Source organism: Felis catus, chromosome E3, assembly GCF_018350175.1.
Source record: "Felis catus isolate Fca126 chromosome E3, F.catus_Fca126_mat1.0, whole genome shotgun sequence".
Taxonomy (NCBI): domain Eukaryota; kingdom Metazoa; phylum Chordata; class Mammalia; order Carnivora; family Felidae; genus Felis; species Felis catus.
The window spans coordinates 8551491-8997430 of NC_058383.1; the positions used below are offsets into that span (position 1 = coordinate 8551491).

At 52.8% G+C, this 445940-nt stretch overlaps 2 protein-coding genes, 3 long non-coding RNA genes and 1 other non-coding gene across 27 annotated transcripts; 4 read left to right on the top strand and 2 right to left on the bottom strand.

The window, feature by feature from the left end:
* Positions 1–22242: 22242 nt before the first annotated feature.
* CUX1 (cut like homeobox 1) lies at positions 22243–398029 on the top strand. Of its 17 annotated transcripts, none has more exons than XM_045048228.1 (25): positions 32313–32598; positions 34041–34162; positions 110732–110842; positions 199442–199489; positions 228421–228499; positions 248222–248359; positions 252650–252773; positions 256502–256578; positions 258019–258085; positions 289913–289961; positions 304396–304500; positions 311275–311463; positions 320054–320112; positions 323127–323175; positions 323980–324076; positions 325097–325768; positions 326862–326927; positions 328284–328385; positions 330881–331710; positions 333651–333816; positions 334309–334365; positions 355397–355699; positions 358895–359083; positions 364746–365010; positions 370329–380240. In XM_045048228.1, exons 2-25 carry the CDS (start codon positions 34133–34135, stop codon positions 371053–371055), a joined length of 4599 nt encoding a protein of 1532 aa, XP_044904163.1. In that variant the 5' UTR covers positions 32313–32598; positions 34041–34132; the 3' UTR covers positions 371056–380240. The 17 variants fall into 17 exon arrangements, with proteins under 17 accessions (XP_023102525.2, XP_044904163.1, XP_023102524.2 ...); XM_045048229.1 differs by lacking the exon at positions 32313–32598 and adding an exon at positions 33415–33539; XM_023246757.2 differs by lacking the exons at positions 32313–32598; positions 34041–34162 and adding an exon at positions 22243–22898.
* LOC109495150 lies at positions 57500–64565 on the top strand. Its single transcript, XR_002150397.2, has 2 exons — positions 57500–58604; positions 62060–64565. It is a non-coding gene; the product is annotated as an uncharacterized LOC109495150 (long non-coding RNA).
* LOC123382656 lies at positions 137572–139134 on the top strand. The gene is made up of 2 exons (XR_006591346.1): positions 137572–137964; positions 139007–139134. It is a non-coding gene; the product is annotated as an uncharacterized LOC123382656 (long non-coding RNA).
* LOC111558313 lies at positions 242100–242201 on the bottom strand. Its single transcript, XR_006591373.1, has one exon. It is a non-coding gene; the product is annotated as a U6 spliceosomal RNA (small nuclear RNA).
* On the bottom strand, positions 349498–355450 carry LOC123382657. Its single transcript, XR_006591347.1, has 2 exons — positions 351993–355450; positions 349498–350055 (listed from the first exon to the last, which is right to left on the bottom strand). It is a non-coding gene; the product is annotated as an uncharacterized LOC123382657 (long non-coding RNA).
* Positions 398030–398880: 851 nt separating the features above from the next.
* Positions 398881–426151, top strand: SH2B2 (SH2B adaptor protein 2). Of its 6 annotated transcripts, XM_023246765.2 has the most exons (10): positions 400573–400858; positions 409399–409538; positions 411467–412233; positions 415236–415337; positions 417050–417141; positions 418438–418529; positions 418612–418776; positions 419266–419474; positions 421944–422115; positions 422629–423151. In XM_023246765.2, exons 3-10 carry the CDS (start codon positions 411496–411498, stop codon positions 422970–422972), a joined length of 1914 nt encoding a protein of 637 aa, XP_023102533.1. In that variant the 5' UTR covers positions 400573–400858; positions 409399–409538; positions 411467–411495; the 3' UTR covers positions 422973–423151. The 6 variants fall into 6 exon arrangements, with proteins under 6 accessions (XP_023102534.1, XP_044904165.1, XP_044904166.1 ...); XM_023246766.2 differs by lacking the exons at positions 400573–400858; positions 409399–409538 and adding an exon at positions 398881–399031; XM_045048230.1 differs by lacking the exons at positions 400573–400858; positions 409399–409538 and adding an exon at positions 398881–399031 and having other exon boundaries at positions 418615–418776.
* Positions 426152–445940: the final 19789 nt, after the last annotated feature.

A 445940-nucleotide genomic window follows, 5' to 3' on the forward strand; every position in this document is an offset into this window, starting at 1 on the left:
GCACACAGTTGTGACAACTTAAGGCTGCAGAAAGGCAAAGGGACGGACAGAGTGGCAGGCCGATGCGGGGCACCCCGGCCATCAGACGGCAGCCTGGTCCAAAGGGCGAAAGGAGAGTAAGAAGTCCAGGGGCCCCGATTTGGGTCCCGGGTCATTCTCCTAGTGAAAACCAACCAGGCCACAGGATCATCAAATTCACCAAGGGCTCTCCACATGCACGGTCTTACTTGAGTCTGGCTTAAACCTACAGGTGGAGCCCAGCAAGTTCAGAATGAGCTGTTTCTCAGCTTTCTAGAAGAAGAAGCTTCAGCTCAGAGAGCAGGGGACTTCCCCCTAAAAGCCCCATCCAGGTGGCCTGACACTTGGCCGCCAAAGGCCCCCTCGTTAGAGCTGAGAGGCTGGGCTCGGGGGGTCTTCTCTGGCAACTTACGAGAACACCCCGGGAGGAGGTGGCCGGCCCCCAAGGAGAGGGCCTCCTTGGAATAAGTCCTTGCTTGCCCTGGTGCCTCGCTACGGGCTGGCTGGTTTTCAAGGACTATCAGGCCAGCTCCCCGCAACGCCCACCCAGACCGAGAGGTCTCTCGGGTAACAAGCCCGATCTGAGCAAACTGCACAGATAGCTGTGCCTGTCACCTGGACGGGTAGAGTTTTACCTGGCCACCAGTGCCCGCAGCAACTGAAACCGGGCAGACCGAGGGGCTTAGAGTCTAAGGGGCCACAGGGCATCTCTCTGCCACTGCTAAGCCCCTTCTGTGTGGGCCGTCTCCCAACTCTCCACTCCACCCTTATCCCCACACCGTGGGCCCGTTTTCTGGTTGCCAGATTTCAAGGTCACCCATGTTAGAACCCAACCCTTGGAGCTCAGGCCGATCCTTCGTTATGCAGAGAGAGAAATAGAGCCCAGGGAGGGAAAAAATGTTATCTGTGTCACATAGCAAGCCGGGGGCAGGGCCAGCTCAACATCGATCGAAGCTTGCCCTTTTCGGGGCTTTGGTCTGCTTGTGTGCCCCAACCTGGGCAAAGCCAGAGCCTTGCCCTGCCTCAGGGCCCTTGCACCTGCTGTCCCTCTGTCTGGGAGACTCGTCCTCTCAACATCCCCAGGGCTTATCTTCTTAGGACAAGCAGGTCTCTGCTTACCAGTCAGCTCTTCAGAGGCCCTCCCCGCACACCCCGTTTGTAAAGCAGCACCCCTCAGTTCTTCACAGCTCTGAACATCCCCAGATATTCTGTTCTTTATTAATTGTTTTCTTTTGTTTACTCCCTGTCTTCCCGGGCCTGAATATAAGAGCCAGAGTGGCGGGGACTCTGTTTTGTTAATTACTGCATCCCCAGTGCCCAGACAGTCCTTGGCATTTAAGAGGTGCCCGTGAAATGAATGGATTGGACCGATGCTATCAGGGTCTCGGGGCAGTGAGGAAATTTCTCACTGGACGCCTGTGAGCACATCCTGATTTCCACCGTCCAGCCCCTGGCGTGGTTGGCCTTATGCCACTCTGCTGGGCGGGGGTTGCATGAGGAAGATGGGGGCTTCCTCTTCATCTAGCCCTTCCCTGGCCAATCCTTCCCTTCCTCACGCCGCCCTCGCCCCCAGCACTACCGCCATCCATCCCCTGGGCCCTTTCCCTCCTCTGAGAATGGTCTCTCCCGTCCCCCCACCCCGGCCCCCCCCCCGCCCCCCGGAAATGGCAGACAGTTTGTGATTCTGTCTCGCAGCCTAGTTCAGCCTCATGCCCACCTGTGGAGGCGGACACAATTACGCTCAGAATCCAAGACCCAGAAAGGTTAAGCAACTTCCCTGAGGCCACACAGCTAGTAAAGGAGCTCAGCGGAGACTCAAAACCTAACTCTCCTGAACCTGAGCTCTGCGGTCTGTCCTCCGGGGTCCGGCAGGGACGGAAAAACTGCCAACACTGCATCGCCACCGGGGTGAGAGACAGGGGAGCGCCTAGCAAGGAGTTGGCGCTCCGTGAGGACCTGAGAACCCAGACAGGGCTCTGCTGCTGGAGTCTGTTGTCTTGGAATGTTGTCTGACAGGTCAGGCAACACTTTTCCGTCCTTTCTTTTAGAACACCCACCAGGAGCATGAGGGACCCAGGGAAGTACTTACTGGGCAGGAGGCTGGGAGCTCACACCGGGAGGGCTGCTGTCCTGGGCCCTTCGGGGCCGCCCGGCTGACAGTGTCAGACAACTGATTACCCCGTCACATTTCCCAGCAGCTCCCGTGGGGAAAAATGCTCTTCCTTACATTGAACTGAAACCCTGCTTCCTGGAAGCTCTGCCTGTGGGCCCTTTGTGACCTCAAAGAACCATCTTTCTTTCAGGGGAGGGAGGGTCTCCGGCCCCACCAAGTTTTCCCCCCAGGAAAATGATTGTGGGCTCCCTTACCGTTCCACACACGACAGAGCTCCCTCATCGGCCTGCTTCTTCTTTCAAAGCACTCAGTTCTGGAGAACAGAACGGTCACCTCCCTTTTTATGGGATACTAGGCCTCTAGTAATGCAGCCCAAATTCCCATTTGCGCTTCAGGTGGCCATCTCCTAAACCATGAAAGGTGTGAGCTGAATTTGAGGAACGACAGGATCGTAATCCAGTATCCAACACAGTGGTGCCTGGAAGTCACCCTCAAATGTACACAGAAAATAGAGAGTGTGGTATGGCCAAAGCTGTGGAGTCAAAAACAATCATGGCCTGTTTGGAGACAAAATGGGTCTGGCTGAGCCAAGGGGTCATGATGGGAGACCCGGGCTGAACTGGGGAGTTGGGACAGCTCATGTAAAGCCTTGAATGACAGGTTCAGAGCTTTGGATTCCTTGCAGGCCTAGAGACATGACTGAAGGTTTGTGAGCTGGCCCTTGATTCAGAAAGTTTAGGGGGTGGACCGGGGATGGGGAGGGGAGGAAGGGAACCCACACTGGTTGGCCACCCTGCCATCCGAGTGGGAGGTGAGAAAGTACAGAACGTCACCCAGAGAAGGTAATAAATGATGATCTGCATCTCCCCTCATCCGTGGGTGAGAAAGCAGGGCCCAGAGAGGGAAAGTGATTTGGCCAAGGTCACACAGCTATCAAGGAACAGAGCCTGGGCCAGACTTGATTTTGTTGTTGTTGTTTCACTTCCAACAAGATGTCCTTCTATTACACCAAGTCCTCTCAGGGGGCGACTCGGATCTCGGTACCCGGCAGGTGTTGAAAAATAAACGCGGGCTCGGTGTGATGTGTCACCTGGCTTGGGTTGGTGGTGAAAAGGAGGCATTACGGAACGAGCAGCGATGAGAAGTGCTCGGGACAGGGTTCCACTCGTCCGATACAGGGTGAGCTCATTTCAGAGATTCTCTTTCAAGGATCAACCTGCTGGGAACCCCTACAGATCCGAATGACTTCAGAGACCTCCCTGGTCCCCAAGGCCAGGGTGTGGGCACACAAGGGACATCCGCCTGACCTCTTCCGGAGGCAGGCACCACACAAATCCCTGGAGTACCTGCAGAGGGACGCCCCAGGACGCCCGCGATCCTCCCTCCAACGGTGGGGGACCCAGCTCGGGAGAACGGACTTCTCAGCCCCCTGCCAGCTAGACCCAGTGGGCTCTCGGGGCGACTTGAGCTAATCGTTTACCCTCTTTGTGTCTTGGCTTTCTCATCTGCGAAATGGGGATGATGATACTTACCTACCTCATCGCCGAGTTATGGGAATTAATTAATGTTTATAAAGGACCTGGAGGTCCACAGATGAAAGGCGCTATAGAACTACAAAGTATCATTACTGTAATTACATTACACTATTATATCTCAGGCCAAGGGTTTTCTGCAGCTGCACTTATTACTGAGAATGGGCGATGGGGTGCAGATAAAACCCAATCTCCCCCAACCATCGCTCCAAACCCCAACCAAACTGCATCCAGATCTAAATTCCGGGAGATTCCATCAAGCTTGGAAAACATGACAAGCGTCTCCAGCCTCAGAACTGCCCCAGGGCCAGAGAGACAATGAGAAAGACTGTCTCCTGAGTCTCCTCCTGAGAGCAACCGTTTTTTTTGGAGGGGAGGGTGGTCTTAGGAGATCAAGGGATCTTCTGAATTCATACAGACACTGCTCCCCACTGCATAGACCCTGAGTCATCTGGCCATGCTCTCTCTTTCTGGGGCCCCTCTCTGGGTTAAACTGGGACCCCTTGTGGGATCCCTTCCCACAGTTTTCCTGGCCCCAAGTCAGACCCCACTTCCAGACCAAAAAAAAAAAAAAAAAAAAAAAAAAGGCGGCTGCCCACATTTATTGAACGTCCAGCAATTCCTGCATTCAGCCATCATCACCCATTTCTCAATTCCCCAGCCTGGCCAGGTAGGCGAAAGCTAGATCAGAAAGAAATATAATTACCTTTTTATGAGCTTATGACATGGTTGCACCCTCCCCGGCTGCCAGCTTGCCCAGTCACTCACAAATGATGATATACATACTATAAATTATATCATTATCGACCTATAATTACAGGCAACATATATACGAATCCCCCTGAAGGAACTGAGGCTCCGAGATTACGTCCCTTCGCCCCTCGATCCCCTGGGAAAAAGCCCTCTGCCAAGGAGGGGAGTTAACCTATTTCCAAATCTCAGGGACGCTCGGTTAAAACAACAGAGACGCCCCCTGCCATGTTCATGCACACACCCCCGGGCTTCCCCAGAACATATCAGCTCTCCCCACGGAAGGCACCAAGCCTGAGATGTTGGCGTGAACAAATCTGGACATGTGAGGGCAAACTCTCAGGGGGAGACTGAGAACAGAAGCGCCCTGGCACGGAGCTCCAGGGGGAAGGGCTGGTATCCAGACAGCAGGCGCAGACCCTGGGACACTCCAGCCGGGTGGCCGGGAGCCCTGTGGCTCCCCTCGGGCACCCTCGGTGGACACCCTCAAGGACACCTCTGCCTCCCAGGACTAGCCGAGCATTGGTGCCCTCAGAGACGTCCTCACTCCACTGGGGTGATTCCCAGAGCCTGGCAGCGGTCTGGTAACCCCTATACCCCCGCACTGTTCTGTCCTGCAGAGTGGTGGCGGGGCGAGGGGTGGGGGCCTGGCCTGCCTGAGGCGGGCTGTGGACCCTTCCCGCCACTGGGCCGATGGCAGGGAGCTGTGAGTCACGGCCCAGCTCAGCTCCTCCCGGGGACCCCTGGGCGGGAGGGAGATGGGAAAAGCTGGGCCGCACCCCAGTTCTGCTCTGGGTCCCCGGGCCAGGCACCACCCCTCTCTTCCTTGCTTGCTTCCTTCTGTGGGCCTCCGGGGCCAGCCTCTGGGGAGAGTCACATAAAGGGCACAGGTCTGTCCTGAGGGAGCTCGGAGGGAGAGGTCCGTGGCCAAAGGAGGGCCTGTCGTGAAATACATGTGAAACACATGTGTCCAGGCAGAGTACCTGGACAGGGCAGGTGGGACAGGACCGGTCAGGGAAGGCAGAAGCTGGGCTTTAAGGGATCAGTAGAGAATTTCCAGGTGGGCATACAGGGGAGGGAGATTTTTTTTTTTTTAATATTTATTTATTTTGAGAGAGAGAGAGAGAGCATGAGCGGGGAATGGGCAGAGAGAGGAAGAGACTGAGAATCCGAAGCAGGCTCTGCGTTGATATCGGGGCTCGAACTCACAACCGGCGCAATCATGACCTGAGCCGAAACTGAGAGTCGGACGCTTAACCGAACCAGCCCCCAGCCCCCCGCCCCCCCACCCCCCACCCCCCAGCGAGGAGCCAGGGACAGCAGGGGCTTTGCCCCCGCGTCAGGAGCGCGAGGCTCACGGCAACCAGGAGCCTCCTCCATCTGGATGGCAGGCGACCCCAACTGTAGCTCGTCCTTGAATCACATCTTGTAAAAAATCATTTGCACATTTGAATTCAAAGCCCCTCAAAACAGTATAAACACCACCATTCCGAGTACCATAAAAACCACGTTGAGCATTTATGGAAACTAAAACATGTGTATTAACATATGGCAAAAATTTCACTTACTGCATCTTTTTAGCATTGGACTGATGCATGAGGCATCTGCGCTAAAAGCGTTTGAATGGAAGCTTCAGAAAAGAGCAGAACGCGAAAAAGGCTGTCGGCAAGGCTGGGCTGTTGGCAGGCTGCAGGGAAGCCCGAGGACCCGTCCCCGGCGAGGGCCGGGGGGCTTTGGCAGAGAGGCAGGGGGCTGCCCACCAAAGGGCGCGGCGGGCGTGAACATGCAGCCCACCCCGCTCCCCCGAGCCCCCCCCCTGCCCAGTCGAGGCTCTCCCCCTCCTGCCCCCTCCCCCCTCTTTCTCCTCCCCCATTTCCCTCTCCTCCCACCGCCTCAGACGGCAGACGGGTCTCAGGGGAGAGGGCGGTCGGCCTTGGAAACAGGACAGGAAAGCTGTCCCGGGTCTCTTCTCTCACCTCAGGTCCGGGCACCCACGGACCCGACGGCGATGGGGGCCCCAGGGCAGGGCTTTCATGAAGTTCGACCCAGAGCCGGGAGCCCCGTGCCTCTTCCAGGTGGCTGCAGTCTCCGTGGCTGCCCTGTCCCAAAGGCCGGGCGGGAACGTTCCTCTTGTCCAGGGTTCTAAGGCCCACGGGGTCCCGTTCACCAGGCTCAGCCCCTCATGCCGGGCTTTGTTTCCAGCTATGGCACATGCGGGTCAGAATGCCAAGGCCCCCACACCCCCCAACACGCTGACGGTCCGTCGGGCCTGAACAGCCCCCTCCACACCAGCTCCGGCCTCACCCTGGCAACGGGGTGGTGGGGGGGCACCCGTAGCAGGCTCGCAGATGGACCTCTGACCTGATTCCTCGGGGTAGCCTGTGGGCAGGGGTGTGACGGTCGCTCTGAATTGCTTAGAAAGAAGAAGCCAGCCTTGTACGTATCTCCTGGTCCAGGTTGAGTTAGGGCTTTGATGCGACCATTTGTTAACTTTCTTCGACTTATTTTGCTACTATGTGTCTCGGAGAAGAGGCCAGGTGAACTTTCAACTTCTCTCTAAGTGGGAGACCGTCTCAAAGAGGGACACAGAGGGCCCGGCCGGGCAGCCGTGGAGCGTTGTTCGTTGGGGGCTTGGCCGCGGATTTGCGCTCCCAAGTACATGAACGTCAAGCACGGAGGTCCTGGAGCCTGGACACCAGAACGCCTGCAGATTTGGGCCTGGGCTGGCCCTCTGCCATCTGAGTGCCATCTCTCCTGATCCGAGGGGAGGGTTTAGGGGTGACAGCAACCTGGAGCACCATTACCGTTTCACCATGGTGCTAGCCGCCAGGAAAAGCCCTTCCAGTGTGGGCACCAACAGGCCCTTGGGTTTTTTGCCCAGGGCTGAGCACGTCTACCTCTCTTTCAGGCGACAAGATCACAGCCCGAGCCGGGGCAGCGTGGGGCAACCGCACCGGCTTGGAACTGGGAGCCTCCGTCGATTCTCCCCGATGGCAGCTCTCCACGTCCACCCTGCCGACCTGCTCCGCACGGGTGTCCTATTTGTCCACTGATGGGATGGACTGAGGACTTGTGGCAAGACCCCCACAGAGCATGGAGGTCCGGCCTTCCGGGTCAAGGCGGACATCCGTCCACCGCCCTCCTCCCCGTGAGACAGTCTTTAGCTGCACCCGGATGTGCAGCTTGTAAAGTGCCTTCATACACACGGCCACAGTTGAGATGCGCCCAACGCGGGAGAATTGAAGTGACCGGCCCAAGGCCGCATTGCTGACGAACCGAGGGGAAGCATCTAGAACTGCAGACATGGCGCCTGACCCCTTGGCCCATGGGCCCTTCTATCCCCAGGACGACTCCCAGGCAAGAAAGCTTGGCTGTCACCCCGGAAGTCTATCTCCAGAGAGTGGATCCCCCTTTCTTGCCCAGTGGGTGGTAGCCGGGTGCTTGCTAACTCCTCACCAGAAAGGGGCCTCTCAAGGGGCAGACTAATTGCCGGGGGCTCCGTCTCTTTAACTATCAGAACCTGATAGGAGACAAAATAATATCTGACTTTCCTTCCTCGCCTTGATAAAGATCAAAGCCCCGAGGGTAATGTCAAAGATCCCCGGTGCTTGCCCAGAACGAGAATCCTGGATTTGGAGGTGATGCCCCAGCCCTGGAGGGTCTCTGGTCAGGCAAAAGAGACACAGAGCTTCCCAGCTCACTTTCCCTTTCTCTCCTATTCGGAGACAGCGAGAGACAAAGCATAAACAGCTATAAGGAGATAAGACGATACCCTCTTGTTACCCTCCTGGTATTCTGACTTTCGGAGATGGCAGCCCAGGGCTTGCATTGGCAAAGAAAGTGGGGTAATTGATCTCTCTTACGACATCTTTCAGAATGTGCTCCTCCCTGCTTTAATTTCAGCCTCAAGGTGTGGACAGGCAGGCGGCTCTCCGGAAAAAAAAAAACACAACAACAACAAGAAAAACACACCCTCCCCGTTAACCAGTGTGCAAAATGGCTGCTGGCTTTTCTCACACCTACAAGCCAAGAGGGATCCCCGAGATTGTCCGGGGGCCCTTTCATCTGGATCTGTCCCAGCTTCTTTCTGCTGGATGACCTTCCAGAGTGTTCTGTCCTGAGTGGCCCTGGGAGAGCCATACTGTGGCCTCTGGAATAAAGGTCCAGAGACAAATGTGGGGAAAGGGCGAGACAGTTGTGATGTTTCTGGCATTCAGTGCCCGCTGCGACGGGAGGCTGAGGAGGAGAACTTTGGGTGACCTCACAGGATGCAGACACACAGGTGTCCAAGTGGAGTTTGGTCAGAGAACCGCGTTAGGCAACGGTGGGGCCTGGGGGGCCAGGATGTGCTTCCTGGGACACTCGCGGTGGGAAACAGGGTGCCTCACGGTGCCGAGGAGGGCCAGAGGACCTACTCAGGACATTCAGTCCACGCTCTCCCACTCTGTGGACACAAACGTGATGAGAACCTGACCCCACTGGCTGGGTGACCTCATGCCGTCAGTCCAGGTGTCTGGGTTCCGTGTCCCGCCCCATGGTGAGAGATGATCACTGACCTTCCAGAATCCCCGGAGGGCCCAAGAATGGTGACGGGCATGTAGGAGACTTGGGCACCGTAAAGCCCCCCTCAAAGGCCAGGAAGAAGCCAGGGTGAGTGGACGTGGGTCCAGACCGGGCGACGTTTCTGAAGTTGCCCTGCGAATCTGCCACTTTGAAGGAATCAGCATTCCTTCGGGAAGAGCCTGTCTTGGAACACGGCCGTTGAGAAGTGGACGGAGCCGTCACCTTTATAATTTTCAGAGGCCGAGAAGGCATCGCCTGCGCTGGCTGGCTGACGGTCACACAGAATTGCTGGGTCCTTCCCAAGCAGGCAATGACATCTGGTAACCCCATTGTCTGCTATCTGCGGGGAAGAAAGTGTTAGACTCAAGGGGCAGATGGAGTTTGCCTAGCGTGTCTGTTCTCTTCTCTGCTGCCTTTTCAACTCTTCTTGGGAAGCAACAAAATAGCAGCTGTTCATAATTTCATGAATAAAGAACTATGTAAATTTCAGCTATGAAAATGTGTCGCATCTCTTGTGGGCAGAAGTGAGGTATATGCTCCCGCTCCGTCTCGATTTCCATCTCGTGTGCATCTTGGAGTTTATCTAAACTGCATTCTCTGGGCAAACGCTCAGTCGCAGAATCAGTCCCGGCTAACTGATGACCGAAGTCGCCGCTACCCATCTCTGCTGGCCGGAGCGAGAGGCTGGCAGGCCAGGCCCCCGGTGCCTCTGAGCGAGGTGTCGGTCTCCGCGTGCCCCCTTTTACCGATCTGTAAAATGGGTGTGCTGACGCTTCTGTCTTTCGCGGAACGCTTGCACGGTAATTATGTATCTGTGAACTAACCTCCAGCAGCCTTTGGATGAGGAGGCCAAGCATGTTTACGGTTTTCTTCTGAATGCCTGCACAAGGCCAAACTTGCTGGCAGGGGATTCCACCTTGCCTGGGTCCAAACAGGTACATGCAACTCCGAAAGCTGCCTTCTGCCCCATTTCCTCTATTCCCGGGACCTTCCAGGCAGGTGTGTTCACACCACTTCTGAGAAGCCTGTTGCACTCTTCAGGAACAATCTTACCAGCTCAGCTCACGAGTAGCAAGACGGTCCCGCCCCTGCTGATGGGTCTCATGTGGGAGAGATCAAGCCTGCCATGAATGGCTCCAAGGTGTGGTGCTAGGACCTTAGAGGGGGGAACCTTCCAGTGGCACCCAGAGAGATGGACCAGGCTCCTCAGGAAGGGTGAGGGCACAACAGGGAGGCACGTGTCCTTTAATGAGCCCCTCAATCACCCCGGGGGCCTTGTGAAAATGCGGATCTTGACTCAGTGGGCCCAAGGTAGGACCTAAGACTGTGTTTCCACACGGCCTCCAGGCCAAGCCAACACTGCTGATCCCAGGAGCCCCCATAAGTCTGGCTGAACTTTAGCATGTCCGCCAGCCCCAAGTTCCTACACTTCTGTGATTCTGTGATGCGGTGAGTTAGTGCCCCGGGGGGTCCTGGTTGGCTTGGACAAGGGAAGGCGGGAATGGAGTCAGAGAGCCCCCTCTGCAGCAGCCCCAACCCTGCCGAGGCTTCCCAGCTTCTCTCCCTTTAGAACAGTGGCTTTCGGTTTTGTGATGCACCGTGGGGACACTGCTCGCTGAGGCCACTGGGGCCCTCTTGGGGGTCGTGCTGCTTTGGAAAGCCCAACCCCAAAAGGTCTCCACGGAGGCTGGGGCTAGTGTGGTCAGTGGGCTTCCGAAAACACAGCCAAAGTTCCCTTCCACAGTCAAGGTGAACAAAAGAGAGTAAGTTACAAGAATGTTATTGTGCCCACAGGAAACTGCCCGGCCACGGCCACAGGAATCCGTGAACAAGACGTTGCTTCTGCCCAGTTGTCCTTTGTTGCCTGAGGCTCCCTCCATTCTCCAAGCTCAGCACACTCGTGCTCACTCCCCATCCACATTGAACTCCATCCACCTGGTCCAGCAAGCATTTTTCAGAGGTTTCCCTCCTCTTGCCAGGTACTGGGTCTGATGCGGGGGGGCACAGAGGTGGACCAGGCACAGGGCCCCTCCCCATGTGGTACCACCAAGAGAAAGAAAGCAGTACGCACAGAGAGGAGAGCTGAGGTAATCAGGGAGGGCTTCGTAGAGGAGGTGAGATTTCAGATGAGCCTTAAGGATTATAAAGATAAAGATCATTGGAAATGGGTCATCGGTGAAGATGGGGAGAGAATCAAGGATGAACACCCCAGAAAGACCCCCCCCCCCCCCGCCCTACAGGAAAACCTAGTCAAGAAGCATGAGGGGGCACCTGGGTGGCTCAGTTGGTTAAGCGTCCGACTTCAGCTCAGGTCATGATCTCACAGTTCATGAGTTCGAGCCCTGCATCGGGCTCTGTGCTGACAGCTCAGAGCCTGGAGCCTCTTTCGGATTCTGTGTCTCCCTCTCTCCCCACCCCTCCCCTGCTATGTCTCTATCTCTCCAAAAAAAAAAAAAAAAAGGAAGAAGCATGAGGGTTACCATGCTGGTGGGAATGTCACAGGCTGCGGCTACTTTGGAAAAGTCTGCCGTTAATCAAAAGGTTAAACATTGAGTTAACCTATGACCCGGCATTCCCTTTCCTAGGTCCATACTCAAAAGAAGGGAAAACATACAGTCCCACAGACGCTCATACACAAACAGCAGGGTGATTCACAATAGCCAAGCAGTGGAAACAGCCCAAATGTCCATCACTTAATGAAGAGATAAACAAAATGTGGTGTGCCCACACAGCAGAATATCATTCAGCCAGAGAAAGGAATGATGCACGCTACGATGTGGGCGAGCCTTGAGAACACTATGCCAAGTGAAAGAAGTCAGACGCAAAGGACCACAGATCGTATGAGGCCATTTATAAGAAACGTCCAGAAGAGGCAAATCTATAGAGAGACAGAAAGCAGTTAGTGGTTGCCGGGGGCTGGGACTGAGGGATCAGAGAAGGATAGGGAGGGACTGATAACGGGTATGGGGTTTCTCTTTGGGGTGGTGAAAATGCCCTATAAACTTTTTTTTAATGTTTGTTTATTTTTGAGACAGAGAGAAAGAGAGAGAGAGGCACAGAGTGTGAGCAGAGGAGGGGCAGAGAGAGAGGGAGACACAGAATCCGAAGCAGGCTCCAGGCTCCGAGCTGTCAGCACAGACCCGATGCGGGGCTCGAACCCACGAGCTGTGAGATCATGACCTGAGCCGAAGTCGGACACCCAACCGACTGAGCCACCCGGGTGGCCCTCTAAAAACTTATTAAAGGGATGGTTGATGGTTGTAGACCTCAGCGAGTAGGCCAAACACAAGCGGACGGTCCAATCTAAATGGGGAGAGGGTGTGGTACGTGAATTTATCCCAGTAAAGCCGTTGACAAAAGAAAAGAAAAAGCAACACGAGGGTACTTCCTGGCCCAAGAGTCATCAGTCGTGTTCCTGGAGATTCTCCCTTGATAGGTACTCCTGGTCCCCTGAGCAGCCAATTTCCGGTCACCACCTCCCTGCCCGCAGTAGGTCAGTTTCTCCTAGAAGCAGATTCTGAAGGAGAGATTCACGGGCAGGAAGTCTACTGGCAACGGCTCAGTAATTCTGGATCCGTACTTCTGAGGGAAGCAGGTTGATGCGGGAGGAAGGGTTGGGCTGGGATGCAGTCATGAAAAGGCCTCAGCCACTCCTGTGGTGACCTTCGGAACTGAGTTGACCCAGGAGACTTGCCACACTGGAGGCAAGAGGGCTTAGGCCTCTTGAGTTGGAGGTTGTCCCCCCAGGAAGGGGCATGACCTTGAGCACCATGGCCGTCCTTGGGGAAGGACAGTCCTTGAGAAAGCATTCAGCTGAGCACTGGGGGCCACGAGCACTCCCAGAAGCAGGAAGCCTGAGGGCATCAGCCCTGGAGGGAGGGTCTGGGCACTGCCCCCATCATTCACCATGTTGCTCTTCCAAAAGCCTGGAGGCCTGCTTTCCACCGCTGACAGCGAGAAGCCTCACCTCCAAGGAGTAAGCCTGTCCCCCTGGCCTCACAGCACAGATAAAACAAAAGAAGGCAGATTTATGGGGCACCTGGCTGGCTCTGTCAGTGGAGCACACAACTCTTGATCTCAGAGTTGTCGGTTCGAGCCCCACATTGGGGGTAGAATTTACTCTTTTTTTAATGTCAGGAAGTTGATTTACTTATTTTGAGAGAGAGAGACAGAGAGAGAGTCAGGGCAGGGGAGGGGAAGAGAGAGGGAGAGACAGAATCCCAAGCAGGCTCTGTCTCGTCATCAAGGAGCCCGATACAGGGTTTGAACTCACGAACCGTGAGATCATGAGTCAGACACTTTACAGACTGAGATCAAGAGTCAGATGCTTAACCGACTGAGCTCACCCAGGCACCCCAGGGGGTAGAGGTTACTTTAAAAATATTTAAAAAAAAAAGGCAGACTTGTTTTGAAAAGACCATTCTACGGATAATCTTTTTTTTTTTTTAATTTTTTTTTTCAACGTTTATTTATTTTGGGGACAGAGAGAGACAGAGCATGAACGGGGGAGGGGCAGAGAGAGGGAGACACAGAATTGGAAACAGGCTCCAGGCTCTGAGCCATCAGCCCAGAGCCTGACGCAGGGCTCGAACTCCGGGACCGCGAGATAGTGACCTGGCTGAAGTCGGACGCTTAACCGACTGCGCCACCCAGGCGCCCCACTACGGATAATCTTTAAAATAGCTGCGTTATAGCACGTTTCTGGCCCAAGGAGGAGGAACGTAATCCTTGCATTCTTTCCTGTTTCTTCCTTGTGTTTTTCTTCTTTTAAAATATTCCTTTTTAAAAAAAAGTTTATTTTTTTATTTTGAGAGAGACAGAGACAGCACAAATGGTGGAGGGGCAGAGAGAAAGGGAGACCGAGAAGGAGAGACAGAATCCCAAGTAGCCGGGACAGCGCAGAGCCTGACGTGGGGCTCGGACTCAGGCACCGTGAGATCACGACCTGAGCCGAAACCAAGAGTGGACACTTACCCGACTGAGCCACCCAGGCGCCCCTTTTAAAGCTTTCTGAAAATGGAGATACGATCCACGGAACATAACATTCGTCCCTCCTTGTGTTTGAATCTTTAGTTTTTTTCTCCCCTGCTGCCGTTTGAAGGCATTTGGGCACAAGGCTCACCCTCGAAGAAACAGCAGGGCCATGATAATTGAGCAAATAAGATCAGCGGAGGGTTTTAAGACAGTACTAATCATGAGCGTGATTGGAGAATTGGGGAAGCCAACCTTTTACTCAAAGAGATGGGTTTCTCTTGTCCCTTGTTGGTTCTGCCCATAAACCGCTGAAAAACATCTGGGTGGAATAGAAAAAGATAGGCTATCCCTTTAAATACGCTTTCAGCAGAAAAGAAGGGAAACTGACTTTAGGGTATTTGCTGAAACTTTTTTTTTTCTTTCTTTTGGTAAATAATACATGATGTTCTGTCCCACCCGTGAAAGCAAATTGGATCATCGAATTGCCTGAGTCACCTGAGAAGCCACAATTTAAAGCCACCTTCTACTGCCCAGAGTTCCTGTCTCCAAATCAAATTAAGTAGAAAAACAAGTTAAAAAAAAAAAATCCTTAAATAATTATGGAAGTGGGCAGAAGTGGTTTTTTTTTCTTTTTTTCTGATCAAAATGGTTGATAACGCTTGTATAAGGAGTGAAAAACATCTCATATAAAAATTTAATCTGAGTGTTTTTGTTGTTAAAAATCTCATGTGAATCATGAATTATGAAAAACATGACCGGGGAAGGCTGTGAACAAGTTGATTCAAGTATCTCAGGCATCTGATGATCTCACACCCCAGTCCGGCTTGGCTTCTGGGACTGTCAGGATTTTATCAGGTTCAGAGCTCTCTGATGGCCTCATGCTGGCTCCAGGCCTCTCCGGGCTCCTTTCACACCGGCGCCAGATGTTTGGAAGGCGCTCAGCGCTCCCCTGGCCACCAGTAAATGGTGGTGGCTGCCATGGCCCTCCCATTCTTAAATTCGAAGAAAGCCCCGAAAAATGAGGAGCACTGTAGGATCGACTCGTGATCTCTTGACCTTGGACTCTCAACCGAAGCGTGAACCTGCCTCCTGCCTTCGTCAAGTGTCTATTAAACACCTACTCTGTGTCCGACTTGGAGGTGAGGGGGATACAAAGAGACACGAGGCGAGGCCCCTGTCCTCAGACAGCTCAGTCCAGGGGCAGAAACTGAAAAGTCACCGAAGTACGTTTAGACAGATTGTAGATAACTTTCGACTCTGCGATGGAATCTGTGTGTCGTGGATTTGGGGCCAAAGGATGGCGTTGGCCTTGAGAGTTGGGGCCACCTGCCCATCCCGGGGAGTGGCTGACCGAACTCCTGGCAGGGAGACTTGCCTGACCCTTGCGCTGGTGGTTAAACTCTGGGCAAAGGACGGAGTCAGTGACAAGTCTGGTGTCTGCTGTTAGAAAATGCTAGCAACTGGCCCATCGGAATAGAAGGGCTCTGACCAATCAGAGTGGGTGCTGGCCGCGAGGGAGCCGCTGATGCTATACTGTGGGTGTGGCGGGGTGGGCGGTGGGGGAGGGGGGAGCTGGGAACAGTCTGGTGTGGCTAGAGTGGTGACTGTGGGGCTGAGATGGTCGTGGGGGCTGAGAGGTTCAACTCAAGGGGAAATGGAGGCGAAGCTAAAAGGTTAGCAGGGGGCAGGCCACGCCAGAGAGCTTCAAGATGCTCGCTCAGGTGGCCCTGCGCATGTCAAGTGGATGATTTGGTCCCTATGTCCTGTGCACCTGAGAATACAGAAGCCGAGATTGACAGAATGGAAGGGACATGGAAAGCACAGAGACCTGGGCCACGGGTCCCCTACTTCCTTTCTTTCTGAACGTGAGGCCAGCATCCAGCCACCTGATGTCTCCTTCTATCATGTTGTCCATGACTTAGAAGCTGAAAGCGGGAGTGGGGCCATGTAAACCTGATTTCTTAACCTCTTCTCATCTCCTCTTTTCCAGCCCCACCTAAGACCTGGTACGGCCCAGCCCAGCCTGGAGGAGGAGTCCACCCTGACCATGCCCTCTGGAGGGGCGCGGCCTTCGACAAGGCCCGGCTGCCTTTCAACTTGGCCAGAGGGCTTGAGACACTTCTTAGCCGATTCCCACCACGTGTTTTTGAACTCGTCCTTCCTCCAAAGCACAAAGCTACGAAATATACCGTAGCATGCATAGCTCTACCCCTCCAAACGGGTCCACGGCGGTGTGTGAAAGCCCAGTACGGAGGCCAGACCATCTGTTAGATGACTCTTTGGCGAAATGACCAGCCCCCATGCACCTGCCTGCTGGCATCCCGCGAAACTGCACAACAGCGCAGATCACAGACCTTCAGGGCTGGTCCCAAATCCCGGAACCCACAGGCGCTAAGCCCACGGTGCCGAGGGCCTCTGGAATCACCGCCACTTTGCAGGTCGGGAGACCCCCACACAGTGTCGGCCACTCACCCGCAGCCGCCCAGCTGGACAGCCGTGGAGCCTGGTCGTGCCCTGCTCTGAAGCCTGTGTTGTTTTCCCCTCCCTGCCCCGTCCTTTCGGTGCTGACCGTTCCCAAGTGAGCTCAACTTTCAAGATTTGAAGCGTATGAACTGACCCCCAACTCTTTAGGTGGAAAAAATGATCACTCAGCTGGCCTCTGGGCTTCTTTCTCTCTGGTGGTGGTGGGGGAAGGCCATGAGTTCTGACCCTAGGGCCCCAGCTACAGACCTACTTTGCAGAAATACCTTTCTCAATCCCCAGCCAGGCTCAGAAACCACAGGTGTCCCTGGAGAGGAGGCTTCCCAGGAAACCCCATGAGCCATTTGCAAGAGAGTCTGTGATCCTTAACTGCCCTATGCTATTCTATGGGCTTCAGGAAACAGGGGTCCTAGCCTGCTAGTGTGTTACTTTAGTGGCTTCTCCCTTAATCCTCTGAGCTAAATGCCCTCAGATCGGAACTGCACAGGACCACTGCCTCGGCCCCAGCAAGAGACGGTCTTGATGAATAAGATTGGTCGACGCTTTCATTCATTCAACACATCACCATTGACAGAGCTTCAGACCCTGAGAGACAAAACAGCAAGAGGGAGGAAGACAGACCCCTTTCCCAGCCTCGCTGCTGCTAGGGGTTAGCAGAAAAGACAAGCAAACCAGGGGCACTTTAAAAGCTTGGTATTATGCATACTGACAACAGGGGGGCTAAAATGAACGAAATCCTACCTGAATATCGCTTTGCTGAGTGCATAGGTGTTCTCTTTATCCCTTTTCATTCATGTAATGTAAGTGACATATATATTTTGAATTCCTGCTGTATCAGTCAGGGGCCTACCAGAAAACAAGCGTCAAACGCAGATGAGTCAAGGGAAGTTAACCAGGGACTAGGTACAAGGTGTGGGCAAGAATGAGGGAGCCCACAAGGGGTGTTGAGCCCCCTGAGATTACCAGCGGCAGGAAGCTGTCACTACCCCAGGCCGGAAGGGGCAGGGGGAGGGTTGTGACAGCTGGAGCCACAGGGAAGCCAGAGTGCAAGGGACCCTGGCAAAGTGGCCACCCTGAGCATAGGGCAGGGGATTAAAGGCGGAGAGTGGCTGTGGGGTGGGGGGTGGGGGTGGGGGAGTCAGTGAGCATAACTCTGAACTGTTGGAAGGAAGACAGGCTAAGATTTCCAGGAGTTGGGATGCATCATTCCATAGGCGTGATCTGCTGGGAGCTTGGAGGCGTGGAAGAAGGAAGAAAAAGTCGGGAGAGCTGGTTAATCCGTGCTGTTTGGGTAGTCAGAGCGCATAGCTCAGTCCCGAAATGGGACAGGGAGGGCGGGAGGGGGGGGGTGGTAATGGTGGAGGTTCGTCACCAGCCTGTCCTGTCCTTATCGATCAACTAACCAGATAACTACCAGCTGTCCTGTTCTCTGTGCTGCGAATTCACAGCCATAATGTGTGTGCATCTGGCCCTTAACGAGAGTTCACGGAGGCTGAGTAATGTTTGGATGGAGAAAAAAATTTATTGCGTTCAGCAATATGATCTTCAGCAATTGACAGCTGGTGATGGAGGGGTTTTCAATCTTTTATTTCGTCTCAGGCTGAGCCGCGACGTCTGGTGTTTGGCTGTCTGTTGTATTGATTTCCAAAACGACAAAGAAATTTCCCAAGCTGTCAAGCAAACAGGAGGCATTTATGAAATGAAGTTGTGTTTCATTGCAATTTATGATTTCTTCCTCATCAATTATGGATATTTCATTAGCGATTAGTCAGAGACTTGAAGCTAACTTTGGGGTCTGTCATTTAGAGCTTTCATATCAATTTCCTTATAACACGAGAAATAACATTCCTATAAATAAAGCAGAAGGCTAAGTACATAGGCAGATAATCCAGTGCAGAAAAGAAAACATAATGTCCAAACATATGCAATTATGAAAAATAGAATAACAAAGCGGGCGATGTTTCAAATTAAGTTCCTAAATGTACATTTCATTTAAGCTTAATAAAATATCACTTATATTGCAGTAATATCATTTAATTATTAAAGATCCTCTCCAACTAGATTAATAACTATGTAAAAGATGCTGGTCTAAATTCTAAATTTTTCCTCCACTCAGTAGTCCCTCATTATGAAGACCATCCCTCATTTTAGAAAGAATTTTCTTCTGTCCTTCAGAAACCTGCTGGCAACTCATTTTTAACACCGTAAATTATTTACACCAGGAGCTTGGAAACACAAAGCAAAATACAGAAGATGTCACTGATGCCTCGTTTCATGTTAGTTTTCACTCCTCCATCTTGCTGGGCTCGGGTGAAATTCTACAGGAAGATCTCTCATAAAGATCTACAACCGTGTGTCGGGGACAGAAACCAGACTGTGCTGGTGCGTGTGCTAGGTGCCTTCCCAGACGCTGGACGTCTCCTATCCCAAATACTCTCTGCAGCCGGTGCGTGAGGCAAGTATGACTGGGCCCATTTTGCAGATGAGAACAGAGAGGCTGGAAGGGCTGGCACGGCCCGCGAGCGGCAGGGCCTGATCTGGCCCCACCGTTCTGCGTCACCATTTTGTGTTTTCTCCACTAAATCGTGCTGCTAACACAACTTGTGATAATTACCTACTATAATCCCAACGCCACAGTTCGCATCCAATGCCATTGCCTTATGATTTGGCTTTCGTCGGATCTTAGCAATCTTAGCGCCTGGTCACAGTTTCGGTGCCAACCCCCTTCCATGATACGCTGTGTGAGTGTATCTAAACTGATGGTTTTATTAATCGGTGACATGCCTTGAAAACTCAGTCTCCCAGGGTAAGAGTTTGGGGTCTTGGCAACCAGACAGGATACGCTGGGGGAAGTTTCTGTCTGTATTTAAAATATGTTTTTGGAGTTTCTGCCTTCCTTTCTGTGGTTGCTTTTTACTCCAGGGTTATTGGCCTCGAGACACTAAGTAATCAGACCTCAGTTGCTCTGGGGGATTTGTGTTGGGTGGGGAGGCTGTTTTGCTTATTTATTTATTTTGAGAGGGGGTGCAGGGAGGGGCAGAGAGAGAGGGAGACAGAGAATCCCAAGCAGGCTCTGCACTCACAGTGCAGATGTGGGGCTTGAACTCACGAACCCTGAGATCACGATCCGAGCCGAAGCTGGACACTTAACTGACTGAGCCACCCGGGAGCCCCTGGAAGGCTGCTTTAATTCCATGAGATTCAATTGCTTTTTCTCATGGAGTTTGCGCTTCAGAGGCTTTGGAAAGGAGAGAAGCTTCAGGGATTCACTCGACCACAGAACCATATCTTGCGAGGCAGGATGATGAGGCCAGTGGCTCAAGAGCCTGAGAAAAAACAAGTCCATTAACTGTGGTTACAGAAGAGCCCAGGACTCAAAAGGTAGGAAGTGACAGACGATCCCTTGCTCTGGTGAACTCGGGACAAGGAGATAAGGGACCTCCACTCCCAGCACTATCTACTCCAGAACCCAGGAGACATTGAAGGGACCTTGATCCTGAGACCCCTGAGAAAGCCTCCAGTCTGGGTCTCTACCTCCAGGGACAAAGCTGATTCACTGTGAGCCATCAGCATGGGACCTGCCCACAAGAAAAGACTTGTTAATTTCGGGTCACCCATACAGCATGATGCTGTCACTTCCTGGCTGCTGGTCCCTATTTGTGAGTGTGTTAGGAGGGTAACAGTATGCAACAGAACCTGCCTCACCTTTTTCCTTTTTAATCAAGAAGCTTTAGTTTTGAGGGGTGCCTGGGTGGCTTAGTCGGTTAGGTGCCCGACTCTGACTCTTGATTTCAGCTCAGATCATGACCTCACGGTTCGTGAGACTGAGCCCTGTGTCGGGCTCTGTGCTGACAGTTCAGAGCCTACTCAGGATTCTCCTCCTACTCTCTCTCTCTGCCCCTCCCCTGCTCACATGTGTGTGTGCATGTGTGTGCTCTCGCACTCTCTCTCTCTCAAAATAAATAAATAAACTTAAAAAAAAGCAGCTTTATGGGGCGTCTGGGTGGCTCAGTCAGTTAAGCATCTGACTCTTGATTTTGGCTCAGGTCATGATCTGACGTGGGAGCGAGCCCCGCGTCAGGCTCCGCACTGGCAGTGCGGAGCCTGCTTGGGATTCTCCCTCTCTTCGTCTCTCTCTGCCCCTCCCCCACTTGCACTGTCTCTGTGTCTCTCAAATAAACTTAAAAAAATTTTTTTTTTTAAAAAGCAACTTTAGGGGCGCCTGGGTGGCGCAGTCGGTTAAGCGTCCGACTTCAGCCAGGTCACGATCTCGCAGTCCGTGAGTTCGAGCCCCGCGTCGGGCTCTGGGCTGATGGCTCAGAGCCTGGAGCCTGTTTCCGATTCTGTGTCTCCCTCTCTCTCTGCCCCTCCCCCGTTCATGCTCTGTCTCTCTCTGTCCCAAAAATAAATAAACGTTGAAAAAAAAATTAAAAAAAAAATAAAAAGCAACTTTATTTTTGAGAAGAGTTTTAGTTGTACAGACAATCTGAGCAGATAGTACAGAGAATTCCCATGTGCCTCCCTCCCCGCCCCCCCAGTCTCCACTATCATTAACATCTTGCATTATCACCTAGTACATTTGTTACGATGAAGAACCCATACTGATATGTTATTATGAACCAAAGTCCACAGTTTACATAAGGGCTAACTCTTAGTGGTGTATTTTCTATGAGTTTCGACATGTGCATAAGGTCATGTATGGACTATTGCAGTATCATACAGAAGAGTTTCCCCACCCTAAAGCCCCATTGCTACGGATCCATTCCGATCCCACGGGTAGTGTCATCATCCTGGAGTTAAGCAAAAACCATACTCCTGGAACAAGGAAGTATGAACAGATATTCCACTCCCGATGGGCTAGGAACGTTCTATGACAGATCTGGGCTGCTAAACAAAAACTCTAATAGCAAAGAAAAGAATTACAGGCAGAAGAATGTAAAATAGGGTTGCTGAGGGAGAGTAAATCTTGGCTGGGTGAGGTCTGAGCCCAAGTCTGATGTTTTCTTTAATCCCACAAGGTAGGCACGGTAATTAGTTCTATTTTACAGATAAGGAAGGGCAGGCACAGAGTTCAAGCAATTTGAGCCCAAGGACGCAGAGAAAGATCATGCCGCAGCTGGGATTTGAATCCGGGCGGCGGAGAAGCAGGGAATGTGCTCTTAACTTCCATCGCGAGGCAGGAGTTCGCTGCCTCATTTCAGCACAATTCACGACAGCCCCACGGGATAGGTTAGCTATGGTGCAGATGTGACAGGTGAGGCCACAAAGACTCAGAGAGGTTAAGGAACCGGCTCAAAGTCGCCTGGCTTCGAGCCTAGGGTTTGCACACGGATCTGTCCCCTCTGAGGTCCAAGCCTGTGACCTTCCCTGTCCCCCCCGCCCCACTCCACCCCGCCCGCGGCCCTGTCTCCTCTGAGAAGATGGGTGGGTGAAGACTTAGCTCTTTTCTTCATCAGTGGAGTCGCTGCTGCAATTGCTCCCGGGAGCGTGAGGCAGGCAGTTTTTAAGAGAAGCAGCGACAGGAAATTTGGTCTATTGTTTGAAACAAGAGGTGCAAACAAGTCTCCGCTTTGAAGTGTTGAATAACAAATTCCTCCGGGAATGGAAAGGCGAGAAGCTACGAGATTCCTGAGCTGGTGTCAAATGCTCACGGCAGCGGTGGCGGAGGGCAGGAGAGGAAGAGGCAGCCCTCGGAGAAACTGGGGCAGGATCTGTTTGAAGAGAACGTGTCTTAAATAGATCAGGCTACAGAGGACAGCGAGAGGGGCCAGGGGGGTCAGTTCTCTTTTTTTCTCGAAGGGAGCCTGTTGGGGAAGGAAAACACAGCGTCTAAAGGTGGGGGTGGGAGAGATCGGCTCGACAGTAACACGCAGAGCTGTTCCAAAAGAAAACAAAACCAAACCCCACCACCTGGTCCGCCTTGGTCGGTAATAAAATGCCATCGGATCAACAGAGCTTGTGTAAACTAATCCCACCTCCCACTCACAAGTCAGCGTTACATTTAGGAAGGAGACAGGGTAGGATACCCAACTTGGAATGACTTGTAATCACTTTACTGAACCGCCTCTGATAGCGAACCCGTGACCCCACCCTCCCAGCCACACTTGTAGCCAGAACTGGATCGTTGATCAGATATTTCCCCAGACAGTCCATTAGATCAGACTCCCCGAACGTGAAGAAGTGAGAAGCCCCCGGGCAATCGGCGAGGAGAATCCCAATGCTGGCTAGGAAAACACACCCCTCTCTCCAGCCGCCCGGATTGCCAAACATCCAGTCTTCCTGTACTTAAGGGGACTTTTGACTCTCCCCGACGCCTCTCATTTGCAATCGATGTCTCATTCAAGACCAAGGTCAGGTTATCAATCTTTATTATAGATGCCCTGGACCAGGGTGTCTGGAGCCTCTACTGCCGCAGAGAAATGTCCGGAGACATCGGGGAGGACTCCTGGCAAGCAGGCTGCTGTAAGGTAAGATGAAGGCATCCGTCCCGGGGAAGGCAATACCCAGGACTTCCTGAAGGGGTGACAGAGAGGCTGCCTGTCCCCATGTCCCAGGTGGGTTCCGACGGACCAGGCGGGGGCCTGGGGGTGACGGGGCAGCTGCAGGTAGGTCTAGGGCCGAGCAGTAAGACCGGACACTGGAGAAGTCTCCTTGCCTCTCCGATCCTCGGCTTTCTTATATGCAAAATGCTTCCTGCTTGCAAACCTGCTGTGAAGATCGGAGATAAAAGCTTTGTATGGCTCAGGACAGATGGCAGGTGCTCCCTGGATAATAATTGTTGTTATTTGGTGGTTTTACAGACAAAGATGACTCTTCCAGGCTTGTGACTTTCAATCTGGCCTTTTCACCCTCAGGACATCAGTAGATAATAGGATACCCTTTATGGCTCTATTCCCAACCTCTTGCAAGAGTTTCCATGAATATGTTTTACTGTGGTGGGGGGGGGGGGGGGGGGGGGGGGGGGGGGGGGGGGAGGACGCCTGACCTCAGGAGTCTCCAAATGGGAGAGAAGTCTAAGGGAGGTGCATGGCTGTGTCAGAATGGGGCTGGGTGCCTCAGACCCTGATGTCCCCAGAGCACTATCTACCAGCGACAGCAATGGACCTGCGTGCATTTGGGGTGTTCCGGGCCTTTGCCAGCATAGGATATTTCCTCATGCACATCAAAGAGCCTGTACGATGGAACCAATTACGTGTTTCCAGTGTCTTTTCAGCCAGATTTTAAACTTTCTCCAAAGGCAAAAGGCTACCGCATTTCATTTGGCTTTATATACACCCCCACCTTGCCTTTCCACCTGCCCCCAGCACGCGTGCGCGCGCACACACACACACACACACACACACACATCCCACACCAGCCTGATTGGGAGCATTTGTAGATTTGAGCTGACTTCATTTCACATCACGTTTGGGCAAGCAGGAAACTTTGCTTCTCTGTATATGGTTGTGGTCTCAGCCCTGATTTCTGAAATAAAAGGTCTGGGGGGAAACAGGCCTTGACGCTGAGAACGAGAGTAGCCTTTGCCAAGGTCAGACCTACCAAAGACTTCATTCTGGTGATAAGTGCTTACGTTGCCAAAAAAGGCTGAAGGATTACAGTGCTCTGTGGCCTGAAGAATGTATGTTGGGGAAGGAGAAGGCATTTAACTAGCAATGACACGGCTGATGTGGCAGAGAGTGAGAAGGCTGCGAGGGGCCGTTCTCCCTCGCTCTGGGATTTCTTCCCATGGTGCTCAACCATCCTGTGGAGAAGGCGCCGGGACTTGGCACACAGTAGGCCTTCAATAAATATCTTTGGGAGGAATAAATGCAGAAAAGCATCCATCGCTTCTGAAAGGCATTTGGGAGCGGGCAGCTGAGATCCCGTCATCAAGGGGTGGTCAGAAATTTGAGCAGGAGCTTGGCCACCTGGCCGGGACATCCAACCTGTTCACCAAACGACTGGTGCCCAGAAGCTCAGTCTGCTTGTCTCTAAAATGGTATTATATCCGTGTGAATGCAGAGACACCAAGTTAGGGTACGTGGATGTAAATGAAACAGTGGCTCGCTCTTACTGGGTGCTTAGTCCACGCAGGTAGAGCTCAAAGCATTTTATGTACATTTTCTGATTTCATCGGCACCGCACACAAGGAGGTGGGCACGTCTCTGGTGGAGACTGAGACTCTGCGAGGTTCAAGAACATGCCCAAGGGCAAAACGCTCTTTACTAGAATTTGAACCCGCATCTGACCCTCTGGCTGCTGGCTTCAGCGCGAACCGCCTCTCCTGAGCCCTACTGCTCAAATGCTGACTGCTAAGGCAAGGATGTTTCTGGCACGGTGAATTGGAAACGGGGGCTCACGTGTTCACAGGAACAGCACGTGGCCGGCAGCTCTGTGGCCCATCTTCCAAAATGGCAGAGTCCCCACTTGCCCCTTCGGCGATGCCACCAGCGTCTTCCCATCTGGCCAGGCCTTTAACATGCCAGTCTGCTCTCCACCTCCTGGGCTCCCAGCTGAAACAACCCACTCACTGTTCCCCTCCTTCGTGGGCATCGTGCGTGCTTTTCCTGACCCCTAACACACCCCATCTTTCTTACCACCTCTTACCTCCTGCCCTGGCCAACACCCCAACATTTCTGAAGTCCTCTGCTCATCTGAACTGACAGGGGCATCTCCCTTCACTGCTCAGATCAAAGCTAGTGTGACGGGGGCGCCTGGCTGGCTCAGTCGGTAGAGCACGCGACTCTTGATCTCGGGGTCGTGAGATCGAGCCCCACATTGGGGGTAGAGATTACTTTAAAAGTAGGTTTTTAAAAAGCTAATGCTACGGCACGTATTCCCACTTCATCAGTTTCTTTTGTACGTATTGCCTTCTGCTCAAGTTGAATTGTTGCTTTTTTTTTCCATGTTGAAAAAAGATTGTTATATATATTTTTTTACTATCGTTATGGACCTATTCCCAACAGAACTGTAAGCTTCTAGGGGCAGGGATCTCGTCCACTGCTTCTCTGCTTCTTTCTAGTGTGTGACACAGCACTTTGCTCAACAGCGTTTGGTGATTAGACAGCATTGTTGGTGACATCCTTATCTGCCCCCAAAACAACTTTTATAAAGAGCACAGGGAACCCACACAGCCACAGTTTGGCATTTGGCAGGGTATCTACAGTGCCTCCTTCCACCGACCGTAATGACTGCAGTTTTTCTCGAATGCCTTTGTATTTTATATCCACTTCAATTAGCATTAATAGAACAACACTTTGTACCTTTATGGGATCTCTCGTCGGAGAGCTCCAAAGCATTTTACAAGAAAGTATTAATTATTCCTATTTTACAGGCAGGAAACCTGAGGCAAAGTCAGTGACTCAGTGGCAAAATTAGGACATGATTTTCCCTCTGTTTTCAATTGTCTGTTTTAATCACTAGGTCATGCTACCCCTTCTGGTTAGAGTTAAATTGCTGCTTAAAAAATGACATGCCAGCCCTTTCCGCCAGCCTTATTTTGAACAATATTCACCATTTTCCTGTATTATAAAGACGGCATGTGCTCATGTAGAAATTATACAAAATACAGAAATGTTAAAGGAGATAAAACTTGCCCATTCAGTCGCTGTCTAGAGGCATCTGCCCTTAACATTGTCGTGCGCTTTCTTACTGCATTTTATACGAAGACAAAATAGGCTGTTCTTTGCAGTTGGGGTCACGCTGTGGCCTATTTTCTGCTTATATAATAAACACTTTCTCGGGTCATTACATATTTTACAAGCATGACTTTTAACGGCTATACAATATTTCATCATTTCTGTGTTATTGGACGTTTCTGTATTGTTGGACACTTTAGGCCGGTCCGGCTTTTTTGTTTGTTTGTTTATTTTTTATTTGGCTTGTTTTGTTCCCAGAAATAGCTTCTGTGCTGAGACTATTTGCATTTCACTCTTTTATTTAACGTTTTGACTTTTCAGATGACACGTGTGTGTGTGAATATTTTAATTAGAAAAAACAGTTCCTAGATTAGAGGCCCACTTTCCTCCTCCTTTCTTCTGTGTCTCACACGCACACAAAATTTTGACATCCAATGGGATTCTGCTAGCGACGTAAAGCTCTAAAGATATTATAATACAGATCCTCAAAAACTGACATCAGATCAAATATTTAGTGTGAATGGAGCTCGAGGGAATGAAGAAAGTTTTTTCCTCACTGCTAGAAAGATCAGCTTCCCTATTTTCCTGTGGAAAACAAGCTTTCGGGAACTTCCAAACCACATTTACCCGGGAAAAAAAATAATACCCAATCTGACAGTGCTCATGACAAAAGAAAATCTAATTACATTTCATGAAAACAAATCTTCATTCAACTCCGACCGTATAACTGCAGAGATGTGTCATAAATGATCTTGCGGAGAAGCAAAACAATATTTGGCTTCATGTTGCAAATGCAATTTTTCAACAAAAAAACAACACATGTATCTACTGTGGATGTCCTGGCACCGGAGATGTAGTTGTGTGTTTAAAATATTAGATGGCAAACTGATATTGTAAGAGCAATATTAATAATGAAAGGTCAATATAAATAGAATGCATATGGCTCATATCTCCCAGGAGAAAAGGAATTAATATAAGGTCTTAGCACAGAATGTGAACTTTACATTAAGCAAGATAATAATGATATTTATACAATACCTTACATATTTCAAGCCCTTTCAAGCGACTGACGAGGTACACTATTAATTTCTAGTGATTCAGCAATGACATCAGTGAGAGTCACATCGGAAGGCATTTATGGCCACTGTGTACAGGAAATACGTAATATGACATTTCCATGGGCATTTTAAGATGCGGAAGAGGAAAAAAGGGAGAAGCGAGATGTGTTATCTAATACACTCAACATTTCCAGCAAATTTATATTAGAATAGAAGTTTGGTCAAACGAGGCTGCTGCGGTGGGGGAGGGGGCGTGGCTGGTAAGGTGGGGTTGAAGGGAATTGTTGGGTGATGAGATGCCCCAGGTCTGTCCTCGGGGCTTGGGAGTATGAAGCCAGCTGTGTTTTCCAAGGGTAAGACCGAACTCCAACCGAAAAGCTCCAGCTACAAGCTTTCTCGTTCAAGAGGAGCGGAGGACCGCAGAACGTAATCATTAGAGGTGCAGAAAGATACCTACAGTTAGTGGCGTCGGCATATGCTGTCCAGAAGTGTAAGGCAAAGTTAAACGGTGGGCCAGAAATTAAGTCTTTGAAGATTTCTAAAGGGGTCTCGGAGCCTGAGAGATGCTGTCACCAGAGAGAGGCCGAGAGGGGTGGTGAGGCGGAGAGCCTACTGCTTACAAGCCATTATAGTTTGATCTTACAAGTTCGGCAGGTTCTTGGTACAATTATATAACTACACGTACATTTGGCGGATGGAGACGAATTATGTACTATGCATGTAATTACATGTAGCAAAATGTGTACTTTTATTCGGTGGGTATTTACATAGTACAGTGAATGGTGTACTTAGAAATAATTAACAGAAAGCATTATTTAAAAAACAAAACAATTAAAAGTAGTTTGGTTGTCTTGAGCTCAAAAAAAAAAAAAAAGAATCTGGAACCTTCCTTTTATTTATTCCAGTCATCTATGCCAAATTGTTCTGGAAGGCAGTCGCCAAAGACAAAAGGAAGACAAAGTAATTTCCTTCTGTTATTCATACTCTTTTGATTTAAGGAAAAGGCCTCTTCAAATTTAAAGTGTCTCAAAACTTCTGTCTGGCCTTAGATATTCCTAAATTTAAAACATTTCAAATTCAGTCAGCTTGAATGAATACCTTGGTATAATTTTCAACTTCTGTCTTGGTGAAATTGAGATTCCTGTGTGACTTATTAGGAGTACGATTCATTTTTACCCATGCCCCACAGAGTAGGCATGCCTTTATGTTTGTTTGGGAATAAATTTATGATGTAAAACACTTAGCAGTATGTTCTGTCTCTGCCTATCTGAAATATTTCTTGCCGAACACTCTTCAAAACCAGTTTTTTTTTTTTTTAATTTTTGATGTTTATTTTTTGAGACAGAGAGAGAGAGAGACAGAGTGCAAGCAGGGGAGGGGCAGAGAGAGAGGGAGACACAGAATCTGAAGGAGGCTCCAGGCTCTGAGCTGTCAGTACAGAGCCTGACATGGGGCTCAAACCTACAAACCGTGAGATCGTGACCTGAGCCGAAGTCGGATGCTTAACCGACTGAGCTACCCAGGTGCCCCAAACCAGTTCTAATTTGGATGCAAAAATATCCAGAAAGTGAGTGAAGCTTTCAGAAGGCCTCTCTTGTAAAGTTTTCTTTTAAAGCCTATCACATGGGATACAAGAATCTCTGAATTTTTTCATCATTATTTGTGGAGTTCAGATTATTTTCCAGATTTTTCTGGAGATAAAGTTTCTAGGTGAAACTTCATTTTATGAGTCCCTTATAAATAAATAAGATCTCAGAACATAAAAACTCTCTTATGAGAGATAAAGACTATGGCTTTTTTTTGGTTTTGTTTTGTTTTTTCTAATGCTCTACATTATAAGACATTGGAAGAAAGTCTTGATGGTTAATTCCTTCAAAAAATTAGGTTAAAGGGTATCAGAACAATTACTAAACCAGAAGTTTTAGAAAACAAGGTAAGGTCTTTTCCTTTCTTGGTGGCTACCAAAGAGGACCAAGTTAGTCACCATCAATCCACTGGGTGTTTTAGAGATTTTGCCAATTTTCACCTTAGGATTTAATCAATTACGTGTCGGTGTCAGGAGCTAGGAGGGTCCCCCAATGCCAGGAGGGTAGGAGAGCCTGAACTTCCAAAAGTGCTTTACAACCTTCTAAGTTACATTTACTAGTATTATCATGCCCCTAAGACAGCCACTGTATTTTTCTCAGGCAAAATAAAACGGGTCAGAAAGGAAATTTTGGAAGTCTGGGCTCAGATCCTAGCTGTTAGCTGCCTTGTTTGGTGCTAAGCTGTATTTCATTTAAAGGGGTCAGGAACACTCAGGTCACTCTCCCACTCCCCCATTCTGATTACTTGGGGCTTGATTTTTGAAAGTTGGGGATGGAGAATTCATCATAAACTTGGGACCTGTGAGCTTTCTTTCCCTAAAGGGAGAGCCTGAACATCAAAAGGTACAAAGAATGGCCCTGGGTTGTTTTCCTCCTCCTCCATTGTTAGAGAATGACTTTTAGTCCTATTGCTTCTGTGTAGTGGGTCAGTTATCTTCCTAACCTGTCTTTTTCTCACACTTTGTTGGAGGGGGGGAGAGGCTAGCCATCATTTTATTGTCTTTGTGGGTGCTAATGGAGATCTAGGTCCTAAAGCCTTTCCATTTTCTAAGTATTTTATACAAAATCCACATTCATGGATTTACTGTATTTGGAAGTCCAAGAGAGTCCTCCTAACCTTCTACAATGATGAGACAAAGTCAAGCAGAAAAAAACCAAAACAAAATCGCCTTTAGGAATAGATGCAATTTGTTCTGATTCTATGTCTACACTCAAGAAAAAGGAAATGTACTTTTACAAGCTTTCTAGGTCTCTGCTGATCACTTACCTCGGCTAAGATAATTTTTGATCAGTGGTTTGTTCTGAATGCCATTTTAAAGTGGCAACATTTTGTGGTGTTGGCAAAGTCATTCCTAACTTTTGTCTACCCGCGCCCCCCCCCCCCCCCCCCCAATGCCCAGAGAGCAAGAAGCCTAGTATAAGGCAAAACTCTGGAAGAAAAAAATCTACATGTTCTTTAAACAGAGCTTGACCTCTGGGCCAGTCAATGTATTATTTCTCTACGAAGTCAAGTTAGCATGCAAATAAACTAAACATAACCAGAAATGTAACAAGGGTATCTAATACTCATCAAATTTATTTCTAAAATATTGCAGTGGATTCAGAACCCTGAATTCCAACCAGATGTACTTCTGGAGTATTACACAGGTCATATATATTTCACTTTTTTTTTTTTTTTTTTTTTTTTTGGTTCAAACCCAGGGGATCGACACGATAATTAGATTGAGAACATCTGCACCAAATCCAAACCATTTCCCTGATCCTTCCTTGAGCCTTCCCTACGGGAAGTTTTGGGGGTTTTCTGTTTTTTTTTTAAGCCCCTGCACATTTTATTTGTCTGGCCACCTTCAGGGCAATTGCGAGGTCTCGCCTGCCTGCCACCGCACGAATAGGAGAGGAGCGCAGACGTACCCCCAAGTGTTGGGATACCGGGCCTGGAGGGGGTGGGAATCATTAGAGGTGGTATTTCGTCCGGACAAGGATCCCTTGAGGTGGCAGTGCAGTTTCCCGCCTGGGGCCTGGCTCCGGGACAGGGCGTGGCCAGGCGCGGGGCGCGCGGGTGGGCACGTGCGCGGGGACCCGAGGACGCGAGTGTCGGGGCGCCGCTGCCCTCTACCGGGCGGCGCGGTCGGAGCTGCAGCGCGGCCGCCTGCCGACTGCGCGCGCGGGCTCGGGCGCCCCACACCGAGGCGGTCCTCGGCGTTCCCGAGGTCGCCAGTGCCCTGCCCCGCGCGGCGTCACAGCATCTGCGGCGGAGGCTCGCGGCGCCCCTGCCCTGCGCTCGCGCGCTCCCACCCACCTGCTTCCTGCCCCCTCTGCTGGGCGAAGCTGCGATGGGGACGCCGGGGGACCCCCACCCCCGCCCGCCGCCGGCCGACCTCAGGAGCCAGTCACGCACTGACGGAACTGAGGTTCTTCGCGGGCCGAGACCTGGGGGCACGTGTGTTCTCTAAATCTCGTGGCCTTTCATTTCCAGGCCCTTCATTCAAAACTGCTTCCGTTCACCCCAATGATCAGCGCTAAGCCCTCGAACTCAGTTGAAAAGCAGTTCTATCCTTACACGTTTTATTTCGTATCCCATCCGAATTTTATTTACATATAATTTTCAAGATTAAGGAATTTGGGGATGTAATCACACGTCAAATGAAGTGCGGGGGAATAAAAGTACAGTGTTCCTGCTGGGAAGTCCAACTCACACGTGTGTATAATCAATTAAACATGACGATCATAAAACGGGGTGCTTTTGCCAGGTTTCTGCGAAAAAAGAAATCAAAAGCGAATTGACTCTGGGGTTTAAATGCTAGCATTTCTGTAAACCAGGGACCATACTTTGTTGTAAGTGCACCTACACTTTCCAAGTTTCTGCGCCAAAAGGAGTGAAAACCGAAGTGTCTGAACTACAGGAAGTTTCCAAGGCTGTTCCGCCGAAGCGGTGCGGGGCATACACAACGGTGCGCCAAGACTTTTCCTGTCGTGGCCTAAGCTGGCGCAGCTAGGACCCCTGGCCACCCGGCTTGCGGGTGCGTGGCGGCGCGGCGCGGGGACCGCGCTGCCACCGTTCGGGGCGTTAACGTGTGCAGCGACAGCAGGGTCAGGGCTGGTTTCACCCCAACTCCACTCCCCCCAACCTCAAACGCTGTCCCTGGCAGGCTCGACCGGGGTCCGGCTGGGGCCCCGGGGAGGTGGGTGCGCCTCAGCCGCCCGCCAGTCCGCCTCGCACACGCGCGGCCGCCGTGGGCCCGGTTTGCGCGGGGTCGGCGCTCGGGGCTCGGGCAGGTGGTCGCGGCGGCTCCGCGCGCTCGGGGCCCGCAGGAGGGCGAGCGAAAGCGGCGCGGCTCAGGCGCCCGCCCGGACGCGGCCGAAAGCCCGGGACTCAGGGCCCCCGAAGGGCTGCGCTCCGCCGCCGGCGGCCCCCGCGACCCCCAGGGGCCCGAAGCAAGCCCCAGGTGAGCCCGGCCCGGGGCCTCCCGCGGGGCCCCGGAGCCCCTCCCGCCGCCCTCCAGCGCCCCATCGGGGCCGGGCCGGGGGCCGCCGCCCGCTGGGGCCGGGGGCCCGGGAGGGGCGGGGGTCGCGGGCCCGGCGCCGGGCGCCGGGGGGAGGGGGCAGGGGCCGCGCGCTCCAGGCCCCGCGGCGGCCGCCGCGCCCTCGGGCTCCGACTCCGGCTCCGGCTCGGGCTCGCCATGGCTGCGGCGGCGCCGTGAGGAGGAGTCCGCGTCCTCCGTGGCGGCGGCGGCGGCCGGCTCCAGGCCGGGTTTTGGCGCCGCCCGCCTGCTGCCTCCTGGCGGCTCCTGAACTCCAGCCCCCTCTCTATCAGCCTCTCACTCCGTCTCAATATGTCTCAAGATGGCGGCCAATGTGGGATCGATGTTTCAATATTGGAAGCGCTTTGATTTACAGCAGCTGCAGGTCAGGCTTCTGCTCGCTCGGCCTCTCGCCCGGGGGTGGGGGCTGCGGGCGGTCGCGGCCTCCCCCGGGGCCCCGGGCTGCCCGGCCGCCGGGGGGCCGCGGCGGCGGGGAGGAGGGGGGTGCCGGGGAAAGCGGGGCCGAGTCGGGGACAAGTCCCTCTCGCTCCCCGGCCCCCATTGATAACTCGCTTGATCAGAAATTGATCCTCTTTGTTCAATTCATCGATCAGCCCAAGATGGCGCCGGGAGCCGCCGCCGCCACCGCTGCCCCCGGTGTCGGCCCCCACCCCGGGCGCCCCCCCGGCCCTGCGCCGCCGCCACCGCCGCCGCCGCCGCCGCGGGACCGGGGAGGGGGGCGGCCCCGGCGGCCCGCGGGGTGCGCGCGCGAGCGGGGAGCGGGCGGCGGCGGGCGGCGGCGGCGGCGGGCGCTGCGCCGGGAGGGGGCTGCGGCCCGGCGGCGGCGCCCGGCCGCGCGCCCCGCGCCCCCGGCCCGCCGTATTCCCGGGGAAAGTTTGTGGGGAGTTGCTGTGGGGGGTGAAGCGCCTGCCTCTCCAGGAGGAGCCGCCGCCGCCACTGCCGCCGGCGCGGCGGAGCTGGGGCTGGTGGCGCTGTGGTGCCGCCGGCTCGGGGGAGGGTCAGAGCGGCCACCGGCGGCGGCGGCGGCGGCGCGGCCCGGCTCCGGCCAGGCGGGCGGGTGGCCGGGCGGGCGGCCGGGCGTCCGCGCGCCCCGGCCCCGGCCGGCCCGGGCCCCGGCCGCCGCGCCGGGGCTGTCAGCGGGCCGGGGCCGCGCCGCCGCTCCCGCACCCGGCGTGGGGGTCTCCGCGCGGACCCCGGGGTTTGTTTACGTCCGGACGGGCGCCCCGGGGCCACCCGCAGCCGCCCGGCTCTTTTGTGTGCCTGCACGAGTGGCGCCGACCGGCCCCTCCGCGGCCGGAGACGCGGGTAGGGGTGCTTGGGGGTAAACTTGCGAGGGGCGGCGGGCACCCCGCGCGCGGAGCCCGAGGGTCGGAGCGCCCGGCGGGAGCCGGTGCGGGCGGAGGGCAGCAACTTTCCCCGAGCTCAGGCCCCGCGCTGCGCCCTGGCGCGCCGTCTACCCGGGTGGGGGGACGCTTCCTCCCCGCCGCCGGTCCGGGCGGCCCGAGCCCCGAGGCTCCCGCGGCCCCCGGTGACCCGCCGGCTCCGCTCTGGCGCTCTCCTCCGAGGCCCTGTCCTCCCAACAGGGTCCGCGGGGCTCGATGGAGCGCGCGGCGGGTCCCGTCCGAAATGCCGCCTCGGGCCGGCTTCTCGAAAGCAAAGCCCCCGGGGCCCCCCTGGACTGTGGTGTGCCGGGCCGTGGTCCGCGCGCCGAGCCCGGGGCGTTGCTGGGGGATCGTGCCGGGGCTCCCCGTCCGGCTCCGGTGCTGCCGCTGTGCCCAGGGGGCGCGTTTCTGCCTGTCACCCCAGACCCAGAGGAGCCGCGCGCCCTCGGGGTTCGCCCCGAATCTGCCGGCTCCGCGCTCGCCGCGCCTGGACGGCCCCGGGACCCCGCCAGGTGGATGTTGTGCGTAGCCGGAGCCAAGTTGAAGGTGAGCGGCGTGTGGGTCAGAAGAGCGATGCGGGGGTGGGGGGGGGGCGTGGGGGCGCGGGAGGGGAGGTCGGTCTTCGGCTCCGAAGGGCCCCGGGGCGGCCTGGTACCGTGGGGGTCGCCCAGCGTCCCTTAGGGACGGCCGCGGCGCCCTGCTTTAAGGTGTGCGGGAAGGTAAACTTGGCCGAACTTTCCTAACCCGGAGGACTGGTGATAGTGACCTACAGTACTTTTAGGAGGGAAGCAAATGAACTCCAGATGCAGCCTTGGATGAAATGAAGCGGATTGGATTAAAACCTATATAAATGGGGTCTGACAACTTTAATTGTATATGCTTGTTTTCTGTTCCTGCCTACGTAAGAACGATAAAACAGACTCATAGTCGTTATGAAATTTCTTCAGATTTCTCGCTTAACTAGGAAGAAGACTATGTGAAATATGTATTTTCGATAAGATTAAAACTTAAAGGAGTTTGAGTATTTATTGACTAAAATAGATTACTCCAAAGTGTCTATTGTGTAAATTAGATTCCTGAATGTAATGAACACAGCCGAATGGCATTTTTGATAAATTGGTCTACCCTGTTTTAGTAAAAATAGCTCCCTTTTACCATAATTTAATTCCTGTGCTTACTGTAAAACCCGTTGTGGAATTTTGAAGAGACAAACCTTAATTTTTTTTTTCCTTGTCTTCCTAAATGTGACATTTAGCTGAACATCCATGAAGTTTATTTTTTAAGCATTTTTTTTTTTTTGGCAAAAAAACTGCGTGGGAGGTCGATTCGGTTTCCAGAAAGGTATTAGATTTGAGGATCTCTTTGACACCCCACAACCTGCCAGTGATGAGCTACTTCGGGATATCATGAGGATATTTAACTGTGTAACTCCAGGATCGGCCTGGAAGGTTCCTTGTCCGTTTATGTGAATGAGCTTTAAGGTGTTGATCTTGCAAACAAAATAATGTGAGCGAGCATCATTATCATTGTCTGTACGGAGCTTCCTTTAGCTTTTGGTGGTAGGTGAAGATTGGGGCTGAGATGATTTTCTGCCCCTTCTTGACAGGTTTGAAAAACTTCATTTGACTGTGGAATGTCAAAGTTCAAGCAGAAGGCTAAACTGGTTCTTTCTCTGGGCCCTGAAGAGGCCTATTGAGTTGGTATCCAGTTTAACGTCATCTCTCTTCCCATAGACAGTTAAGTGAGCCGATGAGACTGCAGTTTGAGAAGAGAGAATTCATTAGTTTCAGGCTCTTCTCATCTTTCCAGAACCCCTGACCCGGAGATCGGGTTGCCTGCGGAGCCCAGTGTGGGTTGTGGCATCGCCACCTGAGGGTAAAGAGACCCTGTCTGAGCTAGACTCAGACCCAGGTTGGAGACCTCAGCGGGTTTGCTGGAGACAAGATGGTTGTGTGTCCCTCCCATGCCCCTGCTGTCCCCCAGTGAGCACGGGCTGAGTTCTGGTCCCTTGGCGTGGTCTTAAAGCTGCCCTGGGACGTGGACTGAGTGCCCAGAAAGAGAGTTTGTGAAGATCGGGCTCTATTTCGTTTCCTTTTCAGTCCCAAAGGCTTGTGGTATGGAAGTGTCAGTGCTTCGGTGTTGCTAATAAGACTAGTTGGACAAGTTTTTATCCTATCCCAGACTTGTAAAAAAACCAGGTTTTTTTTTTTTTTTAAGACAAGAAAAACACCATTGTATAAATTTGCCTTTTAAATACATGTTTGAAAAGAGGACACTTTCTAAAACAAGCTCTCGTAACTCTGTGTGTGAGTGAAGCTTTTGGGGATGGGGCCTGCCAGCGACCCACTTCCCTTCGGGGCGTTATTCTTCCGTGGTGACTGGTGTTCCCCTTTAAGGAGTCTCTGCAAAAGTTAACTTTAAACATTTTCCTCTGTCAAAATCCGAACATAATTCCAGTTTTGCCCAAAGTCCGTTTCTCTGATAGCTTTTATTTTGCGTTTCCCTGTTAGGGAAGTATTCCCCAGAAGTGTATTATTTTGATTACAGTATGTATCCCATCTAGTAAACAAATCAAGGGCTTCTACACAGCTGCTGTCTTTGTTTTCTTAGCTCTTTTAATATCAGTGTCTTTGAGATGGCGCGTGGGAGGGGGTCATTGTCAGTGGATTAAAGTTTTTTTCTCTGTGTAAAACTCTGTGTGGTTTTTCTGTTTTTGTCTTTTAAAGGTGCAAGGCGGTGAAGGGCTGGGGTTACACAACAGCCTCTGGTACAGTTGGGTCCGTGGAGTCTCCCTTTGCCTCCTTCCCCAGTTTCACACAGCTCTTGCCAGTAGTTAGCTGCAGGAGGGGGTTGGAAGGGCGAGGGGACAAATTGCCAATCCCCTCCGGAATCACTCTCTCCTCATCCACTGAGCTAACCTTAAAAATGTTGTCTGGTGAGCCTGTGGAGCCCCCGAGACTTTTACAGGCTGTTGAAAAAGTCCCCTGTCCTGTTGTGTACAATTAAAACAAACCCAGCAGGGTTTCTGCAGGAGCTGTGCGGAAGGGATGGCCTGTGCTTCCCTCCCGTCCTCCCCGCTTCTGGGTCCACCTGTAGCAGTCAGCCAGCAGAACTGCTCCCAGGGCTGTGCTCAGGGTCCGTCTTAGAAGAGAAAACGAGGCTCGAGGTAGAAAATCTGTATCCGTTTCAGCTCATTGTATAAGGCGCCGCGAACATCCTCAGTGAAACGAAGGAAGGACAGATTTGTTAGAGGGAAGCTTGCACATTTTTAAAGAGAGAAATTCGTCCTGTGAAAAAATCCTGCAGAGCTAGGCCAAATTCCTACCTGTGCTTCCATTTCACACAGTTCACATTTGATGTCCTGTAAATTTCCCGTTTTTAAAAAGGCAGGTGCATCCGCCGGCCTGTAACACAAATCCTACCTGAAAGTAACTTTAATATATAGGATCACACACTATTTGAGAAATTATTTAAAAACCTATTGACAGTCATTTAACGTATGAAAGTGTGTGTATATAATTGCTTTTCCTATGGAAGGTCTGATTTTTACAAGGAACTGTCAGAGATAGAAATTCGTTATCTTGTTCTATTGTTTTGTCTGAAGCTCTGCATTATGGCTGCAGAGAGACAGTTTTGGTTTCAACTGAAATTCCCCTGCCTCTGATTGTTTAAACCAGACCCTTAATCTTATTTTAACATACTTAAAACGTTCAAAAAAACCCGGAAGAATTGTTTTGTATAAGTAGCAAGTGAATGTAGTTTAAACACTCAAAGCAATTCTGGTATCTAATTGGAAACAGGTGGAATTCTTGGAATCCTGTGTTTGAATCTTATTATAGCATAGCACAGAGACACTTTTTACTTATGGCCATTTGTTTTGTTGAAGCTGTTTGAAGAGGGGCCCCATGACCTCTCATTGTGCCTCACTACTGTGTTTACCTGGACGTTCCAGTCGTGCTGGGCATTTTCGGAACTAGATGCCTGTGTCTGCCCGGACACCCGAGAGAACTATGCATGTGCAGATCGTGGAGTGAAAAAGGAACTTGAATGGCATAATTAGACAAGCGATTTAATATCTGTTATACAGCTTTTATAGCAAAGAAGTTGTGAATTCATTTGTGATTTCTGATTTAATAAACATTTATTGACATGAGCATTTGGATACATTTTATTACACCCTGGTAATGATTTAGAATTCACAGAGAAATTAACTGTTCCTACAAACTCGACATTTAGGGATATAAAGTCACATAGCAGCCAAAAAAAAAAAAAAAAAACTGCCCCAAGTTTGGGATATTTCAACAAAATGTCAGTGGTGGGGCTCTCTGAAATATCTTAGTCATGTTTCCTATTCTCGTTTTCAAAGCCAGCTAAATAGCCTGGTTTTGCTGCATGGTTAAGGACTAGGTTTTGGTTTGTGTTTACGTGTTGATTTTATTGAAGAGGACAGCCAAGGTTTGTATTGAGCTGTGGGTCCTGTCATAGTTCTGGATTTGCTGGGCTGTAATCAGTCCCAATTTTCAGCCGTATTCTAAGGAGGTAGGGAGAGGACAGTGGTCTTTGGCTGGGCAGGAGATGTCCCTGCAGGAAGTTACCTGGGATGGGTGGGTGTGTGGGGGGACCCATGGCGTCGCCTTCATTGGTAGAAGCAGCTTTGAAGCGCCTTAGATTTTTAAAAAGGACAAGTGCTACCCTATTCACATAAGATGACACCGTTAAAAAACATAATGAGGGCCAACAGCAGTTTCTGAAAGCCATCTAATTTGTTGCAAAACCCATCAAGGACCTTTCCTTGGAAAAGTAAACAACTCTCTAATAAAAATAATTCTAATTCTTGCTGTAATTAAATTCTGATAGGATGATGTCAGTGCACGAAATAAATCTTGTCATTTTCTTCATTTGAATCTGAAGGCTCTTCCTTGCTGCAGGAGGCCCAGGGCAGTTGGCAGAATTTTTGTGTGTGTTAGAGCCCTGGGCCATGGGCAGCCTGGGGAAGCTCCTCAGATGTGAACCCCCACCCCCGCCTTCCTCAGGACCCCCGTCAGACAGGTGGCTGGAGAGGAGCGAGGCTGGGGGTGTTCATTCCTCCCCAGAATTTACTCAGCATCACAAAGTACCTGGAAAAATAGCCAGGTAGAGGATTTACATAGAACTGAATAAATTCTACTGCTTTTCACTGAAGCATTTGTGAAAATGAGTTGGCCTGCATCCCCTTTCTTTTAAATTTATTTTTTTATTTTTTAAGTTTATTTGTTTTAAGAGAGAGAGAGAGAGAGAGAGAGAGAGAGAGAGAGTGTGTGTGTGTGGGGGGGGGGACCTCAAGTGAGCCGGGGAGGGGCAGAGAGAGAATCCCAAGCAGGCTCCACGCTGTCAGCACAGAACCAGGCACAGGGCTTGAACCCATGATCGGTGAGGTCATGACCTGAGCAGAGATCAGGAGTCAGCCACTTAAGCAACTGAGCCTCCCAGGTGCCTGGCCCACACCTCTGTAAAACCCCAGACACCACAGTGGGGCCCACTCGGCCGACAATTGAAATCTTCGATGCTTTTGACTGTGATTTACGAACAATGTTGGAAGAAATTATCAGAACTTACTCTGAAGCATGTTTTAGCATCATCCTGAGTATACCAGCACAAGGGTTGTTTTCTTAAAGACATCTTTGTATTTGGCTGTGTTTATTCAAAAAGTTAAATGAGTTAACGTTTTTAAAAAAAGTTATATATGGTTGCGAGGTATCCTGAATTTGGTTAAGGGAAAAACAAATTGACAAATTAGCTCTTTTTTAAGGGAACATTGCGAAATTGCAAGAAATGGAATGCCATTCTGACTGTCATTAAGATTTTATTTGGGTGTTGACAGCTTTTTGCTAAATGTAAGATGTTCAGATCCTGTCCACTCAGCTGGAAAAAAAAAAAAAAAAAACCAACAAACCAAAAACAACTAGCTTAAAAGCTTATTCCCAATTTCCCCCTAAAAGACAGTTTGTCTCACATTGGTTCTTTTCCCCCAATACATTTTTAATATTTTATTTGCTCACATAGTTTTTAAGACCAAAAAGAATATGAAGTCATTTTAGGCATCTCAGTTCTGATGATATATTGGACCTGTGACGGTCCTTGGTTGATTACCGCCTTCCCTCCTGCTTTTAGGGGAGAGAGCGTTATTTGGGTCAGAGTAAAAAAGCTAATAAACCACACCAAAGGTAGATCCGTGTCTTGAAAAGCCCGAAGCTGCAAGCAAGAGCAGGAAGGGCCTTTGAGGTGCTGCCCTAAGTGCCTGCTGTCACCCCTGCTGTCACCCCCTCCGTCACCTCTGCCTGCCGCTTCTTGCCCTTCTGAGCTCCTGCCCTGCCAAGCCTGTCCTGTTGTGACAACTGTTGTTTTATAATTGTTTTATTTTATTTTATTTTTTTGCTAAGTATTTGTGGAGCTCCATTATTTTGAGATTCTTGGAAGAAAGAGAGCTATGTAAATGAAAATTAAAAATAAAATTCTTGCTGGAGGGAATTGTGCATTTAATTTTTTTGATTAGGTTTGGGAAAGACTTCTTTTTCCCCCCTTACCCTGAAAATAGGAACATTCTGTTGCTCCTATCACCATTTTTGCTTCATTCCACAAGGTGTGGCAGATAATGGTGAAACACGTCCTTTATTTTCTGTTTTTCACCGTGGTAGTTGACCTAGAACTTGAACCCACGCGGTTCTGCCTATGGTGAATTACTTCTGTTTCACATTGCTCTGCCCTGCCCTCACTGAGCGCATAGATAGCTACTGCCCATAGAACACTAACCTTTTAGGGGCGCCTGGGTGGCTCAGTTGGTTGAGTGTCCGACTTCGGCTCAGGTCATGATCTCACAGTTCATGAGTTCTAGCCCTGCGTCGGGCTCTGTGCTGACAGCTCGGAGCCTGGAGCCTGCTTCAGATTCTGTGTCTCCCTCTCTCTCTGCCCCCTCCCTGCTCATGCTCTCTCTCTGTCTCAAAAATAAATAAACATTAAAAAAAAAAAAAAGAACACGAACCTTTTAAAGGGGAAAGATTTTGAGTCACCAACATGCAGAAATTACAACTAAAATTATAAGAAGACCTATGGATCAATTTCCACCTTCTCGTCTTGTTCACACGGCAGAGATGTTCTAAGTTGTATGATTTTGAAAGTGAAAACTGACTTTAGGAGCATTCATGGAAGCATTAATTTACTGGAATGGCTTCATTTCAGCTGTGCCTCGGTTTCTTGCTTACATAATCCCATGTGCTGTCACAGCGATCAGCCAAGTGGGGGACAAAGTCAGGTCTGGAGGCCACAGGCTTCTGTTCCGTAGGCATGTGTGGGACCCAGGAGCCAGATGGGAAGCCCAGGCTGCTGCAAGGCGCCCATCCAGGTGACTTGGTCCGCCATGGACCTCACAGTTGCAGGTGAGCCTAAGGGGCTGGTGAGTGCCAACAGCCTGGAGAGCGGTACTAGGCAGTCAGGAAGTCATTACCTGGAGTGGGTCATCCCCGGGGGACCCCTCAGTCATCTGTCTTCTCCCCACTTCTCAAATTTGTCACCATTGGCATGGAATTGAGAGAGGGAGGGTGTTGCCAGTTGTGGCTAAAAGGTCATTGTCAGGGGAGTGAGAAATCGTTGCTGATTGTTTTACTTTGTGTTGGTGTGCAATTACTCTGCCATTTTATGCCGCAAGGATGTTTTAATGAATCTCTTGTGCATGTGTTTGCAGTTAGTGTTGGGGGCTGCTTGTTGTATATGAGAGCCAGATCTTTCTAGCACATGAGCACTTTGAACACTGAAAGTGTTCAAAACAGGTCGCAACCCATCATAGATGTGGCTGCCAGATTAATCTTCCCAAATCATTGATCCCGTCATGCTGTTCTCTCTCCTGTAGTGACTCACTTGGGTGTAGAATGGAGACCACTTTCCTTCGGCAGACAGAGTCCCTGAGGGTTGGTCCTGCCTTACCTAAACCTTTTGCCCCACTTAGAAGGATCCCAGATTCATGCTCAATTTGGGAGAACGCTCTCGTCCTCCCTGTGCGCATCTGAGCATCAAACCTTATTTCACGCACCCCTTTTTTCCTTCCTTTTAACAGCTGTGGGAGCCCCGTGCACCAGGCGCTGGTGATGCAGGGTGGGATTCCAGCACTTCCCATCCTGGGGGAGCGGGCCGCTGGCATTGGCTGTGACGGAGCTGTGTGCTATGAGTTGATGGAGGGCTGTAGAGGAAGGGAGTCCAAACTGGGGACCCCCCCACCCCACCCCTCGCCACTGCCAGCAGAACAGTTGGAGGGTGGCCGGTGGTCTCTAAGGTCTGCCTCCTTCTTTGGTGTTTCTGATGGACCCCACGTAGCATCCGCCATAGCTTCTGGCTCTCCTTAGCCATTCACGCTCCTGTTCTCCACCTTGTGTTGTTATGCACCTGTTTCATCCTGCCCTGTGGCTGTAGCCTCCAGTAAGTCCTGCTGCAGGAGAGCCATTGGCCTTTTTCAAGGGGGCGGCCCCATATATTCGGATTTAAGACTAGTTCAGCTAGTTCGTTTAAGAAAGCAAATGGGATTCGTTTTTGGATTGTGCAAAGTAGATAGGTATAGAAAATGGTTGTGTTTTGAAAGCTGCTGATAGCCATATACGTAATCGCGACAGAACATGGATTTCTTGTTTATTTCCATTTATTCCATCTTTGCGAAGTGACGTGTACATTGGTTAAAGTATATGTAATTGTATTTGTGGTACATAAAACATAAAACAAAATCCACATTTTTTAAAAATAGAATTAGGCAGAACAATCCTCTGACAGAGATTTATTCTTTGACTCTGCCCAGGGCCTGAATGGGAGGAAACTTCCCCTGTGAATGGGGAAAGTGCGCACTGTAATGATTAGAACCCAACCCGTGCGCAAGAAAGCAAGCAGCAGGAGGCCTGAAGGTCCGGGTGTCAGCACTGGAGAAGGGTCGAGAATGTGCGCAGCCCCTGGAAGCCGCCCCGTGGGCCTGGCGTGCAGCTGGGCAGAGGCCTCGGACCAGCCCCGGGGCGGAGCAGTGGCCTCGGTAGCCTGCCTGCCTTTCTGTGTTTCTTCATTTACAAAGAAAGTACCTAGGATATTTTTATGAAGGTGACGTCACTGTCTGGCTGCAGAAGCATTTGCATGGGTTTGGGGGAAGCAAGGCTTGCAGGGGCATCTGAGGAGCCACAGACCCCAGGGCCCAGCCTGGGTGGGGGGCGGTGTCCACAGGGACGGGGAGGAGGGAGAGGAGCCACCCCTGCCAAGGGCAGAGGGTGTGTTCCCTGAGGGGTCTGTGGGATTTGGGAGGTCCGGTGGGAGTTCAGGGGCTGAGCCCTGGGGAGGAGGAGGGCGGAGTTCAGTGGAGAGGCTGTCGTTGAAGGCACAGGTGAGGAGTTGAATCGCAGGGTTTGAAGCTGGTGGAAGGTTTGTATGTATGCCTTTCAGTCGGTGTCGAGAGGCTGGCCTCTCATTTGAGGTGGGGAGGGCTGGAGAGCTGATCTCAACTGGGGGACCCCCGCCTGAATCTTAACTTCCTGGCCCTGGGGCCCGGACTCCTGTGATGTTTCAGTCGAGGGGCAAGAGAAGGACAGCGTCGCTGCTGGTAATGTGGATCGCACGTTATCATAGCTGGTCTTATGACCACTGGTGACGAGGCAGAGGCTGAAACCGGTTTTGTTGTTGTTGTTGTTAAATATACGCTAACAGCTATCATTTCCTGAGTATTGACTAGGGGCAGATGCGGTGTGGGCCCTTAACTTCTTTCCCGTCGTGCACACACAGCAGCCCCGCGGAGGCCAGAGGACCCAGCTGGTTAGGTGAGAAGCCCGGAGCCCAAGAGCGGTAACTGATTCCTGGGCCCATGGCTTTCCTGCTGATCCCTGCTGTTCACGAGGCCGGCTCTGCAGAAGCCACAGGGTCCTCGTGATGAGGCGCTGCGGTGGGGGGACTCAGGAGCAGGCCCCTGTCCACGGACCGCTCCCCGCACCCAGCCCAGAGATGAGTTTGGGGTGGGGAAGTCACTTAGTGTGAGTCACCCGGGGTGAAAATGAAGCCTGGGGTGGTGGACGTGTATGTACCTGAGTTGACCTCGGCGGGTGGACACCTTCTGTGGGAGACCTTGGTGGATTTGTGAGCCTTTCTAGAGCCTCCCCTGCCTTGAGACTCGGAGTCCTAGCGATGGAGCATCAAAGAGAAGGTAATCCGATCCTCCTTGGCCGGCAATGAATCTTCCCATCAGCAAACTTTATCTGGTTGGTACCTGGGGTGCAGTGATGGCCTCGAGCTGAAGGTAGCCCTCCTTTCTGTGTCCCCTGCTCTCCTCTGTGCCCTGTCTGTGCATCCAGCAAATGGCGGCGGAAGAGATCTGGGGAAATGGGAGGCAGGAGAGAGGCCTGATCCCGGGACCTGGGCCACGGGGAAGGAGGGAAGGAGCCGGTGGCCCAGAGGCTGTGCCCTGTTCAGCTGCGGTGGCTGGGGAGCGCGAACCTAACCAGGGCTGGTCTCTGAGACATGGGACCTGAGCTAGTGTTGGGGAACAATTTGCTGTGAGAGCCTAATATTTGTGTGTTCACCCTGGATGGCCAAGACAAAATCCCCGCTCGCTGAGCCCCTGGGAGTCTGGCCGATTGAGGCACAGCAGTGATGCTGGGTTCAGATCCGTGCAGTATCACCTGCCAGCACCAGCCACACCAGGGCTCTGTCCTCAGTTACACATGGAAGGCATTGTTGGGGTGTGTTTGGCGAGAGGCTGGCTTTGTAAGGGGTCTGCAGGTGAGCATCTGTCCCGAGAGAAGAAAGTCTGGCCAGGTGATACTCCTTAGATCTCAGCTTACTTTAGTCGAGGACATTATCGTGGAAAAACGGAGCTTCTAGGCTACTCTGGATTCAGATGACTGTTTTTGCGTGTCTGGTTTTTTTGGGACGGCGCAGCTTTTTTTGTAATGAAGTTTTACAAATTTAAAAAGAAAACCTACAAGGTGCAGCCGGCTTGGAAATAATGCAGCGTGTTTGAGCGAAGTTGCTGGCAGTTTGGTTTGTTTTGGAGTGACTCCTTTTTTGCACGGACCGTTGGGGCCATTCGTTCATTCCTCAAGAGTGTCTCCACGGTGCCTGATCACCCCTGGGGTGCCAAGAGGAACGGGTCCCCAGCCCTGCTGGTCGATGAACTGCAGGACACCCCGTATCCCCAGGTGTCAGGGTTATAAGGCCTGGGTCCTGGAAAGGTGGTCCTTGGCTGTCCTGCTCCCTTGACTGATTTCATCCCCTGTGGACCATGCAGGGTTGTAGCACAGCATTCTAATGACCAGAACAGTGGGGAAACCCCGGCCTTCAGGGGACCTACCTTCTAGCAGGGAGATGGAGAGCGAAGGTACGGAATACATCCATGACGTATTGCCCGTGCCCAGGGCCGTGGAGCAGACAGAACAGGACCTCAGCGCACAGCCCCACTGAGTCATCGGAAGGGCTGACCAGAGTGAGGCGGAGGGGTGGTAAAGACAGTGGGAGGGGTGTGTGGAGGGCACAGTTCTGGTGAGAGGTGGGGAGGGACAGGAGAGAAGATACTGGCCCGAGGGTGTGGGGTAAGGAAGAGGGCAGACCGAACCTGGGCCCTGGAATTTTGGGGCAGGGCCCGTGGGGTCGCGGTGGCCTTGGCTGAGAAGGGGCCACCTATGGGCGAGGTGTCAGCAGAGGAACCTGAGTGGGGGAGGGGCAGGGAGCGGCGCAGGGAGGGCCTTCTGGGTCCATTGGACCCCGGGCGTCCGGCAGGCTGGTGTCACCTGGGGCTGGCCCTTCGAGAGGCAGCCCTTGCACCCTGCCGCCTGGCTGGGCCCCACGGGTTTATTAAAGGCAGGTGCGGTCACTACTATCCTGTTCTTGAGCGTTGGGCGTGACTCAGACGTGCAGGGAGTCAGTCTGGAGTTCCTTTATTCATCCCTATTTGCTTTTTGTCGGTAATCCTTTGTAATTCCCCAGTTTCATGATGTAATTTTAATGGAATTAAACTTGAACACTTCGAAATTATGTAATTAATTACGTTCGGCTTCAATTACAATGACTAATTATAGCGTGATACCTGGTGGCAAGTCAGGCAGGTACTGGTGGGGGTTCATGCCTGCTGGCTATCGGGAGGGCCACTTTCCGTTCAGCATGGGAGCCACGGCGCCCCAGGGACAGGTCGCCTGCCCCTGGGTCGCCCAGGGCGCCTTCCAATCCCACCCCTCCGCTGAGGTGCGAGGTGCGGGGTGTGAGACGCGTGGGAAGTGCAGGTGTGGGAGGGTTGTTTGGGGATGCAAAGGCTCGAACTTGTTTCCAGGTTGAAGGGAAGGACCCTTTTTTGTAAGTTTGGGGTGCCAGGGGAAGCGGAGGGCCCTGTTGTGACATTCTTCTGGGATGCGGGAGGGAGGCCGCTCCCAGGTGAACTCGGAGTGTCAACGACACAAAGAGATGGTTTCCAGCGAAAAGAAAAGGTGTGAGAACCACTCTGGGGTGAACAAGGAAGGTGGAAGCAGGTTTAAAAAGGTTACTGCGTGGTGGTGTTATTTCCAGGTGGCCCACATGCAGGGCTTCTGGGACCGGGAAACCGAGCCTCAGACCCCAGGACAGAGTGTGTGTTTGTGGACTTTCCAGAAAGTCTGCCCCCCCCCCCAACTTTGCACATGATGGTGGTTTACTTTGCCTTAGGAGGAGGGAAGGGGTCTAGCTAAGAAATAGCCGAGTTGACGGCTGCCTCTAAAACACCCACGTCTCCTGATGGGGGCTGTGCAGCCCCTTCCAGAATGGGGATGCAGCGTTCCCATGAGGGAGGAGGGGGGTCGGGCCCTTCCGCCATGTCCCGGCACAGCTGCCCGCCTGTCTTCCCTGCCCCAGGCACACCTGCCATCCAGCTGTTCTTGCCGGGAGGCTCCTTGGAAGGGACTTGAAACAGAGGTGCCTGCGTATGGAATTCAGTGGCCAGTGTCCTGTGTCTGTGAGATGCCTGCTGTTTATTTGAGAGGCTTAGGGCGTTTTTCCAAAAGCTGATTCTTATGCCTCAAATAGAGATTTTTTTTTTTTTTTAATGCCGTCTCTGAGTTTTCCAGTGTGTTCCCCATTGGGTGTACAGAGCAGATGCGCTGGCCGAGGAGCCCCTGCTTCCGGAAGCTTGAGCTGAGGCTGATATTTGGGTTAGGGCGAGGGCCAATAGGATGTCTAAACGTCTTACAGATTTCTGTTTTTTAAGGGACAGTGTGACCTGAAAACATTTTGAGTATATGACTAGGTTTACATTTTGGTTGGGGGATGTCCTGGTACAGAGTGCTCTCGGAACACTTTTTTTTCTATTGAACACGCTTCAGAGGACAGCTCCCTGCACACAACGCCCATACCTGTGTTGTTACTTTTTTTTTTTTAATTTCTAAATGTTTTTAAATGTAAGCTCTTATGTCCAGCATGGGGCTTGAACTCGTCACTCTGAGATCAAGACAGAATCAGCCAGGCACTCATTTGTTACTTTTTGTTTTTTAAGATCAAATTCACATAAAATTCACTGTATTCACCTTTTTAAAGTGTGCAGTTCAGTTTGTGGGGTGTGTTCATCATGTTGGGCAACTGTCACCACAGTCGAATTCCAGAACATGTTCCACCCTCCAGCAAGAGGCTCGTACCTGTTAGCCGTGACCCCTGCATCTGTCCTGCGCCTCCCCCTGCCCCTTCCCGCCCGAGGCTCTGTGTAACCATCACTCTACTTTCTGCCTCCATGGATTTCCCTGTTCTGGATATTTCACACATAAATGGAACCCTACAACACGTGGCCTTTTGTGTCTGGCTTCTTTCATTCGGTGTAGTTATCTTCTGTGTTCACGCACGTCGTAGTGTGTATCCATTCTTCATTCCTTTTATGGCCGAATGAGATCCCGCGGTGTCGGTATACGACATCTGATGATCCTTTCATAAACGGTGGGCATTTGGATCGTTTCCGCTTTGGGGCTTTTACGAATCATGCTGTTGCGAACACCTGTCTGTGTGCAAGTTTCTGTGCGAAGCGTTTTCGGCTTTTCTCAGTACACGCCCAGGAGTAGGAATGCTGGGTCACATATGGGGACTCTGTGTTCCCGTTTCCGAGCCCGCTGCTGTTTGACGTCTTGGGTGCGGCTCCTGTTTGTTCTCTAGGTGCTCATCTAATGCCTGGGCCGCTGCACCTTTTCCTGCTCTGGTCTCCCTCCGGCCGCCTCGTCGGGTTCCTTGCGTGGTGGAGCTGCCGCACTTTGCAACCAGCGTGAGAGACAGATGGACGCGTGAGCAGGCCGTGTGTTTGGCTAACGGCAGATGCTGTTGGTGGCCCACCCGGGGTCTCTCCCCTCTGCGCCCGCCTGCCTCCTCACTCTTCCCCGCACCGGGGCGAAACCAGATGTTTGTCTAAACTGTCCTGGCAGGGCCTTCCCTGTGGCCAGGCGTGGTGGGGGTTGCCCTTAGTTCTGGCCAGAGAGGCAGGGGATGTCAGGGTTGCTGCTGGACAAGTGCTGCTTCTCTCATAAAAGGAGATGAGCCAGGACAAAGCCCATGAACGTGCCTGTGGGCGAAGAGGCTCCAGGGCCAGCTGCCACCAATCTAAGCATTGGCGGGCCGGTGGGGGTTGGGGGGCAGGACAGCGTGCAATGCAGGGGACGCGGAGCAGGAATGTGGAAGGGGCCTGGGCCTTCAGTCTTGCAGTCACCCTGCCCCCAACTTTCTGTGATGGGAGACAGGAGTGTTACGGTTAAAATCCGGATGGTAGAAAGTTTCTCTTGGCTGCTTTGCTGGTGTGGACTTACTAGTCCTGCTTTTGAGATGCTCTGGTTCTGGGTGAGGGTACACATGAGAGTACACATGAGAGCATGAGGAGGAGTGTGTGCTCCAAGCTGTCTCTCCTAGCAGCAGGCAGGGTCCCATTTGCCCAGCCAGATGTCCCTCGATACTTTGCATGGAGCCAATAAAGCATTAAGCAATTAGAATGGTTAATATTCAGTTAAGTATAATTAGAAGCTGGTGTAAATTGTGAATGAAATTGACAGGTTCCAGAAGTTAAGGCAAAATACCAAATCTTTTTCAGCTGTGTGTGTGTGTGTGTGTGTGTGTGTGTGTGTGTGTGTGTGTGTGTGTTCTGCGAGGCTTTGTCGATTCAGATAGGTGTGGAATTGACACGGAGGGCCGTCACCAACTCAGTTCGTTGTAATTTTCAAAGTTTAGGAACATCCGGCCGATTGTTTTATGGTGTTTAACATTGAAATCCTTAAGTCAAAGTGTAAGAGTTTTAACACCGATTTGTACGAGATGGGCAGGAAAATCCAGACCCCTGTTTTCTGTCTGCCTCTGGGGGTATGTGTGTGTGTGTCTCACCCTCATCACTCATCAGTTCACAGCACACATGATTCATCTTAGTAAGTTTTTCTTCCTTTAGGCTCCACCCCCATTTCTAGACGCTGGCCCTCCCGCCCTATGCTGGTGTTTGGTGTGCCTCTACACAGCTGTATTCTTGTGAACTGGGCGCCCTGCTTTGTAGGTATAAGTAGCTTAACTCCTGTCTGGCGATGTGCTGTACATCTTTCTCCCTCCTTTTCACTCGTCACTGGTTTGGAGATCTGACCATGTTCCTCCCTACACAGTTTGGTCGTCCTCCATGATAGCTGCATTGGATTCCATCTGAAGAATCCACTTGTCTTGGTTCGCTCAGGCTGATCTAACAAGATACTCTAGACTGGGCGGCTTAAACAACACACATTTTATTTCTCACAGCTCTGGAGGCTGAAAGTCCAAGGTCAAGGTGCCTGCAGATTGCATTCCTGTGAGCGTCCTCTTCCTGGCTTTCAGACTGCTGTATCCTCCAGGCGACAGACGGGCCTGAGAGAGAGTGAGGGAGCACCCTGGTGTCTCTTACAAGGTTGCTAATGCCATTGTGGGGACCCCACCCTCATGACCTTCGAAAGACCCACCTCCAGATGTCATCACTTCAAGGGCTAGGACTTCAGCATATGAATCTGGGGGACATAAGTTCAGTTCTTAGCACCGCCCGGCTTCTGGGTCCATTTCCGTGGGGGTGGCTCCACATTGTGGTCTCTAGTACCCCAGTGCCTCTGGTGTCCTTAACGCACAGGGCATGATGGCTGGTCCAGGAGTGGGTTGCTGAGTCCAGAGTGAAAAGGGCTGTTAATTTCACTAAGTGCTGCCAGATTGCTTCCCAGAGCAGAGGCACCACTGCTCTCTCCACGTCCGTGTCAGCACTTCCTGGAGACTTTTTGCCATTCTGATGGTTTTAAAGTGGTACTTCAGCGTTGTGTGATTCTTCTCTAATCACCGGTAAGGTTCATACTTGTTACCTACCTCTTTTATACTTCTAAGATTTTCAGATTTACCTAACTTCTGTAAATTGTCTGGTCATATGGTATTTTTTTTTTTTTGAATGATTTACTTTTTTTTTTGTTGATTTGTAAGAGTTCTTTGTATGTTTTGCATGCTAATCCTTTGTTGGTTTTTGCTGTTGCAAATAATCTTTCCCAGTCTCTTTTGTTGATTTGTCTGTAGTGTCCTTCGATATGTAGAAAAACTTAATTTTGATGAACTCCAATCTATCCGATTTTCCCCCTCATGTTTGGTGTGTGATTTCCCTCTTGAGAACATCTTTCCCCATTCGGAATCACGAAGATAATCATGTACTTTTTTTTTTTTTTAATGCTTCTTTAAAAATGAATTCTTTTCTAATTCATTTTTGGTTGGTTTTCATTTTTGAGAGGGAGACAGAGCACAAGCCGGGGAGGGGCAGAGAGAGAGAGGGAGACACAGAATCCAAACGAAGCAGGCTGCAGGCTCTGAGCTGTGGGCTCAAACCCACGAACGGTGAGATCGTCACCTGAGCTGAAGTTGGGTGCCCAATCGACCCAGCCACCCAAGGGGTCCCCTGTCTTTTTTTTTCTCTTTTAAAGTTTATTAAGTAATCTTTATGCCCAACGTGGGGCTTGAACTCATAACCCTGAGATCAGGAGTCTCATGCTCGACCACGTGAGCCAGCCAGGTGCCCCAAAGATTCTTGTATTTTGATGGCTATGTCACATAACTATCAAACATTGGTCTTCCTCGTTTAGATCTTTAGGTTGGAAATGGTTTTTGTACAGAGAGGTAGCCAGGTTTTCCAACATGGCTGAACAGTTTTGTCTCCTACCCTGTGATTTTGGGAGCTGCGTCTCTTGTACGCCAGGGCCTCATATACACGTGGGGATGCTTCTAGGGTCATTCTTTTGTTCTGCCCCCTGTTTGTTTCTTCTTGCACTGGCACCACCCCATTTTACGGTGGCTTTATATGTGTTTTAATTTCTGATCACGTGATTTTATCCTCTTTGGCTCTTTTTCAAAGCACCTTGGCGACTCAAGGTCTATTGTTCTTTGATGCACGTATCTGTCTGGTTCCCCCTCAAGTTCTGCTGGAGTCTCTGTTGCATTTGGATGAAATCTACAGGTTAATCTGGGGGCAGGGGGGAAATGAAGACCTTTTAAGTTGTCCCATCCTTGAACAAAGATACTTCTCCATTTATTTAGGTCTTCCTCCTCCAAAAAGGTTTTGTGAAATCTTTATTTAATTAATTTCTAGTCCTTTACAGTTTTTGTGGTGTTGTGACCAGTGTCTTATTTAAAAACATTTTTTTTTCCGATTGTTGATTGTGGTATGGAAGAAGAACAACTGGTTTTGTTTGCCGATTTTGAAACTGGCGGGCTTGCTGAGTCTCTTTCTAGTTTTACTGATTACCTTGACTCTGTTACCTTTCCCTGGGGATAATATCATATGCAAAAAAGTGACTCTTTTGTTTACCCCTTTCCTTCCACTCCTTGAACCAGAGTGGCTTGTTTTGTTGGCCAGAAACTCAAGGACTCTGTCGCATAGTGGTTTAGTGATGGTGGCCTGCTCTTTCCTGGTCTCAAGGGAATTTTTGGTAGACGCCTGAAACAGATTAAGCAATTACCTTGATTCCCTTTCCCTTCCTTTTCTGAGAGTTTTTTTTTTTTTTTAAATGATAATTAGGTGTTGACCTTTAGCAAATACTTTTTCTTAAAATCTATTCATGGCCATGAGATTTTGATCCCTTAGTCCATGCATGTGATAAATTGCATTACAGTGATGGATGCTTTGAGGCCAGATCATGCAGTGCATTGTGGGGCCAACTGTGTCTTGAATTTTAAAATATGCTTGGATTTGATGCATAGTTTTGACATCTGTGTTACCCAATCAAATCGGCCTATACTTTTCTTACCCTTATCTAGTTGGAATTGAAACTATACGGGTCTCGTGTAAAATAGGTTAAACTTGTTTTGGGATCATTTCTGTGAGATGAGGAACGCCTGTAGCTTCAGTGTGATCGGGCTCCCCCTGTCCCGCCGTGGGTCCTGAGACTGAGTGTGGCGAGCAGGCGTTTACCGTCTCACTCTCTTTATTAGTCTGACTCTTCCTTTTGTAGACCAATATGGGCATTTTATAACTTTCTAGAAATATGTCCATTTCATCGTGGTTTTAACACTTATTCTTGTATGAGTGTTCATAATATTTTCATGATTTGTGTAAATCTGTTGTTTTAGTGCTGGCTGCTTCGCGTTTTCTTTCTAGATTCTGTATTTCTGAACGTACCTGTGACTTCTTTTCAGTCTCCTGTAGAGTTTGGTTTGTCTTATGAGTTCTTAAACGAAACCTGCCTTTTGCCCTTCTTGCCCTCTTTGTCCTTATTTTTTTTTCTTTTGCGTCACTGATTTTTCTCCTTTATTTCACTCCTCTTAGAGGGCACTCTTTTTTGCAAACGTCTTTTTTTGAAAGTTCAGCTTTTAATAGTTTAAATTCTTTATCGTTTTCTGATGAGTGTATTGAAAGCCGTAATATTTCTTCTAAAAATTGCCTTAGCACTGCTCCATAAACTGACAGTTAGTGCTTTCATTTTTATTCACTTCGTAATTTTGTATTCGTTTTGTAATTTCCCCCTGTAACCCAAGGGTTAGTTAATTGAATGTCTTTCCTAGATTTTTGACATTTATTTTATTGATTGATCGTGGGCTCCACGCCCAACGTGGAGCTTGAACTCACAACCTTGAGATTAGGAGTCACGTGCTCTACCAACTGAGCCAGCCAGGGCCCCTGGATTTTTGACATTAAAAAAACAAAAAACAAAAAACAAACAAAGAAAAACTTCTTGGGGGTGCCTGGTTGGCTCAGTCCGTTGAGTGTCCCACTCTTGATTTTGGCTCAGGTCGTCATCCCCGGGTCGTGGGATCGAACCCCGTGTCTGACTCCTCACTAAACGTGGAGCCAGCTTGAGTTTCTGTCACTCTCTCTGCCCCTCTCCCCTGCTCGTATGCGTGCTCACGAGCTGTCTCTGTCAAAGAACAAAACAAAACAAAAACTTTTTATTCTGTTGATGTCTGTTTTGATTGCATATGGCCAGAGAGCAGTTCACGTGAATGCCGGTTTCTTTGGAATAGATATTTAAGAGACCCTATGGCATTTGCACTTGGAATATTCCATATGTGCTCAAAAGTAATGTGTTTTTTGTTTGAGGATAGAATTTTCCGTGTATTATTTTGAGCTTATCTGTGGTACTTAATTCTTCTACGCCTCTGCTAATTTTCTTCCCATAGTTTTGACAGCTGTTTTATTATAGAATGTTAAGGCTATATTGTTAGATGCACATACGAGCACGGTCTTTACATCTTCCTGATTAACAGTTTCTTTTCCTGGTGTCTGTGCAGCCTCTTTCTTCCTCTTTTATGATGTTTTTTTCACCTTACATTCTATTTGTGTTGATGCTACAGTAATTTTGTTTATTCTTTTGTTTTTAGTTTCTGTGTGCCCGATAAAGCTTTTTTCTCTTCTGTCCAGATTTTCAGTCTTTCCAGATCCTTTTGCTTTAAATGTGTTTTATTTTAGATACACGATGTGGGATCTTGTCTTTTAATTTATTTCTTATTTTCTTAATGTTTATTTATTTTTGAGAGAGAGAGAGAGAGAGACAGACAGACAGAGCATGAGTTGGGGAGGAGCAGAGAGAGAGGGAGACACAGAATCCAAAGCAGGCTCCAGGCTCTGAGCTGTCAGCACAGAGCCTGATGCGGGGCTTGAATCCACAAACTCCAAGATCATGACCTGAGCTGAAGTCGGACACTTAACCTACTGAGCCACCTAGGCGCCCCGGATCTTGTTTTTTAAACCCAGGTTGAGAGTCTGTCTTTGATTAGTGAATTTAACTGGCATACATTTAGGGTAATTGTGATTATATTAGCACTTCTGGAGTATTATTTTATGTTTTCTTTTTACCATTATTTTCGGGAGGGTATCTTTCCTTGCAATGTTTGATTGGGTTGATTTTTTTTTTTTCCCTCTGCTGGATTTTATAATTATGCCATCTATTTTCTTTTCCTGAAATTCAGAATCCAGATCATTCCTGAAATGATTAAGACCCACTCCCGTATTTATTTTTTCCTCTCCGTTTCTAAAGTCAGTATCTCTGTCCTATTAACACCAGCCCGTCTCTCTCCTCCCTGCTCGTTTTGGCTGCATCTGTTTCAGTTCGGATCCATGAACTCTGCTTCGTCTGCGCAGGTTGCTGGGCTGGTTGATTTCTTTTGTCTAGTGTTTCCTCTCCTTCAGACTGTTTTTCCTGGTGACCCCTGATCCCCTCGGCCCGGGCCCCAGGGTATTAGCTGATCCCTTGCCCCTGAGTGGGGAGAGTTAGGCCACAGCTTGTCAGTCACTGAGTTCGGTGGGTAGAGGGCTTGAGGGGGTGCACCGAGGCCCCTTAGGCAACCTCGGGGTCTTCTCTCCAGCCACACCTGTTTTCCTGGGGCTACCTGCCTCTGATGTCCTGGGCCGCAGATCCCCCTGGGCATGGGCCACCCTCAGGGATTCTGATTCTGCTAGTTTGGGGTGGGCATTGGTGCCTTTTAAAAGTTTCTCATGAGAGGAATGGGGTACAGTATGGACTGATTATGAATTGACAGCGGTTGAATATCCAACTAAAATTCATGCACAGCTAAGATTCTGATCACTTCCCAGCTAACACCCAGGAATTCTGGGGGACGGCATGGAGGAGGCCAGCTAGCTAGACCTGGGGCTGGCTGCGAGAACAGTTAACATGGGTCTATTATGTTTCTGCTGGACAGCGCTGTTCTAGCGTAGACCCTCGCTACTCAAAGAGGTCCCCAAACCCATTTGGGCATCCCCTGGGAGCTTGTTAGAAGTGCAGAATGTCAGGCCCCAGCCAGACCTCCTGAGTCAGAATCTGCATTTTTATGAGATTCCCCAGGTGATTCATTGACACATTAAAATTTGAGAAGCACTGGGCTAGATCCTTAAAAGGGAGGGTTGGTTTTATTTAATTCATATTTTAAGAGAATGACGCTTCCCTTATCTGCTCTGATGAGCTTTCCAGAACACAGGTAGCAGTCAGGGGGCTGAGCTGCCAGGGGATGGCTCTCCAAGGGCGCCTCTCTTGCCCCCTCCCAAGCCTCGCTTCCACCCAGCTCCTCTTGTACACACGCTTCTAATAGTATCGATCATCTGCTTCTCAAGGTCCTAACACGTTAAAACAACAAATCGGAAGAAGGCAAGGGACGTCCTCGAGGTAGGACTGGCTGTCCACTTGGGAGCAGAAGACCAGAAAGACAAAAGAATTGCAGGCCCCGGGCTGTGTCGTGCGGGGGCAGTTTCTGCATGCCGACTGTTGAGGAATGTACGGATGCGGGACGGATTTCGGCACTAACCTTCATTATGCTTAGCTCGAGCCACTAAGTGATTAAGTTAGGTTCTGGTTAGACCCCTGTGCCGACCATCCCTGTGGAGGAGGCGTATTTTCTCCTGCGCTGTAGCAAATGTCGGGGCCGAGACCGAAGACACTCACTTGGAAGTTGAACTTTGGGGCGCCTTTCTTCCGCTCATTGTGCCGGGCCCATGATGTACTGTCATCTGGAAATGGTGGCTCTCGGTGTGAGAACGTGGGGTTGTCTGGGTGGCCTGCCTTTGGATGCGCCCAGAAGCCGTCAGCTGCCTGCCCTGCCGGCTGAGGGCACGCTGGCCTGGGCGGCCGACCCTTCTGACTTGGAACCTTTGCTCTTCCATTTATGAGCCGTGTGACCTTGGGCCCTTAACCTGCTTCCTCTGTACAAGGGTGATAGTAAAACTACTCTCACTTCGTAAGGGTTTTGTTAAGACTCCGCTTAGGACGGTGCCTGATCCACGATCCTTGGTTGGTGTAGCCTGAAAAAGTCAAGGAAGGTGTTACGGGGGAGGCAGCTCACCAGAAGAGACCGCCCTCTCTGAAAAGAATACTAGTGGTAGTAACCCAGACCGAGATGTCCCGTCATCAGGGCGGCAGGGATGCCTGGGCCGTCTGGCTCACCGGGTACGTACTGATGTTGTGGCGTTGGTATTTTTCTTTTATGCTTTTTTCCCCAAAGACTGTTCTGCCTTAGAAGATTAAAAATATCTGCTTCCACATTAGACCCAATTCAGTTTGAATAATTGCATTTTTAAGGCAAAAGCCTGCTCTTGGGCATGAGTAGCTTGCACGTCAGACGTTCAGCGGGCAAATGAAAAACGTGAGTCATGCAGTGCTTGGCACCTTGGGCTTTTAATATTTGGTGGCGAACTTCCTACGGAGAGGAGGACTTTGAAAGTGGACGTCCTTTCAGATCCAGATGGCCAAAGGATTCTCCGGTGTCGGTTGGGACTAGTGATTGAATTTTCTCCTCCTGTTTCCTTGGCCTGCTGGGCCTCTCCGGGGGCCCAGTTTTGTTCAGAAGTGACCGTGTCGGTACAGCGAGGCTGTGTGCCTGGGGAATGTGCCTGCCTCGAAGGATGAGAACAATCCATCCTAGCAGCTTCTCGAATGCACAGCAGATAGAAAAGAGAGCGCGTGTAGAGCAACGCGCAAGGCATCTTTTGGTTTTTTTTTTTTTTTTTTTTTTTTTTGTCTCCGATGGTTGCTGACAGCGACCAGCAGGACCCAGCAGCTTGCCATGTGACTTACGTGTCAGGCTCTGAGTTTTGTTTTCTTGGCCAGGATCTGGAAGGCTGTTTCCAAGTAGGTGTTTCTTCCTTGGCGGCAGATCTGGGCTGTTATGTAGTCAGCCCTGTCCTTTTCTGAAGGGGAGCCGCCGTGGGGGGATGGGAGAGGGGCAGCGTGGCTAATATTAGCGTTCCCTCCCTCCTGGATCATGTAATCTCTAACGGACTGGCACTGTTGCCTGGATTTTGAATGTAGGCAGTTCCTATAAAGCGCACTTGGGTCTGACTTTTAGGTATGTAAGAGGAAGACAGAATTTGGAGGAAATGGTGAAATCGTTTTACAGAACATGCAGCAGCCCCTAGGGATTTCAGGAGCAAAGTCAGAAAGTTTACTGGGGAGAAATCTTGGATGATAAGGAAAAAGAATTCCGTGCCTGGTAGGGGCTCGAGGCTCCCCTGAGACATAGGTGCTCCCGAGTGCCCGGCTGGGCCCGCGGCTACAGGAAGGGCCTCCTGGGCTTTCGGTCCCAGCAGCTCCCGGCAGCCTCTGGGGAAGTGGGAGGCTGGGAGCTCCCTCCACCTGACATTTCCAGCCCAGGTTGGAGCAGAGCTCCTAGGTTCTGCCTTGAGAAAATGGTCGGGGGGGGGGGGCGGGGGGCGCCTGGGCGGCTCAGTCCGTGAAGCGTGTCCGACTCTTGGTTTCAGCTCAGGTCATGCTCTCACGGTTCCTGAGTTCGAGCCCCACATCGGGCTTCGTGCTCACGGTGCGGAGCCAACTTGGGATTCTCTCCCTCCCTGTCTCTCTGCCCCTCCCTTGCTCACTCTGTCTCTCTCTCTCAAAATAGATAAATAAACACTTAAAAATTTTTTAAGAAAATGGTCAGGGAGGGCACCTGACTGGCTCAGTTGGAGGAGTGTGCAACCCGTGATCTTTTGGGTTGTGAGTTTGAGCCCCACACTGGCATAGACTTTACCTAAAAATAAGTAAAATAAAAAAACAAAAACAAAAAAAAGGAAAGGGTAAGGGATGAGAAGCTTGGGAGGAAAAACAGTTGTGAAGGCAGAATAAACACTCTTCCATGTGATCCTTATGGTTATCACAGTGTGGAGTTGTTGAAGGAACCAGAAAAAGAAAAAAAAAAGAAGGTTGTCCGTCCTTTTGAATGTATTTCATTTAAAAATAAAAACGGCCTAACGGTAGTCATTGTTTTTGCAGGTTTTCTTTCTCTCAAAGCACTTTATTTTCAGTTTTTACCCCGATTCTATCAGTATGAGAAAAGGACCAGCCCCGGCCCCCTGCCCACCTCTCCCCACCGTCAGCACCTGCACCCTGGAACTGTTCTCTGTCTACGCAGCTGGCTTCTGCACCTGGTCCCCAGGTTTCAGCGTGGGCATTGCTTGCTGGTGGGGTGCCGTGGGACTGGGACCGGCAGGTGCGGTGGAGGCCTCACCATGGGGCCCCTGCAGAGTGGCCCTGTTTCTCTGCTCACCCGATTTTCAGGTATTGGGCATTTGGATAGCTACGACTATGGAAATAGGAGTTTCTGTGTACAAGGTCTAATTTACCCCCAAACTCTTTCCCAGCAACACGTATCTCTTAAAACATCAGGTAGGTAGGGGTTCATCTTTTCTTTGGGAGCCCCCTCCTGGTCCCTTGTCCTTCTCCTGCTGGGACGGGCTGCTGCCTGGCACGGGGCCCCCCACTTTCCTCCTGGTCCCCTTCCCCATCATCTTGGGCCACCCTTTCCCCCTCCTGCTTTGGATCCCTGTCTCCTGAATTCTGCGATTTTGTCTTTCTCTCATTTGGGGAATCTCCTCCAGTAGCTTCCTGATAAAGATGGTTGCCGAGCATAGAATTCTAGAATTCCACCCTCGCAAGTCAAAGACGTGGCTCCGCTGGTCAAGGACAGTCTCGTTTCCCATCCTTTGCCGTTTCTCTGTGACACCGTTTAGAGCCCTGATCTTCGCCTCCTGTTCTCCGGGATCGTGACGGTTCTCCTCGGGGTGGGTCTCGTTCTCTGTCCTCCAGAACTCGTTATGCAGGCGCTGGGCCTCGTGGCCGAATCTGGCCATTTTTCTCCCCTTCCATTTTTCATGTCTTTGTCTTTTTTGATGTATCTGGGAGAACTGTTCAACCGTCCGATCTTCCTGTACTTTTATCTGTCATGGTTGTAACTTCTGAGTTTTCTTTCTTGTTCTCTGAATGTTACATTCTTACGCCCTACTCTTGTTCCTACCCGAAGGGTCCTTTTTGATCTCACCGGCTGCATTCACCACGGTTTCTTTTAAAAGTTCTCTTGTCTTCGTTGACTTCTCTTCATTTTTTTACTTTTTAAAATCCGTCTTATTTAATATCTGTAAACAATTGGATGGAACACATTTTGGTCGCAAAGGGTAGTAACTAAAATCCGCAAACGTCTCTCCCCTCCTCTCTCTTGAACCCAAGAACATCCCCAATAATTTGCATCCACCGGGAGACTCCCTCCTGTTTCTCTGCCTCCTCATCCAGACAGGCGACCCCTGTCCTCAGTTCTGTATCTATTATGTCATAGCCTTAAAATAATGTCGTTTATCGCAAATGTGTATATGCTGTGGTATTTACTCTTGCTTGGTTTTGAGCTCTGTAAAAATGGTATCATTTGGCATGCCGACTGCTGGCACTTACTTTTTTGACTATTGTGTCACGGAGATTCATCTGTGATGTTGCAGGAAATGTGGTCTCTATTTTCTCTGAGGTTGGTACCCAGTTGTATGACTGGACCAATTTTATTTATCCCTTCTCCTGTTGATTCGTCTCTTTTCTTTTTTTTTTTTTTCTCTTTGTCTTGGTCCCAGTTAGAGGTTTCGTCAAATGCCTGGTGACATTTCTGTCATCTGTCCATACTTAAGAGCAAGGCATCAGCATGCTTATATAGAGTGGGGGGGGGGAGGGGGCGCAGGGTTGGGGACAGTTGACAGGTGGTGGCCTTCCCTGTAAGAGATCAGTCAGGTGTTTTTTGGGGGGGAGTCCCTGATGTGTCAGTGCCTGTGGCTCTTTTCTTTTGAGCTGACAGTTTCTTTAGCAAGAGGCCCTTGGTTTCCCTGCAGGGAGGGGAGGTTGGGGGCGAGACAGCTGATTGCCGGTTTTCCAGTGCCCAGGCCGGGGAAGGGCCTGGGATGTTCACTCAGTCCCCCTGCATGTGGCGGAGAGCAGTTTCAGTCTTCTGCTGATGGGGGTGAGGTGGGGGGAGGTCCCAGGCTGCTTGAGGTGGGGGAGGGGTCTGCCCGCGCCTCTGAATGGCATTTTGCCCACCTTGCGCCCCCACCTTGCCAAGCCCCTGCCGCTCCCTGTCCAAGTTCTGTGGAACGGATGACCTTACTGCATATTGGGTCCCATCTTGAGGTCAGGCCGTAAGCTTCCTCTGCTCTCTTGAGGCTGCGGTGTGGCTGGTCCAACCACCTTCCAGCCCCTCACGTTCGGGGGCTTCCCTTTTGCTCCCTCCCCTCTCCTCTGTGTCCTGTGAGTTCAGACCTTACTGCTGCCGAGGGCGCAGAGATGACGCATGTGTTGGTCTGCCACATTAACCTGGAACTCACACGTTTTCAAGAGGCCCGAATTTATGGACGGGCTGAGGCTTTCTACGAGGACACCGGTTTTGTAGGAAACACCAGTTTTGTCTTTCACAGCGATCTTTTGGGAGCTGCTCCCAGCCAGGCTGCCAGTGAGTGACACATGGGAAGCACATGCTGGGATTGTCTTCAGAGCTGCTTCAGGAACTGCCGAGAACAGCCGTCTCCTTACCGTAGGGGCCTTGGCTGTGCTGGGGGGGGGGGGGGGGGAGGCGCGGCTTCCAGTCCTGCCTGCATTGGTTACTGGTTGCCTGGCCGCACACCCTCACCTCCCTCACCTGTACCAGGCGAGGCGAGACCTTCTTGGCTGGGTGGTTACAAAAACAAAACGAGGGGGTAGATGTGAGGTGCCGGCAGGGAGCCGCTCTGTAAACAGGAGCTATTATTAACCCTACACCCTTGCTGGACCAAGAAATGGCACCTCATTCGCAGCAACGTGCTCCCACCCGTTTTTATTCACACGCACACATGCTCAAAAGGACTAAAAACAGACTCACTTTGGATTGCGATACAATCCTCCCTCTCCGTTTTCTCTCCTTCCCCCCCCACCTTTTTTTAAAGTTTATTTTATTTAAGTAATCTCTATGATGCCCAGCGTGGGGCTCGAACTCACGAGGCTTAGGGCACCTGCAGGTGGCACAGTGGGAGAGTCCTCAGTGTTTCCGCAGGGATTTTATAATTTAAGTTCCAACACTGAGTCTGGCGCCTTCTCCGTGTTCTCCCCCCCGCCGCCGTGTGAGAAACAGCTTGGGTCAGCAGGAAGCGTGCAAGTAACCAGTAAGCTTTAAGTTGTCACGATACGTAATGACCAGAATGTTATTCCACGGTTGCAATTTGTTTACCTCATTAGAGTTGTGTGTCCATCCATTCTCCTCCCTGACCTTAATTGTTTACCCAGGCCGCTGTTTCCCATTCTCTAATTGAAGGCTCTAAAAATGGGCCCGTCAAGAAGGCTCGTGGATGTGGGAAGGAGGCGGGCTTCACAGAAGGATGGCCCGAGCAGACGGGTCTCAGGAAAGCCTTGAGAAGGCTGGGCCTCTCCGAGCCGGGACAGACGCAGCAATGCAATCTGTTTCCTGCAGGCCCGAAGGGAATGCTTCCTCCTTGTGGTTAGTGACTTCAAAAGTTGCCCCAGTTAGATGAAGTTCAACCGTTTCTCCAGTTTCCACAACCGGGGGGCAGCCGGTCACGCTGCCGTAGCCACTGTTGCTCGGGCCCTTGAGGAAGAGCCTCCTCCGGACCCCCCGGGAGAAGAAGCTTACGAGCTTTCCTGTTCGTTCTTTCTGGGCCCTTCCTCAGTGTCAAACCGAAACTGCTTTCCTGAAGCCAAATTAACTCAGGGATCCCTCCTCAGGCCTCATCCTCCTTGACCTCCACCTCCTCGACTCCCACACGTGCCGGCTGTACCAGGCCCCTGGGCCTTTGAACCGGCCCTCCTTGGTCATGCCTCTGTCTTCTCCCAGGAGCACCCTCTGCCGTCCTTCTCCCCAGCCTCTCAAGCCCTGCCCAGCTCCAGTTCCTGTTTCTGTTTGACCGGAGCCCTTCCGATCCCCTCCAGCAGACAGCAGACAGAATCTGCCCTCCTCTAAAGCCCCGGGCCCTCCTCTCATTGCACCCGGTGTCGGTCGCCTGGGTCCTCGTTTGGCGCCTCTCGTAGGCCTTCAGCAGCGCAGGGGCAGCGCAGGGGCTGTGCAGGGCTCTGACGCTCCCGCGCCTTCCGCGCCTCCCGCGGTGCCTCGCATATTGTAGGCAGAGCATTCAGTAAATGTCATTTTTGAAATATCCGTAGAAATAAAAAGAAGTGCTTTTTAAAAAATTTTTTTTTTATTTATTTTTTTTTTATTTTCCAGGAGTCAAAATGCATGGCTTTCATCCACTTTCAACACATAAAAGATGTTTTCAACACAGAAAGGCCTTTCACCGCTCTTAATAGTCAGCTTTTGGAAAGATGTGGACTAGAATGAAAAATGAGGATGAACACCTCTGAAATCAGCTGTTTTGAATTAAATAAAGCAGAGTGAGGTTGGAGTCAGGTGAAGCGAGAAGATGGCATTTAGCCAGTGAGGATTAATACGCCGGCTCCTTTAAGCCGAGGGACCGTCTTCTCTGAAATGTGTGAGGGGTGGACAGGGCTTGTCTGCCCCTCTCCCCCCCACTTCTGCCCCAACAGGGCTGTCGCCCCCTTACCTCGACTTGGCTCGGGATGACTTCATCCTTCCCATGGCTTTGCATAATTGCGAGGAGGTGTTCTGGGGGTTTTTTCGCGGGGATTTTTCCCCCCTTAGCTGTAGTTCCGGGTGCTTTTCGGAGACCCGCTTCACCGGGCTGGCTTAGCAAGTGAGGATTCCGGGTCCGGGAGCGAGTTGTCTGAATGTCCGGGGCGGGTGAGCACCTGGAGGCCCTCTCGGCTCCGTGGGCGTCTGCAGGTGTTTTGGGTGGGTCGAGTGCCCCTGTCCCCTTTCTCCACGTGGAGCATGGTGGCCTGGATGTCGTGTATCCAGCGGGACCCCTAGCCAGCTTTGCACGGAGACTATGGGAACGGGACTAAAGTCACGAAATGTCCTTGCAGGACCTGTTGACCTGACCTCTGTCTCGGTGGAGCAGTGGGGGTCCCTAGTCTGACCCCGAAGGTGGCAGAGGCGATCTTCCCTTGCTCGAGGCCAGCTGTTAATGAACTTCAACACAGAAGGGAGTTCTCTTCTCCATTCTGGGTGGGGACTAGTAAAATGCCTTTGGCCAGCTGGTAGAACTAAGTCCTGGGAAATTCTGGAACCTCCAGCGCAGTCGACTTGGAGTGAACCGTGTGGACAGCAGTGAATTTGCCCCCCTACGTGTTTTCTCCAGTCAGGCTCGTCCCTCGTGGTGGGCACCTGGTGCTGGTGGTTTTTACAGGAGCCGAGTGCCCCCTTCCTTGGAGCCAGCCTTTGCCTGGGCGTGGTCTTGTCGGCCACTCAGGGCCGTTCCAGATAGTGCGGCCCTTCAGGGGTCAGGTCAGGCATCTGTGGCCCCGGGCCAGCATTTTAACCGAATGCCCGGAGTGCACAGCCCAGGCCCTCCACTCAGTGCAGTGCTCGGGCCAGAACAGAGTATTTTGAACACTGGACACTGTGTCTCAGTTGTTACACCCGGGAGCAGGACTCATTACCAGGGAGCTTGAATTTAAGAAAAAAAAAATGCCGTTATCTAGATTCCTCAAGGTTACGACAAAGCTGAAGCAGCTTGTTACCAAGCAAATGGACAGAAGTGTCGCCAGAAGCATTTCAGTTTCTGTTTTTGGGGTAGTGGTGGCAGGGGTTCCATCTCAGAGGCTGACTTGGGTTTGCTTCAGTTGGTTTTACTTCCTTCAGGACGCAGGTCTGGTGTTCCTTCCCGCGCGTAAGAGAGCACCCCCTCCCGGCCCCTCCCTGGACTTTTTCTTCTTCATTGACTTATCAGTCACGTGAGCCACTATTTATAAAGTCTGTCCCCTCCCTCCCCCACTCCCCCCACCATGTGAACCGAGGCTGCTTAATGAAGGTACACCTTGGCCCCTAGTATGGGAATGGCTTTTTAATCCCAAGAACGTCTTGCTATTTATTCCTGGACCGTGGAAACCAGTACACTGCCCCCTTTTTTTTTTTTTTTTTTTCTTTCTCCCCTTGAAGAAATCCAGTAACCCTAGGCTTTCTAGATCCAAAGTGGGTCAGATGGCTAATGATTGAAGATGGATTGGCGTCCAGTGTCTTTGGAAACCTAAAGCTGGACTCGGGCTGCATTCGTGTTTCTCTTCCTCTCGTCAAAGCGCCTCCAATGGCAGCTGACTTTGCAGTCACTGTGCACTGGGGGTAAGCCAAGCCCCAGCCGCTGGAGACCGGGTGGCCCTGCCTCCACCTGAGCTGGGAGGGAGGCGGGTCTATGATTAACTCGGTGATGTCTTCAATGTGATTGCTGGGGGCTGAAAACATTAACTTTTACAAAATGATTTAAAATTACCAATTGACCATATCCGGGGCTGAACCTGCATGATTCAGCTCCTTTTAAAAATATCTTTTCTCAACAAATTGCTTCCTTAACATTTTAATTTGTTGATCATAAAGGAAGCTTGCCAAATATTAGCTGGTCTTTTCCATTTCCTGCAGCTCCGAGCTTCCCTTATTTGGCATATTTCAGTGGAACTGTAAGGTCACTCCCTAGTTCTCTTCCCAAAGAACTGTATTTATTACTGTCAAGTATTGGCGGGTTTGATCCAGCTGTCATCAGAACGTTTGGAAATATTGTTTTTTGCCAGAATGCTGATTTAATGATCTAATACTGACATGGCTTGTTTTCTCCGCCGATTTGATAACTTACTTGTTCAATAAACTCCCCTCTTAGTGAGCCACGCTGTTCTTTTTTTTTTTCTTTTCCTTTCTTTTCTTTTTTCTTTTCTTTTCTTTTCTTTTCTTTTCTTTTCTTTTCTTTTCTTTTCTTTTCTTTTCTTTCCTTTCCTTTCCTTTCCTTTCCTTTCCTTTCCTTTCCCTTCTCTTCTCTCTCTTCTCTCTTCTCTTCTCTTCTCTTCTCTTCTCTTCTCTTCTCTTCTCTTCTCTTCTCTTCTCTTCTCTTCTCTTCTCTTCTCTTCCTGCTACCACAAGCTTTATAGGCAGTATCTTAAAGACAGTAGTGGATTTTTTTTTCCCCTTCCTTTCTCTTTCTTTTACTCCCTCCACCCCACCTCCTTCCTCTCCTCCCCTCCTCTTTTTTCTTCTTTTTTTTTGGAGAGGCCCTAGATGTGTTACCAACTGTCCTTGAAGAAGTTAGCATTGCTGCTGCCTGGTATTTTGAAGTGCACTTAAGAAAAATTTCAGACGGACCCCAAAGTAGAGAGGCAACTAGAACGAAACCTCCGTGTTCCTACCCCTCAACCAGCTTTACAAAGTTAGGACCTAACATTATGCCTGGTTTCATCTCTGCCCCCACTTACTTGAATTTTGGAAAGGACATCATACTTCCCCGTAAATATTTCAATATGTATCTCTAAAAGATAACGTTTTATTTTTTCTTAAGCACCATATAACCCAACATCATACCTCAAAAAAAGAAGGCAACAGTGTGAGGAAGGAATTTCTACCGTGTGGCACCCTACTGAGTCAGTCTTTGGGCGTCACGGGAGGAGAGGGGCTTTGACTCAGAACTCTGCCCCAGGTCCTTTGCTGCTGCACCTGCCCTAGGGTCCCGAGCTAGTTACTGCTACGACCCAGGAGTTGTGCTAGTTCCTCTGACTCAAAATCCTGAGTCTCTGGATGTTCGAGGCTCTGACTTGCTTTGGAGTTGGCCGCTTGGGCTTGGTTGCAGGAGGAGGTAGGCACGTGCCTCGTGTTGACCGATTCTGCTTGCTCGAGGGTGTGCCCTGCCTCGTTCCTGCCGGCGGCGGGAGTTTGAATGTTGGACTTCGGCTGCATCCACCTGGTAGTGGAACCTGTGCTCCTGATCATCCCGTTTCTGTCCTGGCGGATCATTGTATGTGCCTCGGATTCCCCTCCTTTCGCTTGTGCCGATTATCTGAAACTCTGTAGTAGTTGATTCTCTACGTGGAAGATCGGTTTCCACATTCAGCGGGTTAGCGTTTAGGGCCAGTTAACAGGGGTCAACATTTGCAACCCACTGTCGCCCCAGTCTTTTGGGACTGAGATGTTCCGGTCATTTGAATTTAACGAACTGCCTGGCTCTGCACCAGATACTGGGGCTTCAGAGCTCGTTCAGGTACTGGCTGTGCGTCCAGGAGCTCCTGCCCTCACTGCAGGAGGATGAGCCAGGCATAGGGCTGGGAGCTCAGTGCTAGGGGGCTGGGTGGACAGAAGGTCCTGAGTGGTGGTAATGGTCCTGCTGGGCCTTGGAGCATGCGTGAGATTTGCACATGTCCAGGGGGTGGGGGGTGGGGGGTAGCCCTGCGTCGATCACCCATAATCCCACTGCCGGAGTCCTATACCGTGAACGTTGTGATTCATTTCCTTTGGATATTTCCCTACAAATATATGTATTTATGACATCTGTTCAAGCAACCAGTAACTCAGGAAGCCCGTATTGAGCACCCGGCCATGGGCCAGACCCTCTTTCTTGGTTCTGGGGTTGGCGGGGAGAGGTCAAGGTAATTCTTGCCCTTAAGGAGCTTACATTCTGGTACGTTTATGGAACAAATCCCATCATACAGTAGATGGTACCTGCGTTCGGTTTGGCTCACTTTACGAATCACACCAGGCCATCCGTGGAATTATTTGCCTGCCCTTCCAGCCTGACAGAGAACAGCTGCCCGTGACACGTGACCCTCTCAACACCAGCCCCACTAACAGGCCCAGAAGGTGCTCAGAGATGGCTTCCAGCTGGGCGGGCTCAGGGCCTGCCCCCTTTCCCTTTGGGTTGCCTGTAAAGGGTGGGTTTTTCCTCTTTTTGAGTGATTATACTGACCTAATTTGCATTGAGGGGCAGATTTAAAATCCTGGTATGATTTGCAACCCAAGTATGCCCTTAAATTGTTCCATTGCCAGGGGCGGTGTGGGGGCAACTGTTGTGTTGGTTTTCTTAGATATATAGGTGCCAGGTATGTGTTTGGATATGTCACATCTGAAGTTTAAAATTCAGGAAGGATAAATACCCTATATCGTTCAGTGTATTTGGAAAATTTGGTTCTAAATTCAAATATATACCCAAACAGAAGAGCATAATGAATCCTTTTGTACCCATTATCCAGCTTCCATAATTATCTGCTCACAGCCAACCTCGTTTTAGCTGTATGTTCTCATTCCCCACCCCAACTTAATTTTGAAACAAATCCCAGACAGTGGATCTTGTTTCATCCATAAATATTTCAGTGTGTATCTTTAAAAGATAAGGACTTTTTTTTTTAATGTAACCACAATCCATTATCATATTTCCCCCCAGATGGCAAAAAAAACCAAAAAAAATCATTAGTATTAACTATCTACTCAAATACCCAAATTTCCATTTTCCCATAAATATCATAATTAAAGAAAATCCGATTCAGGAACCAAGTAAGATCCTCACATTGTGATTGGTTCATGCATCTTAGTCTTTTCATTCTTTTAATTGACCAGAACACCCCCCCCCTTCTTACCCCCACCCCGCATCTATTTCTATTTCTATTTCTATTTCGGAAGATCACATTTGGGCTTTTTTGGGGGGCGGGGGTGGGGGGCTAGATCCTTCCCTAGGCGATGGCATGCATTTCCGTCAGACCGTCAGGAGGCACACGTAATGTGTATGTGATGGCAGACTTTTTTCTCCTAATTTTTAAAATTGTGAAGTACACAGAGAAGGTACTGTCTTCACTATTTTTAACTGTATTGCTCAGTGGCGTTAAGCACATTCACGCTATTGGGCAAACCATTACCACCATCTCCAGAATGCTCTTCATCTTGTGAGACTAAAACTCTGTCCCCACGGAACACTAACTCCCCATCCCCCGTCTACAGGCAACCACGGTGCTTTCCGCGTCTATGGAGGACTACTGTAGGTGTTCGTGTAAGTGGAATCGTAACAGTGTTTGACTTTTTGTGACTGGCTTATTTCGCTCAACACCACGTCCTCAAGGTTGATCCTGGTTGTAGCACATGACATAACGCTTTTCCTTTTTAAGGCTGAATAGTATTCCGTCGTATGGATAGACCACACTTTGCTTATTCATTCCTCCATGGGCAGACACTCGGGTCGCTTTTGTGAGTAACGCTGCTGTGAACATTGACGTGCAGATAACTCTTTGAGACCCTGCTTTCAGTTCTTTTGAGTATATACCCAGAGGTTTGCTGGATCACATGTTGGTTCTATTTTTGATATTTTGAGAAATGGTTATACTGTTTTCCACAGCGGCCGCACCAGTTTGCAATCCCACCCACGGTGCGCAAGGGCTCATTGCCTTACTTCACCAGTACTTATTTTCTGTGTGTGTGTGTGTGTGTGTGTTAATGTTTATTTATTTTTGAGAGAGTGTGAGCAGGAGAGGGGCAGACAGACAGGGACAGAGGACCTGAAGTGGGCTCTGTGCTGACGGCAGAGAACCCGATGCGGGGCTTGAACTCACAAACTGTGAGATAATGGCCTGAGTCAAAGTTGGATGCTCAACCGACTAAGCCACCCAGGTACCCCTGGTTATTTATTTATTTATTTATTTATTTATTTATTTATTTATGTTTTGATTGCCATCCTTAATGGCTGTGAGGGTAAGATGTCCTTGTGGTTTTGATTTGTGTTTCCGTAATGATGGCACTTATTTTTAATAACTTATTTAAACTTAGTATCTCATCTGTGGGTGCTTCAAGATGGGGAATGTATTTTGTGAGCCACCTTAATTCTAAAAACAATGAGAGGTACCTGGGTGGCTCAGTCGGTTAAGCGTCCAACTCTTGGTTTTGGCTCAGGTCATGATCTCATGGTCCGGCTCTGCGCTGACAGCATGGAACCTGCTTGGGATTCTGTCTCAAAATAAGTAAGTAATAAGTAAATAAGTAAACTTTAAAAAATTTTTTTAAACTGGAAAATACTAGTTCCTAAACAGTATTCACGATGGATATTATCGTTTGTCTGAAAGGCTTTGTAGAATCCCCCAAATGAGACCAGTCCTCTGAGAGTTTATCATGAAGAAGCGGAAAGCCAGAGAGGGCTGAGTCTTTGCCCACGGCCTCAACCCCACAAGAGGGGAGAGAAGGCTGGAGCCTCCTGGGATCTGAGGTCCGAGTCTCCTGTCTGCCCTGTCCTTCCACGCGCCCTGCTGTGGTGTTTGGGTGGCGAGGGCCAGGTGCACAAAGCCCTGCTTGTTTGGCTACACATGCCCACCAGCAATTGCTCGTATTACAGAGTGGTTATTCTTATTTGTCAAGAAACCCAGAACAACTGTTTTTATTCTTCACAGTGGATGCTTATGCACATGACCTTTTGAGAACATATTTCTGGATGCTGTAGAGGCACTGATGTTCATGCAGATCAGCTCGAGTTAAATCTTTTCTTTCTTTCAGTTGCAGTGGTCTCTGTGCCTTTAAGAATTGCACTTTGTGGAGTTACTGTGTTTCTCATGCCGTTAAATGTTTATTAGACATCCTGTATAATTTAGTATATTATTTTCAGATGACAGAAGAGCCCCTTGGCAGAGAGCGGTGTTAAAGTCTGATGTTAGTTAAGCCCTGTCATGGTTGGTGCTGTACAGGGCTGGGTGTCTGGTGCACGTGGGCAGGACGGGGCAGAGGGGGGCATCGGACCGTCAGCTGCAAGCAGCCATGTAGCCTGTGTCACGTTGCCTGTCCTCCTAGGGGCAGCCGGCCTGGGTTTACACACTTGTGCGTAGTCTGTGAACCCAGATATTCACGAACAGAGGAAGCCCGTGCGTACGCCTTGCAAGGGCACGGATGTGCCGAGTGCAGTTCATGATGGCCACGAACCAGCGAGGTTCATTTGCTCCTTCATGAAGTTCGTCTTTACCGCTTGTTAGGGAGAGCCGGGCACAATGCTAGGAGCTGGGGATTGTGACGGCCCCTGCCCTCACGGGACTTAGATTTTAGTGGTTCCAAAGGAAAACAACACTTGCTTTTGTGAGACCTTGGCGAAGCAAACGACCTTGAAATCTACCAAAGGAAGAGCTTTGGAGTGCTCGTTTGATAGTCTGCAGACAAAAAAAAATCACATCAGACCCTTTGTTGCAGACGTGAACATTTATTTTAAGGGCTCAAATTAAACCGGAGTAGATAAACGAGCAGGCGTAGTTTTTTGCTGATCGTTCACGGCTGATGCAATCCACAACTCCGTACGTTGCTGCTGGCAAATGGAATCGTGAGAATTTCAACCCTGAGACATTCCAGACAGCCCAAGCCGTAAAACGTTGACGTAAAGGTGATTCTACTTTGTCCTCTGACTTCAAAGCTTCTAGAGAAGGCACCACGGGGGGCCTGTGGGGGAGATTGGCATATGAGAAGGTTCACAAAGTTTCATAAAAGTTAGATTTGAAGTTTCAGTGTGGTTTGATTTTCCATGGTGATAATTAACGTGCTCTGTGTTTCCACAAGCCTCTTAGCTCTGTTTTCTTCAGAATGCTTAAGTTTACAAAGCAGAGAAGAGCATGGCGGTCTCTTCCACAGAGATGCCTTCCACAGAGATGCCTTCCAGAATGTGCGCGGTGGAGCCAGCTCGGGGTGGGGGTGGGGACAGCAGTCCAGTGGTTCAGGTGGCCCTTCGGAAGCTCAGTTTTAATGGCGGACTGTTGATTTCAAGTCTGGCCACCAAGAGGCGAGTCTCCCAGCCCTAGCCACAGCGACGCGCCTGCACGTCCTGGGGGTGCTGGCAGTGACCAGGGTGAAGTCATACCCGGCGTGCCAAGTGGCACGGCTGTGGCAGATCTGAGGCGCTGCCGCCAGGGAAGAGGGGGGGCAGGCTGGGGGGTGAGGACAGGCACATAGGACACTGGCGAGATTCTGAGCCACACGCTGTGTGCGTCCTCCCTGACACCTGGGGGGTGGGGGCGCACATCACAGAAGCCAGCCAGTGCATCAGCTGACCGATGCTCACCCTGCTGGCCTTCCTCTCTGGGCCGTCATCTCGGGGTGTCTCCAGAAGCTCAGACTTCGGATAAATTTGCTCTTCTCTTTTTAAGCCAACTAATCACTCACTTGCGGCTTTAACCTTTAATGCCGCATCAGTGTCAGTGCGTTGGAAGTCAGTCCTGTGGGCTTGGTTGCTCGGTGGCCCCACTTCCCTTCAGTTGGGCTGAGGCTAGCCTCATCCGTGCTTCCCCCCTGTGCAGAGCTGGCTTCTGTCCTCCTGTTCGCCCACCGAGCCTTGGCCTCGACACCTCCTCTGGTGTCGCTGGGGGCGTCTTGAATTTGCCCCTCCCCTGTCTCTTCCCCTCCAGCCCTGCACCTCTGCCCCAGTTGCGGGCCGACCTCCCCTGCTCAGTCCATCTTACCCTGCACGGTGCGAGTTGTTGGTGCTCCCTGTGTGGAGCACTCGACCCATGACATCTGCGACCCTGTCCCACTCTCAGGGGGTGTTCCCTTAACTGGGCGATGGGCTGTTTGGGGGAAAAGTCAGCCATGTTGACTGCAGGAAATCTCCTGAGCAGCACAGAACTCCAAGGGGACAGACAATTCGTGCTTTAGGAAGCACCAGGAGAAGGGCCACTGGTACCGGAGCTGTTGGGAAAGGCTTCTGGGAGGAGGCACCGTCTGAAGTGGGAGGTGAAGGGTAGGATCACGTGGCCAGCAGGGAAGGGGGCGGGGTCTTGGGAAGGGGCGCGCACAGGAGCAGGGCCAGTAAACTTGGGGATGCCGTGGCTGGATCGGAAAAGGAGTCAGGGAGCTTGGGGCCCAGCGGAAGAGTACCGGGCCTGGGGACCCAGGTGTGGTGATGGGGGGGCCAACCGACCATTGGAGACTTCGCGCAGGAGGGCGGCACGATGGCCGCAGTGATGGGTCAGGAAGACCTCCGGCTTTGGAGAGCTGAGTGGGTGGAGGGCCTGGAGCCTGGATCCAAGGTTAAGAGGGCCCGTGGCCTATGTCAGAGGTGAGAAAGAGTCGGAGGACATGGTACCTGTTTTTCGGGGGCAGGGGAGGGAGGAGACTAGGATGAGCCCAGGTGTGCCCTTGGGCATGACTGGGCTGTGAATCAAGGTCTGGGTCAAAAACCCAGAGGGCCGGAGGGGTGGTCTCACAGACCTCTCGAGTCAGCAGAAGTGTTCAAGGCACCGGGCAGGGCTGTCCCCTCTGTGCCGAACTCCCCGTGTCCAGGACGGTGCCTGGCGCGTAGTAGGTGCTCCATAGATACAAGGACTGAAGGGGGCGGAGGGGAAGTCAGGACAGGCCCCAGGTCCTCAGGCCTGGTGGTGAGTGAATGAATTCCCGAGGGATGGAATTTAAAGGCAGGAGAGCCAAGGGCTGAGGGCAGGCGTGGGCAGCGCTGGGCACACTGGAGGCAGAGAACTCGGCAAAGGAGTCAGGAAGGGAATGACCAGGGGTGGGAGGAAAATGGCATGGCGCAAGGTCAGCCAAGGTCAGGAGGCTCCTGTGAGGGGGTGGCTACTGTGGGCACGTGGGCCAGAGGGCGTAGGATGAGAAACCTCGCTCAGGTTTCTGCTGGCTTCCCCTGGCCGCCCCTAAATCTGAACACGCTGCCCCTGCAAGTGCTCCTTCCCCCATAGTCTCACTGCCCACAGAGGACAGTGGGAGGGAGGTGGACGACTTGGGGCCACCACCCACTGGGCAGCCGGGCCTTTGTCCCCCTGTCTTGGGCCTACCCTCCCCGAACCCTCTCGAGCCCCTCCCGAGATGGCCTTCCTGGTGGAAGCCTGCGTCCCCCGTCCTCCTTCACCCTGGCGGGGGGCTGGAGCACCTTGCGGCCGTTCGATCCCTGTGTCCTCTCGGCCCCACAGGACACCTTTCGAGGTCACATAGCCCGGCGCGGCTGATGTCTCATTTTGGTAGGTGGGTTGTGTTGTTCATCGGCCTCCAGGTCCAGAGGGGGCGTCCAGGGGACGGAAAGAAACTGTTAATTCGGTCCAGGCTGGTTCTTCTCCGCCCTACCTAAACTCTTGTCTAAAAATTAATGGGTGAGAGAAGCTAGGGAATCTTGTCAGATTGTTTCTTGAGGAAACCTCGGGAATATGAACAGCGGTACATACCTAACCTTAAGTGGCAGAGCTGGTTTAGCCAGATTTTTCCCCCCTCACGGTAAAGTTTTCATTTTTCCCGTTACAGTTGTTCAGATAAAGCTGTGAGGGTAGAGGGTTTTGCTTTTTTTTTTTTTTTTTTTTTTTTTTTTTTTTTTTTTTTTTTTTTTTTTTTTTTTGAGTTGGTAATGAGTGCTTTCAGGATAGATGCTTGTGAAGTCTGTAAATAAGAATTAAAAAAAAATCCTTGCCTGGTCAGTGCCTTGCACCTATCAGTTCTACAGATGTTCACATCGCTGGACTCATCTGTCTGCTTGGAGGGGCTGGGGCTCAGAGCCGGAGGTCCTGACGTCCCCCCTCTCTTGACATTTTCTTCTCGGAATCCCACAGTGCATCATAGTTGCACCTGCTGTCTGAGCCCCTCTCCTTGGTGGGTGTTAGTCTGCGATCCTAGCTTCCAGGGCTCGGGAGACGGTGGCGTTCACCCTCCTGTGGTCTGACTGCCGGCACTGTGGGGCCACCTGGCTCATCGGAACACAGGCCCCCGCTCCCTGTGAATGGGTCCCCTAGTGAGGACCAGGAGGGGTTGTTTCCGGTGAGGGGATGGCTTTCAAAAGTAAGGCCCCTCCGCCCTTTCACACACCCATCAGAAGGGCAAGATTTGAAGTCTGAATATACCGAGGGCTCACGGTGTGACTTCCATCCGGTCGGTGGGCACGTGAACCGGAATGACCACTTCTCAGTGAGGTGTAGAAGGCCTCAGAAGTAGAAGACCACTTCTCAGTGAGGTGTAGCGATGTCCTGGGGAGACGCTTACAAGAACGGTCATGGCGGCATCCCGGAGCAAACGGTTGGAAAGCACATCAGGGTCCCGGAGGCGGGTCGCCATCATCCAGGGCTGTTCTGGAGGACAGGCCACACGCGGCTGGACCTTGCAGACTCCGTGTGGAGCCCGGAAGGCCCGTGAAGGGCGTGCGCAGCGCCGTCCTATCTCTGTGTTAAACGTGCAAAACCGTACCTTATGTTGTCAGTGGGATCTTAAAGAGCTAGAAAACGTAGAGAGATTTCTTGAGAAGGGCCAGCGGCAAATTCTGGGAAGTGATTATTTTGGGGGAGGGAGGGAGAAAATGGGACTGAGGAGGGGTCTCCGAGTATATTTTATTCCTTTATTTTTTGTTTTAATTTTTTTTTAACGTTTATTTATTTTTGAGACAGAGAGAGACAGAGCATGAATGGGGGAGGGTCAGAGAGAGGGAGACACAGAATCCGAAACAGGCTCTGAGCTGTCAGCACAGAGCCCGACGCGGGGCTCGAACTCACGGACCGCGAGATCGTGACCTGAGCCGAAGTCGGCCGCTTAACCGACTGAGCCACCCAGGAGCCCCTATTTTATTCCTTTAAAAATAGCAAAGATGGCAGAATGTTAAAATTTGGTGAAGCTGAGTGGGGGGCACGCGGGGATTTGTGCTGTTCCGTGTGGTGGTGGGGGTGCCTGAGTGGCTCAGTCGATTGAGTGTCCAACTCCTGATTTCAGCTCAGGTCATGATCCCAGGGTCGTGGGATGGATTGATTGATTGATCCCAGGGTCGTTGGGAGCCTGCTTGGGATTCTCTCTCTCCCTCTGCCCCTCTCCCCTGCTCACTTCCTCCCCTCCCCACCTTTCTCTCTAAAATAAAAAAAAAAAGTTTTTTTTAAATAAAGCAATGTATGCTGTTTATGTATATATCTGTGTGAATGGTAACCTATTGTACTTACAGCGTAAACTTTTCAAGATTGTGGTGTTTTATGTGCATACTCCTCATCTGCTCACTTGCAGAATATACTAAAATTATGGTGACTTTAATTGTTTCTGTTGAAGAATCTTTATGTTCTCTCATTTTACATGTTGGGAGTTAGGTGACACTTTTTAGGATTGCCTCCATTTTTAAAAGGCAACTTTAAGGTGTGTTTCCTCCTTGGATTATGCCTCTTGCCACTGTTTCTGTTCAATACTGGTGAATCTTCTGCAGAAAAATGAGGGCAGGCGAACTGCTAAGTGACGAGAACCCATAACGCCCGAATTTCCTTAGAATATTCGGGATGCCTCGGCAAAAGTAAACCATAAATTATATTTAGTATCGTCCAGGCCGTGCGCCTCTAATGGTTTCCTATTGTCCCTGAGATAGGAGTTGCTGCTCAGAATGTGATTTCTGGCTTAATTGAATTAGGATTATTGCAGTCAGGATGGGAGTGAAATGGTACATTCCTTTCGTGCCCGTTGTGGGGGTGACATTAAAGCAGGCCGTTGATAGAATAATACCCTGTTACTTACTCAGTGTCTCTCTCTGAGGAAATAAGAGCTTACTCGGCCCCGTTCAATTAATCCTGACAACATCCTTAAAGGTGAAAGGAAGGCAGGTAGCATTATCTGCCTTTTACTTAAAAAGCAGCTGAAGCACGAGGAGTCTGAGCTCCCCGGGAGCCCTCGGACTCCTCTCGAGGTGCTAGCCAGGAGCCCGTGAACCTGACCGGCGGCAGAGAGGAACGAGGCACACGGAGGAGGAAGGAAGTAGCCATGATGTGGGCCGCCGCCGCGCAGGGCTGTGTTGGGAACTCGTGGGATTGTGATCCCTTTGGATCCCGAGTGCGGTTCGGGGAGGTGGGGGGCGGAGTCCTCCGGGGCCCTCACGGGGCCGTCCGGACCCGGCCCTGAGCCCCCGGCTGGTTAGCGACAGGCCCGCGCGCTGCCCTGTCCCCTATCCCCCCGCCCCCCCCGAGCCCGACCTCCGCTGCCAGGCCGTGCGTCCAGCCTGGCAGTGAAAGAGAAACCAGGGGGACCTGTGGTCGAAGGCGGAGGTTCAAGGTACCCGAAGCCAGACCGACAAACTTGGTTGAGGTCGATGTCATGTGTAAGACCATTGAACTCACTTTTACCTAAATGAAAGCATTTGGGACCATTGAGTAGAGTTCCAGGGCATTTGAACTCCTGCTTCCTGACACTAGAAGGGGCCTGCCTACCCCAGAGCTTCCAGAATGCATGCATCGTGCATTCGTAGCCTCTGCCGCTGGACTTTATTGGGCCCCTTGAACGGGGCCCACCCGGTGCCAGGGGCTAGACTGTTTCCGTGCTTAACAGTTCTGGCCAGAAATGGTTAGGAAAAGGTCAAGAAGGGGAAATGAGGCTAACTGGGGCCTGTTGTCTTTGCTGCCGGGTCCCGGCGTCTTGCAGGGGGACTTAGCAACAGGGTCTCTCTGTTTTACCGGCAAGGAAAGGGGGGATATTGGAAAGGTGAACCTGTTCGGGGCAGTTTTTCATTAAGTAGTAAAGCTAGGTTCCAAACCCAGGCCACTTTGGTTACAAGTTCACACTCTCAGATCCAATAAACTGTGTGCCATGCCTTTGCTGGGGTGGCGATGGTTCTTCTCGTTTTAAAAAAAAATACCGCTAATCACTCAGAAACCAGGGTGAGGGCTTAGATTTCAGCCGCTTTGAATTAGACAGTGATTTCTCTTATTATAAGCAGAGCCCTTTATTAACTGAAAACACTTGACTGTTAGACATGGTGTTTAATTGCCGCTAGAATGTATTTTTGTCACACTGCCCTATAATAAAGCCAAAGAACTGTTTGTGCCAAACATGGAAGGGAAGGGAAGGGAGGATGAAAACCCTTCTGCTCCTCCAGCTCCCCATCTGAGCCCCTGGTGTTGTGTTTGCTCTTCTGGTTCTGGTTTCTGTTTACCACTTCTACTTCCTGGGGAAAGAACACCTGGCCTGAGGTCGGTCGGGGCCCGTGAGAGGGAGACCCTCCTCCTGCCTGGTGCTCGGGCACAACGTCTGTGCCCTGGCCGAGTGGCCTTCTCGTTCTGGCCTCCGAGGTTTCCTTCATTATTATGTGGGCCTTAGCATTCTGCCCACGAGAGAGAGAGAAAAAGCAACTCTTTATGTGGCCTCTTTAATTTTTTCTTTGCAAAATGGAAATGACTCTGTCTCTCTGATTTTCAGAAGTGAGAAAGGCTAGTAAAAATGAAGCAAGTGCAAAATATAACACAAAGGAAGCAAAAGTCACCACTGGTCCTATTACTGTTCACATTTTGGCAAACGTCCTTCCAGAAACCTCGTTTATGTAAACATAAAGCTAGGTGAGTGGTATAACACTTTGGAAACTGTTGTGTAACTAGCTTTCCTGATCTTTCCCCAGCGGAGAGTTTCCTGTGATGTTAAGAATATCTCTCCGAGGGGTGCCTGCAGGGCTCAGTTGGTTAAGCCTCTGGCTCTTGATCTCGCCCAGTCACGAGCTCACACTTCGTGGGATCGAGCCTCTTGTCGGGCTCTGTGCCGAGAGCACAGAGCCTGCTTGAGATTCTCTCTCTCTGCTCTTCCCTGATAGCACTCTCTTGTTCTCTCTCTCTCAAAAAATAAGTAGATGTTTTTTAACAAAATGAAAAAAAAAAAGATTATTTTTCCATGTTAGTTGAAGGAAATTAGTATGCTGTTGGTTGAAGTTACATTTAGTACAGTATGCCCCATATTGCGTTAAGTTGATCTTTTCTTTTTCTGCTTTTTAGTACTTTAGACATTTACTATATTTAGGCATCGGGATGAACATCCTTCTACATCTATGTGTGTTTTTGATGATTGTTCCTGATGTCTGATTATTTCTTTAGGTTAAGTTCCTAAAAGCCATGCTGAGTGAGTAGTGTGAGTATATTTTTAAGACTCTGGGTACCTATTCCCCGAACTTTCCAGAAAAGTTGGACCATTTCTATAGCAGCAGTTGCACTAAATTCCTTGTATTGCCTATTTCCAAGTAACAGTCCCATGGTTCCGAAACAAAAGGCTCCTGTCTGCCCTCCCTGCCCCTACTATTGCTGATTTCTTTGAGTATCCTTCCAGAATTTCTTTTTTTTTAAATTTTTTTTTTAATGTTCATTTATTTTTGACAGAGACAGAGACAGAATGCGAGTGGGTTAGGGGCAGAGAGAGAGGGAGACACAGAAGCAGAAGCAGGCTCCAGGCTCTGAGCTGTCGGCACAGAGCCTGACACGGGGCTCAAACTCACGAGCTGTGAGATCATGACCTGAGCCGAAGTCAGACGCTCAACCGACTGAGCCACTCAAGTGCCCCCAGAATTTCTTTATATGCACAGAAGCAAATATGAATTTATGTCATTATCCTCTATGTACACAAAGTCTAGCATGCTATGCCCAGTCTTCTATACCTTGCTTTTTAATTAAAAAAAAAAAAAAAAAAAAAAATAACTGCTTCTTAGACTTTCCAAATGCGGCAGAAGCAAATTCGATCTCTGGCCCTTCCTCCATATCCCTCTCCCAAAGTGGCAGGATATTCCCTGCTATAGATGGCCGTATTCGATGCACCCAGGTCCCCATCGATAGATACTTGGGTTGCTTCCAGTCCTTGCTGTTCCGACAGCACCGCCTCGAACAGCTTTGTACACATGCCATTTGACACGGTTACACGTATGTCTGCAGGGTATGTTCCTGCAAGGCGAGTGGCGGGGTCCACGGACAGGGGCGTCTGTGAACGTGATGAGCGCTGCCGGCTTACCCCCACATGCCCATGTAGCTGTCCCCACCGTGGAGTCTGCCTTGAGTTCTGGTTCTTTCCTGATCGTTCCAGTTGTGCAGATAGTATGCGCCTAAGGGATGCAGACGCCAAAGCAAAACAGACCACCTTCTCTTGCATGGGAGTGTGGAAGCGAGCACTGAAGCATGGAGTCAGAAGAGAGAGTAAAATCCGTTACTGTGGGCTACCACCCCCGCACGAGGGAGCGTCCTCCCTGTCTCTTCCCTCCCTCCCTCCCCCTCCCCTCCAACCTGAACCAGCACCACTTCCTCTTATGAACCTGGCCGTGGCTTTCGGTGCGTGCCATCTGAAAAGCAATGGGTCTTCTTAGGGACTGACCTCACAACCAGCAAGCAGCAGGTACTGGCGTCTTAGCGAGATGGTATTTGAAGCAAACGTTCTGGCAGTTTGAGGAATCGAGGCAACTAAGGGAGCACAGCGAAGGCTGGCAAGACGTAGGCGGGGCCGAAGGAACAAGAGTGGCAGCAACCTGTTAGCCAGCGGGCGGCCGGCCTGGCAGCGGCCCGGAGGCCCCGGGGGTGCCGCTCCAGCCTGGATGCGGCCGGGCTCCACGCGGTTCTGTCCGGAACAGTGTGGTTGCCTCATCACAGAAACAAACTGATGCTTTTTAATACAATTAATTTTTTTACAACGCAGAGAGATGAACCAAGAGCTTGCAGGTTTTTAAATAGAAGAAACTGTTTTCTTCCAAGTCCCGTGAGGGTAGGAGGCCCGTCTGCGTTCTCTTCGGGCGTCCCGGCCCTGTCCTTTCCGTGTAAGTGGTGCAAATCTAGACCGTGTGTTGGGGCTTTTTCAAACTCTTATAAGGCACAGCTCCTCCACCCCCTCGGGGCCGACTTGTGCTGTTGAGCTGAGCCCAGGGAGAGGGCGTGGGGCTGCTCATGGGAATGCAGGGCACCGCCTGGCAGCTTTGGGGGACCTTGACGCCCTCCCTGTCCCTCTTGTGTCCCTTCCTGATGGCTTTTATGTAAAAATGTTTCTAAGTCATCCACCCTGTGCAGGGACACTGAAAACGGGGTGGGTCCCTCCCTCCCTTTCCCCCATTTTATATCTAGTTTCTGGCCCTTTAAAATACCATAGCTTTCTGCTTTATTCTTCTAGATAAGTACATTCTAACCATTGGAATGTCAGAGTTCCTTTCTCAGGGGCTGTTAGCTTCTTCCTGGATGAGGCTGGGCTTACCTGATGAGGCTGTTCTTTCCTGATGAAGGTGGTCTTACATGGATGAGGCCGGCCTTACCTGGATGAAACTGGTTTTACCCGATGGTGGTCTTATTGGATGTGGCTGCTCTTACCTGGATGGAACCGGTCTTACCATGGCCCAGGTGGCCTTCAGAGTTTTCTTGGGCTTGCTGCCTCCCATTCCGGAGGTCTGAGTCTGGAGGCCCGGCCAGTGGTCTCCTGAGTCAGTGTGACCCCCCACAGTGGGTTCCCCTGGCTCGCCGAGACGGGGGCGGGGGGCGTGCTGTCTTCTGAGAACCAGCGCGGTCCGCTTCTTCCATGGCCTCGCCTTGCCGGAAGGTAAAAGTGGGCTCCTTGGGTGCCAAGCGGGTTGCCTGTAGGGTCCCTGGTGCGATTCCGGATACAGGCATTGATTTGCCTTCTGGATCAGTCCTTGACCAGAGGAATCCCAGTGGCTGCACAGAAGGCACCCGGCTGGGTGAACCGTGGTCACGAAGCACAGGCCAAGGCCGCTGTTGCACTGGGGTACGTGTGTGCATGTGTGGGACTGTAGGATCCTGCTCTCTCCTTTTCCCCTGCTCATGAACCTCGGTGGCGGGCGATGACAAACAGAAGTCGCCTTGGACTGGACAGGTGACTTCTGGGGGAAGAAAAGGACGTGTTTGTGGACTATAGGTGCGCATCAGTCCAGGATTGTATAAAAACCTACAGGAAAAGGCTGGCTTTCAAAAGCAACTAAAGGCCCACAGGACTCAAAGCACAAGAATATCCAGGATGCGTTATATAACGCGTGCCACCGAAAGGAACATTTTGAGCAAACTTAGGAAAAGGATTTTTAAAAATGGCTTTCGCAAAAATACTCCTAGGAATGGGTCATAAAGGTTTGGAGAACTTGCCTTCAGGAAGTTCGGTTCCAGTGTGTTGACTGGTGATCGAAGCTTCTTGGGAGACATTTGGAAGTCTGTATTCCCTAGAAGCGGCCACCTCAGGAAGGATTTTTGAGGAGGGTGCGTGTCCCCCGCAAGAGTGGGCTTTGGGGGGCCTTTCCTCCTTATCGCGCATCCCCCAGACCCCTCTCGCTGGCCTCGTAAAGAAACAGATGGTGCACCAGAAATAGCTCAGAAGTCACGTTGGCTCCTGGCTGTATAAAGAGAAAGAACTGGGACCATAAAAATTTGAAATCTCCCAGGAAAGGAAATTACTCCCTCCATGAAATATCGATGTAAAGGGAGCATTTAAAAAGACAAAAATTATGAACCCAGATTCAAGTCGAACCAGGGACTATACCTTAACCTTTTTGAGAATTGTTAATTTAAAAGCAAATCGAATGAAATATAGACTATAAAAGCAAATTAAATCATTTTTATGCTTCCTGGGGCTTTGGCGTCACGTGACTGGAAGAGCTAATCGAGAAAAGCAGCTTTTGGACGGAGGACTGGGCTCGTGTCAGATCAAGCACAGGCTGTGACCCTTTATAGGGACGGGAGAGAAACTAGCCGAGCAAGGGCCCGCCCAGGGTTGGAAGGTCTGCAGATCGAGAGTTCTCCGGAACACGGTCCCCCTGCAAAGAGCATTTCCTCGAGCAGAGATCGCCCGTCCCCGCGTCCCGGCAGAGGGAGCAGATGTTCGAGAAAGGTGTCTTTGTCTCATCGATTGGGGGGTGCCCCCCAGCAGTTGATGTTTTATGTGGCGTAGGGGAAGCCGGGGCCGGGTTGCGTGTACCTACCTGCAGGAATAAACAATTCTTTTGAAACATCACTGGGGTGGGGGGAGAAACAAGGCAGCTTAAGATTTATCTGAAAAGGAAGTGGGAAGTTTAAGTTGCTGGAGATCTCATTACTGTCTGTCTCGCTAACCGTAATTAAAAAATGCCTGAATGATCTTAATAACACATGATTCAGCTGACAAGCACTAATTGCCCTGTATCAGGCCAAGGGAAGATGAATGTTGTCAAGAAAACCACAAGTCAGACAAGCTGATTCTCTCTTAGTCTGACACCGTGTTCCCATGTACAGACCAGTTTTTACTGGAGCCCTTCCAGCATCAAAAGAAGCTCTTTACCTTGCCATTAATTTTCATCGCTGGCAGGCCCGAGTTGTTTGTGACGAGCTGTTCTCGTTACTCCTGCTTGCCGGCTCGAGAGCCCGGCTCTGCAGACAAAATGTAAATATGTTTCTTGCTCTTATCTTGGTCCTTTTTAAGAAAAGAAATCCGTTCCCATTCAATACTAATGCCCCGGTGGGCTTGTCAGTGAATTACATGGCATTTGGGAATTGATTTTCTGACGCTCCCGATTTGTCAGGAATTTCTTCTGCCTTTTCAGCAACAATTTGACAGAACCTGTTGGGCCACCGAATCATGTGATCGGGGATTCGGTCTGCAGAGAAAAGGGAACCAACAACTCCGCGTCACTCACTCGGGCATCCAGAAACCTCCCGGAAGGGGGGGTTTGTGAAGACAGAGTGGGGAAAAAGAATGACGTTGGCTCCTTCCTGCACTTCTGCAGGACGGCCGAGTCACTTTGTCACACTGGAACTGAGTCACAGTCGGAATCTAATACAGAAAATCAGTTCCCAAAAGGGGGCCAAGTGACCCTGTGCTTCTGAGCAAGCGCAGCGCGCCAGTGGGCGAAGGAGCCACGAGAATAATCACGCCCTTGCCGGCCTTGACCGCCCACCGCGGCCCTTGGCACCAGGCCCCGAGCTGGGGGGAGGAGGATGGACGTGGAGCCTGCCCTCATCTCTGCGGGAAAACACAGTGGCAGAGTCCTGCTGACGAGCATCTTCTGTGATAGCCTTGTCCCCTGCCCTCTGGAGAGGCAGGCCATCTGGGGATGGAGAGGTTGGTTCAGAAACCTGGCAGAGCTGGGCCCTGGCCGTGGGGTCCAGGGCACGGTTCTCGCCATCTCTGAGCCAGCGTCCTTGACTGAGAAAGGACCCCCCCCCCCCCCCCCCCCCCCCGCCCAGGGCGGAGATGAGGTCTCAGTGCGGACGCTCAGGGCGACAACGCTTAGCACAGTGCTTGGGTCCGGAAGGGCTGGTCCGTGTCACTCTACGGTTACTGCCTTACAGGGTTGAGGAGTGGAAGAGGCCGATGAGGCTAGTAAATCCATGAGCACGCATGTAAGCCAGCCCACTAACTCAGTGAGGCGCCAGTGGCTAGTTCCTAACGTTCCCTGCTAGAGGGCTGATGACCAGCTGACAGTGACACCGTGGAGCCCCCCCCCTCCCACAGCTTTCGGTTTAGCCTACTTACCCTAAGTGTCTCGTTTCAGAGACCTATTTTCCTGAAATTTGAAAAAAAAAAAAAAAAAAAGTGAAAATTTGCAACGGTCATCAAATACCATCGGTGCGACTTCATTGTAGGAAAAAAAAAAAGGATCGCCGGGGAAGCCGTGCATGGAAATGAAGTCAGGGTGCCTGCCCTTCCTGGTCTCCCACTCAGAACCTGAGTCTGGGGGCGCCTCCCATCACCCTTCGACTTTGAAACCCGGAAACCCGGGACCCTGTGCAGAGCTGCGTGTAGGTGCTCGGGACAGGAGCCACTGAGGCAGGTGTTCCAGGAGGAGCCAACCACGCACCACAGTGTGTGTGGTCCCTGCTCCCAGCCGGGCTCCTTGATCGGGATCTTCCTTTCGTGATGACCTGGTGACCTCTGGAGTCTCTTGAGGCCCGGAATCCCCCACCTCAGGATATCCTGGGATTTGAGAATCAGGCTTGTGAAGCCCCCACTGTTCTAAGAAACAGCACCTCTGTGTGGTGTTATGTCCCCTTTGTTGTTTAACAACAAAGCTCTGAGTCACTGCAAACGGGGACCAGAGAATCCAGATCATTGACTGATTCCCAGCCCCAACCTTACAGGCTCAGTTTTAAAATTTTTAGGCTGTGAAGGGGATGGTTGTTCATTTAATCTTTCTATCTTACCGATTTTTTGTGTGGAGGAATGGTGTTCATCACCCTGGTTTTTTTTGTTTGTTTGTTTTGTTTTTTTTTTTTTTGATCAAGTTATTTATATTACGGGGTGAGTCTGTCACACGGTCTGAATACGGAACGTTGCCATCTTTTTAATCAGAACTCTGCCAGTAATTTCTGTTTACAATAGAGCTATTGAAATTATATTGGGATGAAACTAACATAATATAGAAATTGTTGGCTTGCGTGCGATTTTTATAATATGTACATGCAGACAGAGTTGGCTTTAGTTCAGAAGGCTACTTCTGTTTATTGTTGTGCTTTTATTAGCTCATGTTAGAGAGCCCCCACGGTGTACCAGATGCTATTGAGAAATTCGGGGGAATGGAGTCCCTGGCCACAGACCTCGAGATCTCTCGTCTTATCTGTAGTTAAGAGTCCTCCTGATAGATTCCCAGAAATAATCTGATGCCAGAACTCCTTGCTTTTCTCCCACGGTTTGATATGTGCTTTTCTCTGCCCTGTAATTGCCGCAGCGCTGGTTTGTAGAGGGGTAGGGAAGGCAGTGTGCTCCGGGGAGGGGGGAGGGGGGAGGGGGCTCGTCTCAGCGACCAGGTGCAGTTTTGGAAAGGTGATTGTTCAACCCCCCGGCAGGGTAGTTGAGTGTTGCACAGTCTCCTGCGAGGAGTGCCTGGGAAAGCAGGCTTCTCCAGGAGAGCAGATCAGAGCTTTTAGGTGGGGCTCTGAGAACGGAATACACGCGGTTGTCAGTTTCATGGATTACCGTTAATTCTGTTTAATGTCCTTTCCCCCCCTCCTTTTTGCAAAGTCCTGTGCATTATAGAACATTGACTTTAGCATAGAAGTGCTTAATACTTGATTTGGCACTTTAATGGATATTTACACAGTGACACCACAGATGTTGGATAAACAGGGGATTTGTTCTAATGAGATCTTCAGTGATTCGAAGCCGTTTTCCCCCTTGCCTTCTGGAATGCTGGGCTCCACTTCTGCCTAGTTGTGGTGGTGCCAGAGCCACAGAATGCTCTTCTCTGGAGCGTTCCGCTCACTCCGGTCTCCTGGCTTCCTCACTGGGTTTCAGGCGCTTTGAAGCACCAGCTTCCTCTCTTCTGTGTGTGTGTGCCCTCTGCAGCGCCTACTTCTGTGATTTGCATGTAGCGGAAATACTTGTTGAACTGAATTATTTTTACACACGAGTCTTTCATGTGGCCGGCGTTTTGAGGTCTGTTTCCTTTGGCTGGAGGCGGGGAGAAATCTTCCAGTCCCCCGAGGAGCATCGATAGCTTCAGGTACAGGGGCGCCCTGCCCTCCTCGGGGGGCGGTGCACGAGGCGCGTGCCCGCATCCCCCTGGACAGCATTCAGGCAGAGAGGACAGTGGTTTGTCAGTGGTGACAGTCAGGGGGGGTATCTCGAGGCCTCTGGATGGACGCTGTAGGAGAAGTAGTCCCTCCCGTGGCCGGGCTGAAGGGGAAGAGGGGAGAGAGAAGGCATCGAAGACCTCAGAGTTCCCTGGCCCTTCAAGGCCCAGCTCGGTGCCGTCAGGACGTCCTCTCTGTATCTTGTGGATTAGCCGGTAAATATCCATGCGTTCCAAGGATGTTTTGCCTGGCTCTTTCTGACGGAAAACCCGGGCTCACGCTTAGGGGATGTTTGCTCTGTGCGCCGGGGACTGGTCTGAGCTCTTCCAACTGAGCCATCCCTCATGAGGAGGAAAGTGAGGCGCTGGTAGCGGTTCTGGCCCCAGGGTCCCTGTGACCCCCTGGGAAGACACTCCGGGAGTGGCAGGTGAAGTTGCTCAGGCCTCTCCTGTCTCCTGACAGACCCAGGTCTCTGTGTGGGCGTGAGCCCAGAGGCCTTGCCGGACGTCAGTCCCAGCCTCAGTCCCAGCCTCGGGAGCCTGCAGGGACTCCCCTTGCGAGGGGCGCCGGCTCTTTGCGCTGACTCTTCTGTTGACTCAGCCACACTCGGCACTCCTGGTGGGGGCGCCCAACAGTACCCCCCTCCCACACTGCTCACTGAACGCTTACAGTCCCATGTGAGGACCCCCACGGGCAGTGTGGGTTTGGAAGGTCCCGGTCTTGTAAGTGTGGACCACAGCCTGGCTGAAGTTGGATTTTTGTCCCCAAGGATGCAGCAGCGCCCCCCCCCCCCCCCGAGGGGGGGGGCGGTGGTCAGGTGGGCTCTGGCTTTTGTGGGAGGCCCCGCACACGGCCACTGCCGTCCCTTTCCTCCTGCTGGCTCTGGGTCACCTGTACCCTGTTGGGATTTGGAGGCAGCCTGAGGCTCACACGTTTCCTGGCCTGCCGGGGTTTCGGGACTCTGGGACCCCGGGACTCTGCCACAGCGCGGCCCCCACCCCGTCCCGGGCACAGATCCGGGAAAGCAGTTGTGCCCAAGAATAGGTGTTCTTGCGAACGGGATCACGGCAGGGTGGGGGGGTCGCCTCTGGGCTGGTGGACGCTGGAGGTGAGGCTCTAAAGGAGCTCTGTGACTCAGAGATTCGGAGAGGGAGGCCCCGACTTGGGGTGTTGGGGGTCCTGGCAGCACTGCCTCCCCCCTTCCCCTCTTTGTAACTGCCCAGTCCTCCATCCCTTCCCCTCTGAACTGTGTCTTGACAAAGAGGGCGAGACCCAAGACACTGGCATCAGCCTTGAGACCACCTGCATGGACCCTGGGCCACGGACACCCCCCCGGCCCTGACAGGGGCCTCTGGGAGGAGCCAGCAAGTGGGGCGGGACCCTCAACCACTGCTCAGTACAAGCTCCTGAGCCGCATTTGTTCTCAAACGGCATTTCTTACTCTTAGTACCCAAACCAAACAGTACCTAGTGATGACAACGACCTTGATTTTGCTTAGAAGCTTTCAGTTCTTAGGTGTCTTTTGGCTTATGTGCAGCTCAGCGGTCATGGGGACCTCAGTACGCTCACTCCAGGAGAGCACACGCAAGGCTAAATAACTGATGTGTTAAGTTATATAGAGTTGAATTTAGGGATTTCCAGGAGAAAGCTCACTGAAAGACAGTTCGCCAAACTTTTTTTTCTTCGAGTTTATTTATTTCCTTTGAAAGAAAGAAAGAGAATGAGCTGGGCGGGGGGGGGGGGGGGTGGGCAGAGAGAGAGAGAGAGAGAGAGAGAGAGAGAGAATCCCAGTCAGGCCCCGTCCGCACTGCTAGTGTGGAGACTGATGGGGGCTCGACCTCATTAGCCATGAGATCATGACCTGAGCTGAAATCCAGAAATCCAGAGTCGGACACTCCACTGACCGAGCCACCCACACACCCCTCACTAAACATTCATAAGTGTTTTCCTTGTGCCTGGCAACATGTTTCGTCTCATTTAATTCCCCTGGCTGTTAAACTAAACTCATGTTAGCTTTCGGATTTACATACACGTGCTTATATTCGTGTTTGCTTGTAAATAAAAGTCCTTAACACTTAACTGGTTTACTGCCCTTCCTCCTATACACCGTCAGCCTGAAGATCGTGTTCCCTGTGGTGATTTCACTTCCCAAACTGCGCGACCAGACGAATGAATGAACGAGGCTCAGTCTTTCTCCCCGGGATCCGGCCCACAGGAGACGGTCATTAAAGCTTGCTGAATTGAATCAGTTCTCACAAAACCCCATACACTTAGTATCACTCCTGTTTTGCGGATTAGGAAATTGATGCTCAGAGAGAGAATTTTTCCCCCGAGGGTGGCTGTGCCATTCCAATCCAGGTCTTTTACTCTGTGCCACGACTTTGTCTCCAGGCGCACATTAGCTTTTGGGTTTTGTTTTCCCCCTTCCTTTCGTTTTGTACTCACTTTCAGCTTTCAAGGATTCATGAAATAGTGAGGTGTTCAGGAAATAATTTCTTAGGAGGAACTCTGCCGTTGCAAATACAGTATTGCTGGCTGCATGCAGGGTGGCGTGAACCTCCTGTCATAAATAGTGATTGGAGGTGCTCTGTTTTCTGGAGATCCAAGCTTTCCTACCCCTGCTCAGCCCAGATGGGATACCAGGGTCTTTGTAGTAGAGAGACGGCCGCCCTGGAAGTAAATCCTGAAAGTGGGGCGTCCCAAATGATCTGGGGAGAAGGAAAGCCAGTGGCAGGAAAGGACTAGAAGAAGAGAGTGCTAGGAAAAACGGGGTCACAGATGAACAGGTTTTCGCACCAGGGCGGCCTCACGTGGATGACAGGCAGGCAGGACAAGGAGACCTGAAGCTGGCAGTGTTCAGGGACCTAAAGAGTGGGGGCGCTGGGGGTGCTGGGGACGCTTTTGGCTCAGAGCAGAAACCCCATCCTGGCACAGTGGGGTAAGTGGGCACTGGTCAGAGAAGGGCAGGGCGGCGGTTCCAGAGGTAACAAAGGTCCAGACAGTGACCCAAATGGGGACACGAGAGCTTGGTCCGAGCAGACCGACAGGAGGGCTCTTATCCCCGGAAGCCCCATCTCTCCTGCCTTGGGTCCAACCTGGCCGGACAGCCGAGCCTACTCTCGTGGGCAGGAGTCAGGGCTGGAGGGGGCGAAGCACCTGGCAGAGCCCTGCGCTGGATTTACTGGGGTCAGAGCGATACACATGCCTTACGTTTTTAAGTTGCTGCTTTTGTGGGTTAGTCTGGGGCAAAAGGGAGGGTCTCTTAAAAGAGAAACATGAGCTCCAGTCTCTTTTGTGTGTATTCTCCCTGCTAGAACACAAATCTACGTTCCTGTTTTCTGAATTGCATTTCTTCGAATTTTTAAGTCCTTACATACTTCGTGAACTGGGCTCGTTAACCTCGGACTTTTCCATGGCTGTGGTCACTGCCACCTGCCCCCTCTCACTTGACACGCCGTGAGGTCTTTTTTATTTCTGAAGTGTGGTTTGACATTGTCTAAGCTGCTGCTTGCTTCTTATTTTCGACTCCTCTTTTGTCACTTAAGTAGGATGTCTTCATTCTTATTTAGCGTTAGATCACTTAGCAGATTTTTTTTTTTTGCTGTTTTTTTTAAATGTTTTTGTATCGCGTTTTGAACATTTTCCTGTGGAAAGATCTTTCACGTTTGCTGCAGATCCTGTGATTCTGTCTCGAAGATATTTAACTGTTAGATGTAGACACCAGACACACTTGGTGCAATCATTCATTGAGAACTCTACCCCAGGGAAGTTGGCTGTTTAAAACGAGATCCCAGAATCGGACCTTCTAAGAATGCACATCGGACGAAGATTCACTTGATGATGGGCGTGTATTTCTGACCTGTGCTAGGGGCTTCCGGGGAGTCTGAGGGAAAATGAGACAGCTCCCGTCTCCTAGGAGCTGTGTTTAGTAGGGCCAAGAGGACCCACTAGTAACTGAAAGCCGCACAGAATGTGCCATGTGCCGTGTGACACAGAGGACAGGCAGGGGAGAACAGAGAAGGATTCAAAGAGATGGTGGCATTTGGTTTCCAAATTTGGGGCTGTTGGGTTCAGATATTAAATTTGGGGTGATAGTCTGCAGTTTTTATCCCCCCCCCCAAATTCAAAGGCATTGTGACATTTGGGTTTTTAAACCAGTTGGTGTGGGCATTGAATTTCTGTACAGAGAACACCTGCTCATTTTTTTTCATCATCTCTTCCACTGCATAGTAAGTTAGCATTTAGTCAGTAAATGCTAAAGTGTATCCCGTGTAAGGCTTTGTTGTTGCTGCCGCTGTGGATGAACGGGGTTGCCTTATTCTGTTTCACATAGACTGTAGACTGGAAGCCCCGTGTGGGTATGGGCAGGGCTCATTTTAGCTTTTTGTCCCCACAAACGGACCCACCAGAGGTGAGGGACTCACCCGATGGTCTTTGAAGGAGTCAGATGCCAGGAGCGTCCTTCATGGGTCTAAACGGCGAGGCCGTCCATGTCCTGTCCCTTTCCTCGCTCTGGGCTGACCAGTGGCAAGCGGAGGACGGTGGACCCCTTGAGAAAACAGCTCTGAGAGGCAGTTTGTCAGTCAGATTCTTTTCATCTTAGGTTTTGGTGTTGCTCCTTTCTCTCCCATTTGGTAATGGTTTAGCACATTTTAAATAAGATACACAAGCTGCCTTTAGCTGGCATCAAGTGTCGTTTAATCTGGAGAGAAAATGTTAGCGCCTTCATTTGCAAAGCAGAGCGCTGTGGTACCATATTCTGGAGCGTCTTCTGGTGGTTCTGTTTTTCGAAACTTACTGTGGGCTTCTAATTACCCTCATTTAGCCGTCCAGGGCAGAAACTGTCACTTCAACAAGAAAATTTTGTAATGAGCCAGAGGAAATGGGCTCGTCATTACTCTGTTATATGCAGCCTAAAAATCTGTGTGGATTTTTATTTCAGGAGAAAGTGACTGTTTAATTGAAAAATGCTCTTAAAGTGTCCTTTCCCTTGCCGTCAGGCCCTTGTTAACGCGTCTACATTCAAGCGAGAGTCCGTTAAAATGGGTGCCCCTTTGCCAAAATACTTCTTCCCTTTCTCATTTCTTGTGCAGAATTCTGTGGTGCTAGATCTATTTTTGTTTAATTAGGCCCTGCAAGAATATGAAGGAGAGTGGTATTTAAATTTTTTAGACCATTAAAGGACCTAAAACCATCCTAGACGAGAGGCACAAAAAATTAACTTTAATATTTATTATGTGGAGAAAACCAATACAGAGAATATTTCCAGAAACCTTCTCTCTTTTTCCTTCCTCGGACGGCTAAGATTAATAGCAGGCCAGAAAGCAGGGATGTTTACTGTTACTTCTTGTTCTGTTACCAGAAAATAAGTCTTTTTTTTTTTTTAATTTTTAATTTTTTTAATATTTATTTATTTTTGAGAGACAGAATGCAAGTGGGGGAGGGGCAGAGAGAGAGGGAGCCACAGAACCCGAAGCAGGCTCCAGACTCTGAGCTGTCAGCACAGAGCCCGATGTGGAGCTCGAACTCAAAGAGTCGTGAGATCATGACCTGAGCCGAAGTCGGACGCTCAACGGACTGAGCCACCCAGGTGTCCCCAGAAAATAACTTTTTTAAAAAAATTTAATTTAATTTAATTTTTTTTTAATTTACATCCAAATTAGTTAGCATATTGTGTAACAATGATTTCACGGGTAGATTCCTTAGTGCCCCTTACCCATTTAGCCCATCCCCCCCCACAACCCCTCCAGTAACCCTCAGTTTGTTCTCCATATTTATGAGTCTCTTTTGTTTTGTCTCCCTCCGTTTTTATATTATTTTTATTTCCCTTCCCTTATGTTCATCTGTTTTGTCTCTTAAAGTCCTCATATGAGTGAAGTCATATGATTTTTGTCTTTCTCTGACTGATTTCACTTGCATAATACCCTCCAGTTCCATCCACGTAGTCGCAAATGGCAAGATTTCATTCTTTTTGATTGCCGAGTAATACTCCATTGTGTATGTAGACCACATCTTCTTTATGCATTCATCCATCGATGGACATTTGGGCTCTTTCCATACTTTGGCTATTGTCGGTAGTGCTGCTATAAACATGGGGGTGCCTGTGTCTCTTTGAAACAGCACGCCTGTATCCCATGGATAAACGCCTAGTAATGCAGTTGCTGGGTCCTAGGGTAGTTCTATTTTTAGTTTTTTGAGGAACCTTCATACTGTTTTCCAGAGTGGCTGCACCAGCTTGCATTCCCAAGAAAATAACTCTTAAGAGGGAATAGAAGCTGTCAGTCTCGGGGCGCCTGGGTGGCTCAGTTGGTTGAGCGTCCGACTTCGGCTCAGGTCACGATCTCGTGGTATGTGAGTTCAAGCCCCACGTCGGGCTCTGTGCTGACTGCTCAGAGCCTGGAGCCTGTTTCAGATTCTGTGTCTCCCTCTCTCTCTGACCCTCCCCCGTTCATGCTCTGTCTCTCTCTGTCTCAAAAATAAATAAACGTTAAAAAAAAAAAATTAAAAAAAAAAAAGAAACTGTCAGTCTCCTTGCATTTTGGGTGGCAGGTTGTAAATTTTATAACTCACCATATAAGAAAATGTTGCTTCCTAACATGATCCCATTTATCTTTGATAGAATGGTCCTAATTTCTACTTCGATAGGGATTCCTTTGAAAATGTTCACATGGAAGACAAAACCATGTGCGAAAGACTTGCCTCGTACATAGAAAGTTCTTACGACACCAGTTCTGGGGGCACCGAGCAGGCTGGCCCTGGCCCACAAGAAACTCGGCAGGAAGCATACCTGGGGCCCAGCCTGTGAATGTTCCTTTCATCCTTGGGGCAGCCATACCCATTTGGGCTGAGGGTTAGCCAGACACTTTTGTGGAATGATGCATAGACCTCGTTGCATCGAAGGTAGGCTCAATGGGCACAGAGCAGGAAGGGGGGATCCCCGCCTGGCTCGGGCTCTTGTATTTCCCCTGTTTGTTGGAGTCCCCCGAACTGGATTGGCTGTAGGGGCGGAAAAGATTGTCAGCACTATGTAAATGAGACAGGAATGCACATCTCATGCAGATAATTTCTATGTAGATAATTTGCCATAAAAATTTATACTGCAGTCCTTAAAACCTTCGGAGATTTAGTCTGTCTAGGGAAAGGTGATTTATATAGCATTAAAACACTTTTTATGTTCTAGCCCTTTAGATTTAATGTTTATTGCCTATAAAAATGAAATCTTCTCGTGGATATTTAAAAGTTTTGGTACTGTGTGAAATATATATTCAAGTTAGAGCCTGCAATGCTTTGGAGATGCAGTAAATAAGGGGCACACTCTTTGCTCCAAAATCCACGCTACTGTTTGGGCCCATGTCTGTGCTTTGCACACTTAGGAGGTTGTACGGGTATGGGGCCTCGTCACCATGGTGAGGTTGCCTGGTAGGAAAATGTTTTATATGGGGATTGTGTGTGTGTGTGTGTGTGTGTGTGTGTGTGTGTGTTTAATGTTGATTTATTTTGAGAGAGACAGTGTGAGTGAGGAAGGGACAAAGAGAGAGAGAATCCCAAGAAGGTCCTGTGCCATCAGAGCAGAGCTCGGACGTGGGGCTTGAACCCACGAACCGCGAGATCATGACGTGAGCCGAAATCAAGAGTCAAACAGACACTTAATCGACCGAGCCATGCAGGGCCCCTGTTTTGTTGTTGTTTTGTTGTTGTTGTTGTTTTTAATTTAAATCTGCTAACAAGTCTGGAGGTATTCTAGTTCTCCAGAAAGTTATGCAAGGTGTGACCAGAATTTCATTCAGACGTGTAACTGTGTGAATTATGGTCCAGGCTCTGAAGACTGGAAATGCTCTGGCAATGGAGCACCGAGTGCAGAGCAGGGTTTGGACTTTGGCAGGCCCTCCGATTCATAAGTAATGGCAGGCTTGAATGCTGATCTTAAATGAGACTCCCAATGGATAAATCATACGGGGGGGGGGGTGCTCCTGGGGAGGAGAAGCGTTTAAGCAGCGTGGGGGCTCCTGAAGGGTGTCTCTGGAGCAAAGAGCCCTGGCCCTGGTTTGATTGTTAAACTACAGCGTAGTCCCCGCAGCCCTGCAGTGTGCTCCCGGGCAGTCCCTGTCTGGGTTACGTCCGCGTGCAGGGAGGATGGTGGCCTTGCTGAGCCGCACGAGCCAAGTTCCATCCCAGGCTGAGCTCCAGCCAGCTTTCCAGGTTCCTTAGATGCTGGACATTGTAGAAGTTACGTGGGCATCGCTTTTCCTGGTGACATGAAGGAAAAGGTGGAGCTAATCCGTGAGCCTCCCCCCCCCCCCCCCCCCCCCTTACAAGCCACGGTGGGTGGGAATCCTGATGGCAAAGCCCTTCGGGCCTGGTAGCCGGGGCGAGCGTGGCCCTGGGTACTGGCTGCTCTTTGAGGACTGGTGTGGCCCAAAGAAGAGACCGGGGGTGTTGGGTGTGGATTATATTTGGACAAAAGGAACCTGAAGCTTTGATATGGCCGCGATGGGGGTGTTCTGTTCAGCGGAGAGTGCTTGTCCGTGGGGAGGGGTGTCAGTAAGCTTTGCTGCGTGACCGGCTGGGCTCAGCCTCGGGGCGACAAGAAGAACCCGTGTCCTTACAATTCTAGGGGAGGAAGGACTGAGGCCCCGGAATTCTGAACCCTTCACAGTGGAACCCGAGTAACTCCGTGCAGCGACCTGCAGGCCAGAGCCGCCCTCTAAGAGGTGTCACGGGGATTAGGCCTTTAGGCAGAATCAGAGGTGGTTACTGTTGCCGGATTGTGGTGGTGACACTGGGGGCAGTGTATGCGAGGCTGTCCCTGCTGACTCAGGGGCCATGTTTTCTTGTATCACCAATAAAATGAAGCCAGATAGCCTGTCTCGGGAGGGCGGATGCCAGTCGACAGCCTCCCGATGTGGAACTCTCTCACTCCTGCAGGCGGCCTCCCAGGCGGGCACACTTACTTGCGGGGGTGAGGTTCGGGAAAGTCAGCAAGCGGGCAGATATGAGAATAAAGCCCTACCTGTCACCCTGGGGACAGGCTCCCACCCAGAGTACGTGTGTCATCCTTGTGCCTTTGGTGAAAGGCGGATGGGTGTGTGCGGTGACAGTCCCCACCCTGGGTGGGGAGGGGACACAGCTGTGTGTAAGAAGGACCGGCGAGCAGATGGCCAGCCCCGCTTCCACAGCCCTGTGTGCTCCTCGGGAGGGGACAGAGCTCGCCGACTTCAGAACTCTGTTGGCGTGAACCACACTCTCCGAAAGGAACGTGAACACACAGACTTGGCAATGACAGTGTGCGAAGGAGGCCAGTTCCACAGCTCCATCTACTAATATTTTTGGTACAAAGCGGTTGCTAAAATTAATTCCAGCCTGAAACTTGATGAATTCTCAGTCATGGAATTAACAGGTTTCGAAATGAAAAAAAAAAAAAAAAAAAAAAAAAATCGGCTCGATTAAAAATAAATGTTGATGCCGGAAATTTGGAGCCTGTCCCTAACAGACTACATCTGAAGTTTGTCACTTGAGAGGATTCGCTTGCCTTTTGGCGTTGATGGGGAAGGTGCAGACCGATAGCCATTTGCCACCCCCCCCAACCCCATGATCTCTCAGGAGGAGTCAGTACTATTCTTTATGCCCACGGACCGGCAGGCAGGCCCCACCAAGATGCAGCCCAGCTCCCTGGGGCCCCCGAGTGGACTTGGGTCGGCAGGAAGTGGCACTCCAGCGACCACGTGTGCAGTAAAGAGCACACAGGAGGCACAGCCTCCTTCCAGCCCGCACACCCAGTGCACCTGTCGTCTTACTAGGCCTTGCTCTGAATTTACATCAAGCCAACTATTTAGGACGTGTGTGTGTGTGTGTGTGTGTGTGTGTGTGTGTGTGTTTCATTTTGTTTTCAATGAGGTTTCAAACTCCCCCTGCCCGTCTCTGTTCTCTGGGCCACAACGCGGAGCTGCAGGCCATTGGATAGGAGACCTCTGTGGTCTGACCCCCTTGGAAGCGTAGCCACTCCCGGATGTGCTAGGTGAGCGTCACAAGAACAGACAAGGGTCTCGCGGTGAAGAACTAGGAGATTTGCTGGTTTAAAGATCACACGCGGGCCGTCGTGAGCCGTTCACTCTTTCCGCCCGGCCTCAGCTCTGAGTAACGGCCAGGATGTAGCACGGCCAGCCCATTATGGTCCCCAAGCCTCCTTGGTGGCCTTAGCTGCAGGGACTGAAAATTGAGTAAGCGACGCGTGTTCCTGGATGCATCCACGTGGCAACAAGCTGGGCTTTACCAGCGTTCGAAAAAAACCAATCCTTACTCAGGTGTCCCTGCACCGCCAAGGCTCTGTCCTCCAGCTGTGAGACCCAGTAGCACTCCCCGGGCTGCCCCGTTGGGCCTTTCTGGCAGCCGGCCGGCTTGGGGATCCAGCGGGGTGAGGTCACCCCGGGAAAGGGCAGATGTACCGGGAGGGGGAAGCCCGTTCCCCTGCTTTAAACCGCAAATGTCTTCTGATAACTAGTAAAATTGGCAAGCAGAGTGATTGAAAACATGTGAGAAGTAACTGGATCTAAGTTTCAAGTAGTACATATTTGAAAAGTTTTCCCCAATGTAAAAGTTACTCTTTAAGAGCCTTAAACTAATAAAAACAAGGAAATTCCATGTTACGGCTGCCACTCGGCCTTTCCATTTTTATTCCAGCGGTCGGATTTGACAGGTCCCACGCCGATTGGCTCCGGGACCCCGTGAGCATTTAAAGCGCGGGGGTGGGGTCCACGAGCAGGCGTTGGCCGCAGCTGGGCTGGGCAGGTCTCCACCGCTGTTTGATGCTAGGCGAATTCCATTCCAGTAGAGACTATTTTCTCTTCTTGGGGCTGCTTCCTGTATTTACTTTATCCACTGAAGCTGATTCAGGATTAATTTAGAGACAGCTCCGGTTTCTTTCTTTTTCCTTTATCTCATCGCAGACTTCCCTGGGCAGCTGTCTGCCCCACAGGCGTTCAGGTGGGACATCTCTCACCCTTGGGGACCCTTGTCCCTTGTTCCCGTGGCTGCTTTGCGGAACTGCAGGGCCTGCTCTTACTCAGCCTCTCCTCCTTCCAATCCATCCTTCCTGTGGCCGCCAGAACGGTCTTTCTAAAGACCTGCATTGATCACTATCGCTTCCGAGAGTCGACAATGCGTTGACTCAATGCAGCGTCAGATGCACTTGCGGGGCCTCGTTAGGTGCCCCCAGGCTGTTCCTCGATCCACCCCCCGCTTCTTTCTTAGTGACCCAGCGAATAATGGGTGACTTTGGCACTCGAGACCCCGCTGTCCTTGCCTTTTCTCAAAGCAGATCTGGCAGCAACCAGCTGAGGGCGCTCCGCCTGCCCCCGGCCGATGGAAGGGGAGACCAGCTTCACCTGCTCCACAGTTAAGACCTAATCACGGAACTTTAGAAGAGGAGGGAGCCCTCGAGTTCTTTCCCTCCGTGCCCTTGGGAGCCGGCTGTCCCCGTGTCCGCCCCAGGCCTGTTGCGCCTTTGAGTTTTCTGCTGGAGTGGAAGGAGCAGATTTAGGGGCAGAAAATCGTGCCTTTAAAATCTCGATGCATGGCTGTGTGTTCTCGGTCGGGTGACCGAGGTAAGGCCACCGTGGAGGTAAGGGTGGGACGGCCGTAATGACCGCGTTGTGGGGTCAGTGTGGCGGTTCGGGCAACAAGGGATGTAGAACCTGAGTCTGTCCGCTGGAGCTGCGGCTGTTTTTCTTACCTCTGCCCACTCTAGGCCTTCTGGAAACCTCCTTCGCGCCCCCTTCCCCCTCCATGGAGTCTCTTCCCCCACCCCTCAAGGCCACCTCTTGTTGCCTCGCCTGTGACGTTGTCCCAGTCCTGCCGACAGGAAGTCCCCTCCCTTCCTGTCTGCTCCCAGGTAGTCTGGATACCGGTCCTGTAGCTCTGCCGTGACAGTAGTCCGGTTGTGTCCCCGGCTCGGAAGCTGTCTGCGCACCAGTGCGGTTTGTTGCGCCTTTTGTGCCCGGTCTTTCCCACGAGGGGCTTCCTCTGACGGGTGCATCGTACGTTGACCCAGCGGCTGGGCGGGAGAGCAGCGGTTTCCTGGCGCATTCGGCCCGTGTAGCGTCCCCGGGAGCGAAGCCTTTGGTCTCTGCGGCCCTTGTTTGGCATAAGTGTGCAAACGTGGTCCGGCTGTCTCTGAAACCGGTCGTGTCCCCTCTTGTGAGGGATCCCCTCGGACCTCCCCTCCCCAGTCCGGGTGTTCGCGCCGCAGCCACATGTGCTGGGCTGTTGGCTTGGTGGTTACGTACAGCTCCTTCAGTGAAATACAGGTGTATAGAAATCCGGTGAAACCCATTAAGCAGACGCTTCGGGGCGGGAGGGTAGCCAGGAGTAAACCAGGAAATCCTCTTTTGTCTCAGCTCTTGTGGAACATCTTGATAAAGTAACTGTGTTGCTGTAGCTTCCAGAATTAGTAGAGTGTACCGAACATAATTGGTTGTTTTCGTTTGCCATCATTGGCGATCTCGATTATCGTTTCGGATCTGTGGCAATACTTCCTTTGTGCTTGCATTAGCTCGCAGCATCGGATGTGAACGCTGGCACGGAAGGACGCTGGCCCTCTGCTGAAACCTCACTGCCTGTGGCCTCCTGCCTGCGATGGAATGGCCCGGGCAGGGAAGTAACCAGAGAGCGTAACCGAGGCCGCTTGGCCCGAGCTCCTTCCTGATGCTGCCCGGGCGATGCCCCGGTGCCTGGGCCCCTGGCTGGTACCGCTGAGAGGGCCCGGTGGGGTGGGGTGGGAGGTGCCCTTTTGTAGATCACCCTCTACTGGGAGCTGCCTTTCGCCGCCAAACTAGAACCCTCTGGCCCCCCTCGCCCCTCGACAAGTCACAAGGGACACAACCGATAGAGAACCAAGAACATGCGTTAGAGAAATGTCATTCCTAGGCTGAAATAAGCAGCGTCTGTGCGATTGAAAGGTGACAACACGAGGGGCGCCTGGGTGGCTCAGTGGGTTGAGCGACCGACTTCAGCTCGGGTCATGATCTCACGGTTTGTGAGTTCGAGCCCTGCGTCGGGCTCTGTGCTGGCAGGTCAGAGCCTGGAGCCTGCTTCGGATTCTGTGTCTCCCTCTCTTCCTGCCCCTCCCTGCCCCTCTCTCTCGCTTTCTCGCTCTCAAAAATAAATAAACATTAAAAGAAATTAAAAAAAAAATGACAGTGCGGTGTGAGGGGGGGAAAACCGGTGCCGAGAACCTGAACTTGGAGCAGTCACAGATCAGAACGCCTTGTAATCGGCATTACTTTCCTGCCTCAAGAACCTTCCCCTCGCGCCCCATGTGGCCCTGGGACGAAGAGAGGGCTGTTCGTGCCGGGTCAGAGCTGGGAGGGTATTGGGGGGCCGCGCTGGCTGAGCGAGCTGGATTTGGGTTAAGTATGAGAACCCCCTCACATAGTAGTAGTTGGTCGTAATCCTGTTTCTCGATTGTGTGTGTTCGATAGTTAGCGCCTTGTAAAGTCTGAGTTAATGCGTCCCTCCAGCTATTTTTCAGAAAGCTCCCCAGGCCAGATGGAGGGCAGCTGAGGGCGGGGCCGTCATTTCCAGCGCCCAGAGTGGGCAGACTGGGAGCAGCCCCTCTTCCTCCCTGGGCGCCCCGTGCATCTGGCGCAGCTAGAGGTGAAACTCTCGGAGGATTCAAATGGCCCCCTTAACGTCACACTTCCGCTGTGGGCACGGGGAGCCCGCCTGCAGCGTCACCTGTCGGTGCCCAGCACCCAGGTTTCCTGACTGCGGCCAGCAGCGCCGGTGCCAGGGGAGAGCGGAGGAATCACGACATTCACCTTCTCTGCCATGCGAGTGTCGTTCTGTGGGGCCATCTGGCTGGCAGCAGGTCTCCGCCAGTGGCAGGATGTTGTAAACCTTGCTCGCTGAACGTGGCACCGAAAGCCTCGAAAATTAACTGCAGAGATAAAATCAAAGCTGGCTCCGAGGTGACATCCCTGGGCCCGACACAAGCCGTTCCAAGGGAAGCTGGTCTGAGTCGTTGATAGATGCCTGTTACACGTTCGGTTTCCCCCAGGAGCCACTTCGGCATTCTTTTAACTTTTGCTGATAAATTCCAGGCGAAAAACATTTGGAGAGCTTTTCGGGGTTTTATTTGCTAATTAAAACGTGAGAAGGGAACACAGCTACAGGTGGAGTTCTCGTGCAAGCCACAGCTGTGATTTGGCAAAAAAAAAAAAACAAAAAAAAAACAACCCCAACCTGACACTTTCAAAATGAAGTTATTAGCACTTCACCTATAACTGTGATAGCTTTTAACTTTCATGATCTGTCTCTTAAGCGCACACCCCCCCCCCCCCCCCGCCCCCGTAGCATTCAAAAAAGGGAGCTAAGTGAGGAAGTTGGAGGATACTTTACCCTTGCAGAGGAGAAAAAGAGCCCCCATTTTGGCGGAACCTTTTTAACTTACAGGAGTTTTTCTCCTCCTTCCTGCCATGATGTCTTCCAACAACCCCTGTGAGCCAGGGTAGGTGGGATTTTTTACAGATGAGAAGACCAAGGCTCAGGGCGTCTTGGTGACCTAATTCTTGTAGCCAGGATGGAGCCTGGTCACCAGAAATTTTCCAGCTGCTCGCTCCCTAGACCTCATGGATGCCCCAAGGGATGGGGCTATGTGGGCCAATCGCCCACCGTTTGGGTGACCCGTCTTGGACCGCTTGCAAGATAATTGAGCGAAATGGACTCTCATTCTGCAAATCAAATTCAGCTGATTGCCCGCCAAGCCCTGTCATATATTCCTAATAACCCCCAAAGCGGCTCAGCCCCAGCAAGCACTGGCTGGTTGGCTCGATTCACAGCCTGTGTCTGTGCCGGCAGATGTTTGTGGCCGGGATAGCCCAAACAGAGAGAGCGAGCGAGAGCTGCAGGGCGGCGGATGGCTTTGCCGCCAAGCTCTTTTCCAGGGAAGGGGAAGGGAGCCGTTGCCAGGGTGGCTGGTGCCCTAACAAATTGATTCCTGCCAAACAATAGAAACAAATATTTTCAACAGACAGAAATTTTGGCTCCTAAAGCATTCAAATTAAGGGCTTTATTTCTGAAACAAATACTTTAGGAGAAAAGCGTTTACCAGCATAGATGAGATCGGAACTATTCCTTCTGGCAGTGGCATCATTATTTTTTGAGATTAAAACATGCTATTCGTGTCCCTGCCTAATTTTGAGCCCGTGACCTTACCCCCCATTTGCTGGAGAATGTCAAGCGTGTTAAGCTGGGACACGGGGAAGGGGTGTCTGCGTGGTTTACTGCTGAGAGCCTCAGCTTCCATGGAGATGGTCTCCCAGGTCTGGGTTCAGAACTCGGCTTGGCCCCTGATCCCTGGGTGGGGTACTTTGGGCCAATCCCCCCCCCCCCCCCCACCCCGAACAGCTTATCGTCAGTTTCATCAGTGTGTTAAGTATCGGTCCTGTAACAGTTAACAGCATCACCCTCGGACCCTGGAGAGTCATTCTAGACCAGCAGTGTGTGGTAGAACTTCCTGCATTGATGGAATGGTCTTTATCTGTGTCATCAAATATAGTTGGCCACTGGCCCTTGGAGTGTGGCTACTGTAACAGAAACTGAATTTCTAATTTATCTTAAGTGGACATAGCCACATGTGGCTAGTGGCTGTCATTGGGATAGTGCAGTCTCATTCATTCTCCTCAATTAATTGGTCCCTGGGTCCAATTACTTGGTTGACAGGCCAGCCTGCTACAGATCTGCCGGCTTCCTGAATGCAGCTGTGGGGGTTTCGGGGCTTCTCTTCTCTCTGACACTCACCTCCTGTCCTGCAGCCAGAGAGCAGCGGGGCAGTTCCCTTGAACTAGACCACAGCCCCTCCGGGATCAACCTTCGTGGACGTTTTAAAATTGTAACAAGTTCTCATTTGGTTTTAGAATACGTCTCCTAATGTGCACTAAGCGTAAGAAGAACGGGAGTCACGGAGTGGAGGGAGCTATTCCCTGGGCATTTGTTAGCAAGGGGGAGTCACAGACGTGCCCTGCCTCGGTCTCCTCATCTGTGACATGGGAGTAGCAAAGCTCCTGTGACTGCTTCTCTTTCAAGTTCATCCCGAGGCCCACGGGGTGTGTGTGTGTGTGTGTGTGTGTGTGTGTGTGTGTGTGTGTGTGTGTGTGTGTGTGTGTGTGTGTGTGTGGCCGGGGGGTGCCAATAGGTCAGACTTCATTGGCCCTCCCCGGCCCCCAGTGTGGGTCCTGCAGGGGAACACAGAGGAGGCGGAAGACCAGGTATTCAGACAAGGAGGCTCTCGCTTCTCCCCGGGAGAGAAAGCAAACGAGATAATTAGGAAGGACAAGGTGGAGGGGCTACGAGCGGAGGAAGGGTTCTCTGGGCGCCCTGGAGAAGTCCAAGGTGGGAGGGGGTCAGCACTCTGCTGTTCGGTGGAGGCTGCTGGGCAGAGTTTAGTTTTGTTTTGTGATCTAGCCAAAGAGAATGGTAAAGAAGGCTCCTTACGAAACAGACATTTATTTTTGTAGCTCAAAACTGGGCAAGTGTCAGCAATTTCCTATGGTTTGGTCAATATGTAAAGCAGGAGCCTTGTCGTCCCGGTTAAAAGCGTCCTGCCCTCTCCCTGCACCGGCCGCGGGCCACGCGGACCTACTCTTTGCCACACCGGTGCTCCGATCCGTCTGTATTTCATTATGCATCACTGAGACGCCGTCTCTCACGTCTCACTGTTTAAATGAGAGTCTGGCAAGTATTATATGTAGTGCAATGCTTGTGGGATACATCTGGCATTTTTGTCTTTGCATAGTGGGTTTTCAGCAGGGTGAGGAACAACAAAAAACAAGATCTCGGTGCTCTATTGAAATTTCTCAATCCCGAGGAATTCACAAAAGGGCTTGTATAAAAACTTTGTGCTCGTAGTCTTTGTTAGGTCCCTTTATTTATTTTTATTTTCTGAGTCGGTAACGCATTCACTTGGTTCAAAATTGAATTTCCATTTGAAGGTAGATACCGAGGGGGTGCCTGGGTGGCTCAGTCCCCTAAGCGTCCGACTCTTGATCTCAGCTCAGGTCTTGATGTCAGGGTTGTGAGTTTAAGCCCCGTGTGGGGCTCCACGGTGGGCATGGAGCCTGCTTTAAAAGTAAAAATAAAAAGCGTACACCGAGAAAGCTTGCCCCTGCCATCCCCAGTGGTGGAGTTTGTAGATGGAACCGTGACAGGGAGGAAGTCTGTGTTGGAGTAAATCTTTTTACTTGAATTTCCTAGATCTGGAATGAATACCAAGTTGTGTCCCAGAATTGAGAACTGTTGAGTACATATTAGATGAACAATAGCATCTTTAGAGCGAGAGCAGCACGAGGAAATAATCTTCATACGAGGTGGGGTCAGCTTGAATAGGGAGAGGAGAAGAGGAACTACCATTGTCATCGTCCCGGGCATTTTATCTTATTTTATCCTCATGACAGCCCTGTGAGATGTGTATTAGTGTCCCCAGTTTAGGTTAGAGAGCCCGGCTGGTCGCAGAGCTCACAGGTCCATAGGCACACCGGTCCCCCAATACACCGCCCCGTAGGCACCTCCTCTCTGTCCCTGTCCCTGTCCGGGGTACGGGGGAGCAGGACCCACTCTCATGGTGGGAAACCCGTGCTGTGAGTACATCACCTGTGCCCTGGGGACCCGGCCAGGAGGCTGCGTCCCCCTCTAAGGTGGGAGAAGACGGCTGGCTGGAATGCGCAGTGTTTTGGATTCAGCCCCAGCGAGCTAGAAACCTGAACTGTAGGCAGTCCCTTGCCTGTTCACCTGCCTGCTTCTTTGTTCCCTGAGTTGAAGAGGCACGGGGTGTGATTAACCCAGAGAGCTCACTTCTCTGTGGCCAGCGTTTACTGAGTCCCTGCTAGGAGCTGGGCTCTGTACTGGGTGCCCTGGGAAGAGCATTCCCTCCCCCGGACCCCTCCTGGGATCTCCTTCTTGGGGGCACGTGGACACAGAGAGGGGGCACATGCGGGCCCTTCTCATAGGCAGGGGAAGAGCCCCAGCAGCGAACCCCATATCTGCTTTGCTGCTGCCTGATTTCCCCAAAGCACTATCAGGATGGACTTTCCCACCACTGTTTTTCCATTCCGCATTCTTAGGAGGGGGCTCAATGAAAGTTGTTTCCTAGGCTGCTAGGAGAGCTTGCTAGGGCGGCTCCAGCAGGAGGAGTCCCTCGTGGGCAAATGATCCTAATTCTCGTAAAATGGTGCCATTTTAGGGCTAGACCCAGGATCCTTTGAGGCTGAGCAAGAGGGGAGTGTGGGTCTCCTCCAGGCCCCCCACGCCTCCTTTCCCATCCATCTTGCCTTTAAGAAGCTGGCTCTGTCAGCTGACCCCCTCCTCCTCCTCAGCCCCCACAGTCTCCTGAACTGTTCTCAAACATTCTCTACCATTCAAGGCCTCAGTGCTCGGGCCAGCCTTTTGCTTGCAGCCTCTCTTTCTGACTGGAAGGAAGCCTTGCAGAGTTGTTAAATTTCTGCCCCCTTCCTGTATATTTTGCTTTTTATTTTTCCTTTCCTTCTTTCTTAAGCTTACCCTTTCATTTAGCAAATATTGACTGCCTACCTGTGATGTGCCCCACTGCCATGTGAAGTGCTGGGAACTCTCCAGTGAGCAGAAGGCGAGCCCTACTGGAGCTTATAGCCCATCGGGAGACGTGCTGATCTCACACACTTGCACGCAAATGCAGCATTGCAGACCCTTTTGCAAACCAGGGTCACTGCCACGAGGCACAGTTCAGGGAGCTGGGCTCATACCTTACAGTCTCTTCCGGAGGGGGGTGGGAGGGGCTGGGGGCTGGGGAAATGGTGTTCAATCGGAGCTCCTCTGACAGTTTGATGGAGGGGAGCAGGGATAGGTCTCCCAAGTGGAGGGAACAGCTGACGCTGAGGGTCTGAGGGAGGGAGGGGACCTAGCCCTCTGGGGACAGTAGAGGAAAGCCAGTGTGCCATGGTCTTATCCGAGGCCCCCTAGGACTGACACGCTCAGATCCCCTCTCCTGCCTCCCCGGGAGGGTGTGTGCTTGTCCTGGCCACCTTTACAGCTCCCCCCAGCTCAGAGAGGTCATTGGTGCTCCCAGGGGATAAAGGGTGCCTGAGTCTTGTGTCTGGGTGCACTCTCGCAGCTCCTGTAGGACTCCAGGATCCCTGCCTTCCTGCCTTTAGGTGTGCTGTTTTCCACCGTTCAGTGCCCCCCAGGGTCCCCGCTGGAGGTCTGTCTAACCGCGGCACGTAGGGCTTCCCGAGCGGGAGTGCTCACCCCCGGCCCCTGGCTGCCACCGCCTGACAGCCCCGTAGCCGCGATTCAGACTTTGGTGGGACTCTCAGTGAATTGGGGATCGTGCGCGGGGAAAGCGATGGGTGAGAACCAAGGGTCTGAAAAGGGCACCCGAGAAACACAGCCTCAGACTTGGTCCTCTGCCGAAACTTACAAAGTAAGTGAAAGCAGGGGCGTTTGCTTCAGGACTTCTGCAAGGTTCTCCTTTAAATACCGTGCATTGTCGGTGCACACACCCACGGACGGAACAAAATGCACTTCCCGCAGCTCCACGGGGAGCACCACTCTGGGAAACGGGGATGGGGGGGCAGTCAGCTGGCCTATCCGTCCACCAGAGCCTGCGTCTCATTGTAGGGAAAAACTGAGATTTGGAGAGATAAATGCATACTTTTTAGCAGAAGACATTACAGGTAGGTGCTCAAATTCAAAAGGTATAAAGGGGAGAAAGTAAAAGGCCCCCCGCCTCGTTCTCCTCCCCAGGATACGGGGTGGTACCCATATCTCTTCCAGAGGCGTCTTGTGTACATATGAGCAAATGAAATGTGTGCACACGTACCTGTCCACTTACGGTGGGTGTCTTGGTCGCTGTTGGTGGACATGTCTGGGGAAGCAGCCTCCATGTTTCTATTTGAAACCAGTTATTTCCATATTGGCGTGTTCCTCTTGTGTCCCTGCCACCCCTACCCTGGGGGGGCCTGACCAGGCTCCTGGTTCCTCTGAGCCCCTATTCTTGGTCTCTGACAGCAACCCCCCCCCCCCCCCAGGTTGTGCCAGGGACTCAGTGAGGGGAAGAGGAGGAGGGGGAGGGTAATGGGGATTGAGCCCATCCCCCCCACAGGCCCCAGCCAAGATGGGCATCTTCTGCGAACGCTCATAGGGCTTTCTTGCTGGAACTTATATTCTCCCTTTTCTAACACCTGCTCTCTTTTGGTTCCACTGGGCCAGGCCCTTCTGTCTTGTTGCTTTTCCGTGCCTGCCTGGTTTCCTCCGCTGGACAGTGGGCACCTGGAGGTCAGGGTCGGCTTCTGACTCATCCGTGCATTCTCTGGAGCCCCCGACCTGGTTGGAGACACTGGTGGCAGACTGAGCTCAGGCCTGAGGTCAAGTGCGTGGCTCTTATAGTACAGAAAAACTCCCCTTGATGGAGCACATCCCGTGCCCCGAATTGAACATGCTTTATCTTAATTCCCTCCAGAGAGGGAGTGTCATTGGACCAAAACCACACAGGTTACAGCTGGGATGGAGCCTGGAATCCCGGCCGGGTTGCTCTGAGGCCACTGTCTGAGGAGTCTAAAGCTGTTCTGTGTAGGGGGCTGGGTGGGGGCGGCTGGTAGGTGGGCTGGGGCCCTTACCCACGGAACTTCAGTTGTCCAAATGACCCTGTTGCTGGAAAGGAAGCAGAAAAAGCCCCGGGACCACCCCATGCAGAGACCGGGGTTGCCTTTCCCTTTTTGTACGGGTCCTCTTGGTTTCACCGATAAAGCCATTTTGGATTCGTATACGTGATCTGCTGTTTGATTAGCTTGACAGGTAAACCCAAAGGAAATACCAGATGAACGAACTTTCAATTAAAGTTACAGACAATAAGCAGAGAATACTTATTTGCCTTGTGGAGGCAGTTGGCCAGGTATGTTTTCCGGCCACCCCAAGGGTGCTGGGGGAGAGGGCTCACCTCCCTGGGCCCAGGAGGAACAGGGAGCCCTTGAGGGCCTGGCAATGGGACTTTATGAGAGGAGTCTCCCAAAAGCACTGCAGGTACCCCCCCCCCCCCGTTCAATACAGACAAACGGCAGGCATACCTACTTTAAATTGATTTCAAATTGATCACTGAGGTTATTAAGACCTGTTTTATTTGGGAAAATTTTCTTTTAAATAGGCTCGTGGTCACATTTTATTTACTGTGTGTGTGTGTGTGTGTGTGTGTGTGTGTGTGTGTGTGTGTGTGTGTTTTAAGCTTATTTATTTATTTTGAGAGAGAGAGAGAAAGCAGAGGGAGTGAGAGAGGATCCCAATCAGGCTTTGCACTGTCGGCACAGAGCCCAACGTGGGGCTCAAATTCACAAGCCTTGAGATCATGTCCTGAGCCGAAGTTGGGCGCTCAACCGACCGAGCCACCCAGGCGCCCCTGTTTCTTGTGTTTGATAAATCTTTAATACTCGGTTGAGAGGCCGGAGTTCAGGCAGAGAGAAAGTTAAAAAGTTAGGCACTTTGCCCTTTGAGGATCTGTCAGAAATGGGAGGAAAGCCTGCCAGAAGTTCTCACCAGAGAGGAAGGCAGGACTACAGGCGTCCACGGCTCTGCGGGAGCCTACCTGCCTTATAGCAGGGGGTGTGCCCGTGCACACGGGGCCTCAGGTTCCAACACTGGGCCTCGTCACCTCCTGGCATCGGCTGCCACACGATGACTTTGAAAGAAAACCGCAGTTTCTGCCTCCAGGTGCCTGTCCTTGTGAGACACTCACCCAGGACAATTTCCACCACTTTCAGCCTAGTTGAAAGTGCCCGGGTGTTCAGAGCCCGCCGGTTCGCCACCAGCCCTGCCAACTTCCCATGACTTTGGACTTGGGGCTGTCGGCTATTTCCAGCGGGAGAATATTTCTAAATCGTTTTGAGGGGACGCCCTCCTCTGCCATTCCCTGGGAAAGCTCTGGCCTGGGTGAGCGGCGTTTTCTGTAACTGGCCACCTCCTCCTCGTTCATAAGCCCGGAGACTGGCCAGTGTGCGACGCGTTGTGCAAGAAACAGCTGTTGTTTTGACAAAGGACGTGCTTGCCTCAGTTTTTGAGTTACCAGAGTGAGTCAAGAGCTCATCTATTCCAGGCCTCTGCTGCTGGGCAGGGGGACATGCGGGCCATTAAACATGCGTATTATGGGCCGCACGATGTAAAATATGTTTCTAGAACAATATATATGTGTATTTTTCACATCAGCAGGATTTAAAAAGTTAACAATACAGTGTTTCGAATTGGGTAATAATGCATGCACATGGCTAGAATAGTCAAAAGAGGTACAATTGACCCTTGAACAATGGGGGGATTAGGGGTGTTGACCCCCGGCTGGTCAAAGATCCACATTCAACGTTTGACTCCCCCTGAACCTTAACTACTCAGAGCCTACTGTTGACTGGAACCCTGACCTATAACATAAATAGTCGATTAACTCGTACTTTGTATGCCCTACGTATCATATACCATATGCCTACAATAAAGGGAAAAGAAAACGTTCCGAAGAAAATCATAAGGAAGAAAAATACATTTACAGTACTGTGCTATAAAAAACCCCTGCGTCTAAGCGGCCCATGCAGTTCAAACCCATGTTCTTCGAGGGTCAGCTGGACACTGAAGGGAAGGTTCCGCCTCCCCCCTCCCCCTACCCCCCCCAGCGCCTTCTCAGAGCCAAGCAGTTACAAGTGTCTTTTGTATCATTCTGGAGACAATCAAAGCTTATGCAAGCATATGTATAGATACTCTTTTAAACAATACTGGCATTGTTCTTGCACTTTGCTCTTTTTGCTTAAATATATCTCGAAGATCAGCCCATCTCCTAGCACATGTAGGACTTTTTCTTACCATTGCAGAATGATCCTTGAGTGGATATGCCAACACGCTCTCGTTGGACACTGGTTGATTCCCAGGTGTGGGTTTTTGGTTTTTGTTTTCTCTTGGCGAGTTTTGAGTGCCTTTCAGGTGTGGGGACCCTCCACGCTCTTTTTTACACGTGACCAGTGACTCCCGGACTGAGGGTTCTGTATTTTAGGCCCCCACCGCCACCTCCCGTAAACACATTAAATTCCCTTGTTAATGTGTCATTGTATTTGACACTTTGAGCATAGGCGGGCCGGGTAGATAATAAAACAGTATTTGGCTTATGTTTAATAGCCGTCTCTTCTCTGCGTCGTCCCAACAACCGTACAAAGCCTCCGTCACCTTCAGAAGGCCTCGTGGTGGTTTTGTAAGGGACCTGGCCAAAGATCACGAGCCCTAAGTCTGACCAACCAGACCCCGGGGCCGGGGAAGCCCAGCCTGTCCTCCTTGGCGGTGCTGGTCGGTTTCTGTGCTGGCGGGCCGAGGCACGGTATTAAATCCGGAGACTCGCGTTGGTTTCTCATGTGGACCTGCGTATGTCTGCACGCGTGGGGAAGGGAGTGTGGCGGTCCCCCGGGGGGTCCCCGACTGCCAGCAGTACGTCACCCCAGGCTCACGGGCCCTGTGACCCCGTGACAAAGGTGGGTTCGCTGCCTTGTATCAAGGGTCCTGTCTCAGACTCAGCCCTCCTTGGTGGGGTTTTCTGATGGATGTGCCCATGGATCTTGTGGGCTGGGTCGGACTTCAGCGTGTGGGGCATGCAGGGACCCGAGGGCACCGTGTGCTCTGTCACGTCTTCCGCAGCATTGCCCCACTGTCCCCACGCTCGTCCCTCTAGGTGGGAAGGTGGGGGTCAGGGCTGGGACCACAGTCCCCTCTGTGCCCCCCACCGTCCAGCCGTTATGGCTGATTGGGTGACAGCTCCCCCCCCCCCCCCCCCCCCCCGCCCTGGAATTTAGGTCCTCATTGGAAGCAGTCAGTGCCCAAGTTTTCTGCATCTGCGGGCGATCAGAACAAAACATCAACGCTACTTTTTCTGTCATGTTTCAATATTGGCGTTTCTCCCCACTTCTTGAAGCCTCCTTTTATAACTTCTGCTCCTGCTGCTTAAATATAGCCGTCTAAGTCCTCCTCCTTACCAGATTGTTTATATTTTTGAAAAGCCTTCTGCTTATCTGCGATTGCTCTCTCTTCTCCGTCTCCATCCCCGCATCACCACATTCGTTTCGGTTGCTCTTTTTTCCCTGCCTTCACTCGACTGGGATGTGTTTCAAATGTGGTCTATCAAAATGTGCAGTGTTTCCCTCTTTTCTGCAGTAGCTTTGACATCTGTTCTTGAATTCTAGCCCATGTTATTCTTTTGGACTTGTTTGCTCAAGATTTGCTGTAATGCCAGAAACACGACAGGGGAGAGAGAGTGCGGTGGGGAGTGTCTCCCCCTCGCCACCCCCCACCCCCCCAGTAAAAACCGTCTTATGATTTCCAAGTCAACACCACGCTGGATGAGGCTCCAGCGCCCTGTCGTCCCCTCTGGCAGTGACCCGCCCCATACTGTACAAGTGAAGTGCCCATCAGGAGGCCCCACCAAACTCCTCCGGTTACTTTCGCCAAAAAGGGAAGCAGGTGAAACCTCATAGGGGTGGGGGTGGGGGAGGAGGACGGGGGGGGGGGGGGGAGACTCACGTGCTTCCCGGATGTCTGTGGAAGGATCTCTGTGTCTGATTTGCCTCGCTTTTCAGTCCTCAATTGGGTCCTTGCCCTGCTGAGCCCCAGGGATGGGGCATACCACGGAGAAGCCATGCGCAACAGCCACATCGAATCCTAAGCAAAAGATGCCAGTGTGTGTCTTTAGTAACTGAGGCCGCTGGGCAAGAAAATGGGCCTTTTGGTGGCTACGGCAGCGTGTCCTTGTGCCCCTGCTGTCGGCTTGGGACACCACTCTGGGCCCATCTGCTGCAGGCTTGTTTGAAACGGATCCCGTTGGCAGCTCCTCCCAGAATTTCCGAGGCCAGGGCACAGGTTCTCTGATGCTCTGAGCGTTATTTTGTCGTGTGAGCCGAGGTCCTCTTCTTACAGGGCACCCGGCCCTGGTGGCTCTCAGAGTTTCAATGCAAGGACAGTAGCTTGAGAATAGCTGTTGTTACCAGGTGCCCCATTCCCAAAGTTGACTGCATCCTGCAAATCATTATTCTTGGAATTTGCCCCGTAAAGGTCCCTCCTGAAAACTAGTCACAGGTTATGGGCATGATACCTCACCTCTCTGAAACCCACAATATGTACTGTTAAATGAAAGCAGACCCAGTTATCAGCACACAAGCCCCCAGGCCCACACTGTTGAAGACAGACGAATAGCACGCCCCAGCGAGAAGCCCAGAGTAAAGCAGAGTCATCAGGACACAGAGACTCGGCAAGAGGGAAAGCTTGCTAAGAACAGAAACCAGGAGCGCCTGGGTGGCTCAGCGGGTTACGCGTCCATCTCTTGATTTCGGTTCAGGTCGTGATCTCGCAGTTCATGGGTGCGAGTCCCGCATCTGGCCCTGTGCTGACAGTGTGGAACTTGCTTGGGATTCGCACTCCTAGCCCCTCCCCAGCTCACGCTCTCTTTCTCTCTCTCCAAATAAAAATAAGTATGTTAGACGGCATCAGGGCATTGGGCTGACGCTGGCTTTAGCAAAGAAAAACGTGTCTGCGTGTTCTGTCCCCGAAGCAGTCATTTGTGAGGTGCGTGTGGACCCACGGCACATCGAGCCGGGGGAGCGTGGTGTTCCGGGACGTGCGCACGGGGCGATGGCAACTGCCCGAGTGTGTCCACTCCCTTCTGCGGCCCCAGCCCCTCCTCTGCCCAGGAGTTGGTAACCCCCAGAGCCACGGGGTGGGGGTGGGGGCCTCTCCCGGGTTCTGGTCGAATGCAGATACGATCCCCTCTGGTACGAAGCAGCAGTGACAACCTTGTCTTCCTTTGTGTCTCTCTCGACAGAGGGAACTCGATGCCACCGCAACAGTACTGGCGAACCGGCAAGATGAAAGCGAGCAGTCCAGAAAGCGGCTTATCGAGCAGAGCCGAGAGTTCAAGAAGAACACTCCAGAGGTGAGGCCGCAGGACCGTCCAGGTGTCTTGGAGAGGGGTCTCCCTGCCCTCGGACATATTCAGAAGCTGTGTTTGTAAGCATTTCGCCCCCAGCAGACTGCGTGCCTCGCGGCGGGCTGGGGGCCCTCGGGCGTCGGTCGGTTGTCTGAACGCAGGAGAGCACGAGCTAATTCCAGATGCGCCTGCTGACCCACTTGGGTGTGCGAGAGCACGTGGCCGGCTGCGCGGCCCATTCGGGGCTCCGGCCCCCACGCTCCGTGCCCACGCCTGTTAGCACGTGACCCCGAGTCCTTGCAGGAGCCCCGAGCACGAGGGCGTAGCGGGAGGGGGTGCGGGGGGTCCTCAGAGGGCCCCTTCCCTGCTGCCCTGTCTGAGGCTGCACACTTCTGAGGACGCGATGTGCCGATCCTTCTTGTTGAACAGACATTTAGTCCGGTAGGGCCTGTTAAACGCCTCTGTTTCCTGAAATACGCTTTAAAGGGCACTGGAAATGTGCTCCTCGTGGGCTCCTCTTTTTTCTTGTAAGTACACGTTTGAAAGGCCGTGTTCGGAGGGCCTCGGGCAGCATTTTCCCAGTCTGTTTTCGAGGCCCCTGGTTCCCCCGGTCCCTGTCCAAGGGTTTGTAAGAAACGAAAAGCAAGGAGGGTTTTAGAGCCCATTGGACAGACGTGGGAATTGCTTCCCGGGAGCTTCTGCCAGGCTGGCCCACGACGGTTCTCGGGCCGCGGGCTCTCGCCCCAGCCTCCTGCCCCCTCCCGTCAGGCGAGAGCGGACTGCCCACGTTCTTCCGTGCAGGACAAAGGATCAGGTCTGGAAGGCAAGCTGCTTTCTGGGAGGCATGTCCCAGACTTTCATAATATTCCTGAAAAATGATGCGTGATTGGAACTTTCAAGGGCAGACCCGTGTCAAGTGTACCGTCTAGCTTGCTGCTTGAGGGGGTGTGCTGTTGTGAGTCATTTTGGGAAACAAATCATTAACCCTCTGTTTTCAGAATAAATATTTGGGGAGAAAACACGATAGCCCAGCGGGAAGAAAGGGGGCTTTAGGGGCAGACCCACCTAAGGGCTTTAAATTTTAGATCCCCTGCTTGCCCTCACCCCCCTCCCTTAAACGTGGATCTTCCCGTCCTATCCAAGCACAGGTGCGCATTGTAGAGATTCGGGCCTGGTTACCGCCTTCCATGTGGTATCGGGGATCCGCTCTGCTCTGTGTTGAGTAAAGACAGGATCCAGGACTGCCTTCCTCTAATTACTTTCCTTCTCCAAGGCCACTTCAGAGCAGGCCTTCCTGGAGGGTCTCACCATGGGGTTTCCCGAGCTCTCATCCTTGTCCTTGACTCCTGTTTCCCCTGGCCGGCGCCCGTCACATCTGTCCCTCGAGCCACCCTTCGTACCGTTCCCGTAGTGAGCTGTCCTCCTCTGCCCCGCGTTCTTACTGCCCTTCCCTTGGTGACCATTTTCCTTGGAAAATCTAAAACAGAAGGTCAAGGTCATCCTTCCGAGGCAGCAGACAATTCAGTAAACATAATCTGTCCCATGGTCGGGACTATGAAGAGCAGCAGAGACCCGGATTCCTGGATGTTCCGAGTCCCAGGCTCCTGTCAGCTGTGGGGGCGGGGGCCCGCCGAGGGGGTGCGTTCCCCTCCGGCCACTGAGGGTACAGCCCCTCCCCTGACATGGAAGTGGGAGACCAGCTCACACAGCTTGAAGAGCCCTCCCCCTCCGAAACACTCAGCGTTTTATCTCCTAATCTCAGTCACTGGAAGAGGCTTGGGGGAGAAGCAGTGTGGTTCATAAATGCCATTTGGAGCATTTCTTTCCAGAGCACGGTTTTAGACCCTGTCTTCCGTGGAGAAGAGGGGCCCAGAAACACCCGGAAGGGGACAGAAGGTTTCTGTGCTGCTCGCTCCTGGCCTCTGCCAGCTGGTCCAGGCTAGTGCTCACTCAGGCTACTCTTGCTACCATGAGGAGAGTCTCGCTGCAACAGGAATTTCCAGGAAGCCGGGAAGGGTGACGCCCCCTGCGGCTCCCGCCCCTTCCCTCGGCTCTTTCTATCCCAGGACCGTCCACGACATCTGTGTGGGGTCCCTGTGGGAACCCTGAGGCGAGAACTGATAGGGGAGATAGGTTCACTGATGCCACCAGCCGGCCAGAGTCCCGTGTAAATAGTGAAGCCACGTGAGGCCAGAACGGGGGTGGGGGCGTAGCTATAGCCAAGTCCTCCGGGGTTCGTGGAGGGGGAGGGTACACGGTGTGGGGGTCTGGTGGCACGTGTCGGGACTCTAGTGAGTGCGGGGCCTGGGGTCCACAGGGGATATTGGATTGTCTGTTTGGGGTCACAGTGCAGAGGGGCCCCCACGGTTTTCCAACATCGGTCCCCTCTTGTGACTACACTGCTGGACGGATCGTTCAGCAACGGAGGGAATCAGTTCACACTTACCGTCGAGGAAACTCTTTGAGAGATTGGACATAAAAGTGAAGGTTGCTTAGAACTTGTTCTCAGGGGTTCAAAAAAAAAAAATTGGCTCATTGGCAGGAGAGGCATCTTCCTTAGGGGGACACAGACCAGGATCTCCACAACTCAGAAAGTTGGCCGAGTGAGGACGAGGCCCTCGTTCCAGGGCGGGTGGCCAGCGCTGTGACTGGTTTGCACCTGCTGTGCTGATTGCTGATGAGCACGCGGGAGTCCCCCCTCTGTGTTCTGGGGAAGAAGACAATGCGCTCCTAGCGTCCGTCGAATGTTTAGTGAATCTATTATGCGGGATGAGGGCACCAGAGAAAAGTCAGAGGCGAGTGTGCTGGTCTCCCGACAGGGAGTTTCTATTTTCCAACCTGGCCCTGCCCACGGGTAGCTGGGGAAGCTCAAGTCCAGAGGGAAAGGGGGGCTGTGCGGGAGGCCTCAGAGCCAGCGGGCGGGTCCTTCCACACGGGATGAGCCCCGGGAGCACAGAGTGACAGGTGCCGCGGTGGCCAGAGCCCTGAAGGTTTTTCGTGTATGGTGCATTTTTTCTTTTAAGTTTCCATTTTGTGTCATTATATTAATCCCTTCACGGTCAGTTGATATTACTGCTTACATCTTTTTAACCCCCCAATTGTGGTCAATTTGAAGATGGTTGCAATTACCCCAAAAAAAAGTGTTAGACATTGTTCTGATTCAAAACAAACAAACAAAAAAGCCCCTTTCAAAGAAAAATGGTTTTTAATTTTAATTTTGGAATGAAATATCCCTTCCCTATTGGATTAATAATTGATTAGGTGAACATAAGAGACTGGGGGGATATTTCTATATTCTGTCACTTTCTGTGTGTATCACCTCCGGTGGCTTACTGCCTCGTGGCACTGGTGAATTACTTCACCTCCCAGAGTCTCAGCGTCGTCACCTGTCAAAAGTGTGATGATAGGGCCCAGCTCACAGGGGTTGCTGTGTGTGTGTGTGTGTGTGTGTGTGTGTGTGTGTGTATGCATGCATGCATATGTTGTGCATTTGTGTGTGTGTGTGAGCGTGTGGAGGGCTCCACACAAGCCTGGAACCTCGAGTCCAGGGCGTGTTTGTTACCAGTATGAGCTTGGGACATAGAGTACGGAGCACATTAGATGTAGTTGATTTCTGCTTCTCAAAGCCAGCTCGGGGAACTTAAAAAAAAAAAAAAAAAAAAAAAAGACACAACAAGGGAGCTCCTGGGGGGCTCAGTCTGTTGAGCATCCGCCTCTTGATTTCAGCTCAGGTCATGATCTCACGGTTCGTGGGATTGAGCCCTGAGTGGGGCTCTGTGCTGACAGCATGGAGCCTGCTTGGGATTCTCTCTCCCTCTCTCTCTGCCCCTCCCCTGCTCATGCGAGCATTTTCTCTCTCTTTCTCTGTGTCTCTCAAAATAAATAAACATTAAAAAAAAAAACCACAACAAATGCAGGTAGTTTCAGCTCGTAGTATTTCAGAAGTTGGTTTGTGGTGACAGGTAATCATTTTGCAAATATTTTTGGAACACCTTCCATGTGCCAGATGGTTCCGCCCTGAGGATACAACCCTATCCTTGTTCTTAAAGAGTTCCTTATCTTTCTTACCAGCAAGTTGAACATCTTGATCTGGCATGTTAAGTGCTAAGATGTTATAATTGGAATCTTCTGAATGTAGACTTCCCCCCCAGAAACACTCTTCTATCCGTGGTAAAGGTCTCAGCCCCATGTGCCTCAGTAACCCTTGTTGTAGGTCAACAGGGCCCCTGTTGGGCCTTGGTTCTCAGTCTCTGAAACACCGGTGGGTGTTAAGGACCTCCTTCCTCCCCTGAGAAATGCGCGCGCTTGCATCGTTTCTCCTGGACCCGCTGGAGCTCACCCGGAAGCCCCTGGCCTAGAACACAGTCCCCGAGATGCACATCTGCGGCCTCAGTGTGCCACATCTGGAGGGCACTGGGGGTAGGGGTGGGAGACAGGAGGAGGGTGGTGAAGGGGGAGGTTAGGCTCGTGGCAGTATGTGCAGGAAGGGCGGTGGTGGCTTTCTTGAAGATTGTATGCCACAAAGTGCTCGCCTTCTGCTTTGCTCTTGCCCTGATCGGAGATCCCAGGTACAGGCCGGGACGACCTTTGAGGCCTCGGATGGCATTCGCGTCAATGAAGCCGACTGCGGACTGGGTCAGCAGGGACGTGGAAGCATGTGGGCACTGCCTACAACTGGCCCTGGGAGGCCGGGCCCCCTCCGCACTCCTGGAAACAGTCATTTCTGGAAAGTCTGGGACAGCGCTAGGGTTTCACGATTCCACTCGGATTCCTTTTTCTTGTTCTCCCATCAGTTAAGTTTTCCACTACTTGGCCAGGCGGTGACGTGAGCCCAGGCGGTGTGGCCACTGAGTCCGTGCTCTTAACTGCTGGGCTCTGAGGCTGAGTGAGGCTCGGGCCCTTCCAGGGAGGTCCCAGGGCGCCTGCAGGGGGACAGCAGGCCCAGCTCACTGCCATGCTATTTGGACGGAATGCTCGACTCTCAGAAGAAAGGTCCTCAGTGTCAGACTCCATTCTACAAGGAGCATGGGCTTTGTTTTGTTCTGTTCCTGCTCTTTTCAGTGAGGGAGGAACCATCGTTTGTGGGGGGCGGGGAGGGGAAGCAGGGAGCAGGGGCGCAGCGATTTCATCACAGAACCCCCCTCAGAACTCAATTCTGCCCTGTCTGTGTCCAGCTGCTACCCCAGAGTCGGTCTTAGGTACTTGTCTGCCCAACTTGGCCAGGTTGATTCATGTTTCCTATAAAAGGGGCCATGTCAACTGGGGCTGCCGTGTAGGGACTCTTGATGGTCATTTTTGTCCCGATGTACTTGTACCTCGACATGTCTTGCCCTCGAGAGCGTTAATCGTCGTGAAACCCGGCCCACGGCGGTCATCGTCGGGGTCGTAGTTTTCCACGTCCCTCCTGCCCGAGTGCCATGGCGTGTCTTCTGTCACGGCCCTGACTGTCGTGGGCACAGCTGCCTGGGGTCAACACCGGGACTGACCGCCCCTCCCTCACTCGCCATCCACGCTGGAAGGTGGTCCTGGGCCCGATGCCAGCCGCACACCCGGCTCCCTGACAGGGAACATTCTCTTCAAGGCTGACCTGAACGCCTGCTCGCTGGCATTCATTTCCTGAGTGGCAGAATCTTGGTTCGCCCCTTCTTGGTTCGCTGCTCTGAATTTTTCATTCTTGGGAAACTGTTACCAAAAGTCAGGAGTCATGTTGGGGTACCACCTGGAAAGGAATCTCGTGCTGTCCCTCCATACAACCGTAACTAGGGCTGTGGATCCCTTCCCACCTCCGGCAGGGGGGACCCAGGGGGCCCAGGAGGGGACACCTTCTTCAGGAAAGCCACAGCCATCTAGTCGTTGATCAGGATGCACCCTCGGAATGAAATGAGAAAGCGTGTGCCCCAGCGTCGTGTCCCTCACACGCGGGTCACCCAGTCCCCTGTGGCCGAGGTGAGGACGACACTGCCAACTCTGTGAGTCCTTCCGTGCTCCCCGTGAGAGGAGGAGCCAGCAGGCCGGGGGATGGGGGGAGTAATATATAGTTGTGGCCCAGGCCCAAATGCATTTAGTCACTGCCTCTACAGCCTTTATATAGACACTGCAGGGAGTGACTCAGCCTGGAAAAAGAGAGTCACTTAAAAATAAAGTTGCAACTCAAATGGACACGTCCTGCACGGGCCGCCTGGAGCCCGCGTGGCCGGGTCTCGGTGAGCAGCGGGGGCATCCGTGCCCTGCGTGGTGCTGGAGGGGGGCCGGGTGCTTCCGGCATCACTTACTGCATCGTGGAGTCGGGGTGGGGGGGGCTCACACGTGACCCCCTGTGCCTCTTAAACTATAAAGCGGTGCGGAGACGTTATTAGCAGCTACTGGGAACGTTTGTGTTGAGTAGCGAGCGAATTCTCCACTCTCCGTCTTCTACAAACGGACGGAGTCCGGAGGCCGTGCGGCTCTTCAGTGACCACTCAGCTTTTGTTTCGTGCCTCTGTCCTTGTAAGAATCTACAACCGATGCACGCAACAGGCCCGAAACACCGGCATACGTTTCCTCATGTCTCGTCGGACGTGGGAGCGGTGGGTTTATTGAAGACCCACAGTGCCGATTGACAGACTGGTTTTCAGAGAGCTGGGCGGACCAGACATGCCCCTCAGTGATGGGGGAGGCGGCTTATAAGCCTAGCAGGCCAGGGAGGCAGGCTGGGCACCAGCTGGACAACCCCCGCCGCCGACACACTTCTCATGTTGGGGGTCCAGGAACCTGCAGCAGCTCTGGTAGAATGACTCTCTCCTGCTTTTTTTTTTTTTTTTCCTTAAGTAGGCTTCATGCCTGGCACAGAACCCAATGTGGGGCTTGAACTCACGACCGTGAATTGCAGACCTGAGTTGAGATCAAGAATCGGACACTTAACTGACTAAGCCACCTAGGTGCCCCTCTCTCGCTTTTTTTTTTTTTTTTTAGTATTTATTTATTTATTTATTTTTTGAGAGAGACAGAGTGCGGGGGGGGGCGGGGGTGCAGAGAGAGGGGGAGACAGAGTGCAAGCGGGGAAGGGGCAGAGAGAGAGGGAGACACAGAATCGGAAGCAGGCTCCAGGCTCTGAGCTGTCAGCACAGAGCCCGACGCGGGGCTCGAACCCCCAGAGCCATGAGATCATGACCTGAGCCGAAGTCAGAAGCTTAATTGACTGATCCACCCAGGCCCCGCCCCCCGCCCCACTTCTGATGGGCAAGGCCTTTGTTTTGAGCCATGCACTTTGGATACAATGAGCACTTGATGACGACCATAGCATGAAAAAGCCTTACCATATTTATAGCATTTGCTTCGGAAATCTTTCCTTTACAAAAGAGAATTCTTAAAAATGCAAATTACCCTGCAAGATTCATTTCTCAGACAGGCAGCTAGTAAAATTTTATTTGATGCTTCAGTTTTATTATTTTTTTGTGTATAGAACTTTTTAAAAAAGGAATTCAAGAAACGCCTTTCCTTGGCAGTTCTTCAAAATGTTAAACATAGCGTCACCCTGCGACCCGCCCTTTCTACCTCTAGGTGTGTGTATATATTCAAAAGAATGGAGAACAGGTCCACCCAAAAACTTGCACACGAATGCTCACAGCAGCATAATTCAAAAGAGCCAAAAAGTAGCAGCAACCCCAATGTCCCCCGAGGGATGAGTTGATAAACAAAGTGTGGCCTGTCCATACAAAGGAACGTTATTCAGCTGTCAACAGGGATGAAGCAGTGACATCTGCTCCAAGAGGGATGAACTTGGAAAACATTACACAGAGTAGAAGAAGCCAGACACGAAATGCCTCCTGATCCCATGTCTATAAAATGTCAAGAAAGAGGCAAAGCCAAAGAGGCAGAAAGTGGAGAAGTGGCCCAGGGTGGGGGGGTGGGGTGTGACTAATAATACAAGGTTTCTTTCTGGGATGGTGGAAATGTTCGGGCATTGGCTAGTGGTAGCAGTGGCACAACTTTGGGACAATGTCAGACATGACTGAACTGCACGCGTTAAAAGGGTAAACTTTGCGGTATGTGACTTTTCTCTTAATTTAACTTTGTTTTGTTAATGCCGCTCTTTGTGGGGGTAGGAAATTATTCATTTGTTCTCTCTGATACTCCATAGAAACCCTCCCTCCCTCTCCCCCCCCCCCCCCCCCCAGAAGTATCTGGTGAATTTTTCCTTTCGGCGGTAACGACTTGGTTCCTAAAGGGCCACTCCGGTATCTGGCAACATGATAAAGCTCAAATAATAAACTTGGACGTTTAATCATTCTAGAATCACCCACCGTTAAGTTATCATAAGACTTTAACTAGGAAAAGTTTAAAGATTAAAAGTGAGATTTTTAACTGTTACCAATTAAACTCTTTAAGCCAGTTTATCAACCCAAGAGGTTATTTCCTCGTTTCTTTGGGGTCCCTGCCCTCGAGCGTGATGGAGTAATGGGTGCAAATCGCACCGAGTTCAGCCCCGGTCAGTAAATGGCTGGTGGCTCTATTTCCTCCCTGCGTCCCTGCCAGATCCTGCAGCAGACCCCAAGCCACTGGGGAGGCCCGGAGCAGAGGAGTTAGCTTGAGCATGGACCATTTGAGAGAGAATCCAGTGCTAGCTAGCTCCATCGCTCATTTGCATATTGATCTCAGTAGCATCGGGACAGAAACTTCAGCTTCTTCTGCAGAAATATATCATGCATCCTTCATGCATGTGGGGTCATGCATGCAGGGGTCATGTGAGAAGTGTGTGAGATTCTTTGAAGGTAAATGTCCAGCCCCACACCAGGAGTGGAGCAGATATTCGGGTCAGGTGATCTTGACCAAGGTCACTGAGCATTCTGAGATTCGGACCCATATATATACACGGAACTAATCAGGTCCTGGTTACTAGGCAGGTGAAATGAATTCAGGTAAACAGAGCATATAGTAGGTGCTCAGTAAACATTTCTGTGCTGTGTTCTTTTCTCCCTCGCTCTGTTCTACAAGTAGTTCTGAGCCCTTGCCAGGAGCCAGGGGCAATCTGAGGTTCGGGGAGACAGCAGGCACTGAGAGAAGGTTCCAGCTCTCCTAGGGGGCAGGCAGACAGTGGCCAAGTAAACATAGCAAGCACCTGGCACGCAGGGTACCTAAAGGTGGTGGTCAGAACTGAAACAGGACACTACGGTAGCAGGTGAGTATGGATGGGGTGAGGGTTCTTCAGAGAGTTCAGGCAGCTTTTTGAATCAAAGATGGACAATGGCCCTTTGTATCTCCCCACAGAGGATGAACTTGGGCAAGTTGTTAGTGGTGGTGGTGGGGGGGGGTCTCTCAAGTTCCTTTTAGGTCGAAGCCTGGTCATCTTTGTTTATTCCTGATACTCAGTTACTTTCCAACCACAGATTCGGTCCCTCTAATTTCTGAGACCAGGATGCTATTCACTTTGGACATTGGAAAGTTCGGTCAATGGACCTCTGAGTGTGAGGGTTACCTTATTTTGTTCAGTCGCCTTTGGCCCAGAAAAGTGACTTCTTAGGTAATCAGTGAAGAATTAATCTCTGAGTTTGATGTGTTGGTGACCCAGGAGCCCGGACCAAGGGGCGGCAGGGTGGCGTCAGAGAACGCACCACCCGCCGCCCCGCCCCAGGCCACGCTTCCTTCAAGCTGTGAACCCCGTGGGGCCATCTGTCCAGGTCACTCCCCGAAACGTGGATGGGGCTGGCGTTCCCTTTCCTTCCTGAGCCTGCGTGTCGTCTCCTTGTGTGTCTGGCAGTCTTTAAAGGACTATTTTAAGTATAACAGACAAGTAAGTGTCAAAAGGAAAAGCCTGTAATTGGATTCACGCGGTATGAAGTTTAGTCGGGACCATGCTGAGTTGTACGACCTCTCTGGGCCCCCGTCTTCTCGTCCAAACACGGGGAGTGATGACAACTCTCCCGGAGTTCTTATGAGTCAGACAACATGTTGTAGAATAATCCAGAATAACCTTGGCAAATAGTAGAGGCTCCATAAACGGCATGTTGTATGTGCGTTATTAAAATCTAATCTTCTGAAAGGAGAAATTGTGGTCACTAATGTGTTTTATTTTTAAGTTTGTTTGTTTTTGTTTTTGTTTTTTTAATAATCTCTACACCCAGCTTGGGGCTTGAACTCACATCCCTGAGCTCAAGAGTCACACACTCTTCCCACTGAGCCAGCCAGGCGCCCCCACACGCATATTTTAAAGCTATAAATGAACAGTGAAATTTTCAAAGTACTCTTAAAAGCTCAGGGTAGACCTATCAGTCTGTAAAACTACAGACCCAGTTTCTAGTGTGGACTTGAGTCGATTGAGTGAAAGAAAAGCAGTTTCTGTATAGAGATGGTCGTTTTCTCTCCCTTTGGCTGAGCTTGGCTGTTCATGGGGCAAGTACTTGCCCCTGGACTTGCTCTGTGGAAACCATTCTTCCCGAGTGGCGCGGGACGCGTCTTTCCAGTCTGTAATGGTAACCTCAGCCCAAACGCATGTTGAATGGAGGAGGTCATTCTCGGGAAGGTCTTTTCGATAGGCACCCTGGTTGTGTGCATGTTGTAAGGCGGCTGAACGTGAAGGCCGTATGTTTTGGTCGGAATTGTGGCGAACTCTCGTTTACTGACACTTCGTTGTTTCCGAAGAGCTCAGCATTATGCCAGCTTCACGACCCCTCGCTGTCACCCCAGGATGCGGGTGCCGTTAGTGCCACTTAAGCGCGCATCAGCCACCTGCCTACCAGGCAGCAGGCTCCGGAGAATGAGGCCGTAACCACTGTGCTGCTCTGTCTCCTTTTAGCTTCTAGAAGCTGACTTTTCGCCACTTAACTGTGAGCGGCGCCTCTTCTATTAGTAGAAAACAGTACCGACTTTGAGTGTTACTCCAAAGTGACGCACTCCTACAGCGCGTGTGCGTGTGTGCGTGCGTGCGTGTGTGTGTGTGTGTGTGTGTGTTCTGTGGGAGTGTGCCCAGGGAGGAGTCAGCAGCTGACATGCTGGGATTTATCGTAAACCAGAGCACAGCAAAGTTTCCCCTTGTGTCTTGAAATTACGTCAGTCAAGGAAAGACACCTGCCATCCCACCGACCCTGAGATTTGTTGTCTCGAGTTTTTCTTTCATTGGTCGGGGGCAGGGGGCTGCGGGCTGGGGTGGGTGCAACTAATCCCTGAACGTTGATGATGAAGCAGTGTGCCCACTCTGGGTTTTAACTGGCAAACCTGAGTTGCGTAAAAACAGTAAGTTTACAAGGAGCGTTACGAGCCCGCCGTGCGGAGCACGGTAATTTTGTCTGTAGCCCACTATTTTTCCCAGAAGACCTCATGATACGGTCGATAGAGTTAAAGAGTGTGTTTTTCGGGAATCTGGACACTTGGATCCTGATTCTGGCTCCGCCAGGGCCTGCGTTTCTGATCCAAGCAAGCGAGGTCTCTTCTGTCGTTGGATCTGAGAAAGGAGCAACGGCATGATGCTGTGTGGCCGAGCACCGGACGTCCGGAAAGCGCCCCCAGCTCGCTCCTGCACACCCTCCCTGTGGCTCCAGACTTAGGTGCGGCCCTTTCTTAGCAGGCCTCGCCTACTTTACCCTCTTGGGGTTTTCTGTTCTGAGTTCATTTTGCATGCAGCTGAGAGTCATGGCGATCCCGCTGGGCGTGCAGTGGGTGTCCCCGGGCGGCTCTGTTTTGAGGGCTCCGGTCGCTGCAGGGACACAGCAGTGTGTAACAGCCAGTAACAGCAGCTGCCGCTTACTGAGCCCTTCACCACGTGCCGAACAGCGTTCTGAACGCTTTCGATGTATCGGCTCATTTAACACAGGATGCCTGGGAAATAAGTACGTCGTTTATCCCCGTTGCAAAGAGCGGGAAACTGAGGCTCAGAGAGGAGGAGGGGCAGGGGGAAGGACCACAGCTAATAAGTGGAGAAGCTGGCTGGAGATTTCCAGTCCGGGCCGACTGGCCGCAGGGCTGTGCCAGAGCAGGTCCTTGGGGAGCACTTACGAGCTCTGGCGGCTACAGTCCCGGCACGCAGGGCCTCCCTCCCCTGCCCCAGTCTCCCCAGCAGCTACACTTCCCAGTGCACTTAGCGGGTGAAGGAGCCTGGATCACTGCAGCCTGATGCAGCTTCCAGCTGCGGGACCCCTCCCCACCCCGCCTGTGGTTCCCTCCTTCACATTTGAAAGGTCACCGTTCTAGCTTCAGAAGGCCGCCCGGGTCCCCCTGATGTGACCTCATACTTATTCATCCATCCGCTGAGTCTGCACTTGGGGTGCTTCAAGGAGGCCGCCGCTGAGAGCCTCTGGGACAGGTATCCTGACGTCCGGCCACGGTCCGGCTCTTCCCGACCTCAGCCCCTGACACGTTCCTCGCCACCCGCAACGCTGTGCCGCGAGGACTGCATTCGGAAGGTACGGGACACATTTCACCCCTAAAAATATTTTGCGTCAAACAGACCCTGTCCCGTGTTTCTTTTAAGAACTCGTCTGAGGGAGTAGCCACTGAGGCAGAAAGACCCGGAAGGTCTGTGCCCTCCTGCCTCCCCCAGGCCCCACTCACGGGCCTCACGCAGGGTATTACCTGCAGTGACTTAGTCCTTTTGTACACCAAGCTGTGTACCTGGGTTTAATTATTTTTTTTCTATGAAATATTTCTAGCATCCCGAGAAGTGGGGAAAACAACACTTTCTTGCCCTTCCTGAAGATCGGGTCCGTGTTGACATTTTGCCCATTTGCTTCTGATGCCCGTTTTTTCAAACAGGAATAACATCTTAAATACACAGCTCAGATCCTACCTCTGTTCCTTCTCCTGCCTTCTTCCTTAGCTGTAAACCCCATCCTAAAACCGATGTTTCCTTTCCGTCCGCTTTTTGCATTCATGGCAACGTTTATGCCCTCGTAAGCAGTGGATGTTGTGTGCGTACACAGGTTTTACTATTTATGCAAACCGTGCTGTGCAAAGCGTATCTTGCTATACACGTATATGTCCTTTGACCCCTGGCCTTTTTCACGTGTCGGAGAGTTAGTCCTGTGTGCTGCCCGTATGCACCTCGCGTATTCGCTCGAGCTGTGACCCGGGGTTCCGCCGTGCGTGGGAACCACAGCAGATGGCAGCGGTTGCCACTGAGGCAGCAGGTGGGTTTCGGGTCACGGCTGACACTCTTTCCTTATGATGCCGTGGACTGACTGGCCCTGGTGCTCGTGCTGGGGAGTTTTGTGGGGTGGGGACATCCAGAGGTGCGGTCGCTGGTCGCAGCTTGAAAAGCTCCGTGGGCCACAGAGTCGCTCTCGGTGGCGCACGCCGTTGCCCCCACCGGCGAGCTTCCGGCCAGGTCCTCACTGATTTTTGCTGTCATTTCCTCATTTGCAATGTGGGTGAGCACTCTCTTGGACAACGAATGACTCGCCTGCACGGTGTCGTCTTTTGTGTTTTAACTGCTCATACCCTTTGCTCATTTTATCTCCTTGGCCCTTGACTATTTTCTCACCGATTTGTGGGCAGTTTTAATACTCTCAATCGGGACCTTCTGTTGTGTGTGCTTTGCTGGTATTTCCTCCCCGGCCGTGGCCGGTCTTTTCTCTATGTTTCTAGTGTCATTTGTCGCTGGAAGATTTTAATTTTAGTGCAGACGAATGTTTTCCAGTTTTAGATGTGAAGTTTACATTCTTTCTGTATCTTATTTCAGAAGTCTTCCCAATGCTGATGTCATAAAGACAGTCTCCTGTGTTTTCTTTTCTTTCTTTTTAAGTTTTTTTTTTTTTTTAAACTTAAGTAATCTCTATACCCAGCATGAGGCTCGAACTCACAACCCCAAGATCAGGAGTCGCATGCTCTTCTGACCGAGCCAGCCAGGCGCCCCTCCTGTGTTTTCTTTCAATAGTTTTTTGGTGTTGCTTTTAACGTTAGGCCTGTAATGTGTTTGTGTGATGCTCTGATTTGCTCCTGTCCGTTGAGAGCCCCTCATCCCAGAACCATTTACCGTGGGGTCCACCTTTCCCCAGTCTCATTGCTAAGGCTGGACATCCTGTAGAGCAGTGTCCTCACTGCTCTTCAGAATGATTTAGATTGTACTTCCGCATGACTTTCCAGAATCATTTATTCACTTCCATTCTAGAAATTCCATCGGCATTTGTACTGGGATCCCACTGAATTTGTAGATTCGTTTGGAGAGACTTTATAAAGTGTTGAGGGTTCTGATGGAATCACTTCATTTAGATCTTAGGTGAATTTCATTCAGTGCGTGACTGCAGGGATCCGTGAAAACGGTACCCTCTTAACTTGCCCTCGTTCATGGTGTGGATACGGCATAGTCCCAACTGAAGGATTGATCATTGTAGTCTGGAGCCAGGCACAAAAATAAACCCCGCTCTGTTATCATAGGTGGCTGTGATTAAGATCAGGGGGAAAGGTCGGCTGCATGCCTCCCAACATTGACAGTTTCGCTCAGAAGATTAAGTGGTTCTTCATTTTTGGCCCAGGCCATCAGTAGCTTAAAGCCATTACTGTCTATTGGCTGTTTGGTTTGTCTGAAATATGGGGCTGGTCTCAGCCTGTTTCCCTGGGGCCAGGTGTGTTCACATAATCAAAGTGCCGGGAGCCCATAGCCTGTGTGCGTGCGTGCGTGTGTGAGTGTGCACGTACGAGCCCGGGTCAGCCTCCTCTGGGGAGGAACGCACGAGGCCAAGATACAGAGATGTTCTTCTCATGTTTGCATTTTACAATGTGCGCCCTTTATTAGTAGAGCGTTTTCCGGCCTGTTTTTGAGACAGGCTTGTTCAGCCAGTTACGTGTGCTTTCGAAAATGACCATTTGTGAAGCTGTCAACCGTTGGCACGGCGAAGAAAAATGAAGATCCCTTTTCTGTTGATGTGTGTTCAGGGATTTTCATCAGCCAATGCAGTTCCCATGACCTATTCGGGAAAGGGTGATAGCTTCTGTTTCCTTGAATTAAAAGTCAGTGACGACGAGGAAATTTTTATTTATTTTGTTTATATATAAACAAGCCAGGAAAAGCATTTCATATATATATTGAAATGATTGATTTGCCACACCAAAGAAAAAAATGCTGGTTCCCACAGTGATATGACTCTCTACCCCCCCCCCCCCCCCCCCCGCCAATGATCTGTGAATAGGAGTGAAGTTAATAGTAAAAAATTTGATCTGGACAGGTTGGGCTAATACCGTGGAGAACAGAACTTATGGTTTAATTCTCTTTGCTCCTTTAAGGCAAGGGAAACAGTCACCTATTTTTTTTTCTTTTTCTTCCGAATCTATTTGTACTTCAAATTAGATTCACTGTATTCAGTTCCTTGATTTTAAGTGCGAGAAGTGAGTTCCTTGGTAACCCTTTTCAAGTGACTGAACTGATATGTTAGAACCAGAAGAGCTGAGAGTCATTTTTATTTGAAATTCTTTTCGCATTAATACATCTGCAGTGTTGAGGAATATATGGAAAATTGAAATAGTGCTTCTATCCTGCCGTGTCTCCAGCACGTCAATAAATCACCTTTTTTTTCCTTTTAAAATGTCTGGCCTCGTAATTTATGTTTGCATAACCCATTACTAAATTCATAGTAGGTGTTTTAGTTGGCAGAGGCATTATTCCAGGGATTCTGAAGATCTTGAAAAAAAAATACAGAGCCTTTGTTAGTATTTATATTTTAAGTGGACATTTTCCTTAAAAAAATAATGATTTAGGTTTTTTTAAAAAGAATTTGGAGCTATTTACCTTTCTCTTAAGCAAACAATATTAAGTCTGTCTTCCCACATTATCAGCTGTCGTGGATTTCTTAATAGACTTTTATTTCCTTTCTTTCTTCTTTGGATTAAAACCGGCAGGAGAAAAGGAGCCCGATCTTTAGATCAGACTAATTTCTATATAATTTTCTCTAGGTTTCATGAGACACAGAAAATAAGAATTTCTCTGTTAGTAATTTTTTAATTTCGTAAATGCATTTGGCCGTTTTTGTTATAAGTGAAGATGAATATATTCATTCATTTAGAACCCTATTTGGTGCTTGACCAGAAATAGAAATGCTCAGGGTGAGTTTCACATACTTGTGGCTTACCTTTGAGACTTTCTAATTTTTAACCAGACATTTAAAAATAATCATTGTGTCTTCTAAGCTCTAAGTTAGGAAAACGTTCAGAGCTTTACTTCGAAATGACGAGAAGAATTATTTCTGGTTTTTTATTGCAAAATTTTAAAAAGTGACTTCTATGGTAGTGAAAAAGCCGGAAAGGCCATTCATGGTTTTCTGAAGAAGTTTGCTTTATTTGCGATGTCTAACCTTCTCTTTCCCTGACTCTCATTAGCTGGTCAGTAAAGTTTTCAATATAAAATATGTCTCAGCCCATTGAAATGACTGCGGCCAATCAGAGGAGGGATTGGCTCCCCCCGGCCCCCCCCACCCAGGGGAGCCTTAATATGTTTATCAGGAAGTCTGTAGCCCTCAGTCCTTTGTGAGATGGCTTACAGGTCATTGTTCAAAGGAGGGTGTTGTGTTTAAAAATGCAGAATTTAACAGGGTTCACACTACGATCCGAAAGTCCAGTTGTGCTGTATAAGCTCGAAAACCTTTGACTTCCCCCTACCTGAGGATGAAAAGAAACGGCCGTTTTCTTTGTTTCTGCTTATTTGAGAGTCCTGGCTATTTAGACATCTTTTAAAGTGCCTTCTCTTCGTTGATAACATCACTTCATTCTCAGAGATGTTTATTCCCGCCGTGCCTGCTCTGACCACCTTCTACGCTTAACGGAGTAACTTCTGTTCCTTGTACTTCTGCACTTCTGGAAACTTGAGGGGGCATACCTCAGGCCGCCTGGTGAAGTGCAAGGGTTTCGTGAGTGTCCAACTTGTAAAAACGCAGCTCTCAGAGGGGAGCCTCTCGTGACTCTTCCAAGAACGACGAGAGCAGATTATAGAAGTGGTGTTCCTGCTTTCAGTAGATGAGAAACACATTCTCTGGCTTCCTGTGGAGTTTTCTTCCCCCTCTCCGTCCACCCCCTGCCCTTGGACTTGGTGGCCCCATCGGCGTGAGCCTTGCGGTTGTGTCCCAGAAAGCATTTCCACCAGGGGAAGGTGCTGTGCCAGAAGCTGGAAGAAAGGAGAAAGGAGGTGTTTATCGTCCCAAAGACGCCTTCCAACTTTTATTATTAACTCCTTTCCAAAGTAAACTTTCGGGTTTGTTTCAAGTCGCTTCTGGCCAAAGTGCAGTTGGGTTTGCCGTGTCCTGGAGGAGTCGAGGCGAGAACGGCATCACCCTGGCCCGGGAGGGGGAAGGAATCCGGACGCCACCTGCGGGGGCAGTTTGGACGTGCGGAACCAGGGGCACGGATGACTGAGGCCCGCCTCAGTTAGCCCTTTCTCAGTCCTGTGCCATGCGAGGGGTGCTGGGGGTCCCCGGAGTTCCCCCAGGCCACCCCTGATCCGGCCGGAGATCGGTGTGGAAATGGAACATTTCAGTGAAGAGTAGTAATTGGCAAATGGAGGGGGCGGCGCCCCGTGGACGCCTGGGGCAAAGAGGAGGGGTCCGTGGGAGAGGCTGGAGCCCTGACCCGGCCTGGGCCAGTGTGGGACTGTCACCAGGGGTGAACAGCCCGCGGCAGGTGGGGTGGGCACTGGCCCGGTGGAGAGACTCCAGGGCAAGGCTGGGGAGCGTGGGCCTCCCTCTGCCAAGTGGTCACAGGGCGCACACGTAGAAGGGATGTGGCCAGGTTTACGTGCTGCGGGGTCGGTGCCACGCGCCGTGGTCAAGCACATGGATGTTCCAGGAACAGAGGTGGAGCCAGAACATGTGAGACGCTGCTCTCATGGGCCCGGCGAGAAACAGCATGCTCTATGAGTAAGCGAGCAAGCCACGGTTATGTCGTATTCATACAGCAAGTGCCTGTTGTGTACCTTCTCTGTGCCAGGCACTGTCCCAGTCCCCAAGGACACGGCAGTGAACAGAATACCCCAAATGCCTGCCCTCTCGATGCTTACCTCTGAGTGGAGGCGATAGCAAGCCAGAACATAGGAACGCGTTCCGGGAAATGTGGATATGGAATCCAATCCTGGGATTGTGGAAGCAGAGACCGTGAACTTGGGAAATGCTTGGCTGAGAAGGGCAGGAAAGAGGCAGGCAGTGGCCAGAACGACAAGGTTTCAGGGGGTGGTTTTCCCCACCCTTAGGGGGACCTGAGCTTGCGTCTAGGTGGCAGTGGGTGGGGAGAGCGAGAGTCCATGAGACCAGGGGCGTCATTCTGAAGGAAGGTCTGAGTCACAGAAGTGGGAAGAGGGACCGGGCTCCCCGGCTAGAGGGCAGGAGTGAGTTCGGGTGGATAATAGGGAATCGGCCAGAAGCGAAGACAAGTTCCGGCTAGTGACACGGACTCTCCTGGGGAAGTAGGAGAAGAAATTGTCCTTGAGGGGTGAGCAGGGGGGCCGAGTGCTAGGGGGTGGGGAGAGGGCAAGGTTTGAGATGGCCAAGAACGTGACGGCAGAGGGATTTGGCGAAGCAAACCAGGATGTGGCGGTCATGGATGTGGGCTGGTGCCCGCCCTCCAGGTGTGCAGAAGGACACGGTGGGGGTCCTGCTTAGGATGGCACGGGACCCGTGGAGAAGTTCCCCGGGTGACCAACCCTGTGGTCCCACCGGCTTCCTTGCCTTGGGGTTTCCTGTCGCTTCGCCTGCTCACGCCGGCCCCCGTGCTCTTGAAACTATACAGTACCCAGCACGTTTCTCACCTCTCCTGGTTTTAATGGTGAAGAAATCAGCTTTGCTTCCCGTCACGCAGGAGCCACCACCCTGTGTCGGTATTTTCCTAACTTAGCGAATCATAAAAATCTCCTGGGTGTGTGCTTGTTAAAAATACTGTCCCTGGGCCCCACCCCGCGCATAGTGAGCCGTGATCTCCTGGGAAGGGCCCGGGGACCTGCATTTACAACCAGCACCTGCCGGTTCTTGCTTGGGGAATTTGTTCTGGGTGGGGGCGCCCAGGCTCCCTCGGTCTCCCCGGTTGGGGTGGCCTCTTCCTCCGTGAAGATGTAGACGCCTTTTCCTGCCGGACCATGAGGCAGCTCCGGCTTTCATTTGCCTTTTTCTCTGATGCCCCACGACACTGTCGACGTGCAGGGAGCGTCTGCAGAGTGGCCACCTGAGACCCAGGGGTGGCCAGGACAGGCTGGGGGGGGGGGGTCAGTCACGAGCCCTCCGTGACATCAGTGCTGTCCCTTCTGGAGGGCAGCTGGGAACCCTCCTCCCTCGCGGCGTTCAGGAAAGCCTCGTGGAAAGGGGTGTTGTCCTAAACTGTGAAGATTTGGAAGCGTTTCCTGGGGCTTCCAGCCCAGGGCTCCGTGACTGGCTGAGGCCTCAGCACTGTACAGGGGCGGTGCCAGGATTCCACGGAATTCCTTTTGGCCAGAGACCGCCCACCGCCCCGGCTTTGCGGTAGGCCGGGGTTACTGAGATGTCCCGGGTGGCGGGGTGCGAGGGCACCGTGCGGAGTCCCGGAGCGGGGAGGAGCCACGGGCTGGAACTCTCCTACCTCGGAGGGGCTGCGGTAGGACGCCCGGAGCGTGTGGAGGCCAGAAACCGTGTCTAGGAGACCCCCCCCCAGAGGAGGATTTGGTGGCAGTGGTCTCTGTGGTACCCAAAGCATGGTGGTAACAATAATCACGGACGCCGGCGCTCGGGCCTGCACATCACACCCGGGCACTGTGCTAACGTGCCCTGCACACGCGCCCCGAGCGCTTGTCCCAGCAAGCCTCTGAGGCAGGCTGTCCCCACCCCCAGCGTGCCGAGGAGGGGGATGAGGCCTCGCTGGCACCAAGCCGCCCGGCTGGGATGTGGCCGTGCAGGGTCCCAGCCTGCCAGCCTGGCCCCAGAGCCGTGCTCTGCATCCCTGCTCTCTCACCCCCGCAGCACGGAGCGTGGCACCGGTGGCCCGAGGCGCCTGGCCAGTGTCCTGTTTTCCCAGGAATGATGTTAGTGGTGATGTTACGATATCACACGTTTCCTCCTCCCCAGTGCTTTCTAGCCGATGTGAGTTTAGCAGGCACCGAAGTTTTTATAAATAATGGGAGACCATCTTAAGTTGAGCACATTCTTTCTCTGTTCTACCCACACTTAACCCCTCCTGCGCCCCCGTCCCCGTAAAAGGCCAGGAGAAGGGTGAATAAGTGAAGTAATTATAATCATTAGTAGCGCCTGTCCCGGTCTAGCTACTCATGGGGCTTGAATGTTATCAGTCGGTGAGAAACGCTGTGACCTGTTTTTGGTTACGCTGTAATCCCTTTTCTGGGAACAGCGTGGAGATATTAGTGTAAAATCAATTCTTCACTTGGGGAGAGATTTTTTTTTTTTTTTTTAAGGTCAGGTTTACGCTCGGTAAAATCCACCCGTGTTAGGGCGTCTGCCTCTGTGAATTTTGAGGCGTGTACCGTTAGGGGCCGCCTGACCACTGAGCAGTGCCAGATTCTTTCACGCCTCTTTGTCATCAGCCTCTAACCCCGTCCCTAGCCCGTGGCGACGCCTGGTCTGTTTTCTGTTCCCATAATTTTACATTTTCCAGAATGCCAGGTAAATGGATCATACAGCCTTTGAGTCTGGCTTCTGTCCCTTGGCCACGCTGGTGAAAGGTGTCAATACTTCCTGTCTGCTTAAAGGAGGGCCCACTCGAATTCCCTTGCATGGACGTACCACAGCAGGGAGGGATTGGCAAAACTGGTTGGACTCCCCTTAGCTCAGGATCCCCAGGATCCAGTCCCCTGGGCCGTTGGAGCCGCGCACAGCCAGGGCACCGGTCGGTAGAGCCCGGTCGGTAGAGCACACGACTTGATCTTGGAGTTGTGAGTTCAAGCCCCACGAGGGGCGTAAAGCTACGCACAGCCTCACACCCAATCCTGCCTCATCCTCATCCTCAGCCTCACAGGGAGGCAGGCACGTGCGCTTTCCACCCTTACACAGGATGATCAGGGCGACGTGCTGCCATTCCTCTGCGTTGCCTGTCCACCGTCGTTGTGAGCGAGAGCCGTCTTCCTTGAAGAAGGAGGGCTCGGTTGGTGTTGGTAAAGCTGGCTGGCTTCTGCTTTGTGTCACAAGGAAGGAAGGATGTGAGCGCTGTCGTCGGAAACGGGCTCACCCAGAGATCCGCTCCGTGAAGACCCCGGCCCCGGCGGCCGAGGCGGTGGGGGGGCGAGGCCAGCCCGCGGTGTGTTCGTGGAGGCACAGGTGTCACAGGTGTGGCAGGAGGGCAGGCTGCCGTCTGTCGGTTACTCACGAGCAGCTGGGCAGTAAAACAGGTGTCTGGCTCCCTCTGGTCTCCGAACTATAGATGTTCTTCTGATATATCCTTATTTTGTCATTCAGTTTCATGGGAGGTGCTTTCTCCGGCTTCGATCGTAAGCTCCGGGAAGGTACGGATACCTCAGATCCTCCTCGGTCCTTGGCTGGATTGGCTGGTTGGGTAAATGCTAGAATACAGATGTGCACTGAGTGGTCCAGACCCCCCTCCCTCGCCGCTGAGTGTGTCTGTGGGGGACAGAGAGAGAGGGTGGCAGCGTGGAGCGGTCGGAAGCCCACCGTGTGAAGTTCTTCGGGAGAAAACCAAGGCTCAGAGAGGGCCACTGTTCTCCCCGGAATCACACGACAGGCCCTCAGAGGACCTAGGGACACGCGGGCGGGGTGTGCGCTCCCTCGGGCCCAGCCGCTCCGCACGTCTCCGCTGCAGATTTGGAAAGGCAGAAGGAAAAGGGCGGCCCGCCGGGCTTCCTTGAGGCAGGTGGCTCTTTTAAAGCTGGGGCTTGTTGCCAATCTGACCTCGTTTCCATGGAAGCAGCCAGTGGGGCAGCTTGTTCCTGTCAACCTGAGGCCTGGTGGAGCCTCAGCCCCTGACAGGCTGCAGGAGCTGGCCAGCTCACTCAGAGGAGGGGGGACCCAGGAGCCCCGCTGGCGTCCCCCTCCTACCCGCCTTTTGCCGCAGGAGTTTGGTTTGAAGGGAAAGCCGGGGAATTGCTCGTGCCAGCCTCCTCTGTCCCCGGGACTGGCACAGGGGTGGCCTTCGCCACGGCGCTGGGGACGTGGTGGGGTACCCCTGTGGACCCTGTCTTTGTGTATCGTCCCCGGAGCATCTTCAAGGTGAAAAAGGAAGAAATATGTAGCAACTTTGTTCCGTACGGTAAGCGTGCACTTCAAAAAACCAAGTATCTCAATGGCATCTGTTTCTTGAAATCAGTTTCCTCAAGCTCCTGGAATTTCTTTCTTGCTGAGGTGGTAGTTTTCCAGTTTGCCATAGGTTTGCTGCCTGTCTTACCTGGTAGTTGTTTTTTTTTTTTAACTTTTAAAAAAAAATTTAAATGTTTATTTATTTGAGAGAGAGAGAGAGAGCGCGAGAGCGCGAGCACAAGCTGGGGAGGGGCAGAGAGACAGGGAGACACAGAATCAGAAGCAGGCTCCAGGCTCTGAGCTGTCAGCACAGAGCCTGACGCTGGGCTTGAACTCACTAACCGGGAGATCATGACCTGAGCCGAAGTCTGATGCTTTAACTGACTGAGCCACCAGGCGCCCCTCTCATCCAGTGGTTTTGACGTCTTAGACATTCCTGAGCTTGGCTGGCTTCATTTCACGTGAGGATCACAGCTCAGTAAGGAAGCCTTTATTGTGTTAACTAGTCAACAGATAACGTTCTTTCAAGAATTCTGAGTTTTTAATCACCCCCCACCTAAGCCTCTGGACTCATTGGTGCTGAGGGGCAATTTGCGTTACTAAATTTCAGAGTTGACTGCAAACCTTAAAAGACTAGAAAACGTAGGGGTGCCTGGGTGGCTCAGTGTGTTAAGCGCCCAACTGGTGGTTTCAGCTCACGTCATGATCTCACGGGCCGTGAGTTTGAGCCCCGCAAAGACAGTGCGGAGCCTGTACGGGATTCTCTCTCTTCCTCTCTCTTCCCCTCCCCATCTCACTCTCTTTGTCTGTCTCTCTCCAAATGAATAAATCAACTTAAAAAAAAATTTTTTTTAAAAGCCTAGAAAATGCTGAGAATGACTCGTCACGTCACAGACCAGGCAAAGCCCCCGCCCCGTTGTCAGTCTTGCTGGTGGGTGGTAGTTTTAAGGGTAGTTTATCAGACCTGCCGACACATACTGCTTCCCGAAAACTATCCGACTTCTGTTCCAGTAGGTGGAGAAAGAGACTCCAGTCCTAGAAGCACACTGCTCACCTACCTTTTTAGGGTATGGCAGGTTTAGCTCGAGGGCTGGAGGACTTCCAAAAAAGTCTGACTAAGGGAGAGAAAGACAACTCCCAAAGCTAACAGGGTGGGGCCTCACGGCCAGGACAGGAAAATTCCCAGCAGGAAAGCAGCCTGTCTGTAATGCAGACACGTTGGCTCATAGATTTGCTTTCACGGAATAAGTGAAACGGAACAAAAGTTTTTCTGAACTCTCACTCCAAAAGGCCCAGCTCCCGCAGGTGTGTGTCTTTTGGTCCCAACTCGTATTCAGTATCGTTTCAAGCGATGTTCCCTTGCGGTGGCGGTGGCCTACTCCAGACAGCCGGCCGAAATGTCCTCCTGTCGCTCGGCGGGACACACGTCTTAGGGCAGAAAGCGAGCAGCATCTCTTCCCAGAGATCCTGGCCGCCGGCTTTGCTTCCCCTGCCGCTTCGCCTTTGCAGGGGAGCAGCCCCGGCCTGCCGAGAGCCAGTGTGCGACGTGCGCTGTGCGTGGCTGCGGAGCCGCGTGGACCTGGGTTCAGATCTCGACCCCGCTGGCTTGCTGGCCATTCAGCCGGCGTGGGAGTCTGCCCGTTCTAGAATCGCTGCGATTAAATCCTCACCGCCACGTCCCTGCTCGTCGTTAGCTTAGCGCCCTGCCCACGGGTGTCTGGCGGCCGTGACTCTCCTTCCCAGCCCGGCAAATGGGCACGCACGGGAATCGCAGAAAAGCGAACAAGCCACCTAACTGGGTAGTAGGTGCTTCCCTACGTGCACGTGGCTGGACGCGGCCCATCTGTGGACATCTTCGGGTTGCAGTGGGTCCTCTCAAGCCGGCTGCTTTCAGTTATCGTGTGTCAAGGGCAGATGCCGAGTGAGGAGCCGGCCTCAGAGACACCGGGAGTGAAAGGAGTAGGAGGACCGGTAGTAGAGTGGGAGCCATGTCCCTTCAGAGCCTGAATTTTTAGTTGGAAACGACAACAATAGGCAGTGATTACGTTTGTGGGCTCCTTTTGGCTTTTAGAGGTTCAGAATGTAATCTCGACCACTGTCATATGCACCACACCGCGCAACGCCCGCCGTGCGACCGTTACAGTAAATATGGGAGAGTAAGTGAATAAGTAACTTACAAAAATATCGTTAACGCTCTTGCATTGCACAGAGATGATGGCGACTCTTTGTTGATTCTCTTTGTGGATGAGATACCCTTTGCTGTCCTTCGGGGATCTACGAAATCTGCCTGTATAGAGCACACCTCTGCTTTGCAAGATGGGGAAGAGAAACAAAAAAAGCTTTGTTTTCTTTTTCTCATTATGAGGGTCAAACAGGCTAGTTGCAAAACATTCAATTGATGAAGACACAAAAAGTTCTCCCCAGTTCTGCCATCTTAAGATAACAACCGTGAACATTTTACAAACCGTATCTGCAGTATCTCTGAATGGACGCACAGGCTCAAGTTTTGCTCCATAAGGTTGGAGAGCACCTACTACGTGCCGGGGACTTGGGGGTCGTAGCACGTACAAGCCCTCCTCTGAGCTGGTGCGTTGGGACATCTGTCCAGTCTGTTCGGGCCTGGCCTCTGTGCCTCCCATGGCTGCATGGTGACCCCGGGCTTGGCTCGTCCTGATACGTTCGGCCAGCCCTCACTCGATGGGAATTCACGTTCCTTGTTATTTTAAGTAGACCATGTCTAATCCAACGATACCACAACCTGAGCCACTAACAGGTTCTTGCCAAGCCCTCTGCCCGTGCTGTGACTCAGGTAAGAAAACTTGCTTTTTCTCCAGGTGCCAGGCCATTCCAGGTGTGAGTGCTCGAGGCCTGGAGAGCAGGCGGTTGACCTGTCAGAGGCACAGGAGGGAGCCCCGGCCCCACAGAGAGGGACCGTCTGAGCCCTACGTGATAGAGTCGGGGGGCTTATTATCGGCGCCCGGAACGAAGGAAACAAAACCGCTTTTCCCAAGGCAGATCCTGTGTGCCTCAGGAGTCTCGCTGGTGTTAGTGACCTAAGCCCGCCCGCTGGAAGGTGGGGAACAAATGGGGGCAATGCCAGGTGCTTAGGTCCTGGCTCACTCCCCAAACTCCCCAGGGAGGTGGGTGGTCTGGGCAGACGGACCCGTGCGAGCCGAGGAGAGTGACCGCCTATCACTGTTAGGAACGCTCTCTTTGGGCCAGACTCACGTCTGCTTTCCGGTGGCGGCCAGTGAATCCCCCACTTGGGACCCCTGATCCGGTCCACCCCTCCCACTGCACGGATGCTCGTGGTTGCACTTCAGTGAGTTACCAGATCGAGCCTAGGAGCTGGGCCTTCATCTTTCTTTTTTTTTTTTTTTTTTTTTAATTTTTTTCAACGTTTATTTATTTTTGGGACAGAGAGAGACAGAGCATGAACAGGCGAGGGGCAGAGAGAGAGGGAGACACAGAATCGGAAACAGGCTCCAGGCTCTGAGCCATCAGCCCAGAGCCCGACGCGGGGCTCGAACTCACGGACCGTGAGATCGTGACCTGGCTGAAGTCGGATGCTTAACCGACTGCGCCACCCAGGCGCCCCGTGGGCCTTCATCTTTCTACCGGGCCCCCACCGAGCGGACAGTGTGTCCACATCGCCTCTGCTTTGTCGTCACTTGCCACGCTGCGTCTGCCTGTGGGTGATTCTGTTTTTGTTTGCAATGAACTCCTGTGCTTTTTGGTTGGTGCTCTTCCCTCTTGCGCATCCATTTGGCCCCCAGCACACACCTGGGCCTGACCAGAGAGCAGGTGCACGTGTCCACGTTGCCCCCGGGAGAGCCAGGGCCCCCACATTGCCACGTCGGTGCCTTCTGCGCCCCACTCCTGCCTGCCAGGCGTGAGACGAGAGGGCCTGTTTTCTGGAGCGAGGCCCTGCGGTTTGACCTAGGGAGGAGCACACGGGTCAGGGTCGCCCTGCTTCTTCCGTTACCCCGAGTTAAGACCAAATGTCAGGGAGAAAAGGATGGGGGCACTGTACTTTCCCAAAGTACTGTCGCTCCTGGGTGCTCCCCACCCCGTGCCCGCTTTGCAACTGCTGGTCCAGCTCATAGTCGCCAGAGACTAACGAGCCCGTGGGGCAGGTGCAGGTGTGTGCGGGAGTGGGGTCGGCATGCCCGGCAGAGCCACCGAGGGCCTTGGACCGCAGCCTGCTCCAGCCCCGGCTGGGCCCCGGCTCAGCTCCAGGATATGTTTGCTTTCGACACATCCACTATCATTTAGATACAAAGCATCACACGGCTGAAGCCATTCGGTGGAATTCAGAGTTCATTGCCAGGAAAATAAAACAAATCAAAACAGTCATTAATAATTTTATTTAAATTGTGAGTAAATTCCCCCTGTTACATTTTGTAGATTATCTCTACGAGTTAATTTATTGCTGTTTGAAATTGCACAAGGACCCATGGAAACTCTGCCTTCGTCGAGCGTCTCCTGTGTGTTGGGCTCTGTGCGAGGGGCCGGCGTGCCACAGCTGCCCTTCCCTCATGGAGCAGACGTTCTGCACGGGCCTGGGGTCCCCGGGGGTTGGGGGGGGGCATCGTGAGAGCTGCTGCAGCCCAGGGCTCTGGGTGGAAGAAGCACGCGTAGATTCTGTGGGCAAGAGGGAGGAGCCAGAGGTGCAGGTCTGCCAGGCAGGGGGCGGTGGATAGCCTGCCTCATTTACTCAACACCAAAGCCAAGGGCTGTGCCAGGCCTCTTGCGTGTGTCCCCTGTGGTCGTCCGAGGCAGACCTCACTGCCTTACCTCTACGTAGAGCTGAGGACAGTCGAGAGCGTTCAAGAGCTTGCCCAGGGCCAGTCGGCGGGGATCTGCACCCGGCTCTGCGGACTCCGGCCTTGGCCGCCCCGTGTCACCGCCGGAGGGCTGGCACGAGTGTCAAGAGAGACCAAAGAGTCCGGTTTCCCCACGGGCTTGGCGGTGAACGGCCGAAGATGCAGAGCAAAGGGAACCACGGGGAGCGCCGGGGTGTGTTGTCCGTGTTTTGAGCTGAACGGAGAGATCTGGTGGGGGAGGAAGGGGGAAGCAGGCCGAAGAGCAAGAAAGCAGCGACCTTTATTTTAAATGCTTTGGTGACAGATTTAAAACTTGACTAACTTCACGCCAGAACGACCTCACTCACCCGGGAGTGACCTCGAGCTCGAATATTTTCCCTGTAAATCCATAAGCTAATGCCGTGCGCACATCCACGGGGTTCCCGAGGAAGGGAGCTGCTCGGGACGGGGCGTGCGGGGAGGCGGCGACTTAGGGTGGGGATGGCAAGAATCCCCCTTAAATTTTAAAGAACACGGCAGAGTCTCTAAAATTAAAGAAAAGAAGGATTTTTAAAAAGCCTACAGTGAAATAATTGTCTCAGTCTGTGGCTAGAGCTAATTTGGGGAGAATCACATATTTTGATTTCTTTGGGATTTTTTTTTTTTTTAAGGAAACTTTTCAAGCAGTAAATTAAATATTTTTGGATGTATACTGAGATGACTTACTTCGGGAGTACATCGACAGTGAGGAAAGTACGAAGACAAATTTGGGGTTAGCAAGGACACCCTCCAAAAGTTTGGCTCCTGGGGATCGTTGACCCCTCGCAATAAAATGGCTGTGTTTTCTTTGAGCTGTCGCTTTAAGAAATTGAGAGCGCTGTCTGGTGACCAGGTCCCTAGCCAAAACATTCACATTTTGCCTCATCTGCAGAGAGACCTGAGCTGAGTTTTATCTCTGTGTCTTTTTGCAAAGTGTTCCTGCTCTGTTAACAGAGCTATAATTAACTCACAGGACGCCAGGCAGCCAGATGCGGCCAGGCGCCAAGAAATCAGCCCCAATTACTATATTCACATCGTCAGTAATGCCCACTTCCAAGCTCCTGCGGATTTGAAATGGCAAGTTCCAACTTTCCATAGTAAAATTACCATTTTTGTACTATTCTATTACATGGTGATATTTGTCCATTATTTTGCCTGTGTAAACTGGGTATTGTAATGACAATTAGTTGTTGAGCGTTTTCTAAAATGATTTGCAGTCACGTCTCTTCGATGGGAAACCCACGGCCGCCTGTATGGAGTGAGCCAGACGCACTTCAAGAATCGACTTCTCGCAGGGGGACGACATGCCTTGGGATTTTACGATAAACGTCGGCCTTTACGATAAGGAGTAGCCTTTGAATGTCGCCTGTTTTTTTTTTGTAGGTGTTCGGCGTTAGGGTTGTCTGATCTCTTTTTAATGACGGAGGAGGGTCCTGGCCCCGCCAGCTCCTTGAGAGGCCCGGGGGGCTGGTGCTGGGTTTGCATTGCTGGGTCCCCACCTCCCCTTCTGGTACTAACTCAGTGGTGGCCCTGGGGTCTGACCCGTGCCCTGGACGCGCGCGGCTGGTGCAGTAAGGTTCCCGGTTTTCCGGGGAGGCTCGTCCCCGGGGAAGCAGGCCTGGTGGCCTGATTTGGTTGTACATTTTGCTCTGTTTTCAGCAGAAACTTCAGGAGGCATGTTCTAGGCCAGTGTGCCGCTCAAAGTGTGTCAGAGTGTGGCCCGAGGGCCAGTTAACCGGTCGTTAACCGGCCTCCAGCTAGAGAAGCATAGAAATTCAGAGCAGACATTTAAAAACGTTTATAGCATCTTGACATTACAGTGACATCCAAGTGGCATTTTTGTTGTATTTTATAAAAATACCAGCCCAGAGCAGATTGGAAATTTAAAAATCCCTGCCGTGGCCTCCCCCACAGATTGTGTCAGAGGCATTGGTCATTAATTAACCCCTGATCCCTGGTTGCATTTCACAGCAATAATTCATGTTGGGCAAGGCCGAATATTTTCTTTTTCTGCTGGGGAGTGGTCTGCAGGTACAGTCACCGAGGAAGGGGCTTCTGAGAGGAGAAGGCCGAGTCCCCAGAGGCAGACAGGGGCCCTTGGGAGAGACCGATGACCCTCAGTGGCTGGCAGCCTGGGGTGGGGGCCTCTCTGGGGGTGCTGGTGTCTTCTGAGCATATCTACCAGGACCTGACAATTCGGGACAGGCTCCGGTCTCGGGCCCCGGACGTTGCCTTTCACGTGTTGGCTGGGCATCCTCTGGCCTGCCTGCCTGCTGCCCCGTCGAATTGCCTTCCACGATTTCCAGACATTGATGGGGAGGAGGGGGGGAACAGAGGCCCAGATTCCGCCTTCCCTCTCAGCCAGCCACCAGTTCCTGATTGGAGCTCCTGCCCGACCCTCGAATCTCTTGGGTCCTCTTTATGCCCAGTGTGTAGCGTGGGGGACGGCCACCTCCTGTTGGCCTGCCCTGCGGGCTCACAATGGCATTTCCTCTTCTAAATGGTTAAAAGAAAACAAAAGAAGACAATGATAATGTAAGTTAGGAAATTCAAATGACAGTGTCCACAAATAAAGTCGTTTTTTTTTTTTTTTTAATTGCAGTAAAACGTACCTAACACAAAATTTACCACTTTAACCATTTTGAGTGTACAGGTTGGTGCATTAAGAACATTCATACCGTGTTGGGGCGCCTGGGTGGCGCAGTCGGTTAAGCGTCCGACTTCAGCCAGGTCACGATCTCGCGGTCCGTGAGTTCGAGCCCTGCGTCAGGCTCCGGGCTGATGGCTCGGAGCCTGGAGCCTGTTTCCGATTCTGTGTCTCCCTCTCACTCTGCCCCTCCCCCATTCATGCTCTGTCTCTCTCTGTCCCAAAAATAAATAAAAAACGTTGAAAAAAAATTAAAAAAAAAACAAACACATTCATACCGTGTAATCGCCACCGCCGTCCATCGTCCCATCTGAGACTCTGTAAATAAAGTTTTATTGGAACACGGCCATGCTCATTTGTTTACCTGCTGTCTGCGCCTCCTTTTCTGCTGCCAGAACAGAGCCGAGTAGTTGCAACAGAGACATATGGCCTGCAAAGCCCTTTCCAGAAAAAGTTTGCTGACCTCTGCCCTAGTGCCTATTATCTCGCACAGTTACCATAGCAACCACCTAACTGGTCTCCTTACCTACAGTTACATTTCTTTCCAATCTGCCCCTGGAGTGATCCCCCTAAGATGCACTTCTGTCAACGAACCTCCTCGATTAGAATCCTTTAGGGGCGTCGCATGGACCAATGCTGTGTTCCTGGGAGCACCAGCCCCAGAAAAACAACTCAAGCTATTAAAGGCCCTGAAAAGCCCTGCAGAAAAAAATCCTGCTGAACGTCAATTAATTCAATATCTTCCTAAATTAATTGACTGTAAAATCATTATTTTCTTTTTCTCATCACCTGCGAGCATCCGATAGCAGGGGTGAGCAAACCTTCACTGTGAAGGGCCAGGTGGTAACATACCGTGGGCTCTGTAGGTCGTATGGTCTCTTTTGCAGCCACTTGGGTCTGTTGTAAAGTAGCCATAGACAATATGTAAATGGTGGGCATGTTCCAATAAAATTTTATTTTATTTTATTTTATTTTTTAACACTTTCCCGCTTTTGAGAGACAGAGCTCCAGCAGGGGAGGGGCACAGAGAGAGGGAGACACAGAATCTGAAGCAGACTCCAGGCTCCGAGCTGTCGGCACAGAGCCCCACGCAGGGCTCGAACTCATGAATCTTGAGATCATGATCTGAGCCAAAGTCCGATGCTCAACGACTGAACCACCCAGTCGCCCCCCAATAAAATTTTATATAGAAAAATAAAACAGGCCATGGGCCAGATTTGCTGTGCTGACCACTTGTTCTGTAGAACAGTGGTTCTCTTAGGGTGGTCCCAGACCAGCAGCCTCCCCTCACCTGAATACCGAATTGGAAACTCTGGGGGTGGCCCAGCAGTCTGTGTCTTAACCAGCCCCACCTGCCAGCTAAGTGAGCCCCTGTTACAGAAACACAGGACACACTTCGGGGAGCGTCTGCTTCAGGAACGAAGGCTAACATTAGCAGAGACCGGAGGCCCTCCGAGATCTGGCCTCTGACCAGCTTCCTGCCTGCATTTAGCAGACATCGCGCTCAGGCTGAACCACCCGTAGGTTCCTCGGCATTGCCATCCTCTTCCCGGCCTGTGCGCCTGCACAGGTGACCTTCTGTATGGACCAGCTCCCGCCTCCCTGGCTGCCACCTGCCTCTTCCCTCACTTCTGCTGGTCGTTTGTGACTCGGTTCAGGTAGTATCTGTCTCAGAAATCTGTTCGGAGGGGCGCCTGGGTGACTCAGTCGGTTGTGTCCGACTTTGGCTCAGGTCTTGATCTCGTGCTTCGTGGGTTCGAGCCCCGCATCGGGCTCTCTGCTCCCAGTGCAGAGCCTGCTTAGGATACTCTGTCCCCCACTCATTCTTTTTCAGCAATAAATAAAACCTTTTTTTTTTTTTTTTTTTTTTTTTTTTTTAATAGAACTCTGTCTGGAGCCTCCCGGCCTCACTGCTAACCAACCCCCCCACCCCCACCCCGCCTGTTGGGTTTTCCACCTCTGCACTTGTGAGTTGCTGGTGTGGACTCCTCAGATGGGGCCATTTTACTCATCTCTGTGTTCCCAGCACGCGGGCACCGCGGAGATGTTTGCTGGGTGGTTAAATAAATGGGCAAACCCTGTCCTTGGGGCACGATGCCCATTTCCAGCTGGGCCGCCTGGTCTCCATGTGTGAGGAGGTGGGAGGGTGGGGGCAGTGCCTCGGGGCTTCCTGGCTTCCTGCGGTTCTGGAAGGTGCAATAGGGGCTCCCCAGTCATTTCCTCTTCCCCTGCCCCCACACCCCCCAGCTCACTGATTGATTGATGTTTGGAAATTGTGACCCATCTTGTTAGAGAAGGAAAAGGGAATTTTACCCTCCTCGTTCCCCCTCCCTTTCAAATAAGCGAGAAATAAACACGGCCGCCATCCCACTTGGTGCAATACGAAACATTTTTAAATGCATTTCTGGTTTTCATAATTGGTAGCTTCTCGTCGAAGGGTGCTTATTAGGAGAAAAATCTTCCCGGTGTGTTCGTTGTCGGCCTCCTTGTCTGTGGAATCGTAAAGCGAGTTGGTGTGGGAATCGGCCCTCCCTCTTTTTTAAAGGTATTTGTGGCAATTCACGTGTCACCGGTGCGGCGTTAAAAGTTAAAGCCACTTCTCTTTTAGTAAGAAATGTGAGGTGTACCCCTGCCGCCTTCAGAGTTTCAAAATGAGTTCGCTAGGGGGGTGAGTAATGATGTGTTAAGCTGGTTTATTAAATGTGAAAGAATAAGATGTTCTAGGTTGACATCATGTACCAAATATAGATAAGGCCTGGATCAGCTGGGCTCTCGGCCTGGGGCTCATCCCGGTGCCAAACAGTTGAATCTGGTGATGTCTGTTTTGTGTCATGACAGTGGCGACTGGAGGCGGGGGGGGGTGGGGGGGGGGCGGGGGGCACCACCCCGGCTCTCCAGAGCCTTCTCCTGGGAACCCCAAAAAAAGGCGTTGGCTCACTTCTCACGTAATAGCGGAGCTGGAGCTTGGCGTTGTGCGTCAGCCTTTGATTCTCTGCGTGTTCAGCACTTCTGGAGGGTTTTAGGCTCTTGCTTCCAGAAAACCGACCAATGAGGTCAACGTCTTTTCACATCCTAACTTCAGCGAAGGGTTGTTATGCTAGTTTTATCATCACCATCCTTATTATTTGCCGGGCGTAACACTTGCCACCTTAGGTTCCTTTATGTGTTACCGAACGTAACGTGCCTGAAACGGCCTGACCGTGCAGGTGCCATGCTGTCACCCCTGGAGGGCGAGGACGCTGCGGCCTAGAGGGACTCTGGGACACACTCATGGCTCCACGGCCCTCAGGCTTCCTGACGCCGGTGCCCGAGGTCTTCCCAAGTAAGAAACCCGTCACACAGAAGTAACTGTTGTGGGGAAGCTGTTTATTTAAAAAAAAAATTTTTTTAACGTTTATTTATTTTTGAGACAGAGCATGAGCGGGGGAGGGGCAGAGGGAGAGGGAGACACAGAATCCGAAACAGGCTCCGGGCTTTGAGCGGTCAGCCCAAGAGCCCGACGCGGGGCTCGAACTCACGGACCGCGAGATCGTGACCTGAGCCGAAGTCGGCCGCTTAACCGACTGAGCCACCCAGGCGCCCCATGGGGAAGCTGTTTAAATGCAGGATTGGGGGCTGGGGGGGTGGTCCTGGCTGTGCCGCCGCTACGAAGCCGTGAGGGAAAAGGAACGTGTCGCTTCTCAACGACGACAGTAGCAGACGTTCGCCACTTACCTTCGCCACAGGGAACGCTTTACATTTATTCCCTTCATGAGTATCTCCAACTGCCTCTGAGGCCAGCAGAGCAGCATACCTGTTTCATAGATGGAGAAACTGAGGCGCTCGCCCAGGCCTGCCACCTGCTGCTCACCTCCACAGCCTGGCGTCTCAGAGAACACGCAGTGGGGGCCCCTCTCCCACCCGGACACGGTCCCCGTCCTTACTCCTGGGTCCCCTCTGGCCAGGGACAGACAGCTGGGTCGGCCTGCGGGGGAGGCCGAGGGAGCAGGCCCCAGGCTCGGACCCTGAGGGCTCGGGGCTGCCCACAGGAGGCCGACTGTGCCAGAGCCGAGAGTCACGACTTAACCTCTGCCCTAAAGCATCCGTTCCTTCTCCAGCCTTGTTTCTAGAGTCGAACAGAAAAGAGCAGCGTGGGAGGAGGGGGAGTCCCCACCGCCATGTCCGCACCCCTCGCAGAAGGGACAGAGCGCACCGGCCACGGCTGACGTGAGAATCGCGGTGTCCTGGTCGCCCCGCGCCCTCGGCGACGCCAGGCTTAGGTCATTTCCATTTCTGTATCAGGAACGGCCTTTTGCAGATAACTGGTTATATTTATCACCAGCTAACTTATCGGCATGTGACGCCAGATACTCTAGAGTTTGTAACCTGACTCGTGAAAGAATAGATAGTTCGTGACTCAGTGGGTTAAGTAGATCAGTTGGAGCAAATCGAGTGGGGTATGGACTCAGCTTCTTCTGGAAAACTTCGTGGGATGGCCTTAAGGGGATTGTCAGACCTTTCTGAAGACAGTTCCCTTGCAAACGATACTCCACTGACCCACCAAACCTATTTTTTGAGACTCCGTCCTCAGAATCAGAAATGTGGCCCAAGCTTTATGAACAACAATGTTTGTTATTGTGTTATTTGTAACACTAATAAGCCGGGAACAGCCTCCTGTTCAGTGTAGGAGGTCGGTAAATTGTGTTAAAATCCGTTCATTGAAATGGATGTAACTGATCCTGTTTTTCCAAGAATATTTAGTAATGTGGAAAATGACCACGATCTAACCCAAAGCAAGAACTATAGAAGCTGCGTCACCTTAGTTTTATGAGAGAAAAATATGCAAAAATATAAACAGAACACGAGCACATGCAAATGCCCATTACATAAACACAAGGGCTGGTGCGCATAAGTACGTAGAAAAAAGAAGGGAAGAAAATAGTCTTCGCGGGGCTTATTTCTGGATGGTGTGAGATTGTTTGATTTCTAAAAAATTTCTTTGTGAGGCCTTTCTATATTTTTCAAATTTTCTATAGTGAGAACGTCATTACTTGATAATTTGAAAATAGTAAGAAAATGCTGAACTTTGCAACAAGAAAAGAGACTTTTTGGAAGGCTCTGGCACTTACGAAGCCATCTACCAGGCCTTGTTAAGTGGGAAATGGGTTAGGGCCAGGATCCCGGCCTGCCATTTACTCGTTCTCGTCCCCAAGAGAGTCACTGAACCTCTAAACCTCAGTGTCCTTGTCCGTAAAATGAGACACTTCTGGCACCGTCCTTTGAAGTTGGTTGCCATGATTAAGTGGGACGAGGTGCTTGAGCCCCCGGGTGGCACACAGGTCCGGAACACCCGCTACAATTAACTCACACGATTGTTGTTGTGGTTAAAGTCGCAGCCTGGAGATGGGGGAATGGGATGTGGTGTGGCCGGGGCCTCCCTGAGAGCCGGCGGAGAGGGCCTGGGCTGAGGCCCGAGCCAGGTTCGAGGACACTGAGGAGGAGGAAGTATCTAGAGAACTTGGTTCAGTGGGAGGGATGATCAAAAGGGATCTGGGGTGGCACTGAGATTTTAACTGGGGCATCTGTCCAACGGGGAACTTTTTTCACATCATAGGGAGATGATGCCTTTACTTTAAGGAGAAACGGACTTTTTCCCCTTTTTTTCCAGTGTTCACCTCATCTGGGTGTGTGTGTGTGTGTGTGTGTGTGTGTGTGTGTGTGTGTGTGAGAGAGAGAGAGAGAGAGAGAGAGAGAGAGAGAGAGAGAGAGAGAGATGGGAAGGTGCGTGGTTACACCAGGAGTTTTTGCCTGGCATCACCATTGCTGAGTTGTCTGCCTTTGGTCACCTCGGCCCGTTGGATGTGCCTTTTTACCCCATCCCGTCGGAGAAGAATCCAATTCTCTTCTCCCAAGCGTCATGCTTTTCCTCTCGTTCCTTCTAGGGCAGACCAGAGGGTGCTCCCGTTTGCCTGGGCACCGAGGGGTTCTTTCTGTTCTTTAGAGCAGCGTGAGGAAACCAGGGCGCCCAAGTCGAGCTCCCTAATTATTTCTGTTGAAACCGATTATACTGAGGGTGGAGGCACGTTGCCTTTAATTTCTTTGTGTGCGTGTAGTCTTTTGCCCCCTCACAAGACGTGTATTCTTTGCTTTCTTGTTTGTTCCTGCTCGATTTGGGGAGGCTGCTGTTTTCATTGCCTAATTAATGGGGAAGTGTTCTGTTGAGGATTTTATCATGGGCCTGTTCTCTGTTTGAACATGGTACAACCTGTGGACCCTTTAAAACATAGTTATGTGCTTGACTCTTTATAGGGCAATAACTAGATTAATTCTGCAATGCTTTTCAGAATGCCATTGTTCATTTTAAAAGAATAGGTCGGCTGTTTTAATAAGACACGAATGTCATCAAGACGCCTTAAATTGGCATGCTTGCTTTATAATAGCATAGTCCCTTAAGATGAATTGTAGGGAATGTTTTATGGCTGCCGGGTTGTTCGAGGCGGCCCCGGCCACATGCTGCTCCTGCCCTCAACCACAGTTACCGTGTTGACCCTAACGTTCTTTCCCGTTCACGTTCACGAGCGTTTTTAGCCTATGGCGAGGTGCCTTGTGTTTGTCTTGCCCCACTCCACGTTTCGCTAATGAGATTCATTTTGTAAAAGGAGAATTGAAAATTAATTGGATGATTAATTGCAAGATTCTTATTCTTAACCAGGGGAAGTCGTAGATGTCCTGGCTTCCGATAAGATGCATAATAAGCCCTTGAAATACGTTTTTTATTTTTTAGTTTTTAATTTTTGAGGGAGCTGGGGAGAGGAGCAGAAGGAGAGAGAGAGAGAGAGAGAGAGAGAGAGAGAGAACCCGAATCCGTGGGGAAGCCTGACACGGGGCTCAATCCCGCGACCCTGGGATCGTGATCTGAGCCGAAATCGAGTCGGACGCTCAACTGACTGAGCCACCCCGGCGCCCCTGTCTGTTATTTTTAAGAGCATGATCATGTAAAGAGAATTCAGTGAGCTGGACGATATATTTTTTTTTTTTTCTGTGCATTTGCTACGACTCTAATTCCATTGTAGGGCAGACAGTGTGTTGTTGTAACAGAGCAGAGTGTATGGAGTCAGGAGATGCCCTCCACCCCGTGTCTGCTAAAGGTCCCTTATTTGTCAACCATTGTGCCCTGTGGAAAAAGGTGAGTTTGACCAGGGCCTTTCTGTGCAATGTAGGCCGAGCCTTGGGAGTGGTTGGATGTAGGGGTGCAGGAGGAGGGATCAGGGGAGGGAGGAGGACTAGTGAGAGCCTTGCAAGATGCCACCAGGCAGAGCCACGCAGTAGACAGGCTGGCCTTCTGTTCCGGGTGTTGATGTGGGAACCCTTGATCCGGAGACAGGTCCCACCTCCGTGTCCCGTGTCACTTCTGGCAGCGTGACCGCGGGACAGTCGTTGAACCTCGAATCCTTGGTTTTTCTCTGTCTGTAAAGTAGACATAAAAAGAACTCCCCTACAACATTGCTGCGAGGGTTGAACAAGCTTAACGCACATGAAAATGCTTTATAAGTTGTTAAACTAACTATAAATATTGCTCGTTATTGTTACAATCATTCTTCTGTTAAAATATCATTGGCCCAAGCCGTTTGGGAAGCCTTGCGCGCCACAGCCCCACATGGAGGTTTGCAGGGCATATTATTATCTGTTTGTTCGCTCCGTCACAATATTGATTAGTATTCACACAACTAAAGCAGTATGTTTTAAAAAGCAGCCAGGAGCAGCCATTCTTTGACGTGTTCTACAGCCATCAAAAATTATGTTTGCAGAGAGAGTTTGTAATGTCTGGGCAGGCTTCAACAAAACAAGCAGCTTAGAAAGTCCGTACAGCAGATTATTACAATTATAAAAGAAACAGGCAGAAGAGATGCACCGTTCTGTGCCGGAATGGGGAGTGAGTGCCTTGGGGGAGGAACTTAGAGTAATTTTTCTTCCTCCTCCTCCTCCTCCTCCTCCTCCTCCTCCTCCTCCTCCTCCTCCTCCTCTTCTTCTACTTCTTCTTCTTCTTCTTCTTTTAAATGTTTGTTTATTTTTGAGAGAGAGTGTGAGCAGGGAAGGGGCAGAGAAAGAAGGAGACAGAGAATCCAAAACAGGCTCTGTGCTGACAGCAGAGAGCCCAACATGGGGCTCGAAACCCACGAACCGTGAGATCACGACGTGAGCCGAAGTCGGACGCTCAACCAACCGACTGAGCCACCCAGGCGCCCCAAATTTTTCTTCTTCATTAATACTTTTCTATTATTATATATTATATTATTATATTATATTATATATTAGTAATATATTATATATATTACTTCTGTAATCAGGAAACAAACGAATTAACAACAGCAGCCCTACGCTCTCCCCCCCAACAGCACACGGCTGGGAAATAGAAGTCCGAAGAACTGAAAGAACACACGTTGGTCTCATCTTGTTCATATTTTCCTGTATTCGTCTTGCCTGAAAAAACCCCGTTTCCATCTGGCAGTAAAAACTTAAATGTGACTGCACAGAAACGGCGGGAACAAAACCAAAATGTCCCTGAGCAGAGTCTCAAATTGCTCTGCCCTTTTGGGATCTCCTGTTTACGTTTTTTGATCATGAAATTTGATCTCGATTTCAGCTAAAGCTTATTGTGTATTCATCTAACATTTGCGCGTAGTGGATGTTTTTAGCAGCCCGCGGAGACCGAAGATAACAAATTGTCGTTTATCTTCTCTGTTGTCCTCGTGCGCCATGGATTCTGGTTTGCAGGCGCACGTAAATGGATGTTTTCATGTGTGCCCCGTCATGCCTAAGAGGGTGGCACCAGCGTGCCGGATATTCTTTTCTGGACAAGTGGATTTCTCCAGGGCTTTCGGGGTTCTGGGCTTCTTCCCTTCGTTCCGAGGAATAGTTCTCTTACCATATTTATCAATCTCAGATTTCTGATTTGGCCCGAAAGCACTTGCTCTTTCGGTCTGGCTGTCATCTGTGCCTTTTCCCTGTGTTTGTGGTGTCCCCGTGTGCCCCTTCTGGGACTCTTGTCCTTGCCTGAGCTGTGGTCATCTGTGCCTTCTGGTCCTCTCTGCTGACACTTGCTCTGTGGTCGACCCTCCAGCGTCTCCGAAACCGTCCCCTCTCCCCTGTGTGTGGACAGCCGATATTTTGCTGCTAATCAGGTGGAGGAAGAATCATGTTGGTGAATCGTTCACCCATCCACGCGTTTGCTCGCCTGCTCGGTGCCTGTCCGAGACGGGGCTCCCACGCTGTGAGCCGGTGTGGACGTGGTGAACGAGACAGACCCAGATCCCGCCCCCTGTGTTGGACTCGGTAGTTCATCCCTGTGTCTGGGGATCGGCTTTCAGTCCTTCTTCTTTCCTCTTCTCTCTCTTGAGAGGGGGTTGTTGCTGGTTCGTGGGCTGGACCTCGGGCGGAGGGCATTACGCGGAAGAAAGGGGAAGTGCAGGGTTGGGGACGGAGCAGGAGACCTGAGTCTAGTCCCACTTGGGTCACTAACTTGCCGATTCCCCACTGATGGGGCTAGTAACCACGGCAAAGCCAGTCCTTTATTACCAACTAGCACAGGCCCTTCCTGTAGTTTTACTGCCTCTTCTCACCTGTGGTGTAAGTTGGCCATTTTTGTCCCAATTCCACATGCAAAGGACTTGAAGTTCAGGGACACCCATGAAATGGTAGAGCAGGAATCTGGATCCAGGTTTGGGGACTGAGGACTACCCGCCCTCCCCCCCCCACCCCCTTGCTCCAAACAGCCGATCGGCCCGAGGGATTATTTCCCTAAGTCTGTTCCAGATGGGTTGTAGATGGCATTCTCGGGAGAAAAGCCTTCGTGACCAGGTTGCTTTGGGCAACACCGCACTCCGAAGTTCCAGGCTCCGATGGCGCTAATCTTTCGCTTGGTGTTTTGTCCATTTGCCTAGAGGTCGGGGAAGCAGCACGCGGCCGTGGTTAAAGAGGGCAGGGGTGGGGAGCCAGACCCCCTGGCTGTGGATTGTGGCCCCAGCACTTTCCTTAGGCAGCCACTTCCACTGTCTTTGAAGACCTTGCCTCACTGGCTTGTTAGGAGAAGCAGCTGAGGTCACACAAGTGAAATACTCAGACCAGGACCTGGCCTGTGCTAAGCGGCGTGTGTGTGTGTGTGTGTGTGTGTGTGTGTGTGTGTGTGTGTGTATGTTCGCTGTTGTTCTCACTGCCACTGCTGTTGCTGTTGGCTCAGGATGTAGAATGGTGTGCAGAACACATACACCTTCTGAGAAGCCCAAGAAAGAGAAGGCTAGCTTGCTTTGTCCAGAGTTTCCCATACTCTTCTGTCCGCCTCCTCTTTTGATCAGGAGTTCTAGAAGCCACAACTCCCAGAGACACATGTTGGAAATCCTGTTTTAAGTGGTTTTGCTGGTTTTGCACGGATCCCACATCAGCGAGCACACCTCAGTGCCTTCAGACCGTCCCCAGGCAGCGGAGTGTCGTGTTGGGGTTGGGAGGGGCCGCGGAGTCTGCCAGCCCACCCTGTCTGGTCGCAGGCCCCACATGGAGGACAGTTTCATTTGGCCCAGAGCAGAGAACATCTCTTTCTTACAGGCCTGCAAATGAAATAGAAGAGATTGTGAAGCAAGCTTATCTCCACCAAATCACAGGGACCGGATTCATTCCAAGGAGCGGGGGTGGGGTGGGGGTGCTTTCCCTTCCCAAAGTGTGTGTGTGTATGTGTGTGTGTGTGTGTGTGTGTGTGTGTGTGTGTGTGTAGTTTATTGGTGTTGATGCATTTGTGTTGAATTTGATCGCGTGCACGCATAGGGTTTAACGGTAGGCGTGTGCGCGTGCACACGGGTTGATGGTGATCACGGATTCTGGCAGAGCCCTGACCGCCTTCGCCCTTTCACCTTTCATTCTGTGTCAAGCCTGGCTCTGACATCGACGAACCTTTTTCTAGTCAAACCGAAGAGTCGTTCCTGTGTTTTTGCCACGGCACGTGGTCAGGAATGGCAGGTCTTTGCACGAGGAATTGTACCTCCCGCAAATAGCGCGTGCTTAGGGTTGCTTTGCCGACTCAGCTTTGCAGATGTTGCCAAAAAATATCCCAAGGAGCAAAGCCGTGACACCCCCCCGAACCTGCGCAGTAGCCTGAACTCATCAGCCCGGGTTGCGGGTTCAGGAAGACGGGCATCAGTGCGGTGCCCACGGTGATTACACAGGGGGCCCTGATGAGCTATCAATTATAAATGGAATCTACGCAGAATACAACTTCAGTGCATCACTAAGGTGACCTATCTAAACGAGATCTGTTGGGACATAATAAAAATGAGAGATTTAATCGTGTCGTAAGCCGTCTCAGCGTTTTGAAGTATTAGCGGTCTCGCGTCTCTGGGGAGAGGATACCTCTGCATTCTTTAAGCAGGGAAGATACCAGATAATTCTTCTAGCTGTTAACGTGTTCACAAATCGGAATCATCCCTTTCAAAAGTGTCCTTCCGAGGCCGTGAACGAGGACCTGTCTGTGACCGTCACCGTGAGAGGTCAGGGAGGAAGCGGATGCAACACCTGGTTTTACTGGGATGTTCTGGGCATCCACGAGGACACAGACCAGGTCCCCCTGAGCACATAGCGCCGCGCCGCCCTGACATGAGGAACTGGCTCGCCTGGGTTTGCACTCCTCTCCCGCACTTTCACTGCACTGTGACTTGGGCACGTCACTGTGACTTGGGCACGTCACTGTGCCTTGGTGTCCCCATCTGAGAAAGGGAGGGACTGGGACACTGTTGCGAGCTTTCCGTGAGTTAACGCAGGTAAAGCATTTAGAAGAGAGGCTGGCACGGGGTAAGGGCAAGTAAAGCGTTGGTTACTGATGTGGTAGAGGCCGGACGAGGGAGCCGCGTCACCCCGGCAACCAGAGGACGCCTTGAGGATGTGCGGAAGACGTACCACCTGCCGCTGTGAGTTGGGGCGAAGCCAGAAGCCCGGGAAGCACCCCTGTGTCTGGAGCCATGCGAGCTAGTTCTCGTGGGCTCGCAGGGTCGTCCATGCTGGGCACCGGGTGCACCGGGCCCAGAGCCAGCCCCCGCTTTGGGAGCACCGCGGTGCTGGGCAGGGGGCAGACCTGAAGACAGGCATGTGGTTTTACGGCATGCTATTTTAGAAAATACAGCATATTCAAGGGGCGCGGGGTGGCTTAGTGGGTTAAGCCTCCGACTCTTGGTTTTGGCTCAGGTCACGATCTCAGGGTTTGTGAGTTCGAGCCCCGAGTCGGGCTCCATGCTGGCAGTATAGTATATAGTGTGTGTATATATATACACACAAATATTCTATTATGATGTGATGGGTGGCAGAATGGTATTAAAACCCCAAAATGAGAGACCAGTTCCAGTTGGAGGATCTGAGGATGGTTTGAGTGGATCCAGAGAAACTTCTTCGTAGAAGGACAAGACCACAGACTCTTTCGTGGGCATCTCCTCTGTGCTGGCCTCATGCCAGGATGTCCCCATCCATCCAAGAGGGACTTAATAAGCCCGTCCTGGCACCGATACCCAGCCCCACGACATGGGGCCCAGCTGCCTTCGGAAAGGGACCGTTTGAATCTTTTTCCACTTAACACATTTGCGACTTACCTAAGTGTCTTTTTCAAAGTCTAATAAAGCCTTAACAGCTTCTGAAACACCACAGTCTACCCGATACTAGTTGACAATTTGGATTCCGTCTCCAGTGGGAAAGATTCAAAACTGCGGGTTTTAGAAGCTTTTAAAAGCTTCTTGTTTGTGTAATGTTCGTTGAGCACAATTCTTTTGCAAATAATGGTCTGCAAATGCTTTAAAGAAATAAACTCCACTTGCTTAGCTGGGGCACATATCTGTCGATGGTAAAACCACAAGCACACATTCTATTAGCTGAATTGTGTGTAATTAAGCCACATCCTCGGAATGATCCGCGCCATATGAAGGGACAATATGTGCAGCACACTTTCTGAAAAGATATGTAAAGGGTCCCCAGAAACAAATAATCAGAATTTATCCTAGACAAGTCATTTCCTCTCTCTGGACCTGTTTCCTCATCTGTAAAATGAGGTAGCAGGGCTGGGACAGCCACAAAATCCTTGGGGTAATGCAGTTCGAAGATTCTTCTGTTACTTGGGGTAACCGCACAGACGGTCCCGACTCACAGCGGCTCAACTTAGGATTTTTCCGCTTTGCCAGCGTGATAACGCATTCAGGAGAAACCGTACTTTGAATGTTGAATTTCGGCCTTTCCTTCCCGGGCTGGCGGTGGAGCGCTTGCTGCCTCGCAGTGCTGGGCAGCGACAGCCACAGCCCCCAGCCAGCCAGCCAGCCAGCCAGCCACGCGCCGCCGGCCCTCCTGTGCCCAGGCAGCCGCTCTGCTTCTCGCCTTCCGTGCGGCATCCGGTACCTTCCATGAGACGTTCAACGCTCCATTGTCCAATAGGCTTTGTGCGAGGTGATTTTTGCTCAACTGCCGGCTATCGTAGGTGTTCCGAGCACGTTTAAGGTAGGCGAGGCTGCTACGCTCCGGTGCTTGGTAGGTTAAGTGTGTTAAATACGTTTTCCACTTAGGATATCTTCAACTTAACGATTTTATCAGGATGTAACCTCATGGTAAGTCCTTAAAGATTTGTAATGCCTTGGGCTTTTAGCCTCCCCCCACACTCCCCCCCCACCCCCGTCTTCACATAAAAATTAAATGGTAGGGGATTCCCATATCAAATGACTATTGAAATATGAGAATCAAAAGACCAAGACCACGGTTCACGCGGAACTCCTGGTCAACCCTGTCCGGGCTTGCCATTGCTTTTTAAGTGGCTCCGAACCCTGGACACATGGGTGGTGAGGGCACAGGAAGGGCACCTAGAACCTTTTGGCCCTTTCCTGGATATCCCTACGGTCCGAGCGGGAGGCAGAGGTGTGGAGGAGCAGATCCGGAGGCTGACCTCAGCTCTGCAGCTCACCGGCTCTGTGGCCTTGACCCCCTCTCATCCCCCTTCCGTTCTCGGTCAAGAGGACTGTCCGGGCCACCACGGTGGCCGTGAGCACCCGGCAGCTGGCGGCCCTCGGTCCCCTCAGGAAGGTACACCACGTGGGCTGAGTACAATCCGGATTTCCCTGAGCCTGAGAAACAGAAAGCTGGAGCTCAGATGAGGGACCTGGAGTTGTTTTAGAAACAAAAGTGACCAGCTCCTACTTTCTGAAATTTCACCTCCATTTTTACACAAGTGGAATCCTCACAATAAAGCAAAATCTGATGCCAGGTTGGTCCTGGATTCTCGGCCGAATTTCCTGCATTTTCAGCGTGAGGGTTTATAGAATCATCTGCTTTCAGTGGTTGAAAGGAACTTAAGATGTACCAGCTATTTCGAAGTTGTGAAGCAGAGACTAAAATAGTTGGAAGTTGAATTTTAAGCCTCTTTTGGCCGGATCAAAGAAACCCAAACTTCTAAAAATACCAAATTAGCTTTTTAAGCATAGTTTCTATCTTTAGTTGGAAAATGTGTGCAGTGTATGCTCCTGGAGCCTACTTAAATGTATCCATTGAAATGAGCATTTACCTTGGAAAATGAGGCGTTTGGCCTGGGCTCATACTGAAGTCCTTTTCTCTGCCCCCGACGTCCCTGGCCCCCCGAGTCAGGATTCCACGGTATAGACGGGCCTCTCGCCTTTGCCTTAGTTCATCCCTGTCCTCTCGCCGGAGTTGGTCGTGGGATCGATCATACTTTTGAAAACCTCCGTGAGCAGACGTGGGAAAGAACTTTCAGTTTACGTGCCATAAATTAAAATGGATGTTCCTGCTGGGGCATAATCTGAAGCGTTTGTATTTGGGTTTCAAATGTGTTCCGTGATGCTCTTAGCAGCAGATTGGCCTTTGTCATCGCTGTGCTTGTTCAGATTCAAGTTTGTCTTTATTTTCCCAAACCAGCCTGGACTGGCCGTTGCAGAAAATGGCCCAGAATCCTGTTGAGTGATGGGGGCCAGGGGACCTGGGCTAGAAAACATGGGGCAGAGTGTTCACAAGGAGTGGACTTGACTTTCAGCACTTCTATTACAGATGCTTTGGAGACAAAGCGTTTTTGCCATACCTAGTTGGCCATGGCCGTGGGGCCTGACCTGTGGTCACTGAGGGAAACACTCGCTCACATACAGCCAGATGGGGGCACAGGAGCATCGGCTGGGGGCTATGTTCCCAGGAACGCGGAGCCTGATCTCCAAGAGTGCGACGTAGTCTCCCCAGGCCTCTGCCGAACATCTCGAGCTTTCGCGTTCCCGGTCCAGACCGGCCCTTGGGTCAGCTGACCTCCTTGGGGCTGTCTGGGGACTTGGGGTGGGATCTCCACCAGTTTTGCCTTGTTCGGAGGAGAGAGGATCGGGGAGGAGGGGCAGTGAAAAATGGGAGTTTTCTGAAGCACCTGCTTTGTGCCAGGCACCAGGCTGAGCACGTGCATGCACGTCAGCCAATTAAACGCTCACGACAACCGTGGAAAGATCCTTTCCCCCTTTTGCATCTGAGGAGAAGGTGAGGCTCAGAGAGGGCCCTGGCCTCCCAAGGTGGTGGGGCTGGTAAGCAGTGGAGCTGATACTGAGCCCCGGCTCATCTGACCCTACAACCATGCTTTTGCCACGACGCTATTCCCGTCCCGATCGCGTTCTGTCTGCTTTCAAAAAGATTTCACAGAGAGAACGAACAAGGCGGTGGGGCTGGGAGCGAGTGGGGAAGGAAGAAGAAACAAAGGGAGGGGAAAACAGTGACGGGGCCCAACGCTGGGTAACCATCCAGTTCTGGTTCCAGGCCTCGTATGCTTCATAGCGGTGAGAAGCGGTCCCTGCTTGAGCTTCCTAGCATCCAGTGCAAAGAGGGCGACCAGATGGGTCACGTGACTCCTACTATCCATGAGCTAAAAACGGAGTATTTGTGTGGGAAGAGCATAGCTCCTCTGGTACTGGTTTGTGTCTGGATTTACGAGGTGTGGGAGACACGTTCTGATTTTAGATGCAGGGCAAATGTGGCGTAGAAAATCGTGATCGTTAGAAACAGAGAACTCTGCCTGTCTGAAGGTTCTTGGTTCCCTCTTCTTAGGTACATACTGTTTTGGGACAGGGAGGTTTATGAGAATTTTCTTGGCTACCGATAACAGCATCTGATGCTGTCTGGGTGACGATCGGGGTCGGGGTGGGGGCTGTCTCACGGAGCCCACGCCACAAACAGCCTGGAAGGGGGCGGAGCCCCGCGGAGCCCGCGCCGAGGAGTCCTCCGACCCTCGGCGCATGTGCACATCCTGGCTCTCCCTGGACTCCGGCTCTGCCGGCGACCTGCTTCGGCTGCGTTCGCGCGGTGGAACGATGCCCTCGGCGCATCCTGTGTACCCGTGACCTTGCGTTGAGCCGCCAAGACGGGGAGAGGCTCCCTTGCTCCTCACAGCCCTTAGTTTCGTTTCTAGAACTTCAGAGCAGGACCCTGACCCAGCGCGGGGCCGCCGTCTCCTTCAGACCGGTGTGCACCGGCCCCCATTGGGCGTCGGGAGCCCGTTCCCTTCTCCACATGCGGAGATGCGGCCTCGCGCCTTCAAGGAGTCATGACTTCCTGTCCCCACTGACCCGGACAGCGTTCTCATCAGTGACCGTAGGGTGACAAGCTCTGGATCTCATGACTGACCAATCTAACCAGCTACCGCCTTCCTTTATTTGATTCTAAAACTGATACCGGGGCGTTAGAGGATTGCTTTTCAGGCAGCTGAAGTCCCTGCTTGTGCGCCTGGGGCGTGATTCCGGAGGGAAGGAGGAGATTCCTCCTCTGTGCTTGTCCAGGCGCTCAGGCCCGTGGAGCGCTTCTGGGTGTCCGCACAGCTGGGCCTGCTTCCCCCCAGCCGGGTGCCTTCGGATTTCCCGTGTGGCCTCAAGTCGCCTCGTGACCTTCCCCGCTCCGTGTCCCCGGCCCCCAGGTGACATCGGCTCCCGCCCCGTGGCTCTGCGGCCCCGGGCAGGACACATCTCCTGCTCTTGGCCCAGCCCCTGGAAGGCACTCGTTTCCTAGGAGAGGCTGGCCTCAACCCCGACAAGCCGGTGCCGGGACGCGGTGTGCTGATTGGAGCATCGGGGGCCGCACGAGTCCCCTGCCTTTCGCTTTGACCGTTTGGATTAGGTTTGCTAGACACACCCACAGGAAGCAAGCTCACTTCGTTAAGTGCACACTCACCCAGTGTCCCCAAACTGACCGTGTCCTTGTCATCAGCACCCAGAGCAGGAATGTTACCAGCACCCACAGAAGCCCGTGGAATTGGAAAAAGGTTTACAGGAAGGAGGAAAGCAAAACGGTCTTCACAGACTCCCTTATGGGACAGGCTCTGGCACACTTTTCCCCTGGCCCCAAACCCTCATTTGGAAGATTAGGAGTCCGACCCGGAAGGGATGAGTGGCTTGACCAGAGGCCGGGGCCACGGAACCAGCTCTCCCCAAATCTCAGTTCAGTGCTCTTTTCCGTAAACCACAGTGGTGAGCGTTTTTCAATTCTCTCTTCATCTCTTATAGATTGTTAGGAGATGAAATGCCATATTAATATTTTCAAAAGTTCTCAAGAAATTTGAAGTGCGGTATAATGATTAAGATGGAAGCTAGGATACGAGAGCTTTTAATCCCAGCTCACAGGAAATTCTAACTAGTAGGAAATCTAATTCAGGCCGTCCTGGGAAACATCACACGCTCTGAGATGAAAGTCAGCTAAATTGGGATCTAATTCTATAATCTAAATATAGATGTAGATATATTACAGGTTGGCCTTTTCAGCTCGGGAGAGGATCATTCACTTTAAAAAGTGCCTTTTGTGTCAGGAGAGCTGGTGGCCGTGGTGACGGCTCAGAAGGGCAAGGAGGGGCCTTTGCTATTTTATTCCTCAGTCTTTCTTAAATCGTATAATAAGAATGCATTTGTACATTACATGTGTAATACACGAATGGAAAGGACAGGAGGGAAGACGGAGTGTGTTCAGGTCCTGGGGTTCAGCCACCAAGAGGGAGCGTTTTGGGGCGTGGACGGGGGAGGTTTTCAGGTGGCGCTTGCCTTTCCTGCCGTGGTGACCGTGGCAGATGAAGGTGGTCAGCTGCCCCCGATCCGTGGGACACAGAGACCCTCCCGAAGTCACTAGCTGTTAGCCATTGTGTGGCAGGGGCTCTTTTATTTACAAAATGTTCTATCACAAAATTAACATGCTCATAAACATGAAACCACTTGCAGATTCGCGTAACCTAAGAAAAAGGTAAAGTCCCCTCTCTGTCCCATGTTTCTGAGGTCACCACCATTAATTACATAGCATGTGCCTATTTATTTTGATGGTTGTTTTCCCCTATTTGAACATAAAGACCAGGATCTTCTCTTTTGTTCACAAGGTCACTCAGGCACCGGGAAGAGCGTGTTGCACGCAGTAGGTGGCACATAAATGTCCGTGGGACAAGTCCATGCTGCGGCGGGCATCTTTGTACATGAGCCCTTGACCCTTGGTGCAGGAACTGCTTGTGGATGGATTTACTTAGGTGCGAAATCACTGGGCCGTAAGATTCGCATGTGGTTTCCTTTTGCTGGTTCTCTCAGTCATCAAAATGGCATCCCCTCAGTTGTCACTCCTCACCAGGTCACAGAAGAGACAGTGGGACTGTCCTTTTCCTCACACCCCACCAGTACTGGCCATGTGTCTGCTGTTACGTCTTCCACTAGTAAAAAATATATATATATTCCTTCAAGTTCACGTTTCATCAGTCAGCAGTCAGGTTGGTCCTTTGGCGTGTCTCAGCCCGTGGCGTCTCTCGTGTAAACTGCCTCTTGACCTTCGTTGCCCATTTTTCTCGCGAGTTGCTTGCCTTGTCTTGGTTCTCACTGGCTTTCAGAGTGAATGTTATTTAATTCTTCCTCTCTTATGTATTACAGACATTTCCCCCCAATCTATCATTTGCCTTGTAAATACAAACATTTTTTTATGATGTTCTCTTACAGCAGTGGAAGAGTTCTGGTTTTTCGTTGGGTTTTTTTTTTCCCCCCAAGTCGGAGAGCGAATTTTCCCAGTGCAGTATCCTTTTAAATACTCTGAATCAAAGAGAAGAAAGGTTGGTCTCTGAGAGATGGGGCTTGGGAGCCAAAAATATGCAGAGCAATTTTAATTTAAAAACCCAGACGGGAGCAGGCGTTTGAAATGAATTTCCCCTAAAAGCCAAAACTTGTAGAAATGATAGCCCGAGGGCTTTCCAGAGAGCCGTAATGAGCATTCCTGCGATCAGCCTTGACTCTTTCCCTTACTCTTTCCGGGCAGCCACCAAGGAGCTGAGGACTAGTGTGAACGTGGCGGCGTTGTGGCATTTAGGACGGTGGCGTGATCACACGGGCCGACACGCTCTAAACTCGCGTCGGTCCGTCTGCCGCGCCTCATCACGCCCGAGGTGTGCGCATCCCGCGTCCCGCTTTGTACACCTGTCCCGCGCATCACAGTTCGGAGGAAACAGAAGTCACCGTAACTCACATTACAGAGAATTGTTTAAATTAGCCTCGGCTCCCTTGAGTGGATACCGAAACTAGAATTTGAATACGCTTTTCCTTTCTTGCTTTTCACTTCCCCTTAACCCACGCAGCTCAGACCCTACAGCCACCTTCCCCTGGGCCACGGGGCCCCGTGAGAGGGGCACCCTGGGCCTCGCTCACTGAGCCACGGCCGGTGCCAGCCCAGCACCTGCCCCAGGCTGTGCCCTGCCGTTCCTTCCCCTGCCCCCGCCCTGGCCCCGGGAGTCCCCAGTGCTCACACCCCAGGCTCACGTCCTTATCCTGTGACACTGGCACACGTTGTCTCGCATATTTTTTCCCTTTTCTGCCTGTCTACGCAGACAGACCGGAACGATAGTCCCAGGAGAGCAAAGGGACCCTTTATGGTCATTTCACGGCTGCACCTCCAGCCCCCAGCACAGAGCCTGGGATGTAATAGGTGCTCAGTAAATACCAGCCGACTAGCTGGCTAGATCTTCTGGTGGGGGGAATGATGACTGATGATTACAAGTTACAGAGGGGCTATCCGCCCTTTCCCATAAAGCCGGGAGTGCCCATTTAATTGCAGAGGGACTTAGCTCCTGGACAAGCCGTACAGATGTAAGCTCTCAGAGGAGGAGTGCTTTTACTACTCAGAAAATGTTCCAGGTGATGAGTGGAGAGACACCGGCGTGCCCTAGCCTGTGAGGCTGGAAAATTGGGTTCTGGGCTGGAGGAGCAGGCGGGGGCCCTCTGGGGCAGGCCGGTGTCTAGGGCCCCTGGAGAGAAGAGGGGCTTGACGGGGAGACCCCAGGGGCTCTCCCCCTGAGCAGGTTATCTCACACAGAGGCAGAACCAAGTTTGAATTTGGTAGTGCTTAGAAGTTTGAATGTTTGGCAGAAGCCCGAGTTAATGCAATAGCGTGAGAAATTGATGTTATTGGATTTTGAATTGCAGTCAGATAAGCCTTATAATTAATTATCAGTGTACTATTATAAATCAAGTGTTGGGTTAAAAGGATCACGTCTAGGGTCTCGCCCATAGAATAGCAACGCAGAAACAGCTCCAAAGAGAAGATTCCTCGGGATTGACTCCCCAGTGGCCCTTAATCAGCCTGTGTGTTTGGGCAAGATCGTCCCCCGTCACCGGGTCCCGGTTTCTTATGTCCTCACTCATTGTGTTCATTCAGCCAGTGTGTTTTGGGCAGTCTGTGGCTGCCAGGCCCAGTGGGAGGTGCGGGAGTGCAGTGAGCAGGGACTCACCGGCTGAATGGAGGGGCTTTGGTCCAGCCCTAAGCTCGTGAAGCAGGGACCCACAGGAGCGCTCCAGGCCGAGGGTAGTGTGATTAACATCGCGATAAAAAAAGGGCTTCTATCCTGCTGCCTCTCAGGAATACAAGACCTTACAGAGTGAGCACTTCTGTGTTAGCAGATCAGACCAGTGCTCTGCCTGGCACTGGAGCAGAAAATGACAATGCGGAGCAAGTGGTAGATTGGTTCCCGGGCAGGCCCTGAGACTTTGGCTTCTCCCCTCTTCTGACCCGAGGGACAGCTGCTGTGATGTTGATGGCCTCCCTGTGCCCTTCGTCAGCTCTTCACTGTGTACGTTCCCCTGCCAGCCAGTCCTCAGGGTTAACTCTGTGGTCGGGGAGGTCCCGGAAGCCACAGCTCCCTGCATCGTTCAGGGCTTTCTCCCCAAGATGAGTGCACTGGTCCTTTCTCTCCTCTCTCCTAATCCAGCCTTTGGACACAATTTTCTCGGTACTTAAACGCCAGAGTTTTTGTTTTCTGATTTTGAGCCACCAAGTTATATTCTGTGTCTTGGAATTTTGAAAATAAACAGAAAATTAACGTGTGAACGGCCGGCTTGGCCTAGGGGGCGCTACAGACACCCCTCACTTGCTCCAGGAGCTGAGCAAGTTTAGGTCTGTGGCGCGAACACTCCCCTGCTCCTTTTCGGGAATCCTGACCCGGCACTATGGTCCCCAGCCCCCCTCCCTTACTCGGCTGTATTTTCTCCGTCGCATTTAACTGTCTCCTGACACGTCATCTATCTGTTCGACACCTGTGTTTCCCCATTAGGATGTAAGTTCCGTGAATACAAACACTTGTTTGGTTTCTGTTTCCGCCATAGTGCCTGGCACGTAGCAGGCCTCGGAATATCGGTTTGATAAATGATGGAGATCAACTCAGGACACAGACAGCGAGTCTGGCCTGAGCTTCACGGAACCACCAATTGCTTAGTGGCCGAACGAGGGTGGCGGGCCATTCCCAGGAGGGGCTCTCCGTCACTCTCCTTGACAGATGCGTGTTTATAGAAATTACATCTAGAAGATTCTGAGTGGTATCTAAGTCGTGGATACAGATGTCAGGAACCCTGAAGTCTCGAGTCTCGAGACTCTAACGAAACCAGGAATGTTGCCTGGTCACCTTCGCAGGAGGGAGGGTCGGCAATTGTTTTCTGTATTCACCAGAATGACCTACAATCTGAAAGTGGCAGGAAAGGAAGAAAACCGAACCCCGAGAGGCTTATGCAAGTATATCTGTGCAGGTATCTTCTTGCCTGCTGATGGCTGGATTTTCTCTTTATTACCTGCGTTTCAGGCTAAAAGGTATGAGTCAGCTATGGCCAATAACACACCAATAAAAAAGGGTTTGCCCTCAGAGATTTCTCTTCTTCCAGAGTTGGGAGGGTTGTCAGCGTCCGCAAAAAGCAGGAGTAAGGTCTGCTCTGTGCTCCTGGGCGGAGAAGCCCCTGCTGGCTCGCCCTTCATCCCAACAGCAGCACTGCGGACACCGCGGTTCCCCAAAGTGCTCCCCTCACCCAGACGACGCGGCCCAGAGAATGTGGCTCTGCTCGGACGCAGTGTGGACTGTAGGTGTTCCGGATATGAACTCTCTAATGCCGACACATGTGTTCTCCTTAAAGCGATTATTCTGAGGGTGGCAGCCTCTGTTTTAGAAAGCAAACCTTGAAAAAGAAAAAGCAAAAGCAAGCCCATGGGCAGCCTCTTCCCCCCCCCCCCCCCCCCGGGAGCCTGGCCTGCTGCCCCCACCGGCGGCCGTCCCTCCCTCCCTCCCTCCCTCTGTGGGCTGAGACGTGAAGTCTCTTGGTGCCCCTGACGCCCCACACCTGTTGCTGTTGTTCACACTCAACAGCCACTTAGGAGTCATCGTGGCCAGTGGACTGGAAGGTGTTGGGCGTGGGCCCCGCGTCGTAATTTGTCCTGATTTCCTTGCTGGTTAGCGCATAGGTGCGCCTCCCAGGAGTAGGGCAGGCGGGTGGTTCAACTTTCTAAACCTGTTTCCTAATCCATGCGTTGTACCCACACTGCAGGATGGTTGGGTGTGCAGGTCCTCGTGCACAAAGGGTGCTCAGTAAATATTTTCTTCCCTCTTTTGTGGCCTTCATTCTCAAATGCTCAGATTGTCCTCTTAAAAAAATTGCTCGTGGGGGCGCCTGGGTGGCTCAGTCGGTTGAGCTTCCGACTTCGGCTCAGGTGTGATTTCCAGGTTCGTGAGGTCGAACCCCGCCTCGGGCTTGCTGCTGGCAGCACAGAGCCCCCTTTGGGCTCTTCTCTCTGCCCCTCCCCCGCTCGTTCTTTCTCTCTCTCTGTGTGTGTGTGTGTCTGTCTCTCTGTCTCTCAAAAATAAACATTAAAAAAAGTTGCTTCCGACAGCAACATGCCCTGTACCCTATTGGGCTGTTTTTACTTAACCTTTTTCATGAGTGTCCCGTGGGACTGGGTTTTCAAGGCCATGCACCGCCCCCCCCCCCCGACCGCCGCATTTTCACATGGCGCAGGCCCCGCAGCGGGAGGTGGCCCCCGCCTGGGAAAGCTAGACATCAGTGAAAAATGCTGGGGGTGCTTGGCATCCGCAGAACCTGGTCGTAAAACCGGTGCGTTCTCAGGACAAAATGAACACTGTTAAAAATAAAACGTGCGTGCGAGAAGAAATACATTTGAATACGAGGGCACTGCAAACAGTTTCGCAAGGTATTAAGATCGCATTAATCTTAATTTTATTATATATTAAAGTTTCTAACTTTTCAAATAATGCAGTTTTCGTTGTTTTAAACCGTCTGAGAATTATAGAGCTATTTGGTGTGGCTGTCAGGCAAGGACTCCTGCCATTTATTGGGGCCCTGGTTTTATTTAATAGCCAGATGAATGGAACAGTTAATAAAAGAAATATTGCTTTATTCCCTGACATTTATGTCCTTGGTTTCCAATAAAGAATTGAAATTATGAATAGTTGATGGTTTAAATTGATGTTTTATGTTGAACGCTAGCTATAATTTGCCCTCTGAGGATTGTAATACCGAGAAACAGATGGTTTTTCACAGTAACAAATTGCTATGTGTATACAGTCTATAGTCTTGGCTTTCAGATACTTTCACCTTCGGTTCCGCGCCGCCCTGCTGCTGGCCGACCAGGGGAGACGCGGCGGCGCTGGGAAGGGCTTCCCGCGCCGGGGTGGGGACACAGCCAGGCCCCCGGGGTTCGGGGGCGGATCAGATGGGAACCCAGGAAGTGCTGGGCCCCAGATGCTGCCGGTACCTGCACCGCGGGCCCAGCCTGGGAGCCGGGGCCAGGAGGAGCCGCCGGCCTTCGGGAGACGCCCCTCCCAGGTTACGGTGGCGGCTCTGAGGCGGCACTACCGCGTGTGACATTCGGATGCCACGGGCACTGCCGACCTCACCGTCCTTCTGGAACAAGCGGCGAGACGCAGGGGAGGCGACTTGCTGCATTTTGCGGGACAGACACTGAGAGCTCGGGCCCTGGAGCCAGGTGGCCCGAGGCCCTGGCCTGACTGCCACCGGCCGGCCCGGCGACCTTGGGGACGTGCCCTGATCTCACGTCCCTCCGTCTGTAAAATGTGAATGACGGCAGGAGCCGCCTCCCTGTTACAGGGATTGAATGAGATGATCCCATAAAACAACAGGAGGCACCGTGCAGGGTTCGAAGTACGGTGCCCGGTAAATGATGGCGGGGGTGCTGCTGAGCTGGGCCAACAGGAATTACAAGGCAGAGAGCGCCAGCATGGTCGTGAGCCCCGCAGAGCCTCCTTGTTCATCGGAGCAAGTGCCCGCACCGGTTGCTTCAACAGCCGTGTGTGAGGGCTGCAGACGTGTACTTTCTAGAACGCTGAAAAAATTTATCTATCTATCTATTTATTTATTGGGAGAGAGAGTACGAGTGGGGGAAGGGCAGAGAGAGAGGGAGACACAGAATCTGAAGCAGGCTCCAGGCTCTGAGCTGCCAGCACAGAGCCCGACGCGGGGCTTGAACCTACGAACCGTGAGATCATGACCTGAGTCGAAGTCAGATGCTAAACCGACTAAGCCACTCAGGCACCCTACTTTCTAGAACGTTTTCAGGAAACATCGTTTCCTGAAAGGAGTAAGGCCCCTGAACAGTAATCCTCCAAAGTGCCTCTGTGGCATTGGCCCCCGAGGTGTGGTCCTAGGAGGAGGGTCCAGGCCGTCTCGGGCCCCGTGGCTGCCGAGGCTGGTGGGTGTCCCACAGAAGCGTGGAGCTGGGTGAACTGTTGACCTGTGAACCAGAGGCCCTGGAAGACGTGCAGGGATGCTTCCGGATACAAAGTGGTTCCTGCTCGCGTGTGTCATTTTGCACAAGTGATCACAGCAGTCGGTGATTGCAATTCATAACGATGCACTTGAAGTCAGAACTTAATATTTTTGTAAAATTTCCTCAGTTGACCTTAGTTCTCTCTTCTTCTAAGAAGGTTGAATTTAGTGCTGTTCCTTGTTTTGTTCCACGAGCTTGTTTGCAGGGCATTTATTTATTACTTAGAATGCAAAGCTCTTTTCCACAAGGAAAGAAAACCTGAAAGTGTTTGAGCTCTGGTTGATTGAACATAAAAACCTGCCTCGTGACTCACCTAAGGGAAAACGAACAGCATTTTCCAAATACCTCTTCTGAGCTACGCTTGGCCTTTTACTGGATCCTCCCAGGGGGGATGAGGCCAGGGCGCTTCCCGACGCCCCGTCGCCATGCCGGTGCATGACAGAGCTGGGTCCGAGCTGGTCTCTGTTACAGAGCCCCCGCTGTCACTCCGCCTCGTCTGCCTCCGTGAAGGACCCGGGCTGAGCTCTGGAGACCAATAGAGCCTGCTGGTCCGGGGCAGATGTCTTTGTGGACCTCTTCCCCATCCGGAACGTGAGGTTATAGATGCAGGACGGTCCGGCTCCAGCGCGGAGCTTGGTCCCGCTTCGGATTGTTCAGCATCTCCCTGCAGCCTGCAGGACAAATCCGGCTCCTTCCGACCCCAAGCCCGTCTCCAGCCTTGCCGACCTCTGTGGAGCCTCCGGTCCGTCCCCTCCCTGCCACTTCCTGCACTCTGCCTTATTCGTCCATACGCTTCGCTCACGGCTCAGCTCGGGTCCCTGCCACCCTGGAGCTCTGACTCCTGTGCACGATGATGCCTCCGACGAGTGGCAGCAGCCCTCGTGTGGGGTTCGTCATGCTTCCTCCCCAGTTAAGTCCCCTCGCCCGGACACAGTGCCCCGCACGTGGCAGGTGCCGCACACATAGAATGGACGAGCGTGGGCCACGTGGCCCACCGCCAGGTGCCTCTTTAATGGTGAGATTCGAAAGGCGGGGGGCGCTGTGCGCATAGTCACGTCGTGGCAGTGGTTACTGACGGGTTGTCATGTCCTCAAGTGGGAGAGCCGGTCAGTGTGGAAACACTGCTCGTCTCGAAGTCTGTCATGGATCAGAGTCGTTTCAGAGCTTTTGGACATTTATTTCTTAATCAAAAAGAAATTTGTCTCGTGAGCGTTAGGGGCCTTTATCCTGATTACTCCACGTGACGGCGGAGCCCCTCAGGCTCCCTTACAAGAGGCAAGGACAGGGACAGTGTCTTCCTTGGTCACCGCCGTGGCGGCACAGAGCACCTGCCCGAGGGCTTCTCGGAGGCTGACTGGGGACTCTGGTGGCAGGTCCGATAGAATACACGAAAGCAACAGAGTCGGTCTGGCGCCCTCGTATTCCTGACGCAGGCTAAAAACAAACGTGTGATGTATTTTATGTTGGGAATACGTTCGAAATAACTGTTGGCCAGAAAGGCCAAGGTCAGAAAAGGTGGAGGTCCCGCTGGGAGAATCTGCCCCCCCACCCCCCCACGCGTCAGCCTCGGCGTCTCCCAGGTGTCCCGAGCGCCGTCTTCACGGCCTGCATCATCCCATCGGGGGCTGGGGTGGGAGGTGGGAAATCCGGGCTGAACCCTGAAGTCCGGGGTGAGCTGTGAAGAAAGCGTCACCCTCCCTGGCTGTGAAAGCTCGAAGCTTTATTTGCGGTGCCCGCACCACGGCGGGCCTCACCTCGCCTGAAATCTCTTCCTCGTCAGCGGCAGCCCTCCTGGCTGGGTCCGCACCAACTTCTCCTCCTCTGCACCTCCTGCCTCAGACCTCTTCCCCCAGTCTCACATCTCCACTTCGGTTTTTTCCGTCACTCCCAGCTCCACAGCCCTGCTCATGCGCCCTCCCGTCCCTCACGTGGCCGGCCCTGCAGACCTCTCACGGTTCCCAGGTCTCTGGGAGGTGGCCTGGCCAGCCCTTCCTGTCACCATCGTGCTCGTGATCTTTCCTGCATCCCGGCGCGTTTGGAATGAGGCCTCCACACCCTGACAGGCACCCCGGGGCTCTTGGCGACGATGGGTCCCACAGCCCAGTGCCAGACAGACTCGGCCTTGGCCCAGATGCACCAGGCTCCCTGTGCTCGGGACGCCGGGGTCCCCTCTGGCAGCGAGGGCTCCCACGTTCCGGGGCCTTTGGGCTTGCTCGTTCCTCTCCTTCCGCCTGTCGACATCCTGCCCACCTTCCAAGGCCCAGCCGGGCCGCCTGTCCCTCTGTGACCTTCCCAGGCCCCCCTCCCCTCCCACAGTACCTTCCTCACTCCATCCTGCCTCCGTGCGTGGCCGAGGGCCCCGCTCCTCCTAAGGAACCAGAGACCCTGGGTGGTAGTGTCAGATCCCACACGGCGTCCCCACTGGCGCCTCGCCTACGACCTTGCCTGTGCCGGGCGGTGCTGATGACGACAGTAATAGCAGGAGTGGTGGCTGGCTTTATGTTAGGCACAGCGCTCGGTGCTCTGCAGCCACTATTATTTTATTCCACCTCACGGCGTCCCGGTGGGGTGGGTAATCATCTCTGGATTTCACAGATGGGAAAACGCAGGCCCCGAAGCATCAGGGAAGTTTCCAGGCTCTCACGGAAGGTCACGGAGCTGCCCAGGGGCAGAGCCCACACTCAAACCCAAACCACTGGCCGTGCTCAGTGTGAATTTTAGCTGAAGGTCCTCGTGTTTAGGAGTTCGAAGGCCGTTTGCGGGTGAGGAGGCCCAGTGCTGTCGCCTGATGGAAGCTGAGCCTGGCACAGAGACGTCCTGGGTGCACACGGTGGGTGGAGGCACGGCCGGAGGGCGGGCACCGTGTGCTGACCCCAGCCTGGTTTCCTCCAGCTGCTCGCGTTCTCATCTCCTCCGTCACCCCCACTGCCAGGTGCATGGACAGCAGAAAGGCAGCCGCGTGGGTAGATTGGGGCAGAGCGTGGCTCCCCGGGAAGGACACCCGTCGTGTCTGTCCGCACCTGCTTTCTGTGGCTGTAGTTTGTGTGTGGGTTCCTGTGCTCCGGGGAGTGACGACGACGACGACGGCCTCACCACGGCAGAGACGAGCCACACTGGGGAGAGGCTGAGGGGTGGAGGGCGGCCACCCCCGGGGTGGTTCCTGCAGCCCCAGCCCTGCCGGGAAGAACAGGTACAGTGACCTTAAGTTCATTCGGCACACGTGTGTGCTCGTCTGCCCCAGAGCCTCTCCGGGTTCGTGTTGTTACATCCCCGGTGACAGATGAGGAGCCGTCCGGCCTCATCGGGCCCGGGGCCGCGCAGTGCGAGGGAAAGCCCGTTTGGCCGCTCGGCGCTCCGTCTTCCCTTTGGTAGATGGTTCTGGGTGCATCCGGAGTAGACGAGCGTCGGGGTAAAAGGTTTTGTGTTAGAATAGCATCTGCATGCAAATAAGAGTCAACGGGGTACGTGGAGAAAGTGAACTTGAAAAAGGCCAGGTAAGTAAAGTAGCTGCTAAGTGTACCAAGAAGCAGGACTCCCCGACGTGTGGTCGGGGAGAACCACCGGCCGTATTTCTTCCCTTTTCAATCCCCCAGCTCCTCGGCCTTTGCACCGGGTAATGCTGCTGACGTTCCTGGTGGAAACCCTGGGGAGAGGGCGGCCGGCAGAAGTCGCAGGACGAAAGCCACGGGGATTTCAGAATCCCCTTTTCCTTTCAGTGTGTGTTTGCACTGAGCCACGCCAAATGCTGCCTGAGCCTCCGGGACGGGGTGAACTTGCCGGGCGGTCCAGGTGCTGCTGAGGCCGTGTCCCCTCCCCACCCCCACCCAGCGCAGAGAGGCAGCACTTCCCCGGGTGGCTCATGAGATCCAGCACTTCTGGCTTCATGACATTAAAAAGAGTACCTAAGAAAAACGCTGTGGAAAACGCAAATAGCGTTCGAAACAAACGGCGGGTTCCCCTCCCTCCCGCCACCGTGGGCGGAGCAGTTGAAGCGCTCCACAGTGGCAGCTGAAATGTTGTCCCCAAGAGAAGCCAGGCACCCAGGCCAAGTGCCGAGGTCACTGCTGAGACAGCACTCGTGGTCTGTGTCCCAGGTTAAGCATGGACGCAGTCAGAGAGGGTCACTGGAGGAAAGCCAGCTCCTCTAGCTTGGAGGTTTCCCGCTCAGTGTTTTGAAGCTCCTGGGGAAGTGGGGAGGGGGCTGGCCTTACCGGCCTCCCCATCTTCCACCAGAGTAGTTCCATCTTTGCCCGCTCACACCCAGGTACCACATCTGTGTAAAGTTTTGTTTGAAAATAGTTTTCTACAACCAAAAATATAAAAAAAAAGTTTGAAGATCACTAACCTAGACTCTCACCTCCTTGTTTGTGATTTGGGAAACTTAGGACCACAGAAGGGAGGTGGCCGGCTAGTGAGCTGGGTGCCAGTTGTCACCTCACCTCATACACTGGCTGGTGGGTCCCCAAGGACCGTGTGCCCAGTGCCCATCAAGGCTCAGTACATGGTTGTAAATTGGAGTAAATAGACATTTTCCAATTGGCCATATGGCCCATAGGATGACACTGATTTAATTCTCTTATTTCAGCTTGGCTGGAGAGGTAAACTCAGACACGAAAACGGAAAGTCAGATGGTCCTGGCTGTGTCTGGAAGGTGATTCATCAAACACTCGAAAGGTTAACAAGACTTTGCTCTTGTATCATTTGAGGGGTTTCTTTGTTTATGGCAATTATATGCCATTAGAAAGTAATGTAGTTCCATTTTCAGTAGAGAATAATACAGTGTATATATATAAGTATATAATACCCCAGTCTTCAAATCTGGGGACCTCTGACCTCCCAAGTTGGGCTGGGCTTGCTGTGCCGACCGCAGTCAGCTCGGGGTTTCATCCGGGTTTCAGCTTTTCCCTCTCTGTGGCATCCTCTCCTTACTGCCCACTGTGTCCCCAGTCCCTTCCCCTGGCCTCGGCCACCGTCCCTGGACCGTGTCTCCAAGTGCAGAAGACACCCTTGGGCCTTGTCTTCCACATGCCTTCACCTGAGAATGCACCCCTCCCTGGTTCCCTGAGGTCCCCTCTCTCTGTCATCATGGTGCTCCTGGGAGCACACACTGGCCCTTTACACCCGTGTGTCTGTTCAGCGGGCTGGGACTTTACGAGGGCATCACTTACTCTCTCTGTCCCTCAGCTCCCAGCCCGACCAGCTCTGGGTCCATTTACCCAGCGTCTCTGTGCGTCAGAGTGTCCAAAGCCAACATAGTGATCTCTGCTTGCTCGGGCTTTCTGCCTCCCTGGTGGTGGCTGCGTCGCCCACTGAGCCGCCCTGGCCTGCAGCCTGGGAGCGGCCACGTGGCACTCGCCTCCCTCATCTGCACATTACCAGGCTCGCCAAGCTCATCTTCTAAAGGCCTCAGGTTCGTTCATTTTTCTCTCCATCATGCCTTACGAGTCGCTTTGATTTTATTTTTTCTTAGCTTTTACTTTATCTAGAGCTCTGCTGGTTATCATCTTAGCAGTCTCTCCAGGACACCTCGGCCAGCCTTGCGCACCTTTAATTGGCTTTCTTTGCCCAGACAGTTGGATTTAGACCTGGGCCGAAGGCGTTGGCTCTCTCTGTTCTTGCCTTCCGGTACCACTTGTTATCTGCCTCCCGAGGATGTTACAGAGGGCTTTGCTTTCGTTGGTGGAGGGCATTTAAGAACTCATTTATCCAGAAGAGAAACCGTAGGAACCGGGTGGCTTTGGTGACTGCCGATGGACTGTTATTGGGAACCGTTGGGGGTCGGGATCTCCAGGCACCCCCCTCCCCACTGCCGTTTTTCCCAGATCGTTCAGGACGCCGCCTCACATCCTCCCGAGAGAGCCCGTTAAAGCCACCCTAGCTGATTTCCTCCTGTTTGTATAAGCCGGAGAAACCACACGCCGTGACATAGCATATACTGTGTACCTCATCGGCTCCTTCCTGTTCTTTCTGCCGTTCTTTTAAAAATTAATGAGTCTAGATTTCTTCTTCTCCTAAGTCAGCACCATCTGAACCTGTTTGGCTTAAATGATGGCCTTCTGCCTTTTGACTAAATGACCCTAATCACATCTCTCTGATCTGAGTGAAGGGTCACTTCTGATCAACGTTGTCAGAACTTCCGGCCACACTTGCCTTGGGAAGTGATCTCGATCACCAAATAGAAAATCAAGTGCCAAAAAAGAACCTTGCCGACTGTGATAAAATGTCCTTAGGCCGCAGTTGTCAAAGATTAGATTTACTTGTACAAAACTCGTGTTGATGTTTGAAAAGCACGTGGGTCTGGCCCTGGGCCCGTAGGCAAGACGACACCCTGGTGAACACAGAGCGATTTGTGTTTATGGGGACTTAGCAGATTGGTGGGTAGTTTGCAGTCAGCTTGGCAGTGCTTATTCATATTTATCCCAAGAGCTGCAGGGCCATCTGCCTTTTTTTTACATTTTGGTGGCGATGTCTGACCTTCCTGGGGAGGAGGACTCCCGGGGAGGCCGTGCCTCGGAGGGTGGCCGGAGGGTGACTGGGCACTTCGGGAGTCGCCGTCCTCTGCTCCGGGTCGGCACTGGGAGAGAGGGTGGAGGGAACGCTGCTCCAAACTGGGTCCCGTGCTCTCAGGCCCAGCTGACCCTGGAGGAGTCCCCGCTCCGGGCCTTCCGGGTGGACGGCAGCCCGTGCCTCTGGCAGCCAGCCCCAGCTGCTCAGGCATATTGCGGCAAGTCGTTTCTTTCTGGTTCGCCTCTGCCTCGCTTGGCGTGACCAAGCCCGGAGGGGCCCCGGGGCGGATCTGGAGGTGGTGGTACTGAAGCAAACACACAAGGGGAGAAGATGAAGTGAGGATCCCCAAATGCAGAGCTTTCCTTCTGCCTCTCTTCTTCCTTTTTCCCGGCATCCTTTTTTCCTTCTTTCTTTCTGTGACTTGTCGATACGGCCCCCTCGCTGTCTCCTCTTTCTCCTCTACCACGGCCTTGCCATCCGATGTCCACCAATAAAAACCACCCAGAAAAATCTCACACCCCCTTCCGTGTGCCTGTCCAAAGCAGCCTGCTCTAGAAACCTCCCTCTGTGTGCGCTTCAGCCCTCCCCTGTGTTGTCCGTATCTGGGCGCTTGCCTTCTGTCCTCCCCATCCCGCAGACGAGAAGAACAGACTCGTAGTTAGGAAGCTGCTCGAAGCCACCCGGCCCCTGACGGAGGAAGCCAGCCAAGCGCAGCTGAGAGCCGGGCTCCAGGGCGAGGCTTTGCTGACAGGCCTCGGCTCTCCCTTCCCGCCTGAGGATCGCAGGGAGGGTTGACTGTGGGTCAGAGTGTCTGGTCATAAGGCCGACCCCGCCCAGCGCTGCGGGGCCCTGCCGGCCCCCCCAGAGCAGCTCTCACTGGCCTGGCCTCCCCACCCGCAGCCCTGGGGCTCCCCGGCCGCGGAGCAGGCGCCGCTCAGTTACTGTGTCGTCCTGGCCGTGCACCCCCCCGGCCCCACCCCGGGACCTGGCACAGAGCCATGAGCCTTTTAAAGATAGCTCTCCGCTTCCCCACGTTTCCGGGGTGTCCAGAGTGCCCACTGCGGAGCTGAGCCTGGGGTGCACGGATGAGGCAGCCACTTCCTGCCCCCCCGGGATGGAGGCGTCCCAATACAGGACAGACCCCGGCCGAGCGTTCCCCCAGGACGGCCTGGAAGGCACCCGTCGTCTTCATCTACCTCCTGCTGTGGCAGAGCAGCTTTTCCACTTAGGCCCATGAAGTTTCAGGAAGGATGGAGAGGGAGGGGCGGCTTTCCCGACTTCAGTCTTCCTGAAGGTAAACCGATTCCTGGTGAAAACGGGCGTTTTGGAACGAAGCACGCAGCCTTGGCACATGGTACCCTAGCTGCCCTGGGGGGGGGGGCGGTCAGGGGACACGCTTCCCAGGATGCATCACAGCACCTGCGGGCAGGGGGCCTTGCTTGTGTGGGTGTCAGCACCCAGCTCTTTCTTCCTCCTTTCTAGAAGTCCTGGGGAGTTGTTCTCTTGAGGGCATGATAGATGACGGCTGATGAAGGCCCTTGACCTCTCTGGTTTATGGCGGGGCTTTGCCGTGTGTTTCCTCTTGGCCCTCGGGCAGGAGCGTTTCCCTCCTCGAGCCCAGCCCATCGGCTTCCTCCTGGTTCTGCAGACATTCAGAAAAGGCACGTTGGCTTCTGTCGTGCCATCGAGACCTACGTGTCGGGGCACCTGCTGTCCCCGCGCCGGCTCAAAGCGGGCGATCTGATTGTCAGGAAAGGGGAGGCGGCCGGTCCCTAGGGCCTCCTGGGTGTTCGTCCAGAGAAGCAGCCCTCATCTCCTCTGAGGTTCCCCTCCTCCTGGCCTCGGCAGGAGCTGCCGGCCGCGCCTGCGCATGGCCCCTTGAACTCCATCGATGTCAAGTGTCAGAAGATTACTTTGAGATCTCGGCTCTCCAGCAGATACACCAGCCCGGGAGCTGACGTCCTTTGATTTATGTTGGCTACATCCAGATAGCGGGCTGGCCACTGCTTCGAGAGAGCACCCCACAATTAGAGTGTCTGAGTGTGGTTTCTGCTCCGCTGAGGCCCGTGACAAATTGCCTGAGGAGACCCCCCGACAGAGGACGATGGGTTCATCGGCAGCACAGCCACTGGTGGGCCCAATTGCGTCCAAGATTGCACTTGGCCCGGCGGTCTGTGCTGCCCTGTGAGTGGTCCAGCTGCTTGGTTTCAGATTACTTGATGAACGTATTGAATTGGGTCTGGTTGAAAACTCTATAGCTTTTGAAGCCTTTGGGTTTGGTAAGAAAATGGAATCCTTTGTCCCAACCCAGGGCCTGTTGGTTTTGTCGATGTCGTGTGAGCGTGTTTTAAAGAGTCTCTATTTTGAGCTGTTTGGAAAAGCAGCCGCCCCGACTTGAGACACATGTGTCTTAAGCTCATTTCCCGATGTTGGCACCAAAATAGAAATCGGACTCTGTGTGCAGGATCTCTCACAGGCAACTTGTCGGTGGAACTGCTTCCAAATGTTTTGCCAAGTACGCCGGCTTGACCCAGCTTCATCCCGGTCCTCGTGTGGAGGCGGGAGCACAAGATGTCCCGTTGCTTGACCTGCACCCAGTTCTCTCCCGCAGCCAGCCGTCCACACACCCGTGAAGAGTTCACTCGGTGGGGCGAGTGCAGGTCCCCACGGTGCCGATGGGTTGGGGTTCATCCGTATTGAGGGCAAGATGTTTCTGAGCACTCGCTTTCGACCGATGTCCTGCAGCCCTCGCTTGGAGAATCCGTGGGACGGCTTGGGGTCTTTCAAGAATGACTGTGCCCACCTGCCCACCAGACTCCGGCCGGAGGGGGACCGACCGTGGGCGTTTGTCTTGGGTACTCCCGGGAGCTCCAGTCGCCCTCTCCCCCGGAACAAAGTTGTTTAATTTGGGGGTTCCTTGTCTTCTAACTGAAAATCTCTTGTTTATTTAGCTTTAAGGATGGAGAATGGAAATGCTCTTTCTGTACCTTTGAGTTTTTTCACCAACCCATGTGCTCAAGTTAGAGACCTCGCTATCCGCTCACTACTGACGTGAATAGAAAAATGAGACTCACTTACAGACGTTTGACTGATGGTCAAGAGAGGTGTTGTGCAAAGTGAAAGGGTGTGTGGTTGCAGCTTCTGTGTCACAGCTTGAGTCCGGGGCAGGGAGGGAACTTTGGTTTTCGGTCCCTTCTCCTTTGCCTCCGTGGCCGTGGCGTTTGGGGTGGTTCTGTTCCTCCCTGGCATATTCCGCCTCCTGTTTTCTTGCAGGGTCTTGCCCTTCCGGGGCTCCCAGGTCTTGTGCGGCCCTCCCCAGCATGAGTACAATTCCAGGTGGTGGCCTCCCCGGCTGTTGTGGTCCAAAGACACCTTGCTGGGGGGGGGCCACAGCCCTCTCAGAGCTCCGTCCCCTCTTGGCTTGAGGCTGACGTGAGGTCTGCTTGGGTGTCTGGACGGGGCTCCCTGTTAGATTATTTGGGGGCCCCCAGGGAAATGAGGGCGCTCTGTGGCTCTGACAGCATCTCTTGGCTTCCTGGCCACTCCCTCCCGTCACATACGCCGTATTAGAAGTGTGGAGTCCTTCCCCTCCTTGGAAGGGAGATGGGAGCTGTGGCCCCCCCCCACGGAGGGACCATCCAGTGAGAGTCATCTGGTCCTTCGAGGGAAGGTCTCTGTCTCTCCCCCCCCCCCCCCCCCCCCCATCTAACAGGTCCACCGCCTGGGACACAGTGCCACAGGCAGAAGGGGCTGGCACGTGTCTCCATGCGGTTAGAGACATACTTTGGTTTCGGGGGACCGGCGGAAGCTATCCTAATAAAGGAGGTTATTTTTTGGCTAGTCAGAAAGTGCCCTGGGAGGGGCTGACCACCAGCCTCATATTTGCAAACGATAGCGACCATGTTGGAGGGTCTCGGGATTGGAGGAAGGGGCTCCTGTGGACAGAGCAGGCCCCGCCCCCCCCCAGAGACCTGGGGCCCATGCCAGCCCCGCCACTCCCATCAGGCCGCCCCAAGCTTCTCCAGGCTCTGATTCCTCGCTCTCAGAGTGGCCTCCCAGGCCGTTACATTAAATGGCCGGGACTCACGAGGTAATAAGGTCCACCACAGTGTCACTTAAATTAATCTCAAATTGTGACCCCAGCTTTAGAATGACCTCGAATGTGAAATATCACCCTTCTCCCTGAATTTCTCTCTGCCTTGTGTTACAAGATGCGTAGACAGTCTGGGTTTCCTAAAAAACTAGGGCTCAATCCTTTGTCTCCTGTCACACACATCTGGGCGCAGTCGGGAAGGTTTTCCAAATGGCAGAGTGTGGCCCGGGTAAGCCGTGTCCAGCGGGCCGGGCAGCGTCCACCCCCAGCACACAGACTTCACGAGAGACAAGTGGGGGGGGGGGCGGTTAGCCTGACCCAGGGATGAAATTGGATCGTGGGAGCACGGGTTAGGCTGCTCGAATCATCTGCCTGGCAGCTGAGCAAATCCTCACACGCATTCTATATTTGTGTGGACTTGGAGAGAACGTCAGGCTTCAACGTTTACAAGAAGAGAAAATAAATTTTGGTGATAAATCAGCTCGTAAATAAGCACCAGTGACAATCAGCTTTCATCTCCAGAACGTTCTGAGCTCTTGAAGGAGAGATTCATATCCCACATCTCATGGGCTGGGTCCTACCCAAGTGGGGAAACTGAGGCCGGAGGGTGCTGCCCATTGAGATGCTCCGGTCTCCTGGCTCCTTCCAGTCGGCCTCATTTCCCCGAAGCAAAGCCACACTCCCCCTCACAGGTGCGCACACCTGCGACAGGCGAGTGGGGTGGCGAGTGAAGAGAAGAACGAGGGAACAAATCAGGGGCCCCAAACTTTCTCTTTAAAAAAAATTTTTTTTTTTTTAACATTCATCTTTGAGAGACAGAGACATAGCTCTCGTCGGGGAGGGGCAGAGGGAAGGAGACACGGAATCCGAAGCAGGCTCCAGGCTCCGAGCTGTCAGCACAGAGCCCGACGCGGGGCCTTGGAACCCACCAACCTCGAGATCGTGACCTGAGCCGAAGTCGGTCGCTCAACCGAGCCACCCAGGCGCCCCCCAAACTTTCTCTTAAAGGCCCAGATGCTAAATATGGTAGGCCTGGCTGCCCGAGAGGCAAACTAAGGATATTATGTAGCTGCTTCTCCAACCCTCCGAAACGTAATCACTGAAAAGCATAAAAACCGCTCCCAGCTCGCTGGCCATAAAAATACTGGGAGCGCGGCGCCTGGGCAGCTCTGTGGATTCAGCTTCCTACACTGGATTTTGGCTCAGGTCACGATCTCACAGTTTGTGATCGAACCCCACGTCTGTGCTGTGAGCACAGAGCCTGCGTGAAATTCTCTGTCTCTCCCTCCCTCCCTCCCTCCCTCCCTCTCTCCCCTCCCCCCCCCAAATAAATAAACATTAAATCCTGCTGGATTTGGCAGGGCTGGGTGGTCCACTGCTTGTCACGGGCAGGATTCTGTAGGTTGTCCTGGCACAGCCCTCCTCAGCCTCCCACGGGAGTCCCTGGCAGTCTCCGAGTTTCCCCGTGTCGCGGTCACACAGAACTTGGCCTTGGATAGAGTCAGATGGGACCCACGGAATACTCCCGGGGACGCCTCCCCTGCCTCCCTGCCCAGCTCCCTGCTAAAGTTATGGTTCTCCGTATATCCCTTCCGGAACCTGTTCCTAGAGGTGCAGGCAGTGCAGCCTCTCTGAGGCCCTTTCCCTGAAGAAAGAGCAGCTGCAAAGGATCCCAAAGAGAAAGAGAGCCAGGAATGGGGGGGGGGGGGGCACGTCGAGGAGTTGAGCCAGGCAGTCGGATTTTTGCAGATGATGGAAGATGAGCTTGGAAAATAAGGCCACGGGAGCTTAAGGGCGAGGTGATCGTTGCAGACCTGGGGAAGCGGGAAGTGCAAGGTTCCGGGGGACGCTGTAGCCACGCAGAGAAAGCCGCCCGGGTTTGGTTTCAGTCTTCCTCCTTCCTGCCTGGGAGAAGAAAACAGATCGGCATGAGGTCCGTCTCCCTTGGTTTGGACCAGCTTTGGGCGCTCTGGTTGCTAACTTGTGTTTTTTAACGACGGGGCCCGTTGTCTGGGTACTTTTGAAACAGGGAAGTCTTACTAGACTCTCTCGAGAGGCGGCTGGGTGGCTCAGTCAGCTTAGCGTACGACTTGGGCTCAGGTCATGATCTCACGGTCGGTGGGTTCGAGCCCCGCGTCGGGCTCTGTGCTGACAGCCTGGAGCCTGCTTCAGATTCTGCGTCTCCCTCTCTCTCTGCCCCTCCCCTGCTCATGCTCTGTCTCTTCCTCTGTCAAAAATGAATAAAAACATTTTTTTTTAATATCTCTCGTGCACCAGGCATCTCGAGTGCCACACTTTCTTAAAGGGCAACATTTTCAGGGTACACGGTGTCATCCAGGGACGACAGATTTTTTTTCTCAGGGAAGAGAAGGTTCTCGTGGATGAGTCTGGCCCATCCTCCTCAGAAACAGGTTGAATCTAGAACGAGACGTGTGTGGCGGGAGTGGAATAAAAACCGCCCCGCACGTCCGATTAAGTGTCACCAGCAGCTCCCCGGGCAAGAAACCGGGGGCGCAGGAACCCAAGTCCCCGCCCTATCAGCGTGGACCAGGCCGCAGACGGAGGCCTTTCTTTGCTTTTCCAGATTCTCCACGTGGACGTGGATTTCTTTTTGATTTCGTTGCCGTCGCCGCAAGTCGGTGAGCTGTCTTGGGGCCGGTCGCCCCATCCCTGCCGCCAAGCTGGTCAGAGGAGTAGACTCTCCTCACTGGCCTGGCCGCCCTCTCCATCTTCACCTCTGACCTTTAACCCTGCTGCTCTCTCCGAGCTCGTGCCAGTCTCCGTGGCCTCGTCCTATTGTCCTTTTATCCTTCTTTGATCCGAGAAAGGCTTTCTCTCTCTTGAGCCTCCATCGGGTTTTCCCTGTGCCTTTCTTTCCTGTGTCGTCGCCCCCCCCCCCCCCTCGCCGTGTCATGATTTGCACACACACCCTCGTGCCCTGTGCCGGCTTCCAGGTAGAAGGGGGAGCAGGCCCCGCGTGCACCGCCGCGCCCTGCGGTCAGAGTGACCGTGCTCAGTCCCCGTTGGCACGAGCGCCTGAACGCGGATTCTCACGCCGTCCTGCTCTGCTGTGAGCTTGCGTGCCGGGGTGAGGCTCCGTTCCTAACCTGGAGTAGGACCATAACACGTAGCACACGTCAAATTGCACATTGAAGCTGGACGAAATACTGTCTCAGGAGGAGAGACTAGGATGGGGTTGTGTGAAAGCATGGCTTTGTGCAGACGGGCCCTTGCCAGGATTTTCTCCCACCTGCTGGACACAGGCTCGCAGGTGGCGAATCAGGAGTCGGTGGGGCTCTTGATCGCTCAGCACAGTTCAGGGACCCTTCGGACATGCGCACTCCAGCAGCCCAGGGCTTAACCAGAATGAGCGTGTGCAAAGACTTGGCTTGCTTAGGCGTCGCCCGGCACAGCGTCGTGGCTTTGGCACCAGCTGGCCCCTGAGTGTGCGTTACAGCCAAGTGGCCTCAGGTGAAACACGGCCTCTCCGAGCCTCAGATTTCCTGTCTCCACAGTGAGCACCGTTCTGCACGCCTGAAGGGCTGTTCTGATGCTTGCGCGAGAGAGCCCAGGAGAGGGCCTGCCATGGCGCGGGTCTCATGAAGGATGCCCCTAGAACGCCTCGTGGGATGTGCCCGGGTGTCCCCCAACACCCAAAAGTCCACGCTACAGAAAGGCTCTGTGGGGGCAGCAGATCAGCTCAGTCTGAGAAGCCTCAGGAAATGGCTCGGTCCGGACCAGGGAGAGGAGCCGCTTTCTACAAGTGAACTGATGGCCGGGGCCAGGTCTGGACCCCAGCCTCGTGCCCTGTGCCCTCCGCCCTCCTCTCTCCACCCCTTCTCACTTACCCTGGGGTCTGTTTCTCCACGCCGCGTGGGGGGCAGTTGGGGCAGGCTTCTTGAACTTCTTTACCTCTAGCATGTTTCTGTAAATTTAGACTTTCTCAGTTGGGTAAAAGCTTTAGAATTACTAAGATTCCTTTTGTATTGCATAATGTTCTTGCCATTTAAAAGATTAGCAGGCATAATTTCAGTGAGCCTTCATGAATGGCATGCCTCATTTAGCTTAATCTCTCTTTGGTGCATGTTAAGACATAGAAAGAGGGTGTCTCTAGCATACACAGGGAGCTTGGAAGCGAAAGGTCACACTGATCTAGCCCCTCAGAATAGCGCGCGTCTTAAAAAAGAAAAAGTGAGGTGAGTGCCCACAGGGAGGGCATCGGAAGTCATTCCCGCATCATCTGGGAGGAGAGGGCCAGGCACCGAGTTTGGGGTTACAGTGGGGGAAACCGGTGACATTAACGGACCTTCCCGGCCACAAACGAGCAGAGATCACCTTCGGAAATTTCTGCTTGGGAAAAGCCCTCTTAGCCAAGCCCTGCCTAAGACGCCGTGAGCGGCCTTTGGCAGCCTTAGGGATGGCTTCGGGAGGAGCTCGAGCGAGAGGGGCTATTGAGATACTGCTGGCTGCCCCGGAGCCACCAGCATGGGGCGAACACCCAGCAAATGCCAGGTTCTCGATTGAGTGCCTGGGAGAAGTAACAGCCTTGCCGCCAATCAGGTTAGACTACCTAAGCGCCTACCTGCCACAGAGGAGCGCTTTGCAGACCACTTGGGTAAAAGATGGCAGAGGGGCGCCTGGGTGGCTCAGTCTGTTAGGCGTCCGACTTCAGCTCAGGTCAGGATCTCGCGGTCCGTGAGTTCGAGCCCCGCGTCGGGCTCTGTGTTGACGGCTCGGAGCCCGGAGCCTGCTTCGGATCCTGTGTCTCCCTCTCTTCCTGCCCCTCCCCTGCTCATGCTCTGTCTGTCCTCTCTCAAAAATAAATAAACCTTAAAACAAAAGTTAAAAAAAAAATGGGAGAAGTTGAGGGGCTCCGCGTAGTGCACACGCAGTAATGGGGTCACATCCCTGTCATCGTCCCGGTAACAGCTCCCTCAAGGACCCACCGCGTTCCTATTCATTCCGAAATATTCACTGGATTCCTGCTTTGTGTCGAACACTGTTCTTGTAAGGCTGGGAGGATCATTTCTACCCGATGGGGGAAAACCCAATGTTCAGAGAGATGAAATCCTAGCAAGGAGCTGAATTCACACAGCCACGACACGCCAGAGCTGGAGTTCCAGCCCAGGCTGATTTGAAATTTTCCATAAGGATGACTTTGCAGATGTGCTTACGTAAGGAAGGGCGCTTCACAGAGCGACTGAAGCACGCACAGCATTTCTGGAATCAAATCTATATTTGGGGACCATGTGTGTTGGGCGTCTCATCTATAAGGCCACACCCAGTAAGGCCTGTCTGTAAGGCCATAGCCTGGAAGGGGCAGGGGCTCCCAGGTGATAGAGTTGTTTGTTGACTTGCTTGTATGTGCATCATCATGCATGTCTGCACGATACAGAGGATCCCAAAGAGGCTCAGGTGAATACTGATGGAGCCCCTGGGCGGGCAGAGAAGGAGGGGTTCACGTGTGTAAGCACCTGTGACTTGCTAACCTGAGGACTATTCCAGAAGATGCCAGTCAGACTGTCGGTTTACCTTGCTCGGCCCGAGGCGTGTGTTATATTTTATTAAACTTTATTCCTGCGGCCCCTCCCAAGGATGTTTTGTGGGGGAGAACCCCTCTCTGGATATATCGCTTTATAGTATAGAGTATACCCACGTTGCCATCTGCTCTCCCGGCATTCCTACCATGGAGTTGGAATCGGCTAAGAGCCCTGTGTTCCAGAGAGAGAGTCGTAAGAGGGCGGTGCGTCCAAGCACCGCCAAGCCCAGCACTCCGCGCGCAGGGGACGTTTGGAGAAGGGTGCACTCTGATCCCGTGATCCTCTGCCTGGCAGAAACCACAGAGTCCCCTAAACTCCCCAAGACCACCAAGAAATGTCTTTCTGGAAAGCTTTGCTGCTCTCTTCGGATGTTGGTGGCATTTGGGAGACAAAGACGGCCTTTTCTGCCTGTTTTCGTTAACTCCTCTATGTGAGAGAACTGCCGTGTAGAGCCGGCCAGGCAGGAGACTGAGCTACGCCCCCCTTGCAAAGCATATGGTGGGGGGCGGGGAGCAGTTATTAGTTTGCCTGGACACTTGCATTTAAAATACATGTTTTGTTGCAGGTAACTTTGGATGACTGGTAAAGGGTATTCCCAGATAATTTTACCAAATGAAGTTTTAAGCGCAGGTCGCCATATTGTTGATTTCACGTTATTTTTATATAAACAGACCTCCTAGCGGTCCTCCAAATATACAGACCTTCCCAACAGACACCCTTTTGTGTCCATAGATTCTCAAAGAGCCACCTGATGGAATGTAATGATCTGCACATCTGCAGGTGAATCCTCTTAACCTGAGGTCGGACAGATGCATGTTTGATCCCGGGTCTACACAGCCAGTTTCCTTCACGGATCTCTGGCAGGCCTTCCGCGTCTTTTAGAGGTTATAGCCGAAGACTTTGCTGTTGTCACAAGGGGAAGTATGAAATGAATATGAAATACGATGGACAGGAGTGAATGAATGAATGAACGAATGAACGCAGGCAGTAAGCGTTGCCCAGAGCGTTCTTAAACTGACTTAGCCACTCATGGAATTTCCCTGCAGTCAGCTTTTGGAAACCCGAAAATATTTCTGATATTTATCTCTTTAAGGAGTATGTCAAAAAAAAAAAAAAATCAGCCCCAACCACTATTTTTTAGCTGATTCCCGAATGTGTGATAAGAAACATGATTCCTTGAGGGAGAAAACTGGTTCAGGTTAAATTCTTGCGGAAAGCCTTCTAGCCCTGTGACGTTCGGCTCCGATGTAGCAAGAATGTAAATAGCTAGGGATTTTGACCTACCTCAAATATTTACCGATGTAAAACATTCTGTCCTCATACAAAAAAAAAAAAAAAAAAAAAAAAGCCAGCCCCAGGTTATGAATATCAGTATTGTCACTGGGTGTGCTGCCGCGTGCGGCTCAGTCGTAGAGCAAGAGACCTTTTTCAGAAAGGCAGTAAGGTAGGGAAAACGCTAAAGCTCATGTTGAGTTGATTAGAGATAAATAGATCTATATTCACCATATAAGGTAATAAAGGAAAAGCCTGTGTAAATGCTCTCGACATTTATGGACTTCTCTATGATTCATCTAGCAGGGCCAACGGCACTGGCCAAGAGATATAGAATTCGTTAAGCTGTATCTCTTTCCTGAATTGTTTCGCTTACAAAGAAGCAGTGCTGAATATTTAGAAAAAAAAAATTCCAGAACTGTGTCAAAGTCAGCATTTGGTAACAGGCCCGAGCAGGATTGCTAGAGGAATTCCAGAAGGGTTTTAAGGCCACTTGTTGACCAGAAGCATGATCATCCTCTAAGCATTAGCAGTTTTCTGGACCCAGGTCCAGAGCCAGTGTGTGTTTTGTGTGTTTTGTATTTTGTCCGTCCCACACCGGGACCACAGGGCTCTGCTTTTTCCCCCGAGTGACCCAGATGCACGCTGTTCCGCTTTCATCTATCAGAGTCTGGTGTGAATCCTGGCTCCATTTCCAGGGACAGGATTAAAAGTGAGCACCTTGCCTTTTTTCCTGAAGTCCAGCGGTTTCCAAGCTGGGTCTGGGTCTTGCCGTCCAGGTCCTGGCACTTCCTGGGCAGTAGGCCTGGTAGAAACCAAACTCGACGGCCTTCGTGGTAGGTTGCCGTCACGGATGGCTTTAGAAGCCACCTTTACAGCGCCACGAGGGGACACATCCCAAAGGGACACTGGGTATGCCCTTTGCTCCCCCGGCACACCACGTTTCCCTGCCCAGATTTCCCGTGAAGTGTGCAAATTTTGAAATGGCACATCAGCCTGGGACCGCAGTGTGGCGTGTACCCATCAATACCCAGCAGACTTTTTTTTTTTTTTTAAGGTTTTATTTATTTTTGAGAGGGAGAGAAAGAACACACGCAGCGGAGGGGCAGAGAGGGAGAGAGGGAGACACAGAATCCAAAGCTGACTCCAGGCTCTGGGCTGTCAGTGCAGAGCCCGGACGTGGGACTCGAACTCACGAACCGTGAGATCATGACCTGAGCCGAAGTTGGACGCTTAACTAAGAACAGAGCCACCCAGGTGCCCCACCTGCTGGATAAGACTGGAAGAAACTAAGGAGATGCTTCCTTGAGGCCTCCAAGGACATCCTTTGGTGGCGGGATGAAGTCTGGTCTCCTTCCTGGAGCCGAGCGGTGCTATTCTGCCACGTGTTTGGGATGCTGAAGTCTAGGGGGGCCAGAAAGTCTGTCTTCGCCCTGGAAGCCTTTGTTTCCCCTTAATTGCTTGGCTGAGGTAATCCACTTGGGAAGCCTCTGAGTGTCTTTAGACATCAAATCTGATTCCAAAGGTACAAATTCCCCAGTTGCCTGCTGACTCACATATGTTTCTTAGACTTGGTTTCCAGCAGTATGATATAAATAATTCCGTTTAGAAATTAAGAAATGATGGCCTGCATTTCACATGCCCTTGGCTCTGTAGTCTTCTCCAAAAGCGAAAATACAAGGAATGATCATAAAGCCCCTGGTTTGATCCCACGTCACTGGGGCCTCCTGGTTGCACGGGGGTCACCAGGTACCTTGTTCGGCCACTAAAGAGCGGGACCGTGCAGACGGAGGCCCCTGCCTCTGTCGACATGCGTGCGTGTGAACGGGTTTCTGAGAAAGCACTTACAGTGTGCTCTGTGTCTGCGGGTAGATTTTCCTGTCGTTTATTATTAATTACTCCTCTGAGCAGCTCTGTGAAGCAAGTAAATATTAATAACAATATGCGCTGATTATTAAGTTAGGATGAAGGTATATCTTTTCCATGACGCTGAATTTTAGGTAAGCTCGTTGCACACAAATGATGAATAAATTGAAAGTAAGGCCTTCAGGTGGGGAAACAAAACGGAGACCGGAACCGGGAAGAGGGGTGGAATGTTCGAGATCTGGTTTTAAATCTTCTCTGTCTTTGGCAAAATCCATCCTTGTCGGGTGATTTGCCTGCTGAGCGCCAGCCTCCCTGTCTGGGATCCGCGTGTGGCGTGGGCTCTTCCTGCCCCTTTGCTGTTGGTTTACGATGATGTTTTAAGTCTCCCCAATATTGTCTGAGACCTGTGACTTCGTGAGTGTTGATGATAGAAATTTGCATAGAGCGTAAAGAAAGAAAGAAATCACTCGTAACCCTAGACATAAATGTTAGCGTGTTGCTTTTAGATCTTTCCAGTCTCCTCTTGTTCATGAATGTTACATATTTTAAAACAATAAAGATCATGCCGTGCATCCTGCTTTGTAGCACGGGTTTCCGCAAACCAGAGTATTTTATATCCATGAAAAAATGCAAAACAAACGGCAGATCAGTAGATTTCCTGCTAACACTTACCGCACTTATCAAATAATTTTTCCGTAGAGAAATATGTGTAGTTTGGCCACGTGTTAGCAGGCAGAGTATTTCTTTTCTCTGTGGGCCGTGCGTAGACTGATTAACGCTCGGCCGCTCACTCGGCCGCGTGGATGTCAACCGTGTCCGGAGATTCTGCCATTGAGGAGCAGCGGAGGGTAAACCTTAACAACCCCTCTTACTTTTTAAACTATTGTCTGATCCCCATCCTCGATTTTCAAGAGAACGTTTTTCCTGTCAAGAGGATGCGAATTATTTAAAGGCAAAGAAGTGACGGATATGCTGTAACTCCGTTCACTTACCACATCACATTGATGTAGTTCCTGCCCTTTCCCCCCAAACACATTATATGTATGTTTATTCATCTTGACCCACATGGGGGTCATACTCTAAACCCTGTGTCGTCTGTGGCTTCTCTTTCCTTCTGTAGCCCCTGCTTGTCCTATGGATCTGGGCTGGGTGCCTCTTGGTCAGTGGAGCGCCCCCTGCTGTCCCAGGCCACGTTTGCCCCTTAGGACACCCCGACCCCCAGCACCACACGATTCCCCTTCACAGCACCAACATTTGACTAGCGTCTCCCACCCCCTAGACAGGAGCCCCCAGGTGGCACAGGAGCCCAGTGGTCCGGCTCACGACTGGAGGAGCTCCAGTAACAGCACCCGAGGGCCCGTAATAGCCACCCAACAAATATCTGGTGGAAAAATGGCAACGGTGCATTATTTAATGGCAACAGTATTGACTGTCCTTTGAAAGATACTTTTGCTGGCTACCTAACGTGCCATTTTATTGCTTTACTCGGATTTAACAAGTAACCCCATACCGTTGGCCTCTGTATTATTTCTGATTTTTCTCTTTTCTAAACAGGACATGCTAAACATTCCTGCCCATAAATCTCTGCCTACGTCTGTGGCCATCCTTATGGGTAAACTCCCAGAAGTAGAAGCACCAAACTGACAGATTAACCTACATTCTAATCCCAAGTAGCCCCTTTGTCTCAGTGTCCACACGGCCTAAGGCCTGGTGTGAATTAACACGGTGGGCACGTGTGGTGAAGTACGGTCACGCTTCCTGGTTCTTTTGAGGAGCCCCAGGGTAAAAAGACACCTCTGGGGCAGGTTTCCTGTCCGGTACATGACCCCATAAAAGGTCAGGGGGCTGATGATGCGTCTGAGCATCTACTCGTTTTCTTACTCAGTCCGCAGGCTGCACACCGTCAGTGGCCCCGGGAGCAGACTTGGGGTGTGCGTGGCCCCTCTGCTGTCTGCTGGGAATCCGGACTCGAGTCATCTTTCACACAGAATATAAACCCCACGAAGGCAGCGACGAGCTCACTCCTGGCCCGTAGTAAAGGCTTGAACGGTTTTGTAGTGGGTTAGACGTCCAACACGTGGTTCCTCTCTTTGACAGACTCAGAACCCAGTGATGTGTAGATACGTAAACAAATCACAGCGGTGTTTTCAAAGTTGTGAAATAAAACCAAGGGTTTGGGCATGAGCATTTATTCAGAAGTGACCTAAAGGCAAATCAGAGGTATTTAGAATACTGGTTGGAGGAACCTGAGGTTGCCTCTTCCCCCGGCCACCCAAAGCCCTGGCAGGAAGTCCCTGTGCCCCCGGGCACGGCAGACGCCAGCCCAGGCTGTGACAGCCAGCGTTTCCAAGCCCTCAGGCCGGCGGGCGCCACGGGACACTGGGGGAGGGCTTCAGGGCCCAGAGGCGGCTGGCCGGCCCAGCTGGTTCCCGGGACGCCAGCAGATCCTCAGACAGCCTTGACCTGCCGGCCGCCGGATGCACGTCTCTGCCCCAAGCCTAGAAACCTTAGAGCTGCCGTATCTCAAACATCTTGGTCTCTTAAAATCGACTCCAGAGAGCTTTTGTGTCGGGGTGCATATCCATCAGCAGTGTGTGTTAGAGATCGAAACTGAGACTTTTTAAAGCACAAGAAGACACAAGCCCACGTGCCATCACATCAGAGTGATGACCTCATCACGCATCACAGAGCATCCGGAAAACTCCACGGACATTCGGGAGACAACGAGAGTGGAAAAGGCGAATCACAAAAATAGTTGGGAGCTCGTGGACCCTTGGAAGGATCTCGGGGAGCCGGGAGTCCCCAGACCTCACTCTGAGAACCACTGGCTTGGCGACCTTTGGGCCGTCCCATAACTCCTGGGCCGCCACGAGGCACTATCTGTTTTTGCTTCAAAGCAGGGCCTCTGCGTCTCAAATCTGGGTACCGTCCCCAGCCCTTACCACCTTAGGTCCAAGTTCAAGCGTACCAGTCTGATCAGCCTGCCACTTCTCATCATCAAACGAGTCTTCGAAGGAAGGACACCACTTGCTCTTGCCCAGGGACCCAGCGGTGCCCCCCTCTGCCTTCCCGTGCCCGCGGCTGGCCCTCGGCACTCCCCACCGGGAACCCTCCCCTCGAGCCCCGCAGACGCTCCCCTCCGGCTCCTCCACAAAGCCGCCGGGCCTTCCCCTTACGCGGTTTCGTTAGGCACAGTGCTTAAGGCATATCCATCAGTGTTAGAGACTTTTTGCCAAGATACAGAACATGTTTTAAATGGAGCAAAGAAATTTAAATGGGAAGAAATTATAGCATGAGTGAGTTTATCCCTTTCAAGATAATCTCATTTAATAACCAAAAAACTCACAAAGATGTGCACTTTATCCGGCTACAAAGGCAGCGTGGCAGGTTATATATTGTGGTAATTACATGTTTGGGGTTCCATTCCCTTCCTTAAACTAGATTTCTATTATTTCAGAAAATCAGCCACTGTAGAAAAGGCCTATTCATTTATTTCATTGCCGGGTGGCCCATACACTGTAAAAATAGGTCAAGAACAGTAATCTAAATTGACTGCTGATAAATAATTAAAGCTAATGGAATTTTCTCAAATCTGTGAACTACAATCTTTGAGAAATTGCCAGGACATACTGTCTGCTGTTGTATAGAAACATATTTTTTATTTAACACTTCAGTTTAAATGCCATTTAACATTACCTTTTTCTATCACAAGGACTGCGGGGAGTACGCGTTCATCTCTAAAAGTCACCAAAAGTAGGGTGCTCCATTGATAGCTGCGTGATTCACCTTCCGATGATGAGTCGGGAAGCGGTTTCAGTATCGCGGCACAGAGAGAAACTTCCCTCTTCACCGAACTGCGTTTTAAGTTGAGCTGGACAGCGTGTGCATCGTACAATATATGTGGTCTGGGCTCAGACCCTCCACACCCGGGCCGTGATCCGCCGGACACGGTAAGGGAGAAATCCCTTACATCTAAGTGGCGTCCAGGGAAATAAAGGCCGAGAACATTTTTTTCTTTTACGGATAATTACGATTCTTTCATTGGTGCCACCGGGACCTTATAAAAATACACCGGACGAAGATGCATAGACGTATCTGTAGAAGGGATGGCTTATCAATACGAAAGCAGACTGTTCTGTGACCGTCCATAAGGCCAGCCTTTGGTATGGTGCACCACGTGGGTTTTTCTTTGCTGATAAGGATGGTTCAGACATCATCAGGGTATTTGAGAACCCCAAAGACCTCAGAAGAAAGAATCAGTAGCCCAGTGTTTTTGAACAGTCTGTCTTCAGCATTTTGGCCTTAAGATGGAGAACAGAGACCCTATTTTCTCCATTCAGTCCGATGAGGATCTTGGTTGGAAAAAAATAAATCCCCAATTTCTGATTACTTCTCAGCAAAGCTATGGTTCCGTTAACCTGCAGTATTTTTATCTCACCTAATGCTGTACTTAGTGTGTGTTAATGTACTTTTAAACGGTGGGCCCCATTTCGGAAAATAAATGTATTCGTATTTTTCTTTAAGAAAGTCCTCGGGATAGGGGTTTCTTGGTGTCCAAAGGAAATGAGCCCATCCAGTTACCCCTATCCAGCGTCTGTGTCAGCTGTACCTCTAGCAGCTAGAATCTGAGCGTTTGTACCCTCCGGAGGCGGGAGGGCTTTGCCGAGGGGGTCCCACAACAATGGTTGGGGTGGGGGGGGGGCATTTGGTCCAGAGGGAAGACACGCCAGCTTGGTGTTTGAAATCTGTGATCCACGACGAGGCGCATCCCGACACCATGACTGACCCAGGAGGGGACGGGAGTGGCCTTGGGAGGGCAAGCCGCGTGGCCGGGACACCACAGACAGGTCGGAGATTGGACCAGTTGACCCTTCGATTTCCAGGTTAACCTGATGGAGGTGACGGGTGACTAGCTGGCACCTTTGATCTAAGAGCGAACGGACCCTCCCCCCCAACCTCATGAATCTCCCCCTGCCTGTTCCCTGGGATCAGTCAGCTGAAGGCTTGGTGTCTCTCAGAGTGAAATCTAAAAACACTTTCTGTTTCAAACATACACAAGATAGGGTGAGGAGTACCGTGAACCCCGGTGCGCCATCGTCCCTCTGTGCCAACGACCGGCACACTTGTCCTTTCTCATTCTTAGCGTGAGTGAGGGGAGGGGCAGAGAGAGAGGGAGACCCAGAATCCGAAGCAGGCTCCAGACTCTGAGCTGTCAGCACAGAGCCCAGCGCGGGGCCCTAAGTCACAAACTGCCAAGATCGCAACCTGAGCTGAAGTCGGATGCTTAACCGACTGAGCCACCTGGCGCCCCAGTGACTTCAGTTTTATAAGCAACACCTTTTCCTTGATGTGGCATAAAATCGTGGTACATCTTACGTGTGACGATACTACATTTTACGACGATACACATTTTACTCCGCCATATACCGAATATATACCTAAAACGTTTTCAAATGAGTATTCTCTCCCTTGGAGGCCTGAGTAGGAAGGGGGAAACGGGGGGGGGGTGAGTAAACTCATTTGGAGATCACTTTTTCAGCCCCAGGTGGGTGTGTAACATGCATTCAGCTGATGCATGCATAAGCATTTCGAGGGTTTTCAGTGCAAGCCAGTCTCCTACTTTGGCCTGGCCTCTAGCAGGGGTTATTCCCCTCCCACCTTTCACCATCCAAACACAGCCAGTAAAATGTGAACTGAAACGGGGGAGCCTGGGTGGCTTAGTCGGTTAAGCATCTGACTTCGGCTCAGGTCATGATCTCGCGGTCCGTGGGTTCGAGCCCCGCGTCGGGCTCTCTGCTGACAGCTCGGAGCCTGGAGCCCGCTTTGGATTCTGGGTCTCCCTCTCTCTGCTCCTTCCCCGCTCACACTTGTTTCTTTCTCTGTCTCTCAAAAATAAAAATAAACATTAAAAATCTTCTAAAAACGTGAACTGAGTGGAGAGGGGAGCATGGAGAGTGGCCCTGGGCCAAGGTGGTTCTGAAACAGTCGCCCAAGGGTAGCCACTGCTGCCGCCGGCTGGGTCCCTGACAGATCCTGTGACAGTCCTGGTCGAGCCTTTCAGAGGCGACCTGGCCCAGCGCCTCCACTGTCCCCCCCCCCCGCCCCCCTGCCCAGTACTCCTGGGAAGGCCGTGCTGTCCCCAGAGAAGACAGGACCCACTCCTGGGCCACCACCATAGAGGATGAGGTACCTCTAAGGGACACAGCTAGACAGCTGTGAGTGTTACGGTGTCATTTCACAGAAGTACACGAGTTAACACCGCGGAGCCGAAGCGAAAGGGACATTGTGCAATTGAGTAAAACATCCTGAGAAATCAGGACCATACGATATTTTAAAAATAGACACCGTTTTATGATGGAAGGTGTGTTTGTGATTCACAGCCTCTTTTCGTTCAGCCGCGACAGCCAGGCTGTCCCCCTTCACCTGCTTGTCCTTCAAAGCCTAAACAGCCGTGTCCTGGGCACCATTCTTTTCCTGGGCACAGAGGTAGACCTTGGTGGCCACCAGCGCCGAATCTGTGGGACAAGATTCTGTGATAAGCCCGGCCCTGGGAACGGTAGAGCAAATACCAGGCCCCAAAGTGGGAACAGAGCCTTCCAGAAACTACCCAAGTGCACTGAATGGGCAGAAAGCCAGCGCCACACGCTGCGTTTTGGGACGTCTTCCACTTGTAGCTCACAAGTGGGGCCGCTGAGTGCCACGTGGTGGTCTTGTTTTGTTTTGTTTGGGGCTTTTAAATCAGAACGATTTTCTCCAAGTATCGTCATGACCCAGAAAGTTTCCTCAGTCGCATCGCACCATCCAGCTTTCCGATCTAAAGCATGAGCTGCGAATCCGTGGTGTGGAGAACAACGAAAATCCTTTCCGCCTAGAAGCGTCTCTCGATAAACATTGCTTATTATTTGGAATGAACGCGGGGGAGAGGAGGTTGCAATGCGCCTTTCTGGCTTTGCCAACAGACATCGATAGTAACAATCTCGAGGACGTCACTCTGTGCGTTAAGATGTCTGCTTTTTGCTCAATAAATGGTACAGAATCAAAGCGAATTGAAAACCACACTGCAAAGCCTGTCACTGGGTGAAGTGGGTACCCCTAAATTATTAAGGTTTTCTTTTTTTTTAATTTTTTAACGTTTATTTATTTATTTAAAAATTTTTTTTAACTTTTTTTTTTTTTTATTTATTTTTGAGACAGAGAGAGACAGAGCATGAACGGGGGAGGGGCAGAGAGAGAGGGAGACACAGAATCGGAAACAGGCTCCAGGCTCTGAGCCATCAGCCCAGAGCCTGACGCAGGGCTCGAACTCACGGACTGCGAGATCGTGACCTGAGCTGAAATTGGACGCCTAACCGACTGAGCCACCCAGGCGCCCCAACGTTTATTTATTTTTGAGACAGAGAGAGACAGAGCATGAACAGGGGAGGGTCAGAGAGAGGGAGACACAGAATCCGAAACAGGCTCCGGGCTCTGAGCTGTCAGCACAGAGCCCGACGTGGGGCTCGAACTCACGGACCGTGAGATCGTGACCTGAGCCAAAATCAGGAGGTGGACACTTAACCGACTGAGCCACCCGGGCGCCCCTCTCTAGAGCTGTTGAAACATATGTGCATGCGTAAGTGCCGACACACGCATCCAGCTTTAACATCTTAAGAGGTTCTTTAAGCAAGTCTGTCACGCAACGGGACTGTTCCCGGAGGAAGAATTGCGAGAATACAGCGGGTTGCTTACAGCAGGGACAGTGGAGATGAGTTTACTTCCTTTATGGTCACGATGGGAGGCTCGGCACTCTTTGCCTTCCCAGAATGCAGCGCCAGAACTCAGGAATACTTCGGTCACCTCCTCTACTTCTCACAGCTGGTGTTTTCGTGAGGCAGGCCCAGACCCGGGTTGGCGGGGTGTGGGGTAGACTGAGGCAAGCCTGGTAAGAGGCGCCGTTCTGTGGGTTCGACTCCAGGGTGCCCGGGTCTTGTGCCATCCGGACCCTGCACCAAGGCCTCTGTGCCCTCACCCCCTCTCCCTGCCTCTTCCGTCCTCCACGGTGGTTCCAGATGCCTCGGCCCCGCCACCTTTTACGTTCTCTGACCCCGTCCAGTTTTACCATTTCCCCTCAGAGTCTGGGCCCATTATAAGACTCTTGAGTGACAGATGAGTCCCCGACTCCATATCCCCGTCCAGGTGGCCCCCAGATGTCATCCCTGTGCCCACGCCTGGTCAAGGCGATTGACTCCTGTACAAAATCTCACCGTGGCACAGGCCTTGGAGAGCTGGGGTCACGTCCTCCTTTCTGGCTGTGGCACCTTGGACGAGTGCTCCTCCCCTGCTGAGCCTCAGCTGTCCTCATCTGTGAAATGGAGGGGTCCGTCCCTTCTGTCGGCAGGACTGTTGCGAACAGCGGTGACCCTAGCACGTCTGAGGTCCCTGCCGCAGCGCTCGGTGCGTAGGGCATGTTCAGTGAGAACTGTTGTCAACTCTGCCCGAGACCTGCTCCCCCCACCCCTTCCCACCTCTCTCCTGAGAGCTCAGAGCCCCAGCCCCTCAGCCCCTCACAGGTTGGCTTCTACCCCCAACTCCATTCAGGGGGCGCTCAGCATTCCCGGGACCTCCCTGGCGGCCAAATCCAGAGCTTTCCGCCAGCCTCACGTCTGTGATGCCGTTTGATAGAAGCGAGCACCTTCGCCCTCTTGGAACCGCCTCCTCCTGACCTCTGCTCTCCCCGCTCTCCTCCTGCTCCTCTCCATTCCTGTTCTTTGACTTCTGCCTCCGACCGGCTGAGAGAGGGAGAGCTGGCTAGCCCCGAGCCTCTCTCCCAGGAAACTGATTTGTGAATCGGCCCTGGGCTGCTCCATGAGATGGGGGCGGGGGGGGGGGTGGCACTTGACATGCGGCCGGTCCAAAGAGAGATGTGCCGAGGCGTAAAATGCCCCCCAGGTGTCAAAAGCTTAGTACCAGAAGTATCTGTTCTCTGCTAATAACTTCTATATTGATGGGGCAGGAAATGAAAATATTGGGGAGATATTCATTTCATCTGGTTCTTTTTGCTTTTTCAACATGGCTTTGGAGAGTTCTAAGTCACCTAGGAGGTTGGCACCCGGATTTTGGCGGTGGCGGCGCTGGCCTGGACTGCGGACCGGGCCCTGCAGCAGGCCCCCTTTCACGCACCCGGGTCTTGATGTGCTCGGACGGGGCATTCAGCCGCGCGCTCGCTCTCTCTCTCTCTCGCTCTCTCTCTCTCTCAACCACCCCGTGTCTTTCGAGTCCCGCCTGTGTGCCGGGCCCCTGCCGTACACACAGGAGACTGAGATCAGTGCTCCTGGGAGTGCAGCCCGACGTCACGTCCGCTCTCTGGGCCGCAACCAGGCCGTGGGCTGCAGAGGGCACCGTGTGCATCAGGCCGGGCCGCACCCGCCGCCCTCCCCCTGTATCCCCAGGGAGTGGGACTGACCCCTGAATGTGACCGGCTTCCTCAGTCCACCCTTTGTTTTGTTTTGTTTTGTTTTGTTATTTATTTATTTACTTGGAGAGAGTGAGCATGAGCAGGGCCGAGAGAGGGTGAGGGGGGAGAGAGAGAATCCCAAGCAGGCTCTGCACTGACCGTGGGCGCAATCTCATGAACTGTGAGGTCGTGACCCGAGCCAAAATCAAGAGTCGGACTCTTAACTGACTAAGCCACCCAGGCGCCCCCAACCTTCTGGAGTTTTGAAGCGTCCCACGCCTAGACTTCCCTGGCAAAATATCATCCAGCCCCGCTCGGGTGCTGGAGGTGCGGGATGTGGGACTGTGGGAAGGACTACAACCCATTCCCTGCCCTCAAGCAGCCCTCGGTCCGGAAGGAACAGGATCGCTCCTGCCCTTACAGACTCCCAGTGGGAAGCGACAGGAGACACATCCTGTGACGGACACCGGGGCCTGGCTGCCTCGGTTCTGCAGGCCCAGATCTAGACCCGTTGAAAGCCTTGGGAGTCCCCTCTCCAGAGTCCGAGGCCCAGCAGGTGCCTCCGGCCGTCGGACCGGCAAGGCAGGCCCGCCGCCTGCCCCCAGAGCCCCCCGACTACCTGCCGGTGGGGCGGGGGCTCAGCCATAGCTCCCTGGAAAGCCAAGGGCCGTCCCTGCAGCGGTCGTGAGATGGGCATCACGCTGAGTTCCCGTCCTCCGAGCTGTTTACATCTTGCTTGTACATAGTAGATTCGCGTGGCTCTGTGGCCTCGGAGAGGGGGACTCGCCGCGCGCGTGTGAAAGCGGAGCTTGCGCGCCGCGAACCGTGCCGGTGCCGCCTCGGGAAAGTTCGCCAGCTCTTTACCCGCTGGGATGCGCACCCTGGTGCCAGGCTGCCCGGCGAGAACACCGGAGACTACAGCCGCACCTCATTAGCCCGTCACCTTCCCCGAAGTCGGCTTTTTTAGAAAACCAGCAACAGATGCGCTCTTGCCATCCTCCTGTGTCTGCAGCCTGTCACCAGAGCGGTGCCGGGCGCCCGTCCTGCCTGCCTGGCCCGGCCTCGGGGAGGCCGGGGGAGGGAAGGGGGCCAGCCCAGAGTCCCCGGGCTCTCCCGCCTCCACCCCAGACCTCCGCGTCATTACCCGTGGTCGCGGGTTTCTGCCAAAGAAGCGTGGCTCGTTCCTCGCGGTCGCAACATAGGCTTTTACCCCTGACCCTGCCCGGGACCCAGAGGTGATCTCCCCTCGTTCCTCGCCCTTTTCGTCCTCTGTGCTGCGTCCTCCCGAGAGGGGCACGGGCTAAGTGAGACGGTGTCGTAGTAGGGTCTCCTTTCACTGCACCGCGGACCTGCTGGCTCAAAACATCAGAAACTCCTCATCCAACAGTGCCGGGGATCAGAAGGCCAACACTGGTGCCACGGGGCTGAAGCCAGGTGTTGGCAGAGCTGTATTCTCTCAGAAGCTACAGGGAGGGGCGCCTGGGTGGCTCAGTCGGTTAAGCGGCCGACTTCGGCTCAGGTCATGATCTCGCGGTCCGTGAGTTCGAGGCCCGCGTCGGGCTCTGTGCTGACAGCTCAGAGCCTGGAGCCTGCTTCCGATTCTGTGTCTCCCTCTCTCTCTGCCCCTTCCCTGCTCATGCTCTGTCTCTCTCTGTCTCAAAACTAAATAAACATTTAAACAAAAAAAAAAAAAAAGAAGCTCCAGGGAGAATCATTCTCTAGGCGCCTGCAGCTTCCCAGGCCGCCTGCACCTCTTGGCGTCCACCCCTGTCATTCTGACCCCCGCTTTCACCGTCACACCCTCTCGGGCTCTCACCCTCCTTCCTCCCTCCTGCCTCTGGCTCGCTTGGGATCCAGGCGCGTCTCCCAGACTCAGGGCCCCCGACTGCCATCTGCAGAGTCCCTTTTACCATGTAGCCCAATAGAGCCACAGGTCCCGGGGATCAGGACGTGGGCGTCCCTGGGGGCCGATAGTGGGCCTAGCACAGATGGCCTTATTTATTTAGGAAGAGCCTGGTGAAGAGTCTGATCAGTTTTGGTCGTCGAACTTGGCGTAAAAACACGGAAGATGTGGGGCGCCTGGGTGGCGCAGTCGGTTGAGCGTCCAACTTCAGCCAGGTCACGATCTCGCGGTCCGTGAGTTCGAGCCCCGCATCGGGCTCTGGGCTGATGGCTCAGAGCCTGGAGCCTGTTTCCCATTCTGTGTCTCCCTCTCTCTCTGCTCCTCCCCCGTTCATGCTCTGTCTCTCTCTGTCTCAAGAATAAATAAACGTTAAAAAAAAAAATTAAAAAAAAAAAAAAAAACACGGAAGATGATGCATTTCCACCTCCACATGAGCGGGCTGCATTTGCGAAGGATCAGGGTCTTTGGACGCCGAGGAATTCAGCAGGTGGCAGAGAGGTCCCCCAGCCTGTGGCAGGGGCACGCCGTGGACGGTGACCCTCGGGAGCGCTCCGCCAGTGTCCTGGGGAGGAGCGAAAGCGCGGACTTCTCCACGGAAATACTGGCGTCACCCGTAGGGATGCAACTTAGAGGAAGACGTATAATTAAAAGGGAAACCGGATACTTCTTGATCAGATACCTTGGCGGGGTTACAATCCAGAATAACGTGGGTTAGCTGTGTCTGGCCCAGAGCTGATGGTACAGCCCCGACTCATGGCCGACTCTGCAGTGAGGGAGGTGCTCCGCGTCTGGCATCTGGCACGATGGCTGCCAGCCTCCCGTGGCTGCCGAGCACTTGAAAGGTAGCTCCTGCCACCGAGGAACTGAATTCTTAAATTGAGTTGCTTTAAGTGACGATTCAGGCGGGGGCAAGGGGTCCTCAGGGTCCTAACCTGGGTTCTGGGGGGAGGCCTTAGGAAGGCCACGGTGGGGTGATTTGCCGGACAGTATCCCAGAGGGAAGCATCGCTCGCTTTCCTCAGATTCTCGGAAGGCCTCACGACCCAGGAGGGGTAGGGGCTCTGGGCCAGAGGAAAACCACCGAGGACACTGGAGCACTAAATACCCGGAGCCGCCCTTGCTGATAGTGCTCCCTAATAGTGCTCGGCTCGGCGAGTGAGTGAGGTGGGTCCAAGCTTACGACCGAAGGGCCCTTTGGCTCAGGTGCTTGGCTAAAGGAGCACAAAACGCTGTCGGTCAGTCGCTGAAAGAGCGAGCAGGTGCCAGACGTGCAGCTGACAAGGACGGCTCACCTCGGGGTGGGGGGGCGAGCAGGCCCAGGGCCGGGCTACTTAGACCATCCCAGCACCCCAGAGCGGGAGAGGCCGGGCGCTCAGCCCCCACCCCTTCCGGGGTCCGTGAATTCCCTCCTCATCCACCTTCAAGTGATGCTTGAAAATCCCGATGCCAGAAAAGGCTGTCTTCTGTGCACTCCGATCGATTTAGGATAACTCTAAATTTGCTAGAGGGGCGCCCGGGTGGCTCAGTCGGTTAAGCGACCGACCTCGGCTCGGGTCACGATCTCGCAATTTGTGGGTTCGAGCCCCGCGTCAGGCTCTGTGCTGACAGCTCGGAGCTGGAACCTGCTTCGGATTCTGTGTCCCCCCTCTCTTCCTCGTGGTCTGTCTCTCAAAAATAAATAAAATAAATATAAAATAAATTAAAAAATAATAAATAAAATAAATTTAAAAATAAATAAATAACTTTTTTAAAATTTGCGAGAAAGCTTTTCCCTGAATGGTAATGGCGATGTTACTCATAATAATAAAAAGTCGTTCATACTATTAAGTACTTGCCATGTGTCAGGAGCAATACTACCCATGTGGATTACACTTGATCCCCTCTTCAGGGAGGCCATCATGACCCTTGAGCATGTGGAGCTGAGAAAACTGAGCTTTGGGAGGCGAACCGGCATCCCGAGCTCCCGTGGATGGTGAGTGGCAGGGCCAGAATTTGGAATCAGGGCCCCCGCCTTCTGCCTTCCGTCTTCCGGACGTGGTTCTGACCTAGGAGCTGTGGACAGACATCCAGACCCTTCCTTTGCTTGGTAGCGCCCGTAGGTTCGACAACGGCCCGGCTCAGCGGTTTAGAGGTGGCGAGAGCCCAGACGGGCACATTGACAGCTGACCTACAAAGATCCTGCCTGCCTTCCCGGCTCGGACGCCGCTTCCTCTGTGAAACCACTCCTCACCTCCCTTAATCTGAATTGACCCTTCCTCTGTGTTTCCCCCCCGCCCATCCCCGGGGCTCCTGACAGAATGCTTTGCCTTCTTCTTGTGTTCTGGATTGGTTGGCACATGTCCAGTCCTCACCGGTCTAGTCAGTGTCCGTTGGCGTGTGCTTAAGGCCCGGAACCCGGAAGTACACGGATACCTGGCTTTGGTCCAGACTTACTAAGTCCGATCTGGCGCGTAGGTCGGGCTCAGTGAACACCTCAGATGTCCGTGCCTCACGTCATTGACTTGTCAGTACAACTGACACGACGTCGTGGGAGTCGGAGGCGTCCGGTGTGTTGGTTCGGCACGTTTGTATTTTGCCCCGTCGTTGCTGTAACGGCGCGAGCTACCGCCTTTATCGCATCGCGTGATTGTCATTTCCTTGTTGCGTTGAGAACAGTTCAGATCTAGTCTCCCCGCAGCTTTGAAGTTTACGATACAGTGGTGTTGACGATGATCGCTATGTTGTGCCGCAGCCAGTTATTTCATTTCAAAGAGAATCTTCTCGAGGAGACTCATACCGACTTCCCTCTGGGCTGTTCCATCGTCTTAAAATGTGGACTGGTGGCTTGGGATGAAATTTCCACTGACCGTGTCAGACATGGCTTCCAAACAGATGTATCTCCTAGTGAGTGACAGCGCTCTAAGGCAACAGCTAAAATGCGACACGGGGACCCCAGATCCTTTTCAGACACCTTTTCAGTCCAGTCTACACCGTTAACTCCTGTTTTATGCTAAGCAGGTTACCTCAGACCGATACGAGCAACAACTTGCGTCCCTAGCGCGTTGGGGGGTGAGGTGCGTCTAACCTGGACGGGGTAGAAATAAAATTTAATGGTATTCTCGAGGAAGAGGAAGTTCATTTGAACGACAGAGCGCCAGTTGGCGTGATTTATGTTGTCCGAACGAAGGAAACGGACAGGGGAGGGACCAAGATTGCTTTATCTAGTGGCAGTCATCACTGAATTCAAAGCTGTTTTGATAGGAGGACTTAACGAATGTTTCCCTTCTCTTTCCTTCTCCGATGGCTGTTTCCTGACGCGCCCCTCTCCAGGATTTGCGCAAGCAGGTAGCGCCGCTGCTGAAGAGCTTCCAGGGGGAGGTAAGCATTTATGTTTATTTTATACCCCGAGCCACCCTTCGTAGTTCATCGTGCTTTCTTTTTATTCTCATTAAGTAAATGCCATTGACAGAAGGGGCTTGCCCAGATGGAACCCTCCCAGCCGCACTAACTCAATGTCATGTGGATTTTGTGCTTCCCGGTGTGATGTTTCCACTGGGTCCTCCATTAAAGCCCGCGTGGAAAGCGAAGCCGTGTCCGCAATGGAAGAAGGTGTGGTGGATCCAGGGGCGAGGCGGCCTGTGCACTTCCCACGGTGGACTGAGTTTGTCCACACCGCGGCCTCTGGGAGCCCGCACGTTCTCAGGCTCGCTGGTTCCCGGAGTTAGCCTGGGGCTGCAGCCGCCAGGAGGCCTCCTGTGTGGGGAGGATGCAGTGGGGCAGGCCGGTGCCTTCGCGCCCAGCTACTGAGGGAAGAGGGATCGTCACTTGCTTGAGGCTGGCAACAGCCACGAGGAGTCCGCTTGGGCTCAGTATAAGCAAGAGCTCTCTGTCGGGTCCTTCCAGACGGGGACCGCGCCGTCTGGCAAGATGGCGGACAGCCCTTGGAGACGTGAGCGGTCGAGGTGGGTGACGCTCCAGCTCCTTCATGGCCCTCTGTGTGGTCCCGGTGAACTTGAGAACACTGGGAATTTTGTGATGGTTGCGGAGTTACCCGTTCCCAGCTCTTCGCTTCTCCCGTTGGAATGAGGGCAGCAGTGGTAATACTGAGGAGAGGGGACAAGACTTTTTCAGAGCCCTCCAGAGAACCCAGATTGGTAGGATCGTGGGATTCTATTTTTGGGCCACTTCCCGATGCCCAGAGAACGCGGGGAGGGGGCCGGACCCGCGCAAGTGAGACGGCAGGTTCAGGGCGGGCCTTCTCGGCCCCGCAGCGAAGGAGGCCGGCATCCTGGGCCCGGGGCTCCAGAGGAGGGGGCGGGGGCTGCCCTTTGGCAGATTCTCCAGGTGACCGCAGAGGGCAGGGGAGCCGTGCAGGAAGCAGCGGGCACCGCCGAAGGTTTGAGGAGGGACGCAGCAGAGGGCCCTTCTCTGCTCACCATCTCCTGCCGCAGGAAGCCCTCCCGCGCTCGGCTCCCCGAGGGTCAGAGGCTATCACTGTCCCAGGGCTGGAAGGACACGAACTGCCTTTCCTCAGAACTGCATCTCCGAGCCTCGTTTTCTGAGCAAGACCGTCACCTTACACCTGCCCACATTGATCTGATCTCTTCTTTTCCCTGTTCAGCGGCTTTCGTGAGGCCCGGTGGCTTAGTATTTCTGCAGCCACAGCAGCTCAGGGTGCCGTTTTGGGGGTGTTTGCTTGTTTCTCCTTCTTTCTGAAAAATTTCCAATCCGCCTAAAAGCGGAGAGGCTAGCGTGACGGGCACGCGTACGCCCTCTACCCAGCCTCGCCGCTTGCTGCCATTTTGCTCCCCCTGCCCTTTTGAGGTGGCCCCGCTCTGTGCCCCTAAACACATCCATGCTTGTGTCTCCTAAAAGTAAGGTGCCCCGGTAATACCACAGTAACCCTGAGTATCTCACCCGGGAAAGTAACGTACCACGATACCTAATATTTGGTCCTAAATCTATCTCCCAGTTATTCCCAAAATGTCTTTTATAACTGCCCTGCCCTTGAACTGGGGTTCAGTCAGGTTCATGCATTGGATTGGGGATGGGTGGGTGTATGTATGTATATGTATATGCGTGTGTGTGTGTGTGTGTGTGTGCGTGTGCGTGTGTACGTATATGTATACATCCACGTATATGTACGTACACACACACACACACACACACACACACACACACATCTCTCTTTTAATATAAAACACTGCCTCTACACCCTGTCATTTTTAAGAATTTAACACACTTGGGTCACCCGGGTGGCTCAGTTGGTTAAGCATCCAACTTCAGCTCAGGTCATGATCTCACGGTTTGTGAGTTCGAGCCCCGTGTCGGGCTCTGTGCCGACAGCTCAGAGCCTGGAGCCTGCTTCAGATTCTGTGTCTTCCTCTTTCTCTGCCCCTACCCCCTCCTGCCTGCGCTCGCTCGCATGGTCTCTCTCCCTCTCTCACTCAAAAATAAAATAAACATTAAGAAAATTTTTTTAAAAAGAGAATTTAACACACTTATTATAGATTGCCCCACATTCTGAATGGGGTAATGGCTGTGGTTCTGGATATATTAATTTTGAAATGCATGAGAGACATCCAGATTTCTTATCTGCCTATTTTTTAAAAGGCTATTGGAAAAATAAATATTTTTATAGCACCGCTAATATTTACCAAGCCTCTGCTAATTGCTCTGTTTATGTGAAATAATCTGTGCTTTCTAGTAAGCTAATTTGAGTAGAAAGGGCTAAGTGCTACTTGTTTCTGAAGAAAGAACTCTCCTAGCAGAGGGCAGCTGCAGACGGGGACCACATGTACAGGGTCGGTTTTCCAACGAGTAAGGCCAGAAGGCAGCAAGCCTTGGTGCTCCAATGAAGCAGGATCCATTCGGCCTGTGTTTCTACAAAGCTGCCCTCTCTAATCAGAGGATTGCTTTCGTATCCTTTGTCAGTGTCCGTTGCACGCGATTTTATTTATTGGATATATATCCTTGGAGTGTATCCCCCAGTGCTAGAGTTTCCCCTGGAACAGCATATGGTGTTGGTGAGAACACGTTCTTTGCCTTTGAATTTGTGTAGATCACTTTGCTGGTGGAGGTCCCCGAAAGAAAAAACCAAAGAATGAGATAAAGTGTTCGGACAACTAGACATTCATGTATCCGTGGTGTGTCGGACTGTCCTGAGAGACGTTAGCCTGGCCAGAGGACCGTCACCCCCTTCAGTGTTTCCTGGTGGTCCTCCGTGTAAATCCAGGCACCTTCCAGGCAGATGAGACCCGCATGCTTGGGCGGCCGCTTGCCTTTCTAGACTCTTCTCACTCCTAACCCCTATTGCTGGATACACGCCATTCTGAATTTCTGTCAGGCCCTGGTGTTTGGGGCATCCTCGCCGGCCCCCGGGCCTTGGCACAGGCAGAACCGCTTCCTTACCTGGCTCTTTCAGCTTGGGCGCCCCTTCCTCAAGGAAGGTGTCCCCTGAGCCCCAAATGATAGGCCACGCCCCTTCTACACGTGTTCCCATTGCACCCACATGGCTTCGACACGTTTGTCGTCATGCCTGAGCACCGCCTGTCCCTTTGTCCCTCGTCCTCTTTAGCCTGTAAAACGTGTGAGGGCAACCACTGTGCCTGGGCTTGTTGGCCATTGTTTCCCAGCACCGGGCACAGCAGAACCTCAAAAGTCTTGAGGCTTTCAACAATGGCTACAGAATAGATGATGGAGCAGTAAGGTTCCTCTGGAGGTGGTTTTTAAAACATTTTGCCTCCATCCTCTCATCAGGTTGTGTTGTATTGATAAGGAAAAAGGTACGCCGGAAAGTCTGCTTGGAACATACCTTTAAAAGAAATGAGGGGCGCCTGGGTAGCTCAGTCAGTTAAGCACCTGACTCTTGATTTCAGCTCAGGTCCTGATCTCACAGTTTGTGGGATCGAGCCCCACATTGGGCTCTGCACTGACAGCAGAGAGTCTGCTTGGGATTCTCTCTCCTTCTCTCTCTCTCTGCCCTGCCCTGCCTCTCCCCAGTGTGTTCTCTCTCTCTCTCTCTCAAAGTGAATGAATAAACTTAAAAAAAGAAAAAAGAAACTAGTAAATAACTGTATTTATATAGCTGGTTGAATAGTAGGGAATACTATGGATCGTAATGGTCACTCAGAGTTATTATAACAAAGTCTTCACATTTCACTCCCTGAAATTTGACTGACTGATTGACTGATTGATTGCTATACCTAAGTTTGTGTGTTTCACGAGCCTGGCCAACAGATCAGTGTGGGGAAGGGGAATAACCTAGATGGTCGATCCAATTTAAGACTTATCTTAATCTAGTAATTTAGACAGTCCCTTCAGTAAAGTGACCCACTCTCTAGGAAAGTGCTAAGTCTCGTAACTTGTCTCCCCCTCTCCGTGCTTCGCTCCCTGACCGGGGTCCTGGTATAAAAGGTTGAGCTGGGAAGGAGTGGCCTTAGAGCCTACTCCTCTTGGCCGTCGGGGAGCCGGATGCTTAAGCCAGGTGTTCTCAGAGAAGAAAATCCTCTTAGGAAATAACTTAGGTGCTTGTGTCAGAAAGGAAATGAAAGACTGAAACTCTGTGAGCTCAGCATCTAGCTTAAAAAGTTAGAGAAGTACAACAGAATCAACTCGAAACAGGAGGAAGGAAATAACAAATATAAATAATAATAAAAATATAATAACAATAATAATAATAAAAAGACCGAAGGGAGAAACAGCCCCAAAACTGGTTCTTTGAAGAGGCTACTACAATAGACAACCCACCTTTCTTCCTAAATCAAGAAAGAAAATGTTAGTAATGGAAATAGGGATAATGTTGCAGCTGCAGCAGAGATTAAAAAGATAGTAAGGGAATATTACAGTCAATTTCATGCCAATAACATTTTAAAACCTAGACAACATGGACACATTTCCGGAATACCAGAATGCACTAAAGCTGATTAAAGAAGAAGTAGAAACCCTGAGTAGCCTTGTAACTATTACAGAAGTATTCCCATCAGGTATGGGTGCTTTTAGGGAGTGTTCCATCCATCATCCATGAAACAGACACGTTCTAATCTTTTGCAGGCTCCTTTAGAAAGTAAAAAAAAGAAAGAACACTCCCTAACTCTTTTTGCGAAGCTAGCGTCACCTTGATACCCAAACCGGTAAAGAATAGTACAAGAAAAGAAAATTCAAAGTCAGTCGTATTTATGAACAGATATCCAGAAGTCCTTAAAAGAGTATTCACAAATGGAATCCATCAAGTTCCATGTGTGTCAAGAATACCGTTTGGTTTAACATTAGAAAAAGGTATTCGTGTATATTAATGTCATTAGCAGATTAAAGAAAAAATTATCATAATAGTTCTAGGAAAAGAATTTGATAAAATTCAGCATCCATTCATGATTTCAAAACAAAACAAAACTACCAGCCAACTGATATAGAGGAGAATGTCTTTAATCTGGGGAAAAGTATTTGCCAAAAGCCTATGTCGATCATTATGTTCTGTGATATTAAAAAAAAAATCCCTTAAAAATCAGGAGCAAGGAAAGAATGTGTACTATTACTGCTTTTATTTAACATTGTCCTGGAAGTCTTAGCTAGCATGGTAGGCAAGAAAGAGATCAAGTATTGTCAGAGAAGGAACAAAACTGTCATTTTCCAAGTGAGCCTCAATTATTAAACAAGGTTGCTAGATACAAAATCAATATGCAAAAGAAATGACATACTTCTACATGGACAGCAAACTGAGAAACGACACAACTAGAGTTAGCAACAAAAAATAAAGCCTACCTAGAAGTAAAGATAATAATGCATAGGAACTAACTCTTCCTGGAGAAAAAAGTAGATCATTTATTTAAAGAGGACTTAAATGGAGAGAGAGAGAGAAAGTATTCAAGGATAGAAATTCCCACTATTATTATTAAAGATAATCAATTTCCCTCAAGTCGATTAGAGGGAGTCATTGTCATTCCAATCAAAATTCCAATAGTACTTTTCAGAACACTTGAAAAACTGATTCCAGAAGTGATAAAGCAAGAACAAGTGGTCAGTAATGGTGAAGGTCGTATTAAATACGAACAAGATGGGACACCTTGGTGGCTCGGTCGGTTAGGCATCTGATGTTTCAGCTCAGGTCGTGATCTCATGGTTTGTGAGCTTGAGCCCAGCATCGGACTCGACCGTCAGCATGGAGCCTGCTTCAGATCCTCTCCTGCAGAGATCCTCCCTGTCTCCCTGCCCCCCTCCTTCTCTCTCTCTCAAAAATCAATAAACATTTAAAAGAGAGCAGAGCAAAATGGAGGCTTTGCCCTGCCAGATGATGATGAAAGCTACAGTGATTGGCACAGGGATAAATATAAATACAGTAATGGGACAAAATAAAAGATCAGGAACTGACATCTGCACCCACAGAAGCCACGAGTATTGCAGAGATGGGACTGTAGATCGGTGAGGTAAGGGTGGATTTCTCAGTAATGGTTCCCCCAATAATTGGTTCCCTTTTTGCAATTAAGTGAGATCCATACCTCACACCATATGCAAACACAAAATACAGGTGAAGACTTAAGGCAACACTTTAAGCCTTTTAGAAGAAAATATGGATAATGATGACTTTGGGTTGGGGAGGATTTCTTACATAAGAAACCGTAAAGGAAGAAATTGTTACATTTAACCGCATTCACATTTTAACGTATAAGTTTTTTTGTTGTTTTTTTCTTAATGTTTGGTTTTTTTTGAGAGAAGGTGGGGGAGGGGCAGAGAGAGAAGGAGACACAGAATCTGAAGCAGGCTCCAGGCTCTGAGCTGTCAGCACAGAGCCAGATGGGGGGCTCGAACCCACAAACTGTGTAGGAAAATGCTCCACCTTTCTGAAGACATTTTACAGTATCTGTTGGAAACTTGTAATAAAGATTCAGACTTACGTAAAGACCGAATGTCTCTGACGTGAACGGTGCTCCCCAGGGCCAGACTGAATAGGTCATGGGTGGGGGGAGGGATCTTTGGCCGCGAGTCACAAACCAGGAGGAGACAGTTGCCACACACTTAGGTAACAAAGGATTAAGATTCAGAAAATATTTCAAAATTTGGCCCGTTAATAAGAAAAAGACGTAGGAAAAGGGGACAAAAGCCACGGACGGCATCCTCAGAGGGGGAAATCAGAATGGTCACTAAGTATATGAAAAGATACCCAGCCTTATGAGCAGAAAAACGCAAATTCAAATGATTTCATCGCAGCTTCCTCCTATCTGCCAGGTTGGCCAAACTCCAAAACTCAAGATAGGAGTGTAAATTGTGTAGCCATTCTGGAGACCAGTCTGGCATCAGATACTAAAGCTTAAGAAGCACGTTCACCTTGACACAGCAGTTCCACTCCTAAGAATATGTCCTAAATAAGCTGAAACGTGGGCCCCAGGAAGCACGTTCAGGAGTGTTGGAAATGAGTAAGCAAGCAGACACAGCCCACTTTCCATCAGCAGTAGAAAGAATTACGTCAAGCACGGTACATCCATACGATGGGATACAGCGTAGCAAGAGAAAGTTAACGACGTGAAAACGCGCACTACCGCGCTGACGTTGTTCAGGGGTACGTGTGTCCCTTTATGACATAGTGAAACCGTAAAGGAAGAGTTAAACAGGAAATTCAGAATAGAGGTTATCATAGCGAGGCACAGGCGAAGTTTCAAAGGTCACGGAAGCGGCCCTACTCCCAGGTGCTCGTTTTGTTAATTATACCCGATGTATTCTTTTGTAAGCATGAGCTGTTTCTTTGGAGAAGAAATAATCGCCCTTAGAAGGCGGTGGCTGTGTGATTACAGTTTTGCACGGGAGGAACCAAGTATCCTCCCTCCCCTTTGCATTTTGTCCATGATGAATTTTCCTCTCCCGGCAAGTGGGTGCTTCTGGGGAGGCCGTGCACCTGGGAGGGCCGGGGGGAAAGCACAGTTGTGAATGGTGTTCGCCATGACGTTTGTGGGACACCAAGCAGGTCAAGTGCTGTGTGCTAAGTGCTTTCCAAGCACGTGCTCACACCGTCTACACGGCACTGGAAAGGCTCTGCCCCTTCCTCAACTACCGGTCCCTCCACGTGGGCTCTGGAACCCTCCTCTCTTGCCCTCACAGGAGCCACAGCCCTGCGGGGACCCCTGTCCTGGGTCTTCAGTCTCTGCTCATCTGCATTCTGTAAGCACTAGTATGTTCCATCTTGAGACAGAGTGAGTGGGCAAGTGCCTCCCTTGTCCCCAAGCTGCCGCCTTCTTTTTTTTTTCTTTTAATTTTCTTTTAAAGTTTATTTATATTGAGAGAGACAGAGAGAGTGCGAGTGGGGATGGGGCACAGAGAGAGGGAGCATCTCAAGCAGGCTCCGCACTGTTAGTGCGAAGGCCGACGCGGGGCTCAAACGCTCACAAACCGTGACATCACCACCAGAGCCGAAATCGAGAGTCAGACGCTTAACCAACTCCTGGCGCCCCTGTCTCCCAGCCTTGTTGGCCAGGCTTCTCCAGAGAGCTGTCTCCACCCCCGTGTGCCCGTTACTCTCGGACCCACCCCGGTCTGGCCGTCTGCCCCCTCTCCCTTGACCCCTGTGGTCCTCAGCTCTCTCATGTCAGGGACATTCAGGCCTCCCGGCACTCCTCTCCATGTGTTCCCTTTTGACATCCCACGATATCATGCCTTCCAGACTTTCCGTCTACTTCTCTGCCTATTGATTTTTAGTCTTCTTGGGCAGCTCCTCTGCATTCAGACCTCTGAATGACGGCGTCCCGTGCTGTGCGATCTTCCGGGACCCGTCTGCTGGAAACTCACACGTCTGTCTCTAACTCGGTCTTCTCCTTTGTGTTCCAGGCTCACGAGACTGCCTCTTGCATATTACCCCTTAGGTATTCCACCGGAAAGGACTCTTCGCCCACAGCCCTCCCGTCTCCAGCTCCCATACCTGCTGGGGTCTCTGGCTGCCTCCTTTCCCTTCTCAGCAATGGCTCCGCGGTCCACTCGGCAGCCTCGGCTGGAAATCTAGGACACCCGCTCCCTCCCGTCCACCTCACTTGCCATCCTTCCTCCCGCCGTCCTCATCTGCTCATCTTACCATCCCTACTCCCCACAGCGCGTCCAAAGCCATCGTTTGCCACTGAGACCCCTGTTCTCTGTTCCGGCCCCTGCCCGCTCCACCCCCACCTTAGCTCCACGCATCAGCCAGGAGCGGGTCCCTTCCTGCTTACTGCCCTTCTGTGGCTCCACTGCCCTTGAGGCAAGCACGGAACCCCGACCTCAGCCTTCAGGGTGCCTGGCCTGGCTACGTCCTGCCCTCCACCCAGCCCCGTCTTACTCGCTTTTTGGTGCTTTCTTCATGTGTCATGCCATCAAGAGGTCCCTGCCTGCCCGTCCAAACCGGGGTGTTCTAACTCTTCCTCTTGTAGCACCTTGTCCCTTTGTCCGGAGTGCTTTTCTCATTGTCTTTGTGGGTTTGTCTGTGTCCACCACTCTCTCCAGACTTTCTGTGTCTGCGTGGCCTTGTAGACCCACTGCCTGGCCCTAGCGAGCATGCAGTAGGTGTCCACTAGATGGGCGAGGGCCAGGGGGCAGCACTATCCTTATTTCACAGATGGCAAAGCTATGCCCAGAGAGGAAAAGTACCCACCCAGAGTCGCACGGGTGGTCACGGCAGGGCTGAGACCCACGTGGGTACCGTCCGATACTGCTCGGGGAACAGGGAGGGGGCACCTGCCCTCCATCATCTCAGTCACCCTCCCCGGTCTTTGATAAGGACCTCGGGCGTTGGTGCCACGTAACGTGCTTTGCAAGTATCCCTCCGGCCCCCCTCTTCTGACCAGCCCCTCCTGTGTGGATTCTGCCCGCCGTGCTGCGTCTCACACGTACGTAAATACCCCCGCGTGCAGACGCTTTGCCACAACTTGATCTGTACTCCTGGGAGGAGTGGGGGGCCCTGGTTAACTGAAGACGGGGGCTTCACGCCTGTGTCCCCTGCTCCATGGCCCACATGGACGGCCAAAATCATCTTTTAAAACTTGCCGTCCTCCCGAAGGCCCACTGTGTGCGTGACCTACCGACGGTACTCAGAGCCGCGGCCGGGCCGTGTGAAACTCCACACCGCCTCTCTGATACCTGTTTATTTCTTCGTGCAGTGAAACTCTCTGAGTATGTACAGCTCGGGGCCAACCGGGAGCCAAGGATATAACCCTGGATACAGTTGACAAAGCCCCTGCTACCTTGAAGCCCACGTTCCGGGGAAGGGAAGCGTAATAAAGACGAGGAGTGATGTCAGATGGTGACGAGCTCGGGGCTGGGGAAGGAGGGTGAGGCAGAGCAGGCCGAGCAGGGGCGGTGCTCCCGGTGCCCGGAAGGCTGAGGGGACGAGGGAGGGAGGAAGGCCAGAGCACTCGGAGGCCCCCGAACACCCTTGGGAACCATTTGCCATCCACCAGTAGCTGAAATGGATTAACGGGGGGTAAATATTCTATGAATTCGTTAAGAGGAACTAAGAGTTTTGAGGATGTTCTGTAGCCCGTGTCTGTGGCCCTGTTACATACTTAAGCTTTTAGATCTAAAGGCCATGTCTAAATAAAGCCAGAACGTCCAAGGACTTTATTCCAAAGAACATTTCCCAGGGACTTGGAAGGACCTGGGAGTTGGCCCCGGGCACTGCCGCTCACTCTCCGGTAACCTCGGGCAGCCCAGGCCTCCTTCCGCCTGACTTCGCTCATCTGTAGAATGAGCGGGTGAGCGAGATGGTCGGCGAGAAGCCCCGTAGCTCTGAAGTCCAGTATGACTCAGCGGACTAACCCTTGGGTTGACCGTCATCAGCAGAATAGAAGAGGACATTTGTCAGCAGTTAGAGCCGCTCAGAAATGGAATGAGCCGTCCTCTAAGGTAGCGAGTTTCCTGTCGCTAAGAGTGTTCAAACAGGGCCAGAGGGCCAAGGTCAGGGAGGCGGTCAGCTCTTACCCATTGGTCCTTCGGGGCCCCGTCATGCCTACGCTTAGCGAGGGCTGCGCTGAGTGCCGTGGGCGGGGCTGGGTCAGAAAGTTGGACCGGACTCTGGTTCCCCAGGCGGGTCCTCAGAGGGGCCAACAGGGCTGCTTGAGAATCACCCACGTGTTCCCAGAAATTCTGCTCCCCGGGCTCCTCCCACCGAGGTTCTGGTTCAGCTGCCCGGGGCAGGGCCCGAGAAGCTGGAATTGGACAGAGTCCGCGCGTGGTTCTCCTGCATGGCTGCCCGCTGGGCTGGGTTCCCTGCGCGGGTGCCTCCTCTCTGGGTTACGCTCTGTGGCGCTGCCCGCTCGAGCACCTGAGACTGGCGGGGAGGGGGCTCCGTGATTCAGCTTGCAGTCTTTCCGGGCTTTCGGTCCGCGGCTTCTGCTCCGGCCAGACTGGTCCGTCTGCCGTCCCTGAGCATGCCCCTGTGGTTTCCCGCCTCTGAGCTTCTCCTAAAGTCACGGCCTCGGCTATTGGAACCTTCCGCCGTTCCTCACCTAGAAACACCATGTCCCTCCTTAAAGACCTGAGCGTCTGCCTCCTTCGTTCCTCTTCCTGCCGCCCCAGCCTGAGCTTCTAGCTTTTTCCTTCTCTTCGACTTCATACCCTCTTCCTGGCCTTACCGAGCCGTCCTTCTCCTGTTACTGAGTACTCCTCGAGTGCTGTGTGCCAGGCTCCCTGCCAGGTTCCTGAGTGACCCACAGGAGCAGCAAGGCCGCTTCTCCCCCCCCCGGGAGACGGCAGGGCCATCTGTGAGTTGGGACCCCGTGTCCCGGACAGGTGAGCGTGGAGCAGACCGGGCACCCCGAGGATACTGGCAGGCGCCGGCTGTCCGCTTTCCCCGGGGGGACCTTGTTTCTCACCCCACACGGCCATCGGCGGACTTGTAGGCCTTTTCATGTGCGTTGGTAGTTGTGGCCACGGTGGTGACGGCGACAGTGTTTTAATGACCTCACGGCGCGGTCCGAAGACCGGGTGCACACGGTGTCTTCCTGGAGGCTCCCTCCGTGACGGCTCAATTAGGGGAGCGGTAGGGCTGTGGTTCAATATTCAGGCCAGCTTCCTAATTGAAAACACATTTTCCCCTCCGAAGCTGCAGCTGGTTTGCTTCTGCTCATGCAGAAAAGGATATAACCTTGCCTAACATAGGAAATGAACGGTTGAGAGAGAAGCCAAATTCAATTTCAGTCAGATATGTTGAGGCTAAGCCCGTGATCTATGGAAGCAGGGGAGCGAGCCGTGTGCATGTGGAAAGGGGCGCACTCAGCAGTCCATTAATCACGGCCGCCCGCCCGGCGCTGCCGCCACCGCGTGGGCCTCTGCGCCGGGGCCGCCCCTCCGACGGGGCTGGACCGCAGCCAAGCACTCCAGAAGTTAACCTCTTAAAGACCCGGAGCTGCTTTCTGTTGAATAAATGTAATTTTGTGGTCAGACATAAATGCTTGTGATGTAGCAGGAGCTTTGAAAACAACAGTGAGCCAAAGCTATTACAAATTGCTCTGCGTTGTGGAAGTCAACAGCATACATCAAAACTCCGAGTGTATGGCAAATTGATTTCGGCCCAGAGCTCTGCAGCTATTCAATAAAAGTCCTATTAAGCCATTGTATGTAATGAACAATCCAGAGCAAATCTAATATTTTCAGTGGATAATTATTGTTAACATCCTCTCGGTAACCGTCAGTAGAGCTCTTGGATGTTTCCAGCGCGGACCCGCGTGCGGTGGGCCCTCCTCGGCTCTCTTCTGCCTCTGCCGGAGGCCCCAAGGCAGTCCCCCCCCCCGCCCCGAACTCGGGGTCCCCCTGCAGGGTTCACCGGCAGACCCTGCTCCCGGAGAAGGACACGGAGATTCCGGTCTCCCCGAGCCTGGCACGCGGCGGGGCCCCAGGAAGCACTGGCTGAACTCAGATGAACTGAGTTGACATGGAGCAAGGAGGCAAAGAGCTCTAGAACAAGAGAGGAAAATGCTGTATTGGCTCCAGAGCCTCTAGAGACCAGAGGGTCACAGGCCAAGAATTCGAGGTCCCATGTCCTGTACCCAGAGGGAGCCCCAGGACTCGCCACTGCCCTTCTGCTCCTCGACAGCTGGGGAGACAGGCTCTGTGTCAGGGAGCCCCTGCTGATGGAGCCACCAGAGTGATCGTGTTGCCAGCTGAGTGGGGGTCACCTTGGCCGAGGCCACCTCCTCGGCTGCTCCACCACTCTGTTCGCAGCCGGGAGATGACCCTGGTCACACTGACTCATGTCACACTCTTTATATCAGTCTCTCCTTCCAGACTGAGCTTCCAGAGGTCAGGGTTTACTCATTTATTCTTTCATTCAGTTAGTATTTACTGAACCCCTACTCTGTGCCAGTCTGGACCTGACCTAGACTGTGGTCTCTAGTTGTAGGGTAATTAAGCTGCTTTCATGGTGCTTAATAGCTGAGCAGGATCTGTGTCCTCAGATGGCAGATAGTAAATGAGGGATGGGTGGGGGTGGGTGAATGGATGGGTGGGTGGATGGATGGATGGATGGATGGGTGGGTAGATACATGGGTGGATGCATGAGTTGGATATATAGATGAGCAAGTGGATGGGTGGATTGATGGATGGATGGATGAGCATGTGGATGGATGGATGGATGGATGAGCATATGGATGGATGGATAGATGAGCATATGGATGGATGGATGGATGGATGAGCAAGTGGATGGATGGATGGGTGGATGGATGGATGGATGGATGGATGGATGGATGGATGGATGAGCAAGTGGATGGATGGGTGGATGGATGGATGAGCAAGTGGATGGATGTGTGGATGGATAGATGAGCAACTGGATGGATGGATGGATGGATGGATGGATGGATGGATGAGCAAGTGGATGGATGGATGGGTGGGCGGGTGGATGGATAGATGGGTGGGTAGATACATGGGTGGATGTGTGAGTTGGATGTATAGATGAGCAAGTGGATGGACGGATGGGTGGGTAGATGGATGGATGAGCAAGTGGATGGATGGATGGGTGGATGGATGGATGGATGGATGGATGGATGGATGGATGGATGAGCAAGTGGATGGATGGGTGGGTGGATGGATGGATGAGCAAGTGGATGGATGTGTGGATGGATAGATGAGCAACTGGATGGATGGATGGATGGATGGATGGATGGATGGATGGATGGATGAGCAAGTGGATGGATGGATGGGTGGGCGGGTGGATGGATAGATGGGTGGGTAGATACATGGGTGGATGTGTGAGTTGGATGTATAGATGAGCAAGTGGATGGACGGATGGGTGGGTAGATGGATGGATGAGTAAGTGGATGGATGGATGGAGAAATGGAGAGTTAACACCCCCAGTGTATAAATCAGAAGTATTCTCTGTCCGTAAAAGAGACCCCGTTCTGTCTGCTTACACTTCCAGAACTTTGCGGGGAACCATGTGATACCAAGAGGCAGCTGTGATATGAAGATAAGGGCCCAGAGTTACAAGGCCTGGGTTTGAGGCCTGACTTGCCATGACCTTGACTTTCACCACGTCAGTGGCCCTCTCACTGCCTCTCTTTCCTCATGTGATAAACATGCAGGATTGGGGGAAATAGCTTCAAATGATGATTAGAAGTAGTATTTGTCTAATTTATTTTTCCCGGACTAAAGTTATCCAACTTGTAATAGTCATATAGTATTTATTTGAATACTGTGGAATTTAAATTATTAGGGTATTTTATTTTCTGCAGAGCTCTCTTCCTTGGAAAAACTCAATCTGGATGTTAATTAGGTTTTATTAATGTTCCACCAATTTAATGCAGTAATTTCTTAAATGAAACTGACACCAAGGACCAGATGGTCCAAAGGAGGACTGTGAAGGTGTGTGCGGGGCCCCCGGAGGGGCTGAGAGATGCTAATACTGGCTGAGAGCTCAGACGAGTTTGCCCACGTGCCATCTCTCCCTCAGTCTATTACAGTCGTGCCACTGCTCCCTTCGCTGGTAATCATTTGCACAACATTTTACGTCTGTAAGTTCCCATTTCCGCGATCTCACACAGCCTTACCCACGACCTTTGTGCTTAGCGACGTTATCGCCAACCAGAGCGGCAGGACAGGAGGATGGCCGTGAACTTGAGGAGCAGAGTGGGTTCCCGGGAGTGAGGTCTGTGCCCCACCCCTCGCCCCCAGCTCCGTGCCCTTGACGCCTCCCCTGTCACCGTCTCTTGGTCCCACCTGTCCTGGGATCTGTGGCTCCCTGGAGCCTCGTTGTGGCCAGCCATGTGCCACCTGCTTGTCACTAAATACCATCTCTAGCAAGTATTCCCGGATGGCGGGAGCCCACCCCTGCAGTGAATATCAGCCACACACCTGTTAGCCACCTGCACAGACAAGCGTCGCGACAATCGTCGGGGTCGCGAGTGGCCTGAACAGGGTTACAGGTTGGAACCCAGGTGTTTGGACTCAGGCAGATACTCATTCCACTCACCGCCACGGAAGGGGGCATGGACCAGTGTTTCATGTAACTACGACTTCCAGAGCCTTCCAAGTTGCCAGCCAGGAAAAGGCAACCCGGCCAAGTAGCCCAGTGACCGCCCAGCTCCCCTCCTGGCTGTTCCTCGGCCTCATCCGCTGCCATCTTGAGGACCCAGAGTGGCAGGAGAAGGGGGTAAGAGTCGAGTCGGGCCCACCCGGAAGCTCACGCTAGCTGAGCCCCCTAGTGGGAAGGGAGAGTAACCTGGAGAAGACGTTCCGCTGAAGCCTGCGGACTCTGAGCGCAGCCCTTGGAGAGAGGAGGGAGTGGAAGGAGAGAGCATCTCCTCAGCCAGCCGCCAGTCACCCTGGCCACAGATCTCTGAGAGACCCACTTCTGCCAAGAGACCCTGGGAATTCGGCCTCCCCCACTGCACTTGTTCGTTCATTCGTTCATTTTGGCTGGCTGTCTATCTGTGTATCTGTCTGTCTGTCTATCTATCTATGAGACAGATGAGACTGAGCAGGGAAGGGGAAGAGAGAGAGGGAGATGGAATCCCAAGCAGGCTCCGTGCTGTCAGAGCAAAGCCCGACGCGGGTGGTTCACACACAGGTGGTTCGAACTCACTGAACCAGTTGAGCCACCCAGGCGCCGCCCTCATCCCCCTCTTCGGCTGCCTCCTTCTCAACACACAGCTTCCTTCTTCTCTTTCCCTCAGAGTTGCCTTCCCATCCAGAGTGATCACCTCGGGTCACCTCCTGATGGCCGTCCCCAACCTTACAGCATAAAACCGGGGGCCCTGGCTTAGCCCCCAGGCCCTGCCTCCCAGCTGCCCTGGCTACGGGCACAGCAGCACCCCGACTTTTCTGGAAGGCAGCACACCCTGTCTCTGTGCAGGCTCCCCTTCCCCACTAAGCCCCGGCCCTCCCACCACGAGGAAGTTCACTCTTCTCTTCCGTAAGTGTTCACAACACGAGGTACAGAACAGGATCTGTAATATCCTACCGCTTGCCTTTTTTTGAAAGGGACGACGACGTGTGTATACAGATGCTTGTAAATGCGTAAAATATTTCTGGAAAGATGCACAAGATGGTCTCCGCCTGTCAGCCAGGCAGCTGGGTGAAGGTGGATGTGCATGGGAAGGAGACCTACTTTTCACTGCGTTCTTACACTTTCTGTCATTTCTATTTTTATTTTCTTTTTGAAATTAAATGGTGGTTAGGATATTCTCCAAGTTGTGCCGCCATCACCACCGCCTGATTCCAGAACATTTCCATCACCCGAGAAAAGAAACCCTATACCCATTTACACTCCCCATCCTCCCCCCACCCAGCAACCACGAATTGACTGCCTTTCTGTCTCTGCAGGGGTTGACCCCTCTCAACATTTCACTTAAATGAAATCATACACTGTGTGGTCTTTTGTGACTGACTCCTTTCACCTGGCATCACGGTTTCAAGATTTATCCGTGTCGTATCCTGTGTCAGTGCTTCATTCCTTTTAATGGCTGAATAATAATCCATCGTATCGATACGCCATGTTTTTTAATCCATTGTCGGTTGATGTGATGGCCATTTGGGTTTCTGACGCCTTTTGGCTGTTGTGAGTATGCTGGTGTGAACATTCATACGCAAGTTTTTTGCACAGATTCACGGTTTCCTTTCTCTTGGATATGTACCCAGGAGTGGAATTGCTGGATAATATGGTAACTCTGTGTTCAGCGGTTTGAGGAATTGCCAGGGTGTTTTCCACAGTGCCTCATTTTACATTTCCATCGCCGGTGTATGAGGGTTCCAGTTTCTGTCCATCCTCTCTAACACTTACCTCTATAGCCTAGTGGATATGAAGCGGTATCTCATTGAATTAGGGGTTTTGATTTGCATTTCCCTAATGGCTACGGACGTTGTGCATCTTTTCACGTGCTTATTGGCCATTTGCATATCTTCTTTGGAGAAATGTCTATTCGGATCTTTTGTCTATCTTTAAATTCAGTTGTTTGTCTCTTTGTTGAGTTGTAAGAGGTCTTTATTTATTCTCTATACTAATCCCTCGTCAGATACGTGATTTGCAGAAATGTTCTGGGATCCCAATCTGTGGGTTCTTTCGTTTTCCTGATAGCGTCCTTTGAAGCACACAAGTTTTAAATGTGATGAAATCCAATTTACCTATTTTTCTTTTGTTGTTTATGCTTTTGGTATTGTACTGAAAGTCACAAAGATTTACAGTGGTGTTTCCTTATAAGGGTTTTGCAGTTTTAGCTCTTATATTTTGGTGTCTGGTACATTTTGAGTTAATTTCCACGTACGGTGTGAAGTAGGGGTCCGGCTTCCTTGTTTGGCGTGTGGATATTCAGTGTATCTCTGCGTTGTCTGTCAAAAATTCTTTCCCCACTGAATTGTCTTTTCACCCATGTCAAAACTCAGTTAACTACAATGTGAAAGGCTATTTCCAGACTCTCAATTCTGTTCCACTGATCTAATGGCATTATGCCAATACCACACATTCTTTTTTTTTTTTAATGTGTATTCACTTTTGAGAGAGAGAGAGAGAGAGAAGCAGCATGAGTGGGGGGAGGGGCAGAGAGGTAGACAGAATCCAAAGCAGGCTCCAGGCTCTGAGCTGTCAGCACAGAGCCGGACGTGGGTCTCGAACTCATGATCTGTGAGATTATGACCTGAGCCGAAGTCGGACGCTTAACCGACCGAGCCACCCACGCGCCCGCCAGTACCACACGTTCTTGATTAATGTAGCTTTGCGGTGAGTTTTGAGATTGATAAGTGTGAGTTCCCCCACCTTTGGTTTTCTTTCTCGAGAATGTTTCGGCTGTTTTGGACCCCTTGCATTTCTTTTTTTTTTTTTTTTTTTTAACATATTTATTTTTGAGACAGAGAACAGAGCATGAACGGGGGAGGGTCAGAGACAGGGAGACACAGAATCTGAAACAGGCTCCAGGCTCTGAGCTGTCAGCACAGAGCCTGACGCGGGGCTCGAACTCACGGACTGTGAGATCATGACCTGAGCCGAAGTCGGCCGCTTAACCGACTGAGCCACTCAGGCGCCCCCGGACCCCTTGCATTTCAATACGAATCTTAAGGATCATCTTGCCAGTTTCTGCCACAAAGCTGGCTGGGGTTTTGACAGGCATTGCGCCGAATCTGTAGATCGAATTTGGGACTTTTGCCATCTTAACAATATTAAGTCTCCCAGTCCATGGACATTTTAAAATCTCACTTTCAGATGGTTTATGGCTAGTGGATAGAAAGACCATCGATTTTTGTGTATTGATCTTGTATTGTGGAACCTTGCTGAACACTATATGTGTTTTTATATCTTTAAGATTTTTTTTTTTTTTTTTTTTTTACTATATACATATATATCCTGTTCATAAAAACCGTGTTTGAAAAGCGTCACGTAGGAAAAGAAAAGGAAGAAAACCTCGGGTAGGCATTCGGCCTCCTCCACGGCCCCACTGGGATTTATCGGTGAGGTTTGGGCGGGGGTCGGCTGAGGCCCCAGAGGATAGGCTAGCACAACGCCAGGCACACGTCAGCCACCGCTTAAATGACCCTGTTGCCCAAGTGAAGGGCTGAACAAACCAGGAAGGAATTCGGGCAGCCAGACGGTCCACCTCAGGGGCGCCCTGCTGTTGGCAGAGGCTTTCCTCCTGGGAAGCTGCGACCCTGCCTTGTAGCCTCTACCTGTTGGGCCTGGTTTTGCAGTCGGGGGAGAGAAGACAGCTCATCGTCCTTGCCCCCAGCAGCCCTTCAGAGCGTGCTGACAGCCGGAAGGTCAGATGTGCGTGGCAAACGGTAAAGGAAAGAGAGGACTAACCGCCGGTTACTGCTTTCATCGTCTCTACCGTAATTGTCCTGCTGTTCTCTGCCACAGATCCCTTCCCCATGGCCCCACACCTTTATTTCCCCGCCTGTCCTTCGTGCCACGATCTTCTCCTGGCCTCTCCGGTTGCCTTCTCTTGGAGACTTGGTCCAGGCGGGAGGCGGGTGGTTACGGAATATTCCATCGGTTATGTAGGAAGCCACTGTGTGGTGTTACCCACGTCTACGCTGCATTGCTTCCTAACTGAAAGCGTCCTGTGGGATTTGTCCATCCCGCTTCCAGCCGTGTGGGGCTTTCCAGCGAATCTTGTCCACTTGGTAACTTTGCACTAACAGACTGGAGAAGGCGTTTCCTATAATTAATTCCCTGCCACGCGGAGTATCCCGGATGTGATGCTTCCTCACTGGTGTCTGTCTGCGAGTTGGAGGTCAGGAAGGAATGTGACCTTGACAAAGAAAGCTGGTGATGGCTGCTGGGCTGGCGGGGGGCAGGTGGGCAGCTGGGCTCCCACGTGGGCGCGTTCCCAGTCTCTCCTCCTTCCACGTTGCTCCAAAGGCAGCCTGGGCGCCAGAAGAGGGGCTCCCTCCGCCCCGGGGTCCTCTCGTGTCTCCCACGTGGCTCGCAGCAAATATGCTCTCTGCCGCTGTGATCTTGCTTTAGAAAACGTATACCTTCCTTTTACGTGGCCGTGTTCATTTCAAATGAGAACTCCAAAGCTGGGGCCACGCCCGCATCTCTTTTGGACAGGATCTTGGTCATTCTCCGTTGACTTCCGGTTATCCCACGTGACTCCTCCAATCAATCGTGTTTTGCTCTTGAAAGACGGAGAGCGAGACAGAACTGTTCCCGTCCCTGAAGCTCTTGCTGGTCCTTGTCGGCCTATAGTCCAGCAGAGCACATCGATCTGAAGATTCTGTGAATGGTCCGTGTTTAGTCCTAACTCATTAGCTTGGGAATTCCCAGGGTGCAGGCTAGGGGGTGTTTGTGGGCGTGCCATTGCCGCCACGGCACCGTAGGTGTTGTTTAAGCGTCTCCGTCCCCCAAGACTTGAAACAGAGGAAGACGGCCTGTGGCGTGGTGGCAAGAGAATGCTGCATTTGGATTTTTTCTAGAAAGTCACCAATGTTTTCTCAGATTCTGTACACTCCAGATTCTGCCGGCTGCTTGATATGGGAGATTCTCATAGTTGATTTTCACAGCCCAGCAAGGAGCAGGTTATTCACTAGACAGATGAAGAGACCAAGGCGTAGTTTAAGTAACCCCCCTCCAGACCATCCGGCAAGCATGCGCTAGGGCCGACCTCAGACCGGCGTCTCTGTTCCTTCGAAGCGCACGTTTCTTTCCACTGACTGCACGGCCCCGGGCCCCGTGCAAGCCCCAGGGTGCTGTGCTGGGTGTCATCATATGCTTAGTGGCGTCCTTTAGGGGCCTGGCTCCAGACGTGGTCGGTTTCCGCATCTGAGAAGCGGCGTTACCAATCTGGCAACGGCATCACCATTCACAGCAACCAAGGCTGATTCTCCCCACTTTGCAGACAAGGAAACTGAGGCACAGAGGTTAATTCGGTGGCTGAGGTAGCACACCTGTGTCAGTGCTGGGGCCGGGACTCACCCTTCTTCTTCCCACACCATATCCAGGCCCTCAGCCCTGCGTGCCACCGCCCTACCTACCACCTGTGCCTGGCAGGGCCCCGGGCGGCACCCTGGAATCATGAGCCTTTGCATTTCAGGATACACAACACTGGGGGAGCATGAGGACCAGTCCTTCCGTCTCGTATGTTTTTGGTGATCCCTAGGCCCTTGTAAAAAGCCCACACCGTTGTCTGTACCCGGGCCTCGTGACAGGGTACCCGCGTGTGGCCTGTGGGGGGTGGCAGCCCAGCGGGGCAGGGCCAGGCGCCCGCAGCAACCTGCTCACCGCACTGAGGAATGGCTTCCTTGTCTCTGAGCGCGGCGTGCAACAGGTGTGGCACCCAGACCGAGGCCACCAGTGTACAAGCAGGGTGCGCGCTGTCATAATAACAGTGAGGGTATCCTGCGCCTCCCAAGTGCTCGGCCCAGTTACGGGCACATTCCTTGTTACTATTTACCTAAAACCTACGAAGAGGTCTTATTTTCTCCCATTTTAGAGACGACATCACCTGGTGATTTCATCACCCGGTTATTTACCCCAACCGCCCCCCACACCCCCCACACCCCCCGCCCCACCACTTTCCTCCGCTGCTGCCACTTCCCCCGGGCTGTCTTGTTCCGACAAGGAAGTTAGCGCTTCCCTAAACTAGGCCCGAACTTGGCTGTCATGGCTTCCCGCTTTTTAGACTAGACTAAATGGGGCACGGTAAAAGCCCCCCTGAAGCTCTTAATTATAGGAAGCCGCCTCCTCCAGTCTGATGCTACGGTTACCGATGCCGCAGGATGCAGCAGTGCATTACGAGGAGTCCCTTAGCCCGTCAGCCGTTTCTGCCTGGAACCTACCCGCATCCATTCACAGATGCTCCCCAGGCAGCCTCCCGCGTCCGTTGGGACCCGGGCGCTGGGGTGAAGAGAGGAAGGCGCCTGTGCCCCTGCTCCTGGCCTGGGATAGACCACAGGGTCGTGGGGAGGAAGCTCGTGGACGTGAGTCATCATCACATGGTGTGGGAAGTGTGCAGAGAGGGATTTGCAAAGAGCCCAGGTGGCACAGGGACCGAGTGACCAGTGGCGCCCGGGAAATCAGGAGGACACCGCAAAGGAGGCGTCGCCGAGACTGGCTCGAGAAAGAGAGCTGGACTCCCCCGTAGGTGAAGAGCATTCCAGCCAGAGGACCTAGTGTACAAAGACCTAGAGGCCTGGAGGGGCGTGGCGTGTCGAGGGGACCGGGGCTTGGTGTGGAGAAGCCCGGTCAGTCTGGGACTTCGTGGGAGGTGAAGTCAGCAGGGTGAAGCACGGGCCGCGCCGGGAAGGGCTTTGGGGCCTCAGCCTGAGGAGTGTGGATTGTAGAATGGGAGTGAGGAGAAGCCACCAGGGCAGAGTGGCTCTATGTTTTTTCTGGGTTCTGGGACAGGGACCCCGGGGCCCTGAGAAGGACACACCATACTCCGTGGCAGGCCACAGTTCCGGAGATCCGCCGGGCATGGGTCTGCAGCGTCCGAACTGGAAGTCGTGGGGGCGGGGGGGGGGGGGGCAGGGGAGGGTGTCAATTAAGTCTGAAGCATCAAAGGCAGGAAGGAGATAGTTCTGAGATCGATTTCTGAGGCCAAACGAACAGAACTTGTTACTTGATTGATGGTTAAGGCTGGTCGTCAAGGGGGATTTATACATCTGTAAATATTACACCGTTCCGTCCTTTTTCCACCTCTAAGCAAAGCATTTTGCAGTTAAAATTCAGGCCTGTGCTCGTCCCCCCCCCCCCCCCATTCCCTTCCCCAGTGGCAAACAGGAGAATCCTATCGCGAATTCAAGTAACAGCCCCCAACGCCTCAGACCCGTCAGTGTTCCAAGTCACGGGCGAGTGAGGGATCTCCACAGGGAATGTCACCTGAAGACATCAGCATGCCCCTGAGAGTGAGAGCGCACCCTGTGCGTGTCACACAGGGGCCAGTCGGAACAGGTTTTAAAAGCGGCGTGGCGGTTTGTACAAAAACGGATGCCTTGAGCGTGTAAATTCTCTTCCGACTGACCCTCTGAAAGCGGACACGTAATTTAGATGATATTTGCATGATGTTTCATTCCCCTTCTAGGTACATCGCGGGTCAGTGATTATCCCCAGCCCTGAGAACCAGCTCACCAAGAGCTCCACGCCGTTAGATCTTCTGTCTCATTTGATTCTCCAGGGCTCCTGTAAGACAGGCATTCCGGCCGTTCCCTTCTCGTAGGCATAGAAAATAAAATGCAGAGAGGCAGAGGGTACGTGGCTGGCTTAACATTCCCAAATGCACGAACGGAGCCCTGTCGTCAATCCAGTCTAGTGGTTTCAAGTCCTGTGCCCTTTCTACTTTGATACGACCCTCCCCCGCCCTGCCCACGGTAAAAATAATTTAAAATATCGTTTGGCCCTCACGATATTGGGGATTTGGTCCTTGTTTTTACTTTGTGCTGTCTTAGCAGCGTGACCACCCCGGGACTGATAACAGACAGCTTGACTAGATCGTGCTGGAGTAACAACCCCAAGTCTCAGTGGCCTACAGCAACAGATTGCTTCTGGTCCATATAATACGGGCCGTGGGCCGACTGCCGGCCTGGGGACCGTGTGTGGTCCTCATTAGGAGACCCCAGTGGAAAAAGTGGCTCCTGTCAGGTCACACTGGCCTCACGACAGAAGAAAAGAGTGCCGTGCCGTGGCTGAACCACTACTAGATTGCTTTTTTAATCTTAAGCTTGAGCGTGGCGCCTGGCCCTGTCACTTGTGTGGCGTTGGCCAGAGCAGCTCACGTGGTCAAACCTGACATCAGGGGGGCAGGAAAGCGCCCGCCACAAGCACGCTGCCACTGCCTCGGCCTGCTCTCCGTCACGCAGGGAGGGTGACGGTCACGGCAGCAACGAGTCGAGAACCCGCACGACCCCCAAAACCCCACAGTGCGGTTCTGCTGGCGCCCCTGTGCCCGGGCACCTGCTCACCCCCTCCCGGTTTCAGGGGTCACACAGGTGATCTCCAAAACCCTCCCAACCTGGCCTGAGTGTGCGTACGACTGTAGGCAAGGATGGGTTGTTTCGGATTCAGAATAAGCTCCCTTCCAATACACTCGTATCTTTAGCTTTAATTCTTATTACAGAAAAGCCAAAGTCCGCACGGTGAGCATGGCGTTGCTGAGGGGGTAACCGGTGGGTCCGGGGACCTGCCGAGCAGCCCCCCCACGCTTCCTGCCGCTGAGGATGCACGGCCCACTGCAGGAGGGCGCTGTCGGGCGGCTGCCGTGGGGAGAGAGGCTTCGAGCGCGGGCCCCAGCCAAGTGGCTGTCGTCACATCAGCACGTGAACCATACTTTCCAAAGAACTCTTTACGTTACTAAGCATTTTCGTGTAGATTTAAAACGGGATCCCCTGACTGCCTGCTCACTTCGGCAGGTGAAGCTGGTGCTCACTTGAGGCACGTGGCCACTCGTACAATAAGAAGATACCAGACACCTGCCGTGCGCCAGTCAGCAGGAAAGGCAGTTGAGGCAAAAAGCATAGTGCGGGCTTTCAAGGAACCCAGGATCTCCAGAGGGAGCCTCATCTGCAGTCCTGGAACTTCCAGACAATCCCATGTGGCGATGGGTGTGTCCCACAGGCAGCGGGGAGATGGGTCAGTGGAGCCTCGAGGATCAGAGGAACATTCCAAGGAGGCGCCTTCCAGGCTGCGGGGAAATTGCTCGAGTATTCAGGGAACAGGGAGTAACCGGGCGTGGCAGGAGGTGAGGCTGATCCCTGGAGCCGAACAGGTTTTCCCCAGGGCCAGGACTTGAGTGCAACCAGAGCTGCGCCAGACCTGGCCCAGTTCCGCCACCCCTGACCTTCACCTCGCTCACAATGGCTTTGAGGGGGCGGGGATGGCAGACAGACTCTACCGCAGGCTATCTCTGCACACTACGTAGTCAGAGTGTCTAACCTGGATCCTCCTTCCAGTTATCTGCTGGAAGACCTTACCTCACACCTCCTCGGGGCTGCCTGCTGAGGGCCTGGCTCAAGGTCACAAAGGCAGGCAGTGCACACACCTGAGCACCTGCAGCAGACAGGCGTGGAGAGGGGAGCAGTTTGGGGATGAGGACGACACTGTCCCTCTCCCCCTCACTCAGAACGCTAAAGGGAGATGGCCCCGCGTCCCGGGCCGTAACTGCATGGATACCCCAGGAAAGCTCTGGAAAGTGACAAAGCCAGCCCTTCCCCGGGCCAGGCACTGAGCCTCCTTACCCCCGTGAGCTCATCTGCCCGCTCCGTCCTGGCAGGTGGGCGCCATCACCCCCAGCCCAGCCCCGGGGTCCCCCTTCGCCCTCCAAACTCAGAGCCCTGCCAGCCACGGGAACCCGGCAGCCGCCGTCTCTCCAAGCGTGGATAGGTCTCTAGCAGCGGGGATGCGAGCAAGGGGTAGTCTAGTACGCAGAAGCACTGGGAAGTGCCTGGCCGCAGCGAGGGGAATCCCACCACGGAGCTGGGACAGAGGATCGACCGAAACCCAGACTCCAGCGCTGGTCGTGGATGAGGGTGCTGACCATACGGGCGTCAAGAGAGTGAATGAGAGGGGCGCCTGGGTGGCGCAGTCGGTTAAGCGTCCGACTTCAGCCAGGTCACGATCTCGCGGTCTGTGAGTTCGAGCCCCGCGTCGGGCTCTGGGCTGATGGCTCAGAGCCTGGAGCCTGTTTCCGATTCTGTGTCTCCCTCTCTCTCTGCCCCTCCCCCGTTTGTGCTCTGTCTCTCTCTGTCCCAAAAATAAATAAACGTTGAAAAAAAAAAATTAAAAAAAAAAAAAAAGAGAGTGAATGAGAATAGAGTAGCATCATTCCCAGAACCAACACATTCTTCCAGGTTCGGAGATCGTACGGGGAGGGGGGGGGCTGGGTAGGGTCCCTCATCAAGTAGAAACTCAACCACGTGCAGAGTGCTCATTGCCTTGTAGTCAGTCCAGCTGCTTAATGAATTAATTAAGCTCATTGCCCTGACCTTGTTCTCCCAGGGCGGGCTTTGAATTTTCTTGCATTTGTGGAAAGGGGACACACAGGAAGAGAGCTCAGAATCACGGTCCCTGTGTTAATCTGCTGGAGCTGCCGTGAGCAGGTACCACACTGACCAGCTTAAACAACTCATGCTTCTGGGGACTAGAAGGCCAAGATCAAGATGTGGGCAGTATGGGTTCCTTCTGAGGCTATGAGGGAGGATCTGTCCCCAGCCTCTCTCCTGGCTTCTTGTGGTTTGCTGTCAGACTTCAGTGTTTATCACCCCGGTCTCTGCCTTTGTGTCCACATGGGGTCCTCCCTGGATGTTTGTCTCTGTGTCCTAAGCTCACCGTTCTATAAGGACAGGGTCATATTGAATTAGGCTTCCCCCCAATAACCTCCTCTTACCTTGATCACCTGCAAAGGCCTTATTTCCAAATAAGGTCACATTGACAAGTATGGGGAATCAGGACTTCAACATCTTTGAGGGGACACAGTTCAACCCATAACAGTCCCCAAGTTTGCTGTGCAAATTACCAACCCCATTCCAACCTCCCTCCCCATCAACAACCCAGATAGGACAGACAGGACCACATTTCAGGATCCTTCCATATCCTATCCTTTGCCTACCACAGGGGCAGCTACCCTTCGTGCCCTTGGTCAGAATACCTGGAAAGCGAGGGACCCTCGCTAGGTGCGTCTTGAGTTGGGTGGAGAAGCCTTTATTGGTGTCGAGAGGTACAAAGAACAGGCAGGACATCTGCCCTGTTTTCTGGGCAGAAACTCTGGTCCCCGGGAGCACGTTGCTCCCCAGAGGGAACAGAAAGATCCAGAGCACAGGGAGTGTTGCAGACATCTGAAGAGGTGACTCCACTTTTCCTCAAACCATCTATGTGTGGAGCAGTCGGATACAGAGGAAATCGGTACTTTAACACATTTTCCAAATCTTGCAATAGATATTGAAAAAGATTTTTAGGTTACGAAAGCACAGTATAAAATTTTACGTATGATTTAATTTCAAATACACATATTTTAACAGCTTTATTGAGATATAATTCACGTACCATATAACTCACTCATTTAAAGTCCACAGCCCATTGACTTTGAATATAGTCAATACAGTCAATGTGCAACCATTTCCACAATTAACTGTAGAGCATTTCATCACCCCAAAAAGAAACCCGGCACCCCTAAGCCATCATTCTCCAAACCCCTCATCCTCCCTGGCCCCAGACAACCACTCGTCTACTTTCTGGTCTCTATAATTTGCCTCTGTGACTACATTTCATTCAACTATATATTGTTTTCAATTAGAAAAAAAAATTTTGAAGGGAACTAGAGACCAGGGGATGACTTCTACTAGAGAGTGGCAGAATTCGGATTTTTATTTCTCTCCCTCTCTCTCTCTCTTTCGGTATTTGTCTAATTACTCAATGAGCATGAATTGCTAACACTCGGGAGGGGGGAGAAATGTTTTATTTTAAAAATAAAGAGAAAACTATCTTGTCACTTTTAAGTAGTCCTTCAGGTTTCTCCAAACACTTCCCCAGCACCTAAATCCCACTCTCGTTTTCCCGGGGGACGTGTGTCTGAGTTCCAAACAGCTGACTTCAAACGGGAATTTGGGGGCACAACGTGCTGGAAGCTGGAACTGCTGGTGTGCTTGCTCTGCATCGGGCTTCCGGAGACCTGTCCCCCGCCAGCCCTTGGGTCCTACTCCCCAGCATCTTCCAGTCCTACCTCAGGTGGCCTCTCTCGGCCCCGAACAAATTGTTGGTTGGCTCCCACGAGAGACCCTGTAATTAAGCCACATCCTTTTGCCTCTTTAATAACACTGGAGACAGTATAATTCTGCGAGGGGACAGAAGGAGTATGTAATTTAGTGTCCTTTTCCTGAGCCAATATGAACCCCGTGCATGTAGTATCCTGCATGCTTCAGGTGTAAAAAGTGATCTGATGTCTCAACAAGTGTGTTCTGTGAGCAAAACAACGTACTGAGTTCATCCAGCAATCAGAGGCTCTCTGGATGTGTGTCCGGCACATTTAGGAGTTTCCTGCGTTCCCTTTCTTTGATGAATAGACTTTCTGCTGGCTCATCCGGGTTAAGTCACGAGACAAACTGATGCTGGCCACTGTCACAGAAACTAGCCTGGTGCCTAAGCTAGAAACCTGGGTGCCGTCCTTGACTTGCCTGCCTCCTCTGTGCCTCCTCGTATCAACTCGGTTTGACCTCATTCTCCCCGATTGGCCCCTTTTCCCCAATCCCTATGGTTGCCATCGCTCACTGGGTGAGGGCACAGACCCCGGAATGGTCACTCCTACGTGCACTGCTGACCTTTCGTGATCTGACCTGCTCACCTGCCCACTCCTGTTACCCACGTATCCACATTCCCACCCCAGCAGACCCCCATGTTCCCTGGTGTGTTGTGACAGCCCCATCCGTGGGTTGTTGATCTGGATTCCAGGGCCACAACACAAGAGGACATGCGAGTGCTCTAAGGAGAGCACATAACCACGTGTGTGTGTGTTTCTAGGAGGAGGGTCCTTGGCTTTCATAAAATTCTTTTACTTTTTAAAGTTTATTTACTTTGAGAGAGAGAGAGAGAGAGTGCTCATGTGGGACGGGGGGGGGGGGGGGTGGACGGTAGGTGGAGGGGCAGAGAGAGAGAATCCCAGGCAGGTTCCGCACTCAGCGCAGAGCCCAACGCGGGGCTCGATCCCACAAGCCATGAGATCGTGACCTGAGCCGAAATCAAGAGTCAGGTGCTCAACTGACTGAGCCACCCTCATAAAATTAGGCAGAAGTATGTCTAGGAATTGTGAGGCACCCCTCATTAAATTCCTAAGGAGGATGTATGAACCCCCAGATTTTAAGAGTTTTGCTCCAGGTGTTTGAATAGGTCCCTCCCTTTTCACACAGTCTCTCTCCTTCCCATCTGGTGAACTGCTCTTGGATGGTCACTCGCTTTCCTGCTTGATGGCCCTTTCTCAGTGTCCCTATGCCTCTGCTTACCCGGCACTTTCCCGGCGGGGATTCAGTCACCTGTTTCCCCTACCGGACCACAGCTCCTGTGGCTGGGAGCTGTCGCTCTGCCCTCGCCTCCCACACGGTGTCCGCCTACGGTCGGCCCCCAGTAACCACTGGCAGAGGAAGGAAAGGGACCGTCTTCCTCTGTGGGGAGCCCCCACTCAGCTGGGCAGTGGGACCGAGTGTCACAAATGGCCACATAATTGCACAGCACCGCTCCTGCCTCGTCCCCCTCGCCGACCGGGCCACGTGGATGGTCTCCCTTTCGTGTGTTTGCAGCCATCTTCCCCGAGAGGAAGGCCCAGCTGCCCGGCATTTTCGTGAACAAATCAGACTTCTGTTTGCCGTGGGAACTCACTAGATGTGTGATGATTTCTAAATTACCTCTTGACACATTTTAAGCTCTTTGTTTTTCTTTTCCTTCTTCCATCGCCTTTCAGATTGATGCACTGAGTAAAAGAAGCAAAGAAGCTGAGGCAGCCTTCTTGAATGTCTACAAAAGATTGATTGACGTTCCAGGTAAGCCCCTACGCTCACCCGGCCCACCAGTGGGCGCTGTGTGTTGGCGAGGTGGTGGGTCTTGGGCTCACTCTTCTCAGCTTCTCTAAGGGACTTATATCAGCAATGGCATCTCCCCCAGGGAATTCTGGGACTATGGAGTCTCCAAAACCCAGACTTTGGTTGGGTACGGACATCAGCTGCATATTTGCTGAAGTTAATCAGATAGCTTCCCTTTGATGCCTTTGTAAATGCAGAGACTCAAATCCGTGGGGCTACCTTTCTCTTTGGTATAAAAGGCTACACATTCCCAGAGAAGAAATAGAACCCACGTGTGTGCTACGTAGACATTGTGGACGTTGACGGTTCTGGGCTGGCCGATTCCGCTTTCAGGAGTGGCCCTAATGGGGCACCTGGAACACTTCCTCCCTCCCAGGTCATCCAGGGAATCCGCAGCCTCTGGGCAAGTCTTTCACTGAAGGGTGATAGCCAAGGGCAAGGGGTGGCCTGTTGACCACATATGTGGGTTCTTTCCTTTAAAGAAACTAAGGAGTTAAATTTTTAATGATGCTTGCTGGGCATTCAGAGAAGCGATGGCTTTTCATTCCTTATTTTAGAAAAGTGAGGCAGATATTAGGGCACCTTGAGCCATGGGTCCCACTGGTCCTCTCTTTGTGGGTGTTGCCCTCACCAGGAACTCATGGGGTAGTGATGGCCATCATCATGTGAGTCCCAGCTCAGTCCTGGGAAGGCTCAGATCAGAAAATTAGGAAAGCAGTTTGAATGTCCTCCTCTTTTGACCAAGAAAGCCCAGTTATCACCACCCTCCCCTCCCCAGCTACTGGAGTTGCTCTCTTGCTCCTAGCAATCCTTTGAACATTGCTGGCATTACTGGAGCCACTTTTAACAAGGCAGAGCAGAAGCACGTCTCCTTGGTGTCTGTACTTGGACTCCAGTTCAAGTTCACCATTGGCTCTGCTGTCCCCTCCAGGAGTGGGGGTTAATGGAGCCCACACCAAGCTAAAGGTGGCGGAAAACGTTCTGGAAGCTTTGGACAAAGAGGAGGGAGATAGAGATTCTCCTGCCAGGGCCTATTGTGCGGTCTTGGCCACATTCTTTTTCTTCTCTGGACCTCAGCTTCCTCATCTGGAAAATGGAATAAGATGGGGAACAGCCTAGTGATGAGAATGGTTTTCTTTGAACTTCTCACAGTCTTGGAGCACATCCAGCCCTAGGTTCCAAATTCTAGCCTGTTGATTTTCTGCAAGAGTTTGTATCCCCCTAGGGGTTCCCTGAAGACTCTGGCTGGGGCTCACGAAGAGGCTCCTTCATAGTAACTGGATCATTCGATGCCTTACATGCACTACATCTTGGGAATCGGCCGCGTGTTGGGCCTGTTTGCATTTTCTTTTGCAAGTTTTGTGTCGGTGACTTAGTTGAAAGGGGACAGGCTTATTTTGTCTTCGCCAGAGACCCAGAGAGCCTTTCACTACTGTTTTCTAAATAATGTACACTCTCTTTCTTACACGTCCATTTGTACCTGAGTTTTCCCTTAGTGAGGTTTCTCAACTGGGCAGTCTATTGGACTTCTCTTTCTGAAATTATTTTCTGTCTTTATTTCCCATAAACCAAGAAGAGATTTTTTATTTATTTATTTATTTATTTATTTATTTATTTATTTATTAATTACCAAAACTCCTCTTTGCCTGAGCAAGGGAAAGAGGACTCATCCAGAGACATAGATCATTTTTACAGAATTTTGATTGTAACATGGGCATATATTTATATTTTGCTTTTCTTGCTTACTACCATCCCAGAAGCATTTTTTCCCATATTGATGATACTCTTCACAATGATCGTTTTTGGCCAGAGAATCCCAGCTTGGCAGTTTCAATTTCAGATGGTAGGAGCAAACGACGTTTGATGTTTTCTGTTAGAGTAAAAGTCCATCGAAATTCGTCCACCTGTTTTGCCCCCCTCCCAGGTATTTCTTCCTTTACAAATGCCATGGCCTGATGGCTCTAACAAGTGCCTTGAAAAGCAGGAATGGAGCTTGGAGCATTCTACCTGTGTGTTGAAGTCTGCTTACTGCTCAGATGAAGTAATCCTGCGGCTGAGGCTTACAGGAAGGGCCTGGTCAATAGCATTGCATTTACTGACAGTCACGCAGTTGCGGGGAGTCAGGGTGTCTTAACTGTCTGTGCGCTTCGGGCTTCGATCCAGCTGAACCCAGAAACATTGGCGGGGCGTGTTGAGTTGTACTCGCAAGAAACAGCAACTTACACTGTCAGAAAAGTGAAGGACGCTCCTGAGAATAGCGGGATGGGGATTTCGGCCCTGCGTCACGTGGCCCAGTTCCAGGAGCCCAGGAAGAGCTGACCAGGTGGCTCCAGGAAGAGGGGGAGCCAAGGTCCCACCGGCCAAGGAGGCTGGCCTGGAAGCCTGACAGAACCACCCCCTGCCCCGGACGGACCCCCTGCCCGAAATCTTACTTGTTTGTGTCTTTTCCTCGTTTCTCACCTGTTGGCTCTATTGGAAGGAAGGCCCCCTGAGTTTAGCTTTGCGTTGTCGCTCTATGCCCAGCGCCTGGAGCAGAGCCTGGCGTATCACAGGTGCAGTATGTTACATGGCCCGAGGGGCCCGTCGTCCGAGAGCCACCAGGGGTCACACTGGTGGCTCCTGAAGCTCAACCTCGTGTCAGTCCTGACTCCTGAGGTTCAGCCTGAATATCCGGTAGCCCCTGCACATCCCCACTGGGTTGATACGGGTACCCCGAAACCACCCACTGTGTCCGGAGCAAACTGGCTCCTCCTTGCGTTTCCTCTCTCAGCGAGCAGTACCACCTTCCACCCAGCTGCTCACGCCGGAGCACGGGGTCACCGAGCCCTGGCCATGCTGTCTCCAGAATGTTCTGGATTCCATCCACGTCTCTCCACCCCAGCTTTTGCTCTCCACTCTTCGTACTTCAGGCCACCCTCCTCGCGTCTACACTGCCTCAAAGCGAGTCTCTGAGCTTGCAAGGAGGGGTTGGTCTTCACCCTGCAGGCAGGCCAGGCGGATCGCTTACTCCTCCAGATTCACTTGAGACACTATTGCCTGACATCCCAGGTCCGGCTTAGATGTGCCTCTCTCTCCCACACACGCACCCACTCCCCGTGCCCTGTGGGTTGGCCCCTGTTATAGCTACTTGATGCTCTGCTGGTTTCCCTCCTGTCCCTCCTCATTTTCCTAGTGTTTACCCCAGTGCCTGCCACGTAGCAGAAACTCCCCAAATATTGGTTGAGGGAATAAATGAAAGGGTCAAATTGTTTCTTCAGAACGTTTTCTGAGGTTTTGCGGTCTCTTAATTGTTCACGCTGAACCGTGCCCCCTAGAGCGGCACTCTCACTGAGGGAGAGCACTCTGGCAAGTTCTAACAACCCGGATGGCAAGAGAGCAGAGCGTATCATGCGTTGAGCCGTAGCCACGTGATACCTGTCTGAGCCTCCTTTTGCTTTCGTATCATTCCGTACAGATTCACCTGCCTGCGTAGACATTTATAAGACCCTTAGCATTCCGTGTTCAGCAGATCGGCACATGCGCCTCTTAGGGACTGACGTCCAGAACCCGTGTTTGGTTTCCCAGCCGCCCTGCTGGAAATCCCTCTGCCCACCCCCTCCCCCTCCTGCCCCCCTCTCGTGCAGTGGTGTCGCTCAGCTCTGGGGGAGAAGTAACATCGGAGCCCTGGTTCTTCCTTCTTGTTCATCTTCGACATCCCGAATCCCAGATCATGTTATTTCTCTTCCCCAAAGTTCATTCGTGCTAAAGACGCAGAATAAACTTTTAAGTCTGTAATTGTCCCGCGGATTCCGCCAAACAGTTAAAATAGTTAGGACCCCCGTCTTTGCTTTCTTCCTCATTTGCCACCAGACTGTTCTGCATTCTCTGGTCAATTCGGAGAGTATCTTAAGATGCTTTTTATCGGAAATACCCTGCTTACTTCAGCCAGAGCACTCTCTTTCCGCACTGCTGTGACCTCCCCCGCCCCACCTCCCACTGATTAGTCAGTGGGTCAGCACCTCAAAAGCTGGCCCCTCCCTGTGTCGCAGGAACCATGCTGAGTCCCAGGGGTAGAGCCGGGAGCAAATCAGCCACATGGCTTCCCATTCTCATGGGCTTCAGAGGGCGCTGGGAATGTGGGCGTTAAAAGTAATCACACACATAGTCATTGTAGCGTGGGTGTGACAACTTTGGAGACAGAGCCCATTGGGCATGAAGTGTAGATTGGAAAGGACTGGGCAGGGTCCCAGCTTGGCGAGCACGAGGAGAGGGCAGTAATGTCATCTAAACCAAGACACTGGTTTAGGGGGCGCTGGGTTCACTGGTCAAGGGGGCGCTAATAGTTAACGCCCGAGTAAAGGTCACACACCAGTATGGCCACCCAGCTGCAAAGGCAGGTGGGGGCCTGGTAGGTTATGTGAAGGATTCTGGACTTTGACCGAGAAACCAAGCATGGCTCATGAGCATGGAAATGCCACGATCAGATGCGTGTAACAAAAAAGTCATCCCGACTATACGGGTAGGACAGCAGATTACAGAGGTGTCCCGAGGGGATCTGGGGTGCGAGAGATGAGGTCCTTTGGTTTCAGGTGGCAGGAGTGAGATTAGAGGAAATGGACAGATTTCACCTGCATATAGGAGGTAACAGTGGATGGTTGAGGAAGGCCACCAGGGCAGTCCTCGCCTGGACACGGTGAGCGCGGTGTGATTTCCTTCAGGACTGGTTTCCGTGGTTCCCTCTGGTGTATTACTTAAAAGGAGGACCAACAGACAAGTTCGGAGGATTAATCTCTCTTCCTGGTTCTCTTATCGTCTCTGATCGTTGTCCTAACTGAAAGTGGCCTTTGGCTTTATCGTCAATGTCATGGCAGTAGGAGAGCAGATTTACATTTTGATTCATAAATAAGTTAGGATTTTACTGCGTCAGTCTAGATGGCTTCATCTGTCAATTTTGTCACAGGCGGATTTTTATATCCTCATGTTTATGGTGAGCAGATAGGGGTAGCTTACACTTGGACAGAGCTAAGATCTTTTTATTTTAATACACCTCTGATTGAGATTCATATTTATATTTATTACTTGCTGATGATTAGCCATACGGAGAAGAGCTTCATGGTAGCCGTCTGCCAACAACGTGACTTGGTAAGGGCACCTGGGCAAGGCCCCCCCCCAGATGGGGAGTCCCTCTGCGGCCGGCTCCCTCCGGAGCCTTGCGTCCTTCTGCATGGGGATCTGTGGGTGAGGGCCAAGTTCAGTGAATATCCGTCAACAACAGTGACCCCGAGTGTGCGCAGAGAGGTTCAAGGTGTGCTGTGTGAGAAGTCCCAAAACACGTTCCCTTGGCCAGCACCTCCTGGCCGTCTGCTGTGTGCCTGCCCGGCGCATGCACCCGACATACAAAGGTAGTCGAGGCTTGGCCCTTCCTGGGTGGCTCCTTTCCGAGCAGCGGGGGGACCACGCGGCCTTTGAGAAAACACTCCCATAGTGAAACTGGCAGCGTCCATCCCTAACTGTAGTGAATGGCGAAATAAGTTTCTCTTAAAGGGGGATCCTCTCAGACGGCTGGAAATATTCTGGAATGACCGCCTCGAGGCTCTGAGATAGCTGGCACGTTACTGTACTCTGAGAAAAATTATGATGATACGCATAATCTGCCAGAAATTAACCCCATGGTACGCGTAATCTGCCAGAAATTAACCTCGCCTGAGCGACTTGCTCTTGCTTCTTGATACTGTTCAGATTTTTTTTTTTTTTTTAAACAATGAGCATGTATTTATCCCGACAACGGGGTGGGGGTGGGGGGGGGAGTCTGGGGGGAAGCATAAATCAGGAAAATAATCACGATCTTAGTTTGTGAATAGCCCTTATTAGTGGATCACAGATAAGAACTTAAGCCCTTGTCAGTTGAGTATCTGTGAGACACTTCTCAATCGGTGGGAAGCACAACTGTGACTCTTCTGTCTCAGAAGCACCTCGGACATTTTTTTGGTTTGTTTTCTAAGTTGAGAACGGAGAAAAGGACGGAGCGGGAGGAGCTCCCGCCTGTGCCTCTCAAGGCTTTGGGTGCCGGTGCATCGGGAGAGCCTCCCCGCAAAAGCTCGCATCGCCTTCTTGCCTTCATCTGTGGCCAGCCCGACAGGGAATCATCTTTCACTCCTTGCTAAGATGTGGTCTGGGTCCTCCAGACACAAACCCTTCAAACACAAAGGCAGTGCCTGGAAGGGTTTATTTTAAGATTTAAATCTTAGGAAGCACATTACCAGTGATATAAAATATTCATTGACTCATGACACGCCGCTAGAACTCCATGTTTCATGACTGCCCGCTCTCACTTTGTTTCCGCGGAATAACTGGCCTGCAGGTGTAAGTTGAGGCGGTAGTTTGCAGAAGTCTTGGAAGAGAGCTAGCCGGAGAGAGGCCACCGTGTGTTCGGAACCCATCGAAATGCCTCCAAGGGGCTCCTCCGGGAGGTTTTCATTTGCCCTCGGGGAATACCTGGTGTAAATATCCCCGCCTGCCCAGCGTTTGAGGATCTAGAAATAAAGGAGTACGTCATCGTTTCTAAGAACTGCTTTGTAATGCTCCTGCATAAGAAGACAGTACTAATCTGGTCATCTGGGCCCATCACGCTGGTTCCAAGTGAGGACACCACACCGTCAGTTAACATTGAAAAACACTGTTACTTCCGTTCTCCTTTCCCTGCCTGTCCCCCCGACTCGAGGATCCCAATTGCAAGACCGCTGGAAAAAAAGAGGTGAGATCTTAGGATTTAGTTAGAAACACCCCTGGCTTCTCATATCAAGCATTAAAAGGACGTGCCACTTGGTGGCATTTTTTAAGACCTTGCAGATGTGGCCGCTCCAGCCTGATCCTGTGAGGCTGCTCCAGTCCGTGTATTCTAGGTCTCCTGGTGTTGGCAGCCCAGCCGGTGCCCAGGCCCCTCCAGAGAGAACTCTGTAACCTCAGGATCCCCTTTGCACATTTTCAGTTTACCTTCATAAGACATTTTCATTCACACGCAAGAATCAGGCACCAGAACCCTAACAGGCCAGAGGACGAACTAGGGCTGCAGCCAAGATATGAAGCCTGTGGGTTTCAGATGCCCTCCTGTCTCCCCTCTGGGTGCAGGGCCAGAGCTGGTCCCGAAGCAGCCTGGGGACCAGAGGACGAGGGACAGTTCCGCTCTGCCCAGCACAGGTGACTGTAAACCAGACAGGGTGGAGATTCTCTGCCCTCCCTGGCCAGCCTCAAACAAACGTGGGGCCTGACGAGCCTCACCATCGTAGGTCTGCGAGCTGAGGAATCGGCTACGTTTTAAAGAAAGGCGAACGTGACAAGATGGGCGTCGGAGTGCCGGCCGCCACTTCTGCACGCTGCCCTCCTCTCCTGGGCTGTCCCTGCCCGTTCCTTTCCCGGTCCCTCGTCCCCGTGCGGGAACTCGCGAGCCGGGACTTGGGGATCCTGGGTTCCCTGGCGTGGGGAGGTGTGGCGCCTCTTCCCCCCTTAGCCATAGCCGGGGTGGTCCTGGCACACTTCATATCTAGACAGCTTTTCATCAGTTGCTCATCAGCATGCTAATTGCTGTATGACTAATTATGCCCTGAATTCCAGTTGATTTTCTTAATGAGACAGCTGGGTTAATTATGTAATCGTATGATTACATTAGCCTAGAGTGCCCCGGCGAAAAGTAGCGTCTGCCACGCTGTGATGTCATCGCAGGGATGGCACTCACAGGGGCACATTCGCCCTCCGATGGTGGCGGGGGGCCCCGTCGCCCGCAGAGCTCTCTGCGCAGACGTGGGCTTGGATTTAGCAAGGTCGTTCTTTCCAGCCCTCGTGGTGTACGTGGAGAAGCAGCTCGCCACCAGCCTGTCCACACCCTCCCCGGCGCACCTCGGCCCCAGCCAATCGGCCCCAGCCAGTCGGCCCCAGCCAGTCGGCCCCAGCCAATCGGAAGCCCTGCTTCCCAGCCTCTGCCGCTCGCTCTCCATGAAGTCCCGTGGCATCCTCCTCCCTCCAGAAGTTCCCTGCACCAAGACTGCCACGTTTTATGGGAGCGCGCCAGGGCTGCTTTTATGGTGACTCAGAGAACTCAAAAGGAGAGGAAGACCAGGGAAGTCAGTTTACGCAAAGCGTAAGGAGCATAGACCGGCCCAGCTTCATCGCCCTCTTCCCCATACGGGTACTATTCATACCTCTTTCCACCCTGATCTCCACACCCCTCCTGGTGCGCGAGAAAATACACGTGATCAGAGGAGGGGGACGTCTTCAGCCACTGGCCACCTCTCTAAGACTCTGAGAGTCGGTGATGCCTGCTGACCACCCTCCGGACCCCGACCACCTGCGACCCTTCCCCAGGGTCATGGCCGCCTCTCTTCCTGGCCAGGCTCTGAATGGGGGGGGACAGATCCCAGTCTCTGCTTAGCCTTTTTCTTTTCACCATTTACATTCTCTCCCTAAGTGACTTTTCTTTTTAAGTTTGTTTATTTATTTTGAGAGCGAGAGAGAGATCATGAGCAGGGGAGGTGCAGAGAGAGAGGGAGAAAATCCAAAGCAGGCTCTGTGCCGTTAGCCCAGAGCTCGATGTGGGGCTTGATCTCATGAACCATGAGCTGAAATCAAGAGTTCTGACGCTCAACCTGACTGAACCACCCAGGTGCCCCTTCCTAAGGGACTTCCAATGTGTGTTATGCACCCAAATTCCACCAGTTGATTCCCTCCCCCGCGCCCCCCCCCAACCTTCCGAGGAAGGGAAAGAGCATCACCCAGGGAGTCAGCCTGGAATCCTTTCTTTCCCTCACGCCTGTATCAGTCCATCAGTAAGTCCTGCCGACCCGACCTCCAGAGGGTATCCCAAATTCGCCCTGATGCACATCAGCCGTTACCACCCTCATCCAGGCCACTGTGACCTCTCCTGTCTCTTTGCTCCCCCTTCTCCTGTCCAGCACAGCAGCCAGACAGGTCTAAGTCAGTGGTGTCCAAACCACTTTTGTTCATGTGCCCCAAATCCTGAATTCATACCCCCAGCGTATGCTTATGTATGTACTTGTTTAAATGATAACACACGTGTAATTACAGAAACGTATTAAATACACTATAAGACATATGCTAAAAATGGAATTAGAAGGATGTGGTGAAGAGTAAAAGCAACTTCACATTTGTATTTTATCAGCAGTACAAAAAACTTTGCTCTCATGAAAAAAATCATACTTCAAAGTCAACTTGATGGAGGCATGATTTGCATATGATAAAACGCACCCGTTTTATGTATATAATTTGATAGTGTGGCCACCCTCAGAGCCTGGATATGGATCATATCCATCGCCTCAAAAGTTCCCTGATGATCTCAGACCCCAACAACCGCTGATCTGCTTTCTGTCGCTTTCGATGAGATTGGCCATTTCTGGCATTTCGCATAAGGGAGTCTTTGGGTATGTTCTCTGATGTGTCTGGCTTCCTCCCCTCAGCATGGTATGCTGGGGATTCATCTGTGTCATTCGTCTGTATCACAGTCCTTTCCTTGTCATTGCAGAATGGTGTTCCATTCTATGGGATAGTACAACGTGCTTATCCATCCGTCTGCTGACGGACATTCAGGTTGTTTCCAGCGTGGGGCTGTTGTATTTGGCCCGCTATAAGCACTCATGTACATTTCATTTATTTATGATTTATTTTGAGAGAGAGAACGCACGCACGCGTATGTAGAGGAGCAACAGAGAGACAGGAGGACAGAATCCCAAGCAGGCTCCGCACTATCAGAGCCCGACGTGGGGCTTGAACCCTCGAACCGCGAGATCATGACCTGAGCCGGAATCAAGAGCCCAGGCTCCCCTGGACATACATTTTAAACGGGCTAGGATTTAGGGCTAGAATTGCTCAGACCTAGGGCAGGTTGTGGTTAGCTTGATAAGAAACTGCCAAACTGTCCTTTTCCAAGTAGCGGTGTCATTTTATCCCCAGTGAGAAACCAGAAGGAGTTGCATTTGCTCCATGTTCCCTCCATCAGTTGTTCCTTTCGGTCTCTTCGACTTTCCACATGGCGTGTTTTGTTGCGATTTTAATTAGCATTTTCCTGACGACTGATGATGCTATTTTTTCATGTGCCTTTTGGTCATTCTTAGATCTTCACTAGGGTTTAAAATCTTTTGCCCGTTAAAAAAAAAAAAAAAGGAATGTCGTACTGAGTTGTAAATGTTTAACATATTCTAGATACAAGTCCTTTCTCAAATATATGCACTGCAAATGTTTTTTCCCCATATGAGGATAAGGTTTTATTTTAATAAAGTCCAGGTTATTATTATTTGTTGGTTGTTCCTTTTTATGTTCTGAGGAGTCACTGCTTTAGTTATAATTTTCTTCTCTTGTGTTTTTTGAGTGAAGTGGTATGATTTTATCTTTTACCTCTAGGCCTGTGAACATTTTGAGTTAACTTTCATGTATGGTGTGAGGTTGGGCCAAGTTTCATTGAACATTAATGGACGCTATGTGTGAGATATTTTTCTGGAGCCTCTATTTTACTCCATTGATCTGTGTATCTTTCCTTATGTTAATGTCACACTATCTTGGTTACTGTGGCTTATCAGTCTTAAAATCAGGTAATATAAGTCCTTTATCTTTGGTCTTCTTTTTAAAAATTGTTTTGGCTAGGTGAATTTCAGTATAAATTATAGATTTAATTTGTCAATTTTTACAAACGTGTTTCCAAGGACTTTTATCAGGGTTCCACTGTATCTGTCGATAATCTGAGGAAAATTGATAACTTACCCCTATCGAAATCTTTCAGTTCAAGCATGGTTTATTTATTTAGGTCTTCTGTAATGTCCCTCACCAATAGTTTATAGTTTTCAACGTACTAACCTGGCACATATCTTGTCCAGCATATCCCCAAGTTGGTCATGTTTTTGGATGATATAGTAAATAGGGTTTTCTTCATAATCTTCTTTTCCAGTTGTCATTTTTATATAGAAATGCAGTTAATTTTTAGCAGTGCCTGGGTGGCTCAATCGGTTGAGCATCCCGCTCTTAATTTCAGCTCAGGTCATGATCTCCCAGTTCATGGGATCGAGCCCAATGCTGGAATCTACACTGACGGCACAGAGCCTGCTTGGGATTCATTCACTCATTCATTCATCTTCTCTCTCTCTCTCTCTCTCTGACCCTCCCCCCGCTCATGCTCTTTATTTCAAAAATAAATAAACTTTTTTTAATGCAGTTAATTTTTATATAATAATGCTGTGTCCGTGGCTTTTTCAAACTCACTTATTCTCGAAGGTTTTTTTTTGTAGATTCCTTAGGACATTCCATCCTGAAGAGATTGTGTGCTTTGTAGTTGTTGGGCAACATGTTCCATAAATATCAGTTAGGTCAAATCGGTTGACAGTGTTAACTGAAGTTTTCTGTATCCACATTGGTTTCCAATCTGTAATATCAAATATTTCTTCTTCTTGCTTCCCCACCCCCCTCCGCCTTTTTTTTTTCTTTTGTACTGGCTAGGACCTCAAGTATGACAGTGAACAGAAGTGGAGAAAGCAGACATATCACATTGGTCCCAACTTGATGGAAAAGCATTCAGTCTTTCACCATTAAGTATGATATTAACTGTGGGGCTGGGGGGGGGGGTTGTAGACTCTTTTTATAAGGTTGAGAAAATGCCCTTCTATTCCTAGTTTGCTGAGAGTTTTTGTCATGAGTGAATATTGAATTTTGTCAGATTTTTTCCTGCATCTGTTGAGATGATCATACGATTTTTCTCCTTTATTAATATGGTGAAATCATTTGATTCATTGCTTAATGTTAATCCAGCCTAATATTCTTAGGATATATCTTAACTTTGTTATGAATTAGCTGGATTCAGTTTGCTAATATTTTATTAAGGACTTTTGCATTTAAGTTCATAAGGAATATAGGACTTTAGTTTTTTTGCTTGTTTGGTTGTTTTTTGTTTTTGTTTTTGTTTTTCCTTTTAAACTCTTTATTGAGTTTTGGTATCAAGATAATGCTGGTCTTACAATATGAATTGAGAAGTGCTGCCTCTTCCCCTATTTGCTGAAAGGGTTTATGGAAGATATCTATTATTCTTCCCTAAAACTTCTCTAGTTTACCAGTGAATCTGTCTGTGCCTGGGGTTTTCTTTGGTGCAAGGTTTTTCATTACAAATTTAACATCTTTAACATTTATATGACTATTAAGATTTTTTATTTCCTCTTGGGTCTGTTTTTGGTAATTTTTCAAGAAATGATCCATTTCATGTAAATTATCCAGTTTATTGGCGTAATGCTATTCATAATATTTTGTTATCTTTCAAATATCTGTTGGATGTGTAATGATGCCCCCTTTTTCATTCCTGATCTTAGAATTTGTGGATTCTCTCTTTTTTCCCTTTGATCATTCTGGCTAGAGTCTTCTCAATTATAGTGATTATTTTCTTAAGAACCAGTTTTTGCTTGCCTTACTTTTTCTCCTCCCCCCCCCCATTTAAGTTTTATTACTCTCTTTTCTTATTATTTACTAATTTCTACTTACTTTGGGTTATAGCCACTCGTCTTTATCAACTTTCTTAAAGTGGTGTTGAGGGGTTAGATCATTGATTTATTCCATTGTGGTTGCAAGACATGCATTGCATGATTTCTGTTCCTTTAAATTTATCAAGACATATTTTATGATCTAGTATATATTCTGTCCCTATGAGTGTGTGCACTTGAAGAGAATGAATATTCTGTAGTTTTTGAGTGGAGTGTTCTATAAATGGTAATCAGGTCAGGTTGGTTGATAGTATTGTTCAAGCATTTTGTATCCATACTGATTTTGTATCTAGTTGTCCTGTTAGTGAGAACAGAGTTTTGAAACCTTCATTAATGTGCATTTTTTTTTCTCCTTTCAGTTCTTTCAATTTTTGATTCATGCTTTTGAAGCTTCGTTTTGGGATGTGTATATCTAGGATTGTGATAGCTTGTCAATGATTCAGTTCTCTAAGTTTTGTACAGTGGTTTTCTTTATCCCTAGTAATATTTCATGTCCTAAAGTTTCCTTTGATTTTAATTTAGGTACTCCAGTTTTCTTTTGATTAGTGTTTTCATATTATATCTTTTTCTGCCCTTTTCCTATTAACCTATTTTTGTTATTATGTTTAAATTGCATTTCTTGTAAACATCTATGCCTTCCTTTATTATCTAGTCCAATAATCTTCTTTTTAAGTGGAATGTTAGATCTTTTACATTTGATGTAATTATAGGTAAAGCTGGGTTTAAATCTTCCATCTCACTGTTTTCTACTTGTGTCGTGTGTTTTGTTATATTTTTCTACTTTCATTTGATTATTTTTATGATCTTATTTTGTCTCCCCAATTGTCTTATTCGCTATAACTCTTTGTCTTATTTTCTTAGTGATTACTTAGGCTTTACAGTCAGCATCTTTATTACACTGTACCTTCAAATAATATTATACTATTTTACATACAGTGTAAGAATCTTCTAGTACATTTATTTTCTCCCTCCAGTCCTTTGTGTATCACTATTCATTTTACTTCTACATTGGTTATAACCCTACAATACGGTGTTACTATTTTTTCTTTTTTTTCACGTTAAAAAAATATGGAACATTCATGAATTTGTGGGTCATCCTTGCATGGAGGCCATGCAATCTTCTCTGTGTCATTCCATGTGCTGCCAAACTGAGCGCTACCATTTTTGCTTTTAAATAGTCTTTTCAGGAAATTAAAAATGAAAAAAGTAGTATTTTATTTTCACCTACATAATTATAATTTCTGGTGTTGTTTATTCCTTTGTGCACATCCAGGTTTCCATTTGGCACCATTTTCTTTCATTTTTCTTATAGTATAGGCACACTGACAGTGAATTCTGCCACCTTTTGTTCATTTAAAATAGTGGGGGGAGGGAAAAACCTCTACCTTACATTTCTGAAAGGTATTTTTGTTGGGTATAAAACTGTATGTTGGCAACTTTGGGTTTTGTTTTTTTTCCTCTCAGGACTGACCCACTTTATTTCTGACAGGACATCTCCAGTTAGTTGTATCTTTCTTCCCCTGTATAGAATGAGTCTTCTTTTCTCTGGCTTTTAAGATTGCCTTTTTATTCTTCTTTCCAGCAGTTTGATCATGTTTATTGGTGTTCTGTGTTTATCATGTTTGTAGTTTGTTGAGTTTCTTGGAGTTTTAGCTTTATAACTTTTACCAGATTTGGAAAATTTCACCACTATTTCTTCAAATACACCTGCTGCTCCTCTCTAGGACAGGTATGTTAGATTACCTGATACCATTCCACAGGTTGCTGAGGTTTTAGTAACTTTTTTTTCAGTCTTTTCTTCATGTTTCTGTTCAGACAGTTTCTATGATCTTGTCTTTGAATTTACTAATCTTTTTTTTCTTTTGCAGTGTCTAATCCAGTGTTAAGCCAAGTCTAGGGAATTTTTTCATTTCTGATGTTGTATTTCAAGCTCTAGAATTCCATTCTCTTCTTTGTCTCTTCCATTTCTCTCCTTAGTGTGTTCTTATTTTTCTTTAAATCCTCAAGCAGACTTATAATAGCTGTTTTAGTTTTTGTCAACAAATCCCATTATCTCTTGTCATTTCTGGTTCTGTTTTTATTAGCTGATCTCTCCCCTCCCCCATATTATCCTGCCTCTTTGCGTTTTTTGCAGAAATTTTTAGTGGTTGAGACATTTTTGTAAAGGATGTTGTCTTTGCCCACAAGTTTATTTTTTTTTAATGTTTATTTACTTTTGAGAGAGGGAGGGACAGAGCACGAGCAGGGGAGGGGCAGAGAGAGACAGAGACACAGAATCCAAAACAGGATCCAGGCTCTGAGCTGTCAGCACAGAGCCCGACGCAGGGCTCGAACCCACGAGTTGTGAGATCGTGACCTGAGCCGAAGTCAGATGCTTAACCAACTGAGCCACCCGGGCACCCCTGAATAAGTTTAGACGATGATGAGAATGTTTCCAAATATCTGCTACTAAAATGCTGTCACTATAGCATGAGTGTCTTTCAAGAAGTGTTTTTTTTTGCCACTAAGTGTTAAACCATCACATCCACTTCAAAGACATAGTTTATGTGTTTGTTTTTTCAGAAATGCCTCTCAGGCAGCAATTACTGATAGCCATTTGCCATCAGCGATCAGGGCAGCTAATTTGGAACTCTTGAATTTTCAAAAGAAAATTGTATAACTCATCTTGAAGCGTAAAACTCTTACATACTTCACCACTAAACCGACAAAACTTTTTTTGGTTCAGCGTCCTGCAGTTTTCTTCTCATGCCCCAGTGGCTCACCTCGGAAGAAGCCTCTTCTCTGGTGGGTTTTCCCATCGGGAGTAGAGTTGAATACAGACTTGGTTCAGACATTGTATTCTTAAGAGACCAACGTGCTACCTACTGCACCTCACCAGGAGGGCACTTCAAACATGGTGTTTTCAGCTCCGGAATTCAATTTGATTCTTCTTTATATCTTTTATTTCTCTCCTTAACTTTGTTCATATCCTTGAGCACAGGCCTCACGGACGACATGTCCCTAGTTACTCTCTCCCCTTCGTTGCAGCCTTACCGGCTTCCCTCTGTGCCTGGAATATGCCACACTCATACTCACCTCTGGGCCTTTGCACTGCCCTTCCTTCTGCCAAGAAGCTTCGGAGTTTCTCCCCTTTGCCACACAGATCTTAATCTCCACGTCACCTCTTCCAAGAGGCCCTCCCTGTCCGTCTGTCTCCAGGACCCATTCCCCGTTCCCACACCCCGTTTCCTCTCTTACTCCTGCTTGGCAGTACTTGAAAGTATTCTGTTTTGTTTAGTTTTGCTTTTTTTGTCGGTTTCCTTCACTTCAGTAGAATGTCAAGCCTTGGGAGCAAGGATTTTGTCTTTTTGCCACCATGATTCCCCCCTCCCACCCCCGCCAGCACCTAGAACATTCCTGACGTCATCGAATGTACGTGGGTGCCTGCATTCGGACTGAAGTGTTCCTTTGGCCGTGCCTGGCACTTCTCTGCTCCTTGATCTTCCCTTTGCTGCATCTTCCACAAGGACTAATCGCACCACGGTCTCCATGGGTCGAAATTCTGTCTCCTCTTTAAAAAAAAAAAAAAAAAAATACAAAAAAAGTTTACCTTTGCCAGTTTCTCCATCTGGGAGTGGTCTTCCCCTCATCCGATCTTCCGGGTGGCCCTCCTTGCTTTCCCTTTGTCATTTGTGAACTTGGTTTCTCTCTACTGTGAGGCATGGTCCCAGCTGAATCAGCTGAATGCCCTGTCCAGTGCCTCACCTGGGCCGGGCCTGGCGCAGACAGATGAGTAGGAAATACTTGTTAAATTAGTACTCGACGAGACAGTGTAATTTAGGGGACCGGTGGTTCGGGAAGCAGAAATCTTAATTAGAATTGTGCGTGCCTGTTTGCCCAGGTGGCGTCTCTCCTCCCCCTGTCCCCGGGTGGGATGCCGGCGCCCCCTTTCCCCTCTGACTGTGATGCTGGAATTAATGAGGTCCTGTTACGAGTACTTGGGAGAAGGTGCTGAATAAATACAGGTGATGGTATTGTTGTTGTTTGTTGTAGTTACGTTCTGAGTCCGGGGCTGCGTGATGAGCTATGCAATGCCTCCAAGAGTGTTTTAGGAATTAACTGTTGGATGGCTGTAAAACACTTGGCAAGTTTGTCACGTTGGGTGGATGGAACTGACGGTAAAGCGTGTTGAGTTGGAGGAGGCCCGGCAGCCGGGTTGCAGGATTTGCTGTGTTCCTGTTCCTCGCTTGGGTGTGTTCTCTGGCCTCCCCCAGACAATTCCCTAATTGAGCTGCTGAGGTTGGAGGCTTGTGACGTTCAGAATGAGACCCAACAATGCTTGTGTGGGGTTTAATGGCACGGGGAGTCATTAACAAGACAAAAAGCCATGATTTCCCCTAGATTAACATGCAGGTTGGGGTTTGGCATGTCGGGATTCATTGTTTTGGTCTCCAGCCCAAACATGCTAGAGTCATTATATTGTCATGTGGTAATTAGCTGTTCCTTTAATACAAGTAATAAAAATTAAGCCTAAGAGGTACTTTAGCAACGCCTTTTACATAATCCAAAACAATATTCAAATGCTGTAGGCATATAGCCATCCAGCTGTACTGTAGTAAAGTTTGAAGCTTAATGCACGGGGATGTTGGAACATTCGGTTCATTCTTTATTCTGTGACCAGTTTTGCTACTTAGGCATTAACCTTTAATAGTGTTAAATTAAATATACATGCCTAATGAATAATTATGAGATTGCCAGAATTTTCATTTACAATAGAAGGCTTTGAAAATTCGTCTAAAGGTCTAGTTACCATTCACTTGATAACGTGCATGTTATTTTTATATGTCACTGAGTTCCTCGCTCGATCGAACGAGAGAAGCGATTTTCTATTCGAAGCAGACACAGTGGGTCCTGGCCTTTTAAAAGGAATGGGCTAGAAAAGTTGTCGACACAAATTTTAGGGAAGGAAAGGGCAGTATACTAGCTTGGCTCTTCAAAAATATAATTTGTGTTGGCTGTCGTGCCACAAAGCCTACATGCGCGAACGTTAATAGAATATTGTCCAAGTGCAACAGTGCTCCTTCTTCTCAATCCTTCTCTGACCTCGGGGTCAAGTTCACATTGTAGTTGTATACGAAGGTGGCTGTGGGCAGACTGTTTGTTTTCTGCAGGCCAGTGGCCCAGTGTGAGGCCATAGGGAGAAGGGTAAAAAAAGGTAGAGGTTGGGGGAGTGTGGGGCGCATAGGAGCGTACCCTGGAAAGATCTTGAAATGAACAAACACAACCAAAAAACTGCACCTGGAATGTTCTGAGGAATTCAGTCTCTAGTGCTGTTGCTACCCCTACTTCGAAGGAACCATTTTCCCCAAAATAGCTTTTGAAACCTAATTTAATGTAAATATTTTAATGCTGATTAAAATAAGAATGAAAAGCCACAAATGAGAAAGTGGTGTAGTCATAAACTGTATATACACACAGAATAAATGCCCAGTGGCCAGGGGCGTCACGTGATGGACAGTGTTATGTTAAGCCCCACGCGCAGGCCCACTGTTGTGCTGGACAGATCCCAGAGCCTGCCTTTTGTAAACTCTGCAAAGGCGTTGGCATCTCACGGAGTTCCTGGCTCCCGGCGGACTGGCCGACTGAGGCACGGGAGATCTACCCTCGCTTCCAGGAACTGAGGGTGGTCTGAAAAATTAATGACTCTGGTATTTGAAAATTAAGTGAGCTCTTGAATATACACCCTTGTGGATCCACTGGGCTCGGTGTTTAGCATTCCTCAACCAGAGACTAAATCTTCGCAGCCACCTCACAAGTGATGCTGGCGTCCATTCCAGAAATATCTTCAATAATCTCTTCTAAGCCCAGCGGACTTAGATACTTCTCTCTGACGGGGCCGAGAACGCTAGGGCAGAGTGTTCCGCTGGTGCCCAGCAGGTGCCCAGACGTGCCTTTTAGGCAGAAGGAGAAACAAAAGATCCGATCGACACCAGAAGAACATTTAACACCTCTCCATTTCGGGCTGAATTAATGATAAAGTCAAAGACCAGGAGTCCGTATTTTCAATTCCGTGTGTCTGCAATCTCCAATTTTAGGTTAAAATCCAGTTTTTTGTAAGTAAATCTGATGGCAGGTTGTATGTTGAATTGGCCACGGGACCTCACCTAGCCAGCCCAGGTGCTGTCTCGTCCCGTCCCTACTATAATCAGGAGTGCGGTGCTCCCTCCCCCTTCCCCCTGCTGGCTGGCCCGCTGGCCTGGGCAGGCTCACACTGGGCCAGGTCACCAGCTGTGTCTCGGGAAAAGCAGAAGCCAGATCACCACGTGCTGAGCCCTGACTCCCCCTCGGAGCACCCTTCCCTGGTAAAGGAGGACGGCGATGGGGAGCCATCATGCCCTGTATAGGGTGGCCTCGTAGGAAGCCCTCGTTGATGTCCTCCGCTCCACCAGGGAACCTTCCTCACTGGGAGGATGGTCACATGGAGTTAACAGACTGGGTTCGAGTTCTTTCTGTCCGCTCACTAGCCGGGAACCCTCGGGCAAGTCCCTGCGCTTACCGGCGCTTTGGCCCGCACATCCTCTTCCCGTGATTGCTGGGAGGCTCGAGTGAGATAATGTCCATCAGGGTATCTCGTGACGGCAAGACGCTCTCGGAGTATCAGGTGTTATTTCCAGCTTCGTAAGAATTAAGGGAAACTTGAGGCTTACGGCACCTCCGCACACACTGTCCATCCTGCAGGCGCGGCTCTCGGTACGGGGTTGACTTCCCGGGGCTCCTCCACTTGCCGTCACCACATGCATCCCCTTCCTGTCCGTCAGATCAAGGACCGAGAAGTCCTTCCGGTGTCATACCATGCCAGAGCAGTGGGCAAATCCCAGCCGTTCCCAGGCCGAGTCCATACGCTGTGGCCCCGGGGGGTGCCTCTGCGCACACGTCCTTGGTAGGCCGCAGAGGAGCGACCCCAACCGGCCAGCCGTGCGGCCCGGGGCTCCGCTGGGGGCTTGGGGGCAGACAGGGGGTGTTGAGGCCACAGGTGCCCTGGCCTCTGGCAAGCGGTGGCAGCCCGTGGGGAGCCGGCGGCGGAGGGGGGGGGGGGGCGACTCCCTGGGCACCCCGGTTGTCCTGTCCCGAGCCTCCGTGTGACCGTGAAAGTGGCTCATCTTGTGTCCAGAGTGGGGGTGACGCGCCTTTCCCCCTCCCGCAGATCCCGTGCCGGCTCTGGACCTCGGGCAGCAACTCCAGCTCAAAGTGCAGCGTCTGCACGACATTGAAACAGAGAACCAGAAGCTGCGGGAAACTCTGGAAGAGTACAACAAGGAATTCGCCGAAGTGAAAAACCAAGGTTGGTGGCAGATGCACTGTGCGCTCCGCTCTGTCTTTTCTTGCTCTTTTCCCTGCTGCTAATTGCCTTCCCCACCCTGTTGCGACGAGCTGAGCTCGAACGGGCTACACAGCGCGAAGGCCGGGTGGGGCCCCCATCGGCCTCATTGAAGAGAGAGAATGGTGACGCTTAGCTGTTGGGAGGTGGAACTTTTCCTCAGCGCCATAGCTACATATGATTTTCTGGCCCTGTGACGGGACCGGCCGGGATTCTTTAACATTCTTTCTGGATCATCCTGCCATAGGATCCGCCTTTCCAAAGGCCACCGTGTCGCCTGCGGGCGACACCTGCCAGAGAGCCAGCTTGTGATCAAAGGGCCCCCGTCCGGGAAGTCAGTTAGCGATGGCTGCCGGGACACGAGGGCGTCAGACGCATCCTTCAAGCCCGCGTGCCTAAGCCCCACCGTCCCCTTGTCGGCGGCGCCTGTTTGTTACGAGTTTAATGAGAGGGAACAACCCCGTGGCGTGGCCGCCCGGCCGTCAGCCCCGGCAGAGAGGGCAGAGGCTGCCCGGCTTTTCCTGTCAGGGAAGGACAGAGTCCCCCCCCCCCCCCCCCCCCCCCCCCGCCCCGCACCTAAAATCCAGCTGTGTTCAACTCCTTCTCAAAAATCACAAATCACAGCTCCTTCTCGAAGCAGATGCGGGAGGAGCTGGGTGCGGGAGGCCGACTGCTTGGGAGACTTGGAGGGCTTCCCCTTAGCGGGTCTAAGACGCCCCGAGGGCTGGACACGGGATTACTTGTTGAAGGGCCTTGCAGTGTGCTTTAGCTCTGAGACCACGAGACAGGCTTCGAGGTGCAGTCCCGAGGATGCCCCCCTTCCCCCGTGGTGGGGGGACGGACCCAGCCGAGGCCCCGCCTCCATCCGGCTCCACAGGGAGCAGTGAGCCTTTGGGGCGCGTCCACACAGCTTCGTCCCGCTTGAGAGGGAGGTGTTGGACTGAGTGGGCTGGGATCCAGGTGCGAGAAGGTGCTGCCTCCCCCGCCCCGCCCCCACACGCAGGTGAGAGAGAAGCTGTAAATACATACATCCGGGTATGGGTGCCACACTGTCCAAGAGGAGGTGCTTCTTTTTTCCCTCCCGTGACCCCTGACATCTCATTTTAACAGGCCCGCCCTGTGTGTTTTCTGTAGTTCGATTTCGTTTCGTTGGAGGACGTGCGGGGGGCCCGGGGCTCTGCGTGGCCCCCTTCCCCCACCACACAGCTCTGTCAGCGCCCCGGTGGCCAGTTGCCCAGCGAGGAACTGTAACTGAGTGTGGGGTGTCCTCCTCCCCAGAGGCCTCATCTGATGGGCTTTTTCTTTTTTAAATTTTTTTTAATGTTTATTTTTGAGAGAGAGACAGAGACAGAGTATGAGCAGGGGAGGGGCAGAGAGAGAGGGAGACACAGAATCCGAACCCGGTTCCAGGCTCCGAGCTGTCAGCACAGAGTCCCACATGGGGCTCGAACTCAACGAACCGTGAGCTCATGACCTGAGCCGAAGTTGGACGCTTAACTGACTGAGCCACCCAGGCACCCCTCTGATGGGGTTTTTTTTTTATATTATTTAAAAAGAAAAAAAACATTTTTTTTTTTAGGATTTATTTATCTTTGAGAGACTTTGAGAGAGATGGAGAGACAGAGCGTGAGCAGGGGGGCAGAGAGAGAGGGAGACACAGAATCCAAAACAGGTTCCAGGCTCCGAGCTGTCAGCACAGAGCCCGATGCGGGGCTCGAACTCATGAACTGCGAGATCATGACCAGAGCCGAAGTTGGGTGCTTAACCAACTGAACCACCCAGGTGCCCCTGATGGTCTTTTTTAAATGAAATAACTTAAGACAAAGACTCCAGAGGCAAACAGACCTGGTTTGAGAGGCTTCGATGCCACTGTGTGCCTCTGAGACCTTGAGCAAGTGATCACGTGATCTCACCTCTTGAAAATCTTCCTTTTGCATACTGACCTCTTAGGATTGGGGTAGGCTTACATGGGGTGCTGGGGAGGGGTTTAGCACTTTTCCCAACACTCAGCAAATATTAATGACTCTTAGGCACCGTTGTTTTTTCCTAGAAATTCCCACTCCCCTCGCTTCTTTATTTATTGATATCTTTACCGATTTTCCCAACATCCAAAAAAATGTCAACTTCTCTCTTTACTTCCCAGTACACAGGGATTTTGATTTGGAAAGGTGGGGTGTACATCATTTGTTTTTATCATCGCCACCGTGGTGTAGATTGAGAAGGTTGCGGGAAAGGCATCTCTCTCTCACGTGCCGGAACTCTCCCCGCCATTTAAAGATGAGTCCATTGGCGCCCAGGCGCAGCTGATTAGAGCAGAGCGCTGGGATCCTCTCTCTGCCAGGCTGTTCTTCCTCCTTCTGGGCTCACACGTGGGGGATCCTGCTGGGACACACTCCAGGACAAGCTGGCCCCTGCTTAGCGTCGGTCGGCCAGCGAGCAGCCCGCCCCTGGTGGGGATGGCAAAGAGACCTCCTCAGACAGAGTGGGAGCCTCCAGCTAGTGCCGCAGACTCCTCTGGAAGGAGCATAGCCGTGTCACACTGAGAAACCGCATTGGACGGAGCCCGGAGGTCCGCGGGCTGTGTAGATCTTTCCAACCAATTGTGAAAGGCAGATGTGCTAGACGTTCCCACGGCCACAGAGATCATTGACGTAAAAGAACACGCATGTGTTTGCAGAGTTGACCCGTCGCGGTGTCCGCTTGGGAAGTGTTCATTCCTGCCCGACTTTGGCCCTGTCACTGTGGGCCGACAGTGATGTGTATGTATCACTAGCCATTAGGGTCTCAGAGTGTTTCTTTCAGGCCCCGAACAGCCAGCCCCAAAGGCAGAAAGCCCCCCTCTTTTTCTTTCAGATGCCCTGACGGGGTCACTGGTTTTAATTTCCTCTCTCTCCCTCTAAGGAGAACCCTTTGGGTTCCACTTAATGAAAAGGGCCAATTGCTTCTCTTAACAAAAGAGCCGTTCACTCTTACCCACTAAGCCACACGGGTGCTGACCGCCCAGCGGTGTGCACCTGCCTCAGCCGGCACGTCCGTGCAGCACAGGGAGTAAGCGTGGATGTGGGCTACAACCTGAACGGCCAGGGGCCCCTGTCACTTGGGCAAAGACCTGGCAGCCAGCGCTGCGGCCTGGGCCCCGAGCCTCGTTGTCACAAGCCCTACCTGGGCCTCTCCGGTCAGCCTGCCTGGCCTCCTCCGATCGTTTGTGCCTCAGCCCTTCCTCGGCCTGGCCTTCTATGTGATGATCTGTGCACGGCAGGCGTGGTTGCCCAGGAGCTCGCCTCTCATTGGAGCTGGGACCACAGTGCCCTGCCCGGGACCGTCTGGCACAGAGGGTGATATGTGGGTACCTGTGGGAGGGAGCAGGTGCAGCGAGCCAGCCAGGGGTCTGAGGCAGGACCCCGCCCTGTCCGTTACATCTGCCCCGGCGTTTCCGTTTTGGGTAGTGAAAGCTAGGGCTGTAAACATGCACTCGGGGCGGGGGGGGGGGCAGGGGGAGGGCTGGACTTTCCAGGGACGGCCCTGCCCCCCGGAGGGCCCTTGTGTCCCCAGCACTGAGCACCGCAGGGCTCCTCCGTCGTCCAGCACTGCCACCCGTGCGCCTGGCACTCGCTCTCCCTCAGATGTGGCTCCCCCGGGCCCTGTGCCACCTGCCCTGCACACACAGCCCCCACCCGCCAGACTCCGGCCTGGGGGAGGGTGCCCTTGGCACCCAGGCTGCAGCTGCGCCCTTCTAGCAGAGATCTGCGCCGCACCCACCTGGCACGTAGTGTTCCATCCCTGCTGAGCCCACGGCCGGGGAGGTCTGTGGACCCGCCTGACTTTGGCTAAAACCGCTTCCTCCAAAACGCACGCACAATCATGAACTGTTTTCTTTAGAGAAAGACTTCAACCACACAAAAACATTATTAATCTTCCCTCGGTAGAGGACTAATTTAAAGCTCATCAATAAGATGATATTCTATGTTACCATCGATCCCCCCCCCCTTTTTTTTAAAGTTGTGTTGGAGAAACGAGAGCTCTTCTTCTGAGCAAAATCCATTGATCCTCGCAGCCTAAATGTTTCAAGTTCAATTTAACATTTAGGGAGTAAAAGGTCTCCGAAGGGACTCGTAACCATTGATTTTGTGTCAGGGTTGAGGAGCCAAAGTTTAAAACACAGCGATCCTAGCAGGTTACAAAAGTCCCGTCCGTGTGTGTCACCTCATGGAATTGTGGCTCCTGTGTCACCGTCGTTTTTTCCCCTTTCTGCAGAGGTTACGATAAAAGCACTTAAAGAAAAAATCCGAGAATATGAACAGACTCTGAAGAACCAAGCGGAGACTATAGCTCTCGAAAAGGAACAAAAGTTACAAAATGATTTTGCAGAAAAGGAGAGGTGAGTGTCTGTCAGCATCTGCCCGCACTTGACGTTTTCTTTACCTCCCAAGTTCACAATGCAAGAAGTATCTGTTTTTGTTTTTTTTTTTAAGTTTATTTATTTATTTTGAGAGAAAGAATGAGGGAAGGAACAGAGAGAGAGGGGGAGAGAGAATCCCAGGCAGGCTCCACACTGTCAGCACAGAGCCCGACGTGCGGCTCGAACTCACGAACCGTGAGATCATGACCTGAGCCGAAATCAAAAGTCAGACGCTCGACTGACAGAGCCACCCAGGCGCCCCCACTTTGCGAGAAGTATTGAAGATGGGCCTGTGAGACCAGCGCAGTTCTGTGGGGCTCTCAGCAGAATTTTGTTTGAAGGATAAAGGCGTCCCTTAGTCTATGATCTGTCGGATTACCTTGAGTGACAGTCGTTGGTCTTTCCCAACAGGTGGATGGCGTCAGGTAGTTAAGGGGCCACGGTATGTCCGTTGGGGTCACCTGGGGCCGGGGATTGAGCAGAAAGTGAGATGACAGGGAATGACGGTTCACCCTCTGTGGGAAGCCCTTGGATGCAGGCTCAACGCCTGACACCTTCTGAGAAGAATTTGGATATTTGACATCACCCACAAATCTTGGGGTTTTGTTTGGTTGGTTGCTTGCTTTTTTTTTTTTTTTTTTTTTTTTTTTTGCCTCCTTTTCTTTACCTCACAGTGCTTCATATGTCGAGCAGCTGATATCAGTAAAATATGTTAGTGCACCATCCATCTGCTGTGGGCGTTGGATTTCTGGTGGCCCGCCTCGCCCGGAGCTTTCCCACAAACGGGGGAGTTTAATATTGTTAGGACAGTTTAATGCAGGTTAGATTTCTTGTAAAAACTGATGAAAACTAACAAGACCCAATTCACTCACCCAGTGCCTACTCATTGTGTGCCACGCCCTCTCGGTGTCTCACTGAGTGCCCAGAACATTCCTCAAGAGGGGACGGTCTCATTTTCCAGATCGAGAAACTGGGCTTCAAGATTAGGGATCTGCCCACGCTGTCCCGGCTAGTCACCCAGGGGTGGGACCAGAGCCCAACCCCCTGCTCCAGCCCTGGCCTCCCTTTATGCTCCTGTGTCGCCTCCCCAAGTCCTGGCTGCGGGACCAAGGCCAGTCCCTCGGGGCCTGGGAGAGCAGGGCCAGGTGCAGCCCCCCCAGGAAAGAAGGGAGCCAGGTAGAGAGTCCAGGTTCTGAAAGGTGAGCAGACTTTTTTTTTTTTTTTCTTTTTTTAGGTTTGCTTATTTATTTTGAGAGAGAGAGCACGAGTGGGGAAGGGGCAGAGAGAGAGAATCCCGAGCAAGCTCCACACTGTCAGCACAGAGCTCAACACAGGGGCAGGTGCAGGGCTCGAACTCACCATGAGATCATGACCTGAGCCAAAATGAAGACTCAGATGCTTAACCCACTGAGGCACCCAGGCGCCCCAAGATGAGCAGATTCTTGACCCAGCCTAAATGTGCTTCCCAGGAGAGCACTTTATGGCCACAGCAGTTTCTTACCATGTTACTGATACTGGGGTGTGGGGGCAGGATGCGAGCAATCAAAATGCCCTCTGCCAAAGAGACATGGGGGGTAAAGATGGGCCACCCCCAACTGGAACAGTATGCAGCCCTTGCAGTGATAGTCATGTAGAATTTGCATTAAGACCAGAAACACAAACGCATCCAGCAAGATATGGAGTGAAAAATGCGTGATACAGAATCACATGCAGTGTGATTACAGCTGCACAGAGCAAAGTTAGAAAATTGTGGAAGTAAATTCATCTGGGAATTTGATATTATTAAGTTGACTTTTCAAACTAGGTGAAGGGATGAGTTATATTTAAAGTTGGAAGCAACGGGCTGACCACTCAGGGTGGAGGATGAAAACAGATTTTTTTTTCCATCTCATTCTTTACAACCAAGAAATTGAAGTGGCTCTCAGGTTAAATATCAATCATTAAATCATGGACATACTGGAAGAAAACTTAGGCAGTATTTTGTTTTTAGTAACTTTGGAGTAGGTATTTCTAATTGAAAACCGAATTTTTAAAAAAATAAATAATAAACATTTTTTTTCTTTTTTTTAATGTTTATTTATTTTTGAGAGAGAGAGAAAGACAGAGCGCGAGCAGGGGAGGGGCAGAGAGAGGGGAAACACAGAATCGGAAGCAGGCTCCAGGCTCTGAGCTGTCAGCACAGAGCCCGACGCGGGGCTCGAACCCACGAACCGTGAGATCATGACCTGAGCTGAAGTCAGACACTGAACCCACTGAACCACCCAGGCTCCCCTCACAATAAACATTTTAAAAGCATCAAAAAAGTGGGAAGAAAAAAAAAAAATTAAAAAACCGGGAAGAAATTTTTGCACCACATAAGAGCTCTTACAAATTAATAGGGAAAATTGAGCGCTACAAAGTGGACCAAGGAGATGTACAGATAGTTCATACAAAGAGAAATGCTCTGCTTTACTCAGCAGGAAAATTAGGCTTAATTTTATCCAGTGTTGGCACAGGAAAACAAACATGTATTGTTAGCAAGAGTTTAAGTTAGTGAGGTTTTTTGGGAGGGGAAGTTTCTCAATATCAGAACAACAACAACACATTGCATCTACTCTGTGACCATATACATCCTCTGTTAGCATTTCATCCGACAGATTCCGTCTCAGAATTACACGGCAATATCTACATAATGATCACCGCAGAACTGTTTAGTAGAAAGAGGCGATAAACAAGCTAAGTGTCCACAGAGGCTGGTTACGTTAATTATTTAATAAGAATGAGGAAGAATGTTTCCAGAGTGTGGAAATGAGGAGAAGAGCAAGAATGCCCGGTGTGCTGTGATCCCTTTTGTGTTCAAAGGGGCGGGGAGTGTATGTTACGCTCTCGTGTATTACATCGGAGTGTCTATATTTGTGCATGTGTTTTGTTTTTGTTTGTTTTTATTAACTTGGAGCCTCTATTAGTTTTATCATTAGAATATGCGAAAAACACGAGCAGGCTTTTTCCATAGGTGATGGAGATTTGGGTGATTTTTTTTTTTTTTTAATGCTGTAATTTCTACTTTTCTATATTCCCAGGTTCGTTAGTATGAGCACATGTGTTCTATTCATATGATGTAAAAATAATAAACTTATTTTTAGACATCCTCTGCAGATGAGGAGCAAGGAATGCTATTTATTGACCAGGGAATTCATTTGGAGATCAGGGGAAATGTAAATCTGGGGATGTTGGGTTCAGACATTGAGAACCACCCATTAGGTATTACGGTCACATCTGCATTCCATTATAACAGACATGGAACAGCTGTCACATCTATTAGCACATCCTTTATCCCAACAAATTCCTTCATTGTGTCAGCAAAATGTAAATGTATCATTCTTCTTGGGTAACTTCAGAAAACAATGAGTTCGTGATGATGGTTGGGTTTTTTTTTTTTTTGGTTTTTTTTTGGTTTTTTTTTTTTAATATCTGGCATTTGAAGAACAAGTCACATTTAAGATAACTGGCTGCGTCAGTTAGCACACGTCAGGATGCACCCTGCACATTCGGTCCTACGTGGGTGCAGAGTCGGGGCGCCAAAGATCAGGGAGCGGGCGCGCGCCCACCGTCAGCGGCCGCCGATTGTGTGCCTCTCGCCAGCTGCCGGTCACCGAGCTGCAGAGCACATGAGACCTTCACGTTGGGAAACGAGATGACCAGCTTGGCTTTGTTCTCTTCCTTTCCAGAAAGCTGCAGGAGACACAGATGTCCACCACCTCAAAGCTGGAGGAAGCGGAGCACAAAGTCCAGACTCTGCAGACAGGTGTGCTGTCCGTCATCCTAATAAAGTCTGTCCAGGGCAGGCCGAAGTTAGGGGGCACTCCGGGCCGTCTCCCGGTTGCCCCGAAGCAGTGACTCCTCGGAGCCCCCAGCGCCTCCGCCTTCCCTTCATTAGCCGCCCACCCCGAGCTGTTGGTGTCGGAAGCGGGAGGATCTGAATTCCATTTTCATCCTTCCACAAGCCATCCTTTCTTTCCTGCGCCTTTTCCAACAAACACATCTAAATCACCAAACTGTCAGGGACTGACATTTCATTTGGAACAATAATAGGAAAGAAAAAAAAAAAAAAACAAAAAACCAACCACTTATTTCCACCCTGAGCGAAATTAAGAACACTCATGGCAGACCTTTCAAATTTAAGACACCAAAAAAAGGGTGTGCTAACAGTTTTTATCGTTTCTTTGCACTTCTTTTTTCTTCTCTGTCTTTCTTTTTTCCTTTTTTTTTTTTTTTTTTTTCTGAAAGGGAAACCGCACGATATAATGAATTGAAACGTGGGGGCAAAAATATTGGACGACCTCAGAATCCAAGTGAAAACCACCCGACCGAGTGCTGTGCTGTGTAGTCACAGCACATTTGCAGACACGTGAATAATACCCCCCTCCCCCCCAAATCTAGAGACCTCCTAAAAACCAGTAACACATCAAGAAAAAGAGATAATCCAATAAAAGCAGGGGCTAGAGACGCAAACAGGCGGTTTGGGGAAAAAATGCATGTGGCCAGTACACATATGAAAAAAAAAAAAAAAAAAACGTTAACCATTCTTCCCAGGCAGGGAGATGCTCATTAAATCAGGGAAAGATCGTTTTGCCCGTCAGACTGTCAAAAGAATTTTTTTTTTAATTGATACTGTCCGGTGTTGGTGAGCGTAGAGGCACCATTGCTACACTCGCGGTATTGATGGGAATGTAAATTGCCTCTGGGGGGAGCCAGCTGGGTGGGAGTGGCCTGTTTTGGAGTATCTAAGTATCCTTACCCCAGAACCTTCGCTTCTGCGGGTCCTGAGGTGCCGGGCATTTGGCAAGCTCTGTACGAAAGCTAATTGTTACTGCCTATGTCCTGACCTGGAGAGTTTTTCATGCCTTTCTGCTAAAGGAAAAGAACAAGTCTCAGAATATATTTGTAGCCTCCTATTTATGCAGAGGTGAAAATATGTATATATGCGGTTATGTATGGAAATATTTTTTTAAGCAATAAAATACACATAAAGGCAGGAAATCTGCACACCGAGCCAGTGACCGGCGTTCTCTCCCAGGAGGTGCGTGGATGAAATGGAAAAGAAAGGGGGTTTTTGGAAGTTCTGTGCATTTGCATTATCTTCGACTCCTCAGATGAGAATATATTGCTTGTACATTTTTGCTTTTTTAATTTAACTCGGACAACTGGCACCTTACATTACGGCTTTGTGTCCTCTGCCTTTCAGCCCTGGAAAAAACCCGAACAGAATTATTTGACCTGAAAACCAAATACGATGAAGAAATTACTGCCAAGTAAGTCTCTGCCTGACTTCCTCTGTCTGCATGCTTTCGGTCAGGTGTCACCTGTGTTTTGCTAATCCATAGAATATTCCCCCGGCTCTGCCCTCCTGTCTGTCAGCTTTTGCCAAGCAGTACGGGATTCAGGAGGTGCTTGGCCTCAGAGCCGCCGTGAGGAACACAGCAGCACCCCCGTGAGCTCCTGGCGTCAGTTTACTCCCCACGATGTGACCGTAATCTCTGGTGCTCTCAGAACGCTGAGACTTTTGTCTTTAATTAATGTGAAGCCTCCTCAACATGTGCCTTTTTCTAAGAAAACTTGGGGAAAAGGCAACTTACAGAAGATGTGATACAGGAGACGTTTTGTGGAGCTTGGTCTGTGCAAATCACGTCACCTTTCCCCGTGTCTGGGTCCTTGGCTCCCAAACGGATGTATTTATTCAACTCCTACCTTAGGACACCGGGCATCTCTGTGCACACGTCGGGAATGTATACACGTAGACAGACACGTCTGTGTATACGTCGGGAATGCGTGCATTTGGGCAGGTATGTCACAGGTGGCTGTGGCGGAAGGAAGTGTGTGATCTGCCACAGGGACACCTGTTCCAGCCCGCTCTCCCTGCAGAACACCAGAAAAGAAGGAATAGTATTGACATAAGTCAAGAGAGGTGGAGAAGCAACAGAGGTTGTCCCTAGCCACGCTCTCCTCTGCCGAAGTCCAGACAGGCGGCACCAGGCAAGGCGTTGGTTCGCCTTCTCCTGTCCTGCGAGGGTCCTCCTGTCTCCCTTAGAGACCCGTGTCCTCCTGCTGTGCTCCCACAGCGGGCCTTCTGGGTAGCGGGCAGGGGCTCTGAATAGTGCACCCCCTCCGAGGCTCCTGTTTTGCATAGGGCGTCCCTCTGTCCCATCACACTCGCCCTTGGCCTTCAAGGTTGCTGCTGGGCCTGCTGCTCACGGGGCCTCTCTCGGTGGGCTCTTTGCCTTTGCTCTGTGTGAGTTAGTAGCTCCAGACTGTGAGCGCCCACCTACCCAGGCCTGGTGCTCAAAACCAACTTTGATCGTGAGGCCAGAATTCCCGCACAAAGACTAAATACCTTCCTCAGCCTCGGCGACTCGGCCTGTTGGCATATCTAATCCCCGTGGGCGTTCCCTCTCCTGTCAGTGTGCTAAAGTGTGGCTTCAGGTGAGCTAGAACGAGCTGGCTCTAAGGGGTGGGATAGCTGGTTGAGATTTCACTTTGAGACCCAGACGCTCTGGTATTAACTTCTCCAACCCGGGCGTCGCTGTCGACGGGATGTGGCAAACGTGCAGAGCCGTCTCCCCTTCACCCCCCTAGATGTAAGCTCCGCAGAAGCCGTTTCAACTGCTGTCACCCTGAGGTTCCCTGGTATCCGCGTCCGGCTTCCCTACTCTGCCAGGCCGCCATCTTTGTTTTTCTATCCTTTCTGTCTGGACCTTATCTACTAAGTAGAATAGTAGTTGTTTTTCTCAGTAAATTCCAGTTTTGTAAGTTACAATATTTTCATCTGATACAGAGGTCAATCGGCATCTGTTCCATCTGATACAGTCCTCAGTTTATAGCATTTCCTTTCTAAAATAGTTCCTTCTGGTCCTCTGGCCCATGCCTTCTTATTAACATCAGTTTACTCACTGACAAAATTCATAGTGACTTCGGTGGTGATCTATTTATTTCACTAGTTTTCAATATTTTATTTTTAGCAAACCACACCTCTTTCTGGAAGACATAGATACATCTTGTGTTTCTATAATTAACCGAAGTTTGCATTACTACGCATGTAAAAGCTCGTACAACCAGTCTCTGAGCGCCTCTAAGCTAGCGTTTTTGAAACTGGGTGTCACAGTGGTGAAATCCATTTAGTGAGTGGCGACCAGCCAGTTGGGCAGTAAAATTCAGTAGAAAAGAAAACAACAGAATAGAGGCGAAAATATCATGGCTCATGGCACATAGGAAAGTCGGGTATCGTTTTGTGACCCTTTTGGGTTAATCGTGTGTCTAACTGTAAAAATGTAAACGTACAGTTACTGGGCCACAGTGTAGAATGTAGTTCTTCCAGTGGATCCCAATCAGAATTTTCTTTTGAAAGCCACTGCTCTGAGAGTGTTACAAAAGCTTGACTTTCAGAAGCCGATGTCTCCTACCGTGTCCTCGCGGGGCACGCTGGGGAGATGCTGTTAGTCACGAACGTCCACCTACTTAGGGGAGAGAAACGGCCTGGTGACACATAGCGTCTACCGAAACTGTTCCGAAATGACAGCAGATAATGCCACTTGTCACATGATTGCTAAGTACCGGCCCCTGGTTTACATTCATCATTTTTTACTGGGCTTCTAAAGGCCACGTAGAAAACGCGTGTCCATTTAATCGGTGTGTTTTCGGGGTTGAGGAAGCGACGCGGCAGAGAACAGCCATGTAGGAAGGACTTAAATGTCCCCTGCTCACAGGTTTCCATTGGCGGCCCGGGGGGGCAACTGGGAGACAGGCCAGAGAGGCAGTGTCTCTCATTGTCTGTCCCCACCCTGTCTGACCTTGCTAGAGGCCGGGCTGACGCTGGGGAAGGACTCGCTTCTCTCACCCAGAACCGCCAGTTATCCAAGGACAGGGCCCTGCTCTCAGGGGAATCGGCTCCCTAGAACAGGGTCAGAGGCACCTCTTAAGATGACGAGGACGATTTTCGGTCTAAAGTGTTTTTCTAGTTACTGTTCACAGGTGCATTGACTCCTGGGCTTTTCCTAAGCAGCCCGCGCTGTCATTTTATAGGTAAGAACATTAAATCCGGGGTCCCCTGAATCGGCAAGGTCACTGGGGGGAGCCTCAGAGGCCCTAGACCTCTCCTAGGCTCCAACCCTACTGGCATCTGACAAGGAACGGTGTGGTTGTAACTGGTGTGGGCTCAGTGAGAAACGTCTCCAGACTCTTTCTCTTTGTATCCGCATGTCTTAAGGCCAAAAAGGTGTTTTCCCCATATCAATGAAAATCTATGCGTTACTTGCTCATTTTCACCAAACTACAGGAAGCGGAACGTAGAATCAAAAAGTATGAGAGTTGCTTATTCTGTCGTGTAAAAATGCTTTGCTTGGGGACTATGGCTATTGTTAAAAACTGCTTATGGGGCCGTGGGCACTCTTGGGGTGCGTCCCCTCCCGGGATCCGAGCAGGAAATTCTCACCTTCTCCGGTGATGAGAAGGGAGCCAGCGGTGTGGCATGTACGGCTGTGCGTGGAGAGAAAAAGCCTAACTCTCGTGATGGGCACGACTCAGAATAGATCCACTCGTTGGCGCAGCAGACATTCCTGGAGGCCTCTTCTGTGCTTGGCACTTAGCTGGGCTCTGGAAGCCCTGAGAAAGAAGGCTCAGCAGGGTGGGGGTGGGGAGCCATTGCAATCCGGTGTGATCACTGCTGTGACAGGCCCTGTGCTGTCAGGGTGTCCACGGAAATCAGACGGTGCACTCAGCCCGGGGCAGGGAGCAGGGAAACCACGGAGGCAATGCGGCAGCATTGAGAGGACCCCTGACCTCACCCTCCCCCCTTCCTGGCGCCAGGACTCTCATGGCCAGACTCCGCAGAGGCCGGTGGGAAGTCCACCCAGCTCGAACAAAAGGAAAGGGTAATCAGGGGAGCCTTCCTGAAGGGGGTGACGTGTGGTTTGAGGTTGAAAGATGAGTTCCAGCCAGGGGCTGCTGGAGGCAAAGGGGATGAAAACACAGGGCAGCCACGCTGACCTGGGGAGCCAGCCAGAAGTGCCGGACGTGGGGACGGGGCAAGGTGGGCGCAGTGTGTGTGGGGCCGGGGGAGGGGAAGGGGGTGGACTCAGGCCCCCACAGGGCTCGGTCGTTTCCCAAGTCAGAAATGGACTAGCTGTTGACAAAAAGGCAGCCTAGGGCCAAACACTTACTGTACATGGTTCCCAGAGTAAGTAATCCGCAAAAAATGTGGAGAATGGACTGAGTTAATAATCACTACTTTCTTGTAGCTTTCAGGGGGTTGCTTCAGTCTTGGAGATCCCATGTAGATGGAAGCTTCCCCCTCCGCGTCCCTCCCCTCTTCTGTTTTCTGGGAAACGTTTGTCCCGCCCTCACGCCCACCCTTCATGTATCTCATTAGACTTCATGTCTTTTCATCAATACCTATGAATATAAGCCCTCCAGGGGCAAGTCTTTTCACAAATGGCCTTAAAATGTCTCACAACAATTTATTTTCTCTCTGTGACAGTAGGGATTCTTAAATACTTGTTACAGAAAATGCAGGAAGTGGGTGGGGGCTTTGGAGAAGGCTGACCCGGAGCGGGTCACGGGGTCCACGACTCTCCATGTGTCCTTGGGGGAGCTCGCTGCCCACCACTCCCGCTGCCCTCACCCTGCAACGGGCGGGCACAGTGGCGGTCAAGAGACCGGCTGGCTGTGCAGGGTAACGGGAAGGTGCGCAGGCAGCCCCCAGCGCGGTGACAGCCCGCCCCGGCCATCAGCCACTCTATTGTCGCCAAAAAGAACCTATGCCCAGCAAGCTCACGGTAGGGCTTGCTGTGCGTTTCTGAAATTAGCCGTCCTCAGGGAAGGCTGACGCTAATGGCCCCAAATCCCAATGGGATTTGAAGAGCCCACGCTGCCTCTGCCTTTCCGTCACCGGGGGATGTCACCGGGGTGACCCTCCCTCACCCCCGTTTTGGAAAGAAGCCTGCAGGTCGAAGGCACCAGGGCTGTTCCGAGAGAGCCTGGTTCATTGTGTGCGGTCACCGCCCTGCGTCAGCTGGGACAGCGCAGGCTGACTTTGTCAGGGACAGCAGCAGTAAAGTTTTCCATGTGTAGGCTTGAAGCAAAATGTAATTAGCCTTTATGTGCAGAACAAGGACCCATTGATGAATACAGCTGGTCTTTGTTTTGTCCCGTCATTGAGAGTGGGAGGTAAAAGTGTTCTTCTTCATGTTTATTAATGCGAGGTTCCTTAGACAAATGGCAAGCACAGTTTAATATTTGTCGGAACACAGGGGGGTTTGCCAAAACAGTTGTGTAAGAGGATTGCAGGGTTGCAGATTATAACCGTTTCTGGGTTAAATAAATGAATTATTTCTCCGCTTTGTTTTTTTTTTTTTTTTTTAGTTAAAAAGATCCCTCCTTTCTCAGAGGTGCAGCTCAGCTCATCCCACTTGTGTTAGCAAATGGAGATGTAGCACCCTGACCGACTTTGCCTCGGAGATGGCAGCCAAGCACAGCGTGTGGACTTTAGACAGTTCCCAGGATGGCCGTGGGGGCGGGCGGGCGGGCGGGCTTCGTTTCGGCGCGTGGCATCTGGCCCCAGAGAGAAGCCTGCCTCGCTTCTGGCTCGCCTGCTGCAGCTGTTCACCTGGGCTGGTGGCTGAGCTGGCACCTCACACCGCAGGAGGGGGTTACCCTCCCAGACTCGCGTCCCGGGCACCAGTGCAGGAATTCCCTTTTTTTTTTTCCTCTTCTTTTCTCAAGTGCAAGTCCACGGCCACCTACCTCTTTGGTCTGTCCCCCGAATGCCGGTTGCAAAAGTAGCTTTGGTGCTGACACATACAGACGGCTTGTTCCGTCCCCTTCAGCTTGGGGTCTGTGACTCTGAGCCTCCGATAAAAGAAAATACCTGATTACACTGAAAGGCTCTATTTTTTTTTTTTCAGCAAATGTTAGTCTTAGGAGAATTTGAACCTATCAAACCCTCTCCTGCCAGAAAAAATGCACATTTCTTAAGGTTACTCGTGTTCTATTCCTTTCCTATGTGCTTCTTTAAAAGAACTACATTGTATATACACATACTTACCTAGTATATTACAAAAGAGACATTTATGGGGAACTTCACTTGGGTTGATTGGAGAGTATTTTCTTTATCGCATGTCTGTAACCAGTGCTTTCTCACAAAACGCAGTGTGCTCTGAGAAAGGAAACCTTTCCAAGTGAGCCTGGCTTAGGGCTTTATGGAATCATTGAGGGGAGCCCATATCCCGCATCGTAGAGGTAGGGAATGCCCAGCAGCGGGGCACAGGGGCCCCGAGAGGCAATTTGACCGAGGGGCGGCTCCAGACACGACGCCCAGGTAGGAAGTGCAGATGGTGTGCCAGTGAGTGGCCGTGGCGTAGACACCTTCCCTGCACACGGATCGCCCTGGACTCTTTGGCGGTGGTTTTTGCGCACACTCAGAATCCAGGGCACTTCACACACTGCCATGGTGGCCCACAAAGTCCCGTTCTGGTGCTGCCTTCTTAAGAGAGCGCCAGGTGAGAGGTTTCCAGGAGTTTCAAGCCTCCTCTCCCCACAAGCCCCACCCTATTGGCCCTTCCAGACTGGTCGCTCTCGTATTTATTTTTTGACATCGCCACATGAAAAACTTAGAAACCTGGGCCAGGTAGAGCCCAGCCGACAAAGCCTGAGAACCACACTAGTATTTTGATGATCCCGTAGGACACATCTTCGTCCCCCAGTTGCATTTGCAGATACCAACTTTAGTGTCTGAACGGAGTCTCTCTGCTGTACCTTTAAGAAGGGAACATTTTCTATTTCCTGTCTTTTTGATGAGTCATCAATTTCCAGTACGAGTTGCCGTAATTATCCTGGTTAGATTAATTTCCCTAAAAATAGGCAGCTTCTTTCATGGTTTCGTGGGGATGGGCTTGAATAAAGAACCCTCCTGTCCCTTCAACCTTAGAGGCAACCAAATCACACTTGCAGGGAACAGCTGAGGACTTTTTTTTTTCTGTAGCTTATCTCCCAAAGAGTATAACTGTGCATTTTGTAGAATTCCTGGGATTTTCCATCCCTGTACAAGTATTTCACTTCACACCTAAAATCCGATGCCTGGGTGAGCCCTAAAAGGCTTTCCTTGGCTTCTGCAGCAACAGCAGCATCTCTAAAGCAACACAGCCCAGATCTGGAGATTTCCCAGCCCAGGGCGCTGCACGGGAAGGAGGGGGTGGCTTCGTGTTTTCAAATTCGTGTAGAATTTCCTCTGAGTGCCAAGGATTCTTCACCTGTTCCGTGGACTCCAGATGCAGCTGGAAATTACGTGGCAGCAGTGAGAACCAGCAATCTCTACGCCTCCCGCCTTCAGCTAATCTTCCTAAAGGCCTGTGTGAAAATGTCAGGCGTTGTGTCACCTACCAGAACGGCAGAGTGAAGGGGGCGGGCGGTTCCAGATGGGATCCGCACATGGGCTCACACGCTGTGCTCTGTACGCTAAAACACGCATATATATACGGTACAGAGGGCGATCCCGTATGTGGTGTGTGTATGTAACATGTTTATGGATGGAGAGATAGTGATCATATTCATACAGCATCCTTGGAGACGGTATTGTAGGGAAAAAGCATTATTCCTCGATGGTCATCTGGGTTTGGCGGGCATTCATAAAAATTTTGTGCGTTTTTAAAAAAATTTTTTTAATGTTTATTTATTTTTGAGAAACAGTGCGAGTAGAGAAGGGCAGAGAGAGAGAGAGAGGGAGACACAGAATCCAAAACAGGCTCCAGGCTCTGAGCCGTCAGCACAGGGCCTGATGCAGGGCTCGAACCCATGAACTGTGAGATCATGACCTGAGCTGAAGTTGGAAGCTCAACCGACTGAGCCACCCAGGCTCAAAATGTCGTGTTTTTAGAGACCCTTGAAGTTTTCCTGATTCTCTATAAAGGTAAATCTTGAGGAGCTCACAGTTTGAAACTCAAGGAAACAGGTTTGGGGACCGTTGGAGAAAACCATCAATTTGTGGCCATCAAGGTATATCTAATGACCTGTAAGAACACCTGTAAGTTGACAAATGTCAACCGAACTGCCTCCGAAGAGGGACCTCATCTTCTTTCTTTTTTTCATTTTTGAGAGTGGGGGAGGGGCAGAGAGAGAGGGAGACCGAGATTCCAAAGCGGACTCTACACTGTCAGCACAGAGCCTGACGCGGGGCTCGAACTCATGGAACCGTGAGATCACGACGTGAGCCAAAGTTGGACACTTAACCAATGGAGCCACTCAGGCGCCCCAACAATGACCCTCATCTTATTCTCTGCATACCATGTGCGCGTCAGCACGGTCACAGGTACGTCATCAAGAGAGAGACTTTGATCGATGTACTAAATCAGCATGAGCCTTCACCTTGACGACAGGTGGATGAGGTCTGAGTAGCACAGGGCTTGGACCCTGACCATGGACATCAAGGACACTCTGGCAGGACAACCTAAGGAACCTGGTGGCTTCTAGGAAGAGAGAGGGAGCCATCTAAACCACGAGAGGGCTTCAAGAAGAAGCCTTACAGAGGCCCAGCCTAGAGAACACACTCCAGTTCCTGCCCCTAGTGGAATTCCTCCGAGGGCCACGCGTTTCTGGCTCTCTGCGGGAGGTCTGTGACCACACAGGTCACCATGACGCAGCACGTCTCCTCCAGTGCCTCCCCGCTCCCCAGGTGGCAGAGGAGAATGTGATCCGATGCACGCCGACCGGTTGACAGCTCTTTGGAAGGGAAGCAGGAGGGCTGGGAGAGGCGAGAGATTCTTCTTCCCACGGACTGCCCCCAGATTGGGGAAGATCAACCCCTTTTATATGACACAGTATTTGTAATTACAAAAGTCCTGCCTGTGGATTATACCAAATTTAGAAAATTTTAACTGGTTTTAGAAAATAGAGGTCATCAGGCGTCATCTCATGATGCAGAGATAACTTGTTAACGCTTTGGCATATTCCTTCCTGTCTTTTTTTCTAGACCGTGGTTTATTAATTCTGTTGTCTTTTACAGACGGCATCAGATGGATAGGCACTTTTCACTTCTAGGCTGTTGGTTGGTTGTTTTTTGTTTTACTTGACATCTAAGTGTTTCTTTTGTGTCATTAACCATCCTTCAGAAACTAAAAGCGGGCAGTGCGGTATTCCATCAAATAGGTGTGCCGTGGGATGGTTACTCGTTAATTTCCCTGTTGTTTGGGAGCCTGATTCATTACACTGCCCTCCTTGCCTTGCAGGTTAAAACTAGAACACTCCAGACACGCTCCGTCTTTCTGTGCCTCTTTATCCTGCCAGTGGCTGTCGCATTTTTAGGTGGCTTCCCTGTGGCATCACCAGACGGGAGAGTCTGGACTCCCAGAATGCTCCGAGGGCTCCCGCGGCACTGGCCTCGCCACCAGACTGCTGCTCTGTGACACTGATAGACGTCCCGGCCTCCTCTGGTCAGTGGGCGGTGGAAGGGGCTAGGCCTGTTGTCAGGAGACCCTGGGTTCCGGCCCCAGCTCTGTCACCGGTGGGGCCCCTCAGAGTCCCGTCCCTCAGCAGTAGCTGTGTGCTCACTAGTCAAACAAGCAGATTGGGCTGGATGACCATGGGCGGCATTGAGGAGCCTGCTCCCTTTTTGGCCTCTTCACTTTATCCCCCCCTTGCTTCCCAGAACCTGGATCCCCCATCCTGTGTGCCAGCTGGGCCCCTGCAGCCTGTTCGTGGAGTGGTCTCCAGGGAAGACACTCTGGGAGGAGGAGGAGGAGAGCCCCGGCCTCAGGCGCTCCGTTTCTGTGCTCGGGCCTGAGTTTCCTCACCAGTGGAATGAAGTAATGCCCGTAGAAAGTGCCTGCCGTGGTATCTGCACACGGACCCTCGGCAAATGGGGCTCGCGGTCACCACCACTGTTGCCTACCAGGCCCCTCCTCACGTCCTGCCTGGCCCGTCGGAAAACATGGTGGCCGAGTTCCCCCAGCCTGAGGTCTTTCCCAGCCCTGAAGGGCCCCCATCCTTTATCTGTGTTGACCTTATGAGAGTCGGTGTGTCTGTGCCTCTTGGTCCACGTCAGCACGCTGTGGCTGTGGGAGTCATCGTCCTAAGGGACTCGTAGCCAGTTACCCTGTGGGCGCTGCTAAGGCGGGGGTGAGGGGGGTGGGGTGCAGAAAGCTCCGAGCACATACTATTGCAGAGCTGTTGATGCCTTAACCTCTGGAGGTTCATAACCGCCGAGCAGCTCTGCTGAAACCTAAACGCCACATGTGCGCAGGCCCATCTCCCGACGCGAGAGCAAGTCGTTCGCGTGTGGTCCCTGCCGGTCGCGCATCGAGGCGACTCAGACTCCAGGAGACATCTCACCCCGTGTGGCTTGGAAAATTTCAGGGCTCTCTGGGCTGTCGTGAAACAAATTAAGAGAGGTGCCAAACATCTGGGCACCAGCAAGGATGTCTAGGGCTCTGGTTTGGGGATATGGTAAAAAAAAAAAAAAAACTTTTTGGAACCAGCCTTAAGAATGAAAAGTTTCCTATAGGAGAGTAAGAGTGAGCGAGATAATTGAACTCATTGATTTCCTTCACGGCCTGTTTGCCCTTTCATTCCCTTCCTGAGGTGCTGTTTGTTGAGGAATGTCTCCAATTGCCAGAAAGACAGTGGGGTGTCTCATATTTCCCCGTCAGCTCTCCTTTCAGCCAGAGCCGAGTTCCGAGGCGAGCCTGCGATATGAATTTTTAATGCAGAACTTTATAGCTTCACTGTTGCAGCCTGGCTGCACTGCTCTCCTGAGCTTTCAGATTTAATGCTCTGATGAACAAGCAAAGACTCAGGGCATTCAGCATCAGTGAGAATTAACCCCCAAACGACCGCACGTGCGCCCTCTAATTTCCCTAAAGGTAAACCTAAAGGAATCGGGAGGGGGGGGCGGAGAATGAAATGATGTGGTGTTTGGAAACTTCTCAAAATAGCCTGGAGCACTAAAGCAGCCTACTCTCAAAATTTTATCGGCTAGCATATATTTTTACCTTTTCATTTATCTTTTCAACGTTTGTCCTCGCTTTGATGGACTTCTGCGCGCTTCTCGACCCTTAAGAAAGCTGTACGATTTTTAGGATTTACCGAGCAGAAAGATTACTGGACACTCCCATTTTTCCCTGGGAAGCACAAGTGTAGTTAGAAATCCAGAATCCGGGGGCACGTGGGTGGCTCAGTCTGTTAAGGGTCCAACTGTTGATTTCAGCTCTGGTCTTGATCTCAGGGTTGTGAGTTCAAGCCCTGTGTTGGACTCCACTCTGGGCATGAAGCCTACTAAAAAAAAAAAAAAAAAAAAAAAAAAGAAAGGAAGGAAGGAATTAACCATCAATAATGGAAAAAAGTACCACTTACATCAAATGGTCAGTTCTGTGTGTAGGCATATGATTGTTTTGTTTTTTGGTTGTTTTTTTTTTTTTTTTTTTTTTTTTTTTGTTGGTAGCTCTGTATATTAGTGAAAGTTTTGAAATTAAGGATTTGTTTTAGAAAACGCTGTCTGTAAAAGTTGCATGAGTTTAAAGAAGTTAGAGAAGGGTGGAGTTTTCAGTAGGTGGTGTCAGAATAATTGGCTAACTATGTAAAAGACAAGAGTCAGAGCTGAGCCCCATCTAGAATCAAGTCTAGATGTTTTGAATATGTGAGTGTAAAAAAAACATAAAAATACTAGGAGAAACTTTAGATGGCTACTTACATGATGTGGGGGTGGGAAAAACCTTTCGAAGCATGAGGCCAAAGGTGGAAATCAGGGAAATTCACAGCTTTCTGTGAATTGGTTGATTGATAAAGTGACAAAAAATATTTGCATTCTCTATGACAGATATCTATCTATATATAAAGAGTCCTGACGGAGCAATAAGAAAAAGTTGAGAACCCCAGTAGAGAAAGCTCTATATTTTCAGCTCCATCTCCTTTCCAGACAGTTCTTTCATGGGCATCTCAAATTCAAGTGACCTCACTGTCCGTGACTTCCCTGCAGACAGCTTTTCTTCCCACTTAAGGCAAACAGGGTCTTCCTTTATTCCAGAGACAGAGGGTCCTTCCTGCCTCTTACCATCCCTGCTGTCTAATCCATATTAATTCCACCTCCTTGAGACATTCTGCATCCATCCCTCCCTTTTCACTCTAATCATTTGGCTCTTTTCGTCTCTTGGCCCTGCTACATTAGTATCTTCCCAATGGATCTCCTTGCTGCCAATTTCTCCCTGGACTAATCCATCCTCCAAGTGTCTGCTGAAAGTATCTTCCTGAAATGGAAGTCTTATCCTGTTAAAATCTGTCCTCCTTAAAATCTTTCCATGGCTCTCTCTTGCCTCTGCTGAAAAATCATGACGTAGTGCGCGAGAGGCTTCGCGAGTCAGCCCGGCCTTCACCGCCTCATTTCATGCCGAATCTGATGATCACTCCCCTCGTAGAATCTCGGGCCTTTCCAGGCTCACCATGCTCTGACATCCCAGCACATCGTCACCAGCCTTTCTTCAGAAGCAGATCCCTGCCCCTCCACATCCCGTTCCTGTGCCCACACTTACCTGCACCAGCCTCTGCGTGCACGTTAAGAGGGATCTGGTCTCTTCCGTTCCAGGGAGAGGATTCCGGTGGGAGGGGACCGTGAATTTGGACCCCCCCAGAAAACATACATCTTTATTTTCACTAACACCTGACTATGATGTAGCATTTCCTTCCCTTGCAAGTGAGGTCAACAAACCAGAAATAAGAGGGGTGCCTGGGTGGCTCAGTCGGTTAATCGTCCGACTTCGGCTCAGGTCATGATCTCAGGGTTTGTGAGTTCAAGCCCCACATCAGGCTTTGCGCTGACGGTGCAGAGCCCGCTTGGGATTCTGTCTCCCTCTCTCTCTCCCTCCCCGACTTGCATTCTCTCTCTCTTAAGGTGAATAAATAAACTTTAAAAAAATTAATTAAAAAAAAAAGAATAGGAACCTGTGACTTGGTTGCAAGTGGAAATGATATTTTCCATCACATTACAATTGTTGTTGATCCTTCAAATAGCCCGTGGTTCTTAGAGCCACCACAAGATTCCTTATTTCATGCTTCGATAAAGAACGTTTGTTACTATCTCCTAAATTCAGGTATTGTTTTAAGTACTATAGTAACTGCACTTCAAAATAAGTGTTTTCCTTAGTAAACATACATATTTTTAAAACATTCTTCTAGGAAGAGGTCCAAATGCTCTTACTAGACTTTCGGAGGGGACCACAGCACAAGAGAGGGTCAGCGTCCACATGAGACTGGCAGCATCCCGAGGGCCACGACTGGTGCCGCCTAGTGCTTTGCCCTAGAACTTCGCACAGTGCTTGCCACATTACGTGGGCTTTTAATAACAGTCTGTGTGGCTTTCATCAAACCCACCTCTCCCAGCCACGAAACAGTTGGGGCTGGAGGAGGTGTTGTCCGCATCCGTACACGCACAGTTCTGATTGTGCCTGACAGACCCTTCCTCTAGGGATGATGGATGCCTGCCTGCCCCCCTGGGTGTGCACCTCACCTGCCCGGACCCCTGGGGGAAGAAGCAAGGTGGGGGTTAGCTTGCCTCGCACACCATTAGCATAACACGGGGCGTGAATGGAAGTGAGCCACAGTCAGAGAATGTGCATCAGAAAGTCTGCAGCTGATTTGCCTAACGAGGGGAAGGTGTAAATGTATTTTCATCTAAGCTAAAGGACCTTCCTCCTTTCATCAGAATGGAAGCATTACCCCTCACACGCCCATGTCAGGGGTTATTTTGAACATTGATCTACTCAGTAAGGATCTGCTGGGGTGCCTCCTGTGTGCTTGGCACTTACGGGCACAGGGAGCAGCCTCGGGGCTCAGTCTTTACACTTGCTCCCCGCGTCCCTGAGAGGTCCACTCCCCGCCATCACCTTAAGTCCCAGCCACACGCCGATGACCCCCGCATTCGTGTTTCCGGCTCAGACCTCTCCCCTCCCCTCCAGGCTTGGCAGCCATCCTTAATAAAGACATCGCAGGCTTCACCCAGACAAAGTCAAACCTCCGATCTTCCCATCAAACCTGGCAAGACAGCCGCCGAAGGGATCCCGTCACTTTGCAAGTTGGCCATGGCCCTGCTCACAGAACCTGGAAAGGGCCTCCCGTCTCTCCAGGAATCAAAGGTGGTGGGTCCTTCCAGACCTGCAGCTCGCCACGCAGGCGGCCTTCTCCCCTCCTGGCAGTCTCTGTCCTCTCGTCCCTTTGCATTTCTCTCCTTCCGGCACTGCCTTTGTTTCCTGACTTGCCGACGGTCTCTCTCCTTGCTAGAATACAGGTTCTTTAGTCCTGTGATCTCATTTGCTACTGTGTCCCCGGTGTCCCAGAACAAGGCCTGCTCGGTCCTCACAGAGGTTTTCGAGTGAATGACAGCAAAGCCTCTGCTCTCCTGGAGGCCATCTCCAAGCAGATTGCCACGTAGTGAAAGTTTGGGTGGGGTCAAGTGCCAAGTGCTGCTGAGAAAATTAAAGCAAGTTAAGGAAGGCGGACGGCAGGGAGAGAGCCCGCCGGCTTCCACTGATGGCCAGGGAAAGCCGCTTGGTTGCCAATGAAATGTAAAAGCCCGGAGCGGGGGCTCCATTCTGTGTGTGTATCACGTCCACCCCCTGTGTGCTTCACTTGTTACTTGTCTTTTAATGTGGACATTTATGCAGAGATGACTTAAATGGGCGTCCTTCGACCCGGCCCCCACATGAGGAGGCTCATGCTGAAAGGTAGAACTCCCCTAATACATTCAGATCAGAAAATACAGGGCAGGTCCAGGTGTCTCCTAGAAGGACAGGAATGTACGGTGGGAGGGAGGAGTGGAACACGTCTGTGCCTTCGATGCTGTGTAAGATCGTCGACCTAGCTCTACCCCAACTCCAGACACGTTGGAATTCAGTGCCCTGCCCCTCATCACGCAGGTCCTGGACCCCTGACCTTGACTAAGGTTCCTCGGAGGCGTGGTTAAACATGCAGCTTCCTGGGCCGCATCCCGTAGTTCTGACTCAGTGGGTCTGGGATGGGACCCACAGCTCTGCGGCCCTCCCACACACGTGGCATCTGGTGACCACACTCTGGAAAACTCCAAGCCAGTCATTCTGGCTTAATTGTCATTTTGGGTTTGAGGAAAGAGTTGTCCAAATAACGATAAGGGAACCGTGGTGTCTCCTCCGGAGCCCCTCGTCTGTGCCCAGGGCTCGGGCGCTTCCCTCCCCGGGCCCGCACCGTGTCAGACTCGGGTGTCTGGTCGTCCCATCCGCCGTACCGGACCAGGAGCTCCTTGAGGGCTCGCGTCTGGGTTCCGAGGGTCTGTGACCGTGTCTGGCACCCAGTGAGATGTCCATCATCGTTTGGATAATCCATGAGCTGATGTTCCCAGGAGGAGCAGACACTTCTCCACATCATTTCGTGGCCTCGCCCTTAGGATTCTCCTAGTCACAGAGTCCCCGTACTGGAAGGTCTAAAGATGCGTGGAACATTAGCACAGCGTGAGAGCCAGCACGGGGGAGGGGCACACACGTGGGTGATGGCCACGGCTGGCTCTGTGATGGGCGGTCGGCTCCGTGAGGCTCCGCCGTGCCATCTCTGGCAGTCCTTCGCGCTTCTCCCACTGGGGAGTCCCAATGCCAAGTGCAAAAGTAGCAAAGTAGCTTTTGTGATTCATAATTCTTAGGACGCACAGCCAGGTCGTAGGTTCGAGCCTGGCGGCGGAGTTCACTCGGCGGCCTGTGACAGCCCCAGGGTCCTCGTGACGCCCGAGCGCTATGAGGGGCTGGTCGGGGCGGGACGTGTTGCAGGCAGCAGAAACTCTTCTGCTTCTGGTCTTCTGGAACGTATGTGCGCTCTGCTTGCTAAGTTAGTCTTCTGTTACTCAACGAACGCAGAAGCCCCTTCTGCACTGCTGTGGGGAGATCGCCAACATACGTAATTAAGTGGAAAGCGCAAGGTTCAGAACCTCGCTCTTTTAATGTGCTCTGTGCGCTTGTAAATTCAAACACTGGCTCTAAAGGGGGACCTGGGGGTAGGGAGAGAGGCACTTTTGAGGGGGATCTGGGGGCAGGGAGAGAGGCACTTTTGACCGTACCCTTTTCTGAGTTTTGAGCCTCCAGTTGAATGAGAACCTATCTGGTCAGTCCTTCTGTACCCGTCAGGGCCTGCCGCTTGGCAGGCCGGACCCACGTTTAACCCCATCTCTGTCCAGCTTCGAGTCCATCACCAGGATAAACGAAAAAGGACTTTGGAACCCCCTGTGTGAACGTGTGTATCTTTCAAGCAGTTCGTACTTCTCTGCCGAAAGCTTAGTTAAACGTGCCCGGCAGACCCTGTGGAGCGGAGGCCCGAGCACGCGCGGCCCAAATCTGGGGGCTCACCCGGTTCTACTTGCCGGTGAACAGCAGGCACTCCGCCGTGGCCTGGGTTCCGTGGCCCGTGAATGGGTCTGCCTCCACGTGAGCTCCCAGGAGTTAACTGGCGTAAAGTGTCCGGTGGTCCCTCTGCCAGGGTTCAGGCAACAGTAGCGGCCGCCATCATTGCTAACATGTCTGACTTGCACCGGGCCCGTCTCTGTTGTTGGCAGTGAAATAACTAGCCCTCTTAACCGTAAGAGATAAAACCCGAGACGTGTTTTGTCTCCGCCTAACCAGTTTTCTTCTCGAAAACAGACACTTGGACGCATCGCAGATGCCCACGGCAGCGGGCACGCGCGTACAACCGGGCGGGCTCAGGACATTCCACTTGGTGTCTGTCCTTTGTTCCTTTGGCTTCACATCATTTCCAGTTTCTGTAACACCTCATCTGCCCATCTGTCATTTCGATGGCAAATTTTTATTTTCTTCTCTCGACGCATCAGGGCTTACGTACCCGGGCCCGAGTTGCGAGCATCTCGGTTTGGGGTTTTCACAGTGACTTTTTGTTTAGAAAAACAGCTCCTTAAAATACGTTTCGGAAAGAGAGACCATCAGAGGGAAAGAGATGCCGTTTTACGCTTTCATAGGATGTCGCTCAGCAGAGGAAGGGACCGCTGGCGCGGCTAAGTTTTCTCCCCTCCCCACCCCCAGCCCAAATTTCCGAGGTGTAAGCCCAGAGCTCCAGTCGGGCCCGGGGAACGAACACAACTTGACTCAGACCTCCTGTGCCAAATCCAGAAGATGAGAGGTGGGCTACAGTGATTCCCACCTCCTCCCTGCCCGCTAGGTGGGACCTCGCACGTGTCGAGCTTTCTATGTGGTAGCACGGAAGTCAGCACATTCCGTCTCCTCGTTGACTCCGTTTCGTTCTATCCCAAGAACATGACTACGGTGGGAACAGGGGGGTGATTCTACAGGTATTCTGGATTTTAATTACTCACATTTGTAGAGACTTTTACTTAGTAATTGATGTTCTTTTATTTCAGTTTTAGTGATTTCAGTGTCCAGAGGTATTATATCTAGTTTATATGAGATGGGTCCCATCAAGCTTATCGTTAATCGTTTTCAGTGTGGTTTCAATAATAGAAACTGCGCTTTCCTTTCTAGTCCATTTTCTGAGTATCATTTTATGACTTATTATATCTTCCACCTCTTTGGAATTTGTTCTAGAATATGAGGGTGAGATGCGTGTCTATTTATTGTTCTTCATGTGAATATCCAGTTTATTCAATAGTGTGGACGATCCCTTCACCCAGTATTTAACTCTGGGCAAATCAGGGGTAAATTGCATACGTATCTGGACTCCCGTGTGGAATGGCGTTCTGTTGATCTAACTTTTCATTCTAGTAAGCACCATGCTGTTTGCTAATGTCTCTCTGTTTTCTATTTTGATATCCTGTACACCGAGTTTGCTGTTGTTGGAATTTTTTTGTTCTTTTTTTTTGTTTTGTTTTGGTTAGTTTTTGGTTTTTGGTTTAAAAAAACCTTTGGTATTTCGATCGCCTGATTTTTCTGTACACATCTTGTCATTTCACCAAGTTTTCTAAATCAGCTTGGCTGCTGAATTTATGTTTATTTACCTTTAATGCAACTGCAAGTTAAGAAGCGTTGTCATTAACTTTGCCATTAGCCTTTTGTGATTCGATTTTCTGCAAGTGGAATTTATACCATGTTATTTTAATTCCCACGTGTTTAATACCTGTATCCCTGTTGTAGACGAGATAGAGCTTTCGTCTTCTGGATGCTTCTTATTGGTACGTGGGAGTTTCATCTTTCGTGTGTGCGTGTCTTTACCAAAAACCACGGGGTTCTGCTGAATTCCTGGGTTATCTCTGCTCATTTACTCAAGTGAATCCCTTAGATTTGGTGAGCAGGTGACTGTGTTACCCACAGACGGGGAATTTGCATCCTTTTGTGAGAACCGGTTCATCTGATCCTCCTGGAGCCTCTTGGTTCCGAGGATCTGTCCTGATCACGCTAGACAATCTCGAGACTTCCCCATTTCAACTCAACCGTGACCTGGTTTTCAGGCTCCACGTGATAGGAACCCCCGAACTGTGCCATAGGCTCCGAGTGGCGTAGGACAAACTCCAGTAGGATTATGTTCTGTGTACTGTGTCTCTTTCCATTTTTATATTACATATTTTATAGATTTTCCTGCCTCCGGACTTAAGACAAGTGCAAGCTTGTTGTGTTTTATTATTTACTGTGCCTTTTAGTGTGACTTACTTGTCTGGAAAGTTATTTTCTGCATAGCATATTGGCTGCTGTGGTTCAAAACCATACCTGGGCCTTTTAAAGACATCTCGTCAAGGTTCACCTTCTGCCTCCAAGTGGCTTTCTACTGCATTTTGTTAGATTTGGCGTTTTCTTCAAATACGTATTTTACGTTTATAGGTGAATTTGGCCTGGTTCCATTTGCTGATGTGACCCTTCTTTTAACATTTTCCTTTATTGTGGATGCTGGACTTTTCTCCAATCCTTAGTATCTGTCATATACTCTCTGATCTATTTAAGGAAGAGGGCCAGGAAGCTTAATCGACTCCTGGAGTGTCCCCAGTCCTCCGGCCCAGCCCACTCTGTGTCTCCTTTTCTTACTGGAATCTTCTGTCAGATGCAGAACCATGGAGCCCTTCTGAAACCTTTAAAAAAAGAGCATCCATTTTTTTTTTAATGTTTATTTATGCTTGAGAGAGAGAGAGAGAGAGAGAGAGAGAGACAGAGCGTGAGTGGGGGAGGGGCAGAGAGAGAGGGAGAAACAGAATCCGAAGCAGGCTCCAGGCTCTGAGCTGTCAGCCCAGGGCCCGACACGGGGCTCAAACTCACGAACTGTTGAGATCGTGACCTGAGCCAAAGTCGGACACTTGCCTGACTGAGCCACCCAGGTGCCCCAGCATCCATTTGGTTTTGATTCTCTTACCAGACTGTGCGTAATTACGTGACACATCACACATAGCAGCAAGTGACAGCACACTGCGTTAACCTTTGCCGCTCCCCCTGCAATGAGGCTCACTCTTGGATGCGGTACTCTTGAGCCTACAGACTCCAGCTGTGAATTCTTCCAAGTTATTTGGATTTTCCAGAGATTACCTGCTATCTTCACAAAGCAGTGCTATGTAGCAGGATTATTGACTAGAAATAAAAATCCTTTTTCTTTTTTTAAGTTCATTTATTTTGAGAGAGAAAGACCGTGCGCGCGCACGAGCAGGAGAGGGCAGAGAGAGAGGATCCCAAACAGGCTTCCCACTGTCAGCACGGGGCTCGAACCCACAACCAGTGACATGCAGGGCTCGAACCCACAAACTATGCGATCATGACGTGAGATCAAGAGTTGGGCACTTAACCGCCTGGGCCTCCCAGGCGCCCCTTTTGAGTCATCATTGATTAAGGAATCTCTACATCCGACATGGGACTCAAATTCACGGCCCCAAGAGGCACCTGGGTGGCTCAGTTGGGTAAGCGTCTGACTTCGGCTCAGGTCATGATCTCACAGTTCATGGGTTTGAACCCCACGTCGGGCTCTGTGCTGAGAGCTCAGTCTAGATCCGCTTCCGATTCTGTGTATCTCTCTTTCTCTCTCTCAAAAATAAATAAACATTAAAAAAATTAAACAAGTTGCGTGCTTCTCGGACCGAGCCAGCCAGGTGCCCCAATAAGAATCCTTTGTTCTCTAGCTCGTGGTAAGTACTTTTCACAGACTTGAAGCATGCCAGGCAGATGCCAATGGGTGACAGACATAGACAGATAGGCTCTTACCATTAACATTGTTTTCACTTTCACTAAACTCAGGGGTTTATCATCTGGGTACTCAGGGTCCTTCTCAGAAGGGTTGAACCTGGGGAGCCCCCTACCCTGTCATTTGAAAAGCTACCAAATCCAATTTCCTGTCCGGAATTACAATGGCATTGTACATCAGCGATCACAAGCATAGCTGGGCCGAAAGGCAGCTTTTTGCTGCCCATGTCTTCCTGATGGCAGGGCCTCGAGATAACATCAGCTGAGGTTTTCCAACCATGAGCATGTGAAAGAGGGTTTGGCTTGGCTAATAAGCATCCCTTCCAAAATCAATTCTATAATAAGACCGGGAAGGTTGTTTGTGTAACGCAAAATTGTCATCATACCTACCTCCAAAAAGGATTGCAAGTGGCTTTAACACAACCCACAGAATCACTGAGGCTCTGAGGGTGGACCCTGGGAGTTCAAGGGTAAAGCTCTATGGGGAAGATACTTTTAAGGCTCGGATTTGAATAAAAAGGCTCGACTATTCAGTAACCCGACGTGACTAAGACATTCCATACATAGGGTTTTTAAAGAGTTCCGTATTACTGTGACTGATGTACTGTTTGCTTGGCTACGAGGGAAAACTTTATGTTGCAATTAACCTTTCTATTTTTTTCCCCCGCGTCTAAGTATTGTGAACTTCCTTTGTGGTATTTTAGTGATTAGACAGGATGGAGGGTGTTCTTAAAGATTCATGGCCAAGTCCGATGATGTCAGAATGAAGGGAAGGGACGGTCTTCGTGGGGCCAGCAAGTCTGGCCCCGTCTGAATTGTTTGTCTAACACTTCACAAGGAGAATAGGAACCGCTGAATTATTCATTTTCAAGTTGCCCTAAAAAAGGCACTTACGCTGCCGAAATGCAGACTTTTGGTGCCAGCGAGAGGAAGAGGAAGGATGCAGTCTTTCCTGAGTGTGCTGCGGCCTCGAGTTTCACTTCCCAGCCCCGCAGGGCGCAGGGCGGAGGCAACCGCCAGCTGGCTGGAGTGCGGGCCACTCGAGGGGGAGGGGGGAGGGGACAAACACCGGAGGGGCCTCCGCAGCCTCCAGTGGAGCTGAGTGTTGGATTTGCTGGGGAAAGACCAGGGGGCCAGGAAGGTTTGCAAGGAGGCCCGGGCCTGAGATGGGCCTGGGGAAGTTGCCTCGGCCTTGGGCTTGGAGGTGAGGAGGGGGAGGGAGCCGAGAGTAAGAACCGGGGTGCAACTGGAGATCTTTTTTATTCTTAGTTTTAGCTTCTCTGCCACCAAGCCTTCTCTTAGCGTTTCCTACCAGGTAGTACTTAGGGGAGAGGAGGGGTCATTAGGATCCGTTACACTGAGGAATGAAAGCAGGGCTCTTGCCCTAGGCCGGCCGCTCACCGGCCAGCTCCTCTGTCACTCCTCCACCCTGGGCCTCAGTTTCCCCACCTGGGAAGTACGAGCAGTTTTCTCCTGTAGGCCTGTGGTTCCCACTGACCGCGCATGCCCTGTACGCGGAGACGGGGGAAGCAGGGGCGGTGGCAGGAATCCGATGATTCTCTGGAGCAGTCCCTCGCTTGGCCAGCACCTGTCGGTGGTAGGCAGGGCACCTGCAGGTCAAGTAAACAGGGAAAGAGAAACAAAATCTGCCGGGCGGTTCTAGAAGAGCCAGGCTCAAATGGGGGAAGCGGTGCTCCGGCTGCTGGAAAGGTGCCCTGACAGATTCCACGCTGAATAGTGCAGAAGACATTTAAAATGTGTATGTGAAAAGTGACGTAACAGCGGGCCCTCCCCAAACATTTTTTTAAAAGTCTGAAAGCAAACAGGCAGCAACCTGGGTCCTCAGTGCTGCCGGGATGGTCTCTACCGAAGGGCCCTCGTACTGATGGTGCCGCTCCTGGGGGGCAGGGGCGCTCAGTGAGCCGTGCGGGGTGCGTGGGACGGGGGCGTCCCCCCCCAGAATTCGTTGTCCTCCCGTTCTCTGTTCTCGGCAGTCTTTTTTCTGTATCAAAGACAAAATATATAAATCTTTTTTATATATAAAATATATAAATCTTTTTTATATATAAAATATATATATATCTATATTTATATTTATATATAAAATATATATATCTTTTTTTAAGATTTTATATATTTTTTAAGTAACCTCTTCTCCCAACACGGGGCTCGAACTCACGACCAAGAGTTGCACACTCCGCCCACTGAGCCAGCAAGACGCCCCTAGACTCTTCTTTAATGTAACCACACTACTATCACCGGATCAAAAGCTAATTTCTTAATGTCATCAATACTTAAATCTCCAGTTGCGCCCAATCCTAGATGGTTTGATTTTTTTTAATTTGTTGGACCCGGGATTCAAGTAAAATCCAGATGTTGGAATTGGTTGGTACACCTTTAAGCCTCGTTCATTTTCCAGATCGCCCTTCATCCCTTTTCCTCTTCCCTGCAATCTACCTGCGTAAAAAAAAACTGGCTCATTTGTCCTGAAGAGTTTTCCCACGGTCCGGATTTTGCCAGCAGCATCCCCGGGTACAGCCGAGCGTGTTCTTCTGTCCTCCGTAATTCCTCTCAGTGTGTAGTTGAACCTGGAGGCTTGATCAGATTCAGACTGGAAATTGTTGGCAAAAGCCGCTTCATGGGTTGGCTTGAGTACCTTGTAATGTTCTCAGGTACTGAAAATCGGCTAAGCAGTAAAGATCCTGTTTGTCACGCACGACAATGAGCCTGGGTATGTGCGTGGTCTTGGTGGTTTCCAAGCCCTTTTCCGCTCCAGCAGAGCTCTTACTTTATCCTCATTCCAGCTTCTTTGAGAAAGGCCGTATTATTCCTGCTGAGCAGATGGCTGTCAAGCTCAAAAGTCTGCCCAAGGTCAAACAGCTAAAACGGCAGCGGGGAAGAATTCGAGCCTGTTTGCTCTCCTGGCCACACTCCTGGGCTCCTCCAGACCACAGTTTCCCCCATTTTACCTCCAGTACCTCCATCCCACTTGGGACCCCCGGGCCCTTGATTTGAGGAGAGAAGAGGATGTTCCCATCCAGCCTGCTTCCGGCTGCTCTGAGGGCAACAGTGTTTCAACTCGAGAGAAATGACAAGAGGCATCCAAGGTTTAATCCCGACACTCATCCCAAGAGGCTTTGGATGGTCTCGGTACCAAAGCAGAATGAATTGTGCAATCGCATAACCTAATTCTCGGCTACAGCTGTCCCACGTCCCTGCCCAGAGATGACTGAAGCCTGAGTGACAGTCACAGGCTGTTTCTGATCACACCGAGGGTCATACACACTGGCGAGTGACCGGCCTGCCGGAGCCGTCCTTGTCGGTTTGGCAAACCTTGTGCAGACCACTTCGTGGGTCAGCTAGAACCAGGTTAACCTAAAGGAGGGTTTTATTTAAATCATTTCATGAAACCGAGTCCGCCAAAGAATGGGGCAAGAAGGGAAATTTTCTTCCCGTTTGGGATCGACAGGAGGAGTCTAACTGAAATTGATTTTGTTACTTGTTGTTTAAATTTAAATAGAATGGTCAGGAAAAAAACAAACCAATTGTGGTTAATTTCCGTGTACGCAGAGGTGATGGTCTGGCCGTTTCACTGCCTCGACACGATTTCATTTCCAATAAGACTAAAAACCACTGTTTCCGGAAGGTTTGACCTGGAGGTTAAGCGCTGCGGCCATCTCTCCGCTCAGGCCCTTGATTTGACTGGAGAGGGATGGGTCCGCTCTGGAGTGACGCGTTTGATCAGAGGCTTGGAAGGGAGCCAGGTGGCTTCTCCCCTGCCCTCCGATTCTGCCAGAGCAGAGATAGCTTAACGCCAGTGGAACATCAAAGATCGGTCTGGTCACACACAAGAGGGTTGTCCAGAAAACCTCTCCCCAGAGAACACTCTCCTCCTCTCCACTTGCCCTCCCAGTCAGTGTCTGCTGAGTCCCGATTTACGCCCAGCTCTGTGCCAGGCACACAGATACGCTGGGAGCCAGGACGACTGGCCCTGCCTTGGGGAACTCCCGGTCTAGTAGAAAAAGGAAGCCTAACTCTGGGTCTTTGCATATTTTTTTTCTCCAAGGAGATTGTTGTCCCTTTTTTCAAAGGCTATGAAAAGTGCCAAGAACTTAAGTCTGCAAAAGCAACTTACAGACTCTTTCCTTAAGAGTCATATTTACATGGGGCGCCTGGGCGGCTCAGTCGGTTAAGTGTCTGACTTCGGCTCAGGTCATGATCTCATAGTTCATGAGTTCAAGCCCCACGTCGGGCTCTGTGCTGACAGCTCAGAGCCTGGAGCCTGCTTCCGATTCTGTGTGTCCCTCTCTCTCTGCCCCCTCCTCCACTCACGCTCCGTCTCTCAAAAAATAAACGTTAAAAAAAAATAATAAGTCATATTTACAGTTTGACAAAATACCTCTACACCCTCTGCTCTTTTTTGTTTTGCTTTGAGAGAGAGAGAGCTCGAGTCAGGGAGAGAGGCAGAGGGAAACAGAGAGAGAATCCTAAGCAGGCCCCACACTCAGCTCGGAACCCAACGTGGAGCCGGAACTCACGACCCTGGGGTCATGACCCGAGCAGCAATCTAGAGTCAGACACTCAACCGACTGGGCCACCCGGGCGCCCCAACCGTCTGTTCTTTAAAATACCAGCCCACCAGCTGCTGCCTGTCAAGTGCCAAGAGGACTTCACGTAACACACAGATGTCATCGTTGATTTGCATGTTGAGTCAACCGGTGTTTTAGTGTGCACCTGCTGTGTTCGCTGAGATTATAGCGGTGAATAAATAAGTGATCAGTATATGAATAAGATAGTTTGAGGCCAGAATAAGCGCAATAAAAATAAGGCGAAGGGACAGTGGGGAGTGGGGCTGCTGGGAGGCCTTTCGGAGGACAGCCACTAGAGCTGAGACCTGGGTGGTGACTGCAGCCATCCATCAGGACCTCAGCAGAGGGGACAGCTGTAGGGACAAGCATAGTCCCAAGGAACAGGACTGAAGAAGCCATGAAGTGCTAGTTAAATGAGCTACAGAAGGAAATTTACATGGCACGCGTGTTGCTGGCAGGTTTCTCTGCAAGAAGGATGAACCCCAGCAAGTCTCTTGGGTTGGAAGACTTGGTTGTTTGAAACGTGGGAAATGTGGAAAAGGAGCCCAGGTGTTTATGGGAGGCAGGTCTGCAATCGGCTCTGTTCCCTGCAGGGTCGGGGCCTCTGAGGGGATGCGGGGCCTCTGGCCCAAAAGACAGACCTCACTGGGCCTCATTTGGACCTCATTGGGAGGGAACAAGCCAAAAAGAAGCTCCTGGGATCCATGGTGCCAACCAAGGCTGACTGGTGGCCAGCAGACTAGATTTGACCACAAACTGCCATGGGAATGCAGTGGAGGGAAGGGCTAGTCCGGGCAAAAGAGGCCACGGACCTCATGGGAGAGGAAGGGCTGGACAGACCCTCCCCGAGAGATGGTGGCCAGGGTACTGCCGCCTGGGGGTAGTGGGCGGCGGGTACAGGCACCCCAGGGCTCATGTGCCCAATGACGGCACGCGGGCCATGCAAAGGGAATTTGGTTTGGGTTTTTTAAGAGCAGCGGCATCAGGGCACCTGGCTGGCTCAGTCGGTAGAGCACGTGACTCTTGATCTCAGGGTCACGAGTTGAGCCCCACGGTCGGGTGTAGAAATTCCTTGAAAACAAAATCTTTAAAAAAACAAAAAAAAGCAATACCGTCAAATCTGTTATGACTTCACTTTGGCAAAGATAAGACAAAAGAAACTGCAAGCAAAGCTCCTACGTAAGTATTTATGAAAAAAACACTAAAAAAAATATCAGCACGTAGAAATCAGGAACACATAACCATGTGATACACCACAAACAGGGGCAAATAACTGTCAGTATAATTTACCATTTTAGCAAGTCAGAGGAGAAAACCCATTTAATTCACTTCATAAATGCTTAAAAGGCACTTAATGAAATCAATATCTGTCTTTTATTAAAAAGTCTTAATAAAATAGGAACAGTTGGATATTTCATTAACAAAATAAAAACACATATATTTAAGGTCCACAGTGAGCAACGCGCTTAACGGTGGAACATTCGATGCATCACCCTCAAAGCCAGACACCAGGCGGGGGTCCCCACCGCCGCCTCGCTATGTCACGTGGTTCCAGAAGCACAGGCCACCGCCACCATCCGAGGGAACGAAGAGAGATAAAAGGGCAGGAGGAGACCGTCCTGTCACATGCACGTGAGGGGCAGGACACCCCGAAAGCCCAAGAGAGCAACCAGAAAGCCGTTCACGAAGTTGAACCGGCATCTACCGTGTTATGAGCCTTTTCTCTGGCTGGAAGGCTGTTCCGCCCTCTGCCCCACCGTTCTGTGCCCGCAGACACCTCTTTATCCTCCGGGATGTAGACCAGATGGCCCCTCACCCGTGAGACTGTCCCTCCTCCTGTCTGCAGAGGAGACACGGTCCCTCGGCGGGCTATTACCGTACCAAGTTACACCCCAAATCATTGGGGTCTCTTCATGTCCCTGCATCCCCCTCCCCAGCTGAGTAGGCGGTGACAGGGTCCTAGTGGGTGCATATTTCTGAGTTCGTAGGACAGGCAGGGTGTGTCCTGTGCACTAGCAGTTAAGGCAGACGCCATTAGGCACTGTGCACTCGGCACGGGGACATTTGTGTCCCTCTCCGACGGGGCACGTAGAACGTGCTCAGTAGGCATTATTGAGTGGGGATCCCCCACACTTGAGTCCGAGCGAGTGGTGCCCGTCCCGGAGGAGGGCACGGTGCCGCCTTCTCTGGGCACAGCCTTGCCCCGGCTTGTCACACGATCCTCTGCAGACCAGCCTTTCCTCTTGGCGGCATCGGGTGCCTGTGCCGTGCGCAGGTCCTCAGCTGTGTGCCTGAGCAGGGGCAGGGAGAGACCTTTCCTGAGAAATTCTGCCCCCAATTTAAGGAATTCCAGACCACGGCCAGGAAGCCTTCTTCCGCACCTGGCCCTCTAGCCACCTCTTTTTCCCTTTCCTGCGTGTTATTTCTGAACCCAGGCCGGTGAGCCCCACTCCTGTATCTCTGCCTCCTGTGCTAAGAGAGCCTGGCCTGGGTGACCAGTGACTGACCACCTTCCTGACAGCGGAGGCCAGCACATGCAGCGTCCGGGTGGAGGGGGAGAGTCACCTTATTAAACATCCTACAGCTTTTTAAAGTTGCATTTGCGGGGCACCTGGGTGGCTCGGCCGGGTGGGCACCCAACTCTTGATTTCGGCTCAGGTCGTGATCCCGCGTTTCACGCGATCGAGCCCCGAGTCGGGCTCTGCACTGACCACACGGAGCCTGCTGGAGATTCTCTGTCTCTCCCTCTCTCTCTCTGCCTCTCTCTCTCTCTCTCTCTGCCTCTCTCCTGCCTGCACTCGTACTCTCTCTCTCTCAAAAAATGAAAATGTGTTTTTAATTTTTAAAGCAGGGAGAATTAATCTTTAGATACTTCTTCTGGTGTCCAAGAATCTTACAGTCTAGTGTTGAGACTACTGGCTCTTGACTTGGGTCCAAGAAGACATACTGATCTGAAGGTTGCCCCGGACGCTTTTCCAACTGCCCTGTAGATACGCTTTGTTTTAACAGCTCCCAATGTGGTTGTGATTCTTTGCTGTTGAAATCTGTGCCAACCTTGCCCTGATGCCATCCCTTAGCGCTTGGGGAGGCTAAGTACGAAAGTAAATACGGAATTTCTAGTGTGGGTATAGTTTGTCTTCCGTCACTGACCGCATCCCTTCAAGTTCCTCATAAAAGTTGTGTGCTAGCCCAGAGAGGACTCTGCCATGATCTGTGGGGAATGGATTGGACGAACTGCACATTCTAGGCCGAGCACAAATTATCTGCTTTGTGAAGTCAGAGCAGAGCATAACGCAGTACAGGTTAGTAGATCAGTGAAAGCTGTTTTGTCAGCTCGTAAAAAGGCGAGAGAACCAAATTTTTATAATAAATAGTTTTGCTGGGCAGACAGTACGTGCGGCTATTATGGACTTTGGAGAAAATAAATGATTTTAGGCTAATGTCAGGTTCCAGACCCTGACGTGGTTGGTGAGCCTTCAGAATGAAAAGGACAAGAAACCTCTGGAATATCGTTGACACTCGTGCCGTGAAAGCACATGCCATTTCGCTCATTACTGTGCTTTTCAGATACCATTTCTACTTGTGGTTTGAACCCCTGGGCGTTTTCCTAATACTTACTGCTGAGGGCAGTGTGTCCGGTAGGATTAATTTTGTTGGGGGCTGGGGGCAGCCATTGGGAGGGGAGTAGACTTGTAGGCTCAGCAGCAGGTGTGTCCTCAGACGAGACCAGCACACGCATCTGAGAGCCCGCCATCTTGCTCCTTGTCTACAAATGCCAATGGCCACGCTTTCTGTCTTCAGAAGCCCTGACCACACATCAGTAGCCAACTAGTTGTGTCTTCTTTGACCTCTTAAGAGGTATGCCCCTTGGAAAAGCCAATCAGGAGCCTACAGACTTGTAAAATAAGAATCCGAACCTTTCCTCACCCCCAGCATCCCTGGTTCCTTCCATTGTCTCCTCCTGTGGTTTCGGGTCCATTCTGTGAATGGGAACCTGTAGCAGCCAGGCCCCACTGTCATCAGGATACCTGGTATTGAATAGCCACCACCCCCCTCCCTACTTGTTACCAGCAGAACTCAGTGTTGTGATTATCATTTGAAAGCTTTGGAAATCTGAGAGCTGCTCACAGAATGAAAGGTAAGTGAGGTAGTTGTTATCAGGTTCAATATTTTGGTCCATTTAGCGGTTGCTTAGTAACCGAGGTGAAACTGACCAGAAGATGGAAAAAGTTGAAATTCATTTCCAGGGATTGCCGCAGCCTGCCAAGAAGGCACCTTCCTGTTTCAATGTGACTAATCTTTCTAGAAGTGACTTGAAATCTTTTGGAGATGATGCACTATTTCCTGGATGTTAGGTATACTAACGAATATCCAAAACTATTCGCTTTCTGAGAAGAAATCCAGAGAGTCTGCGTTTGTGAGGAGGTTGTCAAGTTCCACCCACGTCCCCTAAACCAAGCAGGATCTGGATGCCACTTCCCAGCCCCCACGGGTGCCAGCCTTACCCATCCCTGCCTGTAGGTAAAGCCAGGCCCCTAGGAACCCCTCTGTTCTCTAGCTCCAGTGTGTATCCAACCCTGAACCGGCCCCTTGGCCACTGGCAGCGGCCAGGTGAGAAGTAAGGAATGGCTGAAAACAGGCGACGGTGGCCCAGTGACCCCCCCCCCCAGGCAGCCACACGTCTACCCCGTGTCTCCAGCCCCCCAGGACTGGGGAACCGCACCCAGGGGGACCACCGCTCCTCTTCATACGGCATCCCTCTGAGAATTAAAGTGGAAGCCCTGGCCGGAGACTTCTCCCGGTGGAAGGGAGTTACCAGTGAGGGCTCTGGGGGCCTGGAGTCATCCCCTCCCTACACACACGGCAAAAATGCGTTGAACCCCCGCCATGCACCTTTCTGCTCCAATTCACCTTGAGAGACACACAGCAAAGCCCGCCCTCTCTCCTCCCTCCACCTTCCCTGCCAGATAAAGAGTAGCTGGTCCTCTGGGGGTAAACAGCCCCAGAGGAAAACACCCCTCTGGAAGACCAACCCCCAACCCAACAGTGTATCCGCCCTGTGAGGCAAAAGCAAGGAGTGATCGAAAACCTCATGAACTGGCAACGCCGAGTATGAAGAACAGAATAAGCAAACTAAGGAGCAAATGAGAAATGTTCCAGGGTGGGTGCAGCCACACTTGGGTCAGACCAAAGAACCGACCGGAAGGCAGCAGGAAAGGCTAGAGAGACGGCAGGTGCAAAGCAAAGGTTGCGGGACGTGGAGACACGGAAGGAGATGTGGGTGCATGGGAGACCCAGCAGGAGAATTTGGGGAAAACCCTCAGCGGCACGGGCTCAGGACCCGGGCTTCCTCCACCCAGGCCATTCCCCAACCTGATCTGTCCAAGGGAGAAGTGAGGCGTGGTCGCCAGCATAGCTGGTCTGGGTACCCAGCGGCCACGCGTGTCCGTTCTTCTCCCATGCCTGTGCAGCACCCGCAAAGTATGCAGGAGCCGTGTCCACGTGTGCCCGTCCTATAGTCCCATCTGCCAGGGCCAGATGCTGGCAGCTGTCGGGAAATGGTTGCAGAACGAGCAAGGGAATGAATGAGCCATGCCCATAGCCGGGGAGATCTGCCGTGTATACCTGAATTTCCTAAGTACATGATGAATAACCGTCTGATTTAAGTTCCAACCTGTGTTTAAAAGTTGGGATTTGCCTGGGGCGCCTGGGTGGCTCAGTCGGTTAAACGTCCAACTTGGGCTCAGGTCATGATTTGTGAGTTCAAGCTCCTCTTCGGGCTCTGTGCTGACAGCTCAGAGCCTGGAGCCTGCTTCCGATTCTGTGTCTCCCTCTCTCTCTCTGCCCCTCCCCCTGCTCATGCTCTCTCTGACGCATGCTCGCTCGCTCTCTCTCTCTCTCTCTCTCTCTCTCAAAAATAAACATTAAAAAAAGGGTTTTAAAAAAAGTTGGGATTTGCCTTGGGAAAAGTTCGCTATTTCATCTTGAACCCAGTGAACTTTGCACATACATCATCGGCAGGTGGTCAGGATAGCACCTGTCAGTACTGACTGTCAGGCAGTTATGTTTAAGACCCTCAACACTTACACTGGTTTCTTTACCCTCTGTAGTCAGCAGACTCTCTTTTCTGTGGCCCTGCCATTTTTCCTTGAGGTCTCGGCGGTTTCCAGTTGAGATGATGCGCTGAGATGTTTCGTAATTTAAGCCACCCCGGCCCGCCCCCTCGTACCCAGCACTTGGCTGCAGGGGCCCCGAGACACTGTCTTCTTCACAGAGCCACCCTAAAAATAGCTTTGTGTCTCTAAGCCATTTTATGAGTTGCTTCGGACTTTTTTTTTTTTTTTTTCAGACCGATCTGAAAGCAGGATACTATTTCAAACGGGTTTATAAAGAGCGTTGAACCCGATCACAAGGCATCGGTTACCCCATTCAGGCGGCTAGGCGCTGATACAGTTGCCTCAAATCAGTGTTCCTTCCACTGCAGTCTGGAAAAGCCTCCGGGCCAGAGGGAGCCCAGATGCAGCAAACAGCAAAAACCAGGGCCTGAGTACAGTTTGGCTAACTCCTCGTATTAGGGGTGGGTCGTTAGGGCCAGACGGGCAGGCTTCAGGGACAGAAGAACCCTCTCGGGGCTGGGCCCGTTACGGGTGCCCTGAGCTGCCCCAGGGAGTAGCCAGGCCTGAGGCCAAGCCCTGTGAAGCTCCAGGGATGAGAGTGAAGGAGACCCCGCTCCCAGTGCGTGGGGACCTCACCTCTAACCTGTAAACTCAAAGCCCTGCCACTCCCCTGAGATGGAGCAGCTAGGAGGGGTTGGGAAGTGCTGGGGGTGGGGGCAGAAGCAGATGAGGGTCCCAGGAGCAGAGGGCAAGCCAGGGAGACAGCACAGGCTCACTGCGGGCCCACGAGTGGCGTTTGCCGTCGGAACGCGGGGCCCTGGGCTGATGGGTGGGCCAGGGCAGGTGGTGGGCACAGCCTCATGGCAGGACCTGGTGTAGAGCACGGAGCAGGAGACTGGGGCCGGTAGGCCACAGAGGGTTCCGGCCCACATGGAGCGTGGAGTCAGGGGTCCCCCGCCGGAGCGGGCCCTGAACCCCAACGAGGGTTCCCTTTTCTCCTGGAAGGACACATCTTAACCTATCTTTTCCTGGCTCTGTCTCCCTGACGAGATTGGGAGCCCCACCCCCACCCACGGACAGGGCGGCCTTCCCCACAGCTCAAGCACACCTCCTCCCGATGGGCAGGTCCACACAACCCCTCGCTTCCCCAGCGCCAGGGACTCTGGCCTGTGTGACGGCGGGTCATTGTGCCCAGCTGGGAGCCGTGGTCACCCTGAGCCCGCCCGTTGCCAACTAACAGCGGTCTCTCTCTCTCTCTCTCACCTTTCCAGGGCCGACGAAATTGAAATGATCATGACGGACCTTGAAAGAGCAAACCAGGTAGGATGCTTCATGGCCTCGGACTTAAAGTCACCACAACATAGCCATTTCTGTCATCTTGCAAGACATTTCTCTCTGAGTTAGCAGGCCGGTTACTCTTGTATTTTTTTACATAACAACTGTCCGTGTCGACGCTTCTTCTGATGCCCTGAGAAGTGCTTTCCTGGGCAAAGTGTTTGGGGTGGTCCCAGCGCCCCAGACTCCGTGCTGAGAATCCACTTCAGGGTGGCCGCTGCTGGTCCTTTTTCTTAACCAATCCCTCAAACATCCGTCTCGGCTCCCGTGGCGGCCGTCATGCCCCAGACTTTGTCGCAGTGACTCGCACCGTAAAGAGGTCTCTGCCTCTGCCTTTGGATGCACAGCCCCCTCCCGCCTGGTATTTAAGTCGTCACGGATGCTTTGGGGAAAGTACCCGGCACCGTGTCCGGAAAGGAACACCACACAGTACGGGGGAGGCTCTAAACCCTCAGCTGCCTGGAAAGACTTGGGCCACCCTGCAGAACCCCTGACATCCCCCCCCCGGGGACTCCACAGAGCAGTAAAACATTCCACATTCACAAATGATGCTGCTGCTTTGGAGAGAAGGGCTCTCCTATTTATTTCCTTTATGAGCGAGGAGACGCACCCAGAGCTGGGATGGATCTCAGCCCCAGGAGGCCACAGGCTGCGGCCTCTCCCCACTCAGTTCACAGCGGGGTAGCCACCCCGAGAGCACAGGGGAGCTTAGCGGTTTGCTTAGCGGTTTGCCTCGGGTGGCCTGGGCAGGTGCAGCCCCCCATAGGATGAAAACCCTCCCCGGATCTGCGGTCCCCGCGTTCCACCTCGCGAGAGTTCCACAGGCCAGCGGCCTCCTGGCGGCTGGCACTGCCGGCCCGCAGCTTGGCACGTGCTCAGGAAAGCGTGTCCTTGTCCATCCTGTCCAGTAAAAACACCCCGGAATCTGACTGGAATACGGAAGTCCGTTCGTGCATGGGAGCCATCCGGGGGTTTGTGGATGCCCTTTATTCTGGAGGGAAACTGTGCGGGTTCGGCGTTGCGCACTCAGACTCACCGCTGAGGATCCTGGGCCTGGGCCATAGAAGGCACGCAATAGAGAGGCACGGAATGAGTCACCCGAGCTAGAATCTTCGTGCGTTAGTTCTCCTGATCCTAGTAGTAACTTCTTCTGTGCCTGGCTCTGTTCTGAGCACTTCACGTGAACGGAGTCGCTGAACCCTCACGGCAGCCCGCCGGGGTCAGTGCTGTCACGACCCCCATCTTACAGACAAGGAAACTGAGGTCACGGCTGCTCAGGCACAGAGCCAGGGGTAGGGCCCGTGCCCCTCACCGCCACACCCAGAGCCAGGGACTCGGGACCGGCGTTCACTTGGCCTTTCCTGCAGACCGTCCCAGCTCCCAACGCACCCGCCCCCACAACTCCTTGCTGTGAGGCACTGTTTCTGCTTCACCTCACGAAGGCACTTGAGCATTTGTTTACCTTTATTTGCTGAACGAATTTGCTTTGGCCCCTTTGCTTTTACACAGCACCGCTCAACTTTGCAGCGACCTTAACTCGGAGTAGTTGCTGGAGAGAGTTGACCTCCTCCGCGAGACAGTTGCCATTTGCACATCTCAGATTTGTTCCCGGGCCCATCTTGGGCGTGCCTGTCGTTTCGATGGCACTTTAGGGTAGGCTCCAGTTTGTTAAACAGAGAGCCTCTTCCTGGGGGTATCGAGCCTGGCTGTCTCGTACCGTCTCCGAGGCAGCCCCCAGGAACTGAAGAAGTTTGGCGGGGTCGGTGCACTTGAAAGTGCCGAGGGCCACCTGGAGGGACCTCAGCCCTGGGAGACAGGACCGTGGAGCAACGGGGCAACTCCAGAGTGACACTTGGTTCAGGCCCGGGAGTCTGGTATTTGCTGGCCATGTAGCCTCGGGCAAGTCTCTTAACTGCTTCTATCTCTTTAAAAAAAGAAAAGGAAAAAAGCGAGATGAGCTCTGCAAACTAAGATGCGAGATGAAAAGCTTGTGGAGATTGGTCACACGACAACGTGAAAGTTCTTAACACTGCTGAAGCATACGCTTAAAGATTGGTTAAGATGGTGTATTTTATTTGTATTTTACCACCATTAAAATGTTTAATGTTTAAACCTTTTTTTATAACGTGAGAAAGAAGGGGAGGGAACGAGAACTGGTGGTTCTCTGCACGAGTGTTTTGAAGGTTAGAGGTTAAAACGCCCAAGTAAAAAGTAGGTCCATAGATCAACGTTAGCTTCCACAGTTGCCAAAGTAGCACTGATTTGACGGGAGAATTACAAAATCCCGCGCTAGGGAAATACCAGCATGGTGGGGACGGGAGAAGTATAGGGGAGTTCCGAGCGACAACTAAGGGTGAGCTGTAGCCTGATGATGTGGCTGCCAAGAGGCTGCATTAATAGAGATAGACTTTCTAGAATGAAGGAGGTAGAGTCTCTGCATCGGTCTCCAGCAGTCCGGCCATGCCCAGGGAATTCCCATATATCCTGGAAACCACACTGTGAGGAAAAGTGTGTGCCTGGAATGCATGGCCACGGCCAAGCTCGGAGGCTGGTGGGAGGGAGCCTACTCCAACGTAGAGAAGCCCTCTCTCAGTCCTGGCTCTCCAGAGGTGCCCAGAGCTGCCTGCCACCAGAGCTGTGAAGGCAGATGCGGGCCAGCCCTCACTGAGGGTGTGAGGTGCGCGGGAGCAGACACAGAGGAACAGAAGGAGGGATCGCGCTCGACGACTTGACGGGTTGACAGGGAGAAAAATTCCCCAGGTGGCCACGAGGAAGACAGTGTTACAGGTGGCACCGAAGGGCGCGGCGAGCTCTGCGGGTTCCAGGCCATTCCATAAGGCTAGGACGAGGGGGTGCTGGGTGGGAGAGTGGGCCCCCAGGAGGGGGTCTAGATCCAGGTTCGGGGGAGGGGCTCTGTCGGAGAACGGCGGAGAATCACCGGGAGCGAGGCGTCGGACTTACATTCTAGAAGGATCACCCTGGCGAAACATCAGAGAACGGATGGGAGCAGAGAGAACAGAAGCCAGGAGAGCCGTGAGCAGCTGTCGTGATACATCCGGGCCGTGATGACTCGGGCCTGAGCTGAGGTGGTCCCAGCGGAGAGGAGGCGGCGGGGCTGGAGGAGGGGCCGCCGGAGCCACGCGCCCGTGTAGGCGCAGCCAGACATCTGGTTCGGCCGCCTTTCCCATCAAGGGAGATCCCCAGGAGGAGCAATTTCCTAGTTCATTGGCATATAACATTATTTTTGCACCAGGTTTATAGTCAAAATGTTCTACCGAGACCTGACACTGTTTTATCGCTGAAGCGCTCGTGTTTCTATCGTGGAAAAGCCGAAGGGCTGTCGGCGGCCGGCGGCCCCAGGTCCCGCTTACACCTGTTTGTTAAACTCCAAGGCACTTGCATTAGTGCTCCGCCTTAATAGGGGGCAGTGAGGGTCCAGAACTTTCGAGACCTCGTGGTGAACAAGAAGCCACAACTCTGTGCTTCGCGACCGTGTCAAACCGTCTGGGGCCTCCGCCGTTCTGTCACTTGGCCAGCTGCGCCTTCACCTGGGAGCCCTTCCGAGTGGCTCTGGTGCGAGCGGCCGGCCGCACAGAGTCCCGGGGGGGGGACGGCGAGGACGTCCTTTCGGTGAGTGGCCCTCTTCCCTCTAACCCGCCTGGTCCTTCTGGAGGAGACTGCCCCGCCACGAGGGCCGCCCCTCGAAGTCTAGTTGGGAAGCCCGGTTCATCTTCACCGAGGCGAAGAGTCAAGGGTGGAGAAGATTGCAGACAGCCACAAGAAAGGCGTGGCACTTTCTTCCACCAGGGTTTCTGTGTTCAGCGGGGAACACCTGGGCTGGAGTCCCAGACCCCGCCCCCGCCCCCCCCCCCGCGGCCTTGAACGAACCCCCAGGCTCCCAGTGTGTTTCCCCATCTGTAGAATGAGGGTAGTAATTCACACACCTGAGAGAACACTGCTGGAAAAACGCATTCGCTGAGGACATTTTGAAGACCTTTCTGGCTTTTTACTCAGTCCTACCGACTTTCTACCCGAGGATTCATGAATCGGGCGGCACCCCATCTAGCAGCCAGAAAGGAGCTCTGACGAGCTGTGCCAAATGGAAGGCTTCTCTAGGCAGAAAAAGGAAGGACAAGGAAAGAGTGGATTGCTTCAGGCAAGGTCACCTTCCTGCAGGGGCCGGGAGGGGCCTGTCCGTGGGCAGATGACCTCACTAGTGCTGACCAGGAAATTCCAGATTGATGGGTTAAAGGTCACATTCCCAGGAGAGGCTGACACTGCAGCTAGGTTAAGATCTTCAGTCTTGGTTTGCTGACTTGGGGCTTGGCACAAGGGACTCCATTTGGGGCCTGTTGTCTCTTTTCTAACAGTTCCTCCCCTTTTTTTTTTTTTAATGTTTGCTTGTTTTGAAAGAGTGCGGGCACAGAGAGGGGCAGAGAGAGAGAATCCCAAGCAGACTGCACTGTCAGCGGTGAGACGGATGCAGGGCTCAAACTCACGAACCGTGAGATCATGACTTGAGCGGAAATGGGGAGTCAGATGCTTAACCAGCTGAGCCATCCAGGTGCTCCAGCAAAACTCCCCCCTTTCGATCAGACCCTCATCCTGAGCGACGCGATCGAAATTTAAGGCGTCAGTGCCATTTTGAGCCACCACTCTGTTGTTCTCGCAGCTTTGATATGTGCGACATTCCCAGGTCATGGTGGTTTTTGCAGAATTCCTATGGTGGTCACAGAGTCACGACCTCAGGCTCACGGTTTCTTAGTGGGTCATTCTCTTCGTTCCTTTGCTGACATTCATTCCAGTCTTTGCGAGATCATTTGCTTGGCGGTTAGTGGTTTCGAACATGCGTTTAAAACTTTTCAGGGAAGACAGCGCACCAGGAAGTTACTGTGATTATTAGAAGCAGGAGAATTCCCAGTGTCTGGAATGCACTTTGGAGCTGTGGTCCCCAAGACCCAAACTGCTCAAAATCAGGGAAGTCAAAGAGAGATCCTGTTGAAAGAGTTGCTTGTCTAAGCCTGGCGGCTTGCTCCACTGTGGTTTTATGTAAATGAGTTTCTGCTTTCCCTGAAGTGTTCATCCAGGTGCATAAGCGATGTTGACCCCAGCACAGACCCCTCGTTCAGCCAGAACATGATCAAGGCCTATTCTCTTATCAGAACAACCTTGGCCAGAGAGCCTAAGGATCTTTGCTGAGCAGTTGTTGCTTAAGCAGCAGAGTGCCCGGTACTTTCATGAGTAAGGAGAGGTTCCTGGTCACAGCATCATTTGAATTTACTGCTAACCAGGGTAGTAGGCCCCAGCCGAAGGAAGCAGGTCCTGACTCACAGGGACCTCCCAACGGGTCCTTCCCAACTCTAAATTCAGGTGCTGACCGATGAGGTGTCTCGGTCTGTAGACAGTTAGGGGCACGTTCGATAACCCTAGGAGGCTCTGCCCAGTTATGTGCCAGCCAGCCAGGCCTTCGCGGGCCCAGGGAGAATGGTAACCACCCCCAGACAGAGATCAGTCCTGCCGGGGCACAAAGCATTTCCACTAAGGTGACGCCGTCAGTGGCCAGGTAGGAGTTTTTTTTTTATAACAAACCCAGCAGCCTGAAAGGCAAAGGTTTACCCCCCGCCCCCAACCCAGTAATGGCCTAGGAGATAGGGATGATGGTGCTGTGTCCCCAGACGAATGCCAGATCCAGGAATGAAAAGGAAGAAGAAGAAAGAGTTTCACATTCAGTGAAAGTCTGAGGTCTCCATCCAGCATCTTGGGCAGAAGCAGTCTACACAGATGTGCACTGCTTCTCTCCCCAGTCACTTGACGCAGAGGCTCTCCAGTGATCCTACAAGGCTGGCTGCCAGGGGGCGCCTTCTTTAGCTGTGAGATGTGTAGGGAAGCTTCAGGTCCCTAGACCCTGGCTGCCATCCAGACAGGAGGACCTGGCCTAGTCGCTTCCAGGTCTCCCTCAGGGGCAGTCTTTGTTCCTAATGATTCCGAACCAGAAGGGTGGGAGAAAATTGGAGACGTTAGTTTCAAGAGTCAGGGTCGGACACTCGAGGAAACCAGAAGTATTCAGGATCCAGTCCAGTTTTCGGGTCTATCACAAAACCTCGAAGACAATTGACAGGATTAGAATCTGACACCTACAAAGGTGCAAGCATCATTTTTCTCTCTGCGATTACCCCTATTCTTTTTGCACTACAGATAATCCCAGCAAAAGTAATTTCACATTCAGTTCGGCCTGATTAAGTGCAGCGAGAACAGTGACCGACCACGTAAGCTTCTCCATGGTTTCAAAGCTAGAACCATGGAAGCAAAGTACCAGGTTGACTTTTTTTTTTTTTTTTTTTTTTTTTAAGGGGCTTTATTTATTGGGCCCATACAGTCAGCCTCAGTTCCTTGAAGCTGTCTGGTCATATCTGAGTCTAGGCCTGTCTCTCTCAAATACGACAAGTGAGTCAAAGCCTTGGTAATACAGCCAATATTTCCAGTTGTGTCCTGTTACAAGGATAACACGTTCTCATTGAACTTATGCAAATAACTAATTATATTGCCATGAAAAGAAAACTTTAAAGTTTCTGGGTTCCAGAGGGATCAGCTCAGGAGAAAAAGTAAATGTTTCATCTTTGTTTACAAAGGTATACTTTACCAAATTGCCGTGTGAGAAAAGTTTCCTTCTATCTGGAAAAACGAAACATCAGTGTTTCAAACAGGAAGTCATAAAAATTACAGTCATCCTCCTCAGCTGGTCCATTTCCTTGTTATTAATCCTCAATCTGCTTGAATTCGGTTTTTCTTTTTTTTTTTTTCCTCATTAGTTCTGAAAATTCTTACCCAGTTCAGTTTTATGACCTTGAACTTATCTGAAATCTGGACTTGTCAAAGTTCTTTGCATGAAGCCCCGTGAAGACGAAACACTTTTGTAGGAAAACGTTTGCAAAAGCATCTGAGTAAGACAGTAACTTTCTGTCAATGACAGAGACTTAAAAGTGTCCGTTGTTGAAGATCGGCTGAGAGTTCACTTGATAAGGAATTGTAGTTATTTCCGTGATGTATGACATTTTAAGATAATAACTAGAATCATGACATAATACCAGAACAAACAGATTTCTAGGAATGTCATGCAATTTCTGCAACTCTTACATACCTATACAAATAAAGAAGGTTTAGTATTATATTTTGACACTTCCTGTGTGATTTAACATACCAAATAAGCCAAGGTAGTTTAACATCTCCCTTTTTGTTTTGTGTTTTTTTTTTTAATTTTTTTTTCAACGTTTTTTTTTTATTAATTTTGGGGACAGAGAGAGACAGAGCATGAACGGGGGAGGGGCAGAGAGAGAGGGAGACACAGAATCGGAAACAGGCTCCAGGCTCTGAGCCATCAGCCCAGAGCCTGACGCGGGGCTCGAACTCCCGGACCGCGAGATCGTGACCTGGCTGAAGTCGGACGCTTAACCGACTGCGCCACCCAGGCACCCCAACATCTCCCTTTTTGTAAGGTGAGAGAACAAATCTGTTGAGATGTCCAAGGGCCTCTCTGAAAAATCTCAAAGTTAGTTGAAAGTTAAAAAGAGTTCATTTAGGGGCCCCAGGGTGGTTCAGTCGGTTAAGCATCTGACTTTGGCTCAGGTCACGATCTTGTGGCTTGTGAGTTTGCGTCCTGCATCGGGTTCTGGGCTGACAGCCCAGAGCCTGGAGCCTGCTTTGGATTCTGTGTTTCCCTCTCTCTCTGCTCCTCCTCCCTTGCACTCAGTTTCTCTATCAAAAATAAATAAACATTAAAAAGCATTTTTTAAAGGGTTCATTTAGCATTTGATTCTTAGAAGTTTATTTAAAAAATCAAAAGATTTTAAAACACTTGGTCAAGTAGGATCATAGGTCATGGTGACACAATATTTACTCATCTATTTAACCACAGTGACGACTGAAGACCTTGAAGGCAAATACAGGAAGTTAAATAGTTGTTTAAAAATAAAAATAAATAAATACATACATGCATAGATACATAAATAAACATAAATAAATAAGTAAAACCTTAGCTCTTTTAATAGAGAAGACTCAGCTTTCTTAAGGAATCAAAGACCTAGTAATAAAGACCCAGGAAATTATTTTTGACAAGACACAAAATCTTTGTTTTCCGGGCAGATAACTTAAAAGGTAAGGAAGAGCCTTTTACAATATCTTATCAAGAGCAACCAGGGGCTCCTGGGTGGCTCAGTGGGTAAAGCGTCCAACTGCAGCTCAGGTCATGATCTCACAGTTCGTGTTCAAGCCCCTCGTCGGGGTCTGGACTGACAGCTCAGAGCCTGGAGCCTGCTTCCGATTCTGTGTCTCCCTCTCTCTCTCTCTCTGCCCCTCCCCTGCTCATGCTGTCTCTCAAAAGTAAATAAAAACGTTAAAAACAATAAGAATTAAAAAAAGAGCAACCAATAGTTCAAGAAAACTTTGTCCTTTTTTAATTTTTTAAATATTTTTAAGTTTATCTTTTTTGAGAGAGAGGGAGAGAGAGAATCCCAAGCAAGCTCCACGCTGTCAGCAGAGCCCAACATGAGGCTCAATCTCACAAATCATGAGATCATGACCTGAGCCGAAATCAAGAGTCAGACACTTAAGCGACTTAACCGCCACCCATGCACCCCAAACATTGTCCTTTTAAAAGAGAGAAAACCAAATTGTAATTTTGCACCGTATTACTTTTGATGTTAAAGGCCATTTAACTTTATTAAATGTATTCTAATCATAGCTGGCTTGACCAGCCATGACAATCTCTTTCCAAAGACTTATTTTCCACAAATCTACAACTTTCTCTTTCACATTCAGATTTTGCCATACGTTTTCCCTCTTTCCCATTGTGAAATAAACAGCTTCACTTTAAGCCAAAATTTCTTTCTTTTCCCTCAACACAAAAGCCTTTCCTTTCCTCATACCTTCTTTGAGTAAAAACACACCTCTTATTTTCTTTACCTATGGAGATGTTTCCTTTATTATCTCTAGTAGCTTAATTACATACATTAGAATTTTTAACCCTTAGAAACTTTTCATTTCTAGTGGCAATGAAGAAGTAAGTTATTGGGAACTTTTACATCAGCATTCTGTGGCTCAGCAGATTTGTAAATGCAACGTATAATTTCTAGAAGCATACTTTCTCATAAATTTTTCAGTAGCACAAAACGTGTTTTACCGGTCGACCCAAATATCTTTGGTTCCTCCGTAAAAGGAAGCCAAGAGTGGATAAACCTGTGTCCCGTGAGTAGCCTCTTGCAATGAACCTCTCGGTGAAGCCACTTTGGGATTTGGAAGCATTTCGGAGGCTTCTGCTCACCAATTCAGTTGGTATCCTATTCTGTTTGTTTGATTTAGGGGCCCTGACTTTCAAGTGCACTTCTTAAATGATCTTATCTAACTAGATCGTTGCTCGTAATGGCCCTTGTAATTCTAGGTTGTTTTTAATAAGATTCTGCCATTTTTGCAGGTATTTAAAGTTTCTGAGACTATAGTTCCTAGACTTAAAAATAAGTGGGTGTTCCAGGAGGTAGTATGCTTATCCTCAGAATTGTTATTACGATTTTAGCTAAGCCTTTGGGTCTTTTGGAGCAAAACTAATATCTACAAGGGATAGGCCGCTGGGTTGGGAGTTGTGTGATGTTTAACAGTGTTACCTCGCCGCATTGAAGTTTTCTTGAGGTTGACAGGTTCCCTAGTGTCGCTGTCTGTAGCCCATTTCTAACTCATCCTAATACAGGAGTCTTAGAGTTAGGTAGGTCTACAGAGGGACTCCAGTCACCAGCACAGGGCCACCTTGGGGCACATGGCAAGAAGTGTCTCCTGTCTGGTGTATAGAGGACCTTTCTGACTTCCCTTCTGCAGCACCAGTGAAGCGGGGTCACCTCTGGGGTTCTGGCTGTTCTCCAGAGTCGCGTGTGGGTATTGCCTAGAAGGATGACTTTGGTTGGTGTGCACTTTCCAAAGCAATGTAGTCCATCCCATAGGAAGGCTCACTTGTTGGCCTTGCCAGCCTCCGCCTCTCTTTTATCCCCTCCCTCCAGAGTACAGAGCCTTGGGAGCAGGCCGAGAGGTCATCCCCCAGGAGAGCTTGCCTTCTCCTTGAAATTGTCCAAATGTGGGGTTATTTGCCCTTGAGCATGGTGGCCAGAAAAATGGCCCCAAAAGATGCCGCTTCCCAAACCCCACAACTTGTAAATATATTAGTGTACCTGGCAAAGGGGGGGTTAAGGCTGTTAACAGCTGACCTTGAGGTGGAGATGACCCAGGTGTGTGTGAGTGCACCCGGTATAATCACAGGGTCCCCAGAGGCAGAAGAGTCCACGTCAGGGTGATAGGCTGGCTTTGAAGATGGAGGAAGGGGCCACTGCCAAGGAGTCTGGGTGGCCTCCAGAAGCAAGGAGTGGTAGGAAAACAGATTCTCCCCCAGAGCCTCGGCAACCCAGTCCTGCCCACACCTTGATCTTAGCCCAGTGAGCCCCAGTGCAGACTCCGAACAAAGATAATAAATTTGTGTTGCTAAAATCAACTGAATTTGTAGTAATTCGTTCCAGCAGCCTTAGCAACGTAATTCAAGGAGGGCTGCCGGCTAACAGACCCCTGTTCCGATCCAGGGCCCACCTCTGGGAAGCCGTGGGTCTACCTGGAGGCTCAGTCCATTGCCGGCTCGTGTGGCTGCTAGGTCACTGGAGAGACTTGCTCATCTCTGGTGGCCCCGAGCCTGGGTTTTCATGGAGACACATACAGAGGGGGACAAGACACAAAGACCGGGACCAAGATGGAAGAACACTGGATCCGACACCCACCACCACCACCACTGTTGAAAACCAGGGACCCCCAAAGGCTACACCTGAAATGGCTAAACTGGGAAACGGATTGGATTCCGGCTTGTCTCAACCATGGTACTGGGAGGAGAAGACACGCCTCCCTAGAGAACGCCCAACCAGAGCCGCCTTTACGTGGGCCTGTAGCCTGCGTCCCACACCAGGTTGTGTCTGGCCTCGCCAGCCCTTCCCATGAGCCTTCGCTTGCCCCACCAGCCGCAGCCACCCAGGGCTCTGCCCTCGCCCGCTCTCTCTGTCCCACCCCGCCATGCCTCTCCTCCACATTTTATGAATCAAATTTTTCAGACTTGAAGATCTGGAAATAGCTGTCAGCATCGTATATTCACATTCTAATGTGTCCAACTTCAGGGGCGGAGCTTAGGGAAAAGCTTTCTTATACTGCCCTTCCTGGGGCCCTTCAGGAGCCCTTGAGGAGCTGGGGGGGGAGGGAGGGGGGCTCCCCTTAGGCCTTCCTTTAGGATGAGGAGATACCCCGGACACACGGTTCGGGCTACCCTTCCCAAGACGCAGAGCTGTGACTTGGGCCAGCCAGTGTCACACGCGTGGGTATTGTCACTTCTTTCTGGTATCGTGACTGACAGAAGAATTCTTGAAACAAAGTGCTTCAAGCCACCTCCCGCCTTCCAAGTGACTGCTGAAGACCGCCTACAGTGTCTGGTCATCTTTCCTGTTTGATTAGACCCCTGTCCCCACAAGGTGGGCACTGTTAGGCCCTTGGCTCATGTTACCTCTTGGGTCCTCCGTTGGCCTGTGAGAGCCCGTGAGGCGGCTGCTTCTGTGTTTGTATCCAGGTTACCGGCAGATGCGGGCCGTGTCCCCATTCATTCATTCATGTGACCTCCTCCCTCGCTGTCCCCTGTGCTCTCGGTGTTTACTCTCCCCTCCCAGGGAAGTACCGAAAGTAAGCAACAGCCAGCAAAGGAAGCGTCTCAGGGGAGCAGCTCAGGCTTGGCGAGGCGCCGTTCTCATCCCGGGGCGGCCCCTCGGTCACCCCCGGGTGATCTGTCAGCCAGAACCGCGGCCTCGCCCCCGCAGCTTTGCCTGAGCCGGGCGGGTTGGAGCGAGGGAGCCCGTCACCGGACACAAGGAGTCAGGGGTCTCGTGGCAGCCGCGGCTCCGTGTCTGGGGTTCCGGGTCAGAAAACACCACCGCCTCCCGCCTGCCATGGCTGATGCCGGTTCTTAGAAACCCTTCATCCGGTTGGATCGCCGTCCCCGGAAAGACGGAGGCCCTGCACACAGGTGATCGCGCGGCACTGACCCTGCCTCAGCGCCGGCCATGGGCCTGAATTTCCAACTGCAGGAGCTAATTCCGCCCGGCTGCTCCCACTCCGTCCTTCAGCTGCTCTTAGGCCTGCTTTTTCTTTTTTTTTTTTTTTTTAGTCTGCTTTGTGCCTGTTTAGCTGCACAAGCCACCTCAACTGTTTTGTGTTGTGTTGTGTTGTTTTTGATGTCCTCGGGGTGTACATCCTAAACAAATCCTAAAAATTCCAAATCGTCAAAACGCTGCCCTGAAGTAACCAAGTCAAGCCAAGTGAGAAAAGGCCGTGACCAGCATGGACAGGCCACAGAGTGACTCTGCACACGAACTTGGAAACAGAACGAGGTGCAGAAGCTCTGGAGAAATTCCACAAGCCGAGGAGAAAATCCTCAACAGCCAGATCCCTTGTTCCATGAGCTGCCCAGCTTGGGGGGCGGGGGGCAGCTAAATGCCCGTATGAGAGCCTTGCCGTGAACCCGTCGCCCGGGCCCGCCTGAGCTCCACTGGTTCCAGAACACTCCCAGGCGGGGCAGGGTGGTGGTGCGGCCTCACTGGCTGCTCCCAGAACAGCTTCTCCACTCGGCTAAGGAATAGTTTTCCTAGTCAGAGATACTAGAAACGTGTCAAAGAACACCTCATTCCTGGCAGAGTTGTGGAGATTTTTATGCCCCAGGGTTCTGCCTACCAGAAAAGGAAGGGAAAACTTTTCAGTAGGAACGACAGGATTACCGGAAAAACTCGGAGGGGCGCATCTGGAACTCTTCCTCACTGAAGAGGAGACTCTCTGCAGAAAGTGAACCAGAAATCACCCCTGCTATCGTCGCCACGCCGGTCACGTTGTCGCCTTTCCCGACAGGCCGTCCCGGATCCTGTTTGGAGCACAGCGTGGGCGGCGGCTGTGTGAGCTCAGCGGGGCCTGGCCAGGCGCCATGTGAATTAGATGGGGTGAGGCTCCGGGCGCCCCCGGAGAAGCAAGGCAGGCGGCCATCAGCACCAATTTCTGTTGCCGTTAGAAATACCCGAATTTGCGCACAGAGATTTCGCAGAACGATCGTGCGTCAGAGAACCAACCGCTCCAGGCCGCCGGACCCGTCCGCCCCTCCCTCCACCAGCTCCATTGATCGGGCTCACTCCCCAATTCCCTTCAGTTCTTTCAGCAATTAGTTGACCCGTGCTGTCGCGCCGCAAAATCGGGAAACACACAGAATAACCCTGCTCGGCCGGGCCCTCCTCGTTCATCTCTTCTGTCGGCGCGACGTGAGGCCGGTGGAAAGAAGCGGCGCGCGATCTCCCAGCCCGCACGCCCAGGACTGCCTGCCGTTCTCCCCCCGGCTCAGAGTGCCGTCTGCCTCGCGATTGTAGAATCCGGACGAGCCCATTCACGAGACGCTTGCGGATGAGCTGTGAGCACAGTATACTTCGGCGGACGCTAATCCCCGCGAGGTCCCTGAGAAGGTGACTGTGTCCCCAGTCGGGGACGGTGGAGGCGTCGTGGGCAGAGGTAACTTGCCCCGGTTGCGCCGCTCCCCGGCGCCTTCGCGGGCGGCGGGCACTGGCGTGTCCCGGTCTCATCCGGTGGGAAATCCTGCTTTGCCATCCGGTAGCATTGGTCGCCTCGTCTGGGAATGACCTGCAAAGAGCACAGGGGTCCACCCTTTCCTCCTCGGCCCCCTTCCTGCGGTTGGCTCCTCACCCCGAGTGGGCCCGGCCGCCCTCCCGCCTGCGGCCCCGGGTTGCCCCGGCTGCCGGGGGGTGCCGGCCTCGGCCGGCTTGGTCAGGTGAAGGGTTAAATGTGTTGAAATAAGCCTGGACCTCACAAAAGAAGTGACATTTACACCCTGGACGTTTATGGAAATACTTGCCGAAGGAAAACAACCACAACATTGTGCGTGTTTTTAGGAAGAGAACGGCCAAAGTGTCTTTAATTCACTGTTTACCCGTGAGAATTACTCCCAGGAGTGATCCTGCAATAAAATCTTCTTGGTCTATGAGAATAGAGAGAAATTGAATCAAAAGACTCTATTTCCACTTGTATTTATTCAGTCTGGGAAATTCAGTGGGCCGGAGCATTAGTATCAGCAGGGGATTCCTTGCTCCTAGCGTTAAATTACTGTCATAATCGCTCAATTATTTCTTCCTTGTACTGTTTAAAATAAAAATCCATCACATTCTATGTTTTTTTTCTAGCATTTATTAGGTTGAGTGTTTAGGAAAATCAATTATAGTCAGTCAGGCATGAATTGATGAATGTTCTTGTAATAATTGTCAGTTGTTAAACTGAATGTACTTTCTCTTCTCACTCTTTTCATTTCCTTCAGAGGGCAGAGGTGGCTCAGAGAGAGGCGGAGACCTTGAGGGAACAGCTCTCGTCGGCCAACCACTCTCTCCAGCTGGCCTCGCAGATCCAGAAGGCGCCGGACGTGGTGGGTAGCCCGGCCCCGTGGGGACTCTGTGCGCCTCGCGTCTGCACCTCTGCGCTACAGCTGCTTGCCTTTGCTCACGAATGTTGCATCCGGGGGAGAACAGTTGAACCGGCGCTGTGTTGGTCGGGAATGCTTCGGACAGTCTGGGGACGGGACCCGTTAGGGTCAGAGGAAGGACTATGCCGATGGCGCATCAGTGCTACCCGGTCGCCAGCCCAGCGTAGAGGCCGAGGCGGGAGATCCCCCTCACTCCCAGAGGGAGTGCCTTCCTGGCTCGGCCTGTGGGGAGACGGCTGGCAGGGGGGTGGGGGTGTGAAACAAGAGCCTTGCCAGAATCACATTGGAAAATTGGAGGTTTGGTCTCCACCTCGATGTGTCCTTCCAGAGTGAGAAAACAGTTGGCGATGAGCAGGGCGGCCCAAAGAAGTAATAACACAGTTAACGCGCTCTGAGTCTGCATAATGGCACAATCTCTCTGGAAGTGCCAGCGTTCCGAAGGAGCGAGGCACTCGTCTCGGTCCCTTCTTTGCTTCTGGATTTTTCTAAGATTAGTAAAAATTGTTCTCAGCCGGAACTTTTCCCAGCTCGAGCAAGGCAGCTTGGACCTATCAGATTACAGGCTCTCGCCTTCTGGCTCTGAGCAGTGACTTAGGGCAGCACGGAATTAAGGCCCGGATATTGGAGCCACACCCCTGGGGTCAGACCCACCTTTCGTTAGCTGTGTGTCTTGGGGCAAGGAACTTGCCTTCCCTGAGCCTGGGTTTCATCACTGGTTTTGTAAGGGTTCCAGGACATTCTTACGAGCAAATAGCTTAGAACAAGGCCTGACCTGTAATCTGTGTCATTCGGCTTCAGCGGTACCTCTTACTGCTGCTGGCCTCACCATCTCTGATCCGGGAGCCCTGGGTTCAAAGCACTGACTCGTAACCTATTTACTCACAGACCTCAGGTAGTAAACTTGTGCAGCGTCAGTGTCCTCGTGTGCAGAGTAGGAGTGAGTGGCCCTGAGGCCCTTCAGCTCCTGTCACCTGTGGTGGGTGAATTATGCTTATAAGTGTCCTTTTCTTTAACAAAGAGTTACAGGGTACCTGCCGTGTGCCAGGACCCGCAGTGGATGGTGGGAGAGCGGGGGGGGGGGGGGGGGGGGGGGAGGCGCCAGGCCCTTCCAGAGAGGGCACAGTCTAACCAGGAGCCTTGCTGATGTGATAACTCACACGTCGGTCGGACAGCCATTCTTCCACTTCACCTGTGAGGCGGGTGTTTCATTTCTTTACCTAGATGAGGAAGCGGAAGTTCTGGACTGTGAACCCCTTGCCCCAGAACGCTGGGCCCCGCAGGGGCTAAGCCAGGACTCGACTGGGTCTTTGTAAAATTATTCCCTAGGAGCAAACCTAAAGCAGAGTTTTAGTGCTAGGACCCCTTTTTATGAATGGATTTTCGGGCACCCAGTTGGCTCAGTCGGTTAAGCATCCGACTTCGGCCCAGATCATGATCTCACAGTTCGTGAGTTCAAGCCCCGCATCGGGCTCTGTGCTGACAGCTCAGAGCCTGGAGCCTGCTTCGGATTCTGTGTCTCCCTCTCTCTGTGCCCCTCCCCTGCTCGCACTCCATCTCTCTCTCTCTCTCTCTCTCTCTCTCTCTCTCTGTCTCAAAAAAAAATGAGCGTTAAAAAAATTAAAAAAAAAAAAAGAATGGGTTTTCGTATTCTTAAGTTAACGTTTAATTTTTAAAATTAATTCATTAGGGGCGCCTAATGACTCAGTCGGTTAAATGTCCGACTTTGGCTCAGGACGTGATCTCACGGTTCATGAGTTCAAGCCCCGCGTTGGACTCTCAGCTATCAGTGAGCCCACCTCGCATACTCTGTCCCGCTGTCTCTGTCCCTCCCCCGCTTGCGCGTGCTCTCCCTCTCTCAGAAATAAACATTTTTAAAAAATCACTTAAAATCATAATATTAATTAATTAATATTAACTAAAACATGATTTAAGTGTTTCCGAAAACAGAAAAATTCTTCACTCAACTTCATGGACCCTGATATTAATTTTACCTGAAGTGTCCCACGGGCTCTGTCACCGTCCCCTGATCCAAGTGTACCTCCCTGGACCCAGCGCCACACTGAGGCAAGGGGAAGCCCTCAAGGAAGGAGCCGGTTTGGCGTCTCTCAGCCTCTGTGGTCACCTTGGGTTCTCTCGAGAAAGCTGTCCATCCTCCGTGTCTACACGGGGCTCCTGAGCTAAAGGTTTTTGATTGAAGGGCTTTCTGGCACCATCCTGGACTGTAGCAACCAAAACATTTCAGGAGGAAATGAATGTTTTTGCAGGTAGAGTCAGTTGTGGGTCCTTGAGGCGCTTAAACACTTCATCATGGGCTAAGTGCAGTGTTTACATGGCTCCGGTTCAGCCTTCCAGGAGCGGGCCTGCCAGGGCTCCCCCCGGGTGTGCGTTCCCAGTAGCTCCAGCCCCAGCCCCAGCCGGTCGGGGAGCAAACATAGGAAACGGGGCCAGCGGGAAAATATCTGTTGGGCTTGGCTGGCAGGACTCGGCAGAGAAACAGTAGAGTCTATAGATCTAGCAAAAGCCAAAACCGATCCGTTGGGTGTCTTAACGGAATCGCCTGTTCTGGAAGGTGAGCCGTCTCTCGGCGAGCTCTAGCTCTGCGTGAGGGGCCTCACTGGGGCTTTATATGGTTGTCTCGTTTATGCCTCAAGACACCGCAGTCATTAGAGGTAGGTTTTATTATCCTCGTTTTACAAGTAAGGGAACGGGCTCAGAGGAGTTAAGTAATGTACCCAAGGTCACAGAGCTAGAAAACGCCCAAGCAGAACTTGATCCTAAGTTGTCCTACTCCAGAACGCATTCTTTCTCCCCCACGTCAAGCTACCCTCCTTCGTGTGCGTTGAATGAGACGGGACGTAGTCAGGTCCTTTGTCAAGTAGTTAGAGACCAGTATTAGTCTAGGGCTCTGGGACACCACCTCAGGCCACCCCTTGAACCTAAACAAACCATAACAGTAGAAAACGCATCAGGCAGGCGAACCTACCAGGTGACTCTACCGGATGCAGTCTGCCTACTTTGGCCACTTGGTGTTGGCAGAAATACGGGGGGTCGGTAGGAAAGAGGAGTAAAACTGAGGTCCCTGTGGCCTCATCTTTCCCCTGCGGGAGTAAATGTAAGTAAGGTATTTGCCTAGGTTCAGGCATCTGTCTGTGAGTCTCGGGTCCTAGGTGCACCTTCCTTTCACGGTTCGGTTTTCCCTGGTTTTCCCTGGTTTTCCCTGATTTTCCCTGTCTTGCATGGGGCTCTGGCATCTCACCCCTATTTGATATGGAAATGGCCGCCGGAGAAAAGAGGTCATTACGTAGCTTATCCAGGACTCAGACGCAGGCAGCTGGGGAGAGAGGGGAGGTGAACGGGGTTCAAAGGGACATAACTCATTGGGGTCCTCCACCAATAGCTTCTGCTTTTATGTTCATTTAAGTTGTTTTGTTGTTGTTGTGTGTTTTTTTTTTTTTTTTTTTTTTTTTTTGGAGAGAGACAGAGACCACGTGAGTGGGGGAAGGGCAGAGAGAATCCCAAGCGGGCTCTGTGCCGCCAGCTCCAGAGCCCCACGTGGGCCTCAGACTCACAAAACTGAGACCATGACCTTGAGCTGAAATCAAGAGTCAGACACTTAACTGACTGAACCAGCCAGGCACCCTCTTTTTATAATGCTTATTTTGTTAATGTTTAGTTTAGAGAGAGTGCAAGTGGAAGAGGGGCAGAGAGAGGGGGACAGAGAACTTGAAGTGGGCTCCACGCTGTCAGCACAAAGCCCGATGTGGGGCTCAAATTCACAAACCTCGGATCGAGACCTGAGCCAAAGTCAGACATTCAACCGACTGAGCCACCCGGGTGTCCCTGTAATGTTTTTAGACTCTGCAGAGTGTTTTCACATCCTCTCCTGGCTCCTGAGCTGTCAGAGCCCCCACCCCCAAGACCTGGCACCCGTGAAGAGCGTAGGACCCCCTCTGGGTCGTGGAAGCCCAGAGCCGTGGGTACGTCCCTGCTGGGACAGACTCTGGGGACCTGGTTGTGGTGCCCACCCGGGCCTCTTGTCAGACTTGGAGAAGTCAGTTTCTGTTCCTTCCTTGAGAGGCTTGTCCGAGCCAGGGTCCTGACCCTGAACCCCATCAGACTCGCCGGGGAGTTTCCTGGGTCCTACCCCACACTCCCTGAGCCTGTGTCTCCAGGGTTGAGCCCAGAACCCATACATTTTCCGAAGCCCCCAAGTGATTCGGGTGCAACTGAATCGAGGCCCAGACGGACACGAGGGAGCCGGCGGTGCTGACCCTCCTTGTGACCGTCTCCTGGGCCCTTGTCTGCTTCTTCCTATCTCCCGTGTGTCTTCATGATGGGACAGCCAGGAAGTGAGCCACGTTTGGGCTTCAAGTAGAATGCTCTCTTCTGTCTCATTTCCAAGGTCTTACTGATTTGGGTGGATGATCTCATCTCATTTAGCTTATGTAAGACACAAATGGCTTTGGCTGTGTTATGAATGAGGAATCTGGCCTGGGTGCCTGAGACATAGTTGATGTGCCCAAGGTCTCACACGGCCAGCTTGTGGCCAGGCCAGACTAGGACCCTGGCGTTGAGTAGATGGCCCTCTGGGACTGCCTGCCCCCAGGTCCCCAGCCTGAATCCAGGTTCAGCAGTGAGAGCTGCTGTTTTTACACATATCATGTGAGCCACTGATCCCTGGTCTGTGAACTTGCACTTGCCCGTTTAAAATCCCGGATCCCCCGATTTGGCTTGTTTTACCAGCTCTCCCTAAGAGCATTCGAAACCGTTGTTATGGCTGGCATCCCTCAGGTTGGAAAATTGATAAATAAATTAGATATTGTGGCTCAGTCTTTACCCCCCATAAGTCTGACCTCCCCAGATATCCCTTGCATTGTGTCCCCAAGCCCGCCACCTCAAGGCGCCTCTGGCCACCCTTCTGAGCTGTCGGTCACCATCAGGTGGCAGCAGGCTCGGTCCTTTTCAAGCTGGCCTCGGCATCAGTCACTCCCCCTTATGCCCTATCCCTGCTCTTTCTGACCTCTCTGCCCTCCTGTGGTGCCCCCACCCTCAAATGGAGCCCCTCTTCCTTCTGACAACTCCTGCCAACCCTCCACCCCCGCCTCTCCCTCTCACGGCTCCCAGGTGTTCCTGTCACTAGTGTCCCGGGCCCTAACCCCTGGCGTTGCCAGGAGGACTTGTCTCGGGTCCCCGTGGCTCCTGACCTTGGTTGTTGGCTGGCGTGGTGCTCCCCAAACTCTCTGTGGCCAAGGACGGCTTGTTTGCTTATTCACTGCCGATCCGTTGCAGACCGATGGTTTTACAAAAGACAGTAAGAGCGTCACAGCCGTGGCGAACTGCTGTACAAGTTTCTAAATGCTCACTCTGCATTTCTCTGCGTGTCTCACTGTATCAGCAACAGTCTGTGAGCTGGCACCAGGCCACGGAGCACACTCCGGACAGAGCTGATCTGGACAGCACGCGCCCTTTAAATAAGCTGGCGGGAAGACGCTCGCTAGGGCCATGTGCACGTCTGCCAGAAGTCAGGAGGAAATGAACCCACTTTATAATACGACACAAACCAAAGAAACAGAAAAGAGTCACTCCTTTACACACAGAACTTGACATTCTTAAGTGACAAAAGTCCTTAATTTCCTGGGGAGGGGGCAGTAGATATGAAAAATTATTTCCCTGACGACGGGCTGTCCCCCAACGTGAGAAGTCGGTGACCAGCATCGTGCGTGGGATGGATTGGCTGCACCTGCCGGCTGGGGCTGTAGCCGCTAGTGTTTTCCATCCCCGTGAAGTGGGGGCACCCGGGCGGCTCGGTCAATTGAGCGTCTGACTCTTGGTTTCAGTTCAGGGCATGATCTCACGGCTCGTGGGTCTGGAGCCCCGCGTCGGGCTCTGTGCTGGCAGTGTAGAGCCTGCTTGGGATTCTCTCTCCCTCTCTGTCTGCCCCTCCCCCGCTCATGCCCCCAGCACACAGCTGGACCCTTTCTGTCACCTTATTCAGATCTTTGCACAGGTGTCACAATGTCAACGGGGCCTTTCCTGACCATCTTATTAAAACCCCACTGCCGGGGCACCGGGGTGGCTCAGGCCGTTAAGCCTCTGACTCTTGATTCTGGCTCAGGTCATGATCTCACGGTCCGTGGGTCCAAGCCCCCTGTCAGGCTCTGCGCTGGTGGTGCAGAGCCTGCTTAGGCGTCTCTGTCTCTGTCTCTGTCTCTTTCTCTCTCTCTGCCCCTCCCCCACTTGCACACACGTGCATGCTCTCTCTCTCTCAAAAATAAATAAACTTTAAAAAAATGCAAATCAGTAAAACCCCACCACCTAGCCCAAGTCTGACCCCGGGCCCCGCCCCCGCTTCAGTCTCCTGATGGCCTGGTTGCCGCCCGACACGCTTATGCTATCAGCCAACACATCTGATGCGGCTCGCACGCCCAGCCTCCTCCCGCTGGCTGGATGCTCCGTAACGACAGGGACCGTTGTCCTGTGCTCACTGTACGCCCGGCTCCTGGTGGGCACCCGGTAAATCCTTGTCCGCCGGCCGAATCCAGGCGCATTTGCCGTGCAGACAGGAAGGTGGTGCAGGGAGGGTGTTGGCGGGTCCGGGCGGAGGCAGGAGGTCACGCCTCACCCTGAGCTCACCATCCGCATCCCTCCACCTGCGTGTTCTTGCCCAAGCCCTGCCCGAACCCCGGGGGGCTTTGTCATTTCCTTTCTCCTCCGCAGGAGCAGGCCATAGAGGTGCTGACCCGCTCCAGCCTGGAAGTGGAGTTGGCCGCCAAAGAGCGGGAGATCGCCCAGCTGGTGGAGGACGTGCAGAGACTCCAGGCCAGCCTCACGAAGCTGCGGGAGAACTCGGCCAGCCAGATCTCCCAGCTCGAGCAGCAGCTGAGTGCCAAGAACAGCACGCTCAAAGTAAGGGCGCCGAGGGGGCCGCGGGCCGAGGGAGGGCTGGACCTGCGCGCCTGCCCGCTGCCCCGCCTTCCTCCGCACACGGCCCTGGGGGTGGGGGTGGGGGTGGGGGTGGGGGGGCGACTGGCGCGGCGCTTCTGGCTCCCCTCTGACACCCACAGCCCCTCAGTGGGTTGCTTCTGTCCCCGGCGTCGGGGGCACGTGCCGGGTGTAGTGACCGTGGCGGGAGCCCTTGTCCCAGAAGCCACCTTATTCGTTTGCCCCGTCTTGGCTGTTGCAACGAGTAGATCTCATGTTTGCAATCTGCACGGGTCACGGTGAGAATTTGTTCTCCGTCAGGAAGCCAGAGTGACCGCTTAGGTTTTTCTTGGTCTGAACTCCAACCGTCAACAAGCGTTTTTCCCTCCTGTGGGAACAGTGAGGATCCCCTGGACACGTCTGTCAGAAGCCTGGGTGCACCGGGGCCGTCAGATCTTTCTGGAGAGCATCTTGTCTGGAACTGACCGCAAGTAGGGCAACCTTGAGCCTCCGTGAGGGAGCTAGAAGCAGGGTCCTGGGGCCCAAGACGGGGAGAGTGCCTTTGAACCCTTACCAGCTCTTGCCTGGACGGCACTACCCTCGATGGGCCATCCCTTGCAGGCAGCGCTTGGTAGAAGGCCCCATCCCGCGCCCACCCGTGGCCATGCTTCCCGGCCCGGGATGTCAGACTGCCACTTTGTGCACCTGCTGGTGAAGGGTTGGTCACGAGCTGTCTGCACAGACGTGCCCTCTGTCCAGCTCTGCCAACCTCTTAGTATACTTTTTAAAAATAATTGCACTTGATTTATTTCCAGCCTGTTGCAGCTAATGTAACGTGAAGGTAATCCTCGCACCCTAGGTTTGTGGTGCACCAGAGAGCCATGGGGCCTCGGAGGTAGCTTGTTTGACGCTGAGTGACAGGACTAGTGACGTGTGGGCCCAGCTCCCGGGCCAGATGTGCCCCCACTCCGCCGTGCCTCCCCAGCCTGGGCGATGCCCTCCCGGGCCTCCCGCCCTGCCCCGCGTGCGTGTGCAGAGCACATGAATGACGGCCGAGCACAGCCGTCCGTATACCAAATGCAGTACGTCCAGATGAGTTATACAAAAACATCAGGAAAACTTTTTCTTATAGAAAGTACTTCCAGGACGTAGTTAGGCCCGTTTGGATTTTTTTTTTTAAAACTGACATTTTCCTTCCCAGCGCACGACCGTGTCTCTGACCCAGAGCCGAGTTTCCAACAGGTTCTGTGCTCCCGTCAGCTCGTTGGCCTGACCTCGCTGACTCAGGGCCCCCACCGTACCTACCCCCTGGTCTCTTCCTGGCCCCTTCGGGGTGGATTTCACTCACTGTCCGAGGAACCGCTGGGTGCCTGGGCCCCTCGGAAGAGCCGGTCCTGCCGACTTTGGGGAGAGGGTTGAGGACCCGGTCACATTTGTCATCAGCCCGTGGCATTTATTTCTTCTGAGTTTCTTACTCTCCCATCAGCCTGCCCAGTGAGCACTAGCACTCATTTTTTATTTCTAGATTAAATTTAATTTTCTCATGTTACAGCCATTTCTGACCCCAGCAGTGGCATTATTATTAGATAATTTGCCTTCCTCTCCTTTGTTACAGTTAAGGGGTCTGACTCAGATACAATCCCGCATTTGACTATGAGAGGGAGGCTATAGACCTTACATTTTTTATTATAGAGCAATTTCTTCTAAATCAGTTAACGTTTTAATGTTTGCCTTCTCAAAAAAAAAAATGAAACGCAGTTTCACAAATTAATGTTCTTTATCCGTATCTTGGGGGAATTCTTTAATACGGTGCAGTTAATGAAACAATTTGGCAATACTTCTTCCAAAATTACCGCTCCCTTATCTTCATCTGATCTAATAATCAAAACATATCCTCTAGTAACAAGACTCTGATTCTAATTATCTTAACCCCTTGTCACCAGGAGTGAAGATCTCCCCAATATTGAACCCGCACGCAAAAGGCATCAGCATCCCCCAAAGAACGCGTCTATGCCTCCCTCACCCAAAGGAACGAGGTTAATTGAACCAGTTCCCTTCCCGGGGCTTTTTTTTTTTTTTTTTTTTCCTAATGTGTATAATTTATAGTCTCAAATCTAAACTAAACAGCAATACAATTATGAAGAAAATAGGAATGAGACCTGTCAAATGGGCAGCTTGCGGCTTCCGCAGTGGTGGCAGGGGGCGGGTCTCCGACCCAGCAGCGGTCCCTCAGAAGCAGCCAGGAGCCGCACCTGAGCTTGCCCTGGGGCTTTCCTTTCTTCCTCCTCCCTCTCCCGCCCCTCCGCAGCCTGTTCCTTCTTGGGCCGTGTCGTTCAGTTCTGGGGGACCCTGGGACGCGGCGCGTGGGGCTCGACTCGGGACCGCCGCTTGAGGATGCTGAGGCTTCCGGCCCGGCTCAGCTGCTTGACCTCGGGCGTGGTTTTGCCATGCATGTTGGCGATGGTCTTTGAGACAGATGCTCCTGCGCCTGATGGCAGTCACTGGTGGGGTGTGGGGCTGATCCCACAAGGCACAAGTCATAACGGGCAGAGCCTTTACGCTGCGGCTTCTTGGGGTTTCTCGACCAGTACAGTACTTCTTGGTGGTAGCACTGAAATGGACCGTATCTGGGGACTCACTGGTTCGCTTTCTCTGACACCTTGGAACTCTCCATCTCTCGCAACCAGTATTTCCTCCCTTTGCCTCGACGATCGACTGGCAACCGTGTGAGGATAAATGGACAGGTGGATGTTTTCCAGTCTCTCTTCCCGCCGTGCTCTGCTTTCTCGAGCCAGATTCACCCTAAACGCATCGCTCTCCACGCGCAGCGGCATACCCTCTAGTCTTAGACGGCGAAACGCGCTCAGACGTGGATGATGTTTCTTCCTGTCTCATCTGACAAGTGCTCAAGCACAGTGCCACTCGTCCGGGCCAATTCCGTATTTGTAATTAATGAACTAACCCGACTGCCATTACAAGCCGGCTATTTTCGATAACTCTGTTCTGTGGTCTTCTGTTGGTGCACTTCAATACGGAGGCAGTATAATTAGGCAGTCACCTGCACTCTACTTGCTAAAGCACAGAAAATAAAGCTCCCGATAAATAGCTTCCATTTAAAATGGCTATTTATAAGAAAGGCTAGCTAAAAGAATGCCATTCTCCCATTAGGAGAAGGTATATTTTTTAAAGATGGGTACTTCCCACTAAGGGGGTGGTGGGCAGGTGTATTAGCATCACCTGGGGGAGGCTGTCTCCAAACCACATGCCTCCCCAACTCTCTGTTCCCCTCACCCCCATCTCCCGCAAGGTCCTGTTGAGCCACCGTGGAGCTCGCCTTGTCCCTCGGGGGTTTGGGCCAGGAAAAAAGAAACAACCACTTCCGTAGACTCACTTGGTGCCTTTGATCCTGGACGCTGCCTCTTTGGCACGTAGGTTCCCTCGCCCGGCAGCGGATTTACTCTGCGCTGAGGCCGCCTTCCGTCCTGTTTCGGTGAGCGTCCCATCGATGTCTCGGGCTCACCACACGAGCAGGCGTGATGGTGATCCGGTCTCACGGAGGAGGTCACTGAGGTGAAGAGAGGCCCGTGCACGCGCCTGCCCGCCAACAGGACTGACTTAGCCTGGATGGCACAGGCGAGCCCGAACCTCAAACGTCCCGACAGCAGGGAGCCCGGGACCGAGCTCCCCACAGCCTTGTCCTGGCTGGATCTTGAAGATGCTGTGAGCACAGAGTCAGGGAGAGGAAAGAAGAGGGTTTCCGTGGGGAAGAGGAGGGCAAAGGTGGCCCCGGTGCAGGAAGCAGAGGCGATCTGCGCAGCCGCGGTGGCGAGGCCCCGGGGGAGAGCACGCTGGACTCAGTCTCTGAAAACCTGAGGGGCTCCATGCTAGCAGCCTCGAGGTCCACGTGAGGATTGAGGTAGGAGCGGGAGGCCACAAGTGGGCTCCTCCAGAGTGGCTGTAAACCCAGACCCATTACTGGAAACGTTTTCAGGAGCTGATTACTTACGGGAACCTACGACGCGTCCTCTTGGCAGGACACCCGTGCCCCTGGCCACCTGTAGATGGACCGAGGCGTTTCACCTGCAGGCCGCCCCGGATCGCGGCACACCTAGCTGACCATGACAGGCAACGTCCAGGCGGCGTGAGCACGGAGCCTGGGCCCTCCTGGTCTGTGATGGCGCCATTCCGTGAGAAGGAGTTGGCTGCCCAGGTCACACCTGGACCACAGCTCGTGGAAACTGGCAGTGACCCGTGCCGGGAGCGAGCCCTCCAGTATAACTGTCACTCCCCCTCCACGGCCTGGCCTTGTGCCCGCGGGCCCTCTGGGCTTCCCCCCACCCCACCACACCCAGCATCTGTAGATCCTAAATTCGCGTAGGAACCGTGGAGACCAAACGGGCTCCCCGTGCAGGTGGAATCCTAAGCCTGGACCTCAGACATGCAGTGTCTACCTGAGGGGCTAGACCTCAGACCCCCCCCCCCCACCCCGCCACCCCCACCGCCACCGCCCTGGACCGGGAGCCCGGTCACACCTCCTCATTCATGACTGGTGGTCCCCGTGAAGACAGGGGTCACACCCTGATGCCCCTGGCCGGCGCTGTCGCTCCTAAGAAAACACGGCTGAAAGCCTGGCTCCGATCATCCCTGGAGGAAAGACGGAGGCGTCTGTCTGCCCACGGCAGTGCCCCCACCTGACCGGCCCACCGTCTCTGTTGGGGCAGAGATATGTTACTGCCCGACCCCTGCTGTGCCGGCCAGAAGAAGGGCCTTGCTGAGGGTCTCTGCCTCAGAGGCCCCTTCATTTGGCAGCCCTAAAACAGGGGGCAGGCGTGTCAGAACTTGAGTAAGAGGCGTCTTTTATAAACGTGGCACCCGTCTGCCACACGCCGGTATGCCTTGCGTTTCAAATTAAATTTCCTTAATTCTTCAAGGCTTAGCCAGGTTCTTAAGCACTTCCTCTGGATAATTAATTCGTCTAGCAATTCAAGATAATTTGACGAGCACCTCCTGAGCTCCCGGAACGACGTGTGTGCTCCCTGTCACTGAACGGACGTGACCCACGTCGCGTGGTCCCCTCAGAGGGGCACTCGTGTGTCCTGCGTGTCCTCGCCGCGGCCCTTTGAAAACCCGTCGTCCAGATGAGGAGCGTGAGGCCCGACAGGCGTGAGCCCCTCACCCAAGGGGACACCCTTGCAGGCCAGGAGTGGGCCAGCAGCCCATCTCTGACCCTTGACCTTTTCTCACCTCTCTGTTAAAGCCCAGGCGGTTCCTTCGCCAAGCACCTTTTCGGGAAGATACCCTGGTTCCCAGATGCTGCACACACTAGATGCGCTGCCTGCCTGCCACCGGCACTTCACGGCCAGCGCTGCCCCGGGCACCCGTGCTCCTCCTCCGTGGGTCTGCCGGGGAGCTGGGATGTGGAGAACTCCATAAGGGGAGCCCCCGGATTCAGAACCGGAGAGTCCCTTCCAGAATCGTACAGTCTATTCAGTACCACCCCCCAGGGTTAAAGTCCTAGCAACCACGGTAACGGTAACAACCATTTGCGAAGCGTTTTGCCGCGTGCCAAGCACTTAGCATTATTTCCTCCAGTCCTCGCCAAACCACTATACCGTGTGCACCAAGACCCCCGTTTTATACATGAAGAAACTGAGTTCGGTGTCTTGTTAAAGGTCACCCCGCAACTAAGTGGCAGAGCCAGGCCTTGGCCCTGACCTGTCGGGCTCCGCAGCCCAGGCTTCCAGTGAGCGCCTGGTCTGGCCTCAGCACACGCACCTTCTCGGTTCCTCCTGGAGTTACCGACAGGTGCGGCCGGCCTCTGCTCTAACTAGGTCTGATGGTAGAACCCAGTGACACGTTTGCTCTCTGGGCAGACAGCCACCTCTGCAGAAGCGATGCCACCGTTAAATGAGATCGCGTTTGGGGCACGGAACCCGGCCCACCCCGAGGGACACCAGCGAAATCGGAGCGGAGCCTTCCTCCACAGAGAACGACAGACGGAGCACCTGTTGCCTTTCCAGATTGAGAGTTTTGGAAACTAGACTTCGCAGGCACCCAGCAGGGAGTTTCTGGTCTGAAGCCCAAGCAGAGGACCATCGATCTTTTTTCCACGGTGGGCATATCTGGTACCACAGGCCGTGTGCCTCCTGCCCCTTCACGCCACTACGAGTGTGGCTCTGGGGACATCGCACTCCCCAGAGACCGTGGTGAAGACGGGCTCGAGGTGCTCACGGGTCAGGACAGGCTCTGTCAGGCGGCCCCGCCAGCCCGCATCCAATCATCTGCCCGAAGAAATGAATATCAGAGGTTTACAGATGCGGTCTTGGGTTCTTCTTGATTAAGATGCCCCCAGGGGGGTGACAAATTTCAGCAAAAGCTATTCAGTTCTCAGCGAAAAATGTCACATCCGACCAAGTTACACAGCTCCAGTCCTAAAACCTTCTAATTAGGGCCCATCACAGGTCTGCAAAGCCATGCTCCCTGGGAGGCTGGGCCGTGATGACAGCCCCACATCAAAGGCCCTGTGGCGCCTCATCTGCACCAGGACCTTGCCCCGTGCTCTTCTGCTTGGCCCTTTGAGGTTGTTGCTGCCCTTCCCGTATTTCACAGATGAAACACTCATTACCGAGCCCCAAGGTGTCCAGCTCAGGAGTGACGGAACTGACTCCAGGTTCCGTGCCGCACCGGGTTCGGAAGCGCTCCGTATTTTCCCCTCTCCCTGCCCTCCCTCCTGTCTGTCTCGTGTTCCCTGAACACGACCAAGTTGTGCGTGTGTCCCAAATCCAGCCTCCCTGACCTCCGGCCTGGTGCCAGATCACCTTTTGTCTGGGAGTGCTGCCTGCACGCGATCGTAGGGGAGTGAAATAACCGCTTCTTCAAGAGCACCTGCAGAGACCCTGGTGTGGGAATGTGACTGCACGCTACCCCCATTTGACTAGGACGCCGTTTGACTAGGACGAGAAACCGTTAGGAAGTTGACAAGGGGTCATAAAAAGGAACCAGGGCAGAGCAGTTTTACACCGTGGAAATACACAAGAAACTGCCAGCAAAGACAACAAGGAAAGAGGAGCGAAATGAGTTTAGCTTACAGAACACCCGAATCCTTGAACAGCAGGCAGATTGAGATGCAGGTTGAGCATCCGGCCCGATGGGCCGGATGGGCATGTCCTCCCCAAACTCTAGAACATTCTCAGCCGGACTTAAACTATAGCTGTGGTCGTGGCTGGCCACGCAGAACCCTGTAGATGGGAAGGCGCTGTCGATTCCCCCCCAGGCCCGGAAACCTGCTAAATCGTCTGCCATCCCCTGCCCCAGCTGGGTCTGTCTCCTGCCCCTTTGCGGGGGGTCAAAAGCAAACTAGTCCAAACACCCTCACGGAGGAGCGCGCCCTCTGCCCACCACCCACAGCTAATGGCCTCTCCTGGCAAGAAAGCCCTGCAGAGCTCTGTGCAAACCGATTACATCAATGCCCCGTGAGTTCGCAGACCCTGAGGGAGCACGTCAGAGCGTCATCCTATCAGGGGACCGTGTCACCTCGCCCTCCCTCTGAAGGGCACTCGAGGGCCAGGGAGTCGGCTGTGCCCCGCCTTGGCCCTGCTGGCCAGCTGCCCTCCGAGGGTCCTCCCGTGGGATTCCGACAGAAAGACCGACCAGCTCAATGGGTCTCCACTCCTAAAATGCCCACATCTGGGGGGGGCGGGGGGTCTGGGAGTACAAATGCTCTTCTTTCCCGATGCCAGCGCTCCACGACGGAGGGCTCGAACCCCTTGTCAGCAGGGTCCCCGCCAGAGGTGTTGACATGCGACTGACTGCCTGTGTCAGCTTGCCTAATATATTTCGGGAAAAGCCACGCGCTGATTTTAAAGTGCTGAGAACTTCTCTCCGTCCTGTTTGCCATTTCACGGTATTTCATACAAAATGGCCTTTTCTTGTTCTGTTTTCCATTTACGTAAAGCCTTGTCCCACCTCGGTTAAGTTTTATGCTACACTGTGTGTGACCACGCCTGCACGCGGGCCCATTCACACACACACGCGCGCCGGACCGGAAGCGTGAGGGCCAAAAGGCGACCCCACGTGTCACCACCATTCATTTCTAGGTGCCGGTGTTCCCTCTCAGGGACGGCTGGATGGCTTAGAGGGAGCGCAGTCGGCGATGGCTGTCCCAGTCCACACAGGCTGCCATAACACAACATCCTAAACCAGGGGTTTAAGCCACAAACATTTTATTCTCAGAGTTCTGGAGGCTGGGAAGTCCAGCATCAAGGCTCTGGCAAATTCCGCATACGGTGAGGGCTCCTCTCCTGGTTCACGGACTGCCGTCTGTCCGTCCACTGTGTCTTCACATTCCTAGCAGGGCAAGGGAGCTCTGCGGGGTCTCTTTGATGAGGGTGCTGATCTCATCCATGGGGCCCCCCCCCCCGCTCCCATCACCCCCGAAGACCCCGCCTCCTCACACCATCACCTTGGGGGTCGGGATGCGATACACGAATTTGGGGGGGGCACAGACATTTGTTTCATAGCCAAGTCCGCCCACCTGTTTCAGACACAGCCACTAATAAAGTTCCTCTGTTTGCAGCAACTGGAAGAAAAACTCAAAGGACAGGCTGACTATGAGGAAGTGAAGAAAGAACTAAGGTAAGTGTGGAGACGCCTGCTCGGCCACCCGCCAGTCGGGGCTCCTCAGTGACATTTGCTCAGGAGACTCTGCACCAGGAATGGGTGGGGGGACCAGCCACGAGTCCTTGCCCCGGGCCGCCCAGAGCCGTGGGCGTTTGCACTCAGGCCTGTGCCTGAATTCTCCGGACTTTCCATAAAACTCTGCGCGTTTAAAGTAGGCCAGCACGCACAGAATCAAGGGAGACGTTGCCTTTCAAGCAATTATAAAACACAGGGCCGTGTTGCAGACAGAAGTTCCCTGAACGGGAGCAGAGCAGGGAAATGCTTTCCCGTCGAAAGAGTTCCCATGGCCTCCCACCTCCTGCCCACCTGCAGGTGCCAGGACTTTCTTCTCCCAATGTCCAGTTTCCCCTCCGAGAGGCAACAGCTAAAAGCCTGTCACCCCTCCAGTGCTAACGTTTACACTCTCAAGGTGAAGTCCCCTCCCCACGCCCGGCCTCCCTGCCTCCCCCTGCCGTCTCAGACTCCCTGCCCCCCCCGCCAAGGTCGCCCAGCCCTGGAGTTCATGGGCAGCCCCCACAGTGCAAAGGGCCCTCTTCTCCCCCAGTCTGGCTGCAGAGTCTGTCCCTGAGCGTCCCTGCCTCCGTGGCTGGGCCCTCAAACACTCCGAAGACAGCCACCCAGCCCTCCAGGCCTGTGCTCTCCGCTGGAGAGGAATGAGGGTCCTTCTCCCCACCAACCCCTCCGCAGACCTCCTGGCATCGCGCAGCCTCCCCCTTGGTCTCCGGATCCCTGCTCTGATCCCGGCATCTCCCTCCCGCCTCTCCGGGCTGACCCTCCCCCTGCACCTCAGGCCCCCTCCCCCTCCCCTGCCAACCCACCAGCTCCTCTCTCTTGCTGACATTTTTAACTTCTCCTTTTAAAATAGGCCACACCCCCTCGCCATGCTGTTCTTTGTATTCTTAATGATCCCTCGGGTTTGCCAAAAATGCCCACCGGAAGGCCTCTTCGACCTTCTTGCCACCAGGTCTCCCGTTGCCCTGGCTGGGCCACGAAGGCTTCCGGCCTCCCAAGGGAGTTGCCTGTAGGCGGCTCCCCAGCCCCACGCCCAGCGCGGCTCTCCCCGCACAGTCTCGCCCCCTCTGGCCACAGGCAGCCTCACAACCCCTCCGTGGCCACCGGTACACCTGCCGACTCGCAGATCCAGCCGTGGGGCGTTCGTTACTTACCCGTCCGGCCTTCTAGATCTGCCTCTCCCGTCCCCACATCCCCTCCTCCCTCTCTTCCTCCCACGCAAAAGGAAACACTGTGTGCCTTCTAGTGTCGAGTCAGAAAACTCTGATGCGAAGGCCTTCACCCCCAGCCCAGCTGCTGCACGCCGGCCCCCGCCCCCTCCCAGAACCGCACCCGTATTCCTGGAGGCCCTTTCTGTCGCACCTGCGCGCACCAAGGCCCCACCTCAGCCCCACGTCTGCACCCGAACGCCCCACTGGGATGGCTTTGCTGCTGAAATGTGTTCAACCCAAGTGCCCTCCCAAACACACGCCTCAGTCCCCATACCCATCCCCTCCGCGGGCTCCCTGCCCACCTTGGTGGTCTGTAAAATACCCTGCTCCTTCCGGGCCTTTGTGAGACACTGACTCCTCCTGAGACAGACCCCGTCTCCAACCCAATGGGGTTTCTGCCGCCAGGGGGACCCACCAGGTTTTCACTCTCACACACTCTTTGGATTTTGTCTTCTACGCACATGACAGCCGACGGAGTCCACACGGGTGAGGGGCAGAGTGGCTCCGAACCTCCCGAGTGCCAGGCACCTAATAGGTCATCGGTAAAGATTTGCTGAACAAATTGAAAAGATACTGGTGTTTGGGGTCTAAGCTCATGGACTCACTCCGGTCTTTTGTTACACGATCTTAAAGATCTCAGACAAGAATATAGTTGCGCACATGAAGGCCATAAAAAAAGACAAGTTCCAGACTGCTCGTCACTTCTCTCCTGGCTGATGCAGTGGGGCCCCGAGTTCTTATTATTTTCAATAGCTCACCATAAAATAAAATTATGAGGTTCCCTCCCCCCCCCGCTCCACCCCTCCCCGCAGCTGCTCTTCCGTTCCTGTTTTCTTAGTCTACGTGACGAGGGCCACTCTGAAGATATAACCACAGATAAGCTAAGCCGTCAGCTCCTTACTGGTTGCCACGGTGGCAATGGCAGAGCGTGGTCTCCTGGGGCCCTGGGCATTTTTACACCATGCTCTCTCTCTCTGACACTTCCGTGGAGCTTAAAGAGGGCAGGGGCCAGAGTCACAGCCGTAAGAACTCTGGGAGAGCACAGGTGGCCCACTGCCTGGGACTGCGGAGGCTCTCGCTCACCTTCCCGAGCTCCTGGGGCCATGTGGACTCACAGAAAGGAAAGGGTGTCCCCTTAAATAGTGGTTCTGGGCACCTGCACTCAACTCGGCTGTGGGACTTGTTGAAACAGGTCTGGACGAAGTGATTTCAGTGATAAGGAGGACAAAGGAGAAATAGTCCTGCTCCCCCACACGGCCAGGGGCTACAGAGTAGGTCTGCGACCAGCCTTTGAGCCATCCAACTTGGGGCTTGCTCTTTGACCATTTCCCCCGGGGCCCAGGTGCCAGGCACCAAGCGAGCGTCTGGCCCCGGGAGCAGGTAGGAGGGATGAGCTTTCTCTCCCTGGCTTCCTTCTTACAACCTTAACATTCCCTGTACGCTTGACAAATACATTCCGCTTGCAACAATGTTATGTCTGTGTTCAACTTTAAAATTATACTCTGAACAGCCCTGGTGTGATTCCATATGGAATGATTTACATGCTGGGCAAGAAACTTTTGCGGGCCAACTGCTAGTTGAATAGCTATTCTAGAGACACTATCAGATGATAATGCTGCCAGGGAGGTGGTTAGAGCTCTCGGTTCCTCGGTTCCTGGAGTGCAGGAAACTGATGTCAGTGCTCGTGAGCGTGGCGGTCGTCAAAGGTACGCGGGGGAAATGACTGCTCTGCCTTGCTCTTCACAGCATTCTGAAATCCATGGAGTTTGCACCGTCCGAGGGAGCTGGGACACAGGTACACGGTCTCATTTGCTTTCAGTGTGTGCGAGGGTCAGCTCGCCGTGCTCGCTCGTCCGTCCCCGGGCGAGCATCACGAGCTCGAAATGTCTATGAAACCTCCCACCTGCAGCTGACGAGCAATTTCTCAGGAACCTTAAGCAAGTTCAGGCACGTTATCTTTAATGTAAAAAGAGGCCAGAAGAGAAGAGTCAGTGTTTTCCAAACTGGTAACTCGGTTCACGTGACACTGTGATTTAACTCGGGCGGGCACTAAGAACGTGGCTAAAAACAGTCTTAGATTATGTCAGAGACCCGCCCAAAATGGACTGGCTTTTATTATCTGCTGCCTCACGTGGAAAAGGGACGGGGCAAGATGACAGCGGCACATTGTCTACCTGGTGGCCGCGTAGACTTTGAGGCACCAAACAGAAGCCCACTCCTGATGCCCAGACGGCAGCTGACTCTTTGGGGCTGGCAACCTGTGCGGTGACCTTCAGACAGCCAGTTCTAATGCCCGATGAGGCACAGGTCTGGACTCCCTGGACGTGGGGACGGAATGGAGCATGATTAGTTGTCTAGAAGCCACGTGGACGTAAAAGAAGACGTAAAAGCTCCAGGTGGAACGCATTCCTTTGGAAAGGAACCCGAGCGTTTCCCACGTGCGCGTGACCGCCTTCAGGGGAAGGCAGATCTCCGTAACGTATCGGAGTCAGCCGCGTCGGGCGCACGAGCCATCAGAGCAGGGGGCGTGGGGTTCTGGTGGCCCCGGGGAGCGGGAGGGTGGCCGGCCCCGCGGTGAGCCCTGCTCTGCCCCATCTAGGACGCATCCAAGCCCCTGGAGGTGCTGCTGCTGGAGAAGAACCGCTCGCTGCAGTCCGAGAATGCCGCGCTGCGCATCTCCAACAGCGACCTGAGCGGTAGGTGGACGGCATCGCGTGCCGCGCTCGGTCCCTTCCGGGGGTCGAGGAAGAGGAAGGTGAACCGTGAGTCTGGGCCGATGCATGACGGGAACATCACCGGTTGATGACAGCCTTGACTAATGAGTGCTTGGTCTCCTCCTGGTCCTCCTCACTGCTCCTCCCCTCCCCTCCCCGCCCCGCTTAAAGATGGTCAAGGCCGGATGTGTGGCCGCAGAGCGCCTGCGGAGGTCAGTTAGAGCCAGTGTTGCAGGACATCCAGGAGGGACGCTCGGAGGATGTTGGCTTTTCTGGTCTGTTCCCAGTTGTGCGGCCTCTCTCTCTCTCTCGTGGTGTTTCCGGGGCTGCTTGCGGAGGCCCGGCCCTTCCAGCCTCAGTGGAGCTTTTCTTCCTTCGTCAGGTTTTCCTTGGGAGCGCATCCCCCGTCCTTAGCCTTTCTTTGCTCGTCCCAAAATGGTGGCGTCACTGACTGCTTCTGGTTTTGGCAGCTGGTAAACCGTTTAACAGTGTCTCGGGCTCCGATGATATTTCGTTCTTAAAATGTGCGTGCCTTCGATCGAGTGGACTCGGTACAGTGCATTCGCCTCAGAGCAAGTGGTGTGAGAGAACCCGTTGGTCCCAAAATGTCAGTGTTTGCTGCTCCTCAGGCGGGGCCCTTCTGGTAATAGCTCGAATGCTAGCGGCCCGATCAGAGGCCCCGCGACCTGTCGACTCTTTACTGTGTGTGGTACCGGCTCCTTGTCACTTTAGGACTTTAAATCTATGTCGAGGGGACTCTCCAGGCTGCAACGTACAAGAAAGGTGCAAACATGAAATGCATGTTGCTTGTTTCGGGGGGCCTCGTTTGGCTAATTTAAAAATTCAATTGAAAAACAGACCAACACACCTCATTGGCCCTTGTAAAATCTGCACTTTTTGGTTTTTTTTTTTCCCTTTTGTGGGGCAAACTCTGCATTTTGGTCTTGGTTTTTTTTCCCTTTTGAATCCCCCATAATGCATTATGTTTGCCCTTCCTTGTAGGGTCAGCCAGGAGAAAAGGGAAAGACCAGCCTGAGAGTCAGCGTCCTGGACCTTTGCCGGCCTCCCCTCCTCCTCAGTTGCCCCGCAACACGGGGGAGCAGGCTTCCAATACTAATGGTACACACCAGTTCTCACCAACGGGGTTAACGCAAGACTTTTTCAGCTCATCCCTGGCAAGCCCCAGCCTGCCCCTGGCTTCTACGGGAAAATTTGCACTAAACTCTCTCCTCCAGCGACAGCTAATGCAGTCCTTCTACTCCAAGGCCATGCAGGAAGCAGGAAGCACAAGCGTGATTTTTTCAACAGGTCCATACAGCACAAACTCCATATCTTCCCAAAGTCCATTACAACAAAGCCCAGATGTAAATGGCATGGCCCCGTCTCCCAGCCAGTCAGAAAGTGCTGGGAGCGTCTCCGAGGGCGAGGAGATAGACACTGCGGAAATCGCCCGGCAGGTGAAGGAACAGTTGATCAAGCACAATATCGGACAGCGCATTTTCGGACATTATGTCTTGGGACTGTCTCAAGGGTCCGTGAGCGAGATTCTGGCCCGGCCCAAGCCATGGAATAAACTGACCGTTCGCGGCAAGGAGCCCTTTCACAAGATGAAGCAGTTCCTCTCGGACGAGCAGAACATCCTGGCTCTTCGCAGCATCCAAGGCAGACAAAGAGGTGAGAGGCTCTCGCGGGGTGGTGCCAGCGTGCGAGCCCGGCACGGAGTTGTGTGTGAGTGCGCGTGCACGTGTGTGTGAGCTGAAACGTCCGTGCGTCACAGCAGGTAAAAAATTCCGTTCGCCGCTACCATCTCTGGGGTCCGAAGGTCGGCGGCGTGAGCCGGAGCCGACAGATACGGGGGTCCTGGCCTCTGACACTCGCTCAGCCCCCCGCATGTAGTAAACTCAGAACCAAAGTGCCACCCGTCAAATCGGACGGAATCGCATCCTGTACAGCGTCCCGACGCGTGTCGCGTCCAGCGGTCCGATTGGCGGTGGGCGCTGGCCTCACGTGGGAGGAGCCCTCGGGTGGCGCCCGGCCCCAGCACGGCAGCAGCAGCCACGTGCCCCTCCTCTTCCCACGCACACGGGGAGTGTGTCCCGTGGCCAGCTCTCTCCCGGTGTGACCTTCCATTAGTGGTTCCTTTAGCCGAAACCAGCCAGACACCAGCCTGCCTTGAGTAAGATCCGTGAAAGCTCTGTGAAAACCGCCTTCCTCCCCCACCCTCCACGAATATGACAGCCACTCCTGTCCCTGATTGAAAGAATCCCCTTCCCTCCCGAACGACGGGATCATTCCGCTCGACCAGCAGTGGTAGAGAAGGGCAGTCTTACCAGACACACTGGAGACGCAGCAAACAGGGAAGGGAGACGCTTCCAGGAGCGTCGATTTGCACAGGGCACGTTGAGCTTTCTGTGGCGATGTTAACTGAAATTGACTGTCTTTGGATGATTAATGTGAGCTTTGTGCCGGGGGCTGGTGGGCGACGCGCTCGGCGGCAGGCGGTGCCCCCTCCCTTTGACCCTCGCGGCTTCGGTGCCGTGGGCCACTCCTTAGGTCTGTCTGATCTTCCGCAGCAGGGCCTTGGCCTCTGCGGGCCGGCCAGCCAGGGAAGGGCCTCTCGAAGTTTCTAGTACCTCCCGAGGTGTACAGGAAGCCCTGAGCCCTTTCTGTAGTGACAGGAGGCTCAGACGTCATGTCACACAGCCCATAGCGTCAACGCCACCGTCCCCCTGATTGTTTTGTTCTTACCACACTTGTTTTTCAACAGAGAATCCAGGCCAGAGCCTGAACAGACTATTTCAGGAAGTACCGAAACGAAGAAATGGGTCTGAAGGTATGTCGCAGGCAGGTGTTTTTCTTTGCAGTTAGTAAAAACCTAGGAAGCAGCATGTCCTTAGCTGTGCATTTGGGTTAAAACTGTGCAGTGTGATTCTGGCCTGGAACCTGATGGAAAAACAGCTAGTAAGTATAAAACAAAGCACGGGTTCAAGTACGCACGGTCCCTTCCTCCCCAGCTGCCCACACCCTACTGGGTGCGCAAGAGGTGAGGCGGGGAAGCACCGCTAAGAACCAGCCCCCACCCCCACCCCCACCCCGGACCAGCCCAGCCCCCGCTCAGGTGCAAATTACACCTTTCCCCGTTTTCTCAGAAGCAGCCAAGAGCTAACGACTTTCGCTCTGAGAAAAATCAGGTGACCGAGGCAATGAGATACTGCTGCTTCCTCGTACTTCCTTTTAACTCTGAAATGCGTTAAAGGTGCTACGGAGTGGACAGATCCCCAGTGTCATTATCGGTTCTCCTCTGGGCCCTGGCGAGCCAACCCCCGCTGTGCTCCTGGGCGCTGCATCTTCACAGGGGCCGCGCCCCAGCGGTGTGCTTGTCTGGCAGTGGTTTGGTGCGGCGGTGGCCTTACTTAGCAGGGAAGTGGAGGATGAAAATACGCGGAAGGCTTCCAGAAAGAACTGGGGCCAGCTCCCCCCCGCCCCCGCCCCCGCCCCCGGCCGCAGTAGCTTCGGTGCCTCTGTGCACGTGGCTACTCTGCAGAGCGTCCCCCTGTGACCCAGAGACAGAATTCTTGCCCTGGAGGGAATCTCTGCAGGCTTCTGTCCTCGTTCACGAATTTTTAAGACCCGGCATGGGATGATAGAGCCGAAATGTTAAATCTTCACCCTCTTCACCTTGTACGTGCAAATGACCGATAGGCGATCAGCCTCAGCCCTGCCCCCTCCTCTCCCATCTCTGCTCTTTGCGATCCCGGCGTCCCACAGGCGCACAGAACCTCGAGCGTAGTCCCAGGCCAAGACAGCCGATGAGGCTGCGTTTAAAGGGCTCACGGGCACCACTGCCTTTTAATCCCTCGTCTGTTTTTGTGCCGGATTAAGTGACGCGCTCTCCCTGGCCCCAGCCCACGGGTGCCGTCCAGTTTGGGTAAACGTGAGAGCTTGTCCCGCTGGCCAGATAACACCAGGGAGATTCAGCAGGAGCCCTTCCTGCGCGGGGCCGCAGTACCTGCTGTGAAGTTGCACGCACAGCAGATACGGGTAAAGGGGAGGCCACGCCTGCCTCCGTAACCGTCACCGGCCTCAACTCGGGAGCTATTGATCAGAATGACATCTTCGTGCAGCACTGATTTTTTGGTTGTTGTCCCACGGGTGGGCTTGATGTCATTGGTATGGCTTCTCCCTGCAGGTAACATCACGACCCGGATCCGAGCCTCCGAGACCGGGTCCGATGAAGCAATCAAGTCCATCCTGGAACAAGCCAAAAGAGAGCTGCAGGTGCAGAAAACCGGTACGGATTCCACTTTTTTGACCACTGCCTTCCAAACTCAGAAGAATTGTCCTAAGGGTTCTGGTTAGCAGTAATTAATCTTAAAAAAAAAAAAAACAAAAACAAAAACAACAGTGTATGTTTTCAGGCATTTGGGCAAGCACGGACGGAAACAGGTCTGTGTGATCTGAATGTTGCCACTAGTGACCGCTCTTTTTATAATGTCATTTCCTAGCACTTGACTCAAGAACGTACCTTCGGCCTAGACCCTCCTTGACTTAAACAAGTGAACAAGTAGTTGGTATCAGATTTCCTTCTTTAAATGCCATCCAGGCTTCGTTATTTGGATATATACTTGACTAAACACTGAAAAAGAGCGGCCAGAAAATAAATCCTAAGCTCCATCATGGGATGAACGCGGCTGGGGAGGGGTGTCTGAGTGCAGGAGGTCGGCCTCAGGAACTGGCCCTCAGAGCTCCCGCGCCCCCGCTGAGTTGGAATTGAGAGGCACACGGTGCTGTAGATTCAGCTCAGACCCTCTGCCGGAGAGGAGACTGAGTGCCTGAGTTCTCTCGCTCTGGGGTTCAACGTATGGACACACACCCGCCCCGTCCCCACAAAACCCCTGCTCTGCAGAGCCCTTCCACCGCAGGCCTGGCCACCGGCATCCGTGGCAGCTGAGGACGGGCCGCCACCCGGTCACTCCCCTGACCACTGGGCCTTCTCCCCAGGCCACCCCATTCCCACATGACGTATTCAGAGGTGAGCTCAGGGCTCCCTTCTGGGAACCAGGCCTGGGCTTGGCGTCTTTACCTGCCTCCCATCCTACTCAAACCGAGTCCTCACCACCGCCCCGGAAGACGGATTTTGTTATCCTGCTATGCTTGATTAGCAAACTCGGGCTCCAAGGGAGAACGGTACGCCCAGGTACATTAAATGGCAGGTCCTAGATGCAAATCCTCGTCCCTCAGCTCCTGTCCCGGCACTTTCCCCTCTGCCTCCTTGCAGGGACCCCAGAGCGGTGGGTGGGGGACTGGCCTGTGAGGCCTCAAGCCTGACCGTAGGTGGACCTTCCCTTTGGTGCGGTTCCTACTCTCAAGACCAGAGTGGACGTTTAAGCCGGCCCCTCGTCTGGGTGGCTGAACAGCCGAGAAGCTTGGCCGGGGCCCCCCTGCAGGGGGAGATAGCCCCAAATGGAGAGCGGAAAGGCCCACTTTGAGGGGTGGCTCGAGCCATGCCCTGCCCCCTTCCACGAGCCGCAGTTGTGCCTGCCTGCCCCCGGTCGTGTGCGCCAGAGGAGGAGGGCCTTCCGTCCACCCAGTGAAACCAAGTCCCCGAGAGGCCTAAAAGGTTGCCTCTGGTATCTGAAGCATTTTTCGGCCCCATTAACGTGGGTAAGGAGCCGGCTTATTGTGATTCCTTCCCCCAGACGTGAAGGTGTCTTAGAGTTAGAGCAGGTGTGGGGGCGGGGTTCAGTTCCGTGCGTCTCAGCCAGGGCCTTGCTCCACAGTCATCTGGGAGCGCTGGGTGCTGGGGCGCCTGGGTGGCTCGGTTGGTTCGAGTGTCCAGCTCTTGGTTTCAGCTCAGGTCATGATCTCACAGTTCATGAGTTCGAGCCCCACATTGGGCTCTGTGCTGACAGTGAGGAGCCTGCTTGGGATTTTCTCTCTGTCTCTCTCGAAATACGTAAACTTTAAAAAAAATTTTTTTTAAATGCGGTGCTGGTCCAGGCCCCCACCTGCCTACTCAGTCAGACACTTCAGGGCTGGGGCCTGGGCATGTGCGTTTTAACAAGCCCAGTGGGCGGTTCTGGGGCACAGCCCTAGTCAGGAGCCCTTGATCTAGACCAGTACCCATCCCAAGCTTGCAGACGGAAATCCTGAGGCCTAGCAGTGCCCCACGATCCCCCCCAAGGTCGCGGCCCCCGGTTCTGGACCAGGGCCTACCCGCTGTCCCCCGCCACCATCCTGGGGCTCTCTATTGCTGGCCACACCACCGTCCCCTGCCCAGAGGAAAATAAATGTGAGCCAACCCAGACGCGGCCATTTATCACTGGAGACTCTGGTCTCACACCACAACCGTTAACAGAAATTAGGTTTCTGAAGTTTGACGAAACCACTACAATTTTGGAATTTAGCGCACAAAAATACTGCTTACAAATCATCAAGGATTAAAAAAAAAAAAAAAATCACCAGGGATGACGGCACATCCCCGGGCGTTGGCCCGCTTTCCCCCCGCCCCCGTGACACCCCAGGATAATGAACCCTTTCAGATGGTGCGGAATAGAGGCCAGCGGTCTCGGAGCGGTGATGTTAGTCTGTCCGTCCCTGCCCGGACAGACGCACGCGTGGTTCGCTGACGGAGGAAACGATGGCAGGGCAGAGCAGCTCGGGTCTCCCGGCTACTCCGCGTGTTGTGGGCGGGGCAGGTTAGACCGGAGCGGAGGGAAAGCAGCATGTTCCCACCCGCTGGGGACGGTCCCGCCGCCATCTCACCTCCGTGTTTGCTCCGTGCAGCAGAGCCGGCCCAGCCTTCTTCCGCATCCAGCAGCGGGAGCTCGGACGACGCCATCCGCTCCATCCTGCAGCAGGCCCGCCGCGAAATGGAGGCCCAGCAGGCCGCCCTCGACCCCGCCTTAAAGCCAGCGCCACTGTCCCAGGCCGACATTGCCATCCTGACCCCCAAGTTGATACCCTCCTCGCCCATGTCGTCCGTGTCCGGCTACCCTCCGCTCGCCCTCTCCCTGAAGAAGCCCCCGCCCGCCCCCGACGCCAGCGCCTCCGCTCTGCCCAACCCCCCGGCCCTCAAAAAAGAGTCCCAGGACGCGCCCGGGCTGGACCTCCAGGGAGCGGCCGAGTCTGCACAGGGCGTCCTGAGACACGTGAAGAACGAGCTGGGCCGCAGCGGCGTGTGGAAGGACCACTGGTGGAGCACCGTCCAGCCGGAGAGGAAGAGCGCCGTTCCTCCCGAGGACACCAAGCTGGAAGAAGCCAGCAGCGCCAAGGAGAAGGGCGGTGGCGGCCAGCCGCGGGCGGAGCGCGGCCAGCTCCAGGGACCCTCGTCGTCAGAGTACTGGAAGGAGTGGCCCAGCGCCGAGTCGCCGTACTCCCAGAGCTCGGAGCTGAGCCTGACCGGAGCCAGCCGCAGCGAGACGCCCCAGAACAGCCCCCTGCCCTCCTCCCCGATCGTGCCCATGTCCAAGCCCGCCAAGCCCTCGGTCCCTCCGCTGACCCCGGAGCAGTACGAGATCTACATGTACCAGGAGGTGGACACCATCGAGCTCACCCGGCAGGTGAAAGAGAAGCTGGCCAAGAACGGCATCTGCCAGAGGATCTTCGGGGAGAAGGTAAGGGGGTGGGCTCGGGGGCCTGGGCGTTCGCGTCTCTTCTCGCCGCTATCTGGCAGCGTCTGTCTGGAGGGCGCGGCCGTCACCCCATTCAGTGAGCCACGGGGCGGAAAGAGTTATCCACTCCCAGACTTCCGGAGAGGCCGGCCGACGAATGTTCCACTGTTCGCCCCACCTGGGGCGAGACTCTGGGCTAGGCCGTGTCACCCACCGTGCTCCTTTAGGCTCCCGGTGACACGTGAGGGTGCGGACAGTCGCCATTTGACAGATAAGGAAAGTGCAGCTCAGGAAAGTTGAAACTACATGCCCCCAGCCGGCCGGTGCCTGAGTTCAAGTCCCGTCTCTCTGCCCAGGGTGGCCCAGACACAACTCTGCAGGCTTTTTTGGCCAAAGAAGCTCTGATCCCATAGAGCGACCTAGAGAAGGAAGATGCATGTGACAGGAGAAGCTTCTGTCATGTGATAGGCATAATCGTACCTGCCTCCCAATTCAGCATTTTCCTGGGTCCTGTCGGCCAGATCGGTGAAGTGACCTGCCCAGAATACACAGCTAGAGGTGGCCCCGGGCACAACTGCCATGCCCGCAACTGGCCCGCAAAGCCCCTGCTTCCACCCCTTCCCTCCCTGGCTCACGAAAGTCAGTGATTTCTGAATGAGCCCCCAGACCCTTTCTGTGCCAGGCACTTCCCGGTAACAGTTTCTCGATAATGGGGATTTACCAGGCCTGTAAAAAAGAAGGTAAACGTAATACCCCGGCGTTGTTTCAGATTAAGTCATTACTGAGCATAAGGAGAAGCGCTCCACTCCCCTGAAAGGCGGCCTCCCCGAGGGGTATGTGGTGGGGTCGACAGTGGCCTCTGAGGAACCCCCGCGCGGGGGTCTCCCCTCCCGCCTCCCGGCCCCCCCAGCCCTGCATTGTCCTGCCTTCCGCTCAGCGTTTGCGCCGAACCGTGCGGTGGATCCTTACAATATCTGATTGTGATTTCTTTGTCCTGATTTCACAAAAGGTGATGGGGCGGATAGAAGTGAGGATGAGAATTTCAAGTCCCTTGAAATTTCTAGTTCAGTGTTGTAAAAATATCATTTGAGAACATTTAAATAGACATTTGTGCTCATGCCTTAAATTTAGCAGAGACTTAATAGCGTTGAACTTGTTTGGCCCGTGAGTGCAGTTTATTCTGGAACTTGAGAACTTTTCAAAAGAGTGATCGAACGCAGCCCCTAAATATCTCTGGGCTGCATCTGTGTCCTGTGGGGGGTGTTTGTGCCCATACATATGTATGGCCATATGTGAGCGTTAAGAAAACTCGGGCATGTACGTGCAATTTGTCGGTTGTCTGCAGTGAGTTTCACTCCCAGGCTGGCGCCCCCGTCGCCGCCGGCTCACCTCTGGGCCCCCACTGCCGAGCAGGATGCGGTCGGAGAGAGCAAACCTTTCTCGGTGCCAGCCCGGCCCAGCGCCACAGAGAAGACCGGCCTCCCGCGCCCCGCCGGCCCCCGCCGCTCCGGCCACTAAAGGGGTCCTTGGCCCCGGCACCTCAGCCTTTCCTGGCACCTCCGGGCAGAGAGCAGGCTCTCAGCGCTTCCTCCTCGGGCTGTCGGGACGCCACCCCCGAGGCCTTGGCAGGATGGAGGCCCTGGGCGAGATCCCCTCCCCTCCCCTCCTCCTCCCACCGCTCCTCTCCCTGGGAGTAGAAAGCTGTGACTGTAACGAGGGCTCCCCAAGCCAGGGCCTCCGCCCGCCGGGGCCTGTGACAAGCTGATTCCCCAGCCCCAGGCTGGCGCCATCCACCGGGCAGGGGTTCCGCGCTCAGCCCCTGAAGCCCTCGCTCGGGTGTCGTCCGTCCCCACCTCTCCGTGGCCATGTGTGCATCACTAAAGCATTTGGTGGCCTCACACTAAACCCTGGGCACCGATGCATGTCTTTGGTTGCCCCACCAGGTACTGGGCCTGTCCCAGGGCAGTGTCAGTGACATGCTGTCCCGGCCGAAGCCTTGGAGCAAGCTGACCCAGAAAGGCCGAGAACCCTTCATCCGGATGCAGCTCTGGCTGAACGGCGAGCTGGGCCAGGGTGTCCTGCCCGTCCAAGGGCAACAGCAAGGGCCAGGTAAGGGCAGCCCCTCCCTGGGCTCCTGCCGATGGGGGGAAGGGAAATGGACGCAGGGGGTGGTGAGGCCACCAGCCGCGCCCTGGACTGTTGGCCGGCGCCTGGGGGCGGAGAACTGTCCCCTTCCTCCACAACCTGTTGCCATGGGACTGACTTTAGATTTTCGGAGACAGAAAGCTGTGCCTAGCTAATTTTATAAGCAGCAGAAAATGAGTTACTAATTAGGAAAACGCTGTTTGTACATAAATACAGGTAAAAGTCAAGTAGCTAAATCAGGGAATCAGGAAAGGAAATCATCCAGAGACACAGAGGTGAAAGATACAACGGGCTCCAGCTTCTGCCTGCGTGGACCCCGAGTTCTGGCCCCCCTGTAAGGAGTGGGACCTTTGGGAACTTTATGCCGTCTACGCTCTGCTGTGCTTGGTGTGTTAGGAAGTTTTAAACCCCTGGGGCTTGTTTCCTCATCTAATTGTAACCCTTTGTCTTATTCAGTCCTCCATTCTGTGACGTCACTACAGGACCCCCAGCAGCAGGGCTGCGTGAGTTCAGGTAACTAGCGATTTCTGTTGTTTTGTGTGGAATACTTCCCTCCCTCTACGTTTCCCTGTCCTCTGGTCTGTAGCGGGGGGTCTCCGAGGATCCCTGGTTCTGGATTCGGTGAGCCGAAAACACCATATGCGGCTGGCACACTGGATTCCTCGTGGTCCTGGTTTCTGATGGACACAGGGAGAGTTAGCAGCTGCGTGAGGGTTTCCTCCGGCATTTTCCTGCTCGCCACCAAATTCTTTCATCGGCCTGTGGCTTCTAGGTGCTCAGGATCGGGGGCTGGGGTCCAAGTCAGAGGTAGATTCTGCACTCGCGGGCGCTTCCATTCTAACAGGAGGGGACTGGACCTCTCCCGGCAGGGTCATGGGCAGGCAGAAGTTGAGTCCATCCAGAAGACCTTGGGGCCACCTTCAAGCAAGAAGGATGGGGACGAAGGAAGCCAGTAAGGGCTGAGGGTGGGAATCCAGCCTAGAGGTGGCTGGAGGGAGGAAGGCCTGCAGTGCCGGCCGGCCGAGACACCTGGCGCCTTCCGGTTGGCATGTGGAGCCCCGGGGCCTCCGAGCCGGTGTTTCTGCTCTGCGGACCCCTTGCGGCGGCACCGTGCTCCTGGCCGTCGTCACACGTCCACCCTGTGCTTCCGTGAGCTCGGAGCCTTGCTTGCCCGGCTTCCGGGAACAGCCAATGTCTTGAGCTGCTCCTCTGTTCGCTTTTATTTTTCTAAACACACAGATTAGCCTCCATATCCCATCGATTCATTGAAAACTCAGAGCTAAGGGAGGGGCACGAAGCCCGCCAGCCTGCTCCAAGTTTTATGAGGGAAAACGTGCGTAGCACACGGAACAGGTGGGCAGCGGCCTGAGAGACACCGAACTGCACACAGATGCGCCCCGAGCGGGGTATCAGCCGCAAAGGGCCTGGTTGAGTTTGCATTTTGGGTGCTTCCCTTTGATTTTGACCAAAACGCGGGGTGGAAGTCAGTGTCTTACCCAAATCGTTGGTCTTCTTGGCCGGACCTCTGAATGGAGTGGTTTGTCCACCTGAAGAGGGACCACATGTACTTCCTTCCCCCCCTCGTGTCTGGGTAGGTCAACTGAAGTAGCGAGTCCCAGAGAACTTAACGGAGCGCCGGCTCGCGTCCCAGATACATCAGGGCAAATAATGCACAGACTTGTTTGTGCCAGAGCTTCACAGACGTTTGCATGGAAAATTCGCCTCGCCTCTTGCCCCAGCGGAAAGTTGGCCTCCCCTTAAACTCTCCAAGAGTATTTGCTGCCCAAGAGTTAGGACTACACTTGGCAGATCGTGACGAACGTATTTTAGATCAAAATCACTTGTTCCTGGGGCTCCTGGGTGGCTTAGTCGGTTAAGCCTCTGCCTTCGGCTCAGGTCGTGATCTCAGGGTTCATGAGTTCAAGCCCCGCGTCTGGCTCTGTGCTGACAGCTCAGAGCCTGGAGCCTGCTTCAGATTCTGTGTCTCCCTCTCTCTCTGTTTTTCCCATGTTCATTCATTCTCTCTCTCTCTCTCTCTCTCTCTCTCTCTCTCTCAAAAACATTTAAAAAAAAATTTTTTTTTAATCACTTGTTCCCAAAGAAAACAGGAGCTCTCCCGCAGCTCCTAGTCAGTCATGATCGATGCCAAAATCTTCTCCATGTGCGAACACATCCTTGAAGAATGGCCTCTTGCTCTTTATCGTATGGCAGGTATTTGCTGTTGTGCTGGAAGGTCCGTTGTCACATTTCCGACATAGGGAAACCACGCTGGGCCCCTCAGAGGGACGTAAGTGGTGTTTGTAATAAGATGTCAAATTACTTTATAAAATAAAGCGACGTGTAAGACTCTTGGAGAGTCTGCAGATTGGCGGAGGCAGGGAGCCTCTGGATCAAAATGAGCACCAAAGAACTTTCCAGCAGTTTCTGTGAAGAGGTGGCAGGCGGGCCTCTCCCTGTGTCATCCCTGCAAAACGGGAGACGACGGATTATAGACCGCTTGCCCATCGCACCCATGGGCAGTCAGCAATAGGGAAGTCGTCAGTAGAAACACTCATTGTGGGGATTGTAGGGGGAAAGATGGAAAAATATTTCCTACGTTGTAGGAAAGTACAAATTTTTTAATATGACAGTCGCTAAGCAAAAACGTTTCTCTGGATCGCAAAGACGAGAAAAAGCACTCGTCGACGTTAAAAGAAAGACGATCGCTGCGGCAGGATTGCGGGTGGTAGTTTTTCTCGCGTGAAACTTCTTTACTACCAGTGGTCTCTTTTCAGGAGTTATTTCTAAAAGTCAAAGTAGCAGAGCTTTTCACTTTGTGGGATTTAGATTTGAAAAAGAGAATTATTTTGTAATGATGAGTATCGCTGTATCATTGGGATGGATGCCCAGAGGGGACGCCAGAATCTTCCTCGACAGAGTAGAAAATGAGGGTCTGTGAGGAAGCCTCCAGTGAAGCCGTGCTGCCCCAGAGGCACGTTAGCAAAGCCTCCGGTTCCAGGATTTCCCCAGGATTCGAGTTCTCTGTTCTCACCGCGGCTACCGTGGACTCCTTCCCCAAGGCCCCCAGGCCCAGAAAGGTGCTGTCCTTGGCAGTGACTCCATGAGGCCCGTGCCAGAGGTGGCTCAGCGTGGTAGAAACAGACGGCTGTGGGAAGGTAATTCCAAGCCTAGGTTGGTTGGTTCCTGGATGCTGGGGAGAGAAACACTCGGCGTCTGAGCAGCCCGGGCCCTGGGCCGGCCTAGTGGCCACAGTAGCCTCCCGGGTGTGGAAGGGCTTTGGAAGCCCGGCCTTCTGTCCACGGCCCAGCAGTGAGAGACTGCAGTTGCCCGGCAGAGAATGCGTGGGCCCAGTGCAGGACTCTGTGCTCAGTTACCATGGCGATAAGATGCCCGGGAGTGAAGTGGCCTCACTCATCTGAACAGCAAGCTGCTGACACAGGAGTCTGCTTGCCTCACTAAAGGCTCCCTGCCTGCCTCTCTGTGCCAGGCGCTGCTGCCCCTCGGGGTCTCCGTTTTCCTTAATGATGTGCACGTCAAGCTTGCTGATAAGCTTTACGAGGAGAGAGAGAGAGAGAGAGAGAGGCCGAACTTTTAATTACATCGGCCCTTCCTCTTCTTGAACGGAACCGTTCCTGAATGTTCCTTTGATGATCTGAGCATTGGGGTGATGGCTTCGGGCAGTCACGAGGGTCAATGCCATTTTCTACTGGCGGTCTGCGCTTTTTCTTGGAAGCTGTTGGGGCCTTGACGAAGAGTTAGGAGAGCAGAGGGTCCCGTGTTGATCACATGAGTTAACTTTTAATAGATAGATAGATAGATAGATAGATAGATAGATAGATAGATAGATAGATAGATAGATACAGTAGAGGGTCCCGTGTTGATCACATGAGTTAACTTTTAATAGATAGGTAGATAGATAGATAGATAGATAGATAGAGCAGAGGGTCCCGTGTTGATCACATGAGTTAACTTTTAATAGATAGATAGATAGGTAGATAGATAGGTTTTTAAAGGCCAGAACTTCCGATCAGGTACTCGTTGAGGTTTCCAGGCAGTCTAGTTCCCTACAAACATTTTTGAGTTGGCTTCTTTCGGAGTTCCCAGTGCCTTGGGGGAGGCGAGCCGGTGGTTCTGCACGGGGCCGTGTTTGACCTAATACGGCAGACTTATTGGGAGATAGTCCTTTGGGGATTGGTTCTCTGCTTTCTGCTTCTTCCTGTTGTCGGTCTTCCGTCCCAGGTACCAGGCATCAGCTGACCTCGCTGCTTAGCGATCGCCATGCTCTGGGGAAGCAAAAGAAAGCACTTAGGGATGAAGGGAGGGGCCCCGTAAGGGTTGTTTCCCCTGAGTGTGGCCTCCAGTCCTTGCTGATCAGGTAGCAGGCTTTCTTTTAAAGGGGAGAAAACCTCAAGATGCACGGAAGGGGGTTGTGTGAGGGCACGTGTGTAGGTAGGTAGGTAGGTAGGTAGGTACATAGATCGGTAGGCAGATACGATCTGGTAAACCGCTGGGGTTTTTTGTGTTGTGTTTTTTTTTTTTTTTTTCCATTTTCGTTCCCTACAGCTCATTTTCTATTCACAGTTCCTTGGTGTGATTAATCTCTTTGCCCCAAGGGAAGGAAGGAGACAAGAGACGATCTAAGAGGGGGAGGGAAAAAAAAGGGAAAGGAACAGATTTTCCCGGATGCGATGTTAGTCATTACATTACAGAGCGTAACTTTTGAACACGAAAGCATTTTGTTACCGCAGTTAATAAGCTTCCACACCACCCTTCAGATGGATTATTGCAAACCGCATAAGCCAAAGCATGCCCCAGTCTCCTCGGATTAATTCTGCAACATCCAGTTTTTTCCCAGCATGTGAGTCAGGAGCGGTGGGTTCCAGGTCCTCTGCACCCGTGGAGAATCCCATGGCTGACTGTTGTCAGTCACCGGAGCGGCAGCTGCCTCCCGAGGAGACAGCTGCCACAGTGTCTTGAACGTGGGTGGCCTCACACACCCAGGAGAGACCCGTGGCCACAGCCCCCGGTTAGGGACGGGCCAACATTCCTGTGTAATACGCAGAATGACTCTTGCTTGGTGCCCGTGAGATGACCAGGAAAATCTGTCCGGGGTTTTAGTGCTTTGAAGTCAGCAGTGGGATTCTCGGGCAGGCATTTGGATAGCTTGTTAATAGGGACCGCCAGAAAATTCCATGGCAGTATCTAAAACTTGTCAGTTTTAGTGCCTCAGTTTAGTGCCTTAGACTAGATTTGATTTGATTTTTTTTTTTTCTTTCTCTTCCATCGAAATAAATCAGTGATCGTAACTGTCGGTTCTCTCTAAGAAGAATTTTTCTAACCCCTGAAAAGATTTGTATATAACTGATTTATACCTGGCCACAGAGAACAGATCGAAAACAAAAGAGGATTCTGGAAAGCCACCTATGAACTAGAGAGTGCCCTTCCCTGAGCAGAGGGTGGGCCGCTGCTGATCATTTGGCTCGGCCTTGTGCACCCACTCATCGACGCAGTGTGGCCAGGAGAACTCAGCGTGCCATGCGTGCCTTTCTTTCTTGGTTGCAACCTGCGTTCGGATGCTTTGTTATATCAAGAACGCCGTGATAAAGGAATAACTGTTCTAAGGTCAGAAAAGACGGGTTTCTGGATTCAGACACAGCCTGCCTTCCTATTGTCGGTATGTGTGGGTGCAGGCCCCGCGACGCTGAGGGAGCCCCACGGAGGGACTGGGCCGTAAAGGGCTAAGGGGTCAGGGAGGAGAACATTGCAGGTACAAAGTTCATAGACAGGGAAGCACATGGCCTGTGCAGAACCTTTGAAAAGGGTGAGAAGCCCCTGATGCAGAGGGCTTTTTTTTGGTTTGTTTTCCTTTTAAAACGACAGTAGGAGAGTAGATCCTGGGAGCGTTTGGTCTTTCCTGTGTGTAGTCTACCGTTGGCTGTGCTGCCTTGAGGCTCGTGTGGTGAGAAGAGAAGTGTGCGGGCGCCTGGGGGGCTCAGTCAGTTAAACATCCGACTCTTGGCTTTGTCTCAGGTCATGATCTCACGGTTCGTGAGTTCGAGCTCCGCATCCGGCTCCTTTTGCTGACCGTGCAGGGCCTGCTTGGGATTCTCTCTCTCTCTCCCCCTCTCTCTCTGCTCCTCACCTACTCACTCTCTCTGTCTCTCAAAATAAATAAATAAACCTAAAAAAAGGAGAAGAAGAAGAAGAAGAACGAGGAGGAGGAGGAGGAGGAGGAGAAAAGTGTGGACGGTGGGACAGAAGGGAGGCTCCGTGCTCTTTCAGGGGGACCTTGGCGACCTGCCCCGCCCCTTCCCCGGTGGTGTTGGGCCTGCGATGTGCACCTGCTGCCTCTCCCACCAAAGTGCTTCTCCTCACCCCTACCCCCCCGCCAGTGGCTCTTTCTTGAGAGGAGGGGGGCTGAGGCCCGTGATCGGTGGCACAGCCCTCCTGAGTTCTCACCCACCCCGTCCGAAGAGATCAGAGGATGGAGGGAAGAAACTCCTGACCTCAGAGCTGAGCCGCTGGACCACAGGGAGCCAGGAAAGAACTTCCCGCCGCTGGACCGAGGGAGGGGCAGGTGAGGGGTTGAGACTCGGCCAGCGGCATAGCCTCCGGTATGCAGGGCACTGAGATGGCATTAGCAGTGGCTGAATATGCGCAGGCGGGGGAGGGGGGAACAGTTCAAGAGGAAATTGTCCAGGGCCACAGGGTAGGCTTAGGGGGCTCAGAGGCAGAGAGGGAGAGGAGGTGGACGATGATGGCCCAAAGCCCAACGGTCATTTGGCCCCGTACGGGGAAGGGCCTCGTTCAAACAGGGTAGGCTGAGGAGGCTGTGAGCCCGAGGAGCACATGCCCCAGAGCCACCAGGCCTGGGGCCCTCAGCTGAGGCGGGGCTTAGGGAATGTCCCACCAGGGCCTAGAAAGTTCCTTCCTCACCTTGGGTGCAGTGGAGTAACTTGCTCTGCCAAGAGCGAGATATCCCCTGGGCCAGCCCAGACGGTCTAGGAAACTGTGCTCTGTGAATTGCCTTCTAATTAATGTCTTTCAAAAATTGTCAGCCTTATCTCAGCTGAGCTCAGGTGACAAGGGGTTTGGGCATTCTAGAGCTAACCCTTCAAGAATGATGAGACGCAGGCCGGGCACAGCAAACGCAGGAGGGGCCTCGGCCACGCCACAGGACAGGAGGGGGCCCTCTCTTGAGCCCCCTCGAAATGGGACTTGTTGTCAGCTCCCCCTAGTGCGTGTGCACTCGCCGCTTTGTGGGAATTCACCACGGGGGTCTGGCCATGTGACCCGGAAGCAGCCCCCACTGCAATGTTAACGTAGGAAGGCAGGGGGAGAGCGGAGGCCCGGCCCCGCCTGCCTTCACCCGGAGCACACTGTACCTGCAGGCCCTGCATGGGGTTCGCTCTCAGGCAGCAGACGTCAGCCTCACCGTTCCTGGGAAAGACTGCTCCTTTGTAAATCAGCCCCCAAAGTCTCTGTTCCTAGAGTGGGATTTGCCACCATTACCTCTCCAAAAAAGAGACAGAGAGAGAGCAACTTAGGGTAAGAGATTTGACTTTGTTAAAAAATTATGACTTGTGGGATTTTCTTGAATAAATGAAGTGTACACCATGATTATAAAATGCAACTTTCAAAGACTTTACACCCCTTTTTTAAAAATGAGTTGATCTCCGCTGGTGAAGCGTCTGACTTCGGCTCTGGTCGTGCTCTCATGGTTCTTGAGTTCAGGCCCCACATCGCTCTCTCTGTTTCTCCTGTGCTCACACACGCTCTGTCTGAGAAATAAGTAAACATTGGGGCACCTGGGTGGCTCAGTCGGTTGAGCGTCGGACTTTGGCTCAGGTCATGATCTCGTGGTTCGTGGGTTCGAGCCCCGTGTTGGGTTCTGTGCTGACAGCTCAGAGCCTGGAGCCTGCTTGGGATTCCGTGTCTCCCTCTCTCTCTGCTCCGCCCGTGCTCGTGCTCTCTCTCTGTCTCTCAAAGATAGATGAACGTTAAAAATAATTTAAAAACAAAATGTTTCAAAAAAAAAAAAATAAGTAACCATTTAATTGAGAAAAATAATGAGTTGCCCACCCTCCCAAAACCCCCGTCTTCCAGCCGCCCTCCCCGGAGACCGTCCTATCCTATCCCGTTTCCTGCAGACGGTCCCTGTAACTAGATACTGTTCTGCACAGAAGGAAGCCTGCAGGCGTCCAGGTGCCGTGTCTTGCTTTCCTCAAGCAGCAATATGTAGCAGGTACTCGTTAGCCCAGTATGCAAAGAATCTTCTCTTTTTACAGCTATAGGGAAGTCCCGTATCTGGATATACGGTATCTTATTTAACCAGTCACTGGTGAGAAATATTTCCATTGATTTCAACAGCAAAACCTAAGCAACTGCCCTGCGGTGACCAGCCTTGAGTGCGTGTCAGCGGCCGTGTGCGCAGCGGGCTCAGCCGACTGCCGAGGGCTCGTCCGGCCTCCGCCGCCGGGTGACGGTGCGGCCTTGGCCAAGTGCCCCGACTTCTCTGTCTCGGATTCTTCTTCTGTAAAATGGGGCAAATACGGGACCTGTCTCCCAGGCTGTTGGGAGCTTTAAATGACTTTGTGTACAAAAGCCTTTCAGAACCGGGCCCGCTGGGGGCACCTGGGTGGCTCATTCGGTTCAGCGACCGACTTTTGATACTGGCTCGGACCACGATCTCACGGTTCGCGAGTTCAAGCCCCGCATTGGGCTCTGCGCCGACAGTGTGGAGCCTGCTTGGGATATTCTCTCTCTCTCTCTCTCTCTCTCTCTCTCTCTCTCTCTCTCTCTCTCTGCCCCTCCCCCACTCATGCTGTCTCTCTGTCTCTCTCTCAAAATACATAAACTTAAAAAAGATTCAAACTCTGTTTAAAAGGAAATAAAAAGAACAGGGGCCGCCGTTGGAACATTTACTTCTGCTGCTACGCTTGCGTTACATGTTGCCCCGCGTATACGTGAATGATACATGTGCACACACAGAACGTCAGGCCTCCCGCTTTCAAACAGGAAAGCAGTCCAGCCGCTCGCTCCTGGGGCGGAGCTCGTCAGGCGCGAACATCACTGGGTGGAAGCCGGCAGCCAGGGTCCGCTGCAGGGGAAGCTGCGTGCAGCTCTCCAGACTCCCGGCTTCTCGGAAGTGCCATCGGTCTTTGGAAGCTGCCTGCCCGTCTACCATCCTGTAAAGTTGACCCCAAATCCTGAGCTTCCAGAGTAAAGGCTGCAGGTTCTATCACCCCTGCCGTCTGGGGCCGAGCGGCGTGGAACCCGGCCACCCTGCCGGGATATAGGGGTGACCGACCGTCGGCACGGGTGAGCCCGTGCCATCCCACTCAGGTTCCCTTGGTTACTCTGCCTGGACCTCTGTGCGGGCACCGCCTAAATCGCCTTGGAGAGAAAGGCCTTGCGGAGCCTCGTCACAGGCCTCTGGACGCGTCTCCCTTCTCTCCCCTTTAGGCTTTCTTCGGAAATCAGAATTTACAGTACGTTGGGCATTCGGTGCAAGAAGCAAAAGTAGGTCGTAGGAGCAAGTGAGGACTTGGGCTTTCAGTGGTTTGGTTCCGGGGAAAGACGAAGGAGCTGACATGCGTATCTATCCTCAGGTGATTTTCAGGCCTGAAAGGAGAAAACTCGCCTATTTGTATCTTTTATGTGCCCTGCACAGAGCTGATACCTTTAATCCTCCATCAGTAAGGGGAAGTGATTTCCCCCATCTTACGGATGGAGAAAACCAAGGCTCAGAGATGAGCGGTGATTTGCCCTCAGTCAAGAAGATGGAAAAAGCGACCGTGGTCCTGAGGCCAGCGGCCCTACTGCCATGGAGCTGGGCCCAGGCGAGCTGTCACTCAGCCCCGAGGGCTCTGTCCCCCACCCCCCCCCCAAGGGGAAAAGGGTTGGTGCCTGGAACGACATGCTCAGAGAGAAGCCAAGGCCACATTTCAAAACCAGAAACAAAACTGGATCCAAATTATAAATTTGAATAAATACAGAAAAGCAGATCCCTCCATTCCCCCGGGACGCGTCCCTTGTATTTCAGCCAGGAGTTGGGCAGGAGAAGAGGAGAGAAGCCAGCGACAAATCAGTGGCAGAGCCGGACCCGACTTTATGCAGTTTGCGATGGAACGTATATAATCCATCCAGCCGGGGATACAGGTCGGTGCTGCTCTGAAACCCTTCCCGTCTACATGCACGGAAAAGACACACAGTGGTGCAGGGCCCTTTCCCTTCCTGAAGGATAGCCCTGCCCTTCAGCTGTCTGGCCCTCTCCCTGCTGGGAGCCCTGAGCCAGCCAGGGACCCGAGCCCCAGCCCCTTACGACTGGCCCCTGGGCCACGCTCGGGGTCTGCACGAGAAGTGAGGAGGGGGGGCTCCGATACAGAGCGAACCAGGAGGCTCCATCACCAGCTTCATCTTGATTTTGTGTTTTGCTCTTCCCTTTGGAACCGGATTCCCAAATATAGTCTGAGTCTGAATTGGCAGATGTTGGGTTTGTCCTTTATGAGAGGACCAAAATTAGTCTGTCATTTGGCACTTAAATAAAGCAGCCGAACTGCCTTTGTACCAACTTTGCAACAAGGAGGGACTGAAGTTGGGGCATTTTGTCTGATAAGGAAACTTCCTTGGAAGCTTCAGCAGCACCTCCAAAGCCAAAAGCTGAGGGAGGAGAAGGAGAGAGAGAGAGAGAGAGAGAGAGAACACGGAGTCCAGAGGGACGTGCCTTCCTCGTGGCTAGACCTGCTCGTCCGTGAGTTACGGCCAGTTGCGTTCCACGTGGTTTAAATACCTCCCAAAATTGGAAGAGAGAATCGATACTCCACGGAAATAGCAGTCGGCGAAAACGGCAGCGGTGACTCGCTTTTGGGGAGGAAAAGAACAATCTGTCCAGAGTGCCTGGAGCTGGGTGAGCAGAGGGGCTCCCCAGGGGCAGCAGAAAGATGTTATAATCAATTACCACATCATAACACTGATGTATGATAATTACGGAGTGTTTCTCCTGAGATAGTGCGGCGTTTGGCTGGGATACAGTTCTTTCATGGTCCACTGCCTGATTAATATGCAAATAATAGGCTGATTGCATGATGCATGCAGAAAATGAGTTCGCTGATAACGTGAGCACCGAAGCGGGAAGATGATAAATTACTTTTACTGACTGTCCTACATTAAGTACCCTTTCTCAACAATTTCATCACAAATTAAGTAAAGCAGTATGGAGAGATTAGGAGGATGTGTAAAATAACGTACCTTAATAGCTTTTCTAATACCGTCGTGTACGACGAGACGTTACTGGTTCTGCTCGGCACGGCCCGGTGCCCGTGTGGGACCAGACCCATTCACCCACCTGCGTGCTGTTGGAAAGCCGGGTCCCGGCCCACCACACCGTCACATTTGGCGCCTGCCATCGGCCCTGGATCCTCTGAGGAACATTCCGTCACAGCCCAAACATCATTACCCACATGCCAGGCTGCCTGGCAGTGTTACTGAGCAGGGACAGGCTGCTCTCGGGGCAGGCGCTTAGCGCCTCTGCACATATGGACGCTTCGAAGCCTGCTGTCCACCATGTGCCTGGGGACAGGAGGGTTTCTGAGCTGCAGGCCTAGAAGGCGCAGAAATAAACCAATATCCAAAACCACCTCCAACTCTCAGAAATCCGGGAAAACTAATTCCACCCTCGGAACAGCGGTGTGACCGGTCTGCCGGAGAATATGAATATCGGTGAAGGATGGACAGGTTTGCCCAAAGCCAGAAACGGAACCCTGGAGAAAAAGCGAGGACGCGGGCACACACACTCACACGCGCTCAGAGTGATTAATCTTTGATTACAGCAAAGCAATTTAACTAGAGGGTTTGTTTTTTCCCATCTCAGTAATATATATTTAGACTGTTTGTATGACATACATTTTCTCTTAATGCACAGGGACGCATTGATAAGTGTTCATACACACAGCTGGTTTGGTAATAAGGTTATTGAAGGTAATTTGAAAGCATTATTTCTAAATCAGTATAGATCTGCAGAAAAGCTGGAAGCCGGGAGATCACCGAGCTCCGAAGCAGGGCCAACCGTGTCGCCCAGTGCAAACTTTCGCCAGACCGAGTTCACTGCAAAAGGCGAATCGTGATTTAAGAAGGGTTTTCAATTTTGAACTGAATTAAATGAACTCTGAATTCCCAAACTCTGCTTTTGATGTGCGTGTTTCCTCAAGAGCTTGTACAACGTGCACCACAAATACGAGGATCCCTGGGAGAGGGCAGACAGGTGCCCCGAATTTTCCGCCGAGCCCGCCCTGGCTCTGCCACAGCTGGGTCAGCCCAGGGTTGCTGAGAACGTCTCTCCCCCGTGTGCTTCCCCAGTGTGGGGAGAAAAGAGAGTGAAAAACAGTCTGGAGAATGAGGCAGGCACAGGACGGTGTCGGACGGGAGGAGCCGATCATCCGCGGGTCTCTGGGTGACCGCGAGGCAGCAGTCACAGAGGCTAGCATCTCCCGCACCTGTGTGTGCAGCGACCGTCTGCCTCCCATCTCCTCCCACCGCAGGTGGACCACCACCACCAGACCCAAGAACTCAGGGCCACCTCCAGTGAAATGCACCCAACCTTGAACTCAGCCTTGTCTCCCCAGGACTGCTCCTTTTGGTGAACAGCAAGCCTATAACCCTGGTCATCTGAGCCAAACCCTGGCAGCCCTTCTCGGTCCTTCTCTCCCTCTTACGCACCCTCCCAGACACACACTCGTGTGTGTGCGCACAGATGCACACGTGCACACACACACACAGTTTCTGTTTCCTAAGTGTCGCAGAATTTTTTTCTTTCCATTCCCTCAGTCCCCACCCTGGCCCAAGCCTCAGAGCCATCGTCCCAGGTGGCACTTCCGGCTGGGACACTCCCTTCCCTGCTTCACGCCCTTCCCTAGGGTCCCACCTTCTTAGTGTGTGACCCGGCCCCCATCTCCTCTCCACCCGGGCCTTGGCATACCGCGGCCTCTCCTCCACACCCACCCAGCCTCAGTTTCGGGGTCACGGTGCCCCCAAGCGTCCCCGTCCCGCCCTCGTCTCAAGGTCTTTGTGACCGTGACTTGCTTAATGAAGTCTTCCTGGCTCACGACCGTGCCCCCGTCCCCTAGCACCCTGCCTGGCACTTAGAGGGCCCCCTCGTTGAATGGAAAGCCCAGGCCCTCTCTTCAAGTGGCCTAGAAGTCAAGTTTGGGGAGGTAAGCTCTACATGGCTCAAGTTAAACAACCTTGCTTTTATTTTATTTTAGTTGTTTTAGTTTTCTCAGTTAACAAGTAAAGGATTTGGGCTTTAATGTCACTGTAAGAGTTCCTTAGGCAGGCATTAGAAATGTTCTGTTCACACACCCAGCTCAGTACCCGCTGCGTGCTGGGGCTGCTGTCTTTTCCCACCCTCGCTTCTATCCTGGCCAGCGCGACCCAGTAGGATTTGTGGGAGAGAAAGCACGGATGTTCCCTATTACAGAAGAAACCAGGACCGACGGAGACACTTTCCTTTCCTGGGTCCTCCCAGGGAGGACAGCAGAGGGTCCTCCCCGGGGGTTCCTTCCCCAAACCTTCCTCCGGTTACTCCTTTCTGCCATTGGAAAAAAACAAATGATTTGGCAGGTTTGCTGGGAGTTTCAGCGATATAAGGCAAGGTTGGCTTGGAGCCGAAGCGTGTTGCCAGCCCAAGGAGGGGACGTTGTGTGCTGATGCTCGATGCCACCACCTGTTTGGGAATGGACCTTCCTGTGGGTGGGGGAGACCCTCGGGAATGGGGTCTGGGGAGGGCCCTTTACTTACTCCCCTGGGGTATCAGACGCAGGCCTCGGCCCTCAGAAAGAAGGCTGTTTTGTAGCATGGATGTGGTTAGTATGTGGTTAGATTACTTCCGGTTCTTTCTCGGTAGAAAACGTCCAGGGACGTGGTAGGACACGTGTGGAAAGCTCTGACATCTATTCAAGTATCCGTGTATTTGGTTTCAAGCCCGTGCTAATCCATCAAAAGGCTGCTCATACTCAAAAACAAACAACTCCACGTTTTCTGCTGGCCTGGAGAAGTCGGCGGTAGTCCTGAGGGGCCACGAGCATCTGCTGTGAGCCCCGGAGGCAGGGATCGGGGCTGAGGAGCCCGTCTACACCGCCCCCTGCCGCTGGGACAGGGCGTGGCGTTGGGGACATCCTAAGAGGTGTGGTGCAGGCCTGGTCCATTTCTGGCTAAACACAGGAGGGCAAATGAGCCTTGCTGTTCAGAGGGGTGGTGCGTCTCTCGGAGGAAAGTGAGGAGTCCCCACGCTTCGGCTCGGGTGCAGTGGCTCCGTCACACAACCCACATCCGGACTCCACTGAGAAGTGTTGCAGACCAGTGGTCACGCTGTTGTGGCCTTGGAAGCTGTCGGCACCGTCAGCCGGGAGAGCCTGCAGCCGGGCAGGGTCCTTCCAGGCCACCAGAGCTCCCGCTGGACCCAGGGTGCCGGCACCGGGCACTCCAGAACCTTCTGCACGTCCTCGCCCCACTGTGCGGCCGCAGCTGCCGAGGCTGCTGTCCCCCCGTGGCTCCGTCTTCCACTCTCTGCCTCTCCCCTACACCCCCCCTTGTATCTTCTCCTTGATTCCCTCTTGCTCACATTTCCACGTGCCGGACCACAACCACGCTGCACCCCGGCTCCGTTTGGCCAACCACTCCCCCCCCCCCATCTTCTCCCTCCGCTCTCCCATCTTTCCATACTTGTCTGTCTTTGTAGTCACTTGGAATTTCCTGGCTTGGCAGGGGCTCAAAGCCTAAACTATGGACATAATGAAAAGTAGTGCATCAGACCGGCCACCAGTTAAATAATGTTTGGGTTCTTGTCAGAATGTCACAGAGTACCCTGTCATTTTGTTTCAGCAACTTGTCCTTCTGAATGCACAGTTCGCCTTATGGCATGCCAGCAGTAAAAATGTCACTTACAATAATTACTTTTTGGTGAAAATGCTTGCTGACTTCCTACCTTCAAGCTGTTTTTTACACAGTGGGGAGATAATAAGAAACGACTTTATCCTGACTGCTCAAATGAACACTAAATGGAATTTGGGTTATTATTACTGCAGATAGAGGGCTGGGTATGGAAATTTAAACAGTGGATCGGATAAACTGCAGAGAGATTTGTCTCTGGAAATCATGGCGGGCGAGGATTTTCAGTTGGCTTGTATGGGAAACTTAAGGCAGCTGTTGTTTGCCTGCTGTTTTTGGAATATAATATTTTTCATAATCCTTTTATAGTTCCTGAATGCCTCGTGTGTTTCATAGGGGCTCGCGTCACTGTCTCTGCTTTCTGTATCTTTCTTGTAATCTTACAAGCTACTCTTGTGTAAGATTCGAAGCCTTGCAAAAAAGAAAAAAAAAAAAAAAACCCTAATCCACATGGATCACTTTTTAATGTAACACCTTACTATTGCTGTCAAAATTGGATACGTGAACTCTGTGGCTGGGCTTTTCAAATATGCAGACGACCCATTTCCAATTGTCCCCGCCCTCCTGGCTATAGATGCCTTGAAAGCAAGATGGGTGTCTGATTCTCACTTATCCCCAGTGCCAGCGGAGTGCATGACACAGAGTGGGTGCTTTCAGAATGCTTGAGCGAGCGAGCGAGCGAATGAATGAATGAATGAATGAAAGCATGCCTATGCTTATATTTCCGTAATTGCCAGACAAAGGACAGTGGAAATGTGGAGAGTTTCTACTCTCAATCTGGTTCGGATCCTTCTCCATCCAACGTGGTCTGGACAACTCATGTTGTCGGTCTGAGCCTCAGTTTCCCTACCTGGAGTTGCAGGATTTATATTCCCATCGCGGGGCCATCAGGAGAATTTGATGCAGCCGGGTGTAAACACCCTTCTCTCGCTGCTAATTACATTTTGGTTCCCTTCCCTCACCCCAGTAGTGGGTTGGCTTTTTGGCCCTGACCGCCATGTTTCTGAGACTCGCACATGTTGACACGGATCGCAGAGCAACTGTGTCCTGGAAGGCAGGCCCGGTTCTTCTGCCACGAAAGGACACGCGGGTGCAGGCATGGCCCCACTATATAGGTGGCCTATTATGAATACAGACTGGTTCCCAGCTGTGTCGCTGAACGTGACGTCTTATATCTGTGAAAAGAGGAACATGGATGTCCCTTCTGGTCCTTTCGAGGAGTGCAGTCGGTCATTCTCGTGAGCCTTAGCCCAGAGCCTGGCACACAGGGAGTGCATGAGAAATGATGTTAGCTTCAGTGGTAGCTGCTCTTACAAATGATGGTAACGTAAGCCTTCTTAATATGGTCTCACTCCCACCCCACCCCACCCCACCCCAAGGTGCTCCTGCTGTTAAGGCACTCACCAGAGTGAATAGCACTCTGTCCAGGTACCCAGACCCCACCGTGGAAAGCACCCCTATTTCTTCCCTCTTCCTCCATCCACTCCCCCATATCATCCGCTCCATCTGTCTTGAACCTAGATATTTCTCCCCACCCCACTGCGTGTCTGCTTTGCGGGCCAGCACCCGCTCTCCCCCTACAGCACTGCAGCCTCCACAAGACCCCAGGCCCCAGCCTCACTGCTCGCAAGTTCATTCTCCCCCTCTGAAGCAATAGGGAGCTGCATTGGTTTCTTATTTTTTGACATTAGGCCTGTGATATTTAAAATCCCAGAATAACGCAGTAAGCACCCGTGTTCCAACACCCAACTTTACCCTTACCATTTGGCCACCATCGAATCCTTTATTTGTAAGAGAAACAAAACCTCAAAGATAGAGTTGAATCCCTCTCCCTAATCTCATTGGTCCTTGAAGGCCACCCCTCCTGGATTTGCTGTTTATCGTTCCTGTGCATGATTTTATTTATTTTATTCCTTAAATTTTTTTAATGTTTATTCATCTTTGAGAGGCAGAGACAGAGCATGCTCGGGGAAGGTGGGGGCAGAGAGAGAGGGAGATACAGAATCTGAAGCGGGCTCTGAGCTGTCAGCACAGAGCCTGATGCGGGGCTCGAACCTACGAGTAGTGAGATCATGACCCTGAACTGAAGTCGGACGCTCAACCCGGCTGAGCCACCCAAGCGCCCCGGTTTCCATGCATGATTTTAAATCCTCGCCTCTACGTATCTACCTAGCCACGCAAAACGTAAAGTACATATGGGCCCTCAACGTACACAAACGTTACGCTCTGTTTCATTCTGTCCCTTGCTTTGTGGGCTCCCCCAGCATACTCCGGGTGCCGGTATGTGTGGCCCCAGCCCTGACGTCCTCGCCGCTGCTTACATAGCACGCAGTATGTTGTATCAACATGCCACAATCTGGAGACCCGGTCTCCCAGCGACGGACCCTGTTCCCAGTCTTGTGTTCTTCCACATGAGGCCTCAATACACATCCTAGTGGCCGCTCTGAGTCCCCAGAAGAGAAGCACTGCTGGGGTGAAGGGTAGGCCCACTTTCTAACAGACCTTGCCCTGGCTCCCAAGTGCATGAGAGTTACAGCAGACATCGGGGCCAATTCAAAGCCCCTGCACCGGCCAGCCTCAGGGGGCCTCTCTTTGCTTCATATTCTTGCTACACAACATTTCACTCGTGCCTCAGCCCACCAGATGTCCGGAGTAGTCTACACCTCCCTTGCCACTCCTGCCTCTCGCGACTCACCTGGCTAACTCCTGCTCGTGCCTGAAGTGCACCTGAGGCATCCCCCTCCCGGGGGACCTCTCTGATCCTCATGCCACATCAGTGTCCCCTGCCTGCCCACTGCCCCCTGTCCTACCTCAGAACCCCCACTGCCCTTTAGGTACTTCTGTCGAATGGCCGTCTCCCCACTAGGCATGAGCCCCAAGGGGGCAGGACCACCTCTGACCAGGCGACTACCATATGCCCAGTGGCCTGACTCAGCAGATTATGGAGCGGGTGAAAGAATGAAGGGAATGACATCTCATTCTTTCCAGAACTTTGTCCTCAGCACGTTGGAGCCAAAGTGTAATTTACATACAGCAGAATTCACTCTTGGCTCATGGAAGTGTCCCGTGAGTTCTGGCAATCAAGACCCAGAAGAATCCCATCATCCCCACCCCCCCCCCAGAATTCCCTGGGACCCCTTTGTAGTCTAGTCCTGCCCCCCACCCTGATCTGCTTTATGCCCCTACAGTCTTACCTTTGCCAGAATGTTATCTCCATGGTATCCACCAGGAACTGTGGAAGAAACAGCAGTAATCAGGAGGAGATTTATACTGAATGTAGGTTCCCTTTATGTAAACAAATGTATTTCAATACAATTTAATCACTGCTTTTATTTTTTTTTTTTCCTAAAGCTTTTACTTCTAAGTAATCTCTATACCCAGTGTGGGGCTTGAACTCAAAATTCCAAGATGAAGAGTCACGCGCTCTTCCAAAGGAGCCGGCCCGATCGATGCCCCTAATAACTGCTTTGAAAAGAAAAAGAAAAAAAAAAAAAAACAGAACATCCAACTTGGGTTTTGTTTCTTAGCACCAACCATGTGCCAGGTTCATTCCTCACTACAACGCTGTCTGCATTTTCCAGATGAGGAAACCGGGGTGTTCCAAGAAGTTGAGAATCCCACTCATGTTAAAACAGCTGGCTAACAGAGGTAGCCCTACCCCCAAGTTCGTATCTTAATGCCAAGCCCAGGACTCTTCCTTTTTTTGTTTTTTAAATTACTTGTAATTACGTGGAGTGGAAGAAAGCCTTATTCCTTCAAAAAAGTATTGGTTTAGGGGCGCCTGGGTGGCTCAGTCGGTGAAGCATCCGACTTCGGCTCAGGTCACGATCTCCTGGTTTGTGGGCTCGAGCCCCGATTCGGGCTCTGTGCTGACAGCCTAGAGCCCGGAGCTGCTTCGGATTCTGTATCTCCCTCTCTCTTTGCCCCTCCCCTGCTCGTGCTCTGTCTCTCTCTCTCTCTCTCTCTCAAAAAAAGTATTGTTTTAGTCAGAGGCCTCCATTTGGTGATTTGGGGGAAAACGAACAAAAAAAGTACCATCCTTTTCTGTTGACAACGTTTCTTATTCTGTCAAGATGATCAAGGACAGGCAACCACCTGTCCTTCCTGCACCCAGGGGCCGGGCCACCTTGCCAGGGGCTCTAGAGCCTGTCTCTGTGGTGCTCCCACCAAAACGGGCTTGGTTCTGGTTCATTAGCCGCTGTGGTGCCGGTCCGGCCGCTGGAGCATAGGGCTTCCTGGACAGCTTTCTAAAGAAATGACTCCCTTTCCAACGTGATGCTCTCTGCGTGAGGATTTGTGGCGTCTCCCACGGGGCCATTTGCCATTGCATCTGTCCGTGCCTAGCCAAACACGTGGGCCCAATCTGCTTTCCGTGACCCGAGAGCACAGTGGCGTGTGTGTGCACGTGTCGGTCCGTGAATCGTCGTCCCCCGGAAAGAGCACTCCGCTTCGAGTTGTCAGTTGCAGTTTCGACACAGAGTGGAGATCCAATGCAAACCCGCCCAGCGGCACTTTCCCGGTACATTTCCAGGCCCAGCGTTGGGTGGGGGGTGATCTTGAGGGCCTTGCCTTTGTCTGCAGCCATGGTTGGGAGCGCAGAGGGACGCCAGTAACGTGCGGCCAGTGCCTCTGTCCGGTTCTCTCAGGGCTTCTGCGTGGCAAAAATCCACACGAGTACTGGCCGGGAACGCCTGCGAGAAAGAAACGCACCGCCGTCCGGTGATTCGGGAGCTCGGTCTCGGCCGGCACCAGACAAAACAGGGGAAGCACCAGGCGGTGGCACCGTGCGGTTTGTTAGCCAGGCAGCCATGCTTTTGACCTTGCTGTGGGTTACAGGACACAAACCTGAGAAGGAATCTGTTTATCATGTGGGGATTCATGCCATCCTTGACAGTCTGCAGTGAGCAAGATGGATGGTCTGCCACATCGGTCCCTCGCATGGGTGAATCGGGGCAAATTTACAGTACAATTTCTTTGCTGCTTCAGAAACAAAAATAACATTTGCTGGGTTTTATATCCAGTTGTACGATGACCCGGAGGTGAGCAGAGAGAAGAAATCCGATTTGTAGGATTCATATTGCCTTCAAGATTTATACGGATCATTTCTGCTGTTTACGTCTAGCTCTTTTACATCTTCTACAAACCAGCGGGTTGTTTTTTGTTTGTTTGTTTGTTTTTAAACCAGAATTTCCAGGTTGAGGACACAGGTTTATGTGATGGTGGAACCCTGGTCCTGTTTAGGATGATAAACAGGTTCACTGGTTGAATTGAAGTTGTTTCATTTGGGATTTTTTCTAGGTATTTACACAAAACATCCCTTGTATTCAGAATACATCTCCCATCTTGTTGAGTTCAGAATAGGTCGTTATCCTGCGTCTGATCCAGGTTGCTATCTTGGATGTGACGTGTCCAGCAAAGGACACTCCACTTCTATGGCCCAATTGAAATTCAGTCAATACTCCATGTTACATTTTGTCTAATCAGGTAGCGAGTGTTTTGGGGGCCACCCAGGTGCCCTGATGTCCCATGAGGGGCCTGCTTCCTGAGACTTATCTCTCTGAGGCCATACAGCCCAAGTGACAGGACCTGGCCTGGCCCCTCACACGTGGCACATGGGCTCTTGCTATGTGCCAGGCTTGATGGGAGGCGGCGAGAGGGAGCCTGTCCCAAGACACCAAGCCATCAGCTGACTTTACCTCGAATAGGACCTTAGTGCTATCTCACTCTGCGTTTTCCTCCCGGACACAGCCTTTCTGTGTATTTGGTAATTAGGAAATGGCCAAAGCCTTCATTCCAGACATCCTAGGACTCCGACGGAGGCTGGGTTTCACGGGTGGCACGGGCTGGCGCTCCCTACTGGGCACCCGGACCAGGACAGAAGGGAGAGCATGGAGACCCGACTGCCACTCTGGCCCCATCTCCCGGTGCCAGCGTGTGTGACAGAGCTTGGCCTTCAGAAGCACGCCCTGGGGTTTGACAGGGAGCAGAGTGAGTGCTTCTCTTCTGTCGGTCCCCTCCAGGCTGGGTGCTGTGGAGCCCTCTGGGATCACAGCAAGAACCCACAGGGAGTCCCAGGACTCAGCACGGAGCGGGGGGCCCCCCTGGGGCCAGTGGCCGAGGCCTTAGGTCTCCTCTTCTGGGGCCTTCCTAACCACACGTCGTGGGCCGCCCTCATTTAAAATAATCCACCCGTTCATTTTGTTCTGAAAATTAGGGACAGAATATAAGATGCAGATTATAATTTAGCTGAGGGACTTCTGAATTCTGGAATCACGGGGTCCCGCCGGAAGACATCATGACCGTGATGGCCCGTGGTTAATACGACAGCACTTTCGCAACAGGATGCCCTTGTCTTAAGCCTTCAGATCCCTTTTGTTCAAACCTCTAGTTTTTCTTCTGTTGCGGTTTTCAGGGTTCTTGTTCGTTCGTTTGTTTTTTCATTTTTTAATGCAGAAGATGAAGTTTCTCTCAGGCCATAGACCCAGTGGCCCGCCATGCTGTCTTCTTGCACAGGCGTTGAATGTGTTTCCTGGGTGAGGAAAGTAATGCTCATGGTGAAAGACGGCTATTTTCAGCCTTTCGTGTTCTTTCATTACAGAAAGCACTCCCAAGACCTCTGCCAGCTGCAGCCCTGCGCCCGAGTCGCCGATGAGCTCTAGCGAATCAGTGAAGAGTTTGACTGAACTGGTCCAACAGCCCTGTCCCCCCATTGAGATGAATAAGGACGGCAAGCCTCCGGAGCCCAGCGACCCGCCCGCCTCAGACTCCCAGCCCGCCACGCCACTGCCTCTCTCGGGACACTCGGCCCTCAGCATTCAAGAGCTGGTGGCCATGTCTCCCGAGCTGGACACCTACGGCATAACCAAGAGAGTCAAGGAGGTGCTGACAGACAACAACCTCGGTAGGTGCCCTCCCCGGCTGCCTCGTTGGGGGCGGCGGGTGGCTTCCTGGTGGTTTCTGGAAGAATGGGTGCAGGGACCAGCCAGTGAGTTTAAATGTTTGTAAGCCATCGCTAAGGACGTAAAACACCCTCCAGTTGTGAATACCAGGGCTCCCGAGGGCGGTCGGTCCCAGCCTGCTCCCTCCCCGGCGCGCCCACCGGGACGTCTCAGCCAACGCCCGTGCGCCCTGACCAGGGCATGCCCGGTGCAGCTCCCCGGTCCTCACGGGCGCTGCCGGGCGGGAGCAGCATCCGGATGGCATGCTGGAAGAATCCACAGACAGGGTTCACGTCTCAGCTCTTCCTCTTACTGTGTCTGTGATCCTGAGCAAGCCACTCTCAGAGCCTCCCCTGCAAATCTGGGACGGCAATGCCCGACGGGGGCTTATGAGCAGAAGCCATTGCTTCGCACCGCGCCTGGCAGCTAATAGTCTATTACTGTCCTCCCTGCTGCTCCAGGAAGCCGGCTCCCTTCCCCAGGCCCTCCACTGGGAGGCAGTAGCCTCGGTGGAACTGAGCTCACCACCCCTCTCCCTGGGGCTCAGCCCCAGCCCCAGGCCATTTTGCTTCGTGCGTGCGCCACCCGAGGCAGCTCTCTCTGAAGCCTCTGGGGCACACGGGCGGTGGCTTTGTCTGCCAGAATGCTAAGAGTGTTTGGTCATTTTAAACTTCCGTGCCCCCATGGTACAGCATTGACCACATGGGATTCTCCTGGTCGTAGACACCCAGAGAATGGAAACAGCCTGTCCCCAAACACGCTGTCCTTACTTCCCGAGTGTAAAGGTCAACGGAAGGAACAGCGTTGGGTGCGGTGCGTGTTAAGACAACCCCGAAGGGCGGCTGGAATTTGCGGAGGGGCCCTACGTGTCTGTTTCTCCCAGGGGATAGCACAAGAAGGAAGGAGCAATGAAGTCCAGGGAAGTTTGTGTGGTGGAGGGGTCAGGTGGCCAGCTTGCCTGGTTGAGGTTCTCTACCCCACCACTTGTGCAAACCAGAACAAGGGAAGAAGCGGTGTCAGCTGGGAACGTTTTTAATGAAGTTAATTCACAGAAATGAAATGGCTGTGAAGCCCCATATGTTCATCAATGATCGAAATACGCAGGGATTCCTAGACCTGGGTCCTCCCCTACCTTACAGTCCCATCACGAGTCCAGAGAAGCAGGCCCGATATCTTATTGCCGCCCACCCCCTCACAGGAAGTGTCGTTTTCTGTAAACGTGGGCAAGCGGCTGAAGACAACTCTGCCGTTAGCCCACTGCTAAGTTGCAAGGTCGCAGTCGTGAGATCACGAGCGTGAAAGTCTCCACCTTGGCCTTCCCGTCCGTGTCTCCATCCTTGCTGGAGTTTCAGCCGGTGTTGGGCATGCACCGCCAATGCCGTGTGATGCGTAAATCAGTGCTCTCAGGGGTGACACTTCTCCAGAGAGATGACTGCCTCCTCTTAGAGCAGGAACTTCCGGAAGAGCTCCAGAGCAGCGCCACCGTGGAGCTGAGAAGCCAGCACAGTGGTAGCTCTAGCCGGTCCTAGCTTCTCCGAGGAAGAGCCCATCTCCCCGCGAAAGCTCTAGAAGCAATACAGATTTCCAGGAATAATCCCCCCTGCCATACAACTGGGTGGGTCAAGCAAGTAGTAACTAGCCGTGTATACATATATCACTTTCCTGACCATCCCAAGCTCCTTGGAATGTAAATGAGATTCATTTGCCAGATGAGAATTAGATAGAATTTATTTAAAACTACCACAGCAAAAATCTGGTGAGGACTTAGGACGCTTATAGGCCCTGTGAGTTTGAAATGCAGGGAACCACAGGTTTACGAAATCGGTACACGTATCCCTAAGTGAAAATGATGGAAACAAAAAATAATAATATCTCAAATCCAGTGCTTTCCAGGCTGTAAACTTCCACTGGAAGGGCTGCTCTTTTTTCTTAACGTTTATTTTTGAGAGAAAGAGGGTGCATGCGTGCGAGTAGGGGAGGGGCAGAGACAGAGGGACACAGAGGATCCAAAGCCGGCTCTGTGCTGACAGCACAGAGCCCGAGGCGGGGCTGGAACTCCCGAACTGTGAGATCACGACCTGAACTGAAGTCAGACGCTTAATTCACTGAGCCCCCCGGGAGCCCCTGAAGCCCCGCTTTTGTACAAGGAGGTACTCCACCGTCGCTCACACCTGCCCTGGGAGCACAGGGGGTGGTGTTTCCCTCTCGAAGACGGGAGCCCATGAGCCTGTCATCCGCGGTCACCCTGCCGCTCGGGGACCCAGGTGTCGTGTTCCCTACTCTGTGTGGTACCCAGCGCCGGCCTGTCTGATCCCAGTCTCCATTTCCGCCTAATAAGTCCTGTTAGTCACGTTCCGAACCCATCTGGTCATTCAGGTTGTGCCGCATTCTCATTTGTGCCTTCAAAAGTGCCGGCCCCTCTTCACCCGAGGCTGAATGGCTCTCAGAGAAGAGAAATTTTCTCTTGAAGCCTCTGACGAACCCAGCAGCCCTGGTGTCGCTGTGCTCTCCAGAGCAGAATTCCCTCTGATCGGCCTGGGGAGCGGGCTGCCCACCACGGCCTCGGAGAAAAGGCTTCGAGGAAGGGGTTGCGATCGCCTTTGAGCTCCAGTCAGCAGAGGCAGCTGAGACTGCGGGAATAGACTTTAGAATTGGAAATGGCCTGCTTTTCAGAAAAACAGCGCTAAGGGGCTCTTTCTCCTTCTCTTTCCTGCTGTGACCTTGGGTCAAGTGGCCTGTTTTCTCAGCAAGACCGGATAACCTTGCTAATCGTGAAAGGAGCCAGACAGCCCTGTGGTTTGAGGTTGTATAAGAGAGGGCTCCCCGTGTGCTATTAACCTCCTGAGCTTGGGTGAGGGATTAACCACCTCTGATAAGCGCTGCCGGTGTCCTCCAGGCCTCGGTGCCTCCGGAGCCTGAAGGCTTTTTTGCGAGAGACGTCGTTGTGGCCAGCAGCACGCGGGAGTGGTACTGTCTCCGTCACCAGTGGAGTTCGTCACAAGTCTGGCTGAAGAGCTCTTTCTAACAAGGGCTGGCTCCGAGGCGGGACCCAGCTGACCAGACTCTGGGTCTTTCGACCCGTGCCTGAATTTAACCTTGTCCTTCCAGATCCCTGGGTCTCTGTAGTGACGTCTCTCTCCGTTCTGTTTTCTCGCCAGGTCAGCGCTTATTTGGGGAGACCATCTTGGGGCTCACCCAAGGCTCCGTCTCCGACCTCCTTGCTCGCCCAAAACCCTGGCACAAGCTCAGTCTGAAGGGACGGGAGCCCTTCGTCCGGATGCAGCTATGGCTGAATGACCCCAACAACGTGGAGAAGTTGATGGACATGAAACGGATGGAAAAGAAAGGTGAGCCCCGGCGCCTGCCCCGGCTCGTTGCTTTCTCGGGTACAGACGCGCCGTCGCTTCTAAAGCCTTCGCGCAGAGCAGCGAAGGGCACTGATCTGTGGCCGAAGGGCCCTCAGGCAGGGCGGGGGGGGGGGTGGGGAGGGGGTCTCTTCTGACAATTATCAATGGAGGAGTACCTAAGAGGACTGGGAAGGTTTGTGACTTTTCTACCCAGCCGACTGAACCCAAATACGTTTTAGCATTGAGGGGGCCACTCTGAGAGTTCCTCACGGTCGCCCTGGCGGTCAGCGTAGCCCTTCTCTTGTTTCAGGCCACCAAGAAGCGAGCGTCACAGCACTCGGTGGCGGCCCGTTTGTTTCTTGTCTTTGCCTGGCTGGGCGCCCGGGGAGCTCTGTCTCTTGCATGTGGACCACGAGCCAGGGTCTTCCGTCTCCCGTCTTATCGGAGAGCTCATTTATAAACACATTTGTAGACAAGGAAACCCGCGTTCGGAGAAGCCAGGTGCCTCCGTTAAGGTTACCCCGCCTGGTCACCGGAAGAGCACATTCCGGCCAGAACAGATCCCTCTTGCTGTTACTTTATGGGCTGTGGGGCTGCGTGGGATTAGCCTCCTTGAGGGCCAAGCGTGGCTGTTCTTTCCGTGCGCATCCGGAGCCCTCTCGGATGCTGATCGGCATTCTTCCCGCACCCCGGAGGCCACGACACGGGAGAAATCCCAAAGCAGGGGCACCTTGGTGGTGACAAGGAATGTCTTCTCTGTCTCCTGGTCTGTACTGGTACCTGCTGCTCCTCCCCACGGAGGGCACGGTGGCCTGAGCTCACGGAGTGGTCGAACCCGAGTCCCTCAGATGTGGGAACGAGGCACCACCCACCCACGTGGCTGAGGCGTGCGTGTCTGAGCCGGGGGCCAGGCACCAAGCCCAGGCTTGCGTCCCGAGTTCACCAAGGGAGTCTGCTGTTCGCCGCCGGCCTAGTGGCACTCTTGTCACCCAGCCAGGGCTGGAGCTCCGGGAGGAAGCAGGCACCTCTGACGTCTCTTCCCAGAGCTCTGTGGGGTCAGGCCTTGTCTAAAGACGGAGACTTCGGGTCCTGAGGCTCCTGTTTGGCGCGGTGCCCAAACTTGACTCGGTCCACACAGCTCTGCCTAGCGTAGGCATATTATCCAGGAGAGACGAGGCCCTCGCGTTATGAGACTTGTCTGCTTTCAACCGCCGGCCTCATAAGTAGGGAGCCGGCACCCAGACTCACGGGCCATCAGGCTCTGAAGCTGGTGCTCTCAGATGTGTGTTGTGCGGCCTTCTGTCCAGAATCAGCCACACTGGGGCCCTGTGCCCAGGCAGCAGCCTTCCACCCCACCCAGGGCCCTCCAGTGGACCCTGGCCTGCCTCCCGGTGTGTAGACCACGGCTCTGACATAGGCCACGACCCTTTGGGCAGCTGCACATGATGTGACGCCTGGTGCCGCATCACCCCCAAAAGTTTTTTTAACATTTCCAACCCTTGGGGAAATTTCACATAAAGACGTAGAATGGCATCGTGAACCCCATATATCCATCACCGAGTTGCGACACTTATCAGTGCTCACCCAAGCAATGTTAGAGCTCTCTGCGTTGTCAAGGGGCGGGGCCTGCCACCTTGAGCTCCATGAGGCCTTCCGCGGCGCCCTGTGCTGGGGAACCCCTCCCTGTGCCCGGCCCTCCGAGGCCACCTCCTGCACAGCCTCCCGTCGCTGCAGGTGTCAGGAGGGGGACAGCCCTGGTTCTGCCACCCTGGCGTGCTTCTCCTAGGCCACTAGGAAAGGACCCTTGCCCCCACAGGTAGATCTCTGGGGGGCGGCACAGGCCTCCTTCTTTCCGCACGGGCTCTGGGCGCCATCTTGTGTTCCAAAGGAGTTACTGTTTCAGCCAGGCCCAGGCCCCTCCCCACGTCCCAAGTTCCCGAAAAGCGGCTGTGGCCCCACTGTCTTCTCCCTCTAGTAGGGATGCTCACTGGAGGAGCCTTCACCACAGTGGGTGACCCCGAGCACAGCACTTCCCTGGGATTTCTGCCGATTACCGGCCGTCCACCCAGTGGGAGCGGCCGGCAGGCTCATTTCTTTCTGGCCACTGACAGTATGATTTTCGTTTTCTTTGGGGGAAGATTTGCCTTCTCGGCTGTGTCCTAGGTCAGTCATAAAATGGCAAGTTAGTTAAGTAACTCCTTAGTCTAAGTTTCTGCATCTGTAGAAAGGGGATGGTAATATGACCTCCTTCAGGTTTGTGAGCATTAGGAAGAATGTACGGAACTTAACCACCAGCACATCTAAGTGCTCTGTATGTCACAGTTTTTAAAATAAGTTGGGGTCCTCTAAAGCAGATGAAAGTCCATCATGCTCCCAGGCTGGACTCTATGAAAAAGTGAGCACCGGGTGATCCAGACTATGGGGTTCACACGTGCGTCATGCTTCCCTCTCTTCCAGAAAGATTTTGCTGCTTCTCCCGTTAGCTCGAATCTTTTATTGCTCTTTTTCCTTCTTCATAAACTTTTGTCTCCATCCTGGTCTGCCTTCTTGCTTTCCGTCCCTTCACGAGACGGCCCTTGAACCAACCTGTCCACACAGCCACCAGCCCCTAGACGTGCACCCGTACAGCGTGGGCTAGCTCATCGGTATCTCTTCCTGGTGGCTACAGATGGACCCTGACAATCCATAGTCTTCTCCTGTAACATTTTTTTGAGACCTGAACATCAGTGCCGCTGAAGGGCGTGCTCCCGTGCTGCGGGGCCGGGGCACTGGCCACCATCAGGCAGCTCAAGGCAAGCAGCACTGCCCAGCACGGACTTGGGTCAGACCTCAGTCCTGTCACTTACCAGCTGTGTGACCTGAAGCCCAGCATTTCACTTCTCCAGGCCTCGGTTTCTTCCCCTGTACGCAGGGGCGGCAGTGACCCCTCTCCCACCGCATACGTGGGAGGATCCCGTCCCAGATGTTGGCCACTCCGCTCCTCCTATTCAATAATATTACCTCCCATCTTCCATCAGTTTTAAGAAATTTTCAAGGATTTGCAGACTGTATTCCAACCAAGCTAATCCACTAGAAAGATCACTATGGATGACTTACTGGCTCAAGCCCGAATGGGTTTTAACTTGAAGCATAGCTGGGGACAGGTGATGCATAAGGACAGACGGGGCAGATGAAACCCCAACAGCACAGAGAGAACAGAGAACTTGAATCTGGAGGCGCGTCCCCTTTACTTCACTGCTGCCCACTGCTCCCCCCTGCATTCCTTCCACAGTAAAAAGCCCTATCAAGGGCACAAGGACCCTGTTTGTCCCCAAAAGCAAGGGCAAGGGCAAGTCCCCCAGGGCAGGTGCCTGTTCCCTGAAGCGCCGAGCCCCCTCCAGCCGCCGCCCACCCCCGCACTACTGGACTTTTTCTCAAGACCATGGCCCCTGGATTGCTGCCTTCCTCCGTGCCCACGTCCCACCTCATTCGGGGGTGTTTTAAGACCCTCAGACCCCGTCCAGGGCCAGGCCTCAAGTTCTTTGATCTCCTTAACCCTGGGCTTTTCCCCAAGTCTTGCTGTCACCCACGACTACTCTACTTCTCAGAGACTAAACCCAGGCACCCCACTCACTGACCACGTTCTGCTGCCCTTCTGTCTTTCCATGTCTCTCGTGTTCCGGGGCTCATTCTGCCTCCAGGCCCGCCGATCCCTGTTCCCACCCTTGTCCCCATCATTTTGCTACCTGGTGCCCTTACCTCCTCCTGCCATTGTCCCAGACACAGCCATCTCTCTCCCGCCTTCCCGTTCCCCGTCCCCCTGCAGATCCCCACCTCGGGTTCGTGCTCTGCCTGTTTTCGCCACCGCTCTCCTCTACCCCTCCAAGACTCCTTCCTTTCCCATCACTTCAGATCATCACTCCTGCCTTCCTACTTCAGCAGGAAAATGCCAGCCACCAGCCTTCCCCGCCACAGCCCCTATAAGCTCGTCTGTACCTCCAGCCCTCCCCGCCTGTCCTGTTCGGGCGCCATCCTGGTGCACCTGCAGCGATCATCTCTCTCACCTGTACCGCCAGCTCTCGCCCCTCAGCTTGGAAACACGATCAGCTCGCTCTCAGCTTCAGATCCACCCTCGGCCCTTCTAGAAACTATCCTGTCTCTCGCTGTTCTTTTCCATTCAGGCGTCTTAAAATAGCAGCTCGTGCTCACTGCCTTCACCTCGTCACCTCCCGTTCGGTACTCGGCCTACAGCCACCTGGATTCTTCTGCTCCCACAGCCCTGCTCTGCCTGCTTCCCCCAGTCTCTGGTCATCTCCTAAAGCCAGAGGGTCTCCGGGGTCCTTGTCAGACTCACTGCAGCACTGACACTGTAGATCTCATCCTCTCTCCCACCGTTGTCTCCTGGTTTTCCTCCCATCTCTGGATCCCTCGTGGCTGCTTCTTCGTGGGGGCGCTCTCTGCCTGTGGATGTCCCGGGGTTCCGTTCCCAGCCCCCATCTTTCTCACCGACGGCACGGACCACAACCACAGTTTGTGTTCTTGTGGTCCAAAATCCCTCTCTCTGGCCCAGCCGTTCTTCTAGGCTTCGTACCTACCTGTCTCACTGCCCACAGGCCATCTCCAGGTGGGCAACCCAGAGACCTCTCCGACTCCACAGTTCCAAGACGAGCCACCGTCTTCTCCCTTCTTCCGTGGCGCCCAACCCAGAGACACGAGCACCCTCCTCACTTCCCAGCCTGGGACCGGGGGCTCCTCCGCCCTCCTCAGCCCCTCCTGCGTCAGTTCCGCCCCCTCCCCCCCCCCCCCCCCCCCCCTGTCCTGTCAGCTCTGGCCCTTACCATCTCCACACCCTCTGGACTTTTCTCAGTCCCACCACCACTGCCCCAGTTCAGATCTTTTTCATTCTTACCTCCTAACGGAGCACCTTCCTGCCAGCCCTGCCGTCCGCTCCATCCTCCAAACTGCAGCCAGAACAGCCTTATCCAAAACGCATGCAGCTGATCAGACCATTCCCGACGAAAACCTTTTCGTTCCTTCCCTCTGCCTCTGCGGTAAAGTCCAAACTTCCAGCCTACCCCGGCACTGCCCGTCTCTCCGGCTCCTCCTTCCCCCTCCACAGCCCAGGCGCACACGGGCACGCGCACGCTCACACACATACACGCTCTGGAACTGTGCTGTCTCGTGCCTTGTGCCCTCTTTTTTACACCTGCCGGTCCCACTTTCCGGAACAGTCTCCTACCACCTCCTACCTCATCCTCTCTTTTTCTGGTTAATCACCCTTGGCCTTCAAGATCCAGCCTGAACACCATCTCTCCTGGGAAGCCTCCCTTGACCCCTCCCCGGGCTGAGCTGGGTACCTCCCTCCCTTGGTATCTCCCTCACCGCGCTTCCCCGGGGTCGCCGGTACGCTTCCCCGCGTCCCCCGCTGAGCCGCCAGGCAGGGCCAGCCGGCGACGTCGTGTTCCCACAGAGCAGGCGCTTGGCGAACGTGGGCTGGGTTTCAGAACGGTTCCGGCCCAGGGGTTCCGAGACGCTCTTGGAAGAGCAGGGCCGAACGGCCGGCTGCCACCACGTACACACGAGTGTGAGCCGGCAGCGCCCCGTGGCGCTCTTGGGGGTCGGGGGCCCGGGCTCCTCTCCCGGCTGGGCCTGCACCTCAATCCGCCTTCTCTCCCTCCCTCAGCCTACATGAAGCGGCGGCACAGCTCGGTCAGCGACAGCCAGCCCTGTGAGCCCCCCTCCGCTGGCATCGACTACAGCCAGGGCGCCAGCCCGCAGCCCCAGCACCAGCTGAAGAAACCCCGCGTGGTGCTGGCTCCTGAGGAGAAAGAAGCTCTGAAGCGAGCGTATCAGCAAAAGCCATACCCGTCACCAAAAACCATCGAGGAACTCGCCACCCAGCTCAACTTGAAAACCAGCACCGTCATCAACTGGTTCCACAATTACAGGTACGTCCCGGCTTGGTCCGGCCCTCGGCGCCGGCAGTCCGGGCTCCGAGAGAGCGGTGCGCCGTCGGCCCTGGGGCGGCGGCCCGTCCGTCCCGCAGGGAAGGGCCACGAACGGCGCAGCGGGCTGACGTTCTGGGGACTGGGCCCGGCGGGCCGGGGACTGAAAGCCCGGTGCTGGGTCGGTTAGTTTGGCTTTTTGTGTTTCGTCGGAGTCTTCAGCTCCCCAGGTGGAGGATCACGTCATTAGGGACAATCCACGTCTGTCTGCTGTGCTAGGAAAACGAGATCACTTAGCGAGGGAGAGCGTAGGCGGCCGCGGTTCCATAGCAGCCAGCCTGTCTCAGTGCAGACCCAAAGGTTCTTTTACAGCATTGTCTTCCAAATCAGCCTGGTTTGTTTCGAAATGAACTAAATCCAGTCAAATTAATGAGATTTATTGAGCACCTACCAGATCTCCAGACACTGAGCCAAGTATGTATTTTGAGAGAGAGAGTGCACGAGGAGGGGAGAGGCAGAGAGAGAGAGAGAGAGAGAGAGAGAGAGAGAGAGAGAGAGAGGAGAGAGGAGAGAGAATCCCAGGCAAGCTGCACGTCGTCATTGCAGAGCCCGGCATGGGGCTCCATCCCACGAACCAGAAGATCAAGCCCTGAGCCGAAACCGAGTGGGACGCTTAACCGACTGAGCCACTCAGGTGCCCCTTCCCTGCATTTTACAGATGAAAGACCTAAAACTCACTCAGACTAAATACCTGACCTAGGCGTGTCAGCTTAGGGCCTAGTGCTCCCCCGTAGAATGAAGCCGACTGGGGTAAGATGTTTGGATTAGGTCATGACACCCACATACGATGAGTTGTCGATCGTAGCTGCAACCAAGACTTCCTGCCGCTCGAAACCGGGACTTCCCGGTGGCCTGATGGAAACCCCTGCTTGTTTAATGCCCTGAAGTGACTGTCTCAAACTGCTGGTTGTCATCAGAACGTCATTTTCTCCAGGGCCCAACAAAACTGAGTCGGGGGCTCCTGGTTCTACCCAGGGGACAAGCACACGCAGGTGGCCAGTGCGGGCGGAGCCCTCACGGTTACTCACCTGAGACAGGTGTCGGGCAACAGAGTACATCCCAGGCAGCCGGGGACCACAGGGACTGGTGTCTCGGACTGGGCCCTGCCTCACCTGTTAGGTTCTGCTGCAGCTTCCCAAGCCGCCCTGGTAACCACCCCCCCCCCAGCCCACCAGGTGCTAAACAAGGTGGGGACTTTGAAGATATTAGATGGGACCCAAAACGGTACCTTTACTGCCGGCGAAAGCTAAGTAAGCCTTTGTAGCTTAGTGTGAGAGCCAGACAGACCTGCTGCCTGACTCCTGGAACCAGGCAAGGGGAGCCACGATGGCAGCACCGTCCCCAGCCGGCCTCCCGGGCGCGGCCTGGCTCCCACGAGGACAAAGACCGTACACGAACTGAGCACAGCCAGCTTCTTCATCCTCAATGTACAGATGAGACAAGAACAGAGGCAGAGCGAGGCTAGCAGTTGCAGTGGTGGAGCTCCCTCCACCCGGACGGAAGCTCTGAGAGCGGGAAACAGTGAAATGAAGGCGAAGGAACGGAATCCTGGGCAGAGGATCACCGGAGCCTCTCCCCGCCAGGTGTTATGCAATCCCATTTTTACTTTCTGGACACAAAGGTGCATTGGAATGTGTTCTTTTGGGTCTTCTGCAACTATGTTCGCTTTTTTTTTTTAATACTTATTTTTGAGAGAGGGACACACAGAGCATGGGGGGGGGGGGCAGGCAGAGAGAGAGAGAGAGGGCGACACAGAATCCAAAGCAGGCTCCAGGTTCTGAGGGGTTTGAACTCACAAAGCTCGAGATCATGACCTGAGCCAGAGTCGGATGCTTAACTGACGGAGCCACCCAGGCACCCCAAGCGACGTCCCCTTCAGTGCAAGCACGGGAACCCTGGAGACGGCAGAGTTATCTGGGTCGGTTGCCACCTGTTACCCAAAACACCTCCAAAACATTTCCCCTGGCCCTGCTGGGGTCGCCTCGTTCCCCAGACCCTCCCCTACAGGCCTCAGCTGAACGACAGTCACTGCCTCCTGGCCGGGGCACGCTCTCGCCCGGTTTCTTAGCTTTGGTCACTCGCCTTCCTGACAACTGTGTAACGCCCATCACAGTACAGGTGGTCAGCTGCTCACTGTGGAGACGCCCCATGTGTGCATTTAACAGGACCAGGGTCAACCATGCACCACAAAAGTAAAGTAAAGACAGAAGGGGGAGAGAGGAGGAGGAGGAAGAGAACCCCAAAACTTAGGAAATGAGCTCAGATGCAGATCTAGAGTGGATGCTCAGTAAATGTTTTCTTGCAAAAATAACCGTAACAAAGCTTGGCCAGGCTGACAAACGGAAGAACCTAGGGCAGAGATTCACTTCAGCTGCCGAGATCTGGAAAGATCTTCTGCAAGAGGTAGGAGATGTGCAGGGTCTTGACAAAAGAACTGAGAAGAATTTTATAAGCCACAAAATAGATCAGATGAGAAGTGAGCACTAGGTCATTCAGAATTGGCATAAAGCCCCAAGAACTGAGGTCACTTGGGTCACCCGGGAGGCAAAGTGCAGAGCAGAGATTCAGACGGAGAGCACACCCCCTCCATGGCCTTTAGCTCTTCCAACTAGATGCTTCCAGCAGAGACCAGCCCGGTAGACCCCAGAGCTTCTTACAAGAACTGGCACACAGCAGCACTTAGCACACATGCACAGAGTTCCTTTCCTTTTTCTTAAAATGCTGATTTATTTTGAGAGAGAGAGAGAGAGAGAGCACGCAGGGGAGGGGCAGAGAGAGAGAATCCCAAGCAGGCTCCACATTATCAGCACAGAGCCGGACACAGGGCTCGAACCCAGAAACCAGGAGATCATGACCTGAGCGGAAACCAAGAGTCAGACACTTAACAGACTGAGCCACCCAGGCCCCTGACACACACACTGAGTTCCTAAGGGAGGAGATGTCTCTCATATTCTGCAGGAGTTAATTAAACAGGAGAAGTTGACTTTTTTTTTTCTCCTGCCCACGGGAACCCACAGGGAACATTGGTGGGGCAGGGGGCGGTTGGAGATCGATTTTCACCCCCATCAAAAGAGTAAAACTTTGCTTCCTCTTACCATTTCACCCTCAAGGAATTAGAAGTATCTTAGGGTGACCATTTACCCGGGCACAGGGCCAGGAATGCCAGAACAGGGTGTCACAGGACACCTGGTCTCCTCCCAGAAGAACAGGTCCACCCAGTAGAAACTCTTCTGAACCCTAAATACCGTGGCGCCCTGCAAACCTCACCTTACATGCATGGCTCTCTGCTCCCGGGCCCTGGTGTTTCTAGCTCAGAAGAGGATATTCCTCACAGACACGGAGACAAATCTAGGCGAGGAAAGATGATGTCTCCTGTCGCCTGAGCATAGAACGTGTGCCAGGCACCGAGCCGGGAGCATCATGTGTGTTGTCTCATCAGATCCTCTGATCGGCAGCGGAGTGCGGTGCTACCGGCCCCATTTTCCAGACAGAGGTTACACGGGTTCACCCAGCTGCAGAGGGGGGCGGCCAGGATGCCAGGCCACAGGCACGAAGCTGTCCCTTCCCGCCCCGCAGCCCCTTGACCTCAGCCTTAGCACTTACAACGGGGATTGTGGCATTCAAAAGGCAGCTGGATGGTCAGAACAGTGCCCTTTTTTTCTGGGTCTACTTTGTGTCCCATATTATGCGTTAATATTTTATTCCTAACATCTCTGCACGGAAGAAACTATTCTCCATGATTTTCAGATCATACGGAGAGGCTCCAAAAGGTTCAGGAATTTTTGCCATGTTGCAGAGCTAGTAAGTTTACAAACCCAGGTTTGCCTGGTTCCACAGAGCCTGTGCTCCGTTCTGGGGCGAGTCTACCCCTGGGACTCAGAGTTACAACCCACAGGTCTGCCTGTCTGGCCTCCCACCTCCCCAGCCAGGGTGGGATGGGATTAGGTGTTCACCCCGGCTGGCATTCTTGGCTGCCAAGGGGCCTGAAAGGCAGCAGACAGGCCTGCCCTCACAGCATAGCATCCAGGAACCTGACGGCAGGGGCTCCCACTTAATAGGCTCCCATGGGAGCCCAGAGAGGGAGGAAAGTCTTCTGTTCCCCCTGAGAACTTCGGGAGGGGGGTGGGGTGCTTTAGGACCTCACCCTGAAGCTCTGGCTCAGAAACCATCCTCTGGACAAGAGTCCTCCGCAGGGAGCAAATAAGTGTTGACACATCAGTGCCATCAGGGTTCTGATACACTGGACTAAACTACAGCCAGATTCCCGGTGGCTTCAACGCTGCCCTCCTCCAACACAAGACCTGGCATATAGTGGACTCTCAAAACAGGTTACCTTCACTGGGGTCTACGTACTGCAGAAAATATTTTTATGCACGCCTAGCCCAAGGCCCGGTTTCCTTCTGCAAGACAGTGGGCTTAGTGCTAACTTGACCTGAGGATGCTTTTCCACGAACAGTTGGCACATTAATCAGAGGCTTTTTCAGCTCTTTGGAACCACCTAGAGAGACTTCTCATCGAGCCTAGTACAGTGGGCAAGATGAAGGAGAAACGCAGGCACAAAAGCAGACTTAACAAGAGCCATTTCATGACGTCCCAAACCAGGGACGGCCAGGGCCCGTGTGCAGCTGCTTCCTTCACACCCAACAAAGTATGGGAGCTTGATTGTGACACGCTTGCTGTGTTGGAGCGCGTGTCTGGTCTCCTTCCTGCTTGTTCAAAAGTGACCCTTCCCCGGTCTCCTCTTAAAGGAGGGAATTGGTTGACACATAATCTGGGAGAACCCTGCCCGGGGCCTTGACCCCTGACCTGTGGCTCAGACACTTTGGGCGACTACCCAGAGTCCCGGTGAGGAAGCCGTGGCTACCATCCATTCTGCATTTCCATGTGTTAGTTCGGTCCTCATTTAAGACCCTGTACCAAGCACCATGCCGGGCCTGGGGTGCGCGAAGGGTGGGCCGCGCCATTCACAGCGCGATTGGAGGTGGGGTGGGACAGGAGATGCAGGAAAAGTGCCATTGAACAAGTAACCCTGGCGCGCCATCCTCCCTGAAAAGAGGGGCCTGGCACCGGCCCCGAGGGGCGACTCGGGCAAAGGCACTGACTTTGGGAGGTGGCGGGGGCGAGGCCCGGGCCTGGCGTGGGGGGTGACGCCGGGGGCGGGGCGGGGCGCGCCCTGCCTGGCTGGGGAGGGGTCCCCCGCGACTCCAAGCGCGCGCACGGCAGCCCCCTGCTCACGGCGGCGCCCCGCTTGTGTCTCGCAGGTCTCGGATCCGCAGAGAACTGTTCATTGAGGAGATTCAGGCCGGGAGCCAGGGCCAGGCCGGGGCCAGCGACTCCCCGTCGGCCCGAAGCGGCCGAGCCGCGCCCAGCTCGGAGGGCGACAGCTGCGACGGCGTGGAGGCCGCCGAGGGCCCGAGCGCCGCGGACGCCGAGGAGTCGGGCGGCCCCGCGGCCGCCGCCAAGTCTCAGGGAGGGCCGGCCGACGCGGCCGCGGCCCCGGAGGAGCGGGAGGAGCCGCCCAGGCCGGCGGAGAAGGCGCATCCGCCGCCCTCGGGGGCCCCGGCCCCGGACGACGCGGACGACGAGGGCCGGCCCCGGGCGCCGCCGCCGCCCCCTCCGCCGCCGCCGCCGCCGCCCGAGGGCCCCGCCGACGGCCCGGGGCCCGTGCCAAACCCCGCCGCCGCCGCCGCCGCCGCCGCGCCCGCGGCCGGGGAGGACGCCGCTACCTCAGCCGCCCCGCCGGCGGAGGGCCCCTGCCGGGCCCGGGACGGCGCCGACAGGAGTTCCGCTTTGCCAAGCACCAGCGCGCCGGCGGCCGCCCGCAGGGCCAGCTCGCTGCAGAGCCTCTTCGGCCTCCCGGAGGCGGCGGGCGCCAGGGACTCTCGAGACAACCCCTTGAGGAAGAAGAAGGCCGCGAACTTGAACAGCATAATCCACCGCCTGGAGAAGGCCGCCAGCCGGGAGGAGCCCATCGAATGGGAGTTCTGAGAGGGCGCTGCCCGCCCGTCCCGCCGAGCCGAGCCGAGCAGAGTCGGGCCGAGCCGAGCCGGGCCGAGCTGGGCCGGGCCGGGCCGAGCTAAGCCGGGTCTGGCCGAACCGGGCCGGGCCGAGCCGAGCTGGGCCGAGCCGAGCCGAGCCGAGCCGAGCCGAGCCGAGCTGAGCTGGGCAGGGCTGGGCCGGGCAGAGGGGCGGGCGCCGACTCCGCGGCCTGGACCGTGTTGCGCACTTAACCGCCCTGCGGGCCACAGGGCAAAATCGCCATAGGCCAAGGTGCATATAGAAAACAAAGGAGCATTAAGCCCAATCTATGTCGTGTTTTCAAGGAAGAAAACGGAAATGTGTAGTCGAGCTTTTTTGTACCCTGAAGTGTTTTTTTTTATTGCCCTAAGTGATTTCCACAGGTTCTGGAATAACTCTTACAGCTTTGCCTTGCGCCCTCCTCTTTCGTGTGGGCTTTAAAAAAAAAAAAAAAAATCAAACCCACATATTAAAAGGGGGCTTTTTATCTGCCATCTAATGGCTTCAGAGCGATAATACACTATTATCTTCTTAAACCAGGAAAAAAAAGGGGGGGGGGGTGGGAGGGGGGATTTTTCAGAAAAATTAAAAAAAGAAAGTTTTTGTAGCTGTTCAGTTGCCACTAAGAGATTGCACAGTCAAACCGACTCTAAACACACTAGTTTGGATTCCTAAATATTTTCAAGTAAAGAATCTTCTCGTTTGAAACTTTGAATTAAAATAAAACACATTTACTCCACATATTTTTTAACAGAAAGAGAAGTCACATCAGGAAACGATCTGATTTTGTGGTAGCTGACGTAGTGTTTTCTTGTACGTGAATAGAATCCTGACATGTAGTGCACATGATCCATAGCTTTAACTGGCTCTGGGCTTTTGCTGGCCAGGGTCTGTTTAATACACTCCATTCTAGGCCAAATCAGGACAAAAAGAAAAGATCCGAATCTAGGTATTTTATAATCTGCTTTTTAACCTCTAACCGCAGAGCACGCTGATCAGACCTCATATCTCGGAGGTTAGGAGACAAGTTAGAACTGTAGCATGTCCCCGTTCATTCTGTTTTAATTTATGGTGTCTACGTCTGCGTTAGTGAGTCCGCACACGTGCGAGCGTGTAAAGGAAGGAGGAAAGAGTGGGCCGCCGAGGTGGCAGCAGGCAGCTTGGGGGCGTGGGGGGGGCCGCAGGGGTCCCGCCCCGCGTGGTCAGCAGGCTTCCCTTGGCACAGAAGGCAGCACACCTCTCAGCACTCTCCCGGGCGCCTGATGGACTGAGCCCCACCAGGGGCCGCCGCTCCCCGGGCCCGGCAGGCTCTGGCGCACGCGCGCTCTCTCTCTCTCTCTCTCTCTCTCTCTCTCGCTCTCGCTCTCCCGCTCTTCCCACCACAAGCACTGAGGACTGTTGACCGTCGTGGGAAGCTTCCTTCCCTGCAGCGGAGAGAACGTGGCAGTCCGGGCTCTGCCCTCACCCCTGTAGAGATGGCCCACACTCCCACCAAAACGTTGTTGCTCTTCACTTCCAGACCAGACCATCCATCGACCCTTCATTCATTCTGCCTCTTGGAACAGTTCTTTTATGCACAGTGTAGGGCAGTCTAAGTACAAACCTGAAGTCTAACTTGTCTCTGATTCCTCCTGTTGTCTATGTGTATACGCGTGAGAATAGAGGTGGGTGAGAGTGTGCGTGTGTGCGTGTGTGCAATTTTATACGTCTGTGTATTTTCTTAAGTACCTGTGCACACATAGAGTGCATTACTGCCACCTTTTTTCAATAAGCTGTTTTATCAGTTATGGCTTCTACAAGTTTGCTAATTTAGACTCCTTTATTGCCATATCTTTAAACTAACAATAGATGATTTCGGTATATATATATATTTTTTTTTGCTTATTTATAGGTGCTGTATTTTATTATCTGATTGTTAGGAAGGGATGAAAGGGGCAAATATTCTTTAGAGGGATAGACTGCCGGCAGTATTGGGTATAATTTACAAGATGTAGTTGTCATACTGTATATTACTGATTGAAAACTTTTTGACCGTATTGTGTATCATTGAAACCTTTGTCTTAGGTCAACATCTTTGGATGGCATTTTAATGGTGCATTCATTATTTCTTAAGTTTAATTAATATTACCTTTTTTTTTTTGATGGGGGGGTGGGAGGGAGTTATAATTTTCAAGGTATGCCCCCGCTATTACACCTCAGTGTGCTTGTATTAATTAACTTGTAGGACTTTGACTGTAAGATGTGAAACCACATTTCTTGCATGATGTTTTAGAAATTACGTAGTTCATTTACAGTCCTTTAACCTGCAACTGCAGCACTTAGTTAAAGTTTTCACAAATTTAAGAGTCACTACACTAAAGACAATGCCTTTTCATGAATAAGAAGTTTTCAGAAGGCTCTAGGAGGCTGGGAGGCAGGCTATTTGCCTTTTGATGGTCGTATCATCTCTGAACTCGATACCTGGTTCAGTGAGAAGAGAATTCAAAATGGAGGAGCTTAAGGGGAAACAGATTAACATCTGGCTCGATTCAGGTGCATTAAGAAGAGCGAGTTTGCGTTAGTGACCCCCCCCCCCAGGACAGTGAGTAGCAGAGCCCCTGACAGTACTGTGGTGTCCTCTCCACGAAAACCTCGAGGGAATCGTGTCATCATGTGTGACGAATCTCTAAATATCTGATTTTTCATTGCAATGAAAAGCAGGGTGTTAACCAGAAATATTAGGGTAGTGTTTTAGTTTTCAAGGCATGACTGTTATTTACCAAGGCGTTAAATCCGAGGGAATTGAAAAAAGTATAGATTTGTCCATCCTCGTGGCCAAATAGTAACAGTCTAAAACAGCCACTTTGGCTCTTCCAAGCGATTTAGTCATTTTTGTTGGGTTTTGGTGATGGTGGTGGTGGTGGTGGTGGTGGTGGTGGTTTTTAAACTAGGTTTATGTTGACTTCCGCTCTACCTTTTTTGCCAGACTTACATCTGGGTGCTCGATACAATCAGTTGGTTAAAGTTTGCTTGCGGTTCTGTGTTTGTATTTTTTCTCTATTTATATATATATATTTTTTTTTATCGTGATCCCAACCCTATGATCTTTTGTGTTAAGCTTTCACTGTAATACTTCTAAGAGCTGCCACTATATAACAGAAACCTGTCAGGGGGTCGGGGGAGTGTCCCCCCTCCTCGTTGCACCTCAGTGTGAGTCTAAGGGTTGATCTTTCATCTTGATAAGCAATATTCAAGTGCCTTGAACAGCATCCTCTCCGGGGGGGCTTACCTTCAGCTGGCTGACATTCCGAGCCGTAGCCCCCACAGGCAGCCGACCTCCTCCTTACGCTCCACCAGTTTAAAAAGCTGATTTGTACCTCTCCCCTGGGGAAAGCGGTTCCGTATAAAACACTAACACTTAATTACAAGCTCCATTATACCATTTTAAATGGCTTCTTTTTGTTAATTGGAGGCAGTGTTCATAACTTAAGGGTTTTGCCATTACTTAGCTGGCTAAGTGGAGGTTCGGTGTCAAATCCGCGTTCGCGTTCGGCCTCTTGACCCTTGGTTCCAGCCACACTCCCTTTGTGGGATCGGAGGCGGAAGGCGTGTGGGCTCCGTCCTAGACCTGTGCCCGCTCGCCTCCACCGTCTGGCTCCCAGGCGACCGCCAGCCTTGAACTTCTGGATCAGTCGGCCCGTCCGGGATCTCTGTCCGCCAGACTGGTCTTCAGAAAGGATTGCCGTAGCCATCCAGCTCAACTCGAGTATGCTCGGAGCCGACCTGCGTGAGGAACATCACAACATAAGGTGGCTCGTGGTCAGCAGGCTGTCCCGGGATGCCGGCTTGGAGAAGTCTCCAGGAAGTGCCAGGATCTTGACCCGTATGACCACCATCAAACCATGGCCGCTGTGTCTGTGAGAGTGACTGAGGCAAAAAGATGACGGTTGCCTCCCCGGGGCCGGTTCCCTGTGCTTCCAAAGCACAGGTGCCTCCCTGCCCAGTCTCCTCCTTTTTGGCATCTTCGTTGTTCTCCCCATTTAAAACTCATCCCCTCCGATGTGGACGTTTGGGTCCGCTGGTTGGTGGTCCAGACCCAGAGTGCTACAGAGCTTGGGGTTGAGTGTCTGTGCTCTCTCTGGCCATGGGAGACCCTCCCCATGTACCGCCGCACCCCCCCCCCCAAACCGGCCCGGAGCCACGTCAGTCGTGCGGCTCATGAGGAAACCAAGCAGAAGGCAGGTTGTACTCTAATCCGAGGGAAAGCTCTGGTGTCGGCTCGTTGCCCTAAGATCATGCCCCAGTCGTGCCCTAAGAGGTCGGGACAAGAGTCACCGGACGGCTCAGTCCACAGGCCGGTGCCTTCCCGGCTGCAGGCGAACTGGGGTTCCTCCTGAACGCCTGCCCCCTCTGGCACGGTGATCAATGAACCCTGTTGACATTCTATGCAATGTTTCTCATTCCTCCTTAGAAAAACAAACCTCCCTGAAAGTAGCAGAGGAGCCGGGGGCGGGGGGGGCGGGGTCGGAAGGTGTACGCACGCCCTTCTGGGATTAGCACAAAGTGAACCGGTGTTCGTGACCGACTACACCTGGAGCTGGGGGACGGCGGCCGTTGCCTTAAATGCACTCTGCCGGGCGCCTCTGGACAGGCCTGTAAAAGCAAGAGTCCGCCCTCAGCCATCCCGAGCCCCCACTTTCTGAGGCCAGTAAGCCAGCCGTGCGGGGGAGACGTAGCAAGGCGAGGTTCGGGTTAGCCGCGTCCCTTCCCTCCCTGGGAAGGACGGGAGGTCTGCTTCCCTCCCTGGGTGTCCTCCCTCGTCAGCACACTCCTCCTCCGTCCCCTTCTACCTCACTGACCTGTGCTCCCACTCGATGCTACTCCCCACCCCGAGCCCCTCAGAACCGCGAGGCCCGAGTGGACTCCGGCGCGGGGGAGAGGGAAAACGCTAGAGGCGCGGCATTCCTGAGTGTCTTGGCCTGGCGGGCAGGCTCCTTCCCCCTCTTCTCTTTTGTGAGCGCAACATGGACGGACAGCTGTGCTCCACGAGGCACATGGATTTTTCTCTCGACTTCCACCTGTTCCTAACGCTCTGACAGCTGTTTCCTTTGCTGGCGGGGGCGGTCTCGGGCCTCAGAGGGCCTTGTCTTTGGCCTGCCTTTGCTTTCTGTCCGTTCCTGCTCAGCTGTTGGGCTCCATCAAAGCCGTTTTTCCCTTGCCCTGGGCTGCCCCTACATGGCCACGTGAGGACACTTCCCCAGGATCCCTACCTGGCGTTGGGGAACTCTGCCAGACCTCCTTTGGAAGCCTCTCAAGGTCAGGAGAGGAGATGGTGTTCTCCAGTCCACAAACCCAGTCTTCAATCACGTGACTCTTCCCAAAAGAACATGCCAGTTTCTATGCAGTGCAGAGGAAGGAAGAAAAAAAAACAAAAACGGCTCCCTGAGCCGCCGGTTAGATGTGGGTGCGCCCTCTCTGGTGGCCAGAGTATTCTCCTGCCGGAACGACCCGGGAGCCTAACTGAAGATTTGTGCCATGATCGCCTGCCTGCGCACCTGCCGGGAAAGCTCGCGCTTAGAAGTCCCCCCCACCACCCCAGTGCTTTTTGTCGTGTCGTCTGCGCCTCGGTGGCAACAGGAGAGCCTTCGTGACCACCGCCCCCACCCCTGTACCCAGGGCAGAGCTCCCACCCCAGGTGGCCAGACGGTGGCCTGGGACTCCAACGTGATACAGTCCCGTTGCCCGGAACGTCTGCTGAGAGAAGGGTCCAGTTTGACAAAAATCTTTCCATTCCCATCAGTTTCTGCCTTTTTGTAGATGAAAACCATCAGGAGAAGAAAACCAGTTCCCGATGAAAGTTCCGAAAAGATGCAGCCTGTGAACCCTTTACAGATGTGCTGAAAAGCGGAGGCCCGAACCCAGGGGGTGAATCCGGAAGGCAGAGGAGGGGCGTGGAGAGCAGTGAGCTGGGCAGGAAATGAGCTCCGCCCGAGTTCCTCGCCCCAGCAGCCCTGGAGCCTCATCCTGCGGAGGGAAGAAGGAAAGGCAGGTTCCCCGGGCGCTCTCCTCTCAGGGGACCTGCCCCCACCTGCCCAGGCCCTGCGGCCCTTCCTCCACCTCCCCTCCAAAGATACCGTGACCACGCCGCCAGCGGTATCTCCATTCTCATCTTTGCATGAAGTGACATTTAGCTTTAACAAGACATTTCCAAAGCGCCTAGTCTCCTCCGGAATGCTAACTTGAAAAGTTGGGCATTGTAGGCGAAGAATCCTAAAAAAGGCTAGTGAGAGAAAGGCATTAGGCTATGCATAAATGTGCACTTCCCCATCCCCCTGGTATTAGCCTTTTGAAATACCTTTGAGTTGCTTTCCACGGATCATTTTCGCTTCTCCAATGACGTTAAGTGTAGTCTTGTTACTGTCCTTTTCTGTAGTGTTTAGGCTTTCATTTCTACCACAAAATAATGCTATATGCTATGTATCAAGCTTTCTGTGATCAGAAAGGAAAGGTGCCTTATATCCCAATGTCACGGCTACATCCCTATGGAAAAACTAATCAGAAGCACAGTGTGTACGGAAGCGTTGGGACTTCCGTTGGTGAAACCAGACACCATTCAGCAAGATGCATCGAAGTGGCACGGGGCTGCTTTTGTTCGAAAGTTCCTCTCCCTTTTCATTTTCCCTTCTTTGTCTTTTTCTTTTTCTCCCCCCACCCCCCGCTTCCTTTTTTTTTTTTTGTAGTTTGCTTTAAACAGAAAGCACTTAAGTAGATGACTATGTGTAAAAAGCTCTGTGCAATAGAAATCATTTTTCTTCATTTTTAAGAGATAATGTATTGCACACCAAATGAACTCGAAGTAAGCTTTAGACCAGGACGATTCAGGTTGTGGGTGAGCATGTTCACTGTAGTTCCGTTTGTTCATGAACTGAAGGGAAAACAGGCCTCCCCAGCATCCCCCCCACCCCCCCCATCTCAGCCTGCCTCTTACTGACCACCGAGCGAGGTGTGCAGGTGCACAGGGCACCCCCCCCCAGGCACCTGCTGGAACCGCTGGCTGGGGGAGGGGGGGCGGGGGGGCGGGGGGGGGCGGTGTTTGTGACCCAGCAGCTCAGAACCCTCCCAAGTGTGAGACTACAGCCATCCCTTCCAGCACTTAACCTTTTCTTGTTGAGATGGATTGACTGCTACTGACCTGCCAGCGTGCGTGAGGAGAATTATAAAAGGATGTTTCCTTGAGAAGAAAAAAAAAAATTATTTCTATCCTCTTCTATTTATTGTTAGGTTAATCATTTAAGTACTTATCAGGAGTGTATTGTTGTTTTGTGTTGTTGTTGTTGTTGTTGTTGTTGTTATAAATGCTTCTTGCTATCACTCCAGTGGTTACTGTCTTCTGCCTCCTGCCCTCTCCCCCCCCCCTCCGCCGCCCCCCAGTCCCCAAAAGAACCGAAGGGTCTGGGGTTTCGACTGGGGGGCCAGAGGGGGCTTCTCCAGCAGAATCAGACATCTGTGTCCAGAGTAGCCACTCAAAAACGAGCGGTCTCCGCGTGTCTCACTTTTTTAAACGAGAGAGTTGAAGAAGAACACTCAGTGCAAGGAACTCCAGAGACGTAGAAAAGCAAAGTTCAGTTCCCCAAAGCCTCCTAGAGCCTCTGGTTAAGACTTCTGGGTTCATGAAGTTTCAGCGAGCCCTGGTCGGAGAGGGCGGCGCGGCAGCGGCCTGGCGGAGACCGTGGCTTCCGAGGGAGAGAGCGGTTTCTTGCAAGCCTCGCGTGGGTTGCTGTGTTCTGTTGGCTTTTCTTGTTGTGATTGTGGTTGTTTTCCTTGCACACAGAGTTGGTCAAAACCGTCTTGCATCTTGCGAAGCAACAGTGTATTCTGGTCCGGCTGTGGCTTGAGGACCCACACCAGCGAGGTGGGGGGGATCCCCTCCCCGCTTAATGCGGTGAAGCTCTGAAGCTTAGAGGGAGGAACACAGCCTAACACAGCCCGTTGCTTGCTAATCGGGTGTGAAGGTGGGGTGGGGCCCAGGAGAAGGGGGCTGCCCGCCAGGCCGAGGTCCAGGTGGGGCCGCGCGGCCGACCCTCGCTCCCAGAGGGCCCCCCCCCAACTCCGACTCGCTTTCTGTGCCATGACTTCCCTTCTCTGAAATTGTCGGGGGTCCTGATTCTGTCCTCATCTCTGAAAGAAAGCCCTCCGATGGAATAACCACCCCCATCTCCCCCACCCCGCGCCCCAAAGAGTTCTCATTTCTCTCGAATCAGTCTATGCATTTCTCTCTTGAGCCGTTTTCTGCCTCTTTCCTGGGGAAAACGGGCCTCTCCTGTCCCACCGAGACCCCTCAGAAGACGCTGTGCATTTTGGAGACGTGAGGATTCGTGCAAAACTCTTTACCGCGTTTGAGAACAACTCGTTAGCAAATACAAGTGGGGGAAAAAAAAGCAGCAGCAACAGAAAAGGTGGGTTTCCCCACGTCCCTTTCCACTGAGTAAGACCTAGCTCTTTGCAATGTGCAATAACTACTTGCCGCGAGGGCGGGGAGCACCACGCTCCTGCCCAGACTACTAACACAGCACAAGACAAGCTCGCTCGCAGAGTGGCGGACTTCTTCCGGAAAACTCTTCATAAGCTCAGCTCCCCCCCACCCCCACCCCCACCCCCCAGTGTATCGTGGTGTCTTACATTTTAGCAGTATTTTATATTTTCTGTAACGCACTAAGTCTTAGATGTTTTTAGAGCTCGTTTGTTACTACAATCACAGACCTTTTTTTTTTTTTTAAATCCTCACAGAGACCCGATTGACCAAAAACAAAAACAAAAAACAAACGAAAAAAAAAAAAAAAAGGCGTCGTTTTTGTACAAATAGCTTTGAGAAGCCTCTGTTGTGTTGCTGTGACCCATCTCTGGTAACATTTTTTTTTTCTTGCTATTTGTTTTGGACATTAAGAGTCAAAAGTTGATCCAGCTGGCGTGGGGGTGGGGGAGGCACCCGTCGGCCCCTCGACGTCGTCCCTTCTGTCTTTGGTTAGCCATACGATGTCTGTTCTCAGCACTGTACAACGGTCCCTATATGATATGGAGAAGCAATATCACTGTATGAAACTCACACCATGTATTATTATTATTCACTAGCACCCTAGGTGTGATAATTGAAGTAAATATCTTTTATACAAACACAAGAATGTGTGGGTTGTGTTTATTTAAAGTGCCCCGGCCTGAGGAGAAGCAGCAAACACTGTCATTCTGTGTCCAAAGGGCACCTCGGGGACTGCCATTCTGGGGGCGCCTGGGTGGCTCAGTCGGTTGAGCGTCTGGCTCTTGATGTCGGCTCGTGATCCCAGGGTCGTGGGATCGCACCGCGCGTTGGGCTCCTTGCTGAGTGTGGAGTCTGCTTGGGATTCTCTCTCTCTCTCTCTCTCTCTCTCTCTCTCTCTCTGCCCCTCTCCCCCGCTCGTGCTCTCTCTCTCTGTCTCTCTAAAATAAAACAAAAAAAGTATTGCCATCCCTCCGCCTCCCAGTGTCCCCGATGGCAGGTGTCGGCAGAAACCTGGCGTGGGGTGGGACGCGCGGGTCTCTGCGCACCAGCTGGCCCCGCTCTCTGCTCTCCACCGGGTCTGCGTCCCCGCTTGCTGTTGTCACCCTTGCTGTTTGAGGACCAGGAATGGTAGTCGGCAGTGCTGAGCGAGGCACTAGGCTGATGGTAGCAGCCCAGTAAGTGGGGCTCAGGGGCCCCAGGGCTGCGGCCAGGTACGTCTTCAGAGCAGCCAGCGCTCAGCCGGTGGCCTGGCTTTGCCTGCTCTGTGGGGATCTCTCGCCTTGTCCCTGAATCGCGACGTGAAGGATAAGCCAGGGGCGCTGGTTAATGCGAGCAAGTGAGCGGGAAGAGGAAGGAGGAAGTGATGTCTGTGGGTTTCTGGAATGATCGGGCTCCTGAGAAAGGGTCTCCAGCCAGCGCTCGAGGCTGGAGGCAAGAGAGCTCCGCAGAGTTGGCTGGTTTCTGATCTTGAAATCTAGAAGGTTGGAAAAGAATTGGCCATTCCTCACCCATGTGTGACGGGGGGGCGGGGGCGTGATTAGTTTGTTGTGCATTAATTTGTAGGTTTCGGAATGAGACGCTCCTAATGTGACACGGGAGCCTCAGGGATCCTGCCTCCAGTGGGAGGAGCCCCCCAGCACAAGACGGTCCGGCACCAAGGCCAGGCACTCCCGGCAGCCCTGCGCCTCATCTGGTCACTCAGGGACCTGAGCGCATCTAGAACTGTCCCCGAATGTCTGCCCCCACAGATGGGAGAAATGTGCCTAAAACCAACAGAGCTCTGTCCGTCTGACTTTGACAAACTTGAAGTCTGATTCAGCTAACATTATCTGCGACTTTGAGCAGATTGCTAGTTTATGTATGCCCCGTCCCCCTTCAAAGATCTGGTAACTAAATTAAAATGTAAAATGTAAAAAAATTAAAAAAAAAAAAAAACACTTGGCACAAAATCTCTTAACCCAGAAAGTCTCCCCAGGTGCTTTTAAAGGGAGATTTAATTAAGCAAAACTGCTGTTCCCCGTGGTTTGGTCGGCCTGACTCGTTTTGCAAACTGCCAGTTCCTAAGGCAGAGGAGGGACTGCGACTGGGGGGGGGGGGTGGCCCTACTCCCGGCTGGGCCCCCAGCCTCCCTCCTCCCCCTACAGTTAGGTGAGTCTGAGCAATGATGTGCCTTGTTTGATGCCCGGAGGAAACACGGTCGGTGATACAGGGGGTGAAGCAACGGTTGAGCCTTGGAAAACATGGAGGTTTGGGGCGCCGACCCCCCCCATGTAGTCGAAAATCCGCGCATAACCCTGGACTCCCCCAAAACATAACTACTAATGGCCTACCGTTGACCCGAAAACTTTCCGGTAATGTAGTCGCGGAACACGTTTTGTATTTATACGTATGATACGCTGTATTCTTACAATAAAGTCAGCTAGAAAAAAAAAACGTTGTTAAGAAAATCCTAAGGAAGAAAAAATATGTGTGCGGTACGGTGCTCTTCAAAACACCCGCCGTCTAAGTGGACCCGCGCGATTCAAGCCCGCGTTGTCCAAGGGGCCGCAGGAGGTATTAGAGTGTGCGAGCCATCCGCCGTGATCCTGTCTGCTCGTGTTTGGGGTACGGCCTGCCTCCTCCGCAGCCCCAGCGTGCCGGCTCTGGGGGGGGCACGCGGCTTGCTGGTCTCCGCTTGGGCGCGGCATCGGTTCCTGTGAGGGGGCAGGGGTGTGGGGGGCCGAGCTGAGAGCCCAGAGGGCCCCGGAGAGCCGCCGTTTTGATGTCGGTGGGGGGCTTCCGGTCACCAGGCCCTTGATCTGCATCTGGCCCACCCAGTGTGGGGTGAGCCAATTTAGTAGAAGCAGGAAGCAGGGCGCGTGCAGAGTCTGGGGCATTCGGAACTTAGCACCTCTTCCAGGATGTCACTAGGAAGGGCTTTTTTTTTTTTCCAGGAAATTGGTTTGTGGACGGGTAAAAGGCTGTTCTGTTGGGACAGTGGAACGGGGGGCGGGGAGGGGGCTCCAGGGAGTGAGGTTTGAGGACCCCGCTCACCTTCCAGTGAGGCATCGGTCAAGTGGCAACGCACGGGACTCCCAGTGTCTTCTCTTACCAGCTGGCTGGTGGTGGCCTTGGGCAAGTCCCGGTCAATGCTCAGGAAACCCTTTCTCAAAGAATGAATGAGTTTTAGCTTCTTTGAGATTCCATTTCTGTCTCTTTGAAGGGGATATAATAATGCCGGACTCGAAGGGCTGCTGACAGGTGGGGGGGGGGGGGGACCGAGCGATGGCACCTGTAGGCGCAGCGCCCAACCCACGGCGGGCACTCGGGACGTGGCAGTTGGAGCTGTTGATGTGGGTGTCATGTCATTGGATTTAGTGGCTGGAGAAGCTTCCTCTAGTCACAGTTGTGTCCACCTTGTGCCGGGGCGGGAGGGGACCCTACGCAGGGCCGGGCCCTCTGGTGGGTTTGCCAGAGCACCAGTGGCTGCGGCCTGACCACCGCCAGTGACGCCCAGTGACACACGGCGGGCACACAGGTGGGGCGGCAGAGTCCCCCACACCCAGTAGCTCTCTGTCCAGTCCTTCACGGGCTTAGTCAGCAGATCGTCACTGACAACTGCCCTGTGCCGGGGACACGCTCCGGGCTAGGAGTCCGGCAGCCTCAAGTGGTTCACGGCCCAGAGGGGAGACAGAGCAGGTGCACAACCACAGCCCAGGTCCGGGCCTGTAATTGGCATTGAGGGGGCACCGGAGCACCGGCTTGGGAAAAGGCAGGAGACCTTGATGGGGAGTGGCCTTGAAGCGGGAAGAGCCATCTGCAGGAGGCAGGGAGGGCACACGAGAGTGAGAGGCAGCATGTGCCCAAGTCAAAAACGGATCCGCAGTCCCAGTTCAGGGCATGGCCCAGAGGATTCTGGGTGAGGCCTGGGCAGTTATCAGGTGGTGGGACCAGCAGAGACCAGCTGGCCATGCCAGGCCCTTGCTGCCTGTGTCCAGCCACCTCTGACCCAACCTGGGAGACTGTGTGGCCCCGGAAATCCCTTTGCAACTTTCCACCTAAGGGAATGGGCGCTTCCCCGCTGCGGGGGAGCAAACTCAGCCCGTCAGCTAGTAGGCATTAAGGGCTAACTGTGTGCCACTGATCTGGGCACTGCAGTGATAGCAGGGGACAAACAAGGAGCTTGCCTTTTAGTGGGGGCTGTCAGACGGTAGACATAATAAGTAAGAGAATGCCACAGTGCTTTAGACGGTGATAAGTGTTATGGGACAGAAACGAGGGAAGGAGGACAACTGGAAAATCAAGCAGAGGAGTTACAGTTTTAAACCAGGAGGTCAGGGTAGGCCTCCTTAAGAACCTAACGTGTGAACAGAGTCTTGACAGAGGGGAGGGAATGAACTAGGCCGATGCCTGAGGTCAGAACATTCCAGGAAGAGGGGAAACAGTAAGTGCAAAGGTCCTGTGGCGTCAATGTGCCTGGGAGCCAGACGAGCTGGAGCACAGCCACCAAGGGAAAGAGTGGGAGGCAACCAGGTCAGAGAGATGAGGACAGGGCAGGGCTCGGAGGCCGTTGTAGAGTTTTGGCTATTACTCTGAGGGATGTAGGGCCCATTGGACGGTGTGAACAGAAGGTGGTCCGATCTCACTGTTTAAAAGACTCTCTGACTGCTGCTTTGTGATTGTAGGGGTGGGGGTGGGAAAAGGGAAGTCAGCGAGGAAGCTGTCACCATAATGACAAGAGCCGACGACCGGCACCTGCTGGCAGCGGCCGTGAAAAGTGATTGGAGTCTAGACGTGTTTTGATGGTAGGGCCGAAGATAGGACTTGAGACAGATTAGATGAAAGGAGTCATAGAGAAGGAGCAAGGGTGGCCCCCAGGGAATCGGGCCGGGCCACTCACGGGTGGCCCGGCCTCTGCTCCCACCGCCCCGAGGATACCACCTCCTGGGCTGTGCAAAGGGGGTCCAGCTGGGGTGAGGCAGGCTTGGGGGCCGGGGGGATCGGCCTTCAGGCTGGACCTGTTTGGACTCCGCACAGTGAGCTCAGGGAGAGGAGCGGCCTGGACGACATGCTGGAGAGTTACCAGCTTTCAGAGGCATGCAAGGTGGCCAGAGGGAAGGGACGGGACGGTGGTGTGCGGGGCCAGCTCCGGGTGCCTCAGTGTTGAGAGCTGAGCAGGGAGAAGGGGCGGCACAGGCAAGGGGGGGCAGGAGGCCTGAGAAGCCGGGTGCTGGTGGGTCAGTAAGACGGGGGCTGGGGACACAGCAGTGTGTGCGACGTCATCGGCCACCCGGCGAGGACAGTCGGCATGGTGGGCGTCCAAGTCAGACGGGAAAGGTTTAAGGGCACTTGGGAAGTGGAGTCAAGAGGAGTGTGTGTGTGTGTGTGTGTGTGTGTGTGTGTGTGTGTTCCAGAACGAGGTCAACACGCTGGTGTATTTGTGGACAGGAGCACAAGAGCCGATGGCACAGGAGAGAAGGCGCTCACGGGCTAGGGTGCTCTGGCCTGGGAGTGGGGGCAGGGGGAGGGGAGGGGAGCTGCCACCTGCAGGTGCGGGAGCCCTCAGCGCTCATCTCTGGGCACCTGTGGGGACAGACAGGTGCAGAGACGGTGTGTGACGAGCAGCCCCGGCACTCCCAGCTGGCTCGCAAGTGGCTGGTGGAATGACGCGGGGTCCCCCACCCCCGAGAAAGCTTCAGGCTGGACCTGTTTGGACTCCACACCCCCGGGCCTGCCGTCCAGTTGTGCTAAGTTGCGCATTTAATCGGCCCACGGTCCGAAATCGTGCCTCGATCTTAAGTCATAGTCCAGTCTCCTTAAGTCTTGACCTTGATGTTGCTTGGATTTCTTTCTCCCCTCTGGGAAGTGCACCCTCCAGGAAGCCTTCCCGGATTCTCCCAGAAGGACGAGGTCCCCCGAACTTTCGTGGGGGGAGGCTGTCTGGCTCACACACAGGCATTCCTCTATCAGTCACCCCTGTCCCCACACCTCCCCCTGCCCAGCCTCTCCCTCTCCAGAAGCTTCCCCCTCATTCTTGGATACAGCATCCTGCGTGCCTCCTGCTCCAGGTTCTGCCCACTGCACGGCACCATCCGGTGTCTGTCCGGAGTGGGCTTGTCCCCAGGTCCCCCCACACCCCTGCCGCTCCCGCTCCACCACGCCTTGACCGGTGGCTTCCCTCGGTCTCCTTGCTCAGCCTTTCTTGAGACGCCGGTGACCCCTCCTTGACTCACTGACAGTCACTATTCACCTTGGCACTTTGGCACGCTTCCTCCTGATTCCCCCCCCCCTCCGCCCCGCATCCTGCCACCTCCTCTCTGGGTCTTTTCTGTGACACCCCTGAACGTGTCCGCATTCCTGAAGATTCTGGCCATTCTCACAGCAGCTCTCTCTGGGCTTCCATGTTCGCCGCCCTGGGGGTGGGATCCGGCGGGGGGTGGGGGCGGGTGGAGGGGGGGTGCTGAGCTCTCCCTGCCTCCTGCCACGGGTCCCCCTCCCCTATCCACACGACCCCTCAGCCGGTCCACTGGCACCTTGTACTCACCAAAGCCCAACGATGCTGCTGCTCTCCCCTTCCCCACTTGGGGAGCCAGTTCCAGGCACGGGCTTCCCCCCCTGGGTTCTGTATGACAAAGGGGTCACAACTGTCTCCAGTTCCTTCTCCTGCCTTGTCCCTGGGCCAGAACTCAAGCCCAGTTCCGCCAGAATCCGGCTCAGGCCTCCCTTGACACCACTGAGTGGCCACCCGGAGAGGTGACCCCTAACTTCTTGGTCTGAGATGCTCCTTCCCCCGGTAGAGGAGGCAGAGGAAAGCAAGGAGGTGGCAGCCAGGGGACCCTCACGTAGCAGATTTAAGTGGCTCGGGACTCTGTGTCCCAAGTGCCAAGCGGGGTCTCTAACTGAGGTCCCTCCTTTGGGGATGCCCACGCGGTCATTCTCGTCCCCGCGGCGTGGAGCGACAGTTCGCCGCCGGGGTCTGGCTGGGCTCCTCGACGGCGTCCAGGTCCTGGCTCTGGGGCCTCCCGTGTCCCACCACACCCGGGGCCGTCCTTCAGCTTTACCCCTTCCCCTCCGCTGGCCCGCCGTGCCCAGCCTCTTCCCCACGCCCCAGGGGCAGCGGTCCACCGAGTCCGCTGTGAGTGCGTGCCCGCCAGCCCTCAGATCTGCACAGAGCCACCGCTTCGGGGACGGCCACTCCCAACACCCAGCTTTGCGCCCCCCCCCCCCCACAGCGGTCCCCTCGGTGGCGGACCCAGCGTCTGGGGCGGCCCAGAACACAGGGTTTGCTGTCAGGGCCCCTCACGTGCCCAGCGTCACGTGTGTGCGTGGGCAGGGAACGTGTGCCCACACCCACAGCAGCGGGCACAGGCACGAAGGCACAGGAAACCTGGGCGGGGCGCCCCCTCCGCTCCCCCGTGCCCACCACGGGTTCCAGGAGCTGCAGATCGCCCTTACCCCAGGGGCCTGGCCAGGAACGTGCTGGAATGGCCACACGCCGGTGGCAGATCAAGGAATCCTCTTGCTGGCCTCTCTGTCCCTTCTGTCCCCAGGGCCTACGGCCCGAAGGCCAGACCCCAACCCTGCCCCCCCACCCCCACAGCTCTCCCTCCATGACCTGACCCTGCCCTCAGATCCAGCCTCCTCCCCCAACCCCCTCCCCCCCAGACCCTCACTTTCACCACCACACCTACCTGCCGGGTACCGACGTCTGAAGGAAGAAGGCCATTCAGGGCCTGAACCGGTGCAGACCCTGCGGTGGGGAAGGGCTGCGACATGGCCAGGAGTGGACCCCCTTAGGTTTGGGCCTGGACCAAGAGGCCTCAGTTTTTCATCTATAAAATGGGGATCGCCTTTTCTGCCTGATTGAATTGTTAGGAGATGTGTAAAGAACTCGGGCGTGCAGTGGGCCCCCGGGAGATGGAGCAGGTAGGGGTGGGGTCAGCTGCCCCCCCCTCCCCCAGCCCGGGACGCTGAGCATGGCCAAGGCCAGGTTGGCCAGCAGGTCAGCAGGCGGCACAGTGATTGACCGGCGAATCACTGTGATGGGGAGAGGACGGGCAGTTCTTCTGACACTGCCCATAGCCTCGAGCCTTTGGGCATTTCTGGTGTCACAGTGCCCCCTGGTGGCCATGCGGTCTATCCCAGAGGACAGCGCCCAGGGCCTCAGGCCTCCAGCGCCTTCTCTGTTGAGGCCAAGACAGGGCCATGCTGCTGCCCAGAGCCGCAGCCAACCAGGAGTAGAGCCAGACCTCAAGCTCAGGTCGGCTGGCCCCCGGGCCCCCGCCGTCCCCCCTGCCACTGGCTGCTGATGGCACCCACCGGGGCCTGGATTAGATCTCCCCAATATCTCCCACCCTCCACACAAAATTATTTTGGATTGGCGCCGTCGCGAAGACACTTGGGTGGCACGTGGGTGGATCAGAGGTTTCTTGGGGGGCCACCCCACCCCCTCACTGGGCCAGAGCCTGTTGAGGAAGAGGCCAAGCAAGTCTGGCCTTGAGCTCCAGAGGTGGGACCCCTCACTCCCCCACCTCCTGCTGGATCTGCTGGGGGCCTGCCCACCCCTGCGCCTCCTACCGCCTGCTGAAACCTTTCTCTCTGACTCCTACCCCGAGGCCTCGCTCTGGTTGTTATCCCAGGGCACCGGCCCTGGAAGGAACGTGGGGTTTGCCGGGTTCCACCTGCTTGTCTTGCTTGACAGAGGCAAAGCGAGGCCTGGAGCGGGCCAGGGGCTGGCCAGGCTGGTCACGGCAGAGCCAGAGTGGACCCGTTCCTCCCGCATCCCCGACCTGGGCTCCTTCCCGTCCCCGCGTAATGAGTTCTTAGAGCCAGGAGCACCCCTGGCCTCGCTGGTTGGCCTAATGGTGGTGCCTTAGGCAGCGGCACGGGCTGTGGGCTGGAGAGGCGGCACGGGCCACACCAGGCTCCCTCTGACGACCACGTCTTCCTCTGGCACAGGGCGCTGCGCGGATCTGCAAGCCCACGTCACCGAGGCCACGGCCACGGCCGCTGAGCAGAGGGACCTGATCGCCCGCTTGGAGCAGGACCTCAGTACCATCCAGTCCATTCAGCGGCCAGACGCCGAGGTGAGCCCGCCCCCTCCACCCTGCCCCCTCACCGCCTGCCCCAGGCTTTGAGTCTGGAAATTGCGACTCTGCGGGTTGACCAGCCCGGTCCTCGGGCAGCTGGTGTCCACCGGCCCCCACAAGGCCCGCGGGGGCTGTCACCCACAGCCTCTGAACATCGCCTGCACACGTCACCGCCAAGGCCCGGTTCCGGGACGCCGGACCACAGGGCACGGGGGGCAGGCTTCCTGGAGCTGGCACGAGGCACCCTGTGTCCAGGCGCCGGCTTGGAACTGGGCCTTGGGAGCTGTGGGCTCACCCAGCCAGCCCACAGCTAGAGGACTGAGGCCGCAAGAGTATGGAAGGCTGGGACACAGGGCCCTCGGAAGTCGCTCTGCTCTGTCCCCCACCTCATTTTATAGATGAAGAAATGGGGCTCAGCGAGAGCAGCCGGGCCGGCCCAGGTCACCCAGCAGGCTGGCGGGCAGGGCCGAGCGGCCCCGTGACAGCACCGCCGCTGAGCTCCCGCCTCGGGGTCAATTTAAGGCCCAGCCTTCCCTTTGGCGGCCCACGTAAGGCACCCTCTCCGGGCCTCTCGTGGCCACCAGCGTGCCCAGCCCTGCCGCCAGGCCGCCCCGCCTGGGCCTTGCCCCCCATCTGTTCGGTAGCACGTATGGAGGAGCCTCTTCCTCTCCCCTGCAGGGCGCCGCTGAGCACGGCCTGGAGAAGATCCCAGAGCCCATCAAGGAGGCCACTGCCCTGTTCTACGGTAAGCACGGGCTGACCTGTCTCCCAGGCAGCGATGCGCGGGGCAGGAGCAGGGAGAGGAGAGGTGCTACAGTCTGAGCGCTGATCCCTAAAGGGCACTCCCCTTCCTCAGAGGTCAGGGTCCCCCAGCCCAGCAAGGCAGCAGCAACCTAAACGAGGGGGCTGAGTCCCCCCTACTTGCCCTTCTGTGCCTTAGCTTGACATCCCCTCCTAGGACCCTGACCCCCTCTGCCCTGCCAGTGGCCTGTCGACAGCTCCCCACGGGAGGCCTCAGCGCTGAGATGCTGGCAGGGAGCCCCCTGCGCTGCCGGGGAGGTGGCCTCCTCCGGTCTCGGTATTGAGGCGGAACCCAGGGCTCCGGGGCCAGGACGCTGGAGCGGGGGCTCTCGTGGCTTCCCGGCACCTTCAGCGTCCCTTTGCTTCCCCAGGAGCCGGGGCCCGAGTCTGACAGATGCAGGGGTCTCAGACTCAAGTACAGAGGAATGAGGAGGGGGCTTTGGGGCCTGACCCTCAGACAGCGTGGCCCTCCCCTCCCAGGATCCCTGTTCCCTGTCGCACCTCTTCCGTTGGCCACCCTTCTGTTTCCCCAACCGCCCAGCACCTTGTGCTCACACACCTATGCCTCTGCCCCCATGGCACTTGGCCAGAGCTCCGTCAGAGCTGGGGCTGCCCCAGCTGAGGGCCCACTGGTGGGTTCTGCCTCCCACCACCCCAGGACGCTCTCCCCCTACATCCTAGGCCCCTCGGCACCAGCCAGCGGCACCCTCCCCGAGGGCCAGGTAGACTCGCTGCTTTCCATCATCTCCAGCCAGAGGGAGCGCTTCCGCGCCCGGAACCAGGAGCTGGAGTCCGTGAGTCACGTTCTTCCCTCCCTTACACCCCTTGGACCTGAGGACGCAGTGGGGGACACACAGGCTTGGAGAGGAGGGGGGTGTCACCTCAGAGGGGTTAGATGTGTTCCGTGCGGTCTGGGAGGGCTTCCTGGAGGAGGTTATGCCTCGCTGGGCTTTGAAAGGATAGTAGAGGAGACTAAGCGGCCAACAAAACCAGAAAGGCTGTGACCTAAGACGCAGAGTGCCCTACTGGCAGGCGGGGGCGCTGCCCGAGGACTTAAACAGGGCAGTGACACGGTCCGAAGGGAGCGTAAGAAGGGCCACTCGGCAGCCAATCCAGGACAGAACTTGGCCCCAGAAGATGACTGGGGGGTGGTCACCATTGTCCCGGGAGAAACATCTAAATCAGGTGGGGGACCGGAGACAAGAGCAGGTTGGAGAGAGCGAGGTCTTGGAGCCCTGTAAGGAGGAACAATCTGGAACTGTTGAGGAGCTCTGCAAGGATCGGGAGAGCGCCAGGCTGAGGGGCCTTCCTGGAGGCGTGCCGTGAGGTAGGGGTGGTCTGCAAAGGTGACCCTTACCGTGAGGCGCCTCCCCGTGGGTGCTGCTGACCCTTGGATGGCGACTGCGGTGCCAGCAGGACGGCTGTGGTTCCGGAAAGGGGAACAGAAAACGAGAGTGGGGTCAGGGAGGAAGTGAAAGGGGCATGAGCAAGGAATATCCTGGACACGAAGTCCCAGGCCAGGGCGTTTCCCCCTCACCCCCCCCCCCCCGCCACCGAGGGGGTGGACGCTGGAACCAGACTGCAGAGGGCCCAGTGACAGACCAGAGGCATACTGGGAGGTGGCACCATCCTGGCCTTGGGGACCCTGCGGACTCCCCTCCCCACAGAGCCAGCCCAGGTCATCCCCGATCTTGTCCAGTGCAAGCAGGAGCCAGGGAGAGTCACTGTTTGAGCTGATGAGGGAGTTTCTAGACCTTTCCTCTCCAAACCCACGGTTGCCCCCCTGGGATTTTCAGGCTCGGCCCAAGGGGAGGCCGATGTTCAATGAACGCCCACTGCGGGTCCAAGGGTGGGCCCGATCCAACGGGACCTCCTGTGATCTGGGTTCCGCAGCTAGAGGCTTCAAACAAAGACGGTCGGGACCGCTCCCCTCACAGCACGGGCTGGAAACACTCTCCTTGGGGACCAGGGACAGCCGCACAGTGGAATCCTATGCAGCCCTTAACAGGAGGTCTTAAAAATAGATCAAATGGGAGGAAAAATGTTTTCTAGAATTCCACCTTTTGCTTTAAAAATCCAGTTTCTTTTTTAATCAAGGGACTTACTTTTTAAAAATTGTGGCAAAACACACATAACATAAAATTTACCATCTTAACCATTTTTAAGTGTTCAGTTCAGGGGCATTAAGTACCTTCACGGCGTTGGACGAACATCACCACCGTCCATCTCCAGAATTCTCTTCGTCTTCCCAGACAGAAACTCTGTCCCCCATTAAACACTAACCCCACGTTCCCCCAGCCCCCGCTAGCCACCCTTCTACTCTCTGTGTCTGTCATTTGACTACGCCGGGGACCTCACCTAGGTGGAATCGTACAGTGTTTGTTTGTGCACTGGCTTATTTCACTGACCATAATGTCCTCAAGGTCCATCCATGCTGTAGCAGGTGTCCGAATGCCCTTCCTTCCTGAGTAGTATTCTGTTGTGCTCTAGACCAAGTGTTGGTCCTCCATTCATGCATCCGCGGTCCCTTGCTTTGCTCCCATCTTTTGGTGCCTGTGAACGATGCTGCCATGAACACGGGCGGACCAAGAGTCCCTGCTTTCAGCTCTTGCCCGGTAGATACCCAGAAGTGGGATTCCCGGATCATTTGGCAATTCCATACGGAGCCATCCTGTTCCCACATACTTTTTAGTCCTGTTTGAATTGTTTTTTTATTTTTTATTTTATTTTTTTTTTAAACTTTAAATTTTTTTTTTTCAACGTTTATTTATTTTTGGGACAGAGAGAGACAGAGCATGAACGGGGGAGGGGCAGAGAGAGAGGGAGACACAGAACCGGAAACAGGCTCCAGGCTCTGAGCCATCAGCCCAGAGCCCGACGCGGGGCTCGAACTCCCGGACCGTGAGATCGTGACCTGGCTGAAGTCGGACGCTTAACCGACTGCGCCACCCAGGCGCCCCTAGTCCTGTTTGAATTGTTAACAGTGTGAAGGAAACAGCGACTCAAGCGTTGGAATAAGCTGACAAATAAGGTCCCCTCTCGTTTGCTCCTGGATGGGCAAACATTAAAATCACACAGTGTATGATTCCGTTTATACAAAGTGTCCAGAATAGGCAAATCGAAAGAGACAGGGAGAGGGAGTGACCGATGGGTTTGGAGTTTCCTGTTGGGGTAATAAGGATATTGTGACATGGGATGGTGGGGATGGTTTCATCACACTGTGCCTATGTTTTAGAAAACTGAACCGTATACTTGAAGACAGTGGCGTTTATTATATAAATTACAGCTTGATGGTTTTTTAAAGGTTGATGGCACCAGGGGCGCCTGGGCGGTTTAAGTGTCCGACTCTTGATTTCAGCTCAGGTCATGAGTTCGTGGTTCATGAGTTCGAGCCCCGCATCAAGCTCTGTGCTGACAGTGCAGAGCCTGCTTGGGCTCTCTCTCCCGCCCTCTCTGCCCCTTCCTTGCTCATTCTCTGTCTCTCAAAATAAATAAAACATTAAAAAATATATAGCTTTATAGGGGCATCTGGGTGGCTCAGTCAGTTGAGTGTCCGACTTCGGTTCAGGTCATGATCTCCCAGTTCTTGGGTTCGAGTCCCACGTCAGGCTCTGTGCTGACAGCTCAGAGCCTGGAGCCTGCTTCGGATTCTGTGTCTCCCTCTCTCTCTGCCCACTCTCTCCCTCTCTCTCTGTCTCAAAAATAAACATTTAAAGTATATGTATATGTATATATGTATATGTATATGTATATGTATATGTATATGTATATATGTATATATATATAGTATATATACTATATATGCTGTATATACAGCATATATAGTATATATACTATATATATAGTATATACATACTTTAAGTGTTTATTATGTATACTATGTATATAGCATATATATAAAACCTCATAAAAGGTTGATGACACCATAAACAAACAAAACATGAAGACACCTGACCCCAATCTGTCTTCTGCTCAGGGTGGGTCACACCCTGCAGGAGGAGAAGGGGGACTTGCCAGAGTCTAGAAGGTCAGGGAGATAGCCACAGGCAAAGAAGGGGCTCCAGGTAGATGGAGGAATACTTGTGCCAGCCTGGTGGCCTCTCCACCCCCCACCTCCCCTTCCACCGCGGGCCCTGCCTGCCCGCCCACCTGCCCACTGCCTACCTGCCCGCCTGCCCCCAGGAGAACCGCCTGGCCCAGCACACCATCCAAGCCCTGCAGAGCGAGCTGGACAGTTTGCGTGCCGACAACATCAAGCTCTTCGAGAAGATCAAGTTCCTGCAGAGCTACCCGGGCCGTGTAAGCGCCCTCCCCGATTTCAGCCCCAGGTGTAGGCCCAGGCAGGGAGAGGGGTCGACGGGGCCCTCCAAGGCCAGAGGGTTGGAGACAGTGACCTGCTGGGCAGCACTGGGCATAGGAGCCCTCAGAGGCCATCCAGCCCGCCCTGCCTACCGGCGGTCCTCCCTAAGCCGGGGAGAGCCCCCCACAGCGGAGCCTTTGTGCAGGTGCATTCATCAGAAGCAGTCGGGGGGTGGTGAGGTGCTACAAGAGGGGGGGGGCCACCCATGGGCCCAGGTGACCCCTCCAAGAAGTGGGAGCGATCTCCTAGTTGATCTTAGGATCCAGGGATTTTAACATGCAGGATAGGCCCTGGGGAATCCGTAGGTTTTAAAATTACATTCTTTAAAAAAAAAAAAAAAAAAAAAAAAAAAAAAAACGAATTGGCTCCAATATCCCCCAAAACAATCCAGAAAATCAGAGCAAACACCTATTCCATTCCGAGCCTCGGAGTGCCCTCCCTGGCTTCTCTCAGCCCCTCGGCTTCACACGGGACCTCCTCGTGCGAGGAAACCCTTTGTGACCATAGGGAGACAGAGTGGCCTGCGGAAGGGTCCCGGCGGGGGCCACCCTAGGACAAGAGCCTCAGCCACGATCGCCCACTGTACCTGTTGGAACTGTACTCAGGCCAGCAGAGGGCGCTCAGACTCTGTGCAAACTAGCGCCATGTACCCAGTGCCCCCGGCTGGGGCGAGTGTGACCATCTCACCTCTGAGGTGCCCGCCCATGCCCCCCGGCCACCCTGCACGCTCCCAGCGAACCACTTCCAAACCCACTTCCCTGCACTGGTCCAGCCCTGCCTGTGCTGGGCGTTCCAGCCCCAGACTGGGCTTTTAGTTCCCACTACCTGCCCGGAGTCAGGCGGCCCAGACCCCCGTGGCAATGCTCCTAGACATGTGGCCCCAGCCTGCTGTCACCCAGCCCACTCCCAGCTCTAGGGTGCGGGGCCCCTCCCTCGCCTCCGCTGTGCTGATGAGGAACTGAGGCTCCCGGGTGATCCTGCCAGCCACAGAGCCTTATCCCTGGCCTCCCTGCCGGGCCCTTGGTGACTGGGTCTCTCCTCTTCCTGCAGAGTGGCAGCAGTGACGACACAGAGCTGCGGTACTCCTCCCAGTACGAGGAGCGCCTGGACCCCTTCTCCTCCTTCAGCAGGCGGGTGCGTGAGCTCGGCCTCAGAGCAAGGCAGACGCCCTCACTGGCGGCTGCAGGGAAGCCCGGAGGACCCACCAGCTGACCGGGCCTCAGCCCGCCCTCACTCCCCACGCCACCAGCCCTGGTCTGTTCGCTCAGGCCCGGCCTCGCCCTGCGCTCGGCCACACGGCCCCACACACACCCCAGACCACCGGCGTGGCCTCCGCGCCTGCTTTGGTGCCGCGGAGGCCCAGGGTCCACGCCGGGCAGGCCAAGGGCGCCCAGAATATCTGACGGCTCTGTGGGGATGCGTGACAGCGAGTGGGTGAACCCCACGTGCGTGCTCGGGGGTCAGGCAGACAAGCACAGAGCTCCCCATGTCAAGGGGCCTCCGGGAGGCCCCCGTCTCTGGCTGCAGAGACCCTGCCAGGGAGAATGGGCCTCCGAAGAGGGCAGAGGGAGGCAGCTATGGCGGGAGTTGCTCACACAGGGGTCGGGTGAGCCTAGATGTGCTGCTGAGTGGAACGGGACACCAGGGAGGCCCCGGCAGCCCCCTGGGGTTCTGCAGGAACGGCAGGGCACGGTCCCTCTCTGCGGCATGCCGGGGCCTGTGGGACCCTCGGGGTCCTCTCCTCATCATCTCCCCCCCTTCAGGAGCGGCAGCGGAAGTACCTGAGCCTGAGCCCTTGGGACAAGGCCACACTCAGCATGGTGAGTCCCCTCCTCCACGCCCAGCCGAACCTCTGACTCTGGGCCTCCAAAGACATCTGCCCTCCGTCCAGTCTGGAGAGGCCCCAGGGACCCCACTCACCCCTCACAGGCCCTGCCATGAGTGGCTGTGGGACCTAGAACAGGGTCCCTCCCTGTCCAGGACAGCTCCTCTTGGTAGCACCATTCATGGTAGGTTCTGGAATGGTGCCGCAGGGGGCGCCATTCCTTAGCACTCCTGGGGCCCGATTTCTCAGCCCCCGCTGCCTGCTCTCCCCTCCTCTCGCTGCCGGGGGTCCCTCTGTGCAGGAACCCAGGGCGGCCCTTCAGGGCTGGATGAGGCCTGTCCCCTCCCCACTCCACACCTTGTTGCTCCCCAGGGACGACTGGTTCTCTCCAATAAGATAGCACGCACCATTGGCTTCTTCTACACACTGTTCCTGCATTGCTTGGTCTTCCTGGTGAGTATCCAGGCAGGCAGCCAGGACTGCCTTCCCCACACTTCCCGGACCTCCAAGGGCAGCGGGGTCCCTATGATCGGGGCCTGGCACCCTGGGCCAACCCTAAGCCACACTGTCTACCCTTGGCCACTTCTCGCCCCTTCTCTCCCTCTGGCTGGGGCTGCAGCCCAGGTACCTGCTCTGTGGAAACAGCCTGGCTGACTCCATCCAGGGGCCGGGCCTAGAGGGGCTCGGGGGCCTAGAATGGCCACTGTGGAAGCCTGAGGCAGGCAGGAAAGAAGGTCTGAAAACTCTACTAAGGGCCAGCCAGGTGGGCTGCACAAGCAGGGACGTCTTGAACTGAATCTCCTCAGATGCAGAGTGATGGTCCAGTTAGAGGGCCCGGCCTAATGATGTCTGCAAGTCCGCTGAGTCAGGGAATCGGAGAGGGTAGGGCGTGCCTGCGGAAGGCTCCGGCCTCGGGGACTCCCGTCCCCAGCAAGGCCCCTACATGGTTAGCCTGGGCTCCAACTCCCACCCCAGGGCCAATAGGTTACAATGTTAAGGACCATGCCTCCGTGTCCAGGCCCGCCTGGCCGTGTGTGACACAGGTGGGCACAGGGGCATCTCTGAGGCCCTCCCGCCCTGGGGTCTGGGCTGTGAGAACCGTCATGTGCCGCCGGGAAGCCAGGCCCAGGGTCTGGGCGTAGACGGCAGGAGTGGGGGTGAGGCAGGACAGACGGCTCACTGTGTCTCTGCCTGGCCAGGTGCTCTACAAGCTGGCGTGGAGCGAGAGCATGGAGAGGGACTGTGCCACCTTCTGCGCTAAGAAGTGAGGACATCACCCGAGTCCCACCACAGCCCTGCACTGAGCCCCCCAGCCCCACCGAGCTCCTCCCGTGTTCCCCACCCTCAGCCCCTCACCTGCCCCCCACCCCCGGCTCCCCAGCACCTACCCTGTCACATGGTGCACACCCCCTGGGGATCCCCGTGCCCCCCTCCACACACACACAAGCACTTCTCTCCTTTTCACACTCGGTCTCAGCAAAGGTTTCTGTCCCCCACAGGTTCGCTGATCACCTGCACAAGTTCCACGAGAATGACAATGGGGCGGCCGCCGGTGACTTGTGGCAATGAGTCCCCGGGCCCCCCCCCCCGACACGACAGTGATGGCTGCATTCTGCCCCCCTGCTTGTTCAGCTGCTTCTAATGATTTAGACTTCCCTGGAGAATTCCCCTAAGAAACCACCCACCGGTGCCAGAGGTCCAGGTTCCCCCCCCCACCGTGCCCCCTTAAAAGAATGTCTTAGCCATATCAGGCCCCCTAGGTCCAAAAAGCCCCCAAGGCCCAGCCAGGCTAAGGTCCAAGGGGCCCCCTCAGCCCCATCTTAGGGGCGCCACCCACAGCCTGGCCATCAGGCCTGGTGGCAGTCACCTCCCAGTTATGATGCTGATGGAGTCCTCACTGATTCTGGCCATGGTTAATCCAGCTGGGAACCCACGGGCCTCTCTGTGCCAGACTCTGGGATCCCCTAGGGCCCCCCCAGGACCTACCACCACTCCCCAAGAGATAGAGGGCCCTTCCTAACAGGCCAGCAGGCTTTGAGTCCCCACCCCACCCCAAGAAGGGGAGGCCCCGGCGGGCACGGGATAGTTTTCCATGACCTCCTTCCTGCCCCCAGACCCACTGTGATTTTTGCTTTCTTCTTTAGCAAGCTATTTTGGCTTCTAGGCAAGGACGGGTCTCCAGTGAGCCCCTGGGCTTCAGGGTCTTCAGACCCAAGGACTGGTCCAAGGGGCCCAGGTGTTTTTCTCAGCCAAGCAGAACTGGCCGTGGGCCATCGTTGCATGGCCACCTTGGGGCCACTGGCCGATCCTCCTAGGTTAGATTTGCACTCGCGTGTTCAGCTTTGCACATTTCAAATAAACACATGGTTGCAGCGACACTGGTGCCCATGCTCTGTGACTCCCGGGGTACAGGAGGCTGGTGGGTGCCTGCAGCCACGTGCCTGGGAGCTGTGGCCCGACCTTCCAGCTGCTCTGTTCGTTCCAGGCATGGCCCCCCAGGACGTGGGATGTCTCTTCCTTTTCCCATCCCCCAGGAATTCCGTGAGTGGGTCCAGACCTTTGCGGGAACCAAAATCCACAAAGTCTGAGTTCTCTTGAGCAGATAAGCAACCCAATCAAGAAGAGAAATCTATCTCTTTAAGAAAACAAAACAAAACTATCTGTCAGGCTGCATTTGGATGTGTGATGCGTGATGCATGTGCGGTGTCAGCTTCTGGGGAATCCCTTTCTGTGTGCCCTGGAGCCATGCACTCTCTGCCACTTTCCCTTGGGCCCCTGCTGGCCATGCCCTCCAAGCCTCCTGAGTACCAGCTTTGCATGGGGACCTCCTGAGCCACAGGTCCGCCCCAGCCCAGCTCTATTCATATGGGTCCCTTCCCACCCAGACCGAGGGGCCTCCTTTTGGTTTGTGAAGGCCCCACTGGCCAGCTGGCCTCAAAGCTGGCTCCACACCCAGCTACCGCCCCACAGTTCACCAGACCAGAGTCCCCTGTACCATCATTGTCTCCGTTTTAGTCCTGGACACTAGAGTTCAGGACCCTGGGGTCCCACCCTCAGCACCTGCCCCATCAGACCTTCCTCCAAGGCCCCAGAGGCCCCTGCCCTCAGGGACCCCAGATGATGAACCTGTCCTCCCTGACTCTCATTCCTGTCCCCACGACAAAGCTGCTCTTGGCCAATCACCAACACCCTCCACCCTCCTTCCACTGTTTCCCACTGGTTCCTCTTATGGGTCAGAGTCACCAAGCAGCCGGCTCCTCCTCGCTTCCTCCTCCCTGGAGATCAGAGCAATTGTCCTGCCCAGGGCTCCAAATCCCAGGACCCTCCCTGGCCGATGACAGCCCATCAGCAGAGCTCAGCTCACTACTTGGAGGATCCAGGTTAGTCCATGGGGGCCAGGCCCTCCCATCTCCCAGAAGGGTGGAGGGGGACCATAGCCAGGCTACCCACACACACTCCCGCAGCTGTGCCGGCTTCATTCATAGACCTCCTGGTCGCCAGCCAGGAGTACAGGCCTCTGCGCAGCTCCAATCGATAGCTGGTCCACGTCTAAGCTTTCATTAAGTGTCTGTTAGCCAGGTCCTGCTGAGGGGGCAGCTGGTCTGGGTGTGGAAGGGAAGAAACCAGGTACCAGGACCTCGGATGACACCTGACTTACTTCAGCACCCCTGAAGAGGGCAGTCCAGGGCTGGGGGGCAGAAGGTAAGGGCTCCAGGCCACTCTCCACCTTCATCAGCCCAATGCTCCTCTCTAGGCCCCACCCTTCCCATCCACAAGATTGGGATAAAAGCCTTTCCTTGCCTGTCCTGCTTCCGTGGAAATCAGAGATGTGAAATGGCTTTGAGAAAGGTTAGAGGGCTCTGTACAAAGATCAGAGGTCATTATGGGTGGAAAAGGACAACAGATGGAGGCACTCGCGGCTAGTAGGGAGACCATGGCCGACCACAGAACTGCCAGAGGTGGGGCTGCGGAAGGTTTAGTAAGGGCAGGGAGAACTGATCTAACCACCCCTGCAGGGGTGGAGGGCTTGGCACAGGAGAGGAGGGGAGAAGGAGTTCCAGCACCCTCCTCTCCCCGGGAGCAAGCAATAGGTCTGATCTCTGAGCTGCCCTCCCACTCCCCCTGGACCCCTGCTAGCCTCTTGGAGGCCCCAGCTTGCGAGGGGTCAGTCCATAATTGCTCTGCAAAGACCAGCAGGAGTCTGTTTTCTTAGCCAGAGTGGTCTTGGCCCTAATCTCTGCCTTGGGCTTTGGGGGCTGCAGAACCCAGCAGGGGTGAAAAAGCCAGGGCTGTGTCCCACCCTCATCAGCCCCATTTGACCTCTGAAGATCTCTCCGGGAGCCCTCAGTCTCCCCATCACTGTGAAGGTGCATAGATGGGGCCCTGCTTGGGTCTTCCCGCCCTCTAGCCCTTGGGCTATTTCCGGCAAGGGGAGGGCGGAGAAGAGAGGGCGTGGTGCTCGCCCTGGGGATTTATGAGAACCAGACGTCGACTTCCCCTGTTGCGACATCTGGGCCTCCTCGAGGCTCCCATTGTTCCCGAGGCGGACGGGTCCAAGACCGCGGCGGCCCCCGCTGGAGGCCCATCTCCAAGGGGCGCCTACGCCCCCATACACCCCACTATTCAGGCCACCCACCCGGACCCCACCCGCCGCGCTCCCGGGGCACGCTTCCGCGAGGGGGAGACTTTCGCCCCAAAACAGGCGGCTGCCGGCCAGTTCCTAAGTCCCTGGGCCCCAGCACTCTGTCGCCGCCGCCGCTGCAGCCCCACGGAGGCTAACACCAGCAGCGGGCGAGGTTCAGGCTCCGCTAAGGGCTGGGGGCGCGCCGGGGGCGGGGCCGACGCGGCCCGAGGCGGGCGGGGGGGCGGGGCCCGCGCCGGGGGCGGGGCCGAGGAGGCGCGCGCCGCGCGGGCGGGGGGCGGAGGGGGAGCGGGCGGGGCGCGCGCGGCGCGGGGCTGAGCTCGCAGCGCGCGGGGCTCGGCCGCCGGGACCGCCGAGCCGGGGCCGCGCAGGGCCCGCGAGGAGCGCACGAGCCTTCGAGGTTGCGGACGAGGGAAGGAGGAGCCGCAGCCGACGCCGGCGCCCGCCGGGAGAGAGCCCGAACCCGCCGCGGGCCATGAGCCGCCGGGCCCCGAGAGCCGGGCCGCGGTCGGGGCAGCGCTCCGCCGGCGCCCCGGCCCGCCCGGTCGCAGCTGCGCGCCTGTAGGTACGGCCTGCTCGTCCTCAGTTCCCTCGTCCATCTCCCCAGACCCGGTCCGTCCCTGAGGGCGTGCGTGTGTGTGCGCACGGCTGCCCGGGGAAGCGCGGCCGCACGCGCCCTGGTCCGCGCGTGTCGTCTTTGTGTGCGCGGGTGGGAGGGAGCGCGACGGAGGAGATGCGTCCCCAGCGGGGACCCACTAGCCGACCCCCTCCCGGGCTGGGCGGGAGGGGCCGAGCCGCCTCCGGAGCAGCTGCGCCCCCGCCCCCTCCTAGGGCCCAGGCCGAGTGGTGGGGCGAGCTCAGCGGGCCCCCTGGAGGAGGGGTCTCTGGCCCGGGAGCGTCGCAAGGGAGACCGAGACTCTTCCCTTGGCTGCGAGGGCGGGGGGCGGGCCCACCTGGAAGGAGGGTACGAGCCCCGAGAGGACCCTATCCAGTCCACAGTCACCGGGCCGGCACGCCCTCCATTCGGCCCAGGCCATCTTTCTCACGGTCCCCAGTTCGGCCCGCCCACCCCGGGAGCTCTCCGACCGCCCTCGATAGTGGGGAGGACCGTGGAGGGTGCCCGAGAGGCCGGCTCCTTTAAGAAGGGGCGGGTTCATGCCCTCCATTCAGGCCCTTCGGCCTCAACCATTGATGAACCTACTGGCCGCGCGGGGCCCGGGAACCGCGCCAAGGCCAGGCAGAGGCTGGGACCCGGCCCGGCCCCCATCAGCCCACGAAGTGAGGTCCTCAGAGGGAGAAGGCTACAGTGACGGGGGTCCCTTAGGAACCGCGCAAGGCCGGTCCGGCTGCCAGCCTCAGGAGTAACTGAACATGGATAAGCCAGAATCTGTGTTCACACCGACTTGGTGCAGGGGAGAACCTCAGGGGTGGGAGTCAAACCTGGGTTGACCCCTGCTTCTGCACTTTGAGCCTCCATTATCTACCTTGTAAAATGGAGACTGTGCCGCCTATCTCCTAGCTGGGGGACCAGTAAGAGTTGTCCGCTTCAACACAGGCCACCGGTCGTGGGGTGAGTGAGGGCAGCAGCAGGAGCGAGGGGAGGTTCCCCTAAGCTGTCTCTACCGGGGACATGATCTGAAACCTCCCCGACTCTGCCCCCACTTTAAACAGATCTCTTCCCTCCTAACCTCCCTGCTCCATCCAGGAGGTCATTGGTCAGGGGACTGATTAGAACCTTCTAGCTCTAGGAACTTTGGAAGAGGTCTGGCAGTAGGGGCAGTGCTGGGAGGCTGGCATGAGTCAGGGTGTTCATGGGGGTCTGGAAGGCAGAGTTTCCCACAAACTGTTCCCTTTTACTCCTCTCTCCCCCTAGAGGGCATGAATGAATGATGGTGGGCAAGAGATTCCGAAGCAGGTTAATGGAATGGTTCGAAGTAATTGAGGGTTCATCTATGCATGCTTTTCCTCTTACCTACTGTGAAAATTGTGTCTAAATTTTCTAAACCCTTCCTACCTACTTAGTGGGTCTCCAAGGAGAATCCATACATACATACCTAAGGGTGGTATTCCACCAAGGCTGCGCATTTGGTTTTGAGTCGATGTGCCAAGCTGAGGGCGTCCTGCTGTTTCTCATGTAGTCTTTACAATAACCCTGTGGGTTTGTTACTATTATTACCACCATTTTACAGAGAGAGAAACAGTTTAAGGGAAGTGAAATGACTCGGCCAGAGTCACTCAACCAACAAGCCAGGCCTCCAAACCACTCGTGTCTGACAAAAGCCTGGTTGTTACCTCTTGCACTACCTATCCTGGGTTGTAGGGAAATGGGGCGTAGGTGTCTTGAGCCTCCCGGCTGCTGTCCACATGGGGTTCTTGGTCCAGTCTTGGAGCCCACCTCACTTCCTGCTCCTCATTTGTTCACGTGGCTCCAAGGGCAGGGTCAGCCTTGGAGCCTTGGGGAAGTTTCTCTTCCCTTCTCACCTGGCTAGGTCTGTTTTTATGTCTGCACTCTATCCCAAGGGAGTGTGCCTCCTTGTCTAGAGGAGGTTACAGCCAGCACCTCTTTGGGCAGAGCATCAGTGTGTAGGAGTATAGTATCTTTTGACTCCTCTGGGTGATGCAGGATTTGGGCTCCATTCTCCAGATACTTCGGACCCTCTATGTATAGGGCCCACCTGGGGGTGTGTATAACATCTGGGGGTTCATGGTCTGGTGCTATTGTAGAGGGGCAGGAGAGGGAGGGTGGAGGCGGGGACAGGACAAAGGGGGCGTTCCCAAGGCCTCCATGGGCTCAGTGGCCTGGCAGCTACTGGGGCAGAGGAGTGGGGACAGGCGGGGCAATGCCTGGCTGGATGCTGAGACTCCGAGCAGAGAACAAGCAGGGGTTGGAGGACGAAGATGTAATAGAACTTGGAGGTGGTGAGTTTGAGGCGCCTGGTGATCAGCCAGGCTGGGAGTTCAGGTGCTTGGAGAAAGACCCAAGGAAGCCGTATAAGCATCTGCGGTACCCGGAGTATCTCAGAACTGAGGGGAGGTACTGAAGGTCTCAGGAGTCACTGGTATGTGTGTCATGAAAAAGCCAGAAGGCAGACAGGTGGGCTGGGTGGTGGGGGTTGAGAGCGTCTCGCAGGTTTCAGGGGCCAGGCCAGGGAGGTCTGGGAAGGGTATGAATCCGGACCTAGGTGAGATCCATGGCACTGAGAGAGAGGGAGAGACCTTTGAGGCTTAGGCCAAGGCTGGAGAGGGGTGCCCCCGCTCTGTACTAGTACAGCTGGAGCCATCCCAGCCTGCATTCCACCGACAGAGCCTGTCCAGGAACTGTCCAGCACCAGGTGCTCCTGAAGAAAGATGGGCTTCCCTCTAAGCCCCCCAGGCCCTAGCCTAGCTTATTGTCCTGGGCCCTGCTGCCTGCTGTTCTGACTTCTGTTTCCTGCAAGGCCCAGCTCTGGACTCCCCTGCCCTCCACTCTGTCAGAGTGCCGCTTCTCACGGTGGGCATCTCCTCTCGGGAGGCGGGGCCTAGGTCCCCCACGCCCACCACGAATGCCCTCAAAGGAGAGCTTCCCAGGGACAGGGCCCTGTTGTGAGTAGCACATGCCGCAGACAGGTGTGAACTCTGCTGGACGCTCCCTTCTTGCCCATGCTGTGACCCCAGACCCACCAGCATGGCTGCTGACATATAGTGGGAAGCCAGCACACATCCAGTGAACGATAGGCTAGTCACCTCCCTTGCAGCACTTAATTTCTTCATCTGTGCAATGGGCAAATCTGCCCTCCTGGCCGGGAAGGTGTGAGGGGAGAAGGGTTTGAGGGGCATCTTGGGTGGCTCAGTTGATTGAAGGCGGACAATCTGACTTGAGCTCAGGTCATGACTTCACGGTTTGTGAGTTTGAGGCCTACTTTTTTTTAACATTTTTTTAAATGTTTATTTATTTTTGAGAGACAGAGTACGAGTGGAAGAGGGGCAGAGAGAAACAGACACAGAATCCAAAGCAGGTTCCAGGCTCTGAGCTGTCAGCACAGGGCCCAATGTGGGGCTCGAACCCATAAACCACGAGATCATGACCTGAGCCGAAGTCGGACGCTTCGCCGACTGAGCCACCCAGGCACCCCAAAAATGAATAAACATTTTTAAAAAAGAGAAGAAGAAGAAGGGTTTGAAACAGGGGCATAGCCCAGTTGGATGTGGGTTCTAGGAAAAGACCTCGGCCACACTGTAGAGCCTGGATTTGTTGGGGGTTGGAGGGGTCAGTGGGCAACAGGGAGGCCAGGGAGGAGGCCTCTAGCCATCTGCTCAGAGCAGTGAGAGGAAGAGAGGGAATGGATACAGAACATTTAGTAAGTAGAAGCAGAGGACTTTTGATCTTTAAACCATTTACTTTTTTTTTTAAGTTTTTTTTTTTAAGTTTTATTTACTGAGGGAGGGAGGGAGGGAGGGAGAGTGTATTTGGGAGAAGCAGGGAGGGGAGGAGCAGAGAGAAAGGGAGAATCCCAAACAAGCTCCACATTGTCAGTGCGGAGCCCCACACGGGCCTTGATCCCACGAAATGTGAGATCATGACCTGAGCCGAAACCAAGAGTCAGACACTCAACCGACTGAGCCACCCAGACGCCCCTTTAAAATTTATTTTCAAGTAATCTCTGTGCCAGGTGTGGGGCTCAAACTCACAATCCCAAGGTCAAGAGTTGCATGTTCCACTGACTGAGCCAGCCAGGTGCCCACCCTCCCCCACCTCCCCACCCCCCAGTTATTTAATCCTGTGATGGCCCTCTGAGACCTTTAACAGATGAGGAAACTGAGGCCCTAGGAAGCTGTGGAGCTGGGATTCAAACCCAGACGCACTGGCTCCCGATCTCAGGCTTTTAACCTTCTCCACTGTCCCGCGTGTCAGATGATCAGATGTGGATGCCCAAGCAGTGGGGCCCCTGTGAGGGGGGCAGCTATGGAAGCCCCAAAGACTGGGGTTCTATGGGTCCCAGAGTTCGTCCAGGGTTGGGGGCATCCGTGGAAGCCCGGGGGCTCAGCAGAAGGGTTTTCACCACCTCACAGTGAGAAAGGCCAGGAGTGTATGATAGGCGTGGGGAAACCCTGGGCGCAGAGCTGCCTCCCAGCGCTGCTCCTCAGCATGGGCCTTGGGCCAGGAAGCAGCCCGTGTGGGAGAGCAGCATGGTTGTTGGTCCCTTCACGGCTGTAGAAAGTGCTGCTCAGAAAAGCCAGGACCCGGGTGCCTGAGCAGTTAAGCGTCCAACTTGGGCTCAGGTCATGATCTCATGGTTCGTGGGTTCGAGCCCCACATCAGGCTCTGTGCTGACAGCTCGGAGCTTGGAGCCTGCTTCAGATTCTATGTCTCCCTCTCTCTCTGCATCTCCCCTGCTCACACTCTGTCTCTGTCTCTGTCTCTCTCAAAAATAAACATTAAAAAAAAATTTTTTTTTAAGAAAAGCCAGGGCCACCTAAGGGAACCCCCACCCCCCCCCCGCCACCCATACAGGGCCAGAATCCCAAGGGCTCTTAACCTGCACCTGTCCCTGTCACTAGCCAGAGCGCCCTCCTCCCACACCCACTCTTCAGCAAAGTCCCAGCAGGTTCGAGGTTGTTAAGACCAGAAATCACACCCATTTCTGCCCCTCCAGGATCGTGGGGTGAGCACGGATATTCTGTGTGGGGAGGGCGGGGAATTCCAGCCGCCTCCTCCCAAGGAGGCCCTGGTTCAGAGCCTGCCCCAAGAAGATGAGGACGCGCTCTGGGGGTGGGTGGGGCGGGGACTAGACTCTAGAGCCAAGGCCCGAGGCCCCAGCAGTGACGCAGAGAATGTGCCCCGTGTACTCTGAGCCTCCGTCCGCGGGACAGACTCAGGCAGCCAGTAGGCAGACGGGACCGCTGGCTGAAGGAACAGCCCAGAGGTTGTCTGCATCCTGTGAAGGGAGGGGTGCAGAGGAGGGGCTGGAGGGGACTGTCCCACAGAGGCCAGGAGGTCAGTTGGAAGGAGAGCAGGATGGAGGACAGAAGGAACGTGTGGGGTCGGGGTAGCCGGGTCAGGAAGCCCGGAGGAGAAGACAACAGTGGGCATGGTTGAGGCCACGTGAGGCCTTGTCTCCTCTTCTGGTGCTGGGGGGCCCCTGGTAGAGACCACAAGCTTCCCCAGCGTGAGTGGCTCGGTGGGGGCGGGGAGCACTGCTCACCCGGTGCAAAACAGAGCGCCCTTAGTTCTGACCCTCACCACCCCTTCTGGCGCTTGGCCGTCTGGGTGCTCTCCAAGCACGGAGCTGAGCGAGGGTGCAGGCGAAGGGTCGAGGACCTTGGCGATGAAGGAGCTCGCCCCCCAGGACACCTTTGCAGGGTACTGGGTGGCTAGTTTGCGCTGCAGGGCCTCCTTCCCTTCCCTAGGGGCAGACTGCCTTCCGTGATGGTAAAACCCCCAGCTGGGGCTCCCACAAACAAGGCCGTGAGGCCTCTGCAGGTCGTGGGCCAGGCCGGTGCCTCCTGTTCCAGCGGGGCAGAGGTCCTCCGCGAGTTGGATCGATTGGTCGTCAGCCCATTAGCGGGGGTGGCCAGGCTGCCTCATCAATATTTTAAGGCATGACCTGGCCGTGGGGTCCGGAACTGCGTGTGGCAGGGGCTGATGACTGGCCTTTTTTCTATTCCAATTGTGAGTGCTATTTTTACTACCGGAAGGCCAGCCGCCCCCTCTCCCAGGCGGCTAACCGGGTGGGGGTAGGGTCTCCCATCTGGGTTCCTGGCCGCAGGGTTAGGAGAGTCCGTGGCTTGGAAAAGTGACAGGCAGGGACTTGACTAGGCTTCCTCCCTGAAGCCCCCTCCCTTCCCGCTCTGGCCCTGGTGAAATGAGGACGAAAACCAGGAGCCAGACAGGCCGGCTGAGCCTCGGAAACCCCCCCGGTGATGGATCAGGGGAGGGGGGTCTACCTGGGTGGGTACCCTTTGTCTCCAGCCCCAGTCCTCAGAGAAGAAGCAACCCCTGCCCGTCCCTGGTCCCAGGGGGGTGACAGTGAGGCCCCAGTCTTCGGTGTCCAAGGGCCGTAACAGTCCCAGGCCTTAGAGGCCACCACTCCAGCAGCCCATTTTACTGGTGGGGAAGCCTGAGGAGACACAGAGCCTGGCCTGAGACAGAGCCCAGTCCTCCAGTGCCCTCCCGCGCCGACTCAGCAGGTCTCTTCTGGCTGTATGGGGCCACAGGAGGAACTGGGACTCTGCCCATGGAAACAAGAGGGCCAAGGACCGCAGGGACCATGGGAGCTCGGGGAGGGAGGGCCAGTGTAGGGAGAAGGCTTCCTGGAAGAAGAGGTTTTACACAGTCTAAACGCCAAGTAGAATGTGAGTAGTCAGTAGAGTGAGGACAGCTGTTCAGGCAGGAGACTGGCACAGGCCAGGACCAGGGGGCCACTGGAGGAGGGAGAGCCCAGGGCCATCTGGATTCATCCATAAACCTTCCAGGCGAGCCAGACAGTGGGGGCCAGCGTGAGTTCATCCACCCTGCTTCCAGGATCGCTGGGCTCAGCTTTTCGACGTTGGGGTCTGGTCACCTGCAGAATGGGAGAGGGCCCCATCGCATTCATTGGGTGACACTGGCTGGTCCCTGGAGAGGGCTGGAAAGGCCTCCTGACTGCACCCGAAGTTAGGGAGGACCCCGGCTCTGCCCGTGGCCGCCCATGGATTATAACATTGCAGAGTCCGCCTCCTGTGCTGTCCTTCCAGGAAGGGACACCCCTTACCCCCATTTTAAAGTGAAAAAACAGGCTCAGAGGTGGGAGTTGTGGTCATCGTCACTCACCCAGAGAGCAGTGGGGTCAGGCTTTGAGCCTAGGTCGGCCAAGATCCCTGCACGTGGTCTCATCCCCCGTTTTGGCTCCGAGGGCAGTTCGGTTGGGGACAGTACCTCACTGCTCCTGCCAAGGCCGAGGCCTCTTCTGTATGGCTTGCAGCCTTCTCTTTGCAGACAGCCACGTCTGGGCCTCTGTCTCCCTGCCTGTAGCTAGTGTGAGGGCTCCCTGCTGGCCCTGCTGTTTGTCACTTACCTCTCCATGCCCAACCCCTGTCCTTTCTATGTAGCCCTGGCTAGACCCGGGGGACACTGAGGCCCATAGGCTCCTGGCCAGCGAGCAGGGGTGGGTAGGGGAGATCAAGGCAGTCCAGTCTCTGCCTAGGACGTGGCCACAGCCACCATACCCTTGCCAGATTCTTCTCTTGAGGTCCACCCCTATCTCCAGTGAGGGCTAGCTGGGACCCATGCTGTGAGAGCCTCCCCTCAGGGCCCCATGCCTCCACTGTGTCCCCTTCAAGCAGCAGGAAGAACAGGGAGGACCAGGGATTGATGTGCAAAGAGGCGCACCGGGACTGATTTCCTCCCTGCGCCCCGTTCCCCTGTGGGGCAAACGGGTGTTCACATTCGGTGCTGGATTCGGTGCTAGCCCTTCCCAGGCTGCTGTGTCATCCACTCTGACCGTCCTGATGGTACAGGGGGAGAAGTAGGGAGCACTCCCACCTGTGGGGAGCACAACCACACGGGGTAAGTGGATGGGCTTGGAACAACAGGAACAGAGCCTCACCGGCTTAGCCGCCGGGCTTTCTCCCCACTCCCACCCCCAAAAACGACCCCCCTCGGCAGATCAGGCCAAGGCCTTGTCTCTCCACCTTCCCTGGAGGCCTTGCTGGTAGTGGCAGGTGTGTTCCCACCTCCGCCCTCATTCCTGGCATTATGACTCAGGCCTGTCTCCTGCCCCCAAGGAGTGTCTATGCTGGATGGGTGGGGGGGGGGGGGCAGACGTGGAAACAGACACCTGGAGCACCCTGTCATTGGCACCTTCCCGAGGGGCATACCGGAGGGGACTGTGGGAGCTTGGAGGAGATGGGTGGGGGAGGTCAGGGAAGGCTTCCTGGAGGAAGTGACCCTGGATTAATTATGGGTGCCTCAGCCCCCGTTCTCCCCCAGCCCCTTCCCCTATGTCCTGAAAGTCAGCCTCCGAGTTATTGTTCTTGCCTACAGTGAGGTCACTCTTTGTTCTCCTCCCTCTTCACTGCCATAAAGGCCATCGCAGACCCCACCTCCTCCGGGAAACCCTCCTAACTCCTCGCTACCCTCTTCCGCAGTGCGGGGGCAGGAGTCGCTGAGCAGACCGCTGGTTTGGAAAACTGTCCTCTGTGCTAAGTGCCTCATCAAGTGGCCCGTTTCCTCCCTGGGGCTGCCCTGTGGTTATTGACTGCAGATCGATGGCCGAGGTTGCCCCAAGGTGAGAGGGAATCCCCACAGTGCCCTATGGCCCAGAGGCCCCGCAGATGATCTCACAGAAGTGGAGCAGCTATTTTTACCAGGCGTTTAATTACAGAGTTTGGATCCCAGAGGAGAGATGAGATGATGCTCCCAGGAGCTGTGAGGGAAAGGCCATGCTGGGTAACGTGGGGATCCTGGGAAGACAGGTGAGGGCTTGACCCTCTGTCTCAATTCCCCTAACACCAGGCTGGCCCCTTCAGACAGGGGCTCCCCAAGGCAGGGCAGGACCACATTACCCCACTTATTCTCCACTGGTAATTTTCACCCTGGCCTGGGGTCAGGGGTGGACTACGTACGTACACACAATGAGCTTGCTCTGTGCCCCCATGGGTGATGGCCACCTTGGGGGACAAGGAAGCAAGGCCGCCCAAATGACTGGCCACACCAGTAGGGTGGCGATTCAGAGTGATGAAGGCTGGATGGGCCTGGGAGCAGGAGAAAGCTGGCCGACGAGACAGCTGGGATCCCTGTGTTGGGGCCTCTTTAGGAAAACCAGGTTTGGATGGGAGCTCTGGAGGGAACAGGATTCTAGAAGGTGGGAACACAATAGAGAGTGCAGGCTCCGGGGGTGGAGAGAGACCTGAGAGGGCAGTGCCTTCGGTGCCAGTGTGAAAAGTTGGCTCCTACTTTTCTTTTGAAGCTTCTTTATTTTGAGAGAGAGAGGGAGGGAGAGAGAGAGACAAGAACAGAGCATCCAAAGCGGGCTCTGTGTTGCCAGCACAGAGCCCAATGTGGGGCTCGAACTCACGACCCTGAGATCAAGAGCCGTGTGCTCCTGCAACTGATCCACCGCCATTCATTCGGTGTTTACTGCGCCTCCATGGGCATGGCACTGGGGACACAGCCACTTAAAATACTGCATTCTCAGGGGAAGGCCGTGGCGGGCAGTTGGGGAAAGGACAACACAACCAAGCAGTGGAATCAATGATAGATCAGAGAGGATAAGCATCGTGGAGAGTAGTAAGCAGCCAAAGGGTGTGGAGACACCAGCACTGAGTGGAGCAGGAACCTTCCTTCCTCTCAGCGGAGTGGGGGGTTGGGGAAGGCTGTTGGACAAGATGGTATATGAGCAGAAACCTGAGGGAGTGTGGGGGGAAAGAATATTCCAGGCAAGTGCAAGAGAGGGTTGCAAGTGCAAAGGCCCTGGGGCTGGACCCAACAGCAGCCAGAGCAGAGTGGCAGGAGATAAGCTCAGTGAGGTAAGTGGAGGCAGATCATGTGAGGCCTAGGTGGTTATGAGTAGGGCTTCTACTTTTTCCCTTGAGTGGAATGGGAGCCAATGCAGGATCTGGAGCAAAGGAGGGACCTGATCTGTCTTGTTTTAGGAGTGATGACTGGGTGTCTGGGTGGAGAACAGATGATTCGGGGGTGAGGTCAGGTTCCGGGGGACCGGTGAAGAGGCTGCTCAAGTACTGGAGGCCAGAGAAAGGGTCACGTGGGCCCCTCCCTGGGCGGCAGCCTGGATGATGAGGAGTGGAGGAAAGGTTGGGTTCTTGGCATATTTCAAAGGCAGAGCCCAGCGTATTGCACTTGACTTCTTCCTGCCCCACTGCCTTCGGAGGCCCTCGGATAGGGGTTAGCTTGGGATGCTAGACAACAGGAAGCTCATAGGGACCCCAAATCAAGGCACCTGGCACCCCAGCCTCTTTCACCAGCCCCAGAAATGACCTTGAGAATGCTCTTTGAAGAGTATGACTGGGGGGAGGGGGCTCCCTCCTGCAGACGCGCCTCTCTCTCTGCTCCGAATGGCCACAGGACGTAGCCCCCGCCCCGCCCCCACCTCAACACACACACACAGCCCCAGGGAGCCCTGGGGGGGTGGGGGGAGAGGGGCCGAGTAGTGAGCGCTGTGGTCACAGGGTCACTCCGCACTCTTGTCGCCCACAGCCACAGGGGGCTGCGATGGGACGGGAGCCATGAATGGTGCCGCCTCCGGCCCCGCCGCCGCCGCCGCCGCCGCCCCCGCCCCGGTCCCCGACTGGCGGCAGTTCTGTGAGCTGCACGCGCAGGCGGCCGCCGTGGACTTCGCGCACAAGTTCTGCCGCTTCCTGCGGGACAACCCGGCCTACGACACGCCCGACGCCGGCGCCTCCTTCTCGCGCCACTTCGCCGCCAACTTTCTGGACGTCTTCGGCGAAGAGGTGCGCCGCGTGCTGGTGGCCGGGCCGGCGCCTCGGGGGGTGGCCGAGCACCCCGAGGCCATGGAGCCCGAGCCGGCGGGGCCCGCGGCGCTCAAGGCGGCGGCGTATGGCCACTCGCGGAGCTCCGAGGACGTGTCGACGCAGGCGGCCGCCAAGGCCCGCGTCCGCAAGGGCTTCTCGCTGCGCAACATGAGCCTGTGCGTCGTAGACGGCGTGCGCGACATGTGGCACCGGCGCGCCTCCCCGGAGCCCGACGCTAGCGCCGCCCCGCGGGCCGCAGAGCCCCCAGCCGAGCCGCGAGATAAGTGGACACGGCGCCTGCGGCTGTCGCGGACGCTGGCGGCCAAGGTGGAGCTGGTGGACATCCAGCGTGAGGGCGCGCTGCGCTTCATGGTGGCCGACGACGCGGCCGCGGGCCCGGGCGGCACGGCCCAGTGGCAGAAGTGCCGCCTGCTCCTGCGCAGGGCCGTGGCCGGCGAGCGCTTCCGCCTGGAGTTCTTCGTGCCACCCAAGGTGAGCGCCAGCCCCGACCAGGGGGGCGGCTGCGGGTGCCAGGGGCTGGCTTCCGGGCCACACTGCCTGGCTGCCTGCCCTCCTCCATCCTTCATCTGTGGCCCCTGGGTGGCTGGAGCCTCCCAGACAGGGTGACCGTGGCACAGAGAGGGTGCCTGAAATGCGTTGGTCCCCAGTGCTGCCCAGCCCCTGCTGGCCGGCCCTTTTCTGACCCTTTTCAGGCTTTGAAAGCTGAAGTTCTCGCTGTCACCAGCATTGCTGCTCACCTGAGTGCACCCGGCCCCTCCCCGACATGGGGGCTCTCCATGGGAGCCCCGGGGGGGCAGCTATAGGCCTCCTCCAGGGGGCACACCTGCCCTATTTGGAAAGTGGGAAGCATTGTAGTAACAGCGGCCCACTTTCCAAGGGCATGCGCCCGCCCAGGCCTAAGCCTGGTGCGCAGTCTCATCCCCCGCCAAGACCCCTGCAGGGTGGGCATCGTGGTCCCCAGGTCACAGAACAGAGAACAAAGGAATGCTCAGAGAGGAGGTGTGGCCTGCCCAAAGGCACACTGCTGGTGGGTGGCAGAGCCGGGCTAATTATACCCACCACCCTGGTGGTCCCTAGAATGAGGGAGCGTGGAGGTGGGAGCCGCGTGTGTGCTAGGAGATTCGGAAAGGTGGGAGGTCGTGCTGCTGCAGCAGCTGGCAGCATCCCCAGGAACCACCCAGGCCCTCAGCCCCCACCCCAGGCCTACTCTACTCCCAGGCACCTTTAGTCACCCTGAGCCTCTCGCCTTCTCCATCTCCCGGTCTGTCTCTCCCCACTGCCTCCTGTCCTCTCTCCACTGGAGGTACAGGGCGTGGGCTCCCCAAGGCTCGGTGCCCACGAGCTGCGTGGACTCTGGAGAGGTGACTTTCCAGGGACACGCTTGCTCCCTGAAGAGCTTTCTCCTTGAGTCCAAGGACCCCGACTTCCCGAGGGTTTTTTCCCCTGCCAGGCCCCCACCGTTAGGCCCCTGAGAGAAATCACTGACCACTCTGCCCAGCTCCACCGCTTGTCAGACAGACCGAGGCCTGGCAAGTGGGGGAGGGGGGTGGGGCTTGCCCAGAGTTGCCCAAAGGGCAGGGGCAGAGGCCCAGGGCTCCAAAGCCTCTGGGCCTGAGTGGCAGTCACAGCTGCCTGGCCATAAATAGCAGTGTCTGCAGCCCTTGGGGGGAGGACGTACAGGAGATGAGGCCTCTCTGTTAGTCTCTCTGGAGCCCACCATTCACCACTGACAGAGGGCAGAGCTCCTGAAGGGTCACTTTCCCAGCTCTGAGAAGGCAGACGGGTGGGTTCCTAGCCCCTGATCTGGCCTCAGACCCTCCTTTTTCCAACGAAGTGTTTGTGAATTCAGAAGTGAACCCCATAGAAGGTAGATAATACTATGGTCAGGGCTCAGGTCAGGTTCCCCAAATGTGTTGGCTCCCAGGGTGTGTGAGCCCCACAGGGCATCCCTGCTGACACCCCTTCCCAATGCCTTTTAGTCCTGTTCACCCACCCCTGGGCCTCCTGCTTCTGGAGGCCTAGCTGCACCCTTGGAGCACAGGAGCACGGAGTCCGCAGGCTCAGGGACTTTTTCCTGGGATCCTCAGACTTCCCTCTCACAGCCCCATGAGTCAAGTCTCTGGCCTCCTGCTCCCTCATCCTGCAGGAAGTCTCCTAGACCTCAGGTCCCCCCCACCATAGCCCTTTGCCAGGCCAGCCCTGGGGGCCCAGGGAGCAGTGGGCCTGGCCCGTGCTGTTGGGGAGCCATCAGGAAACCTGTATATGCAGGACTAGACGGTCAACTTCAGTGGGGCAAGCGTTGGACACTCTGGGGGCCCTAAGGAGGGGAAGCTCGGGCTGCAGAAGTGTCCACCAGGAGCAGAGGCCCCGGGACGGGCCTCTCCGGAGGCACACGAGCTGAGTGAGCAAAGGCTGGAGGTGCGACACAGCCTGACAGCTCTGGCCAGGGAAGAGGAATGGGGAGGTGTGGCTGGAGTGGGGTCAAAGGCCACTGGGCCAGGACAGACGCAGTTCAGATGCCAGGCAGGGGAATCCAGCTGAAGCCCCCAGGCCAGGCCTGCTCCACTGCAGGACCACACGCCCCTGCTCCACTGGCTGGCACTGGTCAGCCGAGGCCCTCGGTCCCTGCTCCAAGTCCTGCCAGCGTGCACCCGCTGGATGGCAGCCAGTGCTACCAGGAATTCCCATCAGCCTGCCCACCCAGCATGTGGCCCTTCCCTTTCCTCCTGAGAAAGTCCCTATTCTGGAGCCCAAGCCCTGCCGGGAAGCCCAGTCTCAAGCCAGCCCGGGGGGACTTTAGGGCCATGGCCAGGAGCTTTGGAGCAGAGTGGGGCGGGGCCAGGCACAGGGTGGTCCTCCCCCGGAGACCTGATGGCTCACCTTGGTTAAACCCCACACTGGTCCCTTTTCCTCCCCCCGGGGACATGGCCCTGCCCAGCTCCGGGAGCCCTGTTTTAAGTCAGGGACTCCAGAGCCAGGCTCTGGAAAGTCTAGTCTAAAGGGGGAGACGAGCATTTTTTCCCTAAATGAACTAAGACAGACCAGAAGATCCCTCCCTCCATCACACACAGTCAGGGGGAATATTGTCTGTCAAACGTTCGTTTCAGAGATATTTTTACCTCAGCATGTATGTGCCGGGTCACGATGTCAAATCTATTTCTTACTATGGGTCAAGGTCAAAAATGTGAGAACCACAGATGTGGTGGGTAGAAGGGCAGCCTGGGTGATTTTCCCCTGAGGGCTCAGAGGTGGGAGACTCCGGTGTCAGCTCCAGCTGTCTGTGACTTGCCCTGTAACTATGGGGGGAGGTCCCTTGTTTCCCAGAAACCCCCTCAATGTAGCCATCGGTGGAAAATGGAGTTCAGAGCACCTCTGTGCCCAGGGCTGCTCTGACCTCCGAGAGGTGGGAGGGCAGCGAGGGTGTCAGAAGGCCCCGGGTGACTCTCTCACCGCCCCTTCCCCTGGTCTCCCAGGCCTCCAGGCCCAAGGTCAGCATCCCTCTCTCGGCCATCATTGAGGTCCGCACGACCATGCCCCTGGAGATGCCAGAGAAGGACAACACGTTTGTGCTCAAGGTGAGCCCCACCCCCAACCTCACAGATCCTCTGGCTGCCCCAGGCCACCTCTGCTGAGGGCCTCTGCTGAGGCCGCTGCCGGGGTGGGGGTGGGGGGGCTGCGGGTGGTGAGGGTAAGGAGCCAGCAGCAGGGCACGGGGAGGCAGCCCTGCTGGGGAGGCCCAGGACCCTACCCCGATGTCTAGCACACAGCTAGGACTCGAACCCAGGCCTGGGCTCTAGCACCGTGGGCTCTGGGTGTCACCCACCATCTGCCCCCCCGCCCCATTCCCATTTCCTCCTGAACCCTTGAAGCTCCTCTGAGTTTCACTTCCTCGCCTCCCTTCCCCAACTGGAACCAGCATGTCCCCACCCCGTAGTCTGCAGCAGTTATGCAAATGCCCCTGTCGCAGGGCACTGGAGTGTGGGAACCTGCCTGGCCCCACGGAGGGCACAAAGGCATTGAGGGTGGGCGGGAGGGGCACCCCAGTGGGTCTGGGGGCAGCTCGTCCTTTTTCCCAGGCTCCACGGTACCAGGGTGGCCCGCTGGGGTTGCTGAGGACACAGCTCCAGGCTGCCAGCGCTGTGGCCCTGTGCCTCCTCAAAGCACTGGAGGGTGTTTGTGAGGCCAAGTCCCCAAGGAGGCCCGGTTCCACCCACCCAAAGCTACATGAAGCTCCCACCCCCCTCTCTAGGCTCCTCGTCGGGTTTATGTTTTACTTGGCCCTGTTTGTTCAGTCACAAACTCCCTTATTCGTTTAGCAAATGTTTGCCAAGCCCCTTCCCTGAGTCACCCCAGGCCAGGGGCTGAGAAGGTAGTCCCTCCCTGCCTGGCATTCTTGTCTGCTGGGCAAGACAGGCCCAGAGCCTCACTCCTGACAGCTGGCTGGCCACCGTGCTTCTGACTGTGCCTGGGAGCCCTGAGGCAGAGGGGCTCACCTGCCAGCTCCGCTCTGGGCCTCAGTTTCCCCATCTGTCGAGACAGGACTTAAAACCCCACCACCACCACCAGCTCTAAGATGCCGGGAGTCTGCAACTGCTTTTTAACCGAGACGCACACACTGCAGGCTGAGAGCTCGGGGCCTTGGCATCACGGAAATCTGGGGTCAGGTCCCAGCGCTGCCACTGAGTGCTGGTGTGAACAAGTCAGCTGACCTCTCTGACCTTCAGTCTTCGCCATCAAATGGGGAAAACATACCACCCCCCTCACAGGGCTGCTGGGAAGAGGTGCTCAGGTGACGGATGTGCAGAATTGCACTTTGGACCACAGCAGGGGCTTCCTCCTCCTCTCTGCCCCTCCAGGCGCTAAGGTGTGGGAGCCCCTCGACTCGATGTGCTAGGCCAGCTGGCCCTTCATTCACTTAAGGGCTGTGACAGTCTTTTACTCCATCTCTGGGGTGCCAGGGTACGTCCCTTCCTTGGCCAGCATGGCTTCCTCAGAGGCTGCGTCCCCAGGGCCCAAGGAACTGTGGTCAGCAGGGCTGGACATCGCCCCGGGTGATCCCCACTGGCAGGCTCTGGAGGGAGGGGCTGCCAAAAGTGTGGCCAAGGCTCCACCCCAGGACCCTGACCTGGGCTTGGGGTGCTACCCGATGGTGACCCCGCTGTTTTCCCTGCTGCCCGCACCAGTGAGCCCCCGTGATGGAGGGGTGGGATGAGCCATTTGTCCCGGAGTCTGGAGCCCTTGGCTGAGGGCACTAACAGACCGGGACTCCTGGCTACCCCCTCCCCAGGTAGAGAATGGAGCCGAATATATCCTGGAGACCATCGACTCACTGCAGAAGCACTCGTGGGTGGCTGACATCCAGGGCTGTGTGGACCCCGGGTGAGTGCCCCAGGTGGCCCTCAGATGGGTAGATGGGGTGGGGGCCTGGCTGGGTAGTACCCTTGGTCCCCCCCAGGGGATGAGGTTTCCAGCGAGGGCAGGGGCTGAGCTTGGAAGCTGGGCTTTGCTCATGGCAGTCCTGTCCATGTTGGTGCTGCCGGCCAGGCTCACGTCGTTCCCCACCCCCAACAGGCTCTTTGAAGCCTACTGCACAGGGCCAGGGCCTCGGGACCTGGGAGAAGGTTAGACTGATGCTTGTCCCCACTCCAGGGTAGTCTGAGACCACTAGGAGATGGGCAGTGATGGGGAGAGCCCAAAGGGCCAGGGGTGGGGGAACAGAGGCAAGGCCCCGAACCCAGCCCTGGGGCTCAGAGAAGGCGTGCTGGTAGAAGGACTCACCTCTTCTGAAATGTAAAGGAAGAGCAGGCCTGAGCCAGGCAGAGGGGACTGCTCGGCCAAAGGTGTGAGGTGTGTGAGCGCCTGGGACTTGCGGGGAATGTCGAGGCCTCCGGGTTGCTGGAAGTAGAGTTGATGAGGGCGACTTTGATGAGAGCCTGGGAAGTTGGGGGCAGCGGGGAGCCATGGCTAGTCATAGGCAGAGGGCAGCTACGGTCAGCTGTGTGGGGAGGAGCAGCAGGGAGGCTGGCTGCATGATCCAGGAGAGACTCTGAGGCCAGGAGTAGGAGGGGCAGGCTGGCCAACCCCGGAGCGCTTGGCAGCAGCTTGTCTGGCTAATGGGGTGAGCCAGGCCCGGGGGGAGGGGCTGCTGCTTTCTAATTAACAGCTTCATTTGAAGAAGCACAATTAAAGGCCTGAGTGCCTCCCAGGCCCCCCGATCCCCAAAGTGGCTGTAATCCCTCCCTTGCCACCGTCCCAGCCATCTGGTCTGCAGACTCTTCCCCCAGCCCCTGTGAAGGTGACCCTCACTTTGCAGCATTTTCGAGCTGGCAGGGTCCCAGATGCCTCATGTCACACGGACAGGGAGACAAAGGCCGGGGCAGGGAAGGGAGCCGCCCGGGGCCCCGCCTACCACCGTGCCCTGCCATCGCCTGAGGGACACCCCCTGGGGTCCCAGGAGGAAGACTGCACCCACTTGGCGAGCCGTCCACATGGCCTAGTCATGTACATGGTGGCCAGACAGTGAGCTGATGGTGTGACAGAGGGACGTGGAGGCAGAGGGACCCAGGCCAGCAGGAGAGGGCTGCCGTTGTCAGCCGGGGCATGGCTCCCTGAGCAGCCGGTGGCTGGGGTCCGAGTCCCGTGGCAGGACACGGTTGTGCTTTCCTGCCTTCACAGGGACAGCGAGGAAGACGCCGAGCTGTCCTGTGCCCGGGGAGGCTGTCTGGCCAGCCGAGTAGCCTCCTGCAGCTGTGAGCTTCTGACTGACGGTAGGTGGGGGCCGAGCTGGCTGGGGTATCGGAGGGCAGGGCCGGAGGGGGTGGGTGTTCCCGGACGGCCACTTCTCTCCAGCAGGGGACCTGCCCCGGCCCCCAGAGACAACGGCAGCCGTGGTGACAGCTCCACACAGCCGAGCTCGAGATGGCGTTGGGGAGTCCCTGGTCCACGTCCCGCTGGAGACCTTCCTGGAGACCCTGGAATCCCCGGGTGGCAGAGGCAGGGACAGCAGTAACACAGGTGCAGTGGGTGTGGGGTTCTGTCCCCGGCCCTCCTTCCTGGACCCCCACCCCAGGCCGCAGAGGCCCCTGGACTCCCTCTAAGGCCATTCCTGAGCCTCAGAAGTCATGACATTTCACGCCACCGGGTCCAGTGCTCAACAACTCAGTAGGCAAGTCCTACTTGACCCCTCCCACGAGCCCTGGGTTCCATGGAACATGCTTGTAAAGGGTTGGAACCAGGAGTGGGGGACGAGGAGACTTGACTCGTTCCCAGGTTTGTTGCCGACTTACAGAGTGACTCCAGGATCATTGGTCGCCCTGTGCCTCAGTTTACCTCATATGCTGAACTAGTGGGTTGGGTTGGTGCCCTGCCCTGTTCTAAGATCATTCAAACAGCATTTTATGTGCAAATACCCAACAAGCTGTCGCATCACCTCTCATTTACTTACCCCCCGCCACCGCCTCCCGTCCACTCCCCCATGCCCCTCACGCTGTCGTCCTCTCCCAGGGGAGGAGGGAGCGGAGGCAGAGCCTGAGGCCGAGCCTGAGCTGGAACTCTCCGACTACCCCTGGTTCCACGGCACGTTGTCACGGGTCAGGGCAGCTCAGCTGGTGCTAGCGGGAGGACCCCGGAGCCACGGCCTCTTCGTGATCCGCCAGAGCGAGACTCGGCCTGGGGAGTACGTGCTGACCTTCAACTTCCAGGGCAAGGCCAAGGCAAGTCAGGGCAGGGGAGGTGGCGCACAGAGGCCGAGTGGCCGGCTGGAAGGGAGGGGTGCTAAGGAGGCGCCAGGAGCAGGCTCCGCGGTATAGGCACGCCCTCACCCCACCTTTTCCCCCCCACCCTTCTGAGGGCTGCAGTCAGCCCCAGATGTGGCTTCTTCATTGTCCACATGGGGAAGCCACCCACGTTTTGGCTGAGCCCACAGGAGGCCGGGCCCTTCTGAGAGTTTAAATTTGACCCTGTACCTTGTGGGTCGCTTACCACTGAGACTTCTGAGGGTCTCCACCACATTGGTGCAGAGCAGAGGTCAACCAAGGCCCTCCTGCCCCACCCACCCCCACATGGCTCTCTTCTTCCCTGCTCAGGTCAGTTCCCCAAGCCCTCCCGGGCCCCGGCTCTGAGCCAGACCGGGGGCAGGCCCAGGGTCACAGAACCGCATGCAGGTGGGGCCCTGAAGAGCCAGGCAGCAAAGGAGGAGGAGGAGGACTGGGCCACAGGGCTGCCATGCAGGGTCTTAGGGCCGGGGGGTGCTCCTGACCCCACCAGCCAGAATAAGGGATCAGTGACCCGAGGCATGCAGTGAATGGAGAATCCTCGAGGGGAAGGCGAGCAGAAGGGAGGTCCAAACAAGGCACAGCAAGGGAGTGGCCGTGCATCCAGATGGGGGGGCTCCTGAGGAAGGGTACTGTGTGCTAATAATGACCTAAAGTGCAAAGGAAAATATGACAGAACGTTGGGGCGGGGAGGGGTGGTTTGTGGCTACAATGTGACCAGAATGGGCAGGAACCCCATCCCACTCCCCCCAACCATCCCAAGTTTCCGATAAGGAAACAGACCTGGCCCCGGCTCCTCCCAGGACACGGTTCCCGTCAGTCCCTGCTGGAGGAGGGGGCACCCCAGGACTCCTGCTCCAGGCCTGCATTGGTGGTCAGTGCCCCAACCCCTGGTTGGCCTGCCACAGGCCCTCCCCCGGCTCCCTGGGCATCTCTCCTCGGCAGCGCCGGCCCCGCCATGAAAGAGACGGTGCCTCCCCGGGGGCACCTCCTTGGAAAGCAGCTGCCCTTCCCAGTTCCTCTGGCAACCAGGCACTTAACGCCCGTCCCTGGCAGCCTGAAGTTTACCTTGCGGGCCAGCACTGCCCCACACAGACTCCCCGGAGGGCCTGGGTCTGACTCCTACCCAAGCCAGAGGCTAGGACCGTGTCCGGCCCTCTGTGGGACATCAGTGGGGGGAGGGAGTTGGGAGGTGGTGAAGCAGAGTGGGAGGCTCCTCTCCTTCCGAGAGCGTGACCCAGCCTTGAACTCACCCCATCTGCTGCCCCGTCAGAGCAGGGTGACTGTCCAGCATTTGACGTGTTAGTCGTGGGATAGAGCAGGACCCCCAGCCTGCTGCTTGCACACCTCCTAGGAAGAAAGACCCCTGTCTCCCTAGGCAGCTCTCTCCATCTTTGGGTAATATGTCCCGAAAACTGAGATGCTCTGCCTGGTCCTCTACCCCCAAAGGCCCTGCCCAGACTTGAGGCTATAGTAGGACCCACTATGCTTTTCCTCTCCGGCTGAGCCCCTGCCCTAGGCTGCCATTGATGCTCCCTGGGTTCGCTCACACTGTTCTGGCAACTTCTGGCCCTGCTGAGCGGCAGAACTTCCTCACGGGGCTTCTCTGTCCTTTATGTAGGGGGCCAGGCCTGTTTCCTCTCCTGGGCGTACCCTGAAACCCTCCTGTTGATGGCTGTCTTGCTACACCCTCCCGCCACCCCCCAGACAACCACCCTTCCTCCTGTAGTACACACATTGAGCAAAATAAGGCTGAGGCCAGAGACCTGTGGCTCACCACTAGAGACCACAGGCCTGTGTCTCCTCTCCCTGAGGCACCTGTCACATGTGGGCTCCTCTGGAGACCCAGGAGGAACCAGCGCTATCCCTCGTGCTTCAGGGGCTCCTGGGACAGCACAATTGGGAAGCAAGATGTGGTCGCTCCTCCCCAGCTGGACTCGGTTGTTTCTACCCTCTGGGCTTGGACTCTACAGGAATAACAGCCGACTGCTCCCTGCTGGGGTGGGAGAATCACACAAATGAGTTCTCTTCCCAGCTGGGTGTCCTGTGACTGGGCGAGTCCCTCCCAGTGCCTCAGTTTCCCCATCTCTAACATGGGGGCTGTATCTCGACCCTCAAGGGCTAGTGGAGACGAGAGATGGGGCGTGAAGGGCATGATGTGGGTGCGTCTAGCACAGGGACAAACGCATGGCTCCCTTCAGTCCCAGCCTGGCTCTGTTGCCCTCCTTCCCCATCCTTACTACAGGGGTAACCCCCTAAGAGGGGGCTCACGTGTACGGTGTCCCCGCTCTGACACAGCCCCATGTGGCCTCTTTGAGACCTCGTGTTCCCCGTGCCCCCCAGAGGCGCTTGCGAAGCCGCTGGCTAGTCCAGGACCCCACCACTGACTATACCCACCTGTGTCCACAGCACCTGCGCCTGTCCTTGAACAGCCACGGGCAGTGCCACGTGCAGCACCTGTGGTTCCAGTCTGTGCTTGACATGCTGCGCCACTTCCACACCCACCCGATCCCACTGGAGTCAGGGGGCTCTGCAGATATCACCCTACGCAGCTACGTGCGGGCCCAGGGCCCCCCACCCGGTAAGGCTCCCCCAGTGGGCCTGTGTAGACAGGTGGGCGGTGGGCAGAGGGAGTCACCCACAGGTGGGCGCGGCACTGCCAGTCCGGGTCGGAGGAGCGCCAGGTCTTGGGCGGTTGTAAGCACTCTGGGCCATCGGGGTTGGGAGGAGAGTGGCAGCCCGGGGCCAGGTCCGGAGTGATTCCGGGCAGGCGGAAGGAGGTCGCCCAGAGGCGGCGCTGCGGGGGTCCCTAGACGCCTGCACAGGTGGGGCTCGGCGCCGAGCTGCTGAGGGAAGTGTCGAGGGGGGTGGTGAGGGTGGCCAGCACGCGCAGGTTTGTGTGTACCTGGGACGTTAGGTACCCAGGGATGGGGGACCCGAGCCGGGAGACCTGAATGCGAGTCCCGGCCCCGGGTGTGATCCCAGGCTACCCGGCACTCCGCGTCCCCGCGTGACAACGCCGGGGCTGCGGAGGGCTGGGGGCGGCCAAGGGTGCCCGGCCGGGCCCTGACGCGCCCGCGCTCTCCCGCCGCAGCCCCGGGGCCCTCGCCCAGCGCCGCGCCCGCGCCCCCCGCCTGCTGGAGCGAGCCGGCCGGCCAGCACTACTTCTCCAGCCTGGCCGCCGCCGCCTGCCCGCCCGCCTCGCCCTCGGAGGCGGGCGGCGCCTCGTCCTCGTCCGCCTCGTCGTCCTCGGCCGCGTCGGCGCCGGCCGCCCCGCGCCCCGCCGAGGGCCCGCTGAGCGCGCGCAGCCGCAGCAACAGCGCCGAGCGCCTCCTGGAGGCGGCGGGGGGCGGCGCGGACGAGCCCCCGGAGGCCGCGCCCGGCGAGGGAGCGCGGGGCCGCACGCGCGCCGTCGAGAACCAGTACTCCTTCTACTAGCCCGGCGCGGCGGCGCCAAGGCCCTGGGGCCCCCCCGGACGCGCCGTGCGGCCGCCCCCGTACCCGTCCATCCCTCCGTCCAGCGGACCCGGCCGGCCCCAGCCCGGCGCTGGGTGGGAAAAGCGAAGCTCTTCAGTGAAGACATAAATGTTATTAAAGAGCCTGTTTTAGGGACTGCACACGGCTCTCCTGTCGTCCTTTCTCCTGCCCTGGCCTCGGACACCGCTCCTCTGGGACTGCGGGGAAGGAGGGCGGGTACCACACCGGGCATCCCCATCTCCTACACCCGCTCTTCCCTATCCAGGCCCACAGTGGCTGGATCCAGCTGGATCCGGCTCTGCCTTAGGGGATCCAGCTCCCAATCCCGCGAGGAGACGACCCGAAGGAGACACCGTGCTAAAGCACTAGGCTCCACAGCAGGGCTCAGGGAGACGGCGCCGGGGGCGGGGGGGGGGGGGTGGGGGTGGGAAGGGATCGGGGAGGGGGCTTTATTGGAATTTTGGGTGAGCTGTGACCTGAGCAGACCCTTGGGGGGAAGAATGAAGGGTGGTGGTTGGGGAAAAAGGAGAAAGGAGGGGTCCTTTGATGCAGGGACTCGGGGAAGATGGTGGGGGCCTTGAATGCCAAGATAAGGAGTAGTCCCTGGCTAAGAGAGAATGAGTGTTCTTGGAGGTGACCGGGCAGGTTTCCTCCACATTAGCGCACTGGGAGGCTGTCTCCATCTCTGACCTAGGTTCAAACTGGGAAAAAGACTGAAGGCCCTCCCGCCCCCAGCCCCAGCCCATGCTTCCCTGCAGGCAGAGGTCCAGCTGTGGCTCCTGTGTCCCCAACCACTGGAGGCACAGCCTGCTCAAGGTCACAGCACCCCAGCCCTCTGGCAATACTCCCTCTGGGGAGGATCTCCTTCCTGCTGAGCCAAAGCACACGCCCCTCCCTCAATCCAAACACCTGGGGCCACAGACTCAAGGTTCCCCTGCCCAGCTGTGTCCTTGCACAGCCTGCAGAGATGTGCCTTTCGGGACACCCCCCCCCAGACCAGTGATCCTCCTGGGTCTGCAGGTGCAGCACCCACATGCCCTTCCCCACATGGGGGGCACTGGCACCCGCATGGGGCTCCCGGGGCTTTGCTGCTGCAGCTACCCAATCCTTATTCACAAAATGACCTGGAAGTGACAGCCGTGCTCCTGCTGCCGTCTCGCAGAAGGAGGAGTGCAAGGCCAATGCTCTGGAGAGCAGCCTGTTCCTCGGCCTCCCACGTCTCCATCCATTTGGCCAGGGGCCCTTTGCGCTCTTGCCGCCAGGCCCTGGTGGTTTGGGGTCTGTCCCACCCACCCTGCCTGGAGTAGAGGAGATCCGGGGTGAGGCTCAAGCTGGGCAGAGGCCCAGGGGCTGGTGAGAGCTCTGTTTGGCTGCCTTCTGCCTCTCAGTCATCTGGAGTCCCAGAACATTCCTCCCTCCAGCAAGATGCTGAGCCCCAGACAGCACCCCAAGCCTGGGGCTCCGTCCTTGTTCCCTGAGGGGACTGCCCCCCCCTTGGAAGTGTTCAGAGTGGCCTCAGGGCGGGGTTAAGACGTGAGCCCAAAGTGTGTGGGCCTTCAGGCCCTCCCCACCCTCCCCTCCTGGCACAGGGGGCCACCCTGGAGTGCCCCCAAGCAGGAATCTGGATGTGGAAGTAGGGCAAAAGGAATGAAGCCCGTCACCTTTGCTGAACTGGGGGCACATGAGGAAGTGCAGAAGGGTCTGCGCCCACCTCCCGCTGGCAAGTCAGGCGCTGCTCCTGAGGTGTTCCCAGGGTAAAATGAATTTGGGGAAGAATAGCAGAGAATGGGGACCACCCTGGGTTCTCCAAGAGACACGAAGGGCCAGCAGCAGGAGGTCGAGTAGAAAGGGGACTCTCCGCAGCGTGGCCCCAGGGCGATACCCTCAGGCCTGCTACTCAAAATGGTGCTTCCAGAAAGCCCAGACTCTGGGGCCCTGAGGAAACCACCGCCATTGTCCAGTGGCAGCAACATTTCTTGTGGCGGGGTGGGGGACATTTCAGGTGCCCACTCTGTGCCAGATGGGGCCCACAGGGTAGCAGGGCGGGCAGCCAGGCAGGCCCATCGTAGTGTGACGAGCAGTGACAGGGGGCTGTCCCATGCACCGCAACCACATGGCAGATGTGCCCAGGCTGCCTGTTGGGGCACCGGTGGGGCCGGGGACCCCAGGTGTGAGGGGCAGGGAGGGGGGCAGAACAGCCAGGTGAGAGGGTCTTGAAGGCCAGGCCAGAACTGAAGGCACTGGGGAACCAGAGCCAGCTTGAAATGGGAGCAGAGATGGTCAGTTCTGCATTTTAGACAGATCATCCTGGGGCCGGAAGGTCAGGGGCAGGGGGAGGAGGGATTGGAAGGGGCAGAAACGAGGGCAGGGGGCCCAGGAGGGCGTGGAGGTCTGGGGAGGGGCGGTGAGCTGTGTCAGGGCAAAGGGGAGGAGGAGGAGAGCCAGGGAAGATCATCCATAGACTGATGGGAGGGGGAGGGGCGGGGGCGGAGACGGGGTGGGGGGAGGTGGGGGGCAGGGGATCTCAGCCTTGAGGCTTGGAGGCCAGTTGGACCCACCTGGAGGGTTCCACCTGAGAGGGGCTGTGGAGAACTCGGAATCCACTCCCCACACCTTGGAGAGAAGGAAGAAATCTCGCCCGAGGCGAGAGCGTTACACAGTCAGGCTAAATCTGGGCCCATGCGCAATACCCAAGCGACCTCGTTCGTCTCAGAGGGCTCCAGGCTAAACCAAGGCTTCAGGGTCTCTCCGGAGGGCACCCAGACCTGACTATGTGAGGTGGGTTTTCCCTTACTCAGCCACCCACCTGCCAGACCAAGAAGCGGGGAGATGCTTTCCGTCCTGCCTCCGGTCATGAAGCTGAACTTGCTCCAAGGCCATTGCCGTGGGAATGGAGGTATGTGTGTTGGGGTAGGCCAGAGGGTCCACACCTGTGCCTCCTCCATCAAAATGCAAAGCCAGTATTTTATGGTCCTGGTGGTGAAAATACTTGCAGAAAGAGAACTGATGTACCAACAAGGGCTCAAATAAACAGTATCCTCTGCTGGGGGGAGGGGGGCTCCTAACAGCCAAGTTTGAGCCCTTTGGGCATAGAAGATGCAAAATTTCCTGGGACTTAGGGGGGTTCTTATACGTATCAACAGACAGCAAAGCAGTGCTCTAATGCAGATTTTGACTAATGAACCTTAGTCGGTGTCCCCAAATCCTTTAAAAACAGAAAAAATACTGGGGCGCCTGGGTGGCTCAGTCGGTTGAGCGTCCGGCTTCGGCTCAGGTCATGATCTCGCAGTCTGGGAGTTCGAGCCCCGCGTCGGGCTCTGTGCTGATGGCTCAGAGCCTGGAGCCTGCTTCGGATTCTGTGTCCCCCTCTCTCTCTGCCCCTCCCCCACTCATGCTCTGTCTCTCTCTGTCTCAGAAATAAACATTAAAAAAAAATTAAAAATAAAAATAAAAACAGAAAAAAGATTCATCTGGCCCAAATTGCCATCCTGTGGGTAGAAAAAGCCAGAGTCCTCAATCTCGGGTGTGCCTCAGACCTTGTGGTAGTCTGATGAAGAATAATGCTCAGAATAATGTTCTAAAACTCACGAAGCAGGGCACCTGGCTGGCTCAGTCGGTGGAATGTGCAACGACTCTTGATCTCAGGGTTGTGAGTTTGAGCCCCGCGTTGGGTGTAGAGATTACTTAAAAATAAAATCTGGCCGGGGCGCCTGGGTGGCTCAGTCGGTTAAGCGTCCGACTTCAGCTCAGGTCACGATCTTGCGGTCCGTGGGTTCCAGCCCCGAGTCGGGCTCTGGGCTGATGGCTCGGAGCCTGGAGCCTGCTTCGGATTCTGTGTCTCCCTCTCTCTCTGCCCCTCCCCCGTTCATGCTCTGTCTCTCTCTGTCTCAAAAATAAAAATAAAAGGTTAAAAAAAAATTTTTTTTAATAAAATCTGGGGAAAAAAAAACACCTCATAAAGTAAAATGCATAGACTTGCAAAGGAAACAAATTTTACTGGAATTCAGCCAAAATATTAACTACAATTAAAAACTAATTTGGGGCACCTGGGTGGCTCCGTTGGTTAAGAATCTGACTCTTGATTTCGGCTCAAGTCAGGAGCTCACGGCTCAAGTCAGGAGCTCACGGCTCATGAGTTTGAGCCCCTCGTTGGGCTGTGCACTGGCAGTGCGGAGCCTCCTCGGGATTCTCTCTCCCTCTCTCTCTCTGCCTCTCCCATGCTCACACACACTCTCTCTCAAAATAAATACATAAACATTAAAAAAGATAAAAAATAATTCAAATAAGAATTTTAACCTGTGATACGGCAAGCTACACGCTTCTTTGTTAACACTTTTCTTTCTTTCTTTCTTTCTTTTTTAAAGTAGGCTCCATGCACAGCACGGAGGCCAATGAGGGGCTTGAACTCATGAACCTGAGATCAGGACCTGAACTGAGATCAAGCGTCACTTAACTGACTGAGCCACCCAGGTGCCCCTATTAACGCTTTAAATAGCAAGCTCTAGCAGTGGCTCTAATAAGTACCATAATTTTCAAAGAATGACTAGTGTAATTGATGCTTCGAAGTTTCTGCAACAACCGAGATCTGATATGAAAATATCCCTGATTTCTAGCCGTGGCAAAGCGACAGGTGCTGCTAATACTGCTGTGGTTTCTTCTTCAATTAAAGAATTGTAACTCTTAGCTAGCTGTTAGTTAAAGATGTAATTTTATACCCATTCAAGTTCATGGACTTACTGAATGATTTATGCATGAACCATCTCAGAACCTCAGGTTAACAACCCTGCTCTAAAGAGTAAAAACAGGGGTGCCTGGCTGGCTCAGTTGGTAGAGCATGTGGCTCCTGATCTCGAGGTCATGAGTTCAAGCCCCACGTTGAGTGTAGAGCTTACTTTAAAAAAAAAAAAAAAAAAAAAGAGTTAAGGCAATTTACATGTATTTGAAATAGAATGTTCAGAGGTGGCAGAGAAACGATGGCATCGTGATAAGAAATCAGATGCACACTATGTGAAAAGCCCTCAGCATGTCCTCTCACCGACCTTATTCTCCTGGTTTCAGACTGGCTGGCGAGGGCTAATTAAAAGAAAGCAGTTAAAGGATTTTATGCCCATGTATATTTCTGCGACCTAACTTTCAACCTGAAGCTTTGTAAATTGGAAGATTATTTTGTAACTTCATTGATATTAAAATTTGGTGCTCAGGAGCTTTAAAAGATACCAGCAAATTCATAGAGACACAAAGTAGAGGAAGGGTTACCAAGGACTTGGGGGAGAAGAGAAGTTGTTGCTTAATGTGTATAAAATTTCCATGTGGGGTGACAGAAAAGTTTTGGACATAGATATGGTAATAGTTGCACAACATTGTGAATATCATTAATGCCACTGAATTGTACACTTAAAAATGGCTAAAATGAAAAAAAAATTGGCTGAAATGGTAAATTTGGTGCAATTTATAAAACACACACACACACACACACACACACACACACACACACACCAAATAAATTACCGTTTATGCACAACAGATTGGCAAAAACTACATTCAGTACCCTCCATGACCAAAATTGATCAGTGAGAATTTTTAGTTGAGTAGGAGAGTTATAAATTGGGATAGCCACTTTGAAAAGCTCACAGAGTGTGAGCAGGGGAGGGGCAGAGAGAGAGGGAGACAGAGAATCCAAAGCAGGCTCCATGCTGTCAGCACAAAGCCCAACGTGAGGCTGAAACCCACAAACCTGAGCTGAAGTTGGATGCTCAACCAAGTCACCCAGGCACCCCATTAACTGGTTGTTTTAAGAAAAAGAAAGTGAAACACAACACATAGAATGGGAGAAATTATTTCCAAATTGTCTATCTGATAATAGTCTAGCATCCAGGATATATAAAGAACTCTTACGACTCAACAACAAAAAGATAAATAACTCAAATGAAAAAATGGGTACCGAAATAGACGTTTCTGGGGCTCCTGGGTGGCTCAGTCAGTTAAGCATCCGACACTTGATTTCAGCTCAGGTCATGATCTCACAGTTTGTGAGTTTGAGCCCTGCGTCCAGCTCTGCACTGGCAGTATGGAGCCAGCTTGGGATTCTCTCTCTCTCTCTCTCTCTCTCTCTCTCTCTCTCTGAGCCTCCCCCCTCCTCAAAAATAAGTAAACATTAATTTTAAAAGAATAAATAGACATTTCTGGGATGCCTAGGTGGTTCAGTCAGTTAAGTATGCCAACTCTTGATTTCAGCTCAGGTCATGATCTCACTGTCTTGAGATCGAGCCCCGCGTTGGGCTCAACACTGGGCAAGGATCCTGCTTAAGATTCTCTCTCTCCCTCTCCCTCTGCCCCTCCCCCACTTGTGCAGGCACACACGCATTCACACACAGACTCTTTCTCTCTCTCTCTCTCTCTCTCTCAAAAAAAAAAAAAAAAAAAAGACATTTCTCCCAAGAACATATACAAGTGGCAAATCAGCTCATGAAAAAATGCTCAACATCATTAGTCGTTAGGGAAATGCAAATCAAAACCACAATGAGATACCATTTTACACCCACCAGGATGGCAGTAATCAAAAAATTGGAAAACACCATGTGTTGGCAAGAATGTGTAGAAAAATGGGAACTTTTTTATGTTGCTTGTGGGAATGCAAAATGGTAGAGCCACTTTGGGAAACAGCTTAGTAATTCAGAGTTACCAAATAACACAGCAGTTCTGCTCCTAGGTATATACCCAAGAGAATTCAAAGCGTATGTTCACACAAAAATGCAAACATGAATGTTCAAAGCAGCGTTATTCATAGTAACCAAAAAGTGATGACAACCAAAATTTCCATCGGTGGATGAATGGATAAATAAAATACATTATAACCATGCGATGGAATACTCTTCAGCCATAAAAAGGAGGAAGTATTGATACATGCTGCAACATAGGTGAACCCTGAAACATTATGCTAGCTGAAAAGAAGTCAGACGCAAAATGCTGCACATTATAATTATTCCATGTAGTCTGAAATGTCCAGAATAAGCAAATCCACAGAGACAGAGAGTAGATTAGTGGCTGCCAGGGGCTGGCAGGGGGAAGAGGGCAATAGGAAGTGATCGCTCTGAGTACAGGATTTCTTCTGTGGGCCATGAAAATGTTCTGGAGTCAGATCATGGTGATGGTTGCACAGCTCAGAGAATATACTGATAACCACTGAACTGGTTACAGTTCAAAAGGGTGAATTTTAGAGGCACCTGGGTGGCTCAATAGGTTGAGTGTCTGACTTTGGCTCAGGTCATGATCTCACAGTTCGTGGGTTCAAGCCCCGCCACCTCTGTCTCTGTGCTGACAGCTCAGAGCCTGGATCCTGCTTTGGATTCTGTGTCTGTCTGTCTCTCTCTTTCTCTCTCTCTCTCTCTCTCCCTCTCTCTCTTCCCCCCCCCCCCCCGCCCCCAGAGTCCCCACCTGACTCTGTCTATCTCTCTTTCAAAAATAAATAAACATTAAAAGTTTTTTAAATAAATAAACATTAAAAACAATTTTTAAGGTGAATTATAATGTAGATGTAAATACGTGAATTACATGTCAATAAAGCTACTGAGATAAATAATTTACAAATGAAGTTATTAAAGAAGACTTCATACAAATCTCAAAAATAATTCTATGCTTGAAAAAGGAAAAATTTACACAAAATTCTTTGTGTAAAATTTCAAGATAATTTTTTTAAACCTCCATATATACATATTATATTTAAACTTTTGATTTTCATTTTTGTGTTTTAAAAAATAAATGTATGATGGTGCCCCACTAAGTCAAAATTCTTTTTTTTTTTTTTTTTTTTTTAATGTTTCACTGTCAGCGCAAACTCCAACGTGGGGCTCGAATCCACGAACCACAAGATCAGGACCTGAGCAGGACCTGAGCCGAAATCAAGAATCAGATATTCAACTGACTGAGCCACCCAGGCGCCCCAAAGCAAAATATTTAAATATCTGGAGTAAACACATAAAATGCTTTAACTTTTACCATTTCTAGGAAAATCCATGGATCCCAATATTCAAAATTAATAAGGCTTTGTAAGGTCCCGATACAGTATAACCGTACCTTGGGTTGGTTTGTCAGTTGCTAATCTTCGTGTTTCTGAAATGACTTATTTATGGAAAAAGACAGCCTCACTGAGGGGAGGTTAAACTGAAATACAAGAGAACAAGATCCCCAAAACAATGATCAGCAGCACGTTCTCCACCAAGGCTGAGGTCAAATGGGAAATGGGAAGTTTCTTTTTAAGTTACTTTAAAATCCTGCCCGGAGGTCATGCATGGATTTAGATTTTTGCACCGAATTCAAGGTAGCTTACGATGTCTGTTCTAGTGACTGTGGCTGCATAATAACTCACCTCAAAGCTTCATGGCATAAAACAACAACAATCATTTTATTATCTCTCACGGTGGCTGCGCATCAGAAATTCACGAAGGGCTTGGCTGGGTGGTTCTGGCTCAGGTATCTTACGCAGTTGCAAATAAATGGTGGTTGGAGCCTAGCAGCTAGGGCTGGCCAGCCTTCTCATACTCTTCCAGTAGCCTTGGGGCCTCTCCATTTGGGCTAGTTGGGGCTCCCTTACAACATGGCGGCCTCGGGGCTGTTGCATTGCTTATGAGGTGGCAGAAGGCCACTCCAGGGGGAGTAATCTAGAAAGAAAGGAACTGAATTGCATTTTTATGACCTAAGCTTGAAAAACATCTGGTGTGGCTACTGCAAGGTTGGTTACAAGCCTGCCCAGAATTCAAGGGGAAGGGACTCAGCATCTCTTAGTAGTAAAAGTGGTAAGGTCCTCAAAGAGCATATGAGAGAGAAGATTTTTTTTTTTAAGATTTTATTTTTAAGTAATCTCTACACCCAACGTGGGGCTCGAACCCATGACCCTGGGATCAAGAGTTGCACGCTCCACCTCCTGAGCCAACCAGGTGCCCCAAGATGAAAGATATTGTCGTACCCATCATTGGAAGATAGAATGTGTTCAGTGCCCGTGGCTGTAGCTCTCTTTTTCTCTGCTGTGGCTCATTAAACTCTGAAGTATACCACCAACCAAAATGACACTACGGAGTTTATAAATAAAATATAAGGGTGGATGGGCAGCTCAAACGTATATTAAGCAAGGGTGCTGGTAGAATCTGTTTATACACTGGCTCTTGAGGAACTCGGATAACAGTATAAACATTCCGTGGACTTACGGAAGGTGTTTCACGTAAGTTTTCTCGGCACGGTTTTTTATTTTGGTAAGATGTGTATACTTCACAATGTACCACTTTAACCCGCTTTAAGGATATAATTCAGTGGCATTAAGCATATTCATGTTGTGTAGCTGCTGTCATCAGCCCTTGCAGAAGAGTTCCATCACCCCAGACTCAAACTCCACGCCTAGTAAACAGCAGCTCCCCATTTTCCCCCTCGACCCCAGTCTCGGGATCGTTTGTTTTGTTTTATTTTGTTGTCAGTAGGCTCCACACCCAGTACAGAGCCCAGCATGGGGTTTGAACTCACCATCCCAAGATCAAGACCTGAGCTGAGATCGAAACTCAGACAGTTAACCAACTGAGCCACCCAGGTACCCCTTGAGATAGTTTTTTGGGTTTAAAAAAAAATTTTTTTTAACGTTTATTTATTTTTGAGACAGAGAGAGACAGAGCATGAACAGGGGGGAGGGTCAGAGAGAGAGGGAGACACAGAATCCGAAGCAGGCTCCAGGCTCCGAGCTGTCAGCACAGAGCCCGACGTAAGGCTCGAACTCACGGACCCCGAGATCATGACCTGAGCCGAAGTCAGATGTTTAACCGAATGAGCCACCCAGGCACCCCGAGATACTTTTTTAAATGTAGTATTTGACATACTTCTCTGGTACTTCTTATTAATTTTACTTAACATTAGTGCAATTGAATTTTCTGACTTTAGCTTTTATAAATTTGTATCTGCATTTTATCTGCATATAAACACTAAAAGTGCCTATGATAAAGAAATAAATAAACAAGGGGCTCCTGGGTGGCTCAGTCAGTTGAGCATCCAACTTCAGCTCAGTCATGATCTCATGGGGTTCATGGATTCGGGCCCCATGTCGGGCTCTGTGAGGCCCAACAGCTCAGAGCTGACAGCTCAGAGCCTGGAGCCTGCTTCAGACCCTCTCTCTCCCTCTCTCTCTGCGACTTCCCAGCTTGTGCGCGTGCTCTCTCTCTCTCTCTCAAAAATAAATAAACACGGGGTGCTCAGGTGGCTCAGTTGGTTAAGTGACTGACTCTTGGTTTCAGTCCAGGTCATGATCTCACAGTTCGTGGGTTCGAACCCCACATCAGGCTCCATACTGACAACACAGAGCCTGCTTGGGATTCTCTGTCTGCCTCTCTCTCTGCCCCTCCCCGGCTCGAGCTCCGTCTCTCAAATAAATAAAGATGAAAAATAAATAAATAAACATTAAAATAAAATGAATGGTAATTAATGAAAGGACAAAGCTAAGGTTCTAGACATCTGCCTGAGTCAACACGGGGTAGCATGGACCAAATTCACTCTCCATCCTCACTGCCACGCAGAACATTGGGCAGCGGGAGGGAACAGCGATGTCTGGCAGACGGGAAGCAAATGAGCTGAGCCCCACGAGGGTCCCAGATTACCGCCTGGAAAAGGTTTCCAGGCTGCGGTGCAGGGACGGGGGAGCCAGGAAGAGCCCAGCAGCCTCTGAAAGCTGAGGAAGCAGAGGCAGAAATCTACAAAGTAAGATGGCTACAGTCCGCAGGGCAAGTAGCGGGAAGAGCAAGCTGCATGGTGACAGAATTATGGAGACCGGCCGAGGGCCCTCCCTGAGCGTTCAGTTGAGAATGCTGAATGCACCTGCACTATGTGATGTGAAGAAACTACCAGAGGCCAGGAAGAGAGCCGCCTGGAAGGATCAGTGGGAACAGGGCGCCGTACCCACCGCGGGGCCAACAATAGTGCATGAGTCCAACAGCCAGAGTGGGAAACCTCCAAGTCCAGAGAACATCAGAGTGCAAGGCAGGGTGTGGCCTCAGCAGTGGAGAGAATCAACCCCGGACCAAACAGCACTTCAAGTTTAAAAGGAATAAACTGGGACGGGGTGGGGGCCTGGGTGGCTCAGTCGGTTAAGACTCCGACTTCGGCTCAGGTCACGATCTCGTGGTTCGTTGGTTCGAGCCCTGCGTCGGGCTCTGTGCTGACAGCTCGGAGCCTGGAGCCTGCTTCGGATTCTGTGTCTCCCTCTCTCTGTGCCCCTCCCCTGCTCACACTCTGTCTCTCTCTGTCTCTCAAAAATAAATAAATGTAAAAAAATAAAAAGGAACAAAGTGGGGGTGCCTGGGTGGCTCAGTCAGTTAAGTGTCCAACTTTGGCTCAGGTCATGATCTTGCAGTTCGTGGGTTTAAGCCTCATGTTGGGCTCTGTGCTGACAGCTCAGAGCCTGGAGCCTACTTAGGGTTCTGTGTCTCCCTCTCTCTCTCTCTCTGCCCCTCCTCCGCTCACGCTCTGTGTCTCTCTCAAAAATAAATAAACATTAAAAAAGAAAAAAGAACAAATTGTCTCCAAGTAACAGAACAGTGTCCCAGAACAAAACTCAAGGATATTTAGAAGAATATAAAAATACCCATGGGGTGCCTGGGTGGATCAGTCGGTTAAGGGTCCAACTTCAGCTCAGGTCATGATCTCGCGGTTTGTGGGTTCAAGCCCCACATCGGGCTCTGTGCTGACAGCTCAGAGCCTGGAGCCTGCTTAAGATTCTGTGTCTCCCTCTCTCTCTCTGTCCCTCCCCTGCTCATGCTGTCTCTCTCTAAAAATAAATAAACTTTAAAAAAAAGAAAAACTTAAAAAAAAAAAAATTACCCAGCATCCAACAAGGTACAGCTCACAAGGTCTGACATCCAGTTAAAACTTAGCAGGCGTGTGAAGAGAAAAGAAAGTTTAACCCATAACGAGGAAGACAATCAACAAAAAGTGACCCAGAAATGACATTGATGGTAGATTAGGAGACAAGGAGATCCGGAATGGTTCTTATGAGATTCCACATGGTCTAGAAGCTATACAAAGTAGTGAACTCGATAAGTAGAAACGTGAAACATACAGCAAGCAGAGTGCCCAAATCAAGCTTCTAGAGATGAAAATTACAAGGACTAAGAAGAAAAATACCCAAGACCTGATTAACAGCAGACTGGGCCTTGCAAAAGAACAGGTTAGCGAGCTTGGAGGGGGAGTAACAGAAACTAACCAGAGGGAAACTGAATAAAAATTAACGGCCCAGGCGCGAGAAGACAAATATTGTATGATCACACTCATTTGAAATATCTAGAATCTGCAGGTTACACAGAGACAGGAAGTAGATCAGAGTTTACCAGAGGCTGAGTGGAGGAGGGCATGGGATTATTGCTTAAGGCTGCAGAGTTTCTGTTGGGGCTGACAAAAAAATCTGGGAACAGTGTGGTGACAGTTGTGCAACACCACGAACGTAATTCATGCCGTTGAATTACAGTCAAAAAGGTTAAAGTGGCAAACTATATATATATTTATATAAATTATATATTTTATATATGGTAGATATTATTTATATATACAACAGATATTATTTATATATAAATGTATACCTATGTGTTTTGATATATATATATATAAGTAATATATATTTATCCACAATAAAAGAATTAATAAAATGGGATGCCTGGCTGGCTCAGTTGGTAAAGCATGTGACTCTTGTTATCAGGGTCATGGGTTCAAGCCTTACAGTGGACATGAAGCCTACTTAAAAACTAAAAATTAAGAATAGCTAATAAATAAAATTAAATAAGATAAGCTGTTTTAAAAATGAACAGAGCATCAGAGAACTGTAGAAAAACTTCAGGCTGCTAAACATCCATGAATTTGGAGTCCCCAAAGAAGGGGAGAGGAGAGAGAGAAGGGGACCAAAATATTGAAGAAATAATGGCTGAAATTTTTTCCAAATTCATAACACACTAAACCTACACATTCAAGAAACTCCGTAAATCCTAAGTGCAAGAAACATGAAGAAAATTCTATCAAGACATATCACAATCAGGGGTGCCTGGCTGCCTCAGTCCATTAAGCGTCCGACTTCAGCCCAGGTCATGATCTCGTGGTCCATGTGTTCGAGCCCCGCATCAGGCTCTGGGCTGACAGCTCAGAGCCTGGAGCCTGCTTCTGATTCTGTGGCTCCCTCTCTCTCTGTCCCTCCCCACTCATGTTCTATCCTCTCTGTCTCAAAAATAAATAAACATTAAAAAAATAAAAATAAAAAGACATATTACAATCAAATTGGATTGATCAGTAATAAAGTGAAAATCCTAAAAGCGGCCAGAGGCAGGTGTGGGGGGACAAAATAAGGTGGGAACAACTCACCTCTTCATGTTACACTATCGTCTTTTGTTTTGGGTGTCATCCTGTTGACTAAGGACGTGGGTTATTGATACTTTATCCCAACTCGATTTTGCTCTCTATGTAAATGACAAACTGTCAAATCTAAAAAGGTCTGGTCATTTCTTTACCAGCCAAATCTGTCAGACCGGCCTGACACCCCTCAGTGAGTTCGAGGTTGAGCCATAACTTGGTCTGAACAGGGACTATGTTCTGCGACTTTACAGTGACCAGAGGACCCTCGAGGAGCAGGCAGAAGGGACAAAGAGCACCTCCCCAAGTTTCCAGCCACGGGAGGGGAAAAATTACCCACCGGCTGTGTTTTTGTTGTTGTTGTTGGTGGTGGTGGTGTTGTTTTAATCATTGTATTCACCTCTCTGCTCCCAGGTCTACTAGATGTCCTCTTTGAAACACGAAAATGATGCTAAATGTTTCAGAAAGTGTGTTTTGCTCTCATAAAACACCAGAGTTTTGTTTTCTGTTTTGCATAGTAATTTTTTAAGTTTATTTGTTATTTATTTTGAGAGAGAGCAGGGGAGGGGCAGAGAGACAGGGAGAGAGAGAATCCCAAGCAGGCTCTACACCATCATCAGGAAGCCCGACGTGGAGCTCGAACTCACGAACTGTGTGACGGTGACCTGAGCCGGGGCCAAAAGTGAGGCACTTCACCGACTGAGCCGCCCAAGCGCCCCTGTTTTGCACAATAATTTTGATTCAGCATCGTGTTCGGACTGGAACTAAGTTCTTGTCTCTAGCATTTGAAGTGTTGGGGAAGAGTGCTTCTTTCGTGGAGAACCATCCATACTACTGGTTTCCGGAAGAAACGGAGCGGTGTCCCTGGGAATCATGGTCTATGGAACTGGAGCGGCTGTCATGAGGGCGATGGTGTGAGATCCACCGGGTCAGGGGCTGGATGGACACAGTGCAGTCATCGAATAGTGGAGATGGTACATTTGGGATCTGACTGAAGCAGGTCCAGAGAACACAAGTAAAAGAAGCAACTTCCTTTGCTTCTAGCACATCATCACTGTCAGCATCACCCTACGGAGGAAGGCGTGGGCAGTATCCCGAACTTGCCCATGTTCGCAAACCGAAACGCTCTCCCCTTTAAACACTAGCTCCCCATTCCCCTCTCCCAGCCCCTGAAAGGTGATTCCACTCTGTCTCTCTGAACTTGACAAATCCCGGGACCTCATATAAGCAGAGTCATGCAACACATGTCTTATGTGTCTCCCTTGTTTCTCTTAACATAATGTCTTAATATTTTTTTTAATTTTTATTTATTTTTGAGAGAGAGAGAGAGAGAGAGAGACAAAGAATGCACAGGCGAGGGGCGGGGTGAGGGGGAACACAGAATCTGAAGCAGGCTCCAGGCTCTGAGCTGTCAGCACACAGCCCGACACGGGGCTGGAACCCAGGAGCCGTGAGATCATGACCTGAGCTGAAGTCGGACGCTTAACTGACTGAGCCACCCAGGTGCCCCTTTGTTTCCCTGAATTTAAAATGCCCTCTTCCTCTGGCTGTTTAAGAATTTTCTCTTTCTCTCTTCAGTCTACTGAAGTTTGACTTTGATATGCCAAGGTATGGTTTGCTCTGTATTGAGCCCATTAGGGTTTACTGCACTTCTTAAATATGTGGATTCATACCTTTCATCAATTTTAGAAATTTCTCAGCCAGTAACTCTTAGTACTCTGGTGCTTTTTCTCCATCTTCTCCTGCTGGCTCTGGTTTTCAGCACTGACTCGCCTCCAGATACTGGAGATGAGAAGTCCCTTTAAGGGTTGCATCAAAGCACTGCCTCCGTGCTGGGTTCCCCTGGGTGTCCTGAGCTTATTTTCTTCCTTCAAGTTTTCTCGGGCGGTAAAGAAAAGTCAGCCAACTCCACAGTTCATAGAATCGCCATTGCCCCCATATCCTTCAGGATCTAAGACTACAACATACGTGAGATTCTTGGCAACTGTCGTGCCACATCCACAGGAGCAGAGAGGCACGGACAGTTGAGGTGTGTGGCTCTCAGGGCACGTGGTAAACTCAAAGGTCAGCCAAAGAGACGTGGGTTATAGCTTCGATAGCATTATCTCCACAAGATAACCAGATGGGCAATGAGGAAAGCTCTTTAGAGAAAAATACCAGCTAATAAATGCCTAAGGAATGATAAAATTCAACATCTTATAGCACTCAGGGAAATAATGGATGCAGGAACAACCACCACAGGCTGCAAAAACCATTAGGTCAGGTTTTTGGAGCTTTATAATGGATGGATTAGCCTGCCAACTTCTAACCCCCAATCAATCCTATCATGACTAAAAGCGAGTCCTGAAGTGAGATGATGGAAAGAACATAGAACTTCTTATGAATCAAACAAATAAGCAAAAAAATTGAACTTGAGGGGCGCCTGGGTGGCGCAGTCGGTTAAGCGTCTGACTTCAGCCAGGTCACGATCTCGCGGTCCGTGAGTTCGAGCCCCGCGTCGGGCTCTGGGCTGATGGCTCAGAGCCTGGAGCCTGTTTCCGATTCTGTGTCTCCCTCTCTCTCTGCCCCTCCCCCGTTCATGCTCTGTCTCTCTCTGTCCCAAAAATAAATAAACGTTGAAAAAAAAAATTAAAAAAAAAAATTGAACTTGAATCCAACCACGTCTCTAGATCTAAATATGAGTTTATTTAAAAGATTATTGTAATACGGGGATAGATGAACATGTCAAAGAACACTTGGGGAAAAAAAGGGGGGGGCCACCTGGGTGGCTCAGTTGGTTAAGCATCCTAATCTTGACTTTGGCTCAGGTCATGATCTCACAGTTCATGAGTTTGAGCCCTGAGTCAGGCTCTGTGCTGACAGCACGGAGCCTGCTTGGGATTCTGTCTCCCTCTTCCTCTGCCCCTCCCCTGCTTGCTCTCTATCTCTCAAAATAAATAAAAATAAACTTAAAAAAGAAAAAGAAAAGAACACACTTAGCCAAATCTAGAACTGAGAAAATCTACAGGAATATATACTCTGTTTCTTCAACAAATAATTGTCATGAAAAAGAAAAATGGGAGGGGATGGGGCGCCTGGGTGGCTCAGTCGGTTGAGCGTCCAACTTTGGCTCAGGTCATGATCTCACAGTTCGTGAGTTCGAGCCCCGTGTCGGTCTCCATGCTGACAGCTCAGAGCCTGGAGCCTGCTTTGCATTCTGTGTCTCCCTCTCTCTCTGCTCCTCCCCCGCTCACACGCTGTCTCTCTCTCAAAAATAAATAAAGATTAAAAAAAACAATGTTTTAAGAAAAAAAGAATCGTTTTTAAGAAAAAAAAAGACATAGATAAGATGTAGGAACTAAATGAAATCATCCAACTGTAAAAAAAAAAAAAACCAGCATTTTTGAGACAATTGGCAATATGAAAACATTGGGTATTAAGTATAAAAGAATTCTTGTTAATTTTGTTAGGTGTGATAGTGGTATTACGGATTTTTTTTAAGGTTCTTATTTGTTAGGGACACATGCAGAAATATTTACAGATAAGACAATATGATGTCTGGAATTCGCTAATATTCCAGTGGGGGTGGGGTGGGGGCAGGGACAAAAACGAAAGTGTTGACAGGTGTTGAAGCTAGGTGATGAGTACGTGGGAATCACTTTGTATTCGCTCTTCTTAGGGCTATTTTTTATAACCATAATTAAACTTTTCAAAAAGCACAAGTTGGCTGGTGAGGAGAAGGAGAGCCCCTGCACGGGGACATCGAGTCTGGAGCATGTTTATATGTGGAAGGAGGGATAGAACGACAGAAAAAGAACTCCCCCGTGGAGCCAGGGCTGGAGGGTCCCGGGAAAAAAAGGATGCAAAGCCCAGGTGGCAGGCTTGACCTTGGCGAGGGTGGCAACTACAGTCCAGCCTCCATTAGATGAATGCCAGCTTGTGCCCTATTCACACGTTTGATCTTAATTGGCCCTTACAGCCATCCCATGAGATGGCGTCATTATTCCCATTTTAGAGATAAGGAATCGAGACTCCGAAAGATGGGTGACTCACTCAGGGTCAGACAACCCGTAAATGGCAGATCCTGGATTGAAACCAAAGTTGCTGTACTTCCAAAGCTTGGAGCTATGAGACGGGATGAAGGTGGTGAGAGCGGAATGTCAACCATTGGAGGTGACAGAGGTGAAGACAGACGCAGCCTGTGCGACTGGTCGCCTCTCTTCCTTGGGCAGCTGGATGGGAGCTGTTAAGGACAGGGTGCCCGCCCTGCTGATCACACTGGGCCAGCCGGGGAGGCGGAGGTGTCCCCACAAGGAAATTCCGCAGGGAGAATCGTCAGGTGCCTCACGTGGCCCCCTCCCACTCTGCGGCAGCTTCTTCAAGAGACAAAGGTGCAAATACAGAGAGTGTGAGTTGACCTGAGCTGCATATGAATCAGCAGAGGGTAGAAGGCTTCCAAATAAAGCTCATGCAAATTCAGCTGCTACCAAGAGCCCCAGGAAGGGGAGGCGATGCCCAAGACTACCCCCATCTCACGGTGCTCTGACTGCACCTGAACTTCCATTCTCTGTGCAGCTGTGCCCTGCTCCTGCGTAGACACCTGTTTCTGAGCCAAATGCACAGACACCGGAGGGGCTTCAGACAGAAGCTGAATGACCAGCACCAGACGAGCCATCTTGTCTACCTGGGGTTCGTTGTCACTTTGGATGCCTTCTGACTTCCACAGCCTGCCTTGAGTTCGTGGTTGGCCAACCCGAGCCTGCGTTTTCTTCTTTCGGCCCTTCTGAAGCAGTTGACAGGAAACAGCCCACAGCATACTTCTCACACTTTCCATTGCTCCTAAGCCTTTCAAGTGCCATCAAGGCGCATGAGCGAACACACCTTCCACCTGGGTCTTGGCTCCATCTATCAGAGGAGACAGCAGGAGCGATCACGCTGCTGTTGCCTGCTGGGGGTTGTCACCCCCCCCACTGACCCCTCCCACAGCCTGCCCAGTGCACAACCCAATCCTACAATCCCATCCTGAGGGGCCGCTTCCTTGAGTCACTTCTACTACCAACTGTCTTAGCCTGGGTTCCATCCAGAAGGATGAGTCATTTATTTTGGGAAGCGATCCCAGGGTGACAGAAAGTAGGGGACAAGGAAGATGGAAACAAGGAAGAGAAAGCGCCAATCCAAGAGAGATTGATTGAGCTGCTCCCCGCTGTGGGCGTTCTGGGGCTGAAGCCAACTCGGACCCTCTGCGAAGCCCCATAGAGCACATCTCAGAATTTTCCACTCCAGGAGCAGAAGACAGAAGCATTTATCCATCAATTCCTGTCCCCATCGGTCAAGCACCCCACATGTAACGTTAACTCCCTCCCGCCACCAGCTCTGGATCCGCCTGAGTACCAGCGGGCCCCAGGGCGTGAAGCAAGACAAGTGCCATGCTCCAGGGGCAAGGCCCATAATAAAAGTCGGGTCGGGAAGATCTGAAGGGAAGGACAAGAACAGTGAGGAAAGGCAGTTTTTTCCGGTAAGCGATGCTGGGGAAACCAGATAATGAGATAATCAGAAAGCGAAATTAGTTCTTGACTTTTCCTCAAGCCCTGGAAACAGTTTTAGGTAAATCACAGATCCAAATGGCAAAGGCAAGCTAACGGAGTGGGTAACAAAAGAATTTCTTAAAGTAGGACACCAAAAGCGGTGCCTGGGCGGCCCAGTCAGTTAAGCATCCAACTCTTGATTTTGGCTCAGGCCGTGGTCTCATGGTTCTCAGGATCCAGCCCCACGTGGGGGTCTACACTGACAGCTCGGAGCCTTCGTAGAGTTTTCTCTCTCCTCTCTCTCTGCCCCTCCCCCTGCCTCTTTCTCTCTCTCTCTCTCCTGAAATAAATAAACATAAAAAAAAAAACAAAAAACCTTTCACATAGGGACACAGAAGGCATCCCGATGGCTAACAGACACATGGAAAGATGCTCAACATCGCTCATCGCCAGGGAAAGACAAATCAAACCCACGATGAGATACCACCTCACACCGGCCAGAATGGCTAAAATGAACAACACAAGAAACAACAGGTGTCGGCGAGGATGTGGAGAAAGGGGGGCCCTCTTGCACGGTTGGTGGGAGTGCAAACTGGTGCAGCCACTCTGGAGAACAGTATGGAGGTTCCTTAAGACACTAAAAATAGAACTACCCTCCAATCCAGCAATTGCACTATTAGGTATTTATCCAAAGGATACGAAAATACAGGCTTGAAGGGGTACGTGCACCCTGATTTTCATAGCAACAACAGCCAGACTATGGAGAGAGCCCAAATGTCCATTGACGGTTGAATGGAAAAAGAAGATGCGAGATATATATATATATATATATATATATATATATATATATATATAATGGAATATTACTTGACCATCAAAAAGAATGAAACCTTGCCATTTGCAATGATGTGGATGGAGCTAGAATGTATTATGCTAAGCAAAATATGCCAATCAGAGAAAGAAAAATACCATGTGATTTCACTCCTACGTGGAATTTAAGAAACAAAACAGATGAACATACGGGATTGGGGCGGGGGCAATAGGAGAGAGGGAAACAAACCACAAGAGACTCTTAATGACAGAGAACAGACTATGGGTTGAGGGAGGGAGGTGGGTGGGGGATGGGCTAACTGGGTGATGGGTACTAAGGAGGGCACTTATTGTGATGAGCCCTGGGTGTTGTAGGTAGGTGAGGAATCACTGAACTCAACTCCTGACACCAGTACCGATTGCCCTGTAGGTTAAGTAAAATTTAAATTAAAAAAAAAAAAAAGGAAAAAAATTAAATGGGACACAAAAAGCCCTAACCAAAGGAAATGGTGATAAATTTGACCACATGAGAATAAAGAGCTGGGGCACCTGAGTGGCTCAGTTGGTTGAACGTTTGACTCTTGATTTTGGCTCCGGTCATGTTCTCATGGTTCCCGAAATCGAGCCCCGCATCGCCAGCGCAGAGCCTGCCTGGGATTCTCTCTCTGCCCCTCCCCCACTCTCAAGCACTCCGTCTTTCTCAGAATCAGTAAACAAACATAAAAAGAATAACGGGGAGCTCCTTTTTGACAACTGATGGCAGTCAACAAGTAAACCGGTGAACACAGAGTGGAAGGAAGATATTTAAAATGCGTTCTGATTGATTCCGAGCATGTCGAGTTTCAAACATCTGACCGACCACATGAGTTTTAGAGGCATATGGTTAGATGGTGAAACTATAAAGATTTAAGAAAATCGAGGAAGCCAGTACCATTCAAGCCAGAAGAGTGGTTACCTCTAGGGGGAACAGAGTCGTGATTTGGACGATTGGGAGTGGCCCGTGGGCTGTGTTCTCGCCCTTGACTGGAATGGTGCTGTATGGGTGTTTGCTTTGTGTTCGTTCATCGAGCTGTGTTTTGTCTGCCTACATTTTTCTGCGTGTGTGTTCTATCTCACAAGATAAAAGGTTAAAATAGTGTCTATCTCAGAAGGTTTTTGTGAAGCTCTGCATGAAATACTGCACAGGACCCCATCACAAAGAGCCTGGCGTATGGGAAGCTACCCGCCAAGGTTAGCGACTCTGATTATCGTTGGGCTGGGGGTGTTTTGAATGTGACCTTGCATGTGGAACTTCGCAGATTTGTGGGCGGTCCACATGCATTCGTGGACGGCCACCCAGGGAAGGTGTGTGGGACACAGGTGGGGCAGATAGTGTCGGAAGGGGAGAGATGATGGCCCAACCCAGACAGGGCAATTCATCTCTCCCATTGGGTCCTTCAACCAGCAGACTGAAGTCCCCTAACCTTAGGAGTCCAAGTTCAGGAATAGGAAGGTACTTTAGTAAGTCAGACGGGGAGCTCTGGAGGATGGGGATTGTGCACCTGCTGCTCTAAGCCCCTCCTACCATTGCTCAGTGTGGCCTGGGTCACAGAGAGCCCTGGGCTTTGGGTGCTGACTTGCCTCAGCCGGAGCCGCCAGGACCCTGGCCTGTGGGTGTGTGGGGCCCAGAGGTGGAAACATGGGGGCTTCATCCACATTGGCCTCTGGGCTTTGGAAAACCTATTGCTGCCACCCGAGCCCTTAGCCCCACTCTGGACAGGCCAGAGCAGGGCACGTATACAGGGTTTGAGCTGCCTCAGGTGAGCACGATGGGCTCAAAGCTGGCAGGGCTCCCCAAAGCCACCCAGACAATAGGGGGTTGGCACCTCTGTAACCTGGCAGGTGACTTCTGTTTATTATGTCGAGTGTACTGGAGTATAATTATCACACAATCAAATTCACCTTTTTACAGTTTTATTTGTATTTTTTTTAACGTGGATTTATTTAATTAGAGAGAGAGTGAGCATGAGTAGGGGAGGGGCAGAGACACAGGGAAAGAGAGAATCCCAAGCAGGCGCCGCATTGTTAACGCAGAGCCCGATGCGGGGCTCAAACTCACAAACCGCGAGGTCATGCCCTGAGCCAAAATCACGAGTCAGATGCTTAACTGACTAAGCCACCCAGACGCCCCGTAAATTCACCTTTTTTATATATAAAAAAAAATATTCTTGAGAGAGAGAGAGAGACCACAAGCAGGAGAGAGGCAGAGAGAGAGAGAGAGAGAGAGGGAAATACAGAATCTGAAGTGGCTCCAGGCTGGGAGCTGTCAGCACAGAGCCCAATGCAGAATTCAAATCCACAAACGGTGAGATAATGACCTGAGCCAAAGTCAGACACTTAACTGAGCCATCCAGGCACCCCTTAAATTCACTCTTTTTAAAAATTATTTAATTTAATTTAATTTAATTTAATTTAATTTTATTTTATTTTATTTTATTTTAGAGAGAGAGCAAGCATGAGCAGGGGAGAGGGGCAGAGGGAGAGAGAGAGAGAGAATCTCAAGCAGCCTCCACACTCTGTCCAGAGCCCCACATGGGGTTCGATCCCCCAACCCCGGGATCATGACCTGAGCGGAAATCAAGAGTGGAATGCTCAACCGACTGAGCCACCCAGGTGCCCCCAAATTCATCTTTTTTTTTTAAATTTTTTTTTTAACGTTTATTTATCTTTGGGACAGAGAGAGACAGAGCATGAACGGGGGAGGGGCAGAGAGAGAGGGAGACACAGAATCGGAAACAGGCTCCAGGCTCTGAGCCATCAGCCCAGAGCCCGATGCGGGGTTCGAACTCACTGACTGCGAGATCGTGACCTGAGCTGAAGTCGGACGCTTAACCGACTGAGCCACCCAGGTGCCCCCCAAATTCATCTTTTTTAAGCGTATACTGGGACACCTGGGTGGCTCAGTCGGTTAAGCATCCAACTTTGGCCCAGGTCGTGATCTTGCAGCTCGTGAGTTCGAGCCTCGTGTTGGGATCCGTGCTTGACAACTCAGAGCCTGGAGCCTGCTTCAGATTCTGTGTCTCCCTCTCTCTCTGCCCCTCCCCCGCTCATGCTCTGTCTCTGTCTCTCTCTCAGAGGTGAACATTAAAAAAAAAAAAATCTGGGGCGCCTGGGTGGCGCAGTCGGTTAAGCGTCCGGCTTCAGCCAGGTCACGATCTCGCGGTCCGTGAGTTCGAGCCCCGCGTCGGGCTCTGGGCTGATGGCTCAGAGCCTGGAG

Coding starts and splice junctions, on each gene's coding strand:
- SH2B2 (XM_023246766.2), top strand. CDS start 398,986: ATGACAGCCCATCAGCAGAGCTCAGCTCACTACTTGGAGGATCCAG. Junction 417,142..418,437: donor CAGGGCTGTGTGGACCCCGG/GTGAGTGCCCCA, acceptor CTGCCTTCACAG/GGACAGCGAGGAAGACGCCG. Junction 418,777..419,265: donor CAGGGACAGCAGTAACACAG/GTGCAGTGGGTG, acceptor GTCCTCTCCCAG/GGGAGGAGGGAGCGGAGGCA.
- CUX1 (XM_023246752.2), top strand. CDS start 33,833: ATGGAGCGCGCGGCGGGTCCCGTCCGAAATGCCGCCTCGGGCCGGCTT. Junction 199,490..228,420: donor TGAAGAGCTTCCAGGGGGAG/GTAAGCATTTAT, acceptor ATCGCCTTTCAG/ATTGATGCACTGAGTAAAAG. Junction 334,366..355,396: donor GCAGGGCTGCGTGAGTTCAG/GTAACTAGCGAT, acceptor CTTTCATTACAG/AAAGCACTCCCAAGACCTCT.